Genomic DNA, 544,193 nt, shown 5'->3' with positions numbered 1-544,193 from the left:
CTGTTTTTGCACTGATATACAACTTATTTTTAACAGTACAACAAACACATACATTTGTAATGTGAAGTAAACCTTCTTTCTCTTGGTTAGACTACAAGTCATCAGACTAGGTAATAGTTTAGTAATCCTTGCTTTCTTTTGTTGTAAAACAGAATTCATAACTCCATACCATACACCCACACATAAACACAAACATACAAAACGAATCACAAACACACACTCAGTTTGTTCCATATTCACCATGAGCAACAGGTGTGACAACAGCCTGTGTGAACTCTGTGATTCTCCTCATGGAGAGTGTGTAGGTGTTTGTGTTTTGATGATTAGTTGAGGATGAATACATGCCAACGCATTATGTCTCATGCAGCCAAAACACACATGCAGTTTTGCCAATGTCCCAAGAGGGGTTTGGCAACTTCTCACCTACGCCTACCGACTGTAAAGTAATTGCCTGAATAACATCTATCCACATCTATCCATCTCCTATTACACAATGACGCAAACCGGAGCTCTTTGATGAAAATATGTGTAAATAAAAAGAAACTTCATATTTTGAACATTGCATCCATCTGTTTGGAAAGTTGATAGTTATTGTGTTGTCTTCAGTGTGAGCAGATTAGTGTGTCCATGACAGCTAAATAACTTTAGGATATTATCATAGTAATGATTTTTTGAATTGTACAATAGATTCTGTGAGTTGAGTACAAAATCGGAAGAAAAATGGACCCAAAAGTAACTGTGGGGAAGAAAGGGAAAGAAAAGGTATCTTTTTCAATGAGTTTTTCAGTGTAATGGTACAAAAAACAGCATTACATGGACCGCAATACTCCAATCTCAATCAGATTAAGACACAGGGGTGGACAACACCAGTTTCTCATGAAACATAAAGCAACTGAAAACAAGCTAAAACAAGCAGCTTTCTGACACAAAACATTCTCTTCCTGACCCGGTTTTGTGTCAGCAAGACGCCTTGCTCATTTTTTCTTGTTGTCAGCTGTTTAATGTTTCGTGGAAAAAGTGTTGTTGTCCAGCCATGTCTTAATCTGATTAAGATCAGAGTATTGCTGTCCATTTTCTCTTTCTATGAAAAAACTGATATTTTCAATAAAAGTAAATTAACCAGGAACAAATATGGGGTTCATTCATTTAGGATACATATTGACTTCCACAGAAATTGAATGCATTTTAAAAAACAAAGCATTGACTTGAAGAAAAATTCCAGTTTTATACAATTAAGGCTCCAGCCATCAGTTCCATCAGCCATAATAACATTGTACACAACAAAGTAATTACTTAGATCTCAGAGTGCGGTGACATCCCTAAAAATTGTTCCAATGGGGCAACAAATATGACCTGTCAGGCATACGACATACAGGTTGTAAACAAGCCACCCATTTTGCCTGATTAGCTACCACTTTATTTGGATGTACAGCTAAAATAAGCGCACCTGTAATATTGTTAATAATTCCTCACTGCACAGGAAAACCGTGTGTGTACACAACTACAAGTACAGAAGGTCAAAGTTTAAGCAGGAAGCTGGTCTGATGGATATTTATAGCAGACAGTGTGGGTCATAATTTAACAGTTCATGTTTTTTTTTTTTTTTTTCTGTTCCATATACGTTTGATCAAACTGTTTGCAACCTGAATGATCATCTTCCAGTTGTGATTGTTGCCCTGTTAAAACTATTTTTAGTCATGTCATTGCTTTCAGAGATCTCAGTCAGTTTCCCCCTAACCAATAAAACTGAAGCCACATTGTAATAAACCAAAAAAGTATTTCATTTCCTTTTCTCACCATTATGTAATCATACCAAAACCATAAAAAAGACCACATTGAAACTAAAAAAATGTTACATATACATCTGTAAATTGAGAATTCCAAAATAATCTCAGAGTTCTTGCACTTGAAATAATTTCACATGGATCTTAACAGTCTCTGAGGTGTCCACCGTGTGGGTGCTGTGTGACAGTGGAGCTGTTCTTTCAGCACTCGCAGCCTGCCACTCTTCAGCACCATGGACAGCGATTCTCCATGCTAAGCAATGCTGCAGAGTGCTTGGGAGCTGTTGAGTTAATTTCAAACCGACTCAGCATCACTATCTCACAAAAATAAGCTCTGTAACACAGCATGTATAATGTATGTTGCCTTCCGAGGAAAGGGAACCGACACAGACAGACCTGCCAGCCCCAGGGAGTCAAATGAGTGAAGGAGAAAAGTTGATTATAAGGCTCTTAACGACTCCACTAATTACCATTGATGCTAATTAGATGGAGCTCCAAGTTAACTGCACGGAGGGTAATCAGTGTCTGGAACGAAACAGAAGTTAGAGTCAAACTATCATCTCTCAACCCTTCATGGGGCACAGTTAGATGTTATACACTGCTCTGTTATGTCCCAGAAACGTTAGCGTGGTTTTCACGCTGACATCTGACAGGCCCTCAAGAAGACAGTGAAAGTTTTAATTGTAAGCCCGTCATAGCATAGAAATAGAGCTACTTTGATACTTACGAAGGCTTGGCATCTTTCTAATCTGAGACGTACATATAAAATTAATTTCCAACATTTGACCTTCACAGGAAAGGTTAATGTGTTGATTTCTTTCTCTGTGTGCAGTTTGTCATCATACTGATAAATGCACTTTTTCTCATAACACACAACCTCACACACACATACACCTAGACACACACACACACATCCATTTAGCTTGACTTATGTGGTCTGTGACTGTGTTATTTTGTGCAGTAAATCCAGGTTTCTCCCGATGCTGAGATACCAGCTTAATCTTCTCCCAGGCTGTCGACCCAACAACTGCTGGGGCTGATTTACTGTGGTCAGCTTCAATTACCAACCCTGAGAGCCAAAGGGATTCCTCAGGGTCCGTATGGCCATACGTTTCAAGGACAATTATTTTTAATGAGACTGCCTCCAATCCATCTGCATGTGGGTCGAGGGACACTTGACAAATCCGTCCTTCAGAGGGCCTCCTCCTCACTCTGATCTATGGTTCCGCTTCATTTCCTCTGCCTGTCATGCCGTGTGTAGAGCCGCTATCAGTATGTTTCACCTGGCGTGACGTCTCACCAGTGGAAAGATAGGCCCTGTGACTGATATGGCAGCATGGTATTTGTAGTTCTACAAAATGAAGTCACTGTAATAAACTGTATGAGGATGAATGAGGCTAAAAATAGTTGGCAGTGAGGAGAGAATGCATCCAAAACATCTTAAAGTAAATGCATACATTTCTTGCATGAGTGGCTCCAGTGTGATTTCCTGACCCTGGAAGTGTCAGGATCAAAAAGATATTCTAAACAAATGAAATAAAACAAAAAAGCATAATGATAAAAAAGTGACAGATCACAGGTTAACAGACAGACATTTTAACTTAAAGCAGCTTTAATTAACATTTTTATATTCACAACAGCTCATATGACCACTTGCATCAAAGGTTGCTCGTAGTAAGGAAATCACCCTCTTTTGTTCACTCTCACTGCTCTCATCAGCATCTGAACAGCTGGCAGCTGTTTCAGGGTAAAAACCCACTGCACGCTACCCACCTAGCGCCAAATGATGGGACAGGCAAAATTACCAACTAGCTGGTGAACATAGTGGGCATTTAGCAATTAAAGAGCCAGGTATTTCCCTATAACTAGCTGGTGGAGACCAAAAACAGAGGTGGCCAGTAACATTACTCCAACAGAATGCTAATATTGCTATTTACTAATGTTCACCATGTCAACTTAAAAGGCCCAGCAATAACCAAAAACCCATTATTGCATAGCTAAAAACCAGCCAAAGAGTAGTCACGTGATCATATGTATTTTTAACAAAGCCCAGGTTACACAAATTTTTTTGGAAGAGAAAACAAAGGCAAACAGTAAAATAGTATCCAAAGTTTACAGACCAACTTCCTGGTCCGACTTGACCTTCAGTACCATACTTGCCTTTGTTTACCAACTTTACTTGTGAGCTCACTTTTGGTTTTTCCTCCAAAGCTGAATAGCCTGTGGCTAAACAGTTGGCTTGTTTACAACCTGTCTGAGGTTTTATTGCTGCAATGTCATCATGTTCCCAAATCTCAGCCAGTACTTTGGTGAGTACAATTTTATCCGAATGGATAGAAATGATAGCAAAACTGTGAAAATAAGGCTAACGTTGCTGGAATCATCCTTTATCGTCAAACTAAATCTATTAGCAGTGATTGTGGGTTACATGTGGACAAAAACAGAACTCAGAGTTGGTCCTTGACAATGCATTATTAACACATCAATTAGATTTTGCATTTCATAGCACATTTGAGTTATGTCCATGGAACCTTTTGTTGACAGCATACCAAAGAATAACTGTGTATCATTACGAAATCTGTAGAGGAGCAGATTTAGCCATGCTGGTCACCATCCATGTCTCTGAGCTGAAGAAACAGCTTGGCTTCATTAATCTGATCTATTTTCTCCACCAGGCTTTGATCCTCTGCTGCTGCTGAGTGTACATCTCCAAAGGGGCTCCGACCCTAGGGGAGTGTCTCCTGCCGTGATTCCCAGCAGAGGTCCTGGTTGCGGGGTTGTAGGAGCACTATGAGCTTGGTAGCATGCTGTTGTCCAGGCCTTTCATGTCTCAGAGGAAACTGGTGTCTACTGGGATGACTGTTTGATTCACCAGCTTGACCTTGTGACTGTAGGCAATAATCACGGTACACGAGTGTCATGGTGTTTGTGTGCCTTTGTGTGTTTGTCTGCATGAGTGTCTGGGAGGGATAAATCAAAAGTAAGAGCAAGAGGAGTGAGAAACAAAACAGGGGATATGATTTGTGGCATGTGTGTCCAGTTGTGTGTCTGTGTCGTATACGTGTGTGTGTCTGTTTGTGCTGACACGACTGTCTATCCTGGAGTCTTATCTTTGTTTTGTAAAGCTACCTTACTGTTCTTGTCTGATACACCACTGAATGCCACATTATTATTAATTTTGCTGTGACTTTAGCCCCAGGCTGTTGTGCTGTGTTTGGCTCCTGCTTCCACCTGTGTATTTGCGGTAATTAGATGCATTGCATGTGTCACACTGAGTTTTGTCTCCTGTTAAACTCTGTGATCAGATAGTGATTGAGTTGTAGCACTCTTTTATCTTCTACTTGGTCCTCTGATGAAGAGTTTTCCCTGTGGGCCTGGCACTCTGGCTTAATTCGTTGTGGTAAGAGAGCCTGTACTGTTGCTCTACACGGTAATCACTCAGAGCTGCTCCACAAACACACCATCAGCACGCAGGCACACAGCATTAATGGGAGAATAGCAGCACTGGAAAGAATTCAACTTTGCCGACATCCAAAGAACACAGAGTACAATAGATGAAAACCTCAATCTAAATAACTAATCAGCAATCATGTTGCCCATTGCTGATGGCAATGATGGTGTCTGCCTTCTGCTGCCCTTTAAATTGCAGAGACAGATCGAATATTGGAGTGAGTGAACTTGGTTCCATAGAATTTGAGTTCTTTTTTTTTTTTTCTTACCTCCAGCCATGCAGTGTGACTAACGTTGGCAAACAGGCAGACAGGCACAAGCAAAGTGTTTGATACCTGTAGGAAGCAACGATGACTGTGAAGGCTGTAAGGCAGCAGTGCCGTACAAACTTAAAATCTGCCTGTCAGCTCCATGGGTGCTGTTCTTTAGTTGAACCTGCACTGTGACCTCCCTACAGAGACCAGCAGAGTCACACATAAACCCTTAAAGGTCCAGTGTGTAGTATTTAGTAACATCTAAAAGAACAGACTTGGTAAAAATTGAATAGATTATTTATAAGTATATCTTAATTAGTGTCTAATCAGCTGAAAATAACAATTGTTGTGTTTTCATTACCTTAGAAATAAGCCCTTTATATCTACATGGGAGCGGGTCCCCCTCCACGGTGGCCACCATGTTGTATTGCCATGTTTCTACAGTAGCGCAGAACGGACAAACCTAACACTGGCTCCAGTGAGGGCCTTACGTGTTTTAGATTCAGTGGGCAACTACCGGAAATGCACCGGTTTTAAAACAAAGAAGAAGAACAGACCAAACATTTTGTATTGTGAGAAGTTTTTGAAACCAAAATCTGATAAATGGAGGATCATACTAATTTAGAAAATCACAGGAGCGTGAAATGTCGTCGTCAAAGAAACAAACATATTGACAGCTTATTCTGTGTTCTTCAGAGTTGATTCTGATAAAGACAGAATAATCTATCAAATCATTAGTCTGTTTGAACACTAAAAGCAGTGTGATTAAACTTATCTGATCACCTTCCAGCAGTCAAATTGCTGCACATATAATAGCTGACAAGGGTCAGACCAAAAAGACCCCAAAGGTATTCAATTTACTGCTCTGGATGAAGATGCTCTCATGGCAGGAACAACACCCATGATTCACTGGCACTGCTGTTCCTCATCTGCTCCAGGAGCTGTGTATAGAGCAGCAGCTGCATGGAAACTGCTTCTGTGGAAGACAGTACCATTACACATAGAGATAATTTACTATTTCATACATGTTATACAGTTGTACATGTGAAAATAGTGTTATTTAACCAAGAGTAGGACTTACAGGGTAAGTTAATATGCTACATAGGCACACAAATGTGTATCACTTACCTAGACCTCTCCTGACTTGGTCTGCAATACTTCTGATATGGCGGGTGTGAATGTCACAGACATGGTGAATAATGCCAACCCATAGTGCCTGAGAAAAATAAAACAGCACATATGAATGAACTTACTATTATAAATCATCTATCTATCTATCTATCTATCTATCTATCTAATGTGCTCACCAAAAACTGTTCAACCTTATTCCATGCAGATTTGCATCCCAACAAGAGACTAGATCAGATTATTTAATTGATTAACACACTTTCAGTCAGAGACAAGTAGCTATTCAGTGAAATCAACTTTTGTTGTCTTTGGTTATAATGAAAACCAACGTACTCCCAGCCATCAATGGCACATGGTGAAATACCCCCGACCTATTACACAGTCACTTTAGGATGAAGATAAAGGCAATACCATGCATCGATGCTACAGGACCTCTCTCATAGCTGGAGAAACAACAGCAACATCAAGAAAATAAGTGCTTTATGACACAGTCACAAACCCTTGTAATACATTATGTTACGTCCTAAGATGCTGGGAGCCTTGGCTGGCCTGGATAAACACACCAAAATAAATAACAGAAAAATTCTACCTCTGACTGATAAATGTAAAATTAAAACTCTGGTAGCAATTACATGTTTTTCAACATTGAAATGGGGAAAACATTACTTGTGTTGGACTATAAGCTAACTTTGCCCCCCAATGAGTACATGTTCTCCTAAATGACAAATTAGGAGCAAACAATGAAATCATGGAGCACTGTGAAAAATATAAATATATATGTTGTCTCTTGTCAGACCACCAGCTCTGTGAGAGGCACAAACTGAGGCTAAAGTGTGCTAATATTTAACGTTACGTGGCGACGTTTCCTTTCAGGGAAACTAATATACTGCTAATAAACATTGTACATCATCTAGGTTTTGAACCATTACCAGCAGGGCTAAATAAATATACATTACACTCTTACGTGTCCAGCAGTAAACAGGAAACTTCGGCATCAGTCTGCAAACATTTCTCTCATCAGGGATTTCCATCTGGGTTTATCCTTGTTTTATGCCGTTGCTTGTCCCGATTTCGTTTAGCTTCTTCGTGTTTTCGTTTCTTTTGACGACAACATTTCACGCTCAGATTTTGGTTTCAAAAACTTCTCACAATACAAAATGTTTGGTCTGTTCTTCTTCTTTGTTTTAAAACCAGTGCATTTCCGGTAGTTGCCCACTGAATCTAAAACATGTAAGGCCCTAACTGGAGCCAGTGTTAGGTTTGTCCGTTCTGCGCTACTGTAGAAACATGGCGATGCAAAATGGCAGCCACCGTGGAGGGGGACCCGCTCCCATGTAGATATAAAGGGCTTATTTCTAAGGTAACGAAAACACAACAATTATTATTTTCAGCTGATTAGACACTAATTAAGATATACTTATAAATAATCTATTTAATTTTTACCAAGTCTGTTCTTTTAGATGCTACTAAATACTACACACTGGACCTTTAAATACATGCTAAAGAGGAAATGTCCCTCTAATCCAAATACCATATTTGGCAAAGCGCAAATAACGTTTTTAAGTGAAAATTTGTGCATAGTATGCCTGTAATCAACAACAAATACGTAGAGCTTTAATACGAAGGGAATGAAAGAATTGCTTGCTAATTGTTTTAATTACTCATTTATCATTAGTGAGGCCGATTTTTTGCTTTTTCTTGTCCCAGCGGATCTGCTGCTCAGCTCTGCTAATACACAGCAGCTTGTTTGCTGGTAGTGGATGAAAAAATTCCTGTCCTCTGAGCATCTGTTCAGTACAGCAGGGATGCTGTATCTCCCCAATGCCCCAGACTACTTGTCTTCACAAAATACAACTTAGAGAGATCTGAGCAAAGCTACTGGCTAAAACCTTATTCTCCAATGCCAGTGTAATGAATACAAAAATTGAATGTATACTAATGAGTATAAAAGCCATTCTACAACTAATGAAAGAACAGTTTTGCAGGCCGAAAATAATTTATCTTTATCTTAAAGATATCTTAAAATGACTTGAATTATTTATCTTATTTTAAATTTTAATTTCATTAAATATTGTGTTTCTATTTTTGTCTACCTCCTGGCTTGAGAGTGTAGCCAGGTAGTCTGAACAGTCGTTATGAAAACATGAAGTCATCAGACAGGTATGACAGTTATTATGGTCCATTGGCACTCCCTAGTGGCATAATTGACAGACACAAGCACAATAGTCGTGTCTTGCAGGTAGCTCTTTAGTAAATCTCTTTGTGGCCTATAAATAACTTAATAACATAAAAATAACTTTAACTTACATCACCACAATGCTATGCTACGAGATGGCAAGTTTACAAAGATTAAAACATCAAAACATTAAATCACAATTGCACCTCATTAATAGCAAAAACCGAGAAAGAGCCTTTACAGAAAGTTACCTTTAAGAAAATTGACGGGTACTTTACACTTTGCAGTCTTTCTTTGGAGCTCTCAGCTCACAGGGAAATCACTGCTTATGTTTGACCATCTTAATATGATCTTTTATATCGGCATTTCCACTGTGTGCGACCAAAAATGTACTCTTGCAGCGTGTGCAGAACACAGCATTTTTCCCATTGCTGGGTACGAAGGAAGTAGTGAGCATCCTGGAGCTCTTTAGAAAAGACCAGCTTTCTCTTCGGCATGATAGCTAACCGTTAGCATACTCATAGGTTCTGTCAGAAAGAGCAGCAAGCGTCATAAGCTTGCAACAGCCTTGACGACACATTGATTGATTGACACACAGACAAAATCAATGTTGAATTCAGAAACGTGGTGCATTGTTAATGTTGTTATATTGGGTTAGGTAATAATGAGTGGGACAGAACATGATGTCTATGTAAGCGCTGAAAACAAGTGTAATATTATCATTATTATCTTAACTGTGGTGAAAATGGGGACAATTTGGCAGTGAATGTTGAAAACCGGGACATTTTAGTGTTTTACACATATTTGTCGGGACACGGGACACCCAGCTTGAGCTCGGGTCAGTTCCGGACAAACCAGGATGTCTGGTCACTGTAAACATTGGTCTAACTACCTTGATTAAAGTAGAAAATGAGCAAGGATAAATGAGGAGAGCTCCTTGGAAGCTGAAAAAGAAGTTATGCAACAGCCACAGAGCTGCCAACAAGTCCAAATGGCGTGTGTATTGAACATTCCAGTGAGTTAGCTGCTAGCTAAACAGCGAATTAGCACTCTGATTGTTGCTAACCTTGAGAACTGTTGATTTATGTTTTTTAAAAAAAGTCAGCATGAGCTAATAACCTGATGAAGCTACCAATGGTATGGTTTCACTTGAAATAGTTGAATACTGTGCATTTAGAAAAAAAATTATTTAGTTGTTGGTTAATTCAGCTACAAGCAGAAACAATCTGTCTGCCCAATGTTGGGCTGGACCGGCCACGGTTGTTTTTTCAAAGTGAATTGGTGCAACAGTTTCAATTATGTCCTCAGGGGGCATATACAGTGGAGACCTGATCGCAACTCCAAAATAAGTTTTAAAAACAAACATTTATCAACTGAAGCATCCCACACAGAGGCTTGGACACTGACAGGAGCACCAGCCTGTGGATACAAAGAGGCACGATGGATCTATTTTACCAGCCTGCACAGCAGCCAGCAGCTAGTTAGCAGGTCTAGCATTGTTAGCATAGATGTGCCGTGCTGTGTGAAGCCCATAGACTGTATGAAAATAAGGTATAGCTTCAGTGTTTCTTTTTTAACAGCACCATGCTGGGCAGGTGACAGGTGAGTTTATGGTGTTTGTGTGCTCTGAAAGACCTCACAGCACAGATATAAAGTCACACAGCTGGCTGTTAGTCTAGCATGCTAATCCTACGTAAACATACGGATGGATCATATGTTTACAGATAGAAATGATGAAAGAGGAGGGGGAGTTAACATATAATTAGAATAGTTATATTACATAACATGGTACAGCCATATACTAGGTTTTAAGCTAGCCTTGTTTATATATTTTCCGTCCTTTTGTTGTGATTGTTATGTTCTCGGTAAGGTAGTCCATTAAGCTGGACAGATAAGATTAAACTAAAATGTGTACATGCAATGTTGTTAAATAATATGCCTGCAAACTTGGCAACACATGCGCTAAGTGGGTTACAAATGGTTATGAACTCTGACTCTAGCGCATTTAAAAACTTAGGGCAGTCTCAATTCATCCTTAGATATGTTCTCATCATTGCCGTACAAGGGAAATGTATGGGGTGCAGGGTACCCACTGTCCTTTTATCAGAGAAACCCCCATCATATTTAATGAGCACACTGTGATTGGCAGAACATTTACTTAAAAATTGTCAGCACATTGTCACACAAAGGTGAGTATGTAAGCCTACAGGGACCTGTCAAAAGACAAAGTCTGTGTGACACTGTGCTCTGAGTGCCTTTTTTTTCTGGAAAATTATACACCCCGGATTTTGTCTGTGTGAATGTTCATGGCCCAAACCAAAGACCACTCTGGTCTACACAAGTACTCTTATGATTGGCTAAAGTGCCTCTACAGTAACCAACATATCCTTATGGTTAGAGGAAGTGCTGCTCCGGTGTGACCTCAGAAATGAAAATTAACCCAAACCTTAATCATGCACATGCAGAGGAGGTGCTCCATTTTCATTTTTACTCTTGACCCTTAAAGAGTCTGTGCATGCCACTGAAATTGCTACATGGTGGTTTTTATTCTTCTATGACTTTCTTCTAACTAGTTTCTATCATTGAAGTAGTCCCTCAGAACACAGCTGACAACAAAATCTGTGAATTATTCAAATTAACCCAGGCATTGTTTCTGGTAAGACGCAATATAAAACTAAAACATGGCTGCCACCAAGAAAATATTGAGATTTGGGTGAACCAGCCCTTTAAGCCTTGTTTTTTTTAAACACAGATACAAATAATTTGGTTGGCTGAACATACAGATATAAACACAAATAGCATCTTCACACATCCCCAATGCAAACACTTCACTGTCTGTGCCAAAGCTCAGATGTGACCCAGAGTTATGTGTGTAAATTATATAATGATGTTATTACATAATTCTGGACCATTTTACTAGCAGGAAATTTTCCCTGTATGCATCCCTAACCACTGTGGGGAAATCCCTTTGAGCTGCAAGCCTGTCCACTACACTCTACTCCTCTCCACTTGCCTGCATCCTGACAGTTGTATATGCTGACCTCACATTACACAGTGAAACACACAGTAGCATCACTCCATTGAACTTGCCTGTTCAACTTAGCAGCAGCTATCTAATTGTGTGTCCTCCTATTGGCACAAAGCGGAGACGCTTTTGCTCCTGTTAGTATGAGAAACCATTAGTGCCACACTGATACAGGAACAAAGTGTAGACCATGCACCTCCATACAAACACTTTTAGGTGCTGTGAATTCCCGCAGTGCTAAGATACATAGATGTGCAACATCAACACCTGCTGCAGTTATAGACCCCAGATAAATCTCAATAACCACAATATTCAGCAGTGTAATATCAAGCACAAATGAACCACTCCAATATACTGCTATTCTGTGATAGCTTAACTGACTTTTAGCAGCATAACACATTTGTAGCACTGCAGCATCTGTTGTAGATAACTTGAGCATCACAAGAAAAAACATTACAAGTAATGAGCTGTTTTGATATGGTGACACCAGCTATGGAGGTTTATTTTTGAAATTTTTGAAATGATGAAGAGCTATTGTGATCAGTATTTTAGAACATATAAACAATATATTTTATTTTTTTGAGATTTAATATGTTGACACGATATATATAATAAATGAGTAATATATTTCCACCTTTGTTACTTTTCATTGAAAAATATAAGTATACATATATTTCTTAAAAATATTTTACATGATCTTTTTTCCTATCTATGTCACATGTGTTATGATATGAGATGTGTATGGAAATTGACATTACAAAATTAAATGTGGATAGGAGAATCCTCATAAGTTTCATCAATTGGATGGTTAATTGGTGAAAGGAATAGTTTGACATTTTGAGAAAAATGCTTATTTGCTTTCTTGGCGAGAGCTAGATAAGAAGATGGACACCACTCTCAAGTCTGTATGGTACTGGAAATATGAAGCAGAAAATAGCAGTCAGAGTATTTATAGACATTTCTGAGCTTTAGAGGTGCTGGTAGGTGGATTCTGGTACTTTTGGATGTAGCCAGGCTAGCTGTTTCCCCCTGTTTCTGGTCTTTATGCTAAGTTAAGCCAGCCAACTACTGGCTCCAGCTTCATATTTACAGTACAGACATGAGTTTTATCAATCTCATCTAAGTCTCAGCAAGAAAGCAAATAAGCATATTTCCCATTGTCTAAATATTCCTTTAAAAACAAGCAAGGATTGTAAAGAAGTCAATGAAACTAGCTAGTAACCAGCATTACTTGTCTGACTGACAGATTGACTTTGTCTCTTGAAGCCCGTACTTTGACACTAGAACAAAAACACATTTTACATACTTTCCTGAAGAAGATGAATTATTTTCTTCCACACAGCCAACACCATTGCCCAAGTAAAAGTGAAGCTCGTTCACATTTTGTACAGATAAATGCATCCAGTGTGTCATTTTCCAGACAAAACTGTTGACACACGTCCCCTATGAAATGGCCTCTGAGAGTCCCTCTCTGTCAGTGTGTGCTATTGATAAGAGACCGCATGTCCCGGCTGTCACTCATTCAGTCAGTTAGGAGGAGGCTGGTAGCGTCAGGTCATAATTTAGCTCTGAGTTCATCAGCTGAAGAGATATCACATCATTTCATCACATCCTTTAATCAGCCAGACAGCTTCTCAGATATAGTGCTGCGGGGGAGAAACCACACTAACACTGCAGGCCACCTGCTGAACTCATCTGGATCAAAGTCCACAACTGTACACCAGGTTGAGGATATTTTTTTCATCAAAACGGAAACTAATCAGGTATCAAAGGTACTGCAAAACAAGCTTTTACATCATCTTGTCAAGGTAAAACGTGTCAAAATAACTGGTAATAGGTAAAGACATAGAGAACAGCAATGCAGCTAAAACAAGATATTTTTACTTTCTTGCACACACACACACACACACACACACACACACGCACACAAGCTTGTAAATAAAGCCTCTTAGGTGTGAATAGGCAAATTGACAAGATGTGTGTCTGTGTCGCAGCAGAGAGTGTGTTGAAGTCATGGAGCTGTATTAGCAGGTAAATATGTAAGTCATTTGTCTGGAGGTTAGGGAGCACTGGAGTCATATCAAGAACTGTCACCAGCTGCCACAGATATCATCACATTGAAATTCATGGAGACTGACTCAGTCATGAATATGACAACATAGGGATAAGATGATCATGCATGCGCAAGCACATCAACAAACACAAAGATGCACAACACACACTCATAAACACGCACATCAGAGCAAACACCTACTTGCCTCCCAGCAGTCGGGATGTAAATGCATTAAGAACTCAGTGTGTGACGTGAGGCAGAAGGAGAAGAGTGCCAGCTGACACAGGTGGCACAGAGCAGAGATACAACTTATTACAGCCAATACAAAACCCCTGCTGGGGAGGGCTGCTAAAACAACAAATATGAGCAGCATGCTGGCACAGGAAAAGCAAAGAGGTGGAGATGGATGGAAGGGGAGAGGGGAGCTGAACTTAAAGCAAGAAGGGCAGAAGGAAGGTGTGGAGAAATACAGAGAGAGATGAGAGAGAGAAAGTGTGTATGTGTATGTGTATGAGAGAAGGGGGGGGGTGATAAGAGAAACAGTTGGCTGGATGTAAAGGAGCATGTTGGATTAGGACTGACTACGGAGCCAGTTTTAAAGGTTGCCCAGCATCACTATTTATCTCACCTGCATCCAAATGATGGCAAAGGCTCAAACACACACACATGCTAAGGATAGCAAGCAAAATCATGTGTATTTCTAACAGAAAGACTTATTGTGCTCCACTGCACCTGTGGCAGGTTTCCAGTATTCAGAGGTGGATAAATGGTGTCCTTTTTTAGGATGGCCTGCAGTTTGACCAGTCTGCTGTTTATGAGAGAAGGGATGTGAGAAGGAGAGAGAGAAATGGGGGGGTGGAGAGAGAGAGCAGTTGTGTGAGGAAGAGTAAGAGAATGAGAAAGAGATGAGAAGTAGGGAGGTGAGGAGTAAGCGACGGGTGGAGGATGAATAGGGAAATGCACAGCGGATGATTTGTAACATGACTACCTTCTATTAATCTCCCCTAATGCACTTCTCCACTGCAGGGAGGGAGGAGCAGAGAACAGTGAGGAAGGATGGCAGAAGAGGAGAAAATTAGAAAGAAGTCAGACATTTTACAGACAAATAGTGTACATGTACAAGCTCTGAGAAAACTGATACATGAAAAAAATGCAGACAAGGTTTGAAGCCACATCTTCTAATAGTTATTAGATATATTGAGGAGCTCAGATGAGACCATGACATGTTGTTCAGGTATAAGTGGTAAAGAAGTGGTGTTGAATGCAGTTGAATGTGGGTCAAAGAAGACACTTATAAATAAATGAAAATCAAACAAACTGACGTTTCAAGTAGATATGTCATGATTGAAAACAACTCAAATATTTGTGTTCTGATGCTTAAAAACTATTGTGACAGAAATAATTAATTTATCAATTCTTGGCCATTTCATAAGAATAATCATAATAAAGATAGTGTAGCTAGCTAGAGTATATCCCTGTAATGAATGTTAGCTAATATTAACTAATGTTATGTAATTAAGTTACAATGGATGACTAATGGCTGACCTCAGCTAGGTTTTAGTAGGTCAGACAACTAAATGGCTCAGTGAAACTTTCTTTTTCTGTTTAATGAGCTGTGAAATTGTCACAGGCACTTGATAGAATTGAAATAGAAGAAGGAATTAGATAAAGAATTGATAGAAGGATACGTCTGACGATATTCTATATTTTTCTTTTTGTCACCAAAATCCACGTGATGACCAAAACCAACAATGAATTGATTCTACTAACAAGTATTTCCTGAACAGACAGTGCCTAAAATCATTTTTTCCTCTGTCTCATAGACATCCATATCTGTCAAAAACTTTGCACTGTGTGACATGTTCTTTAATTACAATGAACATGGGCACTGCAATTTACTCTCTCTAGACAGTACCAAATCCATGGCTGAAAATAGTCCCCAATAAATGCACAATAAACTCTTCTTTGGGCCATATTTGCTAAAAGCAACCATGCCTATGTGTTTTAGAAAGTGATGGATTGTTGGTTTTGGCGTTTGCATGGGAAAACTATGGAATATTACCAGCTTTATCCTTTAATTAAGAAGGGCAAATAATGATATGACATTTTCAGGGATCTCACTGTCTATTAAATTGCACCTATGACTGTTGAAAACCACAGGCTCCATTTTGCTCCCCTTTTCCAGCTTTTGATCTTCAGCGCTGCTCTATGTAAAGCAGCCCTTAATGTGCTCATGAAACTCTGACAAGCTAACTAACTGACAAGCCTGCCAACAAGCCTGTAGGAGCAAAACACTGCACACAAGATGAAGTTATTAATTCATTATAAATAGATCCAATATCTGTGAAGACAGAAGGCGTTACATCATGTCGACAGCATTTCTGAGGAGCAAATAAACAACTGTCTTTAGTCTGTGTAAAACCATATCCTGTAGTTGCTTCACTCTACATAAATGTAACATTGATGATGGGAGGTGGGGGTATAGTGGGGCTGCCTACGTCAAAGCTGTGATGGTGTTCCAAACAGCATTTCCCATGAGACTCTGTTTCCAGGCCAGATACACATTGCTGATTAAGACACTGATCCCGGTATTGATGCGGCTATAAAATAAATAAATAAAAAGGATACTTCAACAGATATCGATCCAGATCTTAACCTAACACAAGACACTCACACACACAATAATATGTACGCCTTCCAGCATATACTGCGCACACACAAATATACACATACATAGATGCTTACACATGCATAAATACATACACTCGTATACACAAATAACTAAAAAAGAACATACAGACTACCTGACCTACTGCGCACACACAAACACACACAACCAGTAGATCAACAAAAGCTGTACACAGCAAGGGTCTCCAGCTGTAGATCGATGAGAGACGAGGCTGTAAGTGACAGTTGTGAGTGAGAGGCCCGAAGCTGCAAGCTGCATCATGGGGGAACCTCCACTGACAGAGTATAGCCTTTACCGTCCATGTCCTTATCACACACAGGCTGACATACGTGTGTGAATATTTCTGCTCCTGAAACCCGCTCATGCCTGTAAGCGTGTGCATTTGCTTATTGTAATTCAGTTGAGGTATATAGGTCGAGTGGTGGACAGTATACATATAAGAGATGATAGTGATGTTCAGGTTTTAATCATGGCTGTGAGGTTTCTGACTGACTGGTCCTCTGTTCCTTCCTCCTTTCATCCTGTGATTCTGTAATTAGTTGATTGACCTCTGCTGTCAGAGCCTAATTAGACATGGTAATTAAGGATTAGATGGGTCAGGAGGGAGGTGTGTGTGCATGTGTGTGTTGGGGTTGACGGGGTTAGTATGTGTGTGTGAAGCAGGCTGATAAGGGATGTGAAGGTCGATATGTTGCTTTTAGTTTTAGGGGACAGGGAATTGTCCACTCTCCTTGGCAAGTAGCTGCCTTGTTTGCACGATCAATGTAAGATGGATACGAGATGAATGTAAACAATGTTAATTAAAAAGTATCACTGTACTGAACCTCCTCTATTGACACCAACGAGCTGACTAATGCAATAAAGCAATGAACTGTACTATATTTCTGAAGCAGTAACACCCACTGTTTGGGAAGTGATCAGCTGGCAAAATAAACGAAGATGGGATGATGTTCTTCTGAGGAAATGTTACTAAATCCTCTATGCTTGTCACCACCACATCAAGTAAATAGAAAAGGACTGTGTATGTGATGGCTAAAAACTGTTGAATTATAACTTGAAAGGAGCCTAAGCTATACTCTTGTGCTATTCAAATTAAATTAATTAAACTACATTTTATAGTAAAGAAGCAGGTCACACATACGTTGTGGGAAAACAGCTACTGTAGCACAATAGACCAGCAAAGTGATTCAAGTCACAGCAATTACAGCACCACAATAGAGTCCACAAAAAAGAGCCACCCCATGCATAATACAAAGCAGGAAATGAGGAGGTAATAAGAATAGCAATGTCCAAACAAAACACCTGGCAGTTGAAAAACAAATCCATAGACACACATTGTGTTAAATCATGTATTCCCACCAAATTGAATAAGGTGCCACTATCCCATTTAGCTCTGGGAAATCAAGGCACGGTACTGAAAGACAAACAAGACTCTGGAGGAAATTCTGCTCTCTTCTTACTGTGAAACAGTGACACTAAGGCTGTCACACTGGGCACAGACAGTTTTGCAGCTTATGGAGTGCAAAGAGGGAGTGTGTTGGCAGTAGATAGGGTGCAGTGACAGGCAACCCCAGAACCTCGCTCAGAGGGGGCGCCCATCGCTCACTGCTGCCCTGTGGGGGGTTGATATACTTTCTTCTCTCCTCCAGCTCTCTCTCGCTGTCTCTTGATGCTCTGTCTTTTCTTCAGAGAAGTGTGTTCTGTTGTTATTCGATGCAAGGCAGGAAACTGTTAAAGAAAAATGGGGTACATGAAGAACACAGACATAAAGGTGTATAGGGAGGGGAAGAAGGGAATAAATGTGCCTCTAGTACTGAGCATATCTTGATCTATATGATTTAACTGTAAGAGGGTTGAAAGTTGAGGGGAATGCAAGATGGAAGGGAAGAATGGGGAGTTAAAAAGGGATAGACTTGGATGGAATTGGTACAAAGGCATTAGGATGTAGAGAGGAAGAAGAGGAAAAAATATTCATACAAATTATGAGGGCGGAGAGGGTTGCATTGATAAAAAGGGAGTGCAAGAGAGATGGTGGGTGATTAGTATGCTGGTAAACTGCTACATCTCTCTGTGCCCCTCACCGAGCCACTCACCGCTACCAATTTACTCTCACATAAGCCACAATGCAGTCTGATTCTGCAGGAAACAAAAAGTTGTAAAATAAAAGCATTGAGTGTGAACCATGAAATACCAAGAAGCAGCTTTTCCTGTGAAAGATGGAGATATAGAGATGGCTGGTGATATGGCTTTAGTGTTTTGGAGTGAGGTGAGAGAGGGATGACCTACTTAGAAAAGAGTGGCAGATAAAAACAGTGTGAGACTAAGGAGAATAGAGGACAAAGGCAAACAAAAAGCAATGATGGATAGAGACACAATGTTGTATAGTCACTTACAATACATCTGTCAAGTGGTTGCATGACATGTGTATTTGTCATCAGAGACACAAAAAACAAAATCAAATACATATTTGCCTAAATATAGAGCTTTTTTGTTTGTTTGTTTTGGGGGTTTTCTGTTGGTTTTTTTATTAGAGACAGCATTTCTAGAAAACACATTTGTGGGGCTGTACTTGGGCTCAGTGATGCTTTGTGCTAAATGCTAACTTTAGCATGCATGCTCACAATGACAATGTTAACATGCTGTTTGGCAGGCATAATTTTTACCATGTCCACCATCTTATGAATGTCTGTATAAAATGTCATGGCAATCCATTCATTAGTTGATGAGATATTTCAGTATGACCCAAATTGGTGAACCAATATTGCCATCCTTAAAGCCACTGGTATAGCTAAAAAGTGTGGTTCGTCTTATGTGTCTTATATTTTAATTAGACATTTATGCAGTCACAGCAGAAAATGCTCACTTTGAATGGAAGGAGCACCAGCTTTTATGTTACAGAGTAAACCTTTTACTTAAAGAAAGTGCTATATTATTGATAGTTTGGAACTTAATGTTGCTGGGTTAGCAAGTTTAGCAAGTAGGAAAAGGAACCACTGTCCTGCGCATGCGCAGTGGTGTCTGCCTTACAAGGAACTACTCTCCAGAGACTGAAAATGTGATTACTGTTATTATGGGGCTTTCAGACACAACATGACGATGGCACCGCTGTATTCTGAAACCCATTATTTTCAATGGCTTGTGCCACGGCACTTGTGCGTGCAGTGCACCACTCAGTGAGCTAAACCTAGTTGAACTTTGACCACAGTGTGCTATGACGAATACCTGCGTGGCCAACAGAAACAGGTTTTCATCCAAGTAGGCATGTCAGGTGTGTTTTAACAATCAGGTAGCTTGTTGTAGGTAAGCAATATGTGTAAACATAGCTTAGGTTTGTTATGTGTTCCCCCTCAATTGCTCTACAGACCTATTAAAGTTTCTTAATTGAGGTAATGAGGTAAATTTTATTTTATCATTACAGAAAACTTATCACATTTCTCCACTTATTTAAAGGATGAGTGTAAAAGGCGATGGAAAAATCTCGGGGACAGATATATTCAGGAGGGAAAGACGATAAGAGAGAAGAAAAAAGTGGTGCAAGGGCAGAACAGAAGACGATGTGGAAGTATTTTTTCATCATGAGCTTCCAGGAGCCCCCATCTACACCAGCGTCCCATGTCGCTAAAGTATCCTGCACTTCATGGGCTACCCCGGTGCCCCCGGCACCACAGGGATCAAGCGAGACAAAAAAAAGGCAGTGACAGAATGATGAGTTTGAGAGTCAGGTGATGAAAAGTGCTCAAACAGTCACCAGATGAGGAGTAGCTCTTTCTTTTGAGTCTAGCCCCACACCTCAGAAACCTGTCACATGAAAAGAGGAGTGAAGTAAAAATAGAGTTCATGACAGCTTTACACAGGGCTGAGTTTTCCTGAGAAAAAGTCCTGACAAATATGTATCTATCTATCTATCACTTGTTCCTTAATGCTTTAACACACACACACAAACACATACACACACATACACACACACACCTTAGATGTTCTTCTATACATAAAGGATATGACAAACATCATCTAAACAAACTAGTTATTTCTTAACAGAACTATGAGTTCATGTTTTGATTCAAATGGTACAATGATGAATCCTTGTTATTGTATAAACTATGCACTTTAAAAATGTTTTTTCCAGACAGTGAGTAGAAAAGCACAAATGAAGTGATGTGAGCGATGTGGCAATAACTACACCTTGTCTGTTTAAGTGTAAAGTCAGGAAATGTTGTACATTTGGTACAACATTCAATGTGGTATCACATTTTATTTACTATTAAAGGGTTACTTATCTAGTACACATCTAGCCTTGTGATGATACACTCCAAGATGCAATATACAGCTTTTCTCAGTTCACTAAGTTCAGTATTTACTGTCAACATTGGTTATGCGATTGCTTTTAATGTTGTAATCACCTCAGAATGACTATGCTAACAAAAATATGAATTTGGCTACTTTAGTTATAGTGATCATGATTGATTTCAGATTGTACACAGTTGGGGCTTGGTTTCTTCTACCTATGCATACAAAAGATAGTCTTCCTGACTGAACTTCAGCTAAAGCTCCATATACATATAGTGTATTTAGCTATTTATTCACTTAATGTTGAAACTTAATAGGAAACAGCTCTTTCAAGAATAAGTGAGTGGCTCTTAAAAGAGCCTTTGTTTTTTATTAAGAGGAAGAGCAGCAGCAGGTGTGGGTTGCCGAGACAATAGGTGGGCACGTCAGGCTATGTTGTACTGCCAGGGCACTTCACCAGCGGCAGAGGAGAAGTAGCTGTTGAAGGCCTTCTGTACAGCTTGGGCAGAGTTGTTGGCGCCCACTCTCCTCACGTGTTGAAGTACAGGGATGTTCTCTTCCTCCAGTAGGAGTGGGAGTTTCTGGTGTGGAGTTCCACCTCTGGAAATTGTGAAGGGCCACAACTCTCCTGACTCGAGAGAGGCGGTAGTTGAAGATCCTCTTTGGGTGGGAGATGTTTCTTCCAGGATAAGGCCTCACCACATTGCTCCTTATAATAAAATGAGAAGAAAAAGAAGGACATTAAATATATAAAAAACATCTTTATAGAATAGCAGGCTAAAAATTCAGAGATATAAACCAATAATAAAAGATTAGAAAGTTTAGCATAATACTGTACCAGAATGTGAAAACAAGTAATCAGATGAAAATGTGATGCTGCAAGTGATTTAAAAGTACAGACTTTTCTTTTGTGGAAGGCTGTTCAGAGGACCCAAGATAGAGAAAATCCTTTGATACTGTATATATAGGCACTAGGCAATGTAAATCCTTATGTGTAATTATTATAACTTTAAAATCAATTCCAAGACTTACCTGAGGGGAAAAGCCTCATCTTCTGCTAAGACATGAGTCACGGGCCCCAGGTCGGAGAGGAGAATCTTCTGGGAGATCCAGCTTCTCTTCCCGCAGGGCTCCAAAGGTGGAGGCAGCAAGGGTTTCTCCATCACTGTTCCAACCAAAAGCTCCAACATCCACCACCCTGAACAGATACTTCACATCCACAACTGTCCGAAGTACAACAGAGTATGTTCCCATGTAATTAAAATACTGCAAACGTGAATTATGTGGTGCATGGATTACCACATGCTTCGCATCCATTGCTCCCACACAGCTGGGGAAGATCCACTTCCCCTTGAAGCCCAGGGCGATCTCCTGCCAATCAGCAGCCTTTGGTCGCATCTGGCACAATGTCTGCCACAGTGGAGATGCCCACTCGATAACTGGAGGCAATGGTGGTGTAGGAGTCACCAGTTGCCAGGTATCTGAAATTAATGACATCATAATGCTATCAGTAAAAATAAAACTGCAAAACCTCCAGTCAAGCTAATTTAAAATACTGTTTTCATATAGCCTATTATAATTTACAAATATAAACAAATCAATGAGCTAATTGATATTAATACAGAGCAAGGAAGCCTTGACAAGAAAAATTCAATGTATGTCTAGCTTTTCATTCAGCTAGCGTTACCTAACGTAGCTACCTTGCTATAGATACTGCTAAAGGCTTTAGTCTATTTAGGCTAATGTTAACATTAGTGTATTTAGGCTAATGTTAACATTAGCCTAAATACACTAAATAAAAGAGTGTTTGCGAGTGTTGTGATATCACATTTTCTTTTCACATAAATCACCCACCTCAGACAAATTGCCAGATGCTCTGTTGGAGAAATTGGCTCTCTCTGGTAATTTGTTCAGATCCTTGAGATCCTAGGTCCAATTCTCCCCAACAGACTGTCAAACTGCTCCCTACTGAGCTGAAAGTAGACCTGGAACCAGTCACTGTGGAAACGGAGCCCCTTCACAAGCCTGAATTTCCCAAACTGCTCTCTGGACCTGAGGGTCTCATGCACCCACAGCCTCTTCTTCCTTGCTGCTCCCCTTCTTCTTCTTACTAGCAGGGCCAGTGCTAACGCTTACTTCTTAGCACAGGACAGATACATCTTTGTGGTTGGCAACAATAGACTGTGAAGAAACCCTGAGCTTCATGTTTGGCAACAACAAAATGGCGTAGTAGACGTATTGACATAGTCCTGCAAGAAGTTTCGAAAACTCCTTTGCTATTTTGCTCTGTCCTCCACAACCCTCCACGACTCCCTTGAAGAGTTCGCTGAACCCAGCGCCAGGCACAGCGCAAATTACATAGTGTCTGAGAGGGCCATAAGTCTTTGGAACTGTTTCTAAACAAACTACCAAGCCCAAACTCTTTATGATGAGTGTCACCCAGTGTTACGGTGTGGCTCACTGATGTGTTTTTAATAGTTTTTGAACACAGGAGCTCTATGGCACAGAGGAATAAGATATATCAGGCTTTGGATACACACACAATACTTGAGTAGATCATTGTTGGTTTGGTTCAGCACATGAGATTTGTTGACAGTAAGAAAAATCCAGAAATTCTGTAAGAATCAGCCTTATCCTTTAAGAGAACTGGATAACATGTTCCAAAGATGACAGCCTTTCTTTTAAATTAAAGGTGCTCACCAGGTGCATTAGCTGAAAAGGTCGTTCAGGCTTCCAGCTTCCTTCCATATGGATGTTCTCTGGGTGAGCTGGCTGACCTCATACTGACTCCCTGCACACCATTCCCCACACTGAATGGTATGAAATAATTTACTGGTATGGCTCTTCAAGACTGTGCTGTTTTAATGGACCTACAATAATGGCTCAAATTGTGATAATACAAAGAGTCATTTTGAAGTGTGTGTGTGATGTTGTGAAAAACAGACAATTTTCATTTATAATAATATAATTTAATTAGGTCAGACTGTGGCCACTATGCCAATATCACCTTACAGTTCCTGTCCATTAATAATGTGTTTACCAAAGCTAATCAGCCCCAAAATGAGTTTCCCTTCTGGCTTTTGCTTGAAATTTGACCAATGAAGCGAAGCCCTCAAGCCAGTTCAGGCAGTTCAACTCGCAATTTCACTCACATGGCATATTCCTGTCATTGCAACATATATCTAACACAACCTTTTAATCTTGGTGGTGTACATCATTCCTGTGCTCACACGTTTTCTGCATGCCTGCTGCCAAACTGCTCACAGCTATGCTGTTGCTTTCTGCTACAGCTGTTTATGCAGCATTTTGAAAAGCCTCACCTGCACACCTTCACCCACCTGTAAGCTTTGAGTCTATCTTCCCTAAGAGAAGAAGTTGTTATCTAGATGCTATTCATAAATTCTGTACATATTCTACTTTAACACAATAATTTATCATACAAATTGGCTGATGGAACTACAATTTTAGTGGTATGTATGGTGTGGCTACTCAGATTTCTGGCTAAATGCACAAAAGAATAAGTCAAGTTTTCACTTCATAGTTAGACAGGAACATGAAGTTCAGGAAAGGTGAAGGAAAAACACATATGTCAACAAAAGCTAGAAAAAGAAAAGAAAAGAAAGTTTTGTTTAAGAAAAAGACAGATGAAGACAGAGTGTGCCCTTGTGTTTGTGACAGTGTGTGGCTGAATTTCTTTTTGTGACAACTCTGTCATCCTTGGCCTTCGTGAGACTGACTCTAAAAGACAACCTAACTCAAGAGACTAGGTTTGAAAGCATGCTGTATTGCACAGAGCAGTCAGGCCTGTCTCTAAACTGAAGTTATTTGATTCCACTGTGAATTTTATGCGACTAGCTGCCATGAAAAGTCCCTGACCTTATTTTTTTTTTTACATATTAGTCAATTCACCTCTTTCAGCTTGAACACACCATTGGGGAAGACAAGTGTTCCATGAGATGGACTGAACTCATACATGTAAAAGATAAGACGATCAAATTCAGTTTTAGAGTGGTGCCTCCCTAAGACTATACACACTGTTCCTCTGTTCTATCTTAGGAGATGAGCACTGAAGCCCCTTTGTTTGCGGGTGCACAGAGGATAATGCATGCAGATAGAGAGCTGTGTGAGTATGGGTTCACTGGGGGAGAGGAAAAACAATATTTTAACACACACATAAACACACATGCACAAAAACGCACTCACATCCACGTGGCACGAGGGAGGCTCATAGTGGAGAGGAGAATAGTAATGAGGCAAAGCTTTGTAATATTCTAAATTTGGCTGCGGGTCTCCCGACGCAGGTAAGTGTTCACATCGCACCCTCTTTCCCCTGCATTCCCTGCTGTGCATAGATGAGTGGAGCTGTCTTATGCTACATATTTCCCCCTTAAGGCTGTTTCCATTTGGGGTGCCGGGAATAATGTTACACACTCCATTATTTTTATAGGCCTTAGGCATCTCACTCAAGTCCATTCACGAATATATTGACTTTCACTTTGCTGCATGATTGAGACTTGTTTGCCTTGCTGCCGGTAGACAGCTCGGACAACCAGACTGTAAAAGATGAGTTAAGGAAAAACTCCATCACATACAAACACACTTTCCCAGCAGTGCAGCTGCACCAGTGATGCTGTTTAAACTGCTGTGATTATCTCAATCCCCTCCAGGATATTTTAAGCATTTGTCTCTCTCTCTCTCTTTCTCTCTCTGTGCGAAGAAACAGAGACTGTTGCTGCACATATGATTAGATTAAGATGGCAAAAATGTTTTGTCAGTTTGCCAGGCTCTCTTTTATATAACCAGAGAAGCACTACAGAGAGTAGAGACACTATATGTTTTATTTTATGGCTATTTGTCATTGTGCAGTGAAAGGTGATATGGTTCATGGTGCTTATTTTCACAAAATGTTGTATCTATTATTATATCTTGAATATAGTCTATGGGGACAATGATAATCAGCCTATGCACTCATCTGTCAAGAGATGTGCTTCTTGGTCCCCTAACTTCTGCCTCCTGCAATATAACATAATTTCTGCCTCTTTGCATGGTTTGTGTGTATATATGAATAAGTATGAATGCTGGAGAGAGAGTTGCCTTTATGTGAATTGCTAGTGTGCTTACACCATGTGTGGATCTCTCCAGCCGCCCCCCAAAAATGCCAAAAAGTAAAAGACAAATCATCCACACACCCATGGCATTTTTCCACACTCTGCTGCGTGTCTGGGTCCATGTAGTAGCAGCAAACTAAGCAGAGTAGCCCAGACATCCTTCCTCCTAGCCACAGCTTCCAGCTCCTCGGGGGGAATTCTGAAGTATTCCCATGCCAGATGGGATATGTAATCCAACCAGCATTTTCTGGGTCTGTCTAGGTTTTCCTCCCAGTTGGACATGCCCAGAATACCACTGCATAGATGTATTTGTGAGGAATCTTGATGAGATGCATAACCTACCTTCTTTCAATGCATAGGAGCAGCATTTCAGCATCCAGCTCCTTCCAGGTATAAACTCCATATCCTGTCACTAAAAGTTAGACATACTGTGAACTACTGTCCAGTACAAATTCCACATGATTACAAACACCAGTGACTTCCACCAGCGTGACTTCTCCTAAGGGATGGGTTATGCTAAAAAAGCAGTTTGTTTGATCGTGTTGTCCAACCTCATCAGAGCTCAAAAGTGTTTATAGTTGTTGCAAATAACCACACCCAAAGACAGAGTGAAAAGCTGGCCATCATAGAGAGGGACGAGACACGATAATCATTTTAATATGGGGATAATGGCGCACATTCTCAGACAGTCTGTCCTGGAAGGCATTCACACAAAAAAGGCCAGAAATTGTTGAAAAGAGAAGTAGAGGGAGAAGTTTAAACCCTGCTTACTTTCTCACTTGGACAATTGCTGCATGAAGTGGGTTTGAATGTCAGATTGTTGGTTTCAGAAAGATACAAAAAATTGTCAGACACATCCACCCCTATTCTGACATCAGAAACATGTCAGGGGAGGGGGTCTCCAAAGCTATTTGACCATCTGATAAGTAGTTCTGGTGGAGTATACTGCCTCCCCTCTGCCGGTACACGTTTGCTTAGTCAGGAGTCTTCTTGACTCAGCTCTTCTGGCTTCTACAGCCTAACAGCTTAGGATTTAAATAATTGTTCCCCAAAGATACACTTACTCATCTCTTAGGATCTAAGAAGAAAGGGCTCACAGAGGAGTCCACTCACACACATCCCAAACCTTAACAACACTTGGTGTGGACCTGAGCTTAAGAAAGCTGATTGGTGGATTGACATTCTGCCTGGGGTCTTCGCTCACAAGCAGGTCTCGTTTCTTGGTTTGTTGCTACCACCATCATCGACAATCTTCTGGCCACATCTCTAGGGAGCCATCTTACAGAGGCTTCGAACAGGGAGCCCTCCCAATTACATTTCTCTAGCTTTCTCTGCATTTCCAGCATGAGCATTGAAGTCTCTTGCTTGGAAGTCTAGCATTAGGTGCCTAGGTAATAACATGCTGCAAATTAATGACAAAGACCACTTGCTTAATTACTACAAGCTCCTCAGCGCACTCTAGTTTGCACAGATGGCCCTGGATGCAGGTGCGTGCATGTGTGTGTGTTTACATGCACACCCAACATGCCTTTGCATATGTTTTTATATGCTTCAGTGTCTGGTTGTTATTCATTAAAGCACATGTGCTTAATTATGGGGATGTTAACAAGCATGCTGCCCCTGTTGGTGAATGAATTGTCCCTGGATACTCATTTCCTTATGGGGAGCCAAACGCAAATATGCCTCTGCTTGTGTACTGTGACACTGTCATCATTAGTCACATTTATTCAGTGTGACACTAAAACCTCTGTTACATCAACCACTGCAGCCCTTGTACCCTTGGGTAATGAGTAATTCTGCTAATGATGAGTGAAAGACACAGACACAGTTAAGTTAATGTGTCTGAAAGTGACACCTTGAATGCAAACTAAGCGAATGAGAGGTAGTGGAAGTAGATGCAAGTAGAATGATATGTATACATGCAATTATGTAGTTACCACTTCTCATTAATGAAGTCAGCTCTGTTTCCTGCAGCAAAATGTCACTACACAAAGATAGACGCAAACAAATAACATTGATAAAATGGAAGTGGCTTAATATATTCCAACGACCACAGATGGAAAGTGCTGCACAGTATGCATTGGCTTTATTTAAACATATTGCCTTTGCGTAGGTATAAGAAATTAAGGTCATGCCTTGTAACTGTAATTCTGTGATTGTGCGGCATTTTCTAACAGGGCTTTATTGGCTAAGCAAAAAATGGCATATTGGGAAGATTAGTAAAATCCCCCCTGTGACAGCTAGTTTCTACAGGTGTCTTTTCTGCAAAAGATGATAGAATCCCAATACATTTTACCTTGTTTAGAGTTGTTCTCACCTACCAGCTTGTACACTTGTATCAGAATCAGTTTTATTGGCCACGTATGTTTGGACACATAGGTAATTTGATTCCAATTTCCAGTGAATATCAATGTACTTACATACAGATGTTCAGTAAGATACACACAGAGAGGACATAAAGCTAAAGCAGGAAGCTAACAGAGATAAGCAGACATAAACATATTGCTATTATGTAATGGCAAGTATATGTAAACAGCAACTTACAATAATATACAATGTATACATATACACACATATATACATACATATATGTGTGCGCATGTGTATGTATATTTATACAGGTCTAACTGTCACTGTAATCTATATATAAAGGATACAAAAGTGCAGGAGTCCATAGGTAGTGCAAAAAATACAAGGTTATTGTGTATTGTATTATATTGTGTTATATCGTAATATGTAATATACATTCCTTTTCTAGCTGGTTATCCAGGTCAGAGTGATAGCAGAATGAGCCAGATGGCAGATGCATTTCCTCCATAGACCTGAGTTAGCCCCATGGCCTCCTCACCCAGAGCGCCTCCAAGGGAAGGAGGCCTGTAAATATTTTAACCAAACACCCAAACCACCTTCAACAAGCACCTCCCAATGTGAGGGAATTGCATCTCAACATTTCCTTCTGAATCTCAATGTACCAGTTATCAAAGCACCAGGAATTCCGGGTTACTTTAATTAACAGGATCTGAAGATATTTTTTAAGCATTTGTTCAACTTATGACACATAATTAATGAAAATATCAATGAACAATAATTAGAAAGAGGAAATTGCTTCTTGGCATTAGTAATGTATCCTGATTCATTCAAATGTGTATTTTTACTTTTCTATTTCCTTATCCCTGCTCTGTCTCTGCAATCCCACTTGTTTGTAACAGCTAAATTATGCCACTCACTCAGATGAATGATGTATGCGTATTTCATAAGCGCATGAACACTCTGACACTATTCTGGAGTAAATGTGAGGGAGAGAAATGCTTAGGATCAGAGCCAATTCTCACTTACAGTATGGCAGTTTTCATTTTCTTGACTGACATGATCTCATTCAAACATCTCTGTGGGGCTCCTGCTACTTGTGATATTTGGGTTATAATCTTAAGCAAGAGAATGAATCCCCCACCACCTTTACGGGTGCTGTTATTGAATGCCAACAGAGTGGGGAAAAAAAAACTGTAACTGAAAGGAATCTTTGCCTCACAAGCGCCAGCTCCATGTGTGAAGGTTAAGTGAAAAGAGATTTTACTTAATGTGAATCAGTGAAGGACCTCCAAAATTTTGGCATTGCTACAGTTTTACTACAAAATTGATAATCCCACTTTTTTAACTGAATCGCATTATCTCAGTTCGCTAAAATATTAAGCGCCTTTTAGTACTGTACTCTTCATAAAAATAGGGCACAGGGAAATCAGTTTTATTACACCCAGTTCCCACAAGTGCTGTCTTCAGCTTTACTTGAGATTATCACAAGACACCTATACACAGCCAATGGCTAGATGCCAGACTGCACTCTGTATACTCCATGAGATCTAGTCAAGAGGTTTTGGTTACACCGCTAATGATCTAATTTGAAGTAAAATTCACTGAATTGATGTGAAACACTAAAGTATTATTATGCATCCATAGGATCCATGTAAAAGGTTCCAAGGCAATAGTGAAGTGGGGTGAGTGTTGGGAATAGCAGCCTTAGCAGTCTTGTAAACCAGGACTCGTGTTGTGATCATGGACTGTATATGAAGATGGACACACCAGTGGGTGTGACATCACCCACTGGTGTGTCCATCTGCATTGGAGCAGGTTTGAAGCCCAGAGTTGCTCAGTTGATCAGCATCATCTTTTCTGTTTGGAGCCATGAACCCGCTGAATAAGGAGTGCGGGGTGTTGCTTTTCATGCTCTGGAAACATGCCCCACTACCTTGGACCAAAGTGAATGCTAGCTTACTGGAGCACAGAGCAGTGCACACTTAATGTTAGATACTTCAGCTAAATTGTGCTAAGATGCCAGATATCATAATCAACATTAAACTTATTGAAGATATGGCGACTATAGTCTGATTCAATGCGATTCCCGGAGCCAAGGAGAGCAGCAGGTGAGCGAACTGTCAATCACAGCTGTCAATCAACACCCACATGGCAGACATCAAAGCCTACTATAAATTTTCAGATCTTATTAATGGAGCAGTAATTTCCAAAATGACCACCAGCACAGTTATTGGAGGTCCCGAATTGAGCGATTGAGACCATAATCACTCTTTGAAAAAAATATTGACTTAGTATTTCTGAAGAGAAGTTGACATTTTTTGAATCAAAGGACATACATGGGTGATTTGGTGAACAACTTCCTGTGTCACCAAGCTGCTACTGATTTGCAGTCAATACAAGAGAGAGTGTGTTTACTGACCGAGAGTTGATAGGTGGATGCTCCTTTCTGTGGATAATGTACTGAAGTTCATCCCAAATGTATTCAGAGGGACTGACATCAGAGGATTGTGGTGGCCAGGTGTTTAACATAATTTTATCTGAATGATTCTGACAACATTCCCAGAAGATTTTTGCACTATGTCAGTGAGCATTATCTTGATGCCCATCATCATCCTCTAAAGGTACATCATGTATTAATGAATGACCTGGTCTGCTCTAATGTTAAAATGTGCTCTGGCAAAGCATACAAATACAGGTAATTAATGTATCCATTGCAATAAGGTAAATTATTGAACACCACAGCTGTATTGTGGCAACTTGTGCCTTCCAGAAATTGTGGTTTTTTTCAGCTTTTTCAGTTAGAATTCAGTTAGAGTTAGTTAGTTAGATCATACCGTTAATTGGCTGCTTCTTTTATATCTTTCATAATATAAAAACAAATCATCTTACGATTAATACTGTTTCACCTTGAGACCAGACGAGAATGAGTTGATGTGTATAACTCTAATGTAATACAGCCTCCTTCCTTACTGCAGGGCCTCTTATTCAGAGAAGCCGTCTCCTGAGAATAACAGGCAAACGGAGCATGAAGGGAAGGAGAGGTCTGGACCAGGGGAAGATAGCATGACTGTCTGACAGGATGTGCTTAGTTACACACTCTCTGTTCCTACTAGGACCCAGACAGCCCACCAAGGCCACACATGGGCGGAGAGAGGGAGGGAGGAGGCCACAGGACGCAAATGCGTGTGTGTGCTTAAGTGCGTGCGTGTGTGCCTAATGCAAGAAAAGATATATCACACCCTTCTTTTGCCTGGAGAGACTCTGGGACGCATCCAAGATGCCAACAGCAGTGACAGCATCATCAACAAAATGTAGCTGTGGCACACACACATACACACAGACGCATACACATACACAGATTGCTGCTGAGCCACTTGAGAAAAACACTCCAAATGTGTTTAGGAAACTGCTCTGCCCCGGGAGGGAAAATCACTTTTTTCCTTTTTGTCCCAAACAAACAAACAGCTTCATACTTTCCACCCCCTCTCCTCCAAGTGAAGATTCCCTTTCTGTAGAGCAGCAGGCCCAGCTTGAACAAGTCTGCTCTTTGGAGGAAACTTTTCCCCTCCGTCATGTCTACTGGCCATTAAGCCAATTACAGCCAAATGAAACTAACTGGGGCAGGCTTAACAGAGTGTCAGACGGCTCCTGAAGGTCAAACAACACCTGGAGTGAATGGTTTCTGTCTGTAAATCCCTAAGGTCAAATGTCTTGCTTATTGGCATTCTACATCAGCACACCTGTTTATCTGATGAAGCTATTTCCCTATAAAGGAAGACTTTAATGTCTGGCAGTTTGCCCAGTTTACCTTTATGGGCCATCTCTTGCTCTCATCTTTCTTTCTCCCTCTCTCATCTCTTTTTCATTTCCCAAGTGGGTGATTCAGTACCTCAAAGCAGCAGACATTTTTCACTCTTCGAACCACCTGAAAATAACAAGCCAGTATGGATAAGGACCTAATAAGAAGATAGAAGATGTGAGGATAGGAGTAGAGATGCCGACAAGAGGGAATGGCGATGAAAGATCTAATGCAGCAACACAAACCCTTTTGAAAAGTCTGAATGCTATTTAATTCAGTTTCTAGTAATATTGCTGGGCCCTAATTACTATATCTGCTATATCTTTTATAATATTTTTTAGCACATTAGGTAAAAAAAACCTTTCTATTTCTTGCATGAATACAAAGTAATTAGTAGCAGATATTAAAATACATGCAGGCATGTATATTCCACTGAGGGGGTGGTATCATTGAATAGGCCAAATGCTTAATGGTGCCAAATTGATCTCAGGGGAATAATGTCACTCATGTAAACAAAAAGTTCTGTTTGAGTAAAAAGGCAAAGAGTTTTTAGGGTGCGTGACCTATTTTTGGTTCTCCAACTGAATTAATGACTGAGTGAATAAATGAATGAATGAGAGGAGTCTGAGTATGGAAGGAACTTTGACACCACGAGTGGGAGGAATAGTAACAGAGGAAGCAGCTGAAGAACTAGAAAAAGAGAGAGTAAACCAGAGATGAGAGCAACATATGCTGATGATGAAGACTTCTCAAGAAGGATTTTAATGTTTCATGTGTCCTAGATTCCCCCCCCCCCCCCCCCCCCCCCTCCCTACTTTACCCCCCGGGACTAAAAAATGACTGAGGAGCCAGGGATGGAGAGATGGAGGGGAAATAGAGAAAGAACAAATGAGTGATTTTAAAAAATGGGAACATGAACACGCAGTTTGTGTGAGTTAGACCATGCACCCTCAGAGGATCAAAGTAATACTCTACCAGGTCATTTGTTTTGTAACACCTGTGGGAACGTATGTGCCACTGAGCACTGAGCTGAGACTCAAACATTGTGTGGAGATAGCGACGATAAAGTCAAGTTTTACTGTGATATTTGCAGTTTACAGTAAAACTGAGTGAAGGTAAAAAAAAAAAAACCTGAAGTGTTAAACATGTGGTTTTACACGGGGGGGGGGGGGGGGGGGGGGGGGGGGGGGGAGTCTCACCATCACTGTGAGGTTACAAGAGGCCAGTTTTTACCAAATTTGCAACATGCAAGCTGCAACTTGCAACATGAGATAATTTTTACTTGTGCTAATTCTGACACATTTAACAAATCCAAAGGAACACCAGACTTACAACTCATGTATGAGCATGCAAGAGACTTGCAAATTTATCTGCAGCATTTATCTGTATATAAATGGGATGCTGGAACCATTTGTGATCTGTATTGCCCACAGATCGCTTTCATAAAACGGGCCCCAGGCACACAATCTGTCATTTTTATTCTTCAGTTTTTGTAAAGATAAAATGAGATATAACATGTTAATTTGTGAGTCCAATTTTGTTACATTTGGACACAGCAGGCTTACTACACGAGAGTGGTATCAACATTCAGCAAGAGAGCTAAAAAGCATGAAAAGGTGTGGAAAATAGAATAGAAAGAATAGAATAGAATCTGAATGGTATCCTGCTACCCTGACTGACCTTGACTTTGTTGTTCAAGGACTTTGTTGAAACTCTACTGAGTACAAAAGACGTCAGCACTTCTGCAGCACACGAAACATCATTTGTTGTTTAAAGCAGTATTATTCTCTCTACAGCACACTGCATGTTGTGATTTACCAAGAAAGAGCCACCAGTAGTCTGCCACCTCTATTTGTCTCTGCCACTTCATCAGACAGCTAATTAGCATGAAAAATTATGCCTCTACCACTCTCAGTATACTTGTGTTTATATATATGTGTCTGTCTGCTTGTACATCCGCACGGATCACACATGTCTGATTGTGATCGTGTCTGTGTGCTGTTGCTGCACTTTGTGTCTTGCTGGTCTGCTGCTTTCCTAACAGTGTCTAGTTCAGTAGAGCAAGGGTGCCTGAAGCCTCTGACCCTGCTAATCAGCTCAACCCACAATGACTCTCCAACTGGCCTCTTAATTTATCATGTTATGGTGGTGGGATGTAGCCATGCATCTCAATGTTCTTCTCTACAATAACATGGAAATATTAAGATAATGATAATTGCCTCTGCCCATAGTCCTGTTATTAGATATCAGTTGCTCTCTTGCCTTTGGTCATGTCTGTGTGTTATTGTAGATACTGCACTGGTGTTCACCTGCAGTATGGGTAACTACCATAAAAAATGATTTAAAGGTGATGAGAAGCCTAGCACCTCCCTGCTGGCTGCCACTCGCTGTTATCTTTAGGATTGCCCTGCAACTCACTTCACCATTTCATTTATTTCAGAGATATGATTTGCTGCCAGTACCGGCATACATGCAGGCCAGCACACACACACACACACACACACACACACACACACACACACACACACACACACACACGCAATGACTTACTTTCATTACCTGCAAGCTAACCCTTACCTTACTGCAACTCCCATAATGACAGAAGCCATTTTATCTCACGCTGAATGCAACTGAATTGAAACAAGGAATGCTAATTTTTGTCCTCAGTGAGCCGGCTGTCCCTTGTCACTGTTTGATTCAAAATGTGTACCCAAGTGAGACATATAACAGAAACACACACTTTTTGGACAATACTGTGGATTCTATGCTTGTCACAGAAGGCTTTCAGATTAAATATGGCGCAAAAATTATTATTCTTCTCATGGAGCTCTGTCTGCTAAATCTGCATGTTTTACACTGTGCTGTCATCCCTTTAAGGGACGGCATAATGATGAAGATACTGTTTAGATATTCCCTTATTATCTCCCAGGCTCAGCTTGCAGACAAGTTAAGGCATCCTGTACTAACCAGAAAACTGGAAATATCTCTTGCTGCCTTTTCTCTTTCTATCACTGGACAATTACAATATTTATGAGAAGGACACTGTAGTGGAAAAACACAGTTTTATTCTCTAGCTGTTTCTTTTCCCTCCTTGTACTGTGGATTTTTATTTTTTTTTATTATTTTTTTTAATGAAACACCGCCAAGAAAATCACTCAAGCATTTGTCAGTGTAATTGTACAACACAATGCCATGAATGGATATGAGCCTGCCGTTTCAAACTGCTGACAGGCACAGAATAAAACACCTCGCACTGAACAGGGGATTAGGGCAGAGAAATAGGGTGAGTTAGAAAGACAGCAAATGAGAGATGATGAGAGTGTGTGTATGTGTGTTTTTTTTTTCATTTATATTATTTCCTTCAAGTCTTTAGAAAAAATAATTCTGTATTCATTTAGCGGCAATAAAATGTTGATTACGCTGACCTTTTACACACGTCATGAAAACAGTTAAAGGAAGAGCAACAGTTGTGCTGAGGCCATATTTACATCTCTATTCTGTAACAGACATCTGTAGTAGGAATGTGCCCGAACACAAATACCTTATTTGGCAAAGCACAAATAGTGGTTTTTTTTACGGTTATTTGTTTCATACAATTATTTTTAAAAGTTGTTTGTTTTCAGGAAGAAAAAAAAACATGTCAAATACACATACATACATCACTATCTCAGTCTCTATCCTGTACTCCGTTGTTACGTCTATCAGCAGGTCTCACTGAGGGGAGTCACATCCACCTGCTACATGATGCACATTTCCTAATTTGGACATCACTCCTGGAGTTGGGTGTGTTCCCAAGAGATAAAGCTGAGCTACTGACACACACAAAGTGCTCTCAAGTAAGTCTCCATAACCTGTTGTTCCCCTTATCCTCTCCACAAAGTTTGGTTGTAAAAAATAGGCAATAAATGAAAAGTGCAAAGCAATAATCACCTTTGAAGTTCTTCCCCAAATGTTATACGGTGTGCTGTCTCTGTGTTATGGATGTATAAATAAGTAAAGGTCTGTCTACAACGAGGTGATGAGTAAAGTTTTAGCTCAGTAGACAGGGCAGTCGTCTATGATCTGGGAGACTCCAGTTTGAGACCCAATGTGGGGACCTCCTTCATAAGGTAGTTTACTCATGAACACTTATTGTAACACTTTCATTTTCTAAAATTAAAAGCGTAATAAAAACAGGATTTTTAACTTTCTTTCCACTTTTATTCAAATACAAATACAAATAATTTTGCTGCATCCCTAATCTGCAGACCAATACTTGCCAATAATAGCATCACTGTCTGTTATATCTCCCAAGGTATTAGTGTCATGACATTGCATGAATGTCCCAATGGCTGTTTTATGATTCATGCCATGGACTGGTGTTGCCTTCACTGAGCAGAAACCCAAGGACCAAAGAAGGCAGAAGTCACCTAAATCCAGGTTCCATCATCCTATTTGTCTCTCAAGCGGCAACTACCACAGTTTGAGGCTGCAGCTGATGTGGAAGTACCTTAAAGTGCAAGGTCATAGATGGTCGCTAGATGCTGGCTTCAAAAAATCTCCAATAGAATCCTATTCAAAAAGCACCAACTTCTCTGTATAAATACTAGTCAGTTTTTTTTAACAAGTCATTATGGTCTCAATCACTAAATTCAGGCCCCTAAGTGTGCCGGTGGGTTTTTTTTTGAAAATGATTGCTCTGTCAATAAGATTTGAAGACTTGAAGAAGATTTGAAGTTTGAATATGGATGTAGCCATATCTGAAGAATGGTTTTGAAGCTCAAAGTGTGCAGCTCCAGCCATTGCCATCTTGGCATAGCCTGACTCCACTTAACTCCCAGCTAATCCAAAATAGGCAAAGAGGTGGAGCTGAGGTGGGCCGAATGAAGCCTGGTTTCTGAAACAAGCCACCTAGCAGCTAGCGACCTGTCACTCAAAGTGGCCACGTCCTTAATTATATATAACTTTATGGCTTCATAAAATTTAAATGGGTGAGTTATAAAAAAATCACCCCCATACAGTTGTCATGAAAGGACAAATTAGCTATAGAGACCAAAACCGTTTTTTGTACCAGGCTGTAAACATGTTTATTTCTGCTGTAAAGTTAGGCATTTTAGCATGGGGATCTATGGGGATTGACTCACTTTTAGAGCCAACCGCAAGTGGCCATTCAAGGAACTGCAGTTTTTGGAACTTCAGCATTGGCTTCATTTTTCAGCCTCGGAGGTTGCTGCTTGCCTGCACCAAGTCGGACTTTCAGAGTCTCTGTTTAAAGAATAAACTGTGATCTTTCTCCACACATTTCGATGGCCGAAGAGCAAAACCTCCTATCTGAAAAATTGACTTTTTTTGAGAAAACTGAAAAAAAATTGTTGTTTTCTTGCAGAATGCTATTTGTGAAGGATACCCAATACATAATACACAGTTTTTGGACTATATTACTAAATTATGTGTTAACAATACTGTAATAACCATACAAACATACTATAAACAATACCACATAATATAGTAATATAGTAATATAATTTTTTAAACAAGTTTTCTCAAAAAAGTGCATTTTGCAAGAGGTTTTGCTCTTTGGCCATCGATTTCTATTTTGTTTGTGGTTAAGGAGTTACACTTAAAACCCCCTCACTGGGTGCTGTTGCGGCAATGTTTTGGTAAGTTCAATGTTACTTGATTAGGATTCCTACCCTGTTAGCACAATTTAGCTAAAGGAGCTAATGTTAGCCCAAATGTGTACTGCTCGGTGTTCAGCAAGCTAGCGTTCACTTTGGTCCAAGGTAGCGGGGTGTGTTTCCAGAGAGTGAAAGGCAACACTCTGCACTCCTTATTTGAAAAGTCCTGGCGCCAACCATAAGCAGCATCTCTGGTCTTCAAACCAGCTCCAACGCAAACCAATGAGTGACATTACACCTTGCTATGTCCATCTTTATATACACTCTATCGTCTCTCTCTTTTTTGTTTCTCCCTCACACAAGCTTTTCATTTCAACACACATACATCTCATTTTAGATTATTCACAGTCACCATCCAATACATGTATTTTTCCTCCATCCCTGTCCCTCCCTAACAGTAACTGGTCATTCCCTGGTAAATGATGTGTGTTTCATGTGACTCTGTCCACTCTGACAGATGTTCTGGCTCCTGAGGGATTTGGGAGGCTGGAGAGCCAGGGGCCATCTATAGGAAACTGGAACATGGAGGCACTGTAAATTAGACCTTAAATGGCTGCTTCAATACAACAATATAGGCCTTACCGAAGCTTCTCTTTTAACTCCAGAGTAATTTGCACTCCTCCACTAACATTCCCTTTCAGCTTATTGCTCCAGTTTTGGCTTATCACTGGCAAAAGGGAAGGCTTACTGTGTAATTTGTGTGCTTAGTCTATTCCACTCTGCCCATGGAGTCTTATGTGGGAAGACAGAGAATTCAGCATCACCTGCCCAGGAGCTTATTGCTCTTGATTCATATTTGCATTGGAAAATGTGAGGGATCACAACACATTAGCAGACACTGAAATGGGAGCGCATTCTCACAGAGAGTTGTATATGCGCAGAGTAACTGAATATAAATGTGCCCTTTTTATGAAAGCATGTTTCACAGCCAGACTGGGGATTGAATTTAATCAAGTGAGACTTCTTCCTCTACTCTGCTCGGTAACTCTGGGATTGAATAGACTGTAACCTGTTCTACATGCTACACATCACATGTCCATGTTGTATTCTGTCTCGGCCCACCAGGTTCTTCATATATCCTTTGGTGAGGTTTAAAATCTATGTACATGTGAGTAATAGCCATTTACTTTGTGTAAATGGATATGTCGCATTGAATTAAGCACCTTCTTTAATTTCATCCCCTTCCCATCAGGGTTCCCAAAGCACACTGCAATTTCCTTTTGATCACTTGGCTGTGACACTGCAGATCAGTGTGTGTGTGTATGTGTGTGTGTGTGTATACGTCTTTGTGTGTGCATATGTAGCTGCATTTTGTCTGTGTGTGTGTGTGTGTGTGTGTGTGTGTTTTCATGTGTTCATATATTTTGTGCACAAATAGGACTTTCCTGTCAGGGATCAGTTATGGCACTATCCTGCAGTCTATCACCATCATTATCCCATAAAAACAAAGGCACATCACACACAATTCACATTCACTCATCCGTGCCTGAGTGAATGATGGATTGCACCCATGTTTAAAGTCACCACTGTAAAGTGAACAAGAAGCCCTTTCTCTTTGACCTCTCCTACCTCTTGTTGTAAAAACACAAGCTCCACTTATCTTAGCCTGCCACCCAGAAAATCTGATTTTAGCATCTGTCAACAGCAACCAAAAGCAGGTAGATTCATTGCTTGAGAGACATTTGTATTTTACATCAATATTACAGCGCTTTGATTTATATTCACAATGATTTTTAAATCTGTAGAAGAGTCATCCCCATCACCATTCTCCCCAAGATGTTAACCTCTTGCCAGACTTTCCTTGCTAATATGTTTTGTTTTTTGTTTTTTTTTTCTTTGGTGACCTGCCTGGAGAATAAAATCTTAATATCCTTGGCTGTAACATCCATATTGCAAAACTGAGGCAGACAGTATGATCAGTTTTTGTAACCTTGAAATCAATCATCCATCCATAAAGGAGTCATCTTGAGCTATACTTTTTATAACATAAAGATAAGTTTTATTACCCTCGCAAAGCCAGACCACTTGCTTCAATCATTGTGGTCTGGCAACACTCAACAGGAAAAACTCTGTTTAGTGTATCAGGAAAGTTTTTTACAGCTATGGTGGATGATTCAAACTCAACAGTTCCAAACATTTAAAATGATAGCAGCAGTAGTATAATTACAATGTTATGGCTTCTACTGGTATGTTTTAAAACCATTCAACAAGTTTGGTTTTACCCGTTTCAGTCCGGTAAGACCACAAAAAAACATACTTTCAGGAAGGCATCATAATAATTGACTGACACTTCCCTTCTTCACTCAAACATCAAACCCCTCGTAATGGTTGGATGAACACCAGTCACAATTTTCAAACAGAAAAGAAAAAAACATAGCGGTTGTTTCACATTATGCCAAATTTCTCTTAAGTTTTTTCATAATTTCTCATACGAAACACTCAAAACCATTTGGAATACATTTTAAACAAGCCTCTATTTATATCTATAACTCCTACTTTTTCTCTTTCACAGGGTTCACAAGTTTCAACATGGTGGCTTTCAACATGACAGCTGCTGTGAGTCAAATTTCTCCTAAGATGTCAACCAAATGTGAGCTCATTCATCTTCCATGGAAAACAACAAACCATGTAGTTTCACAAACAGGCTTCATTTTATATTTACGTATAACATCTGGATTAAATAGTCATTCGTGAGGTTCAGGGATGTCAAGAGATAGTCTGTCACATCTTCCTCTAAACATGCTTTTTGCTAATTGGTCCGTTTCCAGCTGCTGAGAGCAAAGGTTGTGGACAAAACTGAGCTCGTAAGACATTGTAAGTCTGTCACCAGCCTACATTTTTACTGTTTAGTTTTATATATATATATATATATATATATATATATATATATATATATGGCTTTCATGGGATTTATATATATATATATATATATATATTTGACATTAAGTGATCCCTGTTTTTATAAAGGTACATGACTGGAGAGGTGTCTTTAGAGGTCTTTTTGAAGAGAAAACGACACAGATTTATTGGGTTACCACTAAATATATATATTTCTCACAGACATGAGAACACCAAATGAGAAGCTAATTCTCCATACATGAATCATGACACTGAATGTCACACTACATGTGTGTGCAAAATGGGGATTGGAGCTGTAGAAATTAAAATGCCATGGTGAATTAATGTATGTGTTCCAAGGGCTTAGGCATCCATTGCACATTTGACATTTGACATAGTCTTCTTTAATCAAAGCCTTTATCTCCAGCTTGGCAAAAGTAGGAATCATGTTAATTATATTTGATGAAGATGCTATCCCTTTGGAGTGTTCTTCTTGGTAATCCTTCACAGCTAAGTCTCTCGCTGTCTACAATAATGGGATGCCATCTTGAATCCCAAAGCTCTAAGCGCAAGTTAGACTGCTCATGACAGAGACTGGGCTTTCATGGGATTTTAAGGGGAAGCTGGTAAGCCACTTAACATCCCACAAGTAAGAACATGAGGCGGGCTGCCAATGGCTCACCATTTAGATTTCCAAGAGGTGATTGCTGAGCTCCTGTGAAGTGTGGTGTCACAGATTTCAGTCCAAAAGTGCTATACACAAATGTGAGGCGCACACACACACCAACAAACAAACACAAACCATGGCAAACTTCCACTTCCACAATGTAATTGCACGGTTATGTGACTTCTGCATCTCACAAATCAACAAGATGTTTTCAATTTTCCTTTTTGTGTTTTCAGGCTGTCACAGTGGTTAGCAAAGGTTTCTCTGGGAATAAATATGTAATGATGGAGTAGCATATTAAAACCCAATGTAATCCTGTTTATGTTTACTTCACAAGTTATGTCAATATTGCAATAATTTGTTTCATTTGAAGGGAAAAGAAAGGCAGAATTATACACAAACTGTAATAGTCCGTGGTCAGCCATTTCTTGGACAACAGAACTTTTCCACAGAAGACATTTTGACATACCATAGTAGGAAAAGCACAGGTGTATGGGTAATAGAGGTAATGAAACAGGTATTGAGGAGAAAACATAATAGAGTATGTGTGAGTAAAGGTGTGTGTATGGATGTCGTGTGTAGGCTAGGTCGAGCCCCTGTAGTAAGCCACAGGACAGCGAGATGCCCTCTGAGCTCTGTAGTCATTAATCAGCCACTCATTATTGAGCTGTGCTGTGAGATTTACACACAGGGATGTAAACGTATACACACACATTGAAACCATGCATGTAGTTCTATTTCAGCCTCCCTTCTCTGACCTCCTAAAGCTGCTGCTTATATCCCACATAAACCCTTAGTTAGCATCAAGGACGGTGGGGGAAAGGGACACAGAGGGCAGAGGTAAATTTTAAAAATGTGTTTATACAGTGTGTACACCCTTTAATGACCACTAAAAGGCAGATCTAGTTATTTTTCCACAGACCAACTTCACTGTTGAATGAAATTTCAGCGGACCTTGAGTGGACCACTTAATGCTGCCTCATGAATCTATGTATGCGAATACCAAGCCAGCAACCCAATGAGTTTCACTGTTAAAACATTCAATGCTTCTGCTTTAGTTAATTAGCATGCTGTGTATTTAGCATATCCAAATTACCATTTAATATTTATCATTTTAGTGTCAGCTGTCAAGGCTGCAGGTGTTCTTGATTACATGCCCCCAATTTGTGTGTATGTATGTGTGTGTGTGTGTATTGCCAAAACACATCATTATGCACCACTTGTTGGGGCAAGGAGTAGCAAATGTGTGGCCTGTCACTCATCACAGGGCAGTTTGGCTGAAGAGAATGGATCTAGAATGAACTGAAAATGTCTCAGCAGTCAATCATTATGTGATAAGTGTTTGAAGAATTACTTATTGTTTGAATGATTTCTCAGAAGCCTCCATTCACCCCATTGAGGACGCTATCATATTCTGCAGCTCTTTCTCTTTCCTCCTCAAGGACAGAATCATATTTATCCTTTAAGGATAGTTTCAGGAAGCAGAGTGTTTCATGCCCACTCTGTCTTGCCTCAATGCATTCCTAACCCTATTTCCAATTCTCCAAGCCAAATATTACCATCAATCAACCACACACATCTGTCCCCACTGTCTTGCAAAGGTGTCACAAACAGCCTTCGCCTGTTGGTGTGGGATGAAATCTCTTTGTTCCATACAAGACAGAGATTTATAACAATTCCCAGTCCGTCACCACCTACTCCTCCTCCCTGTCCACATACTTTATACACCATCGCCATCTGTGTCAGTTTGGAATGAAGAGACTTGACTAGCCAGTGATCTACTGAGTCCAGTCTAAATCTGTGTGTTGCATGTTGGCCCCAGTGCGTGTCTCAGTGAGTGCACATATGTGTGTGCGCATGCTTCCATGTGTGTCAGTGCTGCGGCAGTGCCAGTCATCTCTGTGCTATCATGGAGGAACAGAGGGCTGTATCTCTGCTGCCTCACACAGGACAAAGGTTGCTACTGCAGGCAGATTCATGTCCTCCATCACATCTAACGCATGTAGAATGAATCTTACACAAGTGGTTCTCCAGTGTCTTCCCCCGTCCCTCAGGAGGACTGATAACAGTGGTAGGACTCCAGCTGCTTCTTCACTTATGCGCACAATGAATGAACACACCGAGAGTCACCCATGCGTGCACACACACATACACAAACACACACACACACAGACTCCCTGCTGAAAGGCTTGGGAATAAGTGGATCACACTGACATTTTCTCTCAAGGCAGCCCCAGCCAGGTGATTGCTGTATTGTTTTGTGTGTGTGTGTGTGTCTGTGTGTGTATGCATGCGTATGTGAGAGAAGCCAGAGAAAGTTAAATGGTAGTTAAAAAGAAAGAAAAGTGTAGAAAAGGAGTACGGTTGTAGGTGTTGGTTGTTATTATTATTGGTCATTAGAACATTTCCAACTCTTAGATGGAAAGTCTCTTGAATCCTTAGCACATATCATGAGCATAGGAAAAAATATGGTTTATTGATCAAATGTCAAATGGACAAGTCCTTGTACATAAAATCTTTAAGAGAGAAGACAACGTGTCCCAAGGAGCACTGCGGTAAGAAACATCCAATCACAAAGTGTTGCCTGTGCTGCTAATGGTGAGCTGACAGTAGAGGTTTAGCTTTGTGGATCTTGGTAAATACATGCAGCAGGTTGAATTGATTCGGGATTTTGAATCAATTTTGGATCAATTCAGCACTACGGTGTGGTGATTTTTTCACCACTGCAATGATGAAATATTTTGAATACACTACCACCCTGAGCCTCTGGCTGGCCCCTGTTCCAGTGCAACAACTGCTAAAGTTCATGAGTAGGGTAGTATTTAGAGCCATTCAACATACCAAACTGATGGAAAAATAGCATTTCTCAAATATCAAGTCACAGCAGACATTTTGACATGTCATAGTAGAAAAAGCACAAGTGTTACTAATAGCAATGATGGCTCTGTTCTATTCAAATGTCCCAGTAAGCCATGACAGTGTGACAGTGAGCCAGCATGCAGGACCCTGAAACTGAAGCAGCTAAATGGAATTTAGTCACCATTAATTGTATCATTTACACCTGTGGTTTTTATACTGTGACATGTCAAAATGTCTTCTGTGGCAAAGGCCTATATGGCCGTAACATGACCCCACTGCATTCAATGGATTTATGACAAATCACAAATACTTTACCTCACATCTAGTCACAATGTGAGCTTCATTACATGTTTTTCTTCCATTATCTATTCCTGCCAGTGCTCTGTAGAGTTCTGTTTACATTCAATGTTTCTTACCAGAACAGTATGTGTCTTTGAGGTCTAACAAACATGTTGGATGCATTTCTCTGCTCTTGTTCTGTTGCCAGCCTGTTTCTGTTTTTCCATGCCTGCCTGTTTCCTATATGAATTTGTTTGCCTTCACATACTGAGTGCCTGTTGCCAGCCTCATTGTAATATTACCTGCTTTTTCCCAGAGTCCTGTTACTGAGTCCAAACATCTAGAACCATTACACATCTAACCATTTTGAAAATGTATGCTTCTTTGTTTTTGACATTTCAATGCATCATTTCCACTAATCCAGGCATCCATTTGTTTCATTCATGTCCATATGGTATGAACATTAGATGACAGACGGACAGATGAAGCTTGCTTGAGATTTGTAATTCATCATGCTGAACATCATGTCTGCATTATTAATTGTAAAAGTAATACAATTATAGCATAACAAAATAATGCAGACTCAGTGCTCTCTGTGATGGACTACACACCTCCTGCAAGTTTCATAAACTGATTTTCATACCATATGGAAATTAATGGGAAGCAATGGTTGTCTGGAATAGACTGTATGTTGTGGGACATTTAAAAAAAAAAGTCCTTTATATACAGGAGACTCTCTTGTTTCTCAGTTTAGGGCCATTGAGTCATTCATCAAAACGGAAAAATACATCCAAATCTTGTAGCTCTGCACAGCTCACTACTTGATATGGGACATGCAGTATACCTCACAGACTAGAGTGGTATATACAATATTCACTCTAACATATTGATAGTAATATTACATATACCAAAGCACAGACAAAATCAGTACAGATATTTGATCTTCACATAAACAAAACACACAAAAGTGGTTTGTGGGGAGCAATACTGCTGACAGATATCTTCAAGAAAGAAAATAGCTCATATAGAGTTTTCTTTCTATTAATATCTGTGGGCATATTCTCAATAGATTTACAGCAAAACAAACAAACACTGTTGATAGAATATCAATCTCCCTTTTCCTTCTCCAGTGACTGTCCTTTGGGTATTCCAGCCGAGTTTGCTGTTTTGTTTTGTTTGTTCACTTTTGGTTTTTAGGCCAGCATTTCATCATCCATCACACGACAAGGCAGAATATAAAATCATTCTATCCGCTGCTTGACAAAGAGCTTCATTCTTTTTCCTCTAAATGATGCAACTTTATCAATATTTGCCGAAGAGTGGGACAGTGAATGCTTATACAAGCGATGATATATGATATTGCTGTATTATTGCTGAGAAGTGAATTATGCTCACTCACTGGGTCCTGTTTTCTCGTCGTACTCAGCAGGTAAGCAATGCAGATAATTCACGTAGAACCCGGAGACTGAAGACAAATCCTGACTGTAGCAGTCTTTTAGTTTCACCATCCTGTTGCTCATGTCTAGTAATTACTGAAGTGATTCTGTTAGATGTCCACCTTCTGCACCAGTCAATAGCTTTTCAGCTAATTCACTCCCTGAACAATCAACTCATTTAGACTCCTCTCTCAAGGTAATTAATGGAATTTGGTGCTGATATGGATTCTCCTGGGCTGACCTGTTTATAGCTACTTCATAGATGTTGTATTAAAATAAAGAGCGACAGTATGTCAGACATTACCCTGAAAATGTGAAATCACCTGTTGTTTTACAAATGCTGATATAAAATGATGTGAATATTTAGACTGAGATAAAAAAAAAACAAAAAAAACGTATTACATGCAAATCCAGAAGTCCAATCCTCTTGTCATTCGGGGACTGCTAATTTGAGTGCGAAACAGGCCCATTCATTGGCCACATCAGTGTCTCAGTGGATATTTTCCCTATCTTACTGTCCCACAGGAACATTCAATTCTTTATAAGGCTCAGTGGCATTCCCACCAGGAAGAGCATGGCAGAACTAGAGTATAGTATGATATGATACATAGCACAAGATACTACAAGGGACTGCTAAGAACTGTATAGATAATTCAAGATGTATGAATTAAACATTAAAGATGCATGAATTATATACAGCGATTGCTGAACACATGCAGCCAAGTGTGTCTAAAAATGTTTTAATCCACAGAGTGAAATTTGCAGTAGTTCAGTGAGTTATGTGCAACATGTCAGTTTATCATTGACCAAATGAGCACCAAGCACATTTTGACATTTCAGCCAGGTGGTACGTCTGAACTGTCAACTTCCCTGCAGCTTCTTCTGTACCTGCTGGACTGTTACAGTCTGAGCTCCAACCACCAGCCCAACTTTCTCCTTGTTAAAGGTGTACTATGCAGGATTTGTCGGTTGCTGTTTGTAAACACACAGCATTCAAAGTTGGCCCCTCCTCCCCTGCTCAACGAGCGAGAGAGAGAGAGAGAGAGAGAGAGAGAGAGCAAAGGTGGTCAAGCGAGCTAAAGAGTGAATGAAGACAGGGAGCAGCACTGGCGAGAACAAAGCCGTGAATCAGAGAAATAAAATGTTATTTTGATTTTTTCGCATCGGTTATGTTATAAAGCATAAATAAACATGCCCGCACCTCCACACAACCCTGCAGCACATTGCCAGACTTTGTGTAAATGCAGCCGAAGGGTACGCTTCATCCTGTCCGCTGTGGCCTCTCTGCTCTGCGTGTGTATGTGTATGTAGCTCAGCCCCGCCCTCGGTCAAACAGACTAGCAGAACTGCAGCTCTTTATACATCCATGACACAGAGACAGAGAACAGAGCGGAGCAGAGGAGAGAGATGGAGACAGCGATGTAACCTGGTTGCTAAGCTATGAGTCCTGACCTCACACCTGTTATTGGCTGGTGGCTACACACCCACTGCCCAAAGGCTGATGCCCAGAAATGTCCCGAACACAGAAAAATAATAAGAAAACAAGAAAATACAGGCAGAGGGCAGAGTCTCTGTAGATAAATGCACCACCACACATTTCTAATGGGACATAAGTGATGATTGAGAGGGATTACTTTTGTATGAGTCTATACATTGTTTTTTTAGGAAAATCCTGCATAATATACCTTTAATCAAGACGCTGGGATTGCAGGGCTCTATAGAGTTGTGTGTTGAATTTATGTATTCAGTGTTTCATATGTGAATCCAATGGGCTCTCCTCTATACAGTATATACTGTGGGGGTTTCATAGTGTTCCCTTTGTAATCTGTAGCATGCTGCCTGGGATCCTGCAAGGAGTACTATCAAATGCAACTGTCAAGCCATTCTGGCAATAAATGGTTCTGACTGCATGACAACTTGTCCCTAAATTAACATATATTGAGGAGTGGTGTTTTAAGCCTGAAACTAGGCAAGTGTGTATGTGGGTTGGTGTGTGTGTTGGCATCTGTGTACACAATGCAGGCTCAGCAGATTCCTGTCTTCATAGACTATTGGTTTGTACAACAGCATTACTCGCCTCTTTAATATCTTCAGTTAATGTGAGTCTCTGGCTAATTGAAAATGAACTAGTCTATGTCTCCCCGCAGTGCCTTTATAAAGCTGTTAAAGAGACACACACCCTTTCACTGCAGGACAAACATCAGAACCCTCCTACTGTATGCAAAGAATAGCTTGCTCTGGTGAATAAATCAATAAATTCTTTAGTGCAGAGGCGCTCCACCAGGTGAAGCTGTGGCACTATTATTCCTTGCCAAAAAGGAAGAGCTGATAAATCAGAAATATGTGGAGATAAAACCACACATAAAGCCAATGCAGAGCACACGTCTCCAGTGGCAGTGATTTACAGCAGGCTGAGCTAAACTGCTTACCGTCAGGAGCTGTAATGGATGCCAGCGTCTGCTCTTAATTTCTGTGGCTGGGGATAGATATTGCTGCTGTTATTTTCTCCCAAGGCGGTTTCACTGATGTCTCCCAAGGTACCCTACTGTGTTATATTTGAACCATATGGGCGCAGAATGGTGCAATTAAAAACACGCTGAAAGCCTCTTAAATTGATCACTAAGACAGGCAATTTTGGTTTCAATAAGCACTGTAATATACAAAATGTCTACTGTTTCTCCTACTGTGGATCTCATGATGAGCCACCAGAGCTGAGATAAGAAGAGACAAACATTAGTGAGAGATGAGCTGGAAAATTTAGTTACGTAGATGTGGTATTAATGATGGAAGTTGTAATTAGTGTGCTGGGATTAAAGGATGTGGGCTCTCAAATCTGCGTACACGAGAAGTTGATGTGTGTGAGTGAGGAGAGCCCTCCATCACTGTTTAACACACAACACATACAGTTTGCAATATCTCTGCCACAATGGAGACAAATATAACGAACCGTCTATATTTAGTGTTGGGCCTGCTGTGCTCAGGCTGCCCAATGGTCAAGATATGAGAATATCCACAGCTGGTAAGCATCAGTGCTACAGTGAGCATGCATATTCACCAACAGAGTTAACTTGAAGAGCTCATGCTTCAGAAGCTCATCAGAAAAAAGCCTTACATAAACTGCACTATACTTTATAGATGTGCTGCAACAGGTTTGCCTCCAGATAGTGTTCCCTCCTGCCACCTGCTGTTTATGGAGCCTATTGCAGTTTATTGAGCGTCTCTGGTGCAGTTCTCCTCTGCCCTCATTGTCTTCAAGCCTTTACTTGTCACAAAAGATCCAACATTCATCCATCTGCAGCAAAGGATAATACATGCAAATTAAAAAAAAAGGTCATGGTGACCATTAATCAGTTGCCCATCCTAAGTGGGGCAGAAAGGAGAGAGAGAGGAAGCATATGAAGTCTCCACCCCAACATTTCTGAATGTCCTAATACCAAATATGAGCGTAGTACCAAAGTGCACCACCAGGTTAGCTAGTGAGAAAGGCTTCTACCTGTCCTGCTTCAAGGATGATGCAACCAGGGTTTTTTTATTATTATTATATGCAGGTCTCTTAAATAGCCAGTAGATGGCATCAGCAGGTTAAGATTATCACTTGTGGGCACAATGCTTATCAACATAGAGTATAATAATAGCAGTTAGATAAGACATGGCCACAGTAAAAACTGCTCTTGCTTAAGCCAAATACCTCAACATCAGAATGATGAATGAACATTCATCTGCTTGCCATTTGACCAGTAATGACTGTGAGGAATGTTTATTTGATTTTATTGATTTTTTTTTGTAATGATTTTGATTGTATAAGGATGGTTTCTGATTTATGAAAAGTACAGGTGCCTTATGTAGCAAGGAATAAAATGTATGTAAACCGATGCTAGTGTAGCACATGAGCCTGAAAACAAAACAAATGACAATAACATCTGTCTGTAGCATCTGTCTCAATGCAGACAAATGACAAGTGAATCAATAGAATGCAAAGAAATACAAAAAAACAAACCCTCTTTCTTGCATATGCAGGTGGTTTTGTGTCATACCTCACCTCTGCTCTATGAATGAATAATCTGGGGCTTCAAGGGACAAACAAGATGATGCTGGCCAGCTGGCATATTTGAACTCTTCTCTGATATCACCCTATAGTGAAAGAGTGTTTCTTGGTTACAACAAATGAATGAACGAGTGAATGAATGAAAAGATGAATGCGTGTGTGCTTTTTGTGAAAATGAATGAATGGTTGTGGATGGGTGACAGGCTGGTCCAGTGTTGCTGATGACCGGGGCTTTTTGATGGTCGTTAACCAGGTTTAGGGTCTTGCCTCTCCTCCCACACCCCACTGCTGGCCGGGCTGGATGACCGCTCTTTTGCTATTTTTATCCCCGTGGTGCTGTTTCTGTTTCTCAGCCAGCCAGCAGAGAGGAGAGCAGAGGTGCGGGCGTCTCTCATCACACCCACCTCTCTCTCTTTCTCTCTCTCTCTCTCCCTTTCTTTCTCTCTCTCTCTCTCTCTCTCTCTCTCTCTCTCTCTCTCTCTCTCTCTCTTTCCAAAAATAGCCGTGAGTCGTGATCAGCTCGTCCTTGAGAGAGAGAAAGAGAAGAGTGTGTGTGTGTGAGAGAGGACTGTATTATTGCTTAGAATCAGAGGAGGGGTTATGGATTGATACAAATAGTCACCCCCGCCAAGCCAACCCCAGCGCAGGCTGAATTAATGTGTTGCTATTTTTGGGAGCCCCGTGTTTCCAGGGGAGACCTAATGACGCAATGACGTCAATGCGGGTCAATCGCAGACTGGAGGAATTGAGTGGCTTCCATTTGGGGCTTTTGCAGTATTTCCTACAGAAAGGATGGAAACGAGTACAAAATGGAAGTATATTTCCTCAAAAAATGCATCGAAAATAGAGGTGAATCAAAATGCAGAAGTGAAAATGATTACAGTGGCATCACGTCGCCCCAACCGTTCGAGCATCAGCGATAGTAAGGGAGGTGTGTATATATGGATGCTTTTTTTTTTCCTCCACATCCACAGCGAATCTGTGGGATGATACCTGCCAGTGACTAGCCTTGTGGAATAACATTTTCGACAACATTTCTCTGTGTTGATTTGGTTTTATGTACACAGCCCCGGCTGTTTGTTCTTCGTGTGATATATATATGTGTGTGTACGCACTGTGTTGTTTTCCCTGCGTAACGCTATGTGCTTGTCTATCTCTCTGTCATTCGCTACATGTGATTATAGTCTGTTTTATTTGCATTTTTGTGTGTCTTTTTTCTCCCAAGGGCTTTACACAATCCCGACCAATTCCAAGCGCTCGCATCTAGACGCACAGAGGTAACGAGCACCCTTCTCCCTCATCTCACATCTCATTAAATATTTGCCATTTATTCTTGCATCCCAACTGTTTTTTTTTTTGCTCGTGTTCCAGATTTTGTCTTTAAATTGCTGATCGGGATTTTTTTATATATATCTATAGTAGTAAGATGAATATCAGTTATTGTAGCTCAAGACGCGCGTCATGGTTGCTCGCAGCTCGGCGACCTGCCGACGCGCACAGCCAAACACTGGTGATGCGTGGAAATTTCTGTCTTTTCCAAAACTTTGAATTCGCCTGCGGATCATCTCTTTACAGTGAAAGTTCAAAGTGTCTGTCAACTGTTCATAGAGTCATTTCTGTATGTGTAGTAGCACACATCCATCATTAGAGGAAGGTTATTTTTCAGTGGGCAGTAAGTAGGCTACTGGCCAGGTGACGTGGGTATGGGCAAGATGAATTGACAGTGCAACCCCTTGCTACAAGAAAAACCCCAAGAGAGATGCATGTTGCATGCAGCAAAAAAAAAAAAAAAAAAAAAAAAAAAGGTTAAACACGCACACATGCATACATTGTCGGACACATTAAGAAAGACAGACAGACAGACAGACAGACAGACACACACACACACACACACACACACACACACACACACACACACACACACACACACATACACACACACACACACACACACACTTGCACACATGCACAGTGTCGTGAGAGGAGGTGGGGGGGATTTTAGGGCGTTTACCGGCAGGGCTGGTGTGAGGCTTTCAGAACCATGGACAGCTCACATGAAGCTCATCCAGTGTGTTCTTCTCTCCTCTGTCCGCATTGGCTGCAGCATCATTGATTGGCAATAGTACTTCATAAAACAGCCCAGATGACCCTGTCTATCATTGTTAAAAGAATATATTTTGCTTTCTGGTCATTTATGGGCCTACACAGGAAATTCTGCCTTTTCCTTCAGCCATCACGTTTTTGTTATTTGGCACCTGTGTTAAATGATGTCAGCTCGCCACTATTTGGGCAGTAGGTGTAATGGAAAAAATATGATAATTTTGCTTTGCAAGATAAGCAATTGGACAAATAATCTTGAATATTTGTGCATTGTTTCGCCCAATGCCTACTTGTGTAAGTGTGTGTCCATGATTAAGGTCTGACCACCTGAAATCCAAATTTGCCCCTTTTGGTCTTGTTCCTAACTAAAATATGATACCAATTTTCATATAAAATCTAATTATTTTCTTGTCCTTGTCACTTTTCTCATAATCTCACATCATTTCTACATGATTCTTGTCTTCAATGGAGGTCTCCAGCACACTCTGGGACACTTCTGTGATATGCACAGGTCCTCCAGTTTCATTGAATTTCCTTTATTCACAGAGTAGCAAAACATATCAATCACAAATCCTTTTTGACGTTATATTGCACCAATTGACATTACACTTCATGGTCAGTTATTGGGTTTCTGAAGTGTAGGGCATGAGAAAGGCAAATCACAAAGAGAAATTTAGGGAGCTACGCAATTTCACTGTACCATAACTCCTTGAATTTAGTTGTACAGCTGTTAGTCTCTTTGTTTGTTTTATATGCAATTAAGAGCACAATGCTAAACTAAAAGGCTTGATGATGGTACGTTTGTGTGTGTGTGTGTTTTGGGTTGGGTGAATGTGATAGTGTCACTGTCTCTTGATTCACTTTTCCCATTAAGCTTCTGCCGTATTATTGAACAATCAATTATCGCTACTGATACAGCAAACTATGATCACAGATTGATTTTATGTACGTTAAGATCAGTATATGACCGTGTGTGATTGGTCTATGTCCTCTTCTCAAACTCAGAGTCAGCCAATAACTCAAAATCAAGCTGAAATGTTAGACAAGTATGTTGTTGAGTGGAAGTTATGTCAAATAGGGAATTTATCTACTCTAAATTAAAAGTATCTGTTCACCTGTTCAATCTATCTGTTTTAGCACATTATAAACTCAAAGAAAACTTAAAGAAAAGCAATTATCTCTTAAAAAGAAGAAAAACAGCAATGAACACCTATTGTACAAACAAGTGTGAGCTACAACCTGGTGCTGACCTGATAGCAATGACCATTGACTTCAAAAAAAGGAACTTAAAGTGTTGTTGGTGTGTTCATCCAAATAAAAAACCCTGCACGCTACCATATTCTCTTTTTCAATTTCTATATTGTGGTCCTGATGAACTGTATAACAAAGGATTGTCAAGTTTAGAGGACTTAGACCTGCCAGAGTACATCACATTGTTAATGTATTTACTTTTAATTGTGCAAGGTGCTTTAACACACGGCATCCACTAATTACACCTACCGCACAGTACAAACGTATTTTATGCTTTTCGTGAATATTTACATATACAAACTAAACTGACCGAAGCGATAGATAATAAAAAAAATGTTTATCTTTGTCACTATGAGATATTTTGGTCCATCAGAAAGACCAACAGAAAAAAAAGAAGTCTAAAAAAGGATTGTTACATATGACTTGTTTTATTCCTAATTTACATCCAGTCTCATGGATCTGTGACTGTGTGTGTTTCAGATGCTGGACCAAACTGTGTATGATTGTGGCCATGATTTCAGCTGAGAAGTCTTGTTCTTTTCAGGTCTTTTTGCGGTCTGGGCTTGCTGTCAAATGACTATCCAGGAAGCCCTTACCCCAAAAAGCATCTGCAAGGGATCCTTACATCAAGGAAGATTTGCAGACTTGATACTTGAGCTCAATTCGTCTTATTTGAATTCCTATCTTCTCAACATCAATTAAGTGTAATATTCACAAAAAGTGTGTGGTTTAAGCAGTCTTTTTTGCAACAAATGAATAGTGGTGCAATGCATATTGTAGGCCATGTAGTACTGCTGCTTTTCAACCCAACCAGGTTACTAATTTAAACTTTTATCAGTCCCTTATTAGTTTTATTCCAGCAGATTTCTGTGTCCTTAAGACCAGAATGGAGATCCAATACATTATTCCAATTCATTCTGAATGCGTCTGGAGCATGGGATAATTTCTCCGGAAGGGGGCAGCATTGTTCAGATTTTTTTGACTATGAGGACATTTGACTTAAATCCACACACTCAATAAATCCATGTATACACATGTACTTATGATGTTGACACCAACTTGATGATAGTGACCTTGTCTGTTACATGACAGCTTATCACTGTACTTATTCATTATTGTAACTGTAATGCTTTAATGTAACCCAATTGTAACATTTGTGTACTTTTATACATTTGCTTACCTGTATAGGTGAATAATATGTTTGAACAATCTGGAGGTATAATTTTAAACCCATGTCCATAACATAAATGAAAAGCAGTTGTTTCTGCAGTTGTCTACACTGTAGCATTAGTGAAGGAAGGGAGTGATGAGCTCCTGTTGAGCATGTGTCTACTCATTAAACTCATTTCCTATGTACTTATTACTTACTCATATCTGACACAATCTTCTTTTCTTGTGCCAAGGTGTTCTTTGGCATTGTGGAAAACAGGATTGAAAAACAAACACATAATTAAAGGATTCTTCATCCATTGACTTTGATATTGATTGTTGTTGATTTTTCACTGGAGAAGCTTATGTCAAAGTGTTACAGTAAATGAATTTGAGCACACTGATGAAAGAGGGTCCTCATAGCCGACAGAATTATATCCAGACAAGGGAGGTCATATGAGATCACTGATCATGTAAAGAGAACTGGCTGGGTTCTTCAGTCTTTTGAAATAAATAAACATAAATGGCCTTTTTGTCATACATTCATTTTTCTATTTCATAGTGACAAAGAACTTCCTGCACATGCACAGTCAGTGACAACATCTGTCCCAGTTGTTCGCTTCCTATTAATGGATTATTCATTTCATTTGAAGATCAGCAGCTGCCTTCTATAAAAACTTCACCCAGAGGTATTTACCCCCAGAGAAACATATAGTATTTCCAATAGACTTCCAGCTTAGTGTTGAGTAATTCTATTCAAAGAAACAAAATGAAGGGGTCCTTTCTTAAATTTTGTTATGGCGTGACAGTCTGAATGGCAGTTACCTGAGACGGCACTCTGTGGAGAGGTACTCTGGTGATAAATGCTTGAGTAGGCGAATTCAAAACATGTATATGCATGTTTAGAATTTGTAGGCTTATTTTGTGTGGAATTTCAAGTGTAGTTTCAAACATGTGTTCTAAATGTGGATTACCCTACCAATGGGCAATATTTCACGTTTTTACTTTCATTTTGTGCCAAAAATTAATTGTGTGTCTTGTAACAGGTTATTTCCTGAGATATAAACAAGACCAGGCAGTTGAGTTGGACCTCAAATAGAGACTGTTGGGAAACATTGTTTGCCAGAAACTGAAACCTTTGGCTTCTGCTTGTCTTCCCGTAATTTTTAATGGTCCCTTGTTTCATGTAGCCTACAGATTTCAAAACATATAACTCCAGACTTCCATTGTGTAACTTTTTATTGAATCAAACGTTGACTCATATTGTATTAATATACTGTATGTTAGTACAATCTGGCCTTGGAGATCAAGGGTAGTCCTTACACACTACATTTTACTTATAAACCACTGTACTCTCTGTGTACTCTCTGCTCTTACTACTTCAAATTTACATCCAAATGGAACATATTGTCTGGTGATTTCAGCTCATCATTTTCACATGACACAACTTCATATACTAATAATATTTCCTCCATAATTAACATCTGTCTCATTAAAATCACAACATATTTCCGCCTTGTTTAAATTCTTCCTGACACACCATAAAACAGGTGGCGTGGATAAAATGAGCCTTGTAATATGGTGTGCTGTAATCTCTTACATATGATGCAGTCATCTTCTACCTGGATGTAATCATCAATATCTACAAACTTCATGCCATGCTTCTCTTTATAGAAAGGTTTAATTGTCTATGAACATAGTCTTGGTGCAGGAGAGCTGAATTATATGAAACATGATGAGAGTCACACATTTAAATACGTTTATTTTACTTAACTTAAAGAGAAATTAAGTTAAACCAAGATATTAAGATAACCCACATACAGCCAAACCAAAAGGGTGAAGGCCTCATCACAGATCACATATGGATACAGTGCATTTACTCATACCGGCAAAGTCTAAACACAACACAAGTATTAATACACATTTTCAAATCTCGGTACCCTTTAATGAATCACAGCACACATTTGCAAATATCAGATAATACAATCAACACTAAAGCACAGATTAAGTTTTTATAGGATAGTCATGAAAGAGAGCCAGAGACAGGTGGTCCTTACCTTACTGAGACCCTATAAGATGCAGTAACTGGCAAGAAAAATGATGGATAAGCAGAAAGAATCCCTCTGATTGATTATAAATTTAAATTTCAATTATCAGTTTTGAGACATTTGGCAAATTTTAAAAATGCAAAGTGATTGCATGCATCACCTCTCCGGTAGTTTCTGGATTATTCAGAATCAAAGGGAGTACATACAGTACATGATATGGTGATACTCTGTGGTGGAAGAAGTACTGAGATCTTTTGAAAAATATGAGTAAAATACAGGATGACCACGGCTCCACTCAGCTAAGTCATTGTAAGGTGATGGAAAAATCTATGAGTCCAAACTTGATGAGACAGATTTCCGCACACTTAGATCTTTGCAGTATTCACTTTATTTTTGAGTTTTCGGTCTATCAGATCTTCATCAGAGCATACGTGATTCAACAATGAACTGGCAGGAAAAAAACAACAACCATTCTAATCATTGGTGGTATGTAGTACATCTGTGAACAACCTGGTGGTAGAAGCTCATGAAACATGATGGCCTTCGCCTGGCCTTGTGCAAAATTTCCCTACTTGGTTATATTTATTATACATACTGTATATAAATATACAGTGCCTGTTAAACATATTCACCACTCTTGGAATTTGTCATGTTTTGTTGTCTTAAAACATTGAATCAAAGAGGATTTAATGCAGATTTTGTGATGCTGATCAACAGAAATAGACCCCTTTAATGTCAAGGTGAAAACAGATCTCTACAGAGTGATCTAAATTAATTACAAGTCAAAAACATATCATATATGTATGTAAAATATTGCTTTGAAAAGTAACTAGTAACTATAGCTGTGAAGTAAATGTAGTAGAGTAAAAAGTACAATATTTCCCTTGAAATGTAGTGGAATGGAAGTATAAAGTATACTCAAGTAAAGTAAAAGTGCCTCAAAACTGTACTTAAGGTCAGTACTTGAGTAAATGTACTTAGTTACATTCCACCACTGCTGAAATACAATCAAAATGAAAATGTTTCCTTGTATTCTGGGGAGAAAACTAACTTTTGTATACATTTATATGTATCTTGTGAGTTTTATTGTTTTATGTCCCCATTAGTCAATATGTTGTCATTTGAGTCTACTCTCATACAGTCCTACCAAAGGGTCAGCTAGTAAATATGCACAAGCGTGTGTGGTTTTGATTACAGATATTTACTTTCATTTTGAGTCACTTTGTGTGCCTCATCCAAGGTCCAAGGTGTATTGCATTATAGGAAAGTTACAGAATAATAAACTATTGACACTATTGATATTAATATGTCGAGATACTCTGCACTCTCTATTCAATGGAAATATGAGAATGGATTAATGGTATCAATAAGTGCTCAGTATCCCAGAGCACACAAAGGGTCAACAAAATACTGAAAATGTTGTTCATTTGATAAATCAACTCCTGCTCTTCATTCCAAATTAAAGAAAACTCTCCACAGAGGGTTTATTTACTGTGAATTTGTTCCTTTGACTTGACTGAAACTTTTACACTACTGGGATCTGACTGGCTGGAAGGAGGATTACTTGTGTGTTTCAAATGTATTATTCAACGTCCAAGGAAATATAAAGTCTCTCGATAATATGCTGGTGGGAAAAGAGCATCCACAACCAAGAAATGAACGCTGAAAGACTTTGGACCTTGCATAACATGTCAGAAATTATCGTCAGCAGGAATTCACTCAGGCGTTTAAATACTTTCCTTGCTTAATCCTTCGTAATGGGGCACTTTTGTAGTGTATTTGTTGCTTCCAGGGTTGCTTAACACATTATTTTTTTTACCAAGATACCATGTGGTGTGACTGGACTTTTACAGAGCTCCAACCCACACTGAAACCTCCCAGTGAAATGCTGATTCAGGTCTTTTCAAAACATGGTTTTATGGCATTAACGTCACTCAGGCATCTGGGGATGAAAACGACACGTCTTCCAGAATTGCAGCACATGCACGATCACTAAATCCAAATTCCCATCATTCCTGTGACTCACTCAGCTAGGTCCTGCTGAGTGCAATTCCTGGTTTCCATGCTGCATCTGGACAAGTAATCTGATACCATTTAAAGCATATGAACATGGCCTAGTTAGAACCACAAGGAAGAGGGCAGAAACACTTTGTCACCCTTCTGGTCAGCATGTTGTATACGTCATTCACTGGTCAGATTATTACATCACTTTCTCCTGACCTTAAAGGGTTAATGTATAGTATAATGTATAGCAGTATTATTGTGTGTGCAAGTGTGTATGATCTGATAAAAGAGGGGCACACACTTCTTCTGAAGATGTGACTCATATGCTCCCATAAGTCATGTGACACAAAGTCCTCATGAATTATTAATGAAGCCTTGCAGCGTCCTTCTGTCATACTTGAGGAGGTGACTTCTTGTCCTGCAGGGATGAAGTCTGATCGATCCTCCAATTGCTGGGAAGAAGAGACGTCTGATTATAAAACTCTGTAAGTAATTTATGAAGCTGCAGAAGTGGCTGTTTGTTGCATTTTTTTGTTTTGGATGTGATTGCAAAAGTACAATTGTGTATCTTTGCTGTTTGGAACAAATTAATACATGCTGTGTAAAATAACCAGATATATAAACTAACAACTATGTCTGGAAAAAGAGGAAATACCTCATTCATCAACTCATCACTTTTATGAGAAGTTCTTTGCTGAAACGACTCAGAAAATCGCAACCTAATCAAGACTGACTACCGACATTATCTTAAAATGTTTCCTGTATGCTAAGACGTCACATTCTGGCAGGCAAAATCCTGATTTAAAAATAGTTTTGGTGACAGGCAGCTTTTATTCATCCCAGATGTCAGGAATTTTTTTTTTTTTTTTGCGTGCGATGAAACTTGCTCCATTTCTGCCAAGAAAGCTCCTTAAACCAATAGAGAACAGCTCTGAAGAAACTTTAAACATTTTTTTAAATTTGGAAATCATCCATCCAATTATAACATTTATCCGTTCATGTTTTTCTTTCATGAATAATACACTATTCCCGTTGAAAATACAAGTGAGACACTGTCACCCATTTACTCTACTTCCCAGAAATATTTCTCTTTGTTGTCTTTTTCCCAACAACTTCCAGATCCTATCATATTTCTGTTTAAGTTAAGCGTGTTAAGTTAATGACCATGTGTTAACAGTTTTATGAGATGTCTTGGGCATGAGGTATTTGACAGAATGCAGGATTACAGTAAGTTAACTTAAGAGGAAAACAAAATTGTCATAATGGTCCTGTTTTGTGTCATGTCCACCTCTCCCACCCCCCACTCCCCCACCCCCCCCCACCCCCTTTCATTTAACAGAAAAAGAAACTTGCTCAACATAGCCACTACTCTCCTTCTCCATTGAACAACATGGACATCTGCTTTCAAAAATATTCACTCTCTTTAAACAATATATGAGAATTAAACAATAACAAATCACATTTTTGAGATTGTTTGAAATGTAGATAAGATGTCGATAAAGACAATAAAAACATCTGGTAACTCTCTTGTTACATTATTGTTGGTCTTTGGCAGTCTGTAGTAATGCTTCATTTCACTTCCTTCAGTACATCTAAGTAACATTTAATGATGTAAACGATGTAGCTTAAAAGTAAAGACAACATGCAATTCAGGCAGTTCTTTTAAAATGAACACCAAGCCTGAAATGGTATAGTTGGCTACAGTTTTTGGGGTAAATATCTGCTGCCTGGACGACGTAAAAGAAACTGGAAAAATTTGTCCATGAATTCCTCATGTTAAATATGCAAATGTTCAGATAAACGTCAAATTATGTCCGATCTGCATCTAAGATGTGGCTTTGTAGCTTTGACCGTATGAGTGTGATATTTCAAAATTCTCTGATAGCCCTTTTTTTTCTGGTGTTGTAAACATGAAAAAGATACATACATTGAAAAAAAAAAGAGATTTTTGTTTTTGCAACCACACATCAAATCTCATAGTATGTGTGAATTATGTGAGTGTGTGTGTATATTTGGATTGTGACTCAGATACTGTATGTGTGGCTGATCATCAGCTGGACAATCTACAGAAAATTGAAATTCCAGTGAGATATTAATATTGATCTTTTAGAGTATACAAGAAATAAGTGATTGAACACAATTCAACTAAAATTAAAATGAATAATGTACAATGATAAAAAAAAAAAAAGATATAGAGACATGAAACATGAATTCAGTCAGAGGAGGAGATTTGTCACACTGGGCTCCTCGTGATTTTTTTGAAGGTATTATATATTTGGACAAGAACAAACCATATGCAATCAAATACTCGGGGAAAATCTCTTTCTGCACTGGTTCTATGGGCTTCTGCCCGTTTTGGTTTTTCCGTATTTTTCTGTTTTATTTGCTGCTATCGTACAGCATACTGTGACACACTGTGTGAGGGTACATACTAAATAAACAGGGATGTGACTAACCTGGCAGCATTAGGCAATGTTTGGAAAGAGCAGCGGGGTTAAGCGGGTGTCAGAACAGGATACGACATATATGGCTTATTGATTATTTGATCAGTCACGCTGCAAAACTTTTATTTGCAGGTCACATCGTTAGAAATGTTGTTATTATTATTAGCTGTGCTGCCTTTGCTGCAGTTAAGTTGGTCAGCAGCAACTAAGACTTTAGACATGTTTAACTTTCTTTCTAATACCTCTTAAGGAGAAAAAAAGTCCTCATCAGCTGCTTCCACAAACACTTCCTAAAAGTGATAAAATTCATTTATTTTATGTGTACATTTTTGCCTTGTGACTCAAATATGTCAGGCTGGTTGTTACCAAAAATGTATTGCATGTTCAACTTGTCTCTTGTCTCCTGCAGTACCAAAAGGGGACTCAGGAGGGGTATGAGATGGGGGAGAGGTAGGTGAGGGGGAGGATGGGTGGGGAATGGGGGGTCGGCAAGAGGTGAGTAAGAGATGAGTCAACAACTCTCCAGTATAAGATGCTCTGATGGAGCCTGACAGGCATATACACAGACACCAGCTGAGGTAAGGTCAACTCTCCTCTCCATCTCACTGTCCATCTCAGTCACCATCTCCTTTACTCAACTTCAACTCTTCCATCTTTGTTTCTGAAGTATCTTTCTAGCCACATTTTAGTCTTTCTCTGGATTTATTTGTTAAAAATGTGTAGCATGTTGCAGAAAGGATATGTGTTTGTAAAGAGATGCTTGTTTGTTTTTTTCTGCTTGTGTAGTAGCTCCAGTAAATCTGAGTCTTAGTGAGCTTAACTTTCCGCATTTTCTTTACAAGCATTAACCAGAGTTTTGGGAAGGGTTGACTATAATAGTGTCAGCCAAAGTCTGTGATCTTTGTACCTGTTTACACAGTCAAAAATTCACAGATTTCCTTATCACAAACAAGCATAACCAAATATTGTGTAAATTACCGGAGAGAGGCATGAATAATATGATGATGTAGATCTGAACTCACGCCTGCTTTGTTAGTGAAATGATGCAAGACTGCAAGTGAGAAATAACTAAAAGAAAAACCTGAATAATCTCGGTTCCTTTACAATTTCATCCTTCTTCTAGAAATACCAGTACTTTTCTACATTTTGTACAACTGGGGAAATACTACAAATATGGACTACAGCATCGTGGCCATCCTATTTTCTCTTTTGCACGTTTTTAATGTGGGCACAGCTGCTCCGCTGCCAGTGGAAGTAGAGAAGGCGAAAGTGGAACGGATGGCTAAACAGCTGATTGTTAAGCTGAACAAAGACTTCCAGGTAATATTTGTAGTTCTGTCTGTGGCGACACAGTCTGTACATGACACACGTTTTTACAAAAACTGGTGTTTAAATTAATCATGTTCTCTCTGCAGGGCCCTCCTGGCCGGACACTTACTTCACCCGCTGATAATTTGGATGGACTTTCCTCCATAGTGATGGTCTTGGAGGGTTATAACAACCTGATCTCAGAAAACTTCAACGGGGTCTCCCAGGTGAAGTCTGAAATCTCTTCGTTGACGGGTTACCTTGATCAGAGGGTGAAGGGGTCCTGCAGCAAGCATCTGACAAAAACCTCAGTGCCTGGCCCGCTGCAGGAGCTGCAGAGTCGAAAGGCGTTTATTCACACTGTGAGCATTGAGGCTCTAATGAGAGTGAAGCAGGTCCTCAATCAGCTGCTGAAGAACATGGATCACCTGAAAACTTGCTAGTAGACTGACATTAGGGTCAATGTTTGTAAGTTGTTGGCCTGACTTTAGGGAAAGAATTGTCAAATCTCCATCAGTGATGTGAGTGATAACATTCCCTGCTGGCCATGTTGAACTTTATTCTTCAAATTTATTCTTGAATTTGCACTTATTTATATACTTATGTATTTATTTATATACTATTTAGAAAATATGTATTTTGAAACAAAAATGGCTTTTTCACCAGGATGTTTGCAGCAAATGTGTAGTTTCTGAATGAATGTATAACTAATCTATGTTTTGCACATAAAGATAAATCAGCTGCTCATATAGGTTTGTGTGACGACACGACTGTTATATCAACAACCAGCACTGTAGATCTGCAGAACAATTCAGTCAGCTGTGTCTGGTTGACTGCAGCCAAAGGAAACGTCACAATGAGCAGCAATGTCATTCCTGGAAATTCCTCAAAACCAGGCCGAAACTTGCCAAAAATAACAGATGTGTTTGTATGAGGACAAGAAGGGTAAAGGGCAAGTTTTGTTTCAGTGCAATATCAACAGCTTTTCAAAAATGGCTATTTATATCCATAGATGACATTTTGTATATTTATGTAAAGTGCATATTTTTTATAACTATTGAATATGAATACATTTTTCACATGAAGCATATTTTTTGTATTATGCAAGTTTTTCATGGTTGTGTAATGAGTGAAAGATGAGTTGAGAGATCAGAATGAAGTGGGAAAAAAAGCACGTAGTCCGGGTTAATATATAATATCATTTGTGGGTGTTGTTCTCTTGCTACACTTCTATATTTGGGGTTCATGAGCGGGAAGTGTTTATGAAGTCACATCAGCTAATGATTAACTCTTTAATAAAAACTAGTATTAAAATAATTTATGCCAACTGTCATAATGGATTGAGACAATATGGATTTAATACAAAATTAATAGATTAACAATAAAGCACAAAGTCAGGTGTTTTAATATATTTTCATAAAAAATCAATTTACATGAAAAAGCCACCCTTACATGATTCAGTTTCTTTCAGTGGAGGGAAAAAACAGATCATAAACAGAAACAACAAAATGTAGCAAATTGAGAACAAATTACACAATGTCAGAACAGGATGAAGGACGTTAAACACATGGGCATCATATACTGTACAATCTGACACCAAACTCGTTAATGAGAATCATGGAATTTATTGTAACACTTCAGGATTTCAAATATAGAGAAACTCTGCTGTTGTAGCTGTAAAGATGTAAGACTCTCCCTCTCACTCTCACACACACACGCGCGCACACACACACACACACACACACACACACACACACACACACACACACACACACACACACACACACACACACACACACACACACACACACACACACACACACAGAATTAACTATCAAACCACTTGTTTCTCTTGATGGTGGTGCTCGCTCCACTGTTACCAATCAGTTTCCTCTTGTACTGCTCCACCAGGCTGTCAAAACGGTCCCCATCCCTGCTCCTGAAATGCTTCTTTGCTGTTTTAACCTTCTGAAATACAAACAAAATAACAACAGTTATGAGGTGCAACAGGAAAAACTCTAAGTGTCACCAAAATTTCCATGCCATTATTTCAGAAATAATCCTGCTTGCTGGCAGAGATCAGTGTCTAAAGCAAGCTGTGTGATGTCATTAGTGGGGCTAAATATCACATTCAATTACAAAGCTTAACTATGCTAAATCAGGAATGTAACCACAACATAATTCTGTCAAATGCATCTCATGAAATAAAATCTGAATGTTAGGTTCCAATCATGATGACTCAACATAATGAACATGCTTTGTCCAATGTAGTTCCAGCAACTTGCTTTCATCAGTGCATTTTAATACAACAAGCCACATTTGTGAGAATTTGTCTTAAAAAAAAAAAAAAAAAAGTGTCTAACCATCCTGGAAGAGGGATCTCTGCACTTTTGCTTTTCCTGAATGTCTTCTTTTTTTCCAGGTAAAGGGTTTTTTTTGTTTTTCTAAGGCCAAATGAAAACATACTATAGTGGCTGTAACAGATGATCTTAGGATACAGGGTGTCATATGCTGGAAAGTTCTTTCTAGCAACTCTGTGATTTTGGGCTACTGTACAAAACTCCCTTACCTTAGTATTGTGTTAATCCCACAACAATTTCACTCGGTGGCGCCAAAGCATCAAATTTTAAATGGGCAAGCTACTGTGAAATGTGAATGTGCTATCATCAGTTAATCTGGTGCAGTATTTTTCCATGTTTTGACTCACTGTTTTTGAGATACAGTGACACATGTTTTTATATTTTGTTAAATCTTTGATCTGTGTGAGGCTGACTGCCAGCAGTAGACAATTTTTAGACTGTTTTGATTTGGTCTTTAGGGGCTGGTTTTAGTACAGAACAGAAATTAGTCTTGATGTTACTCTAACAGTAAAGCCTTGAATGATTTTTACAGTTTGGACTGTCAACAACTATTTGTAGTAGTTTCCAATAAATCAGTAAAATAGCAGCTTAACACCTCAAGATGTGGTAAGAATATGACCCCAGTCTTCACGTACAGTGTATATATATATAAGTGGTGGCTGGTGACTCAAAAAATTGGGGAGGACCAGAGGAAGAATCTTACGACAAACTGCATCAAACTATATCATTGTCCCACCTGATGAAATCAGAGGGGTGGGGGGCAATTTTATATGCCAATAAAACAATTTGCTTGAGTGGTGAAAAGGCTGCGTCTTTAAAGACATTTAGCATATACATAATGTCTCTAAACAAAGAAGTGCTCATTTTAGCCATGGAGTGGTTCAAATGTGTCATTTTACCAACAAAGTGAAATTCAAATTTATAGTATTGTTCTATTGTGAAAACAAATTTATCTTCTCATCAAAAACAGACAACATATCACATGATTTACACGTGTTTCCTATGTATTTTCTTAGTATACAGAAATATATAAAGTAGCACAAAGCTTATAATGTGATACCGGTTCAGATCAGTGCTGAATACTAGAAAAATTGAACACAAAAAACATTCACAGATCTAAAAGTGTAGGTTCACATCAGAAAGTATTAATGCATGTATCAAATACATGACTTACACACTCTGATCTATACGCACCACATACAAAATATAGTCTAAAAAGCTGACATGTTAACACTAGGGGTGTTAACATGAACACAAAACTCACGGTTCGGATCGTATCATGGATTTGAGTCACGGATCAGATCATTATTAGGATCAGCGAAAAAAAGGGGGAGACAAATAAAACTTTGTTTTCCATTAATTTTGTAACACACTTACAGCAAGAAACAGCAAGGAGCTTTTGCCCATGGTCTTAAATGAAAAAAACATTTAAGCTGTCCAATGTTTAAATAAAATATATAAAATATTCAATGCTCAGTTATTGCAATATGAGGCACGAAACCTTCCTCTTTTAAACAGTGAATGAAACAGCCTCTGTCCACATCATCAAAACTTGATGATAACAAACATTCACCACTAACGTCAGTTAGCAGCTAGATGCTAATTAGCTCCTCAGCTGCAGCACATTAAACAGCAGGTAAACATAACTCAAATGTCACATTGGACCGTTAGATGCTGGTTTTATCGTTGCTCTTCAAAAACCCTGTTAACGTTAGCGACACGCTGTCTGCCCATGACTTGTACTTACAGCAGTTTGTTTTCTTTGTCTTAACTGAGACATTAAATTTTGCAATTAATCCGCAGTTCATATGCCTGCCGAACCATGGGGGGCGATCCGTACGGATCACGGATCAACTACAATCCATTACACCACTAGTTAACACTTGTTATTCCAGTTACTTTAAGCTTATTACTCAATATACGGCTCAGCTTAAAAACAAACTAAAGAAACTGTCAGAAGCAAGCAGCCAGACCTCCTGCACTCATTAACTAATCACACATCAACAGGTGACTGAACAACCACTCAATTAAAAAGACAGCTCACTGTAACTTCAACAAGCAAACTACCCACAACACATTATATGATCTCTGCTGCATTCTTGTTAAGGAGATAAAAAACACAAAAAAGCCACACAGAGACATTTAACCATCAGAGATGAAATTAGCGACTAAAGAGACAGAGAGAGAGAAGCTGTATCTGACTCACGCTATCTGACCTCTTCTTCTTTCTTTCATGGAGATGAAGTATTCGTGTCATAACGTTCATTTGTAGCTGTTGGTCATCTTGTATGTTAGTTAACAGAACTTTATGGCTGCTGCTTAACCAGTCTGATATCATTAGCAACAATGACAAACAAGCTAACTCTCCTGGTTGTTTCTCTGGTTGCTTCTCTCTCTAGCCTCCCCGGCAGCGTCCTGCTGCTGCTGCGCTGCACAATCCAGATAATTTCTCCCATTAGCTTAACAACAGTCCTTAACAGTCCTTCCATGGATGTATAAAGAGTCCTTCAGGCTGCTACAACAAGCCAGCTGTTGCATTGGCTAACGCAAGGAGCTATCTACTGCTGCTACTCTGCCTTACAGTGGAGAGAATTGAAGATGAATTCTGGAAACTATCATTGGACCAACTCGATGTCAATATTGCATTCTGGTTGTTGATTGGTAAGGTAGGACAGCCTCCCCTGGAGCATCATTTTACATGTCAGAGCCAATCACAGTTTAGCATGAAAAAAAAAAAGAAATACATTGAGTCCAATGTAAGAGAAAAAGAACAAAAGAACATATAAACCTGGTTTCTGGGTTGTGTGGGTTTTTCCATCTGCCATCTTTGACGTTCCTTTCTGCTGGATCCAGGCCTTGCTTTCTTTGGTGGTGGGGCCTGTTGTTTTCCTTTGTCACGCATTCTGCAAAAGACAAAAAGACCGTGTTTCACAATATATAACGACATCCTGATGCTGTGCTGTTGACTCATAGTTTTCTTATATTGGTTTCCTCAGGATATTTTCCCCACTGTTTTCCCCAGCTGTACATATCTGACAGATGATAGGTTAACTTAATTACTGAAGTTGGGAAAGGCCACCTAACATTTGTAGGAACTGGAGTAAAATACATCAGTCAGTTGGTGCCAGTCATGCAATTCTAAAAAGTTTTAAAATTCAACACAGAGACGGAAGCACTACTTGGCTCTGATACTTCAACAGGTGCATTAAGTTGATGAGAACAGCAAACACATGTCAAAACAAGGAAGAAACGTGGTAGGAAATGACAAAATGGCCAAAATGTCTGTCTTAAGTTAAATAATATGAAAACAATATTGCTGTCCAGTTGATGAAAGTATAATTTGATCATTTTTCTCCTTGGTACCATTATTTTGCCGTCAGGATTTGAGTGATACATCAGTCAATCAAGTTTATTTGTCACATGTAATCATATAAAGTACAATCACAGTGAAATGCAATCCAGGCAGTTCCTTCAATTTGTGCATTAAAAATAGTTTAAATAAAATAGGAATAGTAATAAACATATGTGTATGATTGGAGTAAGGGGGAGAGGGGGCGTTATCCGGGTAGTTGGGATCCTTAATGATTCTTCTAGCCTTATTCTTGCAGCACTTGGTGTAAATATCCTTTAGGCAGGGTAGAGCACCGCCTATTGTACATTCAGCCGAATGAACCAATCTTCGCAGGGCCTTATGGTCCTGCTTGGTGCTCTTTCCATACCAGGCAGTGATGTTCCCCGTCAGGACACTCTTGATGGTGCAGGAGTAGAATTTCCTCCGTATTTGAGGGTAAACTCGGAATTTCCTCCAGTGTCTGAGGTGAAACAGTCTCTGCTTTGCCTTTCTCATCACTGAGTCAGTACATTCAGGTAAGGCCCTTGGTGATGTGGACACCAAGGTACTTAGCTGTCCACACTCTCCACCGAAGACCCGTTAATATTAAGGGGGGCGTTGTTCCTTCTCCGTTTCTTCCTAAAGTCCATTTTCAGCTCTTTAGTCTTGCTGACATTCAGGAGTATGTTGTTGTCCTGACACCAGCGGGTCAGGTCCTCTACTTCCTTCAGATAGGCCTTTTCATTGTTATCTGTGATCAGGCCCACCACAGTTGTGTTGTCAGCAAACTCGATGAGGGTGTTTGAGTCGAAAGTGGCTACACAGTCATGTGTGTACAGGGGGTACAGCAAGGGGCTCAAAATGCAGCCCTGAGGTGCTTAAGGATGAGGGTAGAAGAGGTATCTCCACTTCCCCTCACCACCTGGGGTCTGCCCATCAGGAAGGTGTTTAATCCCAGGTCCTTGAGCTTTGTGACGAGCCTGGAGGGAACTATGGTGTTAAACACTGAACTGTAGTCAATGAACAGTAATCTCATATAGCTCCCTTTCTTGTCCAGGTGAGATAGAGTGGCGGGGATGATGTGTACTATGACGTCTTCTGTTGATCAGTTAGGATGGTAGGAAGACTGTAGTGGATCCAGTGTGCTGGGTAGTGAGGAGCAGATGTAATCCTTGTCCAGCTGTTTAAAGCACTTCATCACTACAGAGGTGAACACCAATGGGCAGCAGTCATTCAGGCAGGCTGGTGTTGTGTTTTTTTGGTACAGGATTGATGGTGGACTTCTTGAAGCACGTGGGTATAACAGACTGAACCAGGGACAGGTTGAATATCATTGTGAACACCGGCGCTAGTTGGTCACCACATAGTTAGAGGACCGGCCCACTGATACTGTCTGGTCCTGCTGCTTTACACTGTGCACTGTAAACAGGAGACTAGTAAAAATGAATAATAACTTTACCTGATTTTAGGTCCTCGGTGTGAGGCGAAAGGTAGAACCTTCTTCCGTTTCTTTCCGTCTCCCAAATCTACATGCTCCACCTCAGGGGTGGTCTGGAAGCCGACGTGTCTGTTTTGTCTCTGGTTTTGATGAGGAGCTGAAAAACACAGAAAAGTGGTCGGGAGAGAATCAAGAAGATTAAGAAGGATGTAAATGGATAACAGCAAATATGAACTGGCCATGTTCCACTGAGTTTAATTAAACTCAGTGTTACAGCCAATGACAATATGGTTTCCATATTCCACAGCACTACTGTGTGTACTGTACCTTCACTGTGACAGTATAACATGTTTTTTAATCACTTTTCCATTGTTAAGTTCAGTTAATAAAACCATAAATAAGTTATAATATAATAAAAGAACATATCCAGAAAAATATATATTTTCTTACCTCGCTCTCTTGTCAGCTCTGATGAAGACTGTGTTTTTTGGGAATGAGGTTTCACTCCACCTTTTAAAGGCTGTTTTCTGAAAAACTCCTGTAAAAAATGCACACAATGCTTTCCATTTAGAATAAAACATTTCTCAAACTGGATGGAGGTTCTAAGCCCTTAACTATCACACAAATTGATACAAACGCACCTTGTTTTTTTGTTGTCGGATTTCTTTTATTTTGAGTTTCCTTGAATCCTCCAGGGAGAACTCGACAATAGGTCTCTGCAGGATGACATAACAGACATAGTTATGAACAAGTAAAAGATTACTCATGGACCAGGAAAAGAAATCCAGTAACAATGTAAGCCTAAAAATCTGAAAGAGGTAAATCAATACAATTGCAACAAAGCACACAACGAGCAGTTTTTGAGCTTATGAGGTAATCCGCTGCCAAAATGTACCTTGTGTGAGCCAAAGATGTCGGGGTTGTTGTTGAGGTAACGAAGCGTACTGAGAGCATGTTCGTGGTCCTGGAACTGGACAAAGCCATAACCAAGTGATTGTCCCATCACCTGACCCCTCTCTGGCTTCTTGTCATACATGACCCTACACTGAAAAGGGAAATGATAGACGTGCACACACCATGAACAAAAATGACAACACCACCCTCTACTGGTCAAATATCTTTTTTTTTTATACACAACAGGCTAATATATTGATAATACTACTTGTACAAACTATTGCCAGGCATGTTTTACAAAGCTGCAGCGCTATAAAAATCTATTTAAGACTGCTGTCTACCAGTATGCCATATTGTTTCTCACCTCTGTGATGCGGACTCTCTGACTTCCTTTTACTGCTTGAAGGCAAAGTGCTTTGAGTTTTTTATTGTCCACTGACTTGGGCAGATTATGAACACAGAGACGAGTCTTCGACACAAAAACTTTGATGTCCCGAAGCTTTGCCTTCTTTACTTCTTCAAACTATGGGGAACAGCAAACACAAAGTGTCAACATAAGTGGAAAGTTATGTTCTAAAATGTGTTCTCTTAACAGAAAGGTCTGAAAAGGTTAATTATAAAGACTCACTCTGGTTCTCTTGATCATGTCTGCCTCAGACACACCCTCTGCAGCTTTGGTTCCAGCACGGATCACTGGGTGATAATAATGGAGTAAGAAAAGAATAAGATAAATAAAATGAAAAGACCTGGAAGCAATTCAAGAAAGGAGTGTGGCAACTAAACCTGTTCTCATACTTTTATTAATAGGCACATCACGAGCCAGACATGACTTTGCTCAGTAGTTGTCAACACAGTACTAACAGTACTGTGTTGACAACTACTGAATTTGTTTGAGATGTAATCTGGCTAGTACATGGAGCTTGCTGATGAACAAAACCAGAGCTAAACAGTGAATTAATGTCGGACTTACACCTGACACAACCCCAAAGAGATGCTCATGTCACTCTGTGTTTGCTGGATCTGCAAGTAGGCAGCTGTTTGCTAATATTTTACAACTTACAATTTGTGGTAACATGCTGTGCAGCAAAAACCTGCAGATCTTTAATCTATAGTCTACTATAGATCCCAAAATATCACTTATGTGTCATGTTGCTTGCTGCTTAGAGTCCTAAGTGTCAGAGTAGAAGCTGGTCAGCAGAGGCTGAAGAGAAGAGAATATATCAGGTTTACTCACATCCCTCTCTGGCCAGGTACATATTCCTGGTGCCTGTTTCTACTTTCACTTTGTTGACCTTCAGCTTGGCAGCATCCTCTCTGGTCACTGCCACTGCAATCAACAGCTTTCTACCATCTACACGGATACCTCCGTTCTGCAACAAATAACCCAAAGTTACAAGAAGGCATCCATATCAACTGCACAAACAGATGATGCCATGAAATAAAGAATGCAGGTACAAGAGAATATTTATGTATGCATTTTAGATTGCATATTATTACCTCTGCTTCATCCTGTGCTGCAGCCATGCATCTGTCTGCAGCCTCTTTAGTCTTAAACTGAGCAAACGCACAACCTGGCAAAGAAACAAACCGAGTATGAATTCATCAGCTTGTTTTCTCAAACAACAGGGAGAAGAGTCTAGTACTCAAGCGCTGCTGACTGACCTTTTGAATGTTCTGTGTCTGGATGGAGAACAATCTTAATGTAGTTAAGTTCTCCGTACTGTAGAAGAACTTCCTCAAGGCCTTCTTCCTCCGTGTCAAAGGACAGGTTCCTAAATCAGCCAGGAGTGAGATGAACAAAAAGGATAATAAGATAATTAATGAGTATGAATACCTGGAGAGAGTTTGAGGATGAAAGAACAAGTGGAGAAATGGTTCAAGGTAAACGTAATGAGGGTGGGTTTAAGGTTAAGCTGTGAGAAGAATCACCAACCTGATGAAAAGTGTTCTGCCTTCATTCACATCTGAAGGTAGAAGTTTCCTTGTGGTTTTCTTTTGAGCTAGCATAAAAAAAAGTAATACAACATTTTAATGGAAGAAAATATTTATATTACAAGCAAAAATATCAAAAACATGGGCTGAGAATTTTATACCTGATTCATCTTCTTCGTCATCCTCATCATCTTCCTCTTCATCCTCACTGTCATCTTGATCATTATGTGAACCAAGGCTACTCTTATCGTCTTCTCCCTCCTGGGATACATCACCATCATCATCATCATCATCATCATCATCCTCCTCCTCCTCCTCACTGTCTTGTTCTTCTTCATCATCTGATTGTGATTCCTCCACCTGCTGCACAGCTGCTTTTGAACTGACCCTATGGAAAGATTTAGTATAAAATTGTTAACCAATTTCAACACCAAGCAGCATATTAACAGTGCAACAAATGTTTGAGGTTCACACTTCATCTTCTCAGGAGCTGCTTGGTCCTTTTCTTCATCCTCGTCTTCACTGTCACTCTCTGTGTCCGACTGTTTTGCAGCTGCTTCCTCTGTCTTCTTATTTCCTGCAAAGTAAACAAAACAGCGTTAAGTAATTTGTTGTGTATTATAAAAAGAGAAGTGGCTGTTTTAACAGTACTAATGATTACCTGCACTGGTAGTTGGGTGTGTGGCAACAAACTTGTCCTTAGGCACAGCCCAGTCAACTGCTACCTGCCGACCTTTGAATGAAACAGTAACAACTATAAACATAGTCACATTACACAAACTGAACAAAAGAGATGTCGACAATGAACAGTGGTTCTCACACAACAGCAATCTAAGTGTCTCAGTCACTAACCTTTAATCTCTTTCAGGTTCATAGCATTAAGCGCTTTCGCTGCCTCAGACACATTTTTAAATTGGACAAATGCAAACCCGCGCATCTTCCCATCTGTACAAAGAATGAAAAAATATGATAAGTTACAAAAATAAAAAAGAAAATAACCACACAACCGACATCATTTACTTGTGTGGCTTATTTGCATATCCAGTAAGAATTTAAACCATTCTTACCAGGTTTAAGGGGGATTTTGCCCTCAAGAACTGTTCCAAACTTGGCAAAAACTTGCTTCAGATCCTCCTCTGAGCACTGTAACACAATACATGTAATGCGCTACAGGTCAAGCAATGAGTTTACCACAGCAATTAGGTAACTGTGACATTCTGCACATGAATCAAAGTGTGCTTATCAACTGATGCATGTCACAACTTTGTAACATATTGCACCTTAAAACTGAGATTCCTTATGATGAGTCTCGCTTTCAGACTGTTTTTCCTGAAGCCTTTGGATTTCTCCTCACTTCTACTTGGCGCTGGAGCTGGTGCTGATTCTGGTGCTGGCTCTTTCAGTGCTAAATGAAATGACATGAGCATAGTTATCAGTAGACATGGTGTGAAAGCTCTCCCAGTTACTAGTTTTGGACATGCCGTCATACACACCTGTTTTCTTTTTGTCTTTTATTTTCTTCTTTGCCACCGTCACAGAAAGCTTCTGTCCGTCGTATTCTTTTATTTCTTTCAAGGCTCGTTGTGCATCCTCCTCCATGGAGTATGTGACATAGCCAAAACCCCGACATTTTTCTGAGCCTGGTTAATAAAAACAAATATATTATTTATGTTGTCATTTATGCAGTGGTGGAAGAAAAACTCAGATCTTTTAAGAGTGGCAATACTACAGTGAAAAAGTACTCAATTACAAGTAAAAGTCCTGCATTCAAAGTCTTACTTAAGTAAAAGTAAAAAATATTATCAGAAAAATGTAATTAAAGTATCAAAAGGGTTAGTAAAAGTACTTATTATGCAAAATGGCCCAATTTAGAGTATTATATGTTTATATGTTATGTTTAATTGTACTGTAACTATTTAGTAAAGCATTTTTTACACTGACAGGCTCAAATGTCACTCTGTATGGTCCATCTCCATTAAGCTTAAGTTACTCATTTCCATGTTAACTTATATAAGAGTATTACCTTTCTCTCTGACCACGAAGCATTGCTTTAAAGGACCAATCTCAGAGAATATCTCCTCAAGGCGTTCATTTGAAGCCGAAGCTGGCAGAGAACCGATGAATAGAGTCTGTGCTGGCATGGCTCTCCGCTGCCAGGCTAACGTTAGCACGCTAATGTAACACTTTCTAGCTCGATAATAAACCGCAAACTGATCTCTAAACTGTCAACAGTTCAACACTAAAAGTAGGTCTCTAAATATCAAATGTTACACGAATCAGTGAGATGAATGAATGCTATAAAGCTATTTCATTCCAACACCGATAGCGACCAAGTCAGATCGCATGTTTGTAAACGTGGGCAGCCATCTTGGAAAACGAACGGAAATCGTCATCTGGGCTACTTCTTCTTCTTTTTGTTTTTACCCGTAGAAAGCTGCTTAATGTCGCCGCCCACTGTCCCAAAAACCTGTTGCACTCCTGTTCACACTGTATTTCCCTGCCCAAATATTTAAAGATCCACTCCACAATAATGGAACAATAATGTGTGTCTGATAATATTTTAACCACCAAAAAAAGTATGATTACCACTTTAAAAACCTTAAAATGCCATCTAATCATTCCCTCATTTAATTATGTATATTATTTTCAGCATATTAATCATTATGTATAATACATAATAATAATAGTTATGTATAATAATTAATATGAAATTTACTCAACACAGCAGTTCAGTGGGAAGACTTTTTGACACAACAGTACATTCAACCCCCTACAAAAGTTAAAGCCACCTTGCCTAAAAAATCATAAACAAACACTACTGTGTACTGTGACAGAGGGATGATGGGTAAAGAATGGAGTGCCTGAAACAGTTAAAATAGATGGCATTGTTTATCAGTTTTTTGGGGGAGTTTCTGTTAATGAGGTTTAAATTTAAATATTGCCTCCAGACATATTTTAAGATGTATATAAAATACCCAACCTTGAATAATAATTTCTAGACTCACAAGTCAGTCTCCAAAAGCTTCCCTCAACTAGAGACTGAAGACAATCTCCCAGCTTTTGTTGTTAAAACTGGGTGGAAACAATTAAGAGAGTTTAAAAAAAACAAAAACAAAAAAAACCCTGCATTGCAGAACTAATCCAAAGTCTTTAGGGTGGCCCTTCAGGTTGGAGCGATCACATGCAGTTCACTACAGAGGAGAATGGGGGGACAGCATAATTTCCAGTAAGGCTTGTCGTTGACAAAATGTAAGGGGTGTAGGTTTGTTAGCAGCTGTACTCGCTGACATTCAAGCAACTACCTTACCTTCAAATTCTGTCTAATATGGTTTTTCCACAAAAAAATGGTAAATTATCGAATTAAGATCCTTAAAATGACGTCTTCTTTTCTCTCATTAAAAATCCCAGAATATATGAATATGCAAATACGATTAATTTCAAAAGTTTAACTGTTGGACACAAGATGTCTCCTGCTTAACTGTATAGTCCATTCTCAGTGTTTGTGCACTGGAGGCTTCAAGTTTCTACATCACACTTGTTAAATTGAATACTGGATGAGGATTGGCTTCCAAACTAGTTGTGATGTCACAAATCCTTCTCATAGATCCGACCCTTAAAATCAAATTATTAACAAGCTCAGAGAAACTTTTCACTTTCAGCAGATGAATGTGCTGAAAGTGGAAAGTGTCAAACTCTACACAAACATCATTCTCCACAGTGAAGCTCAAACATCCAAGTGAAGTAACAAAAAGCAAAACACATTTTTGAATCAAGGGGGACTAAGTTTGCTCCCATTAAGCCTCTCTAAAGTGTATATTTCCTTGCTCATTCTCAATTTTAATCTCTCATCCAGTCCACTTTCAAAGTGTTCCTATTAATTTAGTTTCTATATCTATCTCCCTGTTTTTCTGCATTTCAAAAGCGTGTTCTACTGCGTCTGGAACATTAACTATGATATGAGGTGCATTTAGAAAATAGCTTTGACTGTCTAGAGAAAATTACTGGTGTCTTGTTTTGAACCACAGGTTTACCTTCACAGATAGCTTTGTAGTTCTAAGTCATAGTAATTACCCCAGCTTTAAATTCAGACACTGTTATTAGTCTAATCTTCAGTTTTTATGGTAATGTCTATGCTCCAGCTCCAACATGTCCTGTATGATCCATGGTGATATGTTTCATCAGTATACTTTTATTCCAGCTTCTCTCCATTTTGGTTTTACTCATGTTTACAGATTCTTTTTCCATACATCTGCTGTTACAGAGAATTAATCTGTTTGTGTGTTTATGTCCTTTTTTTGAGAAACATCTAGGTGGAAATTTAAGTGTCGTGGATGTACTCCTCTACAAACACATACACACACACACACTTTAAGCACAGAATAGATGGGCAAAGTTTACCTTCCATTTGAAATGTATTTATAATTTTCATTAAATGGAGTTTGAAAAAATATCACACCTCAAACAGTATGCCTTTAAATTTATTTCCAAATTAAGGCCATAGAATACATCAACAAAAATATGTATGCATAATAGGTTCACAAATCAGATATTATGTATGTTCAAGTTACAAGACAAAAAGCTTCACAATGTTAGAGGCACCATTTCATGTTCAAAAATCACCTTCAACAGATATTTAATTCATTTGCAAAACAATGGAAACTTGTAATTTATACACAACGACAGTTTTCAAGTCTAATTTGTTAGTTGCTGCTTTGGTAGTTTATGAAAGTGCTCTTCATTTATACAGGTTCTCCACTGAGGCTTATTGTCTGGTCTAATGGTGTAACGGACAACAGGCAGGCCTGATAGTAACAGAAGAATTTCAGACAAATAAGAGAGATCTTTGTGGGTGACGGATATCACATTTAATCAGTGCCGTATACAAAACTCACTGAAGAACCCTGTGATTGTGATAATGGAGTGGCGCCTTTCTTAAGGCACTGAGTGTCAAGGAATTGTGTAAGCAATAAATAGCAATGAAACAGCATTGTGGCCATCTCTGGCTCAAGAGGACAATATGATCTCCTGGATATATTGAAGTGTTGTTTATCACCATCACTTACACCAACATGGTGGAATTTCAAGAGTCCATGGTTCCTGGAGTTATTTGAATAAATATAAAAGGCTGTGCAGTGATGAAATGATATTTTTACCTGGAGAAAGTAGATCGTAGTGCTTAACAATGGCTTATGGAAATGACTTGCATTTTTTTGCTTCACAAAACAAATTTGGTGCATTGAAGAGTATGTGCTCTAAGTCACTATTATGGCTATATACAAAATCCTTCAGAGATGTAAGGTTAATGACAAGAAACTAGAAAGTGGAAAGGTTCTTCACCCTGTGACTGGCTGGTTTCATAAGTAACATGCCAGGTGTCGGTTCCGTGTGTTCACGGTCAAAGTGACAATGTGAGAAATGTCTATGTAACTGACTTAATCAACCCCCAACAAAAGTTTAAGCCACTATGCCTAAAAAAAAAAACCACATAAAACAAACACTACTGCGTACCGTGACAGAGGAATGATGGGTAAAGAATGGAGTCCTGAAACAGTTAAAATACTGTTTCGCTTAAGTCCTTTTTACTTTTACTGTTTACCAGTTTTTTGGGGGAGTTTCTGTTGGAGGTTTGAATTTACAGATCCCATCCAGACATGTTTAAAGATGTATATAAAATACCCTACCTTGAAAAATAATATCTGTCTAATATGGTTTTTCCACACAAAAAAGGTAAATTATCTCATTAAAATCCTTAAAATGACATCTCCTCCTTTTCCCTCATTAGAAATTCCAGAATATATGAATATACAAATATGATTAATTTCTAAAGTTTAACTGCTGGACACAAGATGTCTCCTTCTGCTTCACTGTAAAGATCATTCTCAGTGTTTGTGCACTGGAGGCTTCAAGTTTCCACATCACACTTTTGTAATTTGCATACTCGCCCCTGATTGGCTCCAAACTAGTTGTGAGGTCACAAATCATGCTTGTAGGTACACATCTTCAACTTAAATTTCAAACAAGAACAGATTTTCAACAGATTTCTAGTGTTGAATATCATTCAGCACAATGAAGCTCAAACAACCAACTGAAGTAACAAGAAGAAAAACACATATCTGAGTGGATGGAGACTTTAAAATTTTGAACACTAGTCTTTCAGCTATTTTTCTTCTGTGTATTCTAAACTACCTGCTGCTGCCAGATATAAAACAATATTATTACTTCCAGTGTCTTGGAACATAACCTGGCAAGACACACCTACAGTAACAGCAAACGTTTTCTTGTGTTCATACTATATCAAGCAGTAACCAAAAGCAGAAATATTTAAATGTATTTAAATATATACTTCATCATTAGCAGTTTAAATTAGGAGAGTGAGAAAATATCATGGCACAATATTTTGCGATACAAAGCATGGCAATTCTCATCATGTAGCTGATTTTGTTGATATTGCTTGAGTTCAAAAGCAACTATAGCTCTTAGCAATTGTCTATTCAAGCAGTTCACATTTGGAGCAGGTTTTTTAAAAAGTTGGAGTGTCTCTATACTGTCTCCCTCCAAGACAACGATCATGATGCATTTAGATAGAAAGTGAAGTGAATTTGACTAGAGCCTGACTGATATATCAGTCAGCCAATATTATCGGCCAATACTGGCCTATCACAGATATATCAGTATCGGCGTATATGTTGTCCAATATGCACCAATGTTTTTATATATATATATATAGGTGCTGATATAGTTATATAGGTAGCATTTTATGTATATGTGATCCTTTTTCTTAAATCAAGTTTAATATATATGTTCATGTTTTTTTGTTCTATGTGTTTATTTATAGTAATTTCTAATTATTAAATTCCCAGTGAAGTTTACTGTTTCAGCACTGAGGAAGCGATGAAGGTACGAAATCTCTTCAAGAATCATCAGCAAGTCCAGTTGCCCTTGACTTAGCACTTCTGCATATACCTTTACCTGGATGACTGACTGTTATTTTGGCTATCTCTGTCCAGATCTTTCTATTGACTTTGTTTGCAGTCATTTAACCTCTAAAATAGCTTTGAATTGAACAATGCAAATGAAAAACAGCATTCAACTCATTTGCTTTGGAAATTAAGGTTCAGGGCCAACTAAGGTGTTTGGGTAATGTTAAGATATGTGTTCTTTATGCTCACAAGGACATTCTTATGTATTCTTTAGTTTGGTTTTATGATGGTTTGCTTGTAAAAATATGTGATTTAGTTATTATTTTTTGTGATTTGTCACCAAAATGATCAATTAGTACTAATAATTATACATAATTTTACAAAACTAAATGAAAACCTGAGAGTGCAGTCGCGCATTTTTTGCATGAGGAGGAATAAATAAGAAATGTTTGTCAAACTTCATTTAAAGTATCCTGAGTGTGTCGTACCATGAGCTCTGCTTTGTAAACTGAACAGAATCGCATCACTCCACCTACATTAAATATTTAATGTAAATTAAATTGATGCATTTTCCCAAAATTCATTTTCACTGCCCCTGTAACACACTGTAGGAGAGCAAACCTTTCCAGTTACACACAGAAAACAGGCAAACTCAAGATAATATCAGGTTAGGCTGAAGCCCTTTTACATCTTGGCCTTCAGAGGGGCGATGTGGAGTGAATGGAGGAACATGTCTAGGGTAGTCACATACTCTTGTGGGTGCCTCTTTATGTGACCTGCATGTGTTGAATCCTCCCATTTCTTTGCTGTTATGTTGATCCCACGTTTCTGCCAGAAATCAATCAATTCCTCCAAAGCTTGTGGGTCGCTCAGCGGATCGTTCTTGCAAAAGAAGAACAGCGCAGGAGCAGTGACGGGACTGTTCCAAAACGCATCGATGCCCATGTTAAAGTAGTCAACTGTTTGCCGTCTGAACATTCGAAAGTATAACAGGCTTACTTGTTTCACCAGTGTCTCCCAACGAGGAAATACAGTCTTACCAAGACCTGGGTAGAGAGGAGAGAAAAACCATATTTATACTCCATTGACAATCTTCTACTTACTCTCTGCTGCTTACTCTATGCATATTCATAGGTTTAGCATGTATAAATATACAATTTTGAATCTAGCTAGTGTGATAATGCACATTAATGAAATTAAATTAAAAGGGATGTGTAAAATCCTGTTTATACTGAACTGACCTACAGCCATCGTCTCCAGGGAGCCAACCACCAAGCTATCGTAGACTTGGCCTTTGATCCTGTTTGTGAGATCTTGATATTTCTGTGTGTCCTTGGACACATGTACCAGCAGCTGAGAAAATGTGTAGCCACCAATGGAGAAGGCATGGACAAGCAGTGGGCGGGACACAAAGCGTTCACTGTTGAGCAACTCCAGCAAACTCTTTCCATGATCCAGACCCCAGCGAGGCCACAGGAACTCTTTCACCTTGTGTAAAGACAAACAGAAAGCTGAAGCACCATTCAATTTATTATCAGCCTTTGACAAAGTCGCTATGACCGACAATGTCATAGGCTAAAAATAGAAATATATATATATAAAACAAATTCTATAGAAAAATAGAAAATAGCCAAAACTTCCCTAATCTAACATTATCTTTAAATAAAAAAAGAATGCTAATAATATAAAACTTTAAAAAGGTGGAATTAAGCTTATGCAGGTAACTAACCTTATCCAAAATCTTAATAATAATACCTATCTCTCCCTTTTCCTCCAGGTGCTAAAATCAATGAGAACATCAGTTGGAGTGATTTAAAAACTATTTACAGATATTTGACCGGCAATTACACCTTTGTCCACAAGACACAGAAAGAATCTTGTTTGGCCAATGAAAAGACAAAAATCTCACTCTGATATTTTGATGTGATTTCCATACAGTCTTAGATGTATATCAGTGTGACCACAATTAAAGGCCACATTGTATGGGCTCCTCCACTGCATCTACACATGTTACAGAAGTACCAGAAATAGCTGCTATTACAGCTACAATTCTGACTTCTCCACTGGCTCTAGACTTTCATCTATTTCCACAACAAATACATAATCCTTGAAATGAACCTTTGTACCAATGATGTGTTGTGTCACCTATTTCTTGTTGTGAATGGGTGCATGTGAGTCATTTCAGAGGTGTGTTCACACTGATATGGGATATGGGCTGTTTCTGAGTATTAGGGCCTGTAACGCAAAATGTAGCCTACTAAATTCAAGGGATATTAAATGCCATGTGCTGTATTAACTCAACATCTCTGAGGTTAACAATTCATTCTTTATCTTGTTTACAAGTTTCTGCATGGATGATACATATCTCTATTCTACTGCATTTGATATCAACAAAATAATAATTAAAGGTGCAGTGTGTAGGATTTAGTGGCATCTAGCAGAACAGATTTGGCAGAAATGGAATATAATAGTCATTAATATGTTTTCATTAGTGTATAATTACCTGAAACTAAGAATCATTGTGTTTTCGTTACCTTAGAATGAGCCCTTTATATCTACATAGGGAGTGAGTGCACCACCATTTTTCTACAGTTGCCCAGAATGGACAAACCAAACACTGGCTCTAGAGAGGGCCTTTCATGTTTTTTGCAAGATTCTCCTTACCTCACTCTCCACTACGAGCACATCAAAACCGGTGCGGAAGTAGATTTCACAATACTTGGCCACAGCTTGCGGACGCGATCCCAACCACGGCAGCATTAGCGTAAGTGGTTTATTATCTTCAGAGGCTTTGGTCTGACATCCTGACGCAGGAGATGCTAGTTCATTCATGTACAAAGTGACATTTTTACTGAGGCGGTGAGTAGTCACGCCTCTGCTCAAAGCTGTCCTGCCCAACATAGCAGCAGCTGTCGGGTTTCCAAGTGGATTAAAGATGACAAACTTATCTGCAGGAAGGAGAAAACAAGAGAACAAGAAAGTAAGAATGTAAAATTAAAAAAAAAAACAGTAGATGTAAAAGTGACAACGTGAAAGCTAGCAACAGAAACACTACTTTTAACCCTCCTGTTTTATTCTGGACAAACTGGACGAATTACAAGTTTTCTCTCTGAAACATGTAGTTCATTTAATCTGATTGTCATAAAGTTCAATGAAGTCCACACAGCGCATCTGAACACACACAATAAATGTTAATAATTTTCATTAAACCTTGGGTGTTTTATTTAACTTCTGTACACCTGTGGTCATTAGAATGAATGGGTGAGACTACAATTAGTGTATAAAATTGAGTTCAGGCACATGCCCATTCATCAGATGAACACACTTCCTCTCCCATACCCCCACATATATGTATTTGCAACACAACATTAGGTGATAATATATGTATTATTATGGATTTATAATCAGCGGTCATGGGACGGTCATTTTGGAAAGGGGACACAGAATTAATTAACACGAAATGAGCACAACAGGAGGGTTAACATAACAGTAACAAATTGAGTAAGCCTTTTTTGAGCCATCTTAACGCAAATTAGCCTCATCAATACATTAGCTTGTGTACATACGTTATATGATATAATACCAATCAATGTTTGTTTACAATAACTTCCGGGTAGAAACCTCTGCGTCACGTACATACAATTTCATGGCGCGGAGTAAACGGGGGCGAGGAACAACTGTGATAAAATGGTTAAGTCTGGTTGTGTATGGAGGTGCCAGGTAACGAGAAAGAGTAGAGAAGGGTTCCGGTTTTTCAGTGTGTTACTCATCCCACAGTCTCAGAGTCCAATCCACTCAGTAAAGAGTCAGTTTTGTTTTGCCCACAACACCCAATCATTTCAGTTCAATCCAGAATCACAAACATAAGAGAAAGACCACTCAAATATCCGCTTCGGGTTTTACCGCTGATCCCAACAAACTAAACCAAACCAAAGACGCTAGCAAAGCTACACGGCACATAAAATGAACACATTAGACGGGTCAGATAGGTCGGAACACCGTGTTTAACTATTTACGTTACCTTTGGACGTAACAGTTACGTCTGAAAACGACAACAGAAATAAACATCTTCGCAATTCAAATCAACCGCCAGTTGTCCGGAAGTAACTATTATTGTTAGCGAGACGTCACGATGATTCGGTCCATACGTAACGTGAACATACAAGTCTTTCTTTGTGCTGACCAACTTTTTCTGGTTTATAATAATACGATCAAAACGCTCTGAGTAAGTTAGAAGAACTCACCTCATAGTTAACAATGTAGTCAAAAATGTGTGTAATGTTGCGTTAGCGTTAGGTTAAGCCCCAGACTTTCTTCTCCTTGCTAAATGAGTTAACTTACTAACCTATTTTCAGTTTTGTGCTAGTGATGCTCTGATGGATGAGGGGAGCTCTTCTCCTCTAAAGCACATCGTTGACAGTGCTGAAAGTTTGATGCCGTCTCTATCCGCTCACGCCCCCTTCGCCTTCTTCATCTGATAAGTGTACCGTCTTCACTCGGCTGACCGCCGCATCCCAGGCGAACTGCTGCCCCCCTTCGAACATAAACAGCTATGCATAATAGGACAAACCACAATACTGTCAGACCCGTCTAACCAGTCAGACGTAATCTGATCCAACACTATTAGTAATGTAAGCACACTGGTGGATATCTGTGTTCGTGTAACAGCCTGCCACCGATTGAAAAGCTAAGACTTGAGAGTTGTTCAAAATTCTTATATCTATCTATCTACTCAAAAAGTATAGCCTATTTTTTTTCTTTATACAATTTGTATACATAATACAAATTGAAGACATAAAACTAATCAGTAAAGACTTTATCAAAGGGGAGTTAAAAAGTAGAACTAGTTGTTCTCTTCTCCCCAACAGAGAAATCATTGTGACATAACATTCAGGGATCCATAGGGCTGCAGGGCATCCATATGAAAATCCATTTATTAACAATTTATTAACACTTAAAACTGCAGACTTTAATTATTTTCATTAATGACTTATTAAATATAATTGCAGACTTGATGACTTAGAAAATGTGAGACACCAACCCTTTATTAATTATTCATAATCATTTATAACTGCTGGACTGAAAAAGAAAGTGATAGGTCAGAAAGTGGTACCTAACTTTGTTACCACTTCGTGGTATTTGTTTTCATGTCCTATGGTCTCAAAAGATTTTAATTGTCCTATACTGTCCATTGATATTTTGTAATTTTTTACTGAATATTCAAATTGACTGATTGTTTGAATTCATATTTTCATGAAAAAAAAATCATAGCACAGTACAAACAGTGTAGGTATCTGAAAAGTTTATGGTAACATTGTTTAGTCTAACATTTTTGTGTCATATCAACTGTTTGTTACAAAGTTGATATTAATGCGCTATCAGCCAGCTCAGTTAGCACCTTTGTCTCAATGCAAAAAAGGAAACATGTTTCATCCCTGACCTTCAATGTAGCATTAGCTTTTTGTCCCCACATTCACATTCACATGAGCTTCCTTAAGACATGCAAGTCATTTTGTCTGGGTGTTAACCTTCAAAGGAACATTCAAGAAAATGTGTAAATGTGGGGATAACATTTTACAAAGAAAGAAAGATTAGTTTCTAAATGTGAGACAAGGATATGACCTAACACACCAGGGTTTAATTTTCAAGGTCCAGCAATGCAGAGAGTTTATGACCCCAAAAAGGTCAAGTCATGTAGAGGGTTTTTTATGCTCGCATGGACATGCTTAGTAGTGCTCAATATTTATTTCTCTTTATTTAAACTTGAAAATCATTTACAATGACGTCAAGCAAGAAAGAAGACAATCAATAAAAAATATGTCATTATACTTAAAGTATGTCATTTTACCCTTTATCCAAAGGCCATGGCGTTGTTATCCCCCTCTTTGCTTGTGCAGCTTTGTTTCTGTGTCTTGTCCTGACTGTCCACATTCCCAGCTGGACCCCCGTCCCTGCTGACTTTGTCTTGTTAGAGGATGACTTGTCTAAACAGAAACCAGTTGCCCAATGAATTTAGATAGCAAGTGTGAGGCGGCAATAATTTGGCCATGTCCCTCACTGAGCTCATATGTTTGGCCTGCCATTGTTCCTTTCCGGTCCCTTTACTTACGGCTGGGTTGGTGCTTTCCTGTGTCCTCATCAGACAGCGGGTTAATCACTCCCCTCGGGAAGTTCCTATCTTCACCACTGACTGACTGTCTAAATGATCTGAAATGGCCTTCACTGTCTTTTTTCAACTGTGCTTATGTGAATCAGTTATGAGCACAGACATTCTTTATCCTGTGAGCAGAAGATGGCGCAGAGGCAAGATGAAATTTAAGAGACAGTTGGTAAACTGCTCTCTTCATTATTGGCTGTCACAGCCAGCATTATTCTTGGCATGCAGAAACAGCCTTTGTGTCTTCATTATGTTCTAAATATATGTTTGGCAGATTTATTTGTGATGCAGTTTGATCCACAGTTATCACCTTTTTTTTTTTTGATGGAAGAAGAATCGATGAGTATTTGGCAGAAAGCCTGTGCAACAATTATCCTGGCTTGGGAAATCCTGTGCCCTGTTAATTCAGATATAGTCAATGGAGAGTTTAAAGCAGACCTTTTCAGAACCTTACATCAGCCAGACAATATATAATGTGTGACTGTGCTTTAAACTCTCTACATCCAAAGGTATGTGGACCAGTGTCTATTTTAGAACCATCCAAGGGAATTGAATTAGGCCATGAGGCTGCTGGATTTTCCCCATTGGGTAAAAACAGCACATGTGAACAAGTCTGACAATAGTGAAAGGAGAAAAATAAAGACAGCGAGTAACATGCCACCACCAGAGAGTCATCACTTATGTCAAAAGCTCTTACCACAATAATTGACGTGGCAACAAGATCACATGAGTGGTGATTAGGGAGTCTTAAGTTAGCAATTTTATATTCAAAACAGTGCTGTCTCTGCTAGTGCTGTATGTACATATGCACACAAGTAACCACTATCATGCATTATGCATATGCTATATAAAGAGAATATTCTGCTTCATCTGCTGATGTGACATGTTTCAAACTGGGCTGTTGATGTGATGGCTACTTTAAGAGGAGTGCACAGCATCAGTTGTAAATTAAACTCAGTACCATGTATTGATCTATAGTGCTGGATAGTTGTGTGCAGGGTACAGCCTGCCTGTTGGTTGATGAGCGTGCATTGGCCCCCATGACATATTTATGCCTTTTCCTTTCCTTTTTTTCCCCCCCTTTCCTTTCCTGACTTCCCTTTTCTCTCTACACTCAAACAAAAAATCTCATATTGTACGTCATACACACCAGAGGGATGTGTGTATGAGTGTATGTGGGGAACAGAGAAAGCAGTAAGGTTCCTATGCAACAATAAAAGAGATGATACTCAGTGTGGTGTGGATAATGCCGTAGATTCAGGATGCAAACAGGCAAACTCACTGTCAGATCTGGGCAGCGGTAGAGTGTGGGACAGCGGGGGTTGTCTGGAGGAGGTGGGGTCTGTCCCATGTGTCGACTGTCTGATGGAGAGATGAGGGGCACAGCACAGTGAGTATGAAAGGACACAGAGTGCTACGCAGAGAGACTGCAGGCATGCAGCAGTACAGAGCGGCATATATGTTTAAAGAGGCTGCAGCAGAGTGGGCTATTGATGAGGTAAGAACACTGAAATGAAAGCGGCTACAACAAATAGAGGAGTAGTGTACTTATGTCTCCTAATTTGCTGTCATTATAAATGGATCTCTGCACTCTAACGTTTGTTGTGTGTGTGTGTGTGTGTGTGTGTGTGTGTGTGTGTGTCATAGGACTAAAGGGTAGAGGGTTTTCAATATACTGTTTTCATACACCTCATTTAAATGTTTTTCCATGCACAATATTTGCATTTTAGTATGTTTATCGCATTTTAATGAGATTTTTCTGTCTTTCTCTTCACAGGTATTTTAAGAATGAGATCACCTGAGACCTGAGAATGAGATCACCTGAGATCTGTCAAACATGTGATTGGACAGTACCCTCCAAAGCCTACAGCATGTGACTTTTTGCAGTGAAGTTTACGGACCCTCACCATGCTCTCTCCGTGGAATCTTTATCTTCTCCTCCCCCTCTCCTTGCCGCTCTCATTTCATGTCACAGTTTTAACTGGAGAAAATGTCAAGGAAACACAATGGACAGACACTGACATGAGAGTGCAGCATCTCACACAACCTTCAAAGAGACCTCATGGATCTGGTTTAGCACCAGGGAATGCCATGTTTGCTCCTGAGAGTATTGACTCCCTGGATCTACCAATGACTTGGCCCTTATCGTCGTCTGAGGAAATAGATAGACAAGGGGTTATTGGTGAATATACTGATATACAGGAGAGCTCAGAGACATCTCCGTTATATGGTGATGAGAAGGGACGTATCATATCCAGACCCACAGAGCGTGCTGCAGAAGATGCTACCTTTGAGGAGGGTACCCAACCATCAGTAGAAGCACCACCACAACCTACTGAAGAAATGTTAAAGCATGAGCCAGCTGATACCAGTATCTTGACCCTAAATGGATCTACACTGCATCCCACACACACTGGAGATAATCAGACAACTTTCCCAGTCAGGAGGAATGAAACACCTGATAGCCATCTACCTTTTCTTCTATCTGGCTCATTTCCATCAGACAGATCAGACCAGGACTTCACTTCACCGCTGTCTACTGGACCTGGGCCCAGCCCTGACTACATCTCTCCACCCATAGCCACTAGCAGTTGGGAATGGACTGCTGGCTCTTCTGTTAACACACAGGGGAAAATACAGGAGGGGACTGTCCCAGTGAAAGAGACTGGGCATGAAGTGAATAATGTAGATGGAATTTTACAAAGAGGAGCTGTCATGGAGACAGAAAAAGGTAAGAGTATGTTACATTTTCCTTGAATGAAATATAATACATTTGGAGCATCTATCATTTAGTAAACCTGACAGCAATCACTCGAAACACTTTTCACTTCTGACTTATTGTGAAAGGTAGTTTTTGTGTTAGTTGATTAAATTCCTAAATGAAATCTAAAATACTCACAGTCTATGTCTACTGCAGTGTTTGTGATATGTATTCTGCTGGCAGACACAGTTGTTTTACATTCACAGAGTGGTTTGCATCACTACACTCCCCCAAGCTTTCACTCTTCACCTCCCTTGTCTTGCTCTGTCAATCCTTTTATGAGGAATTCTACCACTCAGTCATCCACTCCCTGGTTAATGTAGAAAATAAACATTTTGTTCTTATTGCAATGTTTGTCCATTACAAGCAAACATTATAGTAATGTGGTGCACAACTGCACATATGACGCACACTACACACTCACACAATAACACTCACTTGTCAAAGTAAACGATGTGTTGTGTCCGCAAGCATTGAGGGTAAGTAGGGCTTTGACAGATATGTGTGAAAAATCCAGAAGCTGCCCGGCATTTAATACCAGAAACAGTTTGTTTTTGATTAACTGTACCAAATATTAGCAAAATTCACTTTTGTCAAAAGAGGATGTGCTGCTGACTTGCCAGCAAATCAATGTGTTTTTTAGTGAACACAGTGAAAATCATTTGTTTAATAGGTATCTCACTGCTTGTTTGCTGTTTCTGCATTGACACAATGACTTTACCAGCAATGGGGGACCGGAAATAGGACACGTTCCATTTATAACCAGTAGGTTCCATACAGCTTACTCCGAATGTTACTTCACTAAGAGAATGACTTGCTTTCATTATTTATGGGTTACACAATCACTGTCAGACATGAAAGTTAAACACCTCTGCAGGTTCCTGTTGAAATGATGTAACATTAGCACAATAACACCCCTCGACCATGCTTAATAATAACCTCACAAAATGAGAGCAGCAATGAGGTCAATACTGGCTAATCAACACACACATCTCTCTCACTCAAACACGAACACGTACACATACACGCACTACTTGCTCATGCTCCCGCTCTCTCTGTGACCCAGTTAGAGATTCCCAGTTAGAAGCCTGTTCTCTTTTATAATGGATTAACTTCACACAGCAGAGCAGATTCTCTCATGCTCTCTTTTTGGACAGTGGAGATTGTGGACACAATGTGCTTTAGCCTGTATTTATCACTTAGATTACTATGTTGGTTTCATGGGTAAATTAATGCCACCATTATCAAAACTGCTAATTAACTCAGAGCCCAAAATGTAATAAAAATCTGTCTCCAGTGGAAAGTTAATTTTAATGTTACATGAAGTAAAAATAAAAGTCATCTTACTACATTTTCTATCATTTTAAATATTGATTATTAAATATCCATTCAATCAAATTATCCATGAAATATTGGTATGATATTGGTTTATCTTCAATGCTTTTGCCAGCTGAAACCATGTTTTATTTTGTTTATTGACACAATATATATGTTAGTAATATGTTATTCTGTTGTATTTGTTTTACAGAAGACTCCAAGGATGATGACCAGCAGGCCGGTGGCACTCTCCTGCCTGATGGTAACATGGACACATCAGCCACACCCTGTAAGACATCAAACCAGTCCTGGACTCCCATTTACCCAGATGATTTTACACCTAATGAGTCTCTGCGCCCCTCACTGGCTCTCAGCCCTTCCCTTTTCATCCCTCTGTATTCGGACTGGAACTCTGCCCTCGCCACATGGGGGTTTGCTTGGGAAGCACACATCTACGGCCTGGGATCTGTCTTTACTGTGTTTGGTATGATCTCTGTGGTCTGCCTATTAGGCTTGCCCCTGCGGTGTCCTCCAGGAAGCCCCTACTTCACTCTGCTGCACTTATTCCTGCTAGCATTTTCAGGGTCTCAAGCTTTTTCTTTGCTTTATGATGCTTACAGTCACCAAGATCGTCTTCCCCCTCTTGGCTCTCTGCTGCTCTCTCAGCTGCCCTTCCCCTGTTTGATCTCTGCATTCTCCCTGGCCTTCCTCCTTCTTTCTCTGCGCTCACGCATGCGTCTTTCACTCCCACTTGCTATTTCCACTTCATTCTCAGCCTTGCCCAAACCTTGCCTATTACTGTGTATGTGCCTTTTGCATTTTGGAGTCTCTCTAGGTTGTGTTGGCATGCTCCAGTTCTTCCACAGCCTCCCCACCATGATCCTTCTACTCCCCCAGGGTGTGTTTGTATGCCTCACTGTCTTTCTCTCATGCTCCTACCTCATCTTTTACTGCTTAATACAAGTCGATACTAAACACATCTATAGGCTGAATGACAATGGAGAGAGTGGAGGATCTCCCGAAGTGATGCAACCTGCAAGTTGCCCCTTTGCCAAGGTGGAAGACTGGGGCAGAGCAGCAGGTGCTGGAGTAGGTGCTTCGTTGTGTTTGTTAGGATGTGGAGGCCTACAGCTCTATGGGATCCTACATGCCCTTGGTTTGGGTGGGGTTGATGGTTATGGGTTTTCGCCCTGGCCCTGGTGGGGCTACCAGGTAGGCTGCAGGGTCTGTGAGGTTGGAGTGTGTCTAGGTTTGTCTCTCATTGGCACACACCCTCTATTCAGTCACAACAACTCTATCAAGACCATAACTCAGCCCCGGCCTGGATCGTGGTCCCGTTTATCCTGCAGCTCCCCTTCACGAGGGCTCACCCTGCCCTCTCAGGTCAGTCTAAATTCTCCTGTCCTCTCCTCTCATGATACCTGGTCCCAGGGTAAGCAGGAAAAGCTGGTGGTGTGTGATGTCATTCTTAAGGGACAATCAGAGGCTCTCCCTCTTTGCTCCATGGTGGATCCTCCTGGAAATGGGACAGACTGTATCCCCAAATTCAGCCAAACCCGGACTGCTGTACCACCTCTACCTACGCCCCCAAGCCCACCACACAAGTCTAAAAATGCAGTGGAGTCTCAGCTCTCCTCACTAGATAGCCTGGGTATGGAGACTGACTCTACTGTGGACCTGCGGCCCCCATCTCCCATTAACTTGTCCCGCAGCATCGACCAGGCTCTGTTCAGTGAATCTTTATTCTCTCACAGTATATTTGGTTTGCCAAGACTGTTCCATGCTTCCTCCAGCCTTTCTTTGAGCTCTCCTAGCCAAGGCACATCAAAGCAAGTGTCCAGCTCCGTGGAAAACGCCTTATATCGAACCTCTTCCTGTAGAGACATGGATCAAGAGAATGTCCTGCCTAGTTCAATACCTTCCCAGCCTCATGGCTCTTTGACATGTCACAACAAACCTCCAACATCACCAGAGAAACCGGATTGGAAAGGGAGTGTCTCTGGTTCAACCCAGGGCCTATGCAGCAAACCAAAGGAGACAGGAAAGCTGCGATCACATTCCTGGGCCAACAGAGGGCAAAACTTTACTCAGAGCAGCCTTCCACGAGCAATCCCCCACCTGTCTTACCACAGGCGTTACCGAACCCTGAGCCTAGCCTCACAGGACAGCCAGGGATCTGGTCGACTGGCGGGGACTAAACACCTGAGTGAGAGCAAACAGCTGGAATGGGATCTGGCTGTACAGGCAGAGTTTGTCAGCGTGTGCAGACAAATTGACGCTTTGAGTGTTTGCAGTGACACCATTGAATTGTAGGAAGTTATAGATGCCCAGTTGTGATTGGAGCACACATGACATTGTACAGAAATAGCTCTGGAAGAATTAAACTGTATTGATGCAATATGTAAACCATAACTTATTTTCTTTAAATACTGTACAGTTGATATTATATACATTCAATCTTGCTCATCAAATATCTGTTGCTAAATAGTGCAAATGCTATCAAGAAGTTAACTTAAGCAGGAGTTTTAATATTTGTATAACTGATAAATCGAGATTTTTGATATATTAATCTATCCCATAGAGAGAAATTCAAAGACTCCAGATGTTTTGTTTTATACTGTTGATGTATTGTTTTCAATAGTGAATAGATTAGCCTCTTTGACCTTTTCCTTTTTGTGACAGTAGGGCCGCAGAGACAGACTCATCTATAGTTTCAACCATAATGAGTAATATTAGAAATATTAAAATCTAATTTGTCAAAGGAGCTAAAAATCACAGTCTGACTGAAATGGTAAAGCACAATATTCTGCTGACACATGATCAGCACCTTGCTGCCCATAAAGGTGTCTACAGAGTTGGCGGACGAGTACTTCATCATGAATCCTCAGTGTGAAAACAGGCATTTTGGGATGCGGTACTTTCCTGATATATTTTTAAGTGTGGTGTATTAAACAAGAAAAAATCATAAATACACAGGGTGAGTTTGTTTACCATGTCTTTGTATTATTTCAGTAATATGTTTGAAATTTTTGTAGTTATTATGGTTGCAATAAAGTTGCAATATTCTGAGCTTTTCTTCACTGATGCTTTTTGACCCTGTGTACTGCCAGTGTTAGAACTTATATTGAATAATGTCATCTGTGTTGCCCTTTAGTGGTTTCATTTGTAATGACAAAAATCACCTACACAGGAGACAAGATTATCATCAAACAATGTTTGTATATTTCTGGAGATATGACAAAAATATATATATAAAAAAATACATATGTCAAAATGCCCTTGTTAAAATTATCTTTATTATTGCAACAGTTTTTACAATAAATAGAATTTTGAAGCCTAAGGGTGGATGTTAGAAGAAGACGATTATTTTCTGCGCTAACCGTCAACTAGTATTGTTAAACTGTAAAATAATTTTGTAAACCAATACAATAACTAATTTAACTGGTAAATTAAATGCAAGTTATTCCCAAAAATAAAATACATTGCTTATATAGTAATATACAGTATGTAACAAAGTTGCTCTCAGAAAATTCAATTTTCAAAACTGATTAAATCTTTTTGACTACAATTCAATCAACAAAACAACAACAGCCTGCACAATCTGTTTGTTACTAACCTGCTCCGCTGACATAGCACAATTTCATTGACTCACCTTTGACATTTAATATTTTAAATACTGAGCCTGATAAAAAAAAAGATACATAACTGTCCATATTATATATTATGTACAATCTATATTATGTTATTAATAATGTGTCTTTGCAAAATGAGAATATGGAAGATTACAACGTACGCCAAGGTGGACTCATTTGCATTATAAATAGAAAGTAGGGATAATTTTTTTGAGATATAACCAGATAACTAAAATGTACAATCATGAAAAGACCCTTAAAGTGAAATGGATACTCTCCTATCTTGTCACTCAAACATTTTGTCATACAGTGTTTTCTACTCCAAATAAGATTGACAGAGTAAAATCCAGAGTGAGCTTACACACAACGGCTCCTTTAAGGCGCTCCTTGTTATATATGTATACTGTATGAATTAAGGCTGACATTATAACTTTGGTCCTTTCTACAAAAGTGCAGCCTATTCAAAGAGCTCACCAGACTATACAACTGAGTGAGAGAGTGATCAGAGCAGAGCTTCCTTTCCCATCAAATATTGACATTTAATTTGCTTAAACAAAAACTAACCAGTGCAGTGAAACATTTATGAGAGCATAATTGTACTATATGTGCTTTATGTTTACTCCTGGCTCAGTAAGCCAATGTTGCAGGCCAGAAAATGTGACCATACTTTACACTTTTTCTCTCAATATCAGCAGAGTACTGTTGTCTTAAAGCGATTTAACTTTTGTGTTGCTTTCCCCATACAATGAAATAAAATGTAGAACATTTAAAGCATTATGCCAAAGGCATGCAGCTTTTTTTCTTCCTTTTCTTTTTTACTTTAAATGATACTATCTGACTGCCTGGATTCCTGCTAAAAATTAAAGCTGCAGTGTGGGACTTTTGTCTCCCCCTTCTGGCAGGGAGAGAAATTACAAAAACACTGTCAACACACACTTACATCATAGGCTCCGCCATAGCACTACTCTGTTGCTGCTGTTGAGGCTGTAAAATGGTGGATAAATTGTTTTGAGCATCACACAACCCCTGCAAAATAACTTGTTTCCCTATCAAAATTTGATCAATTCAGTCCAATAACATTTGGAAAATCTAAAAGGGCCGTACAATTAAATTATTTCATCCCCATTCAAGTTAGCAGAGAGCTAACCTGAGGTTAGCCGGCTCGGCTAGAGCACATGCTCTGCCCATAGAGCATTCGTGGAATGCATTCATCCAGCCAACACGGGAATGTCAAACCAAACACCAGATTAAAAACTCTGGTATACTGTGAGAAACAGAGAGATTTATCTGGTGGTGATAGGCTTAATCAGCATTGTGTGAACTCATTTGCCAAAGGCTTGAATGTAATGGACATTCATTTATATGTAAAAGTTCCGCACAGCAGGTTTAAGTATCTAGTACAATATTTCAAATGAGCTTTGAAGATGGGTTGTACCTCTGTGAGGTTTGTTGTACGCTTTTCTCTCAGAGGCCAAAAGGGAGGTAGGCCTCCCATTAGAACAGCGATCTTGTCCTAAAGTGGTTAATGACATGTGTTTGCTTGTTAAAAGGGATCAGCATAGCAGTTGATTACACTACCCCCACTACACCTCGGATAGAGCAAGAAAAAGACAGATAAAGAGTCCATGAGCAGTGGCGTCCATTAATGCGACTGTCCTCTATGAGACTGTTCTCTTTGGCTCTCTGAACTTTAGTCTCAGGTCTACTGTGTTGTCTATCCTTGAAGGGGTCAGAGATGGGACTGACAGACGAGAAAAAGAGAGGAAGACATAGAAAAGCAGTGTCAGATTTTGAAGTATGGATGTTGTACAGCAATGAAAGCTTTTGTGTTTGTAGTTTGATCACACGCGCCCGCTGCATCTGCTCATAGCTGCTGGGGTTGGGACGTTAGGTCCTGATCGAGTGTTTCCTCTTCCTCCTGCCTCAGTAAAGCCGCTTCTCGTAACTACAGTTGGAATAGAAAAAAAGAGGAGTAAGTATTTTCTGTGTGGCAATAACATTTCACCACTGCAAAAACAATCTTGGATGGAGATGAATGAATGAAAGAAGAAGATGGAGGTGTGATGACTACATGGATGTACTTACATGGCACAAAAGAATATCTAATATGATAGCATGGGTAAGAAAAGGAAGAGAAAAGAAAATTTGATGCTGCTAAACAGAGATAAATTACATTCAATTTGACAGTAAAAGGTTTCTGACACGGACTGAATACAAATGAAGCTAAGTCACACAGTAAGCATTAGTACCTTCACTGTTATAAAGGAAAGAGAGGAAACAGATGATGACAGACTTCACCAAACCACCTCTGCCACCAAAATATTTAGACAGAAGGAAGGGGATCACAGAAAAGAGACACATAGGATAAGGAGCAGTTGCAGAGGAGGGGAAAAGTTCACCAAAAGCCAGGGGACAAGGATCAGACTTACGAGTGGAGGCCATGAACTCCCCCCTCCATCTGAGCAGACATGGTTCTCTTCTCAAACTTCAACTCTCCAGAGTACATCATCGACCTGGGACAAAACACACACAACTCATAGTAAGCTAAAACCCTTACACAACACACAATACAAACTTATGGGAAACACACAAACGCTCCCGTACCGTAAAATGGACAAACTCTTGGCTCCTATGTCCTGACAGCCATGTTGGATCCCCGCAATGAGGTAAGGAACAAACTTATGGATGGAGCCTTTATCTTGTACTGATCCTGAGACACCTTGTGCCACCTTCACCTTATCTCCCTCACTGGACACACACAAATGCATTCACACAGAGTCAGAGATAAATGTGCCATGATGTAAATTTCTGCAGAGTAAGTGTTTATAAGGGAAAGGACCTCTGTACCCCCAAACCCCCACCTGAAGTAGCGTTTCTGGCTGTTGTTTTTCTCCATGGCATCCAAGGAGCCCATTCCTCTATACTTTTTCAGACGCACACCATCTGAAAAGAAATATTCTCCTGGAGCTTCGGTAGTTGCTGCGAGCAATGACCCCATCATCACTGAGGGCAGAAATATCAAAGAAATGGAATGAAATCATGTTGAAAGCAAAGGTGAACAGGTGAGAGGAAAAAGACTACAACAAAAAGCAATCAATTTCACAAAAAAAAGTTGCCCATTACACTTAGATCTCTACAACTGCCCATCAGCAACTATGTGTCCTCTCCATATGTACTCAAGCAAGGCTGTGATCTCCCATCTCCACATTTATTTCATAGAAGTATCCACCAAATTATGCAAATGTAAATCTTGCAAATTCAAGACTTCAGGAAATAGGAGAATGTAGTGTTTTCTCACCTGTAGATGCTCCCAGGGCCAGAGCTTTCACCACATGTCCAACAGTCTGAATGCCTCCGTCAGCAATTACCGGCACTCCAAAACGTCGGGCATACTCTGCAACCTTGTACACCGATGTACCTTGGGGCCGTCCACATGCCATTACTGAGGAACAAGTACAAAACATCATGTGTTGGCCACAAAGTGTACCTATTATACATTTTTATGTTCAATGGTTTAGTTTAATCAGGTGTAAAATAGTCTGCTGTCTGTTTTTAATCCTACAATTTACAAAAAATAAAGGAGAGTTTTGTTGACATTGTGGATATATCTATCTGAAAGCAGCAGATCTTCCCAGTTCTGTAGTCTTTATTACATACCTTCCTGGGTGATACAGATAGAGCCACACCCCATGCCCACTCTCAGAGCATCCACACCTGCATCTATGAGGTTTTTAGCCTGAGCAGCTGTCACCACTAGATAGAGAGACAGAGATACAGAAAAGAGCTGAATGAGGGAGACATGCTTAAGATTGGAACTTTCATAGTACAAATGTAGAAAAAAAAAGCTGGAAAGGAGGAGGACTTACCATTTCCTCCAACCACCTGAAGTTCAGGGTATTTCTGTTTGATGTAGTTTATCATGTTAATTTGATACAATGAGTTTCCTTGGGAGGAGTCCTGTAGTTTAAAAGAATATGACAATTATAGTCTAATCATAAACTAATCAAAAGCTTAATCATATTGCAGTTAAAACCCACCAGGACTACCACATCCACGCCAGCCTGCATGAGGAGATCCAGTCTGTATTTGTCGTCCTCCCTGGTACCAATCGCAGCTCCACACAGCAGCTGTTTACGGGAATCTTTGGAAGCCAGAGGATAATCTCTGTTCTTCTTCAAGTCAGTCCTAGCAATGATGGCAACCAGCTCATCACTGTCATTCACGATGGGGAGCTTGCCTAAGAGAGTAAGGGTGTAAAATGAGTGAAAGAAGGAAGAAAACAGCCCAAGGGTTGCACTTGCTCTAGAGCACATCTTCACAGATTTACCTTTTTTGCTACGTTGCAGTATATCATTAGCCTCTTTTAGTGTGACTCCAGCAGGTGCAACAACTAAATCTTCCCTTTTTGTCATTGCCTGGATCAAAAAGATGTTCAGTTCCAACAGTGAAAAATATATCAGTATACAACCCAGTTATTTGACATCATATAACTGCTGCAAATATTATGTTCTCAAGGATGCACACATAAACACACCACCCATATACACACCTCCTCCAGGGGTCTGTCATGGTCCTTCTCAGACAGAAAGTCTATGTCCCTGGAGGTGACTATGCCGACCAGCTTGCTTCCCATTTTGCCGGTCTCTGTAACAGGGATCCCAGAGAAACCATGGCGTATCTTGGCCTCAAACACATCCCCCACTGTGTGTCGGGGACTCATTACCACAGGGTCTGTGATAAAACCCTGCTCAAATTTCTGACAACAAGAAAAACACAAGTGTTGAGTGGTTACAATACTTATTGTTTTGAAAGTAATATCTTCTTCTGAAGGAGGGCTGTCCTGGATGTTTCAATGTCTTCTTATGTCTATTGTAAGTTTATGTCTTGGATGACTTTTCCATCTTACCTTGACTTTGCGCACCTCATTGGCCTGGAACTCAGCTGTACAGTTATGATGAATTATTCCAATCCCACCCATCAACTGAAGTAGCCAAATAGAGACAGGAGAACAAAAAATTATTCATTACATTTTGGTGCAATTGCCACTGTCTGTGGAGCAGGATGGTGCTACACTGAGCGAACAATTAGGTACGGTGTATGTACAGTAAGGCTCTGCTGTGCTTGTACTCACTGCCATGGCGATGGCCATGGATGACTCTGTGACTGTATCCATGGGAGATGAAATAAGAGGTGTCTTCAGGGTTATCTTCCTTGTCAATGCAGAAGTTAGATCCTAAAAATGGGGAGCATTTGTAAACGGAGACATTATCATATGATCTTATTACATTGATAAGCACACAGAGCAAAGTAAATCTGAGAAATAATTGAACTTTAACTATGACATATTCTAAGATATTCCAATGGTGTGTGCGTTGATGCTGGGAGATTTATCAACCTGTTGTCCACAAACAATGTCCCTACAGTGTTGCAGCTGCAGCACATTTGTTAACCAAATGTTAGAGTTTGTTTTTATGTTGCCATGCAGTAAGCCTAAAAGCCCATTTGGGCACATTAGAGGCTGACTTTCCGAATTCACCTGCTTAGAGTTTGATGACGCAGGTGTGTGTGTGTCTGTTTTGAACACCTGCTATCTAACAATAACCCATGTAACCTAGGCATGAAATTAATTTAATGTCCCAGCAGGGCTTGCAAAGACGAAAACAAAGCAAGTCAAATAAACAACCCAGTGCTCAAGCACCCATAACTAAGGAATAAAGCAAAGAGATAGGGATGAATTAGAAGGACTGCAGTACCACTATTAGCATTAAAAATAGTACAGATAAAAAACAGAAAGCAGTAGAGATACTTTATTTGCACCAAGTGTACTTTGATCCTTTTGCCCAAGACTTAATGTAACTATTCAAGTTTATCCAAAGAAATTATTCATTGTAGTATCATCTACAACTGCAGTCCTGAGAGGGATTGCAGCAGTGGCTGTCATCACTTACCTGAAGGTTAGCAAATGTCCCAACTAACTAACTAAATATAAACAATATACAGTGCGCCAGGAAGCAGTATGTGGCCTGTGATACTCACCACCTCATCAGAAGTAAAATCTATGAAACCAGGGAGGATCAAGAAGTCACTGAAAGGAGAGAGAAAACATGAGAACATCTTGCTTTGGAACTGGAAAAGCATGACTTAAATCAAATCATACTAGTAACAATCACTACGATAAACCTGGATCATACAGCTTTAGCAGTGTATGTGGACTGTGCATATCCACTTTACAACGCAGCCCTTTTTAAACTTAGCTGATACTGAGCAGACATAATCTGTCAGCCTCTGAAAGAACATTCTGCATTTATCCTCTGCACACTGATAAACCCTGCATATAGCCTCCATTAAGGAAACTACAATGACACCCATTAACACACTGATATGTGCACAAACACACACAAACACACACACATGCCCTGCTTTTAATGTGTGTGATACCACTCAGAGTCATCCTTGAAAGTACTATTACTCAAAATAATCCTCCATATAAAACCCAAGCAGATGTGTCATCACTGATATTACTAAACACCTAATGGAAGACATTGCATAACTCTGTGTTTCTGTGTATGCACATGCACGTGTGTCAGTGAAATGTATCTATGTATTTTTTTAAATTAGCATTTCTTACTTGTATGTAAGTCCATCGCCAATAGCAAAGAGCTGTTGTGCTGTTAATCCATCTTCAGGGACGTAACCTGTGCCTCCACTGATCAAGTAGTCCGCCATGCTGAAGTATTAACACATACATGATATAGTACAGCTAAAAATATGAATATTTGCTGAGTGTGTAAAGATATGATAATGCATAGATGACACTTGTATCTCTATCATGTACCCTAACTTCACAGCTTCATAGAGTTAATACAAGATTTTAATTGATATCATCTAATTATAGTTCATGTCACAGATTTTTAATATTTCAATGTGTATTTTAGCCAATATTTTAACACAATCCTCCATCCATTACTTCCCATGACTGTAAGCAGTGTGCATAAATCATGGGTAAATTTGTCCCTTATGTAAAACATGCATGTTGTTTTTCTCGTCTCTCTTTTGACCTCTATGTCTGACACACATGCTGTAGGCAGATCCTATTACAAATGTTGGAGTGAAGACAGGAAATGCTAACAAGAGAAATCCGTCCTAGTCAATGGAAATTCCTTCTATACACCAATGACGGTAGTACAGTAAGTAAGAGGATTTGGTTGGCTGCCCAGGTAGCTGATAAATGGGCTTGTAAAAGCGCAGAGTCAACACTACTAGAAAGTGAAAACATCTCAATTGCTGCAGGAGATACAGTGTTTATAAGGTTGTTATAAGGCTTCACACAATCACCTCTGCATATCATAAAGGGTGTGGAGTGATGTTAAGGTCATGAACTTATGGTCTATGTAGGCTGGTGAAAGATCAAGGAGAGAGTGAGACTAACCTCTCTGGTTCGTATCCGGCTTGGATACGTGTAGCACTGTATCGCTGTGCTGCTGTCTCATGCCCATGTCCATGTGGCGTTGAGTGGACATAGGCACCACAGGGGTGGGGTTGTTCCCCCTCTTTGTTTGAGGTGCGAGGCCGTGCTGGTTCCATGTCCCCTACAATCCTCCTGTAGTCAATCTGGTAGTTGTCCCTCTCCCCATCCCCAAATCGGTCATAAGCATGACCCTCCATCTCAAAGAAATCCAGGGCTACGACCTCCACAGGCCCCTCCACCTCACACATATACACACACACACACACACACGCGTGCACACACACACACACACACACGCGTGCACACACACACACACTCTTCAAGGACTTCTGACTTGTATCATACACACAAAGTCACACTTTCACACTCCAAGTAAACAGTGGCCCCAGCGGACACACAACAACACACTTGATTTGCTGTTCCAATTACAAGCACTCATAAACACCCCATGCTCGGAGTGCACAAACACAAACACCTTTCAGACACACCTGACATTGGAGAAAGCTGTCTTGCCATCTGTTTTGCTTCCAGTCCCACCGTTAAACCAAAATAGGCAAAATACAAAATTTCACAAAGTTGCAGTTCGCAGTGACACGGCTGTATGATTGCAGGTGTATATCACTTGCATGAAACAAGTGAAGATTTGTTTCTAAAAAAAATCTCCTTAGAAATGCAGGAAAAGTAGCAACAAAAGTCCCTCAAAACAGTGTTGTTTTTCCCAGAAGAAGGTTTGTATTCCAGTTTTTCAGCATTCACCCTAGTTTGAGGCCATTACAGCCCTTGGGCAGAAGGAAAGACTTTTTAGCTGACCTGTTGATGAAGTTAACTATCGTGGCACACCATACTTAGGATTCCCTCTATGTTCCCCACGGCACAAGCGGCTGCTGGGGAGGAGAGTCAGTTCTTACTCAGGTGGCAGAGATATGTCCCTCTGGAGACCCAGAAAGCAGTGCTGCTTGGTTATTCCTAAGGCTGGGAGCTTCTCCCCACTCCGTTCTCCTGGTGCCTGCTGAGCTTAACTCTGTTTCTGACAGTAGCAGACGTCACTCTCCCACAAAGAGGATTGGGAGCATTAATGCTGGACGGGGTGGGGTGAGATGGGTGTGTAGGGTGGAGTGAGGCAGTAGGACTGAGGAAGAGATGGATGGGTCAAGAAGACACTTGAACACACTTTCCCCTCTGAGGATTACCATGGTGTGAAGGTGTGTGTGTTTTTTGCCAAGCTCAAGGAGACAGAGCTGTGAATGAGACAAAGGCCAAATCCCAGAATACTGTTACCCAGCAAGCTTTTCTCCCTCCAGACAGAGAGAGGAAAGACAGACAGACAGACAGACAGAGAGAAGTGTTCGTCTGTTTGAAGAAAGGCAGAACCTCTAAAAATGGGAGGCAAAAGTAATTGATTCTTCATAAAGGAGTTTGTATCCACAAGTCTTTGTGCATGTTATTTTCTGTTACAGTATAACAAAATAGTCTTGTAAATAAAGTCACAGACCTTTACATTTTGAGAATACTATTGATTATATATAATATTAGGTTTTAGTTTTGTCTTCACCGATCCATTATTCAGTGCCACAGTGGTGAACAACAAACCTGTACATTTAAACTGAAACAGGAGAGTAACTTTGTTGCCTGGGATGCCCTCGACACCATCATCTGCAGGTGACTGACTGACTGCTTGTGACAGTTACTGAGGGATTGAACCAGAAAAGCCTCTTACCCAGTCTCTCTCTCTCCCTCTCCCTCTCTCTCTCTCCCCCACCCACTGGAAGAAACAAGCAACGTCCCCCCTTCATAATATTAACAAAGGCGAACATGTTTGTTGCTGATTATTAAGCGAGAGCCCCCACACAACACATCATGTAACTTTCTGAACTAAAGACACTAACATGAGGAGATAGAATTTTATTTCTTTCTGAAAAAAATACACAATATATATACAATATATATTGATTATATAGTATATCAAAATGTTAACACATTATATACATATGAGTAAAATATATTCATGTCAATAAAAGACTCAAGTGTAGGATTGGTCATCATGGGCTGATGAGAAGCAGGGAAAGTCACTTTGGAGTTAGACACCTGAGGGAAAAGAAAGTGAAATAAAAATTTTTTTTTAAAAAGTTGTCATCAATTCAACTACTGTGTTTGATCTCTTTAACAAGAGCAAAACTCCTACCTCCTAGCCTCTCCACTAGTTTGGAATGATTTTTTTTGAGGGCGTCGTAGAAGGCTGCTTTGACCTCTTCCCCTCCTGACTTAAGTGTCCTTTGATACAGGACTCTCATTCTGTCCTGGTTCGTCTCCTTAGCTATAATCAGTGAGTAGGTTTCACCATGGACCATGTCTCCAAGCTCCTCTGCTATTGCCAATACCTCAGAAACGTTTTGGATTAACATTGCCCTGTTGTTGTCAACGAACTTTCCTGTTTTAAAATGAAGAAGAACCACAGCATGTACATGAATGCCATAGCAGCAAGTTCATTTGACTTGTTTTGTTAATGTACGAGAAATCTTAACAAAAAAAAGCTTTAATTCATTTTCATGCCACAGAGCATCAGTTCAGTGACAAATACACTCACCTTTATCTGTATTATTCATTTCCCCAGTAGAAACAGAGACAGAATCCTGTTGGCCAAAACAAAAGCTTTTTAAGTCTATATTATGTAATTAATTATATTAGTGCATTGATAAATGCACCCATCCGTCCAAGAAGTCATCTGCACTCAGCTCAGTCTTGCTGCTCAGTGCCATCTCTTGCTGAACTCAGGTAGAACAACTACAACTTCTATGGAAATATTTATAAAAAAAAAAAAAAAAGGTAAGAATCAAAAATAAAGTGGTTCAGTGACTACTTATATATTTAAATAAAAGTTTATTGTTATAAGAAGATGTTTTTTACATTATAACAAGATATTTTCATGTTGTTATTACGACACAAACTTTTCTTGTTTTCTTGTCTCTTGTTTGAACGGATAAATTGAGGAATATGGCTCATTTAAGAATAAAATTAACTTTATTGTCCCATAGAGTGGAAAATTTGTCTTGGGCTCTTCACCCATGCTGCAGCCATTAAAAGACAAAATTTCATATACAGAAAAAGAAAAATACAAGTGAGTTAACAAATAACAAACAAGGTACTAAAACCATTTCACATACCCAAATATACAAAGATGTTAGTTCATAAGTAACATACCAAGGTTCTAAAAGTAAATGAGTAACATGCCAATGTTATAAAAGTACCTAGGCAAACAGAGAAAACAATCACATCCAATAAAAAACAGAGAAAATCTCTTTTTCATTAAAAATCACTTGCATAAAAGATCATCCAGTGCCCATCCTGGCCCTATCTGCCACTATTCAAACGTTTTATTGACACCGGGATTAATGAATTTTTAAATCTTTTTGTCTGCTAGGAATGACTCTAAACCTCCTACCTGAGGCCAGTAGCTGGTACTCAGGTGTAACCAGTTACTGTCCTATTGGATTGCCTTAGGGTAGTCTGTTCATAAGTAGATTGCAGGGACGTATACTGTTTTACCCCTATAATCTTCCATGCAGTCTGCATCATTTGGACCAGTTTGGACTTCAGCTGCACAGAGAGGTTACCAAATCAAGCTGTGATTCCATATCTGATAAGGCTCTCTAAAACTGCTTGATAAAAGACTAACACCATGAACTTCATGCTTGGGTTGATCATGGCATCATGGCACAATGCTACGGTGGCCCTGAAGTGCAAATCACAACGACAAATAGGAAAACACAATGACAAATAACAAAACACAACAGCAAATCAAATACACAACAACAAATAACAAAACACAAGAACAAAAGAGAAAACACAACCGCAAAAGCAGACAACACAACATTAACTTCTAACGGAAAAGGTAGGTACCGGCTATCGACAAAGCTTGTTGCTGATTGGACGCTCTCCCATTGACAAGGATCATCGCTGATTGGACGGACGCACTGTCCTTCTTTTTAACAGGAAGGAGGCACTGTCCGCCCTCATTTGGGGTCCGTGTAGTCTCCAAGTAAAGTACTGCAACGTGAGAACACTCTATAGTGCAGACAACCATAGAAATGGACTTTCGCTGTCGGCACACGCGCTCCCATGGCAGTCGAGATGACCGCCTCTAGGCTATGTGTTGACGCAGTAAATGGACCAGAGGTTGCCTCTGCGCAAGAGCGCAGTGCCATTAAGCACAGCTGTTCACTTTCTTTACCTTTATTCATTCGCCTGAAAATTACACCAGGCTGCTACAAAATAACCACACACACCTCTACACACAGCGGACTGGTCGGTTATACCTCGATATTCTGTTTTTTATGAAGGAGCGTCCGTTTACCTGGGCTCATCAGCCTCTTTTCCAACTTTCTTTTTTTTTTTTTACCAAAAGTAGTGTCTCATTGTATTCTTAAAAGACATTGAAGTGCAAACACTGTTGTGTAACATTAATTACCAAACTATGCAATAGTTTAGTAATTAATTTTACATTAGTGTACGAGGTGAGATACATTAAAATTATTACTGAAATAGCGATCGGTTCGATATAATCATATCAATGGCTTCACCTAATCAGTTAATTATTTTTTTTACAAGGCCAACTCACTGATGAAAATAACTTCGAAGTCTGCATGTTAATCTAGTCCATCTACAGGCGTTATGCAACTTTTATGGTGGACCGGGAAGTTCCAATCGGAGGCTGTGAATCGGATGCCAGCCTTCAGGCTAAGATAAATAGTATATTGGTATAACAAGAAAAGTTTTTTTTGTTATAACATGTTAAGTTTGTGTGTTGTAATAACGTGAAAATATCCTGTTATAACGCCAGTTCACAACCGGAGGACATCACGGGGAGTCCACATCCGTCCAAGACCAACTTATCTCGCTGTTTAACAAGATAAATAGTATATTGGTATAAAAAGAAAAGTTTCTTGTTATAACGTGATAACTTTGTATGTTGTAATAACGTGAAAACATCTTGTTATAACAATAAACTTTCCACGTTATATAATTAAACAGCTGGCTTGTACTCACCATATATCCCCTCATGCGTTGTCCACCTACAGACTAAAGAGAAAGTTCATACGTGACGATACTAGTTTCAGTTTCTTACCCCTGTTATCTAAACTGGCTGGCCTGTGAGTGGAGCTGAGGGGAGTTTTATATGAGCAGATCACACAAAGTTATGTACAATTTTCACAGAACTTTACATTTTGAGAAATTAATTTAAAATACTTTTACCAATAAAGTTTGGCCACAGTTCTATTTTAGTGAATTCCAAGGCCTAACGTGAGGAGATAGAATTTTATTTCTTTCTGAAAAAAATGCACAATATATACAAAAAAAACACTGAATATATAGTATATTAAAATGTCAACACATTATATACATATGAGTGAAATATATTCATGTCAATAAAAGACTCAAGTGTAGGATTGGTCATCATGGGCTGATGAGAAGCAGGGAAAGTCACTTTGGAGTTAGACACCTGAGGGAAAAGAAAGTGAAATAAAAAAAAACTTTAAAAACTTGTCATTGATTCAACTACTGTGTTTGATCTCTTTAACAAGAGCAAAACTCCTACCTCCTAGCCTCTCCACTAGTTTGGGATGATTATTTTTGAGGGCGTCGTAGAAGGCTGCTTTGACCACTTCCCCTCCTGACCGAAGTGTCCTTTGATACAGCACTCTCATTCTGTCCTGGTCCGTCTTCTTAGCTTCAATCAGTGAGTAGGTTTCACCATGGACCATGTCTCCAAGCTCCTCTGCTATTGCCAATACCTCAGAAACTTTTTGGATTAACACTGCCTGGTTCTTGTCAACAAACTTTTCTGTTTTAAAATGAAGAAGAACCACAGCATGTACATGAATGCCATAGCAGCAAGTTCATTTGACTTGTTTTGTTAACGTACGAGAAATCTTAACAACAAAAAAAGCTTTAATTCATTTTCATGCCACAGAGCATCAGTTCAGTGACAAATACACTCACCTTTATCCGTATTATTCATTTCCCCAGTAGAAACAGAGACAGAATCCTGTTGGCCAAAACAAAAGCTTTTTAAGTCTATATTATGTAATTAATTATATTAGTGCATTGACAAATGCACTGATATAATGATATCAGCATTGATAAATGTATTTTATTCAGGCCTACTAATTACAGAGGAGAAAGACACATTTGAATATTTAACTGCAAATCTGAATCTAAAATACAATGTTATTGTTGTTGTGGTCCACTGTCTGATAATGGTTTTTGTTTGTTTCAATTAACCAAATAATGTGTGGTATAATATTGTAATAAACTGCTGAGAATGTGATGTCCATTCCCATCTAACCAAGTAATACTAATACAATTAACATGAAGCAATATTCCCCAATACTGACTGGTGTTTTGTTTGAGTGTTAGGTCAGACTGTAGACTGTTCAGATCTCAATGAGACTGATTAAATAAAGTTACTTTATCTGTTTTCAACTTCAGCTTTAGGCATACCTGTTTAAAAGACCTTCCAGTATTTGTAAATCTGGCATGATCTACCTCATCATTTGACTCTGACTGTTCTGAAAAAGAGGAGGAAACATCTGTGTTACCATTTGTTTTATTGTAGAAAGTAAGGAATAATTAATTTGATTAATCTCACATGACCCATAAATAGTATTAAATAACCTACCTGGTGGCTGAGGAGGAGAGCTGGAGGCAACAGATGTGTTTGAATGTTGATTATTAGTTGGTGAATCCTAAAAGAGGGAGAAGATATTATATAACAGATAAAAAATGTGCAGTTAGAATTGTTTTCCATGAATTATTAATCATGAGTAATCAGCAATATATATAATATACAGTATGTTGTGAAATAGAATTTATAAATTGTACCAGTGTTGTCTTGACTTTATGGACCGCATCATTAATTCCCTTCTTTCCATGCCTTGAGAACACATCCTCAGTGACTTTCAAGCACTCTGAAACAGAAGTTTTATTTTAGAAGGCATAAATGCATGAATGAGTACATGCTTCACAAAGAATGCAGGTATCAGAAATGCCATAGCTTAGCTCATAGCTTAAGTTTAGCAAATGCTCCAGTACAGTGATAATGAGAATACATATTACAATAACAGACACCTACTCTTAGCGTATGGCCTCTGAGTGGGATCCCCATGCCAGCAACTCTTCATGAGGTCAACCAGCTCTTTTAACCCATCTGCCTTCTGGTCAATCCGGTCAATTTCCGTCGAGAGAGGTCTGTCCCCTTTGGGGACCCGCAGTGCCACAAGACTGGAATCCTTCTCTACAATACATGTAATACAATGAAGACATGCATCATAACATACCAACTCAACAAGTGTGTGTACATGTGTGTGAACTGTATGTACAGTGCTTAATTTCGCTGAAAATGATAAATTAATAAGGGAAACAATACAGAAGACATTGCCAAACAAAGAGAAAAATAGATGGCAGGATGGGATTTTATTAGGTTGGAAAATGTTGGGACAACAAAATTAATTATACGTACTTGGATAGGGCTCTTTACCAGTAACAATAGACCAGAGAAGGATACCATAGCTGGTGAAGAGAGAGAAAGATTTTTTAAGTAACATGGTCATACAGATAAAGTTTTCAACAATAAAGTATTCCCATTTATAAGTATTCCTTTGAATACCTGTATATGTCAAAAGAACGAACAGGTGCGTATGATAATTCGAAAGCCTCGGGAGGCATGTACTTGTAAGAGCCTCCGATTTCTCCTGTCATTCCTTCCTTTCTGTTCGATGCACTGGTAGAAACCCTGGACAGACCAAAGTCTGCCAGCTACAAACAAAAAAAGAGAAACACAACATTACACAAATAATTAATTAAGTTTTATATTTAATATCAACTCTGGACTTTAGGTGGATTGGCATTACTACTACCTTGGCATTGAGGTCTTCAGTCAGCAGTACATTACTTGGCTTTAGGTCCTGGTGCATAAGGCCCTTTGAATGGAGAAAGTTTATGGCTAGAGCCACCTGATGGGCCAAGCGCAAGGCCAGAGGCCACGGTGGAGGGCCAGACAGGTCCTCCTGCAGGGACTGAATGGAGCCTCTTGTCATGAATTCCATGACTATTCCCTTTTGCATGGGCTTTTCTTCCTTATAAAATCCATAAACCCTCACCACAAACTCAGAGGAGGCCTCATTCATAAGAGAAGCCTCTCCATAAAGTGCTTTCTCAGCGCTGGAATGAGGTAGAGGTAGAGAAAGCATAAATGAGAGAGCTGCTTAAACTACTAATATTCATAAAAAAGGATGTGTATGAATAAATAATTTAAAGGGGACCTATTATGCTCATTTAAAGCTCTATATTTTTATTCTGGGACTCAACTAGAATAGCTTTGCATGACTCACAATTCCTTATTTATTTTAGACTGGGTCTTTTCTCTTTGTCTACTTGTCTAATATATACGTACATGTTTGAGCCAGAATCCGATTTGAAATATGCCAGTGAACAACACATGGAAAAGCAACAACTTTAGCAACCAAGGCTACAGAATGGACGGCTGTTTATGGTCTTGCACAACAAATTTTGGAACTATGACCATGTTTAACACAGATATTCAACATCATAACAGTATATAAATGGCAGAAATCCACAAAAAGTGTAATAGGTCTCCTTTAAACTAAGATATGTAGCTACAAATTTACCTCACATCATCATGAAGTAGCTTAATGGCCACATCAATACCCCAGTTCTTGTGCCTGGCCTTGTAGACGTGACCAAATCCCCCATAGCCAATGGATACCCGTCCATCCAAGAAGTCATCTGCACTCAGCTCAGTCTTGCTGCTCAGTGCCATCTCTTGCTGAACTCAGGTAGAACAACTACAACTTCTATGGAAATATTTATAGAAAAAAGGTAAGCATCAAAAATAAAGTGGTTCAATGACTACTTATATATTTACAGAGGCGTACTGCTGCCATGCCGGAGAAAAATGGGTCAGTATCACGTTATAATGTGAAAAGTTTATTGTTATAAGAAGATGTTTTTCACATTATAACAAGATATTTTCACCTTATACGACACAAACTTTTCTTGTTATAATAATATACCATTTATCTTGTTATAACATGACACTCACTTTTGAACGGATAAATTGAGGAATATGGCTTATTTAAGAATAAAATTAACTTTATTGTCCCACGGAGTGGAAAATTTGTCTTGGGTTCTTCACCCATGCTGCAGCCATTAAAAGACAACATTTCATATACAGAAAAAGAAAAATACAAGTGAGTTAATAAATAACAAACAAGGTACTAAAACCATTTCACATACACAGATATACAAAGATGTTAGTTCATAAGTAACACACCAAGGTTCTAAAAGTAAATGAGTAACATGCCAATGTTATAAAAGTACATAGGCAAACAGAGAAAACAATCACATCCAATAAAAAACAGAGAAAATCTCTTTTTCATTAAAAATCACTTGCATAAAAGATCATCCAGTGCCCATCCTGGCCCTATCTGCCACTATTCAAACGTTTTATTGACACCGGGATTAATGAATTTTTAAATCTATTTGTCTGCTAGGAATGACTCTAAACCTCCTACCTGAGGGCAGTAGCTGGTACTCAGGTGTCAGTTACTGTCCTATTGGATTGCTTTAGGGTAGTCTGTTCATAAGTAGATTGCAGGGATGTATACTGTTATACCCCTATAATCTTCCATGCAGTCTGCAATCACAATGACAAATAGGAAAACACAATGACAAATAACAAAACACAACAACAAATAATAAACACAACAACAAATAACAAAACACAACAACAAATCAAATACACAACAACAAATAACAAAACACAACAACAAATTTAAAAAAAAAAAAAAAACGGCAAATAACAAAACACAACCGCAAAAGACAACATTAACTTCTAACGGAAAAGGTAGGTACCGGCTATCGACAAAGCTTATTGCTGATTGGACACTCTCCCATTGACAAGGATCATCGCTGATTGGACGGACGCACTGTCCTTCTTTTTAACAGGAAGGAGGCACTGTCCGCCCTCATTTGGGGTCCGTGTAGTCTCCAAGTAAAGTACTGCAACGTGAGAACACTCTATAGTGCAGACAACCATAGAAATGGACTTTCGCTGTCGGCACTCGCGCTCCCATGGCAGTCGAGATGACCGCCTCTAGGCTATGTGTTGACGCAGTAAATGGACCAGAGGTTGCCTCTGCGCAAGAGCGCAGTGCCATTAAGCACAGCTGTTCACTTTCTTTACCTTCATTCATTCGCCTGAAAATTACACCAGGCTGCTACAAAATAACCACACACACACCTCTACACACAGCGGACTGGTCGGTTACACCTCGATATTCTGCTTTTTATGAAGGAGCGTCCGTTTACCTGGGCTCATCAGCCTCTTTTCCAACTTTCTTTTTCTTTACCAAAAGTAGTGTCTCATTGTATTCTTAAAAGACATTGAAGTGCAAATACTGTTGTTTAACATTAATTACCAAACTATGCAATAGTTTAGTAATTAATTTTACATTAGTGTACGAGGTGAGATACATTAAAATTATTACTGAAATAGCGATCGGTTCGATATAATCATATCAAGGGCTTCACCAAATCAATTAATTATTTTTTTTACAAGGCCGACTCACTGATGAAAATAACTTCGAATTTGTAAAAACTAAAAAAGGGTGATTTCACTGCTTTTTCCCATCCAGATCACATTAGAAAAGGTCCATATCAAAAACCTATACTTAGACTTGTCAAATCTGGATTAGATTGAATGTGTCTAATGTGGTCTGGATGGGAGAAAAGCAGTGAAATCGCCCTTTTTTTGCATTTTCACAAATAGAGTAAAGGTTTCACAAATCTTGACATTGTGTTAATGAGTTCCTGGAGTCTCCATGTTAATCTAGTCCACCTACAGGCGTTAATGCCACTTTTAAGGTGGACCGGGAAGTTCCAATCGGAGGCTGTGAATCGGATGCCAGCCTTCAGCCTCGTGCTTATGCTTCAACATAAGGTAGTTTCATTTTAGTTTCATTGCAAAAGGTCAAGTGCCAGTTCACAACCGGAGGACATCACGGAGAGTCCACATCCGTCCAAGACCAACTTATCTCGTTGTTTAACAAGATAAATAGTATATTGGTATAAAAAGTACAAAAGTATAAATATTTCTTGTTATAACGTGATAACTTTGTATGTTGTAATAACGTGAAAATATTTTGTTATAATGTGAAGAACATCTTGTTATAACAATAAACTTCCCACGTTATATAATTAAAAAGCTGGCTTGTACTCACCGTATATCCCCTCATGCGTTGTCCACCTACAGACTAAAGAGTAAGTTCAAACTAGTTTCAGTTTCTTACCCCTGTTATCTGAGCTGGCTGGCCTGTAGGTGGAGCTAAAGGGAGTTTTATATGAGCAGATCACACAAAGTTATGTACAATTTTCACAGAACTTTACATTTTGAGAAATTAATTTAAAATACTTTTACCAATAAAGTTTGGCCACAGTTCTATTTTAGTGAATTCCGAGGCCTTTAATAACTGACTATAAAACATACAATAGCATAAAACTTTTCATCATTACTGTTTTTTTGGGGGTTTTTTGGTGAAATGAAATGCAAACACAAACCAGAATATTTTTCCTTTTTGTTACTATTTTTGTAGTGACTATAAGAATGCTATGACACATTTTTTTTAACTTCCTTTTGTTTCATTAGGGGTAGCATGCATACCCTGTGAGAGGAAGTTAAGAAGGGCACAGTTTTTTCTGAAAGGGGTGACAGTGTGGTTAAAAGAACAAACAGAATAACAGACTATAGATTTCAAGACTTGTACTCTGTTATCTATACCAGACTCTGCTGAAATGTGTATTTCTTTCAGTGCGATGTAGGAAGGAAGTAATCAAAGTTTCTGTTGAGACTCAGATTGAACCTTTTATATTAGTCAATACTGAGTGAGCCTTAATATAGATGAAGAATAAACATGTGAGCTCTTACTAAGCCAACAGATCACAGCTAGATCCTCTTAAAACATGAATGATTCTTTCTCCATCATTCTTAGTGTTTCACTCATGGCTGCCTTTTATTAGACAAAGATTTTTTGTGCATGCTTTTATATTTTTAATGTTGCTTATATAGCATTAAGCAACACAAAATAAATTAACTTGGAACTAGTTTGAGACTTGTATTTAAGCAAAAAAAAAAAAAAACACATTATAATTTTGCAAATTTCAGTATGATGCTGTGATTGTGCATACACCCAGACACTCAGTCACACAAACATGCATGTGTATCAGTGGAGGCTGGTCCATAGAGGCAGAGGAGGTTGCTCCTCCTCTATTTTTTGAGAGGCAAGAGGGAGATCAAAATATAAAAAAGAATATTTGGTTGAAATAAACCATTACCAAAAAAAAAAATATCTTCTCTTTGGAAAAAATCCATTAATGAAATTCTGATTAAAATGCTTAAACAGCGACACCTGCAGGGCAGGAGAGGAAAGAGCAGTGTGTGTGTGTGTGTGTGTGTGTGTGTGTGTGTGTGTGAAGTGGTGGTGGGGAGCAGTGGAGGGGAGTGGGGGGCAGAAGAGGAGAGGTGCCTGCTGTTCTCCGGAGGGCAGGATCTCTTACATCAATTTAATGTACTTCAGTTTTTTTCACGCTAATCTATGATTGGCCAAGACACATAAAATGACACTCCAAGGGAGGACGTCCTCCCTAACCAATCAACAACCAGAATATGATATTGACATTGCGTTGGTCCAATGATAGTTTCCAGATTTCATCTTCAATTCTCTCCACTGTAAGGCAGAGTCGCAGCAGTAGATGACGAGCAGTAGATAGTGTACAAACACAAACACCTTTCAGACACACCTGACATTGGAGAAAGCTGTCTTGCCATCTGTTTTGCTTCCAGTCCCACAGTTAAACCAAAATAGGCAAAATACAAAATTACACAAAGTTGCAGTTCGCAGTGACACGGCTGTATGATTGCAGGTGTATATCACTTGCATGAAACAAGTGAAGATTTGTTTCTAAAAAAAATCTCCTTAGAAATGCAGGAAGAGTAGCAACAAAAGTCCCTCAAAACAGTGTTGTTTTTCCCAGAAGAAGGTTTGTATTCCAGTTTTTCAGCATTCACCCAGGTTTGAGGCCATTACAGCCCTTGGGCAGAAGGAAAGACTTTTTAGCTGACCTGTTGATGAAGTTAACTATCGTGGCACACCATACTTAGGATTCCCTCTATGTTCCCCACGGCACAAGCGGCTGCTGGGGAGGAGAGTCAGTTCTTACTCAGGTGGCAGAGATATGTCCCTCTGGAGACCCAGAAAGCAGTGCTGCTTGGTTATTCCTAAGGCTGGGAGCTTCTCCCCACTCCGTTCTCCTGGTGCCTGCTGAGCTTAACTCTGTTTCTGACAGTAGCAGACGTCACTCTCCCACAAAGAGGGTTGGAAGCATTAATGCAGGACGGGGTGGGGTGAGATGGGTGTGTAGGGTGGAGTGAGGCAGTAGGACTGAGGAAGAGATGGATGGGTCAAGAAGACACTTGAACACACTTTCCCCTCTGAGGATTACCATGGTGTGAAGGTGTGTGTTTTTTGCCAAGCTCAAGGAGACAGAGCTGTGAATGAGACAAAGGCCAAATCCCAGAATGCTGTTACCCAGCAAGCTTTTCTCCCTCCAGACAGAGAGAGGAAAGACTGACAGACAGACAGACAGACAGACAGAGAGACAGACAGACAGAGAGAAGTGTTTGTTTGTTTGAAGAAAGGCAGAACCTCTAAAAATGGGAAGCAAAAGTAATTGATTCTTCATAAAGGAGTTTGTATCCACAAGTCTTTGTGCATGTTATTTTCTGTTACAGTATAACAAATAGTCTTGTAAATAAAGTCACAGACCTTTACATTTTGAGAATACTATTGATTATATATGATATTAGGTTTTAGTTTTGTCTTCACCGATCCATTATTCAGTGCCACAGTGGTGAACAACAAACCTGTACATTTAAACTGAAACAGGAGAGTAACTTTGTTGCCTGGGATGCCCTCGACACCATCATCTGCAGGTGACTGACTGACTGCTTGTGACAGTTACTGAGGGATTGAACCAGAAAAGCCTCTTACCCAGTCTCTCTCTCTCCCTCTCCCTCTCTCTCTCTCCCCCACCCACTGGAAGAAACAAGCAACGTCCCTCCTTCATAATATTAACAAAGGCGAACATGTTTGTTGCTGATTATTAAGCCAGAGCCCCCACACAACACATCATGTAACTTTCTGAACTAAAGACACTAACATGAGGAGATAGAATTTTATTTCTTTCTGAAAAAAATACACAATATATATACAATATATACAAAAAACACTGATTATATAGTATATTAAAATGTCAACACATTATATACATATGAGTAAAATATATTCATGTCAATAAAAGACTCAAGTGTAGGATTGGTCATCATGGGCTGATGAGAAGCAGGGAAAGTCACTTTGGAGTTAGACACCTGAGGGAAAAGAAAGTGAAATTAAAAAAAACTTTAAAAAGTTGTCATTGATTCAACTACTGTGTTTGATCTCTTTAACAAGAGCAAAACTCCTACCTCCTAGCCTCTCCACTAGTTTGGGATGATGTTTTTTGAGGGCGTCGTAGAAGGCTGCTTTGACCTCTTCCCCTCCTGACCTAAGTGTCCTTAGATACAGCACTCTCATTCTGTCCTGGTTCGTCTCCTTAGCTATAATCAGTGAGTAGGTTTCACCATGGACCATGTCTCCAAGCTCCTCTGCTATTGCCAATACCTCAGAAACGTTTTGGATTAACACTGCCCTTTTCTTGTCTACGAACTTTTCTGTTTTAAAATGAAGAAGAACCACAGCATGTACATGAATGCCATAGCAGCAAGTTCATTTGACTTGTTTTGTTAACGTACGAGAAATCTTAACAAAAAAAAAGCTTTAATTCATTTTCATGCCACAGAGCATCAGTTCAGTGACAAATACACTCACCTTTATCCGTATTATTCATTTCCCCAGTAGAAACAGAGACAGAATCCTGTTGGCCAAAACAAAAGCTTTTTAAGTCTATATTATGTAATTAATTATATTAGTGCATTGACAAATGCACTGATATAATGATATCAGCATTGATAAATGTATTTTATTCAGGCCTACTAATTACAGAGGAGAAAGACACATTTGAATATTTAACTGCAAATCTGAACCTAAAATACAACATTATTGTTGTTGTGGTCCACTGTCTGATAATGGTTTTTGTTTGTTTCAATTAACCAAATAATGTGTGGTATAATATTGTAATAAACTGCTGAGAATGTGATGTCCATTCCCATCTAACCAAGTAATACTAACACAATTAACATGAAGCAATATTCCCCAATACTGACTGGTGTTTTGTTTGAGTGTTAGGTCAGACTGTAGAATGTTCAGATCTCAATGAGACTGATTAAATAAAGTTACTTTATCTGTTTTCAACTTCAGCTTTAGGCATACCTGTTTAAAAGACCTTCCAGTATTTTTAAATCTGGCATGATCTACCTCATCATTTGACTCTGACTGTTCTGAAAAAGAGGAGGAAACATCTGTGTTACCATTTGTTTTATTGTAGAAAGTAAGGAATAATTAATTTGATTAATCTCACATGACCCATAAATAGTATTAAATAACCTACCTGGTGGCTGAGGAGGAGAGCTGGAGGCAACAGATGTGTTTGAATGTTGATTATTAGTTGGTGAATCCTAAAAGAGGGAGAAGATATTATATAACAGATAAAAAATGTGCAGTTAGAATTGTTTTCCATAAATTATTAATCATGAGTAATCAGCAATATATATAATATACAGTATGTTGTGAAATAGAATTTATAAATTGTACCAGTGTTGTCTTGACTTTATGGACCGCATCACTAATTCCCTTCTTTCCATGCCTTGAGAACACATCCTCAGTGACTTTCCAGCACTCTGAAACAGAAGTTTTATTTTAGAAGGCATAAATGCATGAATGAGTACATGCTTCAGAAAGAATGCAGGCATCAGAAATGTCATAGCTTAGCTCATAGCTTAAGTTTATTTCATTCTAAAGTGTATATAAGTGTAGCAAATGCTCCAGTGCAGTGATAATGAGAATACATATTACAATAACAGACACCTACTCTCTGCGTTAGGCCTCTGAGTGGGATCCCCATGCCAGCAACTCTTCATGAGGTCAACCAGCTCTTTTAACCCATCTGCCTTCTGGTCAATCCGGTCAATTTTCGTCAAGAGAGGTCTGTCCCCTATGGGGATCCGCAGTGCCACAAGACTGAAATCCGCCACTACAATACATGTCATACAATGAAGACATGCATCAAAACATACCAACTCAACTAAGTGTGTGTACATGTGTGTGAACTGTATGTACAGTGCTTAATTTCGCTGAAAATGATAAATTAATAAGGGAGACAATACAGAAGACATTGCCAAACAAAGAGAAAAATAGATGGCAGGATGGGATTTTATTAGGTTGGAAAATGTTGGGACAACAAAATTAATTATACGTACTTGGATAGGGCTCTTTACCAGTAACAATAGACCAGAGAAGGATACCATAGCTGGTGAAGAGAGAGAAAGATTTTTTAAGTAACATGGTCATACAGATAAAGTTTTCAACAATAAAGTATTCCCATTTATAAGTATTCCTTTGAATACCTGTATATGTCAAAAGAACGAACAGGTGCGTATGATAATTCGAAAGCCTCAGGAGGCATGTACTTGTAAGAGCCTCCAATTTCTCCTGTCATTCCTTCCTTTCTGTTCAATGCACTGGTAGAAACCCTGGACAGACCAAAGTCTGCCAGCTACAAACAAAAAAAGAGAAATACAAAATTACACAAATAATTAATTAAGTTTTATATTTAATATAAACTCTGGACTTTAGGTGGATTGGCATTACTACTACCTTGGCATTGAGGTCGTCAGTCAGCAGTACATTACTTGGCTTTAGGTCCTGGTGCATAAGGCCCTTTAAATGGAGAAAGTTTATGGCTAGAGCCACCTGATGGGCCAAGCGCAAGGCCAGAGGCCACGGTGGAGGGCCAGACAGGTCCTCCTGCAGGGACTGAATGGAGCCTCTTGTCATGAATTCCATGACTATTCCCTTTTGCATGGGCTTTTCTTCCTTATAAAATCCATAAACCCTCACCACAAACTCAGAGGAGGCCTCATTCATAAGAGAAGCCTCTTCATACAGTACTTTCTTGGTGCTGAAATGAGGTAGAGGTAGAGAAAGCATAAATGAGAGAGCTGCTTGAACTACTAATATTCATAAAAAAGGATGTGTATGAATAAATAATTTAAAGGGGACCTATTATGCTCATTTAAAGCTCTATATTTTTATTCTGGGACTCAACTAGAATAGCTTTGCATGACTCACAGTTCCTTATTTATTTTAGACTGGGTCTTCATCCAGCCCCTCAGTTCAGCCTCTGTCTGAAACATGCCGTTTTAGCCCCTGTCTCTTTCAGGCCCCCCTGCCCCTGATAGGACCACTCTGTTCTAATTGGTTAGCTTCTGGAAGCTGTATCACAGCTGCTTTGGCCATTCATGAGGGTACATAAACAAACCATGAAACAAAGTATAGTAGTAGGATTTCACGTCTTTTTCTCTTTGTCTACTTGTCTAATATATACGTACATGTTTGAGCCAGAATCCGATTTGAAATATGCCAGTGAACAACACATGGAAAAGCAACAACTTTAGCAACCAAGGCTACAGAATGGACGGCTGTTTATGGTCTTGCACAACAAATTTTGGAACTGTGACCATGTTTAACACAGATATTCAACATCATAACAGTGTATAAATAGCAGAAATCCACAAAAAGTGTAATAGGTCTCCTTTAAACTAAGATATGTAGCTACAAATTTACCTCACATCATCATGAAGTAGCTTAATGGCCACATCAAAACCCCAGTTCTTGTGCCTGGCCTTGTAGACGTGACCAAATCCCCCAGAGCCAATGGATACCCGTCCGTCCAAGAAGTCATCTGCACTCAGCTCAGTCTTGCTGCTCAGTGCCATCTCTTGCTGAACTCAGGTAGAACAACTACAACTTCTATGGAAATATTTATAGAAAAAAGGTAAGCATCAAAAATAAAGTGGTTCAGTGACTACTTATATATTTACGGAAGCATATTACTGCCACGCAGGAGAAAAACGGGTCAATATCATGTTATAATGTGAAAAGTTTATTGTTATAACAAGATGTTTTTCCCATTATAACAAGATATTTTTATGTTATTTACATACATATAAACTTATCTCATTATAACTAGAAACTTTTCTTGTTATAATAATATACTGTTTATCTTGTTATAACATGACACTAATGTTTGAACAGATAAATTGAGGAATATGGCTCATTTAAGATTAAGATTAACTTTATTGTCCCACAGAGTGGAAAATTTGTCTTGGGCTCTTTAAAAATACGAGTTAATAAATAACAAACAAGGTACTAAAACCATTTCACATATACAAATATACAAAGATGTTAGTTCATAAGTAACATACCAAGGTTCTAAAAGTAAATGAGTAACATGCCAATGTTATAAAAGTACCTAGGCAAACAGAGAAAACAATCACATCCAATAAAAAACAGAGAAAATCTCTTTTTCATTAAAAATCACTTGGATAAAAGATCATCCAGTGCCCATCCTGGCCCTATCTGCCACTATTCAAACGTTTTATTGACACCGGGATTAATGAATTTTTAAATCTATTTAGTCTGCTAGGAATGGCTCTAAACCTCCTACCTGAGGACAGTAGCTGGTACTCAGGTGTAATCAGTTACTATCCTATTGGATTGCCTTAGGGTAGTCTGTTCATAAGTAGATTGCAGGGACATATACTGTTTTACTCCTATAATCTTCCATACAGTCTGCATCAGTTGGACCAGTTTGGACTTCAGCTGCACAGAGAGGTTACCAAATCAAGCTGTGATTCCGTATCTGATAAGGCTCTCTAAAACTGCCTGATAAAAGACTAACACCATGAACTTCATGCTTGGGTTGATCATGGCATTTGCTGTTATTGAGTACACTAAGAGGGATTGTAAAATGCATGGGGCTGTACAGAAGGACGATTGAGTCCGACCCTCTGGAGGTTGCGTCATTTCTCACTGATCAGCTGGATCAGCATTATGAATCAGCTGACACTGGAAGAGCCACCAGAGTCCACAAGCACTAACACATACGTTAAGGAGCGCATAACAGGTTTGACTTTTAGGAAGCGCTTAAGCAGGAGGTAGTTTCATTATAGTTTCATTGCAAAACGGCCAAGTGCCAGTTCACAACCGGAGTACATCACGGGGAGTCCACATCCGTCCAAGACCAACTTATCTCGTTGTTTAACAAGATAAATAGTATATTGGTATAACAAGAAAAGTTTCTTGTTGTAACACGTTAAGTTTGTGTGTTGTAATCACGTGAAAATATCCTGTTATAACGCCAGTTCACAACCGGAGTACATCACGGGGAGTCCACATCCGTCCAAGACCAACTTATCTCGCTGTTTAACAAGATAAATAGTATATTGGTATAAAAAGAAAAGTTTTTTGTTATAACGTGATAACTTTTTATGTTGTAATAACGTGAAAATATCTTGTTATAACAATAAACTTTCCACGTTATATAATTAAAAAGCTGGCTTGTACTCACCATATATCCCCTCACGCGTTGTCCATCTACAGACTAAAGAGTAAGTTCATACGTGACGTTACTAGTTTTAATTTCCTACCCCTGTTATCTGAGCTGGCTGGCCTGTGGGTGGAGCTGAGGGGAGTTTTATATGAGCACATTTTGAGCTGGGCAAGAACCACAGAGACTGTATGAGCTGCAGGTGTTGCAAATAATGTGTGTCACATTTCCTGTTGGCATTACAGGGCACAAAGTTATGTACAACCTTGGTTGAGGAAGTATACATTTAATTGAGGAAGAAATTAATTTAAAATACCTTTACCAATAAAGTTTGGCCACAGTTCTATTTTAGTGAATTCCAAGGCCTTAAATAACTAACTATAAAACATACAATAGCATAAAAATTTTCATCATTACTGATTTTTTGGTGAAATGAAATGTAAACACAAACCAAAATATTTTTCCTTTTTGTTACTATTTTTGTAGTGACTATAAAAATGCTGTGACACATTTTTGCATACCCTGCGAGAGGAAGTGCACATTGTTTTTTTTTCTGAAAAGTGTGACAGTGTGATTAAAAGAACACAAAATAACAGACTATAGATTTCAAGGCTTGTATTCTGTTATCTATACCAGACTCTGTTGAAATGTGTATGTCTTTCAGTGCGATGTAGGAAGGAAGTAATCAAAGTTTCTGTTGAGACTCAGATTGAACCTTTTATATTAGTCATGGCTGCCTTTTATTAGACTAAGATTTTTAGTGCATGCATTTATATTTTTAGTGTTGCTTATATAGCATTAAGCAACATAAAATAAATTAAATTGGAACTAGTTTGATGTAAGACTTGCATTTAACCAAAAAAAAAAACAACACACATTATAATTTTGCAAATTTCAGCATGATGCTGTGATTGTGCATACACCCAGACACTCAGTCACACAAACATGCATGTGTATACATTTGCTCACAATGACCATGATTACATGTACACAACATTTAAATCTGAGCCAGTGCTATTTGACTGTACAGAGCTTTTCAATCATTTCAATAAAAGCATTTATAATTCATATGATTTCTGTCCTGCTTCCTAATATCTCTGTCTAATCACTCCTCTTTATCTCTCCATTTCTCTGCCTTGCATGCTGTCTCATGCACACACAAGACAAAAGCCATGCTGACACTGTTTTCCGCCTAAATTATTAATGTCAAGCACTGCTCAAAAAAAAATCACAGTCTGGAGCACAGGTGCTTGTGGATATGACAGCTACTGTGGATCTAAATCATATGTGCACCTGCCCTCACACCCCTTTCATTAAGTGAGCTGAGGTACTGTATGTTTACCCACTTCCCATGCTGCCTTGCTGCCTCAGCCGGCATCGATAGGCGCGGTCTGCTCTCGCTCTCTCCATTTCCATCACTCTCTCCCCTCCCTCTTCTCCACCCACCTTCATTTACGCTCAGCACAGTGTGGACCTCTCTCACCAGTGGCTGCTCTCTCCACTACATCTCTCTCCTTCTGGCTGTATTTACCTTTTCCTCTGTCTTTCTAAAACTGTCTATCATAATCTCTTTTATTTGCTTCCCTCTCTGCCCTTGTCTCATGCTGATGATATATGAGGCAGGGGATTAGTGTAAAGGGGAGCTCTCTGCGCTGGATCTATGAGTGGAGAGGTGATCGTCTGTCTTTCCCACCACAGTGGAGGAGTGCTTTAGACTGGGGAGCATCACTGATGCAGGTTACATCCTCTGGAGCAGCGACAAGACACCCTCAGGAGAAAGCAGTAGACCAAAAACCCATGTGCACGCCTGGATGTGCTTTGTGTTGTGAGGAGAGTAGACTGGAAAAGGGAGGCAGAAGGCAGCATCAGAGGGAGGGGAACATTTAGCAAGGGGTGCCAGAGGCGCAGAGGTTTGGGGGAGGTGGGTGTGGGGTCTGCAGGGAGTGTTTTAAAAGTGAAAAGGAGGAGTGGGGGGGGGATCTACTCTGCTCTGAGATCAAAGAGCTGGAAGAAGGAGGATTGCTTTTCGCTCAGTCTGAAGAGTCGCAGTGAGACTAGGGAGTCGCAGGCTCTCCAGAGACTGTGGCATTACAATTAGAGACCAGAGGCTGTCTGCAGCACGGACTGAGAGACAGAGGGAGGTGGTTTAGGACACAGAGTGGGAGGACCAGTCAAAGGACTTCATCTGGACAGAGGGCAGAGTGAGACTCTGAATAAGAAGAAGGAAGAGGAGCGTAAGAGTGTCCCTTTAGGAAATTGCTGACATTCCCTTTTCGCAAGAAACTTTAGGAGGATCCCATCATGGCTGTCCAACTCATGCCTGAATCAGCCGTGTGTTTGCTCATGGTGAGTCTCTGAAGGGGTATAGTATTGCCGACGCTGTCTACTGTCTGTCTTTGTCTCCTCCTTTCCCTGCAATGCCTTTCTCTCATCACTCTTTCTCTCATCACTCTCTCCTCATGGCAAATGCCCATGCTGCCACTAAAGCAGGGATGTTGCTTGTTTGCTCCTCCCCTTTACTACCATCTACCAGTCTGAAATTTTCTCATAACTTCCGACTGAGGATCAGAAGCCACTCTCCTTTCTTAAGAAATGTGTTATTTTTGCATCCAACTCAGAAAAGTCTTATCTTTTGTCTAAATCCTCCACATGTTCAAGCACTGCAGTGGTCAAGTGTGGGAGAAATCCCTCACAGACTATTGCAGGTATGGGGTGCAGCGCTAAACATGGTGTCTGTGCATTGAAGACAGATGTCATCTAAAGTAATTTATGTATCTTACTATATGTGTGTGTGAGTGGGCATAAGTACATGAGTCTGCAGCGCATGTAAATAAGTTGCTAAAAGGATGTGCACCGTATGTGTGTGAGATCAGCGTGTGATCAGACTGAATCAGTTCAATTACACATTATAGAGAGAACAGTTATGCTGCAAGCGATGGCAGTGGATTTGTAGGAGCTTGTTAGTGTTGAATCCAGTCCTTCATTGACATGAAACAGATTGGCTTGGCTTGACCTGGTTCAGATCTGGCCATAGAGAGCAATGAAATAGAAACACACACACAACATGCTTAAATCCATTGAACTCCACTCTCACCCTCTGTCCAGCCGGCTAGTGAAACAATGGCAGTGTGGCTTTGCTGCATGTGTAGAATACAGATAAGGCATGGACCCCCTTTTTTATGATTAAGCCTCAGTGAACTGAGTGTACACCCTGTACGCAGGGTGACTTTGTATAAGAGAGCGTGTTCTGCTCATTCTCATTCTATAGTGCTGGCATTCTGCATTCCCAGGGGGAGTCATGCATCGCCGCACTACCTGCTATCTCCACCTGTCATGGCTGTCTGTTACTATGGCGATAGGCCATGCACCCTACTCAGGGGGGGGAAGAGGCAGCAGTAAAAGGAGCAGGGTGGGAGAGGAGTGCAAGGGATGGATGATGGTCAGGACAGAGGCAGGAGGGTGAAAAAAGAAGGGTGAGCGATGAGGTCAGGAGTAGAAGGGGAAGGAGCAAATCAGAAAAGGAAAGTAGACAAATAGCTTTTATTTCTGCAGAAAGTGGCACACTGCAGCAAATATAGTCACCTTTAGGACTCCTCTCACCAAACAGACTTATTCTTAAGGGATTTCTGCTGAGCTTTGTCTCATATTGCCGGCAGTTGGTGTCCCTTGACTCCATTTTACACTGCCTCTGCATATGTTCGCATTAGCATAGAGGGCGTTCCCTTACAAGTGCTCTTACTGTCATAGCTGACAGCCCTAAATTGCCTTGCTGTCACCCCAGATTTTTTTTCTGTCACCCCACCTCACACAGGAAAACCAGCTTACTGTCACAACTTTTTACCGTCACTGTTCCATTTATGATTAGAGCCCCACGTGTACAATTTTCTCACCACTCAGAGCCGCTTTAGTCTTCAGCAGTTGACATTGAGCAACACAGGTCACTATGGACATCACTTGCTTTTGTGGTGTTTTCTCTGGCAGAGATTTATTTATGGCTGTTAAACGCATCAAGGCTAAGGAATAACATGACTGAAATCTGTGTTGAATTTTCCTCTACATACACGCCAAACAAGATTGACATTGGATAACTAATTTCAGAGCCCAGTGATTTGTTCACAAAATCCATGGCATTTGTATTCATGCTGACATGTTCAGAGCTTGAACCTATCTTATTTATTAATGAGAGTTTATTCAGTCTGTGTGTGTGTGTGTGTGTGTGTGTGTGTAAGCCAAGATTAATATTGATCGTGCTTCCTGCCTCTGTGTGTATTAATATTTCAGGTGAATAAGTGATTATCTCCTGCAGTAATTACTGGAGCTGCTTTAAATAATTTGCACTGACAGCACAACAAATAACCCGCATCAAACAGACAGATAGATAGATAGATAGATAGATAGATAGATAGATAGATAGATAGATAGATAGATAGATAGATAGATAGATAGACCTGCAAGACTTTCACTGAGCTAGTGTGATATTTGGCAGGAAGTGGCCTGATTCAGTTATCAGAAACAGGAATAATAACATTTTTTTGTTTTCTTCCTTGCACCAATTGTGCTACACATAAATGAATGCAGTAAATTGTGTTTTAGTCCTCCGCAGGGCTCTATTTGTATGGAGCTAATGTGATTGGCCCTGACTTACACTATAGCTCAGCTATAAAACTGAATGGTCTCATGTCTGTGATAGAGACAGGGCCAAGTGGGGGGAGACTATTCAGTACGAGAATTATGGCCAGTATCCTAATATTATTTTGAATGGGTTAGATCAATAGAATATTAGGGGGATTTTAATCTTGTGTATGCACTTCAGCTTTGTTGCTATATAACAAGTAATATTTGAAATGATTAGATTTCCGTTTCAAGCACAACAATAAAAACACAAAACGAGGGATTTCTGTTTTTTTATCTGTCTCTCTGTCTGTCTGGTCTGAGGTTCTTTTGTCTTAGCAATGGATGAAGAGATCAATAATATGTCTGTCTCCAGCTAAAACACTGACATGCTGTCATGTGATATTGGAACAGATCACAGACTAGATGGTATCATTTGACCTCAATGGGGCATGCTATAACTGTACTGCCAAGATCTCTATCACAGGGATTTTACATTTCTCCTAGCATGTCTCCGTTTCCTAAACAGGAATGAGCGACTACTCCTTTCCTCTGAGCTGTGACAGCATCTATTTTGAACCCTGGACTTGTGTGATTACATACATGTCTATCCATTTGTGCTTCAAACTAATGTGCAAGCTCTTGATTGCAGGGTTAGTTTTGTACTTTAAATCTGAATTGGAGCAGCTATAGTCTTTGCTACCATGCTCATCATTGAGCTGATTAGCTTCGCTCTTGAGGGCTCTGAGAGGAGCAGCTCTCAGCTATCTCAAAGATGGATTTCCTCAGTGGTTTGGGGGTTGGGGGGGTGAGAACAACTTGAAAATGGGTTTTCTAAAGAGTGGATTTAAATCTGAGCCTTTTAATGAGTGTACATAACAGCAGTGACTACAGTTTTGACTAAAGCAAACAACATCTCACAGGCTCCAGTCAGTACGTTTAGTTTTTTGTTGCAGCTAATCCAAAAATTGTCACATGGAATTATAATTAGAGAAGGGGATGAGGCTGTCAAAAATGGGAACACAGTTTATCTCAATGTTCTGCTCTGCTCATCTTTATTTTTTAATTCTGCAGATCCCATGTTCTGTCAGGGTGGTTGTCTTTTTCTGTATGCAGGGGCAGATGATCAATATACATTTTGCTATCTGTTACACTGGGCCCTGCAAACAGCTGAGAGAAAGCAGGGCAAGTTGGTATCATGAAATGCAGAGGAGCTAAGTGGATTATCTTCATATTGCTGGAGGGTTCTGCTCTGCATACAGTGAGAGAACAGCAGCTCACAACTTTACTGTTCCTCAAAACGCATGCTTCTGCTCTGGTGTAGATGACATCATCGCACACCTGCCAAGGCAAATGTGTGGCCTGCAGGTCACCGAGTGTGAAGTCATATTGATAACCTCATAATGGAAGTGTTATTTATACTCTGGCAAGCATCCAGCTAAGGATCTGTAACTACGTGGAAAGATAGGCAACCCCAAAACAAAGACCTCACGTTGTCCTTCATGTTGGCGCCCATGTTTCTTCATTACTGTCCCTCATTTAATTATCCTGTCACTGAGGATGGAGACCAGATGACTCTGTGTGATCAAGCCAGAGGATTCATTCAGCACTAATCAAATCACTGCTCTATGACGTGATGCACCAAGTGTGTGTACAATGCAGTCAAAAGTTTGGACACACTTCCTCATTCAAGGCAATGGGAAGGTGTGTCCAAACTTTTGACTGGTACTGTATACATGTGGCTTAATTTCGATGTGTGTTTGCTACATGAAGTTTGTGTCGACATTCGTGATTCGGGCATAATTTAACATGCAAGTAGGATTATCATTATATTTTTAACTCCTGATCCGATGCTTACAGTGATAGAGCAGCCAGTGTACGGATGGAGGAGGGCTGAACGGCTTGGGGGAGGGTTAGCAGAATGACATCATACTGAGATAATTGATTACTGCCTTGTAACAATGGCAGAGGGGGAGAGGCAGATAACAGTTTGTTTATGTAAGTGTGTGTGTTTGTGGCTGTACATAACTGCGGAAAGGAGTATTTTGTACTTTCTGGTAGACCAAATTTGGAGCATAATAGAGTAATATTACAGTAATTCAATTATTCATGTTACTATTCAGTAAGTCAAATGCTATAATCCACATGTCACTTTTAAATCTAATCATAATCCACAATAGGTGTACAAAACCAGAACTATACACAACACAGATACACACAAATCTTCATATTACTACCACAATGTCATCTCAGTGTTTTCTCCAGTTTATACCCTGCATATATTTCTACCTCTTATGGTTGATTAGTATGAATGAGAAACACGGGCACAGATGGCATTACATCATTGCTATTTTTTGCATTGGAGACTATCTGACACTTTATGATCTTGTCCTACAATAAGATTTTTGCACTTCTTCCTCTCCACTCTTTTTTGTTGTTGTTGTTGTTGCTTCTTTGTACAGAGCTTGCTTCTCTATAATAATAATAAAATAAAATAAACTAATCATTTCATCATTTCTCCAAACCTGCAGTCTGACTGCAGAACAGTCATGCTTGAGTGATGTTAAGAGCTGGTACTGCTGATGTCAGCTAACTAACGCTCTGGAGTTGCTGCAGGGGGGAAAGAAACACTTCTACATTTCAAAGAAAAAAGGTCTTTTTGCGCATTTCTCCATGCCAGTTGTGTTCATTCTGCTGTTTCTCTTAAGACAATGAAATTAATGATGTTATTTAATACACTTGTTGCTTTTCTGTTAAGTTTGTGGTAAATACAGTATCATTATTAATTGGTTGGGGCGTTTTTTCAAGGCTGTTGTGTGACAGCTTAACTTCGAGAAAAACTGACATTTTTTGACAATTTGACAGAAATTTGAGTAAGAAAAACTTTTACTGGCTTTCAAAAGCTTACTTTGTATGTAAAATATAATGCTCATGAAATAAGGAACAGCAACTACCAAGGTCAAAATGTTGGATCTCTTTGTTAAAAATGTAACTACCTTTTTATGCCAATTTCATCATGATGATGTTGGATTTTTTCATTGCTTAATGCAGTGTGTCTGACTAAATGTCATTGACCTACAAATCACTTTTGGTGCTCTAAAATAATACTTTATATGTTCTATAAAAATAAGATACCTATTATAAGATACCTCATTTTAGCTTTTGAATCAAAGGTTAAATAGAGCTATTTGAGAGTAGAGCAAGTCAAGATTTCTGAGTTCAGTTGTGAATTCTACTTGCAATCTGCAACCTCACCACTAGATGTCACTACATCCTCCAAACTGGTCCGAAAACGTCTGTTGACGTTTTCACGGCTAACTTGTTAGCAAACATCGAACAGACATGGAGCGACACAATCATCCCACTGGAGTCGTATCTCTGGCGTCTGGTGTAATGTAGGTCCAACATTTTCTCTCCGTTTTTATCTCCAGTTTGGTCTCAACCAATTTCTGAAAAAATATCTGTGTTTTTAGCTCTTAAATTGCTCGAGTTTCCTCACCAGCCAACTAATGTTAGCTTTGTCTACCATTAGCCTGTGGGCAGGGAGAATACTGTGGCTTTATTTGAGTTTGTCTGTCAAAAACAGCTGCCTGCTGCTGGGAAAAAAAAACTTTGATGAAAGCAGTGTGACTGAACATTACAGCAGCCAAATGTGTAAACTAAAACAATGCTGCAGCTTATATAGGCTAAAAAGCACATTAAGCTGCAGAGTTGGTGATAATTCTTTGTGGGTCCCTCGTGATGATGAATGACCACTTCCATTACAAATAGTCATTTAATTTAATGCGACCATAAAAATATTGATTAATGAAGGTTTATGTTGTTGTCTGGGTGTTATTGCATCTATTGTTTCAACCAATTAGGGTTGAATGTAAAACCATTCATTGAGTCCTCAAAGTCATGGACACAGGCTGCATCTGATATTGATTGAAGCTTTGATTCTCTGGTGTCCAGCTTTGAAAGTTGTCCATAATCACATTATTGATTAGCCTGTCCAAGATCAAAGGAGCATCATCAAGAGATTCTGCTGCAGGGCGAATGTGGTTGTAGACTCTGAGGAATTACGAATAAGACATGTTAATTGTGAGGTTTTTTTTGTTTGTTTTGTTTAGCTGGAATTGCGTAGAATTTCACTTTCTTCAGCGCAAGAGGAAGAGAAAATATCTGCGTGTAGTAACCAAGAGGAAGCAAAAGCGAGAGAAATGACTCTTACTTCTCACAACATGCATAAATGTATAAGGGCTGGTACTTGTGTGTGTGTGTATGAGAGAGAGACCACAGCATACCATTAAATCTTCTGAGCTGTTTACACTGCAGCCTGTTTAAGGACTATTGATGAGCTGCAGAGGTGAAGGCGCCTCAGTTCTAATTGACTTCACCAGAGTATCTGCTCGCTCAACTGTGGTCATTTGTGTGTTTGTGTGGGGAAGGTCTCAGGTGTGGACATGTGAAGTGTTTGCAGTTGGAGGTTTGTGTACACAGTACATCCCCTCCTGCATATTAATGTATGCGGCAAGCTCCTGGTTGAAGCGTGACAGCGTTCCTAAATGGCTGACCGGCTGTGAGCCAGGTTTGAGCTGAGTTTGTGTAGGTGATGTGAGGAAGGATTTAAGGAGACAGCCATTAACAAGCAGGACGTGTGCACCCTGGCATATGCTCATCAACGTCTGCCAGTATTTCCCTGTGCTCTGTCTCTTTGCCTTCATCCTTGTGTTTATTAGGGCTCTTCCTCTTGGCTCTACCTCTGCAGGTACATTGACGTGCACTGAAACTGCTCAGATGAAAGAGGGCTTGCTAATTATGCGATAGTCAATGCAGTGTGCGAGTTTGCTGACTGAGATGCGTGTTTGCATTCACTATAAGACACTGGCCTTTTCATCGATCACACAGCAACATGAGAAAAAACCACATCTTTCTTTCCTTCCCGCCCACACATACTCCCACATTTACACACTACCCATATACTTGTACATGACCTACTACACTATATGGTGCAGTCAATCAATGATTTAGAACAAACAAGATGTTAAGATGGAATTCCTGCGCCAGCTTTAAGAGAGTCCCATCAGTTGGTTTTCACGATATTGCCCACAGCAAAAACCCATTTATGACTGATGGCTGTCCCCTGCAGAAGGTCAAGCTGCCGTGGAAATAAACCTTTCACGGAGGATAAATGAGGGTTTCTTCTCGGTGTCGGAGCATCAAAACACAATAAGCCCAGTATATTCCAGTTTAATCAATCACAGCAGAATCTGAGGCAAGCCTCTGGGCATGGTTGGTGCACTGAATTTACCGGCAGAGGCGGAGGTCAGCAATTGAACTCTGTCTGCTGCTTTTTGTCCCTGATTTTAGTAGGGCTGTAGTCTGCTGGTCGACTGGTCGATTAGTTGGTCGATATGCTCTCGTCCAACTAAATTCTCATTGGTCGAATAATCTCTGTGTTATTTCCATAAGGAGAAAAGTGCTACATCAATAGTTTTCCAGGAGTAATCCATTATTTCCTGCGGTGAGAGGTACAGACTAACAACTTACCTGTGAAAACGGGGGTGTATTCAAAACACCCCCGTTGTTTTCACAACTTTGAACTCGCCCAACCTAATGGAGACCGCTGGTTCTAACTGTACTCAACGTTTACTGAACGTACTGAACGTTTACTGAATCTGTGTTTCTCCATAATGACACGAGAACCCCTGCCAGGCCAAAAAAAAAAAAATTTAATATTTGATTTTGATTTGAAAGCGACAGCATTTGGGAGTCTCTGTGCAGTGCTGTTCCGGTACGCATGTCAACCTCTGACGTTGCCTGGGAAATTATTGGTAGCATGGCTCCGTTAAGGAGTATGTTTGCGTAGCGTGTGGGAAAGAGCGAGGGGCAGAGAAGTGACGGTGGATGCGAACAGGGCAGAGGAAAAGGTTAGTAATAAGTTGTCAGTCTGGCAGTAGATGTACAGTACAGACTACAGTGTGTCAATTAATAAATTCTAAAAAGTCACATATGTTGTTTCCCCAAATGCTGGAAAAGTGAAGGGAGTTAGCTCCAAAATGAGCACCAATGGGTTAGCCTAACCTGAAGACACAAAACAGAGAAATATAGAACAGAGAAATGTGTGGCTGCCGAGTTTACTGTGCACTCTCTCCCATTACATCGTATATAAGAACAATAGAAACAATAAAAGTACAAATACAAACAATAAAAGCACACAAAAATTATGGTATCAACAAATGAACAACAAACAGGCCAAAGACATCCACATAAGGGACAACATCAATTCAAAAACAGGTGCATTCACACTGCTCTATGTCAGTCAAAGGAGCTACAAGCTTCTGCAGATCATTACACTTGTGTAGTGTAGTGTGACATTGATTTATAGTTATAGTTATAGTTAAGACATGTGAGATACCCAGGAAGCTTGCCAAGAAGTGCCTTGTAAATACAATGCAGTGCCATTCTCTTCTCACTGCCAACGACTGCCACCCAACTTTCTCATATAGTATAAAACGATACGTTCTAAAGCCATTCCCATTTATGAACCTAAGGGCAGAATGATAGACTGCATCGAGAGGCTTAGGAGTAGAGGCAGTAGAGTGCATATAAATTATATCACTATAGTCCATAACGGATAAAAATGTTGACTGAACAGTTTGCTTTCTGCAGTTCTGGGTAATATATGCCTTATTTCTATAAAAGAATGCCAATTTTGCTTTTAAGGACTCAGTTAGTTCATTAATATGTTTTTGAAGCACAGCTTGTCGTCAAGCACCCTCAAGTACCCTCTTATAAATACCTTGGTATTTATAAGAGGGTACTCTTTCACTTGCTGTCCCATTAAGGGTAGTAATATTCACTTCAGTGGAACTGTCAGTTTTCTAGAAAATAGCATGCATTTTGTTTTAAGAGTTTAAAAGTAATTTAAGATCAATTAAAAATTGCTGTACAGCACAGAATTCAAAGTGCAAGTTTTGAATGAGGACAGCAATTTTTGAAATTGCTCCAGTATTGAGTTTAGGGCTGGGTACCGAACTTCAATTCTTTTATGGCACCGACCGAATTGCTTTGATACTATCGAGTATAAAAAAAATTCTTGTCTTTCGATGTCAGATTTCGATAGCTAGCAGGAGTAGAGCTGTCCAGAACATCCAGCTGTAGCTTCCCAACATAAACAGCAATTGCGGAGACAGCAGCAGCATCTACAGCGGTTCATCAGTAACAGGAGGTTGGACCAAAACACGGCAGCTGGCGAACGGTTAACAACAGCATCTTGTGAAAAATCTTGCAAGAGGTGACTTGTTGCTGGAAGACAGTGGTGGAAACATAAGGGTTGAAGAGAGGAGTGCCAGGAAAAATTTGTTGTGTTTGAGTACAGAGAACATAACTTAGTGTTATCTAAAAGATTTTCATAGTCATGGCTGAATATTTAGCTGATTATTTAGCCGTCTTCCTGCAACAACTCAACTCTCATGAGATTTCAGAACGAGACTTCTCTTTGAATGATACTTGGTTAGACACAATAACAAACACACCGGATCAAGCAAAAGGTAAAGGAAAATGTTTGATTTCTCTGTAGGGTCCTTTCCATAATGTTGTCAGACACTTAATAATAATCTGAGCCTGTCATTAGCAAAATCAAGCACTTTTAGTGGACATACATTGATGGTGCACAATTGCCCCGAAGGGTTACATGGTGGCCTGTCTTGCAGCTGCCGGCTGAAGCACTCCCACTCAATACTGGACCAATTTCAAAAATTGTTGTCCCCATTAGTCAATTAGAAACAAAAAGATGGGAAAAAGGGGCCAGGTTGAAAAATACTAAAGTTTCTCTTTAAAATCAGCTGAAGTGGACACTTTAGCCATGCTAGCGGCACAGCTCAATGGATGGCAGGATGTTTGTCTGTCTGTCAGTCAACCACTTTGCTCCAGACTGAACTATCTCAACAACTATTGGGTAGATTGTTATGAAATTTGGTTCAGTCATTCATAGTCCCCAGAGGATGAATTGTAGAGACTTTATCCCCTGACCTCCCATCTAGTGCCATCATCAGGTCTAAAATTCTGTTTGTTCACTACTTTATAAGACCTGCGAAACTGATGACATTCCTAACACACTAAACACTGATGGTAAACATTTAATCTGCTAAACATCAACATGCTGGCATTATTATTATGAGCATGTTAGCATACTGATGTGAGCATTTAAAGGGTAACTACACCCTCAAATTCTGCTAGAACGCCCCCCCCCCCCCAGCATATTTTTAAAAATGCTAAATTTGTGTAGAGCTCCTCTTAAACTCACTACTGTGCTTAAGCACAGCCCCAGGAGCCGTCAGCATGGCTGCAGACTCATAGTCTTGTTTGTATTCTATTTATCTGCTGAATGCTAGTTTTAATGGAATGAATACATAAATTACTTTTCAGGGCAATGGCAGTGTCACATTTGCAAGGTGCCACCTGTCATGTTCGCCAGGATGCAGATTTCGGGGAGGGGCAGCAGGGTGGCATAGCCAGGCATGGCCAGGCGGTCTGATTGGTTCACCATCTGTCTCTGGGACCAAGCAGATGTCTGAGTAGAAAGAAAAATCTATTTGCTTCCAAGTTCACTTTCTTCCATTCTCCCTTTATGTGCATGTCTGTTGCTGCGAATGTAGTCACATGTGTATTTGTGTGTACGTGTTTGTGTGTGCACGCCTCTGACGTTTCACACTCTGGTCGACACAGGTTCCAGTGGGGCTGATTGTCGTCCATATGGAGTCAGTTAACAATGAACAGGTTCTTTTCATAATGAAGAGCTGTCTTGTTAGCAGCTCTCACAGCATAGACAAGGAGGGCTGGTGTGACCTGTGAATCAGTATGTACAGTGACTGAATTCAAGTTTATTGTACAAATGAAAATAAACATACTATTTTTTTCTTGATCAAACTGAGAAGTAGAGAGAAGGGCTTTGTTTTAATTCCATATCCACCCTTTCACTTCACCCTCTCTTGCACCAGGCATCCACTGTCCACCACGATTATGTGAGAGTCACTAAAAATGTCATGTTAAAAATTTAATTGGCAAAAGCACACAATTTTAATGGGCTTCTGGGCCATAGTGTGGCAAATCACAGAAAAGAAACCCTGAAAGCTTTCAGATTAGAAAAGAGGAAGGACTGAAACACATGAGAATGAGCATTTATTGTGCAACATAGTACTTTGACAGCAAACGTGTCTTCATCTGGGTCGAAATGTACACAGTTTCAACAGTTGGGGTTTACTTACAATATAATATAATCATCAGCTCTGTGTTTTCTTTTGTATTTTACAATTACATTTTCTTTTCATTACTTTGGAGTGTGGTATTTGGACAATGGCAAACATTGCCGCAACTGTCCTATTTAATCCGAAACCAGTTCACTCAAATATTCAGTGAAAACTAATCACATATATTGAATAGAAAAATTATATATTTTATTTTTGTGATTTTGGGCTTTTTGCCCCTGATGGAGACACAGTAGCTGTGGACATGAGGGTCTGTCAATGGACAATAGAGCTTTTAACTAGCTAAGTGGTAAAAGAGGTGAATGATTGTTGTTTCCATGTTGCTTTATTTCAGTAAAGCAAAATGGAAAGCATGTGGGTAAACTGTGAAATCTGTAGGAGGAAGGGTAAGCAGTAACATCCGATCTGTAACAGGAAGCAACAGGGGTTCTGCAAAATGTGACTCAATATATGTGACTAAATATTGAGAAACCATTATCTACCACTATCTCTAAAGATTGTCTCTTTAGATTTCAGGTAATTACATAATGGTGTCACAATGACTTTGACATACACAGTATGTGTCTATAAAGATTATATTAGCCACTAAGTGGGAGATTTCTGAATCAGCACTGATTTTGGTCCAGCTCAGACTGACTTTGCAGCATCTCTTTAATAGGGTCTCTAACTTGCACAAACAAAAAGTGACCTTGGTTGTCCCAGCAACAGCTGCCTTGCTGCAAAGCATTTTGAAAAGAGATCTTTTTTTTTACTCTCCTCAATACTCAGTACAAAAGTTAATAAATGCATTAACATATGATTACCCCCCAAGGTACTTAAAATGTAATTATAGCAATAAAGTTGTCTTTTTCTAACCATAGCAGTTTTAAGAAATGGATTATGTGTTTTACCTATTTGTTGTAATGTTTTCAAGTTTATTTATCAATCCAGTGCTAAAAACTACCACTTAATTATTTCTTCAGGACTGGACTATAAAAACAGATAAAACATCAGGCATAGCATAAAACATTAAGACAAATATAAAAGATGTTAAGTGTATGAGGGCGTCAAGGATTGTTAAAATAAAAGCATACACGACAGCGTAAAAAGAAATAAGATATATTTATATACATACATATGTACAAAGAAGCAAGTAACAAAGATGTAAGGTGATGTGTGCATGACTTCTGGGTGGTTATAAGAGTGAACTGTGGTTTTCAGTGGTTTTAAATATGGAAGTGATTCCAGTTTCACACATGAACGTGAGCTGTGACTGGATTTAGAAAAGTGAGGGGGATATTACCACCACGCACATTTTACAGATGATTCACCATGCAGCAACGACGAAAGGAAGATGATGAAAGAGCAGGACACAGCAGGAGAAAGAGTAGGAGGGACGCAGTAAACTGTTTGTTGTAGCTTCTCTTTCCTGCCTCTAGAGGGAGATGAAGACTATGGAATCAGATCTAAATGAAGTTTTACACCTTCCATAAAGGCAAAGTAAATGTTGCATGTTTGTGCTTTTTATGATGCTCCATGGATTTTACACAGCTTATTGGATCCCTGGAGGTTGCAAGGAGTGTAAAGTGTGTCTGTGTGTTCTTTCCAGTCCTTTGCATGACATTTATCCAGGTGGTTTGAGCACAGTTGCTGGGTTTAAACGTGAAACCCCTGCCGGTATGAGCAGGTCAGGAAGCAGGAAGGTCAACAGCGGATGCATCTTCTCAGCATGTTATTGTAAATGGCAGCTCCCCAGGAGTCAGTTCACATTTGTACACATGCACACACACAAGACACACACACACACACACACACACACACACACACACACACAGAGGGTAAAAATGGTTGTTACTGTTAAATGAAGTCTGTGATTTGTCCCAGTTAATGCAGCTGTGTGCTGCTTATAGGCTGACTGGACATTATGACTCTGATTGATGACTGATATCAGAGCTGCTTCTTTTTGAGCATTACAGAGCTTTAGACACACTAATCCCCTCTGTAATGCATAATGCATTACCCAGAAGATACACACCAGCCACCAGCCAACATAGGTATTATTTCATAATCACATCACATCTAAGCGTGTACATACAGCCTTTTTGTTTGGTTTTGCTCCTTTCACCTCGTCTGGTTTCTCTTTTCTTGCTTTAAACCGTCTTTTATTCAGCCCACAGTCTTCTAGTGTTTCACTTGAGTCATCAAAGGTCAAGTTCCTCACACATAGGGGTCATCTAAGCAGCTGCTGATGAGGGAGGAGAGAGCACTGACTCCTGCTCTCATGAGCCCTTTATCAGGCCAATCCAGGGTTGAAAAAAGCAGACTTTATGAACCTCTAGGCTAAAGCTGCTGGTTAAATTTGTTCCAAAGCTGCTGTATAGTGTCTTTGCCATAATGTTGACTGACAAAATTAGTCTCTGTCTCCCAATCCTTTATGTCTTTTATGGTTCCAATATCATGAACATTTATATCATGATTCAGCGTCCATCAGCATCCAAATTCTTACCTCCATACTAACAGTCTTGAATCTATTCCAAAAAAAGTATATGTTTGTCGCTGAAAGATGTTGTACATTTCCATTCAATGCTCATATTGTATTGTCATATTTTCCTCATCATCTGTTCTGCTGCTCTTTAGTTTAACATTCCAATGGCAATATAGCCAATATATAGCCTAAAATCTCACTTTGAACCTGAAAACAAAACAGCAAATCCCCCAAAAGTATTGCAACAATATTTTGTAGATTACTTTCATGCTAACAAGTATTTATATTAACTCAGAGTACATAACAAAAATAGCACCTGTATCTACACAGGCTTATAGATAGTCCTGCAGATATCACAGTTGTGATTGTGCCTTCAGCAACAGTTATATTTGTAGAAGCAGTGAAGGTAATCAACATTCATTGCTATATCCTGCTGTTTGAATATCATTGAAAACCATTTTCCGTTCCGTTCTATTTTCTGCCATGAATTTTGTCAGCTTCTTTATCACATCATGAAACAGAAGAATAATTTCACTCCAGGAAATCTTATCAGTGTCTGAATGACATGTTAATGAATGCATGTCAGTGCTACGGACTCTTGGACAAGAATTCAATTACAGTCAGTTCAAAGATACAAGACAACAAAGAGATGAATTGCGATAAATAAAAAATGTGTTTTTCTATATTAATATTCCAGTAAGCGATGGGAATCCAGATCTTATCAGTAAGGAGACAGCAGATTTAACGCAGTGCTTTCATTATCCATCCTATTATTGCATCTGCCCTGCATGCATTTTTACATTATTCATGGCAACCAGAGATTTAAAAGATCAAGTTTTGGCAAACAAAATGCTAATTGATTTGTTATCCATACCCGCGTATGTCATATTTTCACACTTTGCCGTATGGTCATATTTATATGAATTGATGTAATGCCTGCATGTTTTGTTTGAGGTTTAGCAGTAGAGGGCAGTGTGTGAATGTGAGTGGGCGATACACCAGGACTAGTACATGCAATAGTGAGTGTCTGGCCATGCTTTGGGCATGTGTACAGCATGTGTCAGAAATACAGAAATAGGTCGGATTTCTGTGGGTGTCTGTGCCTGCAAACACAAACAGTATGAGAATCATTCAAACCAGCACTCTCTGAACAGGAATAGGCTATATAATGGCTTTTTTTGAGCCATTATATAGAGTAATGACACATGATGGTAGACGATCAGGGGTTGGAAGGCAAAGATTGTGTTGCCGCTAACGCCAGAAATACACAGCAAACGATAATTTAACCACGGTCAACTCTCAACCATGCTGTCACTCTCTATGTGTCTCTCTTTCTCTCTCTGCAAGGCTCGGTGTGCTGTCTGCAGAGAATGCTGGTTGCCCTTGACAACAGTTGCTAGGATACCATTCTGGAGTGACTTCATAGCATCGGGCACGCTTACACCGTGGCTCACGATGAATAAAGCCAATTCCCCTTTATTCCCTCTCACACAAATGTACATTTAAATAGGGGTAGAAATATTTTATAGTGCAGATATCCAAACATTAATGCACACATATAGTATGTGGTGGATGAAAGGTGATTTTATACTTCTTAGCTGCTATAAGATGCGTTCTAATGGAAGACACCTTTATGTAGATATGATGACTATTTATTCTTGAATCTGGCTAAAATAACACATTTCTAATCAGTGGGTGCACAAAGTCTGTTTCTCCAGAGGATGAAAGTTATGGAAATGAGATTGATTAAATATTCTCTTTCTCCCTCTTTCCATCGCTGTCACTATTGTTCTCTCTTGCCCACTCTCTTCTCAATCCCTTATGTCCTTCTTCTGCAAAACCCTGCTCACATTACCCTCTCCCATCCATCTTTCTCCCTCTCTAATTCTCTGTCTCTCTGCAGTAGTGAGATAAGATGTTCCTCCCTCTGAGCTTTGGCAAGGTGTGAGAGAAGAGGGTCTTTCCCTCCTCTCCCTTTCACTACCTCCAAGGACTGCAGGCCAATGAGGGCAGCAACACATAGCAAATGTATATCTCTGTGCATATTGATGGAGAACATTTTCTCTGTGTGTGTGTGTGTGTGTGTGTGTGTGTGTGTGTGTGTGCGTGCGTGCATGGGCATATCAACTTGCATATGCAGCATGTTTCAATGAGGGCAGCCACACATAGCAAATGCATATCTCTTTAGTATTAGTGGAAGACATTTTCTGAGAGTGTGTGTGTGTGTGTGTGTGTGTGTGTGTGTGTGTGTGTGTGTGTGTGTGTGTGTGTGCATTGGCATATCAGTGTGCACGTGCAGCATGTTCCCCAGGATTGCTGTTTAATGAACTTTAGATGGGATGTCAGACAAATTCCCTCTGGCAACAATCAGCCCCAGCTCTCTCAAACATGGCCAGGACCCTTGGCTCCGGGAACAGGCTAAAGTAGTTTCACACTCCAATATATCATAGTAAATCTCCAGCCTTGGCTGTGAGTCCAACACCAAACAGCAGTAACCAATTGTGCAAAAATCTTATTGAAAGCTCCTGGAGCAGGCACAAGCCTCTCTCAGTCCTCAGATGTACAGTATTTCCGTGAGTTTTTAAGATATCACTGCTTGAGTAATTCCTGGATTAACTCATCTACTGTACAGCAGCTTACCTCAAGTCTCCACCAGGAATGAGGGTTTTAAATATTTAATGATAATGTGGCTAATTGATTTAAACAGTAATTAACCATCTTCTTGACTTACTACTTTAAGCCCACAGATATGCACCACATAGTAGATTTCCCTTTTGCCTATGTAAATGGCTTAATCTGGATGCTGAAATAAAGGTAGTAGTTGAAGGGTTGATACTAACTAAAAACCTTCAAACTGCAAAACATGACAACCCATTAATTATTTTGTCATTCCAGGACAATGCAACATGCCAACTGAAATGTGCAGCCCAACATGCAAAACCTGCAGCAGCAGATTCCAGTCGATCTGCTTTTCCATCAGACCACCCAGAGTATTGACAGTGATTGTTAACAGGCACACATCTTGTCTCTCAACTCCCTCCTGAGTCGATGCTATTGGTCTGTGCAGAGAAGAAGTCCCAGTCCAGCGTATGAGAGTCAGCAGCAGTTCCCTCTCTAGTGGCATTGATTTAGCTGTAATGCTGTGACAGGGTTGCACATTGACTTATGGGTCCCTCTATTCCCAGCCAGACGCTTGGGCACACACAGTGAATAACGATGAATATGACTTCCCTCTTTTTCCTTTTTCTTCCTCTCTTCCTCTCTGTTACACTCCAAAATGCTCTGATTCAATTTGGTCACCTTGGTTGTTGGACCAGGTATGTTCACATTGATACAGTCTTGTTTTGAACTAAAAGTACATATTCCCTGAAGGAAATTACGCTACTGAATATCAAAAAGAAAACAAAATAAACTAAAAATTTGTGTCTGGCGGAACAAGCAGCAGAGTATTGGAGCAGCCACAATAGCAGATGGGACAACAGATTAAAAGACAAAAAGACATCAGGTTGAAGTATGGAGTTGGAGCACCTCCAATAGAAAAGAAGAGAACCTCTAATGCTCCTTTTCTTGCTGTGATGTAGTTTAATTGATAATCATTGCAATTAATTCCTTTGTTTCCCCGCGAAGTTACAGTCTGTTTAGCAGCAGCTAATTACCTCAGCCTATTGGACGTCTGCTTTTTGCAGTGTAATTGCAGCTCTAGAAGAAACACAAACAGCCACAGAAAATTACACACTATTTTCACATTTGTGACTCTGTCTATGTGCTCAATGCAATTGTCGCTGTTTTTATTGTAACATTTGCATTTGTCTGCATGCTCCAGATAGTATTGTACCAACAACTAAATGCAGGAAAATAAAAAGATGACAAGAAACAAGAACTACAAGGCAATAAATCAACACACTGTGGCTAAGGTGTGTCAGTTCACATATGCGTGATGGAAAAACTCACAAGGGATTCATTTGCGGGTCCAGCTGGGACGACAGGGACCCAAGTGAGGAAGAGGAGGAGGAGAGGGGATGGGTGTAGGGGGATGGGGAGACAGAGGGGGTGGGGATGGGTTTAAGGGCAATGTGCAGTATATTGCAGTGTGCACTGCACTGTGTAGTATTGTCCTGTGATTGTGTGATCACCCCCTATATCCCATCCACCCATTCTCTCCTTTATGTATGGTTATGTGCAGGTTTAATAGTGGCTGGGAAGGGTTGGGGGCAGGGACGAGGCATGTGGGATTCGCTGACAGGTTAACATTCACTGTCAGCAGTAATGTGCAATGGTGATATATGGGACAGCATGTCACTGAGTCTTGCCAGACACATGCACATCTAACCTGGTGAAAATAACATATTTTCCTCCTCACTTCGGCCTAAAATAATGTTTCTGCTCTGGAAAAAATAGTGCTCTGCCTAAAGTCATCATCCCTCCCATAAACATGCTGTAAGCCAAGCTTAAGTAGTAATATATATTCAGCTAACATTAAGAACAGAGCAATGAAAATACAACATGGAACAAATGAAGCATCGGTGTGGAGGAAAATCTGAAATGACATTCTGGGAATCGTGAGGGGTAAAGGTGCTCTAGGTTTATTTATAAGCCTACATTTAGGAGACCACTATGAGTCCACGACTGCTCCGATGTCAGAGGTCAGCTAAATAATGAGATTTGAGCTCTTCCCACTGCTTCCCTATAGAGACCTCTGCAACACTTATCCAATTTTTCCATCATCAATAAGTGTGTGTGAGAGAATTAGGGGTTGATATAATGTGTGCCTGGGCCTGTGTGTGTGTGTGTTGTGTCTTTGATATTTGCGTGTGTATGTGTGCGTGTGTGTGTGTGTGAGTGTGTGGCTCATGCAGTGATACAATCATATGGTCTGATGGCGATGTACCGTGTGAAGTGGTAAATTGTCTGATGTGAAGTGGACCAAGGAATGTTCTCCTATGGGAAATCTCCTGTTTGAATATGCTCTTTAAATGAAATACATGACTATGAACCCTATTAATGGAGGTTCATTTTAATTAGATGTTAATTAGCTCTATGATTGTGAATATTGAATCAAATTTCACCTTCTGGGCCACTGAACAGTGTTTCTTGTTTATCGCATACATGTTTGCGATCATGAAGTCCTTTGTGTGTATACGTGTGCGTACGCCTGTGTGTGTATGAAATAAAATGGCAAGTGCCCGTGTTTCAATTTGAGGAGAGGAAATGCAGATTTTTAAAGTAGCATTCTTTTCATTTTCAGGACATCTTGACATGCTGATACAACATCAATGTTTGCATTTTAAAAACTCAATTTGACACTGCCTTCGCTGCACAGTGGCCGTGCCACCTGCAGGTTGAATGTTATTGATCTCGTCCACACATTGTTGTGCTAAGATGTCTGTGTCATCCAGGCTGGCCCGCGATCAATGCTGTTATACGACAGCAGGTTCCAGTCTATGTGCTTTTTCATCTGTGCAATGGTTATGTGACGGTGTAACAGTCTCAATACGTTTTCAGCTTGTCAGCATAAATCAATCAGCAGACCACTGACCACAAGGTTAACATGCACACACTTTAACACCAAGCCATTATCAGAACCATTCATGTTTTTTGTGGAATATAACAGATGATTGGTCTAATAAAGTGTAAAGTATGGATTCATTCCATTTACTGCTGCTTTAATACACACAGATGGACCAGTAACCGGTGGGTCTACCACCTGTTTATCAAGCTATTGCTGTAGCTCTGTCTAATAGATAGTGATTAGCGGTGGGAGTCTTTGGGAATCTCACGATTCGATTCCAAATCTTGGTGTCATAATTCAATTCGGAGTGCTCTGAGCGGCCTCTCTGCTGCACTGTTACCGGGGAAACCCATCATCCTATCATCCAAAATGCTGTATTAGCGCAGGGCATTTAAAATGACACACTGTGGAACAAGTTACTTTTTTTGCCGGACCAGAGGTGGTTTAAATTTTAAGTGGTGCTAGTGTGTGTCGGTCGGTCGACTTGTGAACTACATAAAAAGTCTAACTTGTGCTGCACTGTGCCCTTGCAGTTGATTTGCACCTTTTTCGCTCCATCAACATAACATTATTAACTAATATTATTAACGAAATAGAATTTTTGGCATTTGTGAATTAACTTAGAGTCAGAATCAAAGAAGATAAGAATCACAATTCACCCTGCTGTACTAGAAATTAACAGAAACTTTATAATTTTTAATAATTTTATGTTGTCTTGATAATGGCAGGGTAAAGATATGGAATCTTGTGCATATAAAATAATGAGGGCCCCTCAAAAGTATGTCCATTGTGGTTAATTTAATTAATTCTATGCTTTTTTTGTCCACCTTATCTGGGTCAATACAGAGGAGCTAGGCTAAAAATAATTGAGAGAGAAAGGGAGAGAGGGCGTACTTCACTTATGGTGTCATGCAGTTCAGGCTGCATGACACCATAACGTGTCAACATAGTCACCTCCAACTGCTGCGACTAAGAAAGGCAACAGGCACAGAAATGCACTGATTTTATTTATTTATTTATTTATTTATTTGGGCTTTTATGGTCTCACTGCTTCGTTGTGCTCCTACTCTAACAGACATTGTTGCCATGGCAACGGCGAGATGCAGCTTGGAGCAGAGGTGATGATTTGTCCGTGTTTTCATCCTCTTAAAAGGAGGACTATTAACACACTTAACACAAACACTCACACACACATGAATTTGCGTATCCAGTGGTGCTCAGCCATCGTCCTTCATATCCCTGTTTGTCTTTAATGGCAGCTCTATTACATGAAACAAGCCAGAAATCTTTAGTGAACAACAGAACACGGCATCAAACGAGGCTACAATATGCCAGATGACCTGTCACATGTTATGAATAATTACAGTCGGTTACGGTGCAGCTGTAGCCATGTGAGCGTGGGTATGTGTGAAGAGGAGGGACAAGGTTTGTGTGTATTTGTGTGTTTGAGAGGGTGACTCATGCCTTGTCTATTAAGAGAATAGAGGGTGATCAGGTTGCTAGGCGATTAAGAGCCACTATTGTCTGGAGGGACAATAGTGGCCCGAGAGTGCCCTCTCTTCTCTTTCTCTGTGTCTCTTTCTCTTTCTTCTCTTTCTTTCTCCATTTCTTTCACACACACACACACACACACTATAAATGTACATTTTGTTTGACCCCCAGCTTGGGGCTTGGGCAGGAACAAGGAGTTGACAGTGAGGAGGAGGATGGAAAAAGAGGCATTATGGGAAACTGAGAAGGGAGAGAAAGACAGAGAGAGAGAGAGAGAGAGAGAGAGAGAGAGAGAGAGAGGAGTGAGCAGAGTACTAGCAGGAGAGCTGTACCATGAAAAAAAAAGACCTGCAATCATTTGCCACATTGAAGGGAACAAATGTAGCTGGAGGCAGTGAGGGAGAGTGAGAGAGAAGGGGACAGGCAGAGAGAGAGAGAGAGAGAGAGAGACCTTGCTTGGACATTGCACACTGAAACCACAGTGCTTTGCAGGGGAAGATCACACACCAACTGACAGGTCGGCGGAAGGAGGAGAAGCACTAGGAGTTTGGCACTGCCCTCTCTCCTCCTGCTCCCAATTGCATGTGTGTGCATGTGTGTGTGTCACGGACACACGCACACGCACACACACACACACACACACAGGCTCTCTCTGTGTTCCTGTCAGTGCGCTGGGCTCTCTGGGTGGGTAGGGAGCTCCGTCGTAGAGGAGATGTTCGCTCTGAGGATGAGACAGCGTTTCTAACAGGATCTATTTGCGGACTGGGATAATACACTGACACAGCTGAGGGGACCCAAGCCCACCGAAACCAACCCAATCAGTCATGGAGGGACTGCTGTCTCCAATGAGGACGCGGGTAGGTTACCATGGGGATTACTGAGTATCCCAACTACTCTTTCCTCCACAGGAATCCATCACCAGAATGGCACATATAGTCAGATAGGATGTCTTTGCAAGCCGCTGGACTGATGAAACGAATCAGTCCGTGCCGCTGTCGCCGTGGTGATGCTCGAACTCGAGCTGAGAAGTTTCCAAGCTGCTGGAGTTGCTAGGGGCAATAGGCAGAATGCCGGGGGAGTGTGGGAGACACCAGAGGTCTTAGATAGTATATAAATATGTTTCAGCTGTGCAGAAAATTGAAATAGTTTCAGTTTGCATTAGTGTGTGTGTGCGTGTGTGCAAATGCATTTGTGTGTGTGTGTGTGTGTTTGTGCGTGTGCGTGCCCACATTAACAAGGGGTTGCTTTGAAAGAATGACTCAGTGTTTCAGAGTGGTGCCTATCTCCCTTCAGTACAAACCACTGGCCTTTTGATATAGGATAGAAAGAGAAGGAATGGAGAAAGAGGTGCAAGGAAGGAACCGGCTACAGTTTGTACAGTGAATTGGATGTCTGAAAAGTGGCGATTCACTATTGTTCTTGTTATACATGACCTTCTGTGTTGGATATCTTTGTCTCACATGGGTGCATTTAGATGGGTGTCTCTGAGAACACTGTGCTCAGATCTACAGCATCTGTCTGTGTCTGTACCATAAAGAGAAAGCTAATGAAGGAAGAAAATGATGTGTGTGCCTGTGTGTGTGTGTCAGAACACACTACATTATTTGTCTGTAGCCATGTGCCTGCATGTGACATCCAGCACGATTGTGTGGATGGTAATGGACTCTGAGAGGTGTCTCCTTCCCGGTTGATATATGAGATGAAAACCTGTTTATTCCGGTCGGGATTTTATGTTTGAGATATATTATGGTGAGAGTTAGTGTGTGTGTGTGTGTGTGTGTGTGTAAGAGAAGATGACTTAGCTGTGAGGGTTTTTATTAATATTTATGAAGGCATGATTGCATTTTTGGAAGGAGAGGAGAGGAGAGTGATTTTGTGACAGGTTCTTACAGTTACCCATCACATCAAGAACAGGAATAGAATAAAATACAGCACTAATATAAGAAGCTTTGCACCCTAAGATTTTTTTGTTACTCTATATTCTCTCCTGCTTCCAGAGAACATAGATGCTTTGGCAACCAGGCGCTCTCTAAAACGTTCCTCCCTCCCTTACCCCTCCCTTATTTTATCATCACTGGTACAGACCTACAGAGCCAAAAATAAATTCTAGATGCAACCTCCACCAACTTTACATATTTTTTATAGTCTTATTGATCATTTTCATCCCTAAAGGAATAGCTGAAAACCACACAGTGACTCCCACACAAGTCTTGTGACGACGCTGAAAGGGTTAAGCCACTGCGATGACCTGATGGTGTTGTCACACACCAGTACGCCCATCTGCTCACCTCTCCTCCCTCACCTTTACAACTCGCCCTCGTTCTTCTCTTCATTTCATTGTAGTTTTCATCCCCTTTTTCTTTGCCCTTGTGCAGTAGGCTCAAGCACACGCTCTTTGCATTTAAGCCAAAAAACGTGTCTTTCTCTTTCTCGCCCCTCTGTCTTGTTTGTCTGCCCACCTGCCTGCCTGTCTGTCTGTCTGTCTGTCTGTCTGTCTGCCCCTCGCTGTGTCTCTGGCAGTTAATATGAGCGCTGTAATTGGTATTTGCAGATTGGCCCATGAACTAATCCAAAGAGGAGTGTTAGCGGGCTGTTTAGAGATAGACTTGGCTTCAAAGATATGGCATGGAATCAAGCCTGCTATATCTGTGCTGTCTGCCACCCTGGCCAGATTTGCCCAAGAGCTGTGGGAATCATTTTCACTGACTAAATGACTTTTGCATTTATCTTCATCAGCCACATTGAGCTTCACATGCCCCACAGTCGATCTGTGTATCTCAGTTGTGGCATCAAAGTCACTTTAGTAGATTTACGTGAATGAATCACAGCATGATGAGCCAGTGCAAGAGTCTCTCAAAGTTTACACTGCATAATCTCACTTTAATGTGCTTTTTCCTCACCCTCAGAGATAAAAGGAGGAATCTAGTGAAAACAGCGACTTTGATTTGTGATTTTTTTTTTTTTTTTTTTTTTTTTTACCTTTCTTTCTGTTTACTTGTATCCAGCAGCAAAGATGAGAACGAAAAGGAGGGCAACAAGCCCCTGATATACAAAATGTTTACGTCTTCACAGTGGAAGCAGAGTAGTGTATACTCAGAGCCGAAGAGCACGACCGCATGTGTGGTCAATTTGAGAAAAATTACTTCAAGTATTATCCTCTGCCTTGATAGAAAGGGTGTGACAGTACACCATTAATACCTTTTTATGGGTGTGATTTTTTTGCTCATATAAAACCAAACCCCAATTCAGCACCTTTCTCATGTCAAAAGACCAAAAAAAAAGAAGAAAAAAAAATCAATTTATCTTGTCTTTGTTGGGCACTATACCTCAGGGATGCACAAAAGGTGACCTCAACCCCAAGATAACAAAGAAGGAATAGCAATAGCCCGTAAAAACTGCCAAATCATTCCAAATCCTCAGCTCTCTAAAACGGGAAAAATTGTTCCGAGATGTATTCTATCTAGCGGACTTTGTAAGAGTTGTACTCATATCACCTCAAAGCTCCCTTTCCCTCTACCTCACTCCAGCTCACTTTCTTTTTTTTTTTCCCCCTGCGCTCCGTATCGCTCTTCTGTGCTGTTTCTTTATTTAGGATGACAGTAATGGGCAGTGAAGCAGGAAAATTAAATAAAATAGGCATCAGTGAGTTGTGCGTCTGTGTTGCCTTTTGTAGTTACATAGAACGGAAAAGAAGGTCAACACAAACAGAGAGAGCAGGCAGAATACAGAGAGCAAAGTAATCCTGTGGGAATCTGAAAGAAGTAGCCAACTTATTATCCTCAGTGTCTATAAACATTGCTCGCCCGTATCCCTCATTATTGCACAGACTCTCTTTATGTCTTTTTAATGTGATGGTATAGATTGATGTTGCAGTTATTTCAGTTAGGACGTTACTGATTCACTCACACTATCCACTCTCTCTCGCACACTCTTCCTGTCTTTTTAAAGCAAAGATCGGAGGGAAGGACAGATCCAGATAGGCCTGTAGGAATAGAAAGACTCTAAAAGGGAAAGATCAAGTTCCCCGTTGGTATCCCCAGTTGTGTGTAATATATGCATGTAGGTTAGTGGAACAAGGAGCTCTAGCTTCATAGAAATCTTCCTCTGAGAAAATGTGTGCTGTTCTAAAGCACATCTTGTACCCACATTAGTGTGCGTGCTCTCCAGTCATCATCTCCCACGTGTTAGCGGATCGATAGGGAGTAGTTATCAAGAGATTAACCCTGTCAATGCTCTATCAGTCTAATCAGAGACACTCATCCGCTCTTCCTCTCTCATGTATACATCACTCTCTCACCCCTGTCCTGTATGTGCTCGCTTGCTCTCGCTTTTGGCACAGTGTCACTGCCTCTCTTGTTTCTTGCCTCCTTCCTCTTTTGTCAGTGCACATGTGTGTGTGTGTGTGTGTGTGTGTGTATGTATGTCCAGCTGCCCGTGACAGATGGAGCCATTACAGAAATGGCCAAGGCCTTGGACATACATGCACACTCACCCACAAACATATTTATTCTATTAACAGATGACCAGTTTAAACAACACACACACACATATGCCTTTTTTTCGGTGTTGTTGCATTTGCTCCACTACAATGCATCCATACATGCAAATCAACCACAAACACTCTAACTTGACATCTGCCTGCCACGGCCCCTTTGCCCCTCATGCCCCTTCTCTCCTTCTTTTACCCCCCTCCACCCATCCATCCACCTGGTTCATTAGTGGGCAGGCGGCTGTCAGGATGGTTAAGGTCAGGGTGGCACGGAGGAGAGGACAAAGCAGCCAAAAGGAAAGTGACCAGACCCACATCCCTGAAGCCAACCGCCTCGCTGCTTGGATGAAAATAATTAGGAGAGAAAGGCAGGGCTGGTGGGGTTTGGATTTGCAGGAGAAGGTGGGACTGCCTTTGGCGACCCACACACACAGACAGACACGCACACACACACACACACACACACATTAAACGCACAGCAGGTTGGCTGGCAGCATTTAAAGGCCAAAGTAATCAGCAGAGGGGGGATGTCTGGTGGCTGCAACCACATGGGGCACATGCAAACAAACACACACATACACACATTTGTTGGATGTAGTGCCCTATCTCCCAGCTGTCATCTTAGTAGCCTACCAAGTGCACTGTCAAGGGCAGTCTTCATTAGGAACAGAACAACAATAGTTTCAAATGTAGTCGATATATCCACTGTGATGTAATTTAAACTAAAAATAAATGTATTTTATATTTTCTGTGATCATATATCTTTTTGAGCCAAAAAAAGGATAAATTAATTATTTGGTTTACGTAATCATTAGGTGAAATAATATGATATTACTTTTTTGATGTAGCATGTGCCTGCGCACAAATATTACATCGCAAATCATTGCTAACAGTCCTCATTAGCTTTATTAGCTTATGACCCCCTGATACAGTACAAGGAAAATGTTAATGGTGACATAAGAATCAGGTGTCCGTTGGGACATAAATCTATGCATTGATGACATACAGAGAAGCAGACAACGATAAAGAGAAGCAGAACTGTTGCCGTGTGAGATCAGTGGGATACCATGTAGAGAGAACAAGATCCTCCCACAGTTCCCCGTTTGAAGCTCTTCCTCTCCGCCGCACATCTCTCACTCTCCGTGTTTGAAGATGTGGCACATACGCCATCTCTGATCGTGCTTCTGTGCATGTGAGCGTGCCCTGCTGTGTCAAGCATGTCAAATGTGCTCTTGTCCCCTTGAAGAGGCCCGAACGATGAGATCAATCAGGGCGCAGTTGAGCAGCCGAAGAAGCAAACCGACGATGCACTTAATGTTAGGTGTTGTCATGGAAACACAGGGTGCAGATTTTCCACTTCATTGGCTGCCATCAGTCTACAGGCATTTTTTTGAAATTATTTCCAAGAGAGGCAATTGAAAGATGGGAGGGGAAATTAGTCAAGTGTCCACAAAGATAGGTAGAAGATACAAGAAGACGCAGAGTATTGTAATGAAAATTTCACACTGAAGCCACACTTCAGTTAAATGCATTTGTATCTGTGTGTCAGTGTTAAAACCATGCACTTTAAATTAAAGAGCCTCCAGCAGTCCTATTATGTATATTGACTGTATCTGTGTAATTGCACACAATAGATAGTCCCATGAGACCATAACCCTCACTGCTTTTAGCCTTTAGAGAATCAGAATGGCAATTATACTTTTCTATATTGGAATGTAATCACAAGCGCGCACACGCACACACAGAGACACACACAGACACTTTTGATGAACGAGCTGAGGATTAGTAGTTTCACCCCTGCTACAAATTGTGACCCCGCGTTGAACAGGTATCATACATCACCCTATCAGTAGATCTACATAGCACAGACGTTTTTACGCATACACATATACACATGCATAAACTCACACTGGAAATAGGAGTTTCCTTTTCCCCTCACCTCATCACCCATTATTCTGTTATCTCTCTCAGTCACATGCGCTTAAGCATTTCCTCCACTCTTTATTCCTCCATTTTCACCTCGCCCCCCCGCCGGAGACCCACCATTTCTAGCCCATTTCTAACCTCTTTTAAGCCATCCTGCCTCCATCTCCGTAGGTTTTCCCCTGGGCTCTGAACTCTGACTTCTTTACATGAGCAGAGAGGAAGCTGGCAGCAGTCAGTAGCAGGTTTCCTCAAATGTGATTGGCTGACCATGAAGTGGACTGGTGTCAACGTTGTCCTGAGGGGAGAAAGCAAGAGAGGTGCATGGTTGTAGGTAACAGAAAGAGAGGGAAAAACACAGCATGTATTGTAAGGTGCTAAGTACATTCATATCAAAAAAACAACACAGCTACATGTAATACTCACTGTTGGTCTCCGGCAGCAACTGTGCTGTTCCAGCTCTGACCTATTCACATGTACTGAGCGATACTGGCTCTATTACAGTTTCAAACACACCCCGGAGTGCCGACTGTTGCAGAGGAAAATCACTCACCCACCACCGCTGCAGGGACCCAGGTTCAATCACTGGCTGCAGTGTTTCTGGCTTCTGGCCTTGGTTCTCCTTTGAGCGTAATTGGCAAAGTAGAAGGTAGGAAGCCACTGATGAGTGCTGCTGGTTGGCTGGGGCACCCATTTAGGGCCAATATGTTATGACCTTTATCGGAGGAGATACTACATGGCTGTCTACACCCTATAATGTTACAGATTTTGCAGATCATTTTTCAAATATTTTATTTTTGCCTAGCTCAATTGTATAACCCTCTTTTTTTCCAGAGTGCAATCATTTCAGTTTAAAAAGTCTTCAGTGCAAAGAGCATGCACAGACTCCACATTTGCAATTTGTATGCCCTACTGCTCTAATGTCTTATTCATGATTTACATACACGACTGCTCAAGGAGACAACGCCATTGAACACTTTCCCCTACATACATACAGATGCTCACACAAAATGTGCACAGCCACAAAGACATACGTGCACACCGGTCAATTTGCATGCTCCATAACATCTACACGCACAGCTCCAGACATATGGGCTCATATGCTGCCACCAGACAGCTGTATTGATGTTGGCTTGTCGCTGCAAGGCTGGGTCCACCAGGTTCAGAGCTGCTGGAAGAATGGATGGATAGGAAAAAGGGAGAGATAGAATGAGAGATGCTGATGGTGAAGATGCCAGGATGAAGGAGGAATAAATCTGTTCAGAGTGGCAAATTGTACTCGGAGGGGGAGGAGAATCTTTAGAGGCGCTCTTGATTTTTTGAAGCAGTAGTCCATGACACCAAAGGCATTTAGGAATCCCATCCGGCTGTAGTGATTGGTTCTTCTCAGAGGGAAATGCAGCAGTGAGGAGCATGCTTTTAATAAATATGGCTGTCTACAATAGACCTATACCTGGGGATTACTTCTAAATAGGCATTTCCTCAGCCAGATTTCAGTAACTGTTGTGGGGAATCAAACCTTTGATTTTCTGTCATTTGAAGCTCAAGTTGTTGTTTTTTTTCCCCTCTGCCTGGCTTCATTGCCAAAGTGTACTGTAGGTAGTGCTGTGTATTTTCTTTGACCTCTCTAATCTAGGTCTTTAGTTACAAACGCTGCACAGTGGCTGCCAGGTATCCTATTACCACCTTTCTCCCATGTGTAGACAGCTGCCATTACGCTGAATTAAACCCAAATATGAAATCAAGGTTGCCAGATTAATGCTCATCCGTCTCCCCCCAAAGGAATACTTACATCATCCTAAAGTGTCTCACTGACCCTCGATGCTCTCATTACCGCTTGTTAGAACAATTAAATGTGACGTGTGTCAGATTTATAACTCACCCCTTCGTGTGAATGTGTGCACGCATTTACACGTGTGTGCGTTTTATTCCGAACAGATGCGAGCATCTGCCACGGCAGTTAAGGCCATTAATACATGTCTAGAGGTGTTTGTGTGTGGATGTGTCTGGTTTCTGGCAACAGCTGTTGTTGTTTGCTGCATACTCTGTAGTTGTCTGACATACCTGATTTCAAATATACATGTGTATTTATGAGACACAGATAGTCAATGTAGGTTTCTGTTCCGATTTGGGAAATGACTGGATTCTACTTGTCCTGTTTTGGTTTGCTTTGTCTACGACAGACGTGCAGATATGTCAACACAACAACTGCATTTTGGTGAACACTGACATTCAACACTTTTTTTTTTACTTCTGCTTTTACTACTTACTTTTCACTATGTTTCACTTTTTATCACATATTACAGTTCTAGAAACTTCAATATATTTATGTGCTGATGTGGGTGTAAACAACCTTCGCATAGATCAGATATTTCTCAAGACTTTGAATTTGTTTTCAACATTTGCAGCTGGAGCTTGTTTTTCCCACATGCAGGAAATACTTTAAGCTACATGTTGACATTCATACAGCGGTTTGGCTCAACTTTGAAAGTGCCTAATAATACATAAATATAAAGTAGATAATAAAGAAGTCAACCGTTTTCATTGAGCACGCTATCAATCTCACATGGAATGTTGTCCTACCAGTCCTGAATCAGATTTAGTTGGCTGGGTGATTATTATGTATACTGGCCTTGAATACAAGCACTTTCCAAACAATAGCGCTGCAGAAAAAAACAGCTTTGATGAGACAAAGGTTTGTTGTTTCCCTGAGGCACTGATGCAATTCTGTGATATGATGCAACTTAACTGTTAAGTTTTCTTGTTTGTACATTGTTTGTTTTTTTTTGCAATATGCTGGCTTTTTAAGATCACTGCACAGGTAATCATTATCAGTATAGGTAATCAATATCTTGGACACTTTTAAAGCACTGAAATTGCGTTTACATTTCATGTGCTGTTTCTGTTATTTCATCCACTTCTTCCTCGGAGCCTTTCACCAGTGAGCTGTGTTTCACACTCTCACCACCAGAGTGCACTGTGTGATGGGATTCCCCTTGCCTTGCCCAAGGTTTCCCTAAATCATGAGCCTCAGCACTTGAATGTCCAGCTCAGTTTCTTCTACTAAAGAGGAGCAGATCCTACTAGCCCTGTATTTGAAGTGGTGTCCTGTAGCTCCTCCAGTAAAGTGTAGGTTAGAATAATCTCTTCACATAAGTAAGTGAGCATCGAGAGGGTCGGCGCTGGTGGAGAAAAACCCCTGACATTGCTTAAGATTCACCGCTGTCAGATGCAACCAGGCTCGCCTTTGCCTAGTCCTGTCTGATGTATGGAGCCAATAAGTGAAGACCTTCACATCTAATGAGCAGTGGTCTGCTGTTCTGCTGCTGTGTGTGAGCGCTGGCCGTTTGGCCCCAATAAACAGCGAGCTTTATTGGACAACTCCACGGTTCTCTCTCTTTCTCTCATCTGTCATCACAGCTTTCTCAGAGACACGAGTGCTCATGGAGAGGACCAGGTGGAGAAGTAGGAGAGTGTGTCTGTGTGTGTATATGTGAATGTGTGGTGACCAGGGAACTGTTATGTGTATAATTAATGACCTCATCCTGCTCCTCCTGCTGTCCAAGACAGAGACAATGAATGGGCCAAAGACAAAGAGCAAGAGGATAGCAAGTGAAACCAAGAAAGAGAGAAAATGATGAGATGGAAAAAAGGGGAGGACAGCAAGGGACAAAGAGATTGAAGGAGGAAAGCATATGGTAAAGGCTGCACTTGATTAATAATTATGAGTATTGTCAGTGACCGAGTGGCCGTCCCATTCCCCCTGCTGTCTACTGGAGGGGCAATTACATAGGATTTACCCCCCATGCTCCCTCCCTAATAAATCCTCCCACAGTACTTCATGTGCCCAATCTTCTGCGCTTTCGTGCTTCCCTTTTGTAACTCCGGCAGCTCCCCTGTTCCCATGGCGATAATGGGAGCTGAATGTAAATAAGTGGTAAATACCAAGGGACAAGACCTTGGTTTGGAGTGAAACCTGGGACTGATCAAGCCCTGCCTGTCATTTTTTTTTTCAGACTGCGGCGGAGACGAGGAGGTGTAGCGAGGACAAAGGCAGGAAAAGGGGGTGGGTGGGGTGACTGGTCTGTCTAGCAGGAGACCCTGGTAAAGGCCCTGGCCCCAGGGGGTCAGTCTGGCCCCCCTCTGTCAGCCCACTCCCTCTCTGGATCCTTCATCGATCCCATCCATTTGTCCTAGACATACAGAGCGAGGCAGAGACAGATACAACAGATATGACACAAATTGAACGTTTGTCTTAAAAACATATAGCCGATCGTTAGTACCTATGAAATGTAAAACCATAAACACATGCACGCAGACTGAACTGCCATGATTTCACCTTTTACATTCCCAAGGGATGAGAGGGATGGCCTGGAGTAATGTCAGGAGGTAGAGATGATCTCCTCAAATTACGTCTCTCTTTCCCTGAAGCCCAGGGGCTCTCCTCCTCCTCTTCTCCATGTTAACAAAGACAATCTGCCTGTGTCGTTTGGCCAGCGCTCAGCATTGGTTTGTATGGCAGCGGAGGAGCCGGTGCACCTGTCAGAGGTGTGGGGGCCCATCTGTACAGTAACAAGCAGCTTAGTCCCATGCCTGCAGCAAGAGGTGGAGCTGACAGAAGTCTGGCTTGGGTTTACTGCACTCCTGGGAGAGTACATGCATGTGTGTCGAGGCTTATAGAATGAGTAGGTCATGTTGGCTCATTAGAAGAACAAGGAAATACAACTATGAGTGTGTATTTGTGTGCGGGATGGATCGCACAGGTGCATCCTCTTTGTACTTTGTGTTTGTTTGTGCGCATACTTTGTTAGTTTGTGGTTTGCATGCCTGAGGGATCATAATGATTCATTGTCTATAAAGAAGGAGAGCTGCGTAGTTATGAGTGGCTGAGAGGTTTACAAGGGTTATAAGCACAGCTGCATCCTGCATGTAGACAAATGAGTCTGAGGCGAAGGTCTGAGGAATGAAAATTGTTTGGCAAGATTGTAAAGAATACAGGAAAACTTGGTTTAGTTTATGGATTTTCAGTGGTAAGCTTTAGCACTGAAACAATTAGTTGATTAATTGATCATTCAGTAAAGTTATGATGGGCAATTGTTAACTATTTCTATTTTATCGACTAGAGGATTCATCGATTAATTGAAAAAATCATTCTCAGATTCTTCTCAGATCATGAAAAAAATTGTTAGTTGCAGTCGCATATTGTATTGATATTTTGCAGGTGATACAAATCTAAGTATAAACAGTCATTTATATCATTATAATCAGAATATTGGGCAGTGATCCATTACAGATACTCTGTCCACATTATTAAAACACACAGACATGCATACACACACACACACACACACACACACACACACACACACACACACACACACACATAAAATGTGTTAACCTATGTTTCTCCCTTTTCTTAGTATCCCAGTTTTCCCCCCTGGGAGCAGAATCATGTATAACCCATTTCCCCTCATGATCTGGCATGTAAAGATTAAATATGTAGCCGTATCATCAAACATTTAACGCTCACACTGCTACAAATCACATTCCTAATCGTGTGTGGACTTTTGGGGATACGGACTCACGTGCACGTCTTGATCCTAAGTAGATGTGAGTGCGCTGTTTGCATGCTAGAGTAATTCACAAAAGTTGTACGGAATCGCCAGCAGACAGGCACGCCTGCTTACTAGAGTGTTAATTGTTAAATCAGTGTTGGGGAAACAATGTTGTCTTATCCACTCGGCCACTAACAGTAGGTACGTGTGCGTCTAGCTGTGTCTATTTCTGTGCATGGCGTAGGCTATGAAGCCTCCTCTGCACTGGGTAAAGTGGGCTAAGTTTACTGGGGCAGAAAATGCAGGAGCGTGACTCAATCCAGCGCCTTCATACAACCAGCCTCTAGAATATGCCTCTGTCGCATTCTGTCTGCTCAGTGCCTCTCAGATACACACTCACTCTCTAGTGAGAGGCTTGTATGTAGGACAGGGAAGACAGAGGCAAACACTCTGACCAAGTTAGAAGAGGTAGAAGGTGTTTGTGTTTGCTTGTAGATGCGCCTTGATTCCCCTGTGTATCAGATATTCGATGCTCTAGTCAAACGTCACTTATATTTCAAAGTAATTTTACTCTGGTTAGTCATGAACATGTCTTTCTGTAAAAATCCAAGGTGACTTTCACTGCAGCAAGAATGACACAAGATAGTCGAGTGCACCTGCCTCTCTCCTCACAAGCCTCTCTAGAAATCACACACACACACACACACACACACCAGTACCCAGAGAGACACACAAGTAACAGAGAGGCAATCGCCGTAATGTGGAATGACAGATTTGGGGTGTGGAATGACACAGCAAAAATTCAGATTACTAACAGCGCTGCAGAGAGTGACTTAGCAGAATCCCTTTCATCTGCACTTGCTGTCCTTCAGCACTCGAGGCTGACAAAAAAAGACATGAATGGAGACAGGAAAACAGGAAAAGACAGAACAAGTGGCAGCAAAAAGATAAAAATACTAGAGGACAGAAACAGACATACATTATGTGAGGATTTTTTTTTTTTAAAGAAAATGCTTTCAGGCAGATAATAACTCACAGTGTGACATACGGTGAATCAACAAAACCTTTTGTGGTCATTTGGCCAGACACATGAGCAGATGCAGTGTGTTGCATTCCCCGCAGACTTTAACACCTACTTGTCCAGTGTATGAGACTGGCAGTAAACGCTTTAGACAGTTAGCTGCAAACAGTTGCTTAAGAGGCTTTATCAACATGTCAACTGTCTAGATACTATTTTTGAGCGTGTGAGTGTGTGTGTGTGCAGACCTCAAACCACTTGGAAGATTGCCCAGTTTGATTAGCACATATCCCTAATTTCCATGCCAGGTGGACATCATGATCAAGCAGGCGCCCACACACACACAGACACACATTCTGTACTCCTGCTCAAAATTAGAATTAAAGAGCAAAACTGTCTTCAGAGCTTTTGGTATGAATCAGGATAAGAGACGCTTGTTAAGTTCGGTTTTGTGATGCACAGTTTGAGCTGCTGCAGGAACCGACAGTCTGGTGTTCTGGACGCTTACTGGATTATTGAGACAGTCGGCTTCCAAGAGGACAGCGGCGTTGGAGAAAGATGGAAAGACACCTCAGACTTAGACTGCCTGAGCATGTTTCATTCACAGGTACTGTGAAATGTAATGAAGTTTAGCAAATGGGTTGATATAGAAAGTTTGGGTTGTTTGAATGTAACTCATTTTTAATATCTCGCTGAGTAACTATTTGTCGAATTGTTTGCCATTTCATTATGCTTTTATATGTATGTAAATTCATACTCTAAATCTGTGTGTATGATCATATACTTGAGTCAGTGTGAAAGAGGCTTCGCAGGGGATCCCTGTATATTTAAATAAATTTATAAATCTGTGTAGAAACAGCAGTTTGGGTATTCAAACCCCTTCTTCCATGTAAATTACATGAATAAGTTTGTGCATTTTTAAGTACATGTGAGCGTACCTTTGTGTATGAACGTACTGTTTGTGTATGTGTGTGATGGACCGCAATGTTTCTATTATGCAAAGAGGTGAGATGATATTAAGCCTTCTCTAAGATGGCTGTAAACATGGCACTAACGATTCATTCCGCTACCTTCACTTACCATCACACACACTGGATTACACACAGAAATCTGAGTTTTAACCCTTGCCGTACAAATAAGTGCACACTGGGACATGCTGTCCTGTGTCGCCTCTCTGCTGGAGGCTAAGCTCTTCACTAGAAAATGCCGGTCGAGAAAGACTACCTGCCGCTCTGTGCGTCTCCTCGCTGCATTCACACTCCACGTGCCACCTGCTTCACAACTCTTAGAGGCCATATACTGTCCGTCTTCCTCTCGCTGGAGGGTTTTTATAATGCATGAGCGGCATGCAGATGAGAATTAGAAGGATATTTCTGAGTTATTAATGGCGGGGTGTTACATATTCACAGCAGGCAGCATTAGGAGCAACTTCAGGAAGACAGGCAAGCCTCCCGAGGGCAACAAAAGACTGATGGATCTCCGCACTCTGTCTTTTAACACCCAGTGGTGTGTATTATGGCATCCATGTGTAGTGTGCATGCATGTGTGTGTGTGTGTGTATGTGTGTAAGTGCACAGAATCCAGGCTGTGCAATAAGACTCGGTCACACTCCGATGCACTTGACCACAGAGTTTATGTGAGAACTGACGAGCAGCTGATCCTGTAGACCTCGCAACCAAGAGAGGTCAGAGGGCAAAGGTCATTGTCTCTCTGGGTCTATGTGGCTTAGAAGGAGGGCAGTAGGAGGACAGCAGGGAGAGATAAGATTGAGGGCGATGTAGCATGGGTGAGAGAGGAGAAATGAAGCGAGACTGGATTGAACAGAAAAGAGTGAAGTAGCAGGAGAAAATAAGAAAAATCAAATCAAAAGAGTGAGTTGGGTTTCAGCTATAACCTGAGAACTTTGACACAGCTAGATTTCTACTGAAAAAAATTCTTTGTCATGTATACACTTGTATACCAGGTTTCTAGGGCGTACCAGAAATGCTGTGCATGATAAAGACTTCAGAGAATGATAGTATCACTATTACGGTCTGACAAGAAATGAAACTGACAGTAAAAAAAGGAATAATAGCATCTAGAGGTCTAAATCAGTCATTAGCTAGGCCTATAGCTAAACATTAAGCTTTCTTTAGAAAATGCAGACCATTTGCACAGAAGGAAAACTGAGGCTTTCTCACTGCGGACTGTGCTGTCAATCTAAATGCTCTGGCAAAAAAAAAACAGGAAACAGCATCTTAAATCACTAAAACCAGCCTTGGGACCAAACTATTGTTAGGGTTATCAGAGAAATGTAACTACTGACCAGTTGCATGTAAATGCTAGCATAACATTAGCCACATTACTGCTGTGTAAACTAATTTTCCAGACTTCCTGCAGTAACTTGATTTCTCCCAGTAACTTGGTTTATTGTGCGTATGTAAATGTAATCAATGTCTCCCTACTTAGAGCTCATTACTGTATATAGTCATATCCTGTTTGTTGGTACAGCCCAGCTAAACTCACTTCCTCCTCTTTACTCCCCTTCTGTCTGACTCAGTCTCTCTGTTTCTTTCTGTCTACAAGCAAGTCTTGTTACAGACTGAGGGAGAATGGGGGGTACATTCCACCAGCGCTTGCATAGAAAAACAAAAACAGCCCCCTTCCACGCACGGAGTGTCCCAGCAACATCCTTCATCCCTCCGCTTCCCGTCTTCTTCCACTTTCCTTCCTCCCTCATTGAATCGCTGCACCCTCTACCATGCACCCTTATCCTCCCTCCGACCCCTCTCCTTCCCAATCAGCCCCTCTACCCCACATGCCCTATCCTCTACAACCCTCGCTTACCCCTCCCCGTCACTGTTACATAAGCTTCCAGTCATAGATCCAGGCCATATCGCTGTTGTTTTCCCCGTGTGTCCATGGGAGCCTCAACATCCAGGGCCAGCCCTTAATGAGGCCCCCACAAAGGGCCATTGATGAGAGGCCCAGTGTGAGAGAGGATGACCCCAGCCAAGAGCACCCAGAACTGGGCATCAGCTGCCCGAGGCTCTCCCTCCACACAAAGACATCCACTGTGGACAGAGACCTGAAAGGGCATGGAGAAAAAAAGGGGGAGAGTGAAAGGGGAAAAGAGGGAGGAGATATTCTGTTCAAACAACTTAGAGAATGTGAGATAGAAAGATATAAAAAAAAAAAGAAACAGACACATAATTTAATCACAAATTAGTCACTTCTCTGACTGTTAGCGCCCCATAAAGTCCTATGCTTCCTCCTCCTCTCTTCCTGCTCTGTGCATCCTAGCAGAAGCTACGAGACCCACCCTCTCTGCCCTCCCTCTGCCAGGGAGTTGTCAGTATCTTCATCTCTCTTGCTGATCATAACTCAGATTTGGAGAGGGGACAACGAGGCTCCAATTTGCCACAAATCCTCATTGGGAGACACGTTGCTCAAAGGAGCGCTCAAAGAACTCTGGGGAGACTCCTCACTCTTGGAAACCGTTGGAGCGCTTATCGGAATCCAGGCAGGTTTTCGGCGCCAAGTTTAGAGGAGTGACGTGTTTGTTTATCAGATTTGGAACTGATTGTTTGTGTGGAGAATGAAAGTTGTTTGTGTGGAAAATGAGGGCGGACAAATTAAGACAGACTGAGAAGATGTCGTGGCACGATCGCTTGGAGAATTTAATACCTGACATGGCTTCACTACTTCATTTGAGCCAACTGTCAGCATCATTTGATCAAGCATAACGACAGAGGGGAAGAGAAAGGGCTGTAAAGCCAGATTTTGATTGACAGTCTTCAATTTTGTAGAAAAATCAAATTTCCCTTTGGTGGCGTTTTTTTGGATCAGCTGAACGATGACTCTTGCAGCTCGACTTGAGGACATAGAGGTGACCCTGGAGCACATGCTTATGGATGTTTTTGTAAGTCTGCCCGCTTTTTCTTTTGTCCATTTTTTTTCTCAATCTCAGTAATTTCCTTATCTGCCTTAAAATTCATTTAACTAAGGCTTTTTAGTCTTACATCACCGTTCCTCTCTTCTCTTTGTGCATGATATGGGTGACCTCTCCAGTGCATAATTGGAGTTGGAGACCATAGGCCAACATATGTTCACGTCTCTTTCCAGATGCTCTCTCATTAATTAGCACAGAAGAAGAAAAAAAAAATGTGCTGATTAAACGGCAGACACTGTGGTGATTTAGGGAATAAACTGGCTGACCAGGAATCTAACCTGGACTGCACGGCCTACATGACTCGACACCACTCAACAGCCCACTGAGTTAAGACTTAAGTCTTTGGGAATGTTAACTCAGCATGTGAGGAACTTTCATCCAAGTATTAAATCTAGGTAGTACTTATGCTTTCTGTCGTCTGCAGCCTTCGTATTTATCTGCAGATAGCCATAAATCTTTTGATTAGGAATGAATGAAATCTCCAAGTACAGGAAGTAAGGATTGAGAACGAGGAAATGAGGGATGAAAAGAGAAAAGAAACAGAAAATCTGATGGATGTGATAGTCGGGTTTCTATTGCCCGTGACGCTTGGTTGGAGGTAGATTACTCAGGCCCCTGTGGTTTACAAAGCATTCGGTCTGTGGGAATGAAAAACTACTCCACAAACACACACGCACACGCCGAGACACAAACACACTTTCCGCCTCCTCCTCATAGACACACACACACATTTGTACAACATCAGAATCCCTGGTTGCTTTGATCTGCTTGCTGGTGTAATGAGTTCGGTCGTTAAGCTTCTGTTTCCCTTTAACATTGTTTACAGGCACAGGCATCTGTCGGAGGGAGTAATCTGTAATAAAGTAATCTGTCCTTTTCTGAGATATATACTGTGCTTCCAGTGAACACTATCAGCACTCAATTTCACTGCTGCAGGGCAAAGATGTCACTCATATATGCAGAAATTTGATGCCTCACTCCATCAGCCTATTTTGGAGATTTGGCCTTTTTTCATATACCCAATAGATGATTTATGACTTGAGCAATAAAGATTAGTGTTTATGGCCAGAACAGGATTTGGATTATTCATGCACTGCATGTGGGATGGAGAAAAAAAAAAAAAGTGGGAGTCAGGAAAACGCCCGTTTCCTCTACATTTCCTCTCAGCATCCTAATTACACTGCTTATTTATTTATTTCTGTAATTGCTTGTAGAGGCTGGAAAACAGAGGGTTATCTGGCCACTTTGCATACTTAAATGAGAAATATTCAAATCGCCTGCACCCTTTCCCAGCCTGGTTGCTTACTATGCGCACATATGGCAGTGCACGCGTAGTGTCACACACACACATGAACGTTAAGACATTGCACACATGAGCTAATAAGAGGCCTATTTCAGTGAACCATCAAATAAAGGCAGGGGGAATTAAACATTTTTATGGGAAGGCTTACTAGCAGTAGATGTGTGTCAGGCATCAAGCATCTTATACTACTGAAACTATTTTATCAGAGTGTTTCGAAACTGGAGACTAACAGTAATAATTTACTTTTTATATTGAACGTCAGTGTAGAATCAATGAATGAAACTGTCTCAACATACATGTAAATGTATGTTGTGTGAATTAACTCATCTATGTGCAGAGACAGAGGTCATTAGGAATATTAAGAGTCATTAGAATAATGACAGTGCTTCTCCACCCTCTAGTAGAGAAGCCCTATCTGTGCTGCTCATTGGCTCGGAGCAGAAACAGAGCGCACAGCTACATTCAAGGGTGCACAGCTATTTTCATTAGCACAGCAGCATGTATGAATGATTCAGGAAAGCCAAGAGGATCCGAGGGAATGAACTTCCTTTACAGCCTCTTTTACTACAAGAAAAGGAGGTCACTATTTTGTTGCCTTGATTGCTCGCAGGGAGCTAGAGTGGAAGCAGAGTAGTCATATTTGAAGACTGTATATTTTTCAGGTCAACACTTTTATTTCTTCTGTATTCAAGGCCTCTAACACAGATTTAAAGCACCTCGCTGCGCATCACTTGGTTGCAAAGTCATGCCTGCCAGCTTAAAATTCAAAGACCCTAGTAAGAGAGCACAAAAATCGGCACTTGACATTGCCGCAAAAGCGAGGAAATTTTGAAAACAGCAGACCCAGAGGGAGTGATTGAATGTCGCTCAGAAGAGAAAGACTGTCTATTCGTTTTTTAAAAGGAAAAACAGCAATCATCTCTGCTACTGTAGCTTGCTTTCCATGACATTTGTGACACAGAGGTCTCATTCATATAGCAACGTACATAGCAACGCTGGCACAGACACAGTGACAAGACCTTTTGACACGAGTAAAATAGTGGCGTGATTTGTATCTGCTGATTGGATTTTTTTTTTTTTTTTTCGTTTTTCTGGCTGGCTGTAAAATGTCTGTTCACGGCGTCATATCAGCTCCTGCCAAAGCTGCTGTGTATTGTGTCGCTGGTCGGCTGGTGCTGTGCGAGCAGTGATGGGGGGGTGGGGGGGGGGGGGCGGACACAGAGAGATGGCAGCTCCTCATTCAGAGGATGCCTCGCAGTCTCGCACAAAAGGCTTGACAGTCACGTCAGGAAATGAAGCGCCATGATTAAAAATGCATTCCGTCCTTGTGTAGTTTAATTGAATCTCCTCCTCATGCTCCCCAACAACATCCCCCCTCTCCTACCCCCACCTCTACTCCTCTTCCCTCAACATCCCTTCATGTGATGCAGGCCTGGAGGCACAGTCAAACATCCCCTTCTCTAACTCCTCTTCCTCCCTTCCCTTGTTTTCTACTCCATCCCCCTCGTCTATACTCAAGTCAGCTTTCACAGAGGAGGACCTCAGCTGGATGGGATTGTTTCCATCACAGCTGTACTTCTCTGCTCTTTCCAGCAGCCATAAAACACTAGTTCATATCTTTGGGAGAGCTGGTCTGCCACAAAGGGCCTGTGGTCTCTGAGAGCATTCAGTCTTCCTGCCAGAAGCACAAACACTGTGACGCACTGATACCAAGAACTTGTTCTCTCCCCACAATGACAATTGTATCACAGCATTTTACAGTGTGTGTACGTAATCTATTCTCCAGCGTACTATTATTTTTTTCACCGCGCCACTGTGGATGTGTTGATTCAGATAGAGAAGCTATTGACTGGGCGTATTATGTACGGTCATTCTGTTATGTAATGGGTGTGTCCTCTGCCCAGTGACAAAATTGTTCAATTATAGCAAGATGACCTCCCCTCCCTCTCTCTCTCTCTCTCTCTCTCTTTCCCTCTCTTGCTCTGCCTCTCTCACCACCAAACAATTGTAGTCCAGTCTGAATTAATCTGGTCCTGGTATTGATTGTTGTAAGACTGGAGTGTCAAGTCTTCTCAGTGCCAAGGAAATAAAATAACAGGACCCTGCTTGTCTGTTACTTTAGGATCAGGCTCACATTATTCTATAGTTCTTTATTGTCCAAAAGCAAAAATCTGTGAGTCCATCTCTCAGTATTTTTGACTCCCTTACCTGCTCTATAGCACTGGGCTCCAGTTATTCTTACTGAAGGAGTAAGTCTTTAAAAACAAATCACAAATATATGGATTCTTGTTGTAGTGATTTCCTAAAACAGCTAGACACTTTTTAGCAAATGTTACTCAAACAGAATTATCTAGGGGGAACTAATTATTAGTAAATGACTTCACATTGCCAACTGTCATTCGAAGAAACAAGTCACTCACAGCAATAATGTGGCTCATTCATGTCTTTTTCCATTAATTTTTTAAATAAAAAACACATAAGTGACCTCTTGTTAGTAGGTTAAATTCATTGCCGGTTTGGATCCTTCCATGGGATTTGCTGGCAATCAGAAAAATATGAAATTGCCAGCCTTAACCTTTAAATGACGTGTATAGGTCTAAGCGGATTAGTCAGACTGATTCCTATCATCAGAATTCCAACATATAGGTTTATTTTCCAATGTTCTGGGAAAACCTCAATTCCCTCTATAGTATGAATCAAATTTGAATATTATAGTCAGGCTTCAATCAGATGTATCTCATTTTCTTGGCTCATAATTCTTCACCCAAATAAATAGAGAAAAGACAATTATCATAAACTCGATCCAATTTTTATGTGCACATAATAAACCATAAACTAATAAGCTATTATCATTCAGCCTTCCATTTCCATCACATGCAGATAGATTCTGATGTCAGCAGGCCGAGCACACACTGAGGCTTTCCAGTAGGCTTGGGTGAATAATTCAGAAGCCTCGTCTGCTATTCACTGGGGCAAATTGCACATTCAGCGCCCATTCAAGTCTGCCGCTGCTCTCATAATAGACTTCTGATTGGCCCATTGGAATGATATATTCTAATTCCATTAAGGCATAGATGACTGTATAATGGCAGTGCATGTGGACTGCACTCCAACAAAGACAGTTTTTTTTTTCCAAAGCAATGGTCTACACACCTTGTCAAGGTTATAAACAGAGCACATTCAAAGGTGGAGTGATTGGCGATTGTTCAGTCTGCCTACATTCCTTTGCTGCCAGTGGCTGCAATGTTAATCATACTGAAAGAGAAACAAGCAGATACACACACACACACACACACACACACACACACTCACACACACACACACACACACAGCACCTCACAGCGGGTCGAGCAGATGTTGCGCTGAGCGACACGGTTTGACCAGGACAACCTGTCCCTGTGTTCCACCAAATCTCCTCCGAAATACAAATATGTCCCAGTTTCCACAATGAGTCACGTACTAAATGTCCCCATTTCCTCAAAATCTCACAGGCTGGCTTTTACCTTTCTGAGCATGTAATAGTGTTTCCCAGGCCCTCTTACACAGACACTGCTGAGGGGGATGATAATGGAAGTGGATGCGCCCCTGTGGAGAAGTCCTTATGATTGGTTCTGGCTTGATGAAGGGTGAGAGACCTTGCTTTCTGCTCATCTCACTCTCATGAGATAGAGACAACACTTGCATACACTTACCCGGTGAGAAATGAATTGAATTATGCTATCAGGGTGGTATTGTTGAGGCTATATGGCTGTGTTTTCTGAGCAATGGTGCTGTAATTCAACCCTTTGTAATTTGTCTTGAAACATAAACATTCAATCTCCCCCCTCCCTGCTCGGGATGGGAGGGGGTCCAGCTAGAGGGCATTTCCATAAACACACCCACACACACACACACACACACACACACATATACAGACACAGAAACACAGTGAGAAGTAGGACCATAGGGATGAGTCAGACAGCCGTGGGCAGAGACTGGCTGGGTTATCAGGATAAATTAATGCGTAAGACAGCCAGGATTGTACAATTGAGAACCATTCCTTCTTATTATCACAACTACGAACAAAGGCTAGGCGTACACACACATACACACACACACACACACACACACACAGAGTAAAAATAAAACCCAGACAGTCCAGGCGCTTTGTTTGCACCTCCTCCATTAGCATCTCCAGTGATCCTCTCTCTTTCTTTTCTTGTTTCCTTTCTCTTCTCTGTCATTCCTTCACAGGTTTTTTTGGGGGGGAAATGTATTAATAGCTGATAGTTCATTTTGAGGACAGCTGGCGTGAACAGATCTGGTACACTGAGGCACGTCAGAATCTCCCAGCTTTTTACTTGATACTTGTAGTTTTATGCCTTATTGTGCCTGCAGATTTGTATTTCACATATTTTTTTATCACCAAGTGCAAATCCCATTTGCTTTTTTATTTTCGTGAGCTTGTTGACTGAAATGGGTCATTGTGTATCTAGCCCGAGGCGGCAAGAATAGTAACGTTTTGTTTTTATTTATTTATTTATTTCCCTCCTGTCAAGATGAGTAAGAAAAAGAGGCTTATCACCTCACTGGATATGAAGAAACGGAATTTAAAGGAGAGAAGAAGAAAAAAACGGAGCAGAAGAGAACAAACAAACACAAACCAATATTAAACTGTTCAATTAGGAGAGCGTATTGTCGTCTCCCAGTCAAGGTATCATACGAGATCCCTATGAAAGCGGCGAGGTTATGTCTCCCCGAATCAGCGGTGGCAGTTAATCTCTGTCATCATAAGCTGAATTAACATCAAACACATCTAACCAGTCGCGGCGCGCTGAGAGAGAAATGAGTCGTGTCTTTTAGCTCCTTTTTCTCAATTCCTCTAGTTTGTCATCCTCGAGACCTGGATGTCTGCACTCTAGAGCTAAGTTTATAAATAGCCCTCTGATATTTCTCATGTAGGCCACAGTCACTCACACACTGATGTGGGCCAGGGTATTGAATAAATAATGCTTACTGGGGATTACCACTGCGGATGATTTTCTCCTGTGTGCGCCAGCTTTAACACAATGTATGTGTGTGTGTGCATCTGTATATGTGCGACATACAGTATCATGTCACTAAAGTCAGTCGGGGGCGGGGGGGGGTGGGGGGTCCTCTCTTAAAGAAATTATATGAGGCGGGATGGAAGAAGTTGCTCATTTTGACTGGTGGTTTTAATCTGATTTCATAGCCAGTGACCCAGCATCAAATCACCTCAATCACCAAGCTTACTGGTTACAATCCAGTGCTACTACGCAACCCACACAAGATGTTTACTGTTATATGTGCGTACCGAACATCTGCGTGCGTGCATATGTGTTTGTTGATCCACTTTAGTTAATCAGCTGACAGTTGAGTATCGATGTGCAGAAAGCAAACAGAGCTCAGCGGTGAGTGATGACGAGAATATGACAGTAAGTCACTAGGCGCAGCTGTAACTCATGAGTCCAATAGCTTTAATGGACATGTAAAGACCACCGTGGTGGATACAGAGGACTGACTCAGCTGAATGGGATGCAGCTTCCCACAGCTCTCTGGGGCTGCAGCCATCGTGATAAAAGATCTCTGCAAGGGTCCACCACTGTCACAGCTTTGTGAGGGGAAAAAAATCTGGCTAATTTGCACAATTTTCTGCATACAGATGATGAACCAAGTGATATTATTATAAACATCTGCATGCATGAGAATAATAACTGCAATGATCCATGTGTGTGTGTGTGCGTGTGTGTTTATATGGTGTGTATTCCCCTCTTTGTGTCCTAGACCAGACAGTTCAGGGAGAGAAAGCTGGATGTGGGATTTTGAAGATAATCTCCCAACCAGATGGCAAACATCCCATATTCCTTTTGAGGTTCCCCACGTGATCCCCTGTAAAAGCTGTGTGTGTGTGTGTGTGTGTGTGTGTGTGTGTGTGTGTGTGGTGGGGGTATATATGCTCATACACAATTATTATTAGATCACGTGATTGGAATGCGTATGCTAATAACAGCCGTAACGTCACATTAATCCAGTGACCTGGTTAAGCCCCCAACTGAAAGAAGTGAGGAAGGGAAAGGAGGAGGTGGAGGAGGAGGAGGGGGGGGGGCAGAGCTGCCAGAGCTTGGAGAAGAGAGAGGAGAGACAAAGCGCGCTCCCTCTCACACACTCTCACACACTCATTCAACCTCATGAGCGGCAGAGTGGAGCGGAGCAGAATGGGAAGTGCTTTAACACAGAAGGAAATACAGGCAGAGAGAGGAACATAGGACCGGCTCAGGGCTGCTTCTACACACACTTAACATCACACACTCCTTTTCTCATACACACCCCACGCGTGAGCTCGCGTGAAAGCCAGCTGCCAGGCTGGACGGGACGGCGAGGACACCCACCTCACACACTCGCACACATGCCCACACACCCGCGGACACACACACTACTCTGGAGCGTACTATGGTGGTCCAGGGAGCGGTGACACCCGGGAGAACCCGCCGGCTGATGCTAAAGCTGCCGGTAGGGACTCTACGGAGGAATAGTGGAGAGAGGGTAAGACACAAGCCTCACTTAATTCCTCTTCCCCACTTTCTCTCTTCCTCTCTGACTCTGTCCCCCTTATGTGACTGCGTCTTGCCGTGCTGTTGTGTGTGTGTGTGTTTGTGTGTGTAAGCGGGATTTAAAAAGGTTCCTGGCTAATCCAGGGTACAGCATTAGATTGGAGTCGGTGGAAGGCAAGTCAAGAGCAAAGCTTTTAATCTCTACAGTGGACAATACTTCTCTGTGTTTGTCTTCCTGTCAGTCTGAGTCTGTCAGTCTGTCCACCTCTCAGTCTGTCTCTGTCACTGCTAATGTATTCCACTCCCGTCCTCAGTTTTTCAAGGTTGCAGGGAAGTCTCTGTGGGAGTGCTGTCTTTGAGTGCAGCTTGTTTGCCTGTCACTGTCAGCGCAATTGAACCGACTGGAGACATGAGTTAGTTTCCTTTCATCAAGCAAAGCCACACGTTAGCCTTGCCTCGCAGCTTTATTTAAAGTGCTGGATCCCGTCCTGTCCTCAGAAGCCGGAGTGTTTATGTGTTTGTGTAAATCTGGTGGGTGTGGGGCCGAGGGCTGAAGATAATAGTTTCCAGCTAAGCTTAGACGTGGAATGTGGGTTGCAAAGTTAACCTTCGTGTCAGTTGTATAGACAGGCTACGACCTGCCAGGTGATTCACCTCTTTTGCTCTTCAGCAAAGTTGTTTACAGCACGAGAAAAGCCGCCGCGCGTGTACATGCGTGTGTACGTGTAACCGAAAGCAGCACGCAAGTTTGCAGCTGTGAGCGTATCCGTATGTTTGTGTATGTGTGTGTGTGTGTGTGATTCCCTGCTGCATTCATTCTGTGATGAGTTTCAGCTCTCTTTTATGTTGTAAATGCACTGGTATTAAAATGAATCAGACTTAAGTAGAGAGTGTGTCAGGTGATGAGCGAGCTGGGCTTACAGCTCTACCAAACTGCTTTCCCAAAATCATGAGGTGCTTATAGGATCATATCGCATTGAATTTTCATCTCCCTTTTGAAACCTCTGTCTTTCCACTCGATGTGTTGTGACTTAAGTTTCATTAACATGCCTCTTTGAGCGAACGTGACATCTAAATGCCATGAGCTCTTCCGAGAATCGCCGGTCTCTTTGTAGTTCCCTCCTTTGATTGAACGGGAACACAGATGATACAGTCATGCATACAAACACACACATGCTGTACACATGCTATCATAAATTACACAGTGTGGCCGTATTGGATGAAGACAGTTTTCACTTTAATAGGCCCTTACTTCACTTCACTAAGGTTAAAATAACAGCTATAACCTTCACATCTCCTTACACAGAAATACATAAAACACAACCTAGTTTCTTTGCAAAAGAAAGCTTTTATAGTCAGGTTGCACTGAAGTGAGAGACTTGAGAGGAACTGGAGTCTCAGACAGTATAAGTTAGAATTTGTTCTGATGCTTCCAGATATTATCCAAAGTATAGCTGCAACGATTAGTCAATTCATCAATTAGTCAATCGAAAGAAAAGTAATCGATTAATCGCGTATGTCATGTTCCAAAAACATGTGACTGCTCCAGATGTGAGAAGTCACTTCTTGTTTTGGTTTTACATTATAATAAATTGATTATTTTTGGGTGTTGGACGGTTGGTCGGCCAAGGCGAGACGTTGCATTCTAGGACATTGGGATTTTTCAGTGTTTTACGATGTTTTATAGACCAAACAATTAGCAGAGAAAGTAATCTGCAGATGAATCAATAAAAAAAATAATCACTACTTGCAGCCCTGATCCAAAGACGTCTGTAATTGTACAGTGGCTGGTAAAGTAATAAACTGTGATCTGATGGAATCTAGCTGGCTGGTCATTATCACTGTCCTTTTAAGAGAAGTAATTGCTACTGCTTGATTGGCTGAAACCACATACATGTGGGCACAGGCATGCACGCACACACACACACGCACGCACACACACACACACACACACAGTCACTCAAATCACCTTAATTAATGGAGAAATGCTGATTCTCTCACACAGGAGCGGAGGGAGGTCTCTCTCCCCTGATTGCATTCTCTTTCTCTGTCTCCAACTCTTCTTGGAGCCAGCTGTGTGCAGACAGACTGAAGGGGAATTGCTTGAAGTGATTTACATACTCTTTGGAAAAAATGGCTGAATGCATCGGTTCGCCATGTACAGCAAGAATGCATGCAGATTTTCAAAACAGTTCCCACCACATGGGCAGAAAAGAGTGTTTAATAAATGAATAGAGGTTTTCAAAATCATCATATTGTCTGTCTGATTTCTTTCCTCGGTGATGACAGGTGAACAAAGCTCAGTCATCTACTGGTTCTACCCCAGAGGCTCCCTTCCATGTCCCATGTCCTTCCCATGTCATTACCGATCCACTGAAATACTTTCACTTCTGTACACAGCTGCAGCTTTGTCCTGCTCTGACTTGTCATGTTAGATAACTCACTGCGTTATAATCCGATCTCTGCCTTATGCAACTTTATGAGCTGCACAGATGAGTAACAGCACACAGAGAAAGATATTGATAGAATCTATATCTATAAGCAGCTGACAGAGCAAAGTGGAATGTTATAGTGGAAATGTTTATTTCTGGGAGATTAGATTCAGTTAAAAGCATTTTGCATACTGAGTTTTTTATATCCTTCGGCATTTAACAGTGAACGTGCAGAGGTCAGTGGGTGCGTTTCACCCCTGGCTAAACGCTTCCCTCAGTACTCAGTAACTAGTTGTAAGCATATTTTAAAATGGATCCCCTAGATTGCTTTTCGCCTTCCCAGATCACAGATTGGAGGAGATGCACCATCTTCTCATATGTGCCCTGTCACTTAATTTAATGCAGATGAATCATCTCACGTCTTTCTCCGTGGTTTCTGATGGATGTGGGTTTCTATCACACTTAAATGAGTAATATGTACAGGGGGAACACAGCCATCTTTGTTCATGGTCAGCAGCAATGACACATCTGAACAAGACATGCCTCGTTAACCGCAGAACAATAGAGGAGGAGCCCGACTCGATTTCTCCCCTTTTTCTGTCTGAATCACCTCGTTTTCTTTACCTCATTTTCTCCTCCTCCTCCTCGTTATCGTGGCTCAAAAATCAGGCCTTCATTTCAAGACTTGACACGCTTCACTCCTTACTCTCTCTCTCTCTTGAATACCTTTTATACATTGATACATTTGCTTCATTACAACAGTTTTGAGTAAATTAAAGTGACAACACGTGAAAGGAGTATATCATCATGAGCGCAGAGTAGTTTATAGATAGTCCTAGCTAAACTCTGGGTGTTTACAGCACAATATAACAATAGTTTAAAACAGCTTTTTTTAGGGGGGTGTTTTCTGTTTAGATTACCTCTGTGAGCGGTCTGAATTAGGATTATCGTCCGCCTTTGTTATTCAGCTATCATGTTAAGCAGCTCAGCCTTTTTCTGTGAAATTAAGAACAAAAACAACAAACAAACAAAGGGAAGAGAGGGCGCGAGAAAGAGCGAGACATATGTGTGTTTATCTGTGTCTGCGTGTGTGTGTGTGTGTGTGTGTGTGTGTGTGCAAGGGCGGGGGCGTTCGAAACAGACGAAAAACATTTGTGATTTTCGGAGGTTAAATCGCTCTCCAAGGAAACATGTTGTTGTCAGTTGCACCACAGGGGAGCGAGGGGTAAAGGTGGGGAGGGGGGGGGATCACTGTCGAAGAAAAGAAGTTCACACAGACACACACAGACTGGTAGACATGTTCAAAACACACATTCATGAGCAGACTAGGAATGCAAACAGACAATAGCATGACTGTAATTTACCACTATAGGCCCTGCGAGCCAGGAGAACGGTGAGGCAGGAATACTAATCGATCCTCGTTAACTTTAAACATCTCGTCTGCACCAATCGCAGTGAAGGTCAGCGCTGGACTCCGGCATTCTGTGGGGTCAGGTTGATACAACGCCAGGTTCTCATCAAACTGATCTAATTGTGCAGACGTTAGTGTCAGGATTGATTTAAGCAGCGTTGAAACGGGACAACACAGAAATGCATGTGTGGCATGGAAACCCGAAGAAATAAGTTTCTGTTCAGTTCTCTTTCATCATCCAGCTATTAGCAAATAGCAGTTTAGAGCATTGAGTTTTTTGCCCCCGCAGCTCCGCTTTGCCTCGCTACAGTATTGATTCCCAGGGATCTCGTCTTGCCCCCAGGACTGTAGGTGAGAACGCTGTGGTCAGTCAGTCCAATTAAAGAGACAAAGAAAGGAGAAAGAGGGAGGGAACGAAAGAAAGAGGTGGGAATAGCTGGAGCTATAGGCTCCTGGGCTCCTGAAGGCCCCTCTTGCACCACACCCTGTTCAGCATGAAAGGGGACCCCCCTTTTCTCCTCAAGGCAGCTCTGGAGGAAGAATGTTTTTGAGCAAGGGAAGAGGAGGGGGGAGCACAGGGGAGACTCCCACCCTCCTCTCCATCCTGTCTCTTTCATCACTCTCCGCTATGATTTTTTTTTCTATCTTTTATTCCTTGTCCAAAATCAACCCGCAGACCTATAGACAAACGGCACAGCTGCGTATGAGTTCAAAGTAAATCTGTAGAGCAGAGCATGATCAAACAATGAAGAGATGATCGCCTATTGACTGTGAGTGAAGGCTGAAGGCAGTGAGCTGCTGATAATGTGTTTTCTCTATGGAGACAGTTTGCTAGCAGGGTAGCTATGGTGAGAGTGGACTCCTCTGTCGTCTGCCAAAACATGCCCAGTGGATGAATGTGTGTGTGTGTGTGTGTGTTCCCATCCTCCGCCACCTTCATGCAGAGCTCAGAATGATTTCTTCATTATCTCTGCTTCTTTATTCTCAGAAATGTCTGCGTGGAATCCTGTTAATCACACACAGACAAAAAAAAAGAAGAAGAGCAGAGAAGAAGAAAAAAAAGACGAGTGTGGGTTGATGGGAAAGAGTCTTAAATTCCATCTTCTCCCCCAAAACAGGATGTGGAGACCCCCGAAATGTTCCTAAAATATCCCAGCACAATCTGTGCTCTTTGTTAGACAGAGATAACATGACTCAAAGAGAACGGAGGCACTGTGACTCACTCAAATGAAGGGCTTTTATTCATAGTTCGTGTGCGAGTGTGTGTGCGTGTGCATGTGTGTGTGTGTGTGTGTGTGCATGTGTGTGTGTGTGAATCCTGCTATGACAGAAAAAGAGAAATAGAAAGCAGAGTTTGAGAGAAAAAGAAAGAATATGTGTTGTAAAATCTTTTTAAAAAAATGGTAAAGACTTCCTTGAAGATAGTTTTTGTGTGTGTGTGTGTGTGTGTGTGTGTGTGTGGGCGTATGTGTGGGTGTGAATGAGTGATAGAGAGACAGAGCGGGAAAGGGTTAGAAAGAGAGAGAGAGAGGTGCTGTTCCAGTCTCTTGTTTTCCCGTGGGTGTACTGCAGTAACATAGTAATCCTCATTAATATTTATCTGCCAGGCAAAGTGAAGAGAATGATTAGCTCGAGAGTGTGTGTGTGTGAGTGTTCACTGCACATATGTGTGTGTGTGTGTGTGTGTATAGCATATTACAGCATATAACACATGAACTAGGTCAACTTCTGTACTTAAGAGACTATAACAAGTCCCAATACTTCAAAGGTTTTTGTGTCATCATGGGGGCTTTCACTCACAATAAACAGTATTTTCACATTAATTATTCTAAGCACACATGTCAGTGGGGAAAACCAAAGCTCATGGCATGCATATACACTCTCTCTCTCTCTCTCTCTCTCTCTCTCTCTCTCTCTCTCTCTCACACACACACATATATATGGAAGCCCCCTGCTTTCATCCCTCTTGAGCCACATTACGTTATATTATTGATTTTCCTGCTCGCACCTCTAACACAATCACATTAAACTAGACTGATCGGAATTGAATTTTAGACCGGGTCTATACACCTATGTCACTTATAATCTCTGTCATGGTGACAATGGTGTGTGTGTGTGTGTGTGTGTTGAAAATGAACCTATAAGAATATTAAGTCTGCAACAGACACCTGGTTTATTGTTGCGTGAAAATTATAGTAAAAGAAGAAAAGAGGTGCATGAGTCTTGCCCGTTTGCACGTTTCCTGTGTGTCACATGCACTTTCTGCCCTCTCGTACACAACTGTTTTAGTCAATTTGTGTGCCAGAGAGCCTCAGCTGAGAACGTTCTTGTGAATTTATAGTGTCTGTGACCCATTTCCCTCCACTGCTCTCCCTCTCTCGCTCTCTCTCTCTCTCTATCTGACTTGCCTGTACTCTAGTATAACACGCCTGAGTGAAGATCAGAGAGGGGGAAGATTGAGAGATAGAGAGTGATATGTGGGAGAGATGAAAGATATGAAGGGAGGGAGAGAGATGGAGACAGGGAAAGTAAGAGGCTCGAAGAAAGTATTGAGAGGAGGAGGTGGAGTAGAGAAAAAGTGACAATTCACTCCTGATTTCGTGTCTGTGTCAGGACTGGGGTGACCTCGCAGCAGTCTGAGAAGTGAGGTTTATTTATCGTCATCAATGTGTGGATAAAGAATGAAATAACACACATATTATCCCACAGTTTGACTTTCAATTCCATCTGTCTATCACAAGGCCGGTTGTAAGATATCGAAGTGTTTTTTCTCCTCTCTGCCGGCCAGCTGACACTGCGGCGCTGACTGTTTACATCACAGGGCCTGCATGACCTTTCCCAGGATTCAACAGCACATTGCGCACACATGGAATCATGGGAACAGTGCGCTGTCGTACCTAACCTCCCTGCTCCACCACAACAAATATTTACACCCCTCGTAAATTACAGTCGCTGAGAGGTGAACCTCTCCAGCCGACCCCTGATTCATTTTTTTTTTTTTTTGAAAATTCACGCCGTAGGAATGCCGTACATTCCTCATGGGTCTCTCAAGAAAATAGCACACACCCAAGAAATAGAGGAAACTTGATGGTCCACCCACTCCTAAAGCATCAGCAACAGTGGTATTTGCAAATTGTAGAGAGGCTAAAAATACAAAATGTAGTTATATCTGTTGTTTTGTACTGTATTAATAGCAAACAAATGATCTGAGCATCACACAGCGATTTCTTTGCATAGAAAAACACACCAACTCAGCAGTACAAGAGTGACCCCCTTTTATCGATAAACCCTTCCATGAATCAGAGTGAGCTAAGAAAGGCCATTTAATCCACCTACAGTCAGATTGGGTTCGGTAGGAAGGCAGAGAATTACTGTACTGTGCGGGGTTATTGAATTCTATATTGATCAGGGCTTTCTGGGGAAAGTGAAAGGAAAGCAGAAAAACTGAACATGTCCAGCTCTGTAAAACCATCGAGCATGTAAGCTTTTTCTGTCCTCTTGAAAGGTTTAAATTTTCATGTAAGAAATCCTCTGGAGGTAGAAAAAATCAGTGTCTTTGTTGGATCTCAGAATTATTTGCATTCCACACAAAACACAAACAACATTGAATATTTATACTGTATCTTCCTTAACAGTGCTGTTAAGCCAAGAGTTTGTCACAAGGACACACTGACTGGCACTGTAAGCTTGGCACAGCTTGTATGTGGGGGTTGTATTGCCTCCATGTGGCCATTGTTGCAAATGGGTGTATATGTAAGCAAATGTAAGATAACCTTCATTGTGGATTTTTATCTCAAATAAATGCACAAGCTTTGCACATTCTATGCGAGGATAATGTGTCATGTTGGAAGAGTAGCAGAAATGTCTGGTATTCTTATGTTTTTTTTCAAGAATTGCTGTAGGTCAGGTCAGAATACTCCATCCTGGGAAAACTGGCTCAGAGGAAAATTGTCTCCTTATTTAAAAGCGTTCTGGCTGAAATCCCAGTGCTGTAAATAGAAAGCAACATGTCAGTGTTTTACAGTCTACTGACTAATTTGGTCTGTGTACATACTGTATGCACGCTTGTGTATGTATGTATATGTGTGAGTGTGTGTTCTTCATAGGTTCAGACTGACAAGCGTACAGATAGTCTGTCTAGGTGTGTGAGAAGATGCATCCCTCCCTCCTTAAAAAGTGAGACAGTGAGAGAGAGAGAGAGAGAGAGAGAGAGAGTGAGTGCTTTCATCTGTTGCTCTCTTTGGCTCCCAGACTGGTGTCTCACCATGTGAGCTGCAGTATGAGAGTGCATATCGCTTTAAAAACAACTACCAGAGAGCAAGACTAAGAGACTGGCTGCATTTCCTTAGTGGGAATGTTTGTGTTTGTGGCGATCAGAGCAGTGGACAGAGGGTGCATTGCTTCAGTGAGAAGGAAAGAGAGAGGAAGAGAGAAGGAGGAGGAAGAAGAGAGAGAGACAAAGTGTCAGGAGGGACCACTAGCTGCGTGGGACGGGGGACAGAAGGACTAGCGGGGTTTGACCTTGAGGAAGGCATCAGACAGCTGAATCCCAGAGAGACCGAGAGGACAGAGAGGGTCAGAAACAAGACAGCAGAGGAGAACGCCACAGGGCTGCCCTGTCTCTCTCTGGCTTACCTCTAGAGATGACCCAATTATTCTCTACTGGAGCTAAGTGGTATCAAGAGGACAATAAAGGCTAATCATCCCTTCTCATTACCTGGGCCTCTGTGGATTTTACCTGTAATGGCTCACCTGTACATATAATGGTTTGCGAATGTGATACCTGTGGATATCTCATTCGCAAACATCTCAACTTGTCTCGGAGTGCTAGCAGTCAGTGCAGTAATGGAAGCGGTCTTGTTGGGTCTAGACGATGCGGTCTGTACTCGGCAGGGTCTTCTGTGGACTCTCACTTCCACAGCCCTCCGACGCCTCCGTGTGCATGCCAGGAACCTCCCTGGTCCCCTGCACCTATTACAAACACACAGGTGTGTTTCAAGGCCACTGTACCAGGTAGGCTGCACCTAATATGACATCAAACAGACACCCTTGCACTGGGTATTTATTGACAGTTTAAATCTTAATTAATTCACACCTGTTAAAATACATTTATAGGGATTCAATCTGCAACCGCCTATTGTTTCATCTGTCTACCTGTGGTGCACCCTGTGGAAAATTATATCCAGCATAGGAAACAACTATAAATGAATGATTCCACATCTGTGTCAAGTCTTGGGACAGAAGGAGAGGCATAGAGTGAACAGATGATGTACTGTAGACCAGGTATGTCCTTCAGGCTGTAGACCGGGGTCAGAGCCAGGGGCAGGGTTAAACATGACTGATTTGTTTCATTAAGCATGGATGACAGAACTGAGGTAGATGCTGTGGCAGGGATCCCGGTAGCGAAATGGGACACATAAGTTGACACAGTTTTATAACACATTGCTCAGGTGCATGTGAAGTATATCTATTGGACTGAAAAAAGCTGCTTCGTTTGATGTTTTTGCTCCTATTTAGTTCTTTTGCTGTTGTTGTTGTGCTCTGGATGCAGAGCCTTCACAGGAAGTTGTGCTGCCACGGTCATTATTAACTAGGCTTTTAAGCTGTGAAAAGGGGACGCTTGCACACAAAAACACACACAGGCAGTGTTTTATATGTTCTCTGGTCAATGCGCTTTTATCACCTCACACATTTAATCAAACTCCCCGGTAACTTTTAACGCACTAAATGTCCCCCTTTGCTTGAAAAAGAACTGTTTCGCTGGTTTGAATTATTTGAATAGTTTTATCGAAAGCGACTGTGTCTTCGGTGCCTTGTGTTTGTCTAGCTGTGATTCAGCAAAATGGTCGATCAGTATTCTCTCCACCGTATCTGAATCGGTGCTCAGGGCTTTCATTGAGCCATTAGTATTCCTCGGGCGTCTCACCTGCCCTGTATGCAGCTGGCACCACCAGAACAAACCCAACGAGCTCACAGAGAGAGATTCATCAGGCCTGTTGCTAGACGGCAAAAAGCACAATGTGTACTGCATAGCACAAAATCATCATGCAGCATCAGTGTACTAACTTAAGTACATACACACACACACACACACACACACACAATATGCCTTTTCCTGTCTTTTTGTTCAAATCCCCTTTTTATTCTCAAGAGGCAAATAAGCTGGATTGTTATTCTAGCTTTTGTCTTGAAATGTGTTTTCATGTGGCTCCTAAGTTTAAGCATCCTGAGGGAGGGCAACACAATCAGAGGAAACTGAAATAATACACCAAGCCTCTCCAAAACAAACCCATCCTTAACACCCCCTGCTGGTTTGAAGACGCACAGACGTCTGAAAGAGGCCACCCCTAACACCTCTCAAACAGAGGTCGTTCGGCACTTCCCTGAACTTCCTCTCGAACAGCGCTTTGATGGGCCACCAACAAATATCTCCCCCCGGCCCGATGAAGTGGTAACGTCCAAGGTGGAGCAGTTAATAGTGGTGGGAGTTGCAGAGGCAGGGAAGGAGGGGTCAGTGTGTCAGGCTGCAGGATGGGGATATCCCTGGCTCACTGCACTGCCTCTCTGCCCTGCTTCCTCTATTACTGTTAATGAGATACCCAGCCTCACACAACTGGCACACACACACACAATGGAGAGAGAGAGAGAGAGAGAGAGAGAGAGCAAGACTGATAGAAAGTGGGAAAATCTTAACAGTGTCTTTATATTTAATCAAACTGTTTACTTTCTACATTCTAAATTCACCTCCACTCCACTGCTCTAACATAAACCTGCTCCCCCATGTCTCTTTTTTCCTCTCTGAAATTCTATTTTCACTTTTTTCCCCCCCTTCTTAAATTACTTCTTCATTTCTTATTTAACTCTCTCTACTCTCCTTTCAACTCTCACTTGGCGAGACATCCATCACCAGCAGTCCTAGATACTCAATCAGGACACTAGCCCAGATATTTTACAGCGCTCCAGTGTGTCACACATACGTCATGGTGATAATTTTACGGGGAAGGTGCTCTGCATGTTCTGTGAAGCGGCACAGCGTGTGATTGACAGTAGCCAGCATTTGTGAGATGCTGTTTCGCTCACGCAGACGTTCTCTTATTTCTCTCGTGAGAGAACGCAGCCTCGTGTTCACACTTTCATGCATCGGGCTGAGTAATATTGACTCAACAGCCTCCAGTCACACATTTTCCTCTGGTGGTATGACCCTTTAAATAGGGTTAGCACCGACAGGCGTGTCAGGGCAGTGCTCCGTTGTGTTGTGTTAGACAGTGTCTCTGGGTAATTGTTTGTCATTTCTCATGTTGCTTTTCCATTTGCATTGATTTCGGCTGTGTACATTGTATCTTTTGGCTTCTCGTTTTTCTCCTTCCAGTACCCCCCCCCTCCACCCCCCCACCCCACCCATCCCAGATGCAGGATATCCTGAGGAAGAAGCAGGGCTAATGACTATAGCAAACACAGGTGGTTGGACTTCCCCTGAGTTGCAAGAATTTACCTGTAATCACTGCTGTCCTGCAACTCTCTGGAGCTGCAGCAAGGCTTCATTTTGTGCTAAATGTGAAGTGACACGTTGTGCAGCGAAACTCATCCTCCTTGTAGATGATTTCAGACTTGACAAGATAAACATCCTGAATAGACCAAGTTTATTTCCTATTATACTTGTTTGCTAATAACAGCAGCTGACAGGAGGCTGGTTCTCTTACACAGCAGACAAACTTAGATCGATGTAGTTTCCTAGCAACACCATTCAACTGAAAAGTTTTATACATATTTAAAAGCTCACAATATGTAACATCTATCATACATATTCATTATACCTCACCGCTCTGTTAGCTTGGAGCCTCATACTGCATCCTATTTAGGATTGAAACCCAGGCCAGTTTACTCCCACTGAACTCATCTGGTCCTGTTTCCTGCGAATAGCTCTGTCACTGATCATGTTCTTTTCCCTCTGACGAGTCCCATTCCTGTATGATAGGAAGCAGAGACACCGCAGCATAGCCCTAAAATAACCAAGACACACAATCCTCCCTCTGTCTAGGAGTTTGGGGTCTGTTCTGTTACTTCTTTTGTATGTGGTGTGATAAACTGCGGGCGCTCAGTCAAATCATGGTGTTTTCAAAGCAAGTGGATTTCTTGGAAGAAGAGTCCACTGTATCTGCCAGAAGGACACAACTGCGCAAGGTTCAGTTTGTTAAATCTCCCGGACTCTCATGTTCAATTTATCATCCATTTGTTCTCATATCCCACTGAATCAGATGTCAATAAATAGACTCATGACAGGCAGGCAAATATCCAGATTGGGAAATCTGCGTGTCCTCACTAATTCCCAGCCTTATTCCTTTTTTTTTCCCTGTTTTCCAGCCAAGTCATTATTGGATAGAGGTTGAAGCTGAACTTGTGACTTCCTACTGAAGAATTTTGATCCCTATCCCGGTCTGGCATCCATCTTTGTTCTCATTGCCAAAGTCAGGATCTGTATGTGAGAAAATCTTTTCCCAGAACCGAATCGAAGTTTGGTGATTTGGGGAGGGGGTTCAGGGCCAGAGCGGACATTGTCTCTGTTTCAAATTTTTCCAATGCTTTGTTTATTTTTATTTTTTTTGTAATTCTCTAATTTGTTTGCCACTAGCCGGAGGCATGTTTGTGTTTGATATCCCCGCATAGGCACACAGACTCACACAAGCACCCCTCTGTAGATTCTGTTGGTGGTTGAAGCCGTTTACAGTGTCTCCCTGGGGAGAAGGTCTTATTTGCATAGTTCGTCTGGAAAACATTTCCACTGCTCCATTCCCAGGTTTATCAAATACCCAGTGTGTGAGTGTGAATGTGTGTGAAAGACAAAAGGGAGAAGGAGGAGGGTTTTTGGTGTCTTGAAATTAAGAAAAAAGTTCCTCACAGTTCAACTCATGGGAAACAAATTCCCTGTAAATTCTCCAACTTAGTCACCACTCCATGAATCATAAATCACCATCAAAATTTCATCTGTCATTAATATTTCGCTGATAAGAATGTGTTTAATGAGTCTCATGGCGATTTGTAGTTACATGCCAAACATCTAAAGCACGACACCCCTCCTCCCTTCCAACGTCCATGTGCTATGTTATTTACAGTAGTTACTGCACACCATAAGCTTCTTAGTCATGCCAGGATCTCATTTCTCTGCTAAAGTGAGAATGTTGCACACTACTTGATAGCATGGCCACTCACTTGATTAATTACAGGCGTTTGGATTCTCACATGCTCAAAGGCTCACACGCATCCAGACGTCATCCTATAGGACTAATCTGGTTCTCAGATTTAAGTCAGAGTATTAGATACATAGAGAACAGGTTGGTATTTCAAAATGGGAAAAGGGATTGTCAAATATCATCACTTTCCCAGATATCAGCTGCCATGTTGTTGAGACTATCCACATGTTAAACATGATAAAACACACAAGTTGCACGATCTGGCTGGTGTTTTATTGGGCCAAGGTTGAACGGCCTACTCGATAAATCTGGCTGGTATCCCTCTAAATCCTCTAAGTGTGTCTGAGTCACAACAGAGTAGCCCGAACGGACGAGATATAAGGTTTTTTTGGAGGTGGTCCCCCTCTATTGAGTGAAGCGATAGGTTTAACTGTGGCATTAGTGATGGGGATATAAGGGCTTATAATGTTTTAAGTTCAGAGGTTAGGGCCTTAGTATAGAATGGTAATCCTGGAGGATTACCAGGGGAATCTGGTGAATATCTGAGGAAATCCCTCTCAGGGACTCTTAGATCCTCTGTTTGTATGCATGTTATATCCTCTGTCAGTGTGTCCACATGTGTTTACCGAACAGAGGTTTAAAGTTTTGTGCATATTTTAACTTCAGAGAAGAAAGGAAATATCATCATTTAGCTGAACCAAAATATTCAGAGCCCTAAATCTGACCACAATATGTTTTCCTATAGAGACGCTTTGTAGATACAGCACAACATACTGTATCAGTCACATTAATGCTGAATGAGAGTGAAAAATGTGATGCACACATGTTCGGACAAGGTGGACTTTCCCATGGTCCTTTTGGGAGGCACTACACTATCCCTAATAATTGCTGTCAGTCGTCATTTAGAGACAATTGCTAAAAAGCAAGCAGGCTCAGCATTTGTACATTCTTGAATACTGCAACTACTTCGAATTTCTCTCTGTCTCTCTCTCAAGCGCGTACACCTGCAGACTAAATTATGTATAAATTGAGTGCATACAAATGACGGCACAATATATGCCTGTTCACATTTAACTAAACAACTCTTGCCTGATTTAAAAAAAAAACAAAAAACAACAGAATTTTAAGGCCCGCAATACACAGAACATGCTTTTAACAAATAATCCAAACACTAAAGATAAAAAATGAACTCAGTCCTCATTTGTAACTGTGGCACATGATTGATCAGGTGTTTTTATTTATCGAGCAAAAAGCTTTCCACCTCCTACCATCAGATTCTGGCTCTACCTGAGGCAAAATGGCCAAATGGAGGACATTCAATACCTTTGCAATGACGGGATTCCCTTTGGACAAGAAGAGTTGCACACATGCACGCACACACACACACAGACCACACGTACTTGCCAAAGGGCTCTCCCTGCAGATGAGCTGGGTCATTTTTCATTACCCTGGCTCAGAGGAATCAAGTGTGTAGTAATGGAGCACAGACACATTGAGCCAAAGCTATGGGGGGATAAATCCCGGCTGTAGAGCGCAGTGGAGGCAGAGCAGACAGTCTGCGGGACAGAGCCTGCAGAGGGACATATAGCTCTTTTTCACTCCTCTCTATTTTTCATTAGAATGCTAGACTAGATCCTGTGGGAAGATAAAAGAAAGGTCTGCAGCTGCAGCGTGATCACACTCTCTCCCCCCGTCTCTCCATTGTTTCTGTTTTCTTTATTATGTTTCCTCTTATTTGTCCGCTCACCTCATCTCCAGCGTATTCCCACTTTCTGTCCTACCAGACTGCTTTACCCATTTCAGGCTCTCCCCCTGTGAATTCCTTGCCTCACCGCCTTCACCGTGGAAGCGTGTTTTCTTTTTCTACATACCTGTCCTTAAACCCTCTTAACGTCAGTACTATATGTCCTGAGGGTGAGCTGGGGGAGGTAGAATGAGAAGGTGGTGGTGAGGAGGAGCGTACATGGATCTGTCTTTATAAATTCACAAATATCTGTTGACTTTGTAGAGCGAAGGATTCCCTCGTCTCTGCCATCCAGGAATCACGATACTTACTGTCGTCAGCTGGATTGAATCAGTTTGTGGGGGAAAACCTTTATTGCACGCCTTTTTACTTTAAGTATATACCCCGGGGTCATACCTTTGCCTGTTACAGTGTCTTAGCTTTGTCTTACACCCCCCCCCCCTCTTTTAGTGCCCTACATTTCTGGCTGAGTTTGCACGGCAGAGACAGCTAGGTCTCCCAGAAAGTTGTCATGACAACTTTTGTTTGCGTCTTAGGTTGGAGAACGAGGGGAGTGAAGCTGGTCAAACATTTATGTGCATGTGCTTGTGTATGTGTGTCTGCGTGTGTGTGTGTGTGTGTGTGTGTATGTGTGTGTTTGACAGTGCAGGTTGTTTCCATGCCACTCAGCTAAAGAAGTAAGTGATTTTAAAACCTTGAGAGTTATTATATGGATGGAAGCTCACCAAACCCCTGTAAAGGCCGGTGCCTTGAATGATGTTGTTCTGTGGCTGTCTCCCTAATTAGCCTGGAGAGTCTTTGGAGACCCTGAAGGACACACACACACACACACACACACACACACACACACACACACACAGCAGACAAGGGCAGAATTAGCAAAAAAAGAACAGAGAGGATTTGGGCGCTTTCTACCCCAAACCCCTTTTCTCCTATCCCCTGCTGTTCTGTCTCAGGGTACATGTTTAATAGGCCAGTGGAATATATTAGGACTGTGGCACACACATACACACACACACAAATACGCCGGAGATTGCAGATAGGACTGTTTAATATTCAGCATGCTAAATGATTAGAGTGTTTGGTATTCCATCCAGTCACAGGACAGGGGAAAGAGGCCACTGGAGTTCAACCTCTCTGCAGTACAAAGTGCCCTTGAGTTTAGGCCACAAGCGCTGTGTGTGTGTGTGTGTGTGTGTATGTGTCTGTGTGTGTCTGTTTATTTGTTTATGAGAAACCGTGCGAGACACTGAAGAGCCAGCAGAGCGATGAAGGGAGATCAAGGAAGAAGATTCATCAATCAACAAGGTTCAGTGAGTTTACTGGCAGACTAAAAGAAAACACACATACCGTATATGTTTATACATATATAGTACACTAGTGGCAGTGCAGAACCTAATACCACATCCTACGTCACGCTGTCTTTCTGCATGCATTGCCAGAAGTATCAGTGAACACAGGGTCACTCAGGTCTACAGTGATTTCTCGCTGTGTAAATTATAGATGACGAGAGGAGGTGTAGGGGTAAAAGATCCTTCCCCTGTGAATGAGTCTCACACACACACACACACATACACATACACACACACTGACAACTCAGATCCTTGCATATCAACCCCCATGATCACTAAGACTGTGTTTCATTGAGATAAAAAAGTTCTGAAGACATGACATCACACGCCACAGACCTCTCTGCTCTTCTCCGTCAGTGCACTAGCTCCCCCTCTCGCCCCGTATCGCTTTGCCCTCTGTTCTTCCTCAGAAGCTACTTTGGTTACTGGATCGCCTTGGATACATTTCATCCAAAACACAGAGTATGTACACTATAGTACAGATGTATGGCAGCGTATTCAGAGGTACTTACACAAACACACAATGGCTTCATCAACCAAGTGCTCCCTTTGCACTGGAATTCAAGGAATGTCTAAAGGGCAAAGCTGACCAGGAAAAGTGATCCGAGAGCGAGAGCTGAGACGGAAAGACAGGGAATCATAAACCATGGAAGGAAGGCGGCTTGTCCCTCCTTTGGGAAATGGAGTGGAATGACCTCTTTTGACTATTCTGAATACAGCTCACCTCATAAAGAAAGCATAATAAAAAGATGGGTGAGCATCAAGTACATGCTAATTGTTGGTAGCATGCACGAAGGATGACCTGATTGCATACTAACCAAAGTGGCCAGTGGTGACTTGCTCTCGCTGACACACTGTGGCGCAGTATCATCGTGCTGCGCCCATGGAAGGCTTTTATTTGCTCGGATGTCATCAAGGGAGTCATTTGCTGCAGTCCCGTTTTAGAGCTTTCTGTATTAAATATAACTCCAGGCCCTATATGAGTACGTAGTGCATACGTGTATATCTACGTGACCCAGTTTGTTAAGGCACATAGTGAGCGTAAGCGACAGAAAGAACAGTGAAAAAAAAAGTGTGCATTATGGATAAAGAGAGCAAAAGAAAGGAAAGGAAACAATGGAAGCAAAAAGAAGGATGATGTGGACATGAAAACAGTGGCTCAGTCATTTGCACTGATGTGTTACTAGTTGTCAGCTGAGTAAGAGGTTAAATTTATAATACAAGATAACACTCCATTACTCACCATTACAGTAATGACATAGTTATGATAAGTGTTTAAAAAAAAACATTTGACAACTTTAAGACCGAGTAAGCAGCACAATTAGAGAATGTTATCTTGTAGAAGGAAATATGAAAAGAGCGAGGAGAAGAATTTCAGACTAGCAGGAATTTACCAAGAGCAAGGTGAGGTTGTTTGAGTGTTTTGACTACAAGGCACATTCAAATTTACTGTAGCAATACAAAATAGTAACACTCAGCCTCCCTGTGTTATCTTCACCCATTTCACACACAACACAGTCATTCTGTCTCTGCACCAAACCACTGGCTTACGTTTTGTATATTATTTAGAGTAGCTTCGCTGCCTCTGTTGTTACATACACACCCATTTCAACATATGAAGCTGTAGGGTGTATAAGTGCAGTTTAAAATGCAACTTTTGTTCCTCTTCTGGGACTTTTCAGCATGACGTCTCCATCTTCTCAATTCATCGGGGACTGATGCTCGAAGATTCCCTCAGGGTGCATATGGCAGTGAAGTTAATCTGAAGATTTGAAGTCAGGGATTGGATTTGTGTGAATTCAGCACAACTCAAGTTTGAATCACAAAGAATCTGCTGTGAAGCATGATTTTTGACGTCTTTATTGCGCATACTAAAACACCTTACGGCGCTTTTACCAGTAAAAATGTGCCTACAGTATGTAGTATTTAGAATTCATAAGCATCTCCATCTGTCAGTTTTAGTCAAAGTTGTTTTAGGAATAATGTGAGAAAACATCTCCTGGAAGGGGGAAAAAAAAAAAAAAAAACGAGAAAAGTCTGGGAATGGAGCTTTGTAGTCAAATGAGAACAAAGAAGAGTTGGCTACAGAAATATCTGCAGTTTGTTTGAAGTGCCAGTGTGTTTCTGATTTTAAAAAACGCCCTAACTGGAACCACATTTCAGTCCCAAAGTCACTCACGGGCAGGAGGGTGGAGCTCACAGACACACACAAAACACGCGCACACACACACACACACACACACACACACATACATACACACTTGAACAAACAAAACAGATCTCTCCCGGTCAGTCGTTTCTCTAGACATTCCTGGCTGCCTTTCCATGACCCTCCCTGCTCACTCTCACTCTACATGCTGCACTAGATGGCGAAGAAGACGGGATTTGGCCCTGCTGTTATTTTTCCATCAGGTTTTCAATAAGCCATTGAACTGAAAACTGTAGAGTATTGAGAGCTACAGTATGTTTTGCTGAATCTTGTGTTGTAATCTAATCTGCACCATATGCAGACACCGTTACATTAAAACTGACGACGAGTCATAAAGCCAATTCAGCTATAATGATCTCAGCGTCATAAATCATCACGGGGCCGCCTGCCTGTGTCAGGCCTTGCTCGCGCTCAAAGTGACGTGTTTAAGAGCGTGTGTTTGTTTAGTCTCCATAAATACGGGGGAAGACGCACACAAAGTCAGACGGAGTGTGAGAGCGCCGAGCGTTGTGTGTCAGTCTCGACTGCCTACCGCAGCGTCACAGAGTCAGGGTTAAAGAGATTCTCCATCTTGCTTCAATTAACATTCGGCGCTGTTTATATCACATTCCACCAATATAGGTTACCTTCTCCAGCACAGACCATCAACCCCGTTCCCCTGCTCGACCCTAAAACCTGACTCTAATACCCACCGCCTGTTAAAACCCACCTCACCAGTCCAGATCGTTCCCCTTTAGACCCCTACCCCATAGAAACACACCAGATCAGCACCTCATTACGACCACACCTCAGCCCAGAATAGAAGCCCACTGGCTCCATAACAAGGCTCTGTCAGGGCCCAGATATGTCACACCTAGAAGTGTTTTTCACCTTTTTGGCTACGCTCTTTGTAGGTCGCTGAAAGGTTAACATGTATGAAAGTTAAGCGGCATGAGCAATGAACAGAGTGGCTCAGTAAATCACAGCTGTTTGTCATTGTTCCTTCCTGCCTTGCTTCCCATCTTCTTTCCTTTTCCTCTCTGTCTTTTTCTTTGAATCAGCCCTCCTCCAGCTTGACAACAGAAACAGTAATTCACAAATTCTTGTAGTTAAAGTGTTCAGGATCTTCCTTCTGCAATATTTTTTCTGCTCTCCTCTTCTGTCTTTGTCAATTTTACCCCGTTTCCCCCACTGCCCTCATTGCCCCCCTCCCTTGCATTGGTCAAACAACAGGGCCCTTGTGATAGCAAACTGAGGAAGCAACCAATAAAGGGAGATATGTATTTGACCGGAGAAAGAGAAGGAGGGACGGGTGTGTGTATTAGAGCCAAAGAAAGAGTCATCTGGAGATGTTTAAGTTGGACAGGCCAGTTTCCGGTGTCTGGGACAGGCCAAAAATATCCAGAAACAGAAAAATTCAGCAGGAAAAGGGAAAGGATACACCTCCTTGTTTCTCATGTGACCTTCTACATTCAGCAAACTAAGCTGAATCTTAGGCTTGCAGCACAAGCTATGGTGGCAACTGTTCAAGCCAAACACATTAAATTTAACTGCATCTTTGTATTGCTTAATGTCTGGGAAGAGAGCTTTTCTTATGAATTTTGCAAATTCAAGATTATGCATTGCCTTACTGTCGTAGTTCAAATCTGGTGCAACAGCATTTGGCTCAGGCAGACTGTATTCATGACAAATGGTTAGTAAAGCCACTTCCCAGATGAGTTATGATAATCTTCAGATAACAAACGGTCAAGTATCCCTGTGATGCCGACATCTCAGATGAATTTTCCTGAAAGTGTAATACATGTAGGCATGCTGTACATGTGCTACATGTGGCCTCACACTGTTTTCATAACATGGGGATTACTTATGTTGTAATACAATAATAGAAAACAGACTAGCCTACGCTTGCCAAATCATTCAAAGACTTTATTGACAGTAGGTACTGTATAGGCTTTGCCCTGCCTTCACGGCACACATTAGTATCTATTTATGGTACCAAAAAACTGGACTGATTTTTGTTATGTTAACAACTTGTGGTTTCAACGGCTGCTGCTCCAGCAGTGTAAGGTGAACACAAGTGCCCAATTTAGGTCATGCAAAAAAATGAAAGTCAGTCTAACGGCTGCAGTGGACTGAAAGCCAGAAATAATTCAAGCAAAGCAAACCTGAGCAAGGACATTTGTATTTAAGGGTGCAGACAGGAAGTGACAATCTGGAGAGAGAGAGAGAGAGAGAGAGAAAGAGAGAGAGAGAGAGAAAGGGGGAAGCAGACATCCAACTGGATCCCATTGTTTTCTTTTTTTTGCAGAATAGATAACCATCTAACTATTGTAGGCGTATGAAAATTTTGATCAAAATAAACCTGGTAGAGGCTATAACTGTGTATTATCAAAGTCATATGAGGATAGTGTCTTTCAAGGGAAGTATCCCTCCCCCACAAATGAATGCATTCCTTGAATCACAGCTGATAACAGATAATATGTTGACTGGTCACCGCTCATTATTATTTATCAGCGGTGCATCACATGTTTTTAACGGTGGACTGTTGGTGTGCTGTGCAGAGCAGACACAGATGTCTGTTTGGGTTTGTAAACACACACACACACACACACACGCAGAGCACATAGAGAGAGAGAGGGAGAGAGAGCGAGAGAGGTCTGCAGTTTCTCATGGCTGTGAGCCGCTGCAGAAAATTTCCCCTCATCTCCTCCTCTCCCCGCCCCCACATCTTGCCTCCATTATTCTCGTGTTTTTCGAAGCAACTCAGATGACAGCGAGAAACATAGCTGGCAAGTGAAGACAGCCTGGAAAACGTTAGTCCTTTTCTTCCGGTCGTCCCCCTCGGTTGCTGACCGTTGGTACGGTCTCCTGCTATCCGCACGTTCACACCGTTTGTGCACGGTGCCGGTAGCGAAAGGGGGGTTGGTCGACCGGGACTAGCCCCGTGAGAAGCTCTCTCCTTTCGGAAGGAGGGATGAGAGGGAAGCCAGCCTTGGAAAACGCTCTGCGGTCGCCGTTAATTAGCTCGGAGATATAGCTTGAATGGCGGGCATATGAGAGATAACGGCTCCGTAGAGCTGAGAAGATACAGGGAATACACCGCGAGCTGCGTCGCTTGTAACTAACGTTAACTAATGGTCACTAACATGGATGCTGATGTGCCTCCTCCCCTAGGCCGGCCGGGAAAAGGGGTGTTTTTTGATGATTTTCTGGCGGTCACACGGCTCGTTTCTTTCTGGGATTAATAATTCGGGATTCTTCTTTTTTTCTCTCTCCCTCTTGGAGCCGGTTTTTGTGTAGGAGCCTCGCAAGGAGCGTTTGCTTTTAAGGTAACAACTAACTAATGATAGCGTTACTGTCGTCTCATGCACTGGCCAAGCATCACTGTCAGCTGTGTGTGTCTATGTGCGCCTCTGTAATTTTAGGTGTCAGTTCCAGCGAAATAATGAAATACTGTGAACAGAATAGCTTTACGCAAGAGAGTAGGGTTACATTCTTCATTTTCATCTCCATGTCTTTTCATTTGACCGTTTCTTGCCAGTGAGTCAGACCTGAGGATGTAGGTTGGCCAATTCAAAGCTGACTAGTAATGGGTCAGAAATGTTGGTTGATCAAATACAACATGAATCACACACCAGGAGAAGGTGATGTAGGCTACTTAGTGCAACGTGTGCTTTGATGTTTCTATCAGTTACATTGTCATGTAATGTTTACAACATGCATCAAAGGTCAGAGGCATGTGCAGAGAAAGAAAGAGTCATCTCCTTGCAAATAGTGTGGCTAAACTGTGTCACAGTGCAGCAACATTACACTTTTTTCCATTTTTTTTCAGCCGTGTTTAATGACAGCAAGCTATTCATAGAAACTTTATGGCATTTGGTTTCATGGTGGATAGAAACTCAGTAGCATGTGTCCAATACCACAAAGTGAATTTTATGACTAAAACCAATAAGTGTATCTCCCTGCCAGATTGGGCTGCCTATATTTAGCCTCCAAGCAGTGATTTGTTACCTTGACGTTAAGGTTTGTACTATTCCCAGGTGCCTCAAGCAGAGAGCCAGTGAGTCAGTGTGTGTGTGTGTGTATATAGTGTCTGCATTGCAGTTCAGAGCAGATAAGATATGGATATACTATAGTCATGCACCAACTTTTGATCAAGATGACACAAGTGTTGCAAGACTAGTAATCTAGTAATAACGAATAGCTGAGTTACTACTCATTACTAATGGTAGTAATTAAAATCACTGTATACAGTGTAAACATGGAAGGTTTTGGGAAAGAAAGGTAACTCCAAGACAGTAGAGCGGCAGATGAAAACAAAAGGCAATGTTGGAAAATGTTAGGGGGTGTGTGTGTCACTCACTGTGTGCACAGGTGCACCCAATCTCAATCCTCAAACCACAGGAGATCAATGGAGAGTGGGAGGGTAAACCGAACCCTTCAAAGTGTATAGAATCCACACACACACACACACACACATTCAAAAACACTAGAAGTCATTCAGCAGAGTTCACACAGGGATGAGTGTGGAGACACAGCACTGTCACTGCTCTCCCTCTCTTTCTCTGGTATCTTCAGCTCTTTGCTAAACTCTCACCTCCAACCTGCCACCTCAATGCAAGCTGGCACGAGTGGTGAGAAAGTAGGTGTATGTTATACTCACGTTGCGGACACACCCTTACCGGATTGCAACAGCCTCAGGTGGCCAATATGATCCTCGTGGTTAAGAGTTACAAACCGGTTATGCTTGTGCTCATGTTTATGGCATCTATGTTTTGGAGGGAGTTTTCATTGAATGCTTGACAATAAGGATGACTCTCCCTCCTTTCCTTTAGTACTTCTTCTCCAACATTTCTTAACCCCACCCCTCCACACACCCACACACACACACACACACCCACACACACACACACACACATACATCACCCCCTCCCCTCTGCTCCCCCTCCCCATCTCCCAGATGTGAGGGAAGTATGGGAGGAGCCAGAGGGTGTTTGTGTTCCTCAGGGTCCACGCTTCCTGTTAAATTGAAGAGAAACTCCACATGTGCTGAAAAACACCAGGATACATGCACACAAACATACACTAACACAGTGAACACTCTGGCACAGTTTGTACCTCTGTGTTGAAATGTCTGGCTTTATTTTTCCAGTGAAGATCCAAACCTTAGCTGTGTATTCGTTGGAATTTCATTGTACTGCAGCAAACTTTTCAGACAGATTTGGAAAAAATGGTTTGGCTTTGTCTATCATGCGGATTGTCTGGCCTCACTTGTGTTTCCCACAGTTGACTGTCCCATCAATTGCACCTGCTTCAGTGTTTATGCCTGAATTTGGCAGATGGATATTATCAGTTTTTTTGCAGCTCTATTCATCAAACATTGTATTAACAACACAGACTAACACCCGAGTGGACATTGACAGCAGGAAGCTTCACTCATTGTGGTCGCTGTAGTCAACTAATGGATAATGGTTTTCATGCCCAAAGAGGAATGCTAGAAATATCTGCGAGGAAGAGAGCAGCACAGGACGTTGTCTCTATTGGCCCATTGTGTCTAGTTAGCTCAGCTAACCTTGTTAAGGGAGCTTCAGTCAGATACACACACGTGCACACTCACAGCACATGCCTCACATACTAATAGATCTGGTGATGCATTGTGGTCTTGTTTGATTTAATAGAAAAATATGGTGTTATTTGGAAATAGAAGTGATTGTGGATACCCATACAAACGTCTGCTTTTGATATATAGTAGTATAACGTAATAAATGAACAAGAATATTAACAAGCATCCCTTGTATTTCTTATTTTCTGTTTTTCAGATGACAGAGGGGAGGCGATGTCAGGTCCATCTCCTGGACGACAGGAAGTTGGAGCTCCTTGTGCAGGTGAGTCTCTCTTCTTCTTCTTCTTCTCCCCCTTCTCTCTTTCTTCCTCTCTCCTTGCAGACTCTCATTTCCTTAGAGCGAGGGAGAGGTGACGTCTGCCGTCTCCAGGGACTCAATTGCTGCTGACCAAGCGAAATATGGTCAGCAGCGGGTGACTTTGCTCTTTCTTGACGCTCACCTGATCTCTACACATACACACACACACAGACACACATGGGACCCTGCCCTGTTTTGCTTTCTCTGTACAAACTATGCATCCTGACGCTGAGTTCAGTCTTAATGATGTCCTAAACAGAAACCCTTACTTCCCCTAAACTCATGCTCCACTGATCTTTCTTCTTCCCCCATCTCTCTTGCCCTCCTAGAATGCCTCAGTAATCAAGCCCAGACCTACAGCCAGATCTGTCTGTCTGGCTATTGTTCTATCATCCAATGTGTAATTGACAATGCTGCATCTTATCCTCCAAATTTCTTGGAAAAACAACGCAGCATGCTGCCCCCTCCCCCCACTTTCAGCCCTTCATCCTCCCAGCAGGCCTGTTTTGCAGTAATGACCAAAGGCAGCAGCAGCAGCACCCAAAACAAACCTTTCTCTCTGTCATTTGCCATTTACTGTAATGCATCTACTCTTTTGAGCTCGCTATTTGCTACTGTAGATCTGCTCTGGTCTGCTTTCTGTTCTATATGCCAGTTAAATAAGTTTTGTAATATCAGGATTTAACATTTAACAGGAGCAGGATTTATTTTCAAAACACACATTACATCAGATAGTGTTTTTTTTTTTTTTAGTTTTTGATTCGTTATGCAGCTCTCTCTCTGCACAGTAACTTCTCTCTTTTTTGGAGCACTTATTTATGGCTCTCTTTCTACCTTAACCTTCTTTATTGATTGTTGATGACATTCACATTTGTCATGCCTTTGGCTCTCTTATGGTTTGGTCACATGGACTGAACTATTTTTATTTAAAGCTCCTTCCGCTCCTCCTTACCTCTCTTCGCTCCTCTTGGGTCTGACCATTACCCAGTTTCCACTGGAAAGAGAGAAAGACAAAAGAAAGTAATTGCCATGGAATACGAGAAAAAGAGCAATGGCAGAATAGGAAGATTGGCACAGAAACTCAGCAGGTTGAGAGAAAAGTGAGATGAGAGTTCAAGAAAGCCCTAAATGGAGAGACAGGAGATGACACTAAAGGGATGGGAATAGAGAGGAGAAAATGGAGGAGAGAGCCAAGGATAGGTCTGCTGACTTTCTGATTTGATTACTCTGCCAGAACTGATCCTCTCTTTCAAATTGGTACTTCTTCTGCTCCCTCTTCCATTCTCCCTCTTTCCATCTCTTCTCACTTTCCACTCTTAACTCTCTATATCTTCTTTTCTCTCTTAGCCATTCCACACTTCATCTCTTCTTCTCTTTACCTGCTCCTGTATCCCCAAAAACAACTACAGCAGCTCCTTATCTCCCCATCCAGTCATCCTCTCCTCCTGTCATCAAGGAAGGAAATAACAAGGAAATCAACAAAAAGAGAGCTGAGGAAAAACATTGCAGCAATATTAGTGTATTTTATAGTATAGCTCATATTTAGTTCTTTTAGCTTTGATGTGAGGCCAGAGGTGATTGTTTTATGTAAATAGTTTAACAAGTGCTTGAAGAGTAGTGGGGATTAATCTGTTCTGTTTACCACATTGTGTACACAGTGTTAGCAAATGGTATTTTTACATTTTGGCAATGGTATTAGCAAGGGAGTAAGCGTGACAAAAAGGCCGGAAGAGGAGATATTATTAACAAACCACGACTGTCATATAAATCAGGATACTGCTATGTCTCTCTCTGTTTCTCTCACTCTCTGTCGTCTTTTCTGTCCACTGAGCGGATGTTCAATAGGCCAGTGAGTCGTTAGCGGGACCACAGAGAATTACAATGTTATTCTTAGTTTTCTGCTGAACTAAGAAACAGTCAAGCCTTCCACTCATTTCCAAAAAGGGATTTCTTGAAGGAATGATCATAACTCACGAGTAAGTAGTACAAATAGTTGTTTGTTTTCAAATGTTGAGGTAGTACTCCAGTATTACACACTCTACTGGAGCTATTTCGTTTCTTCAACGATAGTTTAACAGCACTGTGGTCAAGCCTGTTCTGTTGAGGTTTTCATTTAAGTTCCTGTTACCACGCCAAGCGCACCGGCCAGCTAGCCTCTTAAAGGTTGGATCTCATTTCTGTCACTGGCTTGTAACATTGACCAGCTGTTTAATCCCAGAAGTGTCGTTCACTTGTTTCCTCTTCCTCATCCCCTTCCTCCTACCTTTGATAGCGAGTCCTCTGTGGTTTGTTTATGGAGCAACGCTTCATTGGCAGGGAACTATGTGCCAGGAGGCCAAAACAACTATTGACCAGGTTGTAAAGATGGAAGCTAACCACCAAATATACCATTGAGTGAAAATAGATGTCAGTCATGTGGCTGTCACTCCCTAAGGCTAAAATGGTGTGTACTAACGGGCGGCAAATGGAGTACTGAGGTCAAGTTGTGTAACAGAGCGTCTCCACCATATTATTTTCCTAAGTGTTGACGTTTATGTGAAGGACAGGATAGTTTAGGATTGTAAGATGGTAAGATGATGGCCTACCATGAACTACCACTCTGTATACAAAATACGTGGTTATTAAAAGCTGATTTTTACTATTTTAAAAAGTGAATAGAATTAATGTAGAGCATGTGGTTAAAAGCCTTTTCCTTACCCATCCTTTGACTGCCACTAATAAATCAGTTAGCATCCCATAAATCTGAACAGTTCTGAAGGCGCCAAGGGCCTGACTAGGTGTTTTGTGAGATTGGGCCATGAGTTGCTGCCAGCCAGCCAGCCAGCCAGCCAAGTGCGCTACTGTTGAGCTACTGTTGTGTGTCTGTGGATCTGCTTTAGTATTGCCTCCAGTGTTTCCCCTATAAGTGTAACGAGAGCCCCCGGCAGGCCAAAAAGAACAATTTTTAATGCCAAAAATAACGCCAGATATCCATTCATTCGGAAATCAATAATCATTTGGGAGCCTCTGTGCAGCGCTGTTCCGAAACATGAGTCAACCTCTGTGTCATTACCTTGGAACCTCTTAACGCAAACCCCTACCCCCCACCACATCACGCTAGTTTCTCTCCTCTGCTCTGTGGCGGGGCTCAGCCCCTCCACACACAGAGCGGAGCAGAGGAGAGTCAGGTGAAGTGAAGATAACATTACTCAAGTTAACGACAACTACACTCGTTACAATACTGTTAGTGCAATAAAAGCTTTACGAGTAAAAAGCCAACAAGAGTAATTTATTGATGTTATCCGCCAAATGGCCAGACGTCGACTCCAAACATCCGAAATTAAGGCCAAAATATCTGTGTTTTTTAAACCAACCCGAATCTGGCGACAGTGGTGAGGTTGCTACAAGCTAGCATTACTTTGTTTGTAAAAAAATGTTCTCAGTGCCTCACTGGGAAATAAAAAATAAAATATGGGAAGTCTTTTAAAATATGACTCCACCAACTGTTTGTTTGAGCAACCCACCAACACACACAACCCCCCCCCCCCCCCGCAGCCCTGCACTGTCCTCCTCACTTGCACATCCCTATAATTCTTATGCTGTTAATTACCTGTGCTGCTGAGAAAGCACAGGCTAAATGTCTATTAGTACTAATGCTGTCTAAGCTAGCAGAGCTTTACTGTCTGATAGATGGCTCCATAGTGTAAGTGTGTGTGAATGTGTGTGTGTGTGTGTGTTTAGTGTGCCATATCACTTACTATATTACCTGTCATTCACCGCCTGTATCACAATAGGTATCTTCCAAAACATTATTACACATCCGTTAGGTATCTGCCATTTCGCAGATAAGCTGTATTGTCAGGATGTGAGGATATGTGTGGCAAGGGTAAGTAGTCACTTGAAGAGGGAACCAAACTTAATTATAGCATCCAGTGCAGCCCATGTATTCATAACAATATAGAGGCAAGAAAGTCTAACTGCCTAACCTTACAGGATTCTTTCTCTTCTTTTTCGTTTTCATCAAACACTTTTTATGTTTGGTAGTGTACCTGCCACTTGTTTTATCTCTGCTTCATCTTTCCAACTGTTCATTGTATGTGTCCACGTGCCCCTGTCCCTTGCTCAGTGTTTGTTCTGCTGCGGTGGCATAAATGTTGTTTAATTGATATTGTTGCCAAGGCAGTTGACTGCTGTGTGGTAATGAGAGACCACCATTGTATATGTCTCACACTGAACCTAAACATTTATTACTGCTAATACCATAAAGATAGCCTGACTCCAGACCTAAAATTTCCACATCTGAAATATTTTGAGCACTTCAAAGAGGCTTTGTGTTGCTCTTGTGAATAACTGCTGTCCCTGTTTAGAGACACAACAGAGCCAGTGTGGATGGAACTACCAATTTTTGTCAGAGTCACGCATATCAGGACTTAAACAAAGTCCTTATTTTTTCTCTCTTTAGATCTCTGGTCTAAATCTTTGCACATGTTATTTTAGACTTAACTTAGCCATAGAAAGAATACAGATTTAGCATATTCACAATCTCATTCTTGGCTAAGATAGGGGTGAGATTATTGTTTGTAGACACATGAAAATAAATGCAACCTTTTCTTTTTTCACTGCAAATATCTGAAAGGTTTGTTTTAATGGTAACCTTAATATTCCTTAACATATTAGCATGTGAGTCTCGTAGACAATTCAACAATACAGTAGGATTGGGATGTCAAAAGGACAAAGACAGAATCAGCTATTACAGTAGTCCAGTTCTCTATTTAATGTCATCCTCATATATAAATCTGATGCACCAGGCACATATCAGCCTATATGTTAGCTTCTCCCCAAGCTCTCTCTATCGCTTCCATTCTCTCCAGAGCCTTTCTGTGTAGCAAAAATCACTGTAGGCGTCGCTCTTACATGAGATCTAGGTCATTGGAGATGTGTGCATGTGTGTGTGTGTGTGCGTGTATATATGCATGACATCATCACCTTCTCTTTAAATAGCTCTCAGTAGCTTCTGTCACTGAAGTTGTAGCTGTGCAGTGAGTAGATAGTACGAGACCTTAGGGGGAGATAGATAAGAATGTGCACCCCATGGCACTATAGCTGTGACTTATGTGTGTGCGTGTGTGTGTTTGGTTGCACACAGTATGTTTTTCTCCTGTCCTCCTTTGTTTTATATGTTCACAGCTCAGATCATTTATTCCTCCTGCATGTTTGCGAGTGGGCTGCTTGCATGTTGTGATTTGAGCTTGTTTGTGCACATGTGCATGCATATTTGTGTGTATGTGTGTGATGAAACAGGGTTATGTAGGCAGTGAGGCACACCCATGGTTAACCTCAGGGTGGGGCGTGCTGTTGCTCAGGATGTCACAAACCAGCAGCATATGGCAGCAGTCCCCAACCTCTGCTCGGCTTTAAGATGCGTTGCATGCTTTGAGCGACGTGATGAATGGAGGTTGTCATCACATATAGCTTGGACAATATTCCACTGTATTAACTAGCTAGCAAGCTCTTGTGTTAGCTGCAGCCCTCTCCCTGCAATACAGTGGTTCAGCCCAGAGGCATGACTCTGCAGTAGAGGTGTGGGTCAGAGGCAGAAAGGAGAGTGGGAGGGAGGGGAAGGGCAGGGTACCTGCACTGTCAGCAACATCCACACACTCCATCCATCTTTTTCTCTCTCTCTCTCATTTATCTCCTCCTCTCTCACTCTTTTCCACTTTTCCCTTGTGTTTGTCAGAATGCTTAGTCATTGCAGTAAATCAATACCTGATAGAATACATTAACATGCAACACTACCACATGTACTTGTTCCACTGAAACTGCAGTGTGCATAAACTGCTAACATCACACACAAGGCAAGCTCTAACTGATAAATACAACCATAATGAGAACAGGACTAATATTTCTCTTTCTCTCTGCAGCCGAAGTTGATGGCTAAGGATTTACTGGACCTGGTAGCCTCTCACTTCAACCTCAAGGAGAAGGAGTACTTTGGAATTGCATACACAGACGAAACGTAAGTCATATTCAAATAGAATGAGAACTACAGTGTAATTGGTCATCCTTGTTTTGATACTCTATCAATATTTCTATTAATGTTGTTAAAGCAACATGTGGGACATATTATACTAGTCTATAAGCTGACAATAGGCCGTCCGTTTAAAAGTTCAGGTGCATCATGTTCATCATGCACCAGTAACCCGAAATAAAACACCACTAGAGTGAAGTGCATGTGCACATGTGCATATGTTTCTTAAGTTTTGTAAAAACACTGAATTTCTCAGTTGCTTTGCTTTTGGGGATGTAACAAATGGTAATGACACCATGGGAACATGACAGGTTAGCACAGTTGAGCAAAAGTTGTAGATGTAGAAGACAGAGGTGGCAAAATTTCAGTTGAAGTTTTAGCGTGATTTGTTGTAGCAGGTTTGGTTTCCATTTACCACTAAAAAGGCCAAATCACTTTCAATTTATTGCTGCTTTGGTTTTTGTAAGGTAGATATTGCTGTATTTCAAAGTGCACTGTCAGTAGTCAGTAGTTTTCAGTAGTTTTTTATTTCAACATTTCACAAATAGATATTTGTTAGTTGTATGTACCAACTTTTATTATGCTCCCAAGATCAAGTGATCCTTCCAGCACGAAGAAAGAAATCACAAAAAAAAAAAAAGTTAAAAAGACAAATACTATTTGTCAATACAATAGAAGCGCCTTACCCTTGAGGTAACATTGGCATGGTGCTGCACTATGTACAGAAGCATAATGAATTCTCCAATTGCCAGCACATGGTTTGAGTTTTAAATATTATTTCTGAAATTTAATAGATAAATGTGGCTGTTTGTTTTGGCCTGTTTTTCTGCCAAGGAAGTGATTTTTTATATGTGTGTTTTGTTTTTGTTTTGTGTATACTTATAAGGGATGAAATGGCTATTAGATTTAGATTTATTTCTATTCTTTCATTTCTCTTTATGTCACTTACAAATACAAAGGGATGATGTGTGTTGTGACGATGAGGTTTTGATTGTCTTGCTCTGGGCTTGCAAAAGATCATGAGTTTATGTCTGCCAGAAGGCTTCCTATGAGAACTGTGCTTGAAATGCAAAAACGACATTCAAATCAGTTTCATTGTGTTTGGTGACCTAGAAAGACAGAAGCATCACAGCATGATAGTCCAGGGCTGGTCATGCAAACATACAAATGATTTCCATACAGGCAAACATTGCCATGACCTTTGTGTCTCTCTTTTGTTTTATCTCATGCACCCACTGATGTCAAGCCTCTGCTCTGTGGCATTTACACGACTGTGACCCAAACTGTATCCAATTCCAGTATAGTAAGCCAACATCAGCTTTGCAGTCTTAGTCCCCCAGGGACTAATTCTATGATGTGTAGATTTGTTGTGTGTGCCTGGGGAGAGCAGACGCCTCAGCTCTGGCCGCTCAGTGGTCAAAGAGACTGTGGGGCGAAAAGAGGGAGAGAGATTGAGAGACAGAGACAGGAGGAGGGAGAGTTAGAGAAAGATGTTGCTCAGTTGCTCAGGAGACCATGCAGGGTTACCAGGGTTACAACCTGTCTATGCAGTTTTTCTCTCTGTTGGAGACGGAGAGAGAAAAGCGAGGTCAGGGGGAGAGAAGTGGGGAAAAAACAGGGGAATAAATGGTAACAGGAAAAGAAAAATGGGGAGGCATGTCATGAGGAGGCCACTAGCAGTGCTAAGGTTTTGGTGTATCATTGTTGGATTAGTGGTTTTCTGATTCATTGCTCAAACGTACCTTAATAGGAGTTTTGATTATTTGTCTGTTTTGTCTCATAAGGGGACATTTTAGTTGGCTGCAGCTGGACCGCAGGGTATTAGAACACGAGTTCCCCAAGAAGTCCGGTCCCATCGTCCTCTACTTCTGTGTCAGGTGAGTCTTTCAACTTAATCAACTTAATCACCACACTTGTACATATCATGGTCCCTGATTGAAGATGGTGTTTGAATGTGAACGTGTGAAAGAGTCCGTGTACGTGTTTGTGTATGCACATGCATTCATGTGGTAATAGGAAAAGATTAACTGGGTTAGGTATGACAGGCCCCTATGAAATTGTTTTGACCCCAGTATTTAACTCCTGCCATGGGGCCTCTCAGCCAATCATGAGCCTCATAGACCTCATCGGTATGCGCTGCATGCAAATCCCATCAAACAGCTCTGCAAGGACAACAGAGAGCTGTACTCCAAACAAGACGCAGAATGCTTTTCCATAAGGAGAGAAGTCTTACCATTTCTTCTCTACGACAAGGCTTTACATTTTTATATTGAGGCAATCTGACAAAAACTCTTGCAGACTCATTTGTAAAAGGTTCATTGGTCAATGCTATGCTAAACAGGGCAGAAAATATTGTGGTACTTGACTCAACCTATGATGAGGCAAGTGCTCTAGCAGTGTGCTCGTCTTTCTGTTGCTGTATTGAAAGCTTCTCTTCAGTTAAAAGCCACCCTACTATGACCTGTTGGGACAGGGTTATGAAATAATCCTACCATCCCACACTCCTCTCTCAGCCCTTTGTACTGCTCATACAATGGCCCCACTCATGTAGAAAATACTCCTGACTCACACACAGGATCTGAATTATGTGTGTATATGTGACAGAAATATGAAGTATGCATGTGAGTTTGTGTGTGTGTGTGTGTGTGTGTGTGTGTGTGTGTGTGTGTGTGTGTGTGTGTGTTTGTACGTACCTGAGAAGAGTTTGTGTAATCTTTTGTAGCCTCAAATGAAAATGCACAGCTCTCACCGTAAACTCGTGCAAGCAGGCATACACATGCACCCTCAGAGAGAGCCCAAGGGGGAAAGCCAAGGCTTTGTTTTGGGTTCGCTGGCGTGCTCTGTTCCCAACATACAGTATCTCAATGATGATGTCATATACACCCCAGAGACTGAGCCATGGTTAGCAACCTACATAGCAACATGACGCACATCAGCTCAGCGAAACAATGTCACTGAGTAGTCATTTCCAGGTTGACATTTACGACACGACTCAAGTAATGACACAATGACGCGACTGTATAGCAAAATTGTATTCTTAGCACATAGACCTATTGTTAACCATTTTTAGTGAACAATGGTATCATTGTACAGCATCAGTGATACTATCTTGTTGTCGTTATTACTGCTGTTTGGGCCATCTTCACTGTTTCAGCTGAATTAAATTGATAACAATCTCTTTACCTGAGGCCAGCTATAAAACCATATAAAACAATGTATGTGTATTTACTAAGGCTGCAACTGACGATTATTTTTTTATCGATTAATCTAACAATTCTTTTTTTCTATTGGGGGATTAAGCTAACCATTATTTTTTCTGTCTTCTGTTATTCTATCGATTATTTTCTGATTAGTCCTTTAATCCATTGGTTAACTTACCAATAAACAATAACCTTAACTTCTACCATTTATCTTTCAACCTTTTATTCAAGCATTTTCTCTTAAAAAATACTTTTTTACTAATAAAAAGTTCCCAACATGTAGGGTGTGCATACAGTTTATGGAAACAATCTTGCACACAGCTTTGCCTCTTCCTGAGACACAAAAAGACAATTAGTGACATGTTTCAACATGAAATATATGAATGAAGGAACCATTTCAAACTTTAACTTTTACCTAATGATACTATTCATCACAAAAGTTAAGATTTATGCAGACTAGGCAGTAATTAGGAAAGGTGTTGTTCACTATATTCTGCCATTAAGGTAGATAGTGTTGAGGATGATTTACTTCAATGGCTAGTGCTGATTGTAATCGGAAATGCACTTGTATTATTTATCTGCAAAAGGCTGCTTACACTGACTTACAGCATAACGTTAATGGAAATCTACGTTGTTTAGTTTTATAGGTGTCTGTCATAAACACAACAGATAAGGACACAACGACAGCTGCCAGATACTGGCTACCAACCAACAATCAGACAAAACTCACTGTAATAGTCCAAATACTTACGCTGCTGTCTCGTCATTTTGAGGTCGGAGAGCCCCAGGATGTTTTCTTTTGAGATGCTCGTGCACAGCAGTTGTGCTGCTGTGGTAGGCCATTTCAGTTTTACAAAGCGTGCAGAGCACCATTGTATTAGGTCTCTGTTTAAAGAGTTTCCAAACTTTTGACAATTGGATTCAGGCTTTTTTGGATAAAGTCTCATTTTTAGCATGCCTGGGAGCGGGAGCCGCCATAATTGGGGATGAATGTAAACAATGCGACGCGTTCCATGCAAATCAACATATTTACATAATCGATTGCATTGACGTATAGTTTCAGCCCTAGTATTTACATAGACTAATATGTGTTTGAGGATCTGGTGGTGGTGAACTTTGACACCATTTTGAGGTTTCATTCCCCCCTTTTCTCCTGCAGTTCTTTCCAATCTCCAACCTTAGTCTCTCCAAATGTCACACTGATGACCCCCCCCCCCCCCCCCCACCCACACACACACACACACACATACACACACACACACACACACACATACACAGACAAACATATATGCACACATACAGCACACATAGGCAGATTCAGGACTATAATGGAACAACAATCAGCCCAAATGTCAGGCCTGAATCCATTATCAATCTGAGCTTATTGTTTTCATTAGATGTTTTTGTGTGGGTGCGTGTGTGGGTGTGTGTGTCTGTGCAGGCGCATGCATGTCATGTTTTTGCATGCATATGTGGTGTTTGTGTGATGCATGTGTTCCCAATAAATGCTAGGCAGATGTCCACCTCCTGCTGATTCAGTGGGTGCCTTTTTGCATGATTGCTGCTGCGCTGGCAGTGTGTCTATGTCTCATCAAGACTATGACTTTAATTAAATGTTCACACTGAATATTGACTAGGCTCCTCTCATTCTCTCTTGCAGCTCAATGGGTAACACGATTTAAGCCCTCCAATATTGATCCTCTTACAATCCCTCACGTTCAATACCTACAGTATACATACTCACATGTGCGCAGATCGACACATGCATTCTGGTGTGTTCATAGGAACATGTGCTCATGTCACATTATACATGCTTGCAAGGATATATGAAGTCATATACAGATGGTTTTTAATTTGTATAGATGAGAGTGGGTGTTTCTGCACTATGCAAGTTTCTGCATATAAGGGGGTTTGAGGAAAGACTCATGAGAGCAGGTGCACTATATAGGATCTTTTTGATGTACATTCCTAACACAGAGGAGCTAACAATGAGTAGCTTCCAAGCGTACCATCGTAGCTTCCCTCTGGCTCTGCATGCATTCATGAGCTAAATTTAGACTGCATTATTATGTTAGTTCCCTGCTCACTGCTCTGCCAGAAGTGGGTTACTGTGCTTCTCTCTCCAGTATGTGAGTGTGTGTGTGTGTGTGTGTGTTAGTACTGTATGTGCATGTGGTATCACTACACACTGCTGATGATGCAGAGAGGCAGACAATGTGTGAAGTGCATCATGTGCACATTCAGTCCAAGTGTGTGTGTGTGTGTGTGTGTGTGTGTACTTGTATGCCTATCATTGTGAGAACCACTTTGAGTTTTAGACTTGGGAAGTGAGGTCATTTTTGGAAAATGAAGACATCTCGAGTGATCCTCACTTCCTAACACACCTTCAAAGGGCTGATTGAGGGATCAGACTTAGTTTTAGGGTCAAGGTTAGAATTGGGTTTAGGTTCAGTTTAGGGTAAGGCTTAGGGTTTGGCATTTAGTTGTGATGGTTAAGGTTAGGGTAAGAGACTAGGGAACGCACTATGTCAATGAATGTCCTCACTAAGATAGCTATACCTACTTGTGTGTGTGTGTGTGTATGTGTGTGTGTGTGTGTGTGTGTGTGTGTGTGTGCGCGCGCGCATGTGTATGTGTGCACATTCGGATTGTGGAATGTGCGCACACTCACAAACTAATGATGGATCTTTGCCAACCAGCCTGGAGAGACAGAGAGTTGTTTTAAGAGGAAGTGAAAGAATGTTGATATACAGGGTCAGCCTTTGGTATGGTGCGCCCCCCTCTGGTCATTTTGGTCATTACACAGTTTCTGTCATATGACATTTCCATAGTCTGCATGTGGTCTCTGTTCTCCTGCGTGTGTATTTTTTTCTGAAATAATATATTAGAAACCTCACATATCCTCTTTACAGGATTGAAGGTCAACTAATGTCTTTGTTACCGTTGCTCTTCTGTGTTTTCAGGTTCTACATAGAGAGTATATCCTACCTGAAGGACAATGCCACAATTGAGCTGTTTTTTCTTAATGCCAAGTCCATTATCTACAAGGTAAACGAAAATTTTATTACCATAAGGCATATTTCTGATAATGTTTTCTTAAGATCAGGAAAGGATGTATTTATTCTGGAATGCTTTACAGATTTGGGTGGTCTGAAACTGGCCTTAGAAAAATTCTGCTAAAGAAGTTGAAGGTGTCCAGTAGGTTTATTTCATGTTGGAATTATGTGGAGTACACAGCTGTATATTGATAGAAGCATGTCATTTCATTAGCTGCTGTTTTTGGTTCTAAATGAAAAGCCACCACAAGAGGTCCACTTGCACTTTGGTGCTCCACATTGATTTGGTGAAGCAGAAAATGTGAGCCATTTGCATCAGCTGTTACCCATCATGTTATGTACTCCACCACATTCCTGAAACTAGTGAATAATTTGACACATTTACTGCCATCTGTCAGTGTTGAAGCACATTGATTTCAGCTGTGTAAATGGCAGTTTTAATGCTGCCTCTAAATAGACACTGACCTAAAAAAGGTAAAAACACAAACTCACATGGAATAACATCTGACCAATTTGTGTTTTGTACAACTGGTGAATTTCTCGCTCAAAGAATGCCACCTTATATTTGATTTCATACAGAGCAGTCATAGAGATGAGCTTCCCAGTGTTTCCGGAGGCATCAGTCCTCTTGGATGCTAAGCACCTCCACTGGGGATTGGTTGCCTCACTCAAGGGCATTTGTATGTTTGTTTAAAGCGAGGGCAGACTCTATATTATTCAGTCAAATTGTTCACATTCTGCTGTTATGTAATCTTTGCTAACCCTCCAGCTAACGTATTTCTTTTCTATTTACCTGCCTGTGTACAGTTGAGTGACACCAGTGTCAAGCAGTTATCTGTGGTGTCCAGAAGGGGGCACACATGGCCTGATAAAAACAATTGGACAGAAACATCCCATATAGCAAATAGTGATAATTTCATATGAATTATACTTTATTTGTACACACAGAGGTGGTCAGTTTCATGAGGGCCCATTCTAGTAAATTTGAATGTAGTAATGTATAGTGTATCATCACAGTATCAAGTTTTGATTGGGTCAAAAGTTTATTGAATGCATGTTCACTTTGCAGCATCATAAACAGGTTTCTGTTTGCATGTATTATAAATGGATGCCCTTCTTCAATGATGTTGTTCAATAGAAAAGTACATGTGAGTACAGAAGGTCTCAGAAGAACATGCAAACCTAGTTGTACATTAATTGTAGTTCAAACCCAACATGCAAGCATCTGTCTTATTGTAATATCCATTTGCAAGACATTAAAACCTAAATTGTAGTGACTGTGTAACCAAGTAGTCAGGGAGAGATTGTCCCACAAACAGAAGGTTTCAGGTTTGTTCCCACCAGTTGCTCTGAAAAATGTGAGTAAAGAAACATCACATTCTAATATACATTTATTTATGGAAACATGCTGCACATGCACTGTAGGTACAACATAGCAGGTCAGGTTATATGCCAATCTCCTTTAGTCATTGTTTTGTTAAAGTAGTGAGAAACCTTTTCTGCTGTTCTGTGGGAACACATACAGTATAAAAACATGCAGTGTGTGACGATTAATATCCACACTGGGTGGTACAGCCATGGTGGGTTTGTTCTGTCTAGTGTTTCATCCTGGCTGTCTGATCTCCCAACCAATTAAGAGGTGGATTGTAAAGGGAACATTCCTGGCATACTTGACCCACTACTCACTGCCCACTAACCCTTATCCTTCTCCCCCTCATCGCCATGATGAATACACATGATCATTGCCCAACAGTGATTATTATGTTTTTAAAGAAGCAGACAACTTAATACATCCCACAATCTCTTGGAGTATAGAGACATTGAATCATCCATGCCTCCTTCCTTCCCTCCCTCTTTTTTCTCTCATTCCTCTACCTTTTCCCAATTCCCTTCGTCCTCAAGTTAGGAACATTGGGAAATGTTTTAGGTAATCAGTAACCAGAGCATCCATGCCTATTCTCAACCCCTAAATCCCCTCTCCCAACCCCCTTCTGTATGCTTTGCTAATCTCTGAACTCCATCCACATGTAGAGGTCATGAAATTAGAGAAGGGAGAGAGGAAAAACAGAGGGGGAGTGGTAGAGAGATGAAAGGACTTACCAACCTATCTTGGTGAAATGGATGACTATCAGAGGCACGTCCACTTTTACTCCCAACATCAGCACAGTGTGTGTGTGTTATTTACTTGAGGCCAGCCATAGGAGAATGTGTCATTCATACCCCATGTTCCCTTTTCTCTTTTCTCTTGCAGGAGCTTATTGAAGTGGACAGTGATGTTGTCTTCGAATTGGCTTCCTATATTCTACAAGTAAGATAAAGTGTTTTTGCATGTATCGGTTTGGGTGTGGATGTCTGTTTGGTTATCTGTTTTTCACTATATTTAGCACATGGATCCAAACACACTAGTTACTCCAGGGCTCTGAAATGAAACAGCTCTGAAACAGTTTGAAGTTTTCCTCCAAAATGTCTCCTCCAGCCTTTGATCCTAATTGACAGTGATTAAACTCACATTATCTACTGTAGTCATAATTGTCCATGATTAAACTCACATTATGTAATACAGCCATCAATCTGTCACTAATCTGCAATGGCGCTGGGAGTTTAAAATCCTAAAAACCTCAACTCTATTAGTTGGTAGCGAAAGTCTTGGCTACCAGCTAAGTTTTAGGTCTAGTCAGTCAGGACTAATATAACACAGAGCACTTCTCTCTTTATCTTTCTCTCCCTTTCTCAGAGTAGGTCAGTCCATTAACCGTGATGCTGCAAGGTCATGTTACACATAGACTGGGCTGAGTGGTTTGTCTGTATATATGTGTGTGAGCCCTCTGTGCAGGTGCAGATGTACAGTATCAGGTATCTGCTAGGTAGGCCTTCAGAGGTTTCGATCCAGATGGAGGTTTAATGTTTCTTTTGTTTAATTCTTTCTTTCGCAACACAACATAAACACATATTTTATATTCACTGCTCAGCGTTCACATATTCATCTATCCTTTCTTCTCTCTACTTTTCTGTCCCACAGGAGGCTAAAGGAGATTTCACCAGGTAAGCACACTAGTAACTTAATGATTGATATGTATGATTATATGTAATGAACATATAAAAAGGTAGATATTTTGAGCAAAATGAATGTGATAATGACACATATGATAAACGTCATCTCTAACTAAACTCACGGATTTAATGATTTTTGAGAAGAGGCGATATGTTGATTCAGAGGGGAGAGACACACACAGAGGGACAATAGAGATGATGTCAGTGGTCTGTCTGCTCTTCTGCTCCCCTGAGCACTGAGGCGCATCACTGAGAGCCTAATCCCCAGAACTGTGCTTGTTTCTGAGCTTGCTCTGCACCCCTCCCTCCTTCTTTTCTGCCACTCTTTCTCCATTTTGATTCGCTCATTTCAGTCTGTGCTGTTACTCATGAGAAAAGCATAAATCGCATGATTTGTGTTCCAATGTGATCAGAGACTGTGGGTTGGATGACAATCTTCCAATATAAGACAGACACTTAGTTGCGGCATGGCAGATTTCCTAAAACATTGCCAGAAAATCAGGGGAAATTTGCATTTAAAAAAAAAGCTCACCATCAAGTGTGAAGATATCTAATATTTAAAAAATGTTGGTTAAGTCCAGTTCAAAAATATCAGAATAGGTATCCCTGCAGCTATGGAGCTTTCCAAGTCAAGTACATGTTTCATGTGAGCTATGCCCCACATTTGGTTCTTCAGATGTACATCTGTTTGATGTTGGCCTAAATGTATGCCATACCTCATCCACTCATCCCTTTGTTGCAACACAGATAACAGACTACAGCAGCCACCACCTCTGACCTCATTTCCGCCAGTGAAAGGAGTAAATAAACACAATATCTTTCAGAGGGCTGGAATGTGACACACTCTGGAGACATTCCTTTCACCCTCCTCCCCCTTTCTTCACCCCTTCCTCCCACACACACACACACACACACCTCCCACCCTAAAAGCTCTAGAGACCCTGCCCTTGTAACCATACACTGTGCTCCCCTCTTCATACGAAGTTTTACTTTATCTCTCACTGCTGCTCCTCAAAAAAATATTCATTGCAATGATTAATTTAACTGCCATTTAACTCTTTAGATATATTTTTTGTCCTTTGTTAAATACAAATGAATCAAGAATGCCTTTGAAACACTGCGCTGGAAAGAAGATGATAATCTGTAATCATTTATAGCAATTAAAAAAAGAACATTTTAAGATTGAATTTGTGATTTAATGATTTCACAGCGCCATGGTGCACTCATCGTATTTCTTAAAGTTCAGCTCCCGTCCTCTCTTTGAACATGAACAATGCACGAGTTGCAGACATAACCACACGTTACCTAAAGAAGACTGGCTTGCTCGGATATGTTGATCAACCAAACCAGACAAACAGCTGTTTTCACACATTGGAGAACAGCCGGGTAGACTGAATGGGATCTCTTCCAGGGCTTTAGCTCATAGGTTGTCATGTTTCCAGGGCTTTCCCCAATCCTCTGGGGCCTTGGCAGAGGCTGGACAGAGGCTAGGGGATTAGGATGAGGTATTAAGACCTTTTGCCACTGGAGGTCTGAAAACGGAATTTCTCTGGCTCCCTGCATGGTTCCCTGTCTCATTTACTCTGTCTTTGTCTGTATCTTTTCCTTTTCCATCTCTGTTATTTTTATCTTTTATCTCTCTTTGTTCATATTTTGGATTTTTGTTTCTCTCTCTCTTTTTCCTGTCTCCAACTATCAGTGTTTCTGCATGTTCATTGTTAGCACTCTGAAATGTAGAGCATTTAGGACATCAGCTTTCATTCCTCTCTCGATTAAATATAGTTCCTCCTTTCCTTCCTTTTTCTAAACTTAACATTCAATTTCCAAGACAGTTATGGGAAAATTTCAGTTTTGCTGTAACACAATATTTCAAGGGTTCCTCTGTCTACAGTTCAGTGGTATTGCTTAGACAGTTGTTGAATGAAACTGTTAGGCTTATACATGAGAATGACGGTTCTTGCAAACATGGTTTTGATCATGTCTTTGTGGTCTTTCCCTCCCAGTAATGATGCAACCAGGTCTGACCTGAAAAAACTGCCTGCTCTGCCCACCCAGGCCCTAAAGGAGCACCCATCACTGGCCTACTGGTGAGACACTAACCAGACAAACGCCAGAACACTGCACAGACTCTCCTCTTCTTCTTTTCCCGAGTTTCTAGTCTTTCTCTCATTTTGTGATTTGCACTCTCCTACAGTGAAGACCGGGTCATAGAGCATTACAAGAAGCTCAGTGGGCAGTCCAGAGGGCAAGCTATTGTAAAGTAAGTGTTAGTGTCTCTGGTAATGTTTGTCCACTCTTTGGATGGCTGTGTTCTCTGTAACCATTAAATGTGTGTCTTTCTGTTCCTCACAGTTATATGAGCATTGTGGAGTCTCTGCCCACATATGGAGTACATTATTATGCTGTAAAGGTACAGTTTTATTACTCTGCCTTTTTCTTTTCACACACATGCACCACATGCATTTCTGGACCTGCAAGCAGGCAGTTTGGGATTTGGAGATATAGTGGAGCTTAAAGCTATTTGTACTTGTCTTTCTGTCTGTGTCTTTGCCGCTCTTTCTTTCTCTCCTTCTCTCTCTGTCAATCTCATCCACATGCACAACTTTTCCTGAGGTGTTTGTTGTTGTTTGTTTTAGGACAAGCAGGGGATTCCGTGGTGGCTCGGCCTGAGCTATAAAGGTATCTTCCAGTATGACCACCAGGACAAAGTCAAGCCCAGAAAGGTGAGATAATGCTCTCTCTGATCTCTCCGCACCACAAACTAAATTGTCCTCTGCACAGCCTACAGTCCCTCTTTCAATAGAGCTAGATATGTGAAGTCAATAAAAAAAAAACCCGCAATTGGTATAATTTCCAAAATTGCAAAAGGTTGTGATTTTTTCACTCCCCTCTTAACACACTATTCTTCTTTAGTGTACTATTTATGACCTCAAAGATTTTTTTTCATTTTCATTCTTTTACCCTCTTTGAAGAAGAGTTGAATATAAATGTGTTGCTTTATAAGGAAATGTTTCTCTATCTTTTTGTATCTGTTTTCATTGTCACCACTGTCCATTTTTTCCATTCAGTGAGTCAGATTATTGTGTTTGGGAAGAACAATGATACAATACTACTGTCTGGAGACGTTCAGTCTTGGAATGTTTTGCATCCTGTCCTGCTTTTTTGTTCAGTTTCTCTGTGAACCCCCTCCTCCCCCCCAATCAGTGGATCCAGCAGGTTACCTGTGAAAGCCTTTCTTACCTCACCTCTGACCTCCTCATCATGTTTAGGGCCTTGATCTCTGGCATTCAGCCTTGTCTCACATGGCGTTAATGGGGTTAACAGCATCCTTGCATACTGACTGACCACTAAGACACTCATACGGTATTCTGGTGCTCATAAACGCACACACACACTAACAAATGCACACACCCACACACAGGAACTCTGAACTCACCATCCTGATGAATACTTCCTGTCTGCCACAGCTTTCCTGTTTGCCACTAATCTTGTGGTCTGTGTGTGTGTGTGTGTGTGTGCGTGTGTGTATGTGTGTGTGCGTCTTAATTCATGCATTCCAGTCTAAATGACTGTCACCACCATCACTAATCTTGTGGTTGCCCAGGTGTTACATTACCAAACAACAAAAGACCAAGCAGAAAACTGTAAAAGGTTACAAATCATGTTGTTGTTGTTTTGTTTTTTTACTACATACGATGTATACATGTTGGTTGACATAATGACAGATAACAATTCATAGCTTTTTCTGAGGTAAATGCCACAAGGAATGAGAAGGGCTTTTACAAAGAGACGGAGGGAAGAAACAGTTGATAGCATTCCTACACAAACGACTTATCAAGCATTCAACCGCGATAGCAGCAGTCGCTGTGAGTCATTGGTCCGTTAAGCTTCAGTACTGACCCCCTCACTTTCTTCCAATCTCTCCCTCTCTCACTTCCTATTTCTTGCTCTATCGCCGTCTTTCTCCCTCACACCCCCCTCCTATATGCAAACACACACAGACACACACAGCACAAGTGGCAAAAGAATTAGACTCGGCCTCCTCACCACGCAAATGTCATTGTAGTCTTAGGAGCTTGAGATTCGTGGACTGCATGTCTTGTTAGTGCAACGTCACAAGAATGACTAAATCAACACAGTTATTCAGTTTTTCAGTAAAAACGCAGACAAAAGAGAGCGTGCAGATGTTATATTAGTAATGCAGGTCATCTTTATTTCAACAAACTGGAGGAAGTGCAGTTGATTAGTCAATCAGCCAGCCAGTCCAGTACCAGTAACCACTGACTCACACTGTAATCACTAGTTTGTTGCTGCTTAAGTTTACAGAACTGTGACTGAGTGAGTTGGTGGAAGAACACTGATTTTGAGACATTTTGGGCCAATAACCCTCTTTTGTTACAGTAAAAATTGTTAATGTTTTAAATATAAACATTATTATTCATTAATAATTAAATACTAAGTGGCTTCAAGTTGTGCTGTATAATAGGCATGTGTGTATTGAAAGCAGTTGTGTTTAATTAGTTAGTCTTTTTACGAGGGGAGATCCCGTTGTCTCTTAATGCAGACCATCTACCGCAACCTGCATGTTTATTTGGGGATGTTAAAATACTTTTCCCCCTTTGCTCACCGCAGACCACATGCAGATTCACTTACGGCACACACAACCCGGGGTTTACAACTGAACCACACACCATACTAGTGCCTCGTTAGTCTGTTCTGACTCATTTAGACAGAGATTATAGGTTCTGTGTGTGGATTGACTACCTCACTGACTGCCTTAAGGCTAACATAGAAACGCCTCTGTCAACACTGTGAAAAAGAAGGGTCAGTCAAACACAACAAACTATGATGATAATTTAATGTCATCTCATGTGCATTTCACTGCATATGAATACATTTTTCTGCAGTGGAACAAGAGTACACACCCACTTACTGTAGTCAGCTTCTGTCTGTGTTTCATTTAGCGCAAATAGGCATATACAGCCCAGTCTGATTAGTCTTTCCAGAATTGTCATCCCTCCAAAACACCACAACCAAAACACAAACAACAGGAAGTGCCCCCAGAGTGTGTCTGCATCTCCATGACAACGGATGGATGTAGGGTTGCACACCAGAACCCCACCCACACGGATGAAATAATAGTCTTTTAGACTCCTAGGTCCAATTCTTGAAAGGAATAATACCTGGCCTCTGTACAGTTAGAGCAGCCTATGCTATTTAAACTTTCTATTCTTCCTGTAATCTCCAGGGAGTCCGCTACACTGAAGAAAGGCCTTTACACTCTATCAGATCTGACCTTTTCATCTGAAATGGATGTGAGCTCGGGTGTACAGACATTATTATGTGACAGACGCGGGTCTGTGCACATGAGCACCCAGTCACTTCCTCTGCTTGTGTGTGATTGTGCCATTGTTGAGTGTTTTACGGTCAAAAGGGAGAGGAATTATAGCAGATGCACGCATACATGCACAACCCTCAGCCCAATAACCGAAGCACCCTGTGGCTTTGAAAGACTTCCTAAGAAAGAATCTGTCAGCATGTTTTCATGAGATATTCCTGCTATTCAGAGTCTGTCACAAAGACTACAAAGGTTTGATTAATACAATGGGGTTATGTAACTGGAGCACATTTTGAAATTACGACTAAAATGTCTAATTTTAAACTTGAGAGCAACTTCGTTACACCTTGTTGACTACTGTTTGCACGCGTACAACTTAAACTCAAACATCAAAGTCTACTTTCAGAATTGCAGCAGCTCTGTCCCGCTGATGCCGAGGACAGCTTTAGTGGTCTCGTGCCTGAACACAGTTACAAACACCTCTCTTATCTCCACAGCTCTGGTCCATATGTAGCCAACACACACACACACACACACACACAGTCACTATCTACCCCGCCCGCTATATTTAGCACCATGCTACATTAGCACTTCACACTCCATTGAAAATGTACGGTACAGCAAGAGTTTTGATAAGAGTGCAAATTTTCTCTCCTCATGCTGGTACACATACACACACACACACACACACACACACACACACACACACATACAGTACATACATGCATACATTAGGCTGTGTTTACATCATTTTTCACCCCCTCTCCCCCTTTCCTCCCTCTCATCCCTCCGTCCATTGTTTTCCCAGGCTGTTAAAATTCCTGGGCTGTGACCTGTTCCTCCCTCTGCTCCCTTTCTCCTCTTTTCCTCCCTCATCCTGTCATAGATGGGTCTCCTACATTGTTCCTTTTCTCCTGATTGTTAGTTCTTGCTGCTTAGCTTTACTTTGCTCAATAGTAGTTGGTCAGAGGGTTGTGTACGTGTGTGCGTTTTCATGTCTGCTCCAGCTGATAGATGCAGGCCGTCTTGTGTTGCAGCTCTAAAATATAGCCCACACTCTACTCTTTCTGTAACAAGAAACAGACTCCGAGTTTTTGAATGTGTGTGTGTGTGTGTGTGTGTGTGTGTGTGTGTACACAGAGGTCTGGCTAAACAAAGCAAGGGCACTTCAATTGCTGGGGCCACAGAAAGCTTCTTTCCCCCTTCATCACTCCTCCCCTGACCCCTCTTTTACACACACATACTCACACACACCTCCCAACCGCAGAGCACAGAGCAGGAAGCATAGTCCCTAAGGGAGGGAGGAGGGGTCAGGAGGAGGGGGAGGCGTAAATGCCCCCTCCCTCCTCAACCCTCCTAGCAAAGCTACAGGAGAGGAGGAAACTTAACTTTACACACTTTCTCCTCAGCCAACACACACACACACACACACACACATGCCTACAGCTGGTGAACACCCACCAACTCAGAAACGTTCTGTTCCCCTGCGCCTGGGAGGATTTAAGATACACACATGCTGGGGAGTAGATCTTGGGGGAAACTTTCTCGCCCAGCTGGCTTTGGCTTCATTTAAAGAGGAGCTGATGGTTCATAAAGGGGACGGAAAAGAAGGGAAGAGAAGGAAAAAAGAAAAGCTCAGCAGAGGAAAGAAAGCCTCCTCCCTCTCACACTGTCTCTCTCCAGCGTGAGGTCATCTAGCGCAAGGATCCGCCGTGGACGAGACCGCCTGGTCTGGACCTGATCACAGAACTTCAGACCGGGGTCTCTGCTCTCCCTCCACCTCCTTCTCCTCCTCTGTTGCCAACTCCTCCTCTTCATCGGCTTCTCCTTCTTTTTTTTTTTTTTTCTCCTCCTCCTTATCCATTGCGTTTTCTTTCAAAACAAATTGGAACATACAGAGAAGAGAAGAGAGGATTTAGCTCAAGGCTGTGTGGATTTAGTGTTTTTCTGCAAGCAGCCCTGAAGAGTTGTGTTTCTCCTAAACCTCAGGTGTTCCAATGGCGTCAGCTGGAGAACCTCTACTTCAGAGAGAAGAAGTTTTCAGTGGAAGTTCATGACCCCAGGAGGTAAATTTATATTACATTTATGCTGGTCTCAACTTACTATAATGCTTTTCTGCTATGCGTTTTAATGTGTTTATGTGTTTTTTTCAAAAAGTTATTGAGTATTGCTTTTCAAGATAGAGGGACTCAGCTCTTGAGTATATCATTGGTTAGCTGATTATTATATCATAGCCCTAGCGATTTAATGTTATTGCTGTTGAATTCTCTCCAGCTAATATTTGGAAGTGATACCATTTTTCCCTAAGTTATGGACACCTTCCAGTAGCTTTTACTGTACATTACCCCTGTGCCATATGCGAATGGTGTTAAGATTCAAACTACGTACAGTACAGTTCAGGAAAAGAGAGATTGGAATCTAATTCAGTAATGGTTGCAGCATTTGTCTTGGCAATAGAGCAAGATATTAGGGATGTCCCGGTGGAGCCTGAAACAGATTGATAGGCTGATTATTAACACACTTGTGCAGCCACATGCACAGGGTAAACTCTTGATAGTTGACCACAGAAGGATAGATGGCTGTGTGATAGCTGTTTTGCGGAGGAAGTGACCTCTCTTATGTTTATTTAACATGGCTATATACGTGGAGTGTTATTCTACAGACCGAGGGAGGGAGGCAATGGGAGAAAAAGAGACAGACAGGGTGAAACAGAGAGCAGTGGTGTTTTCTTTAAAGGAAGCTGTCATTAGGGTGAGCTGGTCTGTTGCTCAGCTACAGATGTGTGTTTAAATAAGGATGAGTAAACAATGGGGAACATCGTGTGTGGCTTTGCAAAAATATCTCTATCAGCCTCGCTCTCTCAAGCCTTTAATATTTTTTCTCCCTCGGAGCAGCCGCAGGAGTAGTAATTTTATTAGCAGTAGAAGTGGTGGTGGGAGTGTTTTCACTGGCGGAGATGTGTAGACATCTTTTGTATTCAGTGTATATAAGGAGGCCTTGTGTCCGCTCCTACTGTAGGGCGTCTGTGACAAGAAGGACGTTTGGTCACAGCGGCATTGCTGTGCATACCTGGTACGCCTGTCCTGCCCTCATCAAGTCCATCTGGGCCATGGCCATCAGCCAACACCAGTTCTACCTGGACCGCAAGCAGAGCAAGGTCAGCCAGTCCCACCACAGACACACTTAAAACTGACTGACCACAGACATGATTAGAAATGTACAACAGATACAGTAAACTCAGCAATTTAACAACTTACAGTAATGATGTACTTTGACAAACACTTCTCCATTCTTGTGTGTCCAGTCAAAGATCCATGCTGCACGGAGTTTGAGTGAGATCGCAATAGACCTTACGGAAACAGGAACGCTGAAGACCTCCAAACTGGCCAACATGGGCAGCAAGGGCAAGATCATCAGTGGCAGCAGTGGTAGTCTTCTCTCCTCAGGTCAGTGTGTGTGTGTGTGTGTGTGTGTGTGTGTGTGTGTGTGTGTGTGTGTGTATGTATGTGTCTGAGAGTGTATTTTAGGGAGAAAAAAAACAGAGAGACTATGACCGGAAGAGATAGATTGATATGTGTGTGTATTCGTCTTTGTGTTTGCATGTGTGGTGATGGCGGCAGAAGGGGTGGAGGGAGGGGTTGGTCATCAACTGGAAAGACAGAAACAGCTGCTTCTGGAAAGAGGCCATTGATTCTGTGCTGAACGTTCTCACACACATATACTGTACACCCACCACACCCGCTGTCTTTCTGTATGTATAGAACACAACTCCCACCCAGCCTCCATGTCACACAAACTCATCCTCCAGAGGCCACTGACTCTAAATTTAGTGGGTGAGAGAACGAAAAGGGCAGCGGGTCAGTCTACAAGTTTACCACAGCATTTAAAACAATGCTTATCTGTGTTGAACAAATAATGAGTCTGACAGGAAGATTTGTACACGAACCAAAATTAGAATGGAGAGGAAACTGCCCTTTTAAACCCGGGCCATGTAAAGTTTGTTGCATGCTAGAAAAGAGAGTACAGTAATTTAGGCTGAAGGGAAGCATAGATACTGAAACCTTGTTATCTACTGCTCCGTTATACCCTTATAAAATGACATGCACTAGACCAAGCCAACACTATTTAAGAGGTATTCGAAGGCCTTTGAAGAGACAAGAATGTGTGTGTCTGTACATGGCTGTGGGGTCAGCTATTTAGAGTATATTCCACCTTACTGAATCAATTACTGTTGTCAGGAACGAGGAATGCCTTCCAGCAAAAATGTCCTGCATGCCCTCCTCATTTTCATTGCTCCATAGCTAATCCTCCTGATCAGATCCGTTACTTCCTCTAACTCCCTTTTCTCAACATAGATACACATAGCTCCCTTCTCCCTTCCCTTTATCTCTCAGTCTTTTCTCCCCTCCCTGTTCTCCTCTAGTTCCACCACATATTATACAGGGTGTCTTATCTGTCTGCGTCTTATCGCTTGTCTCCTTAGTGTTGTGTCATTGTGGTCATGATCCACAGCTGATTGGAGGCCATCTTTATCCAGTAACATAAATACGCCATTGGTACTGTGATATCACATCTGTGATCTTTGAATGGATGTGGCTGTTTGAAACCCTTCTTCCTACAGAAATGTGGATGTTTAACATCACTGAACAAGCCTGTTTGAATGTATTTCAGCTGTAAGATCAGTCGGATGGTAATGCTTTGTGTACCTTCAAAACAAAAGGTGCAGAAACATTAAACTTAAATTAATCAAGATTTTCAACAGTGGTTAGTTTTTTGTTGTTGCAACGTTTAAGCAGACATAAGGCCACTGAGTGCAACAGAGAGCTACATAATGTGAGTGGGGAAGTGTATGTGTTGTTTTCAACAAGGCATGTTGCAAACAAGACTGGCACCATACCAGGGTCTTGGAGATTGTGCGTCACACACTTTGTCCTAAACTGCCCCTTCCTTGAAACACTCACACAAACACGGCACTTAAATTCAGTTTCCTTATCGAAACATTCCATTCACTTCCCTGTAAACATCCTGCGAGGCGTGCAGGTGCACGCACAATCTCTCTCTCTCCTCTGCGGTCTGCCTCAAAAGAACAAGACCCCGAAACTCCAAACAATCACACACTGACATGCTCATGACTCCTGCCCTTACCTTATGTGTTGTCTGGATGCTGCAGGCTCTCAGGAATCAGACAGCTCCCAGACAGCAAAGAAGGACATGCTGGCAGCACTGAGGGCCAGGCAGGAAGCTCTGGAAGAAACACTAAGGCAGAGACTAGAGGAACTCAAGAGCATCTGCATCAGAGAAGCGGTATGAGAAAACACAGATTTGGCAAAAAAAATATTGAAAACCACAGTGCTTTCTAGCTCTGCCTTTTCATCTGTATTTACCATTTTCCCCTTTTCATTCTTCTAGGAGCTGACAGGAAAACTTCCCAAGGAATATCCACTTGATCCAGGAGAGGAACCACCCACAGTGAGAAGGAAGATTGGTACCGCATTCAAACTGGACGAGCAGAAAATTCTTCCTAAGGGAGAGGTGAAGCCCCAACCTCTTCAGTTCTCCTCAATAGCACTTTCTCATGTTGTCCAATCAAATAAAAACAGGAAGTTAGCAAGTGGTCTCAGTGTTTGAAATAAGTACATAAAACTAAGTACCTGCACCTGGTACTGTGCTGCAGTAATCAGCAAACATTGAGTGCAATTCATGTCAGTTCATAGTGTAAATCCGCCTTAAGCCAGTATTAATTTATTAACAGTATGGCCATTATAGATCAAAGTGTTTAAAAGCTCTTGACATCATACAGTACAGATCAAGGTTTGTTCAGGATTAACTGTTTAAAACCTCATATAAATACTCACATAATGGTATGAGATGATGATTGATGTAATAAGTTAACTGATCCCTACTCATTTGTTAAGTAAGCAAATGAAAGCAAGTACAATGAAAAGCTAGTCTGAGACCTCTTGGACCTTCTGAAAGTAGTACTGCATCTTTCTTTTGCTCTCTTTTTGTGCCACGGGTAGATTTTCCAGAGCAGCAGAACTTCTAAAAATAGTCTGGCAGCATTCTCACCACAGGAAGTGGTGATAGTAGGATTGTGTGCGCGCCTGTATGTGTGCAAGCATGTGCATGTAGATGTGTGTCGCTGAGGTTGCATGCTTTGAAAAGGATCCAGGCGGGGACACAATATCACAAAAGTGCCTCGCAAGCAGAAAGATGTTTCTTAATTTACACCGAACACCTCAGACTCATTCACACAAAGAAACAGAAGCCACTCTAACAGTAGTGTGAAGGAACTGCTAGTAAGAGGAATTCCTCAGAACTGAGGTAGTCCAGTAAGATGTCGACCCAAGTGAATACATCATGGCTCTGTCTCTCCAGAGGCAAGTGAAATCATGTGTGTGTTCTCACAGTGCATGCAGGCTGTGCAGTGTGTGTCACAGGATTGACATGAGTTTATTTCCTTTTCTATAACCACAGTCACAAGTTTATACTATACCATAATAATCTATACTATATTTTGCATTGTACACATACACATTTTGCAGTGCGGTAAACACACATTATGCAATAAACTTGTACAATGAGAGTATGTTTTCCTTGGTTCACCTACAGTGATAGTCTGTGCTTAACAAATCCCAGGAGAAATGTAGAGGAGGAGAAGGTGGATTGATGGAGAACTGTTATTATTGGGGGGCAGTGTGTCTCAATAGAGAATATTCAGTGGTGAGAAAATGTGGAGCTGCCTGCAACACAGATAAATGATTTCCGCAGCGTGTTTTCTCTGGCAAAGCTTTGTGTGTGTGTGTGTCTCACCAAATACATTGCATGGGAGAGTTACAGTGTGAATATGTGTCTGCAAACTAAACACTTGTTGTTTTTGGATTGTGTGTGAAGGTATTTGTTGCTAAAACCATGAGCGAAGCTGATAGTATTTTTGTGCCTGTGCTGCTTAGAGTTTGCACTCATGTTTGTGTATGCGCTCATCCCAGGAAGAGGAGCTGGAGCGTTTGGAGAGGGAGTTTGCTATTCAGTCCCAGATTACGGAGGCAGCCAGGCGTCTTGCCAGCGATCCTCATGTGAGCAGTAAGAAGCTGAAGAAACAGAGGAAAACTTCTTATCTGAACGCACTGAAGAAGCTCCAGGAAATTGAGAACTCTATCAATGAGTACCGAGTCCGGTCTGGCAAGAAGCCTACTCAAAGGGCGTCACTTATTATCGAAGGTACCAGTATACTCCTACTCACTACAGGAAAATCAATTTGTCCTCATATCTCTTTATTTCTATAAACTGTAGTTTGACTTTACATACAGCAGTATTCTTCTCAGGTGCTGTTTAGAGGAGTAGTAGAAGCCCACATATTGGCTAATACAGCTGACAAGTTCCAAAATTGTTGCTTTTTGACACAGACTGAAACTTTTGGAATATTTTGTAATCATACCATTTTAACTACTTGCCTTTGTTTGTCCTATAGAGGCCAATATCGGCTCTGAAGACAGTTCACTGTCTGACGCACTGGTCTTGGATGATGGTGAGTCATATTAACTTCTTAACTACTTCTGCTACCTCGTAATAATCATGTAATTAAATGAGTTGAAGAGTGTTCTTACTCACTCCAACCATTTCTTGGTTTCAGATGATCCTCAAGTCACAGGTACCCCAACCTTCTCCCCAGTAGGATCGCCTCACAAGGGCCTCCCCCCTCGGCCACCATCTCACAGTCGGCCCCCTCCGCCGCAGTCCCTGGATGGCCTGAGACACCTGCACTACACACGCTCTGACTACGATAAATCACCCATTAAACCCAAAATGTGGAGCGAATCGTCACTGGATGAGCCCTATGAAAAAGTCAAGAAACGCACCTCTCACTCCAGGTATGAGGGAGTTTCTCTCACGTACTATTTAGTAAAGTATATGTGTGAGGCTGCCCATAGCCTAAACAACCACATATGCATTTAAAATATTGTTTAGTCATCTCAAGTGTAATTCGCCCAACTAAAATCAACAGCACATCATACATAGATTGCCTATATGAAAGGAGTATACGTATATAATCAAATATACTATAATATTTAAAATAATGCTTTTTTTACTTCTCTGTCAAGTCACAGGCGTTTCCCAAGCTCCGGCAGTGCAGAAGCAGGAGGTAGTAACTCTCTGCAGAGCAGCCCTATCAGGAGCCTTCCTCACTGGAGTTCTCAGTCCAGCATGCCGTCGACTCCGGACCTGAGGACAAGGACCCCACATTATGTACATTCCACTAGGTCAGTCTTTATACCCTCAGTTGTTTACTGGTTATTCAAGACTTGCGTTACACTGCCAAACATAACAGATTATATGTAAAAATGTCCAATAATGGCTCCCATCTCTGGTACTATATATACCACTGCCGGAATGGGGTTACAGGGCTTCCTCTCCTGTGTCTCTCTCATTCTTTTTCTCTTTTTGCATTGTATGAATTAAATGCAAGAATACTAAAAGTCTTGTCTTGTTGAAAATAAATAAATCATTTGGCCCTATGCTATTAAATTCACAGTTCCATTTATCCTGTAGATCTCTTCCAGCTCAGCCCCTTTCATTCAACATTTTTTGTGTTTTGTATGTTACAGGTCAGTGGACATCAGTCCCACACGTCTGCACAGTCTCGCTCAGCACTTTAGGAACCGCAGCTCCAGCCTTGAGTCTCAGGGCAAGCTGTTGGTGTCCGACCCCGACACACACCCGCACACCCTGGGCACACTGGGCAGCCCTGACTTCTTCTTGGGCCCAGGACGTAGCTCCAATGGCTCTGACCCATTGGACGACTGCTCATCCTGCACCAGCCAGAGCAGCTCAGAGCATTACTATCCCTCTGGTGGACCCCTTGCCCCCGGCAGCAATCCTAACTACTCCACCCTGGGAGAGGACTCACCCTCCAAAGCAAGGCAGAGGCAGAGGCAAAGGCACAGGTAAGGGTGAGGTGGTGGCAAGAAAAGACACTTCTTATTTCGAAATATCTCTATTAAGAATTAAACAGTCCTGTGAGATTGATGCATGTGTTCTGTTCTCTCTCCAGGTCTGCAGGTCATCTGGGGTCCTCTAACTCCGGCTCCATGCCAAACCTGGCAGCTAAGAACGGCTCTGGTGGAGGCTCAGGTGGAGGCGGGATAGGAGGAGGACACCACGGAGTCTACCTCCACAGCCAGAGCCAACCCTCCTCCCAGTACCGCATCAAGGAGTACCCACTATATGTGGAGGGTAGCCCCAACCCGGTGGTGGTGCGAAGCCTGGAGAGTGATCAGGAGGGCCACTACAGCGTGAAGGCCCAGTTCAAGACCTCCAGCTCCTACACGGCCGGGGGACTGTACAAGGAGGCCTGGGGAGGAGAGGAGGGAGGAGAGGGGAGTGGCCGACTCACGCCGTCCCGCTCCCAGATTGTACGGACTCCGTCATTGGGGCGAGAGGGTGGTGGAGGCGGAGGAGGGGGGAGGGCAGCGGTGTCTGAAGAGCTGCGATGCTGGTACCAGAGGTCCTCAGGGAGCCTGAAGGAAAGGAGTCACTCACATTCAGGATCCACTTCCTCCGAGACGGGGTCACAGCAAGGCACTCTAGGACACGGTCGGGGGAGTCGGGTAGGAACACTCGCCAAGGGCTCACCAGGTAAGTCTTCTTCATCTGTTCACTTTAAACCATTTCTTGTCTGGGGAAAGATTAAGAACAAGTCCTGTGTTCTGGATTAAAGCCTACCCCTGTTTATTTAACGCTTTCAGAGGTTCTAACAATAACTGTCCCACTAACAAAACACTGCCCCGTGTGAGGCTCGAACTCACGACCTTCAGATTATGAGACTGACGCGCTGCCTACTGCGCCAACGAGGCCTGTGCTGTTATGTTATTTTTGTGGATTCAGAGGCTCTCAATCAATAACTGAGAACATGAAATAGGTTGTTACAATAACTGAATTGTAATAACAGTTCAGCATTTGTTTTAAATCTGAAATCAATTCAAAATCTATTTAACATTTACTATAAAAAACAGAGCTTTTTCTTATAAATGTTAATATAGACCCTCTTGGATTAAACTTTGTCGGGAAAAGTGTACTGCCCTGTGGGAGGCTCGAACTCATGAACTTCAAATTATGAGACTGACGTGCTGCCTACTACGTTAATGAGGCATGAGCTACAGATGTATTTGTCTGTTTTTAGAGGTTCTAATAATATTACATAAAAGTCAAATTAGGTAACTCAACAATTCAACATTTATTACAAAGTTTTAATCTATTCAAAAGTCATTAAAAATTCTAAACAAAAGACAAACTGCATCTGCTCAGCGAATGTTAATGTAAACCTTTTGACTAAAATTGCAACTTTGCAAGATCAAATAATGTGAACTGGCAGAATCCCCTGACCCATGTAAGGGTCAAACCCACAACCTTTAAACTATGAGACTGATACTCTGTCTGCTGAACCAACAAAGGTTGTGGTGTAGTTTTTTTTTTTGTGTATTCAGAGCTTCTAACAGTAACTGGGAACACTTGCTGAGTAATTCAGCGAGTGTGAGAGACTAAGGCAGAATCCAAATGTCCACATTCTGGACTTGTAAGTAAACCCTCACAGACTTTGACTGCCGGAGATCAAACTGAGTATTCTGATATTGTTGGTGGCCCCATTTTTTGTTTTCCTTATTTGGATGAAAATCAACCTTTGCCCATCTCTGCTGCCATAACATGTAAATCCAAGTTATCGGGCTTATGCAAAATCTGTGGATAGCAATATTTTATTTCATTTAACTCACATCAAAATTGAAAAAAACAGATGCCTTTAAAACTAAAAAATGGTAAATGGAGAAACTGATTGTTCTGTGAGTCTGCAAATGTGTGGATATTTGGACATTTGGATTCAGACTGTGTTTTACTGTTGGCTGTAGAAATACAGAGCTTTAAATTACAACTTTATGCAGACAAATATATATATATATATATATATATATATATATTGTGCATAGGAAAACACATTGCCCCGTGTGAGGCTCGAACTCACGACCTTCAGATTATGAGACTGACGCGCTGCCTACTGCGCCAACGAGGCCTGAGCCACAGATGTATTTGTGTGCTTTTAGATGTTGGAACAATAATAGAGAAATGTCAGTTGGATAATTCAGCATTTATTATGAAGTTTTAATACATTCAAACTTTATTTAAAATTTGTAAATAAAGGACAAACTGCATTTGCTCAGTAAATGTTGATGGCCCCCATTTTTATTTTTCTTATTTGGAAGAAAATCAACCTTTGCCCGTCTCTGCTGCTATAACATACAAATCCAAATTATTTGGCTCATACAAAACGTGTGTGTAGCAATATCGTATCTCACTAAATTCACATCATAATTTGTGAGTTCAGATGCCTTTGAAAGTAAAAAAAATGGCATTGTTGAAACTATAACATAACATGGGTAGACTGATTGTTCTGTGAGTCTGGAAGTGTTTGGATATCTGGATAATTGGATTGAGACAGTGTTTTACTATTGGCTAAAATAATATAGAGCTTTTTAGATTTTAATTACAACTTTACATGGACAAATATTGTACATAGGTAAACACACTGATCCATATGAGGCTCAAACTCATGACCTGCAAATTATAAAAAAAATAACTGACACTTGTGCATTACAGGAGCATGTGACTCTTGTGTGGCATGACCCCCCTGAGGCAAATGGTCTGTGAGACAAAAGCCACATCCCCCCTAACCTCCAATATGTGAAGCATAGTTGAAATTCCTTTGCCCCTCACCTTGTTTGTAGACTCTATTATCTATTATGTGTTTGCTTTGTTCTCTGTCTGTGTATCTCTGTATGTGTGGATTTATTTATTTGGTCTCTCTGTTATCTCTGTCACATGCTCTATGTCTTGTATCTCATTTGAGCATGACTAACTGTCACTTTTTCCCCCATAGCTGCATCCCCTCACAGCCAGAGGAGTATGACACCCTCCAGCGAACACGCAGCCACACCCACACCCCCCTGTAGCCCACAGCACATCCTCAACTGGCAGAGCGGGTAAGAAATACACAAATACACACATCAGCTGAACAGGGTGACAGGAACTTTGAAGCCGGATATGAATTTACACTGATTCAGGACAAACTGCATCTTGGTTCCTCAGCTGTTTTTCCTCTTCATCTTTGTCCAAACCCAACTGTAACATGCTCACAGGCTTTGACTGTCTGTTGGATCTGTGTCGGCTGATGTTGTTCTTCACTGTTGAACTAATCTTAGAGGATGATTTTATGTGGTTTTGGGTTAACAACTATTTTTAAACCTTCTTTATACTTAAATTATATCCTCGTCTTGACTTTTCATCCTATTTTACTGTTTGTTATCTTAATGTTTCACTCGCCGCATCTTCTTCTTCTTCACTCTTCTTCCACTCCCCGGCTTTCCTGTCACCTTATCCTTAAGGAAAATTTTCTCACAACCTAATATTGTCACTTCCTTCACGTTACTCTCTCTTTTCTGTACTAACCCTCCTTTCCTTGTGTGTGTGTGTGTCCTCTCTCCTGGTTTAGAGGCACAGCAGACAGCTCTCCTACTGAGGACGTCTGTCAGTCTCCCCCTCAGCCCGGCTCTGATGCATAGAGGTACTGTCTGTGGTCTCGGCCTCCCATTGGTCTAAACATAGAATGGAACTGTTGGGAAAACACAGCAGCAGCATAACAGAGATTTTTAGAAGAAAAATATCATAGAAGCAAAATATAATGTGACAGCCATTGTGCCAAATTTATCCACAGTCAGGCTTTTATTGATAGGACTTTGTGCGTACACAACACTAAAAGTATCATGAACTCATGCGAGATATTTATTTATATCTGTGGGGGGATGACAATGGGGAAGGTTCATAATTTCTTTCTCTTTGATGGTGGAGGTATCTGTCATGTACTCCTTCTCTGGCCGTATCTGTATCTGATCTCTGCATGTGCTCTGCTCCGTGTTCTGACTGTGATGCTTCACTGTGGCTCATTCCCTACAGGATTTTACTAATGAAAATAATTCACCATGTGCTGTATGTGTTGTAACAAAGAGCATTCTTTAACAAACAAACCTCATCAGCAGATGAACACTTTAAACTAATAAATTTACCTTTTTTCATCCTGATCCTGGTCTCTTGTTTTCCTCTGCAGGTCTTTCAGTGACAGCTGTTTTCTCAGCAGCCCCTTGTGTTCAGAGCTGGCAGATGTGCAGTGGTACGGACACGACAAGGCCAAACCTGGAACCCTGGTCTAAGACCTTCCTATAGGGCCCAGAAAAGTCCCATTGCCCTCTCCACTGTCCCTCACTACTACCCATTGACAACCAACAACCTCATCCTTAAGGCCCTACAAAAACCCTGCTCTGACTGGACACGAGCCTCCCTCCTCCCCCGGTCCTGCCCTCTATCCATCCCACCACATCTTTATTACTCTCCTTCTATCACAGCTCAGCTGGACAGGGACACACTTGCTGGGCTCTGATAAGGGCTGATTTCACAGGACGGACTGAGAGGTGCCGCCTCAGCTGTTGAACTGTTGCCCTGCAGCACCACAGAGCCCTTTTCTTTACTCACCCACAGCACACAAGCAACTGGGCATGGTGGAAGAAGCGATGGGGAGAGAGAGAGCACAGAAATATATTAAACTCAAACTCAACCATCCCAACGTCGGCCGTTCCAAGATCTGTTTCAAGTCTCACCTTTGGTCCCCAACCTTATTATCTCCAGTGCATTGCCACCCAATCAGAAGATACCTGCTGGATTTGAGCCACCAGTTTAAAAACCATTTCCCATGTCCAACTAAACCGTGTTGGATTTCATTATTCCTGTCAATTATTTCTCCCTGCATATTTATAAAAAAAAAAAGAGAAGATGACACAGACCTTTCAAAAAATCTGGATCAACAAACATTTAGATTCCTCGTCTCAGTTTAACCCACAACCAAAGACAACTACTGGATTGACTGGTCGCACCAGGGTCCCCGGGCTGGTGTCCCTGTCAGTCTACTGTATACGAGGGAAAATCACAGTGACAATATCAGGATGGGACACTATCTGGGATATTGGCGAGGACTATAGCAATAACAAACATTGTAAAAGCATATGAACTGGTTTGAATCTACAGAGTGAATAGAAGCAGACATTTTTCCATGTTCTCTGCCTTGTGATGCTTGGAAGAAAGGATCATTAGTGCGTCACAGGAACAATTTGGAGTTGTGGTTATTGGGTTTGGCGTTAATCTATGCTTACTTCAGTGACTTCATCATTCATGTTTATTTAATGTCTTTGATCTTTACAGAATTTCTTTATCCACAATAGTTGTTCTGTTGGCCACATTATGGATTGTGAAGAGTAGCCTGCTTGAGCAGGTGTGTGTGTGGGGGGGGGGAGTGAACGTTAACATGGCCACATCCAGTCACAGTTACTGCAAAATTTCATTTTGGTTTTCATTTGTCCTTTTCACCCCTGAAAGTAAAGCATGATTTGCTGTTGGCCTCAGTTGTAGTTTGACATCAAGGCTGTTCAGTGTTAGATCTTTATAGTAAATCATCTTTTCTTTCAGTAATATTTCTCCTTCTCCTGCTTTGGCCGTAGCTCTGTAATAGTTCTCATCATGCTCAGTAACTGTCAGTCACCTTTTAACTGTCTGATTTCTTGTCTCCCTGTCCATCTGTCCAGTATGACAGGAGTATCCAGACTGAACACTTGACTCAATGTTGGTCAGAACACACACACACACTGACAGTCGTAACACTTGCATTTATGGGCACACATGAGTTTATTAGTGCCAAACATGTAGGTGCTTTACATTTATACTGTAATTCAGCACTGAAAAAGGCACTTCATCAAGCTACAGACACCACCAAGTCCTCGCCGTCTACAGCCATCGTATAAAACAGCAGCAAGGCAGAGTAGCCATAAGACAGTCCACAGACTTTATAATTTGGTATCAGGGGTAAAAAAGAATTATTCAAACGTACTTTGGTCTGAAAGCACAACATTAACCGTGTCTGCGAAGGCTTGACCTACAATTCGTATGATCTCATTTACCGCCCTCAATATTTTAATGGTGGGTAGAGTGCATAAAAACTAGACAAAAACAAGTAGAACCACAGACAAGGTGTCATGGGATAGCGATCTTTTTATAGTATATGGACAATGATGGATTTCAAGTTGACAATAATTACTACCCAACTGTCAGGACAGAAGACAAGCCATAGCCAGAACTGAGAAAAAAAAAAAACTTCTAAAACAGAGAATCGCTCTCACACACCCCAAAAATGTTCAGAACAGGGTTAGAAAAGCACACCTGGTTTTGTATGAAGGAAGCAGAACTGTGCATGTTTTAGCTAAATTAATTTCCCCCTCATCTTCACCGAAGAATTAATGCTTATCATTGTTTGTGTGTTGCACAAAATCCGAATTCATCAGATGTTAATTTTACTCAGATCACAGATCACTCTACATCTCATAGATAGAGAGAAGTGGGCATGTTTTTTTAGTCTCATAGCAGCATTATGTCTGGATAAGTGGTGTACCATGAGCGTGTGGCACTGGAGGAATGGTACGCAACCTACCCCATCCTTTATAGTGTTGTGTTTCCTTTATACACTGACTTAAGTTGTCCTAATCAGCCACTTTATAGACAATTTTAGTATGAAGGTTTAGACCACTCCCTGCATGGCTGGCTCTCCAAGAGTTATCCATCTATGCATGGTCAAATTTAAGAAATCTTTACCCAGAATTGGAACTCCCCGGCTCCCATCTCATAGAAGTTTATTATTCTAGTGTGTTCAAGTCACCTACTAGAGTACAAGTTTGACTCTGCTTTGCTCACATTAAGTCTTTGCTCACAGTTTATGTGCTAAGACACAATCCCATGCATGCCCTGCTGATCAAGTGACAAATAAAGACCCCAAAGACATCACTCAGCATCACTCTGACATTAGCATGTCTTGCTCCATAGTGTTACCTTGCTCCCAGAAAGTCCCATTTTTTTGACCTTGTGGAAATTTCTGACCTCTGAGCCCAATGTGATGAAGTGTGACGTCCCCCTCCCTCTGTAGTTCCAAACACACCATATTTTCTCGTCCATAGACGTGTATGAGGTTTTTGTAATACTCCAAGAGAAATGAACTAACTCTTTTATCAGTCTTTTCCTGTATGTACGGAGGGGCACTGTGGTTTTGTGGGGTTTTTAACATTCACATTCATTGTTTTAACAATGTTCCATTTTATATGAACCAGTATTGTTTTTTTGTTTTATTTTTTTTTTAGTTCTGACATTGTAACAACCCCTTCAGGTGCTACAGAATGACCAGTTACTGCTTTGTCACGTAGGATCTAGACATCTCTTCATGGTTATCAATAGATTCAATACCAGATGTGCAAAATGAAGCTTATTTTAACAGACAGTTTAATAGTAGAACACTCCCCTACCAGACAATAGAGCATGTAACTTGATTTTATCAGTTTTGTTCAACTGTAACAATACATTAAACGTGTTGTAGAAAAAATGTGGAATCGATTAAAAAAAAACTGAATTCCACAGTTAATTTATTCTTTTTTCTATTAAAAAATTTGTATAGTAACTTTACATTTTTCAAAACTGTGTTGTTGGAAACTGATGATGAATTTTCCAGAGACGCTGTGGTGGTTCTTGAGATTAAGAAAAATAAATTATTGATGAATGTTCTCAAGATTATGCCTTTGTCTGATCATTTTTCTCTCTTCCTTTAAAAAAAACCCCAAAAACCTGAAGCTATTTAGTCATATATTCACTCCAAGGTGTCTCATATCAAATCCCTCCACTTCATTCTGCTGAAAGGTCATGGTATCAGACACACTTATCAAAGGGAATCCCCTCATGTAGTCACCACTTCCAGTCCTCTGGACACACTCACCCTCTTGTCATCACATCCAGACCTCAGTCACTTCCCTCTTACCTCCTCCCCCCAAAGAAGGAGGAAGTGGATTTCCTGTGGAATCAAAAGGACGATACACTCCAAACATTAAAGATATTACTCATCACCAACTGCAGAAACTAAACAGCTGCACATACTGTAAGCATTTAGGCAGGTTTTTTTCATACATTTTGTATTTGCGCACCACTATTTCATATGGTTGACTGCTAACTGAACGTTCCCTTATTGTGCAAATGCAACATGGAATCATTCATGTGTACTGGCAGGACATGTGGACTTAACTACTACAACTTAACACACTCATATATCATGAAATACTAGCTACACAGGGTACAAACACACCCACACACACAGTATTTCTGATGCTTTACCACATAGAAAAGTGGTTTCTACCAGAGCAATCAGTTGTCAGTTTCTGTGAGGACACCCAACCATGTCATCCAGCTTTCTTTTATTCTCCTTCTGTGTCCATTTACTAATGAATCCCATGTTACTCTTTGTACTCACTGTGTTCCCATAGCAGCTCTCCCAACCAGGCAACAGCTGGAAGCTGTTAGCCAGACATGCCGTGAGAAACTCGCTCCTCTGTGATTTTTTTTTTCACTTCTACATGTTTGTGTGTGTGTGTGTGTGTGTGTGTGCTTGCTTTAGGAGTGGTGTATGACCTTGCTTTATATTCTTAATGAAATCCTCCATCATTTAAACACTCAAACACACCACACCCTTCACTGTGTGTGTACTCATTGTAAGCTTGGACATCTATCTCTGTGAGGGCCGGTTTTAGACCTTGAGAGTGAGGACATTTTTTCAACATTAGGACATTTTGTTTGGTCCATCAAGTGGCAGTTTTAGGGCCAGGACTTGGTTTTAGGGTCAAGGTTAGAATTAGGTTTAGGTTAAAATAAGGGTAAAGGTTACAGTTAGTCAGACATGTTCACAATTCTGTTTAGTTCAATGAATATATCTGCTCTGAAAATTAGGATCTGTATGAGAATTGAAGAGATCAACGTGCACTTACTAAAGGAGAACATTAAATCACTCTCAGTGATCATTTGATTTAAACCGATCATATTGTGTGCTCTCACACAAAAAGAGGCCTCCCTTCTCCTGACATTGTTTATATTTGGCGTCTGAAGTGAAACAATTCCATCCTCTATTGTTTCATGAACAGTGGGGATTGATCTGTTTCAGACTGAACTACAATATGAAAAACCACTAGCAATGCTGTCCTCTGCTGTTGGTCACAGAGCAGTACAGCAGGAAAACTAGCTAGAGAGACAAGTTTACCATAGGTTGTTACAAAGCTGTTAATGGTTTGCTTTTAATGTGTCAGATGTTCAGAATATAACAATCTTCATCAAAAGTATAATGTGTATTTAGCAAAATGCAGTTTAATTAAAGTCATTGCTGTCGTCATTACTTGTCACTTGACACTTCTTCATTATGTGTGAGTAAGTAAGTTTTTGAGAATCCCAAAGGAGAAGTGATACTGAGTTATCAGTCAGGAGATGTGATATAATTTCATCATATCTTAAACATATTTAAAACAGTAGGTCATACAGGTCAACAACAGTAACTGAGTTTACAAAAGGCTTTGCAAGCAGGAGTGTATCGACAACATTTGAACATTTTGAATGGCTCTACTCCAGTCTTTTTTTTTAAATGAATACATACTGTACAGTTACTCTAATAAGAGATTTCAAGTTGTTGAGGTTCACAGACTAAATTCCACCTGTTCCAGTAGAGGTCCATTGGTGTCATCTGGATCCTGTGACAAAAACAGAGCAAGAAAACGTTCATATCTCATTATATCCAACATATTAGACTGAATGTCATGCTTTCTAATTATGGTATTTCTGATTTATTTCACTGGAAGTGTACTTGAAGAGCCACACCCCATAAAATATTTCATCATCCATCATCACCCAAGATCAGCTGACAGGGTTAAACTGTATTCCTGACAATTCAAATTAGTAATCAATTGAACTGGAAATGACCAAAACACTCATGACTGTATTTACCTGTGAGATGCGGCTGTATGCTTGAGTATAGGGAGAACTGTAGCGACGCAGACCTCTCCAGGACAGGAATATTACGTAGACTGACAGCAGTAAATACAGTGCAGTGAATGTTATGGAGCTCCCCATCGCAACATATGAACCCCCACGCTAGTGGTAAGGAGACAAGAGGAGGACAGTTCACACACAGCTCAGACGTTGAATAACATTTTTCTTAACAGTTAGAAATGTACTGTCTGTACATATGGGTGGATTCTTTAACCAGAAGAATCTCTATGTTATGAATTCGTGTAAATATAATTTACAGAAATGTAGAATTACCTGTTGGTTTGTGTTTAGTGCAGCTCGGTGTTCAGATCCAAGGCTGTTGGCTAGAATAGCCGAGAATCCAAACAGTAAACTAAAGAGGTTCAGACCCATCAGAATGATGATCTGTTCAGAATTCACACATAATTAGCTGCTGATATAAGCAAAAAAGGTTGCATAAGAAATTAATACTTAAGTATTTACCTTTAGTTTATTAGCTTTTCTCTGAACCTCCATTGCCAGACAGCCAGCAGCCACATACTGTAACAAAACAAACAGTTATGGCCCAGACTTTGACGCCAAAGATGTCTGAAGGATTTCTACTACTACTGATATGGACTCACACATAGGCTTGGCCACACAGGTGTTGTCATAGAGACAGCGCAGTTGTAGCTCACACATGCATATGTGACTGTGGTTAGTATGCAAGCTAAGGCGCTGAGGATCTGCCCCACCTGAGGGGACACATACAGTAAGATGCCAAGCAGAGGGTTTAAAAGCAACCAATGGTTTGAACAAGCACAACAAAGTAGTATCTCACCCCAATGACTAAAAGTCTGGTGTTAACCACAGTACCAAACCAACGATGAATTCTGGCGTTGTGTAGTGTCTCATTATTGGTAACCTGAGTCAGTGGGCGGGTGTCCTTAACATACACCTGGTACAGCCCCTCCTGGAACATGTTCTCCGTCATCTGTCGTAGAAGACAAAAAGGTAACTTGTAGAAAAACAAAACAGATGTTGAAAAAGTCCAACCACATATTACTCCTGCATGCAAATCAGTCAAACACACACACCTTTGACTCAGATTTCATACTTGATCTTAGTCTACAATATGTCAGTTGTTGTTGCTTACCTTCCCCACAGGTTGTAAAGATTTAACTTATTTATCTACACGTCTTCATATAAACAGAAAATGTCATCTAACTAAAATAAAAAACATTAGAAAAGAGATGAGATCGTTGTTTCACTGCTGCTGTTATTCATTGGCGCAGTCAATCCAGAGGGTCAAAGTTCACTTGAGTTGGTTGATAGTCAGTGGTTGAAGTCCACTCTGGAGGGAGTGATTCATGGAGATTGTTGGTCATGACTAAAAGAGTTTATCAGCTTGCAGATTATGCGTACTGTGGTATTAGAGAACTGGTTTCATTTTTGAGCTGGGTCGGGATTATATTTTCTGTCCTAACTCCATTATCCACTCTCACTTCTCTCTTTCTAAAGCCAAATCTTTTAAACATAACGCTTGTTACATTCTGCACCCTAAACCCGTCATTTGTATAGAATGAGACCCAAAACACAGTTTATATAAGAATAATGCAACTTCATTGAGTTTACAAATAGAAACAAACTTAATTTGTGAAACAAAGCTTTAACACACTCTTTAAAAGTGTGTAACAATAAAATGAAATGAAATGAAAAAGCATAATTAAAGAATATAACAAATGAAAGCAAGGGGTTAAAAACCATATTAAAAACAAAGGATAACATATTATGAAGGCAAACATTATAGTGTAAAGATATAACATAAAAGCAAGTAAAAAAAAACAAGATTATGAAGATGACAAGCTCAGAGAGATGGGAGTGGATCCCTCCTTTGTTTCCTGGATCACTGATGACCTGACAGAAAGGCCACAGTTTGTCAGGTTGAGGAACTGTGTTTCTGGGACAGTAATGAGCAGCACGGGGGCTCCACAGGGAACTATACTGGCTCCATTCCTGTTCACATTGTATACCTCGGACTTCAAATACAACTCTGAGTGGACAGGAATCCAAATACAGGGATCTAATAACAGCCCTCAGTGACTGGAGTCGAAAAAAACGCCTTTAACTGAACACCTCAAAAAAAAAGGAAATGATCGTGGATTTCCACAGGTCTAAGCCCCCTCTGAAGCCAGTGAAAATCTGGGAGGTAGACATTGAAGTGGTGCACACCTACAAATATCTAGGGGTCCTTGTGGATGAAAGCAGGACTGGTTCCCCAACACCTATGCCCTCTACAGGAAGGGGCAGAGCCGGCTGTTCTTCCTGCAGACACTGCGGTCCTTTGATGTGTGTGTGGAAATGATGACCATGTTCTACCACACGGTGGTGGCCAGTACACTCTTTTTTGCTGCAGTGTGCTGGGGAGGCAGCCTTACAAACAATAACACCAAGCGATTAGACAAGCTTGTAAAAAAAGCGGGCTCACTGCTGGGCAGGAGATTGGACCCACTAAGATCTGTGGTGGAGAGAGGCACACTGAACAAACTGAAAGCTATAATGGACAATAGCAGATACTCTCTCCACAGCCTCCTGGAGCGACAGAGGAGTAGCTGCAGCAGTCAGCTCCTCTCATTGTGCTGCAGAACAGAGCGATTCAGGAGATCCTTCATCCCCACAGCAATTCCTCCTGAATTGACTGGATAATTTATTGTTTTTATATTTTGATGAGCTCTTGACAATTTGAATTTCCCTTTGGGGATCAATAAAGTAACATCTACCTATCTATCTATCTATATACAAAAAGCCTGAGCTCCTTGATCAAGTCTGTATTTTTGGTTAATTTTAATTAAACAGCAACATTGCTTGTGACATCCAGTATTTTACATCATTTAGAAATTCCTTCAGAGTCCCAAGACTGTCAGACCTACTCACATTCAAAGGTAGAGTAAACTGTAGAGATCTTTGTCTCATCTACTTATATAGCAATAAAAATAGATAGAGACCACAGACTTGCCAATGCAGTGAGTTGCCTCGTACAAACATTGCACACAACTCCATCACTTTTTCACATGCTGTCCACTTAACATTTATGTAAAGCAACTTTGAATTAGCCATAACTCAGAATTCCCGTAACATATGTGACTGAAGTTGTTGTTCATTATCATTATTCAGTAAATGATGTTTACTTTTATTTGTGTGATTACATTTTGATATAAAAGAAGAGCAACAGTGATATGACATCATGGAAACAATCATTTGTGGAAGATTTGACATTCAGTAAGCCTTGGACATGCATATGATTAAATATGATTTAGTTTGTTAATGTCATTGTTTACCTGCAGTTTCTAGCAACAAGCCAGGAAAGCACGACATAGCTAAAGCTGCTTCCATTTCAAACCACAACTAAGTTTGGGGAAAACCACAGAAATGCAGCAAATCAAACAGCACTCTGAGGACTTTAGGACCAGTGTTCCAGACTCTGAAAGTCCAGGTCCTCATCTGAGCGTGAAGAATTGAGGGAACTGAGCAAACCTGCCACAGAGCCAACACCTTCATGACTAAACACCAGGAGAGAGTCATGAGGAGGAGCTATGGGGTCACTCTCAACTCATTTTACAGAAATCAGCTCATCAGCTCAGTAACACATTACAAATAAAAACATAATTTATTTGTTAAGCACTGTTGACATGAGCAACGATAAAACAAGTAAAAACAAAGTTAAAGGGGTTAAAACATGGCATAATACAGTATATGAAGAGGGTAAAAACAATAGGATTAAAACATTATATAGAAGTAAGTTGGGGGAAAAACAAAATTACAAAGATGATACTGTTTATAAAAAGTATTCATAAAAAGTTAAATATGATGGGACCCATGATTGAGCCTTGAGGAACTCCACAGGCAATGTGTTGTTTAAGATGTCTGGTATTGACTGAAAATGTTTTATTTGAGAGCTGTGGGTCAAATTGTTTTCACAACACTGAAACCTCATCACTTCTGCAAATATTGTATTTCAACCACAGCAGGGAAGCAGAAAGAGGTCACACAGCACTGTGGGATGATGGACACAAATTTGGCGAAATTAATTTATAAATGTCACGTCACACCCATTCTGTTTTTCCTGGCAGTGTCTCACTGTCATCATCATCCTCTATCCCCCCTGTGTACAGGTCAGCCAACCTGCTGAAACGCGACCCCCAGTGGGCCAAGCTCTGAAAGTCCTGCATCTCATCTGAGTCTGAGGAGTTGATGGAACTGAGCGAACCTGCCTCAGAGCCGACACCTTCATAGTCAAACACCAGGAGCGAGTCATAAGGAGGAGCTGTGGGGTCACTGTCTGCAGCATTCATGTTCTAGAAGGTAAACATAGCAAAGACACTGAGCACAAACATGTTGTAGAGTTATAAAGCTCTCACAAACATATAACAAATATTATACACCCAAGATATACAAGTAAACATACTATCGGCCACATATATCAAATTTCACTCACATCTTCAATGAAGTTGCAGATCTCCTCATTGGCTTGGGGCTGCAGGCGGTAGCATGGGTGGGTCTGGACAGTAGGATATACATCTGTGCAGAAGACCTCAGGACGGTTATCCAGCCCTCTGTGGAGTTGACTCAGATCATACTCCTGCAAAAAAAAAAAAAAAGAAAGAACAAACACACTTTCAAACACTGAAACAAATATGGCATGAAATAAAGAGCAACATCAACACAAATATGTTTCATTTAGCATGACTCATTGAGTTTAGTTTCAGAGTGAGTAGTGTAATGTAATCATTACTACCGCATGTCTGCTGTGTGTGTGTGTGTGTGTGTGTGTGTGTGTGTGTGTGTGTGTCACAGTTTCACCTGATTTTCCCTCCCCTTCTGCCTTATCTGCTTCTTAATGCATCACTAACACAGTATCTCCAATTCACACCTTGTTATTCATTTTCCGCTCCAGTTGCCCTCAGTAAGCTTCCCATCTCTGCCACTTATCAGATTACACAGCTGCTTGCACACCCTCAGCTAACATTCATCCCTAGTAGTTTATGTTGTCTTGTAAATATCTAGCCAATCCCCCGTCTAGTAGATACTTTTATTCTCTACTGCCTTGCTGTAAATCCCATCATCTGAGCATAAAACCACAACTGTTACATTGTGAGTAACTTGTGCTCACTATGCGCATCTGCAACAAATCAGTCTTCTTGCACTTATGGCCTTTTCTCTTAAAAATGCCACAAGAGGTAAGACTAGTCGAGGGACAACAAAGCGAGGATCTTACTACTTCCATCCCTGTAATTTGTAGACAGATAGACTACTTCTATAAACCAATTTAAGCAGACATCTGTCAACATAGATGTCCTGTAATAACAACTACATTAAAGGCAACATCTTGAACTAATAGACTGTATAGCCTTATTATTTCTATTTCCAACTGATTACAGGGCCAATTTACATCTAGTGTCCTAAATCTCTCCTCCTCTCTTCCCCCTTCTGCTCCTACCCGGTCCTCTTCACCTCCTCCCTCCTCATCATAGTAGAAGATGTTGCTTCTGGGTTCTTCAAGTAGAGGGACATCTTTTTCCATCCTCCTCCTCCTCCTTCTCAGCAACAACAGCAGCAGCAAGAGCAGTACTATGGTCAACGAGAAGCAAAAAAGAGCCACTTCAGACGGACCGAGTGAACCAAAACAAATTTAGGACAAACTGGTGGATAAAAAAAGGGCTCACTACATACACAGAGCACCAAATATTGTTCCCAAAACTGAGGTTGTGAGAGAAGAGATATGTAGATGAGGAGCATAACGTGGGATGAAGCAGGAGGAGACGGCCCCTTGACACTGGCACACCTCTACATTTAGTGTGCTGTCTTGGTAGAGCATGTCAACATCATAGATGCGCATCAGCACATAATAATCCCCAGGAGACAACTCCCGTCTGGGAGACAGAGCTGCCACATTGCCTACAAAGGAGGGGGGGACAAACCCAGAATAAACATTTCAGGAGTGGTTTGAGTGTTGAGTTGTATTTGATTATGTGTGTGCGTCATGGAGAGCTGGACAGCTTTTAGTGTTATGTTTTCAAGTCATACAGTGTTTAAAATGTGCAATTGTTGTCAAGTGTAATGCTGTATGCCAACTCTTCCACATTTAATTGACTGTTAGTGAGCACTCTTACTTGTGGAATTGGTGTTAACAGTCCAGTTGATCCGGTGCTCTCCTTGAAGCTCCACAGTAAACGGCCCAGCATGACCAGGTCCGTCTAGGTCCACTATATCCAGCTGGACAGGAAAAGGCTCACTGTTGCATAGACTGGCTTTCCTCTGCTTGATCAAAGGGTGATGGTCATTCACATCCAATAAACTCACAACCAGAGTCCCTGTACCTGTAGCTGGGACTGTATCTAGAAGCATGAAAAAAAGAAAGATTGCCTAGGTTATTGTTCAGTCGAGGTATAATTAAAAAAGGATGCAAGAATGAGACTGAAACAGTAACTCTACCATTGTCATAAGCCAAAACTAGGACTGTGTATTTGCTGTCTTTGACATAGTGTGATTCTCTGTCCATACTGCTTTTGATTTTGACGGATCCGGTGTCTTTATCGATAATCAACCACCTGGCAGTGTCATTATACAGTTCATATCTGAAAACAAGAGACACAACCTGATTAGAATTAAAATAGAATATACAAGTATAAAAACATACATACTGTTTCCACATGTAAACATTATGTACAGTACCAGTCAAATGTTTGGACACACTTTCTCTTTCAAGAGAATTGGACGGTATGTCCAAACTTTTGACTGGTACTGTATGTATGTATGTATGTGTTTCCATTACCTAACGCTCTGTTTCCTGGCTGTGTCTGGGTCCTTAGCTCTGAGGTCGACCACAGAACTACCTACCGCCACATTTTCTGAGATCATCTCATGGATCTCTGCTGGGCTGAAAATAGGAGGCTCATTCTTGTCCATGACTGTTACAGTGACTGTGGCTGTCGAGGTAGACACCGGTCCGGAAAATGGCACCTCATTTGTCACCACCACCAGCAGAGTGAAGACAGAAATGCTCTCAAAATCGAGTTCCTTGGAAGTGACGGAGAGCAAGAAATGAAGAATAAAATACTTGGCAAATGGAGTAAAGCAACAAAGACTTATTGATGAAAATGGATTAGTGTGTCTCAACCTTGACTGTAGTGAGGATTCCCTCCATTTTATTGGAGCCTGTGGTGATGCTGAAGTGTTCCCCCTCATTGCCTTTGATTATTGAGTATTTGGTGTTGGCGTTTGGAGATCCTAACTCATCCTTGTCGGTGACCTTTAGCCTTACCACTTCCACTCCAGCCTCATTCTCTGGCACTGATGTGGATATCTAGGAAAAAAGTAAGAAATTCTGTTAAATGCAGTCACAGATCCAACTCACTTTGATAGTACTGTGATGTATCTGAACATTATAAACTCACAGATGTGATGGGGAATTGTGGAGCATTATCATTGCTGTCAGTAATGGTGATGACAGCAGTGCAGGTGGCTGTTAGCCCCTCCCCCTCCATATCAGCAACCATTATGATCAGCTTGAACTCTGGGTGAGTCTAACACAAGGAAGTGAGTTACAACAAAAACAATGGCTGGCACATTAGGGATAAACAAGACTTGGCGAGACAAACAGAAGAGTCCACATTGTTTGACTATTTTACCTCTCTGTCCAGTCCACCTGCCATCACACTGATCATTCCACTCACTGGGTTTATGGCAAACATGTCTTCTGTGGGCAATTGAGTCTTTATCCGATACCTAATTATTGCATTGTTTGTCTGTGGGTCATCCTTATCCACTGCTGTCACCTTCATGACAGAGTCATCTGTTGAAGACAAAAAATACAAACTTGAAGTCCTTATTTTTCAGGAAATAAGGTAGTTTAGAAATAAGTTTAGAAAACTCCATCTGATTCCTTTCTCTCACCAGCGTCTGCGCTTTCGCTCACTTTGCCATAGAAAGGGTTCTGAGTGAATTTTGGTGCGTTGTCATTCTGATCAATGATGTTGATAATAAGCTCCATGGGCTCTTCAGCATTTGTGCCCTCATTCACTGCATGGGCCAACAGCTGTAACACACACACCGCACATACAGTATTGCAAATAAAAGGAATGGTGCATAAGGATTGAGAGATTATTCTTTGTTTTACTCACACTGTATCTCGCTGTTTTCTCCCTGTCCAGCGGCTTGGTCACATACAGCACTCCAGATCGTCGATCAACAGTAAAAACACCCTCGGGGGGCTGATCGGCCCCTGGTCCACTGATCCTGTAGGTTATTGCCACCTGTTCATCTTTGCTTGACTTAATCTAAAGCGCAATAATGAAGATTACATTTAATACATTTAGTGCAAATGCATCCAAAACAATTTAATCTGTTTATTACTGCTGTATTTACCTTCACCATGAATTTGGGAAATGGACCCCTGTCATTTTCTGGAAAGTTAATAGGTGGAATAACCCACTCCCTCTTCATCCGTTTCAAACCTCCAGACACATGTGGAAACTCAATAGCAGGGAGCTGCTGGGGACCCATGTAAGATTTATTTTATTTGAATCAGTTTGCGCCATGTCAATAGAGTACTTGTACTTTACCTGCAATCTAATCAATAAAGCAGGCTTTAGTATACAAAATGACTTTTACCTCAGGCTGTTTGCTTCTTGGGATTTCAGTATTTGAGCAGTTGGTTTTGTTGTTCAAGCAGTGAGGTTGTATCCCTGCTGCAGCCTGAACAGCCAAACACTGAAGAACAAACATCAGTTGTATCATATTGAAGTGTAAATAATAATGAACTGTATGTTATATTGCACTGGGTTTTACACATACACCTATGCTTTAAAGAAAAGAAAAACACACGGAAATATATTAAGACAAATACTGTTATCTGGCTGAGCAATGACTACAGTTTTCTGACTGTGGAGGAATTTATAAATTGTCCCACCTTGTTCCTGCAGTGTCAAAACACTCACCTGGACTTGGCAGAGCAAAAAGAGCACCTTTAAAGTCCTGCTGTTCCCCATCGTCTGCTTCAGTAGAAAACCCTACAGATCTGTCCTCTGCTGTCACCGGACTGACCCTCTAGACTGGATCCTCTGCTTCTTTCTGGGTTGCCAAGTTTGTAGCATTTACAAACTCTCCCTGTTGAGTTTTCACCTTCAGAGTTCCTGAGTCAGTGTAAATATTAATGCTGCATCCTCCAAACTCATGTACTACCAGTAACTGCTCTTAAACTGCCTGCAGCTACAGTTACCATGTGCCTCTACTTTAATCTACACTACCTCTACTGATGATGAGTAGTTGTCTGATTTTATCAGCCACATGTTGGGGGGAAAACAAAGAAGTTAGAGGTGACCTCAGGCACTGAGAGGCATGCAGGTGTGTCTATTTATGCAGGTGAAGCTTTCCAGTTTTCCACTGACCTTTTAAAAACTGTGACGTTTCTGTAACAGGTATTTTTAGTCTATTTCATTCTAAATGAGCTGACCGCAGAAACTTATCAAATTTGTTTTATATATCTTCACTGAACTTTAGTTTGCAGGATAATCGGACTGCATAGGGCTGAACATTTTCTCTGAGGAAAGCCTGCACATGTTTACAAAACACACACCACAAGGATCAGATTGGCTCCCATGACCCTCAGCAACTAACAAGTTAGCCCAGTTTATTTAGACAACTCTGTTTCCCACACAGCTTTAGAAGTCGCAGCATCAAACTCTCTACCATTTTGCCAAATGTAGTATTTGTTTTTGTCCTTCCTCACTAACTGGTCTTATAAAGCTGGTATTAACGTGTTGGATGACATTTTGATCCAACATAATTAACAATACACAAGCCAAACAATATTACTTCTCAATAGTTTAATTACATCTTTATTCCAGTGAGTGGACTGTCAATTTAAATATGATCACATAAAAGACAGCACATTTACGCAACATTAAAATCATACTTTACAGCTTACATACAGGTCAAATAATCTGCCAAGTAAACAGAAAAAGATGTGTCACAGATGAGTAAGTGACATTGCGAGAAAAATGAAAACAAAAATGCAGACAAAGAACAAAGTGAATGTGTGCAACTTATATTTACCACCATAATTTTCTCTTTTAATACGCAACTCAAGTAAACTGACTGGAATACACTGAAAGATGTGCTTTTTTCCTGCGAGTGAGACTTCGTCACATTATCTGTATTTTGACCTGGTAAATGCTACAATTATGAATGTGTGACCTGTGTTAAGTGAAATAATAAAGAAGCCTGTACAAAGTGCAATACTGAAAACTGTCCTTTCATTTAAAAATGTGTGTAATTATTTTTTTTTTGTAACAGGTTCTAATGATCACTGTTTTTGTTCAAAAATATCCAGAAAATGGCAGCCGGAGGAGATGCTGACTGTGATCTGGACAGAGTCTCTGTCCAGTATTGTGAATAGGGATGCAACGATTATAGATTTTGATAGTACGATTATAGTCTGGGGAAAAAAAACAACTGTTTCACAATTATTGCATTAATTTATTTCACAATACTACGGATGGATAAAATCATATGAGCATGTTTTGTAATGAAGTGGGAGCATAAGACACACACTTCACCGAGGTTTGTGCAACAGAGGGCTGAACTGTAGCAGCACCAGAGGTAGTCTTAAGCTAAAAGTGAGTAAGAAAAATTAAAATTAACCAACCAGGCCAAGATCAACTTAAATTGGACATTGTAGTAATCACTGTAGTTGTTTTCTAATATTTAAAATATACTATTTTTAGTATAGTATTATAAGATTAAGATGAACTTTACTGATCCCCTAGGGGAAAAAATTACTAATGCAGGTAATAGACTGAAGTCTTTCTATTATCAACTGTCATCTATGTATATTTTTTATTCATTTTCAATTATCTATATTAATTATCAATCTAATTTTACATGTGGCAGGAGAAAATCCTGTCTATTATTGTTTTTTTTTTTTTACAGTTTCAGTAAAAATGAAAGAAATTTAGAACATCACTTATGTCATCTCATTGATCACTGAAATGCAGTTAATTAGATCTCATGGTATAACTCTGGAAGTCTACAGGATTCATGTTAAGTTGGTCTTTTACACCTGGCATATTTATCTACCATACCAGCGTTTACTTAACACTGATGGGAAGAACCAACAGGATGTAAATGGTCCCACTAAAGCTCTTGAGGAGATTATGTACCGTTTTGGTGAGTGTTAATTTATAAACAGTATAATGCTCCTTTTCCTGCTTTGTTACCATTGGTTTATGTTGCACTGAAAGCCCAACGCCTAACTCACCATTACTTTGTTGATTGTGACACTTGTGTATCTAATGCCCTACCGGCTCAGTGTCTCAGTAAGTAACTTGCCACTTAAGTAATGATTTTCTAACTTAGTTATTACTTGGTGTATTACCTTCACTTGAGCAGTATAGCTGGATGGTGATCTCGAAGATATTGCATTAAAGTCGAGGTGTTGGATCCTTTGGCAGCGACTTTTCTTCGGCAAGTTTTACAAATTGGAGATCTGTCTTCTTGAACAACACCCTGACCATTCTTTATGTATCCAAAATACTCCGAAACTGACCATTTTAGGTGTTTTTGGTGATTCAACACTTCAATGTTGGGTCCCTCAGCCATTTCCAGACACATCTCCTTTAGCTAACGTAGCCCCCCTCAAACACAAATAAGGGGAGTTGCATGACAGCATGTGCAACTTTGCTTAGCTGAACTTGTTGCAGCACGGCATTTTAAGCTGGTACACCAGGTTTGTTTTGGTTACGTGGCGGAACTTCAGCCTGCAGTCTGCAGGTTGCGCCTACGGACAATTTTTTTAACACAACTGTCTAGTTCTGTTTAATTTTCCTACACAGTACAACTGTTGTTCATGGAAAAATAACCTACTATAATGTCCCTTTTTAAGAGTGAGAACAGAAGTGTAGCTGAGCCTTCATGGTTAAAAAACCATGACATTTTAAAGCGCGGTTAATAGTGAAATCAGTTAATCGCTGCATCCCTTTGTGAATAATTGTGAATAATCTTTTGTTAGCTGTGGTGAGGTCTGACTAGGTCAGAGTTCAGATACACCACAGTAGCTGTGACATCGTCCCTGTACATTCGAGCCAGGTCCTCTGGCAGAGCGAGCATAGACGCCAGTCTCTCCTGGCATAGTTCTCCATACTCCCCCGTGCCAAGTGCATGTCTGATGAGGTGCGTGGCAGCATTGGTGTCTAGAGCAGGAGAGGCACGGGCCCGGCGTTTCTGCAAGAGTTCATGCATCTGACCCAATTTCAGCTGCCTCTCAGATGGAGAAACTGGAGCCTGGAAAAAATAGAGCACAGACAGGAATTTGAAACATCAAATGTGGTATTTAGAAAGCACCACTTTATTAGCAACACTTGAGCTTTATGAGATAAAAACAGAAGAAAATGAGATCTGGTCTGTATAAAAGTTGTGTGCTGTTAAAGGAATAGCAACATATTTCACTTTCACTCAACAGACAAACCTGTAAATGAATCCCACTCAGGTGCTCTCCAACCAGTCGTACAGCATCCTCACTCCTTAACTCGTCCCACAACCCATCAGTGCCGAATATCAGAAAGCGGTCTTGAGGTCTCAACTTGTGATATGTTATCTCTGGTGCCACATCAAGATAGGGTGGAGTATGGTAGTTGGGTGGCGTGTACTGGTATAGGTTGAGAGAGTCGAGATCCACTCCAGATTCCAGGCTGTTTAAAATGCCCTGCTGCAACTCACGGCTCCACTTGAATCTCACGTCGCCAAACGCACGCAAGGGCATCAAAACCTGACAAGACAATAAAACGATAGGATTTGTTTTCTACATGTATCCATTGTACAGTGCCTGCTAAGAATTATGCCATGAACTCCTCTCACCCCAAGAAGTCTGTCATCTGTGACCACTGTGTCTCTCTCTGAGGGTGGGTGCTTGGCTTTGATCCGCTCCACCTCAGCCTGGTTCTCTGCATTGTGGTCCTGGGAAAGGGGCAAAGCGCTCCATGAGCCATCCTCTTCCTTCACGCCCAGCACCGCTCGGCAGTCACCGGAATTTGCTATATGGATCCCATCTGTGCCAACATGAGCAACACAGGCTGTGCAACCAGCAAACGCAACCTGGACAGATAATGATGCATGCGTATCAACATACAGTAGTGTGACCCTGAAGACACCATAGCAGCAAAGAAAAGTTTACATTATCACCTGGATGGCTGTGCTTTTCATCAGGTCATTGGAAAGCGGAAGTTGAGCCTCCAAGGAGATATCAGCGTCGAGCCGTCTAAAAGCGCGATCCAGGGCATCCGGAGGACTAAAAAAGAGGGTAAATGAAGGAGGGATGTAAAAGGAAAATTCCTTACACACACATGCTTCTACACATAAAACTACATGTCTGGGTTTCTGTTATCTGGTAACTACAGTTTTTTTATACTAGAAAAATCTGTTGATGTCCAAAATATTTAAATCTCCCCAGTCATAATGTCCGGTGAAAATAATTCCTTCTAAGCAAAATTTTAATTGTATTAAAATAGGCTAAAATTAAATTTCCACATATCCTTCTATTTAAAAAAAACAAATCTTCATTTTTTTGTGAATGTGCAGAACCAAATCAAAACAACACTGTGATGTCGGCTTGTGGAGGACAAGGTCACAAGGCTTATGTGCAGTGCAAGTTGTGGAGAGACACTTGGCACCTTTGATTTTAAGTCGGCAGCTGCACGCTTCACTGCTGTATGAAGCATAAGAAGTGAAATGATATGAGTGAATAGGTTATGGTTATTTTTCATTTGTTTTTAAAAAGTTTTTATTCTACTTTATTTTATCTGAGAAAAGGCCTATAGTGAACAGAAATTACACTGTTATTAAAATGTAATAAGCCAGAAAGGCCAACATGTATTTTTTTGGTTTGTCTGCAAATTGTTTTTATTCTCTTTTATTTTATCTGAGAATATGTAGGCCTAAAGCTGAGGGAAATTCTTTGTGTTTACATGTTGCCCCAACGAACATAGGCTTTCGCAATATTTATTTATTTTTAAAACACCGTTATGCAGGTGGGTCTATAGATGGGACTTATTTTATTTGGAATATAATGTATAAGCAAAAGTTACCTACTTTTCAATAAAAAATATAAATCTACATGCCTTGATGATGTCATTATTTATACAGCCTGCCTATCAATTATTTTTAAGCTAAATAAACATTGAAATTTGGAACACTGAATGTCAAGGGACTAAAAACTCTAATTGTTGAGTTCTTCTGACATGGTGGATGAACTATCACCCAACAATTACCTTAAGACCAATTTAGGTTAGAGTTCACATTTATATCATTTTATATAATGTACGTGAACAATCAAGGACATTCAGATAAGGAAAAACAAAAACAAGATAGGATTAATTTCTTCAGAATAATAAAAAAAAAAAACACCACCAAAAGAATTTGGTTAAGTCTGCCAGAGATACACAAATTTTTATACGTACCACATGCCTTCATCATGTTCCTCGCTGTCCAGTAAGTCCTGCCAGAAGACTCTGAGGTGGTCAATGTAGAGTGAAGCAGATTCCCGATAGTTTAAGTCTGCATGGTGTTTGTACCACTGCAAGATGGGAGGAACGGGTCTGCCATGCTCCATACACCTCTCAAGCTCCTCCAGGCTCTGCTTTGGCATCATTGCAATTGCAATGTAGTACAACAACCGCTCACTGACAGCCTGAGCACATGCCCAACCCCCATGTCCATCAAACACTCCAAAGAGCATGCCCTTTGACTGGGAGGGATAGAGAAAATTTAAATTAATTTTACAGGAAGGTGGAGAGCAAGAAGTGAGGTGGAAAAATAGGGAGACAGGAGAGGATGCATACCTGTAAGCAGGTGGCTGCACTACGACGATCCTCATTAGGCGTGTTGGCAGCTATCTGGTTGCTCTCAAACTTTTTCACAGCACTGAGTCCCCTGCCATCAAACTCAGGTACACTCACAGACTAAGACATGGATGAAAAACATGCTTAGTAGTAGCCAGTTATTGTACAACTGATAACCAACATTTCCCCCTGGCCAACAACAAAACCCACCTTGGTCTTAGGCTAAACACACATTCTGTAAATGTACAAGTTTACTCATATTTTGCAGAGTTATACTAAACAAAAAACAGACCTGATATAAAAAAACAAGTTTTTCCACCTTAGAAATATGCTTGCCTACTGTATATTTTAATCTCCAACTCTATCTTTTCAGACAGACAGTGTCAATGTCTCCTTGATCACACAGAGGGACACAGTGGTATATAGTACCTGCTCATTAGATCGCAGAATGCTGTTGATCTGAACTTGGCTGAGCTGGAAGTCTAGATCCTGACGAGTTGAGAAATGTCGCCCACTTTGAGATCGAGTTCCTGACTCCTCACCTCTGCAGCACCACTGGTCTGTTCTGGAGGTACCCCAGGATGAGAAATGGACTGGTCGCAGTTGAGAAGGGGGAGATACTACCAGATGGGAATACTGAGTGAACAGAATGAGTTATAACATTAGGATTTGCCTGAAAATAAATACTGCTGAGTATAGAATATAACAATCCGGATTAATCAGAACAGACAATCAGGAGATTAACCTGGAATGGGGCACTGGAAGAAAGTGTCTGTGTGTAGCTTGAAGCTCTTTGAAGGATGCTGGCGTACAAACGCCCAGACATTTCTGGGACAGGGTGTTGAGCAACTCAATAACCCCGATATCTGGAAAGAAAGAAGTGAAAGTTATGGTGACACCGGCACGATTCCTGTGAAGACACCTGGCATTCAATGTGCTAATGTAAATTATATAACGTTAGCATGCTAGATGGTCTATGAGTTAGCCAGCTTACTACCATGATCAACGTGCTGTAAGCCAAGAACAAGCAATATTAATTCATGTGTTCCGTGGGGTTAACGGGTGCAAACTAAGTTACCTAACATTAAGTTTGATAACATCAGTTATCAGTGAACTAGCTATGTTAATTACGATAGCTTGCTAGCTGCCTAGCTTCACAAACATGTTAATCGCTAACGTTATACCAAAACCGATACTCGAGCTAAATGTTTACATACAGACTGACGAAGTGCTTACATTAAATACGTTGAATAAAAACGACATGAAAGAAATACGTACAACCTTAATACGAAAAGTACGAATGAATCGATCTCAATCTTCTTCTTCTTCCACTTCTGCTTCTTGTTGTGTGATTTTGGCAGTGTGAACGCTACTAGGCGTATTACTGCCCTCCGCAGGACAAAATTTAACTGACACAATCACACTCCCTATTTTCATATATAACTTAACCCTGAATCATACAGGAACTGTAAAACTGCTTTGGTGATCAGCTGGTGGTTCTCATTTTGGCCAAAGAAATCGATGTCAATCGTCTAACAGCAACATAAATGACCGCGACGTATGACAACATCTGACGTTGCCATCGGAGGCACTGTTGTAGTTTCATGCTTTTTGGGAAAAGGAAGAAAAGTAGGATGAAAAAAATCTAGCATGATTTTAATTAGACAATCTTCGTTTTAGACACCCAACGTTAACACATTGTATGCAAATATAATGTGTCAGTTGTCTACTCTTCAATAAACACAATCAACAACTGTAAGTTAGCTATTTATTTATTCATGCTTTCCCATCCGACGTGACTTGAACGCGACACCCTCTTTGTTTCTATGGTAACGTGGGGCGCCAACTTTCCAACGTTTGCGGACGGTTAGCTACAGGTCAATTAGTGTTAATGATACCTGGACGACAAACATAATGGCTAACGTCAGCTAATCTTGTTCAGTAACGTTTGTAGAGTCAGGAGGCATTCCTATCCTGAGGCAAAAATTAGAAAATTGACTTGACGAAAAATTGCATTTTTAAAGAGTAGCTGATTTAGCCGGAGTTAAGTTAAGCTAGCTAACGTTACATATTTAAGTTAATTAAATTTAGCCTCCGCCAGTTCTGAAAAATAGCAGTCCTTATAATTTTAGAAAAAATGTAATGCTAGATTGGCTAAATGTGGGGTATACGAGATATTGTTGTAATATAAAGTTAGCCAGACTGTAAACTAGCTTAGGTGAGTTTTCACTTGTTAATGGCTTTAAAGCCAATAAGTCATTTCAAGGGTGAAATGGGTGAGACGGTGGTTCGCACCAGCAGCCGTAACAGTAAGTAATACTGATGCTTACTCCGCATCTGCACTATCTGTATTTATGTTTAGAAGGAAGTCGCTAATGTAAATACATTTACAAATGCATGTCTGTCTGGATAACATGCCTAGCTGATTTCATGGTTCTGCTTTCATAGCTATAAGAACAGATCTCAGTTTGCTGCTTGAGTGCCTGAAGTTTCAGATGAAATGCCCAGATTTGCAGAAACAAGCCCTTCTCACCATTCACTCAATCTGTGAAAAGAGAGGTAATGGTTAACCGTCAGTGACAGAAACATACCATTTCCCTGCCCTTAACCATCCCCTACACACATCAACCAATTCTGTAATGCAGCCCCACAGTCATTTTTATTGAGTATAATGCCTTGACTTGATTGTTTCACTTCTCTCTCATCATTTCAGAGGATAATGCAGACCTTCTGAGAGAAATGGGAGGTGTGGCGTTTGTGTATAACCTCTCCAAATCCAGTATTGTTCATTCAGATGTTAAGGAGACTGCACTCTTTACGCTTGGCACTCTAGCAGAGGCCAATGGTAGGTGTGTCGATGTGTATGTCATACAATACAGGGGCAGAGTCTTTGAAGGGTGCAGTCCGAGAAGTTGTGTTCCTTTGCAGCATCTGAAGCCTAGTGTGAGAGCTAAGATGAATTTCCACCTCTTCCCCAAATGAGACTTACAGAGATCAAAACTTATTATGCATTTGGTCAGACCTTTCAAAGTGGGCAAATATTAGTGATAAACTATCTGTACATTGTCTTTGAATTGAGATGCAGCATGTGTTTTTCACTTGATATGTGTACAACAAACCTGTGTGCAATCATTTGTTATTAATATCACTGCAATGGAAATGCATTTTTTTAAGGTAAATACCAGTTTTACATATTTAATATATTGTCTTTGTTCTTTCTGGTAGTGTACTGCAAACATTCTCTGTGCAGAAAGGAGACATTTGTAGAACTTGCTGGTTGTTTGATGAAAGAAGATACCCCACTGACACAGAAGAGAGTTTCTGTCTATTTGCTGTCTGTGTTGGTAGCCAACAACAGTAAGATCAAAGCTCCTCCACTGACATGAGTTAAAGCTACAGGATCAGCTGTCCCATTTATGTGCATGCTTTTGTGACTTTACATGACATTTTCTATTTTTTCTTTCTATTTAATGTATAATCTTGCTTTTGTTAAGCAGACTTTTGTGGTCCTCATGTGTCTGTGCTATTGCAGGAGCAGGGCAGACTTTAGCCCAAACCACTGACTGCCTGGACATTTTGCTGGACCTCTTCAGGTATTTTAAAATGTTAATTGTCCGTAATATTATGTAGCCAAACCAAGTCTTGCCAAATTCATAGAGCTCTGCAGAAAAAAAATGATTTAAAAAACCCACTCATGTAAGCACATATATCTAAGTTTAACAGCATATACTTTTGCAGGTCCACTTTCCCCCTCTCTACAGAGGCTACTTTGAAAGCAGCTAATGCTACTCAAACCTACCAGCTCTGGGCGTCTGTGTGTAGCGCTCTCTGTGGATGTGTCAACAACCCTCAGAATGGTAATGGCTTTGATGTATTTTTGCCTTGTACCAAGCGATTCAACTTTGCAGTACTGCAGTATACTGTATATTCTCTCTCTCACTCTCTGGCCAACAACTATTTTGGGATACCTGGTTATTAGTAAAAAAGTAGCAGTAGTAGTTGAGTAGTTGTGAAACCCCTACTTTGTACTCGGGATCCTACCATCCTGACAACTACTTTTGGGTCAAATCAAAGAATACTGCATTACATTTATATCTGGATTAACAGCTAAAAAAAAGGTTTTGCTAATGTCTTTCTTTTGTGTTCCAGAGGAGGCTCAGCGTATCTGTGTTGCAGCTTTTCCCATAATAAAAATCTGGCTTCAGCAGATTTCTCTGCCCCACACTGAGGTTTTTCAACCCATATGCTCCTTCATAGCAATGACAGTTGCCAACAACTGTAAGTTTAAGAGGTGGAATTGCTTGTGCCAAACTTGTGATTTTCTATGTTTATTTAAATTATATAAAATGACACTGAAATGCAGATTATTTAGTTCTCATCTCTTATTTGTTTTTACAGCCTGTGTTCAGGAGAGTTTTTCTGCCTTTGGGGGTTTGGAAACTCTCACTCTTACACTGGTTCGTCTAGTTTCTGGGACAGAGACAAGCTTGTTGTCTTGCCAGCTTTCTGTCACAATATGCAAGACTCTGTCAGCTTGCATAACTGATAACCGTGTGTATTGCTCTCACAGACACACACACATGCACATTAACCTTTCAGCTAAACAACTGAACTGTCTCTCCATTCACTACTATTCTTTGTAGCCACTCTTGCTTCAGGTTTGGCTCAGTATGGTGTAGTTTCCCACCTCCTCTCCCTGCTGGCAAGCCCAAACCTTGACCCCAAGGACAGGCCCTCAGTTTTACTCACCTTGGGCCACTGCACCGAGGCCTCTGGTAAGACTATGTTTATATCAATGTTTTTCTTCTAGTGTTGTTTCTCACTTACTTTTGAAACACTTATCAGAGACTTTCATGTACTGCTCTAATTCAGTAGTCTTCCTTCCCTTGAGATTATCACTTCATCTTTCACTATCCAAGTATTTCTCACAACTGCATGTTTTTTCCTGCAGAGGACCACCAGTCCCAGCTGGTGCAGTGCGGAGGCCTGCCACTCATCATAACTTTACTCACAGAGGACACAAGTGAGGAGGTTAGGAGGGCTGCTACATTCATATTACAGACCTGCAAACAGGCCAGTAAGTCAAAGCAGCCCTGTTACTATTGTAATACAACTACATTAACACATTGTAACCATCATTGTAGTTTATTATGTAAGATGGACTTGAAGACCGTTGACCATAATCTTAAACTCCATTATTGAGGGTTTTTTCTCATAAAGAGCAACGCAGGCAGCCTTCGTGGTATCTGGTGGAAAAAACAACTTTCCAACAGCAACAGATTAGCATATTCTCTTTGAGTATAACATTGTCTTACAATGTCATATCAATGTCAGTTTCAATGTCAAAGATTATTACATTAGTTAACTTCAAAACCATAATGTCATCATCATGGCTTCGAAATCACTCTGCGTTATTTAGCAGTTACTCCATTTACTGATATTCTGAGCAAATGTGAATTTAACTATTGCAACACCATTTTAAATAATTTAAACAAACTTCCTTACTCTTGCAAATTAAATAGAAATAGTAAATAGAAATATTAAATGGAAACTGCGTCCACTGTGGACTTGAGGCAGCAAAAGCAGTGTGCATTTCTTCTCTAACCCTTTCGTTGTAGTCTACTTAATTTAGTTCAGTACATTTATTTCCTGAGATGCAAGCAGGCTGAATTTGAGACTCTAAAATGCTCAGAGGTATGATTGTAATCATGCGTAAATGGTAAGCTGGTAGCCAGGCTTTCTATCTGCCTTTTGGCTAATGAATATTTAGATAAACTCCGGCCCATCATCATGAGCTACAGGACCTCAAGAGAGATTAAGTGAATAGAGAAAATGAATGATTAAATTATACGTGGGTTGAATCTAGAGTATGGAGCTCTCGTCATTTGTTGGTTATCTGTGTCTGTGAAGCCATGTCCTTGGGAGTGCCTGGTTTGATAGCGAGACAAGGTGAGGTTGAAAATGTCAAGCCCCTCAAAAACATGGAAAGCTTCAGGAGCTCAGCCAGAGAGTTACTGCGCAGGATTGACCTGCTAGAGAAGAGACAGGCAAAGGTGAGACATGCAGTCACACAAATCACCAAGAGCCTAATCAGCACGTGGCAGTATGACTTATTTTTTGCATTGTGGTTATGTTTATCTTTAGGAGGCTGAGGATGAGCAGGAAGACACACACCCACCAACTTCAACTGAAGGGTTAGGGCAACCATCTCTTCTTCCAGCCTTGCCTCTGACTCTGCAGCAGCATACAGAGAGCTTTAAAACTGCCCCCTCAGCATATAGACAGACCAGCAGTCTTAAGCATGTAGAAGCAGGGGGTGACAACAGTATTAAACTTCAAACTGTCAGAAACGTGAGAGAGAATGACAGTGAAATAAGGAACATGAGCTCCAATTTAAATGCTCAGGAAGAGAGGGTTAAAACCAGTGGAGGGGGTGTGTGGTGCACAGTGTGTAAGGGTACTAGAGCCCTAAAGTCTTCCCATGTATGGTCACTAGAGGGAGGAAGAGAGCCACATACAGCAGACAGGTTAGTAGAGTTTTTCAGTGTTGATTACTTGTTATTTAGATAAGCTCAAATTAAATGATGGCTTTCATAATGAATTTTTTCTTTTGTTTTTTGTTTAGTCAACTGTTTAAGCCCCCAGTACCACTGAGGCGCAATGTACCACAAGAAATTAAAGGCACTGAGAGTAAGAGCAGTAAAAAACACAGCTTTATGCCTTTAACGCGCTATTATGAACGCCAATGTCTTTGCTTGAATTTTTGCATTCAGTAGATGTGTGGTTTCCCTTGTGTTTATTCAAGTAACATGTTTTTATGTTTAGAGTTACAGGACAGTGACATGAGTGAAGAGGGGGAAGAGCACTCACTCTGTCATGTTCGGTGTGCAGGTAGGTGAACATGAAACTGCCCCTCTGTCAAATGCTTTTCATTTTGTGTTATGAAATGGCTGTTGAAAGCCCAAACAAGTACAGAAATGACTCTCTTTCAATTTTATTTGAAATGAACTTAATATGAACAATAAACTAGAATTCTTTGCTGTATAGTTTTATGTAGATGTAGGCTGTGGTGGTAGTTTTGGTCCTGAGAATCTTGGTCACTTCTTTTGCCCGTAATTATTTTCCAAGGTGATCGTAGCAGTACATTTTTAAAATCCCCTGTTCCTAAGTCGGACCAGTGCATCACCAAAACAGCTCCAGAGTTAAAACAAAGTTTGCCCAGACATGCAAAGTCATTGTATGAGTCAGTATAATATGTTGTTTTAAGCAAATTTTGTTTTTTCCACTCAAACAAAAAATATCATTCATTAAAATATCATTTATAAACTTTAATGGATCATACAGTTAGATCAATGTAAAGCCATCGGTGTGTTTTCATAAGTTAATTCACTGCAGTTAATCCTCTTCGTTCTCTCCTTCAGGTTGTGTGTTGCCCTTTGAAGAGGTGACCAGTCGCACTTTTGCGACTCTCCTAAGCTCCTGCCATCACAGCTGTGACATGCACACGGTTCTTCAAGAGGCCACAGAACGCTTCAGGACTTGTCACTGCAACCTTCTATTCAAGGGAGAGAACCAGGACAACACTGTAGAGCTGACACACCCAAAACCTAAGAGAGTGTCAGCTGCAGAGCCACAGAGAAGCAGGGAAAACTGGAAGGGTAGGAAACTTCAATGTTTGAAATCAAACTCTTAATCCATCTTTTCAACAGTTGTAGGTCCAGCTTTGCAATCTGATTAGTCAAAGACTACATTCAAGCCATACAGCATGACAGTCCTCAAAGCATGGACAGAATTATGGATTTGCATCTTAATATAATATCAAAACAACCCACTAACCAAGTAAAATCAATTCCAAAGGCCCAGAACAACCATTAGGCTTACTCACCACAGGTGTGAATTGACTGGTGCTGCTGTCACTTGACCAGTCACTGCAAGTCAGCTTCTATGTATGCCCTCTTTATGTTTTATAAGAAAAAACATTAAATTATTCAAAACTCTGGTTCAGCACAGTGTTGTACATTGGTTAACTCATTTACTCACTTTGCAACACCCTTTGTATGACTGTAAGAGAACACTGAGTGGTCAAAACCTAAAGGGAACTCACCAAAAAAAGTGGATACAGGAATAGCATTATATGTGTGCAAAGTTCCACATTTTGTTTCCGGGCTCATTATAACCTGGGAAGGCTAGCATTGATTAACCTGTTATTGCAGCATGGGTTACATGACTACTGCATTTGGCAGGAAAATGTAATATGCAAATAATAAAACTAGGGTGTGGGCTACTTCTCAGACTGCCTAATACGTGCTATGTCATAGGTGCTGTGACCTATTGTGATTAACTCATGCATCAGTGCATTGCCACAGTCAAGACAAATGTAAAAACCTTTGGAGTTGATGAAATATAAGAGAAGTTTAAAACAGTAAACATGCATCATGCATGTTGCTGTTGTTCCAAACTGTTTTTATGGAACAATCAATTTTGTTTTCATTATCCATTACTTCAAATTCTTTGCCCTTATAACCTCTGTAAGAATACACATTATTGTTTTTGACTACTGTTATAAAAACTATGATTTCTACTCCACTGTAAAAGAGGCCTGCCTGACTCCCATGCGTAAAGGAACTGGGCAAGCCAAGAGCTCCCAGCAAGAACACCACTGGAAGAAATACAATGGTAAGGATGATACATTAAGTGAATGTTTATACAGTTCTATAGCATAATCATATCTTAAATGACAATGAAAATGAACCTGCCTAGATATAACAAGACAACAATAAATCATAAAGCAATATTATGCAATGCAGTAATTCAAGCCAAGCCACAATGCAAGCCAAGTCTATCCATTATCACCGATGATATCATAAAAGGTGTTCCTGAAAACAAAGGGTTTACAGGTATATTCTTTCTGTGCCGACACGCTGACAATATTTGTAAATGTGTAATTTGTCATTTCTACTTCCACCTACCACAGGCATAACTTTGACCCCACTGCACACAGGAGCTAAAATGGAGACATTTGGTATGTATGTGATATTACAGCAGCGACATATCATTTACTGTTTGTTTTCTTTCACATTTGGCGTATTCAACAGCATTGTTACTATCGCTCTCTCAGGTTTACGCTTGGCTCCCCTGAACAGGCCTCATCTGCCTCAAGGTAGATATATCAGATATGGTTATTTACAGTAGATTACTTTTAAGTGTGTGTGTGAATGTCATTATTGAGAGCCTGTGGTGGGAGCTGTCCTCGGCAGTGTGTTCTTGGCAGCAGACGAACCAAAGAACAGAAGGAATGTTGAACTGCAGCCAGTGTTCTCACAGTGCAGGCCAGAGCTGGTTCAGAGCAGCACAGCTGTATTAAGCTGTTTCACACTCTGTGTAACACAGTGTGTGTGTGTGTGTGTGTGTGTGTGTATGTGTGTGTGTGTGTGTGTGTGTGTGTGTGTGTGTGTGTGTGTGTGTGTGTGTGTGTGTGAGTGAGTGTCTGTGGGTGTGAATGAGTGAGTGAGGGAGAGAGATTGAAAGGGTGTGTTCCAATGCGTTTGTGCTATAGCAGTGACATGTGTTGAAAGGAAAAGCATTTTACTCTATTCGATATTATTTCGTATTTTTTGTACTTACATTACGTGCACTACACTACATGTACTATTTGTTAAAGATACGCACACACATATATACATATATATGTTGCAATATTTGCCACTACCTCCTTTTTCTCTTCCGATTAACTTTGCCCACTGTGTAGCCTAAAAAACTATTGTGTTACAACACAGTTGTGGAGTGCAGTCCAGCATCAACCTCCTTTATGTGCTGTTATGGAGAGATTTCTGTGTCTTTATACTTCTCAGCCAAATGTATTTTCCAGTGCTCACTTTGTGTGAAATACTCAAAGTCCACACTATATTTTTTCTTCCATTGCACCGTAGACATTTTCATTCTTTCTCTGCCCAGTACAGATGTTTTTCCACTTGTTTCTTCTTCCCTCTGTTAAGCTTTTTCTGACTTATTTTTCCCCTATTATTTTATTGACTTGCCTCCTCTTCCTTTATCAGTTGTTCTTCTCTTTCTGCTTTCTCGCTTGTACAGCAGCTGTATTAGCCCTGACAGGTGATGTAATATAGCTCTAATGAGGAGTATGTTTTTTCATTCTGTATATTTAATCTGAGGTCAGTTAATGTCTGTTTTAGTAGTAGAATGAGATGTAAAACCTCTGTCTGTATTTTTCACAGACGCACACAAACTCAGACTGTTATCATCTTTCAAATACAGAAGGAAGAGGAGAGAGTAATCATGCACTAGATGAACAGCCAAAGGCTAGCAGAGAGTCTTGTTCCAGTGTAAGAGTTTGAAATAATATTTTCTGTCAAAAATGTATCCGTTGATGTTTACATTGCCTGCAATGTTTTCCCACAGGTTTTTAATGCCATGACAGTATACTGCAGTTCATTGAGGAGTTAGTTAAATATTTGAGGAATAAAGGGAAGAAATGTGAAATGAAGAGTAGCAATGAGATTTGAGAATCAGTTACCAGAAAATGAGTTTCAAATTACCCAATTCTTGAGAGTCATTTAGTTCTGCTTCCTCTTATCACTGCCAGTGCATTTTGCAAACGCCTGCACTGATGCAAAATTGTGAAATCCAAGCCACAAAGAAACAAAATTTAAATATGGGACCATACAATTACAGAACTGGAAAAGAATTTGTTAGCAATGGATGCCATAAGGTATCAGCTTTTTAATACATACTGTAGGTTATTGGTGCAGCATCTCTTCAAGCTAGTACAAATGCAGCCATTACCTAAGGTATAAAAAGATAAAAGTTTAAGGATTATAGTGGTTTTGCTTGTTTTTATCTCCAAAATGTCAGTTATTTTCAGTGCAATAAAAAAATCAACTCAAACTTTGCTTGAGATAATCTCTTAAAATGAACAACTGGCAGCATTTATTTATTTATTTATGTAGGATCTGAAAACAATATGAATGTGTCTTGAAATGTATTATAAAAAGTTGCTAGTCAGCAGCTGAGTTGTCAGAGTGTCCTCGAACACAACAGCAGGGAGATTTTTTAAAACGTGCAGCTGCTGAGCACTGCAGTAACTACAAAAATAGACATGACACAACATCAGATGTCAAGTTTCTACAAATTGATTTTCATAGTGTACTGAAACAAATTGAAACCAATCGCTGCCTTGAAGGTGGGAAATCAGTTTAAAAATATTTGATATGCCTTTGAGAATGACTGGGAGTAATTAAAGGTTCAGTGTGTAGAATTTAGTGGCATCTAGCGGAACGGACTTGGCAGAAATGGAATATAATATTCATAAGCATGTTTTAGTTAGCGTATAATCACCTGAAAATAATTGTTGTGTTTTCATTACCTTAGAATGAGCCCCTTATATCTACATAGGTAGTGGGTCCTCTTCCACAGAGCCCACCATGTTTCTACAGGAGCCCAGAACAGACAAACCAAACGCTGGCGCTAAAGAGGGCCTTTGGTGTTTTTTGTGAGTTTCGAGGCCACCGTAGGTTCTCCTACACACTCGGAAGAGGAGGGGAGGGGTATTCATTTGGTTGCAATCTCACTGCTAGATGACACTAAAACCTGCACACTGCACCTTTAATGTAATTTGTAGGTAATGGGCTAAAATGTGCAAAACCGCCAGTATGGTCTAGTAACATCATTCACAAAAACAGTACATGTAGTGACGTATGACAGTAGATGGTTTTGAAAAGGAATAACTAAATGAAAAGCGGATGTTTTGCAAGCACATATTTTCCTATCAAGTCCTAATTCATTCTCTGAACTTGTATGCACTTTCTTCCACTTTATGTAAAATATTTACCACAAGAGTTTGTCCTTTCTTGTCCATACTTAGTAACTTGGCCATGTGTGATTAATATTAAAAAAGAGGGAGAACAGGTACTCTAATCATGTCCAGCATGCATCCATGCACCTGTGGTTTCTCCCATTAAGCAAACTCTCTTTCCCATCTGACAGACTGTCTGCTCTTTGCTGAATTTTTTTCTCTTCTGCCTTTCTTGTTATTGTTATTAGCGAAGGAAGCGGAAAGACTTCAGCTGTGAGGAGCTGCATTACCTACTGTGCGGAGTGAAGAAATATGGCTTCTCCTGGAACTCTATCTTGTGGTCATACCCCTTCCAACCTGGACGCACCAATGTTGACCTGGCCAAGAAATACAGGCGGCTAATGGTAAGAAAATAAGGTAGTTGTTTTCTCAAAACTGTCAAATTGCATTGAAATTAACTGCTTGACTGACATGTCTTATTTTTTGCATTTAGAAATGTAAACCCTAGGATGCTGGCTGTGCATAATCCTGGTCCTGAGATCCTGGACCAGCTGTAAATTAACAGCTTTGATTGATCTAAAAGGTCTTTGTTCTACCCAGTTCCACACTGCGTTGATTGTAAAATAATCCAAAGCAGCATACATTACATTAACTTACATGCAATATGTTGTAGTCTTAGTATGTATTTTATATTCACTCCTTTGTACAGAGTTTGCCATGTATTAAAAATAGTTGCAGCACTTTTAGGTCCTTTGGCAGTTATTGTTGATTGTTTGCTTTTGTTCTATATTAAAACAGGTTTGACTTTCTGTGTCAGTGTCTTCTCTGTACATGTCCTTTAAACAGATTTGTATATGATTTCCTGCAAACAGTCAACTTTTTAGATTTTAAGTTTAGCTGCAAGCAACAGTTGTGAATCATATCAATGTTCATAGGAGAGAATGCCACTTGGGACCATGTTTGTGGGAGACTAAATCTGGAACTGTTTGGAAGGATAAATTGTGCCAGATTTTGGGTGAATCGGATGTACATCCTTTGAGTAACTGCTGTTGTAAAGTCCTCATTTTGTCATGGCACTACTTACTGATGAATCATCACCACATTGAGCAGAAATTGTTTTGTTTCTGTCACATGTACATCTGCCAGATTTCATTGCAACAGCGCAATCTGTAAATCAATTATGGTGGGAAAAAGGCTCAGTCTGAACCATTTATACTGATTCTGTATATATTTTTAGGTCTGGTCAGATCTGCTGTGCACCAATTTTGATAACACTAGAAACTGGAAATATTTGAAAATTGGCATGGCCTGTGTTAACAGATGTGATTTCACCCAGAGTCCAGTAATGTCCAGTTCAGCAGTAATGTGCTACAACATAAAAGTGAGTTATAGAGACACAGACCATGAACTGCAAAGCCCCTAGTTCGAGTCCTGCTGGGCCCTCTGCTGCATCTCTCTACTGGCACTATCTAACAAAGGCATAAGATGCCAACACCCCCCTCCCTCCCTCCCCCACAAAAACATCCAGCTTTTGTATTTGTGTTACTTCCTTGACATATGGGTGTCACAGAGGCAAATACCAAGTTTTGTTTTCTTAGTTTTTCTGCTTTGACCATCAGAGTCCATAGAGAGACAGGAAATCAACAAGGAGAGGAGGGACTCAAGTCCAGCAGTCTTGTTTATTGAGCTGAAAGCCTCTGGTATGACAGGAATCGCAAATAGTGCAAATCATGCTGCTTATCTATTCTCTATGTGCATCATGAAGCAGTTCAGTCTTTTTACAGTATGCTTTACTAAAGGCTAGTTTGACTGAGATCACTGTCTAAAGAGTGCCTCTCCCACTCCAGGGGGACTCATCGCTGTGTTGCCAAAACCATGGGACTTACCCGTTTGCCATGCCCTGAGGCGTAGGCTGTTACAGTTAGGTGTGGCTGGACGAGACAAAATGTTTTCTGGAAGCAAACCTAAATATGATTATGGATTATGGAACTGGAAAAGACATAAGCGGTGCACCACAGTCATCCTCTGACACAGATTATATTGTCTTGTGGAAAAGCAAGTTAAATGGAGCAGTTGTACATCTCCATTATAACGCAGAATATTCTTCCCTTCATTAGGTGGTATTCCTGTCAGATTGGCAAAGCTAATAGTTATTTTTCAGTTTTAGGCAGGCAGAAGTGGTCTCTCATACCAATCCACTGACTGCGTTTGTCAAGATGTTAAGATAGCAATGCAGTGAGGGCAGGGAGAGTGTGGTGGGAGAGGCATGTGAGGAGCAGATTTCTCATGGACTGAAACACAGTCACACTGAAGACTTTTGACCCAGGCCCCCCGAAAACCTCCTTCCTCTGGAAAGAATGTGGCCTCGTCTCTCCCCCTTCTCCTCCCTCCCCTTCTCGTCCTCTCTCCCACAAGACTGTGAGAAGGCACTGTCTCTCTTACATGATCTGTGCTGTGTTGGCTGGAATTTCATTTCTCTATGTATGCGCTGTGTCCCATACATGTTCTGGTATGTTGCTTAAAATGATTTGCAATGGAGAACGCTCAAATTCCTCCAATATGTGCATTAAACAGATCCATGGTCTGCTTTTATCTTTTAGGCCAGCTAAATCACATTCTACATTCCAAGTAATGGCATGGCATCTGCAACTTTGTGGTGTCACAGCTAATGTTAAGTAGCACGCTAACTTGTTATCTTGATCTGCTAATTTACCCTCATTTACATTTCTGAACACCTCAACATATGTAAACTAATCAGTCAAAAAACATGCATGGAGTGCTGCTTGGGTGTAGAAAGGTATTCCTCTAGTGCTGTTCAGTTTGGGGATCCTACTAGTCTAGACTTATTGAAAAGATCTGAGGCACTCAAGGGCAATAAATTTAAAAAGCCTTTAATACTTCATGGCTACTTAGTTATAGTTAAAAACATGCCTACGCATTTCTGCCATTAAGGCCTTCATCAAGGCAAGTACAAAATGGTCGCCTTTAGGCTGCTTCTTATATATGTTGGCAAGTAGTCACGTGATTAATGTAGACAGGTAAAGTCACATGACAGACAGCAGCACAGAAAACCACACATCTAAACATTTACATAATATCAAGGCAAAAAACAGCAATAAACTACATGACACTGTTCAAAGAACCCAGATGCCTAAATCAAAGACAATCTTGCCTCTTTATATTGGTTGTTTTTATACTGGGAGAACAAAGCGCAAACTGAAGGCAAGATTGGCTGAACATAAACATGCTTTAAGAACTGGCAACCCTCAATATGCTCTACATTACAAAGAGGCTTACCACAGCAGCTGCAGCTCTCTAAAGATATCAGGCCGTATAGTAAACTCAATAAGGGGTGGAGACAGATTAAAGAGGCTCTTACAAAGAGAATCGTTTTGGATATATACACTGAAAGCTATACAATACCCCGGTTTGAATGGGGAACTTGACTTCTCTCCTTCTTAGTAATTGTCTTTGATTTAGACATCTGGGTTCTTTAAACAGTCTTGCTTGTGTGTACTGAAAACTTAAAAATTTGGATTTAAAATTAAAAAAAAAAAAAAAAAAAATATATATATATATATATATATATATATATATATATATATATATATATATATATATATATATATATATATATATAGTTTAGTGCTGTTTTTGTCATGACATTATGTAAATGTTTAAATGTGTGGTTTCCTCTGCTGATCTGTGTCTGTCATATGGCTTTACCTAGCTACATTAATCATGTGACTACTACTTTTCCATACTGATCATGTGACTACTCGCCAACATATATACGAAGCAGCCTAAACGTTACCATTTTGTACTTGCACTGATGAAGGCCTTAATGGCAGAAATGCGTAGGCATGTTTTGAACTATGACTAAGTAGCCTTGAAGTACTAAAGACTTTTTAAATTTGTTACCCTCTTGGGTGCCTCAGATCTTCTCAGTAACTCTTTATGTAAACTAATATTTCTTCTGGTTGAAAAAACAAAACAAACAGAGCATGACCATAACACATGTGGAATATTATTTTTATTTTCACAAGCAAGCCAATAATTAAAAATCATCCTCTGCTTCTGCTAGAGGAACATTGTAAAGTCCAAACATGAGTATGTTGACTCATACATGTTTACTGGACACTTTTGTCCTGCTTTAGAGTGTTATGCGTATCGTGTCTCCATCTTTGGTTGCATTGCTAGTGTCCCTTGCCTGTCTTTTTGTATTAACTTTACACTCACATATCCACTTCAAAAAGCTTAGACTTTCCCCTTTGTACATAATAATCATGAAAATTCAAAAAAAATAATAATTTCACATTTCAATCTTTCTGTATGGGGTTTTAATATAGCAATGGCACTTTTCCTTAAAGAAAATTCTGTTTGGTGAATTTGCATAGAGGAATATCTCTGTTGTCCAACAATGCACTTAAGTACACTAGTAGCCACTGTGCTGTTTAAGTTCCTTTACTCCTCACCCACACACCTTCTGGCTGCATAAAAGTATCAAAAATCATAAATGTATTAATATGTAGTTTAGTGTGGAAACAGACAAGACACTTTGTTCCAGAGTTCATTTTGCACCACAAAAAATATACAGAGTTAAAAGAGAGGAAAGCTTTGCCTTTATCAGGCCACTTAAGTTGAGAGAAAAAACATTGTGTCCATGATTCGTTCATGTGAAGGGCTTAGGGGGGGTTTCACAGAAAATATCCGTTCACTTCTTTCATGAATCCTCTTCCTTGGGCTCACATCAGCTCAGTTGGGGTGCTTATGTCTACGATGGGAGTGTCATCTGGGATCTTGACATCACTGTGAATGAGGTCAGTGACAAGGTCATTTCCTGTCAGCTCTAAGTGCTTTAGGAGTCCACTAACGCTTTCCTCGTTGACATCACTCACAATCTGCTCCAAGTTCCCTGCAGCCTCCGCCTCTATCGGCTCTTCCAGAGATTCTGTTGTTTCTTCAGACTTTTCTGGCTCAAGAGTGGAAATCACCACAGCCTCAGCGCCGTCTTGGAATTCCTCCACAGCTGGGATGTCTGAGGGCTCGTCTGCATTGACTGGGACAGAGATGGGAGTGTCGATAAGTTGGGGAGTTACATCAGGGGCATCCAGGTCGACCAAAGGGGGTGGAGAGATCATTGGCTCAGGGAGAGACTCCTGGGTAAGCAGGTCTGCCTCCTGCTCCAGAGCCTCAGCTGGAGCTGGTACTGGCTCAGAGATGGGCTCGGGGACAGCCTCAACATCTACCTGTGGATCTGAGGTTGGTTCTGCAGCAACAGGCTCTGGTTCTGGAGGTGAGGGTGTGCTGACTGAGACCAAAGGCTCAGGTTGAACTGGAGCTGGGGTTTCCTTTGCCTCAGGCTCTGGTTCAGCATCATTCAGTGGGGCTGAAGCAGGGGCCTCTGCCTCTTTACACTCTGATACACATTCTTCAGTGGGTAAACATGCCACTGGTGTAACTTCCTTCCCCACCACCACATCTAGATTCTCTGTCTTAACAGCCTCCTGAGTCGCTGTCATCCCAGAGTCTCCTCCTGGTTGTGTAGTCGCTGGCTCCTCTGCAGTGACAGCAGTTTCAGCACTATTGATTGAGACATTCCGCCTTCTGCTGAACCTGTTTCCCATGATGAACCTGTACAGAATTTCAAAATAAGAAAAAAAAGCTCCACATTTAGAAAGCTTGAACTCTGCATTTTTAGTGCCGCAGATTATTGCAGCTCTAAAAATAAATTCCTGAATCTGGGTAGTATATCCAAAGGTCAGATCAATATTTTAAATTATAATTAGGGATGCACTGATTCCACTTTTTCAGTCCTGATACCAATACTGATATGTGGGCTTTGGGTATCAAACAATACCGAGTACCAATCTGATACCAGTGTTTAATTAATAAAATGTAGCAAATAAACACATAGATATAAATTTACTGAATTTTTATTTATTAAAATAATGGTATCCAATACCCGATCCAGCTATCTGAGTCAGTATTGGACCAATATCCAATATCAGTAATGTATCAGTGCATCTCTACTTATGATAATGTTATTTTAACAAATTCTATTCTTTAAGTGGTTAGAAGTCAGCTTAAACACTGTCACCTCAATATTACATAAAATGCCTGTTGCTGCAGGCACTGTACGTTGTATTGTGTTTTTCTTCCAAATTCATGAATATGCAATGTTCAAAGTAACAGTAACAATAAATAGTGAATAGAGAGACTTCCTTTAAGTCCTCAAGATTTACCAAACTGGTTGACCAAAAATATTCAAGCTTGAGTGTTTTGGTACACTATGTACTCTTGTGCTCATCCCGGACAACATGTGCTACAGTGTGTCTAAAGACTCCGGAGATGATCGTCTCGGTACAGTTTATGTTTATTGGGAGCACAAAGATCAATTAAAGCATTTGTTTGCTTGCTTGCTGTTCATTGCATGCTTATGTCTCAATTTCATGAGAAATCAAATCTGGACGAGTTTAGACATGCGCACTGGAAACGCGTCTACCACTTAGCCTTAATGCTTTACACCCTCCTGAAAGGAAAATTATGTTTTGTGCTTTCCTTTGTTGTTGCTGTTATTGTTTTTTCTAATTATTCTATAAAACAACCACACCTTGTTGCAGCTGTCTTGTCTGACTATCACACCCTGCATACCCGCATCTAGTGCTGTCCAAACACATTTTATCACAATAACATGACAAATAACCCAATTAGAATCAAATCAAAAAGTGTCTTTTGTACTAATTGTCATTAATTGCTGGTCAAAGCAAATCGAACAAAGAAACTCTTGCAGAGGACCCCGCCTCCCTCTCGTGCTGAACAAACTGTTAAAACTGTCCAAAGTGCACAGAAGTAAAAATAATTCAGGTTATAACGTGCAGTTCTTAATGGATAACCATAACCAATGTGTAACTAACCTTTTGAATCTTTTTGCGGTGCAGTGAAAGTAGATAAAGTTAGAGCTGGTCTCGACTTGGAGAAGTCCGCACGTCAAAGTGTCTGTGGCAGCGCGCTGCAGCGGAGCACAGCTCTGCGGAGACGCTGCTGCGCGTCGTGCGCGTTCACGTGCGTGCCAAACCCCAGACAACTGCACTTCCTGAACCTGATTGGCTTAGTTTCTTTTTTTTGCCTCTCAGATAACAAAGGTGAGTAGACAACATATAATTAAACTACAAATGTGTCTTTACTCAGTCAAACTTTACATCCAGCCATGAATCAGTTTATATACTACTTGAAAAACCAGCTAAATCTTCACTGCAGTTTTTAAATGATCACCAATTGACATTTTGAAATTGATTGAAAATGTTTAAATGGTCACTAGACATCTTTAATTAAATCTGGTGATTTAAGTGTTAATCAGTGTATAATTTAAATATCCTAATGATAGATGGAAAGTAAAATGATAGAAAGTAGAAGGATATGAAAGCAAAAATACTGATCTGCTGATGGTTGTACATTAAACTATTGAGGAAGTACTAGTGTGTTATGCTGAGAAGTTGACAACCATCCCATTGAAAGCTGATTCTTGCAGAAATATGCAGAAATATAGAATTTGTAGGCAATTTTGTCAACGAAATGCTTGTTTTCTGTATATATGAACAAACACTATATTCGATTACTTTTCTAAATGGTTTGTATTAATTTCTGTCAATATGAATATTAAATCTATAGGTTTGAGGTCATATGGCCTGACAGGGCTTCAGTTATGGCTGCTCTCTCTCTCTGAGGAGCCCCACGTGTTGCTCCATTTGGATTTCGATGTTTCTCCTGCTCATCTTCATTCAGATGTTAACCTCCCTGATGGTCTTCAATGGTGTGTTCATCCTCTCCTCCGAAGCCCTCATCGACCCCTCTTACCTCAATGTAACACATCAACATGGTGGTCTATTCTGCTACAGGTGGTACAACTACAGCTGCATCCTCTCAACAATAGTTACCCTTGGCTTATATGTTCCAGTGGTGCTTGTGGCCTTTGCACTGCTGTCCATGCTGTTAGTAGCCTACGCCAAAGACAGAGCAGCACTCTGGGTCAGCATGGCCTGCCAGGCTGCATCAAGCCTACTCATCCTGACTGCTATTATTGCCTTTTTGCTTCTCTATCAGTCGCATGTGAGCTGGGAAGACATGACCCTCTCGTTCTACACCTGTGTGGGCGTGCAAGTTCAGCTAACCATCACAACAGTGCTGACCTGTATGTCAGGGAGGAGGCTAACATCTGACTGGGAATAGATGGGTCTAAATTTTGTTAAGTTTTCTTGTATATGTTTTCACTTAACAGTAGCCAAATCAAAGAATTATAATAGATAACCCAGACTGTATTTCAGTGTACCTCTCTTTGGTTAAATCTGCTGGAGCATACTGTAGTTGCTTTTGCGTGTTGTAACAGTGTTCTTGAAATCTAGACAAACTGGTTTAAGAAAACAACAGCCATGTAGGTAAATATCTCACTAAAAACCAGAAATATGGTTTGTTTTCTCTGATATGTGCAGCTGTTGGGTAGGTGCTTATGAGTTTAAATCGTATAAAAAGCTAGAAGAATAATGGAGTTGGTGCTGACAGCTGGAGTTCACACAAGCAGTTTTTTATACAGCTTGTTCCAAGGACAAAAAACATATTCTAAATGTTTTTGTGTATATTAAAAGAAAGTACGTACAAATGACTACTACTTCATCATTTATTAAAGTGGCAAAAGTTAACTATAATGTCCAGTGAACATAAATTCACATTAGAATAAATATTATGTAATGTGTAAAATGTATGTTCTATGATCTAACAGTTCAATGTCAGTGTAACCGTGTCTAAACAGCAAGAGTGTCAGACGCGTTTTTCACGAGTATGTCACACGCAATAGATACACTCTTACTTTAATCTATGGAGATGTCTGCACCGGCTCCATGCAGGCTAGCATCTCACAGGCGTAACTGTGACCTGAAGCATTCATTTACGCTTCAAGTCTATTTTCCCTATGTTTTATGCATGTCACTACGGTCATGCATATTGGGCTCGGAGACTTCCAACACGCGGATGACCTACGCTCAACACTGCACCTGAACGCCACCAGTGTAGGCACACAGACGGAGCACTTGCTGCTGCTCTGCTGACATGCTGCTCACGCTGTCTAGACACGGGGTAAGGCTTTAACCTGCGGTGTCAACAAGAGAAAACCTGCAGCTGCTTCACTGACCCCGCTTGCTGTAAGGAAATTCCCCTTTTGTTCGCCCTCATGCAAAGAGGCCAGAGGTACAGCTACAGTATAGTGGACAGTGAACTGATAGGAATGTCAGAGAATTGCTCATTAAAACTTGAGCAAACAAAGTGGCTGCCTACACATGTGCTTGAATTTAGGTCTTCTGGTTGAACCACTAAACCTCTGTGAGGATGTAGGCTGTAAAACTACCACAGTTAATGTCAGTGTCACATTCAGTAGCAAAGATTCAGCTTTTACTCACTTCTATCAACCACAAAGTGTCCTGGATTTCTTGTTAAATCTTCCGCTCAAACACTCGTAGTAACATATCTAATCTGAAATCTGAACACAGAACACCATGTTAACTGTGTAAGGATGATTAAATCGCAACATTTTAAAGAACTCATGTTAGCTCAGTGTCCCAGCACAGTTTTAATCAAACAGAAACTGCTACATTTGCAATACAGTGGGGTGTAAAAGACATAGCTGAACAGGCTGCAGACTTTGTGATGCCACTATGTAAGATGCTAAATTGAGCTGTCCTACCAAAATGCGGTTTAGATGCCGTCATTTGAACATACACCAGAATATACGCCTCATTTCAGTGCAGGAGCTTTGAAATTTTACATCCAAGTGACATCACAAATTAAAGGGTTGGTTCTCCAGTTTGCAGCTAGTATTGCTTTGACTGTTATGTGAATTCTTAAATTTTTCAGCAGTCCCTTTTAAGTTAAGATTTTCCCTTGGGTGCAAACATTTTGCAAGGCTTAGTGCAAACATTTCAGTGGGATTCAACAGAGTCCATTATCAGGTGAAAAAAATTTCCCGCACAAGCCGAAGGGCATCGTCCTCTACTGCATCTTCAGGCTTCTGCGAGTGCGCCTCTCTTTTCTCAGCCTGCAGTCCAGCACTCACAAGACTGCTGTGATCCTGAGCTAGTCCTGAACTCTGACCCTCAGACCGCTGATGCTGAGGGATCTCGGTGTATGGCACTGTTTGCACTTCTGTCATGTCCAAGTCTGTTTCTGAAACATACGTTGACTCCTGGTCATCGCCGCAGTCTGAGGACTCCTCCTCTGAAGCCTCTATCACCGGCTTTGTTATTGACTTTGAAGCAGCAGTTTTCACACTCATCTTCACGATGGTGTCTCCTGTCTTGTCTTCAACCTGTGGGGGAAGGGCAGTCACTCAAGTTTTGATCACTGCTATGAGGAATAATATGCATTTTACATCTACAATGAAAAATGGTGTGACAAGTATACTTTTTAAGAAAAAAAAAAAGACCAGTGTGGAAGATTCAGTGTCATCTAGTGTGAGTTTACAGAATTTGCAGCCAACTGAATACTCCTCCCCTCCTCCTCCCCTTCCAAGTGTGTAGGAGAACCTACACACACACTGACTCACAGCTTAGTCTCTAAATGCTCTGCTCATAGAGAGTGAGGACAATCTCCCAGGTTTCGTTTTTAAAACCAGTTGGAAACAATTAGAGTTTAAAAAACCCTGCACTGCAGAACCAATCCAAAGTCTTTAGGGCAGCCCTTGGGGCAGTGATATGCAGTTCACTACGGAGACGAATGGGGGGACAGCCTCATTGCTGGTAAGATGTGTTCTTTACAAAATGTAAAGAGAGCTATGATGTCTGGTCTCGTGAGATTAAACCTATGGTGCCTGTGAAACTCGTGAAAAATGTGAAAGGCCCCTCTCTAGAGCCAGTGTTTGGTTTGTCCGTTCTGGGCTACTGTAGAAACATGGTAGTCCAACATGGCAGACTTTGTGGAAGAGGACCTGCTCCCTATGTAGATATAAAGGGCTCATTCTAAGGTAATGAAAACACAACGATTCTTATTTTCATGTAATTATACACTGATTAAAACATACTTATATGATATTATATTCCATTTCTGCAAAGTCTGTTCCACTAGATGCCACTAAATTCTACACATTGCACCTTTAACTTATACATTGTACATTTAGGTATACTAGTGAACAAGATGTTTTAAATATCCATGTATGTGTCAAAAGTTTGTACTAAGATCTAAATGTACTAAGATGTTCCCATGATACATTAACATTACATTTTTAGATACCTGTTTGTATGAGATCAGTCACTTCCATATATTATGTATTCTTTTGTTACCCCAGTATATCAATAACTGTAAATCAATAGTTGGGTCTTTCAAAGCAGTTTTATCAGTATTGAAAGCTTTTAAAAGGTTAAAAAAGAGAGTAAACAGCGCCACCTTTTGATCAGTGAGGAGAGCAACGTGATCCTCGCGAGCACAGTTGGCCAGATATGAAACAGCAGCTTCAACCAGCTCTTTCTCGTTCATACAGTAGAAAGCAGCCCTGAAAACAAGCAAGTGCGAATCTTATTAACTTATCAACCTTTAACTGAAGCTTAAAATCCAGACTTTCTTTCTAACGTTGACTACCTTGCAGCTTTCCGTTTCCTCCTGGTCTTCAGCGGCTCCTTTTCCTTCACTTTCTCCTCCTTCTTTGACATCCATGGCGGCAGCGCGCGGTGCCTCTCTGACATATTGGCGTTATTTAAACGTGCACAACTGTACCTAAGTCATTTATACGTCTACAATATGGTTATATTGTCCACAATTAACTGCATTGGAAACACCAACAAGAGGCTGCATGGATGTCGTAGGGGGGTGTCGTTTTGTTGTAGTCATGTGACCATGACTGGCTTCTCTTTAGCGCCACTTAGTGGACAAACAGCGTATTGCATAATCATAAGGTACCAGCAGGCCATGTTTTAGCAAAAGTAATGTTTTCAATTGAAACATTTCCTCTATTTTATCGGTTCCCTTCTTCTATTTCTTCTTCCTTCACTCTTCTACCTTTTAAAACTAATTTCACACTGTGCCAGTTTTATGATTTTGCACATAGTTCATATTTTGCATGGTTTAAGAAGTATGCAGATACCTTCCTGAAGTAAAAGTAATATTACAATGTAAGCTACATATACTCAGTTCCAAGTAAAAAAAAAATTGGTAGCCTACATTAATATCAACAAAATAAGTCAAAATCAAAAATATAAATACTCAGAATGGCTCAGTGTTATATTACTAGATTATATTATTATTATTATTGATGCAGCATTTTAATCTAGTAGCTGGTGATGGTCGCACCATGATATAGGTGAAATCTAACTAAATATGCAAAGCAACAAGTAATTAAAGCTCTTAAGTTAAAGGTACAATATTTACATGCAGTTACCTTTCATTAGAACATATACACTTTATTTTATGATATCAACAGGTAACATTTTTGAAGTTGAGTTTGTGACTCATCATTTGGCTCACAGAAACATTTCATCTAAGTAGTTTGAGTGGATTGACAGTATGACACTATAATACTAAACTCACTAAACTCAAAAACTCACCTTGTGTCCTCATTGAATGTACTTTAGTTATTATTGAAAGGATAATATTAGGATAATATGAATTTATAGAGCTGATACATTTTAAAAAGGTATGTGGTTAGAAAATGTGTGAACATGTAAAGTTTAATATTCAGAAAGTTAAACCCTGATCTCCGAATCTCTCTCTCTCTCTATCTCTCTCTGTCCTCACTCACTTCCATCTCATAGAGATGTAACAGCACACTTACATAAACACACACACACACACACTGTACAGTTTGTCGTTGTTGGAATTAATCAGGGTTACAAATGCTGTGCGTTGTAATTAAAACCGTGTTGCAAAGTCTAATCAGCCAAAATCACATCTCTCACCCTGGACTCTCTGTTGTCTCAGATCATCCACATTTGCTGTTAGATGACTCTTCCTTGTGGACATTTTGGTATTTCTTGCTTCTTCCTCACATATTTTGATTGGTGTGTTGAATCTCTTGCATATAAAGCAGCATTTTGCTGAAAAGTTAAATTATGGTCATCAACACTGCTTTTTGACCCTTTTACTCCTATTTCTCATGCTGTGATCAGAGAGTAATAGTAGACCTTTACTTAATTGTTGATACACATTCTTCGTATGAGTTGACATAGTGAGGCACTGATGGCTTCTGGCCCTGTGTGCCTTATTCTTACTGGCCAACAGTAAATAATCCCTGTCAGTCTAGTCGTATGACACACTTTTTCTCACTTTTCCCTTTTTTCTCCTCTCTTTCTGTACTTTTCATCAGCCTCTTTCAATCGCTGATGTTCAAAACAACCTTATATCAGACTCTCACTTTCTGTCACTTTGTACCCAAAGCTGCCTGCTCTCACTCAGGCCTTTTAATTATGTTTCTAAAGCCCCTTCCTACAAGTGCTTAGGCCTTGATTGCAAAGGCCAGCTTTGTATATTTGACTAAATTAAAAAGTGGGGGAAAAGGGAGGAGAAAAAAATCTCAATGCAAAGAGCGTGTTAACAGCCAGATGCACGCACAATGTCATTTTCCCTAAAGCTCTCAAGCCCATCGTATTTTAGGAAGTAATCAGAAGACTGAACGGGTGTGAAATAAAAAAATCCTCAAAATCTCTCACCATATTATTATTATTGAAAACAGATGTCAGCAGACACGCATTTTGTTATTTATAGCCTTTTTCTTGACATTAAACACCACTGGATGACTGACATTTTCTACCAGGCACAGATTGTTATTTGTTACACAACTGGTTTCCAGTGAAATACACACTTTTGGTCTAACATCAGGGTCTCAGTCATCTTGCAAAGTTGCATCATATCCATCTGTTATCATTTTAATGACAACAACAACACTATTATTTATTTGTTTCTATAAACCAAAATGATTTTTTTTCTATATCTCATCATCATCATCACAAGCTTATAGTCACTTTTATTCAAATCTTTATTAAAATAATATAACCAAAACATCTCTGAACAACCTAAAGTGGTATTGGACTCATCCTCCTCCAGGCTTGCTGCCACATCCACAGATCAGTCTGTACTAAGAAGATTTCTGTTTTCTAATATAGTAAAGCTTGTCACTGCTTTATTTGTGGGTCAAACATGGCCAAAATGTTTGCTAAACCTACTGACATGAAAGCATCAGTACTGTAGTTTTGGTTAACATGGATTTGATGTTGATGTCAGGATAAAGAATCTTTATTCTTAAATTTTTATTAAGGCACGTTTGATTTATAGTTGAGGGTTTAAAGTGATACAAATTAAATGGGACTTGAGCAGTTTATTTAGTGAGTAATTTTCACCTAATGTAATCAACACCTTCTCTTGTTATCCACAGCTTCCTCTTTACATGTTGTTCTGAGGGACCTAAGTGGTGAGAACCAGACTAATCTCCTAGTCGTCTTCCTCGGCTTAACCCTGCATTGTGTAAGGGTCATTACCATTGGCCATCCGTTCCAGGAACCCTTGTTGTGATTGGCCATATGGCGCAATAGAGCAAGATGATATTCCACTGGTCATGAAGAGGATAATGTTATCTATTTCGGAGAGACACAACATCATCTCATTATGGTGCGTATGATCATATTAGTGCATGTTCACAGACGCAGACGGTGGTATCGGCATCATTCCTTCTTGTGTAGCAACAGGACACACAAACAACTTCAAATGTGTGAGTTGGCCACACAAAGTCCGACACCTGCGGAAAAGAGGAAGTCATTCCACCTTGAAGGGGTCTCTCAGTTCTCACTTGGCTTTGATACAACAAAACACATGGGAGCCAATTATTCCCAGTGCAAAACCATGTTCAAAGACAATATGGTGTGTAGTCTTTTAGCCCAAACAGAAATATTGAGCACAGCACATCATTTTTATTTATTTATATTCTTTCAAAAAAATGTTTTAGCATAAATATGGGTTTTAATCATGAACTAAACTCTATGTAAATTGGCAAAGAAGACGCAAAATAGACATTTATGAAAAAATGTTATAAACAATATTTTGTTTAAAGTAGACCACACAGCATGTTGGAGATTGTCCATTGGATTTGACTTGATAATTAGAAGTTTTGAGAACTTTAGTTTGTTGTTCCAACAAGGTAACAGTTCTACCAGTAAACATTGAACCCCCAAACCAGCTCATCAACACTGAAAATCTTCTCTACTTACTGTACCTAAAGGGTGCTTTTCCAAAAACATTATAGTAACTGTGTTTTCTTCATTCCTGGCTTACTTCACATCTTTGAAAATAAGGGAAAATGCTTCAGGGGATAAATTCCCAGATGACTTATCCTGAATAACAAGAAGAAACTTGTGTCTTTCCCCTCAAAATATTAATTTTCACTTGGATGCAGTTTATGTTTGATCTTAAAAAGAGCAAAAGACTTCAAGATGGGAGTAAATGAGCTGGCATTTAGTTGCATTTCACAAGTTTTCTGAGAAACTATGTGTGTGTGTTTGGGTGGAAGGGTATGTTTTATTGCTTCTGTCTTTGATGAAATATGTATAAAAGATGTAAGAAGATATAAAATGGACACCAAACACACAGCAAATCATATGTGAATTTGTATTAATACAGAAAGCCTGCATACAACATGCCATGGAGGCTTGGGATGAACATTAACAGATTATGGAGATTGTAAAGCAGAGAAGAAGGGATACAAATAACATAAAGACATACTTATTGGGTTTGGGTGAAAGTGAAATAGGAAACCAGTAATAATATTATATATGATAATGTAATATTATATTTTCAATAGCTGACCAAACTTATCTTACAACAGATTTTGCTTTGGTTTGTTTTCAGGGTTTATAGTTATTTTCCTGACATTTGTCTAATAAGGTCATTTTTTAATTTCTTTTCCGTCTTTCTTTGTCTAATCTGTTGTCAAATGGGTCAGAGATAGGAATGGAATTTAGCATCCACTCTTCCTGCTCCATGATATCCCATATGTCTAAATTAGTTTAGGAAAAAGATATTTGTGTTTATTCTCGGGGTCTGGGGCTCCTGGGACAGTCTGGCTTTGAACCTTAAGCTGATTATTATGTAAGGAGTCACAGGGATGATTGAATTTCAAGTATAGAGTAGAGCCATAAAGAAAAAGCAAAGGAAAGGAAAGGAAAGGTGTAGGTACACTAAAGCAAAAGGTCTTATTGCTACACCACATAACCTGTGTCTAGTGATTTTTTGTGACATAATCTACAGTTGTGACATCATTTCAATTCCCATGTAATGAACAAAGGTGATAAAATCTGTCAAGCAATAAAAACAAAAAACAAAAAACCAAATCAATATGATGATAGATGAGTCACTGGGACTCAGTAATCTGTTCCACCCTATTAAAGTCAGGACTCGTAGGCTACTTCCTCATCAACAGTAATAGGCCAAATCCACAGGGATTTCATGCCAATCACAGGCTCATGGTGGTATCTTAATGACTTTTCCTCGGAAGCTGATAAAAGTGCTTTCCTTTTAAATTCGTCAATCTGTTGTGTGTTACTGCAGTGAGCAGATCAATCAACGGCAGCGCGGATTGAAAGTCCACATAGTGCATAACCATGGTAGGAGATATAGTTAGAAAGCCCCTGGGACCGCTTAACCCTGTTGAACTCCATGTGACACCCTGCTATGTAATCCCTGACCCTTTCATTGAAAGCTCATTGTTCTTTTCAGACAAACAAAATGATTTTCAATACAAGACAAGCTACGCACATGCACACATACTTTACAGGCACGCATACAGACAGTTCATGCATGTGTTCTGAAAGAACAAAAAAAGGAAAGAAAGAATGAAGAGAGTAAAATTTGATTTCACCCAGCAGTGTCACCTGACTCATTCAAGCGTAGCCTCTGCCAAATTAAAGATGTTAATTTCATCCTTAAGCACATGCTAATAAGAGCAATCACTTGCCTGGTTTAAGACTCCAATCAAAATGCTAATTACAATCCTGGCCCCACAAATGAACAGTTTAGGATTCATTATCTGCCTTTAGTTCCACTTTTCTGTCACTGCCTTCCTATTGGTGGTCATTTATTCGTTTTGCCACAAAGGTTGTGACATTACAGCAAGATGTCTGATTATCTTCACATTACAGTTCTTCCGTTACATGTAATGCATGAATCTAATCTACAGCTGATGAAGGAATGTTGAAAATTAAGTTATGTAGGACATTTTGGAGACTGGCACTGAGAGGATGTTGATGTTTCACCGTGCAGTTGCTCTTTGGTGCAATCATGCCAGTCACCATGCATTCTTACTATTGCTGCAAAGGCAAAAAAAAACAAACACACAATAGAATCACGAGAAAACACAATAAAGTGCAGGTACAGTTAAATTACACCTGCATGCAAGTTTCTCATGGGTAAAAAAAAAGGAAAATACAACTTGATTTGTTTTGTGGCTAATTTTGTGGCAGTTTTATTTTCTGAAAGTTCAGTCTTGACCTTAGAAATAGCTGTCGGTGAAACAATTTCACTACAAGGTCCATTAATAGCTGTTCTTGAAGTTTTGGTCAAGTTGAGATGAGATTGTTTTGCCAAAAGAAATTATGTTTGATTCTTACAAAGCTTCAGCTGCATTTGAGTAGGTACAAATAAAACAGCAAACTTGTTTTCATGTACTACTAAGTTAATCAGTCTCTTTGTGTCACTGTATTCATATCATAGACTGAATATCCCTTTTCATCAGCTTTTTGAATAGTTCTTATAGAGAGAGTCCATACACATGCAGGACATTGAAAATGGATTTTCGCAAAACATTTAATCAGGAAAAATTACAGTATGCATAGTGGAAGCAAATTAAAAACTACAAGGACCTTTCTGTATTGCAGCAGCTTTCCCAGCATTACGGTAACTCAAAGGGGATTCAAAGAAAACATATATTTCCATTTGCTTTAGGTTAATATAAAACAAAAACTTCACCCGTTGTAGAAGCAGCAGCAGCAGCAGCAGCAGCAGCAGCACAGGTTGACAGTCGGGGGAGATTTTGTCTTTTGTTCCACTTCAATCCCTGTCTCTGTCAAACCCCTTAAAACCTCTGCTTTCTAGGTCTCTGATTGCCTCAGAAGAAGCAGGCAAGACACCAGCTGAGTTACCATAGCAACAGATGCAGATTTGAATGCCTTTGATGTGCGGTAAACAAAGGTGTATGTGTATGAGTTTCTCAGTTTGCGGGTGGGTTTACGAGTGACTGAGAGACTGAGTGACAGACAGACAGACGGACAGAGAGTAACAAATAGAGAGGAAAGCCAACTGTGGCATCTGTTCATGAGCGTAACAGCTGGTGTTCATAGAGGCTAGCAGTCACTTGCACTTTCTCGCTGCAGTTCAAATGTCACACAGCTCAGGATGAGGCGGTGTAGCAGCAGTCCTTCCAAACCTGAACTCACCGCAGAAAATAAATGATTCATGCATCTCTGAGACAACACTTTCACTCTATAATCAATCACAAGGGGAAAAGTGTCGCTTTAAACACAAGCCCAGATGATGCAACTTTATGATTGTGCATATATTGTGTGGGTGAGTGTGTTCATCTCCTGCTGAATTAATTCACCCCAAGGTTGTTACTGCAGAAGAAAAATTGGTCCCACCTTACTGAATAATGATGGCCCTGGAGACTTTGAAAATATAGCCCCTGGGCTTTATGATAGGAAGTTTTGTGGTTTGCTGGCTGTTTGTCAAGTTTTGTGACTGCCGTTCATCTTGTGGATCATTTATTTATGTTGAAAAGGAAATACAAAGAAACAAGGAAGGAAGGAGGATCATCATCATGAAAAAAAAACTTTTTCCAACATAAATTACACACGCTGAGAGAAAGATATTAATCGTATCTACCGCTAGTGTGAGTAGCACCCATGAATGGGTGGAATGTAACTGATTACATTTACCAGTGCTCAAGTTTGAGGTAGTTATACTTCACTCAAGTATTTCCATTTTTTCCTGCTACTTTGTACTATATTGCCACTACATTTCAGACGCAAATGTTGTACTTTTTATTTCACTACATTTATCTGATAGCTGTAGTTAGAAATTATTTTGCAGAGTCAGACTACAATTTTACATATGATCATCATATAATAATGAAATATAATGAAAAAGATTAAAGTGCCCAATGGTAAACTAGTTAACATTAGCTCCACCTCCACCTGCTATAACAATCAAATGCTGCTTATATGTTTAGGCATCAAAAATATGAATCCAGTAATAAAAAATATAATAATAAAACCCTGCAGACTGCAAAGTAACTTTACTATTGATACTTTAATTACATTTTGTTGATAATACTACCTTACTATTTATTATTATGAATATGAATTTTACATCATGGAGTTGCTACATTTAGGATCTCAGTACTTCTTCCACCACTGCTGGTAAGAGCAACTTGCACAGGATCAGTGCTATAACAACCACTGTAAGTTCCCAAAGTTACATGTTTAGTGTTATTAATTACAGTCACCCACATGGTGCTTATATGTCTAATGTACTGCTCGGTGTACATAGTGTATGTTCATTCAGTGCTGGTAATTCTATGAGGTGAACCAACCTACATGCTGGTAGTGGATAACTAATGTCACTCAGTTCAACACAGTGTTAAGTGGGTTGGTTGAGTGATGGACTACTCCGGTTGTGCAGTGCAATAACTTTCGTTTTAAGTGATCTAAACTACAACCAAACATAAACACCAGGCTGTTACTGTATGATTACTGGAATATCTGTATATGTGTTACTGCAAAGGGAAGAAGTAAACAGCATATCAAGCCTCTCTCAGCTCTCTATGTCTCTGGAGGTTTGGCTTCATGTGGTATTCTGGTTGATACATGGTGGTGAACCTAGTGACAGACACAGACTGAGCATATCACTATTACCTCCACTACAACTACAATTAAGAGACTAATATTTGTTCTTTGTACTGAAGATCTAATGATCACTCTAAAGTTATGGGGAATTAGAAAGGCTGCTGTTTTAGGTCATAGTTCGGCCCTTGCTTCTTATCTGTCGAATGGTAGTTTGCTTTGAAGAAACTTTGAATGCTGTTTTGTGATATGGATGCACCTGACCATGCAAGTGTGAGTGTAAAAGAACAGAGGGATTGAAGGGAGGATATCTGAATATATCGCTCATTTGCACCCAGGCATCATCTGTCAAAGTAAGAATGTCTTTGGCTGTGAAGCAATTACAATCAGCTGAAAAGACACAAATCTGCCAGTGGCTACGGTGACAGGTTCTATTGATAAAAGTCACATCAAAAACACATCAAAGGAACATCCCCAGCCCACCAACTCCTGGCTTCTATTTTCATCTTTTTGCAGCTCTCCAGCTTTTTTTTTTTTAGGCTTTAGGCAGCATGTGTCCTTCGAGAAAAATGGAAAAAGACAACAGGGAACGTGTCCTGTTCTCTGCTCTGCATAGAAATGCACAGGAATACAATGTGTTGACTGATTAATGCCCACTGAGCTTTTTGGCACAAGTGTCCCGTGTGTGTGTGTGTGTGTGTGTGTGTGTGTGTGTGTGTGTGTGTGTGTGTGTGTGTGTGGATTTGCCGTCTAGACACTTGCCCAATCAGCTAATTAAATTTTTTAAATAGGAGAATTCCTAATATAATTCGTCATTATGCCAAACAGGCTATGATAGGATTATAATGTCACTTCTTATTAATCATGTAATGATGATGCACATGCGCAATCAGTTCTTCCCCCTTCTCGCGCCAACTGAGCCCAATCTTAAAACCGCGAGCAGCCGCAGACTGATCCGTTTATTTGAGAGGAAGAGTCTCAGTTTGATACAGACTTGAGCTCTGCAGGAACACCGTCCTTGCACTGGAAAACTGTGCTCATCTGACAGTTTTTTTTCCTTTCAATTCCCTGAGAGAAGAGTGAGGATGAATCAGAAGTTCACCAGCTCCTTTTTCTCACAGGGGCGTCTCTCATCTTGACCAATGGGATTAGGATGAAAAGGTGAAAGTTGGATTTTGTAAATCAGTGGTTCTAACATGCGTTAATCCGGACTACTGACTTCAATGTGCGGGGGGTGTGAGGAGATACACAGTTGGTCAAGTTTGAAATCAAAGCCCAGAAAACGGAGTCCAGCTGAGAGGATGTATGTAGGTGAGTGGGATCATCCATATTTGCATGATGTGGGGCTCTCAGTGTGTCAGAGAGATGAAGGCTGAGAGACACGGGAGTTTCTATAATCTTTTTTACTCTAATCTGTTTCAGATGTCGCTTTCTTGGCAGGCTACTTACACATTTGTTAGCAAACTTTGATATTTTCAGGTAATCCGCATGTTTTGATCCGGATTACCGGATTACTGTCATCACACTGAGGCAATGTAAAAAATACACAAATTGTCGCTGTTTTGAATTCAACCAGACTGTCAAAATTTGGTGATTGCTGTAAATATGGAGAGCAGGCAAAAAAAAATTCATCAAACATTTTGGCATCAAGACAGACACATCTATTTGGTTTGAAAGTTGTGCTGGTGCAAGGTGGTGTAATGTTACTTGGTGCTGAAGTGACAGCTCCCGACTCAACCTGCTCTCCTTTATTGGTAAAAGAAAACAAAACAAGGATTGCAAGGTGCACATGCAATAACAATCCCAAATTTTCGATGCATCAGCGTGTGACGGCTCAGCTCCTGGACCGGAGGATTTAAACTGCTGCTGCTTCCTCACTTCCACACACTGAATATGGTCTCTGTGAAAGTGGCTCTATGGAAAGAAATGTGAATATTTTTTTCTTATTGAACTAAAACCCTTTGATTCTTCAATGCAGTGTATGACATTGTAGCTGAATGTTTGCCATCAGTTCAATGAAAGACGTATTATTTGTTACATCAGGTCATTTCTTGATGTCTGGTTTCAGGTTGATTACATTTTGATTAATTTAACATAACACATGATATCATGGAATAAAAGTCTATGCAAGCAGTTGACAAAAAAGCAAAAGACAACCAATAAATATTCAATTACAAAAAAAGAATTATAGTCTTGTAGGCCAGAAACCAGCACATAGATTTTAGTAATACTTGGTGAAATGTCTCACATGTTTTCTTTCTTAGCTGCCACATTCACCTACAGTACAGCAAACACAGTGTACAAATGTCCACAGCCAAAATTACAACGCCTGTTTTATCTTGCAGTTTCACAGCAACATGCCACTTTGGTGAACACTCAAAACAAATTTTAGTGGCCAAGTGTCCTTGGGCTAGACCTCTATTTAGGTCAAATTTTATGTAATAGACACAAATGTGGCACAAGATATGATTTCATGGCACTGTCATGTTTTTTTTAAATTTCCCATTAGCTGTCCTCACCCTGTATTGTGAGAGACCACAGATTGTCAACAGTCTAAACTCTTGTCCACAGAGTTACTTAAACCTTACTTAAACCCACAGAGTTAGTTAAACCTTAAAAAATAGGAAAAGCAGGAGGAAGAGTTAAGCAAGCAGATGGTGGAAGCAGCGTGTCCTTATTCTCTCACAGTCAAGCTTTTGAACTCTGGATCCCCGGTCTCTTATATACTGTACATTCAGGGATTCAGAGAGTACAGACATACAAATCCTGCTAAGCTCTTTCTCTCTCCCCTTCCTTTATTCCTTGGTCGTACCCCTCCTCACACACTGCCGGCTTCCTTTACAGTCTGGATCTTTCTCTTGTTCGTTGAGGAGGGATTTGCTCTGGCACAAAAAACCAAAGGTAATGTTGATATCTTCCCTGCACTACTGACAGAAGCCCTTTATGAAATCAGGACACATACTGTAATTTCAATTAAGGATTAGTTCATATTTACTGCATAATCATGTCAGGATGTGATGTCTCATTTGGGCGTCATATCACATATGCAGATGGAGGTGCAGGATCAAAAGGGGTAAAACCTTCTCAGTGGCCGCAGCATTCTCGTCACTGTGGAAACTGGGTACGAAACACAGATGGTGGCACCTTCAGCTCCCCAAACTACCCGAAAACGTACCCTCCCAACAAGGAGTGCCTGTACGTACTGGAAGGTAACCAACAACATGCACCTGACCCTGATAACTACAGTGCTCCTAAACCAATTTTCTTGAAAGTTGCAGATTTTTTTCACTGAAATGAAGTTGGATTCTTTTGTGGGTTTTGGTGGTGATTAAACAGAATCTGATGGAGAAAACAACAACAGTATTTGTATCTTGCATGCTGTGAAAGATCACCACGGATGCAATCTGCTGTTGTTCTTGCCTCCGTCTTTCAAAAGTGACATCAACATTGCTCATCATGAATTGGTCACACATAATTTTTGATTGTATTTAAAGATTTTGAATAATATTCTCTTTGTGTTTTAATACTATATGTCTTTGTCGGTAACAAAGTCAAGACAATATCTGACCAACTTATTACATCCAATGCGAAAGTTTTTCTCTATGTTCACTTAAAGCACAAAGCAGCTGGCAGGTGATAACTTTTTCAGAGTGCAAGAAATGTAACAAATAAAACAGTCTTATCTCCAGTAATTCTGTATAGAAAATCAGCAACACTGAGAAAAATGTGAAAGGAGCAAATATTTTGTCTGTCCCCTGTATATTCTCTGGTGGTATTATATCTCTGAATCACCTGTGTGACAGTAGAAGTGACACTCTGCCCTGCCTCCCCCAGCCTTGCCCCGGCAGAGGATTGAGCTGCTGTTTGATGAGAACTTCTACATTGAGGCCTCATTTGAGTGTCGTTTCGACCACATCGAGGTGCGGGACGGTCCCTTCAGTTTCTCTCCGCTCATCAATCGATTCTGTGGCTCTGCCAGTCCTGGACTCGTCCTCTCCAGTGGACGCTTCATGTGGATCCGCTTCTTCAGTGATGAAGAGCTGGAGGGGATTGGCTTCCAGGTTCAGTACAGCTTTACTGCAGGTGATTAAAACACAGTAGGAGGGTTTACTGTTCCCTGTGTGGCAATGTTCTCACTACACCATCCTGGAACTCATCTGGTAAAGCCTCAATCAAACATCTTAGCTGTTACTAGAAAATCAAATGTCTGCACTCTCACCGATAATGATGCTGATGTAATATCTCTCTCTCTATCTCTGTGATTTCCTTCAAAGACCCTGAATTTCATCTGCACGTGGGAGGACTCTTAAACCCCATTCCAGGTAGTGCAACCACACAGCTCATCCTACTCAAACAACCTCTTTAGATTTACTGTGATGTGATCCTTTCTCTCTTGTGTGTTTCCACTTTCTCTGCCTCTGTTACTGTCTGTGGGTCAGATTGTCAGTTTGAGCTGTCTGGGGCTGATGGCCTGATCCGTTCTAGTCAGGTGGAGGAGGAGTATAAAGTAAAGCCAGACCAGGCAGTGGACTGCATCTGGACTATACGCGCCCCAACAAACAACAGGGTACGGCGTTTTATATGGTATATTGTTGGATATATATCTATAAAACAACTTCTCCAGAAAATTATGTTAGGGAGAGGGGATGTGATTCATAGGGAGCAAAATGACATGCAGTGCTTGAAAAGATGAGTTTCCAGCCTGCAGTGTATTTCCTCCATAACTCCTCATCCGCTCCACATCAGTTGGGATATCCTTCACATAATCATAAAGACAAAGCATGCGGATTTCATATCATCAAAAACCTTTAATACATGCACATAATACATGCTTTTACATCTTTTATCATCAAAAATTCACTAACAGTACATCCACAGCTTGAAATATAAAGCAAACATATGCATTGATAATCCAATAATCTACATAAAGCTGGCTCAAAGTGATTTATATTTGATCCCTTAATGTAGCGATGCCTTTAAATTGTCTTCATGTGGAAAAGCAAAATATGCTGAATGGTATGAAAAATGAACAAAATGTAAATATCTCCTCATTGGTTATTCCAGATTTACCTGCGGTTCTTGGAATATCAGATGGAAAACTCAAATGAATGTAAGAAGAACTTTGTGGCTGTTTATGATGGCAGTAATGCCATCGAGGACCTAAAGGTATAGTCATTTATGTTAAGATTGTAGACTGTAGATTTAAAGGCCCTTGATATGATGTACTTTATTTGTCGCACACTTTATTGTATTTCTCTGTCTTTACTTGTTAATCATGCTTCTTTTTAACATAACATCTGAACCAAAAATATATAGCAACTGTTCTACAGAACTTGGCCTCAATGAGACGACGCATCTGACAGCACAAGAGAAAATGGTGTGTGGTTTCTTGCAGGCCAAGTTTTGTAGTACAGTAGCTAATGACATCATGCTGGACACTGGTGTGGGAGTAGTGAGGATGTGGGCTGATGAGGCAAGCCGTCTCAGTCGTTTCCGGATGCTGTTCACATCTTTTGCTGACCGTGAGTTTTTGCTTCAGATTGTTCTTAACCTCTGTCATTTTACATTTTCACCAATGTTCCTTTTGTTTAGTGTCTGCTGCAAATGCAGGGCAAAGTATAGTATTTGACTTGGATGTATGATTGCAGACAGTTTTGCAGCGGCGCCCTCCTGTGGTTTCTATTCAACATTGCATCCTAATAAGGATGCAATGTGCTGTGTTCTCATATATACTTTTGAAAAGAAAGGAAGGGCATATCAGTAATAAGATAATAAATATATCATTTTTAAATACATTTTTCATAACTATGGCCAAGAGTTACAGTAATTAAACTCTCTTCTACTGTTGTTTGCATATGTAACATACTGTGCACCTGTGTTTGTGTTTCAGCACCCTGTGTAGGCAGTGCATTCTTTTGCCACAGTAACATGTGCATCAACACTTCTCTGGTGTGCAACGGCATACAAAACTGTGTCTTCCCTTGGGATGAAAGCAACTGCAAAGGTACTCTAGTTGTGCCAAAGCTGTCTGTAATTCTTTCTTTGAACGTCTACTATGCTGGTCTGTATTAAAATGTGTAGTTACAGTGGCTATAAATCTACAAAATATTAGCAAGGGGATACACACCCTCTCTTCTATCCCATCAAGTCTTTTATGTCATTTTTCCCGCTGATACCACAGAACACTGCATATTAATAAATGTTTGACAGTCCAGAGTACCCGTTCAAAATTTTGTCTTGGCAGGAAAATCATGATCACATCATCTTTGACGCCTTTCCAGCTAAAAGACCTTCAAGGCCTTTAGGCTGTTAAGTGGCTCTTAAGCACATTAATTGATTGAGATGGCTGTTTATTAGTGCTTTGGCTTTTAGCGAAGGCTCTGAATCGTTGCTGGCAACCAAAGATATAGACCGTCCTGACAGGAATGGCGACGAGTAAATGACTGATGTACTCCCAGTACCTCTGAACTTCCCTAGTAATTTCTCTCTCTGTCACTCTCTACACAATCTAGAGAAAAAGAACAAAGGTATTTTTCACCAGATCACAAAGACTCATGGGACAATAATCTGTGTGTCTACGGGAGTGGTGCTGCTGCTCCTCATCGTCTCCATTCTCGTGCAAGTCAAACAGCCACGTAAAAAGGTGAAACAATCAAATTATTTTGTATTATGCAATAAAATATTGTTGTAAAAATTGTTAATTTATTGAGTGTGTTCATTCTTATTTTCAAGGTGCTGGTACGTAAGAATAACCTGTTCCAGCGGGGTGACTTCCAGGAGGTGTTTGACCCTCCGCATTATGAACTCTTTACTCTGAGAGACAAGGTTAGTTTGATTACTTTACTACTAATATTAGCTCTATGTGGCTATTTTAATACAAATAAAACATTTATGGTGTTATACAAATAGTAGAAATTATGCATATTGTAACCATGTTATCGTTTTTAGGAGATGTCTGGGGACCTTGGGGAGTTATCAGAGGAACTCCAGTCCCTGCAGGCGCTCAGAAGATCCTCATTAGGCTCACGCTGCATTCACGAACATCACTGTGGCTCTCAGGCCTCTATCAACTCCATCAAAGCCAGCCAGGGTGCACATGGCATAGGCAGGGGATCCATGGAGCTCCCCCCTTTCAGAGGGGACATCCAGAGCGCCTTACCACCTTTCCGGGACTTGAACAGCAGCCTGCGTAAGAAGAGCTGGCCTAGTATGAAACCAGATCGAATGCAGGGGCATCATGGTATGGGGGATAGAGCATCTGGGCGGCAGGATAGAGTGATGGAAGAGGATGAAGAGGAGGAGGAGGACGGACGGTACGATGTGTATGTGCGCAGAGCAGGAAGCAGAAGAGGGAACTATGAAATGGCCCAGCAAAGATCCTTGTCCATGGACTTCTGAAGAGAAAAGGTGCAATAATAAAGACAAAGTTGGCATGTTAAATACTGCAACAACAAGTTTTCAACCAGTGCCACAATTTGGGGGAAGAACAGTGCAGATTTACTGGAAAGAGGAAGAAGAGGAGACTGGGCTGTCATTTAACACCTCAGAGAGGATGTGTCTCACTTACCTTCTTTATATTAATGATATCGATTATAAAGAAGTGATTCTTAACTTCTCTTTTTTCACTTGCCTCCTTTTGCAGGGAGGTTGGAAAACACAGTGTGTGTTACAGAGCTTTTAGCAATTTTAGATACGTGCCATCAATTCTGATTGGACACAGGAAAACAAACTGAAACAGCTGACAGAAAGCTGTACTTGTGATCAGTGTAAAAGACAGACAATATTGCTGTGTATTGTTCTTGTTATCAATGTATTTGGTTAAATACATTTTACTGTAAAGCAAATAGAATTGTTGAAATATGTTTTGATAAGTGTTGAGGTTATGAAAAGATGTTTTAAGAGGAAGCACTATTACATGCTGAACAAACAATGGAAAAATCACTTCTCAGTTTTTGTTTGATTTGTTAATACCTGTATTAAAGAATAAATATCTACATTTCTGCACCACTGGATAAGGAAAAGTTTCACTTTGCCTTTGATGTAGAGTAAACAGATGGGTATTCCCAGAAAAGTGTGTCACACGTGTATACTGGTAGGAATTTCCCTTATAAAGTTAATTGCCTGAGTGAGGTTTTGTATTGATTATACATCAGTTTATATGACCGAGGAAAGCACTGAACTCTTATCACCTATCCTTATCAATTCCTTCATTTTCTTTTTGCCTTTATACACAGATTTAATATAATATGAGCTAATAGATGTCAAACAACTGGATGAATAGGACGGAACAAATTTTGGATTATATGTTGTTGATATGCAAGGCCAATATTTAGACAAGAAATAATAATTAGAAATGTAACAATGTAAGTGCTGGTAATGACCTTCAAACAAGGGTTGAACTGTACAATGTTTAGTAATAAGTTTTTACTCTCAATATAGGACCACAAATGATATGTTGATGAAGATTGGAAAATGTGCTTATGTGAAAGTTGTCCATTCCTGTAATCAGAAAACAAGTGTCTTTAAAATTCCTCCACATGTAGGAACTTTCTTGTCTCACATGGGCACATATTTGTGTTCAGTGTGCCAAAACTACTTAAACCTTGAAGCTGTGGCGCACAACACATTTTGATATCCAGTTGTTTTTAAGCCACAGCCTTAAAGTTTAATCAGCAAATCTCTTGGGTTCATTAATCATATTCAGAAAAGTCACTGGGCAGATAAATTAATGGAGCAACTATGCGTGCATACAGACAAACACGTGAACATGCAGTGCTGTCGCTGCAGTATGGGTGCTGTTCATGCCAGTGAGCCCTGTCATGCACTTGGTTTAGTATAGTCTGATATGCTCAAGGATAGACAACACAATAAAAGAACAATAAATTAGATGAGTATTTCCTGCAAAAGATTATAAACGTGACTAAACAACTGATAAAGTTTGAATGGGCCACTCACAATGGCTTGCACTGTGCTGCCCAAATGCTTCCGTATGTAATCAACAAGATTCATCACATCTGTGTCTTTCCCAGGTGCTGTATACTTGCTGAGTGTGGTTGCTTTTTCAGCAACACTGTGGTACACTCATTATTATCATTATCAGTCATTATTTATACCACATGATATACATGAATAGGCAGGTTATCGCAGGCATATCTGATAATGGAATGCTACAAGGAAGTTGAAATTAGGTCAATAGGTGCAGGTGATGTAGGCTGTTTGGCTTTTTATTACAGCAAAGTGAATCAATGATTTCTCACAATCTGTGATAAAAGTTCAATTCATTGTACAGCTGTGCAGGATGGAACAAAAATAATTTCTAAACAGCAAAGAACTTTTTTTTCAGACATACAGTGCTACTTGAAAGTTTGTGAACCCTTTAGAATTTGCTCTATTTCTGCATAAATATGACCTAAAACATGGTCAGAATTCCATGCAAGTCCTAAAACTAGATAAAAAGACATCAGTAAAACAAATGAGACAAAAACATTACACTTGTTTGTTTATTAATTTAGGGTGTTTCAATATATGTAATATATTCCAATATGTAAGATTGGATAAATTTCCTCAATAAATAAATTAATAACTTTAATGTTTTTGTCTCATTTGTTTAATTTGATTCCCTCTATCTAGCTTTAGGACTTGTGTAAAAATCTGATCATGTTTTAGGTCATATTTATGCAGAAATAGAACAAATTCTAAAGTGTTCACAAACTTTCAAGCAACACTGTATCTCAAATCTGTCTTTTGCTGTTACTCCTGTCTCATTCAACTTGTTACTGAACAAGCATTATGTTTCTGTTATGCATGCAGGTGACAGCATGGCCTTTAGGAAAAGGAACTGTGCTCCCTATAGCCACAAGTGAACGAACAAGTGAAGTTTACTTCACAGTACAATAGATTTGAGTGAGTCAGGTGATTGCTTACATAAGGATTAAGTGGTCGGCCTGCAGTCTGTCAACCAATAACAGAGCTGAACAACAGAGAAAGACACACATGCTTAAAGATGATTATAGAGTTTGAAATACAGTACCTGGGAGGGTGCTGATCTTTGTGCTCGTGTGTGTGTGTATGGCCATATAAACAGTACAGATATACATATCAGATATACCTCATGTGTGACCTCAGTTGCACAATCACACATTATTTTTATGAGATACTTTAACAATAGTGGTTGCACACAGACATGTCAAAGCAGACGTTGTGTACCTTTTCAAGCTCGCAATAAGTCAGCATTCCTTACTGTTCCAAGATATAAATGCTCCTGAGACTGAACTCTGTGTTATCACAGGTGACACATGTTTATGAAATGACAGCACAGCAGGTATGCAACCCTGACAGGTTTTCCATCATTTTTGCATTGAACTACAGAGCACTGAGCGACAGTTGAATAACAAGTCAGTAATAAATCAGTTTTTGGAAAAGCACCTTACTGAACAGTATAAATAAATGTGACAACACATAATAAAATCAAACACCAAAGTAATTCCATAAGATAATTCTCATGACATCTTTTAAATCTTTATTGAACAATATATTCATAGCACATGTATAAATACAACACAATTCTGCGATTTATCCGGGATTCCTTTTTGCCCAAATTTGGACAAAAAAATGCTACTATACGCAACTATGAACTTGTTTAATACATGACAAAATCACCAACTGCAATGAAAAACACTGCATCAATTGTTGCTTGTGTGAAGAGTCTTTGTGTGTCCTTCATCTTTTTGCTCACTTTCTTTTCAACTTAAGTCTGCAAATGAAGTCATTAAGTGTACAGGCAGTCTTTTTCGGGCCAGTCTCTCTATGTATATAGGGTCACCAATCAAGAAGGGACACTCAGTGATTCCTCAAAGAAGGCCAGGCGGTCATATGCAAGCAGAGGTGTGGTCTCCCCAAGAACGGCCTCAGTAAAGTTTGGCCGTCTCCAGGCGTAAACCATACTGTTCAGGAAGCCTTGCAGGGACATGTTGACAGCCTGAAATAAACAACAATCATGCTATGATTTGCAGCTCAGATGATGAGATTTTAATTGTCTCCTTTAATTCCTCTATAATTTGAAATCAGGTGTTGTTCTTCTTGAACTTACTTGTATCACATAAAGACCAAATAGGCTGCTCTGGTCTACATTTGTCCACTTCATCAGGGCAGACAGCAGAATGAGGACAAGAACTGAAAGACATTGGAGATCCATCTGATTAACTTAAGAGTGTGTGTGTGTGTGTGCGTGCGTGTGTGTGTGTGTGTGTCTGTGTGTGTGTGTGTGTGTCTGTGTGTGTGTGTCTGTGTGTACCTGGTGTCCAACAGAATAAGATGACTATCATCATATTTCTTGTTGTGGAAAACACTCTTGTGACTCTTCTTCTTGAACGTCCATCTCTCTCCACAGGAAAAAGACCCTCCTGCTCATGTAGTTCATACCATTTACGAACCTTGTAGTAAACTAACTGCAATGAGAAAAAGATCAATGATCACAGTCTGCTTACACACGTGTAAATATAATATCCAAGACTGTAGATAGCACTGTCAAATAGCTACAAATGAAAACTGTAGTTACACGGATGTTTAAAGCAAATTTACCAGACTAAACTGTAAATGAGAAATGTCCAAAATCCTCTAAATAAATTTTGATTTCTTATGACTTACAGAGCAAGACAGCATCACAGCTATCACGACAAAGAAAACACAAACTTTGATGAAAATGTCATGGATTTTCTCCTGGGAAGAAAAGAAAACAAAACAGGTTACCACTAATGCACATTGCTCATTAGCTGAAGCTACCTTGCATTTTTTTTAATGATAAAATACAGCACCAATCAAAGTACAGTGCAGTAAAAAACAAACAAACAATAGCACAGTCTTGATAAAAGCAAGTGTATATAAGTGCATCATAAAAGAGTTTTATACTCACAGCATCAGAGCAGGAATCCCACCAGACATGCAAGAACAAAATACAACTGAGAAAAAGAAACATCAAAAGGGTCAAACAACACATGTGAACAGTCCAACTTGACTACTGTAACTTCTTTGAAAGCAGTGACTATGAAAGAAGTTAATCATGAAGTTTGTGTGCTGACCTGGTGCAGTATTTGCTTTCATCACTGATAGCCTCACTTAGTAATCTGTCAGCATTTGTCGTCAACTCAGCAGTCGTTATAAAGTGAGTGAGCACATATGCTAAGTATACTGCAATGGGGATCAACCTGTGAAATTAGACAGAGACAGAATTAAATTGTGTTTGCCATCTATTGAGTCTGGAAATGTAGTTAAATAGATGAGTTGCAGTATTCAAAAAGAGGTGGGTAACAAACTCACCACACAATGGTGTACACCGGTATAGCTACAATTTTCCTTCGACACTGACTCTGTAAACCAAATATAAAGAGAGAAAGAGGTTATTATTGAATAAGTCCTGACAAATTATAATCTACAAATGATACTAAGATGGATGTGATGCCTAACCTGTCCTCCCTCATCCCCTGCAGGTCTTGCTCTCCATCCTTGGATTGCATTCTTGGACTTCCAAGCATAAACCACCACCAGCAGAGATGAAATAAAATAAAATGTCTGTAATAGAGTGGAAAAATAGATCAAGGAAGTAAATCGGGGTAACAAAAAATCATCGTGAAGCTGCAAGATGGACTAAAATCTGTCACCAAAATTTGTGTTTACAATCATTAAACACCATATAAGACACGATTACATGTCACCCTGTGAGCTGCAAGCAAATGTTCATTCTTATTCCATAAATCTTAAATCTGTTTGAAGAAATTTAAATTTGGTTTTGTGGCCAACTGAGACATGTCACAACATTATTCCATTTAAGTTCAGACATTTGATTTGATCTTTATGAGAACAATCTTTATGAGTCTTTATGAGGATTTTGTATTATTAGGTTTAGTTTTATGTAGATAAAGATCCTTTTGTTAAATCTTTTTTTTTCATTTAATACAGTCTATTATTTGTATTTCGCAGTAAAACATTTAGGAAAAATTATACAAAAAGTAAGAATGGTGAAACTTGAAAGTATGTTTTTTTCCCCTTTTTTCACCTGAGGAGGAATAAAGAAGTACTTATGTACAGTCATAGTTTGTCTTTAGTTTGACTCCAACTTTGTTTGAAAAGCTGTGAGTTGACTATCATATTATATCATCGCATCAACTATATCATCATATTACACCCCTATTAGTCAGAATAACTGCTTTCTCGTGCTCAGACTCACTTTCTCCTCTATACATACTGTATCTACTTATTCACACGTGGGGAGCAGTGAAGTTGTAGATACTATAAATATGAGGCACTAGTTTACAGTAGCTGATCTTTCAAATGTAAATTAGGATATTGATAATGTTGTCATATTGTATCCCTTTAGTATTTGGCTGTTGACTAATGTCTTACAGCTCTTCTGTAACTTGTGTGACTATGTTGATGGCTCAGCTTCATTGCAGTACGTACTCATGCTCACAGTTTCTGTATCCATATAAAGCAAAAATTGCATTTAAAATTATAAGAAATTATTCTTTTTGTGTTCCATTTTTTTCAAACTTGTAAACTGCCACAGTTATTTTTACTCTTAAACAGTTAAATATTGAATCTTTAAAATGCAAGATACTTTCCATATCTGCATTTTAAAAGAAATTGAGTGAGTAAAGTTTTTCCAACATTGCATTCTTTTCTCTGTTTGTTTTATGTCAAAATCAATATCTGTTCTACCCTTCACTCTTATCACTGTAAAAAAAAACCAAAAAAACAAACCCAATTGGTGCAGTTCACACTAGACTTACATGAACTTTTTAACACTTTTAACATTTAAAAGTCATTACAACATGAAACATGCGTCACCTCTCTGTCTGAGGGGACAGTGGTGTTTGCATAACTGAGGACATGACACAGCAAAACTCACCACTTTGCTTTACAAGTAACACAAGGTTTAGACTTATTTTACTGCCAGATTTATGTGACATGTCTCAGCTACAGTTCCAAACGACTGCAGTAATGTTATAAGACGGTGAGATGATCTGATCTTCAACCCTGGAAACTATAGATATTTCAGCTTGGAAGTACCAAAATCCAAGTCGATGTTTACCCAAGCCGCACTCTTTCTCTGCAGCTCTCTTAACTTTCCTGTCTTGTTTCTGAATATTAAATTTCTGATATGACCCCTTCCTCCATTAGAAAAAAATCTTGTAAATGCAGGGTCAAGAGCTCAGTCTAAGAGAGTGAAAGTTATTGTTCCTCACCAGCGAGAGTGGAAGGCTGTATTGGCAGATGACTACATTACTGACATTGCCAAATTTGTTCATGGCACTGGTGGACATCAGGATCAGAGCGGCCAGAAGGTCTGCCATGGCAAGCTGCACTAAGATTTGCACCTGCACATAAACACACACACACACACAATAGATATTGCGTCAGTGTAAATAGTGATACAGATTTTTTTTTTTTAAATAATAAATTTAACTTATTATTATTTAACTTATAATATTAAGTGTGCAGAGCTACACCAACAACAACATAAAATCAAATATATATTATTTATTTATATTACGATATATATTTAACCACAAAATACAGGCGACCAAAACCACACACACAAGAACTACCACACACAAATACATACAACTTGACTCACCTGTTCTCTCAGATGCCTCCATTTAATTATGGAAACAACCACGACAGAAAAGCTCCCAATCACACTGCAGTTAATCAGAAATATGTGAAGTATTATGTAACATCATAGAAGTTGGTGCAAAGTAATAGCAACACTGCATTACTTTTAGTCAATTTCTCCACCATGTGTATAAAGTTGACAGTAAAATGAATGTTTAACATGAAGTTGGCACCATGTCAACACTAAACCTGAGCTAAGAGAGGTTTATTGCAGAGATTAGAGTGTGTGATGATGAGATAGGCTTCTTTGTCTGAAAGACAATTTATCTCAGACTCATGTGACACCCGCATAAAAAGCTGCTGTAAAAATCCTAACCCTCCTTCCGGCTCTATAGAAACTGGAGGCAGAAAGGATACCAGTTTTCCCGCATTTTCTCTTTCATCAATTTGTCCTTTCTTGTCCTACTGTTTTACTTTATTTGTCCCGAGGAAAAGAAAGAAAAAGAGAGACTCATAAATAAAGACATAGTGTGAGGTTGACAGAGTTCACAGTAGGTTACCATTTTAAGTTTGCAAAGCTTCTATCCAATAAACTGCAACGCAGTGCTGAAAATTACATTTCAGCTGGCAACACAGGTGGCAATGAAATTCATAGAAGAGAAACTCTATGTAAGAACAGTGGAAGGAAACATAAGTCTTCGTCTTGTCACATGTTGCCCTGCTGGTTTGGCAAACCTTGTTTCAAAAATCAGAAAAGTTATAGAATAGGATTATTCTGTTGCAAAAGCATATTTAAATGGACATAATTATATTGCAAAAGAGATGTTATGAAATAACCTACAGTGTGTACATGAGTAACATAGCTGCTAAGGTGCATCAAGTGTGTTGAGAAAGTATGAGGAAGCATATTACCTGGGAGTGAGAAACACTAAGTAGACCGTAGAGAGAACATCAATCTGGAGAAACAAACAAACAAAAAAAGAATCCAAACATGTTTTCAGCAATGTCAGTTTTCATGCTTGTTCTTGTTTTCATTTTCATTTGATCCATTCATGATCAGAAAAGTATTGAGTATAGTGCCTACCTGATATCCACTTAGAGTATCATTGAGCTTCATGGTAAATACCCAACAATAATCAGTCTATCCAAAACTCTCTTAGTTTGGACACAGCTAAATACCGTTTCCATACCAGCCTTTTATGAGATTGTGTGTTCTTATCAAAACACACCTCCACAAAAGACCGCACCTTGTGACGTGACACGTCACGTGTTGTTGTTTTCACTCCACCCGCGTACGTCTGTATGTGAGGGTGTGTTACTGTAGGTGGGTTGGTATAATCAATGCAACACTTTGAAATGGGAATCCCCGGGAGGAAATGGGAAAATACCTCGTTTTACCTTCATTAACACTCTTATGGTGGACAGGAAATTTGACACGGAATGTCCTCTGTATTATTGGGATTCCTAATTTCCAACCAAATTAACAGATATAGATGCCCTTATTTGCCCCATTGCAATACTACATATTTCCTATCTGCTGTTGTGAGAATTTCTTAGCAATGTATTGACTGTCACCTTGATAACAGCTATATACTGCACATACACACTCTCACTCAGCACTGTGGAGTGTGACTCTGAATTTACCTGTAGACATCAAGCTACCAAGTTAGTCGGTTCACTACTGGTTCACAGCACAAGCTTACTAAACGTCTGTGTTACGGGGACATCTAGTGGTAGGAATCGGTCTCGCATTTCATCACAATTGATGAAAACAATTGAAGATTCAAGAGACTTTATTGCCATTTGCACAGGCACAGGGACACTGGAATTCCTGTGCGGTTCATTCAGTCAGATTAAAAAGAAAAGAAAATCAACTACAAATGAATTAAAACACATAAGTTAAAAAGAAAATGAAAAGAGAGTAGCAAGGTCTGAGAGATATTACATTATTTACAACAGTTATTTACAGCAATTATTATTAGAGCATCTAATTATTTAGAGCATCTAATAAAGTACTGGAGCAGCAGTTTGCACCGGCAAGATATGGATATTGCACCACAGTGCGGCAGCATGCTATACTAGGATACAAATAAGATGGTTTCCCTTTAAAAATAAAAATAAAGTCTTTTCCTATTAAATTCTTGTCTCCTCTTTATTGTCGAAACAATGACATACGGTACTTAAACGTGTATGAAAATATTAGGCTAATTCTAAAAGTCAAGTGTTTCAGATTCAGATGTTTTTGTTAATAAAGTTTATTCAAACTGATGACGTCGTGGATTCCACGTTGGCCCGGACGTGGCAGTCGGCAGGAGACCTGAGTGGAAATCAGTAAAATTATCACACTTTGCTTCTGCCTCAGTGGTACTTCTACAAATTTAAACGTCCTCGACCAATTATGGGGCTTACCATCTCGTCAATCTTCGGCCGGCTGTTTGGCAAAAAACAAATGAGGATTTTGATGGGTGAGTGAAAGCGGTGTTTGGTGAACGTTTTAGTTTAGTGAGCATCACCCTTTTTTCAATGTTAGCTAAATGAGTAACGGTACGTTAGTTAGCTAGTTTTAGTAGGAGACTTAATTAAAATGAAACTTTAAAAGTAAAACATTGGAACAGACGCGTAGCTAAAACACAACTAAGAGCTATTTAAGTTAATTAAGTGTCGTTTGAAAAAAAAAAAAGAGAAAACTAGTATTTTCACCAAGTGTTAGCTAATAGATATCTGGAATCAAGAACAGCGACAACTTTTCCCCCGAAAACAACTACAATTAATACGTTTTACATTTAGTAGCTTGTGTCTAAATGAAATATGGCTGTGCCGTTGACCATGTAAAGACTTTTTAGCTAACTAACTTTAACTTTGTTGGCAAAAATACCAGTTAACTGCTCCATGTCAATGTACTCTATTCACATAAACATTTTTCTTTAATTTGTTTTTGGGTAACTTGTTCTGGCTGTTTGTAAATTACCTTGGTTAACTTTTTATTGGGCAGTTCGCTTCTTATGACGTTGCACATGTGTCATTATGTTGCGTTCATTTTAAGGCTTGTTTCCGGACTGCCAAGTATTAACCTAATGTGTCCTCGACTCATTTTAGCTTTATAATTGTATATATTTCCCTACACATATTAACAGCTGAAAAACGGCTTAGCACAGATGAGTATTCTTGTGCTGTCACATGTAACTCTGTTATTGCGTGTCCTCTGCTGTCTGATGACGATAGAAAAACGCCTGTTATGTAATTTACAGCATGCTGTTATCCATAGCTCTTAACTTGCATCCTGCCCTTTTAAATCAATGTTGACTTAAACCAGGCTTTATTTCTTTGTAGTTGGACTGGATGCTGCCGGAAAAACTACCATCTTGTACAAATTGAAGCTTGGTGAAATTGTAACCACCATCCCAACCATCGGTAAGAGATAAAGATCTTCTTGTTTGTAGTTATCTTTAAATTAATTTGTGGTCTTTTTGATTGTCAGTTGTGTGCTTTGTGTAATAAGCCTTGTGTTAAAGTATATCCCTCTTTTTTGTTCTGTACAGGTTTCAATGTGGAGACAGTAGAATTTAAAAATATCAGTTTCACTGTATGGGATGTGGGTGGCCAGGACAAGATCAGACCCCTCTGGAGACATTACTTCCAGAATACACAGGTATGGGTGTGACTGTCCCATGATATGACTTAGGCAAAGCTAAGCCCCTTTTGTAGTATCATAATTGCAGTAGTCAGTAGTGGAGCAGTAGTATGCTGCTCCTAAATAGCTCTATTACTGTTGTGCAATAAAAAGTTGCAACACATTTCAATGACATGAGTTCTGGTTCATCCAAATACTTTTATGCTCTGATAAAGAATGTCAGTAGTGTAGCAGGTCTGATAAAAATGAACCTGTAGTGCTAAGTTGCCGTTTCTACTCAATTGTATTGGCTACAAGAGCAGCAAAGCGGGCACTTACCGTCTTTTTATTACATGTATTTCATTTATGACTTTTCACTCAAGGACTTTGTAGCACATGTTTGTCAACAAAGGATTTCCTTCTTCCTTTTCTGGCTGCAGTGCTGCTGTTGGTTAAAGTAGATGGATGTTACGCTCACATTTAAAACTATATACTTTATCTTAGGTCATGTAGCCTGATTCCTTTTGTATAGATATTGCATTCGATCAAAGTTTATATTTATTATCAACCCATAGTTTAATCGAATGAATGAAAGAATATCATTTTTGCACCTCTTCCTTATAATTATTGGCTATGGAAATTGGATAATGTTGCATCCAAATTTCATAATTATTGCTCTTCTCAGGACCCATTTATGAATTTTTGGATCTTAGATTATATCCAATAATTGGCAATTTCTCAACATCTTTGTAATTTATACATTGATAACATTTCAGTCCCTGTACATTCATTCACTTATTATCATTTAATTAAGGGAGGGTGAAATCTAACCACTCCAACACTGTTTTTTTTTTCCCCTCTAGGGCCTCATCTTTGTGGTGGACAGTAATGACAGAGAAAGAGTGGCTGAGTCTGCAGAAGAGCTCTCAAAGATGGTATGTATTTAATACGATCAGCTCCGAAGTGACTGTAATGCATTAATGGTGTGCATTATACAATGATGAATTGGAGAGAATGTTATAATTTGACACACGTTTCTAAAAACCAAATAACTGTTTCACACTGTGCTGTGGATGCAAATAGACAGAGGACTGCTGTGTAGCTTTGTTTTACAGAAGGAAAATAAACATGAATATGGCATGAATTTAAATGTTATGTCAAGATATATAAATACTGAGAATGCTCAACAGTGTGTTCCAGCATCCCAAACCCACACCCCTCTTTATCTGTACCCACACACAATAAACACAGCCCTCTGAGTTAAGTTCTTTAGAACAAGTAATATTGTTCTGCCTCTTGGCTCCTCAAATGTGGAATGCCTTTCCTACGCTGGTTACAACAGCAGAGTCTCATTATGTCATCAGATTTGGCCTGAAACCGAATCTTTGCAAGAAGTACTACACTTCAAGTTCCTTCTGTACTGTCTGTGTCTGTGTGTGTGTCTGTGTGTGTTTGTGTGTGATAACCCTACTGTGGATGACAGTCTCTCACACCACAGGGATTTGTATACAGTTAAACTGAAGCCTGTATTTATTTGTTCATGACCTAAGGTAACATAAATTTGTCAATATACTGAGAAGGAGTTAATAATTGTTTGAACAGGATCTCTTTGTTTGTGCGTTGCACCGGTAACCCATGAATTCTTAAAGCATTGAGTAATCATATCGACTTCTTCTGAGCACACAGATGATACAAATCCCCACAGTTTTCACGTCAGACTTGCCTTGTGCTTTTTCACAGCTGTCTTGAACCTCAACTCTCAATTACATTAGGTGTGGTCAACATCTTAGGGAGTCTCCAAGATAGCCTTAGGTAGAGCAAAGAAAAATAAATGCCTCTTGTCCAGACTCAATTTTTGTGACAGAGTTTTTTAACAAATGAGTGTTTAATATCATTACTTTTAACGTAACATTATGATTTTATGTTTTATTATATATTATTCATGTATTTATTTTTCTGTCATTTTTGGGCATCTTTGACTTTATTTCCAGGAAGAAATGAGAAACTTAAACAGTCTTAGCTCCCCAAGCTACCAGGATGCCAAGAACTGCTTTTTCCTTTTCTTTTCTTTTTTTTGTTTTACTTTATTGCTTAGGAAAATGAAGTGCAGCCAGTGTGACTTCTTTTGGCTGTTGCTTATTTGCTTTATTTGCATATATGCAGCACATATTGTAACTCCATTTGAGTTAATTCATATTGGGAAATATATTTGATTTTTAGAAACATCCTTAAAGATTAGCAAGTCATATTGTCTCACTGTTTATCTATGTAATGAAAACAACAACAAAAAAATCTAAGTCTGTTTTAATGTCTGTTGGTCCTAACATGAAATCTTGGGGCTGATGTCCTAATCTCTGTTTTCTGTCACTCTAGTTGCTGGAGGACGAGTTGAAAGACGCTGTTTTGCTGGTGTTTGCTAACAAACAGGACCTGCCCAATGCCTTATCAGTCAGCGAACTCACAGACAAACTCGGCCTACACGCCCTCCGCAACAAAACTGTAAGTAATCTGAATAAGCCTGCAGTGACATTCAAATCGAAAGATTCAGTAAACATGCTCAGGGCTGTATTCATTTTCTGCTAACTTCCACCATATGATCTCTGACCCCGCAGTGGCACATTGAGTCAACCTGTGCCACCCAGGGCACTGGGCTGTATGAAGGACTCGACTGGCTATCCAAAGAGCTGTCCAAGAACTAATAATGGATCGACTGGACAGATGAGAGAGAGAGAGACTGAACACCACAGGACAGGAGAGAAGGCACAGACATTCAATCCAGAAACGTTTTCCAGCACCAGTGTTCATAAAAAGGACAAGGCTGGTGGACAATGTAATCATCTTCGGGAAATTTGAATATCTCATATTTTTTCTTTTATTATCAATACTATACTGTATTATCTGGCATAGTCTCTAATTTCCTCTTTTTGTTACCTAACTCTTACATGGCAACAAGTTGTAATTACACATTCAGTTGCATGATGAGCAAATAGATGAGCAAATGGTCTATTAGGGAAAGTTCATGGAAATGAAATGAATAGAATAATGGGAGTTCATTTTCCACACCTTGGCTCCTGTGTCGGCAGCATTTGAACTAATCAACCACTCGTATAATTGTTGGCCTTATATTTGAGCCTGGGTTGGGGGATATGATAATATAACCCTAGAGATTTGGTGAAGGGCAACTTGTAGGCTGCCACAAGCTGTTCATCTCCATAACCCCTCATGGATATTTGACTCCCTCGCAGACATGACCCTTTGTTCTTCACTGCTATGTCCTCAATCTCATGCCAGCTCATTTCTGTAAAGGCCTGTAGGCTGAGATGGATGAGGTCTGCAGTGAATTCACAGATAGATTTTGTTAATAGTGCGCAACCACGTGGCCTCCTACTAAATGGATCCAAAAAGGAACATTGTGCCTTCTGGTTCCTCTTTACACAAATCTGAGTAATCCTTCCTTACTGTATCTCATTCCTAGGCCATGCGCCCTCTTCAGATGCTTTAGTGACTTTTTTTCTTTTGAAAGACAAAATAATGCAATAAGAATATGCTGCAGTGTTTGCTGTGGTGCAGCAGAACCATGGTATAGTGTGACTCTTCCTTGCAACTTGACTTTCTTCATTATCAACCGGGAGATTATCCTGTTTGAACATTTGTGAAGTTCTCCTAACTCCCTTTCCTTTGTTTTTCAATAACCACCTTAAAAATAATTTGATTTAAAAAAAAAAAAAAAAAAAAGCTCAGTTCTTCTATCTATTCTAACAGAAAGTCTTTTTTAACCTACAAGAAGGAAGGAAGCAGCTTTTCAGTGCTGACACTGGGCCAGTGCGACACAGTGAAGTTGCATGTTTTTTGTTGTTGTTTTTTGTCCTTTTTTTGGCAGTGCTTATTGCAGAGTTTGCTGTACTGTTTGATGGCAAATATTGTATTATATACTTAATTATTCTACCCCTCTTGAAACACAAAAACATACCTGCCCATCAACTTATTTTACATTCCTGCATATGCTTACAGATTCTGGAGCTGCCACTCTTGAAAAAATGTATGTGCTAAAAATATTTTGCAAAAAAAAAATCTCTGAATAAAGCCTATGTTAAAAAATAAATGTTTTGGACTCCGTTCATGTTTCAGGACAGGCAGTTGGCATCTCACCTGGCCTTTTATTAGCCCTTCAGTCCTTAAAAATATTAAACATATTTTCTGCCCACTGTTTTCACAGAAGCTCAAATCAGATCATGCTTTATTCATTTTCAGATTTTGTTGCATAATAACTAAAAAACTTAACTGGCATCTCCTATCAGGAACTGAGCCTTATAAGAGGAAGTGGACTGTTTTGTTACCAGCACAGTCTTTACATGCAGATCTTTTCCCCCTCCTGTTTTTGGTAAGTGGCAGTGGTTTGAGGTGTTACTTAATTTAAGCCACCGCACTTCCTGCCACATTTTACATCTTGTTGACATATTTGTCTTTACTAACCGGATGACATATGATGATGTGCACAGCAAAACGCACTGCTTCTGTTGTCATGTTGGAAATAGCAGCAGGCAGGCAAGCCTATTTTGAATAATTAAAAGTAAATAAGCTGTAATGTGGCTTGGTGATTTGAAAGTAATACCTGTAAAATGCCCTTCAGTGCTACCTTTGAGCAAGGCACTGAGGCCATGTGACTTGCACTGTGGTTGACCTTTGTTCTGACTGCTAATGATATCAGTTTAGAGAATATGCCAGCATATTAATCTATATGGTTGTAATTTTACTACATGTTTTAAATGAGTCCCCTTTTATAACAGTTGCATGAGGAACAGTATATACAGTAGATATCAAGAATGTTTTTTAGTATTACTTATTGATGTTTGCCATGTGTACTAATGTGAAAATTCAAAGGAAATGGCAAGTTAGAGGACACTTTACATTTGATAAAAACAACAATAAAAAAAAAAGTCAGTGTCACAGGCTCACACATGCATGCAGACATTCAGACACTATAGGTTTACACAGTTTATTTGCACAACTTAATATCATACAAAAGGTACTTTAGAATAACAAACGTGGTGCAGGGAGAAGCAAAATGTCCAGAAGGGTTTATTCATGGCCTCTACATGAAAGTTAGATGTAGATAATTAGAGAAGAGTGGAAAACAATCATAAAAGACCAAATTTGCTAAGCTATAAAAAGAAAAAAAGGAAGAAAAGGATTTATAACGCAGTACTTCTATATCTTTCCTGAAAGCCAAACCTGCAGAGTTGAAGCAATCAATAAACATTTCAAACAGCACAAATCAATGGGTCCTTGAAATGTGGCAGTTTTCTGTCATGCATGGTCCTAAAGGTGAAAGATTTATCAAGTTGGTGAAAGGGGTGAGGGAGACACAGTGCTGGTGTGTTTTCATCTGTGACCAGGGTACACGTACAACATAGTTCATTACAATCCCCTTTCAGATCAAACATGAATCCCATTGTTGCTTAATAACAATAGTGAGATAAAGAATGCATCACAATGTAAATAAAATCATGTATGGAGCCTTTGCTGGTGCCTGATAATTAGGACATCCATACTCAGTGCTTGTAAGGTATAAGCATTATATAATTGGCTTGCCATGGTGTGTGAATGTCTGTTCTAATGTATTTATGACAGCTAATCAGGCTTAGTGAAGCTGGGTCAGCGCACAGGTTTATGTGTGTGTATCTGCAGGGTGGGACAGCATTGAGCAGCACGTGTATTCTGCACTCTTTGTTTATGAAAATACATTAAATGGGATTTATGACTTCACTGTCCAAAATAACTAGACAGGTAAGTCTTGAATTTGATTGACTTTTTATTATTATTAAATCGTATGGGTTAGTTTTGCAGCCTTTTATTGGTTATTTGGGTTCATGGGTTTATTGTCTTCTGCAGCCCTATGACTCATGACCAATTTATTTATTTGTTGCTGTTCATATAGAATAAATACAACTGAAGCAGAAACTGACTTAATTTTAATATTGAGACTATTGGACAATATGCTAAATTACTGCAAAAAGTAACAACACACTACAAAAATCTTTGTCAAAGGGCTTCATACAGTAGCATGCAGTGCTTTATTAACTTCAGCATGAAAAGAATGTGACATGAGGCTGCCAGCTGGCCCAGTCCGGGCATAATCCTTCACATCTTGAATGTAATAGCTCAGGCTGATTTTGGGGGTTTGGTCCTGGTGCAGGATGATGCCGACCCTGACCCCACACATAGCAGTACCTCAGCCCTCCTACTCCCAGGCCAGGGAGAACCTGGTGAAGGCTATCCCACCTAAGCTCCTCTGTCTGCTGGCCTGTGGAGGAAAAGACTGTCGCTATGAAGGTCCAGAGTGTTGGAAAGCAAACCAGCAGATTATCCGAGGCCTTTACTCCTCCTGGTGAGATTTTTTTTTGACTGCAGTCTAACAGCTATTGCTGTGTTAATGTGATGTATCAAAAAAACAGTAAGTTGTAAATTACTTATTATAAACTTTTACCTATCCCAGGGTGACAGATGACATAATCGCCATGGCACGACCCTCCACTCATCTTATTGAGAAGTACAACATCATAGACCAGTTTCAAAGGTATCAATGTTCATAACTGCATGATTTATGAGTTCTTGTGGGAATTATGAATCTTCTGACAAGGTATGAAACTACCAGGGACCCTTATTGTACAAGCCCCTGCATACATGTATTGATCGAATATTGGTTTAATGGTATGTTGCCAAGGAATGAGTAAAAAAAAAAAAAAAATTCAATTTCACTAATAACATAGTTGCTGTACAAAAATAAATTTACTCTAAAACATCAGATTCAATTTTCAAATAATTAAAGACAATATAGCAATTTTTTAAAGAGAGAATCAAATCTATAAGAAATTAATCAAAAATGTACTGGAACTTTAATTGAGTAAAATGAGGACAAGACATCTTACATCAGTGCTTTTTAATTACACTTTTCATTAGAATTCCTCCAATTGTGGACATAAATTGATTTTTAAAGAAGTAACGTGTTACTTTTGAGCACTACTGTAGTGTCATCCCTTGTCTTCATGATGTGACTTTTTCCTAGGTTGAACATCAGATCAATCATTAACATGCAAATCCCAGGCGAGCATGCTCACTGTGGACCTCCCCTAGACTCTGAAAGTGGCTTCACATACTCTCCACAGATCTTCATGGACAATGACAGTGAGATACTTACACACTGAATACACAGCATTTCACTGATGTTAAAACTATTAAGTCTACCCTTGTTAAATCTATACCAATCACAGAGAGGGACGTGTATATAAATAGAAACACTTGAGGTTGTGGTGACTGAATATTAGGAGAAACAGTTGTGGTTTTGTGCAACTAATTATAAGTTGGATAATATACTGTGTACTGGCTTTATAGATCACAAAAAACCTATAAACACAGATAATCCATCTGAATCCTCCTACCCACATTCATGTGTGCATATGTGTACACTGTTTGTATATATTTGCAGTTTACTTTTACAACTTTGGGATGCCAGATTTCGGTGTGACCTCCCTCCTTGGCATAATTGATGAGGTGAAGGTTTTGGCCTTTGCTGTGAGGGAAGGAAGAGTGGCGGTGCACTGCCATGCAGGCCTAGGCAGGACAGGTAGGATTAAATCACTGTTATGTCATGTCAACTGTTCATGCGTGCACTGTGTGTCAGCTTGTGCACATCTGATGGTTTAATGCTCCGGCTGCTCAACAGGTGTCCTGATAGCCTGTTACTTAGTCTATACCCTGCGTATCAGTCCGAGTGAGGCTGTCCACTATGTGCGGATTAAACGGCCACGTTCTATCCAAACCCGAGCACAGATCAGCCAGGTGTTTGACTTCGCTCGCCTGCTTGGTACACAGCTAGTCCAGTACCCAGACCTCAGCCTGCGGCATGGAGCCCCTTTCACCCTGCAGCACTACCTAAACCGACAGGCGCTCCTGCTGCACGGCCAGGAGGCACGCACCCTCAGAGAAATACCCAAGGTCAGAACTGGACCACTAAACTACTCATCTGTGACATTAAAATATTTGACTGCACTGTAGAACAGCAGAGACACCTTCTGACCTCCTCTTGACCATCCCACTAGGTGGTGTACCTCCTGTGTATGTGTCTCTCCTGCTTGGCCCTGGGTCTCCCTGCACCTCCAGAGGTATATGCTGAACTGGAGAAGAGGTCAGCACTGAGGACCCTAAGCAGGACTCTGAGGGAGACCCTGGTGTCCAAACAGTACTTGCCCTTGCTGAGGGAGGGTCGTAAGGGCTCGTGGGTAAGCTCAGGGTCAGTGTCCTCTTGGGACGAACCACTGGGATTCCTGGAGAGGAAGAGAGACGTGCTGCTGGACAAACGCAGCTACAGCGACTCTGATCTCAGCAAGATCAAAGTAAATGAGGTCAAATTTCACATTATGCATTCAGAATTACATGAAGTCTTCTGTAGACCAGACTTTTCTCACTCTGTTGCATTCTGTCCTGAAGGATCTGGAGAGTCCATCCTTTACCCAAGCACTTGGAAATGAGCGAAACTGGTGCGTACAGGATCTGATACGACCTGATATGAGACCAGTTAGCCCGGTCCTTGCAGCATTTTCATCAGAGCGGCGCTCCAAAAAAGAATCTCACGCACTCAATATCCCAATATTTGGCATGAGCACAAGCAACAACAGTGCTAAGAAGTCTAAGAGCACAGCTAAAAAGGCACTCCCCAAATACAGCTCCAACCTCGAGGTAAGTATGACTTCTATAGATGATAACGAAAGCTTTGGTGTGAACGCTTTAAAACATTTTGATCTCTGTCATAAACAGCTGTGCAGAAATCCACACAATCCAGGTCCGACCTCAGTGGCTCGTGTCGTTGCTAAGGCGATGGCAGACCAAGGTCCTCCAGGAGAAACTGTTCTACAGAGGTCGGCGCTGCTGCAGGTGATAAACTCTGGTGTGAAAGTGGTTTTTACATCAGAACAGTTTGATTTTTAAATCTAAAGCCACTGAACTAATGCCGTCACTCCTCGTGTTTTCAACAGGAGGAACTGAACAGTAGTGACGGTGGCTGGGCTCTGATGGTCACAGAGTCGGATCCTCAAGTTCTCAGTTGTCTGTTATGGACGTGGCTGGAGAGGCTAAGGGTCAGTGGCAGCAGACAAGAGGCCAAAACAGCAATGATCCCAATTTGTCCCGAGACTGTGATGTAAAATACACCTTGAAGTTTTAAGTTTCTACACTGTGGTAAACATCTCAGACTTGTCTCTCTGTTTCCTCCAACCTCGTCCAGGAGCCTGTTCTGAGTGTAGAGGATATAGAAAGGTTGAGCTGTGGAGCAAACAACAGGAAACCTCTCAGTGTGCTCAAGAAGGTAACAGCTATATAAATCATATTTGTATTCTTCTTAAGAAACATTTGCACTCTGAACCTCCTTGGCAGAGATTTTAAAATAATTTGTACATTATCACAGCCACAGAGACACACCATTTATTGTCTACTGAGCTGTGTGAGCACAGTGACCAGCCTGTGTCCACACAGAGAGGATGCAATACTACAGCGACTGATGCGAGCACTTACACGGGTAAGAAAAATGTAGAAGTGCCTTCTCCTTAAGATAAATATGAGGATGTAATGTTGAGTTGAATGATTGTCTCTCTTTGACCCAACAGCGACCCCAAGAGGAAATGGGAAGCCTTGCAGCTTTAATGAAGATCCTGAAAGCCAGTTTGACAGAAACCTACCATGACTACAGATATGTCAGGAGGGCCTGCAGCATGAATGCTACACTTTGAAGACCAGAGTCAATATCAGAACAACAACCGCCAGAGCAATTTTTATTGTCAAAATTGGTGGTATTTAATTTTTGGCACCTGATTGTGGTGAAACTCAAGAGGTGTAATAATGTAGGAAAAGCAAAACTATGAATAATAAAATCAATGATGAATTCCATTTAGCTACTTTGGTTTCAGGGTCCTGGTGTTGGCTCACTGTCACACTGTCATAGCTTAATGGGACACTTGAACAGAATGGAGCCATTATTAATGTTATTAACAATGTTATTGTGCTTTTCCTTAATTGACAAGTTAATGTGTCTGCTGTGAAAAAGGCCCATTAGTTTACCTTTTTTGGCCCCAAAGCAAGATTTGGCTTCTGTTACAACCTGAATATTTCTTCTCCTTTAAAATATATCAAAGTACACAATGGATGTGGATTAAAAACAATTTGTCTATATCTTTTGAGATATATCAAATAAATGACTAACTAGAGCTATGTAAAACAAACTATGATTCTTCTCCTCTCGTTCAGCCTGAGCCGAGTCTCTTTGGTTAAATTTTAACTGCCCTTTCTGCCACTACATTGTTATGTTTGTTTGGTTTCGCTCATACGTTCACCAACTAAACCACTCAGAAGGAGCAATTAATGCATGAAAATGCGTATCAACAAAATATAAAGATAAAACGGTCAAAGAGTTCTTGAGAAGTAAAGAATTTGCATTTCTATCATTTTCAAACATTTATTACCCTTTATGAACAGTTGGTACAGAATTAATATTGTCCACAGCGGACTAAGATGTCTGATCCCTGAAAACTCCCTGGAACATGGATGTAACCTTGGATCCACAACTAAATATTATATGAGATTTTTTTTCGTCCTGCTTGTAGTGCTGCAAAAAATATTTTAGGTTGTAACCATTTTTTTCATGTCTAAAATAAGCTACCTTAGTATTAGCAAATTAAATTTAAAAAAAATGAATGTAGGTTTTCATATCTAATAAAAGATTTACACCATCTGCTCTGCATAATGTGTTTTATGTAAACCCATTACCAAATTCCTTCACCTGACCTGCACTGTTCACACTCACATCCATACACAGCACATATTAAAGCATGCCTGTCAGAGAGCTGTCTCTATGGCAACGTTGTCATAGTGAAGTTGACAAGCACTAAACAATCTGTGTTTGGGTTCAGTGCACATGCTGAGTTCTGGGCTAAAAACTGACATAGAGGGACACTCACATCAGGATTAGGATTTTCACAAGGTAAAACCATTTACCCTTTTTTAAAAGACAGTCACTGAATTTATGATGGATGTTAACTGAAATTACTTACAGATTTCATAAGTTTGTATGCACTTGGGAGACATCTTGTGATTTTTTTACAGGCTTTTCTGGGTGAACGAATACATATGTGTAATATTGGTCTCACTCATCCACAAATTTAAAAACTTTATATTACCATATAGTAACTTTCCTAGGATGTATTTCATTAAATGGCCTTAGATAAATAAATGACCACTGCAGTCATTTTACTGTTGTGTTGGTGTGTTACAGCTATCGGTTAACAGGACAGTAAGCTAGCTAGAATGATGTATGATTCACTAGCCTGCTGTTTGTGTAAACTTTATTTAAACTTGTTAAAATGGCAAGTGCTGTCTTTCACAAGTGTCCCAAATGTAGGAAATAATCAACCACAGAAAAAGAGATGAAGAATATTAATACTAATTTGATTTATTATAGTTACCACCACACTTTAGATGTTTTTATGTGTCTCTCTTATGTTTTCTTGTTTTTTTTTTTACCCTGGATGTTTCATTTGGCTTTATATTTTTATGCTGAAAGAGACTAAATAAACTTAAACTTAATAAAAATCCATAAATCTGCTAATATTTTAGAGCATTACATTAGCAATAAAAATGGAAACTTAGTGAGACAATTGAATTTAAAAACAATCACAGTCTAGACAAACTAAACTTTTTTTTTTTTTTTTTTTTTTTTTTTAATATTTAGCTTTTGAGCTCAGCGAGTTTAACAAAGGTATTGCTATGAGTACTGTATTTCTTTTATGCATGTTAAAGAATTTTTCCACCAAAGTTTTTTTCAGTTTTTATAAAACTTATTAGATTTCCACATCCAGCTCAAATGAACACTGGCTGTTTGTATCAAGCATTATTCAAAAACTTCTACTGAGACTGGCTGTTCCTGATGACATCACATTGAGGATCAGATCAGAATGCTTCAGAAAGTTTAAAAAGTGCACATAACACCAAAAAGTTGGGGAAACAGTAAGCAGTAAGTAAGGAGTACTACCTTCATGTTTTAACAACACCTAAATAACATCTGTAACAACAAAATCAAGTCCTTTCCATAGTATCCTATAATATTATTGTAAAGTTGAGTTCCAGGTATTTGTGGCACAGAATTTGAAAGTATATTTACAAGTTTAGAGTGCTCAATCAAGCACCAGCAGGCCCAAGTTCAATCCCTCAGTTTTTGATCAGTGTTGCAATATGAGTCATAAACTTAAATCTGAGTACTGAATATTTCATACAGACACTTTCACTCATCGGGAGCCCCTTGTAGCTGTACTCTAATTAGAGGATTTAGAATACTTTAGCATATATTTAGTTTTACATGGATTTAATATGGTCCTGATATTCATAAGGTAGAGCTTTATATGGATGAAATAAAGTTCTTCAACATTTAAGCTGAGGGAAAACCTAACCTCCTTCACAATATGCAACCACAATTACATTACTGACACCAGTGGGGAATGCTCACTGCTGTACTGTGATTTATTGTCAATAATAGAAGAGGTAATGGTTCTCTATACTAATGTTTTTATATTGGAACAACTTGTTAGTTCATGTTATCTTAAATCCAATTTATCACTTTGCTTTTGGTCAAAATCCATCTCTCTCTCTCTGAAGGTAATGTCAAAAACTGAAGCTTGGGTTGGGACCTGGAGGCCCCACAAACCAAGAGGGCCCATAGCCGCCCTCTATGGCAGCCCAGGACCCAAGTATGCACTGCCTGGACTCACAGGTATATCCAAAATGGCAATTAAACCTTTTTGATCACCACCACCATTATTATTATTATTATTATTATTATTGTTGATATCTTCTGTTTCCTTCATAAAGGTATTACTCAACATGACCCTACTAAATACAAAGCACCAATGTTCAGCTTTGGGACTCGTCATGACCAGGCCAATTCTAACTCCTCGCCTGGACCAAGATACCTCGTCCCCTCCAATATCACCAGAGCAGGCCGAGATGGCACCCCTGCATTTTCACTCCACAGCCGTCCAAAGGATCCCAAAATGTTCCAGGTGCCTGGACCAGGTCAGCAAAACCCCTTATACATGAAAAGTATATGACTGTAGAGATGAAATCCTGCTGATCTCAAACATGCAGATTACCCACTGAAAGCTATTAAAATGCCATTTTTGTCATGATGCAGATTATTGTCATTTGAGTTTACCTGCAGCAGCGTGTTTACACAACTTCTTGCTTTGGTGTTTCAGGCCACTATTGCCCAGAGCGTTCAGGAAAGGCAGTCTTGCGCTCTTCTCCTGCTTATTCTCTATCTGCAAGGAGCAAAGACAGCGTCAACAGCCAAGTGCCGGGTAACATATTCTATTTGGCGTCAACTTTCTTTGAGCTGTGGTTTCATGGCACAAACAATACAAACTCCACCTGTCACTCACACTGCAGGTCCAGCATCCTACTCTCTGCCACCTATGCTGGGACCCAAAACTGTGGTCACCTCTGCAGCACCCACCTACTCTCTCTGTGGCCGCAGCAAAACCGGGAGCTTCCATGAGGACTTGAAGAAGGTAGATATACATAAAAAACAATTTTCTTGAAAAATGACAACTCTAAATATCACGTTGCTCTTACTCCTCTTCTCTATACTTGTGTTTCACCTCCAGACTCCAGGTCCTGCAGCCTACAAAGTTGTGGACCCTTGTATTTACAGGCAAAAACCTCCCCAGTTCAGTATGACGGGCCGCAACTTCACACCCGGTGAAACCACAAAGAAACCAGGACCTGGAGCACACTTCCCTGAGCGGGTGACAAACCATATTCTTAATTTACAGAATGTCTTATCATCACAAAGGCCAAAAACATGTTGCTTTGTTCATTCACCGACATTTTTCTTCTCCTAGGTGACCTTCACAAGAGCAAAAGCTCCAAGCTTCTCCTTTGGATTACGTCACTCGGAATACACTATACCCTTCATTGTCGATATGGCTGAATAATGTCACCCATGATCTCTTACTTTAATTGGGAAATTCCCACAGCAGTATCAAATAAAGCACAAAAAGAAAGCTGCCCAGGATTATTGAGATCATATAGTTTAGGCCTTATTGTATCAGTTCTTGTCACTTTGTAATGGTTATGACCACTATCAGTATTTGAAGTAAATTATACTGAATTAAAAGAGTTTCATCAGTGGCACATGTCTGACATTTGTATTAATATTACATGCTTTCAAAGAAAGTATTTAAACCAGTTTTATTTATTCAAAGTAGCTATTTCTTTTTGGTTTGAAATAATGATAATTATTATGATAGATTCAGTTAATTGACATTTTCATATGGTAATGGTAAATAATTAGTACCTGCTGCAATCACAGTTATAACATGTTATAGCAGCTAAAGCACAGGTGTCACTGAGAACATGAATGATGACTCTGTTCCATTTAGTGTCTCAGTGAGCCAGCAGTGTTCTGGCACTAACCTAAATGCAATGCAACCAGTGTTAATATCAATTCGACACACCTTTGTTTGTCAAGAGAGGTCTGTTAACCTGACAAAAAAAACCCCATCAATGTAAACATGAAACTATTTTATCAAGAGAGTAGATGCTATTAGGTTACTACAGTGCTGTATTACTTATTTGCGCCCTGAACGAATCAAGAGTGCCAGTCAATAATCTCAATAACAACCACACAGGTAAAACACTATTGATAGGCTACAGTTAATCTTCTGAAGTTGCCCCACCAAACAGGCTTATGAAGTATGTGTGTCAGGACTTGAACATCACTGTCTCCCCACTTGCATTCATTACATCAGTGATAGTGTGTTTTGTATCATTTTACAGAAACTTGATTTCAGTTTGACATTTCTGTTCAGAGATAAAAAAAGAAACCCAACAAAAAACAGACAACAATTCTCTAATCTAAGTGTAGCTTGGATATTGTGTCATACATGTAAATTTTGTAGCCATCATAGCTCTTTCTACAGCCCCTTCAGCTGGTTAAGGGGACTAGATTGATCGTAGGCTACTTTTAATATTTTTTGGGAGCATGTTTGCAAACTCTATACCTCACTGCCACTCAGTACAACTGATTTTAAAATCATTTTAAAATACGGGATATACTGGATATTGTCTTTGAACATTGTTTGATGGAATAGTGAGCTTTATCTGAGCTCCTTCACAGCAGAGCAGATATGTATAAATTTGGTAGCCTATAAGAAATAAGAAAAAATAAGAATTAAAAACAAAACCTGCATCGTATTGGACATATTGTGTTGGTTATTTACCATAGTAATATGTCAAGTTTCCCCATCACACTTGTGCAACTTTCGTACTGGACCAGGATTGGCTCCAAACTAGTTGTGATGAAATCCTGCTCTTGGTACACTCTTTAAACCATACAGTCAATGCTTTAAACTCACATTTTCCATGAGCACAGACAAAATTTCCACCTGCAGCAGATGAATTTGAAAACAGCTTTCTAGTGTCAAACTCTGCACAAGCATAATTCAGCACAGTGAAGCTCAAACATCCAACTACAGGAACAAGAAGAAAAACACACTTTTGAGTAGAGGGGAGACTTTTTTACAGTAAAGCTTTTTTGACAGGCACCTGTAGGGACAGCAGGGTCCGTGATGAAGTGGTCCTTCGAGCGTCCCCGTTGCATAGGAACGAAAACCTTCGGACACATCATGCAACAGCTACGAAGTTTAACTATCTGGATTCCTTCATGAGTGAAGAAAATCGTCCAACTTTTCATTGTGGTAGAAGAAGAACACACCCAAGACAAGACAGCGATATTTGGACTAATAACCCGGCGCTAACAAATGCTATCAACGCTAGCCGACGGTTAGCAGTCGTTGACTGGGTGCAATGTGCAGGTAACGGTACAGTTCTCACAAGAGACTTAAAAAGATTTAAAAGAAAATAAGCAGTGACCATTTTCCCAGTATACTCAGTTTCAGTTAGTATCAATTGTTGATATAAAGACTGACGGACAAGTGAAACAGGCGATATCACCATGTTAACCTCAGCTAACCGACGACAAGCTAGCTAACGCCCGTTATTGTTGTTAGGGGCCGTCGGATGGGAGTTCAGCTTATTCCCTTCAGGTAATTTAGAAACCGAGAGACAAGTTGGACAATATAATCGTCCTAGTCAAAGCGAAAGAAAGTATCAAAGAGAGGAGATGGCTGGCGATGCAGGCGACATCCCTGAACTGGACCAGAAGAAATACGATGCAGACGAGCAGGTGAAGATTATCTGCCTGGGAGACAGCGCAGTGGGTAAATCAAAGTGAGTATATAAGTATAAACCAGGCTCCTTACCGCTGTTTTGTGTTTTATACCATTTTAGTTGGTAATGTGTTACAATCTGTTCAGCATTACATCACTGTTGCATTGACACAAACTATTTCTCTCTCTTTCACAGGCTGATGGAGAGGTTTCTCATGGACGAATAGTATCTTTTAACAGCTTTAGAAAAAATGTAAAATGAAACAGTATCTATATGCGGCATTTGTATAATCCATATACATCCTACTACTATAGTTATTACAGCCAGTGTGTGCGCATAAACATGCTGTTTAAGGTCAAGCTGGCATGCCTTCATCAAAGCAGATCGTTTGTCTTGTGAGGTTAAAGTCCTTAACTCTTCTCTGCAGTCGTCCCCAGCAGTTGTCAACATATGCTTTGACTCTCTACAAACACACAGCCACTGTAGGAAACAAGACAGTAGCCGTGGGTATGTATTGTTAATGTACTGTCTACTGTCACAGGAGATCACTTAGCTGAAAAATGCATATTAAAACCAGAGAGTTGCAGCATTAGGCAGGATCAGACTTCAGATTGCTTCTGCAGGGATGTTTCTTTTTTTTATTATTATTAACAGATTTCTGGGACACTGCTGGTCAGGAGAGGTTTCAGAGCATGCACCCCTCATACTACCACAAAGCACATGCATGCATCATGGTAAGACACACTCTTGGTTTTTAAGGCAGATGTATCAGCTAACACTCCCTTCCTTGCTCCACACCAGGATCTTGGAGGGAGGTTAACTGGGAGAAATAAATGATTAAAAGTACCCAGTGGGGAATAAAGTATTTAAGCATAAATTTCCTTCTAGTCTATATTTTTCTTGTTCTCTTGGCCTAGAGGGGTTTAATCACAAATGTTAATCCATGTAGACATGCAAAGGCATTTAATAAAAAGACAGTAATTCCCTCACAGGAAAATCAAAAAAAGCTTGTTAGATGTCTGTTGGAAAACGACCATTTGAAGTGGGAATATCAGCAAAGAGGGCTGATCTGTTTTGTGCTCTTTCTTTCTTTCCTTCTGTCAAAGGTTTTTGATGTTCAAAGGAAGATCACATATAAGAATCTGGCCAACTGGTATAAGGAGCTGAGAGAATACAGACCAGAGATACCCTGCTGTGTGGTTGCCAACAAAATTGATGGTGGGTCTGGCTGTAACACTGCACATAAAAGTGAATGTCCAGTTCTTAAAAATGATTGAATGCAATGTTACAGCAGGATGAGGTGACATGATTGTTTTGGTTTGCAGATATTATCCAATTGCACTCAAAGTTGACACTAGTATTACACATGTGATCTTATGTTTTCTTCATGTCTGCAGCTGATTTGAAGGTGACACAAAGAAGCTTTAACTTCGGGAAGAAGCAAGGACTTCCATTTTACTTTGTATCAGCGGCTGATGGGACTAATGTAGTTAAGGTTTGAGCTTTGGTTGATTCTCCTGCAGCATTAATATTCCCTTAGTTCACATCTTCATTTCAAACTCATCAGTACTTTTACAGTTTATGTAAGCTTACAAAACTGTGATTTACAACACGTTTTACAACAGGTTTGACAGTGCTCTCTTTACAAGTACAATTCAATACAGTCTTGTAAATTGTCTTGCTTGAACTGCGGCTGTGTGTTGACTCTAACTGTCACAACAGATGTTTAGAGAGATGATCAAGAGAGCAGTGGACTACAAGAAAAACCCCAGTGACTTCATGGATGAAGTGATGCAAGAATTAGAGGTACAGCCCTGAATACTAAAACACGTTGATTACTGATGTCATTTTATACACTCAGTAATGTTTACTGCAGACTGAAATAGGTATTTATTATGTGATGCTTGCTCTATAAAACGGCTGGTTTATAATGCTCATTTTGTGAATAGTATTTTTTTCAGATTCTTACTCAAATCCTGCATTATTTGAGCTAAACGATTCATTTTTTCTTTCTTTAATGACTTTTTTGTTAATGTGGGAAATGCATGCACTAATTGACTTTATCTGTTGCTTTAATGAATTGTGAACTGAGTGTTTTTGTCATGTTGTTGCACTCATCTTGTAGAACTTTGACCTGGAAAAGAAAGAAGAGAATTCGGATGCAGATGAGGATGGATTGAAAGCAGAGAGCCCCGAGCTGGTCTGACACAGCTTTACAAATCCTCCCAACCCTCTTGTCATCTCATGGACTATTTATCCTCCTCTGGGGTTGAAGCTGGGAATAGATTATATTTTTAGTCAACATGATGCTGTGGACATGACTTCTGTCAGACATCTCTGGTTCTTCGTGGCTGACGTTTTCAACTGGCACATTGTTTTTTTAATGTAATTTTGGCGGGTTTGTAACTCCACCACTGGAGAATGGCACAGTCTTTCAGTCAGGTTGAAAGTCACCGCCCTCCATGTGTCCACTGACATCGGCAGGGAAATAAACCTGGTGGAATAATTAGGGATTGTGTTTACCAGGTTCATTTAGCTGCAGTTTTAGCATTGTTACTCCTATTTTGTATAATAACATCTACTCCAATAATGAGGCTGAATGTTCCTCAGCATGAGGAAAAACAGCTACGTTGTATCATGTGATAAGAATGTGAAGCATTGAAAACTAGCTCAGACAGAGAAAAGACAACGTGTGATTATGAAGCGTCTTTGCTGCTGTTTTTGATGCGTGTGTGTTTAGTGTTGTGTGCAATGCCAGCGGGGAGCTGCATCTGTTAGCTACTTTTGTTGCATTCATTTTTTGATGTAAAGTCTGTTTTTCAGCGCCCTTTAAATGAAAACTTAATGTACCATGTAACCAAATTGTGAACTTGACATCAGCATTTTATAAACGTCCTATACAGTATGAATCTGTTTGTAATACAACAAACCAGTTTTCTGGCAGACGGTGCACAATAAGCTGATCATCTATATAGAACAGAATGAGCCGCAATTTCAGACGTCATTCAATTATTCCTATATGATAATCATGTTGCACACAAAAAGCATGTATACTGTTTTTTTTTTGTATTTATATTTGACTGTCTTGTGTGGCATCAATTATGAATAAATCACACTGGAACATAATTACCACTGAGACACGCTGAATTCTAGCAGGAACAAGAATTTTGATGCAGTTCATGTTTTAATTATAAATTTATTACATAATATAACAAACATATATCTCTGTGGTGGAGATATCCTGGGCAACATCTCAGATCTTGCCTCAGCCTTTACTATCACCCTTACTCTTGTTTGCATGAGGACTACTAGGTAGCTTCTGGTTAACGTTTATTCTAACTTGGGTTGTCATGTATTCATGTGGAGGGTGGATTTCTAATGCTGGAAGCATCCAGAAGTCGTGGGGGGGTCGTGGGGGCGGGGGGGTAGTAGTGGAGATGATTTCGCCTGGTCATCGGACCTTGAGAAGGGGGAGTTCACTTGTGAGACAAGGCTGAGGTGTTGCAGTGATACATCCACCAATCTAAACTTCACAGTGCAAACAAGGAGAAAACCAACAATGAAAGAAAAAACCCCTTGATGATAAGATCACTGGTTCCAGCGGGTGACCGGATCCCAGTGGGTGTTTAAAAAGGTTACACTGCTCCCCTTACACTATGTAGATTGTGCTTTGTTGATTAGAAAATAAGACAAAGGTAACCCTTCACTGAACTTATTTGACCTAATGATGTGTAAGTCCGTTGCACGTTGCTCTGTAGCATCATTTTGCATCTGTATTTGTGGTAAACACATCAATCCAACCAGGTATTCACTACAGCATTGTTTCTTCTAACCAGGCCAGCCTGCGTGAGTCCAGACTGTACACGCACACCTCTTTAAGTGTTTGTGTTTCATCTGTCATTTGTATTTATACGGGAACAGTAAGCCAAGCTGGATAATAACCTTCATCACAGTAAAATCAAGCAATTGTGATACTTTGTCTCAAAATTTAAATAGAAATGTTAAAGCAAAGCTCACAGGTAGATAAACACAGGTTATATACATATATAAGTGTGTGTATATATACATATATATATATATATATATACATATACATATATATATATAAATATATAGCCTGCTTCTTTACAAAATAATAACAATGACTGTATTTCCACCTGTAGGAAATACAGAAGGATCTATCAAATGTCTGTAGTTCTCAAGATTTCCAGGAGATGGCACCATATTATTTGAGTCTAACAGCTCAAGAATGCTGTAACTAAGATAGTCCTAAAGCAAAGACAAATATACAGTTAAAAGTTAAATTATTTTTTGGCACATTTTTCCTTTGTGTTGTTTGTTCCTCATTGGATCATCTCATACAGCATATCCAAAACTCAGAAACTGAAGGTCTGAAAAAGGAAAAAGGAGTGCTGCCAGACAGAGTGGAGGGTAAGGAGCGCAAATGCCATCTGGGAATGGGTGTACAAAACAGTGACACTGAGTAAGCTGTGCCCACACAGTTACAAGGTGATTAATAGTTGTCTCGAAATATAAAATGTGACAATGTTTTCTTTCAATAATCTGGGGAAAATCTCTCTATGTCTGCCTCTCCCTCTTCGGCAGAGCGATCCACTTCTCGAAGAGTACAAAATAAGACTGCAGAACGATGATGTTCAAATCTGGAATTGAAGATGTGTGTTTCTTTTCTGGTTTTGTGTGTGTATGTATTTGTATTTGTATTTGTGTGCGTGTGTGTGTGTGTTTGTGTGACACAGCCACAGCCGGGAATCTCTGATGGTAATACAGTAAGGCTATAGTGGACTAACTCCAAGGATGTAAACCCTAACAACATCAACACACACTCTTTCACTGTCACATTTGCATTCTCATTGTCTCTCTCTCTTTCTCTCTCTCTCTCTCTCTCTCAAACAAATACACACAAAATGGAAACACACACTTACACACGTGGTGAAGAGGAACAACCACACAGAGAGATTCAGGGAATCCAGATGCACGCATGCGCTTGGACGATGGGTGGCTTTTATGTTAGCACCTTGTCACCTTGTTTTGTGCAAATCATCCCCTAGTTCATAGTTCAGAGTTCAAAAGTTCAAGAGTTCATAGAAAGAATAAAATCTGCTCACCTTTTCCACAGGTGGTTAACTATGCATATATGCCAAACATTCATATATATATCTATATACTTTTTGTTTTCCAAAAATTTATATGAAATCTATCATATATACATTGCTTGTGATTAAAAAAAGCAAATATTTGTAGTTTGTTCATTTTTACAAGTGTAAGTACGTTTAGAATGGACAGGATATTTGTTTTTTTTCTGTCTTTTTTTTTTCTGTCCCTCTAAAATTCAAATGAGTGAAAGATTTAAGTATCATGTTCCACACGCTACAAAATCTACCCACAGTGTCTGAGGGTAACAAATCAACAAAGAAAAAAAAATATAAATAAAAAAAGGAACCATAAACACAAAAAAGTCCAAATGAGTCTGAGCACATAACACTTAAGTCAGAAGTAAAATAATCAGTGAGGTCACAGTGAGGCAGTGAGTGCTATTCCTACAACCCAGATACAACGTTAATTTCACCACCCGCTTTAACAAACTGCTAGCAAAAAGAGAAAAAAAAAAAGATGCATGTAACTTCTCGCCAAGCAAAACTGCTTTGGCATAATGACTGGATTCTGCTGATGCACAGAGGTTTTTAGTGGTAATAGAAATTACCTGCCCGTCTGTTAGAGAAAAGCTATGGATAAAATGCTTTTTTTTTTTTTTTTGTTGCGTGAATAAAACTCACTGTTTCTCACTGCCAGCAGAAGCTACTCATGAGTACAATTATAGATTTTGTATTGTTAAAGGAAAATTCGGGTGTTTTTTACAACCTGGGTCTTACGTTCATAGTTTTGGCTGCCACCGTTTATGATAATATTTTACTCACTAAGTAAATTGTAGAGAAACAGGAAAAGCAGTGATGTTGCAAGACATCAGGTTGTAAAATACAGAATTTTCTTTAAGACCTTACAGAAGCTTTCCCATCCCCACAGCCTGATAAACTACAGACACATTCCCTGCAGTGGTGTTTCAGAAGGGCGCATACATCTAGCTCCTTTAAGCCCTTGTATGATAAGATTTATTTGTTGGTTATACTTCAGGTTAAACTACATATAAAGAAAAAAACAAACATTTGCTTTATTTGAACAGTTTAAGCTGAATTAGGCCAGGTTCACACACTTGAAACTTAACAGTGGTTTTCTTCTGCAGGGAAAATGAAATCTGAAAGAGATTTCCGCTCTCTGGCACTTCTGTGATCATTTCCTGTCTATTGGTGATGAGAAACATCCCAGTGTTTCCTTCCTTCTAGTGACCTCCTCCTTTCACAATACCAGACCTTGTACTGCCTGATCTGAGAAGCATCATCAGGGGTCACAGGGATGGAACTTTTACTAGCCCTCTAAGATTTCACAGACTGTGGTGGTGTTAAATTGTCCTCACAGGTAAGAATTGAAATGGATAGTATTAAAACAACAGCCAGCGACCTCTCCATGCTAGTGCCCCAAACTTCCATCCCTGAGTGATTAACAGGCATAAGATGAAGAGCCCACTTTACCAATTAGCTGTCTCATTAGGTGGTCCTCCTGCTGTTGTGGGTAAAGTAGAGACAGACCCACATCAGTGAGATCTGTAGCTGAAGCAGTAGGGATGGGTGTCAACTGGGGTCTCAGCCTCACATTACGGGATGCCCTTTAGTATGAAGGAAGACCGTAAGAAAATAAAAACAAACAACAAACTCTCTGTCCAAGACATGATGCAACTCGTCATGCTACGGTTCAAGAAAGGGTGACCATAAGGAAAGTTGTATACCTATGACAAAAATTTCATTTCCATATCTATATACTTTTTTCTTTCAAATATATATATATATATTTATATAATTGGTAGAAATGAGTGAACTATTGGTGGAATAAATTTAAAGATTTCTCTCTGCCTTCTATACTAACAACCAAAAAACAGGCGCAGATTAATTTAATACATTTCCTCTTTGCAACATTGTCTTTTCTTCTGAAAGCTATATTTAGATACATATATATCATATTATATAATACCTATATATAATATTCCCTTTGGAAAACCAAAAAATTGATTATGAAAAAAGCCACGAGTGTTGGTTAAACATTCTCCAAATATAATAGATAGCACAGTCTGGGTACCAAGGCGGAGGGGTTTCTCCTGTGGTTTACTTTGTGGAGCTCCACCTCTGGGCTCTAAAGTCTTCGGTTTAAAAACAAACAGCAGGTATAGAGAAGACACACCTTTTTCAGAGTTGTGTCAGCACTATGTCCATAGTCCTGTGTTCATCATTGTTGATCTCTGTATAAATATTTTTGAAAGGCAACTGAGCTTTCTGTTTGGAACGAAAATTCTTCCTCCTCCTCCTTTACTCAAACTGCAGAAGGCTTTTCGATGCCTAATAGATGGAGGGATAGAGGTAGAGAGGAGAGGAGGGCATAGTGAGAGAGAAAGTGTGGGTGTTACTAAGGGAACAACTGAAGCTTTCACAAATCAAATGATTTAATTGGAGCTCATGCAATTCTCCTCAGCAAAGAAAGATCAGAGCCCATTTTGATTTCTGATCTAATTGGCTGCAGGCAAGGAGGTGGGCAGAAACTAAGGGCCGGGTAGAGGGGGTGAATGTATTGACTCCTCCTCGTCAGTGCAGTGCCAAGTGCAGGGTGTTAATGCTGAAAGGGAATGTAAAATGTCGCTAAGGACCACATATGAACATTTGTGATGTGAAACATAAAAGCAGCCAGAGTAAAAGAGGAGCGGTTGCTTTCTTTTTTCTTATTTTCATCAACTTTAAATATTGCCCCGCTCTGTCTTTATCTTTCTCTCCATCTGTTGCTGTGTCTCAGGGCAGGGGTCAGCTCTCTAGCAGCTGTTTTAGTGCTCGTTCAATGTTCATGCGGTGTCCAACTCGTGTCACTCCCAGCTCTGCAAAGTCATCCTTAGTTAGAGCTGGGAGGTGAGAGCCTTCAATCTCATGCTCCTGAAAGCCTGCTCTATGCTCCCCTAGATTGATGCTCTCCAGCCAGTCTCCCACGTCGTACTTGTTCCAGAGGTGGAGGGGTTTCTGGTGGAAGGGTCTGAGGGCCAAAAGCGGTGACCCCAGCCCAGGGGAATGAGAAGGTGACGGGGACGGGGAGCGAGAGCGGGAGCGGGCGCTGGAGCTCCTCATTACAAAGCGAACCTCTTTAGGCTCTTGGGGTAGACTGAGGCTAGAGGATTTGAGGATGGTTTGTGGCGGTGTAGTTGGTGAGGTCGGTAGGCCGAAGCCTGAGAATCGTCCAAGAGGGTCGCCCCGATCAGGTGAGCCTGAACCTGGGCTTGGGGTGCGTCGGGTGACAGGGTAACGGCTGCCGGGGCGGATGGTATATGTGGTGCCATAACTTCTCTGTGAAATGGTGTGGAGCTCACCTAGGCTGCTGAAAAGTCTGGTGGAGAAAGACAGAGACAGAGAGAAGGTTTCAGGAATGTCAGAAATGAAGGTGAGCAAAGTGAAATTCATAAAAGAGAAGAAAAGGAGACCCAAGATTTGGGTTATATATCTAAACTGATGTCAGTTCCTTAAATGTTAGTGTAGGCTAGAGATTAATGGCTGTTAGAAATCACAGCAACATCCAAGGAGCAAGGTGCATTCGCTGGTGGTAAGAATTTCTGAGATTAAGTACAGCTTTGGAAAAATGTGTCTGATTTTTACTACTCAACCACCAAACATCACTTATGTCTACTGCAAGTTATACATGAACTATACAACTGAATACATGGCAGCATTTGAGAAAAAGAAGACACCATTTTCCCATTTGACCATTACTGAAAGTGTTTTTTGTCCAATTCATTTGATCAAAGGCTACTTTCTGTTAAGGTGTATGCTTCCCTGATTACTGTGACCCACAAACAGCAAAAAGCTTAGATTAGATTACAGTATCTCAAAGATTTATTGTTTTTTACGTTGCAACAGCAGATAACACTAACCTGAAATGACTGAATTCATATTTCAATGTATGATATATAGACAAACTACTACAAACATGCACACACACATTCACCTACATGTTGGGCTGACCTATAAGTCTTTAAGTGAAATCTGTTATTTGGTTAACAGTAACTTTGGGTTGCAAATTACTTTCATCATTATACAAGAAAAATACAATAATTTGTCTTTGTGTGACAAAAATAATTGGTGCATAAAGAAAACAGAGAGGACAGTAAAAACTTTGACATTTATTATGTGTTTAATCTGCTGTTAAAGGTCATGTAAAGGTACGCAAAGTAGCATCTATTTTCAAAGATTAGCTTCGTTTAATCAAATGAATGCTTGTTTACCTTGGAAGTGCAGCTAAGTCTACTGTTCAGGGAATTTCAGTGATCAACCAACCCAATCCTACCATCTGCAGCACGAAGAAGAAGAACTGTACTAATACAAACAAATTGGCAATGGTTCTTCAGAAGTAAGAATCTCCAGTTTATTATGCTGGTACAGTGAATGCTGGTTTGTCTAAATTTTACATCTGACCCTCTTTTGAAAAATAACAGGAGCATATGTCTAAAAGTGACTGATTACCCATTACTACACGACTGATCTAATAAAGGAAAGCATGGTCAGAAAAGTGAAGGGGGATGGATTGGAGATTACGACTAATGACGGTTTTGTGTAGGTGGGTGCAGGCAGGGAGAAGCAGAAAGGAGAGACCTACATGTATTAAGAGTTGGTGTTTCATTCATGCATGTTAGCAAGTGTCTAATGTTTTTTTTTTTAACACTGCATGTGTTTAGAACTTTTCATATGGGTGGGATTTATTTGAACTAAGGAGTGTAATGGAACAAAGATAAAGCTAGGCAGCGCACAGGCTGGAAAATGATCAGACTACAGGGAGCCGACGGATATGAGATGAGCTCCATGCGCACTTACACAGTCGTCCTGCCCTCCTGGGCGCACAGTCAGTTCTAGACCAATCAGATCAGAGCAGCAGGGCGGAGCATGCAAGGTGAGCAGAGAGAGAGCAATGGGAGAGAATGTTAGCATCACTCCATGAGACGCAGCCTGCCAATCAGACATATAGTCTGCTTTATCCAACTCTGCTTTCTTTGACATGCTTTATATATGTGTGCAAGTTTGTGTATATGATTGTATGCACATGTGTATGAACGTGTGTGTCTGAGTGTGTGCTTGTATTACTGGTGTGTAGGCATGACAATGACAGCAGAGTCGGCTTCAGCACTGGAAGGTCTGACTAGTGGGCTACATGAGATAGAAATGAGCACACTATTCACATATCAAAAACAAACAAAGAAAAACAAACAAAGAGAAACAAACAAACAAACAAAGAGGAAAAGGAGGGCACATGTCCTTTGACTTTTGTGGTTGCTTTTACATTCCAGCTGACATGATGTAGGCTTAAAGAATTGCCATTCTTGTGGGCAAACATACATTTATATGTATTATGAATAAATACTAGTTCATTAATTTACATTTGCATGTCTTGCACGGTATATTGGGGATGTGTGTATGTGTGTTTACTATTATATTCTATTTGGTTTTAGCATGGTTTAAGAAACCTACAGTGTCCAATAAGCAAGACAGTCAGGGACCATGGCCATCCTCAACACAATCACTGAAAAACAAAACAAAGTTATGCAAATTACATGAACAGAGAAAAACAGAAAAAAAAACAAAGGGCACAACTGAAATAAAATGAGAACCACAGGTTTGTAAACCACCCAAAGCTATGATACACAGCATGTGAACACGGTGGATACAAGACAAAATACAGCAGCATGTGTGGTTTAAATGGGGCAGATAGTGGATGGGGTAAGTGACAGAGAGTGCAGGGATGCCTACGCTACATGTGAAATGCTCCAGTAGGTGAAGAGAAACAAATGCAGAGGCACAGAAAGAGAGAGGGAGAGAGAAATAATGGTGTGCATGATCATCTTTGTCACAGCCGATGGCAATCAACTGTCAGAATGGAGATGTTGGAGATGACTTTGTTTGCATAATCTCAGGAATGGTTGTACTGATTGAGCCCAATCAGAACTGTGTTACATGATATACTGTATTTGCCATGCAGGGTTCATGATGTTGTCAAAGATAATATATTTGGCGGTACATATTATGAACTGATTATGAACTGATACAGTAATTTCATATTTAATTTGTGGTTGACCAACAACCAGCAATGCATCATCTTAAAGTACTAACAGATAATAATTATGGTACAAAACCAGTAAAATGATGGGACTGAAAAAAATGCTTACTGGAAATGTAAACTTTTTATAATGCAGCATTTTTAAAACCTGATGTTCTAAATACATGACATAGCTACATTAATAGAGGTACTCCAAGTAACAATGTCAAGAAGCAACAACAAGAAGTAACAGCAGATGTCTGCTGACACCAAATGACGCTTTTACTCTCATGTAGAAGGCCGCATTTGTGGTCACAAAATATTGCCAACCACCAATGTCAGTCGGTAAGTAACAATAACTAGTAGCCCTATGTTGATGAGTTCTAGAAAGACCTTCCATTGGCGTGCACATTTACTGAGATAGCTGTAACTAATTTATCTGACATGACTGATTAATTCACAGCCTTTAATTGTGCAAACAGGCTAATGTTTCAACACTACTGTGTCTTCATCAGAGTCAGAGTGGACAAAGACATGGGGCAAACGACATACGTAATCAACCTAGACCAGGTGTGCAGTTGTCATTAGATAACTGGTTGAACAGTTTCAAATCTATAGGATAATGAATCCAAGGGCGGGAGTAGCCATAGTCGGTGTCCAAGTGCCACACCCCTAACATCATGTCAGGAACAAGAGCATAAACCCTCTTAAAGTTACAAAGGTACAACAAATCAGTGAAATAAGTTCAAATATCCATCAAATGTGACAAATTAGAGGAAACACAACATATTTCGTTTTTCATTCATGCCAAAGGGCTAACACTATGTATGAAACAGGCAGGCTCAAAAATATCATCCTTAAACACTAGAATGTCCTGAAAAGTGACCCATCTCTAAATAATGTCAGCTCTGTGTCTCCCCTGATCATGTTTAAATGTTGCCGTAATCTGAGAAACAGATTGCTTCATTCTGATACTTAAAAAAAACACCTAACACTGTCTCCTGGCCGCCTAATCAGCCAACAGGCTTTTTTCGCTGTGGCCACTGTGCACAATGTTCTAACTCGTCAGACACCAAGTAATTTACACATCCACGTACTGGTAAAAAATACTTCATTAAATCTTTCATTAACTGCAGTAGCACACATGTTGTCTATATGTTGAAATGTCTCTGTGGTCTGGTTTATGTCAGACAAACAAAAAGAGCTTTAAAGATTTGCATGTCTGAACATGAGACTGCAATATGTACACAAAACATGGACTATACTATTGCTCAACATTAGCATAGGCTAACCACAGCTCTACAGCATCATTAAAGTTCTGGGGAATAGAAAAAATGTCACCCTCTCCTAGAGGTGGTGACGTCATCAACTCACTGCTCCGTAGAGAGGCATTTTGGATTCACACTCTGAACACAGTGGAGCCCTTAGGCATGAATTTGTCATGTTTCCTCTGGGTTGTCATACTTGATGGATGTTTTTTGTCTGTACTTTATGTACTTTAATTTCTGTAACTTTTAGAAAGGTTTTTGTTCGTTTTATTTCTTGCATAGTGTTAGCCATTTGGCATTAATGAAGAACTAATGTTAACTGTTTCCTCTAATTTCACATTTGACAGATATTTGAACTTGGATTTGTTGTATTTTTATCTTTGTAACTTAAAGAGGGTTTATACTCTTTTGTTTCTGACATGATGTTAGGGGTGTGGCACTTGGACACTGACTATGGCAACTCCCATCCTTGGATTTATTATCCAATAGATTTGAAACTGTTCAACCAATTATCTAATGAGAACTCCACACCTGGTCTAGGTTGATTACATATGTTGTTTGCCTCATGTCTTTGTGCGCTCTGACTCTGATAAAGACTCAGTAGTGTTGAAACGTTAGTCTGGTTGCACAATTAAAGGCTGTGAATTAATCAGTGTGCTCCAGTCCCTTTTGTTCTCTGTAAGTCTGCTGTTCTTGAACTGAGAAGCACCTGATTCAGCTGCATTTTGCTGGAAGATGCTTGGAGGGCCCTGTCTTATCTGATATGACATTTGTATAGAAAAACTGGGAGGCATTTTATTAGCACCTCTTTGCAATGTAAGTAAGATGAGAGCACTGTGAAAGAGTCTGTTCTAACGTCTCCTCAATCTTAAAATTGTCTCCTCATATCTTTCACCTCTTCATGAATAGTGTACTTGTGAACATGAAAGCCAATTTCCAGTAGAAAAGTCTGGAATGAGTTTTCCTCCCTCCATGAACAGAGATGAGGATGGAGGAAGAAGAAAAGAGAGAAACGAGGCAATAAAAAATCAAACTCAACTGCATTTGAAGAATGCCTACAAATTACTGAGCTCTTTGAAAGCTACAATCTAAGATCTAGATTGATAATTACTGTATTGAGTAACTCCTCTTTCACCCCAACAGTAGATTAAAACTAACATCAGTTAGTGTCAATGTCGTGGCTGGGTGAAACTACAATGAACATCCAAAAAAGGCAGCATTTGTTTGTTCTGGGGACATCATTACAGAGGTATAATGTGTACTTGTCAGACATTTTCTTTCAGATGAACTTCCAACCTGCCATGCTATAAAAACAAAACCGAGCTGAGGCAGGTTACTGTGGTCTCGAGGAAAAATTCTGAGCCAAAGCCTGAACAGATCAAAAGAAAAATCTCCATTGTTTATTTTCATAGTTACTCAACGTGGCAATTCGGGACTTTGTCTGTTAGTCATTGCCAAGATCATGAGGGGATGGTTTCTACATGACTTTAGACATGACACACCATTAGTTCAGTCATGTTCAAATATATCTGAAAATACATCCTTAAATCTTTGAGGTTATCACTGATAATCCTGTAGGATGGGGGACAGTGATAAGGAGAAAACTACAGTTTCTGGTCTTATCAAATATATATCAGTGATAACTGCAAAGAGCAGTGGATATAAGGATGTATCCCTGTATGTATCATTGAAACTAGGGCTTTGGGATAAGCTCAAGGAAAAGCTGGGAGGGTAGCTACTAACAGGGTTATAGGTTAGAACCCAACAGTGAGACTGTGTGTGAGATGAAGAGAGGCTCTCAGGAAGTGCATGCCTCCAGGCTCTGTTACCTTGTTTGCACCAATAGATAACTTACCAAAACACACACAGACACACACACACAAACACACTGTGTAATACTAACTTATTGACTACTACTGTCTATGGTATGGACTGTACAACACAGATCATTTAACAGGAGGCTGAGGAGTATAGCTGTAACTATGGAAACAAGGACCAGCTTATACCCAAGACCAGAGACATCTGCTGTAGTACTACTCAAATGTCTATCTCTAAAACCAGTCATTTCCCAAAAACATAGCACTATGGCCAAATACTTTATCTTCTTTTTCATTAATTGATTCTAAAAGAAGAAGAGTGGCAGTGAAGGAATCAAGTGATGCAAACAAGGTAACAAATAATATATAAAAAAGAAAAGAAAATACATGAAACAAAGTATGTAAAAGGGTCATTCTCTTTCAGTGGGATTAGTTGATAGGTTTGTTAGGAAAAGATATTAAAAAAAAAAGCTTTGGTTTACCCTAGGGGCTATAACCTTAAGGTTTACTCTCTTCGGTGTCCTCAAATCTGCAGAAATATAAAGGACTTCATTGTACTTTCAGGCATGGTGTGAAAAAGAAACCCACAGATAACAGACAAAAAACACCACTGTGCTTTAGATAACACTGGTATTGCTGTGAGAGAAGAAAGTTTGTCTTCTCCTCTTTTCTATTCCTCATATTCGCTTTATGCAATATACAGAAAGGCATAGCACATATATTAACAAATTGTGTTACACTAACATTGTCAGGGAAGCTAATGCTTGCAAATGCAAGTGACCTCTGATCTCATTATCGCTTACCATCACGGTAGACTGGTTTAAATATGGATTCATCTGCATATTTTAAAATGTGTGTAAAACCACAAACTGCACAGAAAAGAAAACCTAATGCCCCTGTCTTTGACACAACCTCAAAGTATCCCTCTATCCAGAGAAAGGGTGAATCTACAATAAGATTTTAGACTAAAATAAAGTAGTGAAGAGTCTAAATGTTGACTTATGAATTATATATGAAAGCCTCTGTGTTTGCAGTCTGTCTTCCAGGCGGCTTGTTACTGCAAGAATCAAGAGGGATTATCCACTGTAGACATAAATAATGTTGTAAATAACAGTAATATAAAATTTTGAGAAACAGGAGAAAGAAATTAAACTAATATAGTATGACAAGAATGCAATTTTATTTATTTTTTTACTGTGAGACCCTTCTCTGAGGCTGGGCACTGGAATCACCTTAGTTTGCTGACTATGATGTCTCTACCACTAAATGAGTAAAAGATATGAATGAAACTTGAAACCATTATTGTTTATGTCCTAATTTGTTTTGTCTGTGAGTGTTGAATACAGTTTTGCAGTACATGTTACTTCTACTGCTCTTCTCTTACCTGGCACCTGCCACAGGCGACTTTCTCCCAGGGTCAAGTGATGCTCCCAGTGGTTCCTCTCCCAATGACCTAGTGTCTTTATTTAGTTGCTGTAGTCGAGAACTGAGCTCTCCCATAACAGATGGTTTTGCTCCGTCATCTGCACCCAGCCCCAGTCCCAGCCCACCTAGATTGCCCAAACTCCCAATACCTAGTCCCACTCCTGGCCCACGGGACTCCACTGGGTCCCCCCACAGCTTGGACCTCCGCTGAAAGAGGTAGCGCGGCTTGGTGGGAGCTAGTCCAGTCACTGAGGCTGAACCACCTGAGGGCAGTCCAGCTCCTCCAGCCGCAGCAGCAGCCAGGGCAGCAGCCTGTTGCTGTGATAGCAGCTCACTGTCAGAGCTCTGCTTCAGCAGAGGGTCCCTGAAGGTGACGGGGCCTTTACTGCCTCCTATCTGGGACTTGAGTCGGGGCTTAGGAGGCACTGGCGGCTTGTCGAGCACAAAAGTCTGCCCGTCGGCATAGGAGGTGTGTGTGGTGTGTGTGTCAGCAGGCTCGCCGCTTTCTGAGGACAATGTGGACATGCTGGAAACCGTGGAGACAGTGCTGGTGGTCTCGAGATGGTGGTCTCGCTCTCTATCGCTGGAGCTGCGCGTGTCAGCCTCCTCCACGCCTGAGTCAGCCGCAGAGCCAGACTCGCCCACTGGTGGGGGCTCCAAAGGGTCAGAGGGCTTCCCTGAGACAGCTGCTGCACTAGGTGGAGGTTGGGGCTGGGGAGGCTGAGGCTGAGTGGGGGTCACAGTTGGGGTGGTTGGAGTTGAGGGGGTTTGGGGTGTCGGTGTTGTAGGGGTGGTAGGAGAGGTGGCAGGTTTAGTTGGGGGCACTGGCATCCCCTGTGCCTGTGCCAGCAGCCCATTAGCAAACTCATCTGGTGGTGGGACAACTCCTATCTTACGTAGCTCTTCTCTTGTTTCCTCATCACTGGAGGACAACATTGCAGGGGGCAGGGTCACTGTGTATGGATCCACATCCTCCTCGGAGCTTCCCTGAGCCAGACTCTTCTCTTGGGCTGGGCTAGCAGGACGCTGAGTCTGAGGCTGGGCCTGGAGCTGGAGCTGGGGCTGGGAGACTGTGGGACTGGGGGATTTAGCCCGTGGACTTGGAGATTTGCTGGGCTCTGTGGATGCTGGGGCAGGTGCCTGTTCTAGCTCTGAACCTACCCCAACAGCCTGGCCATTACTGGTAGCATGGACCATGATCAGCCCTGCTGTCTTCTGCTGTGAAGTATCCATAATACTGATCAACATACTTTTCTTATCCTCTAGTCTCTTCTCCTCCTTCCTCTCCTCTACCCTGGCCTCCATCTCCTGTCGGAATGATACAGTTGACGGTGATGTGGCCCACTGTGATTTGGTGGGCTGGGGAGCTAAGATTGATGCCGGGGAGCTTCCAACTCCATACCCCGCCGCCTTGGCGCTTTTAGGCGAAAAAGGGGGAGATGAGGGTGCCCCTTCCCCATGTGGAGACTCTTTGGTCTGAGTGTCAATGAATATAACGCCCTGGCCTACCCGCTCCTGTTTAGTCCTAGGCTCTGGGCTGCTAGTTGGGGACTGGCTCTGGGAGGTCAGTGCCCTCTCCCTTGCGGCCAGCGCAAGAGCCAGTGGTGAGTTGGGGTCCAGAGGCTTTCCTGTGAGTGGATGGATAAAGGTGGTCCCACTAGGTGAGGGGCTCAGAGCCAAGGCAGGAGGAGGCAGCTGGCCCAGCTCTCGGGTGAGCATTCGTTCATCGATGGAGTGAGACTGAGTCAGAGAGGGAGCCTCGGCGCTGGTGGTAGACGCTCCCTCCATGGTCCCAACAGAAAGGAAGACAGTGGATTTCCTCCGTTCTTCTAGGCGACGCTCACGATCCTTCACTGCTCCAGCAATTGCCGCAGCAAAGGGGCCCTTACCCTGAAACATTATTTCTCCCTGGGCACGCAGACGCTCTCGCTCAGCCATCAGCTGCTGCTGGTAGTAGTCTACACGGCTGGTGTGTGTGTGCCCATGGGTATGTGGGTGTCGTCCTGAGGGTGAGCTTTCTCGGGAGTGGGTAGCAGCTAAGGCCAAACTAGCTTTTTCTTGTGCATCCTCCACCTGCAGTAAGACAAAAAAAATCAGCCAAATATGTCAAGAACAGAGGGCCTTTGGCACTCGGGTAAAACTATCAGGTCATCATTAACGTATAACCTACCTGTAGTTGTTTCACCAGGGGACTTTTTTTCCTCTGGGGCTTGGTGGGTGTGTACAGTCCAATGCTAAATTGCCCCACATTGGCATAGGGGTTGTCAATAACCCGACCCTTCCTTTTGATTCGCTCAGGGGGTGTAGCAGCAGAAGGACGGGGAATTTCTGTTGGTTCTACAGGTAGATGGGAAGAGTCCTGGAGGATGATCATGGAGCGGGCTTTTTTCTGTCTCTCAATGTGTGAGGCCTGCCGCTGAGTGGCCTCATAAGGCAGGTCCAATGAGGAGGGCTTGAAGCTGGAGCGTCCTCCAGGCTCATGGCCCTGACTCTGGGTCCTGGATGGGGGAGGAGGGGGGCAGAAAGCTGGGGGAGGACCAGTGTCTAGGTAATAGGGGGGAGGAGGGGGTGCTGTTTGTGGAGGTGGAGGGATGGGATGGGGCTGGGAGTGGTCTCGGAGGCTGTCTGTCATAGAGGAACTGCGGGGGAATCGGTGCTCACCTGCCAGGGCAGACAGCCGATCCTCCTCAGTGGCACCTGACGAGGGAGGGAAGAGCACAGATCATCTGGTGATGGGGATTAGGCTCAGGAAACTTTTAAACCAGCCTAGCAGGTCCACAGCTGCTTCATAAGAAATTAACTGTAATTCTTTTATCTTTAAATCTGTTAACTCAGACAGTTATTAACATATCAGTTGTTTCAAACCTATCTATACATTTTTTTAAAATAAAACATGTAATTCTAACTATTTTGACTCATTTAACAATTAATTCAACATGCATTTACTGAGATGAAAACAGGAAAAAACATTTAATGATACAGTGAGTATTAATAATGTATGTGTATATCTACTTTTGAAACAGGCTCTATACTTCAACTGCTCTGCAAATCAGTTTCTGTGAATATCCAATAAGCACATATGCACATTCAGAACATGTAATGCATTGCACATACGGATTTGTAACAATATAAATGGTCAGCACTGGTTACTCTGTCAAGGTTTGACAGTGGGAACGCAAACTTTAAGTGTGACTGATGAGGATGCAACTTCAGCCTCAGTACTTTCTGTTTGTTGTACCGCTAACATCTAAATGCTTTTCTTTGTTGGTACAGTGATCCAATTTATAAAAAAGGATGAAAGCTTCCTTATCTTATATTATCCACATGTTACAAAATTACCTATGAGCATACTGTACATAAGATACACTATCATTCACCTTATTTGAAAATTTACAGGATGGGTGATTGTTTTACCAAAAGATTTGGTCCTGGACATCCCCTTAGGTAGTGGTATATGACCTCTCTCCATGCCTGGGTGAAGACCACCATGTAGAGTCATCCCTTGTCTCTCAAACAGTGACTGCAGCAAAACAAAACACAGAGATTTTAGTGCGTTATCAAAGACAGTTTTAAATGTCTTTAAAGATTCCATAAAATTCCAAATTGAGTACAGAATACCAAAAACAGGGCTTTGTAGCGCCAGGCAGTACATACAAACAATAGATGTGTGTGTTGTGTGTGTCCAGGTGTTTTTTAATACATGATGTGTCAGATTGAGTTTGTATGTATGCCAGCATAGTGGAGCGTGGTGGCATATGCTGTCTGCCAGTGCGCTGTGTGTAGGTGCACTCACGCTGATTTCTGCTGGTGTTATTCTCCTGCTGGTAGGCCGTTGTTTGACAGTGGCTGCTCTGTAATCTGCCTCCGAGGGTTGAGAACGCAACATAGACTCCTGGGATGCCAACATCTCATCTAGTCTCTCTGTTGAGGAGGAAATGAGCCAGAACTAAATACTGAGACATAAGACCAGGGAAACGTTGTATCATCATTTCTGAAATTGCTAACGCAGTAGCGAATAAACTGATTAAAAAGGCATGTCCAAAATGTAGCTGACACTACAGAGTGATGACATGCTGTAAGGTATGTTAAAAAATCACAGCACTATTTCAATGCAAGTTCATTGTTTCCTTGATGGCCAATGGGGAGTGTGTTAAGAGTTAAGAGAGACAGACATAGGGAAAAAAAGAGAAAAGTGGAGAAAGAGAGAGTCCACATGTTCCAAGTGTTCTGCTCTACTACTCTAATCAACATTGCTTAAACTGACACAGCAGTGATAAATCCTCTTTATGAAATACAGAGAGGTGTCAATTTCTTGCCTCAGACTCACCTCCTCTTCTCCTCCGAGCAGAAGCTTGGTGGGAAAAAGATAGCGTCAGCAGAGGACGGAAAATGACAAGAACAAGCCAACAAAAGTGACTATTCTAAAAGTTAGGAGACATGCCAAGTTTTAATGATAAAGGGAGAGCAGAAATATTACAGAAAAGGAGGAGGAGGAGAGTGTGGAATTTGCAGGCCAGCTCTCTGGCACTTACCCAGTTCCTCCAGCTCAGCGGTCATGGACTTAGATCGCAGAGTAAGGGTGGTGCTGGGAGCTCTCTTGGGTGGCGGGGGAGCTGTGGAAAAAAGGCATGGTGTTGAGGATGAAGTTGAGGGGGATGAAAATCCTTTAGCTTTGCGGCTCAGTGCCCTCCTGGCATCCCCCAGACGTCGAGCCCATCCCGTCTTTGCTGCTTTGATCTGGTCAAATTCAGACGAACTGGACGCCTCGCACTTAGCCAGGACCTTGTTCAGGCTATGGTTGGAGCCCAATTTCTTCATGTTTCTGTTGGTCCGATGGCCAGTATATTTTTCAGATTGTCTCCAAGACTTTCAGTTTTTTAGTCTTTGTGCTGCAAGAATTCCTCTCTGTTGAGGAGCCCAGAGGCAGTAAATGTACAGCTCAGTCCTCTCTATAACATCCCTAGTTTTCTGAATCCTCCCATTACACACAGAACAACAGAATTTGCCTGCCACAATAGGCAGAATGAGTAAAATGAGCGTGGCAAGGAGAGGGAGAAAGTCGTCCATCTTACTTTTAATATGCTGCCTGTCTGGAATTTAGCAGGTGTGCATCAGACAGAAACGCACAGACACACCAGCTTAAACACACATGCATATCCTCCCACATACGGGACCACATGCAGATACACAGAGAAAACTCCCTGAAGGAGGACATAATGACATGTGGGCTCACAGACGAAGAGATGACAGTAAATTCAGCAGTTAAGGAGAATGATATGCTGCAGAATTTATACCCCAAAACTAATGGGAGCCTCCAAATCCTACTATACACACAAGGCAACTGGGCTGTTATCATCCCACTCAAAGCTGCAAAACACATCTACCAAACGTTAGCTCCAAATGCACACTACAGAATCACAGGTTTTAATAAAAGGCTTTAAATTACAATAAACACTGTAATTAACCAAATTACAAAATAATGCTGACATGTATCTAAACATGTCAGGTTTGCATTTACAATGTAATGCCATGCAGTCGGATGGCGATCATAAAGCCGCACACAGCAGCAATCTCTACATGCTATGACAAATCAAGTTTCCTAACAATACCCCACAGTCCGACTTGATCAGCGCTGACTCTATGTGATCAACCAGCTAACATTCAATGCACCACGGTAGAGCAATAGATCTCAAAATCCCACAGATGCCCCAGTGCCTTACTAGAGCCTAACTATCCTGCTGTCATCAGCAGCTGCAGATCTAGTGTACATACGCCATCCTGGGTACAGTCCATATCAAACATCTTCATTTCCTCACCAGTCTGCACATTCTGGTACAGTAGCGGGGAGCAGAGGAGATGGAGGAGGATGCAGAAAGAGAGAGGAACAGAGACAGAGTCAGAGGGAGAGAGAGATGCTTTTGCTGTAATGTAATGCTTAATTCAAACATGCAGTGTAGTCACCATGGCAACGGTGGCAGTAGTGAGGCCTCGCATGGTGCAGAGAATGTGTGTTTTATGTATGTGTGTTTGCTTGCAAGACTGTGTGCGTGTGTGTGTCTGTGTGTGCGTGTGTCTGTGCATTTGTGTAAAGGTGCGGCACAATATGCAGAGTAAGTCCCAAAGGACGAGCAGTGCGGCGGGAGAAGGTGTTCAACACAGCTCAGGATTTAAAAAAGACATTTAGGAGAAGTTTGAAACAGGAGTGAAGAATCCCGGTCTCCCTCGGCTCTGAAACACCAGACACACTCCATCTTGTCTACAGCTGTTTGCACAGTTTGTGTGTCTTCACTTGAATCTGTCTGCCCATCTTTTCTGCAATTCACAATAAATGACCAACCCAGAGCTGCAACGATTAATCAGTTAGTCGCCATCTATTAAATTAATTGCCAACTATCTTGATATTTTTGTCATTTTTTAAAGAAAAAAACGTCTACATTCTCTGATTCCAGCTTGTCAAATATGAATATTTGCTGGTTTCTTTAGTCTTCTATGACAATAAATTGAATATCTTTGAGTCATGGACTGTTGTGGACAAACAAGACATTTGAGGATGTCACTTTGGGCTCTGGGAAAAACATTTTTCACCATTTTCTGACATTTTATGTACCAAACAACTATTCGATTAATCAAGAAAATAATCGTCAGATTAATCGGTAATAAAATAATCGCCCTAGACCAAACTACCAACCTTATTCCCTCTACCAGCTACTCATATGTCTTTGATATCACCAGCTTAAACGCAAGCAGAGTTAAGTAAGCTTCAAAGGAGGCAACAAGACAAACTGAAATGGATATGAACTACTTATTAAAGGTAAAACCTACTCCAAATAAAAGCCATTATGCATACATATTTTCATATGTTTCCCAAATATCTATCATAATGGTGTTACACTACGCAAATGCTAAATATGTTCAAAGCAAGTAAACAATCCAATTATGTTAATTTAAATTATAACAACTGAGCAAAACTCCATCAATGTGAGATGATGCTGAGAGCTCAGAAAAAAGCTAATGAGAGGACCTTGAATTAAGATTTTTTTTTCTCAGATTATATAACATTTTCAGACCAACATTAACAAAATCAAGGACAAATACAACTTAAAATATCTAGAATAATGATGGAAATTGTCTAATCAAGAGACTGGGTTTATTTAAAGGAGACAAGCATAAGGAAACACAAAGACACCAGAGGTGAGCGAGAGACAGAGAGACTACAAGGCCCCGACTAGCAGGATTCAGTTGATACAGTGATACAGTACTGTCCCAATGAAACTAGGTCAAACCCATTTATCACTGTCTCTGTATCTCAATAATTGCAAAGGAGGTGACCAATCTACCGCACACACACACACGCGCGCGCACACACACACACACACACACACACACACACGCACACACACACGCGCGCACACACACTAACACACACACACACACACACACACACACACACACACACACACACACACACACACCCTTTGCAGTGTACACAATCCTGAGGTCATAGTGCCAGGACTGTGTGGGAGCTGAGTAATGGCGAGCTGTGGTTGACATGGAAACCACATGAATTTACAGCAGGGAAATGTGGTACAAAAATCACCTTGACAACGGAAACACACATATCTTCTCAAGATATACATATCACTTATCTTCACTACACGTCTCCATCACATTACAATCCCAAAATTCATAATCCAATAACTGAGGGAAATTACCTGCGCCATGTTAAAATACATCACAATTTACTTCAAGCCATCACTCTAACAAGTAGAAAACTATCTATTTTTATAGTAGTTAATACTTATATAATTGCAATGATAGAAAGATATGAAATTAGCAAGTACTTTTTTCACAACCCACCCTCCCATCTTTCTGGTCCTTACCTTTCTTGCGAACGACTTCCTCAGACTCAGGTTTGCGTGTGACGGACACCACCTTCATCAGTAGCCTGTTGCCTCCTTGCCGGATCAAAGACACCACCTGCTTATGGCCCACCTTCACTACATTCACCCCGTTTACCTAGGAGAAAACATGCACACACAAAGCCAGGATGATATATTTCTACAAATCCTCTTTGTAGACATAGGAAGAAATACATGCCATATCCACAAATGCACCATAGGACTGTTCAGAATGTGTCATTGTTTGCTTTTGTTCTTTGTTCAAGGTCGTCACTATTCGGTTCATCAATGACATAAAGACAGATGAAGAAGCAAGTGAAGAGCTGTCCTTACTTACCTCAATGAGGAAGTCTCCTGTCCGCAGGCCAGCCCTCCAGGCCACTCCCTCCACGTCCACAGACTCCAGGTACTGCAGGGCAGGGAACGCTGGGGTGGGGGTGAACTCCTCAATGGGTGTCTCAGCTAAGAAGAAACACACCGAGAATACCCGTCCAGAACAGTTAAGTAAAATCTATAGTTTGCTTTGGATTCATTTTTGCTTCTCTAGTAAATGAGATCGCAAATGACCACAACAAGATCACAGAAAATGTATTACATGCACCAAAGTCTTTTTGGAAAATTCTGCCTGCTCCATTTTAATTTCCTTAGAGGGAATAATGAATTTTTTAAACCTGCGCTTCTAGCGTTACAAAAAATATTTAATGAATAGATTTGCACTGTGTTTAGTTCCATTCGTGTACTAAAGATGTCTGAGCGTAGTGGACAGGAACACTGTAAGCAGATGTTCTGCTGGTGCATGCTGCAGCTAAACCACATTATTGATAGATATAGCTGCATACGATCATATGCTAGCACTTGCACAACTGCATGCAGCATGTCTTCACAAAAAAGACACACACACACATTCACAGGCACACTTTGTTAAGTGAGTGTGCTACCACAAACTCCATTTAATCTTGGAGCGAATCCAACTAAATCACTGACACATGAGAGTTCTCAGAGGACCACTAAGTGAACTGCAGTGTGTGTGTGTGTGTGTGTGTGTGTGCGTGCGTGTTTAAGAGTACTGGGGAGTAAAAGACAGAGTGAGTAAAAGAGAGCGGGGTGAGCCAAGATCCATGGTAGTGAGTGATGGAGCAGTAAAGCATACTCAGACTCCCGGCAAGGTGCCTGAGAAGGGTTGCCATAGTAACCAGCCCGAGCAGGGAGCTGGCACGTGTAAGAGTAAAATGAATTTGTGGTGATGGAGATGAGTAGAGAGGCAATTTCAGTTAAAATGTGGAAAGGCATGAAAGCGATCGGGTAAAACATTTTGTGAGGATAATGATGGAGGACAGGAAGGATATGAAGGAGGTGGAGGAGAGCAGAGAGGAAGAAAAACAAGGACAGACAGAGCAAAGACGAGAGAAATAAGGGGAGGAGGGGAGAGAGGAGTGTGTCTCCACTAAAACTGAACGCCATGTGTGGGGAACAGATGGGACAGATAGCTGACAGCTCAGCCAAGGATGACGCCACCAAAGGGGCTACACACGCTCCCAAAAATACACACTTACACGTATATACACACACACACACACACACATACATAGATCCCTGAGAGCATCTGAGTATACAAGCTGAGTGTTGACCAAAGCTGGTCGTGCTGTTGACTCACACAGTAACAATACAGACTGAGCCGTACTCTGTGACTCAGATCAACAAACTACAGTATTTCTCACCGCAAAACTCACAAACGTTGCAAAAACAGGTAAGTAGTGAATGTGGACGTGTTGGCAACGGTGTGTGTTTGTGTGTGTCTCTGTATGTTATCTCACCTTTGGCTCCCCGCAGGACAAAGCCAAACCCCTCATTTTCTTTCTTCTGTAAAACAGCATTCTTCTCCTCTATGATATAGTCACTATGAAGGAGAGAGCAGAGGGAGAGCAGGTATGAATCCAACACCATCCTCACACACACGAAGCGAGAGGGGCAAGCGGGGCGAGAAGGGAGGGCAGGAGAGTAAAAAGGGTTGGTCGAATAGGGGGAGTCGGGGTGTTAGGGAAGTGGGAGGAGATGGAGGGACACACACACACACACACACACACACTCACACACACACAGACACACACACCTGTACTTCCTTTCCTGTTAACCAATCAAGTTAAAAGCCAAGCAAGCAAGTAAGCAGGATCAGGATTCCCAGAGGTTGTAATAGTATGTTGAGAGAGAGCGAGAGACACACAGACACACACACACACACACACACACAAGGTAGAGAGACAGAGAGAATAAGAGTGAGAGTGTGAGCAGGCAAGAGAGTCCTTGTGATTGAAGTATCTTTGGGATAAAACCTAAGAGTGAATCAATCTTCCTGCTGATCCTTCAGATGAGACTGCAGCTGAGGAGGGTGTCGAGGGCTTCTGCTAAAGAAACTGACAGAGATGGCTCAGATGCAATATTATCCCCTGACTAATGACAGAGGGAATAGGAGGAAAAAAAGTAAGTGAGCAGTTCATCACTGCCTGATTTTCCTGTGTGTTGAGTGTTAGAGGCTGTTAGATGGTGTTAACCTGTGCTGCTCTGCACACACTTTAATGTATCTTTTTCAAGCCACACATTTTTGTCCAAAGCCTGTGAGCCAAAACCAAAGGCGAGTTAGCAAAGCAGTCTTAAGCAGCAAAAAGCGAGCATCAGCATCTGCTGATCGGACAGATTGACGGCTGGTTGTGTGTGCAGAAAATATTCAGACCACCCATTCAGGGAATATTCAAGTAAGTATGAGTTCTTATGAATTTCTAAAATGAAGATGGTTAAGGATGTAAAAGAAAGGAGGGAAGAAAACTAAAACATACCTAATACAAAAGAGATGTAAATAAAATTATACAGGTGGTCTGAATATGTTGCACCTTAGATGTAGATGTGGCAGCATAAACCCATTATTTTTTAAACTAAACTTGGTGTACACAAATGACAAAGCACCTGTGGCGTTACCTGTATCTTCCAATCTTGTCACAACACACTTTCACTTAGGGGACTGCTGCCAGTTTACAGCCTGAACACCTTCACTACAGCCAAGAGTTTTGTAGTATTTTATGATTTTCAGCTTTGTCAGTCTTCCTACCTCACAGCTCAGGCAGATGTAGAGGGCTAGTGTTCAGGCTGCAACTCAGTGGGTGGCTGCAGTCTCCATTAGCTTAGTTACACTCCACTCTCTCAGACTTACCAAGGGAACACAGAGCTCCTGTTGGTGGAGCCAGGAGATCCGTAACAAACCTTTCTGCAGGAGGGAGGTCAAAGGTTTGGTTTCATAAAAAACTATCTATCCACTTTTGAACCAATTATTTTGCACAGAAAACCCACTGGTTAAGCATCAGTAAGATGCTTTGTTTCAGTCTGAACCCTTTCATCCACTATGCTTTCATCTCTGCACTATGCCCCAAAATGCCGCATTATTGCAATATGCTCATTTTCCCTGTTCAGAATCTGTGGACGCCCACATAGCTCAACAAAGTAAAAACTATGATGTAAGAGTCGCAATTGAAAATTGTAAATGTTTCCTCAAATAAACCTGTCCTTTTGTGATTCAATTATTCCTTAGACTGCAGTTAGTATTTCCATCTAAGACATTATTTAACTTAACTCATCTGGGATTCATGTGCAACATTTGGCAGACTGGTATTTTATTTGGACATTGTAGACTATCACAGGCTAGTGCCTGTAGTAATGGTAATTCTACAGCCCTGGAGCTCTGGTAACAGAAGTGACATTTAATCCAACTAAAACCTGACATTTCATAAAAGGCTGAGAAAGTGGGTGCTCACTCAGACTAGCTATGTCTATAACGAACACACTCTGGCATTAAAGCGCGAATTTGCATCATAACAAAACCAAACATAGCTTGCTACTCCACTCTCAGCTAACAGATCTGATTTAGAGGAGAGGGAGCACTCTCATTCTTTGCACAATAAATATCAGCTTGAGAGAGGCCAGCAAAAACAAAAGAAAGACTTGAACTGAGCATAAAGAACAACAACAAAAACAAAACAAACAACAACAACAACAAAAACAACAACAAACTATTGACAGCTTGATTAACCATATCCTGGTGGCAAATCAATAAATGTAAGGCACAAAACCATGCAGGTCATCACACACATGCAAGTATATACTATGCAGGTGTATGCATAGTGCACATACACCCACGGATGAGCATACACACACACACACACACACACACACACACACACACACACACACACACACACACACACACACACGCACACAGAGGCCAAAATACAGATAAAGTGTTATGCAATACAATTTCATGTGCATTTCACAATTTGAACTGAGTGCACTGGCAGCTTGATGCCTTTAGATGGCAGCAGCTCCACAGCACTCAAACACCTTCTCACATGCACTTCATTACTCTTGTTGAGATAAGGAAACTGTTGACTCTGTGCACGAGTGATATGACTCATATACTTCGTGCAGCACAGTATACTCTGATAAACATGGCCAACACTGTGCAGTGGCAAATTTGCCGGGAAATCGAGGTTATACCTGTATGAGGTGAAGTTGTCGTAGGATCCCACAGTGTAGTGTCTGAACAGTCTTTTAGTGCGGTCCTCCCGAGTTTCTGCAACATAGATTACATGTCTTTTAATTCATATGGACAGACCCATTACCTACAAAGCTTAAGGATGAATGAATGTTTTCACACTAGGTTGAAATAGCATATATAAATCTAAAAATCAATTACTCTATTGGCAATTTTTCATGTATGAGTACATCTGATTTTGGCATTATATAGAATAATTTAAAGACACAAGAGAAGATATACAGTATAAACTATGGATGAATTAAAACACTTACACTTACTTAAGGCCTTACACTGACAGAAAGGTGATCTAAAGTCATCTTGAAATTACCCCCACAGTGTCTTGAAAACAAGGTCATCCACATTTGCCGATGTATGGTGTTCTTTCAGCATTTTGTCACAGAACTGAGTAAATGAGCTGAATCTAGACATTTTTCAGGAACACACTGCTTAAATATGAAATAGGAAGGACACAGTTTACGTTTTTGGATCAGTTTCAGTTCTACTAGCGACTTTCTATAAATCCCCAAATGTCACAGCTGTTTCCTCCTCAGCTCTTAGCATGTTAGTATAAAAATGTCTGTTAAAATTAAATTCAGTTAGCACAGAGAGGAATTAAGCTACCACAGAGAAGTAATTATCATTAATATGCTTCATTTATCGTAACGTACCAGAGTATAATTGTTCCATGATAATTTTTTGTTTTCAAAACAGTAAAATAATTACATAATTCTGCCTTTGAAGTGTATCTATTAAAGCATACTAAATACAGCTTTGAGTTCAATTAATATAGTGTGTGTGGTTCCTGTCACTATGTGGGTGGATTTATCCTATGGGAGTGCTGATAGAGATCGATGCCCTCTCCCCAGCCTCATAATACACACTGCACCTTCACTAAACAGCAATCTGCTGACTGCACACCCCAAGATCCTTTCAGCCCTCACAGAAACTTAACTGGGCGAAGCTGTGAGAGTAAAGGGGCACCCTGGTGGTGATGTGAGATGCATAGCATGTAGCCACGAGGCTGGCTTGTAAACCTTGCTCGCATGACCTCCTGCTTCCCAGCCTGTGTTTCCTGTCACTTTTTTACTGTATGCTATCTAATAAATGCAATACAAGCTGTTAGAGATATCCTGTATACGTGTGTATGAGACAGAAAGAGACATGTAAAGAGACAGAGGGAGAGAGATCAAAGTGAGCAGACTTGAAGTGGCTGGCACCCTCAGATCCCCTTTAGTCTGTCCATCTGATTGTGTGTGATAGTGACAGACTGTCAGCTGAGAACAACTTGAAGTTCTGATAACTGCGTCCATTTGGTGACACAATAGAAAGGCAAAAATATGTTCAAAAAAAAAAAAAAAAAGATTTAGCTGTCCACTCCAAATTCTCAATTTCATGCTTAACTTTGACACATCATCCACCGCTCTCCACCCTCATCAGTCATCTCATCTTTTTTATCTGCCTTTCTATTATAATCTTGTCCAGCGCTGCTCCTTTCTTTCACTCTCCAAGAGCGCTGTGTGACTCTCAATCTTACACTTCCATTTGTTTCAACGTGATTTCAGATTTCAGATGCGTAGCTTACTCCTTCCCTCACTAAACATACCCCACTCACAGGAGGGAGGCTGTTTTAATGAAAATATTGTACAGTACAGAACCTAATACACAGACCACACTCTGACTTTTTGATAATGAGGCCAGAGCAAAGCCTGAAGTCAGTTTGGTCAGTGAGTCACCTCCTGGTCACTGGCTGTGATGATATGTGTTTGACTTGCGGCATAGCTGAATTGAAAAGTCTCCAAAAAACATTTTCCATGGTTAAAAACAACTTTTGGTGATGTAATTACCCTGCCTGAAACTATTTTGTTGTTACATTTTGTATTTTTGTTATTTCCATGGATTATCAGCCACAGACAGACATGTCAAGATATTTGCAGCACCGCCACAAACAACTTTGACAGCTTTTTGCTATTGAAGATCAATATCAAACATCAAGTTTTGATGTCAGTCCATCAGGAGAAGAAAGCATGAGATTCTTCCTAGAGTCACAATTTTCCTGTAACGCTCAACAATACAAGGAGAAATTCAGCTAGAAAAAAAATAGACCACAGTTTCTCCAGCAGCATCAGGACTGAAGTAAGGGACGTGTGTACTTTCCCTCTACCTGTCTTTCTTGTTTTCTCCATCAGTTACTGCTCCACCAACACCGATAACACACAGATGAATGCAACACGTTCATGTCTGTTCTCTCAGGGTGGGAAATGTAAGTCAGAACGAATGACAAATTTCTTGGACTTGTAAAGATAAACATGTTTGTTATCTTTTTCAGTTCAAGTGAGAAATCCTCAACATTTATCCCTGTGGAGATAAATGCCCAGCTCAAGTGGATGTAGAAGAGAACACCTGCTCAGAGGGCATCTTTCTTTTGGCACCCACGTCCCTGGAGTAGGTTTGTAGGTGTGTTGGCAAACTGCCGACTGCAGAGGTAATGATGTTATGGCAACACTGTAAGCAGTGGATAAGTGGTGTTGTTGTCGTCGTGTTTCTTTAGCTTTCTCTGATGCCAAAAGGAAGCTCAGTCAATTGTTTTTAATTTGTTCTGACATCTGACTAAGAAAAACTGTACGTAGACATGAAATGTTGAAAATCACAAACTAAAATAGAAGTAGACATGACAGGTTGAGGGGCGGTGGGTACATTAACAGGTAAATTACAACAATTAATGACAAAATATGCAGAAAGAAATGAAAAATATATACTGATGAATAGTGTATGAATATCAAAGGATGAAATTTGTAACTAGGAAAGAAGTTGAGTGGGTACTTTTGTGGGTTATAGGAGGGTTATCAGAGGAAGTAAAGAGAAGTGAGAGGAGAGCTGGTTGGTGTTTTGTTCGGCTTAGAAGGCTACTCAATGTTCAGTCCTGGGAGGAAAGACGTGACATTTTGTTAGCACTGGTTGTCAGAGGGAAGTAGTGCTGAAAAAAGAGGTGATATTTGGAGAGGGAGTTGTAGATGAGTCAGCACCTGTTTTTTCCTGCACATTTAGAGTCTGCTTTTTACATCCCTCACTCACATGCTCATCCATCCTCACGCACATCAAAAAGTCCTCACTTCAAAAAATGAGAAAAGAACAAAAGAAAACAAAAATCAGCTAAAAGCTGGATAGTTTTGGGAAAGGATGAGTGTGAATGTGCACACTGATTGCATTTCGTGTGTCTGAGTGGGTCTATGTATATGGATTTGTACAGTGTGTGTGTGTGTGTGTGTTTCAGCCTAAGAGTGTGAAATGCAGCTCATTCATCACAACTGTCATCTATTTTGTACAGCCCAGGAGCATCTAAAGGCAGGGCCCTGATAGCACAGATAACCTCCACTCCACTTCCATCTATCTCTCTCTCTCACACACACACACACACACACACACACACACACACACACACACACACACGCAAATGGTGTCCACTGTGAGTAAAGGCTGTTGTTTAGTTAAATGTAACATCTTTCCTTTAATGCTTAATTAGATGAAACTTAGATAGGAGGGTTTATTGCTTTGTTGTGGAATTTTTTTAATGTAAAATGTTTAAAGTGTAGGTTGCCTCTCGAGTAAAGGAGGCCATGATGTGGCACCAGACTGGGATAAACAACATCTGGGCTGTCAGAGTGAAAGATTAGATTCCAGAGAATGAATGAAAAACAATTGTGATCTCACTGAATGTTACTCAACAAACTATTTACATTATAATTACACTCATGTTAAAACAAAGCATATTACTATAAAGGATTACTAAATATTTCGGGTGTCATATCAAAAAAGCCAATTCGATGGCTTACTATAAGACCTGTTGTTGATGTTTGGACACTTTGGTGTCCATAAGAAACATCCAGTTCCTCCTCTTCCTCATATCACACACATACAGACAAAACACTAAAACAGCTCACCAAGAAATAAATAGTGAAAAAGGCAAATACTGAACATTAGCAAGATATGTAAAAAAATAAAGAAATAGCAAAGTATAACAGCAAAACAATAAGGGAGAAAAAGAAAGAGAGGACAAGAGGGAGGGAAGTCATTTCCCTCTGCGAACAGTACTGTATGAGTGATGATTGCCTGTGAGTGCACATTAGGAGGTGGCCTCAAAATGTGGTTTAATAAGAGAGATCTGGAGAGAGTGGCATTTTCATTACGCTGAAGATGCTGCATCTGGTGACAGATGGTGGTATCAGAGTCCTTAGAAAAACAATGTGTAGCACATGAACATTAACATTTGGGGAAAGTGAAAGTTTTATTTTGAGCAGTTTGTTGTTTGATGTAGATAAATACTTAAGATACAAGATATGCATCCAAGATACCGTGGTAGCTACCATGGATAAACAGGCAAAGAAGGAAAAAAGGGCCCTTGATGGAAGCATTGAGGCTTTCCAGACACTTTTGTTGGGCATTCAAGGCTTCAGGAATGCATTAGGGGCACCTGTTGGTCAAAAGCATTTACAGCAGGCAATGTTCACACCTGCAGCTCTGTTCTGTTGGTCCAGACCAACAAATATAAAAAAGATCCATTGTTGTCCTTCAGTTTGAGTCCATTTACACTGACACACTTCATACTTCACTTAAGTAAGTTCACTTTTACTTACGATAAACAAACCTAGAGATCCAAATATAAGGTCAACACATAGAGACAGAGGAAGGAAACAACTCGTTCTATGGTGCAAAATGCTTCTAGCAGTATCAGAATTCATTGAGATCATCTGCAATGACTGGCAGCATTTCACCACCTAAACAAGCTAGATTACAATGGGGTAAAGGCACCAGAGTTATTTTTAGCATAGGTTAGGCTATGTAGAATAGTTGGCAATGGCCAGTAAATTAGACTGGTTATGTCACAAATAACTAAATAAATGTAAATCCATCTTTCAGTGTTGGTAGCCCATTTTTTTTCTCTGATGGTTAACGCAGTTGCACTTTTAGAAATGACAGTGTTGGAGATTTGCAGAAAAGGTTCACACATTCATGATTATAATAAAGGTGTTGTGAATTTCTGTCTGGTACAGCATTGCAGGAGGAACAATATTCTGTGCTTCAGCTGAATGCTCCTTTAAAGTGAACGTTTCACTGGTCAGAGGTGCAGTTCAACATAATCAATCTCCTGCGCTACAAATCAGTAAGATGTGAGGTTTTGCTGCCTCGTATTGTTGATGAACTTTACCTGCTAGAACTATACTAATCACGCCGTATGAAACTAGAGTTTATATGCACAATGACGTCATCTTAAAACAATGCAAGCATTGATTCACAGCCTCAGCCAAACCTGCTCTCTACTTCTTAATGCATAACTCATAGTTCTGCTATCAGACACAACAACCCACAGAAACTCTAACTTCATGAAATCAAAACAACATAATCATACAATTTGATTGATTGATTGATTTCTGGGAAGTGCGGTGCTAAGAAGTGCAACTAACCCCTGCAATGACTACTACTACAGATTCTTTAAAAATATTTTTTTAGTAAGACTTATTATAGCTTCTTCAATAATGAATATAAACATTCATAAGGTCTCCTTTTATTTTGCTAACCGTGGTAACAGGTGACTGAAAAACCACTTCCTAGCCCTAACACAAGGCCATATTTTTCTTCTCAGCACCACATAAATCTTATTTTAAAAATGTAATTTTGCACAAAACTTTAGTCTTAATTTTTCACTATAATTTCCAGAGATAAATGCTCCGTGTCTGCTTGATCTACAGACTTAATGTGGTATTGATTGAAAGGTTTTGGTTCAATGTGTTAAGAGTGATAACTCAGCCATAAAGATGTGAGAATAAGGTGTTTGTCTGTTCCCGCTGGTGATAACTGTGAACGCAGTCTGTTATAGCCGAGACCAAAGCATATTTAGCACATTGAACTATATAACTATATGTCATGCTGTAACATTGCAGCTCTTTCTACTACATTTTAAACGTGCTACATCTGTAGTTCTGCTGTAGTCTTTATCCACAGTGGACAGACTGTAACACCTTCACTGTCCTTGTCTGAAGGACGTAAGAGCCTCATCACATATACACAGATGCACTGAAGCACAAACCATCACACACAAACACACACACTCACGCACACAGGCACACACACACACACAGTCTCTGAACCCTGCTGAATGAGAATTAACCTATGCTGTTTTACCACTGATAAGAGCTGCAGACAAACATGCACACACACTCACACAAACACACACACTTATCAAGTGAGCCTCATTGACTTTTTAATTCTTTCCTTCCACACCCCCACTCATCCCTTTTTTTCCCTTCTCTCCTTCTCCTTCTGCCTCCTCATTCATGTTGTGCACGTTAACCTCCTAAACCAGGTGGATAGAAGACTAAGCAAGGGGGCGTAGTAATCTCTGGAATACTAAAACACGGTTTACACTAATGAGAACTATGCTGGACTCTCTGGTGTAACAACTTCTTGAGAGACCAGACAGTCTGAAAGTAGTTGCCCGAGGCAGTGGAAAAATAAAGACAGAATCATCCTCTCATTGTTTTGCTTTTGTGCTGTCACACAATGTGCCTGTCATTCCACAGGTCCGACAGGGAGTCGCTGGACCACGCAGGATACCAGCCTAACCCACTTGCAAACAGCACAGAGGACAGAGAGATGTCATTTTCCTGTGTCTATTCCTGATTTTCCACTCAGGGTACAAAACGTTTCTTGAATAAGACTTTAAAAAAGACTTTTTTCAGTCCTAGTTAAAATTAGTCACACTCACAATAGGACAGGATGATGGAGGGGAGACCAATGGGAAAAAGTCAGTACAAAAGAAAGACTAAAAGCAGGCTCAGTTTAATCTTTGTCTGTCCTGTACATTTAGGGAATTATCATAAACCATGCACAGCTGCAGGATAATTCAACATCAAAGGTGACAAAACCTAATTCTATGAGCACATACCTTTGATATGGGTATGATGTGCAATGGGACGTTTTCTGTGTACATGGACATAATAAGGAGAACGTGGGGTAGCAAGATCAACCAAACAGAGGGGGTGTCAGGATAAAAAAAAAGGCAAAGATGAGGAGGAAAAACAAAGAGTCTGCCATCATGGTGCGGATTTGGTTATGTTCAGGTGACTAAAATTAGTTAGGTATGGTTGAGGAAAGATTGTCATTGTTAAAACCAAGACAGGAAGCAAACTGGAGTCACTGGTATTAAAGTTAGACAGACGTTTTGTAGTGGGACACTGACATACTAGTCAATGCTAAATAAGTTGTTTTATGGCCAGTGCTGCCATTTTTCTGGTGAGGACAGTCTCAATCAGCCAGTTAGCTGATTTGATTTCCATTGTGGTGAATCTGACATACACCAGGACTCACTTTCTACCTCTGTGGAAGCAAATCAGTGAGGAGAAACAGACAGGGAGTGAGGAAGGGTAGAGATTGTTTCTGGATATAAATTCAATGCCCTCCTTTTAGCATGAGCCGTCACAGTTTAACAAGGTGCTTTGATCAAAGTAGAGACTGAGACAATGACACTGCAAGTATCGGCGGTCCGTTAGGAACACAGGCTTTTAATAAAATAGAGTAGGAGGTGAGACCTAGTAATCCCAGTCCTAAAAGAAAAGAGTTCATCAAAGCTATCAAGCGTGACAGCTGGACAATGTTCTACAAGTTGAAATGCTAGATCTGCCCTCTGTTCCGGGTGTCATTCAGAGCAATAGAGGGTCACTTGAGTAATGGGATTTATTTGATAATCATGAAATATCCAGTACAGAGACAAGTATAAAAATGATAAAGAATAAAACAAAAAATCTGTGACAGGGTGGGGCAGAGATGAAGAGGAGGCAAAGCGTAGAAAGAACAAAGGCGAATGTGGACAAATGATAAGACATTTGATTATTATCTAAGTAGACATCAAGCTTTAATATGTTCTTTGTTGTTAAATATTTGACAAGGTATCATATACCCCCCTACAATTGGATGCAGGGTTTTCTTTTTGCACTGAATCAAGCTTTCAATCACGGTCTTTTAAATTTGTAGTAGTGCACACCCTCCTCTTGGTGTGGCAATGTTTGTTCACTTGCAGGTAGACACTACTCTTTAGTCCTTTACTATATTCTCCCTTATGCTGAGTCATATTGCAAGATACAAGATACATTTACCAAGATATAATTTTAACATTACACGCAGGATGATTACAAGTGAGCCGTCAGTTTGCCCTCTATACCACTCAGTGTACTGACGTCTGACAGTGCAGAGTTGTGGACAAGGAGTGACTTACCCCAGTAAAGGTCATGACATGTGGAATTTGGATGCTCCGCCTTCACAACCGTTACCACTCCGTCTATCCTGCTACACAGCACAGGCAGATCTGACACCATGACTGGACAACAGTCCATTCTTTTCAACCAAACTCTATCTTTGCAACTCCCTTTGTAAGACTTGGATGCAGAGGTTGGCCTTCCACCCTGCCACTGGTCCGTCTCTCAGCTGAGTAGAGCTGGGCCAGGCCTCCCTCTCATCCTTGCTTGGAGATGGTTAAAAGCCCCCCTGAAACAACCATTTGTGCAGATGGCTATTCAAAATTCCTTAATACCATATTCCTGTTGAAGTACTCCCAGTTTCCTTTGTGTGTGAGTGAAATAAGACTTCCTGGGTGAGTAGCACTGAAAATCTTGTGTCAGTGTCTCTGGCCTTAATGTCCCATTTCATTTCAGCCTCCAGCAAACAACTCCGGCATATATTTCACATCACGGCTTCTCTGCTATCTTTATTTCTCCTCCTCCTCTCCCTCAGAATTGGTTGGTTTGCTGAAGAGACTTCAGAGAGTGTGTTGTTGCCGTGTAAGTGTCAGAGGCAGAGACCAACGCCTATAAATACCTCAGCTCTGTCAAAATGGAAGAAGCCTTGAATAATTCAGTCAAATTCAGTCAACAACAAGCAACTACTGTACAAGTTCTTCAAACACTGTGACAGCTCATCACAACACGTCTTTGAGTCAAGGTCAAGACGAGCAGGGATGCACTCAAACACTAAGTCGAGGCGTTCTGCACTGGAACAAATGTTTCTTAAGTGGGGAATCCTCAAGCTTAACTGAATCATCATTGTCACTGATCGAATCACTAGCTTTTCACATTGGAGCTTCATTCATTGATGAGTGATGGCACCGTTGTCAGTTAAACCATATGATATACAGTATGTCACCTCCTGTTTAAAATCTTACTAAATGGTGGTGAAAGTGGGCATTGTGGTGGTTGTAGTAATTCATACCATATACCGCATTCATATGTCCAATTTGATTCCGGCCAAGGACCTTTGTTGAATGTCATGTCACATCTCTCTTCCCTCATTTTCCATAAATTATATACTGTCCACTTGTAAATAAATTATTTACAGTTAAAAAAAACTCCTTATTTAACATATACTGGTCCTTTATGCAGCCCTTCAGTTCAGCTTCTGTCTGAAACAGGCCAGTTTAGCTCCTGTCTCTTTAAGGCCCCCCTCCTGATGAGCCCACTCTGTTCTGATTGGTTAGCTTCCAGAAGCTACATCATGGCCGACTTCCGGCTGCTCAGGAGGCCTCTCAAAACATGGATGCATAATAAGACCTGGATATGGCGCCACCACTAAGCCTTGCTGCCAATTTCCCCAGTGGCCACTTGCAGTATTACAGTGAAAAAAATCCCCTGTGGCCTTTTCCCCATAGACTGCCATCATAAAAGAGACGTCTGTAAAACTGTTGACAGGACACCCTGAATTGCAAATATGGTGAAGTATTACTCTTTCTATTATGCATTTTTGATTCAGGGTTTTGATTAAGGTTTTATATTTGTAAAACTTTCCTTGAGCCTAGAAAAGCTATTTTAAAATCCGTGATGTCATCCCAATGTAAAATTTATGGGCTGAGTGTGAACTCACAGGCGGGGCCAGCAGGAAAAACACTACTGTGCATATTCAGTGGGCCACACCCATGGAAGTAATCATTGGAAGCAATCCCAGAAACTAAAAACTTTTTTGGGTTATGTGCTAGGTGAGCAATTCTCATTTGATTGCATAGGACAGTAGTAGTAGGATTTCATTTATTTTTCTCCTTCTTTACTCTACTGTGAATGGACAACGCAAACAACCTATGGAACAACCTTAGCAACAAAGACTATGGAATGGACACCCATTTGTGGGCATGCGTGAACAATCTGACGTCATCATGAGGAGGAAGTACACGTAACATTGCAAATGAAGCATTGGGAGCAGGCTGGAGTCTGGGCTTTTTGACTTTTGAGAGCATTTCTATATACTTTCACCTAAAGTTTTGGACCTTTGACCATGTTTAACATAGACATCTGACATCAAAGCAGTATAAAAGAAAATCACAAAAAGCACGATATTTCCCCTTTAAGCACTGCTTTTATAGGCAGAACAAATAAACATGGTAGTGCCCACACTGTCCATAAAAGTGTATAATGAGCTAAACATGACTGTATGCAGCATCTAGTGCATGCTGTAGGCAAAGTGTCTTCTAATGCTTGTATAGGCCTAATTTTGTGCTGAACTGAACCAGCAACAAACTGAATTTACTTAGAATCTGAGGCTGACGATAGTCTGGAGTGCAGTAACATGATGGCGTTATGAGCGGTGATGTGATTGCTTATTGAGCTGTATATTGATGTGCATTAGAAAAACGATGACTGCTTAGCTGAAAAACAAAAGAACTATGTAGTCAGTGTAACAGAATCTTTGAACTGAACTGAGAAAAAATATTCAAATTAAAAAAAGGGATTTGTAATTTACACCTTCCAACTGTACTGGAGAGTTGGGGAGTGATGGTGAGAGAGAGATGAAGGGAGGGAGAAAGAAAAAGAGGGATGTCCTGGTGTAAAGGCAGGTATGTGATTAGTCATGCCCAGTAAGAGGGATGCTTTACAGCTCTGCCAGTTAAGCTTCTCTGTGTGTGTGCGTGTGAGTGTGTGTGTGTGTGTGGCCACATTTTTTTAGATGTGACACGCCACCGCAGTGAATGTCAAGTCATGTCAGGGACAGAGTTTATGTGAACAAAATGATTCAACTACAGATTACTTGTATGAACAACTTTTACAGGGGAATATAGTGAGTAAGAGCAGCCATGACGCTGTGAAATAGACTTGACTTTCAGAGTGAAATGCAGTAACCCTCCCATGCGTTCATATATTTGTGTGTGTGTGATTGTATGTGACCTACTGTCATCCAATGCGGCCCCTGTCAAATGTGATATGTCTCTGCTCCACTGTGAGACCTGCTTCAGCTTTGATTCATTGTTAAAATTGCACCGCCATCTATTATGATTTGATATGGATCTGTCCTCCAGAGAGAGAGAGAGAGATGGCTCAACACACTCGACTGACTTCTGATGAGAAGTACAGATAGTGGCCATCATTCTGCTTCGAACAAACAAACAACACCCACACACTCTCACACCTTAGAATATGTCACTGTAGGACTCTTCATGTGGATTTTCTTTACAGGGCTAAACAGCAGGACTCCTCCTGAACTGCCAGTCGATATTACTGACTCAGCTAAACTTTAATTCCAAAGACATGTCCTCCAACCTGTGGTTTATACTCTCTCTCTCTTTCTAATAAGATGGATTAGTTGGCTATGCTAATCTATCTGCTGACTCCACACAGAATACAGACAATAACTGAAGTGTGTGTGTGTGTGCATAAGCATACACGTGTTAAAAAAAAAGTGCCTGTCCATTTGCATACACGTGCACATACACTGCTCTGTGGTGTCAGCATTTGCATACTTGTTCTGTATTTTACAGATCATCACTACAGACTTCCTGACTGAACTCACTATCTACATGATTTGCAATCTGGGGCTGTATGGACAAATTTATGGCACCATGAGAGAACTTAACTGAGAATAGTTTGTCACTGAAAGGTAAATTCTGTTATTTTTATGAGCTTGTGTAGTTCAGCTTTTGAAAAAGCTAAAACTACAGACTGAATAAATCTGAACAAAAAGACATAAAATGTAGAATTGCTGCTGTAATAAATCACAGCAAAAGATCGACAAGGTGACTGTGAGAGCACACAAGGCTTGATGAGGGATGAGGACACACTGAAGGATCAAAGCGATATTTGGGGGGGGGGTGGGGGCAGAGCAATTTAAATGCAATATTTTTATACTCAGATTAGGATTCTGCTATGAAATTTCTATGCAGCAGCTTTACATTTTTTTTCATTTTGCTACCATCACAGATTTGGGCTTTAGCTTTCTGGATTTTGTGTTCTTGGATTAGACTGCACTGGATCAGAAAAATATATAATGAAAATAGTAATAAAAATATATCTATTAGACTTAATTTTAAAATCATAGTGACATTCTTATGGTAAAAGCAGTAGAAGCTATCCCAAACTAAGCAGTCTAAACAGATATATTCAATGAAGATGTATTAATACAAAAATATTTTTTGAAAAATAATTAACTGTTATAATACATATGTTTGACCTGCTAAGTAGATGCTTCTTCTTGAATGCATTCAAACTCTTAACATCATCTGCAGAGATGCCACTGAGCATTTTTTAAGGTATTGAATAAAAGGGGAGTTTCCTGTCTCCTCCTCAATAAGAAGAGGGAAAAGGTGTGATAAGAAAGAAGCTGACATGTCTTTTGTGTGACTGGCCTTGTTCACATGCAAAAAACATTCATATTCATTGTGTTAGCGTGACATGCTAGATGTGAAAGGTGAGGACTGGTCCCGTCCTTAGAATGCTGATAATGTGACAAACTGGGGGAAAAAAGCAGAGGGTAGAGGTACAAAGATGAGAGAGCAGAGAACGAAAAGTAAACGGATAGGAAGGAAAAAGGAAAGAAAGAGGCTGATGGAAAAGAGAAGAGAGAGTAGTTTACCAGGTTCCTGTCAAACGAGGGCAAATGCTTTATTAGCAGACTAATACATAACTTAAATGTACCCCCAACAATCAAAACAAATCACTCTGAGTTGAGGGTATGTTATGTATATATGCACTGTATTTTGCCTCATACTGTGGATATCTGCCTGTGATATAATGCTTTTCCAGAAAGACAGATTTAACATTTTAACATCTTTTTAATTCTACCTGGAATACCCCGAATTAATCTAAAAACTAAAATAAGGACATAGAGCTGATACCAACAGGAAACCTTTCATAATGAAAATAATAATTAAACCTCTAATACATTGAATAAACTCCTGAAAACACCAGTGTTACCGGTTACACTGGACATTTTACGAGATAAGATATACTTCGATGACGCTCATCCTTAGAACGCTTACTTTGATATTTAACGTTACATTTTTAGTTTAGATCTTCCCCTTACTTAAGAGTTAGTGACGGCGGGCTTCAGGGTGCTGCCAGCAGGTCCTCCTCCGTGTGCAGCCAGGCTGCAGCGCACACAGACGTATGGACGAGCCAGAGGACGACTGCTGATTAGAACCAGAACTGGAGCAACCTGCCTGCCATCCGGAGAGAGACACACTAAGAGCAGGCTGAGCAGGCAGAGAGCGGGAGAGTTTCTGCCGAAAAGTTTCACCGAGACCTGGGGAGACGTGAGAGCAGCTGCTCGCTAACAGCTACGTGTGTTTACAACAGAAAGCAGGGGGGAGGACAGATGTCTCACTGCGCTACTCTGTGCTGCGACTCTGCTGCTGCTGTGGACGGTCACAGAGCAGACACTTTCAGTTTATAATTTTAGCGTCCGTCGTCTGAGTAAGTATTGATAACACGCTTAACACTTTACAAATTAGAGTTTTTTTATTTGATGAATGTGGGACGCTGACACGCAAAAATGACCTAAATGGGTTTTATTTCGCCAAAAAAAAGCAAAATGACAATATGGGCAGTGGGCAAGTAATGTAATCAGTATATGCCACACACCGCGTAACACCAGTAACATCGGCAGCTGATGTCCATGAGCTCCATCTATCATCAACTCTTATAACTGAGTGATGCATTTAAATGGCTGGCTTTACACATATAATTGGTGTTCACTGGCTGGTTTTTGATTTTTCAAATGAAAAATGGACCACCCACCACTACAGCATGTATCCATAAGCTATCTGATTTAAACAAAGGAAAAAAAAATACTGCAATACAAGAGATTTGACAATAACTCTTTCTAGCATCCACATATGGCTCCTTTTTCCCATGGACTCTGTCCTGATGCTCCAAGAGTGTTCATCTACCTAACTGACGTAATTAAATATTGAGTTAATTTCTCTGTTTCATCAAGCCTTTGTATCTACGTCTCAGTCGTGTAGTATGTTGTCACATGCGTACAGATAACACCTGACATGTCTTTCTATGGGATTTTGCTTTTGTCTGGCACAAAACAGGATGGCTTTCTAATTGTGCAGGGAAGCTGCTCTGAATGTAGTGATTACATCACAATTAATTTACTTTATGCTTTATGCTCGTCTTTGGGATCGGGCTCTTAAAATTTAGATGTTTAAATGCATCGCATGGGAAGTCATTCATTTTCATCACTGACTGAGTGGGGATTGTGAAATAAAAATCACTAAAACGGCTCAGATGATGACTGAAATCCATCATAGTGGCAGCAATAATTATTGACCTTGCATCTCGGACATGAGTGTGGAAGAGCCAAGCTACAAAAGGCCCAAACAGACCCACCATGGTTGGGCAAACTATGCTAATATGTTCACTGTTTTGACCGGATGATTACCAGTGTGATCCCTCACCAGTCCATTGCACCATCTCTCTATCCCTCCTTACCCCTCTCCTCCACCCTACCCTCCAACTTGCTCTGCCCATGTCAGTCTCAGCTGCCGCAGCAACGCTGATGTTTAAGCATTCTAGGGGAGTGCAGACACACTCCAAAACTTCTTAATGGGCAGGCTAAAAATAGCTCAGGCTGGATCTGACTGGGCTGATTCATGCGGCTGTGAGTCATTCAACTGTGCCGCGGTGTGAAGAGAGCAAAGGGATGGAGAAAGAGAGGAGAAATAAAAGTTTGCATGCTTGTTAAGATATCAAACCATTGAGAAAATCAAGCATTACTTATTCCATCACAGAGAAAAATGTGCATAGTTATGCTGTGAGTGTGTGTGTGTGTTTAGAGGTCTTTAAGGACATCCAAGGCTACAGGGTGCCCTAAGTAAAACTAAGGCTAATATCATGGAAATGAGGACTAAAATGCATCACTGCTTCATTTACCATTTGGCAGAATTTGTCTGTGTGTTTGTCTGTAACATGCCAATTCCTTATTGGGGGATAGCAGGATGGGGGGAAGGGTGTTTGGGTTTGAGGGCTGTAAGATCCCAAAAGATTGTAGCCAAAAGATTAACAGTACTATTGCTGAAAATGAATGGCCCCCGGCAATTTGGTAGCGTCATTAGAAAGGGAAGAGCGGTTCATACTCACATCATTATCCCCTCCATTACCGCGGGTAAACATCTACTATTAACCCCCTCATACAGGCCAGCAGCATGCATGCTGATGGGTGAAGATATTCAGGCATACTCTACAGATTTAACAACTGTTCAGTTTTTTTTGTTTTATATTTTAGAAATTATGCTCGACTCTCAGTGTAATGCTTTTTTATAATAACACATACTGCACACCTCACAAACACATATCATTTACCCACAGCCAGCAGCATTTCACCGCTGCATCACTCATTGTACTCTTAATGAGTTCAATCAATAGTCTTTGCTTTTCACCCTTATTTCTCCATCAGTTGCTCATGCCCTCCTCTTTCCTATTTTTTTCTTTCTTTTCCCTTTGACTTTTACACTTTTCCTTTGTCTTTTCTCCCTCTCTCTGTCCCCTCGAGTGCTGGTTGAAGATGAACTGTTGGCCGCAGGTAGCCCTGGCCATGCTGAGAGAGAGCAGCAGTGTGGTGACAGATAACAGCCAAGAGAGTCAGTGATGGTTTTAACTGCGGCTCTTTCCAGCAGTCACCTGCTTCCTTTCTCTTTCTCTCTCACCGTCTGTCTCTCTATAGCTTGCTAGCTAGCTTTTTGCCATCCCCATTTTGCTCTCCCTAACTGAAACTGCTTTTTTCATCGTTTCATTTTTTTGGCTTTCCCGTCTCCATCATTGCTCTTTCAAACCTGGCAGAGAGGAGAGAAAAGAGATGGAGGCAGAGATAGATAAAGAGGGATAGCACTTTCAGAGTCATGACTCATATGGGTGATGAACAGTGGCTGGGCAAAGAGAGAGAGGGAGAGAAGCGGGAGTGAGAGAGAGAGAGAGAGAGAGAGAGAGAGAGAGAGAGAGAGGGAGAGAAGCGGGAGTGAGAGAGAGAGATAGAGAAAGAGAGAGAGAGAGAGCACGCTGTAGTATTTGGGTTACTTAATTGTAGACAGGGCCGTCTTTCCTGCTTCACTAGCTTGAGACATATTGCCCTAACTGTCAGTGACGCCTCAATGGTTGCCTTCAGATAAACAATACTGTGTGTATTTTAGTGTATCCCAGTGTGTGTATTACTGTGTTATCCTTTGTTATTCTGCTGTTGTATCACTGTTGATGAATTTAGGGATGAGGTTGAGATTAGCTTTGAAATGCCTCAGTAGATTCAGAAATTAGTTATTAAGTAATATATTGACTATATTGTACTGTATTATAATATAATATAATCGGCACTCTAATTTTGATTATTACACACAACCATAATCTAAACTGCTTCATCTACAAGGAATAGAATTTAACGTTTCCAAAATATCTGACTTGTCAACATTTTATGTAGTGCATGAAGCGCTCAATTAGTCTTAGAGATTTGAATATAAAGCATGGATATATTGAGACATTCATGCCTATGAAAGTTGCTCACTGGGCTCATAAGTTTTTTTTTTTTCTTTAGCTGAGACGGGTGAGAGTAGGGCTGTGCCTGAATACAAATACATTATTCGGCAAAGCATGTATAGTGGGTTTTTTACAAACATTTATTTCGTACAAATATTTTAATTTTTTTGGGGGGGGGGATGAAAAAAAAACCAAACATGTCAAATACCAGCGCTCAGGTTGGTCACATCGCTATCTCAGTCTCTCTCCTCTGCTCCGCTGTTACGTCTATCAGCAGGTCTCAACGAGGGGAGTCACATCCAGCTGCTAAATGATGCACATTTCCTAATTTGTACATCACTCCTGGAGTTGGGGGTGTTCCCCAGAGATAACGCTGAGCTACTGACATGAGTGAAGTGCTCCCAAGCGACACTCTATAACCTGTTGTTCCACTTCTCCTTTCCACAAAGTAAGGTTGTAAAAAATAGGCAATAAATGAAAAGTGCAAAGCAAGAATTGCCTTTGAAATTCTTCTCTACACGTTACACGGTGTGCTGTCTCTGTGTTATGGGTGTATAAATAAGTAGAGGTCTGTCTGCGTGTTGGCGATGCTCTCCGTTTACCTCAGTAGTCAGAGCAGTCCCCAGTGCGGTCTCAAGTTTGAGACCTGATGTGGAGACCTCCTTTGTAAGATAGTTTATTCATAAACACGTATTTTAACACTTTAATATCCTAAAATGAAAAGCGTAATAAAAACAAAAACGGGATTTTTCCTATTTCCGCTTTTATTTGAATTCAAATAGAAATATAAATAATTTTGCTGCCTCAACAAATATAGATACAAATACAAATATTAGGCTTTCTGCACATCCCTTGTCCTTGTCCTTTGGCTAAACTGACTGACTTCCTGCTGTATCAACGCACACATGAGCTGCATGAAAATAATTTAGTGATGTCTCTCTTTCCAAATTTCTTTGGACAGAATGGATGAAATAATAATCATACAAAAAGTCATTTTGGGTGTTTGTGACACTCCAAAAAATGTATTAAATGTTTTACAGCAGTTTTTGTGATGATTACGTATTGGGAAAATGCTTTCGGGGTGTTTGTCACGTGATACTGCACTCCTGAGTGGGGCCATTACACTAAAAGTGCTGTTCCAAGGGGCTTGGTTTAAAGTCACAGTGAAACGGAGGTTGGAGCATCTTTATCTTCTGTAATGTGATGTATCTGAGAGTGAAACAGCATATGTGGGTAAATTCAAATCAAATCCATCTGATTTTATTTAGAGATTTTAAGTCTAAAATCTCTCTGGTTTGGTTGGGTCGCTTAGTACTTGGTGTACTTCAGCCTTTATAATAACAGTAAAAATAATTATGCTGATGATTAAAGACTAAAACCAAGCATCCCAGTTTAATATCAAACAGAGGCAATGACAGACAATGTCAGAGAGGAAGGACAAGGGAGGCAGAAGATTTTTAATCCCTGAGAAATAGGTATCTGAAGGTTCTGAGTTTTTCAGGATTTATGAGTGAGTGGGGCTCAATATCAGCCCCATCTCTCTCCCTCCCTCTCCTTGCTCTTTTTCTCTCTACCTCTCTGAAAGACACGCTCTGCCATCTCCACTTTGCTGTCCTTTAGAGTATGCTCCACCATCCGTCTCCTTCGCTATCTGGCCCTTTCTTTTCCCACCTTCCCCTATCTTTTTCTCACAATGCATTTAAATGGGGTATTTAGAGATTCCGGCCTTTCTCATCTCTTCACACCTACTCTGAGGTAACCTCAATCCCTCAACAACCCTTTGAAAAGGGAAAATGCCCCAATTGCTCCAGAAATAGGTCCCAGGAGATGCATGGCAAACATGCAAGGAGAGATATTTATGACAAACTTATCCTTGTCCCATTCCCAGTATATGTACCTTCTGCAACGCACAAACACACAATACATCGCGCTTAACTTTCTCACACAATGACCAGATGTTTCTCATGATGTCTTTTTGTTGGTGCTGCACAGAATTGAAATCAAATCCACTGTCAGTGCTGCACATGTTGCTGCCCCTGAGACCACAGCAAACAAAATGTGCCATCTGCTAATTAAATGACAGTCTAAATAGGGATGTGGTCACATTAATCTGATGTACTCCCAGTTGTTTACAACGGGTTCATTTCAAATCTGTCACAGTAGCATGAATAGCAGATTCATCATGGTCAGCACATATTTACAGTGTGTAGTAAGGATGATAATCCACACAAAATAGTAATTTTTAGTTCTCTAAAACATCAGCGATTAATGTCATATTTTGGTGATTTTTCTCATGATTAAAAAAAATCAGAAAAGAGCAAGAAATCCTTTGCTGAAGAGACAGGCTGATTTCTGAAAAAAGTAAAAATAAAGTGTAATGCAAAGCAACTAGCGAGGTAAGTTGAATTTCGAGTAATTTTGAGTAAGGGACATTACTTTCTGTTTATTCTCTGGCAAAGAAAATAAAATTGGTCCCTTGACATATAATCTCAAACACGACTGCTTTCTGTCTACCAATATGAAACATGCAATGCTCAAGTTCAGGCACATTCTCAGATGGCCGTTGAAAGACATTGTGAGAAATAACACACTGATGTAGAGGTTGATGAGGTGGGCTCTGGTCAAGCAAGTACACCAAAAAATAAATTACAACATATCACAAAATAACTCCTGCGATGCACTGAACATCACAGATTGATGGTATAATATAATGAAGTGGGTGGATTTGAGGATGGAGTTTTTCAAACTGTGGGTTAATTTGTTTAAATGTCTGAACACAATAATTTTTTTACAGTGCAAATTACTGAACTGAGCATCTTAATTTATTTGTAATGTATGTGTGTGTGAGTGAGCTTTCCAAAGTCAATGCTGTTTTCTGCCACTGCAGTGTTTTTAATAACCCCGAACTTTAGTATTTTTATCAATTTTGAAACACCTTAATAATAATCACAGATTAACTTTAAAAACACAACAAATTAAAAGTGAGACATTTTGAAACTGAGAAAACGTACGCAAAGAATATGTGAATTATAAAATGTTTATGTCATTTTATTGTTATTTTGCTGATGTATTGCTAGGAAATATCCTTTTACCTTGTAATTGATGCTTTCACTGTCTACATGTCTTTAACACAATCTAAACTGGTCGACCTTTCCAGTGCACCTGCGTTTAATTAGGCACTAATTAAGTGTCACTGAAAGCTTGACAGTCCTCAGTGGAAAACTAAAGACAGTCAGCACTTAACATGGGAGGCAAATGTCAACTAATGAAAGAGAAAAAGCAAGCTTTGAATACTTTTAATAGGCAACAAGTTGTTTTAAAAGAGAAATTATCAAACACCCACAGTTGTTCAGCACCTTAGCTTACATTATTAAAAGAGATCTTGAAACAGAGAAATACTGTGATAAAAAAGGCCTTGCAGATCTACTATATGTAGCTTCTATTGTATGAAGTTTTAAGTATGGACAAGTATATTGTTTCTTACATGTGTATAGTTCGAATGTTTTTGTTTTTCCAGACATCTTCAAATTCATTTTTAAAATGAGCCATTTGACAATGTACTTTGGTAGCCCAATGTTATGATGGGAACACATACAGAATGTTATTCAAGTGCAGATGCAACATAAGCAGATGCTTATGTTGTCAAAACAGGTGGATATACAGGACTCCCCACCATTAAGAATAAGGGATTCAAATTTTAAATTTAATCAGTTGTCATCAATTTCACATTTAAATACAAAATGCCTATTTTTCCAATGCTTTGACAGTTAACCCAAGGAAATTAGGTATTAGAATAAGTAAATGATTTGAATTGTAACTTAAAACAAAATTGCTACTCCTGCGTTGCCTGGCCAAAGTTCAAAGCATTAAACATAATAATTCTGTACAACTTCCAAACTTTTCTGGAGTATTGTACATTTGGTGAGAATGCACTTAAACTATGTTAAAATTTACTATTGCCTCAACAAAAAGGGTTGTAGCCCACAAATCCCTGTGTCAAGAGGAAAAATACATTTGGTTCACTTGGTGTCCTACTGGCCTTGCTAGTATTTATTTATCTGCCTGGTCAGAAGTGAGTAGTTAGATAATACTGCAATGTGCTGTGATGCACAAGTAATGTCATTGCTGCTTTGAACATTGTTTTTTTTATATTGTTGATCAATCAAATCATAAAAATGACTACTAAGAATTTTTCATTAGAATCTATATCTGATATTGTAGATAGCACGGGGCGGTTGCAGGAAAGGTATTTTACGGAGAGAATTTCTGTAGTCACATAAGTGGTTTATTAAAATGAATAGACACGCACTGAGTGGGAAAATCAAGAATGTGATCTGGAACTAGACAATTTGTAATCATATAAAAAGTTTCAAACATTTCTAAATGAATTCACAGTGTAATTAAAAGTTAAAGTATTTTGACTACCAGATTATTTGTTTACCCCTGTAGATAACAAATGCAGCTCCCTGAAACCATGAACAGACTTACTTGCTTTTCAGCACCATGGACAGAGCTACAACCAGCCACCAGTGCAACACACTACAGCAAGACACAAAATTGTTGGAGTGTGACAGTACAGTGCGTGTGTGTTTGTTTGTGTGCATGCAGGCATCTTACCTAATCGTGGGTCATACTGCCTCATCTGAACTTCTTCCACACAGTCTGCTGGAAACCAGCCAGTCCTCCCTTTGACCGTGCCTTCCCAGAAACCTCCTTCCCCTATACTCAGCACTGATAGAGAGAGAACAGGGGAGATCTAAATTAGTCAGATATTGTCATAAAACAAACCCAGCTGTCATCATTGTGAGGTTGTGGAGCCTTTAGAAAGCCTTGGAAAAGAGACAATAAAGCACAAAGACCCCTATAGCAGAGTGAGGTATTTAGCTTTTTATGTTCTGGGTTCATAAATTATAATGAGGTGTGCATAGAGGAGGAGGGAAGGAGAGACAAGAGAGAGGAGGAGAGAAAGATTTTAGTTTTACAAATACACAAACATTATTAACTCTTACAGTACACTGATATAAGGTGGGAGAAGCTATGTGAAAATATTGGTCTGTAACTAACTACCGTACTGAGCTGCTTGGACAACATACAGGTTTAATTCTTTTTCATATCAATAAACGATTTAAAATGAGAGTAGTGAACGACTACAAAAGTAGAGAGAAGAAGTTGGAGGAGATCAGGAGAGAAAGGGGGGAAAAAAAGGAAGGAGAGATGGTGAAAGAGAGCAAGAGGGCGGGAAGGAAAAAGAGAGAGATTCCTTCTAAGTTCCGCTGTGGTAATTAGAGATGAATGTATAGTTGATATTGATCTTCCCTGCTGGACTGAGCCAGCACGCTCATTTCTACAACACTCATCCATTATCCCAGCAAGCTAACACACACACACACACACATACGTACACATCCACACACACTAAGACTCCTCAGAGATCACCAGCTGGAACTGAAGCTTTGCCTGAGTGAGCCCTTCTTCTAAACTGGTTGCTAGGATACGGCAGTGTGATGTTGCAGCCAGCAGACAGCCTGCTAAATGATGTAGTCTACTTCCTCCAAACTATATTCTACTCCGGCATGTGGGGACATGTCACGATGATGTAACCTGAGGGCACTATGAGAAGCAGCCAACCGGACTTCATCATAAGTGACATGATAGTAAAAGTTCAACTAACCATCAGCCATTCATATGATTCTTTCCTATATCATGTAAATGACACAGATAATTTTCTCCAGAACCTACTGCTGCACTATGCCCACATCTTACTTCCCCCAAAATGCAAGTTCATCTGATTCCTGTTCAGAGACCCGGTGAGTCATCTGTCATGTTTAAATCAGCCTGGTTGGAAACAATAAGTTTATAAATCTCAAAGCACGCTCTCTCCAGGTTTTTTCCTGGCTGTGTGTTGTCTTTTATCCAGGCAGATCATACCAATAGAACTTTTAATGGTCTTCATAGAGCAACAGAATTGTTTCTCAGTGGCTGTTTCAAGTAAGCTGATCAAGCTGTCATCCTGTACATTGAAACAGAGCAATTTACCATAAGTTAGTCTACTTACATGCTCTTTAAAAAAAAGAAAGAAAGAAAGAAGGAAAATTAATTCATGAACTTGAAATGCAAATCCAGAAAACCACAACATGTTTAGTCTCTGCTAGGCTCAACGTACACTAGATTAGCGAGAAGCGGCAGGTGAAAGGGGAGAATAGCTGTTTATCGACTCCCGGCAGTAAAAAAAAAAAAAAAAACCCATGACACTCAGCACACGGAGGATGCATGGACTGATCCCCCTCTCTGATCTCAGCTTAACACAACTTTACCCTGCCTGTCTCCTGAGAACAAACTCCCTCTCTGTCTCTTTTTCCCTCTTTTAAACCCTTTATTATCTCTCTCTCCCCACCTCTCTGTGTTTCTGAAGGACCTTCTCCATCCCTCTCTTTGTCTCTGTCAGTGTGCCCGTCTATACTGTAATGGTGTCCCTGCAGTAGACAGGTGCTGGCTGTGCTCTCTGTTCCCCATTGACAGAAATGAAAGAAAAGGTGAGACCTCTGATTGATCTTCTAGGCCGCCCTCGCACACTTCCCTCACTCCCTTCTCCCCCACACTACTAATCCATTTCTGGTCCTTGACACCAATGCTTGACAATTTGGACAGAATCGACCACTGAGTATGTAAGAATGCAAGCAAAATTCACACAGGAAATGCATGTCCAAAAACTATTTTATAAATTTGAAATATCTACATTCACCCAGTCACACTGTAGGCAATTGCAATCACGCACAAACATATATATGTACATACAAACACCCCCTTCACTTCAACTTTAAACACACCCAATGCCTGTGAAGTCAAGAAAAGGTCTGTGAAATATGTACACATACAGCACACACACAAACTCCCACAGAGGCATATTAGTACATAACATATAATAATCCTCACAATGCCCTCAGCGTGTGAGAGCACAGACACAACATAAACACACAGAGAGAGGATAAACACAGTGGACAAAATCTCACTGCCCCTCTTACACTCTTAACAAGTCTTTCTCAAAATAGACATGATAATTATTTTGGCTAAATTACAGTGGTTGATACATACAGTGTAGCTAGATCTATGTTAATTTGCTATACAGCACTTTACATCTCACACAAAGGCACACACTACACGCATGTAAGCAAAATGTCTACATAGCAAATAGGCATGCTTATACAGTACATACATGCCCTAACATGCACTTAGAGAGTTCCCTGCTGTGTGACTAACCTCTACCTTACACTGCCACTCAGTTTTGGCGCTTGCCAACACTGTGTTGGCATGACAACTGTCCCTGTGAGTCAGATGTGGGCTCATAGGAGCCAAGTGGCAGGAAGGAACTCAAACAGTGCATGTATGTGCAGGTGGATTTACAATATGTGTGCCGTGTTGATTTTTTCTTCCAACCAGACTGCTCTGGGACCAACGCCAGGTAGCAACTATAGCCCTAGTTGCAGATTGTAGAAGGAAAAGGCCGGCCTGCAGTCAAGTTTTTCAAGAGTGTGCATTGATTTTTTGGATCTTTTCTGCCAGAAACATTCATACTCACTGTGTCACACGTGTTGCAAGACACAAAAGTAACACTTAAGTAAAGAAAAAGAGTGTTTCACTGCTTGTATTGTTGGTCCCTCTGGTGTCCACATTGGGCCATATGTAATACAATGAGACAAGCCAGTAGTCATTGTATGAAAACAACAAAACAATGTAATTTCTCAAAGTTAAGGGTCCCTTAGATAAACAAATCAAATCCCAAAACAAACTATTTGCAAGGTTGCAAGAACACTGAAAAATAGTCACTCCAGAGCTTTGTAGTTTGATTACACTGCATTCAAGAAAGCACAGGCTGTGGTTTGTAACACTCACTTGCCAGCAGTCTCAAACTGCTGGTGACTTTAAACAACTGTACTCACTAATCCACTCTGCCAGGTCATAGTCTGAGATATTGCTAGCTGAGTGTTTGAAAGATAACTGGCCACTTTGCATCAAGGGGTGCAGAGAGAAGGCTTAATAGACCACTGAGTCATTTGACAATTAGCTCATAGATGCTCTGATAAGTCTATGGATGACTTTGACAAACTTTTGCTAATGCTCATATTTTTATTTTTTTTTTTCAAGCCCATAAGATGTAAGTAGCCCTCCTCAGTCAGTCAGGAAAGGTGGAACCACACATACTTGCTGTAGCTCTGTGTCGGTGGATACTGGATATATTGTAATGGCTTTATGAGACTATATTACACGTGTGTTATACAACTAGAAATAACCCAAACTTAGAATTTAGATGAAAAAAGACAGGAAAGAGCAGTAGAAAATTGGTTTGAAAGTGCCAAATGTTCATACTGAAAACCCTTTTTCTCTGAAACTTCATTTCTGAGATTTGAGACATAAGAGCTTAAGAGCTGGATACCAGTGTCAAAATGAAGAAAGTAATTATTCCTCTAATGGATATCTCCTGTATAAATAATTATCTTGAAGAAACGGCATGAACAATAGCTGAGCTCCAGCAGGAAAAGAAATACACTTAGATACTGTCAGTGGGACTCATGCATACACTGGAGACTGAAGACTGTCTTTAAGAAGAGTTGCTTCAGTACAAAACAAATTACTTTTTTTTCCTACTCTGTTCCTCTCTCTGTGGAGGTCTATCAGGGCTTAAGTAAAGACCAGTTCGCTACGTAAGGCAATAAACACCTCAGCTGGACACCAGCTTTTCCCTCCACTGCACAATAAAAAGTCAACTTGTATCACTAGAAGCAGTGACCTGCCATGCTGATTCATAATCACCTCCACAGGTAAACTAGGGGGAGCAAAGACACAGCATATGTTGGCATGCTTGCATACACATACTTACACATGAACATACACACACATTCACCATTACACACATGGCTATACACTTAGTAGTCAGTTTATTACGTACACTTCCTTTAGGCATTAGAACAGCATTAATTTGTCTGGGAATTACTGGATAAGCTCTACGGGAATATTGTGAGTGGAGCTGAGTGACTGTTGCTGTAGTTTCAACAGCACCACAGTCATGTTTCTGAAACCATTTGATGACAATATGTGCCTTGAAACATGGTGCATCATTATGATGGTGGTGTGGATAAACTGTAGCCATAAGGGACAAAAACTTGGTTATCAAAAATGCTAAAATATGCTGTCTTGTTTAGCCATTCGTCAGTGGGTATCGGACACCCTGATGCGCTAATGTGTACTGAAACACACAATCACACTGCCACCACAAGCCTGTGCTGTTAGTGCCTAACAGGATGACTCCATGGATTCATGCTGCTATTTTCAGATTTTTTTTTTAATCTGCATAATGTAGAAAGGGCTTGACTTTGTCTGACAAGCAGCTTTTTTTTTTTTTACACTCGATGGTCCAGTTTTGATGATCCTATGCTCACAAGCTCAGCATCAATGGCTAGGCAATAAACCTGATGTACTGAATTACCAACATTTTGCATCCCTTGCCAACCCATCTTTACGCATATTACAATTATAAATAAACTGCCTGAATCCAATATACTTTAATTTAACTGAGATTAGTTTGACAACCCAGTCAGCATGAGAAATTAAATATTATGCACTAATGTAGTAAAAATATTTAGTTACTTTTATCATTAATGAACTATTTGTGATATTTTATCATCATAGAGATTTTTGGTCGTATCATCCAGTCCTGTCAGCGTGGTTTTCGGCATTAAGACAAAGTCTGACAAGATGACCTTGTGTAAAGCAATGTTGAATTGAGATGTGATTTCTGGTCTACCACACATAGCAGTCATGTGACATATAATTGTGTGCAGGGTGTATAGTATACCAAAATAAACTGACAACTCAGAGTATCACCAGTGTTTCAATACTGTACATACAGCCACTGGCATTCATCAATTGTCAATTATTTCTATTTTTCTTTGTCATAGACAGACAAAATAACACACAATGCCAATTAAACACTGAACATGTCCATGTGTACTGGACAGTAACCCCGGTCCAACATATTGTATTGTATGGCCTTATAGGAATTCACAGCATGTTACCGCAGTAGATTGTATATTGTAGTATCTATATAGCTCCATTAAGGAAAAATTCTAAGCTTATATAAAATAACATAGACACAAAGCTTAAAATGTGACCAGATATGACAGCAGCATGATATAGAGCCCCAGAGAATGAAACAAAGGAGAAGAATCTGACAAAAAGAGGCTTTCATTCAGCAATGACAAAGAGAGATGAGAGGCAGCTAAAGACAGACACAAGCTGACAAAGGGAAAGAGCTATGTTTCGACATGCGCCTAGTTATTCATGACTGTCCAACAAGACTGCTGTCTGGTGAAAAGTCTGATACAGTATACTTGTGTGTGTGTGTGTGTGTGTGTGTGTGTGACTTCTGAGTTTTGCCCTTGGATAAGTCAGTCACGACTCCTGGTTCAAAAATAGCATCAGTGAGGATGCAGAGCTATTTATACTCTTCACACACCATGCCTGCAAGCTTCAATGCATCCCTGCTCGAGTGAGTGTGAGTGTGTGTGTGTGCGCGTGTGTGTCTGTACGTACTTGACGACCATTTGAGCTCATTTTAATTCTTGCTTAGCTTTGCTGTGTTGCTTTCAGCTGAGTCATTCATTTTCTTATAGCAATCTCACCATCTTTGTTTCTCTGTATACTGAGTAACCACACACACACACACACACACACACACACACACACACACACACACACACACACACACACACACACACACGTACATGCACTTGTACAGAGTGACTGTAACTGTCATGAATGAATGAATGCGTGTCAGCTGGTGAGGTAAGGAGTAGACTTTTCAGGACACACAAACACACAAACATATTTTTCCCAGGTAACAGTGGGTGCGTCAGACTCCTGTATTTGCCTGCAGAAACAGACAATAAAGGATGCAGCTGTGCTGAGAGAGGCTGATGGCTCCCTGCCACTGATGCACTCACACTGATTCAGACAAAGATGCCATGAAAGACTTGCCAAAGCCAAAATACAGCTTGATTTCCATAAAATGCCACAATAGGATTTCGCATTAGATTTGCTGTAAGAAACATGGAGAAACTGCATATCTCTGATGTCATACCAAATGGAAATATTGTGCTATATTATTACATAGCAATATTAAATGTGGGAAATAATATATTGGGAGGGGATGATTAACCAGTGTGTGCAACTATTTAATTCTTAACTGCTGAATGAAATTTGGTGTGGGCATTGTGCATCACGCCACTTCAATTTGTCTCTTGAGATGTTGCACACTATTCTGAATGCTTTCCATTTAACTGCTCTATGAAGATTATCTCTCACTTGCCTTTTCATTTTTCCAGTTTCCACTTTTTTTTTTTTTTACTGCAGTCTTAACGCAGATGTAAATTCTAGCACTTATATATTTAAAAGCATCACATTTTAAGTAATGACTGCACATTTTCTGCAGCCATATTCCACAGTTACATAATGCAGACGCTAAGCAAAGAGATGACAGCAATTAGCAATCTAGCTGGTAGACACACCTGATTATTTATCCTTGATAGCATCGTCTTACACACACATTTTTTTTTATGAATAAATAGTTGTAACCTGAAGCTGTGTGGTGAAACAGACTATTTTTTACCATTCTGTTGCTGCTCCCTGCTGTTCACTTCATGCCCAATGCTCTGCTTCTCAGTTTTCTCTGCGTCTCTTTAGCATAACGACTAACAAACACCAGCTCTCAGCATTCTGACCACTAGAGTTGAGAGGTATGAGCATGTGAGCCTCAGGTAGACAAAAACTTCAAGTGATTTTAACCAACACTTTAAAACATTAAGCTTAAATTATAAGAAAGAAAATGTGTTACTTTTTACCATTTTTAATTTTATTTTTTAATTTTCTGTTGCCAATTTGAGTACAGCAGCTTGATTTTCAGCAGCTCTTGCAAAAAAGATAGGATTTATCATAAGTGATGATATATTCTGAATTTAGATTATATTTAATTATACAGTTAACAAAAATAAATACATCAGTGTCAGTGTCTCCACATCAAGTGATCCCCTCTGTGGTCGTGACCTCTGGGTCGGCTCCGACTGTACTTTTTAAAAAAACTTTTTTTTCTGATGTGCTGCTAATTGACAAGGCTTATGTGTGTTTGCTTGTGATGTACAGTAAGTGTAATGTAGTGTGTGAGAGGGACTTGCTGAGTAAGGCTTTTCTGGATAAACAGTACATATATCAGCCTATATAGCCGTGTGTGTGTGTGTGTGTGTGTGTGTGTGTGTGTGTGTGTGTGTGTGTGTGTGTGTGTGTGTGTGTATGAGAGAGTGAGTGTGCAAAATAAAGTGTGTGAAGGTGAGTGTGGAGAGCATTCCAATAACCAGAGTGGAGCTGTTATTAGATTTGGATCCCTGCACTCTTTATTAAACCTCAGCTCAATCCAATGTAACAGGGAGAGAATAGAGTTGCATCTTTATGAAACAAGGGGGACACAACCAGAGACACACTAATAAAGGCCTACACACACACACACACACACACACACACACACACACACCCAACAAAGAAGAGCAAGAAGGGGGTGACTTTGCAACACGGATGGTCATCATAATCTGTGATATATGAATGAGAGAATACATGTTAGTGTTCTGCAGGGAGGATAGAGGACATGTGGAACATGAAAACACAAAAAAGAAGTGATTTATAAGGGCAGAAAAATATGTTTAATGAAAAGGATGGAGGTGGACATGGATAAAGAGAAGCCGAGGTGGCTGGCAAATAAGAGAGTGATGTGGAAAAGGGTGAGTGGACCCAAGAGTAGATACAAGATTGGATGAAGTAGATAGCCAATAAATAAGAAGAAAGAGAGGTAGTCATATTGCTTTGAGTTAAATGTGTGCTGTGGTATGCTGCCTGTTCGTCCTCACAGGACTTCTTTTGCTTAGAAGAGGGTGAGGGAGTGGTGCAGTCTCTGGCTCATCAGTATTCAACTGAGAGGGAGAGTCGGGGGAGGGAGGGAGATAGAGAGAGAGAGAGAGAGAGAGAGAGAGAGAGAGAGAGAGAGAGAGAGAGAGAGAGAGAGAGAGAGAGAGAGAAATACAGACTTGAGTTTAAAGAAAAAATGAAACAATGAGAAACTGCTTTTTGTGAATGACAGAGTCAGAAGAAGGTGTGGAGCAAAAGAAGAAGGCTGCAGAAAAAAAGAAAAGTGAGGAGGGCAGGAGTGTTGTAAATTATAGTGGGAGGAGGAGGAGGAGGAAGAAAGGAGGGAGGAAAACTCCAAGGCTGACTCAGAGGGATCCCTCTTCTCTTCTCCTCCCTCCCTCCAAGGCTTAAAGGGGAGCTACATGGCATTCCTCTTCTTTCATTCTCACTTGCTTTTTATTCCATCTCTCATTCTCTCTCTCCTCCTGTATCGACCCTCAGGTGGAGACAGAAATAGAACAGACTACCTGATAGTTACTCTGTCTTAGCTTCTTTTTTTTTTAATATTCAACACAATAGTGAATTATTACTAATATGAATACATGAACACACAGAAAGCTACATCTAAATATGGACACACCATGATATGGAAAAATCATATCTGGATATTATCACCTACTATACTGACCATCAAGGAACAAAAAAATAGTGGGGTCCTCCATCAGAGTATGCTAGAGATTGACTAGCTGTGGACCAGCCATTGATTGTCTGTTGATTGTTAATAGATCAGTGATAGATTGTTTGTTGTTGAGTCGTTAATCACACAGCTAATCGTTTGATTGACCAGTCAGGATGTCACAGAAATGATGGTGTTTATGCCGTGATAAATGAACATGCTGTAATGAGCTGAGCAGTGCCCTGTGCTCCAGCCTCTGCTACATATTATTACATGACAAAAAAATGCTTGTTGCTGACTGAAATTGCATTGGATTGGTGAACGGTGATGAGGCTGAATTCAGGGACAGTAGTAAAAAGGATAATCTCAAAGGTAACCTTCCATTCTTGCTTGATTGTTTTTTTATTCCAGGGAGACTCTACAAAACCTTAACAAGAAGAGGTCACGACATGAGGCTTTTTAAAACTTGTAAAAAGCTACTTTACCTGACACCACCGGGTAAGGACATGACCTTTACATTCACATTTTCACACCCATGACCACAAAGCACGTTGTCGCTGTACAGGGCAGAAGACGCCTGTTGCTAACAACCATCTGGAGTCATTCATTCATTTCAGCCTTGCCATCTCTGTGTCCAACTCAAACAGTGTGCATGACATTGTACATGATAGAGTGATTGTAAGTCAAAAGAAGATCAGTGTTTCTGTTGAATATGTATCTGCATCAGTCAATGGCTCCTGTTTATGCAGCAGTGTTCCTGTTCATGTTTATTCATATACTGATTAACTCTGCAACTGCTGTTTCTGCTGTGTTTCTAATTAGCATTTTGTGTAAGGCTACATCTCAGTAAATTAGATGTACGTTAGGCAAGCATGGGTTTTAATTTCAATGAGAGGGAAAGTGGATGATTCTATGAGCTAGGGTGCACTGTATGGACATGTTTCAAAAAGAAAAAAAAAACAAAAAGGATGAGAATGTAATAGGAGGACAGGTGGTGTGTTCAGCAGGGAGCAGGTAGGTGCGTGGGCGGGACTATGCACCCCGCTGCTACTCTGATTGGACAGCTAGAAGGCGAGCTGTGACATCAACGTCCTTGCCTTAGGCTTGTGACCCTGTCCGGTATCAATAACACACACACACACACACACACACACACACACACACACACACACACACACACACACACACACACACACACACAAACACACACACACAACTTGGAACATTATGAATGACTGAGTGAAATCTGTTGATAAACTGACTAGCCTCAGGTCTATACTGTGATAACACTGATTTCTCCTGGGAAACATGGAACACACACTCTAAAACTTTCAATCCAAACACACTCTTCCCTCAAATGTCTCCTTGCACGTTGCACTATGTTATTAGACATATTTGTTGTCACCCAGACTTTTCTAGTGGGAGGCTGATGAGGGGCAAGAGAGTATATTAAAATTGGATAGCTATATGTTTGAAGTATATTACGGTATATATATTACCTCACTTTTGTTATAGCTACACTTTCCCCATCTATGGATCATATCCAAGACGCACTAAACATTTGCCTTATTGAATATGGCTAGCTGGTGAAAAGATACATGGATTCTGTCCCATTTTGTATACCAGTCAAGGTTATCAGTTTGAATAGCCATCCCCACCATTTTTATGACTTAGTTCCACTACTTAAAATCATATTAAAGAAGCCATGTGTGCTAAATTCTTTCACATGTTGGCAGGTCAAAAGGAATTCTTTTTATGCATGCACATGAATCAATATGACAGCAAACATTTGGTAGTTACACCCCTATGTGCTCTCATACTGTAACTGCATGCATTCAAATGCATTAAACACACCTGATATGGTCTCAAAATATTGGTTGTCTAAGTGATGTGGGTTTGTGCTGAGAAGAGTAAATGTCGCAGGTATACTGAGATCCCACATGGAGTTAAGGAAGTGCAAGTAAATGAGTGGAAGACAAAGAAACAGTTACAAAGTGTTAACTGCAAAATAAATGATCAAAAAACAACATATAGGCATTCACATAATCTGCATCTCCTACTCATAAAAAAAGAAACGTATTAAGGTTTTTCCATTTACTCAGGTCGGTCCACGCACCGAGCCAACCCACGATGAAACATGTCTCCACTACAGCCTCACAGCAGGCAATAACTGTGGTGAGCCACGCTGCTGTAGTCCTGCTTACTGATGAACCCCCTTCTCCCTCTCAAACAAGCAGTGTGTTGCCAAGGGCGTGGGTTTGGTTTTAACTTTGGTAGGGACATTTTTTGTTGGACGGCTAAAATAATTGTGTATGTGTACTTTCTCTTTATGTCTCTTTTTGCTTTCATAGGCACATGTGCTCACACGCATACACGCATGAAGAGCCTGACTCTGCAAAATGTTTACTTTACTGAATATGCATTTGCTGACTTGCTTGAAACCGGACTTGTATCATAATTTCTTCTCTGATTTTTATATTTGATTTTACAGATGGACTACTTAACTATGAATCTGAGACCAAAATTAATATATCAACATATCATACACTGTCAATAAATGTTACAATAAAATAAATGTATAGAAACCTGTAGGTAATGTGCTGCTCTGTAACTCGCTGCTGTAACAAACCTCTCTTGAGATTCTGTCCCTCTTTCAGTTTGTGGATTTGGGCGACACAACTCAACTCACAACGAGAGTTTCATGACAGAGCCACAGCGATGCTCAAACCTATCTTTATATCATCTAAAAAACTTCTATTTGTATTATTTTTCATTCAACTTATGGCTATATCTTTCACAATGACATTAGAACTCACCTGAGAGGCTGCAGTTCACCTGTTTGTGTGTCTCTGTGCTGCTCAGGCTGCTGCTGACAGGATTTACATAATAAAATGATGTCTGACACAAACAGATCAGTTGGACAAACTGTGGACAATTGGTAACGTTCATATCTTAATGACTCATATAATAACTGCTCTTGATCCACTCATGGAAAAGGGGAGAAATAGCATTAACACCTAACACCTGAAATTAAACATAATATCAAATGATCTTAATTTTGTCCAGTGAAGTTGTTTTAAATTCTGTGACGTTTGGAACATTTAAACTATAAATACTAACCACTTCAGATTCTCCACCTCACTGACTCCACTACTGCTGCTGCTGCCAGGCTGCTGCTCGTCAACAATGCATAAAGCTTGAAGTTGCGGGTTGCCAGATCATCAGGTCGAGTATCCCCCATATCCTGCTCTTTCACTCTTTATCATAATAGCACATTTTTTGCCGAAAACACACAAACCTGGCAACTCTGCAGAGATTTTACCATTAACATCATGTGGACTTAAAGCAGCTAGATTGTTTGAGATCAGTAAAAACATTGGTAAGGACAATCAGCTTGATATTGGTAAGGACATGTCCCAGCTGTCCACACGCATGTGTTGCAGACTCAATGTGTGTGCTGGAGACCAGAGAGAAAGCTGTTTAACTGTTAAGTCTAGTTCTGTAGCTTTTAACTGAATCTCTGTGGTTTGAACTTTATTTTCTCTCCTTTGTTTCTGTTTATACTTTCAGATAAATTTCCTGATCGCTCTCGGCTGTATTGGAGCCCAACATTTCTTGCTTTTACTGCTTCCCATAAAAAGCTTTTAAATGACAAAATAACAGGAGTGATTGTGAAGAATTTATAGGAAATGTAATGTGTTTATGACCGAATTAGCGGAGCTTTCTTAGTTATTCTTCAATAAAAAATAGGTCTACACAACAATATCTGTAGATATTTGGAGCTATTTTCAGTTAGAAATAAATTCTAGAAGGAAAAGTACAAACAGAAACAGCCACAGTGAGATGTTTGAAGAAAAGCTGTAGACAACAGGCTTACTGCATTTTCAGTGCACCTCCATGTAATGGAAAAACACTGGCAGCATGCCAGCTCGACTTGAGTGCTCCCGGCATGGCTCGGCGCGATTACCCCCAAAACAATGGAAAAACGCCATATGTCGCACATGTACATGTATTTGTGTGTAGGTATACGAGAAAGAAAGACAAGGAGAAATAGACAGAAAGGGCAGCGAGAGAGACAGAGAGAGAGAGAGACATTTCTTCCATATGTGCCTCGGATATTAGGACAGCTGGTTGCTGAATACTTGAAGGATGATGTTTATCTAACTTGTGGGAGGCAATTACTTACACTATGCTGCACAAAGACAAACACACACAAAGGGAAGCACATAAGCAGACATACACGTACACATTTAGACACACGTGCACACATCACACATGCACACACACTTCATGCTACTACCAGACAGAAAGGCAGTCTAATTAATTCACCCTAAGCTCACTGTGGGCAGCTAACAATGATATTTAGTCTAAATTCAACACTTAACACACAGGCTCTCATCCAACCTCATTTGCAAGAAGCAGATAAAAAGAGAAAATGGAGGAATATTTCCAAAAATCAGAGAAGAAATACGAAGGTAAAAGAATATTGTTTCTCAGAACCAAATGGGTCTTTTGGAAACTCACTAAATGCATAATTTGATCATTTTTATTTCTGTCTTAAATGATATGTCAGAACTGTAATGCACTTAGCACCTGTTGCTTGGTAACAGACAGAATGCATATGCATTTTTGTCTTAACAATAGCAAGCTGTATGGTTAAAAACATAATACATTGTGCACTGAATCATGTGTATAGTCTACTGGCTCTCGTCCTTGTTCACAGCACACATGACATGCACATCAATGTACATATATGTGTAGCTATCGTTGGAGGGAATTGAATACACGAGAGGAGAAGCATATCTACAGACATTGTAGTCAACAGGAAGCTTTTTCAGTTCTATGGCAGGTGTTTAGTATTCCAACATAAATGAGTGGACCAGCTACTGCGTGCATTCCCACAGATCAAAACAGCAGTAATAGCTGCTCTCTGAGCCTGTGGGAAGCTAGACATGCAATAATACATTAAAACCTAGCATACAGTATGTGTGTGTTTGTGTCGCTATAGCTGGTCCAGGTATCCTCCACTGCCCATAGCAGTGTTAATATTCTGCACACACTGGATGCGGCCAAACCCCATTAATCATGTTTGTGAATGTCTAATCTCAACGTTACTTGCGCTGCTTTCATTTTCATGGCTGTCTGCAAGATTTATAATGGCGTTTGGAGACGGTGCATGTGGTATGTGTGGGTATGAGTTTGTGTGTGTGTGAGATGTAATACACTGTTACGGAAGCATGCTCTTAAATGTGTCACCTTGTTGAGGAGAAGAATGTCTTGAACGTGCAGTTAATGCTCCCGGGTGGGGGGGGGGGGGGGACCAGCATGTTGATACACACATCTGTTCCTTTAAATGTGTTTTTGTGGTCTTGAGTTTGTGCGTGTGTGTGTTTATGTGTGTGTGTGTGAGTGAGTGGGTGTGTGTGCATAGACAACTGTGCAGAAAGCTTGACCAGGTTAGGGTGGCATGTGTCCCTGTTTGTTACCATGGTGACAGTAAGTGGCCTTTCAAGAGATGTCCATCCGGATGATGAGATCAGATTACATCAATGAAGGGAAAGAGCAGAAACAAACACAGGGGTGAGCAGGGGAATGGGTATAGAGAGAGGATGCAAGAGGGTGGGGTATGTGCCCGGGGGATCTGTTAATGGAGTGTACCAGAGGGATCATCAAACACACACACACACACACACATACACAGCTGGAAGCATTATCAGAAACACATGTGCACGTCCGCACAAACACACGAAGGCAGGCACACACACACACACACACACACACACACACACACACACACACACACACACATACAGACTAACCACAAAATCTGATAATCTTAGAGGCACCTATTTCTTTGATCTGCCATCAAGGACAGAAGCACACACACACACACACACACAGACACACACACAAACACACACATATACACAATCAAATACATAACATAACCACCCCATGATACCAAGTGCTAGTTTTGTGGTCCAGTGGCAGTCAGTGAGTGAGGAAGGACAAACAGATCTCATTACCTCAGACTAACAGTCTGCTCGGAGAGCTGGATGTGGATGACCCTGCTAAATGGTGAACAGGGTGTCTAGAGACATTGATCTCAGACAGCGGACCAATGGACTGACAATCACTGAGTGAAGCCGGGGAGTTTTTCCAAGCAGGTCTTCATAATAGAGGAGAAACTAGTTGGAAAAACATGTGCTTGTGGGCTCCAGCATTTGATTCAGTCAATGTAACTAGGCACACATTTAATGCTAATCTACTGTTGTACATAGGGTCTATACTGTATATGCATCTATCAGTGCTAGCCTAAGTGAATATGAAGGATGAAAAAGTGGAATTATGTTCCTTTCTTGACAACCATAAAAATTATCTACTCTTACAGGTTATCTCATTCTCAGAGATTCTTTTTTTCCTAAATCGACGTTACTGATCAACATTTTGAATTTGAAAATAATCTTGAAGATTTTCAGTCATCTTCGTCGCTGGATATAGTATTAAGATCTACTGCTGCTACATGAAACACTAGCCCAAGACATCCACATGATTTATTTGTGATAGCAGAACTGTAAATAAATCTTGTTTTTTAAAATAATTTACATTTTTAATCACTTTGTCATCCTTCTCTCAAAATAAAAAAAGCGTTTATTTTACCTTCTTCTCCTTCATCACCATCATCACCGTCATCATCATCATCATCATCATCATGAATGTCATTAGAATCATCGTCATCATCCTCATTCCACATGGTGTCAGCTATAAGGCATCACATGAATTGATACATAACTGATAAAATAAAATGTAGATTTTTTTCAATGATCAAACCTAAATGTATATATACAGTAAAGTTACAAAGACAATCCCAATAATCATACACTACTGTATGTTACTGTATGGATTACAGATATCTCTGCTAACTTTTAGGAAGAATCTCTACACTTTTGGACTTTTCTTTTTGGGTTATTGCACACTGCCAGAAACTTGCCGTGCTGTGGGAAAAAAATAAGCAACTCAAGAAGACCCTTCAGTTCACCTAAAATGACTTCAAAATGAAGCTGGTTAAACTGCTTACCCTCATTACATTTTGAAACTTTCTCCACTAAAATTGTGATGAATATTTTGCAGTGGGCAATAACCAATTAATAATCACAATATCAAGGTTTTCATGTCAGGATAACTGCCCAAGCTAAGCTTAAGTGACATACTATGGTCTAAAAGAAACTGGTTCAGCTGTGGGTTTAATGTAAAACAAATGGCTATGGGAAATGTTGCTGTATTTACCATCTGAGTCCAGATAGTCTTCCGTCACTAGTTAGTGTAGAAAAACAAGAAATCATGATATTGTGCAACTCTAAAGTTATCTAAAATCTTACATTCAACACAGCTTTATCTACAAAAAGACATGACCAGGAACGCACTACAGTCTACTGCTGAGAACTACAGTATGTCCCCTATTAGAAAAAAATCAATGGTCTTCATTAAATCACACAGTGTGACATATCTTACCCTGTAGTGCATATTCAATGCCTCAACAGGCCACCAATCTGTCCTTCTAACAGGAGAGCTAATAGACAGTTACGCTAATGCTCACATACAGTATATAAGCATGGATGCTAATATACGTCACACACATAAACTCACTCAAAAACACAGACACATTAATTAGTGAGATTTACCCAGTCTGATCTCATCGTAAAGATGCTCCTCTGGTATGTCTGGTGATTAACAAGAGTGTGAGGACATTAACAGGAAGACAGAGATGAGTGCATGAGTGACCGTGTGTATGTGTGTTTGGGGGGTTAGGCGGGGTAATTATCTAACTATAAATTAACCATCAGCATGTTTGTAATCCAAATTAGTATCAGCATTAGCTTGCTATGCACGCAAACTAGCCTTGACTTGAGGCTAATCAGAATCCCTGAGGGTGTAGACGGTTTTCATTTGTTTGTCACCTTAATCAGGACGAAGAGACCGGAAAAGATAAAACAATAAATCCTCCTCTTTTCCCCTCTCTTCTACTGGCCTTACCTCCTCTTGTCCTCCATTGCAAATGAGCCCTATTACTATTAGCAACTCATCCATTTATGAATGCAGATTAGATGGAATGCATTATGTATCACACCAAGGGTCATCCATCCCTAAAGGAAGTGGCTTCCTCAGCCTGGACTCTGTGCGCCAGGAGGGCTGGTCATTCCCTGCTAGGACTGCATCAAATCCACTGAACAGAATTTGGTTACCAAAACAAACCTTTCACGTAAACCCCAAACTACTTGGGCTTTAAACTGTTCAACAACCAGTTGACAATAATGATGTATTTCTCAGTTTATATCCCAAGATCACAGAAGCATAGTGAATGCCACACAGTAATGGTTATGATGGTCAGTGTTGCATAACAAAGCCAGATGGTTTACTTGGCTGGGCCATGGTGCTGGCAGCCATGTGACTGTAAGCTTGTTTCCTGCATGGCCAACATGAAAGAACGGCAAAACACCGTGTGTTCACATTAGTGGCAGGTTTATGGATTCAGCTGCACTGACAGAAAAGCCACTGACAGCAGATCCATTCAGTAGATGGAGGCATTCTGGCTCCTGTTGAGTCATCACATTTCCAGTAACATTTGTGTCAACATCAGTATGTATCACAGTTTCAGACAATGCCATATCATTGGGTTTTGTTCAGCAAAAAACATGAGTCGGAACTGTTTATCATCTTTTTTTTAGTAATACCAGTGCAACCAGTTGCCATAAAACAGACACACTACCATAAAGAAGAGATACCAGAGCATACAGGAGGAGGTCCATTGGTAAAGGTTTGTAGTGTCAGAGAAGCTGGGAGACAAAGGACACAAAACATCAAGGAAAGGGCGGTAATACTTCCCCATGTACCCAGGCAGAGAGAGAAAGATTTTGTCAATGGATTGAGACTAGTGTTTATGTGTTGTATGCAACTGAATGTTTCAGAGAAATGAGGAGAGAGGGAGATAAGAGAGCGTGTGTGAGAGTGTGTTGTGGCTGTTTGCACAAAATCCAAATTGAAATTCCAAATTGACCCTTAATCTGTACTTCCTGTGCCTCTGTAGATCTGAAAGGAACATGAGTGATCTCAGCATGAGTGTGGCCGCTCTCTCTCTGGCCTTTCTGAGGACATGAGGGAACTGTTTCCATTAAGCTAATGTGGGTTTGATCCATGGTGATGTATGTGAAGTGGCAGGATGTAGGGTGTGGGGTCAATGTGGAGCTGGGTGTCTGTGGACAGGTGATAAGAGGAGTTGTTGTACGTTCAGGGGGAAGCACTTTCACAGAGGAAGAAGGACAGTGTGTGTGTATGCATACCAACAACCAAAAGCACACGGGACCTGTTTGAATTTGCATGCCCTCTCCTTGAAGTTATCATAGATTTATACTGAGATTGTACACATATCTCGAGTGGATTCAAACAGGGCCAAGAACTAATTGCTACACTGTCGGTGTAAGGTTGACACACTGAGGTGTATGGGAGAGACACAGGGTGAGAAGAATATTATGGAGTTTACCTTCTATGTCATTACAGTCATAGTCTGGAGTGAAGCATGGATGGAGACAAAAGCACACACACAAACACATAAAAGCGAAGCCTCTGTGTAAAGCAGAAAACAGCACATTTACAAAGTGAATGAAATGATAATTCACAATGTCAAGCTCAAAATGATGCTGAAATGACTTTCAGGTTTAGAAATTACATAACTGCTTTGCAGCCAATAATGTAGTGAAGTAATGGGGTGCTTTGTACCTATGAGAGCATAGGAATGTCTGCTTTTTTATTCTGCAACTAACCCAACTCTGACAGTCATGCAAGCCACATGTAGCCATGGACTTCACTCCATGGAGATCCTAAGCATCACTAGAGGTGATGGTAGAGAGTTGCTGACATGCTATGAGATACAGCACATTAAAAGAGGTAGTGTCAAGTAGTAGTGGTTAAAGTAGTAGGTTAAATGAGGCAATAAAAGCTGTGGTAACACACATAATAGTTGACAACCTACCTTTTACCCTCTCTCCACGGTTGAGTTGGATTTCTCCCTCCCCCTGTGGCGTGTAGGGCTTGACTACGATGAAGGTACGTCCTGGGACAGCACTGTAGAGTTTACGTTTGGGCCCGCGGGGGCCCGTCAGCGCTGGAGGGGTGTGATGAGGGGGGCTTGGGTCTCGCTGCACTGAGCCGGGGCTGTAAACAAACACATAGGTTACTGTGGTGATTCCAGGGAGCTGGTAACTGAAGCCCGTGGTTACCGACATGGTCGTCAGTGGGACAGCAACCTGGTGACACCCCCTGGTTGTTACGGCAGCCAGGGAGAGATTCATAAACAAGTCCCAGTGCCTGCCGATCAACAGTCAATAGTCAGTGTTCCATGGGAGAGTCATGAGAGGAGAGAGTACACTCCTCCCAGCCACTCTCTCCCCCTCCTCCTCTTCTTATTCCCTCTCTTCCTTCCTTAACAGCACAGACGATATCCTTCTGGCTCCCTTTCCCCCTCTCCTTCTATCTCTCCCCTCTCCCCCGCATCCTAACCAAGGTAAAAGCAAAAATGTTTAACCGTAAGAGGGACTGCACTGTTTCCTTCTCTGTGTGGGTCTGTCAGATCCGTCTGGAAGCCCCCCTTAGTCAAACACATCCTGAGTTGGGGCTCCAGCAGAAGCCCCCTCCAGAGAGGCAGAGAGATCCCCTGTGTGTCCCCAGTTCCAGCTGCTCCAGGCTGGGCTACAGATCCTGCCACGTCCTTGGGTCCTGGTTCTCCTGCCGTGGAGGAGAGAGGCTGGGTCTGCTCCCCGACTCCAGCTCCCTCTCCCGGGAGTCCCACCGTGTCTGCCTTCCCTCTCCCCTCCACCCCTCACACACACATGCTCGCTCACACACACTCACACACACTCTGGCAATGCTGCTGCTACTGCTGCGCTCCGTGGCTCCCCTCCCCTTTGACGGCTCGCTCACACTCACACTCCACGAGCCTTCTATGTGCATTCTAGCCGTGCGCACAGGCACATACACAGGCAGCCCCCTCCACTCCTGCTAACATTGCACCTCCGCTAGCATGGCATACGCCACCACCAGCATGTTGCGAACACATTGCTGACACACACATACACACACTAGTCCCATAGCACGATTGATCTCCTCCTGCCTGTCTGCCTGCAAGCGTGCATGCGCCATGGCTCCCTGAGGCAAGCTGTGAGAGTATGTGTATGTGTCCGTGTGTGTGTCAGTGAGTGTGTGTGATTGTGTGCAGTGGGGCGGGGGGCAAAAAGCTTCAGCCCATTTGGTTTAATTGTCGCTCCTCCCTCTTTCCCTTTGCCTTGAATCCCCTCCTTCCCTCTCTCTCTCATTCTCTCGCCTCCATTTCACCCTCTCATCTCTCTCCTCCTCAACATTTCTTCGCATTGCATCTTCACTCTCTCTATCTCCTCCTCTCTCTCCCTGGCGGTGAATTCTAATACAGCAGCAGTGGAGCTCCGCCTAGTCTTCATTCATCACTACTTTGCCACTACTGTGTAAGTTCAACATCATTCTGCCGCATGTGTTGTCAAACCTTTCTCTCAAGCTCTTTTTGACATAGCCACATAGAAACACAAATACATTAAAAATTCAAATACAGCTGACACAAATTTTTTTAATCACATATATATATCTAATAAAATCTAATGTTTGCCTTCATGGGGATTTGATTGTGTGTTTGTGCGTGTTACAGATATAGACAAATTGACTGTTCTTTCACGATAGCAAGTGACTTGATTATGAGAACTTCGATTCTATTCTCTGCAACATTTCCTTGAAATACTAGAAACCTCTAAACCCCTTCATCCCTGTCTATCTACCTTTCAACCTCTTAGTCTCTTGCCATCCCTCTTCTTGCACGTTGTGTCACTTTATAGCTTTCATTCTTTCATTCACCTAATTCCAGCCTCATGTGCCTTTTCCCCTTCTTTCTCCATCCTTCTGTCTACCCCTTCCCTCATTTCAAGCCTTGCTTGTCTCTTTCTCCCCCCAAATCTTTATTGCTTTTCTTGCTTTCCCCATCTCACCCGGCCTCTCTTTCTCTGTCCCCCTCTCCATCGAAACAACGGCTTGCTGACGGCTTTCCAATTACCGCAGGGACTGAGGGGCTGGGATGGCTGCCGCATGTTAATGTCTGAGCCCCGGCACTGAACATCAGCAGCACACAGAGCAGAAGGGAGGGGAGGGATGGAGAAGCAGGAAGATGAAGCAATGTCAAAGTGACACAGATAACCAAAAAATTAGATCCCTTAAAAGATATCTATTAAAATGACTCAAATCTGCCCCCTCCACTCATACACCTCCACCACATCATACACTTACTGTGAGGTTATGTACACTGCCTGACCCCAGCAGCTTCCTGCAGTTGAGCTAATGACGGTCAGGTTGACACATGTTATCCACAGTATGTGTCAGACAGAGAGGAGGGGGTGGAACTGGTTTCTGCTCTCTTCTTCTCTTTAATGGCCTGTTTGTGTTTCACAGGATGAGCCTTGAGATTTAACTGCTATATTATGTCATATCCTCTCTGGCTGTAATACAGTCTAACAGCATCAGAAGGATTTGTACAGTCACTTTGAAATTTGACCAAGTGAGAGCAAAAAGAAGACTTTTTTTTGTTGTTATAGTGATCTGGAAGCTTTTAAAAAAAACTGTTCAAGGATTTCTACTTTATTTCCCATCTGCATTCAAGAGGAACTTGAGTTCTATGTCTTAATATTTATAATGCAACTTCACGTCTGTTCGTGTACAACTGATGTAAAATAGTATTCTATCTAGATCTATACCAGTAAGTAGTAGTGTACCAAATGATGTAGACATCTGATACTTGGTGTTTTAAACATGTTATTTGCTCCAGGAATCTAGTACGATGACGTAATTCACTGTATTCATATGCAAAATTGTGCTCCATTCAACACAACAGCTTTTTGTTTCGTTGTATCTTTTTCTCTATCCCTCTCTTTCACTGTACCTCATTAAGAGTAGCTTCTACAAGATACAGATGTAGGATCCATTACACGCACACACACGAGTGCACACATACACACACATATACACAAAGTTCTAATGCAGTCTATTACAAAAGCTCCATCGTTTCCTAGGACACCAGCCCTGCCTGTGTAACGATGGCAACTGTCAATAAGGAGAAAGAAAATATAGCCAACAAATGCACTAATAAGTCAATAATATGAACTTGAATCTCTATAACACTCAATTTGTAAAACATCATTTGACTTAAAATACACAGATTGTTTCGATTGACAATTTTCTATCTCTATTCTAATCATACACAAGTGACCTCAAAAAAACGGTGCACTGCAGTCATTGAATGTGGTAGTAGTAATTCAGCTTACACCAATCAAAATGACCTTGACTGCCAGTATTGTTTTATTCTTCACACAAATAAAGGGATATCAAAGAAAATATAAACCAAATTTAAAATTGATTCTAATCAGTATTTGTGAAAATTCCAACTTGTGTGAAGAATTGGTAAAGTGCCTATAAATGGTGTCTTGTTCCTATATATATATGTATACAGAGATAAACTTTGTAAGTGCATTTTGTTCAGATTCAAGAACAAATATTTTTATCTTATTTATTATTTGCCATTTACCTCTCTATCTGTGTTTTCAAGATTTGACCAGATTTGAGATTATTCCAGATAAGTGGGTCTTATCAGAATCTATCAGATGCTTGATTAGGATCAATGAACCCACTAAAGACAAGTTAACATTTGAACAGCTCAATAATGAGTCTAGCTGCCTCAGTTTGGATGTCAAAATCTATGACCTGCCTGCATAACTCTGAAGTTGCAACTGCAAATGCCATTAAATGGCATTCACAGAGATGCTATCAAACTAAGCAGATTCAGAGTAGCATTTTCTCACATGACTGACTTGCCTTCTCAGGTAAATGGCTCCTCAAATAGCCCAGTTCTCTAAGGTGAGATGAGCCCATTATAAACATAGTCATAATCAGCATCACGCTTTGCATCCTAATGATCACCAGTCTGCCCTTGCTTTGTTACACTTGAATGAATATGTGCTCTCTCATTTTTTCTTGCCCAACGTGGGAGTGTATGTGGCAATCAAGGAGGAAGGAGGAATGTGGACTCTGCTCATTGAACAGAACATATTAAGCTTGTGAACAGCAAATCTGTTTGTACATAGACAACATACTGTATGCTTTGCAGAAATGTATCATTAAAGGAAATTAGTAGAAAAGGTCAATTGGTGTGATCAACACACAACTCTAAACTCCACCTCAACAGAGAAAGAGAAGGAGGATAAACAAACCACTTAACCCATACTAGCAACACTTAAATGCTTTGCCATCCTCCTCAAAATGCTATTCACCTATACATTACCTCTACACTAATATAGTGTAACATGTTCCTGATTTACTATCAAAACAACAGGTTGCTGATGGCTTGTGTCTGTTTACAGCAGTCCAACCTTCCAGATTTGAAGGAGTTCAAGGTTTTATCCACATAGCTTAGAAAATGCAAGCTCTTGGGCTGTTTTGGAGGTGAAGTGTATTTCATCATATGGTGTAAAGGAAGGGTTCTCTGCTAAGCTTCTTCATGACTGAACTGAAGTCTCATGTCTTAGATAGCATATGAACTGCTTGTGTTTATGGTAGCAGGGACAATGTCTATAGATTGTTGAAAAGGCGTCTGGAGAGGGTCTGGTTCCAAAAGGCTCTAAGCACTTATAAAGGCTTATATCAATGTCCCTCAGGGTGTATTTTAGGGTGTGTGGTGGGAATATGGGGAGCCAGGGCCTTGCTCTGAGCCATCTGGTCTTTGCATACAGCTATAAGCGAGCAATAAGCAATCCACTCTCAACCTCAAATAAAGGAGTATAAGTATATTATGGTCTTGTTCATGAGTGAAGGAAAGATATAGTGTAAGATTGACATGTGTATCGATGAAGCCTGCAGTGATGTAGGTGATGGACTGGACTTTCATAGTGAAGAGGAAGCTGAGCCTTAAGGTGAGGCTCTCAGTTGATCTATGGTTCAAAGTCTTACTTATGGTCAGGAACTCTGGTAACTCAGGAATGAGATCATGAATACATGAAGCTGGAAGGGTATTTAGGCTCACCCTCAGGGACAGGGTGAGAGGCTTAGATATGCAGATGGAGCTTGGAGGAAAACCTGGTGGAATACCTCCCTGTGGAGGTACTCCGGGGCACATACAACTGGAGGAGACCCCAGGGTAGAGCCAGAACGCACTGCAGGGATTACATATCCAATCTGGCCTGGGAACGCCGCGGGATCCCCCAGGAAGAGCTGGAGGATGTGGCTGGCCAGAACAACATCAAGGTTATTTTGCTTATCCTACTGCTACCACAACCCAGACTGGAATGAGTGGCAGAAGATGCTAAAGAGTAGTTAAAGGTGCACTAAGAAGTTTTGATGTAAACAATTAAAAGTTATGTTTACACTGAGTGTTACTCACCAAAATGCATTGTGTGTATCAATAAGGTCTAATAAACATGTTGAATGCATTTCCTTCATAGTATTTTAAATCCTGCATTTTTTACATCCATGTTTACTAGCTTGCAGTCTTTGTTTTCACTGTCTTTTGCTGGCACATTGCTGTGTTTCGTGGTGCATTATAGCCACCTGTGTATCATGTCCCCAGCAAGCACATTCGTGCATGGCCTTAAGCCCACAAGACAAACAAAACTGTGACCCACTCATAAACAAACTGCTCTGTAGCGCTACTAAAGGTCAGAAACTCCACAGGGTTCCTTTAAGGTACCTGAGGTAATGGCATGTTAAGTTTCTATGCCTGCAATTACTGGTCACCACATTTGGACTGCTATTTGTAAATCACATCCACAATATCTGATGCACTCCGACTCTCACTAACACTTAAAATCAGAGGCACATATGGCTTTTGAGAGGCTTTATAGTGCACAACATGACCATATTCTTGATTTATTGTGTGTGGCCAGGCTAGTGTAGACAGCAGCAGTGTTTCAAACAAAGACCGAGGATAAAAAGCCCAACAGATTACTGTTAGCTTATGAGATTTGCCCTCTGATACGAATTATGATGCACACAGATCAATACTTATTCCCTTGTATACTGCTTTGATGTAAAATCTCCACAGGTGAAGCAGAATAAACTCAACCCTCCGTCTCCTCCTCCTCTTCCTCCCTATTCCTGTCCTCCTTTCTTCCCTGTGTACCTCAGCCCTTTGGCTGTGTTAAGACGCCATGGATAATCTACACACCAACAGCTACTGGTATGACTAATGCAGAGAAAGAGAGAGGTAAAAAAGAGGTGAGGAGAACATCAATAAGTGAACAAAGAAATGAAAGGTGAGGGGAGCAGGACAACCATCTGCTGGGCTTGTTGCTATTATAAATCACATGAGAGGTCAGGATCACATTCAGCACAGCAGCAGACAGTGACACGGTATCTTGCTCAATGACACTTTAGTAAAGCCAATGTGACACAGGGGCTTTAAGGCTTTTCAGCTGAGGGACATTCCCTCTAGTCACCACAACAATCTGCTCTTCAGGTAATGGTGTGTGACTGAATCTACATCTGAAATGTATCCAGTGTGTCCAAAACTCCCACGCAATTCAGATAAAGTGTAGTAAAAGCTTATCCTGACATCCAACACTTTGTTCAACCAATAGCCTGGGTGGGGATTTAACAGAACCTGTGCTGGCGATGCTTTAACGAACTCTCAAAAAGACCTTACAGATCCCTCTCTTACCCAAACCCAATTGTTTATACCTCATAAATACCAGAAAAAACACAGTGCACCATGAAAATTGCAATTAAAGTTGAAAATGTCAACTCTGTGCTTTTTTTCTCTTCTGTTGTAGGAAAACCGAAAGAGTGACACACACTAGAAATGGAAAAGATAGAAGCTGGCATCTTCGGCTCAGTCACAGAGCTTCTACGAACTGTATCTGGCAGCTTGAGAGCTTTTCTCCCAAAGCAAGACTGATAACTAGGTCATAAGTTGTACAGCTTAATATCACTTGATGACAAATTATCTCTTTATATTAACAGCACATTTAACGTCTTATGACACAGGTACATTTGCTTAGTTCTAAATAAAATGCTGCCAAATTATCTCATTATCATTTTATTTTACTGCCAACTGCGTCAGCTGAGGTGAATATTATACTAACCCTTCTATGCTTCAGTCTGCCTTCATGTGGATGTTTGTTAGTCTTTCTTGAACTAGTCTTAATATCTGACCTATCTGTACCTTCTCTAGTGTCACATCCAAACTTTCTGCTGAAGCCTGGCCAAGCTATTGAACCCTGGCAGCACTGCACACGTCCAAGGAGGAAGTGATAGTGAGTTCCACAGGAACTTGCTGGAGTCTGCCGTTGGGCGGGCTGTTGACCAGCCAAGCTAATTTCACACTCCCCTGGTACCCATAATGCCTTGAGAGTTACCCTGGGCATAAACAGAAGGTCAGAGAGAGGAACAGAGAGAGGGAGGGAGAAATATTAGAGAGAAAATATTCAAGGACAGCATCAGTCTCACTTGGGTGCGAGTTCTGGCCATGGAGACCAGCTGCTCGTTTTGGGCTTTTTATACATTCCCTTCACTTTAATACTTGGTGTAAGGGTAATGCACACTGAAGAACAAGGTCTCAACTCCCTGTGTACAGAAGGCCATATAGGCCAGGACACAGCGGACATACTAAACCTGCTATTCTTCTTTTTCTTTTTCACTTCTATCTTTCTTCCTTCCTTTGTGCTCTGTCTAATCGACCTTGTACAAAATGAGCACAGTGACAGAGCAAAAGACGTGTATCGTCAGTGAACCTTAATGCCAACATAATGCCAGATGTAGCAGAGGCAGATGCAGTTAATTTGTTAGCATTATGGGGCATAATGTGAAAAAGAGGGAGGTGGTAAAACACACTGCAGTGAGGATTTATTAATGAACAAAATTCACTTTGTATAATTCAATTTAAGATTGAGAAACACTTTAATGCCCATACACTCCAGTGCTTTACTTTATATGCTGTGTGATGTGCGCATACTAGGTGATTTAATAAAGGATGTCGACTGCTCTCAGGCTGCAAACCATAGATTAACCGCACCGTGTATACGTGTTTATGTGTATGTGCATGAATGACAGAATGAGAGGTAAAAGGAGAGAGAGAGAGAGAGAGAGAGTGAGTCTTTGATGGATGGAGTAAAGTGACAGGAGAGTATTAGAGGGAGAGGGGAGTACGGCTGGAGCTGTGTCTGTAATGCAATTCCCCTGTCAGACATCAGACTGTTTCACACACAAACACAAACACACACATACACACAGTGTGTGGCATCCAGGAATCACATTAGGTGTGAGCAGTACTGTATGTAAGCAATCTGGCTCTGACATACGATCATAATAAAAAGCTTAACAAACCAAGTGTCAGTAAACCACTTCAGCCTATCGCTTCAAGATGCGATCAGTGCCCTAGTTTACTGTGCAGTTTGTCTAATGGTTCAGTGTACAAGGGAGGAGATTTGTTCCAGCACCCAGCAGCACAACTACATCTGTCGATTTATGTATCAATCGAGTGACAAGATGTTTTGAACTGAGTCCCGTCCAATGACATTACTCAAAGCTCTAATTTCAGATTGTGTCCTCTGTCTATCAATCTCTCTCACACACAAACCGACATACACACACCCTCACAGCTTGGCAGTCTTCAATTGGTCCCCATGGTGATCATTATTAGCCCCTTTCCATCTGTCTATCGCTGAACTGTGCAAGCACCCATGCATATACTCGTGTGCACGTGGCTATACATGCACATTCACACATATGAACACAGAGACAGAAACACACACACACACACCTCCACATATTTGTATGTTATAAGCCCTCTGTCCTCCCAGCAGGACAAGTGATGCATTTAGCCCACCTTGTTACAGACTGTACATGGATCATACACCAAAATGCCACTCATCATTGCCTCTGATAGGAGCACAGGCCACACAAGAGCTACATCAGATGCAACTATAACAGACCTCACACTGAGCAATGTTTTATTCTGCCACTATAAATCTGATACCAATTTTTAACATACATTTTCAGATTCATTTCCTAGTTCATGCTTTACGTATATGGCTTTTCTGGGCAGGTTACACGTATAGTTTGGACAGGAAAACAACTTTCATATGTGCCTGGGATTGATGTATGAATGAATAAAGATTCTGCACTGATTGATGTTATGTCATCTTTATCACCAGCAGCAGACGGTTGCAGAGAGAATAAGATGCAAATGCTGCCTGGTGACTAACAAGTGATTCAAACACATCACATGGGGCTTTTTGCTTTTTGAAAGTGTGAGACATGAATGTAGTTTATTAGGAGCCGGAAGAAAGAGGTTTGCTTGTTTCATACCCAGTGTTTCAGTTGAGTCATTGCTAGGACACTAAAATAACATATAAAATTCAGTTAGAGTGAAAGCAAACGTAACAGACCTGAGTCTTCCACGAGGGCCGTATCCATGAGGGTAGCCATGGCTGTGGGACCTTCTGGGGACCGGCTTGTCCTCTTCATGCATGTGATGTAGTGAAGGTGAGCGGGAATGAGAGGATCTGGAGCTGCCGGTACTCTGGAGACTGCTGTCAGGGATCTCTCCATGACGGCTCTGGGAGAAGAGATGTGTATCATATGCATTTGTAAAACATTACAATTGTCTTGTGTGACATGTAAGTCACAAAGGGATTATGGCAATAAAATGATGTCATTCTCATTTATTCCTTATCTGGTCTTCTCAACTTTCAATTTTATGCTAAAAATGTGCACACAGGTGATTTCATCTCTTTGTTTCTTTGTCAAACAAACACACTTGCATGTCTCCAGCCTCAGTAGCTCCATCTTACCTCTCCAAAGCTGCTGTGCTGCTGCCCAAGAGCTGGCAGACTGCGCAGTGAGGGGACAGGGGAGTGACCCTGACGGCCGCGCATTTCTCGGGGGCTCGGACTGTGGATGTGATCATGGTCCCCGTTCAGGTTGTTGTCACTCGCAGAGCGGAGCAAGGAACGTGGCGAGGGATGAGGGCCAGGGATCATACGTCGACGGTTGGTGTAGGAGGGGGTCTCCCTGAAAGGCACTGACAGGAGAAAGAGACACATGTAGGCTCAGAGCACTTCTTTACACAGTCACCATATGATATGAAGTCGCTGAAGCAAGAACAATGAACTGAATGTTGAAATGGGGAAATAACTGAAACTCTACACATCTCAAGGTCATTCAAATTTGTTTAAAGCTTAACTGTTACAAGTTTGCTAATTTGACAATAAGGTGTGATTCAGTTTCATTTGCAATGTATTTGCATAACACCCAACACATAAACTATAAAACTATAAGCAAACTATTAAACAAGGAATAAATGATACAGTGGATCTGGAACTGCAGCAATGGATCAGTGATCATAATTTAATATTGGTATGACACATCACTAAGGAACCAATGACAGTATAGCAAAAGCTGTTTAGAATCTTTTTTGGTTTTACTAGATTTTTATTGTATTTTCATCATACTTGATAAAAAATATGTGTCTGTTCACACATACTGTACATTACCAGAACATTTACTGGGTAAAGCTTATAGCATAATGAGACAGAGGTAAAAATGATAATTTAGAAAGAATGAACCACCAGATTTTAGTCTGATTATTGTTAAAATATATAAAGTTTTTGAGTAACAGTTTTCAACAATGTGAAGAACAGGTTACTGCATCCTGTCCACACTAGATGGCAGAGTTTTCCTGTATGTTCATATCACAGAGAAACTGCTCAACTCAGCTGGGATACAATAAGCCCCTGAAACATTTCCATCTCCTTTCCTTCATTTCCCCTACCCTTGTATTCAATCTGTTATCATTTCCTTGAACATCTACACTATCCACGGCCCAACCATCCCTCAATCTGATGTCTCCCTGACAAAACATTCACATTTAAACATATAAGATGCTGACGGGGCCTGGTGATATACTACCACTGCTGTCAACTTACCAACATCTGATGCTTTGTGGACCTTTATGATTTCAGCCAGATCAAAGTTTCCTGCTATAATAGCCACCTGGAATAAGGGGAATAGAGAGAGGCATGGGGAAGGGAAAAGAGGCAAACACATGATTGATGGAAAGTGGATACAAGCAAAATTTTGTTGAAAAAGAGAAAAAAATATCAGAAAAATAAATAACTATAAATACATCCCAGTTTACCACTTCTCTCACTGTCTCACTCAATTTACAGATTTAATTCTTTATGGTAGCAGATGTGTAAAATCTGTATGTGTGGTAATGTTCTGGGCTATGTGTGGACTAGCCTGCATTGTGTATAAACAAATTAACTTTGATCTCCACAGGAAATCTGTCAGTGTCAATTTCACACCGACTTCATCGACGAGCAAAGCTAGAATTCAAACACTGGTGCTATGATTTTTTTGTTTGTTTTTGTTTGGGGTTTTTTGTTGTTTTTTGATGTTTGTTTTTTTTTATATATGTGTGTGTTTCGAAAATTGATAAAATATATAAAGTAAATGGGAGCCGTTATGCTGCTTAAGTTTTTAATAGCAATCAACATATTCAATGTAGCAACATTAGGCTATTCAAGGCCAAGTCATTCAAACCATTCAGCTCTGACATGTCAAACATGTAATACACATAATGATAATACACATAATAACAGACAGTGGTTCTTGGATACCACACGTACCTGAAAGGCGGTCTGGCTGTTGTAGTTCTTTATCTCTTTATTGGCCCCCCGGAACAGGAGAACTCTAGCACAGCTATCCTGAATGACAACAGAGAGATTTATTTGTTTGGGTAAGACTTTTAAATGTCATTGTATTTGATTTTACCATATTCAAATGCGTACACACACACACAGTCACACACACAGTCACACACAATGATGTATTGAGCTCCTGTGGGTGCCATTTCCAAGCTTCTAATTGGTCTCTCTATTAGAGTTAGGTGTTACAAAAAGTATGTCATGTGCCATGGAATGGATTTTGGCTATACTGTTTGTATTGGCATAGACATGATTTTAAATGTCACATCACAAAAAGTGCACCGAAAGGATTAAGATGAATTTTCAATGTGTTAATGAGTACAGCCACTAACAAAGTGACGCCTGTGAGCTACTTCAGGCAACCCAACTTGAGCTGCCGCTCCACTCACATGCCATACTCCTCTCACTGCAACATATATCTAACGCACCCTTAGAATCATGGCGGCATATTCAAGCCATTAGTGCTCTGCTCACACTTTGCTGCATACCTACTGCAGCAGAAGAAAATGGCTTCCTGCCATTTTCTGCTGCTGCCGTTCATATAGCATTTCAAAAGCTCCACCTCAACCCCAGCATCCACCTGTAGGTTTTGAATCTATCTTCTCTTAGGGAGGAAGTTAGTATTGTCACTTCCAACTCCCTGCTGTGTGAGATCAGTGTTTCTATTGGGGAGTGACAAGGTCAGGGCCTAGATGCCGAACAATAATGCTGTACATATTCTACATTTAAATAATAATCTACTCCATGTGAGTTGGTTAACTGAAGTGACGATGGCAATATTACTGAGATGTGGTATCTTGCCTCTGGCAGTAGAAACCAGACGGCTCTATTCAATTCCAGAGGAGAATAGAAAGCTCAATTTGTGTTAAATCCTTACCAAAAGCATACAAGGGCATTTCATATTTATATATTTCATATTTATTTATATTAAAAGCACAGTCTGTGCCTTAGATATGCCTAGGTTATATTTTATGGCCGTAATGTCTAAGGAGCAGAATTGTGTTCACATTTGGTTTGACATTGATTGACATGTATGGAAGTCTCTTATATTATTTTCTTTCACTCTCATTATGTTATGTTATTGCGGTTGTTTGTTATGTTACCTACCTACGTACCTACTGACTAGCCAATAAAAATATGTATTTGTTTTGCTTCAAAATAAATACATGTTTGAATGCAAAAAAAGGAAGGTGATGAAACTAACACCACACATTGTTACAGAGGCAGGGATAAATGATTACAAAATTGTTTGAAAAACAAAATTTCATAGAGTTGGGCATGGTTTGGTTTTAAAAAGTCAAATGTCGTGCAGAATACAATTATCTGTGGGCTGTGTAGTGCAACATTTGTTGCCAGAGGCAGCATTACAAGCAACCTCTTTGATCACCTAAAAGAAAAAAAAAACATGTCTGCAAGGATGAGAAATGTTTGAGAATGACTCAGACAAAGGTAGCTCGAGTGGCAGTGTAAAAAGAACAAGGATGCTCCTTGAGAACCCCTTGCAAGCTGTAGCCTACATGTGGTTATTTCCAAGATTATGTGGGTTTGGGGTGCAATATAGGAGTAATTAAATGTATATTTACTCATGAGGGATGAAAGACACTTTTCTGTTTTTAACAGCAGTGTTGTACTTGAAGTGATTGCTATGTTTGCACAGCTATAATTAGAGCGAGGAAATTAGTTAAATATTTCTGTTTACATAACTCCCTTTCTTCAACCTGTGATACTATGAAAGCAAGTGCCAACACTGTTTTCTCTCTTTCTCCCTCTGCATGCACATGCGCAAGTAAAGTCAAGTGATCCTTTGGATAGATTATATCAGACTATTATTGTGAGATGTACAGAATAATGTACCGATGTACATGGTAATTCAAACATATACATATAAGTACCTAAGGAAACTGGAATGCTACAGTGGAAAATTAAGCCCCAAATCTAATGATTTCAAGCCATGATAGTCAGAACTCTCAGATGACTTTAACACCAAGTGATGTTTATGTAAAAGTTACCCAGTCCACTTTTGTATTAAGGTAGTGGGAAGCTGCTACCTTGTCTACAAACAATTATTTTTCAATCATCGCTGCAAAACACTTTTTTTTGTATAATGATACACAAACAGGCAAGAGCAAGCATCCATAAATTTTTGGTATTGGTTCAAACCAATGTCCTCGCTAATGATGAATACAAAAAAGCTACTTGACAGCCTGACATCTCCCTCTTCTAGAAAATCACCAGGAAAATCAGCAGCTGGCTAAATGTTAATAAGTTAGAAACCAGTTCTATGAGTTGCTCCTGAAAAACCCAATGCAAACGTTTTTGCTTGAGTCACTGATTAGTTGCTGTCCTTCAAATAAGAGATGGCAGCGGTGGAAGGACTTTACAGCTGCTACAACTGTGTATCTGTATACAGACATGGTTCTATGCAAACTGTTGAAGGCTTCAAGGCAGTATGGTGAAAGCAGTATGTAATACCAATGTGCAAACATTTCGCCCAAAGCTCAGCAACCCTGAGGTTGTATAGCAGCTGTTGTACAGCCCTGTGAAAAAGAGAGAACAGAACATGCACACACATACAGAGATATATACACACAGTATCAGTCCTGTGGCAAGAGACTTTTAGCTTACAACATGTATGAAACTCTGGACCCAAAACCACTGTAAGATATATAGATTGTTAATAGATTTATAACTTTAATGTGACACAACAAGGTTATGATGCTAGAGTCTTGTACTACATTCAAGTAACACTAAATTGAAATTGTGAGAATATCTTTAAATCAGACTCAGTACATGTAAGTGCACAAGTGTAACAGTTATTATAAAGAGGATTTAGCATCAGGTTGGAAATCTCCTGATTTTGTGCCTGCTGTGTTTTTAGTTTTGCAGTTCTGCTCATAGACACAGTTAAAGCCTGTTCTCACAATAGCTAAACTACAATTAAAAGTAAAACATATCATAGGCTAAAATATCATCAGTTCAATACAATGAAAAACATTCCAACACACACAAAAGAGATATCCTTATTAGTTATTATAATCACACAGCTCTCTCTTTTATGCATCAAACTACTGCCATATATTTGTTACTGTGTAAATGTGCACAGGCCCCCTCTGGCAAAAAAAAAAAAAAGCCCAACTGTAGATTGATAGACAGGGCAATGGGTCCATATGCTGGCTGGCTGAGGGTCGATATGTAATTTAACACTGAGAGCAGAATTAACAGAACTAGCCTTCCTCCACAATCAGCACAATGACACTGGGGACTCCAGTCGTCATTGAGTCACACATTCAGGGACACGCTGATTAATTGAACATGTGATTCAGTTAATAACGTGGATGTGTTTTTATGTTTGTACTATACCAGACCGAGTCGAACACTGATGCACAGGAGCACCCTCTTCTGGTAAAGCACACAGATGTATAAGCACATTGTTGTGTAAGGACCATGGTGTCAAAAGGCACACGGAAAACCTACCTCTAAATCTGCAGGTCCATGTAAACATAAATGGTGTAGGCATGAGGGTGTATTGTAATTGGAGTTTGTGATATGAATAATGCATGATAACTTGTGCTGCTAGCAGCATATACAACCACTATTGGTCTAAACCAGCTTAAAACCTATATAGATAAACGCCTCCAGCAGTTAACTTAGCTAAGTGCTAATCACCCATACATTATGCAGTTGCATGCCCAGGCATGTGCATACCCCAAGACATGCACACAGACACACAGAAACACACAGACACAAACTTGCCAAGCAAGATACAGAAACATGCACAAACACACAAACTTCTAAATTAAGTAAATAGTCACAGTGGTTAACATTTTCTTTAAGTATTTTATAATTGTAAGGAGCTTGTGCATGACCTTGTGTTTTATTCTGACAGAACTGTGAGTACATGTGCAACAGTAAGTGTAGCTGTACTTCTTCGCCTTGGTGATAAAACAGGTTTATTTACCAAACAGATATCTGATGAGTGAGGTAGATTCAAACAATGGAAAATACATCAAGGTTGTAGAGAAGTGTGAACAATGTAGATGAGTAATAGGAGAAATGTTACCAGGAAAAGGATAGAGAAAGATAGAAAAAAGACAAATCTGGCATCCTTTCTAAGAAATGGAACAAAACCAGCTGATGCATCATCACAGACAGGCTGGAAATAAAACTGCTAATGTTAGCTAGCCTGATTCACTCCATACTCAACAGTATTAAAAACTTCATAAAAAATCTGATTGAAATCCTGCTGCTTTGGTTGTTAAACTGTCACATTCACCCTATCTATCAGTCAAACTGTCAGGTATGTTTTATGTGAACAGCCTGCTTTCATAAAAGGACAGCAATATTAAATCTCAACATATCTGAATGGAGTTCTGCACAAAACAAGCTGCTCTGCTGTCACGTTTGCTATGATGACATAACAGTGTTTCCAGTGCGGGCCGGGCAGGTACTGGCTGAGGCTTACCTTCAACATTGTAGATGTAAGCTTCAATCCAGTTGCTGTATCCTTTTTTTAAAATCCTGTTAGGATAGCAAACGTGAAGTTTGCAATTTACAATAATGTCAATGTTAGTGTCAGATAACAATCTGATCCATTGGCTTGTGCAAACGTTAAAAAGTAACTAATATTACATGGTTTCATGATCAATCTGCATCAGTGATACAGTAATATGACAGCAGAGCAGCTAGTTGCTTGCAGAACCTTTCAGGCTGCTGACCAGCCTGAAAAAACTACAACTGTGGTCCCAAAAAGAAGTAAAACTACAAGTGTGGGTCCATGTAACACTTAGGCTACCAGTTAAATTTTACATATAAAAAATGAGTTTCAAGCAACCATTTCGCCATTCTTGCACAACTGTTACTTTACAGCTTCCCACTCTGAGCGTGACATTAGAGGAAAATGGCCACCATGTGAATTGCATTTATGTATTTTGGGGACCATTTTAAAAGAGTAACATATATCAGAGTCAATCCTGATATTCTGGCACACAGTAATGACAAAACAAGTCTTGTCTATTGTAAAATGTTTCATAATTGTTCTTTAAGCCATGGACCACGTTAAGTGAGAGATAAATACACATGTCCCAATACCAAGCTATGGAGATAGAATGAAGAATTGGTGGTAAATGTCAAGTTACCTCAACGAGTCTATTAGTGCGGTCAACTGGATATTAGTTTGACACATAGTATCTGGTGCACCTGAGTCTCTAGTATTTACATGCATGTTACAAGATAGTTACCTTGTTTTATTGTATTTACGCCTTGTCTTGATGCAAACATGTGTTTCCTGCCTAAATAATTAAATAAATTAAGGTTAGGGAACCTCAACAGATGAATGTGTGCCATTAAGTGACTTTCTACTCTCATTTACACAGATGCATAGCACACACAGACATGAGCACATACACACACACACAGAGAGGCCAATTACAGTGTGCGCCATCTGTCTTGCTCTTCTCTCCAAGGCTTCCTACAGGAATTCATTAAGAAAAGCATTCCAGTAGTCCTCACCACGGTTTGCTAGATGTGATTACATTAGCTACGTAGGAATACATAGTGAACTAAGTCCAGTACTTTTACAGTAATGACGTGGGTCAGTCATGTGTAAAGAGTGTGACAGATGGTTCCTCTCATAGCCATGTTTATACTTTTGAGGATTCATTCTCTCATTAGAATTGAAGGAGCAGATTTGGCATACTCGACTGAATGAAGCGCTTGTTTTTACATTTGGATTGTGAGTGACATCTAAAGCATATTAGATGCATGATTAAAAACACTTTGAATAAGAGCTGAATTTTCCCTCATTATTGTGCACACCAGCAGCATTATACTCATACTGTAGCATGGAATACAGTTATACTTCTCCTTTACAGTTTGCTGTAGATTAACTGAAGGAGGCTCAAGTCTAATCCAAGAAAGTTTTTACTAAGATTTCATTGGCTGCAATGGGTTTGATTGGTATGGACAGTTGTGTTTGTCTTGTGCCCTCTTTCCTTAATTTCCTTCATCAGTGTTGTCCCCACTTGCCATTACCTACTGTGTCCCCTCTCAATCATTCATCTAACCACCTCCCAAGGTTCTGTCTGCCAGGTAAAAGATCCCTGCCGTGGCTTCATTCACTGCTGCTGATCACATCTGCCGAGCTAAAAGCCCACTGAGTAAATGTTAATGGCCAGCTACACCACAGAATTGGGACCATTGATCAAGCTTCTTCTGCTGCTGATTATGTTATCTTGTCATCCATCCTCTCTCTCTGCCACCTCCATCTCTCTGTCCCTCTTTCTGACATTCCCCCTCCCTCCCTTGCTCTCTCTCTTTCTGTCTCCATATGGATCTATTGATCTTGGCCACTGGACTGCTAATTTCACGGTCAATTCTGCCAGCCCTTTTCTTTCGGTAATTGTGCATAATCATACGAACCAGGCCTGTTTTGAGCTTTCTGGAACCCTGCTAAGACACACTGTTTCTGGGATCAATCAACTCAACATGATGTTCTGCCTCCACTGGCGGGACAACAGCCATGAGTGGGAACAAACGAGCTGGGGCGAGGTCCTTTACTATAGTGAAGACTTATAAGAAGTTGTACAAGTAACTGTAAATTAAACAATTCATCCATGCTATCTTTGATTATATTTTGCTCTTGTTCCATACACACACACACTGGCCCTATTTCTTCACTAAGAAGTGGAACATGTAATGACTGCGGTCACGTGGATGTGTTACAAACAGCTTGTATTAAATATTGATGGTATGCTTCCCAAACCCTTGCTCACACACACACACACACACACACACACACACACACACACACACACACGCATACACACACACACACACACTCTTTCTCTCTCTCTCTCTCCTGAGACTATGGTGTTCCAGTCCAGTTGAAGCAGGTCATTCCTCATGACTGGAATTAACATTGCAGTACATAGTTAAAATTACAACACGCAAACACATACACACATGCATGCACACATTTGTCACTTGTTCTTGTGAGAGAAAGAAAGGAAGAAAGAAAGACAGGGGAGAAAAGTGTTCATTTAATGTTCATGAACTGAGCACTGCTCTATTTTAACAGATGAAGAAGCAGAAAAGCTTCTTCCAGAACGCCCAGTTACATGTTTCTCTTCAAGCAGCATCTAGCCAGACAGGGCAACGCAGCACATGGGCATACTGTACCTAACAACACTCATGGTTTTCCCAGGAGTATCCTGGTTTTCACTGCCCTTATCTCCATATATAGAACACACTCATCTATATTTTAAAATATACACTGAATGTATCGGTTTCCTCTTATCAAAACCTCATACAGTAAGACCCTTAAAGCGTATTAATTCAGTTTAAAGGGGACATATGCTCTTTGTGATTTTCTGTTATTTTTATACTGTTATGATGTCGGACGTCTATGTTGAACATAGTCAAAGCTTAAAAACTTCAGGTGAATGTATGTAAAAAATGATTCAAAACCCCACGATTCAAAAGCCCAGGCTTCAGCCTGCTCGGAAGGCTTCATTTGCAGTGTTACCTCTACCTCCTCCTTGTGATGAAATCAGATTGTTCGCACGTGCCGACAAACGGACGTCTGTTGGTAGCCTTTGTTGCTAGGTTTGATGCTAAAGTTGTTCCAAATGTTGTTTGTGTTATTCACTTGCATATTTTGGATTGTATTTGGGCTCAGGCTTGACCGTGTACACATGTATTTGAGGAGTTTCCATTTTGAGTAAAGAATGATAAAAAAAAAAGAAATCCTACTACTACTGTGTGTTAACGTAGTCTCCCGAGCCGCTGGAAGTCTGTCAAAGGGAATCAAGCAGAGCCCCAGAATATGTCTGGAGCTCTACAATATAGACCTGGAAATGTGCATGATATGTCCCCTTTAAGCTGCTGCTACCATTTGAATTTTCCAGATAGGATATATCATGTAGAGTGTGATACATTTACCATCGCCCCAACCAACATCTCAGTCAGTGTCAGTGTCAGAGTATGCCTCTGATCATCTGTAAGGCATCACATTCTAAATATAAAGCATCAAAAAATAATAATCTATAATAACAAACTTTTATACTGCTTTCATCCAAATTGCAGCACATAAAGAGCATTAATGTGCAGTGACGGCAATCCACATTGGAGAAAAATCCCTGACCTTTGCTCATTTTAGTGCCAAACTCCCACTTGGACAAGTTCTCTTTAATCTCCGCTTTCAGTCCATTATCACAACAGGCAACAAATAACAGTGGAGATAATGACCAGGTAAAGGATACCTCTGCTTCAGACTGCCACTCAAGTACACATAAGTGTACACATGCACAAACACGTAGGTAGAGCACTGTGTGGGGACTACCTTGCAAATCAGAAGACCCTGTAACAGCAAGTCTCTGCGCTGCATAAGTGTCCTTGAGCAAGACACTGAACCCCCACCAGGTTCAGAGCTGCTGTACTGTGTCTGCTCCAGCAACACTCGGAAACTGGAAAAAGCTTAAATGGCTACACACTTACATAACACCCACGCATACTGTAAATGCTATAGTTCACATATACAGACAAACCAACACACTCGCCAAACAGAACATTGATACTTGATAATTCTTCAAAACAACTTCAGTGAAAACATCTGTGAGTATTCACTGCAAATATTTTTCCATTGTTCTTCTATGTGTACAAATACCAAATAGCTAAGGTATGGTTATGTTTAGGCACCCAAAACCACTTGGATAAGGCTGTGGAAAGATTGTGGTCATGGTTAAATATTTAAGAAAGCCAACAGACTCACAGTATGATATGTGACATGAACTTGGCCACTGGTGCCAAAGGCAAATGTATTATAGTGGTCCAATCTGAATCTAAACCCACAGACAACAGACCAACCTCCACTCCCCAAGCACACAAGCCACAATACATTTGTAAGTAACTGGTACCTGGTTGTAGAGTGCACACACATGCAGGGCTGTGTTTCCAGATGCATTCTGGGCGCTCATGTCGGCTCCGTAGAACAGCAGGTGTTCCAGATGCTGCACGTGGCCATAGCGGCATGCCTGAAAGAACAAATTCACACATTTACTCTTTTTACAAAACGTACTGTCTTTTACCTACAAAGTTAAAAGGGAGCAACCACACAGTGTCTCTGAGAAAAGAATATGCAATAGTTGGACAGTATATTTTAGTTTATTCGTTGACAGTCATTTGTACTGAAAAGAAATAAGAAAGTAGGTAATGTGTGCTGTGTTACAGCCCTTGTGTCCCGTGCTGGATTTTAACCAAGGATATAATGGGCATGTGCAACTTAGCCAAATAAGCCAACAGCACATTGTGTGTTTGTGAGCTAACCAATCACAATGAAGAAAGGGTGAAAATTCATGCGAGGGTATATACACAATTGTGAGTTTGGCTGCAGCCCTCCCATCTGGCTCCGCCTGTGTGGCCAAAGGCAGCAGAGGCAGTTCTCTGTTTGCCATGTCCAACAAAATACCCGCTTGTTATGTAACCTACCCCTTACCTTTCCCACAAAATACATTTGGAGCAGTGATTATAGTGGAATAGCTTAAATATGCTCAAATACAAAAGACAGCCCAAACACATGTTTTTACAGAACACCTCAATGTTACAAAAACTAAAATATGTAAACCTCAGAAAAACTAGTGAATCTTTTGTGTTTCTCCTTGGGCTACTTCCTTTGTGAAATTCTCCCCACTCACGTTTTTAACTTTCTAAAAGCAAGGGAGAAGCTTGTTTGTATCACATGAGGCTGAATGAGGCTAAATGTGAAATTGTGAGGTAAAGTTATTCTGACAAGAATGATGCCTTTTTTCAGCTTCTTTGTTTCACATAACTGCAAGCAATAAACTTTTCATTTAATCTCTATCTATCTTCTCTCTCTTTTTTTCCTCCTACTCTCTGGTTTTGTCCTGTGTCATTGCCAAAGATGCACACCAACTCTCCCCAACAATTGTTCTCTCTCTCTTGTGTTCTGTCTCGCTAAGAGTGCGTGACAGCACTGAGACAGCGCACAAATGATGCTGGGATTGTTGTTGGTTATCAGACCTTCCACTGTGTATCCTATTGTACACCATATATACTACTAGAATACTAATGCTGGAGAGGACACAGAGAAAGGGAGAGACAAGGAAGAGGCGGAGGGAGAAATTAAATGCTTACAGTATCTTGAACGTATAAAGACAGAAGCATGATCTGATTTTCCATTGTACTATTGCTCCTTCCATTTAAACTCACTGTGTTGGCACATTGAAAGGGCACATATGCATAAACAACAATCCCTCCATGGGCTTCTCTTGCTCACTGTATGTCTTCATTGATCCCTGTGGCAGCACCTGAAGACGTTTGCTTTATGGAGAGCAACATGGTGAATGTATGTAGTGTAATGAAGTCAGCACCACTGTGCCCAAAGACAAAACACCAGAAACCAATAATTGTCTTTCCAGTGCAGAAATTTTGAGCCAGGCCAGTTTCATTGAACTGGCATGTTCAATGAAAGACTCCACAATACAGCAGTTACCACAGTTCACCAGTAACGGACGTTTTGCTCTTTTGGTGCTCTATCCTCAACATTATAGTACAGAGTTCAGTTCTGCTTTGAATGTCTTTGAACTTTTCATTTAGCTCATAATTACCAAACAATAACAGTAACAGTAAGACCTTGAGATAAACTAGACCAGGCTAATGATGTAGCTTGAGTAATAAAACAAATGGAGGGGAAAGTTGGTGGAAACATTCAAGTAATGAAAGGGTGATGGTAGAGACTGGTGTTTCTTTTTGCAATTTTATTTGCCAGGTTGACTTTCTCCTGCTACTCAATTCAAATGGGTGATTATATTTACAGAAGCAACAGATAATTGTTATAGAATAAAATAGTGTAGATACAATATAAATAAGGTAATGTCCTCTCCTATGACAAAATGTTTTTCCACAGAAGACTGGATGTGGAGCTGAGAGTTTGCAAACAAATATACCATATTTCAGTGTATACGGTATTTAACAGTAAGATTAGCTTGATTCCGCTATTCTCATTACAGCAACATGTTTCAGTTCAACATTTCCTCTGTGTCTATTCATATTCAGTGTCAGCAACAGAAGTGATGCATCCCACAGCTGTCTGTATGGTTCCATTTACAGTAAAACAACCTTCAGACCTCACGTGTCTTTCTGTCAGCACTCAGACATAAGATAAAAAGCCCTGACACACACAAAAACAGCAATCAGTATCAACTATCGGTAAATTTGTGAGAATCAGTGAACTCTGAAGTCCCAGTAATTCCTTATTTCATTGGACCTCTGAAACAGTACAGTGCAGAAACACACAGGTCTATGGGTGACATTTGTGTACTAGTCAGTGTTTGACACACAATGTCATGTGTTAGTATGTATTTTCAAATATTTGTATAAATTTCTTCCTTAAATTATCTCTTGTCCTGCTGCATCTTTTTTTTAAACTGTCCATTGTTGAGATCAATAGTGTTATAGGAGCGCAAGGCTAAATAAGTGGAATATTTTTTTAAGTTTCAGCTTCCCACCTGCAGATGACCCACCCCTGGGGTTCGACCACCGCAAGAGAAATTCTCAAACTAAGGAAAACACAAAAATCAATTCAATGAAATTGTGAAAACCAGACAAGACCTCTCACCCTGCACTTGCATTTGTATTCTGCACACAACACATCACTGTTTTGTGTGTGTATGAGTGTGAGGGTATATGTGTGTGTGTGAGTGTGTGTATTACCTGGTGTATCTCCTGCCAGCCATTCTCATCCACACAGCCGACTTGTGCATGATCGTGCAGCAGCAGCTCACAGCAGTAGGGGTCTCCTCCTACCATCGAGCTGTGGTAGAGAGGAGTCAACCCCCTGCTGTCTTTATAGTCAGGTGATGCACCCAAGTCTAACAGCGTCTGATGGGAAAAGAAGACGGTTAGGAGGCATAACACAAAAAAGACTTCATACAGTGGCAGCTATCATGACAGTCCCCAGTCTCTGCTGCATGTTTCATCCCAGGACAAAGAGGCCAGTACATATGGCTACATTATTGTTGCTATTTACACTATGTCAATGAAAAAAAAATCCATAAACCTCAGGAAAGTAATCATTCAGTTAGTGGTACTGATCAATTCAATCCCAGAGCTGCAAATGTAGTTTGAGCCATCTCATGGATCGTGTCTAAATTTTTGTACATACGCAGTTGCTGACATTATTTGAAGAAGAGTTTAACCTTTTGTAGACTTACTATACCAACAGTAGCAACACCTTATGCACAGTGTATAACAAAACCGAGTACACCCCTGGTCAGCATCACTAAAATGTTAAGTGATTACAAATCCTGTCCATTTAACACAATTTTATTTGTTTTTAGACAAAACCTAAGAAGAATTCAGCCAATTAAGTAAAAAACAAACAAAAAAACAGAATGTTTGACTAATTAAACTATAATGAAAGGTCCATATATAAGAACAAACTGCAACAAAAGTCAGTACACTGTTCATTAGTGAGACTCCATTCTTTTATTTTTCAATATTTGGCCTGCCTGCCTTTATTTCTGATGACAGATTGGATCCTCCTGGGCATGGATGATACCAGTTTTGCCCAAATCTGTGGAGAGATGTTCTGCCATTCTTCACAGATAATTCTTTTCAGCTGCTCTTTGCTGGAGGGGTTTTGTTACTCTACTTTCCGCTTTAAAATACTCTAAACGTGTTTGATTGGATTCAGGTCAGGGGACATATTTGGCCAGGTCATAGTTTTCTTTTTTTTTCTTCATTAAACACTCTTATGTGATTTTTGCAGTGTGTTTGGGATCATTGTCATGTTGGAAAATTCCTCTCCTGCCAAGCTCCTTGAGACTGCGAGTCATCTTTACATTTAGTATTTGGATATACAAACTTGCTGTCTATAAAAGTCATCTCCTCTATACCTTTTGCACTCATGCAGCCCCATATCAGCATACTCCCACCTCCATGTTTCATGACTGGCACTATGCAGTCACTGTGGTAGTTCTGGCCAGGTCCACGCCAAACATACTGAACCCCATTTGATCCAAGCTCATTTATTTTGGCTTAATCTAACCAAAGTATGGACTGCCAATATTCATCAGGCTTCTTATCATGTTCTTTGACAAAGTTTAATCTTGCAGTTTTGTGCCGTTTTGTAAGCAATGGTTTTCTTCTTGAACGTTGTCCGTAGAGGTTGACTTCATGCAATGTCCCTCACAGGGTTTGAACAGTCACTGAAACACCAATTTCCACAGATAATCCTCATGCCAAGTCAGAGGCACTTGCCCATCTGTTTTTCAATGCAAGGTTGTGTAAATAGTGAATTGTGTATGCCATCATTTTTCAAGGATGGCCACTGCACCTTCTGTTATTGGTAGTATGGGTGTTCCTGTACTTCCTAACCATTGCTGCAACTGTGTTTTGGGTGATGTTTAGTAGCCTACCGATGATCTTGTACTCTCTCCCATCTTTATGAAGTCTCACAATTTAGTTTTTTATGTGTTCAGAGGTTTTTTTATAACTTGTTCAGGCGATTAAGCTTAATTGGAAGTCACAGGTGTAATCATTTTTGTTTCAGTGGTCACCTGTGTATTCTCTTTTGTTGCACTGAGGTTGTACTTTGAGACTGTATTTTCAATTTAGTCTGTGATGATACAATGTTGAATCATTTAACATTTTATATTGCACAGGGTGCACTCACTTTTGTTATACACCGTATATTACATGCCCTAGTGACACTGAATATTCAGATAATGGCAATGACTGAGCGGAAATAACCGATTCCAATTTCCAACAGTACTGGCTCAAAAGGAAATCAATTATATGACTCGTGTAAACCCTTTCATTTAAGTTACAAGCCTCCTCAAACCAGACACACTCAAGGCCATTCACTGAATATGCCAGCCCATTCAAAGAGGGCATGGTAAGCCTCACATATGTAGTAATTGCTCAAGCACCCTCTGTGTTCAATTGCTCAGGCACTCACTGCCAAAGATTGCCCGCTTGCAAACTCTCCCTTCCCAGAGGGGAAGTTTGCAAGCAGCCAACTGTTGTAACAAAAGATAGAAAATAGATGGGTCAGCTTTCTGCTATATTGTGTCTGTATGTGTGTGTGTGTGTGTTACACTCACTATAAGCGCTGTATGGTTCTTGCTGCGCACGGCCTTGTGTAGGGCAGTAATGCCATCTTTTGTTCTGAAGTCCAGATGCGCGCCTCCACTCTTGAGCACCTTGATGAGCTCTGCACATCCCTCCAGCTGTGCTGCCAGCGTTAGAGGACATTCTGTTAAATACAAGGATGAGCAAGAAAAATATATCAAAATTCAACATATTTTATGTGACATTGCTGGGCATTCGTCTTAGAAAAAAAACATCCAAGCATTGAAGCTGTCAATATATGATGACAGAATTGCCCACTATAGTTGATAAAACCATTTACATTTTGTGACTCTGCATTTTGATAACTGCCTCAGCTGTCGTGATTGCCACCCTCCAGTGTGCCTAAGTGGCTGTTTCCTGTTGGTGTTAAACCAACCTATTCTCATGCTCCCCTCGCTCACAGTTCCTTTGTCAGACTACAGGTCACCCAACAGGGAAATCTCCTTTATGGCTGGACAAACATTTGCATAAACATGAGGAGATTAGCAAAGAGAGTAATCCAGCTTTACCCAGCATGCAGAAGGCTTATTTCAGAAAATCCATACATGGTCATTTTGTGTTGAAGACAGGCACAGAGAGAGAAAGCACAAGACAAAAGACAAATCAAACTTGAAAAAAGACTGGGGTATGATAGGGATGGGATATTTCTGCTCAGTCTTCCTCACCTCCTGTGTCTGGATCATGGAAGTTGGGGTCCAGGCCTTTTTCCAAGAACCTTGAGACCTTTTCGATGTTCCTCTGTTGCACATACTCCATAAACTTCTTCAGGTTTGCCTAATGGAGGGAGACAAGGCAACAGGGAAAGGGGAAAGAAAAGGAAGAGACAGCTGTGATTGGGTGATGTCAGACTCATGTGGATGGGGATGTTTAATAATGCAGTTCACAGATGAAAGCTAAAGTCGCAGCTCTCTCCTTCTGTGTTTGAAGGTTTTATTTCTGTTCTGTCATGCCAAGCAAATGGACCATGTGCGGTAGCTATATAAGCTATTATAGGATGGACCAAAAAAAGACAGGGAGAGGGGCTGTAAAGTAACACTGAAATGAAGACCTTTCCTCTGGAAATGAATGCAAAGAAAATGAGCTCCTGAGGCTAATGTCACATTCTGAATTCAAATGTAATGCTTTTAATATTGTACAACGCCTGAGACCAACACTTTTACATCATTGGTCGCCTAACATTAACTTTTAAAACCATTTTCATAAAACCAGCACCAACACATGCACAAACTCACTTGCAGAGAAGTCCCATCCCAAATCCTAACACACACACACACACACACACAAACACACTTAATTTCCTCTGTGACTTATGATTAAAAATATTCATCACTTTCTCTGATGGGTATAAGCCGTAAAAGGAAAGAGTGAAAAATGAATATATGAGCAAAGTACCAGCAAGGTAGATGACTATAACCTAAAAAATAAGGGCAACAATCTATCTGAGATGTAACACTGTAGCCCAGAATTTATCTAATGACTATATTCTGTACTTACTGAAGACATTGAGTAAGAAAAGGGATTACTAAAACAAATTTACCACAATACAGTCTAATATTAAACAAATAAATTATTAATGAAAACATGGATGACAGTCTGATATATTTCTTGAGGATGTAATTACACAATATTTGCAGTATCCCAAAGGAGCCTCACAGAGAACTTTCATTACTATTGCATTCTCTCAAGGTTTTCAGCCTCAGTCATTACATAACACCCACATGTGCTGAAGCCTCTAGACACACATGCACATTATGTTTACAACTTAATTACTTTGCACAACGCACTTACACACAAACACTTACACTCACGTGCAAGAATGCAAACAGAAAGCAGAAGCTTGACACTCACCATGTGCGGCATCATACACTGTACAGTATATCCCTCGTTCTGAAAATGTCACACTCTACAACGCCTTCCGAAATTCACATCACACTACCCCTTTTTCCTCACACCTAGTCATCTGCAGCCGGCTTGCCTCCACAAGCCTGCCTCCTGTTCACACACACCACACTGACACGGGGAGCTGTCGACCGCTACTCTCACCATCTCCAAGTCAAACTGAGTGAGAGAAATTCACTTTGGCTTTTTCCTTTTTTTCAGATGTTCTGTGAGGCAGTTGTTATGGTGATGGGATACAAAGACAGCTCTGGCAGGCAATGTACACATGAGTGGGAAGAGCACTGAGGTTGTGTTTGTGAGTGAGTGTGTGTGCATGCGTGTGTACGTGTGTTTGTGTGTCCTGCATAATGCCTCAGGATAATGCCTTGAAGGGGCTCGGGGACGATTCGCCAGTGATCAGCTGGATCTAATGTGTGTTATATTGCCTTTTGTACAGAGGGCTGATAAAAATGCCTTGTAATGATTTATGTGCTTTGGTGAGGGTCTGAATATACTCCTCATATTTTCTCACTCTCGCCATGTTTTTCTCTTAATAACACACACACATAAATACACAGCCATGCAATGACACAAACAACATTTATTTTCCAAGTCACCATGACATACTGACAATTGACTAAATGTTCTGAAAATAATCAAAAGGACAACAGTCTGTCATGCATCAGATTTGCAAGCTCTGTGCAGAACTGGTGAGATGACGAAACACAACACAATCTGCTGGTTGGTATTTTTGGTGAGACCATTGATTTGCCATAAAAATGACCAAAATGGCCGAAAAAAAAAATTTCAATAATATTTGCTTTCAAAACACTGCTCAAGAGACAACTTAATACAAATTCCAATAACATGCAAAACCTTTATTACAAATTCTTCCACCCCAGTTACAATTATATCACTTGTGGTTTAGGAATCTTTAAATTTTAAGTTATAGTCAGATATTAAATGACTTGTTAATATTAATTTGTTCCCAGGACGTAATGCATATCAAAGTTTTGATAAATAAGTAAGACAGTTATACAATTTCTATTTCAAGCTCAAAAACATTTCTAAAATTGCACCGATTTTATCCTTTGGCAATATAAAAAAACATCAAAACTTTAATATCTGCAACTCTTTCATGTCTCCTCCTTTAGATATTGCAATTCTCTTTCTTCCTGACTTAGTCAAAATCTCCCTGCCATGTTCCCAGCTTGAACAAAATATTGCGGAAAAGCCTTAAGCTGGTACAGAAAGATGAGAGGAGATAATTGTACTTGTTACTATCTGTGCACTGAACAGTAGATTGCATTTTTTTTTCATTCATTATGCAAGGTGGGCCTGGCAAAGATTGGCAAATGAGATAAAATTGTCCCCCACAGTTCTTAAACCGTTTGTGAGTTAATTCGCCAAGTTTCATTCATGGTATGAATATGATTACTGCCCTCGTGTGTTATTGTACTTTAGGTTAGTCAAGATTCCCTGGATCTCTGGGAAGAAAAAATACTTTAAAAAATCTCATAATGACAGGTTATGTAACCTGAAACAGGCTATTGCACACAACAGTGGGTGAAACATTACTCCCATAAAAACCTCTGTCAGCAAAAAATTAAACAATAAAATAAAATATTGTAAAAACGACACAACAATTTAGGGGTGAATGATGATGATGACTACATGCGAGGTAAATCACACAAACATGTCCCAGTTATATCACCCTTGATATCGTTTATACTGTATTTACCAATGCAAAATGTCATAGTATGACAAAATAATGAACATTATAATAAACAGTACAGGTCCTGAAATTACTGTGGATCTGGTGTGCTAAAATAATTAATCCATCAACCTCTGAAGAAACACACACACAACACACAAATTCTTCACACAAACTTATCTAACCAGCCTACCAAAACCAACTGAGACCAACCAATGACTGTGGAGAAGTTAAATCACTGAATAATTGAACCCTGTGTACTGTGTATCAGGCTGCATGCATATAGCGGCATATTTCACTGCAGGTCTGAGGTAATAAGTTACACTACATCCACAGTGCTTGTCGTATTATCAGACTGTGACAGATAGACTTGATACACAATAAAGGCTTTACAAGGTGTATAAGGCAAAAGAATATTATATGCAGGCTTCTCTGGTAGTCACCCCTGTCTCAACTGTGTTGTGTATAAAGTGCTATATAAATAAAGCTGAGATGAGTTGAGAGTTGAGTCTGTGGCAGCATGACCGCCTGTCTGAAACCACTGAATAAACTGCCATAGGAAGTCATAACCCACTAACACAGAAACTCCGATCAATCACTCTAATAGAGGATGGTCAGGGAGTTGTGATCGAGTTCATTGTTGATGTGCACATGTACTCGTGACACCATATTATTGGCAACTGTTTCCGGACAAAAGCACAATTGTTGCTTAGGGAAAGTCACTGAATGCCCAAGAAATAATTATAATATGAAGTACAAATCCATTTTTTATTACCAGCCTTAACAGTTTGCCGCTGTTGTTGCTCTGGTGCTAGCTGCAATTAGCCTATGGGGCATGACGAACAGACAACTTAATGGATAAATCTTATCCAGCATACTCTCTGCAACAGAGTCCCCAGGGGGTACTGTAGTTCAGAACTCTTGCTATGTGATACAGCTCTACAGTCTGATTACAAATACAAAGATGTGACTTCACTGATAAAATACAAACACATACACAAGCACACACAAATGCACCATGTGTGCTGTCCTTATGACACTATGGGGAACTACATGACAGCAACCACCGTCCTTTCCAGGGAGGAAAGGCAACCCCCCAAAAATGAAGACACGTATTGACACACAGGGGAGAACAAGAAGATAACTCTGCGTTGCCATACCACCTCCAAGTCTTGAGGGGTACACTTTGCAAGGAGCTCATTCTAGATAAAAGAAAGCAAAAAAGAAATCTAGAGTCTTCAAAAGAGCAACAGATGTGGTTCATCACAGATACAAAAAGCCCCCAAGACACATACCCTGAGTTATGAAAGAGGCATTACACACCTCCTGTTTTCCTTTAAAAAAGAAAAGATGTGCTCTCAGTCATTCCATGCTAATTTTGGTCTGAAGGAGCAGACAGTTCCCATCTCCATTCAATAGACACTCAATAATGATTACCAACACCGCAGGGATCTTTCTCAAGCAGCTAATCACTGTTTTTCAGAATCAGAATCAGAATCATGTTTATTGGCAAAGTATGTTTACACATACAAGGAATTTGACTCTGGTTTAGTGGCTCTCAATGTACTTATACAGAATAACAACACAACAATTCAGGTATATACACAAGGAGTGACTATATACGTGTGAAGACGTTTCTGTGAACTGTAAACAGGATACAAATAGTACAAAGAAGTATTAGAATGCAATTATTGATGAGATAAATATTAAATGGTAAAAAAAGTGACATTACTTTATATGCATACTGTATAGTAGGTGGTTATGTACAGTATATACAGTCTGTTCAGATATACAGTAGTGAGTGAAATGTATTGCATAGTTTGTATTTTAGATTAAAATAAATAAATAAATATATATATATATATATTGTAGGTACAGGGGGTATTATAGTGTTCCAGAGTTATAGTACAATGCCACAGTTGTTCATAACTGTTCATAAGTGTGATGGCAAGGGGGAAGAAACTGTTCCTGTGTCTGGTGGTTTTGGTGTACAGTGTTTTGTAGCGCCTACCAGAGGGGAGAAGTTGGAATAGGTTATGTCCAGGTTGTGAAGGGTCTGTAGTGATTTTCCCTGCCAGTTTCCTGACTTTGGGAGTGTACAGATCGATGGTGGGCAGGTTGGCACTGATAATCTTTTCTGTAGACCTGACTGTCCTGTTTGACTGTCCATTGTAGGCTGTTCCTGTCTTGTTTGGTGGCCAATCCAAATCGGACAGTGATGGGAGTGCAGAGAACAGACTTGATGACTGCAGTTCTACACTGCAGTCATCAAGTGAACCAGTTGTCACAACATGTGGCTCATCTTTAAATTCTCAATCTTACAATGTCTTGCTTCAATTGCTTCTTGAATCTCACACTTCATTCCACTGCAGTGAAGTGTTTTGGTCTGGTGTGGTAATAGTGACAGTAACTTAACAGAAATACTATCAAGGGAAAAGAAAACAGTTTGTTTGCACAGCCAAAATGAATGGTTTACCGAAACTGCTGCTGTGTGCACAGGCTCATGACCAAACTAGTCAGAATTTTCACACAGCTTTTTTTTTTAAACAGCCAAACTAAAACTCCATTACCTGTAATTGGTCATCAATGCAAAATGAATTGCTTTGCTCAAATTATGTCTGTTTACATCTCGTTCCATCCTTGCTGTCTGCCATTATCTCTCAATTTGCTAAACTTACTGCGGTTGTGATATTTCAAATTTATCCTACAATTTGCAGGCTTCACCATTAAGTGTCACTAAACAGACCTCAATTTTCAATCAGTGTGCAGACCTGTAGATAGAGACAATATCCACAGTAGTACAGTTTCTGTCCACAAAACAATCTCTGTCCACACAAGCTGTCCGCACCATTTCAGAAATAATCTCCGTCCATACTAACATGGCTGAAAATGCATATCACAAGACACATGATCACAGGGAATTGTCAGAAATCGCTCAAGTAGCTTGCGTCCTGCGCATGTAGACAGTAGTAGTATTATAAGATGCAGAATTTGACTCCACAACTGCTAGCATAGACAGCAAGGTCAGAAATGCCTGTAATTTTGTTATCCATGTTGAATTAACCACTGGTATTCAAGGCTGATCTTGTTTTTTTTCTTCCAGAAAAGAGTCACATGATAAGGGCTTGATGAATCAGGGAAGGACATGTTGTGACTGATAAGACCATATCAGGAAGCGAACATGGGTGTCTGTGTCAGCGTTTTCAAAAGTCTCCATTTTAGGGGTTCAAAAACGCCGGGGTAGTGTGGACGCTAGGTCTAAATATAGCAAAAGTTGTGTGTTTTAAAACGGAAACGGATTAGTGTGGATGTAGCCACAGATATTTACTCGGTGGCAGTTTCACAGCGGTACAGGTGTTGCGTTTGATTTGGTTTCTATAACAGTGCAAACTTCATGTTGTTTGTGGGGTGCAAATTATCCTATCTTGTCTTGAATCTGTACTTTGACTAAAAGTTTGACTGGTGCAGCTTGTACACATACACTACAGTCATGAGGATAAAAACTGGATAACTGGATAACTTGCTGTGCTGGATCAAGAAAAAAGAGAGGGAAAACAAAGAAATGAAGAACAGTGTCTCATCTCAGTGCAGGAGGAGCAAGAAACTGTAGCAATAATCTACTCCTAGAATTTATGGCAATTTACCAACTTGTTAAACCAGGGAAATAGCCTTCAGATTCAGTTTAAAGTTCAGCACAAGGTGTCCTTCCCTGCTCTCCATATGATTAGACATTACTCTTCAACTACACCTAACTATTTGATTTGTGCTGTATTTGATATGAATGTGATTTTTGTCCCTGCACATTATTTTTAAAGATGGCTGCAAAACATTTGAGTCCACTGGAAATTGCTAGAAAAGAATCTAAGAAAAGAATATGATAAACATTCATTCAAGTAATCTGATATTTGAAATGTAATAATGTGATGCTCCAACTACTAATATTAATGGCATACTCTTAAATATACCACATTTCAGAGCTTAGAATTGCAGGTAATTGTCATCAGAATTACACCTGGAGGTCTTCAGGATTCTGCCCTCCCCTACACACATTTTTTTGGTCCTGTGTGTCCTGAATATGCACCACCAAAAGGAAACGAGTGGAAGAGCTACTCCAGCTACCAGGACAAAGAGGATAAAGGTTCCTTCTTTTAGTTCAGTACCCTGAAGAGGTTCTCATCTCCTCCACGACTAAGGGGGGGATTATCTGCCACTACCTGATAAAAGCCTGGGTAAGAGGCCAGAAATTACAGAGACAACATGGCTACCCCCCACCTCCATTGCTGCCTTTCCTGCCTCTTTTCTTCACTGTCTGTGTTCTGCAGCTATTCTCTCTTGGTCTTTCTCCTACTTTTATAAAGTGTTTTGCCATAGCTTCATAAAAGGAAGCGTACACACTTAATGTCCTGTTCAATAGCTCATGTGCATCCATGTGTAATCTATACAGAATGTACAGTACATATGTGTGTCAGACACTTTCGCTGCCCTATATTTACTCTCATTACCACATGGCTCCATAGCCCCTGGTCCCTCACAGCTGACCTACAGTACGCAGTGCCATGGATGAGTAGTAATTATAACGCTCACCAACATGATGCTTATTCGGGAGGATCATATACTGGCCTAATGTGAGGTGGCCCGTAAAATACACACATGCTCTAAAGCGTCATAACTGCTAAGCCAGTAAACACCATGAGCCAGTGCCAGTGGGTCATGGGTATGCTCTGGGGACTGTCAGGCATCAGGATGAGCGCAGACTAAACTGTTCGGAAAGAGCATAGGCCTTGAGTGGATGTGGAAGTAATGATTTGCCCAATCAACACAGACCCTTGCTTTCAGTGCCAGCAATATTAGAGGTTGTGTATAGTGAAAAGAAAAACATATGGTTACGGTCAAAGATATTCCCACATTCCCATCAAGGCGCATATGTATCACAGACCCAAGTGTTTAAAACCCATGAGATGAAGTTCATATTTTTTCCACTGTGTAGTGAAAGATAGCAATTTCATAGGGTAATCCCCGAAAGTTTGCAACGTAGACTGTAGATTGATCAGATTTGTCTTATTGTCACTACAACAAGTGATTCACATGTGACTACTTTGTGCTTGAAACTCATTAGGTATACCCTGTCACCATGAAGCTGTCATATCTATGTAGTGGAGCCTATTCAGATGCCAGGTGACTTATCTGTTCTGCCTGGCTGACAGTGATGCGGAAAACAGTTGTGACAATGACTGATAGTCTGATAAATCAGAGCCAGCAGTGTCACTAAGACTCACTGATGAGCAAAACAGCTGAAACAGTTGTGGTTAATTTGATTTAATCAATTACTTTTAAGCACTAGATCTGGTAATGTAATACATATTTAGGAAATACAGTACACATATAAATGCAATTATCCAAATTACAACCTATTTTATTACGTATATTTTGACATATGATGGGGCAGAGATTCAGTCCAATAATACAATCATACAAAAAGCATTAGCTGACTGTGTTGATGCAATAGAGGTGCCCTTCCTACAGATTGCGGCATCAACAATCAGCCACACATTAAAAGAGACAACTGCCTCTTCTTATGTGTGGTAACATCAGCAAACACATACACCCTTATCTGGCACAGAGTGTTCCTGGTTTTCTGTCTGTGCTTTGTTGACAGTCACTTATATAAAGGCTGGAGCGAGAGCGGGCAGGCCTTGACCCCCGTCTCCCAGATGCTTTGTAGAGAGGCACTCCTGCTGCAGGGGCACTGCATTTTAATTAGACACAAAACTGAAAGAGACACAACTGCCTATTCAGCCAGTCCTCAAAAGAAAAACAACAGTATAGGTCAAAAAATTATCTGGCAAACACTACCTATTGTTACGTTTGAGCGATAGACACCATCTAGCAGCCATAGAAATTATGACCCGCAGAAGTGACGCAGTTCAGATGACATTAATAAAAGGTGGCAAATTTCCATAATTGTAGGTGGCAGGTTGGCTAGATGGCTAGATGGCTAGATAGATAGATAGATGGCAAAAAGTGGACTTAGCTGCAGGAGACTGCTGTTCGCTTCCCGCTTCCAACCACGAGTGTCATGTTTCCAACTGCAACTGTCAATGTTCCAACCACGAGTCGGGACATTTTTTAAAAACTGTAATTACAATTGTTGTAGTGTTTACTGCTGCCATGACAATGAAGGTTGCCTAACTTTAAGGAAGAAGTAGCTTTAACCCACACAAGGTTTCAAGTGATCATTTTAACCCAAACTACGATCTTTCCATAACCCTAACCAAGTGGTTTTTGAACCTGAACCTAACCAGACCTCAACCAGAGCATTGTCACACCATAAAACATAATTACTTTTTAACAGTGATTTGTAAAGGTTTTGGAGAGCACTGATAGAGGCGGCATATTAGAAAACACTGCTATGGGTCATTCTGGAGTGCATGGTACAATCGACCTATGTGGTCATTTAATTATGAGGATGTGTTGATCTATTAGAGACATGCAGAACTGGATTACATTCTCAGACCTCCATTTGGCAACAGCTTTTAACAGCAATTTACACCTTTGTTTAGTGATGCACCACTAAACACCAGCATTTGTAATACTATGGGATTTTTTATGTGTGCTGTATTTCCTCACCGTTTTATCAAGAATCCTTTCATTGAAGCGACACACTGTGAAGGATGAAAAAGAATGTGCTTTTTTTAACCTTTATTTATTCAGGGAAGTTTCACTCAGAGGAAGCCTCTCTTTTGCAGGAACGCCCTGATCACATTCACAGAGCTTCACACATTCACACCTAGAAGCTCCTCAATACAACCACAGTCTGATCTGCCTGGCACTGAGCAGCTCCACCGCAGCAGTTAGGGTTAACTTAGGGGGAAGGAGATAGTTTTTAAAAAAATGAGGATGATAAAATACAGTTGCCAGTAAAGACGATGTGGTTCACATCATACATGACATCATGTTGTATAAATATGGATTTATGGATTTATTTATGGACTCAAGTCACAAACTGAAAATAAATGCTCACTTAGCTCCCTAGCTGTGGGAGATAAAAGCAAGAGACATCATACTGTATAAGCACAGATGCTCTTCAATTCTTTTGCAAAACCACAAAGCAAACAGAGAGAGTAGAGACTGTATGGTGATGCTGTCACTGGTCTACAGCATCTTCCATTCAGCTCAAGGTTCACTATCAAAACTGAGGCTCCACTTTTAAACCTCTTTTTGTCAGAAGAAAAAAAACAGTCAAATGGCTTAGCTAGTTTTATTTGTCAGTTTATTCTATAATTTATGGATTTATTGCAGAGTATGAAGGTCTAGAAGCATGTTCCCATTAAAAATGCAATGCAATAACGTGGTGTCGTGTGGCAGAAACACAAGAAAATGGGGTCACGTGAAGGGAAGGAATAGAAGGGAGTAGGGTAGCGAAAAAAGGGTGAGGTTAAGAAATGAGCATGGACTAGAGTAGCTTTCTATTTTCAGGTCTACTCTATCTCTGTGATATTGGGTTCACTTGAAACGTCAGGCTAAAAATGGCACACCTTTGACAGAAATGTCCTACAGATACACTGTAGAATTGTTTTGAGATATAGTATTTTTACTACACTTTTTACATCATAAGTGCATTTAATGTTCGGCTTGTTCAGGTTTGGGTCTGAGATTTGTATTTTTTCTTCAATCCATTCCAGGTTTAGCTAAAGCTTTGTTTAGGGCTTGACCGATACTGGATTTTTGGGGGTGATACTGATACAGATATTAGGGAGTAAAAAAAATCCAATATTGATATATTGGCCGATAATCTTATATATACAAAAAACATACAAAACACACTTTTTTTTGCACTGATCCATCAAATGTGGTCATGAAACACATGACAAAGCTATGTAATGGAGGCATGATATTTTACAGTTTAACAATGAACTTCATTGTATCAAATGACATCAGTGCACTGAAACAGTAAACTCCACTGGGAATTTAATAATTATAAATTACTATAAATAAAAAAGCCACCTAGAACAATGAAACAACATATGTACATATATATTAAACTTCAACTAAGAAAAAATATCAATTATACATAAAATGCTGCCTATATAACGGCACATATCAGACAACATATACACCGATACCGATATATCTGTGATAGGCCAATATGGGCTGATAATATCATCTGACCGATATATTGGTTGGGCTCTAGTCACAACACACTGGCAAATAACTCTTTTTGGATGATTTAAAATTCAGTACATATGGTTTTGGTTTTTGCCTGTTCCCAGATTTTATCCTTGCTGATTCTGAGCCAATCTAATAATAGCAAAACAATGGCTCTATGTCAAACAGGCTCCTGACTGACTGTCTGATACCATGACTATACACAAAACACTCACATCTAAAACTTCCTGGGTGGTTTATTTGAGATGAATATGTAAAACTGCATCTTCAAGTGTATGTGTGTATCTATCACTCTATATGTCTGAGTGATCTTGGAGTCTTAATTATTTTGCATTCCATGATTAATTACAACAATGATCTATTGAATACATGAGTGAGCAAGATTCAAATGCACATGGTGCCCCTTCTACTGTATACACAAACTCATTCTTGAACAGTCACATGGGCTCGTTCTCTGAATCATTATTAATTCTACAGATCCTTGTGGATTTTAAAAACAAATATTTTTTGTGGAAATATTTTTTCAGTTGAGAAAATGGCCAAGCAACCTAAAAATGCTGCAGGGAACCAAGCATATTGAGTGCCCTAGTGTTGCACAGTTCACTTGTTCAAAGTTTCTGGTGCAACATTATATTACCCATGAGGTCAATGTGTATGTGCACAGCATGTTTATATGTTTGCACCGAGGCTACCAATGGCAATGGTATAGGGAGCAGACAATAGTATGATTGACGGTATAAACTAAAATGCAGTTTAATACAACAGCCGTGCCATATATACATTTATTTGGAGAGGTGTTCATTTCACTGTTTAATAATTATACATTTTTGGTGCCATAATTTGTGGTGGTGTTTTACTGGACTGCACTATATAGAAATAAATAAATTAAGGTTACATGTGTTCCAGGGTTATTGACTTAAATTGCATTAGACTGTACAGGTGCTCAGGATACTGTGTTAGCCCATGCTTACTCCATCAGTGTACCATGAGCACCACACTGCGTTACCGTTAAAAGGGGCTAGTGTTGTGAACTCTGAGTGCTCAGGCTCCATGGACAGCATGATAAAAGTGCAGTCATTAGCTCTGTGATTCTGCTCTGCACTTCACTTACTGTATACCGAAGCCAATCCACCATCAGCATGCCACAACATACCAGAAAACTACACACTTACACCAGACAATACTAAATACAATCACTCCACTGCTCCTGTCTCAGGCAAACAGTTCAGCACAAGCTCACCAGACAGATAACAGTCCTTGTTGCCAACACCTCTCCATTTGGATTTTGCATCTATTATTTTGCTTTTCCACACAGATTGCACAATTGGCAAACTGTTTTTGATTGTCATCCAATTCTGTTTTGGTGCTAATACATACAAGAGGGGTACTTTTGTTAGGAGATTGACAAATCTTCTGAAACCTATTTAAGTATCAAATACTGTTTAGTTTGTTGCTAGTAGCTGCACAACAAGCAGTCCTGCATGCAACTTACAGTAATTTGCTTGAGTTGGTTTTGTGACACCAATGTCAAAAACTAACTCTGACAAACTGAAGCGGTGTACATCACCATATATTGACATATTTTTTTTTTTGCAGTGAAGCTAAATCAACATTGGAAGCCACTGGAAGTCCAGTTACCATCCTCCTCAAGAAAGCAAGCTACAAACTTCAGCTGAACCTTTGAGTTATGTTGACAGATGAGTCTTTGCTTAGTGGATTTAGTACAGCTGTCCAATAAAAGAACATATTAATTAGCGTTCTTGGTTTAATGTGGGTGTTCAAAATTCCCCTGAGAGACACAGAGCTGCTGCATATAGCTTCACGCCTGTTAGCACGGATTGGTGCTTCTTTGTGTGTGTTTTTTGTCTGTGTGTGTCTATGTGTGTCTGCCTCTATCTATGTCTGTTTGGACCTCAGCCTACAGTATGTTCATCTGAAAGAGCAAGAGCTTCAATAATCTCCGATATCCATACCTAACAGGCTTAAAGTGTAATGCGCTCAGCGACAAAAAGACCAATATACTGTATGACAGAGTATAGACTTGATCCAAAGGAATAGGATTTTTTGTGAGGGGAATCTTCAACCTTTACTGTACAGCAGCAAAACAAATCTCTGAGTAATTTGATACACTTTTATGCTTCAGGGGACACCACATGAAAAAGCACTGAAGACTTGAGTTTGAATTTATTGGCCTCATTCACACACATTTTCACATGAAATAACACTTACTGATTCATAATTTAGCACACTAAACACACACATTTTATTCATCATGCATGAGCGCAGTAGGGAAAAAATTCCCCTGCACTCAAAGACAGTGATGGAGGTGCTGTTACTATAGCAACAGCATCTAACACATCATTAACCGTAAATGTTTCTGCATAACATGCAATTCAATTTTACACCTCTCTGGTGAGGATTTAGAAAAAAAATCCCAGTCTCTTCTCACAGCTTACTTAGCTCATATAAGATAGTCATTATCATCATAATCCTAATAACCGTAACCCATAACTTGCTCCCTCAAGTGTCCCTCAAGGTTTTTAGAGACTGAGTATTTCAGAGAGTCCTTTGTTTCTGTTTGTCTAGTTTTATGAAGGGGGCTCCTGATATTTTTACTGATGTTTTTAGTAAGGTAACAGAAAGCAGATAGAAGACAACGAGAAAAAGAGACAAAGAAATAGAAGCAAAAATGTCTCTCTGCATTCTAGCCTAAAGCCAGCCTTCACCTGGATACATGCCATCTGCTGACACAGCATGCACTACACATGCCAATATAGTAACCCTATTATGTGGACGATCTCTGTTTTAAACCATATAAAATGAGACACAATGAGACAGACAATTTGTTCTAATGTAAATCCCTTCAACATACTACATGTAAGAAGAAGTTTTCAATAAATACATCTAACATGCTTAATAAAACACAACATTTCTGTCATTCCCACAGTAACATTCAACAGGAATAATTCAGCAGCGGATGTCAAATGAGTCACACATAAAAATGGATGTCTGAACTCTACCTTGTGTAAAATGATGCTTTACAAATCAAAACATTACATGATTTACTGAGTCACAACCAGAACAACCTAAGATAAATGTCTACCCACAAACTCTGAATAGGAAATCCAGAAAAATTCAAAGCTGCTGAACAAACAAATTGCTGCAATACAAACATCTACAAATATTCTTTCTGTATGAGTATCTAAGAGCAGTGTCAGAAGGATGCCCACATAGCCCGACTGTAACAGTAACCTGTATTTACTCTTGATCCCATAAGTCATCTTATAGTAATGTATTGTGTCTAACCTCTGTGGCCCGGCTCCTGGTAGCTCTCTCTGAACGTAGCAGCATGGTGCCTTCTGAGTAATCCTTTTCAGAAGCACTGGAATTATATGTTTTTAGCTCTGTATAATATCTAGTATTCCTCTTGATGAACTACAGCTTAGGCAGGCGGGACAGTATGAGCTAGCTCTGATAGGGTTGACTAAAGGCCGGAACAAAGCACAGCAAAGCCACGGCCTCTTTCCCACTTGACAACACACTCGCAAACATGCAGAGCGCAGGCATATTGTATGTGGACCCCCAAACACATTCTGCTGTACACTCAACCAATTCCACCCACCCTCCTGGCTACACTGACAGCATAGCTTTGTCCAGCATTGTCTTTTACATCAGTACAATTGAGCTCTGGCTTACTTGCCAAACCATTAATGCAAAAAACAAGACGAACGAGGCATAAACAGGAACACACAACTATGAATGTGAAGACTTGTGTTCATGACAACACGGACAAGATCTGTATGAAAGGCTGACCATTCATAAGTGTTGCACAGTGATACTCTACCCAAAATCTATATTTTGAATATGAAACACTCATATACAGTAGGCTTGAAATTCAGGCCTGGCACATTCACGGCAGTTAAAATGGTTTTCAATTTAGAGCAGGTGGCAAACACTATGACACAAACTATCAAGGTAAAAATATGGTGAATATGTTTGGAAGTAGTTCATGAATTCTGTCACATGAAATATGACAACTGAGCAGTGCTGTTGTTTGTATGCATGACTATGTGTATGATGTGTTTTTGTGTGTTTGTGTTTGTAAGCAGGGTGACCAGAGAGGATGAGGGGAATGCATGCTGTCATCAGAATCAAAGAGTCCAGAGAAAGAAAGAGCTGAATCAGGTCCAGTCATGTGCTTTCAGACAGACACACACACGCATGCACGCACCGGGACACAGGCAGACAGACAGGCGGACAATAGAGGGACAGAGCCAAAAAATGAAACTACACACACACACACACACACACACACACACACACACACTCAACTAAACAGACCAAAGGTGAACTAGATCTCAGCCTAGTAAAACTTATGTCAAAATACAGCTGGATATATATAACAAAAATTATCTTCCCCTATATTTGAAACTGGGCTACAAATAGGCCTATGGGCTACAGAAAGAGAACAGAGGAGGGCAGCCAGTGAGCTCCAGGCTGAGACATGGGGGTGTGTGGGTAGTGTATTTATTCAGCCAGATGATTATTAAAACTCTATTGTACTTTATGCCCCTGGCATCCTATCTAGAGTTATCTATTCATACTGCTTGACCTAGAATGATGGGAGTCGCATGCTAGTGGGTTGTTGTACTGTACAGAGCCAACAGCAACTGCAATGTGTGTATTTTTTTATTGTGAAATGAAGTTGGGCAATGAGGCGAAACATTTTGAAGTGCGGTTCCAGTTCAGTTAAATGAATGGATGCAAAATGCAGGATACTGCCACTTTTTGTTAAAATTAGATTCCAGTTATGATACAGGCAAACAAACTCACTCTCACACACACACACACATACACACACACACACACTGTGTGCAAGCTAAATTGCATCATTGGGTTATATTATCTGTATACAGGAAAGATTTGATACACTTTTCACTCAAACAAAGTCCACATTCGATTGTGGTGTGTGCCTAAGATAAAAATGTCACTATGTGCTATATTGCACTGAGTGGTGGATGTGGAGGTGACTGCATCCCCCACAGATGTCAAGTCAAATTGGGAAATGGTTGGATTTAACTAAAGATTGCTTGTCTTATTGCCCATTGGCACTGATCCATTCCCTACAGTACATTGGCAATTCTCCTAACACAACTTTGATGCTAGTTTTATTATTAAACTATCAGAGTTAGGAGTACATCAATTTTAGCTTTTTCTCTTCCAATATGATACCTCAACCGAGGTTCTTTTACCAAATTTGAGATCTGTATAGGACAATGCATGTAACTCATTGGGATCATTTTTATGTAGGGTAATATGACGCCTAAGATTGCTGTGGAGCTACAATGTACATTATGATTCAATGTACTTGAATCACAAAAACAGAGCAAAAATAATTAAAATCAGCAGTACCTATAAGTAGAGATTCACATAGATTTTGCTGGGGTGTATTATAATGAGCCTGAGGTCATAGTTTCTACATGGCCTGGTTTCAGAGCATAATGAACAAAACAGAATCAATTCTTTCTTTCTAATCTGTTTAATCACTGTCTCTCTCTCACACACACACGTACAGATCCTACTCATTTTAAGTGAACAATTGAAAGGGGAGGTGAGATACTCTTGTGGTGACAAATTGTAACCTTCACAGAAGAACTTACACACATGCTTTAAAAGCAGTACATTAGGCTGAGGGCAGTAGCCCAGGGCATGGGGTGTAATTAGGAATCTGTAATGTTAAATAAGAGAGAAACACAAATCACACTTGAGCACACTCTGTTCTTTTAATAGCTGCTGTTTACACTATCTGACTTTGTGAGCATAGAAAAATTAAAGTTACTAAACAATTAAAAAGATGGATGGAAGACATGTTTATGTTAGACAATTTGTAGCACAGGTCAGGCTGCACACTCGTACAGTAGCTCAGGTCAGGCTGCCCGCAGGGTGTCCCGTTGGCAGCTTCCACCTGCTGAACCCTCACTGACAGAGACTGACAGCTCAGATACTCTCAGTGGAGATTCACAAACGATACTGTATGTGGCAGTTACTTAACTTAACAAATTTACCCACTGTGGCCCAGCTATTTTGCTGTCTTTTTAACTCTTTGCACCTTTGTCTCTCTCTGGCACAAACACACACACAAGGAGGCCCTCTCCGTCAGAGAGCGTCAACAGCAGGTTATGACAGCCATGTGACACAAGCGGAGCATTATGATTAAAGTAAAGACAGCAAAGACCAAGAGGTAAGCTCTGTGCTGGAGAGACCTACTGGCAGATCCAAAAACACACATACTGCCATGTGCATGTCAAGCATACACACATGCACCCGCATGTGTGCAAACAACTGCATACAACAATTCCTGCCAAACACGTGCATGCATCTGGAATACACAAACATCCACACAAACAAACATGTTTATGTTGTTCAGTCATAGATCTAACAGATACACACAACCACTCACCCTCGCCACAGCTAGGCACCAACATCCACACATTTTTTTTTTTTAACATATCAGACACACACTAACACACATGCACACACACACTGATCCAAGCCCATGGTTAGTAACTGAACCAGTGCAGAGAGAACCATTAGCATTCTGTCAGGGTTTCAGACAAGACTGCACCAGCTCTTCACACAGCCAACATGCAGCAGAGCATAACAACAGAATGAAAGCCAGTGAGAGAAAGAGAGAGAGAGAGAGGGAAGATAGACAGGTAGACAGGGATGGGTAGGGGAGTGTTTGCAAGTAATTGGAGATAGAAAGTATAAAAAAACAAAGAGATAGAGGGAGAAAAATATGCAGTTACACCAGAGATAATGATAACATTAAATTAAAGAGATGATGAAAGCAATTGGGGTACCTTACTATTGAGTGTGGCCTTCCTGGCTTCTTTAGTTTTTCTTTCTCTTCTCTCAGCTGCTTGTCTTCTGCCCAGAGCGGATCCCATCTCACACACACACACACACGAGGACACCCTCCCTGTCACACACGCACTCCCGTAGGTCAGCTACAGTTCCAATGCCAAAACATCATCCACATGGCCATATCCAGTCCCCCTTCTCCCCATCTCCTCTTCTCTCGTAAGCCTGACTTGTTCTCTCTCTCTCTTTCCCTCTCTTTCACTCGTCTTGTCAAATTAGCACATGCACACTCACATGGTCACACACTCACCCAAGCACGGACACACACGCTGACTCCTGTGCATGCACAGAGAGACGGAGAGATAGCAAAGGGTGATTTTGCAGGATGCTGGAGAGAACAGAGGGAGGGAGGGTGGGGAGAGAGAGAGAGAGAGATAGAGAGAGAGAGAGAGAGAGAGAGAGAGAGAGAGAGAGAGCTAGAGAAGAGGGAGGGAATCAGGGAAAATTGAGGGAGGAGAGAAAGCGTAAAATAGAGGGAGGGAAAAGCAAAAGCGAAAATGAGAGGGAGGGTAGATGAAGTGTGGAAGGGGAGATATTGATATCCAAACCCCCCACCAAACACACACATTCTCCTCCCCATTACACAATATTTATTTTTGTAATCAGAATATTATTATTCATTTATATATTTAACAATTATGTGCAATACTGCACTTGCACACTAATGTGCAATCTATAAATATATTGTATATATTTTAATTTGTCTCCCTCTTATCTTCCTCTTCTCTCTCATTTTATTATATATTCTAATTGGAACTAGAGCCCGCAGAAGCCAAATTTCACAGACTTCAATGTTGCCATCTGCTGTATTGCTGTGCATGTAACAATAAAACATCTTGAAGTGAAAGAACACAAAGAATGGTCAAAAGAAAGGGAAGGGTGGAAATCCCTAATAGATATGAAAATACTGTAGAGAGCTGGTGCAATCTCTGTTATTGCAGCAACATGCTAAATTAAGTATTACATGACAGTGGGGGCTTTATGACTATTGACAGATGTTTTTGTCTTAGTTTTCTCGAAAATATGGTTACAATTGAATATATAATTAGTTTGTACAAATAACCCCACTTACACAACACCACACATTTACATCTCAAATTAGAAAGAGCACAAACAATTTCAACTGAGCCCTCTCTACCACCGGGAAAATATTTATTAAAATCCCAAGTTCCATGTCTGTATTTGTTTGTGTATGTCTGTTCTTGTTACTGCCCAGATACATTGCTACTTTGTTCAAAGCACTACATTTCTCTTCCTTTATGGGGATTATCCATAAGGAGTGATTTGTGTGTGAGGGATTCCCCATTGGAAATATTCTCTCATCCTGAGCCATGCAGCTGTGTGTGTATTATGCAGAAATCCCACATCAAATGTCATGTTGGCTGCAGCTGCCATAACGGTGCACTGATAGGAGGGTATAGGCACTGTACAAATGCTCTGTGGGATCTGGCATCTCAGAACAATATCACACCTACAATGAGCTGCATTCTCTGTGTAGTTTCATTGTAAATTGAAAATAATGCAGGAATTCTCATTCATAAATACGATTTACTGCTAACAACAATGAAAAGCCTCAGTGTAGGAGGAATAGCATTACTCTGCAAGAAGTTTTATGGGGGAGCCTTATGTGAACTATACTTTCCCACACTTGTACACTAATAAAAATTTGGCATGATGATAGTATTGGTTACCCTGTGACTCATACTGGACAAGACCAGTCACTGCAAGCACTTTTTATATTGTGATACTGTGTTTGATTTCTCAACTACTTTATGATATTAGCGCATATGAAATGGCCAAGCTCTGCAAGTGTGCTCTGTGACTTCCGTGACCACATTACCAAATAGTGCGTTACTAAATGCTCTCTACTACTCTATATGCCTCTTTAGCTTTCTCCAACCCACCCCCTCCTTACCCATCTCTACGGCCACAATGCCCTGGGCTTTTATGCATGGTCATATATAGCCTATATAAAGTTCAAAGCTATCCATCTATCTGGATCCATCCATCCAGTTAAGGAATTACATCCACTTATACAATATAAAAAACTGTGTCCTAACTATTTGTCTTCAACTACATGAGGCCTGTTCTTATTCAATAAAGAGCTCCTCACAAAGTCTACATTGATGAATGGGGAAGAGCTACAATGTGTGTACTATGTTCTTAATAAATCACACAGCAGAAAGGTAGGTGATGTGATTGTGGGAAACTCATGTCATCACTGTCACTATCATTTGCTGCAAAGTAGGTCTCATGTAGTCCAGTGGTTCCTAATAATAAATGCATGTTATGTGGCAAAGTGGTGTTCAGAATTTCATTTTAAAATCTAGCAGAAATCCCAAAGTCTTCAAAGAATCCAAACACGTCTCTGAAAAATGGATCCATGATACAACCTAGATTGTGTATGTTTAGTGATATGTAGCCATAAAAAACATGGCATCTGTAACTAAATAAAAGCATGAATAAACCACTATAAACCACCAACCATACCAAATAAACGATATGATACTGTAATATAGGGAGGAAAATGTGGAATTTAAGGGGAAAACCGATGTCTGAAGATGTTAAGCAGTACTGTAGTTGAGTCAGTTTGTAAATTGCTTGAATAAGTACTTATAAGAGAATGAATCAACCGTATTCATCACTGAATGACCCTTGTCACACTGCAAGAAAGTCACCCATTCTGTTGCCCTATCTATCACATGGCTAATCTCCTACACTAAACACCCACACACTTGCACTCTTTTTTTTCCTGAAAGTATACATGTAAATTTTCCATGTAGTCATCCCACACTGTTAACCAGGGCACTAGCAGGGGTGAAGAGGTCTGGCTTGGTTGGGTGAAGGGGAAAAAAAATAATAATGGGAGAATCCTATCAATTATGACCTCATTTTAAACTTTAGCCTGCGGCTGATGAGCTCCATACTAGCAAAGTAGGCTAATGCTTGACCTCTGCCACGCAGGGCAGCTTGCTACAGGATGAACAGTGAACTTTGTGACTGTCAAGGCTGCAGGAATCACCCATAACAGGATTTCCCTCTTTAAACCTGGAAGTCATTATGCGACAAAAACAAATTTGCCATTTAGAAAAAAAGACAGAGATGGACAAACATTGATGTTCCATTACTTTGTAACATCACTTGTTTAAAGTTTATCTTTGCTAATGCAAGCACAGGAGCATAATTTGTTTTTAGAACTATTGCCTAGACAGAGACCTGTAAAAATCCATTAACATTCATGATTGAATAATTTGCATACTACTACTGCTACAAGTAATTAATATACCACTCACTTACCTTAAGTCAGAGTTTCAAGTGTATTTTACCAAGAAAAGTTAAGTGTTTTCATTCATCTGCATACACTAAATATAAATGTTCTACTGAAATAGAGCAAACATGTTGAAGTTAAAGCCAACTGTTATCTGGCTACTACATGACAGTGGAATCAAATAAGATGAGCTGCACTACTTTCACATAGGAAGCATCGGATGCCGTAGCCCATTACACAGCTGAACCCTGTATAGTAATTTCAATCAGATCTTTCCAATCTTTTGATGCAAACATAAATAAATCTGTAAATATTTTACCATCACACATTGACACAAGGATTTTATAAATGCATGCATAGCGACAGATATTTGCCTCTGATATCTCTTAAAATGACTGGTGTGTCAATGTCCAGAAACATGCAGATCAGTAAAAGGAAAACAAGAATTTATTCTGGCAGCTCCTGGAGCTTTTACAGCCAAATTACCACCCTCACTCCATTTATCTGTCCTGGATTTCTCATGGCTAAAGAAAAACACAGCTCACACAACCTGGTTGTTTTCACAGCCCATCCACACATTTAAGTTTCTACTCAGTGAGATAGTGTTAGATAGTATTGTGAGCGCTGTGAGATTCACTTTTTTTCTCCATTTGAGAATTTCACCAGTTCCACTTATACTAGACAGCGAGGCTAGTTCAATCATAACAAATTGTATCTTCATATTAGATGATTTATTGTGTGAAATGATTACCTACAGTATACGGCAACTGGGAAGACACTGATCTTGGTTGAGAATGCCAGTTGAGTACCACTCATTTACTATGTCATAGCAATGTAGCAGAGTAGCAGACGGCAGCACCTCATACCAGACTGATTAGATAAGAGACAATATTTGAGAGGAATGACTCATCCTTCTCTTCTCTCCCTTTCTGTATTTCCCTCTCATTCACCATTTCTCACTCTCTTCCTCTCTGACACTCTCAATAGAAGTATGCAGCAGAAAACACTCAGTGTCCATGAAAATACAGACATGGAAAAAATAGCAGAAAACCCAACAATGAACTCAAAGTTCCCTCGCTTTCAAAGAAACCCTTTCCAAAGAAGTTTTTAAATATCTCATGCACTCATACTTTCCCCTCTGCTGAAGTTTTTGACTACCAGTAGGGTGTTGCACAATCCAGGACAAAGCCATGCAATCCCAAAATCTCTGGAGGAATCTTAGCGACATTTTGGTCCCTGGGCCCTGACAAAAAAGGCCCTGCTCTATTGCACATTTCTGCAAAAACAACGCCTGTGGCCACAAACTCTGGCCACTTTATGTAGAATGGTATCTTGTTGTACATACAGTACAAGTGCATGAAGCTGAATTTATAACTGTGGCAATTATGCAGGTACATAGTAGATACCAATACACCAATAGTGCAAAATGTGAAATTTATAAGATGCTTTTAGTAATATTTGCACAAAAAAGATTGACAACTGTATTACTGCTTATCAATAGTCTTGAACCACCCAGTGTTCACTAGGCACTTGGTTTAGTTCCTCAAACTATGTCTGTGAGGATGAACAATACAGTATAATCCAATTTTTCATGGGATATATATGGAGCTCACTACAAAGCTAAATCAGCAATAAGCAGTTAAACTCACTAGCATTAGTCTATTAACTACAAGAAAAGCACATCTAAGAGCATTAGTCACACATACAGTAAGGGCTGATTATGGCTCACCATGGTATTTTATTCAGTTTATTGTTGCATGTTTCAGTAGTGTTTGCTGACAAAACCTACATTTAATTACAGCCAAAAATATCATTTTCTCAATGAAATTTAGTTGAAATTGTAAGATGGTCTCTAGACAATGACAAGGGTGAAAAGAACTGACTAAAGTATAATTTACCAAAACTGCAGTTCCATGATTTGTGCCAAACAGCAGCTCCTCACTATTGTTCTCTCTCTCTCTCTCTGTCTCTCTCTCTCTAACACACAAAGCACACACAGAGTTGAACTTGACACTGTTAATTGTCTCCGGTGTAAATCTCCTGCCCTCTGATGGGGTTTGATGCAAATGCATTCAAATTCTCTCTACTGTCTGCTCCACTCATTACACCCACATATGTGCACACATGCACAAACACACACACCAAAGAAAGCACATCTGATTCATGTCTTATCTGCATCTTCTTATTGCCATCTCCTCATTTCAGACCTGCCACTCTGCACCTTCCAGTCGTCCCCACTGAGTTCCTGTTTCAGATGATCACATGACCAGCCTGCACACACATGGTTTGACATAAATGATGGCCCGATGGCCCGGGGCCAGGAAAACTTTATGCAGGGTAAGTTGATTGGCCGGCCAACCAGAGTCCCTTTAAACACATTCCTTCCCACCCTAGCGTCATTCATCCATTATACTCATTGTCATACTTACCGGTACTCAAAAAAAAATGTTCCAGAAAGAAACATATGAGGCTACCAAAAGACAGAGGGGCTTTCTACTCTCATGGAAGCAACAATACTCCTGGGTGGAAAACTGTGACTGTGGTATGTTTTGTACAGCAGACAGAAGGAGCTTGGAGTGAACACATGCACACAAACAAATGCCATTATGTTCTTTCTCTCACTATTCTAGCTTAACAAGTACATTTCTGCAGATCTCTCAGTATTGTCTCAGTTCTTGACACAAGGTTATTATCAAGGTCATCCATACTTGCTGAAATGTTATCATCATAAATGCTGTTCTCTTCCCCCTGTGTATTCCATACTCTCTGGCTTTACACAAAATATGGAGAAACCTACATTTATACACCATTCATTTATTGATCCAATATGTGCCTGATTTTATATTTTGCATATGTGTAATATATCAACATTACATATCCATAACTAAAGGAAAACAAACAAATCTAAAGGGAACTTCAATGTTGTATGTAGTACGTACACAATGACTAAATCACTAAAATTATGGGGAAAAAAGAGTTATTTTCATTTTTTGGCTGCCAAGCAAGTGAAAATATACAAGGTCCAGTAAAACTCTGATGTACTGGCCAAGTGGGCCAGTGGGGAAAAAATGTTACTTTGGGCACTGACACCTTTTCCACATTACTTCATTAGTCTTGGTATATACAGTACGCAGCAGTATTCACACTCTGTCAGATTGTTTAGGATGTTCAGTAGCCTTAATGTTGCCAGCCTTTGTCCTTTTCTGTCTCTCTGTATTTGTGTTTCTGATCACCCGCCTACCCTTGACCACCATCTGCCAGCATTAGTCTTTCAGTTCCGTTTGCCAGTTTGGACTGCCTTTTTGTTCCTGTACCTGATTTTTCTGAACCTGCTTTGCCTCCTCCTGTGTCTGTTCATACCCAGCCAGTAATACACAAATGTCTGTTACACACATTTTCAACTTGATCTGAGATGAAATTTAACAAAAGGTTGCATTTCAAATCCTACACAACTGAACTTTGCTTTAACCTATGCTTAAACCTCCATTATTTTAACAATAAAACATTAGTTTCAGTCTTAGTAGTGTGTTCGGTGCAGCATTAGTTGTCAAATTGTGTTCATACCAATTCCTATATTTGAGTAGGACAGGAAATTATGTATTTTCTATGCCAACAATGGAGAAAATTACAGTGCTACCTGCTGAGTATTTTGACAGAAGCAATTATGCAAGATTGGTGAAAGACAGAATTGGGGTGATGCACATGACTGGAAATGAGTTAAACCCTGAGAATTTATCTCCGCCTGTTAATATTAAAGTGCTAAAGTGGCACAAAACGAATCTGATTCATGTTTGTGTGATGTTACTGTGCTGCTAGGTGTATGAGCACACATTGTCCTTATACGCAGGGCTTTCAGTGGTCTGCATGCAGTTACACATGAATGAACCAACAAACACATAGAGGTGAAGTCCTTTTTTCAAGCATCTCATGAAGATTTAATGGATAAAACTTAACCAGAACCTTCCTGATACAAATCATTCACAATATATTAGAAACAAACAATGAAGAAATATCCATGTGGCACACTTTGGAAAGATGGAACATGTGTCAATTGCAGGCTTTATACATGTTTTGGTGTCTGTGTACACTTGCTGTTACCACTGTGCCACCACACAACCCCACATATGAGCGAGCAAAGTTTTATATACTCCATACATGTCACTCACTCAGTTTAGAAGGTTGCACAAAGCATAAACATTTTAGATTTCAGGCTGGTAGAGTGCACAGCTGTCTGGTCTTACCTTTGTGTGGAGCTTAGACAGCTGCTTTTCATCCAGGTGGGTTTGAGTGTAGACACGTCTTTTATAGCGGAACTGAAACACAATAAAAACAAACATAAGAGGCAAAACAAGAGGCAGTATTAACCTTCTCTTTTTGTCTGTGTGTTGACTGCTTAACGAGAGCACACACACACTATAAACCATAATGATGTTAGTTAATTAGTCAAGTCTTTTAAATTCATTTGTCACACAATATCAACTCCTCAGTTTTTACCTAACATCGGCTGAACAGAAAGAAGAGGATGACAGGGAGAGAGAGTGAGCAGACAGACCAAAACAGAGATTTATGCTTAATAACCAATCTATGACATAGGAGAGCCAAATATCTCCCTGCCGTCTTTTCCCAGCATTCTTGCCTGTCATCTTTTCCACACATTATATCTTGCTAGATAACCCATCCACCTTGCAGTTTGATTGTTGAATATGTATTTGTAAAACAAAAATTTTACTGAATAAATGTACAGAGGGAACACTACATACAGTGTTGATACATCTGACAAATTAAAAAGTGGTAATACAAGCAATTTACAAGAAAGAGAAGTCCACCCAAGTAACAATGCATCAATATAGTATGTTAGATAGTTAATAGAAGCTCAGAAGATGCTGAACTCTGATTTTACGAATTCTGACAACATAGGTCTGGGCAATATGTCCAAACACCAATGGCAGAAGGACTCGCATATTAACCTTTGGAGTGTGATCAATAATAATAATCACATACCAATAATGATACATCAAAGTTTGAGCACAAAAGCACAAAAAGGTTTAAAATAAAATCTTAAACATTCACTGCCCTGGACTTGCAATGTAATTCAGTTCTCCCTCCCTCTCTCTCTCTCTGTCTATTTGTGTGTATGTGTGTGTGTGTGTGTGTGTGTGTATGTGTGTGTGTGTGTGTTGTGTGCACCTCCATGCAAGCACTCATATGTATGTGTGTGTGTGTGTTACAGTGTGCCCTAGTACGTCTGTTTTTCCACCTATGTAACCACCTATGTTTTCCACCTGTGCACAGGGTAAATCCATGACAGAGCAGAGGGTTTTGAGCTGCTAATCCAAACCTGTCAATCATCTCTACAAGCTCTGGGCCTCAGGGAATAACTGCTGGTCAATCAATGACACACACAGTGCTGCAACAGAGTAGTAGTGGCACACACACATGAAAACAGGCACCGATGGAAGCCCATGCCTATCGAGCTGGAAAGCTATTGCAAGTACAACCGTAAGCTCAAAAAGTAGAGATGAAATAGATCGAATGTGAACAGTTCAGACTGAACAAGAAATATACAGCAGTAAAAATAAACAATGAAAATTCTATAATGACACAAATCACCTCACAACGTTACCTTGCCTCTTCCCTGGTACACATGCATACAAAGAAAGACTTTCCTTGTATGTCACTTGACTGCTGTTTTAGTGGCATATGGCTGTAAGAACTGACCAATATCAGTGCTCTTTTACTGTCATAACATTATGCCACTTGTAATCGGCATGCCACTCATGTTACTGACAGATACCACTTCCAACCACCAGGGGCTATTTAAAACTGGTATTCCACTGGCAGATGTCAATATTCATAGGAAGCTGTCACTGGGCAAATGCATTTGTTCTGGCAGACTAGCCACAGTCAAGCTCTATCCAGCTATATGCACAGCCCTCGATTTGTCGAAGCCACACAGCTGCTTTCAAACTTAAATGCTCCAAAAACTTTTGATACTTCATGGAAGTTTTAACTCTCTGCTCCCCACCACGCCTTTCTTCCACCCATGTTTTCAGCTCACATAGACAATATGTGTTTGAACCAAAGGATTTTTATTACACAAACACAAAGACCTCAGACCTCTGAAATGACCATTTGACCGCTCATGGCATGGTTAGTTTAAAGAGTTCAACAAATTGGATGCTTCTCATGAAAGCTGGTGAAACACTGGGAGGATCCTCCAGCCAGAAAGGTTTCAAATGTCTACTTTTGTCATGTCTGGCCCCTATTATTAGAGTCCTACTCAAAATTGGAACAGTAAGTAAAGTAAAAAATATTAGAAGCCATAATCGTAACAAAAAGAAGAGAGAAAAAGACAGATATAAGGAGAGGAGAGGAGATGAGAGGAGAGGAGAGGAGAGGATTGTTGATATATCCAAACTGTACCACTGTACTGTACCACCAAAGAAAACATGGGACGGCTTTTTCATTAAAGACATATTTTACAATGCAAGCTGGGACTACCCTAAGTAATAATGTAGTTAAATAATAATACAGTAGCAGTACTCAAGCAGGACTCAAGGAGGACAGTAAATCTTTATTATGTTCTCCATCTCTTGACACATCATAAAACTACTGCTACTAAGACTGCCGGTCAGAAAACCACCTGACATCTTTACACCACTGACTGGAAAGCGACTCATCTTTGCACGCCTGCGTTTTTCTCAGATCACAAACCGTGATGGACAAGCACTACAATTATTTCTGAGAGATGACAGCCGCTGCAGACGGCATACTGTCATTGAGTGTGATATTATTGCTAGTAAGTTTAACTGACACTTCATGACAGAAAAAACATACAACGTGCACAATGATGCACACACCCAACTGCGTGAGCCCTTTGTGTGCGCGTGTGTATGTGATGCGTAAAAATACATAGACTACAGCATCTACACTCAATAATAGCTTACAAGATGATTGACAAACAACAACAGGAGATGACTCAAGGAAGGAAGAAAATGATCCAAGACAGCGTTACAGCCCTCCAGTTGAATACTGGAGAGCTGTGTATACTCTCACCTTGTTGTTATACAGTAATTTGACATGACTTAAAGGGTCCCACCAGACATGTTTTAAGACATATAAATAATCTGCTTTGAGTAATCATTTGTGTCTGATAAGTTCTGTATATATGTATATATATATATATATATATATATATATATATATACACACACATATATACATATATATATAGCCTATATATTCATTTCAAAAGTTAAATTGGACACAATGGGCCTCATTCACCAATATGTGCACAGAAATGTTCTTATTTTGTGCACAAAATAAGTGCGCACACAAAATGAGCGTTAGATTCATGACACGTGCGCACTGGTCAATTTTGTTCTTTCCACCTTGCGTATGTTAGTGAATCGCTATTGGTAATTAGCATTCTACCACTGTCACTCATTGCAAAGAAGGCCGTAATGGTAAAAATGTAGAAAAACTTCACTGCTAGTGAAATGCAAACAATAGTTTCAGAAGTAGAAGACAGAAAAGGCAGATTTGGCTGGTAAACATGTCATTGGCACAACCATTTGGACCAACCATTTGTACAGCCTGCATACCTGTTGCACCGCTATCACGCAGTATTTCCGTAACAAAATAAAAAGTTGGTAAATGTGTAGATGTGTGGAATTGATCTAAATAAATCTCTACTGCTGTGCCACGTGCGTGTTTCATCTCTGTCCACAACAGGCTGTGATGTACTGAAAGCAGACCGCCCCTCCCTGTGTCACTACTGAACTGTCAGGCTGTGAGGACACTGAACAGGCTGCTGCTTAACCAGCTGCATATATCACGGCCAAATCTGATGGGGGAAATTAATCGCTGTCATATTCCAATATGGAAACTCTGATATATAAGCTATTGTCATCTAAAAGTGGGAACAAGACAATTTTAATATATTAATAATTTCATTACATTTTAATGATGATTTATGGATTACAACATCTTAGCTATTAATATTATAATTAGTAAATAAATTGTGTATTATTAGCAATTTCACACTTTTAAATGTTACATATTTTGGCCTAATCACTTTTAAATAATTGTGGTTCATATATACTATTTATTATTGAATAAATATTGACTACATAATTTTTTAAGACAATGGGATTTTTATGATTTATGCGTACTCACGGTCTAAGGCAGTTCTAAATTTGTTCGCAGAGTAAGAACAAATTCAGGTGAGAACATATTGATGAATCCTGGATTTGTGCTTAAAACATTCGTACGCATTTAAGCACAGATTTGTGTGTACTGACTGTTTGTGAATGGGGCCCAATATGTCTCCTACTTTTTTTTATTTTTTTTTTATTTGTTTTTACTGTTGTGCATGTATGATGTTCACATTTTTCCACATCTTACTCTCTCCTGCTCACACTTAAAACCTCATACATACACATGATCCCATACTGTACCTACCTCAAGGTATGGTACAGGAGCAATGGATGGGAAAGGGTATTCCCTTAGCTGTCTTTCCTCATCCAGAAACTTGCCAGCCTTGCCGTTGTAAGCCGGCTGGAATAGGCCATAGTTGAGTACATCCTTCAGGCTCTGGTTGAGAGTACACAGGATCCGCTGTTTGGACAGCCAAATAGGAGCATCCACATTGAATTTCATACATTTCTGCAGAGACAAGAGCAGAGGAGTGGAGAAGGTCAAGCACATGTCATTTTTTTTAAATATCACATACTACACTTCAGTCAAATAAAAATAAGAGATTGAAGAGTGATATTTTGCTGATTCACATAAATATAACATTTAGGTGCTGAAAATGTGCTTGAACATTAAATAGGACCTCTTTCATCAGAGAGATATTTATTGAACTTCCAATGTCATGCCCGGGGGGGAAAAGCTAGACCTTTTATTTTAATAAGCAATTCACATTGGTATGGTAGAATTTCACCATTATCCACCACTTTGCACAAAAGGTCATTCCAAAAGCTAGTAGTAGTTACCATACTAAAGTAAACAAAACCATAATATAAGCAAAAGCTCTTCTGACAAAGCTCTTCAGGAACCTTAATTTGAGTAAGACTACATGTGAATGTGCATTATTCAAGCTCTTAAAATTAAAACAACGTATACATGTTACACAAATAGCGGCAGAAGCTCTGTCTCCAGTCATAAATGAAGTTCACAGGTATGGATGCCCATGGGAAAATGGGACAAATAAAATCCACTAAGTAAATGTTTGTGCTCTAATAAACAACTGTATATGTAATACATACACTGAAAGCCCCCTCTAGGATATAATCTTAGTCATATTCTCTTGTCCGTAAATTTCCGATGCAAAGAAATGAGGTAAAGGTTGGTTAATAATGACAAATGGAAAAAAAAGACTACTCTTTTCTGGTTTGTTTGTAAGGTACTATGGCTGTTGTGGGTAGACAGAGCACTTCCCTCCAGTTACCACATTGTGGAGCCTGAGCTACAGACAGCAGAGAGAGAGAGAAGGCAGATAGAGAATGCAAAACCCAAAAGTAATAAATCAATCACTGCTGCCTGCAATATTGATTCGGAACCTCAACTCTATCCTGTTCAGCACCACTATGTTCCTGACACTAAGACCGAACTGTTAAGGAATCACACCTTCTAACGGCAATACATCACAACTAGCAACCACATGCAGATGCCCAGATGCAGATACACACAAGCAGTTCTGACTGAAACGTGTATCTATTTAAAAACACTAAACTCAATAAATAAAATCAAAATTGACTGAGCCTACAGCCATGCTAGCGGCTCTGTGAGGCTGTACGTAGACACAACAGTGTTTTGAGATAAATGTTTACATCAGCATGCTAATATGCTCACAATGAAAATGCTAACATGCTGATGTTAAGTAGGTATAATGTTTACCATGTTCACCATCTAAGTCTGGTGAGTTAGGCTGACGAGAATGTCATTAGTCATGGTGCCTTTACGTGATACAAAGAGGAAATGTGGTGCTACAGATTAGGTCAGGGGATTACCAAACTCACTGGAATTCATCCTCTGGGGACCATGAATGTCTGTAACAAATTTTGTGCCCCGGTAGATTTTGAGATATTTCACTAAAAAACAAAGACACCAACCTCATGGTGGTGCTACAGAAAACGTCAGGGGATCACCAAAGACAGTATGATTCATCCTCTGGACATCATAAATGTCAGTACGAAATTTAATGGCAATCAATCCCATAGCTGTTGAGAGATTTCAGTCTGGGCCAAAATGTTGGACTGAACGTCCTACCAACAGACAGACTGACCGATAGACCAACACTGCCATCCCTGTCACTGTGCTATAAATTGCAGCCTGGCAATTCCACAATTTTCACTTCGCTTATTGTGGTCAGGCAGTGCCATGGACACATTTGTGAATTAGCTTGAGACTTCAATGTCAAAGCACATAAAAAAAAAAAAAAAACACAAGTAATAATTTAGGTTCAAAGATATAAAAACATGTAGAATTATTGCATTATTAATTATGACTTTTGAAATATTCATAAATTAAACAATAAAAACAACAATTAACAATTACCTTTTGTGCATTGCTCCAGGCTTGGATTTTAATCAAAATAACACTGTATATGTCTGTATTGCAAGAAGTGTTCATCACGAGGATCACTGTTTGCCAGAGTTTAACAATCAAACACTGTGCTTCGTCCAGTCTTTCTTTACCATTCAGCCAGTTTAGTCAGCTCCCTCACTGGGTTTGAATTAGTATCTGTGTATCATCTGCATAGATGTGAAAAGAAATGTTTTGATGGTTTCACTGTGCTCAACCAATAGAAAAGTATAACATGCAACATCAGCCTGCAGCCAAGTCATTTGGTACTTCTCACTCTTTTTTTAATTAGAGTTTAAAATGAAGGAGGGTTTGGAAATTGATCGGAGGTTTATAAGTCTGGGGGATCCAGACTACAGTAGGCCCCCTAAGCAACAAGTGAACTGAAGTCATTTTAAAATGTCTGGGAGAAAGGAGGTGAGCCTTTATTGCAGATTAGAGTGGTGATTAGAGCCAGCAGTCCCTATTATGTCTCTTAAAAGTCGGATAGGGATCTTGTCAAGATGACTTGATGACGTTCTCATGTTCAACATGGTATCCATTAGATCATGCAGTGATATCAGCCTACAGCAATTCAGGGGCAAGGGAGGACCACTGCAGAAACAGAAGTGATATTATACCTGATATGATCATTCTTAATTATAAAAAAGGCATCAGGTGATCAACAGTTTTCTCCTACAGACAGACAGGTAGTAGATAATGATGTTAGAGCCAGTCACGTTATCATCTAAATGTTCAATGATTGGTTGATATGTATCTGACTGCACCAAACTGATTCTGTATTGGTTGTTTCCGGACTTAAATCTCATAATGAATACTAAGCTTGTGAGATGCAGTCTCTCTGTGTGAGACCATCAAATCAAGCCATTACTAAAATCTTTCTCCCTCCAGTTTATAAAAAGCCTGTGCTGCTTATTGTACACCATAAACACACCATTCTTTATCATTCTGTTGGGAGGCTTCTATCTGAGTTCGTGGGGTTGCACTGGAAGTTCTACAAAATCAACTATATACTGTCGACAGCTGCTGAACTTGTACTGGCAGATTTACAGGGATTAAAATCTGTGTGTATGTAAAAGGATGCCCGGAGAAGGAAGTCCTAGAAACATACTTTTCTAACGTCCTGTCACCAACTATGTGAAAACCTGAGGTACAAAATAGATAGGAAAAATGTTTTGTAACAGAACTAACATCAAATAAAACTGCATCTTCACTTTGAGATGGGCTAAGTCTTTTTCATTAACCTGGGAGAAGCTGGAAGGTTGGAGAAACTGAAGATTTTAGGATTAAGCCACTTGGGAAAATCTTGTGAAAATGGGGAGATCTTGCCACACTCAGCAACAAATGAACACAGACACACATACTGCACAGAAACAAATTAATACACAGAGCCGTAACTTCAAAGAAAAATAAATTCAATTGTCATTATTAGACTTAATGGGATGGACTTTTGATCATCCTGCATAGCCTTGTAAGTGTCTTTTCTCTTGAGTGTGTGTGACTTTGAGTGTGTGTGTATATTTTGTTTTTTGTATGTAGAATGTGTTAAAGTATGAGGAATTTTAAGATAAGGTTTATGGCTTCTATCCGTAACCAAAACTCATTTCTAATCGCATTTGGCACAAGCCAATCGCTAGAGGTCAACCCTTAAAAAGTTAATCTCCAAAATATAAGCCATGAACACATAAAACAAGCTCATGCAAAACGTCCTTGTATAGTGTTAGGCTCATGTGGGACGTGAAAAAAGTTAAGCTCAATAAAAAACAATGCGAGCAACCAAAGTCACTTTCAAGAGCGACTAAGTAATTACAGGTGAAGTGAAAACTGATACATATGCAAGAAAAATAATAGGACACCACTGTGGACTGTAAACGGTGACATATTTTTAAAAAAAAATTTAAAAAAAGGTCTTTGGGGTGAACATCATCTCTCCTTTAATACTGCCAAACTAAACTTTTTACCTCCAAGAATTGTCAGAGTCTGGGCACTGTGCCTTACTGAGCACAAGGTTAAGTATGAAACAGCACAATACATCAGAATCAGGACGATTCAAGTTCTGAAAGAAAGATTTGAAAGAATTTGAAGGAAAGAAATTTGAAAGAGAAAAATTAAATGAAAAGAAAGTCCATGATGCCAAAACGTTTGCTACCTTGCTTCTACATTTGTCTCTGTTGATGTATTCTTAAAAAGATATTTGCCTACTTTGTTTAAAAATTAAAATGTAGCATCTATGTTATTTAAAAGGTCACAACAAGTCTTAATCAAGAATTAATGCAGCTGGTTTACAGTTAGTTGAATGTAAGGTCAGTATTTATTATTTACTTTTTTTATTCAATATACAGTAGCAGAGCCCCTTGTATTGTTATTACTGAAAATAATAGTACTTTGTAAGACTAAGAATGTTAGAAATTTCAATTTCACAGAGGGCCTCATCCACTTGATCTTCTCCATCCTCTATCCCAAGAAGAATTTGGGCCTTTTCTTCAAGTCAGTCAGCCTTGATTATGTTGCTTCATTTGTAGTTTGGCATTGCATGAACTTCAAGCTGTATGGTTGAGCTTCATTCAAAGCCAAGCTGGACCAATAATCAATTTAAATCACTGTCAAGATTTCCACTGATAGATCTACAGTCTCTCACTCCATGTGTTCAAAATGCTGCAGTGTACTGGGACTTTTATAACTGCCGATGTAATGCTGTCCAGCTGAACTTCATAGAGCAACACAATCAAACTAAATGTTCCTTAGACCACGACTACCCACAAACTTATTTACACAAAAGCAAGATGGCTAAATAATCTGTAATTGTCAACTCATATGTACTTTTTCATCACATCTTGAACGTTGGCTATTTTACACTATTTGTAAATCTCTTCCACATGGCATGTTCTGTTTCATAAAGATGCTGGAGTGCTTTCTATATATATTTTTACTTAAGTCTTTATTACTGCTTAGATATATGTATTTGTTTTACAAGTAAGACTATCAGTGAACAACACGTTCTGTTTGACAAGTTCTGTAGTCTGAGAAGCCTAATTCAGTTTGTGATTTTTAATGCGTCCATTTTCCAGGGGAAATGTAAGAGATTAATATCAGTGTTGCACAAATATGTCTGTGCCGTGTCACCATTCTTTAGGGTGAACTATGCGTGACATTTGCACCAATTTTGTCTTTGGTTGCTTTAGAGTAAAACAGATTAATTATTTAACTGTTCTGTTTGTGTATGTAAGACAACAAGACAAGTAGTGACCATCTGTATTGGCCCAAATATCAGACAAGCTTTATTTGTTTCATGACAGTAAAATATTTTTAAGTTTTTTCGGGCTCACCATCTTCTAACATGACATTCAGTGACTTTGTATTCCTTGGTCACTTCACAGTTGTTGGTTTGGTTTAAGCCTTGGTTTCCCTTTTCAAGAAAATCATTTCTCCATCTGTCACTCCTGGCACCATGTTTGTCAAGTAACTCCCTCCTGTCAAAGGTGAATGTTTGTTTTACAGACCATTTTATGTTGGCCATTCATGATGACATTTAAATGTCTACTCCTCGATGACAACCTCACTTTATCGAAGGCCATTTCTTGGAAAATATATCTTAGGTCCAGGCCAATCCAGTATACAGTATTCTACACACATGATTAGGACACTTGGTCCAGTCATTCCACTGTCATTTCAGTAAAAATCTGACCAATCATAGAATTTCCACTCCACACAACAAAAGCCATTACAGGGGGGCTCAAACCAAACTCCAGTAGATTATGAACTAACAGTAAGGTTGCTCAATATCTGTTTTTATTACTTGACAAGTGATATATTATATAACTGCCATGTGACAGAATTATACCAGTTTGTTAATGGCAGAGACTAATACGTAAGTTGAACAGTAATGGTTCAAATAACAATGTCCTCCATCACAGTCTCATGTTTTCATCGGATTTGAATCATCAACATTAATATTTTGCTCATAAACAGGGAGAGAAACCAAAGAATCTTAAAATTATAGCCCATACAATATGAACCTCACTTTAATGGTCACAGAAATGTCTATGTCCCCGAGTCACAAAGGGTGGTCAGCATTTTGGGCTATTTGTACTCACTAATGCATGCAGGCAGTGTCAACTTAAGTATGTGAGTGTTCAGTACATCAGTAATGAGATTAGACCATGCTGTTCAAATGAAATATGAAAATGAGACATTATTTTGGCCTTGTCTTAAAATGACTGATTTCACTCACATTGATCATTGGTTTTATAATATCTAAAAGGACAGCCAAGCAGCTAAATCATCAGCTGAATTACCTTTAATCTTTAATGCATTTAAATTGTGACAAATAATAATGAGAAGAAAAGGGGAAGGAATCGATAAAATACACATAGGTGGAGTGAGAAAGATGGTGAGTGGAGATTAGCATCATCAGCACTAACTGAAATGATTTAAGGACAATAGGGACCAGTGCAGAATGCATCACTTTATCTTTATCTACGCAACAACCAAAACAAGGTCTGAAGGTTACACAGTGTTGAATGACAGCAAATCGTATAGTATTGTAGATATTCTCCAACAAACCAGAAAGATCTGGTGAAGGGGGTGAACAATTTACACATCTCCTATAGTAAAAACCCATATTGTGCTGTATAAATCTGTGATTTTGTTTGGCTTCATTATGAACCGTATTACTGTTGTTGTTGAAGAATGATTTGGAAACTCGGAAAAGCCTTTACAGTTTGCTTGAACTTTTCCCTCCTTATTTCTCTATTTCATATGAGTCAATATCTTTATATATGTATTATTTATATTTGATTGGCAGGCCCATTGTGTTCATAAATTAATGGAGTTTTAGGGTTTAGTAGTGATTGTTATTGTGGAGGTGTTATTAATAAGAAGAGACACTGTGTTCAGCTTACCTGCCACGGGTAATTGAACTGATCTTTTTAATAATAGGTTTTAATCTCCCTTTCCTTTGTCTCTGCTACTTCTCTTTATTCTCCATTTCCTTTTATTTTGCTGCCGTGCACTTTGAATTAATGGACTGGTCTTTTACTGATTTGCTGCTGTTCGTTGGTGTCAGTGAAAACAAGGGTCTTCCCTCAAAGTGTCACAGAGCTGTAAATAAATGCTATTAATGAATCTTCTTTTCTCCCCAGCTCCCCTTTGAACTGCAATGCAGAGCCAGCCAGGTTGGATACAACATTCATAGCACGAGCGAAAGAGAGAGCGTGAGTGCAGCAGACAAACAAATGGAGTGACTGAATCAGAGGGAGAGAGAAAGATCGTGAAAAAATGACTTTCACACCAAGAGAAGGATATGATGCAGTTATGGAGTATATGCAGCTGTGTATGTGAGTTTGCCTGCCTGTCTATCAAAGGGCTCGGTTTTGATGGCACAATTACAACAAGCTTTGCAAAGCATTAGGTTGTAGCGAATATAAAATTGAAATGTATTGGCATTTCTTTCCAGAAAATAAGTTGCCTCTCTTCTAGTTTTTAGAAACTTTGGGGACTTTAATATTAAAAGACAGATAAGAGTTAAGACAACTTCTCTAATAATATCAATGCAGGTTTATTTCTATTAGAGCACTTCCACTGTACATGCATGCGGATATGGAAAGGCAATACAATGTCAAATGGGATTATGAAAAGGATAAAAATGTCTACTGATAGTAGGATGAGAATGCAGTTATCATATTAATGTTGGCTTGTTAAATCAAGACATTCTTTATAACTTAAAAAAATAAATTCAGCAATTCCACCTATGACTTATAATAGGAGGACATTGAAACACTATTTAGCAGATTATGACGTAGGGCTGTGCAATATGACCAAAATCTCATAATCCGATATAGGTCATTTCAGATAACGATACATATCACGATATAGCAAATTTTCTGTAAATTCAGTGAATAGTTTATATAAAATGACCACATTGAAAGGCCTATTACTTATTACATCTTCTATTTAGAACCTTTGTGCAAATTTTCAATTAAGCATGTAACAAAATATAAAATGTTAATGCATAAAATATAAAAAAGGTAGGCTAAATAGTTTTGTCTTGGCTAGTCAGAGTCCTTCTCCCGTTTGAAATGATCCCATTCTATGTCACGTTCACTCTCCTCCATGTTTGTTTGTGTTGCCTTCATGCAAATTTCCTGCCTATATTTGTGTCGTGAAGAAGAATGCAAAGCATCGTCCAAATAACGAAAAATATTTCTGTGGAGAGAGTGATTTATGACACAACAAAATAAACGATAGAGTATAATATGAAACAACAGACATTATTCTTCTCACATGATATATATCGTCATATTGCACAGCCCTATTATGATGCATGGATAGCTGTGTGAGCCATTGGTATTAATGAAATGTCACTGTTGCCAAACCTGTTGAAAAAAGTAGAATACACCATGCAGCTCTAACCCTAAATTGAAATCTCGACACACACTTCTCAAATCTTGGTGTCACCTATACCGCAGCTGCTCCCGCCTGAGTTTGGTGATGGTTGAGCATTTTCAGCTCACTGCTGTGGGTCACCATGTGACCACGGCAACCACTGCAAACACACCAAGGAAAATAAAGCAGGAGCTAATTGCATTGGTGTCTGAGTTCCCTGAATTACTGTGCTTTTTCCACCAGCAGTGAACAAACAAGTCAATTTATTAAAAAAAAAATGTCATGGACCAACATGGGCTTCAAAGTTTGATTATCTGGTCTGGGCCAATAAAGAAAGTTTATAACAATAATAATAATAATAAGCCAAACTTAATCATGTCATAGTGCAAACTATTCCCTTCACTTACAGCTACACCCCACTTCATTATGATAAGTGATGACAGGTGGATAGCAAGAATCTGTTGCGTATGGATGGTATAGGTCATTAGTAGAGTCATCGTTGGCAAGTAGCTGCAACAGCGGAGTTGCACCCTGCTGCCAAACTACAAAGCATTGCTTGGTGACAGATACAGTGACAGCAGCTTGCTGCCTGAAAACGCATTAAGTGCATGTGAGTAAATACACGTGTATCTGTGTCAAATAGGGTAAATCCTCACTGCAGAGGCCACTGAGTGATCATCCTCTCTGGCATTCAATATTCAACCATGTGTAACTACATTCTTCTACTGTAAAGCCCTGATCTGTGTTTAAAAGGCATAGCAATATCACAACAACACCAAGAAAAGGAGACAACTGACACACGAGAACAATCAGCTAAATTTTGAGATGTGGTATGTATACCATATTATTATAATAACTGTCTGCCATTCGGTGTTATTCTTTTACCATGTTATAGTATGTGAGCACACATATAGACAGGTTCTATATAATGGGCCATGTATTTATCATTGGTTTGTACTTTTTACATTCCAGACATTCAACTGATGTTTTTAATCTTGATAAATGTATAATTATTGTATGTATAACAGAATAACCTTCAGTGCTACACAGTGAAAGCACAATAACAACACAGCTTTGCCAACACTCCTATAGCACTAAAATGATCATGGAAGAGAGATGAAAAAATAAGAACTGGAGAGAGAGTGCTATGAGGTGCTTTACTACACTGCAGAGATGTGGCTGGTCACGACAATTCAGCGAGCCACCCCACCACTGCAAATTTTCACGAGGAATGCTGAATCCCATTCTTCTGTCAAAGTTTATGTGTTGCTTGTGTTCCTGTTTGTTTATGTGTTCAGCCACTGTGTCCTTGTATGTTTATCAATGTCCCTGCATGTCAGAATCATTCATACACTGGTTGAGATCAGACTGCCTGGGTTATGACATTCATCTTTTCAGTCTCTCTCTCGTCTTCACACTCTTTCATCAAAGGCCAAGCCTTGATCTTTTGTCTGCTTAAATTAGAGACACAAGTGAAGGATGATTGGACAGGAGAGTAAAGGTTTGTGGAAGGAGATGAGAGACAAACTGTAGATCACACTTGTGGAGCATGGTGGGACAATAAGTGGAGGAAGAGTGAGGGAGGATAGAGAAAGCTGTGTGGTTTCAGTTAATCTCTGTATTGGATGGCCTAAAGCGAGACATCGATCATTGGGTATTCGGAAGGTAAAGCTAACTACTTTAAAGGTTTAAGTGTCTTTACGCCACTTAGAATCAAAAATGCAATAATTCTTGCAACTGTGCAGTCTGTTGAAAGAATAAACTTTAAAATAAAAACTCTTGTTTTGTTCACCTACCCAGTTGACTTTGTATCTAGTAGGGGTGTAACGATTTGGATTCTAAATTGAAAATCGATTGAAATTAGCGTTCTCGACCCTCGAAATCAAAAGCAGGATCAGCGATTCTCCCAGTTTTTTTTTTTCTCTCCACCCACGCCCACTTGTGCATCTGAAGACAGAAAAGAAACAACATTTCAAAGACAACACAGCGTAGCTTACCGGTAGCCTGCAGCTGCACTACTTTTTGAGACACAATGGCCACTGCTGGAGGCGGAGATGATGGAGAAACAACAGAACTGGAAAATCCTCCAGCTTCCCTGGTGTGGCAACATTTTCCCTTTCTCGTGAGTTGTGTAAACAACAACTGCGTCATTGACAGAAAAGCTGCAGTTTGTAGGCTATGCTAAACACTTCTGTAAAATTAGAAATGTATTGACAGATTCGAACTTCCCAGATCAATAACTCACAAGCGAAATGTTGTTAAAACACAAACAACGCCTCTTTCCTACCATTGTACGGTAGACAACAAGCTACAACCTAATTTCACCAAACTGAGCCGTCTCCCGAGCTGGACAAATAACATTGGTCTCTATGTACAGCCAACTGTGAGACGAGTGCACAGGGATCCTCTAAAAAGTGCAACACAACTTAAACTTAGTTTCTTAACCTGCAGCTTTTTGAAAGTGAGGAAACTCAAGCTGTTATTATAAAGTACCCTTCTGCCATCTAGTGGCTTTTCTTTTTGTTTTTGTGTTTAACAGTGTGCTCCCAATTGACGGGTGACATAAGTTATTGTTATTACATTTTAAATAAATCATTTAAATTTGACCATATGGTCTTGTGGTACATTCCCAAAAAAATACAGCGGTTATATCAGAGTTGATACCATGTAGTTTATCTTTTTAGAGTGGAATTTGAAAATGTAAATAACAGTTGTCAGGGCATAAAACCATTGATCAGTTCATCTTTACAAATCAAGACTCAATAGTCTAACAATGGCATAGCTGTCAGCGCTAAAAAAAAATGTTTAAATTGAAAGTCAAATCGAATTTTGGATTTGGAGAATCGTGACACCTTAATAATCATAATATAATAGAACGAAGAGACGATAGGACATTCTGAGCCTTAGTAATGTCAAACAAAATTGTGCAAACTGAAAAAAAGATCATATTAATGGACTTTGTCATTCCTATTGTTATTCTTTGTTTTATAATAATCTACTTCTAAGTTTCAGAACTACAGTTTCCACAAGGTGGATAAAGTAAGTAGTAATGTTGCTATAGAATCAACTGTCACTGGATTACTTTGACACTGACGGAAATATGGATTATAAGGCAAGAAGTTGAAGGAGTGTATTTTTTGGGAAATAGGATATATTCATAGCCCAGAAAAGTATAAGTTACGCTTAATATAACAAAATATGTATCATGTATAGTACCAGTCAAAAGTTTGGACACATCTTCCCATTCACTTGAATGAGAGAGTGTGTCCAGACTTTGGACCGGTACTGTATGTGTGTCCAGATTTATTTGAGCTATGCCTCTGAGAAAATGGAGTGTGCTAATTGCATCTATGGGTTCAAAGGGTTAACCAGTCTGGTGTTGAGTTCTGCCTGCATGCTTATGAGCAAAATTAGTATGCTGATTTGTAATGCCATAGAAATGAAACAAAATTCATTGCACTCAGACAGATTTTTCAAGGTTCAGGCTATGGGTTGAGTGATTTTCTCTGAAAGGGAAATAAAAAATACAAGCCAATGTGAACACAAGTAAGTGCAAATACATCGACTAAGGGGAAACAAACACACACACAAACACAGATTACGTCATTCCACATCTCAATTCGAAACACGGCCCAAAAGTGCCTTCCTAATTAAGATGTATTGTTTGTGGGTGTTCGTTCATAATTATGCAAGCAAGGATGATGCATGGAGCAGGACATGACTATAGTATCTCCAAAGACACAGATGGCATCCAGTCACAATAGAAAGAGACAGGGCATTGTTGATGCCTTTTAGCAAGTAGTGATGCATCGACAGAGAAGAGAAAGGAGAGTGAAGCGTAGTGGTGAAGTGAAGTGAAAGAAGAAGAGGAGTGCTGAGATGATGGAGTGTAATGACTCTCACACAGGCCTGTCTCCATCTCCCAAGACCTCTGGCTGTCGCTGCCCAGATGACATATACACTAATTAACAGTGCTGAGCCTCCTATTGAATGAGGGGAGAGCTAAGAGTCCTAACCAGTGCCCTAAAGGAATAATACATAGCACTAGTTTTACTAACAGGTTTGGGTTTATTTGACAGACTAGTTAAATAAACTTTCTCTCCTTGATCCTTCTCTGGCTCTCTGCTCTATGACTTTCCTTCTGTTTGGATTGAGCCCAGGGTGATAGCAGGTGCATATGTTTCTCTGTCTGATTTACCAAACTCTGTTTGATCCGCAGAGTCCCTCTCAATCTTTAAGAAAAGACTAAAGACCCAGCTCTTTTGCGAACACCTCTGCACTTGATGAAGAAAAAAAAATCTGCTTCTATTCATTCTATGTACTCTATGCGTTGCCTCTGTGCACTGCCTGTTGGCACCTACACGCTATTGGATTTGAACTTAGCTTTATGGCACTTACTCATGTTGTTCTCTCCTAACTAGATCCTTGCTTGTGTTGTATCAGCTCTCAGATGTGCATTGCTTTGGATAAAAGCGTCTGCTAAATGAAATTGTAAACTGTAAAATTGTAAATTGATGATCCTGTAGGAGTAGACTCAGCAACTGGCATATAAACTAATACCGTTTCATCTTGCAGCCCTCCATATTTTATGGCACGGTTAAAAGGGCAACATGTAACATTTAGGGCAATCTATCGGCAGAAATGGAATATAATATTCATAAGTATGTTTTAATTAGTATAGATAGTATATTAGTATAATCACCTGAAAATAAGAATCATTGTGTTTTCGTTACATTAGAATGAGCTCTTTATATCTGCACAGGGAGAGGGTTTTCTTCCATGGAAACCACCATGTTGCACTGCTATGTTTCTACAGTAGCCCAGAATGGACAAACCAAACTTTCACATTTTTCACAGGTTTCACGGCCACCGTAGGTTCTCCTACACACTTGGAAGGGGAGAGGGAGGGGGAGGGGTATTCATTTGATCAATCTGCAACCTCACCACTAGATGCCACTAAATCCTACACACTGGCCCTTTAAAGCAGCCATTTATAATGAATGAACAGCAAGAAGTAGCACGTTAGTGCCTGATGTGTAAATGACTCGCTCTCTGTCTCTTTTTACCTCCCCCTTACTGAGTCTGTTTATCTCTGCCTCTCTGTCTCTTTCTCTCTACAGTATGTTTATCTCAATACGCTACAAATAAAGATGTTAGATAAACAACATTTTTTAAAAATGCTCCACATCCCTTGCATGTTTCATCCTGCACAAATTTAATCTGTTCGATGGCTTTAAAGAAGACCTGCAGTCCAAAGATGTATTTTAATGTGATTCAGTGAAAAAATGATTCTGCCTATTCTGAACCTGAAGAAATACTGGCTCCAGAAGATCCCCCTTCAAAAAGTGAAAATAGAATAGAAATACTAAGCCAATCATTTTTTTCAAAAGGTCATTATGGTCTCAATCACAAAATCTCTAGGACTTGCACTGAATCAGACTACTGTATATTTTTGTACTTTCAATGTTACTTGATAACGATATCTGTCGTGTTAGCATTATTTAGCTAAAGAGGCTAACATTAGCCCAGATAAGCTAGCGTCTGTTTTGGTCTGAGGTAGCAAGCTTTGTTTCCAGGGCATGAAAGGCATCCTTCTTTATTTAGAAGGTCCTGGTTCCAAACGGAAAAGATGGCAACTCTGGGCTTCAAACTGGCTCCAATGCAAACCAATGAGTGATGTCACACCTCACTACATCCATCTTTATATACAATCTATCCTCCAAAGCTATGTAAATAAACAGTAGTAGGATTTCACTTCATCTTGACTTGAAGCAGCAACATCTGAATTACATCCCTACATGTTCAAGCTTGAATCAGATCTGGAGTATGAGTGGACAAAGTGAACAACCTCAGCAACAAAGATTACTGAACAGATAGCCATTTATGGTTATGTGCAACAGGTTGTAACCGTTTTGGAAGGCACAGACAAATTATGTCGTCCTGCCAATAGGGACATCAGATCAGAAAACCCTTCCGTGTGTTGTTCTGGAGGTACGGACCAACAATATATTTTGTCCTTTAATATGGACGATTTGTTAAAAATATTACTGACATCATTTTACAAAAAATGCACAACCTGAGGCAGCAATCAACTTTAACCCAAGGAAACTTATCTTACGCTCTTGTAAGAAGACTACCAGAGTGTATCAGAGGACAAACACCACACCATGTGATATTAAACATGACGTCAGTGGCATCAGGCTACACGTTACATTCACTGCAATAGAGGGGACCTTGCATGCAGTGAGCTGAAGAACATATTCATCAGTAATAGCAGTAAATAACAATGCCCTTCTGCTTCATTAAGGGTTTAATAATATTTTATGCTGTGATGCTGTGACTAAAACCTAAACCTAACTAAAACCATTTATGAACAAGTTAATAGCATTTGTAATATGACTGACAGATTTTCAGTTGAATTATGCTGAAGTAGATGCGTTACTTTTCTTTAACAATATGTGTGTTTAAATTGTATAAACTGGAGCTTTGTTTGTAGTGCAGAGAATATTTTCCTCAACCATGAGGTTATACTGATGATCAGTAGTTGTCTCACAAACTGAGTTCTTTATATTAAGTGACAAATTAAAATGGAGCATGGGAATCAGTTACAGTTTGGGGTGATGTAATTAAAAGTTACACCACCCCACACCCAAGTTTGTTAGGTGTTCACTGGTGTGTATAGTGCAGACACAGTCACTAAAGTGGAGTATGCCAATATCTTCACAAGTCCTTTCCTCTCTGTTTAGCCTTGTTGGCTGTAAGCTAAAGAGCTGAGCAAGGGATCATTGCCAAAATTTATCAATCTCATTTTTTTTTTATCAAGTACTGAAAAGGCAAGAGCTATTTTTTCCTAGGCACTGCTTTGTAAATATCTAGTGCCACATATAGTACAGTATGTCTGTTTCTTATTTCTTGTTGTTTTTTTTTTAATTTGAGGTTTGGTTGAGTAAAACTTCATGCATTTGTTCATAGGGTTATGTTTATGTCTTTCCTCCAGCAATGGTAGCTTTAAACTTAAATAGTAAAGATCATTTGATGCAGCATGGAGAAACTAACCCCTTGATTTCAAACAAAATGGGTCAGTATAATCATTCTTACATGAGTGCAATATGTTCAGAAACCTTTACTGCTAAAAACACAACAGCCATCCTTTTCTCATCCTCTCATAACTGCATGTGGCAAGTCAACCATGAAGATTGCTGTTACAAGTGAACACGTCATCAGGACACATCTGGCTACGGACAAACTAATATAAACACAGCATGTCTCCATTTGTGCCTATCACAGTCAATATCCACATGCATTTGTTGCAGAATAACACAGTCTGACCCCTTTTGGTAATCACACACTGAAGCTGAGCTCACTTTCTACAGTTAACTCAGAATCTGTTTGATATGGGGTATTATCATTTAAACACCATGATCAAGCTTCTCTCTTTAATCTTAAGCCTTGCTGACTAGAGGAAACCAACTCTGGGTCTACACACAGTGGACTGTCTAGTCCATCTCCAAATCCCGTAGCATAAAATGAACATGCCACCCAAGGGTTTACATCTGAACTATTACCATCCTACACTCCTGAGACAAGGAGGGGAAAACAGCATTGATTCAATTAACTCGGATTAATGGGCTATCATCAAGATTCAAACACCTTGAAAGACACCATGTGAACACACACTATACACTCCATTCACACAAAAAATGCTGAGGCCGGACTTTCCTTAATTATGGACAATGGTGCGTGATTCATGCTGTCCATTTGATACGGACAGTTGAGTTTAATTTGTGTTGAAGTGGCATGTTAAGGAAAGTAGAGCAGAAAGCTGAGGTGTGTGTGGGTAATCCCTGCTAAGCACTATAGAAGCAGTACAACATGAATCCTGGGTTTTAACGTCTATCTTACCTTACAAGACAACAACTAACAAAGCAATTATGGCCTAGAGAAACTGCAAAAATGACAGTAATTTTACAGAATAATGTGTGACAATGATGGCCATGTGTACCTTAGTGTTATGCCATAGCCTGCTAACACCTGAGACTGTCAATTACAAAAAAGTTCATGATCATGACAAAGAAGTGTATCCATATCTTATAAGAGTTGCAACTCTCCATGTTCTTTGTCTGTAGGCAATTGTTGCATATTATTAACGAGCAGGTTAGTTCCATGTTTGAACAGTTTGCCAAGAGTTCATCTGACGAGTCACACCATCACACCAGCCAAGGGAGGAGATATCTATCATGTCAGACCTAGCTACAGAGTGCAATTTGAAGTATTTTCTTGAAGTTTCTTCAACTTTAAATATCTACAGTACAACAATATTACCATGGTAAAGATTCCAGGACACAAAGAGATAAAATCTATTGTTTTCTCTGCTTTCATTAGGAAGGGATAGATTGCAGTTTGAGAATTGATGAAGAGACAACAGACAGACAGACAGACAGACAGACAGACAGAGAGAGAAGGAAGAGTGCTTTAGAAACGAGATCAGAAAGACCAGAAAGAGAAACAGAGAAAGTGAATTAGTGAGAGTGTGAGAGAGCAAGAGATTATAGATGTGTAGTTCTGACTGCTTCAAACTGAGCAGCTTTAATTGCTGAGACTCAGAGGAAGCTTGTGTTTCATCTGCAGAGAACCCTGGACCTGAATCTGTAAAGAGCTAGAAGGCTGTAATCGCTGGTCAGTGGCCACTGGCACCCACTTCACATTCAGCATTTGCCCTTGTTTGCACTACAAACTCTCACTCACAAGCACTGGATGACCGCTAAAGTTTCTTGAACTTTCCTTTGGATGTCATCTTGTGAATCTTGCAGATTTCCATATGGGAATCGAGTGTTATTATTACTAAAAACTAATATCTGTTAACTTGTTACACAAAGAATCAAAACTACAAATGGAAATAAAAAGGTTTTCTTAGAACAACCCTGATGAGCTAACGCTTGATCCCTAAATGGAAATTTTAACACTTGAGGCACTAATGGTAACTCAGTGAAGAATGGAATAACACCTTCATGATTACTAAAATGCACACATACTGCGCAGCACATAACACACATGCACAAACATACAGTACCTACTGTACAAACAGGTGTTGCTACAAAGATATTCTGCAGCAGCTTTCTCTGCCACTGTGTCTATGCCAAACTTCCTGTCTGTCTCTGCTTCCCTTACACACTGTGCATTTTAAACCTGCACTATATTTCTCTGCATCCTCCTGTGCAGGACCACGGCAGCACGACACAGAGGACTATCCTGCATCTTAACAGTCACGTCAGACAGATGCTGTCTGCAGTCAGCAAACACACTGTTAACTTGAAATATGCATTCCAAACAGATTTTAAAGAAGTAAATGTTTTTGTGTCACAGGGCAGATTTATCCTGCCTCTCAGCCTTTTTTCACTTAAGCTTCTGTTTCCTTAAATTTGCATATCATCAGCCAGTTACTCTCAGTGTGTCAAGGAGGAGTGCACCCTAGCTGGTTGCCAAGGAAACTTCTTGAAATTTTCAAACTGGCCAGTATAGCTGACTGGTTGAAGCTTTTTTTTTGAGGATATAAATTTCATCAGCCACTACTGTGTTTAGATGCTTCTCAGTATATCTGCCCATTTGTGTAATCATGCAACTGTTTAACTGATTGATGATGCCTACTTCAATTTTTGAGGGCAAATTCATTATTTGATCACTCTTTCCATTTTCTCAGCTAAAATTATTAATTTACGCATTTTAAATGATACAAGGGCAGAGAGTTTGTACAACATAAAATAAATACGCTGCAAAATAACAGCTACAAAAAAATGCTGTTTTCAGATGTTGATCAAGCCTTTCCCACTGGGTCACACTTATAATATACTATGTGTATTTATTTATTTAACATTGTTTAATTATGAGGAGACTGGCACTCTTCGGAAAAAAACTTAAGATTTGTTTTATTTTACTGTTAAAGTGTTACATTTATGTTTTTATTATGCTTTCATGATTATTCCTAATTAGGATTGACAGGATGTATGTTATTAATTGCATTGATTCAAATTTTGATTTTTCTTTCTCAACTTTCATTTGTGTCTTCAGTTTTTAACTGAGGAGTGCTGCTTGCTGTCACAAAGTAGATAAAGCCCAGATGGTATCACCTGTCCACTGCTGTCATGGCACAGAGTCACCTGGTAAAGCTCTGAAATGACAAGATCAGTAAGAGTTGTAGACTCTTTTGTGGTAGGGCCTGATTGTTTTCTCAAGTGTAACTGCTGGAGTCATTTCTGAACCCATGTGACAATGCTGAGACATCACCTGCCAATATCCCTTGTGTGCTTTTCAAGGAATTCAGGATTTCTTTCTTTTTCAGATCACTGCCAACGTAACCTTTCCCATATATCAGGACTGTCACTGTGGTGATGTCCTGCTTTGTCATTCTGGTTATCTATCCATAAAATGCTGTCTGGGTACTCTTTGCAATGGATTTCTACTTGAACTAGTCAGTCTCTTCTTTAAAAGAATAAATTGAAGTAGAGACAGTGTATTGCCTCAACTTCACAATCAACTAGTGGCCCATGTAAGAAAGATATCTCGGCAACACTAATGTTCTTCATTCAACCGAAAAATTTCAGCCTCTGGTGTTCATCAAAATTACTAGAAACACAGCCTATATATATACACACAGCACTAAGCATCATATGTGCAGTATATACCGATAGGTGACACTGTAAAGCTATTGGGCATAATGTCAAAGTGTAATTGAAAGAGTGTTGCTAATTAAAGTGATCCTTCACCTTAATGCTTCTCAAAAACCTCCATATACAATCTACATAGATAAAGAATTTGGATGTGATTTCACATTCCTGCATGTCTCCTTGTTGAAATGATACTCCCTGCCATTCACAGCTTTTAATGTTTATGTTGTATGTTTTACATAATGACTGCCTAAACACGCTAAAATATGTAGCTGCTAGAGTAAAATAAGGCCATAATAGAACTTAATAATACACCTGTATCATCAATATGTACAGTTCACAAGAATGGATATCTTTGCATTATTTTGCATGCCAAAACTCTCCTGGGGAGTGCCTTACATACAATATGCAAATATGTTAAAAACATGGTACACAGCATCCAGTTTACCAGGAATTGTACTCTTATGTACACTCAGTTACAAGCTTATTAGGTACACCTAGCTAAAACTAATACATACATACTAATACAACAGGCCTGCAGTAAATCCTACCTTCATATTTCATCCACCTCATTTAATATCAGCAAGGCCAGACCAAATATTAGAAACCTTTCAGTATCACACGATACTGTTCAACAGCACCGCAAACTACTGGTTTCAAAATGATCATAAAGTTGAATCAGCACCTCTCAGTTTCACCAAAAATTCAACATAATAACCTTCACAAAAGTAGGATTTATTTCAAGGCTGCTGTATTATGCTGCATTAGTTTTAGCTATATTTGTACCTGAATTTTACTCTTGTGAAACTCTTTGTGACCTTGCTCTGTGAAAGGTGCTAGACTAAATAAACTTTGTAATAAACTGCAAAATGAGTGTATAGCTGGGTTTCTGTTGGATTTTTTTCAGTTTGCAGTGAACATTTGAGTTCATATCATTGCATCACACACAAACTCACATTATTACAGTGAAATGTTTATCCATGCAGCTCAAAATCATGGTAAATACACACATATCCTGTGCAGGTGTGATTGCTTAGCTGTTACACACACACACACACACACAGTGCACACATATTTCTGCACACACAACATCCTATTTAAGAATAAGCTGACTACAAACAACATGACAAGAGGGGACACAACTAGAGATCAGTCTAGGTCGCGTGGAAGAATAAGGGGTGAGATCGTGAGTGACAAGCCATTTTTGTGCTGCTTCTCAAGATTGACTTCAAAATTGACTGTGTGTGGGGAGTTGGAGTCATAAGGAAAATGCTGAACTTGCTACAGAAGCTACAATCTGGAAGCAACATGTGACCTGTTTATAGTGCACACTCCCAAACATAAATGTGAGCATATAGTGACACACAAACAGACACAGCTTGATTAAATATATTCAACATATGTCAGAAGGGAAGGGCAGGTCCTCTCTTCCTCTGCCTGGCTCAGACACTATGTGTGTTTATGCATGTTTAAACACACAAATACACATGGACACACACTAGCACACACAGCAAATATCGATTAAAGTCCTCTGCTCCATTACTGTTGACAGGTGAGACTGAATATGCCAACGAGATCTACAGTTAACGTCAGTCACAAGGGAGATATATGAATACTCATAAAGACAAAGACAAACTAACATATAGGCAAATACACACAAACACACACACGGGATATACTGGATATATAATTAATGTATATATAATTAATATATATCAATCTTAATATAATGAATATATATCAATCTTAATGTTGTGTTAATGTTCATATTATTGTTGTTTTGTACTGTCCAAATATTTGGACAAATCGTATTTTGATGCTTTGAAAATATTTTTCTTGAAACTTTCATGCTACTAAATTTTTACTTAATGAAAGCAGAACACATACAGCGCCTTCAAAAAGCATTCAGACCCCTTCACTTCTTTCACATTTTGTTATGTTGTAGCCTTATGCTAAATAATTTAAATTAATTTTTTCTCTCACCAATCTACACGCAATACCCCATGATGACAAAGCAAAAACCAGATTTCAGAAATTTTTGCAAACTTATTAAAAACTGAACTACCACATTGATATAAGTATTCAGACCCTTTGCTATGACACTTGAAATTTAAGATGTCTCTACACCTTAATTGGAGTCCGCCTGTGGTAAATTTGATTGATCGGACATGATTTGGAAAGGCACACACCTGTCTATATAAGGTCTCATGGCTGACAATGCATATCAGAGCAAAAACCAATCCATGAGGTCAAAGGAACTACCTGCAGAGCTCAGAGACAGGATTGTGTCAAGGCACAGATCTGGGGAAGACTACAAAATTTTCTGCTGTACTAAAGGTTCCAAAGAGCACAGTGGCATCCATAACTCTTAAATGGAAGAAGTTTGGAGCAACCAGGACTCTTTGTAGAGCTGGCCAGCCAGCCAAACTGAGCAAGCAGGGGAGAAGGGCTTTGGTAAGAGAGTTGACCAAGAACCCAATGGTCACTCTGGCTGAGCTCTAGATATCCTGTGTGGAGATGGGGGAAACTTCCAGAAGGACAACCATCACTGCGACACTCTACTGATCTGGGCTTTATAGCAAAGTGGCCAGACAGAAGCCTCTCCTCAGTGAAAGACACAGGAAAGCCCACTTGGAGTTTGCAAAAAAACACCCAGAAGACTCTTAGATTGTGAGAAACAAGATTCTCTGGTTGGATGAAACCAAGATTGAACTGTCTGGCCTCAATGCTAAGCGTCATGTCTGGAGGAAACCAGGGACCGCTCATCACCTGCCCAATACCATCTCAGCAGTGAAGCATGATGGTTGCAGCATCATGCTGTGGGGGTGTTTTTCAGCGGCAAGGACCGGGAGACTTGTCAAGGTTGAGGGAAAGCTGAACGGAGCAAAGTACAGAAATATCCTTAATGAAAACCTGGTCCAGAGTGCTCAGGACCTCAGACCGAAAGGTTAATTTTCCAAAAAGACAATGACCCTAAGCACACAACCATGACAATGCAAGAGTGGCTTAAGGACAACTGTCTGGATATCCTTGAGTGGCCCAGCCAGAGCCCTGACTTTAACCCGATCGAACATCTCTGGAGAGACCTAAAAATGGTTGTCCACAGACGGTCCCCATCCAACCTGATGGAGCTTGAGAGGATCTGCAAAGAATGGCAGAAAATCCCCAAATCCAGGTGTTCAAAGCTTTTCGTGTCATACCCAAGAAGTCTCAAGGCTATAATCGCTGCCAAAGGTCCTTGAAAAAGTACTGAGTTAAGGGTCTGAATATTTATGTCAATGTGATATTTCAGTTTTCCTTTTTAATACATTTTCAAAAAATTCTAAAATCCTGTTTTTGCTTTGTCAATATGGGGTATTGACTGTAGATTGATGGAAAAAATGAAGAGCATAATGAATGAGTAGCATAAAGTTGCAACATAAAAAAATACTTACTGAATGTACATACAGTACACAACTAGCAAGAGTCAGTAATTTTCCAGCAATTTATTAAGTATATAAAAAGCAGGTGAAACTAGTTGCTTTGACATCTTGGGATTCACTAATAATTAGATATATTTGGAAAAAAACTGTTATATTTTCACAATCAAAATTTTAATGTATCTCTTTCCTTAAAAATCCCAGTGTGGCATATCAAGCTTTTTCATAACATTTCCTAATCACAACCTCTGAATGAACAATGTGCTTCCATGGCTAAATTCAGTTAAGGTGAAGAAGCAGGCAGCTCCAGTGGGATTAGGAAAATAAAATAGATTATCTCTGTAAAAATGTAGCACTGTGCTAAAACTATGAGTTGACCTTCTGTTAGCAAGGAGAACCCTCCTCCTAAGTCTGAGCATGAACCCTTTTAAGATCCTAAATGTAGATCACCATAATTTAAAACCATAAGATGACAAACAAGCGAAATTAGGTTCTTTGCAAAGCTTGCTTTCTGGTTTTAGCTGCAACAAAAGCAACAAAGTTGTAATTATTTCATTTATTTGACTCTGTAAAGAAGGACCACAATAAGACAGCAGGAAAAACAAAAAACGAGACATTTTACCATTCTAGTATAGCCTTGAGCTACTGCTAAGAGAGACTCATTTCACTACAGATATAACAGTAGAGGCTGATCTCCCCTGCTGTTAAGGGGAATGTAGCAGAAAACTATTGTACTGCAGCTTATTGGAAGTGTGTAAATTGCCATGGGATCTCCTTTTCCTATTGGTAGCAAGGTAGAAAGTAGAGTATTGCCATATTGACTGCCAGAATTGTGTTCAAAGGCTCTCCGAAAGAGCTTGTGACCGTACATACAATTCAAGTTCAACTGCTCAGACAGACAGCTGAAGTTTCATAAAATATTACTCAATTAGAGGATTTCATCTATTGGTGGAGGCCACATCGGCCGTCCAGTGCCTAAGAAAAGAGATCACATATTAAAATCTAGTGTCCTCTCCTTTCAGACTATAGATATAATATTACAATGGAGAGAGGTGTTCCCCCTGCACAAACACAATATACTGTATATCTAGACTAGACCTGTAACAAAAGCTCAGTCTGATTGGACTAATATTAATGTCTATGTCAATTCCCAGGCTTCTCCCAGACTAGACTCAGAAAGAAAGAGATGGAGGAAAACAAAGACAGAAAAACAATGAAGAAGGGGGGAAAGACAAATAATAGAAGCTTTAAAATAGAGTTAACCCAAAAGGTGAGCAGATCAATAAACCAATCACAGAGTTAAATTAGAACTGGCTATCCTCTAGTGAACATTCATTGTTTTATGATTTAATTTATTACTATCTGTACGCACTGTCCTAATAACAACATTAATTCTCTTGCTACAAAACAATCAGCGTTTTGTTGTATGTCTTTGTTTTTTCCTCCAATATAAGACATTTAATATCTGCGCAAAATAAACAAACAAGCTGGTTCCAGAATATACAAGTTAGGGTTTAATCAAGGAAATTCTTACATTGTTTCACAAATGGTTCTCTGTAAGGACAGTGGTGGTTTGGTATGGCTGATATCAAAACACATTCTTGCTTTGCCTGCCTTGCTCTCAGGTATGCGAGAAAATTATCTTGTTTCGACCCTTTTCGCTATTTCTGCTTTATCTATCTTTGGGCAGGACTAGGTGGACAGATGGAGGAGTAGCTAGGAAGGAAGAGGGATAAATGGGAAGTGAGATGAAGATATGGGGACAGGGTGTTACACTGGGTCAAATCTCTTCCTATCTCTCTCTTTGCTCCCTTGAGCAGAGTGCGGTGTTTTGGGCAGATGGAGGTAGGAATATGCTAGCCACGTCTTCTGCCCCTTCTGCCACTGTGAATGAAGCTAAAAATAGCAAACTGGCGACGTGAGAGGCTTTCCAGAGAGATGCCCACCAATCACTGATATAACATTGCATATGTCAATCTGTGTGTGTGTGAGTGTGAGTGTATTTGGAGGAACTGTCAAACCACAGTAGCAAGACTCAAGTTAGAAGCAGGGAGAAAGACATGACATATGGATGAAAAGGGAAGGAAAATAGAGAGAGGAAGCAGAGAGACAGGAACAAAAAAGGCAGAGATATGATGAAATATATGAAATGTGATAAATAAGTAAAATGAGACATAAAATAATAGCAGAGGAAAAGAGGAAGAGAAAAATACACACACATACATGCACATATATAGGTACATACGTGCAGGTTCATATCAGATTTTATAGAACCAGGGCAGGTTGATATAAGAAGCTACTGGAAAAAAGCATTCATAGAAAAGAGCACAAAACCATCTGCTGGAATGCTACATGACAAAAAGCTCTATGATAGGAAATACAGTAAACATGAACAGGAACCATGGATAGGTTGTTTATAGGCATACACAGTCACTATGGATAGGAAGACCAGTATCAACAAACTGATCAAACAACTAGTGAATCAATATTCAAACATGAAATAGAGCTGATGAAAATGATTAGAACTAAAGAGATGTTACAGTCCTTGTAACCACCATACATGGAAAGAATTTGTTTGATCTGAAAGACAAGATATAACGAGTCTCCTTGAAAAACTTAAGGTGTAACAATGAAGACCAGGTCCCAGCTACTGATTAAATACAATGAAATGTCCGTGACTGAGGCCCTGGAGACTGCTAAACAACTGTTCACAGTGCTGGCCAGCCAGAGTAAGACACAACAGAGAAACACAGGCAAAACGACACATGCTCTGATCACGAAAGAACAGTCTACAGTGCAATACCAGCTGCAGTGCAGTAATGGTGCAATAGCAGATCCACCAAGAGCTGAAACTGAGCAGTACTGGAAAAATATATGGGAGAAACAATCATCACACCACTGATGCTCAGTGAGTAACACATCTGAAAGCAGACAGTACAATCCCCCAAAACAGGAACCAGTCACCATCACAGCAGGAAAAATACAACACCTGCTACCATGGGCATAGATTTGGGTATGGACAGTAGGGAGATGCCCCTAACAATATCAAGATGTTGCTGGATTGTCCCTACCAATATTTTTACCAATCTCAAACAGTCTAGTTGCTTTCACTCCACTTAATGTTAAAGGTAAGATCTCTGCAGAGTTGCCAGGTTTGTGTGTTTTTTGCAAAAAAGTGTGATATTATGATAAAGAGTGAAAGAGCAGGATATGGGGGATACTCAAACTAATGATTTGGTAACTCTCATCCTCAAGCTGTATGCATTGTTGACTAAAGAGAATCTGAAGTGGTTAGTATTTATAGTGTAAACTTTCCAAATGTCACAGAATAAAAGACAATGTCACTGGCCAAAACTAAGATCATTTGATATTATTTAATTTCAGGCATTAGGTGTTGTTAACTAATTTGTGATTGTTGCTCAGACACACCGTTTAATTAAACTACTTCATTACTGTTGGTGAAAATTCCTCCCAAAAGCAAATTAAGCAAATCTGGTCCTTTTTTAAAAGAAGAACCAAAGTATCAGCAACAGTTGAACTTAGGTAACAAGAAAGTTCTGTAATCAATCCAAACATTAATCTTTGAAATTAGTGGGAGGAATATTTACTATTTAATGCCATCTCTCACCTTTTCCATGAGTGGATCAAGAGCAGAGTTATTATTGCATATGTGTCATTAAGATACAAACATTATTTATAAGCTAAATCAGCCACAGCTTGTCCAACTGATTTGTTTGTGACTGTCAGGCATCATTTTATGATGTAAATTCTGTCAGCAGCAGCCTGAGCAGCACAGAGACACACAAACAGGTGAACTGCAGCCTCTCAGGTGAGCTCTGATGTCATTGTGAAGGATCTATCCATAAGTTGAATGAAAAATAATACAAATAGAAGTTTTTGAGAGGATTTAAAGATAGGTTTGAGCATCACTGTGGCTCTGTCATGAAACTCCTGAGTTGTGTCGCCCCAATCCCCAAACTGAAAGGACAGAATCTCAGGAGAGGTTTTAAAACCTTACAGCAGCTAGTTACAGAGCAGCACATTACCTACAGGTTTCTATACAAAAAAAAATCTGAAAAATATCATGATACAAGTCTGGTTTCAGGCAAGTCAGCAAATGCATATTCAGTAAAGTAAACATTTTGCAGAGTCAGGCTCTTTATGTGTGTATGTGTGTGAAACACATGTGCCTATGAAAGAGAAAACAGTGATAGAGAACACATACACAATCATTTTGGCTGTCTGACAAAAAATGTCCCCACCAGAGTTAAAAGCAAACCCACGCCCATGATGAACTGGGCACCACTGGAGCCTGATTTGATCTTCACCAGAAAGCACTGGATGGACAGCTAATATCTACGGCTGCCCTAAACTAAGGAGACTGTTATAAGAAAAGTTATATCTGCCTGAAGACATTGCCACCAAGTGACATTTTGACATTTCTAATGTATGTATTTTGCCAGTCCACAACATTTCCTTGATTTGTTCAATCTCATATCCTAAATACATTCATTTTCATCAAAGTTTAAAAGCTATGTAATAAAAGACAAGACAGTAATATGTCTTGTCTTTTAAATAGTAATTTATTCTTTGAACCACTAAATCCAGTTCGGACTCATAACCATCCGATTAAAGGCCCATATTATCAACTCAAACATTCAACAGTGACAATCCTGTATCATACAGGTAGTTACAAGTCATAGCAAACAAATTTTGGCCAGTGAAATCTTGGTTGTACATGCACAGATCAACCAACCCATCAATCTATCGAACAACTCTCTTTGATTTGTCTCTTTTTAATCCTTTCTGTTATGTTTTTAGCATTTTGTTTTTTCATGTTTTGTGAAGCACATTGTATTGAATGTTTTTTTGTTTTTTTTTATGAAATGTGCTGTAGAAATAAAGTTTTGTCATTATTATTATTATTATAGCAGGTATTGGATAAAAGAGATGGCTACAAGAAGCTGAGGGCTCCACAAGTTATCCAAGTACCATCATAGGTAAGTAAGACAGGTACTCAGCTGTCAGATTAGTGGACAGAACAAGATTCAAAGCCATCACATAAGCCGTACCTGTCATTAGATATCCAGCTGGTAAAGACAGGACCTGGGAGTTGATGATATCAGGATCCAGAAACCAGAAATTAGGAATTTTGAACAATTAGATATTTCAAGTGTAGTCCTAGATGACATCAAAAATCTAACCCAATATCTATGCCTGGTTTAGTTTTAGCTTAAAAAGCACTTCTCAAAAAAGCTCTGTCTACAAATTAATGACGGTGTGCTCGTGTGCTGGAAGAAGAGAGCCTGCAAAACTTAAAACTATGGCAATTGGCTCAGTGTTATTGTTATTGTATTTTTGATGTTTTTATATTGTTTTTTTCCTGCAATGAAACAGCAATAAAATAAGTATAATTAAGTTGTAATTTTAGTTTCTCCTTGCATGCTTTCTTGCACTCTCACTCTATGAAAGGCTGCTGGGTAGATGGTTACATAATAATCATTTAAACATCAATAACATTAAAAACAATTTTTCTATCACTTTTGGAAACTTGTCATAAAGCACAGAGAATTTCATCCAAGTAACATCACCCACAGACTCTATGTTAACTAGAGAGATGAAGGCTTAGTAATCCTCAAGGCCAGTGTCCTGAATGAAACATGAAGCATCCACAAGTACGTCAGTAAAATGGCTCCTGAAAATAAACAGCTGAGAAAAAAATCTCAAAACAGCAACCGAAAGGGAGAATGTTCGCAGAGAGGGTAGCAGGGGTGCTTTGGAGAGCCAATTCTCTACAGGAGAACATGGTCAGATAAAAGAGGTGGCAAATAATCAACCATCCTACCAAGCAGACACTTGGCACCAGGTCAACAGAAGCAAAATTTAACCACAATAGGCAAGACCATGGTTGCTGACAGTTATAACATGCCACTGAGAGAGTTCAGTCCAAAGTAGTAGCAGGAACAATGTTTACTATATGGCGCAACCAAGTATGTGAGACATTTGCACAAAAAAATAGGCACCTAGTAAGGGCTAGGCCCTACAAGCTGTCTACTTTGGTTTCTCCCAATAAGAGACACCAAAAAGGATGGCTCAGAATGATAAAGCTAAGATCCTGTTGGACTTTCATGACCAGACAAACTCTAGATCTCTAAGACTCTAGACTTGAGGAGGACATATACCAGCCCAGGTGGGTAATTTTTTTTCCATTTTGTAAGGGCTTTTTCATTTTGTAGCATGATCTACATCACACTCTTACACTTCTGAAAGGCAAAAAGCCTCCTGTGAATGAATAAAGAGAGAAATTTCAATAAAAGGGGCAACAAGAGAATCAAATGGAGAATAAGGATGAATGCAGGTAGAGGGTAGTGGGGCTGACTACTTATGTCAGTGTCTTCCTTTCCTCTCTTGAGAGATGAATGGCACCCATTAGCAGTATTGGGAAGCTGTCTCTTTTTACCCCAATCATAGAAATAGAGTTTTGGAGGAGTTGTATATGATGAATGGCAAATGATAAGCATGATCCAAATGAAAAAAAGCACAGTTTTGCAAATAATCTGCCCAACAGTCTGAACAAATTGTGGTATTGACTGCTAATGCAACTGTCCTAAGTCCTTAAGTTGCACAGAAGACTGAGCAACATTTTTATGCAATAATGGACTTGGCTTAGTCTGAATCGACAAGTTGTATGCCGTTGCCATTATGAGACCCCATAATGAATTTCAGATATGCTCAATCACAGGACTACTTCTTAACAAAGTGGAGCTCACAAAACTAAAGACCAAAAGTCAAAACTTTCCAAAGAAGTCCAACTTTTCTCAACACTTAGCAGCACTTGACATTTCCACCACCACTGTTTATTTGACTTCACTACTTCACCACCACCAAACGGTAAAAAATACATCTAACATAGAGATGTGATCTTTGAGATCTCCTTTAAATTGCAATCTGACATTTCAATTGAAAACATCATGCCCATCAAAAATGTATGTCCAAAGACATACATTCTGTTAAAAAAAAACACACAATATCAATACTTCAGACTAATTAGCTAACAAAAACACTGTCCAACGTAACAAGCAATGCATTGAAAAGGGAGGTGCGAGGATAAAGCCATATCAGACTTTGGCTTTACCCTACATGAGGCCTTGCTTCTCCCCTCTCCCCTGCTGGAAAGGAAAAGTGGTGCATGGTGTGATCTTTGCATGGGGTTTCATTCTCCTGATCCAGGCTTGAAACACAGCAGGAGAAATGTAATCCTACTTCAGGCAGACTATTCTAGTGTAATCTCCTGCTCACTCAGAGTCCACACAAGTCACTTTTGACTGCTCCATAAAAGATTCAAACTGTCAGAGTCTGGCCATCTGTCATCTGCCTCTCTGTTTGTCTGTCAGACTTTTAGGCTGCTTTTCTGTTTGTCTTTTCGTCTTTCACTACACTACTGTATGTTGCGCTGTATCTGTTCTTGCCTGTTTGTCCATATATTAGAATCATGTGACTCATTGAAAGTGAAACTAGTGATCTGATGAGTGTCTTTACAGTGCATAAGCACATTAAGGAAAGTCCCTTGGCAATGGGATTAGGAGTTGTGGGCATGTGTGCATGTTTGTGTGTGTTAGTGTGCATGTAAATAGGGTTGGGTGATAGAGTGAATTCACTAGCTTAATTTTTGTTTTTGCACAATGTGTAAAATGTCTAAATGTTGAAAATCATTTATTATTGAAACATGCACAAAAAGATTACTTGCCATAAAGTATCATAGATGATAGCTGGTTATATGGCTGTGTTGAGTCACGACAGTCCTGTAAACAGTGTAGTGAATAGCTGCACTACACGTGCACCTGCTGCAGTTTACAGGACTGCTGTGACTCCAGGTGGCTAGCTGGTTCTGGCTATCTTATAGTGAATTTAATGATGGCAGCTGACTCTTGTCATGAAAATTTTTGCATGGCTCACTCAAGAACACACAAAGACACAAGAGAGCATTAAACATTGTTACTTGTTGAAGCAGTTGTAGACACTGTACAATCCATTACACAATCAATAACAATTATACAAATGTCCAAATACAAAAATACAAAACAAAAATACAATTATCTTGTATTTTTGGAGAAAAAGCATGTTGTTTATCCGGCCCTTTACCTAAAGCCAGCCCTTTCTTTAAAGATTGCGAACACAAACAAGACAGCTTTATTCCTCTCCAGAAGCAAAGTTAAAAGCAGTTAGGTCCCTAAATGGACACTTCCACAAACTTTTATACCTTCTTACAAACAAGTATGGTTATACAGATCTGACAGAGACCTAATGGTCAGTCAATAACTTCAAACAAAAACATCCTGTCCACACAGTTTCTAAAAAAACAGGCTTAAGACAGTTTCTCAAACAATAGGCTTAAGGTAAATATATCTCTAGCTAACCCCAGAGGTCAGCAAACAGCCCTCAGATATAAACAAGTTCAAGAGTTCAACTTGCCTAGGAATAGGATTTCTTATACCACAGTGTCACAGTGACATTACTATCACACTGAATTAAGAACAAACATTGACCATTGAACACTGATTTGTAACATATATAATATATACAAGAATTACATCAAATGATAACCACTATTTAAATCTCTCTTGCACTCTGCTCACAGGATTTGTGTTTTTTGATGAGGCATCATCTCTGGTTATGAGTGCTGAAATGCTGGGAGTTGACTGAACAGTGTGCAGATTCTGAATTGTACAGTTTGGCTGAATCCAAATACATACTCTCTGGATTTATGGACTAAGGATTTTTGATATACGCACATACCACAACGTGTTCATCTCTGTGAGGATGCTGGGCGTGAAGTCATAAAAGGTGCTATCAGACGGGACTTAAGACCTCAAGTGTTTCCATGGAGATTAATTGATATTACAGATGCTGTAACTTATTTCAAGTGTTTTTCCGAGTGGTTCTTAATGGCTTCAATATTGGTAACTTATGCATTATATGTGCAGCATCTGCTGCATTACATGGTTGCCACAACAAGTCTGGTCAGAATGCTCATAAAATATTCCAGTTACATGAATTGCTAAACATTGCAAATATTATATTCATATTCTCAAATGAGGACCGTCACATTGTAGATGGACAAAAACCAACCTATGTCCGTCTATCTTAGCAGATTATAATAACCCATTCAAATTATTAAGCATTCAGGATGAATGAATAATCTGCGTGTGCATTGTCAGACCTCACTACATCCATAAACTTATCCAACAAAAGTGAAAAAAGCAAATGTCATCAAAAGTAAATATCGTATTTACTTAAAGCCTGCGGCCCCATTTTGGACATAGGCCACCAACAAAGTCTATCCGGGCATCCCAGGTCCTGGGCCAATTTCTCCAGCTGTCCCAATGTATGGCCTGATCTCTTCACGTCTGCCCCCAGGTCACAGTGCCAGGTGTTTCTTGGTCTTTCTTTTCCCTTGGTCTTTTCCTTTTCTCTTGTGGATTCCAAAAGAGGTCATATCTTGTGGTGCTGGATGCAGGTTTGTGAAGAGTGTAGCTAGTCTATCTCCAGCGTCTTCAGAGGATCTCTTCCTCTCCAGGCTGCTGTCTTGATCAATGCCACAGGTACTGGTTGCAGATAATATCTGGCCAGCAAATTAGTAGGATTCTTCTGAGGCAGGTGTTGGTAAATGTCTGTATTCTCTTAATGGTGGTGACAGTTGTTCTCCAGGTGTCTGATCAATACAGCAAAACAGGCTTCACAGTGATGTTGAAGATCCTGATCTTGTCGTTGGTGGTCAGATCTGAGGATCCCCAGACATTTTTCTGCTGATGGAAAGCTACCCTTGCCTCACCAATACAGGCTTTTACGTCAGCATCTGTTCCACCCAGTTTGTCAACAATGCTGCCAAGGTAAGTGAAGGTCTCCACCTCTTCTAGTGCTTCACCTTCCAGCGTGATGGGGGTAACATTGGCTGTGTTAACCTTAAGGACCTTGTTCTTCCCTTATATTGAGGTCAAGGTGAGCTGAGCTCCCTGCAACCATGTTAACCTCCCTGCAACCCTGTTAGTCTTCTCCTAGATCTGTTGCTGGGTGTGAGAAAGAAGGGCCAGGCCATCGGCAAAGTCAAGGTCATCCGACTGTGTCCAGAGTGTCCACTGGATGCCGTTCCTCTTCTGAGCTGTGGATGTCTTTGTGACCCAGTCTATGGCCAACAGGAACCAGAAAGGTGACAACAAGCATCCTTGCCTCACTCCTGTCTGCACTTGGAAGGCATCGGTGAGTTGCTGATGATGTTAGTGATCTTAGGCACCCCTAAGTGTCTCAGCAGTTTCCAGAGGGTCCGCCTATCCACACTGTCGTACGCCTTCTCATAGTCAATAAACTTGATGTAGAGAGGCATGGTCCACTCCAGTGACAGTTCCGAAATAATACACAGCACTGTGATCTGGTCAGTGCAGGATCTGTTCTTGCAAAAGCCAGATTGTTGGTCTCAGAGCTGGAGATCAATGGTGTCTTTCATCCTGTTCAGGAGGACTCTGTTGAAAGTCTCGCTTGAGATGGACAGCAGTGTTATCCCCTTGTAGTAAGAACAGAAACTTAGGTCACCTTTCTTCAGGAGCTTAATGAGGTAGCCCTCTTTCCACTCTGATGGGACTTGCTCCTCATCCCAGATGTTCACGAATAGGGGGTAGAGCAATGCCACGCTGGTCTCGACATCAGCTTTCAATGCTTCTGCCAGAATATCATCTAGCCCTGCAGACTCTACATGATTCTACAAATTCTTTTACATAGTCACATCCATATTGCTGTGAAGTCTGCACAACAAGCCGACACCTTGGAAGTCCAGAGAAACTCCTCTTGAGGCCCAATTTGGACTTGATGGATTATGGATTTGGACAACCCTCGGCACTTGCAGACTTCTTGGGAATGTGCCTGTGAAGTCTGCGAGTTTGCAAGTGCGTTGAAGTCCGAACATTTGGATTCAGCCTGAGCGCCTACCTTCCGAGTATCCAAGACTAACTGGCCAGCTGTCTGCAGATATCAGGCAAACGTTTTGTCAAGAAACACAAACAGCAGCAGCACATGAATTAGTGAATAGATGTTTCTGTCTGTGCTGAAACTGATCATTAAACTGGATGCCTGTGCTTTTCTTAGGTGAAGCATCTGGTAATCTTTGATAATCTTTTATGCATAACGATGACAGCCTTCCAGGTGGTGGCATGTTTTTCATTATTCTTGCTCAACTGTCTTGCACATAATGTCCTAAGAAATATGTTTCAATCTTGCATTTTGCAGGAAAAAAAATATCGATTTATATAATGAATCAACCACAAGTCTATATGATATGTATGTACATACTTGAATGTGTGTGTGTGTGTGTGTGTGTGTGTGTGTGTGTGTGTGTGTGTGTGTGTGTGTGTGTGTGTGCAAGTGTTTGATCTCAATAGAAAAACGTTTTTTGTTCACAGACGGCGATTCTGCAGCACCTTTGGGGAATTCTCTGCTTTCTTTTCAACTGCTCTCCTTTTATTTCCTGTCTTTATTCCTGGCATGCAGTGCCAGAGCCTTGCTAAGATACAATGGGTTATTTCAGCCAAGTAGCCAACAACAATGAGGTAATCAACAATAACAAACACAAAAACAACCTCTTGGCTTTGCCATCAATGTCTAGAGAAAGAATTAAAAGGACACTCAAACTAAGCCACCTATAGAGAGCCAACGGAGCACCTGAGCACAAGTGTGCATTAACAGGCTGTAAATGTAATCAGCATTTTGCTATACCATTAGAGATGTCTCCAGTGGAAATGTGAGAGCAGAACAGGAGTGAGTAGGGGACTGCTGACACGGAGGCACATCAATAAAAAAGCTTAATGCTGTGTTGTTACATAGAAATTGTCACATGGTATCTCACTAACAGTCTGATCTTATATGTGCTACTGAGAGGAGCCAGGCAGAGATGGACAGAGAGAGAATACATGGGGTTAAATACATGTTGAATTGATACCACTTCATTTCATTCTACAGCCAATGGAGGGTAAAATATTTCATCTTCTCTGCGTTTATGTGCAGTCCCAGGCAATCACCCTCTATTCAAGATAATTTTAACTCATGACTTGTAAAGGACATTTTAATGTGAATAGTGTCCTTACTTTAAAGAATGAAGTACTTGCTTTAGAAAGACAAAGCTAAAAGAAACACTGCCAGAATAATTAATTAAGAATGGATGTCATTATACACTATAGGATAGCTGTTGCTGAATCCATATGAATTAGCTGAGCAGACATATTAATGAAATAAACTTATCTCAGATCTGGAAATTTGCACTGTGCCACCTTCTGCAGCAAATAGATGCAGACACAGATGCAATTCGGTATGCATTTCGTGCAGAGAGGGACAGTCCATGCATACTCTATATTGAAAATTGGAAATAAAGGGAAGAAAGGATCAATGTCACCGGCTAATGGTTCTGCATTTTTTCAGCGGCTGTAATACTACACAGACACAGGCTACATCTTCAGTGGAACTGCAGGGTAACGATTTTATTACGAAGAATGTAGGATTAGATCTCTTGGTCCAACTGGTCACAGAGGAGCAACAGAAAGAAGGAGACAAAGGTTGAGGTAAAGTTTCAGTTCAGGTATAACTATCTTGCATCTCTGCTTTATGTCCTCTCAAGGATTTACAATGCCTCTCATAGCCTTCTGTATCCATGATGCCTTTTCTCTTTGGCTCCCCCTCTCCCCGCCCTCTTCCACTCTCACCCTAAGTGGCCAGTTGTCAAAGTCAGCTGAAGTCCAGTTAATGAAGAGGTAGATTTATCAGCGAGACATCAATGGAGGAGGCGGGGGGAGTGGAACCCCAAGACGCCAGCAAGCAAATACAGCCACTAAGTATGCATACCAAAAAAAAGAGAAAGAGAGGGAAAAGAGAAAAAGGGGGGATGGGATGAAGAAAGGCTTGTAAAGAAAGTAAAAGAGAGGGGAAACTGAAGATATTTCAACAGAAACAAAAAGCAGACAGAAGAGAGGTAGAGAGGACCCAGTCAGAGAGGAAGGGGGAGAGGCAGCTTCCCTCTCTTTTATCCTCTCTCCAGCAGTGGCTACAGAATGAGCTCTTACCGTCTGTTGTAGGTCTGGGATTCCAATGCGGATGACCACAGTGTTGCCTGTCGGTTCCTCCATGGGTGCTCTTGCACTGTGGCTCCGCTCTGCACCGGGACGGAAAGCCAGAACACTGACAGGAACGGGAACGCCGCTGTCCTCTTCCCGGGAGCTGCCGCTGTCAGTGCTGGCCCCCTGGCTGCCGTTTGCTGCGTGTGTGTAAGGGTGTGTGAGTGTGTGTGAGTGTGTGTGTGTGTGCTGCTGCTGCTGCTGGTCCTGCCGTGGAGGGCTGGGTGGCTCATGTTTGCCGGCTGCTGGACGCAGAGGCATGCTCCGTGTTAGGGGCTCGGTCTATGTCTCTCTCTCTCTCTCCACACACACACACACACACACACCGATGGCTCTCGCTCACACTAAACACACACACCTCTTGCAGCGCGCATCACTTGCCTGGGAGAAAAAAAGAGGCAGGGAGAGAGAAGCAGGGAAGGAGGGTGGCAGAGAGGGAATGGGCAAAGAGGAGGGGGTAATAGGAGATTACAGAGAGATAGAGGGTAAAAACACAAAGAGAGGATAAGTACCAAGGAAACTTGGAACTAAAGAACAGATGCAGACACGAAGCAAGATTGAATGAATAACATTCATAGAATAGTGTAAAATTATTTAACTCCAATCTGTGATTTGCACAAAAGATAATCCTAAGGCAATTAGCATAAAATGAGGCACATTCAATCTCTAAATAGCATAAAATAGATAAAACAAAAACAGAGGACAAGAAGCAGAATGGAAGGAGTGGATTAATCATCATTTCCATAAAAATATTTGGATCTTTGGAATTAACTGAAAGTGTGTTTGAATAGTGTTTCATGGCAGCAGCATTACAGTTCTTCATATGGGATAACAAAAAGGTAGCCTAATTTAAGTTTGATACTTTTATAACATGCTACATAAATCAAATGTAAAATAAATTGAATTCAGCATATGCTAAGGTGGTGATAATGTGACACTGTTGCTGTCACAGTAATAAAAATACTGTTGCTCTAGCTATGGTGCACTGACACTGTGTGACATCAGGAGGGGGGCGGGGGAGGGAGGGTTGTTTGGCCAGATCAATGTTGGACAGGATTTGGCCTTCATGCTATCTATCTGTCGGGGGTGTCGCTGATCAAATGGCTCCCTGGCAAACACAGTGACGCACAGACAGAACAAACTGCCATAAATGTAGATGAGGTTTTCGTGGGAGTTTTTACTCATTGAGGGTCATTCTCGTAGGGGGTGCTGTTTTTATTTTCTGTTTCATCATGCAGGCCCTGTGAAGCCTCGAGACTGGGACTGTGATTAAGGACTAAACAAATAATATCAATCTGACCTTGATCCTGATCCACGTGTGCTCTAAAACAGGCATCCCAAAGCAATCACATATTCTGTTACTGTGATGTTTTCTGCCATGAAGACGTGTTGTTTTTGTGTTGATCAACCAATATGCTTAAGGTTTTGGCCTATGCAGATAATGCTGTCACATTCAATTGAACTCTAAACTAAAGACAACATTGGAAATGTTTATCAGAAAAGATCAATACATGACCTCTGTGTGGTGACAAATACTTAAGGGCTTGAGTGTTGCCATATTGCCAGTTACACAGCCAGTTAAACAAGTGAGCTTCTCATGGAAGGAAAATGTGCCATGAAACATTTGTGGCAGGTCTGTAAATTATTAATTGTGATCTTAAGTCAGTGCTATGCTCCATTGTGTTCCCAGTGTCATCACTGCTCAAGCTGACCCGACAGCCCCAAGACAGCATTTTCTTATTGGGTGGAATTTAAAGCAAGCACTTCAGGGAGAATGCAAGTGATGAAAGCTCTCCAGCTGCTGTTACAAAAGATAATGTAGGCACTTGAGTTGACACACTCATGCAGATATACACTCAACGAGCACTTTATTAGGAACACCTGTGCAATCTAATGCGATCCAACAGCTCTGCCATAAATTCTACTTTTACAAAGTTTATACATTTTTGGTTTGTGTGGCATTGTCAGAAAGGTGATAAATCTACTTTATGTTTATTATTGAGGTTGTAGTGGGTGGTGGTGGTGTACTGGAGTGCATTATATTGAAAAATGTTACTAATATTTTGTCCACCCCATTAATGTACATGAGGGGGGAAAACTATTACTTTATATATAATATAATAATACTTTTTGTTTTACTGTTGTGGCATTCCTTGTTGGGCATATGGCTGGCCTGATGACTGTGACCTAAAACATCTGATCCCACAGCAGTTGTGTGCTAAAATATACTTGCTAACCACTAGCATTATACTCACTAAAAGCCCACTGACTGACTGACTTGCAACAGTAAGGATCTCACCTCGACAGGGGTGACAAATCAAGCCATGGTAACAGGCAGTTATCAAATTACCCAATAAGTGAATAATCCCACTAACATTACGATCCACATCATCTTCAGTCTGACTGGCTGTAGTATGTAACTTAGGTCTGTTGATAACAAGCTAAGTTAAAAACTGGCAAGCTAACAAGTGACCATAACTCACTGAGGAGCTGATAAATTAATAAATGCAATTTGGATGCGTCTGATTACATGTGCAGTTACAATTATGACAAAATAAACTTGGTTATGCTAGACTAAGAGGTAGTTTGTGTCACCTATGCTTCCGCTTAATAAAAATAATTCTAACATAAGTTTACTTTGTAGTAGTCACCAGTGTTTCCCCTATAATTGCACAGGCCTGGCGGGTTGCCAGGCCAAAAAATATTTTTTTAATGCCAAAAATAACGCGAAATATCAATTCATTCGGAAATCAATAGCGTTTAGGAGCCTCTGTGCAGCACTGTTCCAAAATGTGAGTCAACGTCTGTGTTGTTGCCTGGGAAACTCTTGGTAGCGTAGCTCCTTTTAAGGAATAGGGCAGTGCATAATGTGCATAGCAAGTGAGTGGTTAAGTGAGAGAGTGAGTGGCAGAAAAGTGACGGTGAATGAATGTAACGGGACAGAGTGCACAGTAAACTCGGCAGCCACACATTTCTCTGTTCTGTATTTCTCTGTTTTGTGTCTTCAGGTTAGGCTAACCCATTGTTGCTAACTTTGGAGCTAACCCCCTTTACTTTTCCAGCATTTGGGGAAACAACAGACATGACTTTTTAGAATTTATTAATTGACACACTGTAGTCTGTACTGTACATCTACTGCCAGACTGACAACTTACTGCTAACCTTTTCCTCTGACCCGCTCGCATCCACCGTCACTTCTCTGCCCCTCACTCTTTCCCCACTTGCTACGCAAATATACTCCTTATCGGAGCCACACTACCAGTGGTTTCCCAGGCAACAACAGAGGTTGACTCACGTACCGGAACAGCGCTGCACAGAGACTCCCAAACGCTGTCGATTACAAATATTAAAAAACAATTTTTTTGGCCTGGCGGGGGTTCTCGTTGTGTTATTATGGAGAAACACAGATTGAGTAAACATTCAGTACGTTCAGTAAATGTTCAGTACAGTTAGACCCTGCAATCGCCATTAGGTTGGGCGAGTTCAAAGTTGTGAAAACAACGGGGGTGTTTTGAATACACTGTTGTTTTCACAGGTAATTTGTTAGTCTGTCCCTCCCGCCGCAGGAAATAATGGATTACTCCTGGAAAGCTATTGATGTAGCACTTTTCTCCTTATGGAAATAACACAGAGATTATTCGACCAATGAGAATTTAGTCGGACGAGAGCATATCAACCAACTAATCGACCAGTTGACCAGCAGACTACAGCCCTAGTTTTTACTGAAATTACATATTTACACCTATTTGTCCTCTTAGTTATGACTCGTGTGCAATCATTTTCCTGAAATACGATAATTTTAAGCCTCTGGTACAATACTTTAACATTTCCCATCTTGCGCTAACCAATGCAAAAAGAAGCTAAAGTTAGAAGTTCCATTACCAGTCAAGTAAAGAAGATGCCATCTCTGAGGAAGGAAACCAAACTGTTGCTTTGTTTCTTTCAATCAAGTTATTGTTGGACCAAAGGTTATTCTGGCCTTGCTCCACTATTTGTTTCTTTTTTCTTTTGCTGACCCTGTCTGCTGTTTTTTTCTTACTTGTAACGTTTAGCACTCTGGTTGACTGTTGCATGCCCTCCTCCTCCCACTTTACATGTAAAAAAGTTAAATATACTATGGGTATAAAGACCATAGAGTTACAGGACTTATTGAAGTACAGGCTCAACATACATGCTGCTGAAAAAGGTGACACACAACCAAAAAACCTGACACCAAAGATAGACATGGGCTTACAAATACTATACTAACCCCTACACTCATACTCAAATCTGAATGCAACTCACATCCCAATGCAACACGTCAAGCTAAATATCATTATATCCATCATAAATGAGGACTACATGCAAAACCATTAGAGTATGTATAAAAAAGTCATTAATAGCATATACCAAATAAGGCAAGCAGCCATTTCAACAGCTGAATGATCACAGGGTGCCAGGTGAGGTGATGCGAAGTATAAGGAATAGCACATTAAGACGATGCAATGAGTAGGCTATTAGAAATTATGTTTTCTTTGTTCCTCTGTTGTTTTCATAATCATGTATTTGAGTCGTCCTCACACACGGACACATGCAGTAAATTAGGTTTTACCTGCTTTTAACACCCTTTCTACATTGTTGTTGATATGTTGTCTTCATCTGTTATCCATTCTTGTTACTAATGGTGGTGTTTTTGTGTCATAGAGGAATCATCCTCAGTATTTGTCAAAGTTGCAACCCACTGCTGCTCTGTTAATGTAATGTTGGGGCTAGCAGCCAGTTACTGAGGCTGGCTTGTGGGCTTTTTACAGAGCCCAAGAGAGACTTGTGTAAAGCCCCTCTCTGTCATTTACATACAAGCATGATCTCCAATGAACCAGAAATACTGTACTTTTTCCTGCACATTGGCACTAAAGTAACATTTTGTATGTTTACAAAAAATACATAAATAATATATAAACACTGAAATAAAGTTTTAGATAGGATTTTTATATTTTTAAAATATTTTATATATTTTAAATATATGTTAAACAAAGAGTTGATATTCATCACCCCTCTGTCTGGGCTCCCTAGTGGCAATGAGGCCCTAGGGATGTGCCTAGAATGCCTGTGCATTGATCCGTCTCTGTTCCCGGCCACTTTCAAAAAATAGGCTGTAGCAGCCATAACGGGAGTTAGGGTGTGTGTGGTACATTATTTTTATTGCTTAGAAATCTCACTCTTGTTTTTTATGAAAAAAAAAACAAATTTGTAGACTTAAAAGTTACATACACGTCACTTTAATGGAATCTCTTCCAATCTTCTAATCAAATCATCAGACTTCCATATGGCCAAGAGAAAACACAGAAGCTGTTGATGTCAAGATTTGGAAATAAACAAAAGAAAAGATATCCTGACCTATCCTGGACTATCCCCATCTTATAACGCTTCAGTGTGTCTCACTGAAACTTTAGAAGACAAGGAACCACTGGCAGAAACTCCACCCCCTCCCTTTCTCCCTGTCCTGTAAAGTTCCAGTGTGTCTCATTGGATTTCCTGTGATGATAGTTTTAGCCAAAATATCACCTCATTATATCAGAAAAGCCTCAGATTCCTGCAGAGAGCTTCTCAGAGAAAAGAGTTTAAAAACAAATCCTGCTGCTATCCTACATGCTCAATGACCTTGTGGAAAGACTTAACTGACAGGAGAGTCTCAGAGCAGATACCACTGCGCTAATTTGGAGGCACATGTTTGCTTTCAGCTGAGGTAAACACATATTATTCAGAAAGATACAGTATATAGCTCACAAAATAATTCCCTATCGCATGATTATAACAAAATATAGTGTGGACTTAAATAATTCTAAGTCTTACTGTAAATAGTGGTCTGCAAGTGATATTCACGCAGCAGAAAGTGAAACAGGTGTACAGTATCTCCCTGCACTACAGAGACTTGCATGTGAGAGCTCCACCACCGCTGGACACTCTACAGTATGTAATCCCATTAGTGTTGGAGAAAGAGCATGGCAGGTAGCCCTAATACATTAGAGGATTTAGCTGATTACTCTACATGTATGCAGCTTCAGTCTGCGAGGTCTTTAGGGCAAGGAAAATGGATAACTGTTACCCAGAGCTTGTTGTGTAGCTCAATATTCCCATTTTATATAGCAATCCATGGTCCAATGGGACTCCAATGGGTCATGTACTGCAAAACTGACACAATGTATTTCAAACACCCCCCTCCACAAATTACACATTTTCATACTAGTTTCAATCAAGATTTAAAGATATTTTTAATTGTAAGCTGTGTACAAGCTATGCGGTTTCAAATACACCTTTAAAGAAGTATCAGCAGCCAGAATGCAACATTTAAATTATACAAAGTGACTCTTATCTAGAATTATCTGAGTAAATCAATTGCAAGATAAATAACAACAGATCACACAATTAGAAGCATTAAGCTCTGGGAATGTGGCAGAGGGACCTGAGATGGCTTGCCGTCAATAAGCAACAATGATTCCCCTAGATAGCAGGGGCAGGACCAGGGAGGGATTTCATCCTACTTGCATCATACAAGGATAAACTGTGTGGGCAACAGCGCTTGAAGAGATCTACATACAAGGAACAAGTTATCTGTTTGGACAAATGGCAAGAGAAAAAGACAGGGAACAAAGACTGAGGGTTAATATGCAGTGCTCTTTTTACTAAACTTGATCAAACATTTTTTCTACCTTAATATTCCAACAAGTCCTCCATATTAAATGAGCAAATACGTTGTTTGACCATGTACTCCAGAATGACACACAGGAGCGTTTTCTAATATGGCGCCCCTGTCAGCAGTAATCGGTAAACATCATTTGTCTGTCCTTTCCAAAACCGTTAAAAATCACTGTTGAAAAAAATCATGATATTTTATGATGTGACAATGCTGTGGTTAAGGTCTGGTTAAGTTTAGGGACAAAAGACACTTGAATAGGTTTAGGGAAAGATCATGGTTTGTGTTAAAATGATCATTTTGTTGAGGTTAGAGAGATATGTGGTGTGGGTTAAAGTTACTACTTCCTTAAAGTTAGCTGACCCTTGTCTTCATGGCTACAATAATAACCACAGGGTTAAGGTTACGGTACAATCCTAGTTACAGTTTTTGAAAAACTGTCCCAACTTGCGGTTGGGAACAAGAAACAAACCGTGGTCTCCTAAGGCAAAGTCCACTGTTGGGTCATAGCCTCCATCCACCCCACCTCCTCTGAATGAGGAAAATTGTCAACTTTTATATACATCATCTGAACTGCACCACTGCTCTGAGTTATAATTACTATGGCCGCTACATGGCATCTGTCACTAAAGGTGACAGACCTATTGTGTCGTTTTTCTTGGGAGGACAGTCTCTAATATTCTAGTGCTGTATAGACGGCTTCTACAATCTGTTCTGTCACATCTAAAATGTATCAGACTGTCGAGACACACAACTTACGGTGTCCCAAAGATTATTCAAAGCTGAAACAATAAGTAAAATAAACAGATTAGATGACAGACAGAAAACTTCTCTGTAACAATCACCAGCGATGAATTGCATTAGTCACAAATAAAGTAAAAATACAAATCACACATGGGTTCCAGCTTCTCACGCACAAGGATAAAAGCTTTTCTGTTTTCTATCACTAAAAATTGAGTATTTTGTTTGGACTGTTGGTCAGACAAAAAAAGCAATTTGAAATCATTACTTTTAAGTAGTGGGAAATTCTTATGGATATTTTTCAATATTTTCTGACATTTTATGAAAATTAATATATTATTCATTTATGAATAAAAAGAAAATCTATATCTTTTCCACTAATGTAAATAATCATTAGTTGCAGCCCCACTTACAATGTAATGCTTAGGATAGTCTAATATATGAATAAACATTAAACACCCACATTTATAAACATATGAATTTAATTTCAGATTAAGATGAGATGTATCATCACGTCCCATTTCAGGGGGGTCCCAAACAAATGCTCACAAAACAAATGGAACACAAAACAGTACAAGACACAATAAAACACAACACAACAATGACAAAACAAAGAACAAACAACCAAACAAACAAGTAACTAACAAACAAAACAGAAGAGTTACAACCTTAGACTAGACACAGTCTGGACACACAAAAGAAAAATGATCAATCTATAAAGGAACAGTGATAGTATCACTGAAAACATAGGCAGTTTGTTGTAAGATAAGAAAACAAAACATTTTTAAATAAGCCAAATGATGACAGAAAACAGATATTCACAGGTTACTTTTTCCAATCAGAAGGAGCCCAAAACATAAAAGCTTTTTTACCTACTTCCTTAGATACAAATCATCAATCATAAAGAGGACCTTCATGCTATACTACACTTCTAAAATAGCTGCATAAACTGAATAAGAGCTCAGGTAATTACTTGGCACTGGTTGGGCTATCTGATTAAACAGTTAAATTTTATTAGCATACCTTAGAGTGGATAATAATTTAATATTATCATTTATCATCTTTTCTTACAGTTGTATAGTGACAAAATCCACCTGCACCTCTAACAACAGTGTGCTGATATCTTTTAGCATTTCAGAGACTTGGCAGGCAAAATAGCTACCTAAAAATGGGAGCTACTGGTGTACCTATAGGTTACCACTGCAGTCCAGGTTCTCTGTCTCACTTCCATTGCTGGGGAACATTAAGAGAGTGGACTAGAATTATAAGGAGGCTAGCTCCCATGCCTTAGCTAACAGCTACTGCCTCTTCTCTCTTCAGCTCAGATCTCTTTCACCCCACCCCCTCTCACCCCATCTCATGCGCTCCAGCCCAGTGAAAACAAAGTGAATAATTCATGACCATACAAAGCAGTGTGTGCATGGATCCAGTTGAATATATGCGTGTATCCGAAACATCCGCTAGGCTTTAAAAACCCTTGCCATAAAGCTCTACATGAGGACATTCACAAACACCACTTAAGTCCACTGCAGGCCATCAGCAAGTCCTACCTGCTTCTCTCTATGACAACCACACAGGGGGGGAAAAAAGGAGGCAGAGGAGGGGACAAAGATAAAGGTAAGCAGCTGGCTAAGGTAGCATGAAGCAGAGAGGGTCAGAGAGGATGTGGCTGAGACAGTCAGTGGGCCAAGAAAAAATTTGGGAGGGAGCGTGGAAGAAAAAGGGAGGGTGGCAGAGAGATGACAGAAAAGGGAAGGTGGGAGAGTCAGCGAGAGGGTGGGAGAAAGGGAGGGAGAGCGTTGCATACAGTCAGCTTTGACAAACCAGCCACATAGCCCGTGGCCTGGAGTAAATGTGATAACTGTTCACAGACCCCATCAGAGTCTTCTTCACGCTCCTCTACACCTGGTAAAGCAAATGTCACGGCCACTCACAAACTGAAGTCACCTGGGGCCACATTTATTCAGACACACACACACACAAACACACACCTTCCTTATCTCTCTGTCCCTTAAAACATCCCATTCTCTTGCTACCTCCCTCTCCCTCATAGTGAATTTGGTCATTCATTGGTGAGGCTGAGAAGCATCAAACAAAAAGAGAGAATATGGAATTAGCTGTCTGCTATGGTGTTCTGCAGTACCTGTATGTTTGAAGGGATTTTTCAGGCTACCAGATATATAATAGGCTGATTAGTCTTTCAATAAAACTGACCTCAGAACAGAGCAGACAATAGAGATAAAATATGATTAATATCAATTTTTCGGATATCAAATCCATGCGAGATTTAAGTTGGCATAAGAAATGTAATACTGGGTGAGAATTGGATATTGAGATTCACTGAATTAAATTATAATTTGTATTGATTTTTGACTTTTCAGTTTGTGCCTCGGTTTCCTCCTCTTTCCCTCTGGTGGGACTTGCACAAGTAACTGAAGGAAGTGGAGCACACTTTAGTGTCAGACTTGGAGGAGGGCTCTCTTCCATAATTTCAGAGAGGGACAGATATAGGACTGTATACCGGAGTTCAGGTGGATGGCTCCATGGGAAATGGGAGGGTGTAGCTGAGGCATCAGAAGTCAGATTGTTAAGATGGAAGTGGCTGCTCTCTTAGCTCTTATATAATGGCTGATGCAATTTAACTAGATGGTTCAATGCCTTTGGTATAACCTAGCTGTGCTTGCAACTCCTAAAACTCTTCTGATGGACATTAAGAAGACGCTGGTGAATTTGCTTTGGTCTTGACATTAATGGCTGATGGCTGCTCTCCTCTACCAGCAGAATGGTTGATGTTGATTAGCCAGGAAAGGGATGAGGCAACTTCATGTTTAACAGGACTTAAATCTGCTAGAGAAGACAAAGATGTGCCCTGCATAGTACATAATGCCGGTGTGTGTCTGAAAAGAATCTTTGTTCCATAATCCAGTGTGAAAATGTTCTGATACCCTATAGCAGCAACTTATCTTCCATGTCCTGTAACAGAGGCTTGAAAATCCACCAAAGGTTTTGTTAACCTGACAGGATTGGACTTTCTAAGGCTGCTGTAGAGGATAAGACAATTCATCCTCTACTTCAAGCCTCCGGTTGTCTGGAGAAGCCATGTATGTAGAATTTGTTGAGGTCAAGAGCCTCATGGCATCACTACTTATTTATTTTTTTGGCATTTTTGCCTTTATTGCATAGTGGGCAGTGAAGAGGGAGACAGGAAATAAGGGGAGAGAGAGAGAGAAGGGTGTGACACAAATAATGCTTCCTGGCTGGAATTGAACCAGGGACGCTGCAGTTATTCGGCGTGGGCAGTGACCATTTGGCTACCAAGGCACCCCCATTACTTAATATTACTGTAACAAGTATGAATCTGCTATATATTTAGTGGATGTCTTATGGTCATAATGTTAATGTTTTTTTCTCCCAGACATGAAAACATCTCATCTATGAATGTTTGAGGGCTGTATAACAAAATACAGTTTAACCAGTGGGAGAAAATGTTCTCACTGTATGTACCTTTCAATTGTCCTGTGAAAGCTTATAGAACTGCAAGTATTGTTGTTTGAATGTGTGTGTGCACACATACGGTGGGATGCTTTGTTACAGTAGCCTTCCTCATAGTCAAAGTGTCAACAGACACACACACAGCTTCCCTCTTTCTGACATACGCACATATACACAGCCAACTCGCAGGGATTAGTCACTCAGTGTAAACAAAACACTGCCTGACCCATCCAGAGCCCCGGGGCCACATGCAGAGGCCCCATATGGAAAATTAGTCATGCGCTAAAAGATTCTGGAATCAATACTCTACAGTAGCTGCACCACATCCCAAAGCCACGGTCTCTATCCAGTTCGCATGGGCTGACACAGCAAGCAGATGTGCCCCCACTTCTTTCTTTCTCTCTCACACACACACACACACACACACACACACACACACACACACACACACACACACACACACACACAGACAGCTCACATACATGAAAACTACAGTAATATTCCTAGGCACACAACAGGATAATCATAATGTTATGCCATTTATGAGTTATAATATCAATATGTGTTTTGATTTGGCTAGGCAGTAGAGAAATCCTGCTTGGCAAGCTCCTTCACTATGGCTTTTCAATCTGTCACCCCTACAGACAGAACTGGATATGTGACAAACTGACAGAGAGAAACATTTTAATGTAATGGAAAACCTATTGTATCTCTGTTTTTGCCTATACTGCAAAGAATACCTTTGAGAACATGGCTATTTCTACTTTCTGTCAGAGAAGATTTCGCACTGAGTCTGGGCAATGCATCACTGGAGCTGATGTGACATTTTAAACACTAGTTTGTGGTACCACATTCTTTTACAGACAGTCCTATAAATATGTAAAATCAAACAATGATATGCAAAGAAACTAAGAAGAGAATACTGTGACCAAACAACAGTGAGGTTGTGAGGTGAGACGGTTTAAACAAAGCTGCGCTGGACGTTCTCAATGAGTTGTGACAAAAAGCAGTCATAGAGGGTATATCAAGGAAAGGCAGAAAGAACAAGTGATAGAAATCACTGCATATTGAAATCTATAACCACGCAGCTTCCTCACTGATTTTTCTCCTCCTGTCCTTGCTCCTGGTTCTTCCTCTTGTTTTCAAACAATTCCTGCTTTCATTAACTTTCCTTATGTTTATGAATTCTCTTTCTGGGACCACGGAAAGTTGTGGATGTACAGTATCTGTTGATCTCTGTGTTTCCAGGGTTGCTTCTGGAGTGGCTCTTTGATGCAGCTTGCCTATTAATAATCAATGGGGCTCCCCAGTGAGAACTTCATAAAGCCTGCCAGCCAATTAAGACCTGTTTCATACCATGCACTGCATTATCTCTCCACACACCACCACAACTCTTAAAAGGCATGCTGGGGATGTTGGGGAGGTCAAGGATGTCACTGTGCCGGGCTCAACTCTATGCTACACTGGGGAATCAGGGATTGTGCTTTTTAGTGCACAATACTGTCACTCTTTTTTCATTTGGACTTGCACAAACGGTTACTAAAATTATGTGCGGTCAATTCTGAAACATCAAGCCAAACCTGAAGTCGATTGGCTGTAACGAGAGATACAGGCAGTATGTGTATGTCCTGTATATACTCAGGGTTTACACATACATAGTTCTGCAACCCAAGTAAACTAATTGGGTAAATATATAAACATTTAATGACTGATATTCAGTCAATATTTAGAGCAAACACTAACTTACATACACTACTGGAACTGGACGAACCAGAGCTTTTGAACTGTTGACAGCTGTCTCTTCAATCTATTACAAGGCACTATTAACATTAGTAAAATGAGTTTCTCTTATTCAGTGAAATACTGTAGTTTAACACACAGAGATATAAAATCATAAGAAAAATCGATATCATTTAGACATCATTACCTTACGCAATCAAACATCTCAAATGGTCAATCACATTAAGCCGTTTGCTCCCTTGTTAGAAACTGTCACGCAGCAGGCTCTTGCTAGGCTAAGTGCCAGCACACCTCCTCTGCAATGAGCCAACCGTATATAATGAGCGCACTGCACCATATTGTCCTGTTGGCTAAATGGTTAGTTGAACCTAATGGCTTAAATTTTGGAAAAAGTGCAAATAGTATCCAAGGGTACTGCACTTATACACACACACACAGCGATAAGCTATGTCATACTAGGTGCCTCCCATAGCTACCAAAAACAAAACACCTGCTACGACATCATTAATAAAGGTGTGGCCAAAACTGCAACATGCTTGGAAGCTTGGAAGTCAGCCCATACAGAGAAGTACTACAGTAGTTTGGGATTTAATGAAATAGCTGAAACAATGCTGATCATAAAAACTTCCTTACAGCCAAAATAATGCTTTAGGATGGCTTTATCCTAGAAACATTTGTTGTTAATTTCAACGCAACACATTTAACTGCAGACCAGGGTAAGACAAAATTTACCATTAAACATATCTCAATCACAAAAATTTCAAATTATATTTCTGTCCTATATCACAATGGATATCACACTGATCTTTCAATAGTGTGAAATATAAAAATATTCAATATTAGACCAAAAAAGGCCCGAGACCAGCAGAGGCTCGTTTGTTTATGGTAGCTGACTGGTGGTCAGGTCATGGTCAGGTGCTGTTTGCTGAAAAGGAATCAAAGAGTGGCATCATATTTTTCATTCTGTGATGCAATAACTGCTACTTTCTGTTGAGTTTTGGGGACCATCCCTATCTGAGAGCTTTTATGTAACAATAAGCTCACATCCACACAGAATGCATTCAAGTATTGAAAAACAAGAGGTTAGTCACCACCAAATGGACAACTGAATTTTGCCAGTGAAGAGACTTCTAATCCAGGGACAGTAAAAACTTTGATGGGTCACAGATAAAAACAGACCATAACAAAAACATACACCAAACTGTTTGTGTATGACTGGGGATGCATGAGGATGCTTACTGTATGTATATACACAATAATCTGACCAGATTTTGGAAGGTTGAGGAGTAATTAATGATGCAAATCTGCCAAAGGTAGGTGCCTCCTACTAAACACAACTCTCCTGCTGCTCATGACTAGTAAACAGTTGTATCTTTTAGATGGCCACAAACTGTTCAGTGCATTACTGTAAGTATGCTAGCAATCAATGAAGCATTCAGAGCAGTTTGAACTCGTCTTTAAAAATGAGATAAATTTTGGTTTTGATTTAAAGATATGTACATGCTATAGATAAAATTTCCATTTTCACAGAGAAGCTCAATATGCACTGTAGGGTAAAAAGCAATAGCACAGCTTTTTTAATCTGAATGTGAATATAGGTATTGCAGTTAGAGAAGAGAGTGACTCCAAACCAGTAGCTATATTTCATCAAAGCGCTTTCTTTCAAAGCCTCTATAGACACCCTGTCAGAAAATGTAGCTGCTGATTCAACAGGAGGGCTGTGGAATATCCTAATGAATCCCAGAGGTGATCCAGTGGTCACAGAGGTGATATAAAATGATATACTTTAAAACATAAGTCGTCATAGCAACTCAGGAATTCCTTACATCTGAAAATATTTTAAAACCTGAATGAAAGTGTTATACAGTTTGAAATAGATCAAATTATGGCTTGCAATAACACAAACCAGTTAATTACTCGATGCACAATGAGAGAATACATATTATCGGTGACATGTGAGACACTATTGGCCATTTTCTTCCTGTAGCTGCAGGAATCATGATGGGATAATCATGGAAAGGGGTTAAACTAACTACAATGTGTTGTTATGTCCCAGCATCCTCCCTCCATACAGTCCTAAATATTTTACACTGTTTACACCATTGTTGCCCTTAAACCCCACAGCAGTCTATCTTTGTATGTGCTTGTATGTACACTTAACCATGTAAAATTGAGAAAGAAATTACAGGGAGTGTAGCAGAGAGAAATTACTGTAACACTGAGAGGGATTCTCCTAATTTATTTTTATACATAGGGAAAGAAAAAAGAAGAGGCAGACTGAGGGTAAGCCACTATTCATTAGCAGGTAAAGATCAACTCATTTGATCTCTCTAAACCAGGGATATAAGTCATTACTAAGCCATCTATTCCAGAGCTTTTATGACTATTGATCTGCATCTCTCATCTGTGACAGAAACATACTGTATCTGGGTCACGATCCAGTCTAGTGGCAGTTTGACACATCAGAGTGGAGCTCTGATCTGGGACGTCATGCGAAGCAACATCACTCATAAAATCTGAAAGTGGGGTTAGTATGTGTGTGTGTGTGTGTGTGTGTGTGTGTGTGTGTGTATGTAGAAACATTAAAGCTGGGAAAAAGCTAGGATTATTGATCTTATATCCCACACATAATGACTATTTCTACCAACAGATACAGATTTTTTAGTCGTGACAGTCAAAATGGAACAAATATTGAATGACTGAGTAAATACATAAGACAACACACTATGATTAGTGCGTCGCTAGGCAACCCCCCCAATCCTGCAAGAACACAAAATCTCGTCTGGGACTGTATCAACGTGAAGCACACATTTTAAGAAGAATAGTTTGTCTTACTAATTTAAGCTACAATTTGCATGGAAAAGGAGGAAACATGATAACTTTGAATGAGATAATGGTTGTATAAATGTGGACAAAAGTGAGGTGAACTTCAGGTGAGCTGTGGTCCTACACTGAAACCTGGATGAATAAAGTTAGACTATCCAATAATTGTGCAATCAACACTATTTTAGTGATCACTTGATGTTTTCAGATTCATGCATTATTGTATTATATGTATTTATATGTATTATTATTTCTTTTGCTTGACAGGTTGATCAAAAGGCAAATTATTAAAATCATTAAACACTGCACTCTGATTGATTTTTAGCTCCTAACTCAACACTAACTGTCCCAGACAGTATCAGACTGTGTCTAACTTTGTTAGTTAACCAGCAACTCCTCCAGTCAGGTTGTTGGTTAACCCTTGATGGGCTACAGATGAACACTGATATGGTCATTTGCCAAGTATATATGTGAGGATTACTATTTAACACATCCCAGCTTTCCCTAGATAAATGTCAAGTAAGTAATAAGTAAATATCATATACATATGATCATTATAGAGAAGTCTTTGCAGCAGGATTCTCTTGAGGTCTTAGTAAGTCTCTAGTCTGCACACGTATTAGTCAGCTGTTGCAGCAGCTCTTTTTTCCACTGTTGCTCTCTGTCATCTTCACTGATATAAAAACGGACAACAGTTGTGAGGAAACACAGTGTTTCAGCTCCAACCCATCCCTATCACTGTGAGTAATGGGTACAGAAGGGAAAAAGGTAGACCATAACAGCCACACATTACTAAAGGGCAATGCCTAACCAGATAAGGCTGCTTGCTGCAAAAAGTCTTAGCCTCATGTCCAGAATTAATGATTTCTTTTTTGCAGTCTTTAATGAGAGGTAAAAGAAGATATAATCATGAACAAGTATGAGAGTCCTTTTTGGTGCGTTGGTTGGATGGAATGAATAAAACTACATTGACTTTGAAAACTTCACATGCTAACACCATAGCGCACCATACAGCAATGTCAGGGACTAAGGGAACAGTACACAAGTCTCATGTTGACTGATCGTTGTTTGACTTCCGACATCCTGCTTGATGTACAAGCATCAGTCAGACCTTGAGGTACTGTAAGTGCTGTGTTGTCATGCCTAAAATGCTGCTTTTTTGTGTTTGGCATTTCCCTGAACTGACTCCAAGCCTGAAGTTACCTAAAGTGAATACTTCCAACAAGATGCACGAGATGAATATGATCAACTGCAGATTCATAACCTAATATGCCTGAAATGCTGCAATGCTTCTAGTGTTTCCATCAGTTGCCTGATATCACGCAATTAATTTGCATACAAATAGATGCCAGGGACATCAAGAGGAGGTAAAATATTGAATCATGAAAACCAGGAGGAAGTGAATTACACTGTGCAAGACTGTGTTGATTGGTGTTTGAAAAACTGGAATACTATTTAATGTGAGCCTCTTCACAGTTATGCAAACGAGATGTGGCATTTATGTGCTCAAGATTTTAGGGCATCATTACAGGAGATGGCGAAACAACAGTGCACAGATGGTATCAAGACATCATTTGAAAGTGACAGTCTTTGGGTGCATCCGGGGTTTGCTCTTGGATAGCGCCTCAATCTCTCTTTAATTGTGCGCTCTTGTGTGACTTGCCAATATACATACTATTTGATGTGCCTGCTTACTGCCGTTATGCATTATGCTGGATACCATGGTACAGAGATTTGAAATATTTTAACTTTCTTCTAACCCCTATTCAGCTGAGTAATGGTGTTAGAACAGGAAGTGGTATCAGATGAACAGCATAAAGCTAAAATGAATCATATCTGCTTTGTATCCACACAATTATGATTAGGCTAAGTCCCTCCATCCAAAATGTTTTCTTCACCAACATGATATTATACTTCCAGACTTCACAGTGGCTTTAACATTTGCTTTCCAAGTGGTACTAGCCAAATTTATATTCATAGTATGTTTATACTCAGCGTCCAGAGCCCACCTTCTATTAACTTTTGGACTTGAAAATGATTGACAAGTAGGCTACAATACTCATCACTACATTTCATTACTAATATTCACCGTGAACATCGGCTTGATTTGCCCCTGCTGTACTATGTTATATTAAGGTTTGTGAATTGGAATTGTTTTTATAGGATTGTTTTTACATTGTTAAAATGACTACAGAATCAATATTTTTATTTGTTTGAGGCATACAATTTCAAGGCATATAGATTTTTGACCATTTTGATCAATTCATCCATTCTTCATCTGTCAAAGTCTTTATCCTTTCCTGTTTCATCAAGCAATAAGAAAATGTGTCCTGAACCTGCATTCTCAGTAAATGCATTAGCAAAACCCTTTTCTGAGAGGCATCATCGATTCTGAAAAGCTATTTCCCTCTTCTGCCACTGCACACCAACATTACCTGGTGCAGAGAGTATATTAAAGGGCACCGCTGAAAGTTAACTCAGCCTTTTCTCATCTATTAGCTCCCCAGTGCTGCTCTATTCTTTTCATATTATTTCTTTATTTGGTGCTCAAATGTCCACAATAATTATCTTCTATTTTGCCTCTTTTTCATTCATAAATGTTGCTTGTGTACACTTAACAATTATAAACTACACTCTTAGAACTATTCAGTTATGCCACTCATGACACGCGGATACGAAAAAAATCCTGTTTTAATATGGTGATACTCGCCATACACATGAAGGCCTATAATAGAAAATGAGAATATGAATTTTCAATAAACAACCTACTTGTAAAACGAACAACTTGGAAATATTTGCCAGTTTACACAAGATTAAGTCTGCTACGTTTTCGTGTGTAATATAGAAAAGATTAAGTGTTAGTGTTGTTTACTGGCTAAATTTAACTTAAAAAAAAAGCCAATATAACAGTGCTTAAAACAATTAGGCTAGTGCTCAATCTTTGAGTCAACTGATAGAAAACTGAATGACTGATTTCATAAATGATTAGAAATTGAAGTCATTTATCAAGTAACAACACAGTTGACGTGAAACATCACCTACACAAAATCTGTGCTGTACATGCGGTCCCCTCCACTATGTAGAAATATATGAAGGTTTGGGTGGAATATTTGGTTTTTAACATGAATATTTCAAGATGAGGCAATGAAAGGATATCCTTGTTCAGACATGGAAGCTATTCTGTTTTTAACAGCAGTGTTATATTGGGGGTGGTTACAGTATTGCACAGCTATAATTACAGTAAATACATCTGTTAAATTCTGTTTGCATAACTTCCATTCCCCTTCTCCTGATATTACCACAGCATGTGCCAACACTTAAGCCTGTATATATTTCTCACTCTCTTTCTTTACCTCCCTCTCTCTCACACTCACACACACACACACACACACACACACACACACACACACACACACACACACGGTATCCTAGGCATAGACTGTAAAAAATACTGGATGTAGCCACCGTCATGTCACCCATTGGTTTGTGGACTCTCGTATTGAAGCCTCGAGTTTGCATTTTGACCGTCCCCATCTTGGATTTTTGGAGCCAGACGCTAATGCTAGCGGCTAGCTGCTTGCTCGGTTAGCACGGTGCATTCACAGACTATGGTTAACTGTGCTAATGCTAATGCTAATCTTTGCTAGTGAAAAAAAGCGACTTAAAACCATTAAAACAAAATGTGCTTACCGGAAAAAAACTGAACTACTCCTTAGAGGGTCTTTTAGTACAACCCAAATGCTGAATAAGACTTTTTTCGGCGACCAATATGTTACAATTAACTTTCATGCACTGAAAACACACTGAAATTACGACGGCCAGGCCTATACTCTGTGAATCTGGGGTTACGCCATGGTTGTGTTACCTGACCAACGGTGTCTCTGTGGTAGCGCCTGTCAATCAAAGCGGCCACGCCCTTAATTATGCATAACTTTAAACCTTAATAACATTTAAATGGGTGAGTTATATAAAAATTCTTCCCCCGTACAGTTGTCATCAGGCTATAAAGACTAAAACCGTTTTTTGTACAAGGCTGTAAACATGTTTATTTCTGCTGTAAAGTTGGGTGTTTTAACATGGGGGTCTATGGGGTTGACTCGCTTTTGGAGAACACTGTGGTGTCATCATGCTCTAAACACTGATTGAAGGCCACAAAAAAATCAATCTGTTGGTGATCATGTGTAGAAGATCTTAAGGGGCTAATCAGATGATTTGCTAATTATGGAAATGAGCTTGCACACACACACTTAGCCATAAATGTCTGTCAACCTGTGTCTGCTTGTATGGTTTGCTTAAAAACTTTTTGCATATCTGTAATTTTTCAGTTAGAGTCTGTGAAAAATTTCTGTGGTCCTTTTTCCCATTCCCACCACACATCTCTCTTTTCTATTGCTCATCCGCCTTCCTCAGACCAAATTCATCTGTTGTCGATGTGTTGTGACTGTCTGCCAAGTGCAGTAATTACAGTACAGCAATAGGAGCTGAGCAATAGAGAGAGAAGCCGCATATCAAACATGACTGCACAGGGCAACGAGTGTAAAAACTCATTCACTGAACTACAGGCTGCAGCATGCCACAGAGCACCAGACCAACAACTAATACTGTCTTCATTTCTCCTTGTGTATTTACTTAGAGGATATAAATAACATACAGCCAATGAAACTGGTTTCATACTATATTGTAGCTATGTTGTATAAAATATTTAATCTCTAACCAAGCCACTTACACACATTTCCTGGTGCACATTTTAAGCCATTGATAAAAAAGATAAGCACTGTGAGACACCTCATGATTCCAGGCTTCTGCATGCCCACTTTATGTCTAAAAATGCTGATGTCTCACACAGTGACACACAAACTCACTTACTCTCTCACACACTCACACACACACACTTGTTGATGTATTGCCTATTACACTGCTATGACAGTACTGGCAGTCGGCCCAGAGCAGTGGATAGTTTATGATGTTAGGAATAATAAGCGCTGTTAAAAATAACTTTATTATCAAATGCACCTCAGAAACTATAGTGACGTAGGCAAAGAGGGTACTTTCTGACAAGAGACGATGGAGAGCACATGCTACTCAGACAGTGTGGGCTGGTGCGGGAGGAGTTACAAGTTACAATTTGCCAGACATATATCTGTAACTGCTGCTGGAGTTACAGAGGAAACAGATCCGACAATGAACATGTCATCTATTGCACTATGGACTGTTAGGCAGTGACACTATGGTTGAAATTTTGCTGCATCATGGCGTAACATGCCACATAAGTCATTATAAAGACTTTAACGTCTGTAATGTGGGCGAGAGTTTTGTGACATTTCTCTTTTCCCAACAGTAGTACAGACTACAGGTCTACCACTGCTGCCTACCAGCCTTTAATTGTTGTGAATCCCTCATGAATGTTAAGATGGTCATTTATTGGCTATCCTGTTGGTCACACACTAATGGATTGTCATTCATTAGCTGCCCTTTACCTACATAGCTCCAGATTAACCAAAGAGAGTTATTACTAAGCAGGACTTGTTACCAGCAGCTAAGAGGAAGGAATGAGAGGATTTTGCAGAAGTACTTTATTCAGTAATAATTGTGTTTGTGATATACATGTCATATGAACAGATACCTTAAACTTGAATTATGCCACACGTGCGCTGGTAAGTTTTTTTTTTGCTTACAACCATTGTTTAATCATGTACACCAACTACCATTCTGAATGAGTCAGCTCAAACCTGTAAACAGGAAAGCAGTCTGACTGTACTGTTCCCTTCAATTTTAGCTAGAAATCAAGGTAAGGGAGGTAGAAAAATGTAGTGATTGTAGGTACAACAATATAAAAATATGTTGGAGGGGTAAAGACTACTTCATGTTACTAATTTTCCATTTTTTCCTTCACAGGTGACATTTCCTTAAAGATGCAATATGCTCTGAAACTGAAAAACAACACACCTGTGTGTGTGTGTGTGTGGGGGGGGGGGGGGGGGGGGGGGGGCTCTGGAGAAGTGTTGGAGATGAAGGGTTCATTTCTCTAAAGCTACAATAATTATATAATACCTTCACTTCTGGGTCCACAGGGATCTGTTTTTCATACATGTGTATGTGTCCCTCTGACTGTATGCATATGTGTGTATATGCATATGTGTGCCTGTGTGCATTTGAAATTGTGGTCCTTCAGTCTAATAGCCAGCAGAGAAAAACAAGTCCTCTCTTTCTCAGGGGTAGTGAACTTAGAGTTGGCATCCAATGCCTTTTTCTGCTTCACAAAGCACACACCACACTCAGAACAGGAAAAAAAAACTATGGAAAGGTAGCACTGTAGATAAAAGGTGAATGTGTAATGCAAGAAAAAGCAAAGCACAGCTCACAGCACTCTCATACCCAAAGAGCTTGGATGAGAGCTGCATAAAAACACTGACCTCGCGATGTAGTTAGCCCTGCACTGAACCAGATGTTTACCACATAACAACTGAGCATCTTCAGGGGTGCTATAATGAGGGCAACAGTGTGTACGTAGCACACAGAACAGCTGTTTGGTGCCACAAATGGACTCTAAACATGGGCCATAAAAACAAGAACATCAGTTGTTTCCAAAACCAACATGAGTGTACATTCAAGTGACAAAGCCCTCCAGCAATCATATATAGGAATGACTCCCATTGACTTGTCCAGTGGGAGAAAAGGGAGAAAAGAGTGTGATGGTATTAAATTCCACAGAAGGAGAAGTCAAGGTGGATGGAAGGGTCAACAAAACGTAAGACTTTACCACAACAAACCGACCATCTCTTTCAACCATGGCCACAGTCATTCCCAAACTATAACCATTGTTATTATTGTAACCATGACAATGAATGTCCCCTAACTTTAACATTGTAGTAATCTAACCCATCTAATCTAACCATAGCTTTGCAACATCATAAAATGGTTTTGTTTTTTAAACGGCAACGTCGCCCTGCTGATTGGACCATCCAATCAAAAAATACATATTCAAATGAATGGGAAAGTGATCTCAGATTTTTGGACCCCACTGTGTATGTAAGTATATGTGTCATTCTGGCAAGCATGGACCAACAAGGTATTTTGTCATTTGATTCGTAGGACTTGTTGATAAACATACATATTGGGACACATTTAGCAGTTTTGGCATTGATATTCATGTACTTGTGTGGTAAGGTTAAAACATTAGTCTGTGCAACAGTCATGTAGACAGCACAGAGGACATGTTTGTTGGGCATAGTGCATGAAATATTAATACTTTCTACAGTTTGGTTGCATTTAGATTGTCAGTGCAGGCTTCAATAAAAAGCACTTTCCAGTCATATGACCACAAACATCTAGTTGTTTTTTTAATGCCCCAACAGTATGAAGTGATCACATTTGAGTGGGATTATGCATAATTGTTAAATTGTTAAAACTGAATCAATACCCAATTGAACTGTGTCCATTTAAGTAGAGTTCCTCTTGAGATGTGAGACTAAAAAGTGAAGTGAAGTAATGCCACTCTATAAGCCTGCATGGGATAATAGGATGGTGCATTTTCTGAAGTGTGCCCCCCCCCCCCCCCCCCCCCCCACACACACACACACACACACATTCACAAATATCTGCATACCTCTCTCCTCTGTTTCTCAACTTCCTCCACTGCCTCCCATCATCTTACACACACCATTTAGTCTACTTTCCATCACCTTGTATTCTTTCCCAAATGAATATGCAAGTTATATACTTTATAATGTATGCAGGTTTGATTCACTTCTCTGGATAATTAACAGTCCTGCTGTAGTATGGGGTCACCTTCCTTGGGCTCTGAGCACTGAGGAATATGCAGAAACACAAGCATGAGCAGACACAGAAAGGACCATGGACACACACACACAAAACACACACGTGTGAAACACAAAGTGTATCATGAATTCTAAATCTTGGCCAGATGGACTCAAAAACATAATATAATGTAAAATATAAATATACTTGTAACGTAATCAAACTTAAACTTGTTACAGTACAAGTGATTCAATACAGATTCATACGAGACATATTAAACCAAACAAATCACACAGTCACTAAAATGTTTGCCAAATTCATAGAGTAATGGAGTAATTCAGTGTTCAGAAGAAGCTAAAATTGGTTTATAGTGTTGCTGTTAGGGGAAAATGAGTGTCTTCAGCTTGCTAAAGGCTTTTGAAGATGCCTTTCTGCCAGACACAGACAGCTGCAATAGCTTTCCCCTTGGCCCTGGGAGGCAGAAAACACAGGCATATCTCACACACAAATTCACATTCTGCACTCTAACACACACGAACATGTAAACCACACTAAACCCACACATACAGTTCCCATAGGTGTATGGTAGAAAGTAATTAGTTGGAATAATTCATTGAAGCATCTCCTCTCATCTCTCCCTCGGTGATGTCAATACCCTTAGCCAATGGTAATTACCTGTCGCTCTTTTAAACTTGAGGGGACATTCTGTGTGTGTGTGAAGAAATATTTCTCTGTGTGTATGTGCATAAAGCCCCTTGACAAAACAGCTTATTGTATTATTACTTCATGGTCACCCCCTTTACACACAAAGGACACCAGAATGTACCTCTAAGAATCTCTTCATTTTATCAGTCCTAAAACTGCTCAGCTGAATGCTGCAGGAGCAGGAAATGTTATGCTCATATGGAAAGGTGATATCAACATATTACTTTGTTACATTCTAGTGGTTTTGTGGGTATTATATTGGTTATGAATAATTAAATCGCAAGCCTAATTTTGATATAAAGGAAGGTTTATAACATACTCTATAATGCTAACTTGCACTCACAAAAAGAAGAGGCCCAGATTGAGGTGGCAGATTTTGTATAAAAATGTTCTTTAGTGGAATCACTTCTAAGCCTTCGAAGGCTTAAGGGGGAGAAATAGACAGAGAGAAAGAAGGAGAGCAAAAGTGAGAGAGGATCAGTGATGAGAAACCAGAAAGACATAAAGCAGCAGAAAAATCAATCAAGCAGCTTATCCCAAAAAATGGCCATGTTAGTCCACTACTAAGGTGTGGTTTTAAAAAAGAATATTGTTTAACTTTATCATGATCAGCTTCCCTTGAGCAAACAACATTAAGCCTGCTGGTCATGGACAGATATTACTTCATGGCCTCTGTGTTATTACTGGTCACACTGGTAATTCCATTACATAACACACAGGTCATTTCCTATCATAAAGGTATAATAGTTTAAGATCAGTTCGGTGCTGTATGAAAACTAATGTATCTGGTAAATTGTATGCTGGTGTAATCCTCACACCTCCTTTGGGACAACACAGGCCCGAACTAGCATTCATATACACAGACTAAATGTTGAGGCATGTGTTAATCTTGTAAACATCCTTTCACTGATCTCTCATTAATTTAGCCCAGTGGATGACAGGGAGGAAGAGAGATAAAGACAGAGAGAGGAGGAGAGAGAAAGAGAGAGAGAGAGCAACATGCATTTGAAATTGAGTCAATTAACCGCTAGTGTAAAGGCAGCTCTTTCCTCTTTTACCAATATGCTAATGCAAATCATGCTAATCTCTTCTCTCAAAGGCTGCTGTTGGAACAGTTTATTAGACAAGGGCCTTATATCTGCATTCCATGATTATTATGTCCATGTGTTTGTGCCCTCTGCATGCAAGTATGTGAAAACATACATAGATTACATGGATATGAAGACCTGTGGGATGTAGAAGCAGCCTTATATTTCTCACAGGAGAATTTTAAAGCGTTTAAGGGGCACTGGATTTTTTTTGACACAAACTGTAAAACTTACTGACTGAAATATCCATGCAAGGACATAAACATAGCCAGCTAGTCTTGCTGACCTGCTTAATGATTGACTGAATAACTGAATTATTAGTTTTCTTTTTCTTTTTGGGCAATTTCTTGCTTAATACAATTATGTAAACTAACTTTAACCATCAGTGTCTCAAAAATCAAAACAATTCTATTTTGAGAAGATGTTATAGTACAATAAATAAATATACAGTATTTTGTATGGTACTGTACAGGCAACAGGGTGTGATGTTGGGCTCGTGGGGGTGCATTTGCAGGCTGGTCTGGAAGAGAGGCCACTCAAATCAGAGCAGCCACTGAGACAGATGGTGATTTTATACCAGCATGGGAAAAGAAATGGCTCTTTTACATCAAACCTCAGCACATTACTTTGAAACCAGCTGGCCAGACACAAAAAGGGATCGTGAGTCTGGGGAAGCAGCCAGACTCTTAAGCAGAGCTGCTGGAGAAATGGCAAACCAGGCAAGATGGAAAGTGGCCCTTCCATACTACTTTCTAAGATGTCTGCATAATTATGATTCAATTTGCATGTTTTGGAAGATAGTGACTAAGGCGAATGATAAAAGGAAGGCAGACAGAGGGAGGGAGGGAAAAGTGTGCAAACCAACATTTAGACCCCAACTCTGAATGGGTATATTCCATTTATCCAATTTATAATTTGAAACGAAGCCTGTACAACCAACAAAGGAAATAACTGGTTAACATTCCATTAAAATACTTAACAACTATAAGCCTTCCTCTCTTTTTGCCACTCTCAACTCTTTGAGCCTTTATAAGCCTTTTACACTGCATTCCATCTTATCTGCCATTTGCGTTTCCTATCTCCTCACCCTTATATCCACACTCTCTGCATCAAGCAACTCAAGTGACTTTGCATAATTACTGAATATAAATGTCAACTGATGGCACTGAGAGTGCTGATGGTGAGTCTGATTAAGATAGTAATGCCCCAGTTGATGCCTTGGGGCAATGGCTGTCATAGTACATGCAAGTGCATTTCAACACATGCCTCATCTCTGTTTAGGCTGATGAATTCCAAATAACATGTTATATGGATACTGTGATGAGTGTAAGTCAAAACACATTTTGCTTAAACATTTTTTATGTTCACTTGAGTTGGAAAATTTTAAAGAAATTCAGATTTAATCATAAAATGAAAAAAAAACATTTATAAAATGTGTGTTAAGTGTGAATACTGGAAAGCAAACAGTATTGATTATTATCTCTCATAATTATGGTTATGCATTTTTTCAAGTTTGCACAGCTGATGGAAGTGGATTTACTGTGCATTTGATTTAATACATTTTTCAAATACTCAATCAAGGGTTTTGAGACAGTTGAATTGAAACATACTGTAGTTATTGTACTGAATTATAATTTCCCAAGACAGTGCAGATTAATGCACTCTTAAGTGTGCCTTTAGTGAGAAATGCATCTCCATTCTAGAGGTCTGACTGATGTTCAGCTGTGTTAATGACCCATCACACCTCATTTTCATCATTTCCTCTGCCTTGGGACGAGGTAAATGGTATTGCCTCAGGTAAAACACCTCATCAACAAGAATATATTCCACTTTTACATTTGGTCACCATAAGGTCAACACTGAATACTCCAGCCTATGGCTGTTAGCTGTTTTAAAAAAAGAGCAAATACATACCATAGCTGGGAAACCTGACTAAAAAGATTTGTGCTGTCAAATTTTAAGATACAAACATTCCTTTGAAATACAAATTGATCTGCTAAGACAGTCTAATTTTTCATGATTATTTAAATGAACATGTCTTGGCAAGCAGTATGTTCAGAATTGCCCCTAAAGACATTCAGTAGCAGCATGCCACCACTGCTCAATTATGGCCGTCATGGCCGTCTATCCAATATGTCTATTGATATGAACTTTCATGATCAGAGTGACAAACAGTAACTTGTTGTTGCAGACAGAGCAAGCAGACTTAGTGAGAGATGTGCCCACACAACAATTGCCGCTCATTGCCTCACTAATGCAGCAGTGCCTATTCATACATCAGCACAGAGAATACAGCTGCAATCATATTTATCTGAAGGTGTTGGAACAATTTAGGCTCCACCACCAGCTAAGCTTAGGTTCCTGCTAGGCTGCAAAATGTACAACAAATGAGGGAAGACATGTGAGAATTAGAGTACAATTGGACAGACAAAGAGTGTATGTGTGGTTAAGTGACATTCAGGTATGAAGGATCAGTGATTCCAGGGTGTTTTATGTTTGTTGACGTGTTATGAGTGTTATGAGTTATGTGTATTGTAATTTTATGTAATATACTATTAGACAAATGAAACAACTCCTTGAGTCACTGGAATCATGCAAATGCTGCAAGACAGTAATTTAGGGAAGACAGTGCTGCTTTCTGTTTAAATGCAGTGCTGTGTATTATATAGATTCCGTCAAAAGTTTCTTAGTTTTATTATGACCTTTGTTTCAACTCAGAAATACATTGTAAATGAGGTAGAGACCTCATTTACAATGTAACCAAGTAAAAAAAGAAGAAGAAAAGATCCAAGGCATCAAAAGACACAAATAAGGAACATATGATAAAATGGCAATAAAAAGTTAAAATAATAAAAAGTCAAATTAGTAAAATAATGAAACCTTAACAGCTAATATGAACAGTTAAAATTTAAAACAAATGAATCAACTAAAACAAGAACAGCTGGAAGTGAAATGGGATGAAATTAAAAATTTAAGATGTCCTAACGATAAAAATGAGGTAAACTCAACATTATTCAGCATATTATTCCAGGTTGTAGGTGCACAGTAATAAAAACTGGATTTTCCAAGCTCTGTAAAAACAGCCGACACCTGCAATGTAATCAATCATTTAAGTGTGTTCAATAAGGGTCTGCATCAAAAGACAGCAACGAAGTGATGTAAGAGGGTAAAAAACCAGTAAGAGCTTTATAAATAAATAAAACCCAGTGTCTATCATGTCTTACAGAGAGGGAGGGCCACCCAACCTTAGCATGCAGCTCACAGTGATGAGTATCATAATTATCTCCGGTAATAAATCTTAGCACAGAGTGATAAACAGCATCTAAGGGCTTCAGAGTCACAGCTGAGGCATGCATGTATAAAATGTCACCCTAATCCAGGACTGATTAAAAAAATTGCCTCAATAATCGTCCTTCTACAGTGCAGAGGAAAACATGTTTTATTCCTACAGAAGAAACCAATTTTTTTGTCTTAATTTGCTCACAAGTTTAGTCAAATATTTAAAAGATACCTTCTCCATGCAAGGACATAAATGATACCTTCTCATCAATCCAAATTCCAATATACCTGTACTCTGTGACTCTTTCAATATCTGTACCATTCTTACGATGATGAGGTTATCATAATCAATATTTTTGGTTCTGGTGAAAAACATGAATTTAGTTTTATCTGCATATAGAACTAACTTATGCTTACTAAGTGCAATTTCTAACTCAGCAGAGCAGTGTTGGAGAGATTTTACAGCAGAATGTTCAGCATCCACAATGCAATACAAGATAGTGTCATCAGCATAAAGATATATATTACATCTAGTTACAGCAGAAACAATCTCATTTATGTAAAGAGTGAACAGAACAGGCCCGAGGACTGAGCCTTGTGGCACACCTTTTGCAATTTGAACAAATTCAGATTTAACAGATCCAATAGCCACACACTGTTGTCTGTCCATGAGGTAACTCTGAAACCATTTATAAGCAATTTCATCAAATCTGATGATATGGAACCTTCTCAAAAGCAATGCATGATCAATTGTATTGAATGCCTTTGAAAAAACAATAAAAAGAGTTGCACAGTGTTTCTTTCTATCAAAAGCCAAACTGATGTCATTTAAAACAAGAGTGACAGTGACAGTGCTGTATTTTTCTCTAAAACCAGATTGGTGTATGCTTAGAATAGAATGTGCTGAAAGGAATGATTTAAGCTGATAATTTACTAAAGATTGTAGTATATTTGCTAAGCATGATAATTTAGAGATAGACCTACAACTGTTAAGCTCAGCTGTTCAACCGCCTTTATGTAATGGAGTTACATAAGCAGCCTTCCAGACCTTAGGAACTGTACCACATAAAACAGAAGGGTTAAAAATATATGTTATGTTGCTGACTACAATTGGAGCAGCAAGCTTTAAAAAGTAGGAATCAAGTTTATCCTTGCCAACTGAAATCCATAGTTACTAATGCATTGGCCATGTCACAAGAAGGGAACAGCTGTAGCATAAAATGAGGCCTTGGCATTACCTAGGTATCAGGATCAATAGCGGACAGAGGGGGTCTTGTATAAGTTTCTTCAAACATGTTGCCAGGGGATGCAAAATGTTCATTAAAAGCTACACAAATTTCTTTAGGGTTTGATATTGAACACCCATCAGCTGTGACGAGAGGAGGAAATGAGAGTGAAGTCTCATGGATAAGAGAATTTGCTGCCTTCCAGAATTTTGCTGGATTCAAAAATGATTTGGGAATTAAAAACAAATAATAATTAGATTTAGCCTTTCTTCTTGCACATGTGCATTTGTTTCTAAGGTGCCTGAAAACAAGCCACTGACCGGGGTTGCCGGTACACCTGGCACGCCTGGCATGCTTAGCATACCTGGCACGCCTGACATGCCTGGCACGAGCCCAGGCTTTGTTTCTCTCTTTAAGCCAGATTGAAATTTCTGCTGAGAATCAGGGACTTGACCTATTCTGTACTATTTTTTTTTAAAGGTGCATGCTTATCAACTACTACTCTACTAAGAGTTAAACGTCTTATGAAAATGGTCAGGAGCTAATTCCACATCTGGGATTTTAGCAGTATCATAAATATCACCTGTCAAAAGATCAGTCAAGAAGACCTGTTCATCAAAATGTTTGAAATTCCGTCTAATCACCATATGTGGGCATAGTTTTTTCATCCTGGTACTTCAAATGCAAGCTATTGGAAAATGATCACTAAAAACACCTCAAATACTCCCGAGTCAGTCATTTTCCAATGACAATAATGAGTATAATAAGGAATCAAAACAGTGATGGCAGGTACAGTACAGTATATGGCTGTAACTTGGTCTAATCAGTCTGACTTCATACATCCTTACAGGCCCTCTCCATTATTGAGTAATATCTGCCTCAGAAAATATCTAATAACAAATGGAAAAAAAATGGAAAAATTATAAACACTATAATCATAAACGTGTTAAAATGACTAATGATACAATCATAAACCTAAATATGTGTCTACTGACAGATATACCACCATGTAGATAAATGCAACAATTTACTGGCAAGTAAATACAAGAAAAACAAAGCAACATCAATAACAGCAAATATTTTCTTTAGAATTTATAAGATAATTCATTAATTTCCCTACTCTCACTCAGACTGCCTGTGAAGGAAATATAGATACGATCTTAACATCTTTTATACTCCATCTCACCACATCTCCCTATCTACCAACCAAAAAGTAGATAAGCAACATGAAATAGACTTGGGGAAAAGAAAAATGAAGTCATCATACATATTAAAGACAGAGCAGATAAAATATGCCTCAATTATGAGAGTATCCTTCTGACAATCCCCTCCATGTTTGTAGTCAGCAATTTACACAATTCAACAATAATTATTGATATTGATATGATTCATAATCTTTAAACACTTCTTTGTGTGTCTTTTTTTACAGCTGATGAGGTTAGCTGACATTTCCATGGAGCATATAAATACCAAATCTAATTGGCACTAGTACAGATTACACCTGGAAATGTTTAAAATCTTTAACTTTTTGTCAAAACTGTCTTGTTCAAACTACCATTTTCAAAGCTGTAGTCTATGGTGCTGCTGTCACTGTACCTGTTTAAGTTTTGGAGCTAAGTTTTGAGAGAATAACAATTATTTTATGATAATAATGTGTTTACTTAGGGGTGTTTTGTCGAGGGTTGCTTCACAATTTAAATGTATTTTTTTAATTTCTGCCAACTTTGTGACACTTTCACTAATTCTCAAATAAATGTAAAAAAAAAAAAGAGCCTTCTGAAAAATCAATTTTTTTGAAGCAGGGATGAACTTCAGTATATTTCCGCACTTACTCTCTAATGCACCACTTGACTTTACCTTACTGTCCCTTCATTAAAGTAAAGTGAAGTATAACAGCTGTGTATCTTTCAAGTGGCAGAACCATGTTCAATCGACCCGCTAGCATTTAGACATGAATGAACTGCAAGTGAGTCAGCCACTGAGACCAACAGCCAATACCTGGTCAGCTCAGTCTTCCATCCTTTCCCCATTGCACTTGTTTTTTCTTTTTACATTACACTACAAAAATAGTTGGCACACTACAGAGAGAAGAACACACTGATGCAAGCATCTATTGTTACAACAACACCAAAGATCAACAGAATCATTCTTCAGAGACACATACCATGAACCGTGTTCAGTCCTGCTTTCCGAATGGATAGGCAGGGAACTCAGAGGTCTGCTCAGAGTTAATGAACAGAAGAACCAAAGCTGTCCATGAGTACTGTCTACTGTGGGAATGCAGGATCTGGAGGAAGACACAACCATGAGAAGTAACAGAGGTAATAGGATCACGGCTGTCCATCTGGCCTCATCCCAACACACGCCACAGGCTATAAATAACACCTCACTAGCTAATACTGTTTATTTACTTATTCTGTCACTGTCAGTCTACTAGAAGTCAATGTTCTTCTGCAATTGAAGGAAAACAAATGGTTAAAACTTGTTTTAAAGTGAATTTGGAGACATTTTTGACCCATTTAATTTAATGATTTAAAGATAATTTATGCAGGGAAAAACGAAAACAACAACTAGAAACTATTAGGAGCACGATACTGTGTCTAGTTTATTGTATTAAAAATGTTCAATTAACTACTTTCTATATTGTAAGTAATTCAACACAGCAGTAACTCAGTGGTGTTCCAAAGCTTTTATATTTGTTGATCTAAACACAATTGACCAATGAAGGTCAATGAACCTCTTTCCTAAAAAGTCTCCTTTGGCCACAATAAGTGCAAAGTTCTCATTTTCAAACCTGTCAGACAGAGAAACTAAAAAGTCAACCAGACACCCTGTGACACTCAGAAACTTAATCAAAAGGTTTTTGTATAGTCTGTTGTACAAATTATATAAAATAATGTCCATTTTTAGTAGGGAATCTCACAATTCATTTAGACATCCTGATGTCCTGATGTCCTTTGTCCACTCAACAGTCTGATCAACAGAAAAAAGCAGAGATAAATGTGTGAGAGTCTTATTTTAAAAAGTTAATTAACCTATATAAATGTGTATTTTGTAAAAACAGAAGTTGGTGTGTGTGGAGTGAGAGAGTAAAAAATAATATGAAAAGCAGAGCACTCTGCTGTGTTATTAATGTTATGTCTCCAGCAGCTGAGATGCTAGTACTGGGGAGAGCTATCGTTATACAAAACGCTAGACAGTTGCAGAGCTTTTAAAATGAAACAGACTATGAACTGAGTCATTTTCTTTCTGACCAGAGCTGGTATAGGCTTTGTAAAGCACTCCATTGTTGACTTGTTTGTTGGTGCTAGAGTGCTCAGCTTAATGTTATACAATGGTTAAAAATTTGTTTATTGTAAACCATTGTGCTGCAGGTATAAAACCTAACTGCGTTTTATTGAAACACTGGAACTTATTCAACATGCCAACATTGCTACTGTAATAAGGGGACCACGGAGCGACACAAACGAATAAAAAGCCACTGGCAGTCAGTGAGTGTTAGTAAGTGATGTAAGTGGAGCAGCAGCAGTTTATTTTGGGGACATTTTTCAAAGATGTTTTTGACATTTCGACTTTACTAAATGGTTGGCATGTCAAAAAAAATATGGCGTGGCAATGCGATACTGGTGAGATTTAAACTAGGGACACTGCAAATAGGTAATTTGCGTCTTACACCACACGGCCACCAGGACCCCCATTTCATCAACATGCTGGAGATTTAGCTCTCTCAATCCTGTGCAAAATTTCCTGCTACAGCAGTTCCACGGTAAAACTTCAGTCCACACACACTGTACTTTACAAAATACTGTTGAACACTATACAAAATATTACGTAAAAAGATTTTAAAGGAAAGCTTTGATGCAGGCTATATTTTCTTAAAGCAGAGCTATTCATCTGTCACACCTACAATGTGCAGCAATGTTTATCAGCAAAATATAAATATCTGATCAAACTCAGTATCTGGCCTGTATGATCAGTATTAAATGATTCAAATCGACATCAAAAGCACAAAAAAATTCATTGGGACACCACTGTACCACGTTGCCAGTACAATATAAAGTTGGAGAGTAAAGTACAACACAGTCACAGCTTAACTGTGTCACTGACAAGTATTTTAGCAAAATTTTGTTTCTTTTGCTGCTCATAAGCAACTCTAGGTGTACCACCCACTCTTCACCATTACAGTTTTCTGAATTTCATTCCATTCTTCTCTCTGAATTCCCCTGAGACTAGTTGCCAGCTTTTGCTACACAAGAAAGCAGAAATGCCACAATTGTGAATGGTAAACAATGTTCAGACTCTCTAAGATGCAACCTGAATATGAGATCTGAGCAGAATAACATATGAGAAGTTCATTTAATATTCATCAGTGACACAAAACAATACCTTCATTTTAAAACTGTTTGTTGCACAAAATAATTTAGGTTAGTTATGCAAAATAATAGTTTGCAGCATAGCAAAGTTTGCATAGCAGTCTGAATTCTTATCTTTTTGAATACCAAATGGTGTACCTTTCTCTAGGAAATTGTCCAGGCATACAGGAAATGGTGCCAACAACAGTTTGTAGAACACAATTACCAGACACAGGCTGAGAGTTTCATACTGTAGTTTGGCCAACTCTCAGAATTCATTATAAAACAGCTGATAAAATCCATCAGCAGAGATTGTCACTTCAGCAAGCGAGTCTTACATTCAACAGCAGATAGTTAACACTTCAAAACATACAAAGAAAATAGCATTACTTCCGAGACAGTCCAATTTTTTTATCACTATAACATTGAAAGGAAAAATAAACAGGTTGATTGCTCAGAGGAAGGCAAGTAGCAAGGTGATTATCTGCACTGCCTTTCAGAAAAGAAAAACACTTAATTAAGCAAGGACTGAGCAGAGATGCAGAAGCTGTTTTATATTTTGGATTGTTAGTGACTTCAGTTTACATTCATTCTGTAGTCAACCTATTACCATGTGGGGCTAGTGCCTATATTGAGTTGTATTTTTAAGTGCTGATATATTGTAGGTCCAATGCTAATAATACTACCAGCACAACAAAGTCTGACCATAAGTGTGGTCATTTGGAAAAAGATGTTTTTGCCTCCCAGCTTGGTTGGACGACACATTGTACAAACTAGTAATTTTCGAGACTAACCCAGCCCTTAGGATAGATAGTGTCGTATGTTGTACAGATTGTGAAGACCTTTAAGAAAAATGTGTGATTTGTGATTTTGGGCTATATAAATAAAATTTAACTTCATGTGAACTTGAGTTCATTCAAAATGTTCATGCTCAAAGTATATTTTCTTTATGAGTCTAAAATGGACCTTTCATCTTTCAACAAAACACAACACAAAAATAGAAAATGCTTACTGGGTGGTAAATAACATATGTTATTTCAGTTGCACTTTCTAGTTAGATGAGAAATTCTCATTATGACAATATATAGTATCTTCTGATGAGCAGAAGCTGTATTTTCTGTAAGAATCTGTATACTTTCAGAGCCAAGTCCTGCTCATGTTCATGAAATCTGCGATGACAGATGTGTTCATACAAATGAGAAAAACCTCAAATGTCAAAATACGTCTTTTACCAGCTGCATACATGTCTCCCGCAGTGTCATCTCCAACACCACACATAGATACACACTCTCACCTCAGACACACAGTTATCTGATTCAAATCAAATTAAGGCTTAAGTAAGTGACAGTCCTTCTGATCCCTGAGGTCCATCACCTGTTTGAGGTTTATGACAGAGAAAAGACAGGATAGAGACAAACGAAGAGACACAATGAGATGGAGAGAGTGAGAGAGAGAGGGAGAGAGAGAGAGTACTGCTGTGAGAGGCAGTTGATCTGCAGTGCTGCCAGAGCCTTTGGTGTCTGCATGTCAAATGCCAATGTACTCCATAGGAATACGATAACGAGGGCTGCGCACAGAGGGAATGCCAGATGAGATATCAAACACAGAGGGGAGCTCAGAAACACAGAGCACAGCACTGAGCCATTTAATGACATAGATGGAAAGACTGCCTGCCTACATTGTACTTCAATACTTCTTATTGATCTGGGTTGTGACAACACAGAAGGTATTGCTGGACATAACGTCCGTAAATAGTACCATAACATTTTTCTCAGGGTGTTTTCTGTTATAGTCCCATGATGATGTGTCCTTAACTAAAATGCCTTTGGCATTTAGTGTCAGGCATTGCCCCATAATCCTGATAAAACTCTGGTCTAGTGATTGAAAGTGCCCCCGAATTTTCTCCCAGCTCAATTTTAATGTCTTCAAACTCAACAGTGAACTATATCCCACTTATCAACACTGGCAATACTTTTAAAAAGCATTAACTGATTTTTTGGCCACTTGAATAGAGTGCAACAAGCTGTAAACCCAGAAACACTACACTAAAACACTCTGAAGACCTCATGACTCAACTCATTTTACATTACACATAGTAAAAGTTGTGAACACAGTAATTCTGGTCACCTTTTCTTTTACAACCCCAAATATAATTTAGCAAACTGTCAAATGTACTCACTGGTTAAGAAGAGTAAGTCTACTCCTTTGATGGACTTGAGGGATTTGGGAGCAGTGTAACCCCAACAGGCTTTATGGTGTCTCTGTAGCTGATTTGCATACTTGCATCCTGAGCTGAATGTGATGTGAAACATTTGGGGAAATCCTGATCCTATATGTGAAAAGAAAAAACTGTTAAAATGAGAAACTATTATTAATGTGGGAAGAGAGGAGTTTAATTCATCCTGAATTGATTTAATGTATGGTTTGGTCTCCATTAGACAGACATACTGTACTACTATGTGATGTGTAGCTGTTTCTCTTATTTTGGCATGTCATAGCAGAACAACCACAAGTGTAACTAATTACATTAATGATTGTTTTGCTCTACTAGGTTGCCAATATGCACAATACCATCCATGATTAATGTTATTAATTACATTAATTACTGTGTTTGACATGTCAGAATGTCAGCTGTAAAGTTAGCTAAGTTTGTTACTGTTTATGTAAAATTACTGCATTTGACACTTTTTGTGCAATGCATAACCTACTGCATTTATCAATAATTTATTCTATATGGTTTGAAACATTTACAAAATGCATAACACTAAATGTGTTAAATTAAAGGACCAGTGTATGGGACTGAGTGGCATCTAGTGGTCAACTGAAAAAGTTTCCCTTCCAAGCGTATAGGAGAATCCACAGTGGCCATGACAAATATGAAAGGCCCTCTCTAGAGCCAGTGTTTGGTTTGTCCGTTTTGGGCTTCTGTAGGAACATGGTGGTGCAACATGCCGGGCTCCGTGGAACAGGACCTGCTCCCTCTGTAGCTATAAAGGGCTCATTCTAAGGTAACAAAAACACAACAGTTCTTATTTTCAAGTGATTATACTCCAATTAAAACATACTTATGAATATTATATTTAATTTCTGCCAAGCCTGTTCCACTAGATGCCACTAAATTCTATCACACTGCATCTGTAAGTAAAAACCACATGCCAGTTTGTTGCCTTTTATCATTAGCATTTAAGCTAGTCGTTTAACTAACTTTTCTTGCGAGGCTACAGATGTATTTTTAAAACATTTTCAGCAACATTATGTTAGGTTGTACGTGAAATCTGCAAACAGAGAACGGCTTTACATGAAAAAGCATTTGCAAGTGACCATGGGCTATCATTAGTGATAAACAAAACAACCTCTGGCCTGCCTGCTGGTCACACTGCCCCCCGCCCCAAAAAAGCATCGTAATTATCAGTGAAACCTATCTATTTACAATTCATGTGGGACTGTTATTTTGCCAGTATAATGCTCAGCGGCTGCATACTACATTATGGCCGAAGGCATGTGGACACCCCTATCAACATGGTCTTTTGTAGTTTTGGTCTTGGGCAGTTTTTAACTGTAATGGGTATTTTAATGCTAGACCACACAATGATACTTGACTCAACAGTGCACTTCCAACCTTATGGAGACAGTTTTGGGGAGGCCCTTTCCTGTTTCAAAATGAAGGTACCCTGTGCACAAAGCCAGGTCTATAAAGAAATGTATTTCCGCATTTGATGTTGAGGAACTTGACTGGCCTGTACAGAGCCCTGACTTCAACCCTACTGAACAATTTTGGGATGAACTGGAACAATGGCTGTGAGCCAGGCCTTATCGCCCAACATCAGTGACCGACCTCACTGATGTTCTTGTTGCTGAATGGGAGCAAATTCCTGCAGTCAGGCTCCAAAATTTGTGTAGAGGTTTCCCAGAAAAGTGGAGAACAAGATTAAACACTGTGGTTTTGAATGAAATGTTTAACAATTACATATGGATGTGATACAGGTGTGATACTTCGTTGGGGTGTCCCCATACTTTTGGCCATGTTTTGTATTCTGTAGACAGTATTTTTTGTGGCCTTTGTTAAAACACAGCAATTCATGAATTCTCAACAGCTTTTCCTTCTTATATGTATGTTAACACTCTCCTTCAGCGCTACATGATGCAAAGTGGGTATGGGGTTCTAACAGGGGCACCGGGAAAAATTTAGGTGTTTCTTTCACCACATATAGTGCAGAAAAGTTCAACAAAAACGTATCAGTGGTATGGGGCGGCTGTGGCTCAGGAGGTAGAGCCAGTCGTCCACTTATCAGAAGGTCCTCCCATCCACATGTCGAAGTGTCCTTGGGCAAGATACTGAACACCAAATTGGTCAGTGTGTGAATGGGTGAATGTGGCTCGTAGTGCAAAAGAGCTTTGAGTGGTCGGAAGACTAGAAAGGTGCTATATAAGTGCAGTGCATTTACGATCCAACATATGTGCATATTAGGTAATTAAAACAGTTGGGAGTCCCATCTTAAAAACGTAGCAACGTGGGTGAGAAGTTTGAGAAATGTACCTCTGCATCCACGGATGCCTAAGTGTTTTCCCTGTGGTTGAAGGTAGTTTGTTATGACAGATTCATGAATATAATCTTCACTTTAAAAAGTAAAATAACTGTCTTTATACAGAACACCCAACAGCTCAACTCATTTATCCCCTCCTCCTTTTACCTGCTGCCAGATAAAAGACACAAACTTATAAAAAACATTCATATACAATACTAGACCAAAAAGAATTTTTCTCAATGCATTGAACTGTATCAAGTTGAGTGCTGGGGGGGGGGACACAAATAAGAGTCAACTGTGTAAAGCATTAGGGGAAAAGAATGAAAGAGGCTGAAAATTCTTCAGGTCCTAGTTTCAAGCACTGTCAAGCTGTCTTTATGAAAGATTAACTGTGACACTTTGAAAATCGAAAATCATAGGCTGCTGTGTATGAGTGTGTGTTTGTGTGAGACTGTGTGAGTCTTTAATGATTTGTGTTGTGTGTCTGAGAGGAACCAAATAAAACAAGAGAACACATGCTGGGCAGAGGATGCATTTTTGCATTTTAAGTTGATGCCAAAGTCAGTAAGTCCCAGGTGTCACCTGTGTATAGTTTTCTGTTTACACGCCTTTTAAAAGACATTGCAAAAACAAGGAAGAGGACTATAGAGTGATAACAGCGACTATTTATCATTTCCATATGTTGTCAGAGTCACACAAATAAACACCCACAAACTAGTCATCTGAAATTTCCTACTCAGCTGATTAGCAAGGAATTATATCAGACCTGAAACACTGGGACGCCACAGCTGGCAAAACCTTTAAAAATAACATGTTATTTCTATAAGACTGTGTATGTTATTGATACCATCAACAACACCACCCTGTTCAAGACAATGTACCCTGGTCTACACACCCAGAATGGAAGGCTGATGCCATTCCCTTACTTCCTGCCTTCCAGAGCAGAACAATGAGCATGACTGACCTTGAGTAAGACAATGTGGACGTAGGGTTATTGGAGGGTCACATATAAAGGATGGGCTCAGTTCTGCCTTTGATTATAATCCTCCTTGGTTCTGACAGCAGTCTGTAATGAGGCGGCCTACGGGAGAATATGATGTCGTTTAACCGCTATAATGACAAGACGCACAATGCCCTCTGAAATGGCTCATAGCAATTGATATGATTGAAATGCACTCTGTGTCATATATTAGCGTATCATGCCTTTAGTGCTCAGTTGAACTCTAGCTCCATAAGGCAGCAGAGTGGAGAGGTTGGCTCTGAGTGGTTAGCTGCTAAGCAGTGGGTCAGTATATGGAGACAGATGGCTGTTTGGGCCCGCTGTTAGCCTTGGCAGCAGAGCCTCAACAATAGATCTGTGATGTGGCAAACTGGTCCTCTACTGCTTGCTTAGACACATGGGACCAGTAACACAAACACGTACAAACCATCCTCTGTGTTGCCTTGGCAGGAGTTACCCTACGGTCAGTCCCATAGTCCACCCCACCCCTACGCTCCCTTTTCTCTCTTCTCTCTCTTCGGTCCTCTCTCTCTGTTGCCATCCCTCAAGAGCTTTGTTGGATTGTTGCCCAACAAGCAGTGGAAAAGCCCTTTTACAGCAGTAGTAAAAACACAAAAGATATAAAGAGCAAAAAGGTTTTAAGAAGGGAGATGATGGTGTAAATAAATGCTGAAAACAGAGCGTGCACAGTTACACGGGTGGGGTGGGGACATGAGACTCAATCACATCTTCTGTGGAGTAAATTATAGCTTAAGAACTAAATGGCAACAAAGTCTGCGGACATATCATATTAATTGGAATCCAGTACCATATGGCTGTCCTTGTAGTCTGCTCCAAGAAGCAAGTTTAACTGAGTTAGATAGCAGCTGAGAAAAACCTCAGGACATGCAACAGGTTTATTTACATTTGTCCAGTTTACAAATTAGAGGGGTTTCGGCCCAGGAAATTTAGCAAACTTGCCTCTTAAAACAGGCCTTACCACAGGTCTTACAAAACAACACAGGATAGATGACCCCTGCTGTTTTTACAAGATAATCCATAATTCTTTTGACCATGCTTTATATACTTGAGCTATATTGACATAGATATTTAAAGATAATTGCAAAAAGTTCATTAGTATCTAGCGTTTCCTAGCTGATTCCTAGCTGAATCAAAATATCAACATATTTACTATTATTTGTCAATCATTTTTATCCCTGGCTATCTTTCCTTAACATTTGGATGACAGATTGTGTCTTTAACTCTGATTGTGTGCTGTAAATTTTATGAGGAATGTGATGCACATTTATAGCAGAATTACATCAGGAATATTCTTTCCTTGAGTCGTTTTATGAATGGGCTCAACATGTAAATGAAGTGGGATCATTTTTATTGATCTGTGAGCACATATATACTGAGAGGGATGGTGTTGATGGGTGTCTATACTAAGGATATTGATCCTATGTCGCCAGGCTCAATAGAAACGCACACAAGATAACAAGACACACTAATCACAGTAAACAGGGGAGACACAATATCACGACATCCTTCCTCTGTGAAGTTTATATTCCACACACAGCCACTGACGAGACAGTCAGCAAGAAAGAATTAATGAATTGAGAGAGAGAGACAGTAAGTGAGAGAGAGAGAGAGAGAGAGAGAGAGAGAGAGAGAGAGAGAGAGAGAGAGAGAGAGAGAGCATAAAGAGAGACCTGCATGCAGATGAGCAAGAGAAGGGGTGGAGAGATGGAGAGAGATTGATGGCTTGCACCTGGCAGGAGAGGATTGATTAATTGTTTGTGAAGGAGAAAAATTGAACAGATAATAGAAAGGAAACACAGGAATAAAACGACAGATAAAATGATTGCCAGAACAACAGGACTCTGGATGTGTGTGGATGAGGATATGTGGATAAAAGGTTGATAAATATGAAAAATGTGCTACATAAAATTTGAGAAAATAACAGAAGGTTGAAGGAAGGGGATAAAAAGAGAGAGAGAGCGATCAGGTGAGGAAAAGAGGGTTTTGGGAGATGGAATCATAACGAACCAAATCATAGCGTTCATCTCCTGGCTTTAAACCAATCCTAGTGTCTTCCTCTTTTAATCCATCATCAGCTGTTCCCACATCCCTGCTGTCAGGCTGGAATGTGTGTACTCCTGGGTGAATAAACAACGTGATAAATGAAGGTCAGAACTAGACAAAGTGCCCACTCTCAAAACTGTTGCTGTGGGGCCACAGGAGCCAAGTAAATAATTTACTGACCTGCGGAATGGGGTGTGCGTCAATGTTTAAACAGGCATATTTTGTCCTGTCTGTGGTGTTATCTTTGTTCACATTTATATGTTGGCTGGTTGAAATAATTAATGTAAAAAAGACAAGTCCACCTTGTCTCAGACGCACTGCAGTGTTTATGATAGTCACCGGTTTTGATGAGTGTGAACAGCTGGTGGTGTAAATAAATTGGACTCTACTTTGTTTCATTGTGTTTGTGTGTGTGTGTGTGCTGTGCAGTAAGATAGATAGCTCGCGCTGCTATGCAGCTCAGTGTTCAGCCATGCAGAACACAGAAACAGTAATCAAACAGAAAGGCAAAAACAAACCACCATGACTACAACCTAGAACACCTGCTATCACACATTTGACTGGGCTTCATTCTGTAGCGCACCATCAAGGATTTGCTATGCAAATAACTGTAGCAATCTGGGAATATAGTTGCCCATTAGTGAGTGAAACCCACTGAAGAGGTTGTGGGTTTAGCAAATATCACAGAGCTACCCAGCATAAAGAGAGGTTTGACTATTCTACGCTGTGTTATACATAGACAGATAATATTGAGTCATGTGGTCCTCTTTAGTTAATTATAAATCAATCAAAAAAAACATGTAAGAAAGGATATCCAGTGTGACTGGACTACACCAGTCCAGTCGGATTCCCTCTTTAGGAATGAGTCAGTTAAATTTTATGTCATTTTTTTTCAAATAAATGGCAAGTACATCGTAAGAAGGAAAAGTTGATGGAGCACTGAGACTTAAAAGTCAATTAAATAATCTCAGGTATTAAATCTATGTCTATGTTTTTTTCTCCAGATGAATAGTCCAAATATTCTTATCACACAACTTAATAATAATCATTGGTTAAAAGGGCAAAATGTCAGTCCTCCCCAAGCAGGTAAAGATGAGCACAAACCCCGCTGAGTCCTACCTGAAATGAATTTTGATTTGGATTAGCACTGATGGAGATAATTATATACTTTGGGTCGAAGCCTTTTTGAAAGTGCTTACAGCTCTCACTGGGGTGGTGAAGCCACCGGAGCATAGCTTCAACAATGTTTGCTGTTGCACAGTTTGTCTCAACAAACCCACCGTTGCAGAAATAGTCGAACTGAACTAACTCTGACGCAGCTGTCACCAAAGCCAATAAACAAGGCTAATATGCATGCTAACACATATTCAACAACACAATCATATTCACTTGCACATACACACACACACATACACACACTCTTCCTCTCTCTACACCAGTAATAATTGCTGATTAGCCTTATCAGCGCCATCAAACTTCAGCGCATCACTATGGGGTAGATTACACAGACAACCATACCCATGATGATGATAATGGAAATGGAGAGTGCTCATCATCAGCCATGAAACAGACTCTGATTACAGTCATTATTAGTTATGATGACTCGAGCTGATTAATAATTTAAATAATTAAGTTGATAGGTCTAACTAGGTGGAATACAATGCTTATCAGTTTAATCAAATATATTTTCTGTAGCTGAAAATAGTTTCTATTTTAACAATTTCAAAGTGTTTAATAATTTCATTGGCCGGTTTTAAGTTTCAATATTTTTTTCAGTCAATCAAAGAAATGACAAATATATGGTTTCAGTTCTGACTCAAATTAACCTTTCTAATGACACCATTTCTTTTTATGTGCCGTTTTGTGTAGAAAATGTGTGTGTGTGTGTGCATACACGTGTGTAAGTGTGCTTTGTTCCTCCACTGACAGATCGTTAAACTAGCAGGGCCAAATGAGGTGCTTCCTCATTAGCCTCATTAAGCTGAACCCTTGTTTTGTTAATTGACATAAAACACTTGCTCATGGAAGACAAGCTGCCAAATATCTACTGTCCCCTCCCCCTGTGTTCTCTGTCTTGCTCTATATGTGTGTGTGTTTTATGAATTAGGGCCAACAGATGGATGCCTCAAGCTTTGTATGGATCCTTCATTCATCCGAAATGATTCAGTTACTTGTTGGTGTCTTACGCTTTTCCTCTTTGCACACACTATCTCTTTTACATCTTTACAATTTAAGGTTCTTATTTAATATTCATGAATGATTATATTTACAGAAAAGGCAACCATTTACTCAAAACTTCAAGAAATAATCAAAGACTGCCATTTTTAGTAAGGTGAATCTTTCAAAAATTTTAATTTTGGTATTTTGCCTCACCCATATAATTGAGAGCAGTGAATAAAATGATACTGGATAAAGTACCAGACAGTGAAGTGCTGAATGCAAACAGCTGATATTATAATGGTACAGGCATTAAAAAAATGTAGTAAAAGTAAGTGAACAAAAAAATTTTTTTGTGGCACTGTAAAATGAGCTGACAATGTTATATGTTATGGGTCAGTATATAAAAGAGTGTTTTGTTGATTTACCCTCATGGGAGATTCTTGGTCTACTGAACGTAAGAGAGAGAAGCATGCCTGCTGGTAACCATGGAGACTCCGCAGCATTTCTGAGAGCGACATAAAAGAAAGCTTTAGTCAGAGAATTTCAGATATTGTGCAAACGACCAACTGCTTTGTAAGTCTTACTCACACAAATGCACAGACACATAATAGATACCATGTCAGCCAAATATGAAATTCATAATTGGAGTGATATCCCTGCGGAAATAAGGTCACAACTTGCAGGAGAAATAAAGAAGCTCTCAACGCTTCTGGTAGCCTTTGACTGACAAGCACACACTCATACACACACACACACACACACACACACACACACACACACACGCACATGCTGAATATCCTCCCTGGGACTTCTAACAGCAGTGTTTGAGTTGTTGCGATGGTGACAAATGCATAGGAAAAGAGCAGCGGAGAAGAATGAGATTTTTGTGGGAAATATTTAATCTCCTTTACACATGGTGCCAGATGACACTGCACAAAGACAGACAAACACACACACACACCTCACACACACACACACACACAGAGCTCACGGTCAGAGAGGGATGTGAACAGGAAGTGAACAGACAATCTCTTCTCCTAATGGGACAAAACATGTAGTGCTTGAATGTGGAATGATTTATTACTCATCCACCCTTGCATGGGTAAAAAGGTGACTTCATGTAACTGGGTAGAAAAAAATGTGACAGAAGCGAGTCACATTATACTATCTAGAATTTGAGTGACATGTCCTAAGCCTCTCCAGAACATACAAACAAAGCAACCCTTCAGCAATGTCGACCAAGATATGCACAGACAAAGATACACATGCAAACACAGAGACACGCACAAACATCCTGGGTGATACAGGGAGTGAGGGACTGGCCAAGGAATGTCTTTGCTTGACATTTGTAGAGGGTCCACACAGAGAAAAAGAGAGACATCAACCAGGAATGAGTCTGTACAACCAGGATGTAAGACATGAGATCAGTCAGTCCCATTTGTCCATCAATGTCTGCTAAAGACACTGTCAACAAACCACAGTGAAAACGGCTCCTTTCAGAGGTGTTTATGGAAACTCTAATTGTTGAAAAAAGGCAGCGGTGGAAATTACATTTCTTTAAATGCTGTACTTAACTGCAACTTAGAGTAACTTGTTGCTTACTTGCATATTTCAATTCCACTACATTATAAAGGGAAAATTGTGACACATGATTATCTTTAAAATATGATGCACTTTTACAGATGAAACTATTCAGTAGGATATATAGTAGCTAGAAATAGCTCCACCTCAGTGTGCTGAAGCATTGAAATTCTGCATAAATGAATGTATTATTATTTAGCATTAATTACATTATTAACAGTAACACAATGAAACATAATATATACACTCTGAGAGAGAGAGCCTAAATTACAAAATGACTATTAAGGATCATTCTTGCAGGTAATACCACTACTACCATTTTGAATGCAACAAATTAAAATGCTTCCACCAATAGTGGCAACGGACCTCCTGGTAGAAAAATTGAGTAAATAATATGCTAAATAAAAAATAATAAGGCATCAGTTATCATTTAGTCATCTACTTTGGTGGTTACCATTTGTCTAATAATGATGATTGTCCAAACCTTTAACCAAACTGTTGGTTGTATTTAAGAGATACTCTGCTAAAAATAAAAAGACAAAGCAATATCTCCTTGGTGTAGGAAACACACATTCAAGTGACTAATGTACCAATGTACCATATCCTACAGAGACAGTATGGAGAATAGAGACAGAGATGGAGAGAGTTAGATTGGTAGAAAGTTAAACAGTAGCTGTGCCAGTTTTGGTGATCTTGTCCTGCCAAGTGTTCATCTTTGGGGAGATGAATATCATGCTCTGAATAATCCCAGCAGGTCCTGTTACACAGACAGATAAGCCTATCCTCCCCTGTGTATATGTGTGTGTGTTTGTGGGCAGGCATGGCTGCTATATGTTTTCATAGCTGTCATGTGTTTCTATTGCTATGTGCATTCATGTGTGGATACATGTTTGTATATATATACTGTTTGTCTGTGTGCGTGTATTCATTTATCTCCTTGGTTATCTATGGCAGAACCCCCTATCTGAATCTTCATGCCGGTGAATAAGCTTATTAAAGTCAGCTGTCCCAGTAGTCCAGTGCATCAAAGACTACCAATTACCATCCACATTACAAAGACTGCACTGATGTAAATGAATGTGTAGTTCTGCTTCATATCCTTTCAACCAGGGTTTGTCAGACAGTGCTGTGTACAGATGAGTCAAACAGAGCTTTGATTAACCTGACTGGGCTTCAATAATGAAAGAGACTATAACATAAACCTGAGTCCCCCCAGTCATTAAGATAAACATTACGTGAATTATGACAATAATTTGTATTCAGTCTTGATAGGGTTATGTAATGTTTCTGTTATGTGGTTATGCACCAGGCGAACAAGGACTTACTAAACAACAACATGGTTTATTAACTGAGAACTTTATATACGCAGTTATCTGTCTCCCTGACTAACTGCATATTTTGTACCTCCACCAGATGGTGTAGTTTCACTGTGAACACGTAATTGTCCTGTGAACATCACATTATCCTGTTTTTAAAGCAATTACCAATATAATGCTTTGACATTCTGACATTGCGCACTGAACGTAATACTTATCTAGAAATATGGCAAATCTCTCAACAGTACCTCTAAGCACTTCGCCTTCATACTCAGGTCTGAACACATAACTCAGAAAAAGATACATACTACTGGTATACTACAAATATTTTTCAAAAGGGAAATCACTTATCTTCTCAAACTAAATCAGTCCCTTTAGAATTCACAACAGTTCAAGTTAGTGTCCATGTCTCTCAACACATGTAATGTATGTGGCTAGGGGACTGTCCACATGTTTAACAGTCCATAAGCTAGGTATAGTCCTATAGGTAGATGGGAGGATGTCTGTTGTGCCGTGAGAGGTACTATGGTGTTGTTGTGATTGTAGAGGTATAAGTGTAATCACAATCATCATCATCAGGATCTGGTGGGATGTCCAAAAGCTTTGGAGCGATCTTCTTTAAGAATGAAGAATTCTTGATGATAAAGTGTCCATCTCTGGCCACTGTAACCATGGAGCCTTTGACTTTGGTCACAGTGTATGGCTTATATGGTGTGGTGAGCTTGTTATACTTGGGCTGACAATGAAGCACAGGGCCTGGAGTGAGAATGTGCGGTGTGACATGACGTTGAGAGTCTGCATGAGATTTCATTGTGGTTTTAGCCTTATTGTCCCTTGTTCTCACTTCAGAGTCCGAACTGTTACTTGCAGTATGAGTGAGTGAGGGAATCTTTGTGTACATCTTGTGTTGGAACAACAGTTCAGCAGGTGAGCTTTCTGTTGTGCTGTGAGTTGTGGATCCATACTCACGTAGGAAGATGTTCAGTTGTTGTTTCCAGGGAATTGCTTGTATTTCAGCCACACGAACAGCTTTGCCCAGTGTGTGCATAATCATTCACCTGTAGCATTGGCTTGAGGCCAAAGTGGTGTGATCCAGTGGTGATGGAATCCTAGATAGTCTGTGTACTGGCAGAACTGGTCGCTGTTGAATGGGGGACCATTATCAGTTTTCACAACTCTGGGGATTCCAAACATGGAGAAAACTTTGTCCATGACTGGAATGACTGTGTTAGCTGAGGTTGACTTTGCATTCTCGATAACTGGGTAGCGTGTATAATCATCCATGATGACAAGCAAGTACTCTCCATTTGGAAGCGGTCAACAGAGGGTTGCGCTAACACTATGCCAGGGAGTTTCTGGCAGAACAGACATTTTTAATGGCTTAGTATGTGCAGCTGGTGTGTTAATCTGACATGCAACACAACTGCATATTGCTTTGCCATCAATGTCTGGAAACCAAACCTTGGTTCTGAGTAATGCTTAATTTCAGAGGAACGTGTTTTTCTCACAGCAGTGTGTGTGATGAACTCATGGCCATGACATCCAGATTTCTGCTCCTTGCAATGTGTTTGCTACAGGTGAATACCACAAGGTAGTTAAGTCTTTCATGTCCCATTGTGGAGCATAGATAATTTTTAAGATGCTGCAGGTCTGAGAAAGACCATTCTGATGCGCAAGAGGTCACAGGAACAGTGAGTCCAAGTCTGATTAGTTTGGTGAGTTCTAGCAGCAGGGTCCTCAGTGATTCTCCCTGCTGTCTCATCAGGAAATCCACAGCACCTCGAAAAGTTGTTAGGAAAACACCCCTTTCTTTCGCTATGTCAAAGAATATATCATGATGAAGTGTCAGCCTGCCTTCATCCTGATCATGTCCATGGAACTCTGTAGGGCTCTCACAGTTGCTATTTCCAGCTATTCAGTAACGACAGGGAAGCACACAGACACCTGTTCCTCGATAATTATGTCAACAGTCTTGTCCATAATTGTGGAGAAACACGCTTTTAATCTATTAGCATTTGCAGGTCATCATGGGCAAACAGTTCAGTCATTTCACTGAGAATGTCAGAAGAAAGTCACTTGGACTCCTTGCGAGCCAGCCACGAGTGTAGTTCTGGAATGTCTTGTGCATGCAAGTTCTGCAAGTGGCTCAAGTTTGACTCTGTGTCTATATGATCTTGAACTGCTAAACCTTGACATGCCAGATATTGTACAGAAGACAAAATACACATCAACACAGTTCTCGCACCAGCCATTTACTTTTGCTTGCCCACAGAAAGAGTAGTTGCTACATTAATTCCAGCATTAGCAGTGCCTACAAAGCTAACAGCAGTTCGATGAACATTTGACTTCTCATTGTATCGAAACCTTTCCATTGCTTTACCCCAACTGTGAAAGCCATCTTTTCAAAAGCCTTGTACAAATTGATGTCACGTGTTGTAGATGGTAGTGGGGCAAGCATATTGTCAGCAGCTGAACTTAATTCATGAAGCACTTTGTTTCTTGTTTCTTTTCTTTTCACATTTTCTGTGTAGCTAGCTAAGTGATGGAACATTGGTTTAGCCAACTATAATGTTACATTGGCAGTTGGCTATGTGACTATGCCCCTGCATTGTTTGTTTCTTCATATTTACCTCAGTTCCTGCAACAGTTGTCAGAACATTGTTTTTCTGATCATCTGCTGTTGTTTGGATGCTTGTCCACAGTCTTTTGATCCAACTGTAGCTGTTATGCCTCTTTCTATGCCAGTCTCTTGCATTTAAGACAGTTCAAGTGTTCTTCCATGGTCAAGAAACTCATCTAGGCATAGTTCAGGCTCCCTCAGCACTTTCCTTTGCAGTCTGGATGATGCACAGCTTTGTATGATTTGAGTTTTGATTTCTGCCTTGACATTTGCAAACTCACAATTCTTAGCTGACATCCTCTGCCTAGTGTGATAAATGTTCAACCCATTTTCTCCTGCTTCCTGCATGGCTTTTCTGAAGATACTAGGTGTTTTTCTTGGAGAGAAGTATCCAGATAACTTCTGCTTTGTGTCTGCATATTTGTCATCTTCTGCTAATGTGTCATAAATATCATGCATTGGTTCTCTTGCTACATGCAACAATAGTGCTTTGAGCCTAGCATCTCCAGTAATGTTGCAGTAATGTAATTATTCCAGTGAGGTCCGACCATAGACTATAGACTTTATAAAGATAGACATAAGAAGGTGTGATGTCACCTGTTGGTTTGCATTGGAGCTGTTTTGAAACCCAAAGTTGCAGCTTATGGTTGGTGCCATCTTTTCCATTTGGAGCCTGGACATGCCATATAAGGTGTATGCAGTGTTGCCTTTCTTGCTCTGGAAACACGCCCCACCACCTCGGAACAAAGCTAACTTACTGGGAACACTGAGAGGTGCACACTTGGAATAATATTAGCTACTTTAGCTAAATTATGCTAACATGTCAGGTATTGTTATCAAGTAACATTAAACTTAGAGAAATATTACAGCAATGGTCTGTCTCACTTTTAGTCCTGGAGCCAGGGAGAGCAGCAGGTGAGCCAACTGTCAATCGCAGCTGTCAATCAACACCCACATGGCAGACATCAAAGCTACTATATGTCTTCAAATCTTGTTAACAAAGCATTTATTTCCAAAATAACCACCAGCACACTTATTAGAGGGCCAAAATTTTGCAATGGAGACCATAATGGCTTGCTGAAAAAAAAATTATTGACTGTATTGCAAAAAGAAGTTGACGCTTTTTGAAAAGGAGTCTATTGGACCCAGGGATTTTTTGAAGCCAGCATCTGGTGGCCATTGGTGGCATTGCACTTTAAGGTACTTCTGAAATGGCTTCAGCCTCAAGTGGTGGTGGTTGCCACTTGGGTCCAACAGAGCCAGGATCAGTTTCAGTGGTGGGAGTGCAGCGTTATTGACTGCCATGCTTGCTGCAGTGTGCTGAGTACCATTCATGTTTGTTTATGCTAACTTAGCTTAGCCTCACTCATCCACTTGTCTGACTTTCTCCCCCTTTTTTCTTTTGGAAAAAATGGTGTCTGTGTACACTTCATCGCCAGTATAACGTTTCTGTTGTGTAGTTACGCACAATGTTTTACTGAACAGCAACATGGTTTATTAACCAAGAGGTTGCTAGAGGTTTGTACCTCCACCGGGTAGCGTAGTTTCACTGTGAACACATAATATTCCTGTGAACATCACAGGTCAGTCTTGCAGTTGTGCCAAAGACTTGTATTTACACATAGTAAATGAGCAAGTAGCCATGTTCAAAATATTGTTATGGAATATCACGAAAGTGAGAGACACAATACCTCAAGGTCTGCTCTCTCTTTCTCTCTGTCTCTCTTCCTCTTGCCTCTTCACTTGCTGCAGAGCTTTCACCAGGTCGCTATGGTAACTTAGGTTTCCTGCCAAGATCACTTCCAATGCACCAGATTTGACATTCCTCCTTTCTTCATTGCCTCATTTTCCTCTCCTGTCCATCAGTCTGTCTTCCCTTCCTGTTCTCACGTCTATGTGGCTCACCTGGTTGTCGAGGAGCAAGAAGCATATCAGTAATCCACCTTAAACTCCAGCTGACATCAGTTGAGCTCAGATTGCCCTTACCACTCTTCTTACCCCAACCCTCCACCTATCTCACAAAGCGGATCAGCCGTTTTTTTTACACAGTGACTCTTTGTTGTGGCATGGAAAGATTTATTTTCTTTAGATTTAAAAATCTCATAGTTTCAGGAGCATCTTATGTGTGATAAAGTATGAATATCTTTAGAAAAAATACATCAGCTCCACCTTTATCTGTTGATTTATGGGATAAATATAACATAATTACCTTTTATCAAGAGAAAAGCCATACAAAATTAAACAAACTATCACAAACATGCACACACATTTTTTTTGTCTTAACTCATACTCATACTCACACAATACACAAGGAGTGCATGTGTCTGCTTAATTGCCTGTTTATAGGTGTAATTGTGTCAGATGTTAGGGGATTAGAGCTCCAGCAGAAGTGTGATTATTGAGGTGTTTCTCTTCATTGGTTTTTCAGGGTGAAGGATTCTCATGGGTCTCCACGTCAACAGGGAAATCAAACTCCTGGTGCCTAGCCTGCCTTGAAACCAAGCAACCTTAATGTCAGTGATTGTGTTGGGACAACGTACAATGATTTCTACTTACTGCACTAATTCATTTCATTGGAACTGACTGAAAAATAGCACAATACGGGAAACAGCCTTTTCTGTGTGCGGCCAGTCATGGTGGTTCGTAAGAAGGCTGCTATGTTGTTGTTTTTTGTCTCCAACGGTAATCATGCTTTGTACAGCTTTAAAACTGTGGTGTTTAATACTAAAGGGAGAGAAACAACTTGACACTGTGTGCAAAACTAGCTGAAAGTGAACACAATGAAGTTGACTTTGTTCTTTGTCTTGGTCTCTTCTGCTGTCTTTATGTGTTTTCCTCTCTATTGTATATCTGGTTTGTATTTGATACATTCTGACATTTGTAGTGGGAATACTATGGCTCTGATATCTCACTTTTTCCAAAAACACATATCACAATAAAATTTAATCAAAAAACTATTTGGTGTTAGTCTAGACTGTACAATTTCTAACTTGATGGTGTTTTTTGTTTGTATGTTTTTGTTTTGTTTTGTTTTTTTGTTGTTGTTTTTTGCAGAAAATGAATTTATAACCTTACTCAAAAGCACTTCATAACCTTCACCAGAATGACTATTATTCCTTTTTTCTACTGTAGATGAAGAAAAAATGGCAATATAGACAAAATAAAAGAAATTGTGCACCAAAAACAAAATACAGATGAAATTATAATGACATTCACTATCACAGGTTTAGCAAGGGACCTGAGCAAGGCTGGTCGTTTCTGTTGGAATTTTTACTTGACAGATTTACATATTTCCTTGGGATTAAAACCATCAAAGATCTCTGCAACTTCTACAAATCATATCACCAAGTATAATTAGTCCTCTCTGAATAGGAATTCGAGTAACAACAACAGTAAGTTTTCAGTGGCTGTTGTGCTCTGACTTTGCTGTCCAAAGCTGTCACTTAGAAACAAATGCTGTACAGGACATTCAGAGGACAGAAACAGAATGAGGGACACACTTAATAAAAGACACAGCAAGCACTGACCTATACATGCACTGAAAGTTTCCCAGGAGCATCTGTTCTGAGATCAAACCACATTGTGAGGTCAATAGGAAGACAGACTTACTGAACACACACACCCATGCATGCACATGCACACAACGGGATCCTATTCACATACATTCACTTGCAACCCTTACAACAGCCATCATGAATGCAAGTGTTACCTATACCCTTACAGACACCCTGTCCTGAATTCTGATTTGTAACCTTTACCCCATGGGAAACCATTTTGCTAATGAGGTCTGGAAAACCAACCCTTACATGCAATCACTTTTCTTGGTTTTCAATTGTAGTGGGGGCACAATGACTCCACAAGGACAAGCCCTCTCTCTCTTTTTTTCTCTGTCTGTCTGTACTTCCCTCTGTCTTTCCTCTATCTCACATTTTATATTTCTCTCTCCTTCACACACACAAAAAGCCCCACCAAAGCGTTATGCTGTAAAAATAATAATTCCTATCAGCCTGCCTCTCAACTTTGACTCATAGAGCTATTGGCTGATGGTTTGGTGTCGTTGAGCCACTGAGTTAGGAGTAAGACAGAGATCTGCTACCTCTGAAGGGCTTGTCTGGACCTCTGCCCTGCTATGAGATGAGAGGCTATGAGACTTCTTCCCAGCTATGTCTGTCCATGACCACTTCTGGCAAAGCAGAGACAGACAATGAGCACATAACTTGGGCCCAGATCTGATAAAGAGAAATACATTTGAGTGATGTGACAGAGACAGACTAATCAGGATGTTAGGACTGTATTAGCCTTACCAAATATGGATTTCAGGCTCTAAAGCTATGCAATTTGCATGCATGCATTCTGGTGTCAGCTTGTTGTTGGTCTGTAGAAAACAGACTTTGAAAGGGATGATGTGGAAGTCCATATTTGGGAAAGGCCAACACCCATAACTGCATCAGATTTATGAGGTCTTATTACCCTATGAGACAGGATTAAGCATTACTCTGATTCACACATGTACACATGCTAACACAGACACACATGCCGTATTTATTTCTGGAACTTTTTGCAGCCTCCCCATTGAAAAAAAAAATCCAAGTTGAAGGCCAGAAAAGCAGTAATGAGTTTCTCTGTTTTCTTTGTTTTTGGCCAACAGCTGAATCGTGATCAGAGTGAGCGTGCTACCAAGGCACAGAGGGGAGCGAAGGAACTGCTGCACAGATGAGACACATTTTTCTAACTGTATGCAGAGGGCAAGACTTCAAAGACAAACCCTCAGAACTCGGCTTCAACACTGTTACTGTAATTAGGTTAGGCCGTTTTATATGAAAACAAAATGCGCTGATTCAATCAGAGACTTAATATGTTTCAGAGAGAGACTGCAATCATCAAATTCATAATATTACAGTCATTTTCTCCCATTTGTAATGCCTAAGCACTGTTGAGATTGCTGATATTGAAAGTGTGACAACCATATTGTTTTATATGCTCACCTGTCGTTTTCTGTAATCGTATTTACTTCACTCTGTGTGTTTGCGTGCATATTTGTGCATGACTGCTGACTGTCTGCCTCTTCTGCTGTCTGTGTGTTTCTATCAGTCTGTCTATCCCCTCCATCTAACAGTTCTGATGCTCATTTACTAAATGTCTGTGTCTATGTTGCAGCCTAGCAGACGAATTCTCTCTATCCTATTTCTGTGGACAAAATCCCCCAGAGCAGAAGCTGTGAGATTCAGAGACCTTGTTCCACATCTCTGCAGCATGTAAAATTGCAGCTCCTCAATCAATGTCCAACTGTGCTCTTTTTCAATCTCTGAGCCCAACCACATACAGGCTAGCGAGTTCTTTTTGCATGTAAACAGCAGGTTATGGCTGTGACTAGGCCCTCTATCAGCACCACAATTGCCCAGGCTGTCTTTCCCACTCTCACTGATTATAACGTAGCCACTTAATTGAGTTAACCACTGCTGAGTGCTAGGGGCTGCTAATAAGAGTGCAATGGATGGGCGAAAAAGTCAACTGTCTAAGAACAACAGTGGTTAGATATTGTAGCTTTAGCTCTGAAAGCATAGGTGAAGTGTTTGTGTGAAGCCTTGTTGGAGAACTCTTGTTGGAGAACTCTTTGTATTTACTACTACTGTATCTACTCTATTTGTATTCTAATAAAAGTGGAAAGAGGCTTAAAAATCCTGTTTTTGTTTTTATTACGCTTTTAATTTTAGAAAATTAAAGTGTTACAAGTGTTCATGAACTACCTTAAACTACCTTACAGGTCTCGAACTGGAGTCTTCCAGATCATAGAGGACTGCACTGACTACTGAGCTAAAGACAGACAGACCTCTACCTATTTATACACCCATAACACAGAGACAGCACACCGAGTAACGTGTAGGGAAGAACTTCAAAGGCAATTATTGCTTTGCATTTTTCATTTTTGCCTATATTTACAATCTAACTTTGTGGAAAGGATAAGGGGAACAACAGGTTATGGAGAGTCCCTTGAGAACACTTTGTGTGTGTCAGTAGCCCAGCTATATCTCTGGGGAACACCCCCAACACCGGGATTGATGTCCAAATTAGGAAATGTGTGTCATGTAGCAGGTGGATGTGACTTCCCTCCGTTGAGACCTGCTGATAGATGTAACAGCAGATCAGAGCACAGAGACTGAGATAGCAATGTAACCGACCTGCGCGCTGGTATTTGATTTGTTTTTTTTCTTCTTCTCGAAAACAATTAATTTTTAAAATATTCGTATGAAACAAATATTTGTAAAAAAAAACCCCACTATTTGTGCTTTGCCGAATAACGTATTTGTATTCAGGCACACCACTAGTTGGAACACAACCAGTAATAGAAAGATTAATTTCGTTCATCCAGGTGGTACATCATCCAGTTAAAATGAAATGATCTACCAGATTTAAGCTATAGAGTTGAAGACCAACCCGTCTAGGATAAACATCCCTTCCTCTCACATCATGTGACTCACAGATCAGATGTTCCAGTGTTAAATATGGACCTTAAAAATAAATCAGACACGTGCGAATTTGCTGCACAGATATTCCACCGAACAAACTGCTGAGGCACAAAGATGTTTGAAATGCCATTGCAGTGTGCAGATGGGTGATAGAGCGCCAGCCTGTCTATTTGCATAACCCAAGGTACAACCTTGTGTTGTGCTGGTGTCACGGCGGGGAGTGCAAGCATCTGACTTCACCCTCATCACCCAAAAAGCCCATTAGAGGGTAAAGCCTCTGTGAAATTAAGTCAAGGTTGTGTATTTTCACTTTAGCGCTACAAGCACAGGTGGAATCCTGTCATTCGGCTACTCCCTGACTCACTATGGACACCAGGTTAGGGTACAATGGTAATTTATACAGCTTGTACAAGGAAGTGTTGGTGGGTCAGTCTTGACTGGCTGAAGAGGGATTGACTGTACTGTATGTGTCATGTAGTCAGGTCAAGTAAATCTTATCTGTACAGCCCAAAATCACAAATATGTCTCAGCAAACTCAAAATCTGAACAACACATAACACCTTTTATCTTTTGACACTCGTAGAACTAGTATTACAAAGCATAACCTTCCTTTTCTCAGCTTTTGTTACCCTTACATGAGGTAACACTATAATTTTTTTTATACTATATCCCTACCCACGCACATGTGTACACAAATAACAGCTTGACCACACAACAGCATGATCCATGCAAAGGGTCCTTTAATTGAGAACATTGCATTCAATGTCAACTTGAATGTTTGCCATGACAATAGACAAGAACGACCCCAAAACAGATGTCAACCATCGTAACCCACACTCCTGTGTTATGAACTCAGGGAATGTAATGCTGAGGTAGCTGCACTAGAATTAGGCTACATTACAAAATAATCCATAACTTTATTAAACCTCTTGTTCTATTGATCTACATGCAGTTATTAGATGTAAGCAAATGTCTCTCACCTACCTGCAGTTATGTTGTTCACCAGGCTCACAAATAATCAACAGTACCACCACTAGCACATGCAACAAATAGCTTACAGACCTTGTTCATAGTGGTTTTAACATAATACAAAAGATGAAGGCATAAAGATGAAAAGATACATGAAGGGAATTAGAGAAAGATAATAAAACGTGGAACAGTGATGTTTTACTTGAGTGCATTTTTGAGGTCATGCTAATGTTAAATGTTCAATCAATCCTTGAAGATGGAGGGAAAGAGGGCAGTAACATAAAATAAGAGAAAGAGATAGAGAGACGAAACAACAGTGAAAATGAGAGAGACAGCGAAGCCAGCGGCAAAGTCAACACTGTCATTACAGCGACGATTAGATAGGCAGGAGGGGTGAACCAGGGAGCGGAGACACTAAACACCTCAAAACACAGCTGAGAGGCTCTGACATGACCTTCATGAGCTAACTGCTAATGCTGCTGGGACTCAGTACTCACAAGACGCTACAAAAATAAACCAATAACCAATAATTACACGGTATACCCATACCCATGATGGCATACTATCATTATACAGTGCCAGATTCCTCTTAAAAAATGTTCTCATGACAACAGATCAAATTCAAACACACAAGTATGCTCCATCACAACTCTAAATAACAAAACAATATGCTTCAGTCAAAGTGTACTTACAGTTTAAATTTCAGATGTAATACCAAAGCAGCACAATCACCTTCACAGCTCAAATGTTCTGTTCCCCACAATACTTCAGCTAGTTGTTATATTCTACAGCTACAGTTGAAATGTGCAGCTGGAGTGAATTTCCGTGATAGTTGAGGTCTAATTTCAGTGCTCAGTTAGCCCAAAACAATGCTACTGTTAACACACACACACACTGTTTAAACTGTTCAAAGTTCACTGACCCTAGATTTGGTATTTTGCAGGTCTCCACTCCATGTTTGTGAAATCGTAACAGCAGTGAATGACGTGTAGTGCGTAGGAGAGAGGAAGAGAGGGGGAACTGAAAGTGACAAATGAGTCTGACTCTCGCTCCAAAGTGCTTGTCTCATCCTTGATAGGGGGTTGGAGACAAACAGTCCATTCCATTCCACTCCATTCTATTCCATTCTATTCCATTCTATTCCATTCTATTCCATTCAATTCACTAGGCTTTATTTGCATGACATTTGACATGTGTTGCCAAAGCACAATTAAGATTATGAAAGACAATGTTAAGGAATTAAGTTATCAAAAATAATGTGAATATATAAGTAATCAAGTTAGTATTGGTAAAATTTCGATGTGACTTTAACAATGCAAGACAAACAAAAACAATGCAAGTGTTGATCTACTGATAATAAAGTAAAGATGTTAGTAGGGATAATACAAGATATTCATTATTCTATAGATATCAAAAGAAAATCAACTGTTAAAAAAAATAGATGTTAATAGAAGGGATAATACAAGACAGCCATTATTTATAAATAACAACATAAAAACAAAAAAGGATATGGTGGCAGTAAGAAGAATATGGTAAGTACGAGTATATTTATAAATGTCTATCTGTCTGTATGTCTATGTCCTACTGGTTGTCCCTTTTGTTGTGGCAGGAAGTGACATATTTAGCAGCCAACACTGCACATTCCTTCTTTGAACCCCAGAATGAGGGGTAATTTCTCCCTTTCTGTTGGACTTTGAAATTCAATTTCTTTCCAGCTTTTGGAAAGAATTCCTCCCTAATATTTCTGCAGTTTTGACATTCTGTTAGAAAGTATAATTCTGTCTCAACAGCTCCTTCATCACAATGACAGCACAGCCTGTCCTGTCTGGGCAGCCAGGTCTGCCTGTGTCTGCCCTTCTCTATTACCAAACTATGGTCACTCAGTCTGTATATTGTCAATGTCTTTCTCAGGTTCTTATTAGATACTGTGGTGAGGTAGTCTACCACAGTATACAGTCTGTTTAGGGCCAAATATGTTTCTAGTTCTAGTTTCTGTGTTGTGAGCGTGTAATATCATACCAATAAGTAATGTATTTTTCTTTTTCTTTAGGTATAATTTGGTTAGGTCTAATCTTCTGAGTGATAGTATAACTGCTCTAAGACTGGCTAGGGTTTGAGAGGTCAGAAGGTGAAAGGTCAGCCAGCCTCAGGACCAGTTGGCTGAGGGGACTCCTTGCTATGTTCAACTCTTGGCAGGCAAGGGCTTTATAATAGTAACAGGCAGAGTCACTCTTTTTAATATGGCTGCAGAATTTGATAGATCTTTTTTGAATACTTAGAAGTAATAAAGGATATTGACCTAATTCAGCTCTGCATGCAGAGTTTGGGATTTTTCTTTGTACTCGGACAATACTTTTGCAGAACACTGCATGCCAGGTTTCTGGATTTTTGTCCCATTTTACCCAATCATTCTGTAGTAAGGGGCCCCATATCTCACTGTCATACAATGCAATCAATTCTATAACTGATTTAAATATTTTGAACCATGTCCTAATTTGAATTTGGATTTGAACTGAACACTTGATAGCATAGAAAGCTCTTTTTGCCTTCTCTTTGAGTTCCTTCACAGCAGAGCAGAAGTTTCCTGTGGAACTAAATTGTAAACCTAGGTAAGTATAGGTATTTGCTTGCTCTATTTGGGTCCCACCTATTTTAAATGTTGGGTAATTTCTCTGTAACCTTGATCTTTTTTGGAAGGTGATAATTTTGGTCTTCTTCATGTCAATCATGTCAGTCGATCATTCTTTGAGGTGGCTCCCCTTATAGGAATCTCTCAGCCAATGAGGGGTGAAGGAGAGGCATGGCTTCAGAATTCACCCCAACCTTCATGCCTAGAGAGAGAAACACCATATGAAACTGAGGAAGAGATTCTTCTTTGTGAGATCTAAATGCTTATTTTCGAGCTGAGAAAATAGATGGAAAGATATTAGATAATGACTTTGTTTGGGGGGGGGGGTTGTGATATTGCTCAGTTGTTGAATAGTTGTATTAACGTTGTCTTTTGTTTCTGGATTATGTAATTACTTTGCCACTGAGAAAATTAATGTTGGTGTTTAAACCACACAAAGTCAGAGCGATGCAGACAGAGGTAAACTACAAGTCAGAGGCGTTTATACACATTTGAGTAACAGCTTTAAAATTGGCAGCACCTTTGAGAGTAATTTCATCCATACACACTGTGTAACCTCTCAATGTGTGTGTGTTTTGTTGTGAGTGTATCCCTGCAATTCTGTGTATCACACACTGGGGCATGATAATTTCTTTAATCATGGAAGGATTCTCAGAGGAAGAGACTGTAATGTAGCCAATTACTCTACCTTCCACCATTAACGATAACAGATATTAGTTTGGGAGGCAGCAAATGCTGGATAGACATCCGCCTTTGTTGAAACACAGAACTGCAGAATACACAACACAATGCAGTATAGATTCCTTATTCATATCAATTCAAATGAGTAGTTTGACATTTTGGGAAATATGCTTTCTTGCAGAGAGTTAGATGAGAAGATTGATACCACTTTCATCTGAAAGCTAAGTATGAAGTTGGCCAGCTTAGCATAAAGACTGGAAACATCTTGCCAGTCTTGCCAGTCCCTGCTCTGAGCCAAGAAATAGCACTGGACATAACCCCTCCTAAAACCACAACATGTTATTTTTAAAATTTCTTTGTTTTGGAATTTGTTTGAGGTTCTGTTGGTTTATGTCTTTACCTTTGAACAAAGCCAGGCTAGCTGTTTCCCTGTTTCCTGTCTTTATGCTAAGTTAAGCTAACCGGCTTCTGGCTGTAGCTTCATATTTAGTGTATAGATATGAGAGTATGGATCTTCTAAGTCTTTGCAAGAAAAGAGCAAAGAAAGTGCAAAAACCTAATGATATAGATTAGGTTAAAGCTGTTCTCCACAGAGAAGACCATGCTTGTTTTGGACACTCACAGAAAAGAAACAGACACAGGGTTACAAGGTGTTTGGGGGGAAACACTCACACCAGGCACGCCCTGGCGCAACTTTTTCAAACTGTTATCATAGACCCTGTTAATTGCACAGTCGCTTTTAATTGCCAGACATTTTTCTGTGTGTAGTTGCCTCCAAACATTCGGAATAGCATCTTGTTACTCTGCTGTGAGATTTAACAAGCTGTCTGCTGGCTTGCTGGTGACCAGAGAGATAGAGAGTCATTAGTGTTTCTCTCTCTATATCTCCTCAGTGCTTCAGGGAGAATGTCATTAGCATCTCTCCCTCTGTCTGACAGGGAGTCAAAAGAGCATCTGCCTCTGTTCTGCCAGTATCACATCCTCTATCACTCATCCCTCGAGGCCCTCAATAGTGTTACGCCATTGGCTGACCTGACTGCCATTCATTAGGACAATCACAAACATAGAGGTCCTCTGTTTTATTCCGGTGGTGGAACATGTGGGTCAAAGAGAGCTCTTTCTTTTTTTTCTGTAGACATGACATAGTCAGCACAGCAATTGCAGGACATGGCAAGGTGTCTGTAGTAGAAAAGGACAAAGAAAGAATACTACCCACCCTTCCACCACCCCATGCTGGTCATGGCCACAAAAAAATAATATATAAATAAATAAATTAATAAAATGAAGCATAAAGTGGAACGAGAGGATAAAAAGAGAGCTTTTTTGTTGGTAGGAGGCTGTAACACTTGCAATATTTGCAGGGCACACAGATGTACAGATCTAAGGCTTTTGATCACCTTCATGACTACATTGCCAGCAGCCTGGGAGCCTTTTGCTGAGAACAGAGAGATGGATTCATGCCTGAAATGACTCAGTCGCTTGTTTTGTGCGGGAGCAGGAATGCAGACTGACAGACATCTGGACCTGTATGTACAATTATAAAACTGCTGTGAGTTCAAATTTGGCCTTAAGTTTGACAAATTTCTGAGATTGATGCCAATTCAACTTTCAGCTGTTCAAAAGACTGAGTATAAATTTTAGATACTGAGAATTCTCTGAACTTTGAGATGGTAAGAAGCTTCTAAACCTTAGGAGCCAGGAGACACCTGTTCCTCCTAGGGAGCCAAACCACAAGCTTTCTGCCTATCTAAAACAAGAAGGGATGCTTCATTTTACTTTATGACAGGAAACAAAAACCAGCAACATCTTAACTGTCAAAGTATTTTGTCTGACAGTGAGAGATGTAATTAGGAGCCAAATCCTTCCTGTGGTTGACCAGCTGTTAGTGGCTAACACAATTCCCACTGGCTTCAAAGAAGTATACCCTAAAAAGCAGTAAGTGGTGTTCAGAATCCTTTCTTGGCACAGTGTATAAACTTCTGTATGATTGGTACATTTTGGTTATTTAAAACATAAAGCTAGGAAACACCACAAATAACTATACCAAATACCAACAGTTTGGTCAGCAAAAGGTTGAACCATCAGATTTATAAGATGCTGTTTGTACATTTATTGAGCACTAAGGCATGGGGACATCCACAGATTCTTCTTGAAGGTGAAAGGTGGTTTGATTGGATGATGAAAAAAAGCTTTAAATTGATCCTTTCATTTTTCCTCAAACAATGACAGAATGAAACATGGGACCTTGCATCTCCTTGACGAATCATCAACAGCCGAGGTCACCTCATTGAAATAGCAATCCATGATTTACACTACTGTGTATCTTTCATGGGAATTTCTCACATAAAAATGATCTGATCGTGTCTGAGCATTATATATACAGTATATACACACATCAGCAACAACTTTGAGTTAAAAACTTTTGTTCCTGAGTCTTAATTGACAACACATTTAAGCAAGACACTAACAGATGCTACATGCCCACCTAGAATTCAGCTATGCCATCAAATTGCACTGCTGAGGTTTAGTATATTGTACAGCACCCTCCCTCCATTTAATGAAAGTAGCACTTAATTTGGGTTTGAGATAACAGATGTCCTCACACACTGTACAGTTAGTTAATCCAACTACTCCTGGAGACACAAATTCAACACACTTAATACTTATGATGATTATGGTGATTTATGCCTAATATTTACACAATATACAATGCAAGGACAAATAGAAGCATGTACTATAAACATCAAAGGTGGACTGGATTCTCCAGTTGCTCTTATCAGGGTGCACCGTACTCAGCAGTACTGGAACACCAAAATAAAGCTCAGGGCGAAACATCCACTGTTAATCCATGGTGGAGCGTAGCACAAACCACACTCTCATACAACAACACACTGATACCCTTACTCACTCACTGTGAGAGTGAGTAAGGGTGGAAGAGATAAGTAAGCGAGCAGAGGTGGATGCATGTGTGTTTTTGTGTCTCTGATATTCTGATTGTCACTGACTGCCTGTCACTGTGCGCCCAAATTTTCTCAGCATCCCAGAAACACTCTTGGCAGCTCCCTTATAGCAATGACAGCCTCATACTCTCGCCTCTGACAGCGCACCCCCTAACAGGCACAGAGTGACTCCTGTTTGTCAGCTGCGTGCTATACTGTAGGCACACCTGCGGCTCTGTGCTTGTGTGATCGACCTCTGTGCTCCACCCTGCACTCTGGCTAATTGAAACAGATGGAGGAGTTGAGGAGGGTGAGGAGGAACCCTGAGGGCAGCGGTGATGAAAGGAGAAAAGAAGCACAGAGCATGTCGAGGACATCAGGAGAGGAGGCAGAGAGGTCCCACTCACTTCTCCAGAACATGTAAACAAACACTATTTACTAACAGAAGCTTCTTAATGAGCAATCCTGAAGGGATGAGACATATAACAGAAGAACTTTTTTTTTTTGGAAAGGGGAGCTGATTATACATCTACTAAACTAAGATTTTTATTATAAGTTGTTGCTTTAATTTCTCCTAAGGTTATCAAATTGCATCACATATAGCATGATAGCCTGTGAGCTTCAAGTTCAAGTCCTCAGAGCAACTTGGGAAATTGATGGAGGGGCAGTAATAGAACAGCTCTACTTCCTCTCATCTCTAGCTTTCTTTTCTATTGTAATTCCACCTGTGTCTGACTTAAACAAAATCATTTCTCATTCGGATCCTGACACTTTCTTTTCTGCATGCTTGATTTAATAGTGACACTTGCTGACAATATTGCCGTTTTTATGGAGAATGTATGTTTTCTTTTTGTGTTATTATCCTCTATTCTATTTTATTATTCTGCTGCTTCTTTTATTGAAGTTACTTGACTATTGCAGACTTGTGGGAATATATGCATGTATCCTGCTCCCTTACTATTGTTGTATTGGCACTTTCAATCCTTTGATATTTGCGCTTGTCTTACTTATGCCTCAGGAATTGTTTATCACGTATTGTTTCAAGCTTCTAAATAGGATTTCTCCTTTATAAGTCTGCTAGTTGCCTAAGATGTTTATGTGAATGAAATGCACATGTCAAGTTGAGCTTGTTTATAAGGGCTGAATATAACATAAGACATGTCTTTACAGGCCCAGCACATCAACAGGTTTTAACTCCCTAATAAAAAATCTGGACAAAAGTTGGGAGAGGAAATTCAAGATATGCCTCTCCTCTGTTGGCAAGGCATGCAACAGGTGTTTAGGAACACTAAACTGTTCATGCAATGTACATTTAGTAGAAATACAAAATACAACAATGGGGTTACAACTCAACAATAGGATTATCACAGGTCCAAAGTGAATGTAATAAATCTAAGTTCAATAAATACTGTGCTTCTGAGTAAATGTGATGTATTTTTGAGTGATGCACTTAGTGCTACATTAGCACTAAGTAAAACTTGCACTTGCACTGCACTTTGTAAAAGTTCGGAAAGACACATACAGTATAATGATAAAGCATCAACTTTTTGAAGTCATCAAAAACATGAAAAGAGACTATTAAACAACGTCAGTAGCCAACTCATTCATATATCTTTTGCTCTGTCCTACCTGAAGAGCTGCACCCCAAACACCATGAAGGAAGAACACTGCTGACTCCCAACAGCAATTTTACCTCAGAAATATACAAGAAATAGTAGAGAATGATTCTGTCATGAAACTACAACCACCATGAAGAAAAATACTGTAACTGTGCTTCTGAAAGTCTGGAAATAACTTGATTCCCCTGCAGCTTTCTAGTCAGACGTCTGGGCAAAATGAGGCTGCTGCTTTCAGGCTGTTGACCCACCTACTCTGTCTGTTCCTGTGTGTGTGTATGCATGTGTATATGTGTGTGTGTGTAAGGAGGGTACGGCAACCCCTCTTTGTTGTCCATGGTAAGAGGATCCTGCTAATGAAACAATACCTGACCATTCAAACGGAGACGAACAGACTTAACTGAGTCACGCTGAGCCGATCTTAGCCAGGCTAGGACAGACCAGACAGGGTGAGGAGGGGGGGGACTGAATATCTCCTCTGTGAGAAAAGGAGGGAGGGAAGCTTTTCAACAACTGGCCAGTCATTAGCTATCAATGTATGTGTGTGTGTGTGTGTGTGTGTAGGTTTCATCATGAGTCCTCTTGGGGAGTAAAAGGGGATGATATGGCTGAGGGGGTCCGATTGAGATGAAAGTGAGAATAGGAAATGGGGCAGATAGAGTGAAACAGATGAAATGATGAGTAAACTCTCCCTCTCTGCAGAGGTAATCCACACCTGCATTAATAATTGAGGAATGCTGTGTGTGTGTGTAAGTGTGTGTGTGCCTGAGAGGAATCCAGCCATTGTTTATCTTTACTGTGCAGTAAATATCTGCACCCTGTATTTTTTTTATTTCCGCACTGAAAGTCAGCAAAATTCTGTTACTCTTGGCAATTTACCAGATCTGAATTAAGGGGATAAGGATTTACTTCTGATAATTACCACTCCCAAGCTGTGGCGTGACATCTTTATGAGTGCAGTTACACCTCACACATGCACACACAAACACACACACACAACAAACACAACCACACACTCACACGTTCACATAAGCTTGCCCAACTGTCCTAATATTCCTCTCACTCTCCCACCTGAGAAGGGCAGCGCCAGTCACTCATGTCAATGAGATTTCTGGGTATTTAACAGTCTGCGAGTCAATCCTCTTCAACGTCAAATTGATCTCATCTCAAATTGAGCCAAAAAAGACAATTTACATATTCATGGTGAAACGGAACAATGCTGACTAAATCTGATGAGGGTCACCTTCAAGGGAAGCCGCAGCTGATTTCAGCTGATCAGTGTCAAGTGCTATCCATACAGACAGGAGAAGGCAAAAGGAGAACAGTTAATGGGATGTCAGTACATAGCCAGCATAAAAGCTTATCTTTTACTTGCAGCTGTTATATTTTCTCCCTCACAATTGGAATATTTAGAATAATTTATTACTAATTTGAGCATTAATGTAATGTGCAAGTAGAGAATACGCACAAATTAACTTTTATTTCCATCCTTACTTTTGCCTTTTGTTTTTCATCCACTCTAAACCAATGCACCACTTAGCGCACCACTATCAATAGATCTCATTGAATATGTTTTTTTTCTTGCATGTGTGTTATTATACTATCGCGACTTTATCCCATGTGCAACTGTTTCCTTTTGTTAACAATTTTATTTTGTTTGACAGTTTCTATTTGTTGACAGCGAGGACTTGATGCACATATCCATCTGTCTCACCAGGGATCATGTAAGACTTTGCTGTCAGCAAAGTAGATGCTGCATTTTCATCAAGAAAAACATGGCCTCTGTGCCCAATAGAAAGGAAGAAGTGTGTGTGTTTTCTGTATGTGTGCATGTGTGTGTGTGTGTGTGTGTGTGTACTAGGCCACAGCAGTCTCTGGTGATGACAGCTATTGATCATTCTTGTTTGAAATTGTTGAACATCAGCATATTTAAACAGACAGGGTTTTTGTACATAAATGAAAGACAATTTATTTCAAGCGTCAGAACCCACTGAAAGGGCATGTGATGGGGGGTCGGGGATGGAGGGGTGGGGGGTGGGGGGGTGTTGAGTTGTTTGGAGAACTTTTATGGGAATGTAGCAATCAAATTAGATTTTGCAAGACACTGACATCAAGGTGTCACAGAGCACTTTAACCCCAACTGCCCCTTTACAAAACATATTGGTCTACTGAGAGTCTCAAGTCAAATTTAATTTGACAGTGTGAGAATTATAGTAGCCAGGATGAGACATGTAAATTTCTTATATTTATCAGCCATTTTTTTCTGCAGAGAGGAAGAAGGTGAGTTCAGTGTGAATATGATGGAAGGTAAAGTCAAACTTGAACTTTGGCCTCTACATCTGCCGGAGTTGTCTCACTCCAGCCAGTGTTCAGTCATTTGGTAAATGCATTGCATTTATATAGCGCCTCTCTAATCTTCTGACCACTCAAAGTGCTTTACATTACATGTCAACATTCACCCATACATTCATACACTGATGGCAGAGGCTGCCATGCAAGGTGCCAACCTGCTCATCAAGATCTAATCTAATGCACATTCACACACACACTCACACACACCACTGGCACAGCCATCAGGAGCTATTTGAGGTTCAGTAACTTGCCCAAGGACACTTCGATATGCGGACTGGAGGAGCTGGGGATCGAACCGCCAATCTTTCAATTAGTGGACAACCTGCTCTACCTACTAAGCCACAGCCGGGCCCACCAAAAGTGAAATGGGCAGCGCTTTAGAAATCTATGAGACAAATGAGAAGCAGCTTCAGCACTGAGAAACAGACAATGTAGAAAGACAAGGAATACCTTTTATCGAGTGTGACACAGAGAAATGGGATCTGGGTTTGTGGCTGATGGAGTGGTAATTGATTCAAGGATCTAAATCTGCTCGGAGGTTAACCCCAGGAACATTGTTGTATGGGAGCTGATATGTGGTATGATAGCTTAAATACCCATTTGACGGAGAGCAAGATTCAGCTCTGTGAAGAGTCACTCCTCAAACTGGATGAAGCTAATAGCTTGCCGTGCTAATTCAGAGTCAAAACTGTAATTAGACACTTTGTGTTGTGATACTTGTTAATTCATTTACAGCCTTTCCCTGCCTCCTCGCCAAATGAATTCCATGTGATTAAACCAATCTGGCACTGGAAACGGTAACAAGGATGATGTGCGGTACTGTACTCCACTACAGTGGAAGTCGGCACAGAGACACTGAGCCTCATTATGCAGTTGAGAAGGTCTAATACTGAAATAGTAGAACTTCATTTTAGTCCTTAGTTTAGTATTTATAAACAAGATATAAGCAATTGATAAATGGTTTACAACACACAATAATGCAATGTAATATTTTAAGTGTCAATAAGCAATGCATTGGTCAAGAACTATATATTCTTGTGAACCACCCATAACTGGTGTATAAATAGATAAACAATAAGAGTAAGCATGTAATCATGTTATCTATAGATATGAAATATGACAACTGAACAAATTCCATCCGCTGTTTAAGACAATGAGATGTGGGTGAAAGCTCAGGGAGACATCTATTACAGTAAGAAGTAAGTGGACCTGCAGTGGATTTTCAGGTTAAACTGTTTCCAAAGTTAACAATGAACCTTCAAACTCAACATGTCTTGAGTTTTGAACACATTCAGAAACAAGCCTGTGAATGATTTATAAATATGTATGAACAGTTAATAATAGGTGTTTATAACACATTGTGTTTGTAATAATAAAATAATGTGATTTAATATGATTACAGCTAAGTTGTACTGTGTTATCAATCATTCATTAACTGTTTATACACCAGTTACAGATGCTTCATAGGAAAAGTTATTATATGATTGTTGACAACTACGTTAATAAAATGTCTACATTTTCCTCATCTGCACTCACAAATACAGTGTTGTGTGTTAAAGCAATTAATTGTTTATATGATACTTATATGTGCTAAGTTAGGGGGGGATAAAAGTAAGGTGTTACCAATTAAACCTAAATAAATTCAACTGTAAATAAAATATTTTAAGAAGACATACTTTGCCTCTGCATGCTGCAACTCATACATACAAAATAACAGACATTTTGAAGTCTCTTACCTTTTCATTTGTTTGCATATTATCTACTCTTACATTTATCGAATCTTCCCCGTACCCAGGGCAAGCTGCAGAGGAAGTCACGTCTATCAAAGCTGATCAAGATAAACTCTCAAGAGGGAAAATAATCATTAAGTCAGCTCATGCGTTTTGCATCCATTACTGTTTGTGGCTCCAAAGTCATTAGGAGTGATCTGGTCGCATACTATAACTGAGCAGAGCACTGAAGCTGCTAATGAAGGGCCCAACAATCTTGTTTACATCTTCTACTGTGAAATATATTCTGTTTGCATTTATCAGTGTTTGACATCAGTTTGCTCCGTACAGTGAGTGATAAATTGTGTATGTGAATAGATTTTTATATGTTTTCTTACACAGAGGTATGAATGTGAAATTGAACAAAAAACTCATATCTGTAGCATGACAACTCCAGGAAAATGTCTCAATGTGAAAGAAGGTGTCAACTTGAGTACAGTAAGTCAAAATATATCAAATCCAAACAGTGCTCTACTCTTTTTAATCAATCACAAAAAGCTGGGGGAGAAGTACTCGTGCAGCTTAGTGGGTCGGCTATGTCTGTTCCAATTACAAATGATGACAATGCAAAATTCAAATTGGAAAATGAAAGAAATTACCATTTACTTTCGACAGCAGCATTTGCATGAATATGGAAATATACAGTAGACGTGAGGAATCGGTCTTTGTGATTCCACACTTGTGGCAGATGATAATAAATTCAGAGTTGTTTACAATCATGGCTGAGAGTTTTCTGTCCCTGCGGACAAGCAGAGCCAAAGCACGTCTCAAGGTGAGTGGAACAGTGGATTTGGGGAGCAGAGATGATAAATCTCAACACCCAAACACATTTTTGGAATTTATCTAACCACATGTAATCAGAATATTTTTAGCTATGCTCTTAGCATACATCAGTTATCTCATATCTCAACAAATGCAGCAGAAAACTCAATTTTGAGTGTGTGTGTGTGTGATTTTACTCTGTGCGGGGCCCGTTCCTCTCGAGTCATCTCTGTGTATCTCTCAAGCTCGCCTGTCTGCATGACGAGAGCAGGGGTGAGGCAGGAGTCAGCCTGAAAAAGAATAAATCACTTGTGGAGCAGCTTTGCCGTGTGGCAGCAGATGACAGCTGGAGGGTATGGCAGTGGGCATGAGGGCCCCTCAGACAGCCTCCCTTTATAATATTATCAGGCAGTTGTGGAGGAAATGGTTGCAAGGGCAGGTCGTGCTTACCACCAGTAGTCCATCATAAGAAAGCAGAGACCACACGGGGAAACTGGATCACAGGGGGTGTGCTGGTGCCATTTAAATCTGGCAGTGTGTGTGTGTGTGCTAGTGGAGTAAAGACAAATGACAGGAACACTCATTTTGACCATAATGTCTCTTGAGTATTCTGTGCATAGGTGACGTTTAGTTGAAGAGAACATTGGCTCTATGTTTAGTACAATGAGAGCTTCAGTGTGCGAGCTGAGAACGTCGACAAAAGTGTATATTACCCCAGCAGGTCCTCAAACATTTATGAGTTCCACAGCTCATGTTGCTCCACAAAGGCCTGTTAGATTTCATTGCATAATGCTGTGCTCTGTTCCAGTATCTACAGTATTGTGCCAATGAACCTCTGTTTATTTGCCAGGATGTTTTCTATCACTGCTCCCTCAGCTCACAAGCCAGAATAACAATGACTTTTCATCACAGAAAGGACTGGTTGATCCCTGCTCATACAGTCGATTGCTGCAAAATGTTCTCACACAACTCCCTTGAGCAAATACCTCAGGCTGTCTTCATAGAACCTTGAATTCAATCTTGCTACCAAAGTGAAATTAAACTGTTTTTACTGTTAATATTATACTGACAAATATGTGTAAAAACTGTAGTTTATCAGAATGAAGCACTTTAAAGTAAGGTCTATAATGAACCTTTATTTACAATTTCCAAGTTGCCCTTATTCATC

General features: G+C 40.1%; 21 protein-coding genes, 1 long non-coding RNA gene and 2 other non-coding genes across 56 annotated transcripts; 9 read left to right on the top strand and 15 right to left on the bottom strand.

The window, feature by feature from the left end:
* Positions 1-61,445: 61,445 nt before the first annotated feature.
* On the top strand, positions 61,446-62,729 carry LOC122986108 (leptin-like). Its single transcript, XM_044357196.1, has 2 exons — positions 61,446-62,160; positions 62,256-62,729. Exons 1-2 carry the CDS (start codon positions 62,014-62,016, stop codon positions 62,589-62,591), a joined length of 483 nt encoding a protein of 160 aa, XP_044213131.1. The 5' UTR covers positions 61,446-62,013; the 3' UTR covers positions 62,592-62,729.
* Positions 62,730-63,530: 801 nt separating this feature from the next.
* On the bottom strand, positions 63,531-74,500 carry rbm28 (RNA binding motif protein 28). 2 transcript variants are annotated; one of them, XM_044357194.1, is made up of 21 exons: positions 74,127-74,500; positions 73,597-73,743; positions 73,384-73,508; positions 73,171-73,246; positions 72,956-73,048; positions 72,765-72,836; positions 72,578-72,680; positions 72,265-72,491; positions 72,105-72,171; positions 71,834-71,943; positions 71,669-71,742; positions 71,406-71,541; positions 70,800-70,864; positions 70,536-70,694; positions 70,173-70,322; positions 69,919-69,993; positions 69,728-69,815; positions 69,299-69,434; positions 67,297-67,411; positions 63,929-64,116; positions 63,531-63,854 (listed from the first exon to the last, which is right to left on the bottom strand). In XM_044357194.1, the coding sequence occupies exons 1-20, from the start codon at positions 74,242-74,244 to the stop codon at positions 63,976-63,978; spliced, it is 2,277 nt and encodes a 758-aa protein (XP_044213129.1). In that variant the 5' UTR covers positions 74,245-74,500; the 3' UTR covers positions 63,531-63,854; positions 63,929-63,975. The 2 variants fall into 2 exon arrangements, with proteins under 2 accessions (XP_044213129.1, XP_044213130.1); XM_044357195.1 differs by having other exon boundaries at positions 63,531-63,865; positions 63,940-64,116.
* Positions 74,501-78,375: 3,875 nt separating this feature from the next.
* si:dkey-5i3.5 (uncharacterized protein LOC565091 homolog) lies at positions 78,376-83,486 on the bottom strand. Of its 3 annotated transcripts, XM_044357554.1 has the most exons (5): positions 83,369-83,486; positions 81,688-81,971; positions 80,265-80,511; positions 80,023-80,069; positions 78,376-79,905 (listed from the first exon to the last, which is right to left on the bottom strand). In XM_044357554.1, the coding sequence occupies exons 2-5, from the start codon at positions 81,922-81,924 to the stop codon at positions 79,708-79,710; spliced, it is 729 nt and encodes a 242-aa protein (XP_044213489.1). In that variant the 5' UTR covers positions 81,925-81,971; positions 83,369-83,486; the 3' UTR covers positions 78,376-79,707. The 3 variants fall into 3 exon arrangements, with proteins under 3 accessions (XP_044213489.1, XP_044213486.1, XP_044213488.1); XM_044357551.1 differs by having other exon boundaries at positions 78,376-80,069; positions 83,369-83,477; XM_044357553.1 differs by lacking the exon at positions 83,369-83,486 and adding an exon at positions 83,268-83,361 and having other exon boundaries at positions 78,376-80,069.
* Positions 83,487-83,624: 138 nt separating this feature from the next.
* Positions 83,625-92,327, top strand: prrt4a (proline rich transmembrane protein 4a). 2 transcript variants are annotated; one of them, XM_044357549.1, is made up of 3 exons: positions 83,625-86,678; positions 86,958-87,911; positions 89,470-92,327. In XM_044357549.1, the coding sequence occupies exons 2-3, from the start codon at positions 87,089-87,091 to the stop codon at positions 91,569-91,571; spliced, it is 2,925 nt and encodes a 974-aa protein (XP_044213484.1). In that variant the 5' UTR covers positions 83,625-86,678; positions 86,958-87,088; the 3' UTR covers positions 91,572-92,327. The 2 variants fall into 2 exon arrangements, with proteins under 2 accessions (XP_044213484.1, XP_044213485.1); XM_044357550.1 differs by having other exon boundaries at positions 83,625-87,911.
* A 208-nt stretch (positions 92,328-92,535) lies between these two features.
* On the bottom strand, positions 92,536-113,775 carry impdh1a (IMP (inosine 5'-monophosphate) dehydrogenase 1a). Of its 5 annotated transcripts, none has more exons than XM_044357162.1 (16): positions 113,219-113,775; positions 100,320-100,833; positions 99,519-99,617; positions 98,927-98,975; positions 98,022-98,123; positions 97,797-97,871; positions 97,440-97,646; positions 96,928-97,305; positions 96,757-96,847; positions 96,548-96,643; positions 96,189-96,332; positions 95,752-95,893; positions 95,495-95,638; positions 95,320-95,403; positions 94,976-94,992; positions 92,536-94,835 (listed from the first exon to the last, which is right to left on the bottom strand). In XM_044357162.1, exons 2-16 carry the CDS (start codon positions 100,604-100,606, stop codon positions 94,732-94,734), a joined length of 2,019 nt encoding a protein of 672 aa, XP_044213097.1. In that variant the 5' UTR covers positions 100,607-100,833; positions 113,219-113,775; the 3' UTR covers positions 92,536-94,731. The 5 variants fall into 5 exon arrangements, with proteins under 5 accessions (XP_044213097.1, XP_044213098.1, XP_044213096.1 ...); XM_044357163.1 differs by lacking the exon at positions 113,219-113,775 and having other exon boundaries at positions 96,928-97,127; positions 97,218-97,305; positions 100,320-101,642; XM_044357161.1 differs by lacking the exon at positions 113,219-113,775 and having other exon boundaries at positions 100,320-101,642.
* LOC122986086 (receptor-interacting serine/threonine-protein kinase 3-like) lies at positions 102,284-109,544 on the bottom strand. 2 transcript variants are annotated; one of them, XM_044357167.1, is made up of 12 exons: positions 109,477-109,544; positions 109,043-109,228; positions 108,272-108,575; positions 108,022-108,170; positions 107,875-107,924; positions 107,488-107,649; positions 107,238-107,323; positions 107,035-107,101; positions 106,857-106,924; positions 106,356-106,401; positions 102,541-102,786; positions 102,284-102,443 (listed from the first exon to the last, which is right to left on the bottom strand). In XM_044357167.1, the coding sequence occupies exons 2-12, from the start codon at positions 109,192-109,194 to the stop codon at positions 102,436-102,438; spliced, it is 1,338 nt and encodes a 445-aa protein (XP_044213102.1). In that variant the 5' UTR covers positions 109,195-109,228; positions 109,477-109,544; the 3' UTR covers positions 102,284-102,435. The 2 variants fall into 2 exon arrangements, with proteins under 2 accessions (XP_044213102.1, XP_044213103.1); XM_044357168.1 differs by lacking the exon at positions 109,477-109,544 and having other exon boundaries at positions 102,285-102,443; positions 109,048-109,129.
* An 875-nt stretch (positions 113,776-114,650) lies between the features above and the next one.
* LOC122986087 (receptor-interacting serine/threonine-protein kinase 3-like) lies at positions 114,651-120,170 on the bottom strand. The gene is made up of 12 exons (XM_044357169.1): positions 120,057-120,170; positions 118,271-118,456; positions 117,302-117,605; positions 117,052-117,200; positions 116,905-116,954; positions 116,517-116,678; positions 116,240-116,325; positions 116,037-116,103; positions 115,859-115,926; positions 115,358-115,403; positions 114,955-115,200; positions 114,651-114,858 (listed from the first exon to the last, which is right to left on the bottom strand). The coding sequence occupies exons 2-12, from the start codon at positions 118,420-118,422 to the stop codon at positions 114,851-114,853; spliced, it is 1,338 nt and encodes a 445-aa protein (XP_044213104.1). The 5' UTR covers positions 118,423-118,456; positions 120,057-120,170; the 3' UTR covers positions 114,651-114,850.
* A 7,772-nt stretch (positions 120,171-127,942) lies between these two features.
* Positions 127,943-229,715, top strand: frmd4a (FERM domain containing 4A). 10 transcript variants are annotated; one of them, XM_044355810.1, is made up of 25 exons: positions 176,299-176,987; positions 192,266-192,331; positions 198,268-198,362; positions 200,159-200,251; positions 204,538-204,622; positions 206,882-206,938; positions 207,650-207,672; positions 209,685-209,768; positions 209,876-209,941; positions 210,034-210,091; positions 210,318-210,404; positions 215,009-215,085; positions 216,038-216,176; positions 216,324-216,465; positions 218,190-218,323; positions 218,429-218,551; positions 220,009-220,240; positions 220,491-220,547; positions 220,653-220,890; positions 221,122-221,280; positions 221,626-221,964; positions 222,072-222,655; positions 224,946-225,048; positions 225,558-225,629; positions 226,170-229,715. In XM_044355810.1, exons 1-24 carry the CDS (start codon positions 176,820-176,822, stop codon positions 225,625-225,627), a joined length of 3,279 nt encoding a protein of 1,092 aa, XP_044211745.1. In that variant the 5' UTR covers positions 176,299-176,819; the 3' UTR covers positions 225,628-225,629; positions 226,170-229,715. The 10 variants fall into 10 exon arrangements, with proteins under 10 accessions (XP_044211744.1, XP_044211739.1, XP_044211742.1 ...); XM_044355805.1 differs by having other exon boundaries at positions 176,313-176,987; positions 216,035-216,176; XM_044355809.1 differs by lacking the exons at positions 176,299-176,987; positions 225,558-225,629 and adding an exon at positions 127,943-128,041 and having other exon boundaries at positions 216,035-216,176.
* trnam-cau lies at positions 222,801-222,873 on the bottom strand. The gene has a single exon. It is a non-coding gene; the product is annotated as a tRNA-Met (tRNA).
* Positions 224,009-224,081, bottom strand: trnam-cau. The gene has a single exon. It is a non-coding gene; the product is annotated as a tRNA-Met (tRNA).
* A 1,659-nt stretch (positions 229,716-231,374) lies between the features above and the next one.
* si:dkey-30c15.13 (uncharacterized protein LOC558731 homolog) lies at positions 231,375-233,300 on the bottom strand. The gene is made up of 7 exons (XM_044357430.1): positions 233,121-233,300; positions 232,806-232,958; positions 232,609-232,719; positions 232,469-232,525; positions 232,280-232,390; positions 231,962-232,108; positions 231,375-231,708 (listed from the first exon to the last, which is right to left on the bottom strand). The coding sequence occupies exons 2-7, from the start codon at positions 232,956-232,958 to the stop codon at positions 231,655-231,657; spliced, it is 633 nt and encodes a 210-aa protein (XP_044213365.1). The 5' UTR covers positions 233,121-233,300; the 3' UTR covers positions 231,375-231,654.
* Positions 233,301-235,512: 2,212 nt separating this feature from the next.
* LOC122985641 (B-cadherin-like) lies at positions 235,513-240,526 on the bottom strand. The gene is made up of 13 exons (XM_044356468.1): positions 240,389-240,526; positions 240,145-240,300; positions 239,918-240,059; positions 239,653-239,816; positions 239,419-239,547; positions 239,142-239,327; positions 238,797-239,041; positions 238,457-238,599; positions 238,135-238,359; positions 237,695-237,919; positions 237,462-237,592; positions 236,460-236,603; positions 235,513-236,319 (listed from the first exon to the last, which is right to left on the bottom strand). The coding sequence occupies exons 1-13, from the start codon at positions 240,524-240,526 to the stop codon at positions 236,068-236,070; spliced, it is 2,280 nt and encodes a 759-aa protein (XP_044212403.1). The 3' UTR covers positions 235,513-236,067.
* Positions 240,527-241,833: 1,307 nt separating this feature from the next.
* Positions 241,834-248,237, bottom strand: pdp2 (putative pyruvate dehydrogenase phosphatase isoenzyme 2). Of its 2 annotated transcripts, none has more exons than XM_044356604.1 (9): positions 248,137-248,237; positions 247,601-247,721; positions 247,285-247,491; positions 246,856-246,975; positions 246,475-246,761; positions 245,201-245,306; positions 244,877-245,113; positions 244,488-244,787; positions 241,834-244,303 (listed from the first exon to the last, which is right to left on the bottom strand). In XM_044356604.1, the coding sequence occupies exons 2-9, from the start codon at positions 247,679-247,681 to the stop codon at positions 244,028-244,030; spliced, it is 1,614 nt and encodes a 537-aa protein (XP_044212539.1). In that variant the 5' UTR covers positions 247,682-247,721; positions 248,137-248,237; the 3' UTR covers positions 241,834-244,027. The 2 variants fall into 2 exon arrangements, with proteins under 2 accessions (XP_044212539.1, XP_044212541.1); XM_044356606.1 differs by having other exon boundaries at positions 248,134-248,218.
* Positions 248,238-248,525: 288 nt separating this feature from the next.
* terb1 (telomere repeat binding bouquet formation protein 1) lies at positions 248,526-259,473 on the top strand. 4 transcript variants are annotated; one of them, XM_044356602.1, is made up of 21 exons: positions 248,526-248,610; positions 249,304-249,414; positions 249,569-249,700; positions 250,081-250,212; positions 250,388-250,448; positions 250,594-250,712; positions 251,005-251,133; positions 251,254-251,406; positions 251,499-251,630; positions 251,807-251,932; positions 252,766-252,908; positions 253,000-253,382; positions 253,481-253,545; positions 253,681-253,746; positions 254,277-254,513; positions 255,451-255,531; positions 255,830-255,877; positions 255,974-256,015; positions 257,128-257,195; positions 258,913-259,068; positions 259,158-259,473. In XM_044356602.1, exons 2-21 carry the CDS (start codon positions 249,351-249,353, stop codon positions 259,170-259,172), a joined length of 2,352 nt encoding a protein of 783 aa, XP_044212537.1. In that variant the 5' UTR covers positions 248,526-248,610; positions 249,304-249,350; the 3' UTR covers positions 259,173-259,473. The 4 variants fall into 4 exon arrangements, 3 of the variants coding, with proteins under 3 accessions (XP_044212537.1, XP_044212538.1, XP_044212536.1); XM_044356603.1 differs by lacking the exon at positions 248,526-248,610 and adding an exon at positions 248,651-249,164 and having other exon boundaries at positions 253,000-253,049; XM_044356601.1 differs by lacking the exon at positions 248,526-248,610 and adding an exon at positions 248,652-249,164.
* A 3,207-nt stretch (positions 259,474-262,680) lies between these two features.
* Positions 262,681-265,702, bottom strand: LOC122985770 (protein TsetseEP-like). The gene is made up of 2 exons (XM_044356661.1): positions 265,582-265,702; positions 262,681-264,298 (listed from the first exon to the last, which is right to left on the bottom strand). The coding sequence occupies exon 2, from the start codon at positions 264,289-264,291 to the stop codon at positions 263,410-263,412; it is 882 nt and encodes a 293-aa protein (XP_044212596.1). The 5' UTR covers positions 264,292-264,298; positions 265,582-265,702; the 3' UTR covers positions 262,681-263,409.
* A 2,562-nt stretch (positions 265,703-268,264) lies between these two features.
* si:ch211-127m7.2 lies at positions 268,265-270,539 on the bottom strand. The gene is made up of 3 exons (XM_044356662.1): positions 270,284-270,539; positions 270,092-270,197; positions 268,265-269,018 (listed from the first exon to the last, which is right to left on the bottom strand). Exons 1-3 carry the CDS (start codon positions 270,385-270,387, stop codon positions 268,659-268,661), a joined length of 570 nt encoding a protein of 189 aa, XP_044212597.1. The 5' UTR covers positions 270,388-270,539; the 3' UTR covers positions 268,265-268,658.
* A 7,452-nt stretch (positions 270,540-277,991) lies between these two features.
* On the top strand, positions 277,992-286,673 carry neto2b (neuropilin (NRP) and tolloid (TLL)-like 2b). Of its 2 annotated transcripts, none has more exons than XM_044356660.1 (12): positions 277,992-279,831; positions 281,365-281,421; positions 281,571-281,715; positions 282,355-282,603; positions 282,795-282,842; positions 282,960-283,087; positions 283,585-283,686; positions 283,916-284,042; positions 284,411-284,524; positions 285,033-285,163; positions 285,253-285,345; positions 285,469-286,673. In XM_044356660.1, exons 3-12 carry the CDS (start codon positions 281,655-281,657, stop codon positions 285,916-285,918), a joined length of 1,503 nt encoding a protein of 500 aa, XP_044212595.1. In that variant the 5' UTR covers positions 277,992-279,831; positions 281,365-281,421; positions 281,571-281,654; the 3' UTR covers positions 285,919-286,673. The 2 variants fall into 2 exon arrangements, with proteins under 2 accessions (XP_044212595.1, XP_044212594.1); XM_044356659.1 differs by having other exon boundaries at positions 277,993-279,831; positions 281,571-281,729; positions 285,469-286,672.
* Positions 286,674-289,022: 2,349 nt separating this feature from the next.
* Positions 289,023-294,794, bottom strand: si:dkey-30c15.2 (uncharacterized protein LOC558938 homolog). 2 transcript variants are annotated; one of them, XM_044356880.1, is made up of 12 exons: positions 294,775-294,794; positions 294,043-294,086; positions 293,153-293,216; positions 292,761-292,892; positions 290,983-291,087; positions 290,836-290,885; positions 290,598-290,723; positions 290,432-290,477; positions 290,167-290,238; positions 289,814-289,967; positions 289,610-289,692; positions 289,023-289,498 (listed from the first exon to the last, which is right to left on the bottom strand). In XM_044356880.1, exons 4-12 carry the CDS (start codon positions 292,866-292,868, stop codon positions 289,346-289,348), a joined length of 897 nt encoding a protein of 298 aa, XP_044212815.1. In that variant the 5' UTR covers positions 292,869-292,892; positions 293,153-293,216; positions 294,043-294,086; positions 294,775-294,794; the 3' UTR covers positions 289,023-289,345. The 2 variants fall into 2 exon arrangements, with proteins under 2 accessions (XP_044212815.1, XP_044212814.1); XM_044356879.1 differs by lacking the exon at positions 294,775-294,794 and adding an exon at positions 294,215-294,751.
* A 605-nt stretch (positions 294,795-295,399) lies between these two features.
* Positions 295,400-300,842, top strand: LOC122985828 (ADP-ribosylation factor 4-like). The gene is made up of 6 exons (XM_044356778.1): positions 295,400-295,595; positions 296,461-296,541; positions 296,670-296,779; positions 297,604-297,675; positions 299,114-299,239; positions 299,353-300,842. The coding sequence occupies exons 1-6, from the start codon at positions 295,529-295,531 to the stop codon at positions 299,437-299,439; spliced, it is 543 nt and encodes a 180-aa protein (XP_044212713.1). The 5' UTR covers positions 295,400-295,528; the 3' UTR covers positions 299,440-300,842.
* Positions 300,843-300,936: 94 nt separating this feature from the next.
* On the top strand, positions 300,937-307,520 carry zgc:77752 (uncharacterized protein LOC393862 homolog). Of its 3 annotated transcripts, XM_044356775.1 has the most exons (13): positions 300,937-302,527; positions 302,937-303,128; positions 303,237-303,317; positions 303,807-303,925; positions 304,227-304,364; positions 304,464-304,735; positions 304,840-305,133; positions 305,228-305,476; positions 305,555-305,671; positions 305,773-305,874; positions 306,021-306,101; positions 306,201-306,311; positions 306,400-307,520. In XM_044356775.1, exons 2-13 carry the CDS (start codon positions 302,938-302,940, stop codon positions 306,520-306,522), a joined length of 1,878 nt encoding a protein of 625 aa, XP_044212710.1. In that variant the 5' UTR covers positions 300,937-302,527; position 302,937; the 3' UTR covers positions 306,523-307,520. The 3 variants fall into 3 exon arrangements, with proteins under 3 accessions (XP_044212710.1, XP_044212708.1, XP_044212709.1); XM_044356773.1 differs by having other exon boundaries at positions 305,228-305,671; XM_044356774.1 differs by lacking the exon at positions 300,937-302,527 and having other exon boundaries at positions 302,545-303,128; positions 305,228-305,671.
* Positions 307,521-307,666: 146 nt separating this feature from the next.
* odf3b (outer dense fiber of sperm tails 3B) lies at positions 307,667-310,970 on the top strand. The gene is made up of 7 exons (XM_044356777.1): positions 307,667-307,769; positions 309,437-309,551; positions 309,650-309,853; positions 310,036-310,137; positions 310,226-310,347; positions 310,444-310,584; positions 310,681-310,970. The coding sequence occupies exons 2-7, from the start codon at positions 309,440-309,442 to the stop codon at positions 310,771-310,773; spliced, it is 774 nt and encodes a 257-aa protein (XP_044212712.1). The 5' UTR covers positions 307,667-307,769; positions 309,437-309,439; the 3' UTR covers positions 310,774-310,970.
* A 1,427-nt stretch (positions 310,971-312,397) lies between these two features.
* On the top strand, positions 312,398-316,135 carry rabl2 (RAB, member of RAS oncogene family-like 2). 2 transcript variants are annotated; one of them, XM_044356279.1, is made up of 9 exons: positions 312,398-312,654; positions 312,850-313,069; positions 313,205-313,234; positions 313,437-313,516; positions 313,664-313,743; positions 314,116-314,227; positions 314,407-314,504; positions 314,732-314,815; positions 315,135-316,135. In XM_044356279.1, exons 1-9 carry the CDS (start codon positions 312,504-312,506, stop codon positions 315,213-315,215), a joined length of 936 nt encoding a protein of 311 aa, XP_044212214.1. In that variant the 5' UTR covers positions 312,398-312,503; the 3' UTR covers positions 315,216-316,135. The 2 variants fall into 2 exon arrangements, with proteins under 2 accessions (XP_044212214.1, XP_044212215.1); XM_044356280.1 differs by having other exon boundaries at positions 312,398-313,069.
* A 2,777-nt stretch (positions 316,136-318,912) lies between these two features.
* Positions 318,913-493,004, bottom strand: shank3a (SH3 and multiple ankyrin repeat domains 3a). 4 transcript variants are annotated; one of them, XR_006404143.1, is made up of 28 exons: positions 492,857-493,004; positions 473,647-474,078; positions 437,956-438,159; positions 433,734-433,805; positions 408,208-408,316; positions 407,515-407,666; positions 405,122-405,289; positions 402,307-402,423; positions 393,317-393,394; positions 392,612-392,678; positions 391,478-391,707; positions 391,073-391,242; positions 381,601-381,782; positions 362,570-362,683; positions 341,141-341,216; positions 338,416-338,498; positions 336,939-337,063; positions 336,584-336,719; positions 333,236-333,316; positions 333,031-333,054; positions 332,497-332,624; positions 332,118-332,223; positions 330,874-331,400; positions 328,663-330,776; positions 323,629-323,680; positions 322,978-323,012; positions 321,483-321,499; positions 318,913-320,472 (listed from the first exon to the last, which is right to left on the bottom strand). XR_006404143.1 is itself a non-coding variant. In XM_044356278.1 (27 exons), exons 2-26 carry the CDS (start codon positions 473,956-473,958, stop codon positions 321,483-321,485), a joined length of 5,427 nt encoding a protein of 1,808 aa, XP_044212213.1. In that variant the 5' UTR covers positions 473,959-474,078; positions 492,857-493,004; the 3' UTR covers positions 318,913-320,472. The 4 variants fall into 4 exon arrangements, 3 of the variants coding, with proteins under 3 accessions (XP_044212213.1, XP_044212211.1, XP_044212212.1); XM_044356278.1 differs by lacking the exon at positions 323,629-323,680; XM_044356276.1 differs by lacking the exons at positions 322,978-323,012; positions 323,629-323,680 and having other exon boundaries at positions 318,913-321,499.
* A 16,755-nt stretch (positions 493,005-509,759) lies between these two features.
* On the bottom strand, positions 509,760-527,157 carry LOC122985229. 3 transcript variants are annotated; one of them, XR_006404081.1, is made up of 5 exons: positions 526,938-527,157; positions 525,142-525,332; positions 524,533-524,746; positions 517,750-517,829; positions 514,802-515,238 (listed from the first exon to the last, which is right to left on the bottom strand). It is a non-coding gene; the product is annotated as an uncharacterized LOC122985229 (long non-coding RNA). The 3 variants fall into 3 exon arrangements; XR_006404080.1 differs by lacking the exons at positions 514,802-515,238; positions 526,938-527,157 and adding an exon at positions 509,760-509,903 and having other exon boundaries at positions 525,142-526,277; XR_006404079.1 differs by lacking the exon at positions 526,938-527,157 and having other exon boundaries at positions 525,142-526,277.
* Between the last annotated feature and the right edge of the window lie 17,036 nt (positions 527,158-544,193).

Source organism: Thunnus albacares, chromosome 7, assembly GCF_914725855.1.
Source record: "Thunnus albacares chromosome 7, fThuAlb1.1, whole genome shotgun sequence".
Taxonomy (NCBI): Eukaryota; Metazoa; Chordata; class Actinopteri; order Scombriformes; family Scombridae; genus Thunnus; species Thunnus albacares.
The sequence above is the reverse complement of the archived record's forward strand: the minus strand, read 5'-3'. Positions and strand labels throughout refer to the sequence as shown.

Excerpts from the sequence above, each read along its gene's own strand:
- LOC122985770 (XM_044356661.1), bottom strand. The coding sequence starts at position 264,291 with ATGGGAAACAGGTTCAGCAGAAGGCGGAATGTCTCAATCAATAGTGCT.
- si:dkey-5i3.5 (XM_044357551.1), bottom strand. The coding sequence starts at position 81,924 with ATGTTGGGCAGGACAGCTTTGAGCAGAGGCGTGACTACTCACCGCCTC. Across the intron at positions 80,512-81,687 it reads TGCTCGTAGTGGAGAGTGAG|GTGAAAGAGTTCCTGTGGCC; the intron begins GTAAGGAGAATC and ends TCTTTACACAAG. Across the intron at positions 80,070-80,264 it reads CCTGGAGACGATGGCTGTAG|GTCTTGGTAAGACTGTATTT; the intron begins GTCAGTTCAGTA and ends CTCTCTACCCAG.
- zgc:77752 (XM_044356773.1), top strand. The coding sequence starts at position 302,938 with ATGATGCCGACCCTGACCCCACACATAGCAGTACCTCAGCCCTCCTAC. Across the intron at positions 303,129-303,236 it reads CGAGGCCTTTACTCCTCCTG|GGTGACAGATGACATAATCG; the intron begins GTGAGATTTTTT and ends TACCTATCCCAG. Across the intron at positions 304,365-304,463 it reads TGCAGGCCTAGGCAGGACAG|GTGTCCTGATAGCCTGTTAC; the intron begins GTAGGATTAAAT and ends GCTGCTCAACAG.
- si:dkey-30c15.13 (XM_044357430.1), bottom strand. The coding sequence starts at position 232,958 with ATGACGGAGAACATGTTCCAGGAGGGGCTGTACCAGGTGTATGTTAAG. Across the intron at positions 232,720-232,805 it reads CCAGACTTTTAGTCATTGGG|GTGGGGCAGATCCTCAGCGC; the intron begins GTGAGATACTAC and ends GTGTCCCCTCAG. Across the intron at positions 232,109-232,279 it reads CACTAAACACAAACCAACAG|CGTGGGGGTTCATATGTTGC; the intron begins GTAATTCTACAT and ends CCTTACCACTAG.
- frmd4a (XM_044355801.1), top strand. The coding sequence starts at position 176,820 with ATGGAAGCGGTCTTGTTGGGTCTAGACGATGCGGTCTGTACTCGGCAG. Across the intron at positions 204,623-206,881 it reads CCAAGTCCATTATCTACAAG|GAGCTTATTGAAGTGGACAG; the intron begins GTAAACGAAAAT and ends TTTCTCTTGCAG. Across the intron at positions 209,769-209,875 it reads CACCCATCACTGGCCTACTG|TGAAGACCGGGTCATAGAGC; the intron begins GTGAGACACTAA and ends ACTCTCCTACAG.
- LOC122986086 (XM_044357167.1), bottom strand. The coding sequence starts at position 109,194 with ATGGCACTGAGCAGCAAGACTGAGCTGAGTGCAGATGACTTCTTGGAT. Across the intron at positions 107,102-107,237 it reads ATAAAGTCAAGACAACACTG|GATTCACCAACTAATAATCA; the intron begins GTACAATTTATA and ends TCCCTCTTTTAG. Across the intron at positions 106,402-106,856 it reads CTGGAAGGTCTTTTAAACAG|GATTCTGTCTCTGTTTCTAC; the intron begins GTATGCCTAAAG and ends TTTGGCCAACAG.
- shank3a (XM_044356276.1), bottom strand. The coding sequence starts at position 473,958 with ATGCCTCTGCGTCCAGCAGCCGGCAAACATGAGCCACCCAGCCCTCCA. Across the intron at positions 393,395-402,306 it reads TGTGTGCACTCTACAACCAG|GATAGCTGTGCTAGAGTTCT; the intron begins GTACCAGTTACT and ends GTTGTCATTCAG. Across the intron at positions 333,317-336,583 it reads GGAAGTCGTTCGCAAGAAAG|CTCCCCCGCCACCCAAGAGA; the intron begins GTAAGGACCAGA and ends TTTTTTCCACAG.
- rabl2 (XM_044356279.1), top strand. The coding sequence starts at position 312,504 with ATGAGTGAAGAAAATCGTCCAACTTTTCATTGTGGTAGAAGAAGAACA. Across the intron at positions 313,517-313,663 it reads AAACAAGACAGTAGCCGTGG|ATTTCTGGGACACTGCTGGT; the intron begins GTATGTATTGTT and ends TATTATTAACAG. Across the intron at positions 313,744-314,115 it reads AAGCACATGCATGCATCATG|GTTTTTGATGTTCAAAGGAA; the intron begins GTAAGACACACT and ends CTTCTGTCAAAG.
- si:dkey-30c15.2 (XM_044356879.1), bottom strand. The coding sequence starts at position 294,247 with ATGAAGCTCAATGATACTCTAAGTGGATATCAG. Across the intron at positions 290,724-290,835 it reads CCGGTGTACACCATTGTGTG|GTTGATCCCCATTGCAGTAT; the intron begins GTGAGTTTGTTA and ends CTAATTTCACAG. Across the intron at positions 290,239-290,431 it reads GGGATTCCTGCTCTGATGCT|GAGAAAATCCATGACATTTT; the intron begins GTGAGTATAAAA and ends TTTTCTTCCCAG.
- prrt4a (XM_044357549.1), top strand. The coding sequence starts at position 87,089 with ATGCTCTCTCCGTGGAATCTTTATCTTCTCCTCCCCCTCTCCTTGCCG. Across the intron at positions 87,912-89,469 it reads TGTCATGGAGACAGAAAAAG|AAGACTCCAAGGATGATGAC; the intron begins GTAAGAGTATGT and ends TTTGTTTTACAG.
- si:ch211-127m7.2 (XM_044356662.1), bottom strand. The coding sequence starts at position 270,387 with ATGTCAGAGAGGCACCGCGCGCTGCCGCCATGGATGTCAAAGAAGGAG. Across the intron at positions 270,198-270,283 it reads AGGAAACGGAAAGCTGCAAG|GGCTGCTTTCTACTGTATGA; the intron begins GTAGTCAACGTT and ends GCTTGTTTTCAG. Across the intron at positions 269,019-270,091 it reads CTCTCCTCACTGATCAAAAG|GTTGAAGACAAGACAGGAGA; the intron begins GTGGCGCTGTTT and ends CTTCCCCCACAG.
- LOC122985828 (XM_044356778.1), top strand. The coding sequence starts at position 295,529 with ATGGGGCTTACCATCTCGTCAATCTTCGGCCGGCTGTTTGGCAAAAAA. Across the intron at positions 296,542-296,669 it reads AACCACCATCCCAACCATCG|GTTTCAATGTGGAGACAGTA; the intron begins GTAAGAGATAAA and ends TGTTCTGTACAG. Across the intron at positions 296,780-297,603 it reads ATTACTTCCAGAATACACAG|GGCCTCATCTTTGTGGTGGA; the intron begins GTATGGGTGTGA and ends TTTCCCCTCTAG.
- terb1 (XM_044356601.1), top strand. The coding sequence starts at position 249,092 with ATGGCTTTAAAGCCAATAAGTCATTTCAAGGGTGAAATGGGTGAGACG. Across the intron at positions 251,407-251,498 it reads AGCTTGCATAACTGATAACC|CCACTCTTGCTTCAGGTTTG; the intron begins GTGTGTATTGCT and ends TATTCTTTGTAG. Across the intron at positions 251,933-252,765 it reads ACAGACCTGCAAACAGGCCA|CCATGTCCTTGGGAGTGCCT; the intron begins GTAAGTCAAAGC and ends GTGTCTGTGAAG.
- LOC122986108 (XM_044357196.1), top strand. The coding sequence starts at position 62,014 with ATGGACTACAGCATCGTGGCCATCCTATTTTCTCTTTTGCACGTTTTT. Across the intron at positions 62,161-62,255 it reads AGCTGAACAAAGACTTCCAG|GGCCCTCCTGGCCGGACACT; the intron begins GTAATATTTGTA and ends TTCTCTCTGCAG.
- impdh1a (XM_044357162.1), bottom strand. The coding sequence starts at position 100,606 with ATGTGTGAGGTGGAGGGGCCTGTGGAGGTCGTAGCCCTGGATTTCTTT. Across the intron at positions 97,872-98,021 it reads CCATGGCCATCGCCATGGCA|TTGATGGGTGGGATTGGAAT; the intron begins GTGAGTACAAGC and ends TGGCTACTTCAG. Across the intron at positions 97,306-97,439 it reads ATGACAGACCCCTGGAGGAG|GCAATGACAAAAAGGGAAGA; the intron begins GTGTGTATATGG and ends TTTTTGATCCAG.
- neto2b (XM_044356659.1), top strand. The coding sequence starts at position 279,744 with ATGTGCGGGGGGTGTGAGGAGATACACAGTTGGTCAAGTTTGAAATCA. Across the intron at positions 282,604-282,794 it reads TCAGTACAGCTTTACTGCAG|ACCCTGAATTTCATCTGCAC; the intron begins GTGATTAAAACA and ends TTTCCTTCAAAG. Across the intron at positions 284,525-285,032 it reads GGATGAAAGCAACTGCAAAG|AGAAAAAGAACAAAGGTATT; the intron begins GTACTCTAGTTG and ends TACACAATCTAG.
- LOC122985641 (XM_044356468.1), bottom strand. The coding sequence starts at position 240,526 with ATGGGTCCCCAGCAGCTCCCTGCTATTGAGTTTCCACATGTGTCTGGA. Across the intron at positions 239,328-239,418 it reads CACAATTCCCCATCACATCT|ATATCCACATCAGTGCCAGA; the intron begins GTGAGTTTATAA and ends CTTTTTTCCTAG. Across the intron at positions 237,920-238,134 it reads TGTTAACACCAATTCCACAA|GCAATGTGGCAGCTCTGTCT; the intron begins GTAAGAGTGCTC and ends CCTCCTTTGTAG.
- odf3b (XM_044356777.1), top strand. The coding sequence starts at position 309,440 with ATGTCAAAAACTGAAGCTTGGGTTGGGACCTGGAGGCCCCACAAACCA. Across the intron at positions 309,552-309,649 it reads TGCACTGCCTGGACTCACAG|GTATTACTCAACATGACCCT; the intron begins GTATATCCAAAA and ends TCCTTCATAAAG. Across the intron at positions 309,854-310,035 it reads GTTCCAGGTGCCTGGACCAG|GCCACTATTGCCCAGAGCGT; the intron begins GTCAGCAAAACC and ends TTGGTGTTTCAG.
- pdp2 (XM_044356604.1), bottom strand. The coding sequence starts at position 247,681 with ATGTCTGGGCGTTTGTACGCCAGCATCCTTCAAAGAGCTTCAAGCTAC. Across the intron at positions 245,307-246,474 it reads GAACATGATGAAGGCATGTG|TCCTCCGGATGCCCTGGATC; the intron begins GTACGTATAAAA and ends CCTCTTTTTTAG. Across the intron at positions 244,788-244,876 it reads CAGATGACAGACTTCTTGGG|GTTTTGATGCCCTTGCGTGC; the intron begins GTGAGAGGAGTT and ends TTGTCTTGTCAG.
- LOC122986087 (XM_044357169.1), bottom strand. The coding sequence starts at position 118,422 with ATGGCACTGAGCAGCAAGACTGAGCTGAGTGCAGATGACTTCTTGGAC. Across the intron at positions 115,927-116,036 it reads CTCTCCTCCTCAGCCACCAG|AACAGTCAGAGTCAAATGAT; the intron begins GTAGGTTATTTA and ends CCTCTTTTTCAG. Across the intron at positions 115,404-115,858 it reads CTGGAAGGTCTTTTAAACAG|GATTCTGTCTCTGTTTCTAC; the intron begins GTATGCCTAAAG and ends TTTGGCCAACAG.
- rbm28 (XM_044357194.1), bottom strand. The coding sequence starts at position 74,244 with ATGCCAGCACAGACTCTATTCATCGGTTCTCTGCCAGCTTCGGCTTCA. Across the intron at positions 70,323-70,535 it reads AGAGAGTCCGCATCACAGAG|TGTAGGGTCATGTATGACAA; the intron begins GTGAGAAACAAT and ends TTCCCTTTTCAG. Across the intron at positions 69,816-69,918 it reads TCCGACAACAAAAAAACAAG|GAGTTTTTCAGAAAACAGCC; the intron begins GTGCGTTTGTAT and ends CATTTTTTACAG.